General features: G+C 44.3%; 2 protein-coding genes across 6 annotated transcripts; one reads left to right on the top strand and one right to left on the bottom strand.

The window, feature by feature from the left end:
• Positions 1-20943: 20943 nt before the first annotated feature.
• On the bottom strand, positions 20944-106418 carry LOC140734530 (sodium- and chloride-dependent neutral and basic amino acid transporter B(0+)-like). 2 transcript variants are annotated; one of them, XM_073058615.1, is made up of 14 exons: positions 106183-106418; positions 105793-105946; positions 104670-104801; positions 96352-96519; positions 86485-86623; positions 85127-85259; positions 80897-81037; positions 73184-73412; positions 50220-50345; positions 46828-46946; positions 30174-30273; positions 23561-23670; positions 23290-23460; positions 20944-21072 (listed from the first exon to the last, which is right to left on the bottom strand). In XM_073058615.1, the coding sequence occupies exons 1-14, from the start codon at positions 106252-106254 to the stop codon at positions 20986-20988; spliced, it is 1881 nt and encodes a 626-aa protein (XP_072914716.1). In that variant the 5' UTR covers positions 106255-106418; the 3' UTR covers positions 20944-20985. The 2 variants fall into 2 exon arrangements, with proteins under 2 accessions (XP_072914716.1, XP_072914717.1); XM_073058616.1 differs by lacking the exon at positions 23290-23460 and having other exon boundaries at positions 20946-21072.
• A 19332-nt stretch (positions 106419-125750) lies between these two features.
• On the top strand, positions 125751-266898 carry LOC140734529 (sodium- and chloride-dependent neutral and basic amino acid transporter B(0+)-like). 4 transcript variants are annotated; one of them, XM_073058610.1, is made up of 14 exons: positions 125751-125849; positions 144598-144742; positions 149119-149250; positions 201350-201517; positions 202202-202340; positions 202908-203040; positions 203920-204060; positions 214573-214801; positions 229622-229747; positions 229942-230060; positions 232835-232934; positions 251182-251291; positions 251384-251554; positions 264750-266898. In XM_073058610.1, exons 2-14 carry the CDS (start codon positions 144607-144609, stop codon positions 264882-264884), a joined length of 1839 nt encoding a protein of 612 aa, XP_072914711.1. In that variant the 5' UTR covers positions 125751-125849; positions 144598-144606; the 3' UTR covers positions 264885-266898. The 4 variants fall into 4 exon arrangements, with proteins under 4 accessions (XP_072914711.1, XP_072914712.1, XP_072914713.1 ...); XM_073058611.1 differs by lacking the exon at positions 144598-144742; XM_073058612.1 differs by lacking the exon at positions 251384-251554.
• Positions 266899-506612: the final 239714 nt, after the last annotated feature.

Raw genomic sequence — 506612 nt, 5'->3', positions numbered from 1 at the left:
AGATAATATACTTCATCAATACTAACTCTAAAAGCGCGGGTATAATAATAATCAATAAGAAATAGCTCTATCGTTGTCTAGGGGATAATGTATTGTCCGATGGAAATATAAAAGTCACTGTAGTTCATTCAAGCTGCAGCTCTTTGGGTTTAAGAGAGACAGTTTTAAACTTGCCCAGGTCTTTTAGGATGCTAGTCCTTTGAGTCGGGGGAGTTGATTTCCCCGTTGCTAGCTAAAAGCCGCTTTCCATGGTTCCAGCCACCAGTCCCAAGCAATGGAACTGAACGCATGTGGCCTCCTTCAAATGGCTTCCCGCTATTACGGGATCGCTAGCGTTTCTTCTGGTGCGTCTGAGGGGCTGTTCCTACAGACCCTCTTTTATCCTGACTCGCAGGGTTGTAGATGTCAATCAGGTTGGGGTGATGCAATCTCTTTCTCACCCAGCCCACTTTGCCTGAGGGCATCCACGTAGCATAGTATTTCAAACCACAAATGTGTCTCCAAGAGACAATGGCCATGTCCCATAGTTTTATATCGCCGGGGAACGAGGCATTCTGCACATCTCTCTCTCATTTCCTGGGTCCCCTGACCCAACCCAATAGTGATCATGCGATTCTCACAAAGGAGGGGGCTGCAGGCATAACACCCCCTTTCTTCAACGTGTTTTTACCATCGGTTAAAACGAAGTAGTACAGAGTCTTACAGGATTGTGGAAGCTAACACAATACAAAAGCTTTTCCTTTTCACTACAGAGTAATACAGTTATACATCCAATTCAGCATCCAAACAGTTAACGATTACAGTGTCACTTCCTTTAATAGCTTAACATCTTGTACCTTACTAAAGTCTTATAGCATCAGACTTCAATTTAATAACCACCTTTTTTTTTTAATTTCCTCCCCTCAGCGACAAAACTAAGGAATTGTGATCTTAGCTTACGTGCATCTACAAAAGTTTATGTAAATACTAATCTTTCGGTCGTTTTCAAACAACAGGCAGGCTTCCAGGGGTTTGTCTTTATTATTTACATGCTTTGTCGAAATCCCGTACAACCGGCTTTGCTATTTAAAAATGGTGTCCCCATTAACCGTTGCCTCTTTTCTGGTGAGTTCCCATGTGGGGAACTTGGGTAATTTGGCGAGGTAAACTCCTGCCCGCCTCTTTCATAGGGGTTATTTTATCAACATCGTGTCCCAAACTTAGACCATTTCCACCCAATTATTTAATTTTACACAGGTGGCTAGCCCTCTCGTCAGGACCCTTCAGGCTATTGGTTTTTAATTCAAACTCTTTGTTCAAGCGGCATTTCCAATTCTGCCTCTTCACACCACATTCTGGAATAACAATAGCGTGGGGGGCCCCGTCATCTCCCGGCTTAATCTGTAAGCGATCTGCAGGGTTTAAAATTTCTTCATTCGATTTGGGAACTACAGATTTCCCGTTTCCTTCATTAATAATATTTATCTCCCCATTTTTGAGCTCCGCATTAACTTTCAACACACCTTCGAGCACAAACACCTGGGAACTCTCACTTCCCACTATTACCAAGGTTAACCCTTTCTTCACTGAACCCAGTCTATCTGACCCACAAGGACGGCCGTCTCGTTCAACTGAATCAAATACCTCAGACTTTTTCTGAGCTCCGTTACTAGGTTCAGTACCACAAGCATCCACATCTTGCACACACTCAAATGGGACATTGGTCTCTTCCAGGCTTTCAATACCTGTACCCTTTTCAAATTCTAAGCTCCCCTGATCCTCCCAGTTACTCTCTGGGCAACTCCCTTCCGGAGTAAACTCAACCCCGCAGGCTGAAACAACCTCATCCGCCAACCCAGCAGACTCCTTCAAGGTAATGGCATCCTTTTCATCTAGGACTGCCCTCATTTCATTATCGGGAACACCTTTAGAATTTTCAACTTCTTCAAACAGTTCTGCCAAACCAGACAGATCATCCCTGTCCAACTCTGGACCTCTTAACCGCTCTAACGGTTCCTCATCTTTATTTTCTGCCTCTAGAACCTTTCTCCTCGCTAAGGAAAGATCTACCTCCTCTCCCTTACCCTCTTTCACTTTACTACTCTTCATTTTACCACCCTCTAAACCCTCATGGTACAGGGTCGGTAAAAACGTCTCAGCCAAATCGATACTGGCCTGATTTAAACTGCTCTCTGTCTCAGCTGCCTTTCTCGACATGCTGCGAGTGACCGCGCATGCGGGATAGCTCTTGGAATCTAGGGGCGGAGCCTCAACACTCACAGGCTGTTTTGTCAGCGTCATGGCTGCCCAAACCTTACCACCTGCTAAATCGTTACCAAGAAGGACGTCCGCGTCAGTTCTCGGGAATTCTGATCACACCCCTATTTCAACTGGTCCAGACACCAGCTCACAATCCATAATGACCTTATGTAAGGGCACCATTTCTGTCCCTTTACTTATTCCCTTCACAGCTACCATTCTCGTCTTGCGACCAAACTCTAGTACCTTACTGCTGATCAACGACAGCTCAGCCCCCGTGTCCCTCCAGATCCGTATGGGAACTGGTGCATCTCCCTCCCTCACAGACACGGTTCCATGTGACAGACAAGTCTCTGACCCCTCTCGTACTCTGTCTACCCGGGGCTGTCTTGTCAATTTACTGATTACCACGGCACATCCGATAGGGACTGCTGCTTTCCCTTTTCCTGTCTCTTTCCTCGGAGCAAAGCACCGAGATGCAATATGCCCACTCTTTCCACAATTAAAACAGGTCAAGCCCGGAAATCTCTGGCCGTCTGGCCTTTCCCCCTCAACCTTACCACTAGCTTCCAGCGGGACCTCTGCCTCAGCCGGTGGACTTTCTCGATCGTTCCCACGGTCTCTCTGGGAACTTTTATTCGAGGAAAACTTTGTCTTGTGGGTTAGGGCATATTCATCTGCGAACCTAGCAAATTCTGAGATGGACTCATTCGGCTTCTCATTCAAATACATCCGGATATCCTCCGAAACACAACCTTTAAGTTCCTCAATCAGAATTAACTCCCTGAGACGCCAATAATCCTTGTCCACTATTTCTACGGTGCACCAACGGTCCAAGAGCACACCCTTCTCATAGGCAAACTCGGTATACGTCTGATTCCCCCCTTTCTTTAAATTTCTAAATTTCTGTCTATACGCCTCAGGTACTAGCTCATAACTCCAGAGAATGGCCGCCTTTACTTGGTCATAATTCTCCTCCTCTTCCTCCTCCATGGACAACGCCGTATATGTCCGCTGTGCCTTCCCTTTTAACACACTTTGTAACAACGCCACCCACTGTTCTCTGGGCCACTTCTGATTCACTGCCACCTTTTCAAAAAGCAAGAAATAACTATCAACATCCGTCTCCTCGAACGGAGGTACTAATCTCAACTCCCGACTAACATTAAACTGCTCCTCTCGGTCTGACCCCTGAACTCGTTGCTCTTGCCTTAACTTCTCCATTTCCAAGTCATGTTTCCTCTGTTTCTCTGCCTCCCTCTCCTTCTTGGCCTTTTCCTTCTCTTTCTCAGCTCTTTCCCTCTCTTTCTTTCTCTCTCTCTCTCTCTCGGCTCTTTCTTTCTCCTTCTCAGCTGCTTCCAGCTGTTTTAACTGAATTTCATGCTTTCTTTGTTTCTCAGCTCTTTCCTGCTGCTTTAACTTAATTGCATGTTCCAACCTTAATTTCTCCAACTCTAACTGAGCCGTCCCACTAGCTGGTACCTTTTCAGGGATATTTTCCAATACCTCAGCTGTAAACACATTCTTCCCAATATAATACTGAGTTATTGCCCTTCGCACCTCCCGCTTTTTCATTGACAACCTCACCTCTGCAAGGTTTAACCCCTTCGCCAAATTTATCAAGTCTGATTTGGTGGCCGCCTCCAGCGCCTCCAGAGTCGGGTTTTCTATAAATTCACCCACGTCCATCTTTGCTGGTTTCCCGTCTGGCTACCCACGTAACCAGATCCAAGTTTGGACTTACAAGCCTGATTCACTGGCTCCCCAATTTGGTATCAAATCTTGAGACGAGAACCCCAATTGTTACGAACCCCGTAACTGGGTCACTTACCAGCAAAGATAGAGAGGTCCGTTGAAGTCTGATGGTACTATTTTTTTAAAGTATTTATTGATAAAAAGACACAAAATAATATCAATGCAAACATACAGATAATATACTTCTTCAATACTAAATCTAAAAGCGCGGGTATAATAATAATCAATAAGAAATAGCTCTATCGTTGTCTAGGGGATAATGTATTGTCCGATGGAAATATAAAAGTCTCTGTCATTCAAGCTGCAGCTCTTTGGGTTTAAGAGAGATGGTTTTAAACTTGCCCAGGTCTTTTAGGATGCCAGTCCTTTGAGTCGGGGGAGTTGATTTCCCCGTTGCTAGCTAAAAGCCATTTTCCGTGGTTCCAGCCACCAGTCCCAAGCAACGGAACTGAACGCACGTGGCCTCCTTCAAATGGCTCCCACTATTATGGGATCGCTAGTGTTTCTTCTGGTGCGTCTGAGGGGCTGTTCCTACAGACCCTCTTTTATCCTGACTCGCAGGGTCGAAGATGTCAATCAGGTCGGGGTGATGCAATCTCTTTCTCACCCAGCCCACTTTGCCTGAGGGCATCCACGTAGCATAGTATTTCAAACCACAAATGTGTCTCCAAGAGACAATGGCCATGTCCCGTAGTTTTATATCGCCGGGGAACGAGGCATTCTGCACGTCTCTCTCTCATTTCCTGGGTCCCCTGACCCAACCCAATAGTGATCTTGCGATTCTCACAAAGGAGGGGGCTGCAGGCATAACATATTTATCTAATAGAAATATTGTGCACTTCTGAATCCCATCATTTTCAATACCAATCACAATGCATACTTCAGGTGTTAATAACCAATTAAATCAATATGTTAAACACCAAACAACTCAAGAATTAGTAACATAATCCTTCATTGGCATCTTTATCCTGCGTTGGTGTGCCTGGTGACCTTGTTTCCCAAGCTTGAAGAGTTGGCTGCTTGCACTTTGTTTCTGTCAGCTTATCATCTTGACTGTGCTTTACTGTACTTCAACACACAGAAGAGGCTGTACAATTTATCTACTCCCAGTTTTGACAGCATAACATTTAAACTCAATGCTTTGCTGCAACCAACAATTTCCCCATTTTTGTCCTGTGAAGGCCAACACAAATCTTAATTTCTGAATTTAAATCTGAATTTCAATAGCACAGAGCAGCTGAAATTCCCTACTGACACCATTTAGAGAGGGTGACTGTTAGATTATAATGAAGACAACAGTTCTTCACACCATCACTTCACAGGGCAATCTCAGGCAAAAAGTTAGAATGAATTACAGCTAGCAGTAATAGAGCCCCCATTGTCTACTGCACAACACAGTTATCCCAACCTCCCAGATGGATGTACCAATCTTCCTGATGGGATAAAAAAAAAGCAGAAATCATAGGTGTAAAGAAACTTAGGAATCCTTGTGTACAATTCCCTAAAGTTAAGTTGCAGGTTGAGTCAGAAGTAAAGAAGGCAAATGCAATATTAGCATTAATGTTGAGAAGACTAGAAGATAATAGCAGAGATGTAATGCTAGGAACTAATGATCCTGGGAATGAAAGGGTTAAGGTATAAGGAGCTTTTGATTATTCTTGGCCAGTATCGCTGGAGCTTAGAAGAATGAGGAGGTATCCCATTGAAATATACTGAATATTGAAAGGCCTACATAGAGTGCATGTGGGGAGGCTGTTTCCAGTAGAAAAGGAGTCTAGGACCAGAGGTCACAGCCTTAGAATAGAGGGGTGTCCCTTTAGAATAGAGATGAGGAGGAGTTTCTTTAGCCAGGGGGTGATGAACCTGTGGAATTCATTGCCACAGGCAGCTGTGAAGGCCAAGTCATTTGATATATTTAAGGAGAAGGTTGATAGGTTCTTAATTAGTAAGGGCATCAAAGGTTACTGGGAGAAGGCAGGAAAATGGAGTTGAGGGAGACTGTACATTACCCATCTACTCCAGCGGACTCAGGAGGAAAGCAATCAGCATAACCAGAGACACCACACACCCCGGCCACTCCCTGTTTGACCCACTGCCGTCCAGCAAAAGTTTCAGGACACTAAAAACCAGAACAAATAGACTGAGGAACAGCTTCTACCCCAGAGCTGTGGCCTCCATCATACCACTCCCACAGAACAACGAGTGAAACTATGAGCACACACAAGGACTCAAATACTTGCACTAATGACACTTTGTGCATTACTGTGACATTCTGGTGCTGCTGTAACTTATTTTCTGCTACTTATCTATTTAATACCGTTTTTCTATTACTGTCTTGTTTTTATCTACCACTTTGTTCAATTGCCTGAGAGAAAGCCAAACAGAGTTTCATTGTACCGATGTATAATGACAATAAAGATCATTCAATTCAATTCATGATAGCCATAACCATAGCATTACAACAGTGCGTCTATGAATGCACACCATGTCAAACTTTGAAGTGAATGGGCTACAGCAGCAGAAAACCACAGACAACCAGTGGCCACTTTCTTAAGTACAGAGTGGATGTAATAAACTGACACTGAATGTATTTGGATAGCAGTCCTTGAAATGGGCTTTCACACACAGGTTCAAGGCAATTTCTCTATCAGCAGGATCTCCCCATTAGAACTTGAAGAGATCTTGAAGGCTGTAAAAAGTCTGGGATTTAAGAAGGTTTTGAGAAAGTAAAAGGAAACCAGTACACAGTGATGTTTTGTGAACCTTGTGTGAGTACATACTGGGAGAAGCTCATGGATGGACATGCTTGAGACTAGATACAGTTGGAGAATGTTTCCCTCTTACAGACCTGTTAGCTGTGTTTCTAAGTTACAAACCAAAGTCATAAGGTCACAAGAAATAAGAAGGTATATGCTGGTACCACTAGGGGATAAAAAAGAACTTTGGTAAAGTTTATGTTACATTTTTGAAGAGATCCTGAAAGGTGTACAAAGGGGTCATTACTTTGTCCAAGTGGAATTTTCTGTTACGCTGGGCTGCAACTAGTGGTAAGAGTTGGGGAGAGAGAGAAAGAGAGGGGGTAGAGGCTGGAAAAGCTTTCAAGTATATTGCCTCTTTTGCTTGCAGATACCTTTTGCTGTTGGATCAGAAAAGAACCAGGAATGAATTTGAAAGTATTTTAGCTATGCCCACTCTTTTATCCCTAACGTGTCCACTGCCACATCCCCATGTTTTTTGATGTAAAACAAAGAACTGTAAAAACCATACATTAAGAAGGGCATTATCGAACTTGTAAAATATGCTTCAAAACAGAAATGACATCAGTCACAAATAGGTCACATGAGCCAAATGCAAACAGTATAAAGCAGGTTGACAAGGCAATCCACACAAAACACTGGAAGAACTCAGTAGGTCAGCAGCATCTATGGAAATGAATATAATCGACATTTCAAGCTGAGACACTTCTTCAGCAATGTTGCAAAACACTCACAATTCCTCTTAACCCTTCACATCCCACACAAGTAACAGTACACTTTTCTCTTAGCCTGAATTGCAATCTATTTACAATAACGCTTATTAAGACAGGTGTACCCATCGCTAGAGTTAATCTGGAATACTTCTGAAATACACTACGCATGCATTCATTAACATCAATGTTTGTGAGACACTGTGTATCTTATGTCAATTTACAGTGCACTGGAAACATTTTGTTAAAATTTCTATTAGATTAGTTCAGGGTACATTTAAATCAACAGCTCACTCATCCTCAGCTCCTGGTACCAGTTTATTTTTTTGAACACAGAGGTAGACCAATTGCCCTTTGCCTACCCTCTCTGTGTCTTTTCCTTCTCTAAATTTATTTCACTTTCAATGCTCTTTTACAGGACTCATCTAAATGTTTCTGCACTTCACCCTTCCAGTGAACAAGTGCAGACCATCCACAGTTGTCTCACATTTCCTTTTTCTATCCACACTCTGCAATCATTCCATTCCATCCACTTCTCAACATGCCAGCATAGTCCCCTTAGGGTCCAGGACAGGCAATTCTTAAACCAGCATTCACACTTTGTAATCTGTTTTCCTACTCACACACACAGAAAAAAGGGAAAAAAATGCCTTTGTCCTCTCCAATTCTTTTTGCTATATTCTACATTTCTTGTTTTTCTTTGTGGGACTAAGCCACAGGTGAACTCATAGGACTTGGACCCAGCTTGAGTTGTCTTATGTGCACTTCTGAGAGCAATACTTGGCCCAAGAAATCTTTTTGTCACTGCCTCAGCTTCTCTATATCCATAAACACCTCATTTGTTCATACCTGCCTACACACCTCTTTTTTTTTAACTAGGGTCTCAATGTCACTTGAAAACCAAGGTTCACTAAACCTGTTATATTTATCTTTTATTCTGATCTGCACATACAAGGCTTATACTCTCAAAATTTCATTTTTGAAGGACTCCCACTTACTAAGCACACCTTTGCCAGAAACCAACCTGTCCCAATCCACACTTGCCAGATCGTTTCTGATATCATCAGAATTGGCCTTCCTCCAATTTAGAATATCAAGCCATGGACCAGACCTATCTTTTTCAATATTTACTTTGAAACTAATGGCACAAGCTTTAGTCACCAGCCCTGACTCATTCTCGAATACCAGATCACACACTCTCTCACTAGGTCTTCTACGTACTCATTACAGAAACTTTCCTGAACACATTTGGCAAACTCTATCCTATCTAGTGCTTTTACAGCATGGGAGTCCCAGTCAATATGTGGAAAGTTAAACTCACCCACTATAACAACCGGAACAACTGAGCTGTCCTCCACCTTCAAAGAAAGAGACCTCCCTTCCTCTACCATCAATGCTACCCTCACCTGTGCCTCTTCCATTTCACACACATCTGGCCTCACGCCCATCCACCTGCTGCAACACCAGGCCCCTGTAACCTCCGCATCCAGCACATAATTATCCATAAATTCTGCCATTCTCAACAGAATCCCATCACCATGCACATCTTTCACTCCCCCTCACCACTTTCCACTTTCTGTAGGGATCATTCCCTAAGACTCCCTTCTCCACTCATCTTTCCTCATTGATCTCCCTCTTGGTACTAATCTACGCTCAGGTTGGAGGAGCAACACCTTGTATTCCATCTGGGTAGCCTCCAATCTGATAGCATTAACATTGATTTCTCAAACTTTTGGTCATTGTCCCTGTTCCTCCTCTCCTTCAACATACCCCATTCCTGGTGCCCTCTCTCACCTTATCTCCTTACCCACCCATCACTTCCCTCTGATGCTCCTCACCCTTCCCTTTCTTCCCTGGTCTTCTGTCCTATCCTACAAGATTCTCCCTTCTCCAGCCATTTATCTCATTCACCAGTCAACTCACCAGCTCTTTACTTCACTCCCTCCCCCCTCCATGTTTCACCTATCACCTGCCACCTTGTACTTTTTCCTCCCCTCTCCCACCTCCTTATTCTGACTACTTCCCTTCCTTTCCAGTCCTGATGAAGGGTTTCAGCCCCAACTTTGACTGTTTACTCTTTCCCATAGCCGTTGTAGCCTGCTGAGTTCCTCCTTCATTTTGTGTGTGTTGCTTTGGATTTCCAGCATCTGCAGATTTTTCATGTTTACTATAACAACCTTATGTTTCTCACAACAGTTTGCTATCTCTCTACAAATCTGTTCCTCTAAATCCCTTGGATTCCTAAGTAAACTGTAATACAGTGTGGTCATATCTTTCTTTATTTCTCAATTCCACCCATAATGCCTCACTAGACATGTTCTCCAGTCTGTCCTGACCGAGCACTGCTGTGACATTTTCCCTGACTAGTAATACCACCCCTCCTCCTTTAATCACTTCTGCTCTGTGATGCACCATCAATAACTCACGCTGAGACTTAGGAAGCGAGTTATCGGCTTTTATTGACTGGAAGAATAAACAGCACTACATCCTGGGGAAAATGAGGGAGAGCAGCAGCCCACAGTCGCCTTTATACAGGGGTCTGTGGGAGGAGCCACAGGGGCAGTCAGCAGGGTCTGTGGGAGGAGCCACAGGAGCAGTCAGACAGGTATATCTAGTTCACCACATTCACCCCCCCTTTGTTTAAAAAAAGTCCCCAAGTATATTTACAGGTTAAGTCTATCAGGTGGTTGAATCATTCACTGCGATCTACGTAGCTCCGGCTACAATTGCACAGGTGCCGGAGGTGGTGATGGCACAGATGCCGGAGGTGGTGTTTGCACCGGAGACGGAGAGTGGGTTGGTTCTGTCCCAACTGGAGGTGTCAGGGATCCCTCGCGTGTGAGCGAGGTCCCTGGAATAGATGCGTACGAGATGCCCGGTACATGAGCGTCGTGAGGAGTCTGGGTGTGGCACGGTGTGTGCGGTGTCACCTCGGGTACAGGGTTCATAGTTACCGTGGAATGTTCGGGGTAGTGGTCTGCTGCTCCGGCGGGCACCAGGTCACGGACAGAGATCGTGTCCTCCCGTCCATCAGGCAAGACCACGTAGGCATACTGGGGATTAGCATGCAGGAGGTGAACCCTCTCGACCAGCGGGGAGTACTTATTACTCCTCGCATGTTTACGTAGCAGCACTGGCCCCGGGGACGTCAGCCAAACTGGCAGGGTGGTCCCAGTGACAGACTTCCTGGGAAAAGAGAATAGGCGTTCGTGAAGGGTGGCATTAGTGGACGTACACAACAGGGAGCAGATAGAGTGGAGTGCCTCAGGGAGGACCTCCTGCCATCGGGAGACCGGCAACCCTTTTGACTTAAGGGCTAAAAGTGTGGCCTTCCACACTGTGGCATTCTCCCTCTCCACCTGGCCATTCCCCCGGGGATTATAACTCGTGGTTCGACTAGTAGCAATGCCCCTAGCTAGCAGGAACCGGCGCAACTTGTCACTCATAAAGGAGGACCCTCTATCACTGTGAACATAGCAGGGATATCCGAACAGAGTGAAGAGCTGGCGCAGGGCTTTTATGACCGACGTGGTAGTAGTGTCGGGGCAGGAAACGGCAAAGGGGAATCGCGAGTACTCGTCAATAATACTGAGAAAATAGACATTGCGGTCGGTGGAGGGAAGGGGGCCCTTAAAGTCAACACTCAGTCGCTCAAAAGTGCGGGTGGCCTTGACAAGCTGCGCAGTGTCAGGACGGTAGAAGTGCGGTTTGCACTCAGTGCAGATCTGGCAGTCCCTGGTCATCGTCCTGATGTCCTCCAGGGAGTACGGCAGGTTCCGGGCTTTAATGAAATGGTAAAATCGGGTGACCCCCGGATGGCAAAGATGGGCATGAAGGGCATACAGCTGGTCGAGCTGGGCACTAGCTAACGTTCCCCGGGATAGGGCATCAGAGGGTTCATTGAGTCTGCCAGGCCGGTACAGGATATCATAATTGTAGGTGGAGAGTTCTATTCTCCATCGCAAAATTTTATCATTTTTGATCTTGCCCCGCTGTTGGTTGCTGAACATGAACGCAACCGAGCGCTGGTCAGTCAGCAAGGTGAACCTTTTGCCGGCGAGATAGTGCCTCCAGTGCCTAATAGCTTCCACTATGGCCTGGGCTTCTTTCTCCACCGCGGAGTGCCGAAGTTCAGAGCCTTGAAGGGTACGAGAAAAAAACGCCACTGGTCTGCCTTCCTGATTGAGGGTAGCAGCCAGCACGACGTCAGAGGCGTCACTCTCTACTTGGAAGGGAATGGTCTCGTCCACCGCATGCATCGTTGCTTTGGTAATGTCCCCTTTAATGCAGCTGAAGGCCGTGCGGGCCTCGGCAGAGAGGGGAAAAGTGGTAGACCTGACCAGGGGGCGGGCCTTGTCTGCGTAATGGGGGACCCATTGGGCGTAATGGGAAAAAAAACCCAGGCACCGCCAGAGGGCCTTGAGAGTGGTGGGAAGAGGGAGTTCTAACAGGGGGCGCATACGGTCGGGGTCAGGGCCAATGACCCCGTTCTCCACGACATACCCAAGGATAGCGAGTCGTGTGGTTCTGAACACACACTTGTCCTTGTTATAAGTGAGGTTCAAAGCTTCGGCCACTTGGAAAAATCGCGACCACAGATGGTGATGTTATCTAGATAGGGAAATGTGGCCTTCAGTTTGTACTGGTCCACCATCCGGTCCATCTCCCTCTGGAAGACTGAGACCCCATTTGTGACACCAAATGGGACGCGCAGGAAGTGATAGAGCCTGCCACCCGCCTCGAAGGCGGTGTAGGGGCGGTCCTCTGGGCGGATGGGGAGCTGGTGACAAGCGGATTTCAGATCTATTGTCGAATACACCTTGTACTGAGCTATCTGGTTGACCATATCCGCGATGCGGGGTAGGGGGTACGCATCAAGCTGCGTGAATCTATTGATGGTCTGGCTATAGTCCACAACCATCCTATTTTTCTGCCCAGTCCGAACAACGACCACCTGGGACTGCCATGGGCTTGTGCTCGGCTCAATGATCCCCTCCCCGAGCAGCCGCTGCACCTCTGACTGAATAAAGGCCCTGTCCCCTGCGCTGTACCTCCTGCTTTTAGTCGCCACCGGTTTACAGTCGGGGGTCAGGTTGGTGAACAGCGATGGGGGAGGGATCTTGAGGGTGGAGAGGCTGCAAGTAGTGTCAGTAGCACAGCTATCGGCATGGTGCTGGGCGGGATGTGTGGTTCGGTGTGTATGTGCGTGTGGTAACGGAGTATATGGCGAAGTCCCACAAAACTGAGGATTCCTGACAGTGAGTGGTGGGAGGGGCCCGTCATATGCCATAGTCACACTTTCGAGGTGGCTCTGGAAGTCCAGCCCCAACAGCACAGGTGCGCACAGTCGAGGCATGACCAGGAACGCAAAGTTCCGATACTCTGTGCCCTGCACCACCAATGTCGCTACACAACCCACCCGGATGTCTGTGGAATGCGACCCAGAAGCCAAGGTGATTTTCTGACGTGCCGGCCGTGTCACGAGTCCACAGCGTTTCACTGTGGCCGGGTCAATAAAACTCTCAGTGCTGCCCGTGTCAAACAGGCAGCTAGTCCTGTGCCCCTGCACCAGGTTGTCCATCATCGACCTTGCGAGCTGGTGCGGAGCGCTTTGATCGAGGGTCATGGTAGCCAGCGTTGAACGGGGCGAGTCGGGGGCGGGGCCTGGTGACGCCGGCAAAGATGGCCGCTCACATCCAGGCATGCAAGATGGCGGCTCCCAGGTCACACACGGGTAGGTAGGGGCGGGGCATGGCGACGCCGGCAAAGATGGTTGTCCACATCCGGGCATGCAAAATGGCGGCCCCCAGGTCTCAGATGCAGCGCTGCTCGACCCCGGGCGCGGTTTAGATTTACAGACCTTGGCGAAATGGCCCTTCTTCCCGCAGCTGGAACAAGTCGCTTCGCGAGCCAGGCAGCTGTTTCTGGAATGTTTCCGAAGCCCACAAAAGTAACAGAGTTTTATACCTGGCGAATTCGAGGAGTTCGTGATACCGCGACTGGCAGCAGCGTTGGCGAATTCGCTCGGAACCGGGGAATCGTGTGGCTGGACCACCTCGGCGTACAGCTGCGCAGCCTCCAACGTATCGGCCGTCTCTATCGCTGAGCGTAAGGGAAGATCAGCTTTTTCCAGCAGCCGCTGGCGCAAATACACTGACCGGACTCCAGTCACAAAAGCGTCTCGGACCAAAAGTTCCGTATGCTGTTCCACTGTGAGCGTTTGGCAGTCACAAGTCCGCACGAGTGCCTGTAAAGCTCGGAGAAATTCAGCAGTCGACTCCGTAGGCCGCTGTTTTCGTGTTGCCAAGCGATGCCGGGCATAAACTGCATTTACCGGCCGCAGGTACTGTCTTTTGAGAGCGGCAAGCGCCCCCTCATAGGTCGAGAGGTCCCTGATGAATGAATAAACTTTTGGGGCGACCCTCGAGAGGAGAAGTCTGAGCCTAACAGCTGAGTCGGTGGCATGAACCTCCTCCAAGTATGATTGGAAGCATACAAGCCAGTGTTCAAAGGCAAGAGCTGCTTCAGGGTCTTGGGGGTCTAAATCTAAGCGTTCTGGGCGTAAAACGGTTTCCATGTTTTAACTTCCAGTCAATAAAATTGATGCACCATCAATAACTCACGCTGAGACTTAGGAAGCGAGTTATCGGCTTTTATTGACTGGAAGAATAAACAGCACTACATCCTGGGGAAAAATGAGGGAGAGCAGCAGCCCACAGTCGCCTTTATACAGGGGTCTGTGGGAGGAGCCACAGGAGCAGTCAGCAGGGTCTGTGGGAGGAGCCACAGGAGCAGTCAGACAGGTATATCTAGTTCACCACACTCTGTCACGTCTAAAACAATGAAACCCCAGAATATTGAACTGCCAATCTTGCCCCTTGTGCAACTAAGTCTCATTAATGACTACAGCATCATAATTCTATATGTTGATCCATGCCCTGAGCTCTACTTGCCTTTCCTGTGGTACTTATTGCATTGAAATGTATGCAGCTCAGGACAGTAGCCACACCATGCTCAACCTTTCTTTTCCTGACTTTGTCTGAGGTCTTAACAACAGTTCCCTCCACAACCTCTCCACTAACAGTTCTGGCACTCTAGTTCCCATCCCCCTGCAATTCTAGTTTAAACCTCATCTTCCCTGAAGGAGAGCCTAATGATCCAAAAATATAACACCCTCTTTCCCATGGCATGGGTAGCAATCCTGAGATCACAGCTCTGGAGGTTCTGCCCTTTAAATGAGCACTTAATTCCCTGAACTCACTTTGCAGAACCTCATCAATCTTCCTACCCTTGTCACTGGTACCAACACAGACCATGGCCTCTGGCTATGCACCATCCCATTTATGATTGCTGATAACTCGATCTGAGATGTCTCAGACTCTGGCACCCAGAAGGCAAAATACCATCCAGGAATCTCATTCTCATCCACAGAACTGTGGAATCTCCTTTCTGTTCCCCGAACTAATGAATCCCTTATTACCACAGCTCACCTCTTCTCCCCCTCTTCCTGTCTGAGTCACAGAGTCAGACTCAGTGCCAGAGACCTGACCACTGTGATTTTCCTCTGCAAAGTCATCCTCCCAGAGTATCCCTGTCATTCAGAGGAATGGCCACAGTGGTACTTAGCACTGGCTGTTTAATCCCTTTCCCCTTCCTGGATATCACCCAATTTCCTGTGTCCTGCACCTTGGGTGTATCTACCTCTCTATATGTCCCGTCTATCACCCCTCAGTCTCCCAAATGATCCAGAGTTCATCCAGCTCCAGCTCCAACTCCTAAAGCTAGAGTGTTAGAAACTGCAGCTGGATGCACTTCTTGCAGGTCAAGTCAACAGGGACACTGGAGGTCTCCCTGCCTTCTCACATCCTGCAAGAGGAGCATACAACTCTCCTACCTGGCATCTTTACTGTTGTAACCAAGCAAATATAAAGAAGGGAAAACAATAAGTAAGCTCCAGCTTAAAAATACTTCTCCATGACTGTGAAAGTTGGAATTTTTTTTGGGAGGAGGCTTGGGTCATCCAGTTCTGTGGTCTATCTAAGCAATGATAAACTAGAATCATTGTGATGAATGTAGAGCAATGGATGTGGTGTATATAGATTTTAGTAGGATTTTGATAACGTTCCCATGGTAAGTTCATTTAGAAAATCAGGAAGCATGGGATCCAGTGAAACTTGGCTATGTGGATTCAGAATTGGTTTGCCCACAGAAGGCAGAGGGTGGCAGTAGATGGCTTGGATGAGGAAGTGCAAGGGTGGTTGGTAAGTTTGCAGATGACGTGAATGTTGATGGAGTTGTGGATAGTGTAGAAGATTGCTGTAGATTATAAATGGATTTTTACAGAATGCAGAGATGGGCTGAGAAGAGGCAGATGGAGTTCGTCGGCAAAGTGTGAAGTGATTCATTTTGGAAGGTCAAATTTGAAGGCAGAATTCAGGGATAAAGGCAGGATCCTTAGCAGTGTGGAGGAACTGAGGGATATTGGGATCCACACCTATAGATCCCTCAAAGCTGCTGTACAAGTTGATATGGATGTTAAGAATATGTATGATGCATTAGCCTTCACTAGTTGATGTATTGAGTTCAAGAGCTGTGAGGTTATGTTACAGCTCTATAAAACTCCGGTTCGACCACACTTGAAATATTGTGTTTGGTTCTGATTGGAAGGATGTAGAAGCTTTATAGAAGGTGCAGAGGAGATGCCTGGACCAGAGAGCATGTCCTATGGGGAAAGATTAAGCGAGCTAGGTTTTCTGCTTTGGAGCGAAGGATGATGAGAGGCAACTTGATAGAGATGTAAAATATGATAAGAGACATAGATTAAATAGATACCCAGAGACTTATTCCCATAGGCAGAAATGGCTAATACTAGGGCGACAACTCCCCGCTGAACATCAGCGGCTCCTCAGTAGAGATCGTTAAGAGCACCAAATTTCTTGGTGTTAACCTGGCAGAGAATCTCACCTGGTCCCTCAACACCAGCTCCATAGCAAAGAAAGCCCAGCAGCGTCTCTACTTTCTGCGAAGGCTGAGTAAAGTCCATCTCCCACCCCATCCTCACCACATTCTACAGGAGTTCTATTGAGAGCATCTTGAGCAGCTGCATCACTGCCTGGTTCAGAAATTGCACCACCTCAGATTGCAAGACCCTACAGTGGATAGTGACGTCAGCTGAGAACATCATCGGGGTCTCTCCCGCCATTACAGACATTTACACACTACACACTGCATCTACAAAGCAAACAGCATTATGAGGTACCCCACGCACCCCTCATACAAACTCTTCTCCCTCCTGCCATCTGGGAAAAGGCACCGAAGCATTCGGGCTCTCAAGACCAGACTATGTAACAGTTTCTTCCCCCAAGCCATCAGACTCCTCAGTACCCAGAGCCTGGACTGTCACCAACTTACTGCCCTCTATTGTGCCTATTGTCTTGTTTATTATTTATTGTAATGCCTGCACTGTTTTGTGCATTTTATGCAGTCCTAGGTAGGTCTAGTGTAGTTTTTTTTCTGTGATGCTTTAACGTAGTTCAGTGTAGTTTTTGTTCTGTTTCATATAGCGCCATGGTCCTGAAAAAGTTGTCTCATTTTTACTGTGCACTGTACCAGCAGTTATGGTCGAAATGACAATAAAAAGTGACTTGACTTGACTTGATATTTTTAAGGTGATTGGTGGGAAGTATAGTGGGAATGTCAGAGAGAAGTTTCTTTACATAAAATGGTGGGTCCATGGAATGCCCTGCCAGGGGTGGTGATAAGAGGCAGATACATTAGGGGCTTTCAAGAAATTCTTAGATAGACACATGGATGATAGAAACATGAAGGGCTTTGTACAAGGGAAGGGTTAGATTGATCTGAGGTTAAAAGGTCAGCACAACATCGTGGGCCACAGGACCTGTACTGTGCTATTGTACAGAGAGGTTACACATGGGTAACCATTCCTTTAGAATGCACAAACTTAATTATAATAATTTTAGAATTATTACCCAATCCACACTCAAATGGGAATTAATTTGAATGGATCAGAGTTAGATCTACATTTTCAAAGGCTAAAGTGTGTGTGGGTGGGTGTGAAACAACACAGAAATAGGCCTTTCAGTCCAGATTGTCCATGATATCCAAGAATCCCATGTATAAGCTAGACTGCCCCACACCTCTCTAAACCTTTCCTATTGATGTACCCATCCAAGTATATTTTCAATGCAGGTATTCAATGCACCTCTACCTTCTCTGACAGAGCATTCTATTATGTAAAAAAAAATTGCTTCTCAGGTTCTTAATAAAGCTTTCCCTTCTCAGCTTAAGCCCATGCTCTCTAATTCATGATTCCCCAACTAAGGGAAATTTTTTTGTGCATTCACTCATGATTTTATACATCTTTATACGATTGCCCTACATTCCACACCACAAGGAGTAAATTCCTAGCCTGCCTAGTCTCTCCTTTTAACCCAATCACTTTGAGTCCTGGCAACATTCTCATAAGTCTTTTCTGCAGCCATTCCAGCTTAATGGCATTTTTCCTATGAGATACCATGATGAAAGTCAAACAACACTCCAGCCTCACCAACATCATGTACAACTGCAACTTAACATCGCAACTTCTACAGTATACTCAATGCCCTAACTGATGAAGGCCAGCATGCCTAATTGACTTCTTCACCACTCTGTCTACTTGTGATGCCACTTGCAGGGGATGACATACAACACTATTAACTGTGCCTTATATATTAATTGATACAGATGACAAATAAAATCATCGCATTGGAAGCTAACACCAGAATGGATCCACTGCAATGTCATGAGATTGGTAATAAGGGTAATTGAAGCTGTGTTATCTTTGGATTTCACTGTTCTAATTCCTAAGCTGCATTTTCCTGACAGATATTACTAAGAGTGATCACCGTTACCTCATCCTTGCTGAGTTGTGTAGAAGAAAGTTCACCAGACCTCAAAGACAACATCCCCGATAGCCATAGACCAGCCAAATTCATGGGAAACCATTGAAAATAAGGCCAAAATCCTACTAAGGTGGACAGGATCTGCAAAAGATATAATTATGTGTCTGTGTACACGTGTCTGTTAATTTTTTTATGAGGGGAGTATGATGTTGCAAATATGTTTGTTTTTGCTAAGGGAAAGATTTTAGTTTTGAGAGGCCAGTGAGCAAATTAAAATTTGGACTATGACATTTCCAGTGAAGTATGAGGAGATAGATGCCAAAGATTGGATTTCACTGTACTTAAAATTTGATTAAGGCTGGGCTTTATCTTGTGATCGTATCCCAGTCAATAGCTGGTAGAAATGGCAGGCTTCATGACCACACTCTATACAGCAGCAAAAGTCAAACAATAGTCACAAACAAAAGGGGCAAGTACTCTGAACTTTCTAATGATATACAAGTTCAGTGCTTCCATTCTGATCTCAATGTTTTGATTTCATACAAATTGGTATTGGGTTGACATAAGTCCATTTGCTGTAGTCCACATAGGAACCAATGAAATGAGCAAAACAGGGAAAAGGTTTCTGTAGAGAAATTTGGCAAAGCTAGGGAATAAGATAGAATGCAGATTCATATTCTTATTGTCAAAATATTTGTACAGTCATCTTTCATTGGTCCATTATGATTTGGAGTTACTTTATTTTGTGCTGTTCTGTGACTGTTCCCTTGGTAATCACCTCAAGTCTGTCTTTCAGGTAGCAGGGTGACCAAAAATGTACAAAGTATTACAAGTGTAGTCTCACTAACAACTTGCATAGCTGCAAGTTAACATTCCAACTTCTATATTCATTGCCCTGGCTGATGAAGGCCAGCATGCTAAATGGCCTTTTTCAAAACCCTGATGCTACTTTCAACCAGCTATCTAGTCCCTCTGTTCCATTACACTCCCCAGTGCCCTGAAATTCATAGTATAATCCTACACTGGTTTGAGTTTTCAGAACAATACCTCACATTTGTCTGTATTGAAATCCATTTACCACTCCTCAGCCCATTTCCCTAACTGATTAAGATATCCTTGTAATTTACAATAACTTTCTTCACTATCAACATAAATTCCCAATTTCCTTTCATCCACAAACTCACTGATCAAGATTTGTGCCTTTGCAGCCAAATCATTCATGTAAATAATGAACAAGAGGAGTTCCAACACACCACCAGTCACCAGTCTCCACTGGAGGAAACAACCTTCAGCCACCAGCCTCTACTTCCTACCTCCAAGTCAATTTTGAATCCATCTAACTAGCTCCCTATAAATTCCTTGAGACCTACCCTTCTACACCAGCCAAAGGCCTTGTTGAAATCCTAATAGGTTCATCAAGCAGGACTCTGAACACACAAAGCCAAACTGACTCTTCCTTTTCAGATCCTGAATGCAGATTGAGTGCACATGACTTTCAATGTAATAACTTTGATGCACCTAAATGAGCCCAGTCTAATTTCTAAATCAAGATGCAGATGAAAATAATCAACCAAAAATTCCAGCAAGGAGGAGCTTCAGTGCCTGGAGGACTCTGGTATCCCCTGGTGATCAGACTGAAGCATGACAGCTTGAAAGAGCACAGTAAAAGTTAGAAGGATGTTGCTAGGGCTTGAGGAATTGGGTTATAGGGAAAGGATGAACAGATTAGGACTTTATTCCCGGGAGTGTAAAAGAATGAGGGGAGAATTGATAAAGATATACAAAGTACTGAGGGATATACATAGGGTAAACGCAAGCATTCTTTTTCCACTGAGATGGGTGAAATTAGTACTACAGGTCATAGTTTAAGGTTGAAAGGTTTATGAGCAACTGAAGGGCAACATATTCACTCAGTATAGGGAGAGTTTGGAATTAGCTGCCATAGGATGGTGGATGCAGGTTTGATCTCAACTTTTAAGAGAAATTCAGGTAAATACATGGATAGGAAAGGTATGGAGGGCTGTGGTTCATGTGCAGGCTTATGGAACTAGGCCAGATGGGCTGAAGGGCCTGTTTCTTTTGTTGTAATGATCTATGGGGAAGTGGAAGCTGTTCCAGTAATAATCAATGAACACAACAGTACTAAGGAATGAGACTGGTCCTGAAGAACAGAAAGTAGAATTGGTCTCAGATGACTTGAAGGGACTCATCACATGTAACGCTATCAATGTCAGTGTTATGATAAGCTGGTGGCTATTGGTGACAAATATCAATGTGGATCTGTGCTTTTTCAACTTTACCATACTCTGAGTCTAATTCAAGAAAACACAGCAATTAATGGAATCCATTCATTAACCCCAAGAGTTATATGGGGTAAAAATCTTGGTCATGATGAATTTAATTCTGTAATTACCCCTGTACCCAGATGACTATGCGTGTTCCAGTGAGCTGCAAGCTGTTCCAAATAACTTTGGAATAACTCAAATTAGTGGAAATTAATTACTGAAAGGATTGAAATTACAGTGAGATATCAGAGTAGCTATAGATCTTTCTGGCCATGATCTACACATCTTTTCTGAACAGCAGGCATGTCAGTAGAGGTACTTAGGTGGGAGCTTTGGAAGATCAGCTCTGGTTCTGTATCATTTCCCCTCTGTGCTGTTTCAAGTACGGACCCCAGTCAGGAGCTGATCTGCAAGCAGCAGAGATTTTCTGTGGAAAGAAATATTTAAAAATTTCTGTCACATTTTTAAACAAGTTACATTTTCAACAAGATAAAGTTCCTGATCAAATGTTGCCTTTATTTGTTCTGACACAGATTGTGTTATATTGAATTTACAAATGGATAACTGATGATTATCACAGAGCTACCCACTCTAAATTTGAATTTATAGAAACTAAAAGAATAAGAAACTAACAGAAGTCATTTTACTAACCAATGAAAAGAAGCTTTTAACAGTAACCTCATTCATGCCTTTATTACCTCTTCACTTAAATATTACAATGTTTTATTTGGTGATTCACTTCATCTTACTCCCTGTAAACTTGAGACATTCTTTTTGGAGGGTAATGGGGGCTCTGTCTAGCTGCCAGCTTCATCTCATAACTTGACAGCTCTCACAGTTTTGTGAAACCTGGACAACCTTGGTCTCCACCCTTAATCAGACACTACAGGTGTTTCTTCACATTTTACTCTTGCCAGAATGTAAAACAGACTTCCCTCTCGCTGTTTCAAATATTTTGAACGCTTTGGTGATAATTCACCAAAATTCTCTGGAAGGTGGTGCATGTCATGCCCTTGTTCATGAAAGAATGTACGCAAAATACAGGTAACTATACACCAGTTAGCTCAACATCTGAAGCTGGGAAAATGCTTGAAGTTATCATTAAAGAAGAAATAGTGAGGCATCTGGAAAGAAATGGATTCAAAGGTACAGCAAAGGTGGGTCCTGTTTGACAAACTTACTAAAGTTCTTTGAGGATAAAGGATGAGCGCAGTGGATAAAGGGGAACAGATGGACATTATTTACTTGGATTTCCATAAAACATTGGATAAGGTGCCACATAAAAGACTTATTCATAAGATAAAGATGCACAGAGTTGGGGAGAATGTGTTAGCATGGATAGAGAATTGGTTAACCAATAGAAAGTCAGGACACATGGGTGCTTCTCTGGTTGGCAATCAGTGGTGAGCCGTGTGCCGCAGGGGTCGGTGCTGGATCCTCAACTGTTTATGATATACATTAACAATCTAGAAGAGGGGACTGACTGAGTGTAGTGTATCTAAGCTTGCTGATGACACTATTTTGAGTAGAAAAGCAAATTGTCCAGAGAATAGGGAGAGTTTGCAGAGAGATATAGATAGATTAAGTGAGTGGGCAAGGGTCTGGCAGATGGAGTACAATGTTGGTAAATGCAAGGCCATCCACTTTGGATAGAAAAGTGGAAGATCAGATTATATTTAAAAAGTAGAAGATTACAGCATACTGTTATACCAAAGGACTTGGGAGTGCTTGTACATGAATCGCAGAAGGTTGGTTTGCAGATGCATGAGGCTATCAAGAAGGCAAATAGAATGCTGGCTTTCATTGCTAAAGGAACTGAATTTAGGAGCAGGGAGGTTGTGCTGCAACTGTACAGGGTACTGGTGAGGCTGCAGCTGGAGTACTGCATGCAGTTCTGGTCTCCTTAATTCAGGAATGATATACTGGTTTTGGAGGTGGTGCAGAGGAGGTTCACTAGGTTGATTCCAGATATGAGGAGGTTTGACTGCAAGGAGAGATTGAGTTACCTGGGACTGTACTCACTGGAGTTTGGAAGATTGAGAGGAGATCTTATAGAAATATATAAAATTATGAATGGGATAGATAAGATAGAAGCTGGAAAGTTATTTCCACTGGTGGGTGAGACTAGGGGAGATAGACTCAAGATTCGTGGGAGTAAATTTAGGATGGAGATGAGGAGGAACTGCTTTTCCCACAGGAATCTATGGAATTCTCTACCCAATGAAACAGTGGAGACTACCTCAGTAACTATATTTAAGGTTGGATAGATTTTTGCCTAGTAGGGGAATTAAGGGTTATGGGGAAAAGGCAGGTCGGTGGAGATGAGTCCATGGCCAGATCAGCCATGATCTTATTGAATGGAGGAGCAGGCTCGACAGGCCAAATGGCCGACTCCTGCTCCTATTTTGCATGTCACGGTCTGAAATATTATGTTTCTCTCTATATATGCTGACCTATATTTACAGCATATTCTCTTCTTTATTACAGATTTCCAGCATCTACAGTTTAAAAAAAAATTCTATGCTTAGCAATATTTCTTCTGTATGTTTTTCTATTTTAATAATATTCCACCATCAATGGTACAGTGGGGGCAATGGGGCAAATTCATTAAAATTCTGTTATTTGTATTTAACTTCTTCATTACCTGGCAAAAACTGGAGCCTTCAGCTTGAATAACTCTAATAATTGCAATTATGGGGATCCACATAATACAGAAAATTAGTATGCACCAACCAAGGGCTGTTGCCCATTGTGGGTACTCAATAGATCCATATGTAGGTCTGGAAAATGTTGCTAACGACCAGAGTAAGATGGCCTGTGACAAAAGATGGACATAATAAAAGAGGTTTAATGACACTTGATCTGTAGATGGGTTGTTTTTAGTTTAAACCAATAAAAGTTCAATATTTCCTTACAGCCAGCAAACTTGGAGAAATGAAAAGCCAACACAGTCTCCACCACAGCCAGAAGAGCCAAGTCTTCCTCCCAATCATTGTCTCAATGTCATTAATAAACCTGTTTATCCCTGTGAGCAAAAGAACAGCAGAGATGGTTGATTAATTTACTCCTCTGGTCTTTGATGCAGCCGTTAGTACAGATATCCTGCATTAAGAATAGAAAAGGGGTCAAGTAACAATGTCTCACAAGGTTTGTGTAGGTTAGCTAGCAATCCTGCTATTAACCTGATTACCAGAAATGTTACGTAGAATCCACAAAATCCTAAAGGAGCTCTTCCTGAGGAAAGCCGAAGTTTCAGATGCAAACTGAGCTGAACTGCGTTCCAGGTATCAGAATATGGAAGGGTGCACAATTAATGTAATATCTAAAGTTGGAGAATAAGTTTAAATTAACATACAACCAAAACTGATCCCAAGTGTCTTGCACTTTTCCCTCACTGTTAATTCTTCCCAACGTGTTCATATGATGAAATCTTAACCATTTCCGCAGTCCATTCCCTCACAGTGGGACATCTGGATTTTTTCCAGTTTTGCAATATAATTCTTGCAGCTGTGATGAGACCCACCTTTAAAATAGTAAATTTGTCATTGTTTACATTAGATATCATTGTCCTATCACCCAGGAGACAGAGCCGTGGACATAATTTTTTTTTCTGTTTCTTAGTTTTATGTTTTCCTGTCATGGGATGGCTGTATAAATATGCTGTACTGTATCTGCTATATGATATGCTGTGCTGCTTTGTAAAATAAGAATAAATAATAATAACAATTTGAATTACAAAAAAAAAGTTGGAGAATGGAAAATTATTCTAGGCAGTCAGACAAAGCTCCAAAGATGAGCTTACCTTGTAACTTCACCTTCATCACGTTGGCCAGAAACAACTAGTCTACAAATCAGTGAACTTGAATGAATCAAGGACGGTGGTAGTAGACAAACCAATTGACTTTGTTTTTGCCATGTGCTTAAAGGAGGCTACCATTTTGTGAAGCTGCTCTGAGACTTACATCTTGTGAACTGTTTGACAACTGATTCTTGCTCTGGGATAATCTAATCAGAGCAATTGAATGTGGACACAAGGAATTTCTGTTATCTTGGTCCAGTATCTGAGTGGCCTAGTCTGATTGGTTTGAACCAGAGCCAAAGAGAACAAACAGCTATATCTTACCAGCTGTCACTTGCAGTACAAGGGCAATAAATGGATGTTGGCGTGGACCAGAGTCAATGAGAAGGTGTTACAGGTCAGTCAGATGACCTATAGCCAATAACACTCAAATGTAACATTTGAATTGGTAAGGAGTGAATATAAAACCAAATGTTTCAATTGCAAAAGTAAAAAAACTCTCTCTAAAGACCGAACATCGCGGATGTTGAGTACCGCACAGACACTTGGAGATTGGAGCGGGACCGTGAGAAACACATGGCCAGCATAGACTCCTTTTTACTGGTATTAACTTTTCTAATCTTTGACTATTCAGGATAGTCAGGGAAACCTAATGGATGTGCACACAAGTACTTAGTGTGCTTCACGTGCTTGTTAGTTTAGACAATAAAGGTGGTTGTCCATTCTCTGAGTTCGGGGAAGGCTCCTGGTCCTGACAGACTTTCTGGAGAGTTCTATAAGGCTTCTGCTCCTTTGGTTATTCCTCACTTATTTTCTGTCCTTTCTGACTCTTTTATATTAGGCAGGTTACCACAATCTTTTTATGATGCCTCTATTTCACATATTCTCAAAAAGAATAAAGATCCAACTGATTGCTCTTCCTACAAACCTATTTCTTTACTTAATGTTGACACTAAAAGTTTATCTAAACTTTTGGCTCATATGATGGAAAATATTCTGCCTTCTATTATCGCTGATGACCAGACTGGATTTTCTAAAAATCATTATTCTCATTTTAACAGTCAATGTTTACTGAATGTTATTAATTCTCCCTCTAAAGAAACTTTGGAATGCATGATCTCTTTAGATGCTGAGAAAGCCTTTGATTGGGTTGAATGGATCTACTTATTTAAAATATTAGAAACATTTAACTTTGGGTCCAACTTCATTCAATGGATTAAATTACTTTATTTATCTCCCACTGCACAGGTTCTTACTAAATCTCATGGTTCTAAACCATTTAATCTCCAACGTGGTACCAGACAAGGATGTCCTATGAGTCCTTTGCTTTTTGATTTGGCTTTAGAGCCCTTAGCCATCGCATTTCGTGAATCTGTTGACATCTCGGGTATTTTAAGGAGGGGTATAACTAATAAGTTGTCACTTTATGCTGAGGACCTTTTGTTCTACATCTCTAATCTCTCTACCCTCAGTATTTTCTTTACTTTCTGAATTTAGTCAGTTCTCAGATATAAACTTAATCTTCATAAGAGTGAACCTTTTCCTTTGAATAATTTGGTATCAGTCAACTCTGACCTTCCATTTAAAATTGTAAGAAATCAAATTACTTATTTGGTTATAACAATTACTAGGAGTTATAAATTTCTTTTTAAAGAATAGTTTATCACTCTTTTGGAATATGTTAAGAAGGTACTATCAAATTGGTCTGCCCCTTCTTTATTGCTGATTGGATGTATCAATTTTATTAAAATGAATATTTTCCCTAAATTTTTATATTTATTTCAAGCTTGAAATATTCCTAAATCCTTTTTTGACTTTTTAGACTCAATTATATCTTCTTCTTTATGGAAGAATAAAACCCTCTATTTAAGTAAAGTTCATCATCAGAAAACTAAAAAAAAAATGGGGGATTAGCCCTACCCAATTTTATGTCTTCAGGATGCACCAGGATTTGATGGTATCCCTGGGCGAGGTCTACTTTGGAAAAGATTCTTGCCCCGTGCAGGTTTGCTGCAAAGTCCTGTATGTGCGGCACGGGGTAGCGGTCTGGAGTGGTAGCCTCGTTCAGTCTGCGGTAGTCGCCGCATGGTCTCCAACCCCCGGCTGCTTTGGGCACCATGTGCAGAGGGGAGGCCCATAGGCTGTTGGACCTCCGTACGATCCCCAATTCCCCCATCCTCTTGAACTCCTCCTTCGCAGGTGGAGCTTTTCTGGGGGGAGCCTTCGTGCGTGGGCATGGAGAGTGGTCCCTGGGTCGGGACGTGGTGCTGTACCCCGTGTCTGGGCATGGCTGCCGTGAACTGTGGTGCCAGAATCGATGGAAAGTCCACCAGGATTCTGGTGAATACGTTGTCCGACAGCGTGATGGAGTCCAGGTGTGGGGCCGGCAACTTGGCTTCACCCAGGGAGAACGTCTGGAAAGTCTCGGCATGTACCAGTCTTTTCCCTTGCAAGTCGACCAGCAGGCTGTGAGCTCGCAAGAAGTCCGCCCCCAGGAGTGGTTGGGCCATGGCGGCCAGTGTGAAGTCCCACGTGAACCGGCTGGCGCCGAACTGCAGCTGTACTGTGCCGGTGCCGTAGGTCCGTATCGTGCTGCCGTTTGCGGCCCACAGGGTGGGTCCTGGCTTCCTGTTGCGGGTGTCGTACCCCTTTGGGGGTAAGACACTGATCTCCGCTCCGGTGTCGACCAAGAAGTGGCCTTGCAGGGCGGGCGACAACGGCGGGCTTTTGTGCCCCACCGCTGGTGGTAGAAACACCACTGTTCACTGGCCTCCTCACTCCTGCCTCTGTGTTGTGTGCGCCCCCCTGCCGGGCCTGGTCTGGTCCGCTGTTGGGCACGTGGCCTGGTAATCTGACCGACGGACGCCACGCTCTCCCTCTTGGCTTTCCACAGCATGTCTGCCCGGGCCGCCACCTTCCGGGGGTCGCTGAAGTCTGCGTCTGCCAGCAGCAGATGTATGTCCTCAGGCAGTCGCTCTAGGAATGCTTGCTCGAACATGAGGTAGGGCTTGAGTCCGTCAGCCAGGGACAGCATCTTGTTCATCAATGCTGACAGCAGTCTGCCTCCCAAACCGTCCAGGTGAAGCAGGCGCGCACCCCGCTCACGCCATGAGAGGCCAAAGGTCCCAATGAGCAGCACTTTGAATGCTTCATATTTGCCTTCTTCCGGGGGCGACTGTATGAAATCTGCAACCTGGGCGGCCGTCTCCTGGTCAAAGGCACTCACCACGTGATAGTAATGCGTGGAATCAGAGGATATCTGCCGAATCTGGAACTGGGCTTCTGCTTGGCTAAACCACACGCGTGGTCGCAGCGTCCAGAAAGTCGGCAGTTTTAGCGAAACTGCGTGAACAGATGAAGAGTCGGTCATCTTTGGTCCAAAACCCGTTTGGACCGTCGGGGTCACCAATGTAGCGATGTGCTACACACAGCGCTGAAATAACGACACGCAGTCGGAAAGTCGTTTGGAGACTAGTTTATTCAAACTTCGCTGCGCTGGCATTTAATCCTTAGTGCCCGCCCTCTCCAGGCGGAAATGACGTCAGAGGTGCATTACCAAAGTCTCCCCCCACGCGCTGGCTATTTGTGAGCCGGTTCGCCTGCGCAGAAAGTGGGTCGCCACAGTTCTTCAATTCCTCTGTTCTTAAGTAATTTAACTGATAATTATGTAGTTAAACATTCTTTGAGGTTTTGGTTACAATTTAGAAAATTCTTTGGGATATTTGGCTTTTCACTCTCTAGTCCCATTTTTTCTAATTATTTTCTTTGACTGATGTAGTTTTTGAAGAGTGGAATAGATTAGGTATTAAATGTTTTCAGGATCTGTTTGTTGCAGATAGTCTTTCCTCATTTGATCAACTATCTATTAAATATACTTTGTAAAGCTCACTTTTTTAGGTATTTACAAATTAGAGACTTCTTGCATGCTCAACTTCATACATTTCCTAAATGTTCAGATAAGAATTTAATTGATAAAATTTTTACTCTGAAAACCTTTTCATAATGGATCTACTTCTAATATTTATAGTATGTTGTTGGCCATCAGAAACATTCCGTTAGATAAAATTAAATATCTCTGGGAATAAGACCGACAGATTTCAATTGATGAGGATGCTTGGAATTAAATTTTTAAACTTGTTCACATCTCTTCATTACATGCGTGCCACTCTCTTTTACAATTTAAAGTGCTTCATAGAGCCAATATGACTCAGTATAAGCTCTCTCATTTTTACTCAGATTTTTCTCCATACTGTAATAGGTGTAATGTCGAAGAGGCCTCTCTAATTCATATGCTTTGGTCCTGCCCGCGGCTTGATAAATTTTGGAAAAAAGTATTTCAATCTTTCTTGGAGCTTTTTAAAGTAAACTTTAAACCCAACCCTCTGACTGCCTTGTTTGGTACTGTTGGATGAAATGATTTTACTCTTAAGCTGAATTATTTGCATATTTTGCATTTTTTTTCTCTTTTAGCCAGAAGAGTTTTGTTGCTTAAGTGGAAAGATGCTGCTCCACCTCCTCATGCCCATTGGTTGATTGATGTTATGTCATATTTAAATCAGGAGAAGATTAGGTGTTCTATTTCTATTACCTAGGCAAGATTTGTTCACATTATGGGGACCTTTTTGGAACTACTTTCACAATCTTCAACTTGTTCAGCAATGGTGATGGCTACTATATGTTTGAATTTATAACTATATGTCCAATACTTTTTTTTTTCTTTTAACCAAACAGCTGTTTTTTTTTGTCTTTTGCTTTTTTCTGTTATGGGGTTTTGATTTTGCTTTAGATTAGAATAAAATATACCTTTTGAATACTATGGTTAACTTACTATATGGGGCATTTCAACCTTTTTTCTGTTTCTGTAATATCATAATGTATTTTTATTCGTCTATGCAAGTAATTAATAAAAATACTGAAAAAGAAAAGAAAGGTAATTGTCAGTAATCACAGATTGTCTCTGTGCCTCTTTTCATTATTACTAAGGAGTAGATCCTTGTAACAGTCATAACTGGGAGAACCGACAGGTGGCAGTGAAGGATCATGAGGATGTATCCATTGAATCTTCACCACCATTAAAAGGATCATAGGCTAATGTCACTTTTGTTCAAAAGTATTAAAAGATTTGCTTTATTTGTCACATGTACATTGAAACATACTGTGAAATGTTCCAACTGTGTCAACTCATATCAGCAAGGATAGTGCTGGGCAGCATGCAAGTGTTGCATGCCCACAACTGACTAACCCTAACCATATACAGTAATCTTTAGCATGCAGGAGAATACTGAAGCACCTGGAGGAAACCTATGTGATCATGGGGAAAAACAAACTCTTTACAGACAGCAGAGGAAATGGAAAGCCAGTCAGTGATTGCTGCCTCTGTAATAGTATTACAGTAATTGCTACGCTACCTTGCCACCCTAAAGTGTTGGCCTTTTGTTCATCAAAAAATAGCAGGAGCTGCTGCAAAATTTTTTTAGCAGTCAACGGGAGCAGTTCAGCTAGAATAGTTCAGTCTTCAGAAAGACTGAAAGATGCAAAAGGCAGAATAGCTGTGAAATCAAGTAGAAGAACTTTTGATAATTAAGAACTTTCTTTATTGACCCCGTTCAGTTAAAAATAACTTACTATGTCATGTAACAAAAAATCTGTTTCATTCCTTCTAAGAATCCACATGGTAACAGTGATTTAACACTCTGATTTAGTTTTAGTGCTTTTCATATTATACTTACCATAAATCCAGCTGAGTGCAATGAGTTCCATCAGGGCGACTGTAACAAGAATCCATCCAGTACAGAAATAGTCAATTAAATTTAACCAGTACATTCCAGCCTTTCGTTAAATGGAGAGAGAAATTTTATATCAGAAAATCATCACACCCAGCATTCAGATAAGGCATTAATCAAAAATGAAACTGACTAATTTCTACAGCATTTCTTCACCTTGCAAAGCGTTTGTCATTACCTTCTGATGCTTCTAGCCACCATTCTTCTTTTTGGCAAATTATCAAAAATAAGAATGAAAGGATGTTTGCTACAGCATGAGGGTGGCTTACAGTATAAAGGCAGAGTATTAAAGGAATGCAGAATTCAGTTTTACAGGTACAGAGAAAGTGTAGTACAGGGAATAGTGAGGTAAGCTGAAAGGTCCAGAGTTCAACTTTAACTGTTGAAGAGTCTTATAACAGCAGGATAGAAGCTATTCTTGGGTCTGGTGGTGGCTGTGATTGACTTCATCTTAAAAAAATGAAAACAGGCAGCCAGTGGAATTGTTGCGGAAGGTGGTTACAGTTTTATAAGTTTTTATATAGTTATGGAAACATAAAAGTTGGTCCTCAGGTTAAGGTCCTAAGGTGCAATTTTAATATTGCAGTAGGGGAACTGGTGAAAGTAGATTGGGAGCACATGTTAGAAGGTAAAACATTATCTCATAAGCATAAGCCATTTAAAGGGAAGTTATCAGGAGTTCAGGGACAGCTTCTTCCAGACAGAGGAAAAGGAAACGATGGTAACTTTAAGGAACATTGAATTACAAATGTTATGAAGGTAACAAGGGAAACATTAGACAAGTAGAGGCAATTACAATCAACAAATCCCTCCAGGAACACAGAGTCTATAGAGGAGTATTTAAAAAGCAAAATCGGAGGAAAAAAGAAATCAAGAAATATGATTGAAAAGTAAATGTAAGACGAATCCTAAGCCAGTTCATAAGAATATCAGGGACCAGGAGGGTAGCTATGGAAAGAAGGGATCCACTTAAGGAACAAAAGAGTAATCTACAGTATGTGTGCAGCCAGGGGCTTTGAACAAGTTTACTAAATGAATTCTCCTCAGGTGCACTTTCCAAGGAGAAAGAAATGAAAGAAGGTGAACTCATAGAGGGAAATGTTGAATTTCTAGACCACGCACGTAAAGATTAAAGATTAGATTTATTTATCACATATACATCGAAACATAAAAGTAAAATGTTGTTTGTATCAAATCAAATCAGCAAGAATTGTGCCAGGGACTGCCTTGATGTGTTGTCAAACTGCCAATGCCAACGTAACATACCCGCAATTTACTATCCCTAACCATACATCTTTGAAATATTGGAGGAAACCCACACAGTTGCATGGAGAATGTGCAGACAGATAGCAGTGAGAATTGAACCCCAACTGGTGATCCCTAGCACCGTAATGCAATTGCGCTAACTGCTACTCTACAACAAGTATTATAACAGCGGCAATAATTATGCCATAAATATTATGACAGACAGCGGTGGGAACCAAACTCTGATTGGTGATTGCTAGTACTGTAAAGCAATTGCACTAACTGCTATGCAACCATAAGTATTATGAAGGTGGAGGTTTCAAGTGTCTTAATAGACATCGGGTCAGGCAGGATCTATGAAAAGAAATGGATTGCTGATGTTTTAGTTTGAGATTCTTCACCAGGACTAGAAAGAAAGAGAAAAGATAGAAACATAGAAAACCTCCAGCACAATACAGGCCCTTCATCCCACAAAGCTGTGCCAAACAGGTCCTTACCTTAGAAATTACCTAGGGTTACCCATAGTCCTCTATTTTCCTGAGCTCCATGTACCTGTCCAAGACTCTCTTAAAAGACCCTATTGTATCTGCCTCCACCATCATCACCGGCAGCCCATTCCACACACTCACCACTCTCTGTGTAAAAAAACTTACCCCTGACATCTCCTCTGTACCTACTTCCAAGCACCTTAAAACTGTGCCCTCTCATGCTAGCCATTCCAGCCCTGGGTAAAAGCCTTTGACTATCCACACGATCAATGCCTGTCATCATCTTATACACCTCTATCAGGTCACTCCATCCTCCGTCGCTCCAAAAAAAAAGGCCGAGTTCACTCAACATATTCTCATAAGGCATGCTCCCCGATTCCGGCAACATCCTTGTAAACCTCCTCTGCACCCTTTCTATAGTTTCCACATTCTTCCTGTAATGAGGCAACCAAAACTGAGCACAGTACTCCAAGTGGGGTCTGACCATGGTCCTATATAGCTGCAACATTACCTCTTGGCTCTTAAATTCAATCCCACGATTGAAGAAGGCCAATGCGTCGTATGCCTTCCTAACTACGAAGTCAACCTGCGCAGCTGCTTTGAGTGCCCTATGGGCTCGGACCCCAAGATCCCTCTGATCCTCCACACTGCCAAGAGTCTTACCATTAATACTATATTCTGCCATTATATTTGACCTACCAAAATGAACCACTTCACACTTATCTGGGGTGAACTCCATTTGCCACTTCTCAGCCCAGTTTTGCATCCTATCAATGTCCCACTGTAACCTCCGACAGCTCTCCACACTATCCACAACACCCCCAACATTTGTGTCATCAGCAAATTTACTAATCCATCCCTCCACTTCCTCATCCAGGTCATTTATAAAAATCACAAAGAGCAGGGGTCCTTGGATCCCATGCCTCCTTACTTTCTCAATCAGCCTTGCATGGAGTACCTTGGCAAAATCCTTGCTGAAATCCACATAAACTACATCTACTGCTCTACCTTCATCAATGTGTTTAATCACATCCTCAAAAATTTCAGTCAAGCTCGTAAGGCACGACTTGCCTTACTGACTATTCCTAATCATATTATGCCTCTCCAAATGTTCATAAATCCTGCTTCTTGGGATCTTTTCCATCAACTTACCAACCACTGAAGTAAGACTCACTGGACTATACTTTCCTGGGATATCTCTACTTCCTTTCTTGAATAAGGGAACAACATTTGCAACCCTTCAATCCTCCAGAAGCTCCCCCATCCCCATTGATGATGCAAAGATCATTGCCAGAGGCTTAGCAATCTCCTCCCTCACTTCCCACAGTAGCCTGGGATACATCTCGAATGGTCCCAGAGACTTATCCAACTTGATGCTTTCTGAAAGCTCCAGTACATCCTCTTTCTTAATGTCTATATGCTCAAGCATTCATGTTGCTGGACTTGTTTCATATTGTATGGCTGTAGCCAATCTCTGACTGCCTGCATCTCAGGGTCCATTTTGAGATTGCTATTAGAGATGATACAACCCAAAAATGACACTGTGGTCACATAAAATTCAGATTTCTCCAGCTTAACATAAAGTCCATGATCTAGAAGCCTCTCTATGGTGTGAGTGTCATGCTCCTACTTGGACTTCGAGAAAATGAGGATGTAATCCAAGTAGACAAAGGTGTAATTATGGAGAGAATCCTGGAGCGCATCATTTCTGAAGGTCTGAAAAGGTGCTGGTGCATTAGCAAGGAGGAAGGGCATGACCACGTACTCATATTGCCCTGTCAGTGTGTTGACTGCAGTCCTCCACTAGTCACCCTCCTTTCTGCAATCCAAATTTTACACACTCCACAAGTCTAGCTTAGAGTATACTCTTGCCTCTTGGAGAACCTTGAAGGCAGTGTGAATGATTGGAAGGGGGCATTGATTCTTGGCCAACATGAGATTCAGCCCTCTATAGGCTATAGGCTTCCGTCCTTAGTCTGTACAAACAAGAAGCCTGCACCAGCTGGTGAGGTGGAAGGCTGAATGAATCCCATGGCAAGACCCTCAATTATGTACTCCTCCATTGCACTTCTCTCAGGGCCTGAGACCCCGTGGATGACAAGTACCAGGCAGTAGATGTTTTGCACAGTCATAGGGTCAGTGCAGTGGAAGAACTGAGGCCTTACCCTTGCTGAAGACCTCTTCAAAATCCTAGCAGGTAGATGGAAGGGATTTTGACCAGCTTAGGTGTTGCAACTATCCCTGAACATCTCTCCAAAGACTTCTCCTGAGGTTCCTTAGGTAGCGAGGTTAATTTGTCAGACCTCAGAGTTTCTTCCATAGGTTCACTAGAGACTCCTGACAACAGAGTCCAGATCGGAGTTCATATCTAACTCATCCGTATTCTCAGATGAGGTGTTATGAATAGCTTTGTCCTCCTCGGACTAAGCTCCAAGGGTCTACATTTTGAAGTCTTTCACTTAGGTGGGACCTGGCAACTGATTCCCATAGTTGCTGGGGCTCCAGAATTCTTGGATACCTCCTTGGGAGGCTATTTGGCTTGCTCCTGAACTAGAGACCCTCTCTCTCCAGTTCCAGCGCACCCACAACTAGATGGTCAGGACCTTCACGGTCCTGTTGACTGGAGCCAGATTATCTGCCCTCGGAGGCAGGACTGGATCTCCCAAAGAGTTCTGTTTATCCTAAGCAAAAGTCAAGACTTCCGGCAAGATGGCGATCGCTTAGCTGCTCCGAACTTTTGTTCCGTTACTGTCGCTACCTTTGCACTAAATGTCTCCATTTTATAAAGCTTAGTTAGGAATTATTTCGGTATCTCTCACTTGCCTGTGAATATATCTAACGTACAATGTCTAGCAAGAGTTCTAAATCCGGGAGAAAAGAAACTACGACCTCGTCGGACGTGACGATGGAGGCGCTTGAAAATCTCCGAGACGAAATCTTAAAGGAAATTAAAACCGCTTTCAAACAGTTAGAAGAGAAACTGGATCAGATCAACAATAAAGTGGACAAACATGCTGAACACTTATCTCGCATCGATTCGACTTCTGAAGCTTTAGAAAGTCGGGTTCGATATTTGGAGACTCTCTGTTCCAGCTTAGAGGAAAAATCTAATAAACTTCTTTCCAAAATGGTGGATCTTGAAAATCACAGCAGATGCTGCAACATCAGAATTCTGGGATTACCAGAGGCAACTGAGAAGGGGTCAACCGTGAAGTTTTTCGCCGAGTTTCTCTGTGAGATATTCGGGAAGGATCTGCTTCCAAACCCGCCCGAGCTGGAACGGGCACACAGAGTCCATGTCTCTCCCGGAATTCTGGGATCCCGTCCACGACCAGTAATCCTGTGTTTCCATCAATACCAGGTAAAACACAGTCTGATTGTGGAGGCACGTCGCAGAGGCTCTTTTTCTTTCCAGGATACAACCATTCGCTTTGTGGAAGATTTTGCACCCCAGACCTTAAAGATGCGCGCTGAGTATAAAGGCGTAATGAAAGTGCTTTTTGATCGTGGTTTCAAACCTTCCTTTCGTAATCTTGCTGACCTAAGAATCAAGTTTAATACCGGGGAATTCAAGTGGTTCAAATCAGCGAGGGAAGCTGAAGCGTTTGTGGCAAGTCTTCCGGCTATCCAGTCATCTTCGGAATCTGATCGGACCTCCTAAAATGGTGGATAAGTACTCGTAGTAAAATTACTTTCTCTGGACTCGGAATTCACTTGAATCACTCAGACATTATTCACTGAAACTCTAAAGGCTATTGACAATCTCTCCCGGGATTTGGTGTGTGTGTAATCTATTTTTACCTCTGTATAACTTTACCTACAGAGTTCTACAACTAAATCTAACTTGTTTTGGAGGTTTGAAGTCTTTAGTGAAGGCCTCCCTGTTTGTCGGTTCACAGTTCAACTGCTGATCTATTTTTCCTCTGTTTTAAATACTTATTTATTTTATCTTTTTCTTTTCTTCATCCCCTTTTTTTCCATTCTCTGAATGTTTTTTTCTCCCTTCTCGGTAAACGGTTGATAAATACTCGTCTTGAATTTATAATTTTCCCCTTCCTCTTTTTTTTCTTTTTCCTTCTTACCTTTTTTTTCCCTTTCTCTTACTTTATTCTTCTACAATATTTCGCGGGTAGGTTAGTTTTGATTTTCTTCCGATTCGCTCTGTATTAAGTTGTATATCCCGGCAGAAGGTGTTCTAATCTGTAGTTATGTTTTCTAGTGCATAAACTAGTTACTGTTTGTTATAGCATTTATACGGAACTGCTGTCAATGACACAGATCTGGAAGTTGTATTTGGGTTAATTTCTCTGGTAGAGCTAGCTACTTGTTTTGGTAGCCGTCTAGTTTTGGGTTGTGTGAGTGGGGTGAGTTTTCCAGTTCCAACATTTCTTTATTGTTTAGGACATGTTTATATTTTGACCTTACAAATCTATGTTTACATCTCTGCTCCCAGACTGCTATTGTACCACTTGATTTTTTATATGCCTGCTGCCTTTTATGCATTAGTAATTGATAATGGCTAGTGCACTTAAATTTGTGAGCTGGAATGTAAAGGGACTGAACCACCCTGTTAAAAGGAGGAAGGTATTCTCACATATTAAACAACTCAAAGCTGACATTGCTTTCCTCCAAGAAACTCATATCCGTTGTTTCGATAACTCCCGGCTTCTGTCCAAGTGGGCGGGTCAGCATTTTCATTCATCCTTTGCCGCTAAAGCTAGGGGAGTCTCCATTCTTATTAACTCAAATATTCCTTTTGAACTCCATAATAAAATATCGGACACAAATGGCCATTTTATTATTGTTTCTGGTAAACTATATAACACTAAAGTTGCACTAGCAAACCTGTATGCCCCCAACTTTAATGATGTTAACTTTTTTGAACAGTTTTTTTCCTCACTACCAGACTTAAACTCATACTCTCTTATATTGGGTGGTGACTTTAACTGTTGGTTGGATCCTAAACTGGACCGATGGTCCTCTGTTCCCAGATCACCTACCAAATCTGCCTTAGCTATTCAGTCGTTTCTCTCTAATTTTGGTATCTCTGATATATGGCATTTCCTCCATCCTACGGAGAGAGATTATTCCTTTTTCTCACATGTTCACCATACCTTCACTAGAATTGACTATTTCCTACTCGATAACCAACTTATCCCATTTGCCCACACTTGTGACTATCAGAGTATACTGATTTCTGACCATGCCCCAATTACCCTCTCTCTGAACTTTCCCGGTCTCCCTCAGAGGAACAAACACTGGCGGTTTGATTCAACTTTATAATCGGATGATGATTTCGTAAAATTTATTAAAGACCAGATAACCTTCTATTTTAGATAGATAGATAGATAGATAGATAGATACTTTATTCATCCCCATGGGGAAATTCAACATTTTTCCAATGTCCCATACACTTGTTGTAGCAAAAACTCATTACATACAATACTTAACTCAGTAATAATATGATATGCATCTAAATCACTAACTCAAAAAAAGCATTAATAATAGCTTTTAAAAAGTTCTTAAGTCCTGGCAGTTGAATTGTAAAGCCTAATGGCATTGGGGAGTATTGACCTCTTCATCCTGTCTGAGGAGCATTGCATCGACAGTAACACTAATACATCACCTGAAGTGCCATCCCAGATTGTCTGGGATGCCATGAAAGCATATTTGAGGGGTCAAATAATCTCTTACACAGCAAATCTCAATAGAAGATCCCGTGCAGATCGAGAGACCTCATTAACCAGATTAAAGATGTGGATCAATTATATGCCCAAACTAAGAACCCTGAATTATACAAGAAGCGCGTTGAACTCCAAACTAAATTTAACCTTCTGTCCACTCAACCTGTCGAACGCCAACTTCTCGAAAGCAAGAGCCGCTTTTATATTCATGGGGATAAGTCTGGTAAATTCTTAGCCAATCAGCTGAGGCATTCTAAAGCCAAACAACATATTACAAAGATCCGGAAGGAGAACGGAGACTTTACATCGGATCATTTAGAAATTAATGACGCATTCAAAAACTTTTATTCTCGGCTTTATTCCTCTGAATCCCTGAATGACAATATCTCTGTGGATCAATTTTTACAGAATCTGAATATCCCCTCACTTTCATCTGATTACAAAGCCAAACTTAATGCGCCTATATCACTAGAAGAAATATCTTTTGCAATTTCTGCACTGTCCTCAGGGAAATCTCCTGGACCTGATGGGTTCCGTGTGGAATTTTATAAATCATTCTCCTCACTTCTTTCTCCTCAGTTACTTTCAGTACTATCTGATTCGTTTAACTACGGCAAATTGCCACCCTCTTTCAATGTGGCATCTATTATTCTTCTTTTAAAAAAGGGCAAAGACCCAACAGAGTGTTCCTCATACAGGCCGATCTCTCTGCTCAATGTTGATGTAAAGATCTTAGCTAAAGTGTTGGCTCATAGATTAGAAACCGTTATTCCCTCCATTATCTCTGATGACCAAACAGGCTTTATTAAAAACCGTCTCCCTTTTTTTAACATTCGGCGTCTATTTAATATTTTATACTCTGTTCCAACTGGGACTCCAGAATGTGTTATCTCCCTTGATGCGGAGAAAGCATTTGATCGTATAGAGTGGAACTACCTTTTTGCAGTCTTAGAAAAATTTGACCTCGGCCAAAGTTTCATCTCTTGGATCCAATTGCTGTACCTGTGTCCTACTGCTTCTGTTCTAACTAACTTTCAGAAATCCCAAGTATTCAATCTTCAACATGGCACCCGTCAGGGATGCCCCTTAAGTCCCTTTCTCTTTGATTTGGCTATAGAACCTCTGGCGATAGCATTTCGAAAATGTCCTGAATTGACCGGGATTTGGAGAGGGGGTGTTGAGCATAAAGTTTCTCTCTATGCTGATGACTCACTATTTCTCTCATATCCGTCTACATCCTTACCTCTATGTAAGGAAAACCTTAATGTTTTCACTTCTTGACCAGTTTAGGCAGATCTCTGGCTATAAACTCAACTTACATAAGAGTGAACTTTTCCCAATTAATAAAGAAGCGCAAGAACTAATGTTTCGAGATCTCCCTTTTAAAGTAGTCCATAATCAATTTACTTATCTTGGAATTACAGTCACAAAGAAGTTTAAAGATCTCTTTCGTGAAAACTTTGTCAACCTTTCATATGCCACAAAACAGAGTCTGGTACAATGGTCACCTCTATCTATGTCCTTGGTAGGTCGTATCAATGTTGTCAAAATGTATGTTCTCCCCAAATTCTTATACTTATTTCAATCTATCCCAATTTTTATTCCTAAATCTTTTTTTGATTCCTTAGACTCTATTATTTTGTCATATCTGTGGCAGAATAAGCGCTCTAGAATTAATAAAATCCACCTCCAAAAATCTAAAAAAGAGGGTGGCATGGCTTTACCTAACTTTTGCTTATATTACTGGGCAGCTAATATATGTTGTGCTGCCTTCTGGTCTTTCTTCCACGGTCAACCCGAGTGCCCTAACTGGGTGGCAATGGAGTTGAGCTCCACTAAAGAATTATCTATATCTGCACTTCTTGGCTCTGCACTCCCTAGCAGTCTGCCCAGATCAATAGCTAATCCTCTGGTTAGACATACTTTGCGTATATGGGCTCAGTTCAGGAAATGCTATGGTTTCCAGGGGTTTTCCATTTCTAGCCCTGTCGCACATAATCACCTTTTTTTACCTACCACGTTCGATTCAGCATTCCATGTTTGGTACAGGAAGGGCATTAGACATTTTGAAGATCTCTTCATTGATAACCGCTTCGCTTCTTTTCAACAGCTCTCTGTTAAGTTCAACCTGCCTAACGCTCACTTTTTCAGATATCTCCAAATCCGACACTTTACTGCTCCTTTAATTCCTAACTTTCCTGAAATGCCTGCGAAAAATGCTATGGACCTATTTCTCTCCATTAATCCACTAGGTAAAGGGTTAATTTCAATTATCCAAGATAAACTAGCAGCCTTATGACGGGCCCCTGTGGATAAAATTAAAATGGCCTGGGAGCAGGATTTAAATATCTCCTTATCCGAGGAGAGCTGGGACTCAGTTTTCAAATCGGTTAACTCAACCTCTCTTTGTGCTCGCCATTGTCTCTTACAGTTTAAGATTGTTCATAGAGCCCATATGTCTAAATCTAAACTATCTCGATTCTACCCTGGCATTAGTCCGCTCTGTGATAAATGCAAGAGGGGCGTGGCCTCTCTCATCCATATATACTGGTTCTGTCCTAGCTTGGGGAAATTCTGGAAAGATGTCTTCATTACACTATCGGGTATTCTGAATCAGCACCTAGAACCTAACCCCTAAATTGCTCTGTTCGGTTTTTGGGGCGAGACAGATTTATGTCTGGGTCCGACCAAATGCCGAATACTATCCTTTGCCTCTCTCCTGGCGAGACGCTTGATCCTCCTTAGATGGAGAGATGTTGCCCCGCCCACTCATGCGCAATGGCTTAACGACATTATGGCCTGCTTGGACCTCGAAAAAATTCATTATTCAGTTCTCAATTCGGATTTAAAGTTCCATAAGATCTGGGGGCCTTTTATCGAGTACTTTCATAACCTTCCTCTTGACTAGGGTTTTTTTTTTCTTTTCAGTCCCTTGCTTTCAGCTCCCTTTTTTTTTCTGGTAGTAGGCATTATTATCCTCTGTTGCTAAGTGTATTTACAGTCTGGGAGTTTGACTGTCCGGACTTATACTCTCTATATTGTGTGGTGGTTGGTCTGGAATTGTTTTTTTTTCTTGTGTTGTGGGGTTTGGGGAGGACACTAAGCTCACTTGTCTTTAATTTAGGTGCTTTTTTGTTAAGTTCTCTTCCTGTGTAGCATATTGTTATTGTATGCTTAACCTTGCTCTGTATTAATGCTCCTCATTGGGATTTGGGGTTTTTAATTTTGTAAAATGTTTTGAAAAACTAATAGAAAAAAATAAAAAATTAAAAAAAAGTCTACTCCTTGTTAATTGTTGGTCTTGAGAGAGTCCAGGGGTCAGAACACCAAACTAAAGATATTCTCTCTTGCAAAGATTTGACCATGCAATGATTCTCACTTCCTCCCAGTTCACAGAAAGGTTATACTTGGACAGCCAAAGGTGCTTGACAATTGGAGTATGTGAGCAGAATCAATTATATGGAAACAAATGCCCTCTGCATACTCCCCTATCCTCATTCACAGAACCGATGTCTGCTGCAGGATCTACACGGACCCAAGAAGTCTACCATCCAGGGCAGTTGCGGTCAAATGCTGGCTCAATTTTTGCAGAAGTACGTTGAGCTAATGAATTGTCCCCAAGTTCAGGAAATAATCAGGTTGCCCTAGAGTCCACAAAGGCAATCACCTTTTACCTTTTTTTTTTACCCCAGGTGATTGTCTTCAGCGTGAAATCAAAATTTGTAGGTTGTGAGTACCAACTGCTACCATCACAGACACAGAATGATCTTTGTAGTTGTCCTGATGGCTGCAGCTTCGGACATTCAGGTGCACCAGACTTGCCTCACTACAGTTGTAGCAGCAACCTCAACCTTTCATCAGCAGAGTCTAATGCAGCTGATTTGCTTTGGTTCGACAGGGTCTTGTGCAGAAGGGTTGGTCATTGTTCGAGGTTGGGAAGTGAAACTGTAATGCATTGAAGCCAGGCTTGGGCTAGCCTTCTTTGACTTCTTGACGTAGTCCCACTTGCATTCTGTCAGATGGTTATTCAGGCGCATAGACTGGTCAATCAGAGCCTCTAAGTCCTCCACCGGCTCTCTGAAGGCAAGGGCATCCATTACTTTATTGATTGCAGGAGGAGGAAACCGAAGGTTCATGAGACAGTTTTCATAGGGAATCAGAAGTGGAGAGTCAGTAACTTCAAATTCATTGAAGTTATCTTTTCAGAGGATCTGTCCTGGGTCCAGCACATAAGTGCTATTGCAAAAATGGTACAGTAGAGACTCTACTTTCTTAGAAGTTTGCACAGATTTGGCACAGCATCTAAAAGCCTGACAAGCTTCTATAGATGCCATTGAAGAGCATACAGACCGGTTGCATCATGCCAGGTAAGGTAATGTTTTGTATTTAATATTTCAGCAGTATTTGAGTAATATTGTAAATAAAGTGATTGATTAAGCACTTGTTTGTTTAAATAATTCGTTAGGGTTATACATAAAATGACATAAATTGTGTATGTCATGACACTACCTTGTGATATTCACATCCCTTGCTTAAAGTAACAAAAAATGAAGCAACCCCTGTTTTCTTGGGTGCCTATCTTTTCTTGCAAGTGGTTTATGTGGTAACTTCTACTTTACAAAAAGACCACTTGACAACTTGATGGCCAAAAGAGCATCTTTATCTGGGACGGCAAATGATATTTACAATACAGAGGCTTCCAGGTACCTCGTGCGGCATGGGTGGAGGAATTATATACAATGCATACTGGGAGTAAAAAGAGCGGAAGTAAAGACCCCGCCAACCCCGGTAGTATTAACTTACTTTTAATAATACTCACATTACAACAGTTTAATGTTTCTGAGTTTACAAAGCATAACAGTGGTGACAAGGTATTTTTCAAACAACCCCAAGATGACTACTTACCTGTTGAAGTGCAGCAAAATAGTTGAGTAATTTTTTTTTTGCATAATGAAAGGTGGTTGAGTTAAAAATGGCAGAAACTGGAAGAATTGATGGTTTAAAAACCATGAGTACTGGGTAATAATAATAAAAAAGAGGGAGGTGATGAGTAGAATGGGAAATGGAAAAGGATAGATGTGGTAAAAATTACCTGAAGTTGGAGAAATTGATGTTCACACCATCAGATTGGAGGCTACCTTGACACAATATTAGGTATTGCTCCTCTAGCTTGAGTGTGGCCTCATCAATAGGTGAAGCCATGGACTGATATGTCAGAATGGAAATGGGAAGTAAATTGAAATGTGTGGCCACTGGGAAATCCCACCTTTTCTGGTGGATAAAGTGAAGGTACTCTTTAAAGTGATTCCCCAATTTATATCAGGTCTCACCGATATACTGCACTGGAAGCAAGGGTAGAGTAGATGACCCCAACAGATTCACAAGTGAGGTGTTGCCTCAACTGAAAGGACAGTTTGAGGCCCTGAATGGTGGTGAGAGAGGAGATGTAGGATCAGGTGTTGCATGTATCTAACAACTGAGCCAGTTTGATGGATAAACAGAGATGAACTTGAGAACTAAGTGAATCAGAGTAAGAGATTTAAAATGATTACAGTATAAAACTGATCCACAGAATGACAATGCAGATGAAGTTCATCTCTTTGACCTGACTCCATCACGTGGAGTCAGACATCACTCTGCTCATTAAACAAATTGAAATATAACACATCTAGGTTCTTCTATGAAACCATATAACCATATAACCATATAACAATCACAGCACGGAAACAGGCCATCTCGGCCCTCCTAGTCCGTGCCGAACTCTTAATCTCACCTAGTCCCACCTACCCGCACTCAGCCCATAACCCTCCACTCCTTTCCTGTCCATATACCTATCCAATTTTACCTTAAATGACACAACTGAACTGGCCTCTACTACTTCTACAGGAAGCTCATTCCACACAGCTATCACTCTCTGAGTAAAGAAATACCCCCTTGTGTTTTCCTTAAACTTTTGCCCCCTAACTCTCAAATCATGTCCTCTCGTTTGAATCTCCCCTACTCTCAATGGAAACAGCCTATTCACGTCAACTCTATCTATCCCTCTCAACATTTTAAATACCTCGATCAAAACCCCCTCAACCTTCTACGCTCCAATGAATAGAGACCTAACTTGTTCAACCTTTCTCTGTAACTTAAGTGCTGAAACCCAGGTAACATCGTCTACCGTCTAGTAAATCGTCTCTGCACTCTCCCTAATTTATTGATATCTTTCCTATAATTCGGTGACCAGAACTGTACACAATATTCCAAATTTGGCCTTACCAATGCCTTGTACAATTTTAACATTACATCCCAACTTCTGTACTCAATGCTCTGATTTATAAAGGCCAGCGTTCCAAAAGCCTTCTTCACCACCCTATCTACATGAGACTCCACCTTCAGGGAACTATGCACTGTTATTCCTAGATCTCTCTGTTCCACTGCATTCCTCAATGCCCTACCATTTACCCTGTATGTTCTATTTGGATTATTCCTGCCAAAATGTAGAACCTCACACTTCTCAGCATTAAACTCCATCTGCCAACGTTCAGCCCATTCTTCTAATCGGCATAAATCTCCCTGCAAGCTTTGAAAACCCACCTCATTATCCACAACACCTCCTACCTTAGTATCATCAGCATACTTACTAATCCAATTTACCACCCCATCATCCAGATCATTTATGTGTATTACAAACAACATTGGGCCCAAAACAGATCCCTGAGGCACCCCGCTAGTCACCGGCCTCCATCCCGATAAACAATTATCCACCACTACTCTCTGGCATCTCCCATCTAGCCACTGTTGAATCCACTTTATTACTCCAGCATTAATACCTAACGACTGAACCTTCTTAACTAACCTTCCATGTGGAACTTTGTCAAAGGCCTTGCTGAAGTCCATATAGACTACATCCACTGCCTTACCCTCGTCAACATTCCTCGTAACTTCTTCAAAAAATTCAATAAGGTTTGTCAAACATGACCTTCCACGCACAAATCCATGCTGGCTACTCCTAATCAGATCCTGTCTATCCAGATAATTATAAATACTATCTCTAAGAATACTTTCCATTAATTTACCCACCACTGATGTCAAACTGACAGGTCTATAATTGCTAGGCTTACTTCTAGAACCCTTTTTAAACAATGGAACCACATGAGCAATACGCCAATCCTCCGACACAATCCCCGTTTCTAATGACATCTGAAAGATCTCCATCAGAGCTCCTGCTATCTCTACACAAACTTCCCTCAAGGTCCTGGGGAATATCCTGTCAGGACCCGGAGATTTATCCACTTTTAAATTTCTTAAAAAGCGCCAATACTTCCACCTCTTTAATTGTCATAGGTTCCATAACTTCCTTACTTGTTTTCCACACCTTACACAATTCAATATCCTTCTCCTTAGTGAATACCGAAGAGAAGAAATCGTTCAAAATCTCTCCCATCTCCCTCGGCTCCACACATAGCTGACCACCCTGATTCTCTAAGGGACCAATTTTATCCCTCACTATCCTCTTGCTTTTAATATAACTATAGAAACCTTTCGGATTTACTTCCACCTTATTTGCCAAACCAAACTTGTATCTTCTTTTAGCTTTTCTAATCTCTTTCTTAAGATTCCTTTTACATTCTTTATATTCCTTGAGCAATTCCTTTACTCCATGCTGCCTATATCTATTGTAGACATCCCTCTTTTTCCGAACCAAGTTTCTAATATCCCTTGAAAACCATGGTGCTTTCAAACCTTTAACCTTTCCTTTCAACCTAACAGGAACATAAAGATTCTGTACCCTCATAATTTCACCCTTAAATGACCTCCATTTCTCTATTACATCCTTCCCATAAAACAACTTGACCCAATCCACTCTCTCTAAATCCCTTCGCATCTCCTCAAAGTTAGCCTTTCTCCAATCAAAAATCTCAACTCTAGGTCCAGTCCTGTCCTTCTCCATAATTATATTGAAGCTAATGCTATTGTGATCACTGGACCCAAAGTGCTCCCCAACACATACATCTGTCAGCTGACCTATCGCATTCCCTAACAGAAGATCCAACACTGCCCCATCTCTAGTCGGTACTTCTATGTATTGTTGCAAAAAACTACCCTGCACACATTTCACAAACTCTAAACCATCCAGCCCTTTTACAGAATGAGCTTCCTAATCTATGTGCGGAAAATTAAAATCTCCCACAATCACCACCTTGTGTTTACTACAAATATCTGCTATCTCCTTACACATTTGCTCTTCCAACTCACGCTCCCCATTAGGTGGCCTATAATACACTCCTATCAGTGTTACTACACCTTTCCCATTCCTCAATTCCACCCAAATAGTCTCCCTAGAGGAGCTCTCTAATCTACCCTTCCAAAGCACCACCATAAGATTTTCTCGGACAAGCAATGCAACACTTCCTCCTCTGGCCCCTCCTACTCTATCACACCTGAAGCAACTAAATCCAGAAATATTTAGTTGCCAATCACACCCTTCCTGCAACCATGTTTCACTAATAGCTACAACATCATAATTCCAGGTATCAATCCACGCTTTAAGCTCATCCACCTTTCTTACAATGCTCCTAGCATTAAAATAGATACATTTAAGATACTCTCCACCTCCAACTCTCTTTTCATCCCTAACAATGCATTCAAATTTATTATCCTTTTCTTTCTTCTCCCCTACATCTTCGGGCTGAGCGCATCCCTTCTCCATCACCTGCCTTTCCTCCCTCACACACTGTCTACTTACTTGCTCTACTGGTGAACTAACCTCCACTCCCATAGTTTCCTCAAATTGATTCCCACCTCCCCATCTTACTAGTTTAAAGTCTGCCCTGTAGCCCTAGCAAACCTCCCCGCTAGGATATTGGTCCCCCCAGGATTCAAGTGTAACCCGTCCTTCTTGAACAGGTCACGCCTGCCCCAGAAGAGGTCCTAATGATCCAGAAACTTGAATCCCTGCCCCCTGCTCCAATCCCTCAGCCACGCATTCATCCTCCACCTAATTCCATTCCTACTCTCACTGTCGCGTGGCACAGGCAGTAATCCCGAGATTACTACCTTTGCGGTCCTTCTTCTTAACTGCCTTCCTAACTCCCTATACTCTCGTTTCAGGACCTCTTCCCCTTTCCTACCTACGGCACAAGTGATGACCAGCAATACATGGAAATATAACGATATTATAATAAAACATCATACCTCTGTTACAAATATAAGGCCGAGGAAATAAAACAGCAGGCAAATTCCATTTGTCACATAATGATGCTTCGATTGCAAAAACTTTGGGAACTGCTCAAGTAAGGTCGTTACAACCGTTTCTGGTGAAATAATTTTCTTTAATGGATTATTGATAACTAGTGTCTCACAGTATTCCAGTCATAGTTTTTAAAATGCATAACAATAGATGAATTCCCACGGAATAGCCAAATGTATCCAGTGATATTTGTATCATCAATAGCCATAGTTGAGGTACGAGAAAGCTGGATGATGGCTGATATTGTGCCTTTATTTGAAGAAGGTTCTAAGGTTAAGCCTGGGAACGATAGTCCGGTGAGCCTTGTGTCAATGGTGGATAAGTTATTGGAGGAGATTGTGAGGGCCAGGATCTACATGCTCTTAGAAAGGTAAGGACTGATTAGAGATATCATGGCTTTGTGTGTGGGAAATTGTATCTCATGGATATGATGGTGTTTTATTTGAAGATATAACCAAGAAGATAGATGAGGTTAGCATTGGGTAGGCAAAGTCTTCTGACAAGTTACTGTAAAGTAGGCTGGTCCATAAGTGTAGATCACATGAAATGGAGGAAAACTAGCCAGATGGATACAAAATTGGCTTGACAATAGGAGACAAAGATTGGTGTGCTGCAGGGATTATTGTTGGGTCCATTGTTGTTTGTTATTTTTATTAATGTTTTCAATGAGAATACAGATGGCATGGTTGATATGTGTATAGATACAGTAGCTCTAAAATCTGTGGAATAGTACACAGTGAAGAAGGTTATCTAAGATTACAACATAATCTTTATCAACTAGCCTAGTGAGCTAATGAATGAAAAATGGAGTTTAATTCTGACTAAAATGTGAGGTTTTGCATTTTGGTAAGGCAAACCAAGGCAAGATTGCATATTAAATGATGAGGCAGTCTAGGGTGTTGCAGGGCAGGAAAACCTAGCCATAAGACCATAAGACATAGGAGCAGGACCAAGCCATTCAGCCCATCGAGCCTGCTCCACCATTCCATCATGGCTGATCCCGGATCCCACTCAACCCATACACCTGCCTTCTCGCCATATCCTTCAATGCCCTGACCGATCAGGAAATGATCAACTTCTGCCTTAAATATATGCACAGATTTGGACTCCACTGCAGTCTGTGGCAGAGCATTCCACAGATTTACTACCTTCTGGCTAAAAAAGATCCTCCTTATTTCTGTTCTAAAGGGTTGCCCCTCAATTTTGAGACAACTCTTTAGAACAGAGCTAAAAGATAACATCCCTCTAGTTCTGGATACCCCCACCATAGGAAACATCCTCTCCACATCCACACTATCTAATCGGCTGAAAGTTCATTGAAGTGATGACATAGGCATTCAGGTGTCTGAAGAAGGCATTTGGCACGCTTGCCTTCACCGGTCAGGGCACAAGTTGGAACATCATGTGGTAACTGTACACATCATTAGTAAGGACCACACTTCGAGTATTGTGTGCAATTCTAGACTCCCAGCTATATGAAGAATACAATTAATATGGAAAAGGTGCAGAAAATATGTATATGTTATCATGCCTAGACTGTTTGATTTATGGAAGCTGGACAGACTAGTACTTGTTTCCTTGAAGCACAGGTGACTGAGGGGTAACCCTACAGAGGTTTATGAATAGCCATAATCGTTGCTCCTGGATGAGGGAGCCAAATCTAGAAGCCATAGATTTTAACTAAGTTGGGAAAGATATCGAGGGGATCTGAAAGGAAAATTGCTCGAAGTATCATATATATGTGGAATGAGCTGACTGATGAAGTGATAGAGAAGGTACATTTATGACATTAACATTGGGACAGATGATGAATAGAAAAGGTTTGAAGGATATGGACCACACAGAGACAAATAGGACTAGTTTAGCAACTTAGTAGTATGGGAAAAGGGGTTGTTTTCCTTTATCCATCTGTCCTCACAGTGGATGTGTTCCAGTTACTTTAACATGGTAAACTTCAGGAAGAAACCATGGACTGCAAAATTAATATCCTCAGAAACACAGCACACCAATCATTAGCGGAGAAATAGGACTTGATTCAGTTCAGGAAAAATACCAATTATCACCTGAACAGAGAGATTCATCAATAATGGAATAACTAAAAAAAAAAATTGTTAACAAGAGATTCTATAGATGCTGCAAATTTTGAGCAAAACACACAAAATGCTGAAGCAACTCAGTAGATGAGGCAGAATCTATGGAAAAGAATAAAGGGGGGATGTTTCGGGCCAATGCCTTTCATCGGGACTGGAAAGGAAGTGGAGAGAAGACAGAATAAGAAAGAGTACAAGCTAGAGGGTGATGGGTCAAGCTAGGTGAGTTGGGATGAAGTAAGAAGCTCGGATGTGATAGGTAGAAAAGATAAAGGGCAGGAGAAGAAGGAATTTGCGAGGAGGTTGGGGAGGAGGAGGGGCACCAGAGGGAAGTGATAGCAAGTGAGAAGAGAAGAGGTAAGTGGGGAGCCAAAGTGGGAATGAAAGAAGAGGGAAGGAGAAGGAGGAGGGGGAAATATTACCAGAGCTATAGTTCCAATGTTCCAGAACCAATGTTTGCGCCATCAGGTTGGAAGCTACCCAGATGAAACACACAGTGTTGCTCTTGAGAGTGACCTCATCATGACAGCAGAGGAGGTCATGGATTAACATGTTGGAATGGATATGGGGATTGGAATTAATGTGGTTGGCCACTGGAAAATCCTGCTTGTTGCACTCAGAGCAAAGGCACTCGACAAAGTCTATGTTACGACTCATCAATTTAGACAAGGCCACATTGAGAGCACCACATACAACAGACTTGCAGGTGGAGTGTTGCCTGAATGGAGGTGAGGGAGGAGGTGAATGGGCAGGTGTAGCATTTCTTCCACTTGCTGAAGTAAGTACCAGGAGGGAGACCAGTAGAGATGGATGAATATATGGCGAGAGTAAATCCTGTTGAAATTTTTGAAGTTATATTCATCTGAAACAAAAAGCTTGTTGTCCAAGAAAAATTACAATCTGAAGCATTATGTCCTGAACCTGCCACACTGATCTACCTTTTCTGGATGCATCAGCTTCTATTTGTCACATGATGCTGACCCAACCCAGTTCAGTGAGGTCTATGTAGCAGCAGGACTACGTGCGATTTTGAGCAATGACTACAAAACTGAGGAATTGTTAAAACTGAGACTGAGCCAAGACTGAGAAGTGTCCAAAGCTCTATAGACAACTAGGATTTTCCCAGATGGGACATCTGATCATTATAACCACCAGCAATAATTTCTCCACTCAACTGAAAGTTATTTGATAACTTATATAGTTAAATATCAAAAGTATTTAGTTAAGGGTGGTAACATCACTCTTACCTAAACCTGCAAATTGAGTGTCCAGTCCCAGAGTGAGCAACATCAAGAAAAACAAGATGGACCACAGAGGTGCCCAAGGAATGTGTGTTAAAGCCTCTGGATAGGCAATGAAAGCCAAACCAAAACCTAAACAGTGGAAACAATTGCAGTGAATGGTCCTTTAAAGTATGCAGTATATATTGTAAACACAAGCAAGAGTACGTCATCTTGGAGGGATGTACAGCATTATTTGAAGCAGCAGATTTTTAGTTTCATTAAGGTGGTATATGTTTTCAAGTAAACTATGATTCCACCTAATTCATAACCTGGTATATTTAATTCCAGGGCATGACTCTAATGTCACACTCACCAATTTTTTCCCTGCATTCTTTTAATTTTGTTCTTTATTCTCTTTGTTAATATGTAGAAAACTACTTTAGGGCAGAAACCCCAAAGTCTTTTCTGAGACAGAGTCTTGTTTAAAAACTGTTTAAAAGTTTTTAAAAGACTTGTTTAAAAGTCTTGTTTAAAAACTGAGACAGTTTATCACTTTACACCTTTTTTATTTTCCCATTAGCTGTGGTGCTTAAATGTATTTCTGCCTATTGGGCATCCACTGAGCATTTAATTTATAACCACTATTAAAGATCAGTGTTTAGGAGAGTTTCCTTCATCAGTACATGGAAGTGCCCATGAGAGGGTCATTAGGGAATGAGACAGGGCAGGTGACAGAAGAACACTTTACATTTTGTGATCATAGTGCTATTAGTTTCAAAGTAAATATGAAAATAGATAGATCTGGTCTGTGGGTTAAGATTTTAAATTGGAGAAAGTCCAATACAGTGTTCTTGGTACACTTCCAAAGTGAAATTTGAAAATGCAAAAATTGTATGAGCCCGTCAACGTAAAAATTAAAAATAACAGGTTTAGGTAACCTTGGTTTTCAAAAGATATTGAGGTGCTTGTAAGAAAAAAAAAGGAGATGTACAGCAAGTGTAAGCAAGTAGGGACAACTGAGGTGTTTATGGAGTATAAGAAATGCAAGATAGCACATAAGAAGGAAATCAGTAGGGCTAAAAGAAGGCATGAGGTTGCTTTAGCAGACACGATGAAGCAGAAACCAAAGGGATTCTACAGATATGTTAAAGCAAAAGAATTACAAGGTACAAAATTGGTCCTCTGGCAGATCAGAATGGTAATCCACATGTGGAGCCAAAAGAGGTAGAGGAGATCTTAATTTTTTTTTGCATCTGTAAAAGGAGATGGGAGATGGGGATGGGCAGGAGATGGGCAGAGTCTGTAGGAATGATGCAAAGCAGCATCAATTTTGTGGAGTCCATACTGATTACAGAAGAGGAGATGTTTGCTGTCATGAGGTAGATTAGGGTTGATTAGTGCCTAGGGCCTGACGAGGTCTTCCCTCAGACCCTGTGGGAGGCACGTGCAAAAATTGCAGGGGACCAAGCAGAGATATTTAAATAATACTAAGTGACAGGTGAGGTAGCAGAGGACAGCTAATGTTGTTGCGCTGTTTACAAAAGCCTCTCAAAAAACTAGGAAATTATAGACCAGTGAGCCTGATATCAGTAGTGGAAAAGTGATTGGAAGATATTCCAAGGGACTGGATACATAAGTATATGAATAGTCTGAAACAGATTAGGGATAGTCACCGTGGATTTGTGCATCGTATTGTGGCAAATTGCAGTGTGTCCAGGTCCTTGCTGAGGCGGGAGTTGTTTCTAGCCATGACCAACCTCTCAAAGCATTTCATCACTATAGATGCGAGTCGTTAAGGCAGCTCACACTACTCTTCTTAGTCGCTGGTAGTAATTGATATTAGTTGTTCACAGACACAACAAATTGGCAATGAGTACGAACCTGAATGTCAGAAATTATCACAAACTACACCAGCAATTACGGTACGATTACAGGATCAAACAGGAAGAGTTAAGCAGTACAGAGAAGATCGTCACAGACACTAACAAAAGAATCTGTGAGTAACAGTGAAAGATGGATTGAATTTAAAGTGAAATTAACATGGCAATAGCTTCAGTCGGGAAAGGTGATGAATTTGATAGATCTAATGAAGGCTGGGAGTCACATATCGAGCGGGTTGAACTGTATTGTAATGTGAACAACATAATGTCCTGTGGTTCTATAAACTTGGACAGGTACATGGATGAGAGGGGTTTGGAGGGATATGGCCCAGGTGCAGGTCAGTGGGACTAGGCAGAAAAATGGTTCAACATAGCCAAGAAGGGCCAAAAGGCCTGTTTCTGTGCTGTAATGTTCTATGGTTCTAGAGGAGCAAAAGAGAGCTCCTAAGCTTCTTAGCTTAATGGGCCCAAGAATGTACAGTTTCTTACGCAACTTAGTAACCCTGCAAAGCCAGCAAGCAAGACTTTTGACGAAATTGCTACCATTTTACAAAATCACTTGAACCTTAAACTGCTGGTAATAGCTGAGAGATTTAGGTTTTACAAAGGCAACCAGACAGTTGAAAGCATTCCCAAATACATAGCAGAACTGCACAAACTTTTCCTGTACTGTGACTTTGGAGATGGACTTTCTGATGCATTAAGGGACAGGTTTGTATGTGGCATGTATAGTCAAAGCACTCAAAAGAGGCTACTGTAGCGATGTGCTACACACAGCGCTGAAATAAAGACACGCAGTCGGTAAGTCGTTTGGAGACTAGTTTATTCAAACTTCGCGGCACTGGCATTTAATCCCTAGCGCCCGCCCTCTCCGGGCGGAAATGACGTCAGAGGTGCATTACCTAAGTCTCTCCCCGCGCGCTGGCTATTTGTGAGCCAGTTCGCCTGCGCAGAAAGTGGGTCGCCACACTACTGTCCTAAAGTAACCTAACCTTAGAAAGGGCATTGGCCATTGTAATACCATTAGAGACTTCAGCAAAGGGTGCAGCAGAACTACAGAAAAGCTAGAGTGAACTACACAAAATGTCCCTGAATGGTGCAAAAAACCCAAAAACATTAGCTATGTGGCAAATCCTCCCATGATGCAGATGACTGTTGATTCAAAGAAAGTGTCTGCAGAAATTGTCACAGACATGGTCATATGGAAAGAGTGTGCAAAGCAGACCAAAGGCACAACCGAGTGATAAGTCTCAAACACAAAACTATGCAAGTGCATAAAGTTACCAAATGTAAAACCGAATCAGACAACATCAAGTCTGACAAAGGTGAACTGTCATGCCTAGAAATGTACCAGTACTACTGCAGCAGATCACTATATAATATGTATCAAAACAGATGTGTCTGGTGTAAAACTGAAAATGAAGCTATCTACAGGGTCAGCTTTGTCTATAATTCCAGAGGCTGACTACAACAGACTGTTTTCTAAGATACCATTAGAGAGGACCTCAGTGATGCTAAAGACCAACACAGGCGAAAAAGTGTCTGTCAAAGGCAAACTGAAAGTGAAGGTGACATATGGAAGCCAAGCACAGCAGTTAGAGCTTTATGTATTGAAAAGTGGAGGGTCAGCACTTTTTGGACTGGATGGTTGAGAAAAGTCCAATTAGAGTAGCAATCAAGCAAAGCTCTCAGTGTGGCATCAACAGGCAACTGCAGCACTAACCAAAGCACATCCAATGCCTTATACACTGTGCCCTAAAGTTGATGCTGAACTGCAGAACTAGGAGGCATCTGGAATTCTCTCTAAGGTTGAGTGTAGCGATTGAGCCATGCCCATTGTCACAGTAATCAAGAAGGTTGGAGCCGTTCGCATAAGTGGGGATTTGAAGGTGAGCATCAACCTGGTGCTGTGTACTATCCTGTATCCCCTGCCACAAACAGAAGACATTTTTGCATCTTTGGATCCTTGTGAGGAGAGGTTTTCAAAGATACATTTGTCACAAGCCTATCTGCAAAGGAGGTTGAGAAGTCAAGCAGGAAGTTCCTCACAATCAACACTCACAAGGGTCTGTTCCAATATAATCATCTCATCTTTGGTGTTGTATCAGCTCCAGCAACTTTGCAAAGAGCAATAGACCAAGATATCCCAGGTACATAATATTACCTTGCTGACATTATTGTGACTGGTAAAAATGAAGAAGAACACCTCCAGAATCTTGCTAAGTTGCTTACCAAACTGAGTAAGTATGGTCTGTGCAGAAAGAGAGAGAAATATGAGTTTTTCAAGAATGAAATCTCACAATCTGGACAAGTCATTGACAAGCATGGCTTACGTAAGTCACATGAGAAGGTTGAAGCAGTGCTACAGGAATCCAAACCAGAAAATGTGTCACAACTCAGGTCATACTTGGGCCTTGTAAACTACTACCACTGGTTCCTCTCAAACATTGCTACAGCGCTGCACCCATTGAACGCATCATTACAGAGAAGAGCAAGAAAGATGTGAAAAAGCATTCAAGGAAACAAAGAGACTAATAACATCTGATAAACTGCTCACCTATTATGACCCATCCCTGCCCATCAGACTGGTGTGCCATGCATCTTCTTATGGTGTTGAGTTGCTTTGAACATGTTATGAAAGATGAATCTGAATGCCCGATTGTGTTTGCTTCAAGAATACAACTACAGGTTTCCCCGCTATCCGAAGGTAGAGCGTTCCTATGAAACTGTTTGTAAGCCGAAATGTCATAAAGCGAAGAAGCAATTACCATTAATTTATATGGGAAAAATTTTTGAGCGTTCCCAGACCCAAAAAATAACCTACCAAATCATACCAAATAACACATAAAACCTAAAATAACACAAACATATAGTAAAAGCAGGAATGATATGATAAATATATAGATAGATAGATAGATAGATACTTTATTCATCCCCATGGGGAAATTCAACATTTTTTCCAATGTCCCATACACTTGTTGTAGCAAAACTAATTACATACAATACTTAACTCAGTAAAAATATGATATGCATCTAAATCACTCTCTCAAAAAGCATTAATAATAGCTTTTAAAAAGTTCTTAAGTAGTTTACTTAAATACATTAAATACAATCAACCCCGGCACTTTAACATATCTTACTCCTGGCGGTTGAATTGTAAAGCCTAATAGCATTGGGGAGTATTGACCTCTTCATCCTGTCTGAGGAGCATTGCATCGATAGCAACCTGTCGCTGAAACTGCTTCTCTGTCTCTGGATGGTGCTATGTAGAGGATGTTCAGGGTTATCCATAATTGACCGTAGCCTACTCAGCGCACTTCGCTCAGCTACCGATGTTATACTCTCCAGTACTTTGCCCACGACACAGCCCGCCTTCCTTACCAGCTTATTAAGACGTGAGGCGTCCCTCTTCTTAATGCTGCCTCCCCAACACGCCACCACAAAGAAGAGAGCGCTCTCCACAACTGACCTATAGAACATCTTCAGCATCTCACTACAGACATTGAATGACGCCAACCTTCTAAGGAAGTACAGTCGACTCTGTGCCTTCCTGCACAAGGCATCTGTGTTGGCAGTCCAGTCTAGCTTCTCGTCTAACTGTACTCCCAGATACTTGTAGGTCTTAACCTGCTCCACACATTCTCCATTAATGATCACTGGCTCCATATGAGGCCTAGATCTCCTAAAGTCCACCACCATCTCCTTGGTCTTGGTGATATTGAGATGCAGGTAGTTTGAGTTGCACCATATCACAAAGTCCTGTATCAGTTTCCTATACTCTTCCTCCTGTCCATTCCTGACACACCCCACTGTGGCCGTGTCGTCAGCAAACTTCTGCACATGGCAGGACTCCGAGTTATATTGGAAGTCTGATGTGTACAGGGTGAACAGGACCGGAGAGAGCACGGTCCCCTGCGGCGCTCCTGTGCTGCTGACCACCGTGTCAGACCTACAGTCTCCCAACCGCACATACTGAGGTCTATCTGTCAAGTAGTCCACTATCCAATCCACCATGTGAGAGTCTACTCCCATCTCTGTTAGTTTGTGCCTTAAGATCTTGGGCTGGATGGTGTTAAAGGCACTAGAGAAGTCCAGGAATGTAATCCTCACAGCACCACTGACCCCATCCAGGTGAGAGAGGGATTTGTGCAGCAAATACGTGATAGCATCCTCCACTCCCACCTTCTCCTTATACGCAAACTGAAGAGGATCCTGGGCGTGCCTGGTTTGTGGCCTCAGATTCTGTATTATCAGCCGCTCCATGGTCTTCATCACGTGCGACGTCAAGGCAACAGGTCTGAAGTCATTCAACTCCTTTGGTTGTGGTGTCTTCGGTACCGGGACAATACAGGATGTTTTCCACTGTCTGGGAAATAGGCTATATATAGCCTATATAAAGTAAAAATATTGTATGTACAATATAGTTTCACTTATCAAAATCGGGAAGACAGAGAGCCAAAATTGATTTGGAGAAAAAAAATCAGCATGTACACGCATGCGTACACAACTGCCCGCAAAAGGCTTCATGGTCATGGTACTCTTTCTCCGGGTAAACACACATATAAAGTGGGCTCCTTTTTTTCGTAAAAGTGGAAATCCTCTTTGGTTAGCAAAAACATGTACTAATGTAGGTCTTTCATAACAGCAAGCTGTCATAAAGCGAACATTCCAAAAACAGGGGCCACCTGTTCGCACAAATTGACTGAGAGAACCCTTAGTCTACTATGGGGAGTAAAGAAGTTCCACCACTACCTCCAAGGACAAACATTTACGCTAGTGACCCATCACCAGCTCTCCGTGTCCATTTGAAATCCCTGAAAGCGAATTCCATTGATGACTGCTACCCAACGTTGGAATGGTTACAACGTGGGGCACTATTCCTAGGAGCCCTCTTTTATGACATAAGAGTTCAAGTGTACGCAGCAACACTGATGGCTTGTCACGTCTTCCACTATTGGTAACTGAAAAATACAAGTCTTCATACAATGACCCAGCAGAAATGTTCCACATAGCATCGGTGGACCATTTGTCAAAAGTCTATGAAAGCACAACGCAAAGATGGCCAGCTCATGTAATCCTTTGTTTGCAGCGTTCTCAATGAGATGAGACCAACTGCTAGTGTTTCAAAGAATGTGATGTGTGGTTCTCGTGTTGTTCCCTCTAAACTGCATACCAGAGTATTGGAAAATCTGCATGAAGAACTCCTGCATATAGTCAAGATAAAGCATCTCGTCCGGAGCTGTGTGTGGTGGCCAGAAATGGAAAAACAGATTGAACACTTGGCCAGAAGCTCGTCAAAATGCCAAAAAGTTCAAAATGTACCCCAGAACACCCTTATACTTGTGGGAGTGGCCATTTTCACAATGGCAAAGAGTACACATGGACTTTGCTGGGCTTTTCATGAAATCCATATTTCTGTTTGCTGTGGATGCTCGTTCGAAGTGGCCGGAAGTTACACAAATGCAGTCAATCTCCTCAGCAAAGACTGTCTCCACTCCGAGAACTAACTTTGCCAGAAAGAGCTTACCAGAACAAATTGTGAGAGACAATGCACCACAATACATGTCAGAAGAATTCCGACTGTTCATGAAGAAAAATGGCATCAGTCATTTCAAGTCAGCTCCTCACCATCCAGCAATGAATGAATTAGCTGAAAGGTTTATCTAAACCTTCAAGAAGTCCATTAAAGCAATGGACAAGGAGGACATTTCTTTACAGCACAAGGTGGACAACTTCCTTTTTGTGTATCAGAACTTTGCTCAAGCAATGACAAATCAAATACCTGCAAAGCTGTTCTTGAGCAGGATTCTGAGATATTGCATAGAGTTCCTGAAACTAGACCTCCAGAGAGAAGTACAGAATAAACAGTTCAGCCAGTTTCCAAGTGAAGCAGCAAGGGACTTCGAGATTGGACAGGAAATCCTAGTGCCCGATTACCAAGGAGACACTTGATTCCCAGTAGGATAGCTACAAGAACTGGACCACAGCTGTACAAAGTGGATGCTGGAGATCAGATATGGAGACATCATGTGGACCAGATACCGGATGCTCAACTGAAGAACACACCCAAGTCAATTACATCCAACAAGACAGAGACATTACAGTCACCAGATTTACATCTCTGTGATAATGTCACTGACAGCAATGTAACACAGAAACAGAGAACGTGGGGGGGGGGAACTGGGGGGCTTTGGGGTTCTAATATTTAACTGTCATTTATTCTTTGGGAGTACTCCTCTGTTATCGTGGATGGTTGCAAAGAAAAGGTATTTCAGAATGTATATCAAATACATTTCTCTGACATTAAATGTACCTTTGAAACCTTAGACAAGACACCTACCAGACCTGATGCCACTCTAAAGATCCCGAGGTGCTGTCCTGAAAGAAATAGACAATCCTTAGAACTGTGAAGTTAGTTATGGATTGCTATTGTGAAAGCATTTTATTTGGAATGTGAAAGGGAAATTGAATGTTTTGTATGTATACAGTTTATGTTGCATTAAGCTAAAGAGGGAGGAAATGTAATGTATGGATCTATTTCTTTTAGGGCAATGACCAGCCTCCTTAGCACTACTTATTGATCTGATGTCAGCATATATGCTGTTGTTTAAGTATGTGCACTGCTCTCTCTCTCTCTCTCTCTCTCTCTCTCTCTCTCTCTCTCTCTCTCTCTCTCTCTCTCTCTCTCTCTTTTTTTCTCACTGCAATGTGAATACACCAGTTAAAGCAATCTCCTGTGTATATGCTTTTATCTAATACATACGGTATGTAGTTGTATGTAGTTGCAGACACAACAATGAGGCAGTAAATTGGATTAGGGATTGATGTTGTGGGAGAAGCCAGAGAGTGGTAGTAGATGCTTGTCTCTCTGATTGGACATCTGTGACAAGTGGAGTGCCGCAGGGATCTGGTCTGGGTCCATTGTTTGTCATCTATTATCAACAATCTGGATGATAATGTGGTTAACTGGATCACCAAATTTGCAGATGACATGGAGATTGGAGGTGTAGTGTACAGCAAGGACAGCTATCATGGCTTGCAGTGAGATCTAGACTAGCTGGAAAAATAGGCTGAAAAATAGCAGATAGAATTTCATACAGACAAGTGTGAGATGTTGCACTTTGGTAGGACCAGCCAGGCTAAGTTTTACACAATGACTGGGAGGGCACTGAGCAATGTGGTAGAACAAAGGGATATGGGCATACAAGTGCATAATTCATTGAAAATCATGTCACAGGTAGATAGGGTCATAAAAAAAGCTTTTGGCACTTTGGCCTTCATAAATCAAAGTACTGAATACAGGAGATGAGATGTTATGTTGAAGTTGTATAAGACATTGGTGAGGCGTAATCAGGAATATTGTATGCAGTTCTGGTCACCTACCTACAAGAAAGATGTAAATAAGCTTGAAAGAGTAGAGAAAATTTATAAGGATGCTGCCAAGACTTGAGGACTTGAGTTATAAGGATTAGGTTAGGAACGCAGAAGACTGTGGGAAGACTTGATAAAAGTATACATAATTATGTGGGGTATAGATATGGTAAATGCAAACAGGTTTTTTCCTCTGAGGTTGGGTGAGACTCCCAACTAGAGGTCAAGGGTTAAGGGTGAAAAGTGAGAAGTTTAAGGGGAACATGAGGGGAAACTACTTCACTCAGAGGGTCCGGAGAGTGCTTAATGCCAACGCAACTGGTGCATGCAAGCTTGATTTCAATGTTTAAGAGAAGCTTGGATAGGTACGAGGGTGGTAGGGGTAAGGAGGGCTATGGTCATTGGGAGTAGGGAGCTTAAATGGTTCAGCTTGATGGGCCACAGTTCCTGTTTCTGTGTTTTAATTGTTATGACTATGATTCTTTACTCATGTCCCTATATATATCCTCTCTCACCACCAACCAGGAACCTAAACTGTCCTTCAGGTGAGGTAGAGTGCCTATGCCATGTTCTCTTCCATATCAAGAAAACAAGTGTATATTACTCAACCTTTTTGTGGAGCAAATAGCCATTTTAATTTTTGTTCCATTCTCACACTGACCTGTTTGTCCTTTTTCCTTCTCCACTATCATGGTCAGACAAAACGCAAACTAGAACAAAATTCCATATTTTGCTTGGGCAGTCTACAACCCAATGGTATGAACAATGATTCAGAATTCAAGATTGTTTGATGTCATTTCCTGCACACAATTGTAAACAAGAAGAAAATAATTGTTTCTCCTGATCCAGTGCACGCAAAAAAGAAACACAAAAGATAAAGAATAAAATAATAATAAAAAAATCATATTAAATATTAATACATAAGATAGCCTATATAAATTGATTGATTGGATGGCCGTAAATGATACTAGCCTGTACATAGGTGACTGACAGGAAATAATAAAGTAGTGGTGGAGTTGGATGGAGGTGTTGATCAGCTTTACTGCTTGCAGAAAGTAACTGCTTTTGAATTAGGTGGTCCTGGTGTGGATTATTTCTCTGATGGGAGTGGGATATACAGTCCTTGGGTAGGGTGGGTGGGATCTGTTATGATGTTATTGGCTCTTTTTCAGCACCTTTCTGTATATATGTCCTTGATGGGGGGTGGGGGGTAGGCTGGCGCCAGTGATGCATTCAGCAGTTTTGACTACCTGTTGTAGAGCCTTCCTGTGCACTGCAGTGCACTTTCCATACCAAGCAGTGATGCAGTTTGTCAGGATGCTCTCTATCGCACGTCTGTAGAATGACATGAGTATGGATGAGCACAAATCCAGCTTTCTTCAGCCTCCTCAGAAAGTAAAGACATTGAAGAGCTTTTCTGACTCTGTAGAATGTGTTCTGTGACCAAGAGAAGTTGTGTGTGATGCATTTGAAACTACTTGCAGATCCGACTGTTGTGGCACCGATGTAAAGAGGGTGTGAGTGGCGCGAATTCTCCTAAAGTCGATGGCCATCTCCTTTGTCTTGTTGGCATTATTTGCGTGACACCAGGCCCTGAGTGCTCCACTATCTCTCTGTAGGCCACCTCATCATTGTTAGTGATGAGCCCTACCACTGTCACATCATCGACGAACTTGACGATGCTCAGATGTTTGGCCGTGCAGTCATGTGTGAGCAGAGTGTACAGCACTGGACTCAGCACACAGCCCTGGGGGATGGGAGGGAGGAGCAGTTGTGTATCCTGACTATGCATTTTGAGTTTTACAGTTCCAGGTAGTCCACATCCCCTGTGTTCCTTTCCCACTCCCATTGGTCCACCAAGATTCTCTCTCAGCCTTTGTTCACCTTTTCAATTGTCCACCCATCTGCTCTGCACTGCCATTTCTGCTCTCCCATCTAGTTCTATTTGCCCATCACCCATACACCAATCCACCTACAGTATGTTTCTTCTCTTTGGGCTCCTTCATACCCTTCATCCCTACCTTCCCTATTCCATTCCCTCACCTGGCTTCACCTGCACATCATCCACCAGCCAATCTAATTCCACCTGTCACCTACCAGCCCTCATCTCACCCTTTCCTCCCATGTTTTTGTGCTAGCCATTTTTCTCTGCACTCTCAGTGCTGAACCAGGTTCTCTTTCCTAAACATTGACCATCCCTTTCCTGCACAGATGTTGTTTGACTCACTGAATACCTCCAGCAGTTTGTTTTGCCAGTAGGTTTCTGACTGGTCAATCAACTTTATGCCAATGTTAGACAGCTCTCAGATGCCAGATTAAATTTGCTGCTGATACCACATTGATTGGCCTTATCTCAAATAATAATGAGGCAGCCTATAGAGAAAAAGTCATACCCTGACACAGGGGTGTCAAGAAAACAAGCTCGCCCTCAATGTTGCAAAAACAAAGGAACTGGTTGTGGACTACAGAAGGAATGAAGACAGGCTAGCCCCTTTTGACATCAATGGATCTGGGGTTGAGAAGGTGAACAGGTTTAAGTTCCTCAGCGTCCACATCACCGAGGATTTCCTGTGGTCTGTACATACCGGCTGTGTGGTACAACAGTGCCTCTTTCACCCCAGACAGTTGAAGTTTGGCACTGGTCTTCAAATCCTAAGGACCTTCTCCAGGGGCACAACTGAGAGCATCCTGACTGACTACATCACTGCCTGTTATGGGAACTGTACCTCCCTCAATTGCAGGACTCTGCAGAGAGTGGTGTGGACAGCCCAGTGCATCTGTGGATGTGAACTTCCCATTATTCAGGACATTTACAAAACCAGGTGTATAAAAAGAGGCCAAAGGATCACTGGGGACCCACTCATCACAAACTGTTCCAGCTGCCACCATCTGGGAAACAGTACTGCAGCATTAAAAGCCAGGACCAACAGGTTTCGGGACAGCTTCTTCCACCAGGCCATCAGACTGATTAATTCACACTGATACAACTGTATTTCTATGCTATATTGACTGTCCTGTTGTACATAATATTTATTACAAATTACTATAAATTGCACATTGCACATTTAGATGAAGATGTAATGTAAAGATTTTTGCTCCTCATGTATGTGAAGTATATAAAAAACAAGATCAATTAAATTCAGTTCAAAAATTCCTTTCCCTATCCAGCACTGAGATCTCTGATTTCTCACCAGAAAACTTTAATCTCTTGCATGTTGTGAGACTCATATTTCTCAGTTTAATTATGGTTGAAGAATGCCTGCCAAACCTTTTGCAGGCACGGTACTTTTCTCTATTGCCTCTGAAGGGGACTCAATGTGATGCCAGCTCTGTCTCATTTTGTTGAATAATGAGACCGCCACATACCTACCAGTACTTCTTTCCAGTGACTTTGTTATGCAACAACATTAGGGGGCTCTTCCAGGATGCCTTTCCAACTCACTGTATGACCAGTGGTCTCAGTAGTCTAAGTGGGTGAGTCATTTTTAAATTAGCATTCATAATTGGTTCTGTTTTGGTTGTTGGCTATGGGATCACTTGGCATCATGAGCACGCCGGAGAGCTAAACTGGTAGATAACTGGTTCTGTGTGTTTTTATGTAAGAGACTAAACTTCCTGTGTTAATTTGGTGAGACGGGGCCACCAGTTGCAAAAGTAGTTATTGAAGGTTTGGGACGCCAGTGTAGCATGTGCCTTTGCGAGAGTGTGTGCCTCGGTGTAACAGATGCAAAGGAATACAGCAGGCATTATGAGTTTAGATGCACATAAGTGGCAGATGGCAGAGTATATGTTCTGTAGTTTTAACCTAAAACATAGAAGATAGAAATCTACAGCACATTAAGCCCCTTTGGCCCACAATGTTGTGCTGACCATTAATTTTCTCTAGAAACTGCCTAGAATTTCCCTGGTGCATAACCGATTTTTCTGCTCCATGTACCTATCTAAGAAACTTTTAAAAGACCCAATTGTATCCACTTCCTCCACCACCACTGGCAGTGTATTCCACACACTCACCACTCTTTTTCATGAAAAACTTACCCCGACATCTCCTCTGTACCTACTTCCAAGCACCTTAAAACTATGCCCCCTCGTGCTAGCCATTTCAGCCCTGGGAAGAAGCCTCTGGCTATCCACATGATCAATGCCTCCCATAATCTCTATCAGGTCACCTTTCATCCTTTGTCGTTCCAAGGAGAAAAGGCCAAGTTCACTCAACCTATTCTCATAAGGTATGCCCTCCAATCCAGGCAAAATCCTTGTAAATCTCCTCTGCACTCTCTCTATAATATCCACATCTTTCCTGTAATGAGGTGACCAGAACTGAACACAAGTGTGTACTATTACCTAGTAGCTGTCATTTATATTTTGCATAGTGTGGGAATTATTTCAGGGAGAGGTTTTACCCAGATATACAGTATCTGTATTGAGGTCAAACAACGTCAGGTTGAGAGCCCTGATGGCCCAAGGGATCCTCTGATCCTGATTACAACCTTGGGGAGAAGCAGAGCATTTTGTCAGAACCATCCTCATTAAGGTCATCTGAGAGTATGCAGAACTCTAGCACAAGCTCAAGGAAAAGACTGAAATTCACCAGATGCGCCTCAATGATACACTTGTGTTGGTAAAAGCAAAGTACCCAAGGAATATGTGGGATAGTGTGGTCCAGTGAGTGTGGGATGGTACATGGGCAACTACTGGGAATGCCAACAATGAAGAGAGATATTGCTTTTTTAAAGCGGAAGTGAGACGGTGAGTGGGGGGAAGTAAGAGTAACTGGGTAGGCAATAACGTAAGGTGATTCAGAGAGCTAAAGAGCCAGCTATAGACTATGCAGAACATAAATATCAAGCATTTAAGGAATATTCGGGGTTGGATAATTCAGAGGGCATGCATCTTTCTGTAGATTTTTGGGTGTGCACAAACATTGAAGGTACTATCCTGGGAGTAGACACACTGAGTAAGGCAAATGTGATCATAGACTCGGGAAAAGAATAGCTAACATGGACCAATCAGACGGTGATCATGTGTGACCTGCAACACAGCTAGCAAGACCCACAGAGGGACAGCAGCCCCAAGCAGGGAGGAGAGGCAGGGCGATGTCAGGTCCCAAGGGGAGGGGCTGAACACTGTCAGGAGCTGTTAGAAGTAGTGCAGTTGCCTGAGATGATTACAGTAAAGGCTCCCCAGAAAGGGGAACGTAAGGAGCAAAAAGGGAACGAGTGGGCAGACATCAGTGCAAAGAGGGCAGCGAAAGAACAAGAAGGAACAGAAATTGTAAATGGACAGAAAGAAACAACAACTGCCAGTTTAGTAAGGTTACATGGAGATGTGAAGAACCACAGTAACCAGGATAACACATTGTGGGATTGAACAAAACAACAGCAGCATTGCTGATCAAAGAGAACTGGAGGGAAAAGAGAGAGTCCCTCCCACAGCCCGGTGACCAAGTCATGGTGAGGGTGTTGCCTGTAAAGACAGGGTTTGTTCCCAGATGGATTGGACCACAGATGGTACTTTTTACGAGTGACACTTGTATCTGGGTGCAGACTGGGCGAGGCAGTCAATGGAAACACTGGACTCAGGTTAAACTGTATGAATCTCCTTATTGCCCCCACTGACAGAGTAGGGAATCAAGTGTACCCAGTAACCGTGTAATTACAGGGAATCTAAGAGATGAACACCAACCAGCCACAGTCGACCTGACCACAGCTGATGAAAGCAGACTCACATCAAATGTAAAGGCCAAGGATACTGAGAGAGTGTGACAGAAAGCCAAGAATAGTTTGTTAAAGTGTAATGGTAACAGTACTCTGTAATGAAGGCTGGTTGCTGAAGGCAGATAATTAGTTGTACAGCATGGAATAGAAAAGATGTTTGGGGAAAATAGATGGGAAGAGATTTAAATTACAGCAGTTTCCACAACTTCAGTGGCACAGGAGACTGAGAAAGCGAAGAAATTGCACACAACATCTGAAGGCAGTCTCTTCTAGCCTGAATGGGGAGTGAGGCCCTTTCAGCAGTCAAACCAAACCGAACCAATCAAACAAGTGATAGACTGGACAGTTCAGAACGGGGTGCCACCAGGGAGAGGTCCTTGCAGGCATTCAAATATAGACCACCTCAACCCCATCGATGAGAGGGCCTGTGACCCTGATACGTTTACCTTGCTGGTGCTCCTCAAAAGAGAAAGTTTTAACTACCAGAGATGAAGGGGTGAAGATAATGAATGGCCAACAGGGATATGAACGAAGCTACATTTTTAAAGACTGTTGATCTCTGGAACAATCTCTCTGCTTAGCGTTTTGCAGGTAGCGATTATGGTGATAGGGTAGATGTAGATGCATAAAGTAACTGGGGGAGGGGGATTTCTGGGGCAGGGTACTTCTGCTGCCCTATTTGAGTAGATTCTCCTGAAGGTTGGCCTTTCCTGTTACAAATTTACTTTTCTCCAAGAGGAGGGACTGTAGAGTGTTTTTTAGGGGTTAACACATATAGTAAATAACTTCAGTAACTAACTTCAGCCACCAATATTCAGATCTGAATATCAACTGTGGATTAAATCAATAATATAATTCTGAACATTGAGTCCCTAAGAACCACGAACCACAATTAATTGGAAGACCAGACAATGCTGAATTAAATTCATTATTTGGGTGTCTGTAGTGTGGTGTGAAGAGAGAGGTGTGAAGGTTATGTGTATTCTAGTGTCATTTGGGTGTCTGTACTGTGGGTGTGAAGAGGGAGGTGAGAAGGTGGAGTGTAGTTCAAAGGAAGCATTGTAATTGTCCTTTGTTCTTTAGCATATAAAACATCATGGCGTGTTGGTTTCAGGGTTTTCCTCCAAAAGGGTCTCAGTGTGATGCCTGCTCTGTCTCATTTTGTCAAATAAAGAGACTGCTTCATATCTAAGAGTACTTCTCTCCAGTGATTTCATTCATGCGGCAATATTAGTAAGAGTGTTAGAGACAGTTTTCTAATGATCTAGAGAGGAGTCTTCTTCAAGGGATAGGTATGAGGAGATGTTTGAGAGTTGCCTCCTGGCCTCAGCAAGGTAGAGATAATTCCACCACACTACCACAGCGCCCCTTTGTCTGTGGGTTTGATGGTAAGGATTGGTGTGGAGGGAGAGGAGGGCTGTGCATTCAAGGAGGAGAGAGGAGTACTAAAGTAAGAAAGGTTGAAACCTCTGGCAATTTGAGATGAAACAATCCAGAACAGGCAGAGAACCAGACCATCTATCCTTCTATTGGGTAATCCTCATATTGAGCACTGCAATTTGGTGCAGCAGGTAGTGCTGCTACCTAAAAGCCCCAGGGAGCTGTGTTGACCTCAGCTGCTGTTTTTGTGCAAAGACTCAGGGGTTTTCTGCAGGTGCTTTGATACATTTGCATCCTACAGACATGTTGGTGGATTATTTGGTTTCCCTCAATATAAATGCATGACAATAAAAATCAAAAGAAAGTTGATGAATGAGAAAACATTTGTAGTGTTATAGAGGGGAAAAAAGGAGAGGAGGAATGGGATTAATAGGATTGCATCTCAATTGCAAAGCAATCATTGTAACCAATGGGGCAAACAGCCTCCATAGCACCACTGTGAGAATTAACTATCAAAACAAGATTACAGATACTATACAGAACATCTTAGCAAATATTTCATTTTGTTTGCAAACTTCCAACAAGAAAAATATATGGTCATCAATTTGCAATCTGAGAACACGTGTCAGTAATATCTATTCTTAGCTACTGAGGTCTATCTATAATCTACTCAGAAATACAAAATAACACAGACATTACCTAATGTAAAATCCTAGAATTTACTCGGCACCACTTCAAAAAATCCAAAATGTTTGGTGAGGGGATGATTTGAAATGTCTGACACTGTTTTTCTTCATGAACAACTAGAATTCTTCTTTGATCTGTTGTCTCTCACAATTTGTTCTGGAAAGCCATTTCTGGCAAAGATAGTCCTCAGAGCACAGACAGTTTTTGCTGAGGTGGTTGACTTCATTGGTATAAATTCCAGCCACTTCGAAGAGCATCCATAGTAATAAGAAACATAGAGTTCATGAATGGCCCAGCGAAGTCAATATGTGCTTTTTGCTGTGGTGCAGGCAGCCACTTCACGGGTGTAACATCGCTTCTGGGGGTGCATTTTGAATTTGTTGGCACCTCAAACAGCTTTTGGTCAAGTGTTCAATCTGTTTATCTTTCTCCGGCCACCACACACAGCTCTGGGCAAGACTCTTCATCTTGACTGTAACCAGGCTTTCTTCAAGCAGATTTTCTAATACTCTGGAGATTAGAGGGAGCCATAACATGAGATCCACACATCATTGTTCTTTGACATACTGACAGTTACTCTCATCTTGCTGTGAACTCTGGAAGCAAAGGATTACCATGAGATGGCCATTCTTGCATCATAATTTTGTAGACTTTTGACAATGTGAGTTCATTCCTTGTTTTCCTTTGTACTTTGGAATTTGTTGCCAGCAGCTGGTCCACCAGTACGGTGTGGAACACTCTCTGCTGGGTCACAGTATGAAGACTTCTCTTCTTCAGTTTCCAATAGTGGAAGACGTGACAAGCCACCAGCATTGCTGTGTTGTTTAGACAATAGACAATAGGTGCAGAAGTAGACCATTCGGCCCTTCGAGCCTGCACCGCCATTCTGAGATCATGGCTGATCATCTACTATCAAGGTTTGATACCCTTGAACTCTATGTCATAACAGTGGGCTACTAGGAATAGAGCCCAGTGTTGGGACTGAGCAGCAGTCATCACTGGAATTCCCTTCCTGGGACTGCAAATGGACACAAGGGGCTGGTTATCTGTCACTACCGCAAACCTTTGTCCCTAGAGGTAGTAGTGGAACTTCTTTATACCCCATACTAGACTAAAGGCCTCTCAGTTGATCCCTGTGTAGTTATAGTCTCTTTGTTTCCTTGAATGTTTTTTTACATCTTTCTGACCCACTTTGCTCTTCTCTGTAACAGTGCGTTCTATGAATGCAGCACTCTAGCAACGTTTGGGAGAAACAGTTTAGAAAGACTCAAGTATGACCTGAGTTGTGACACATTTTCCGGTTTGGGTGCCTGTAGCACTGTTTCAACCTTCCCTTGTGATTAAAGTAAGTCATGCTTGTCAATGACTTGTGCAAATAATCTCAAATAATAACAAGGCGGCCTACAGAGAAGAATTCATCACCCTGACACTGTGGTGTCAAGAAAACAACCTCTCCCTCAATATCACAAAAACAAAGGAGCTGGTTGTGGATTACAGGATGAATGGAGACAGGCTAACCCCTATTGACATCAATGGATCTGAGGTTGAGAGGGTGAACAGCTTTAATTTCCTCAGCATAAACATCACCAAGGATCTCACGTGTTCTGTACATACCGGCTGTGTGGTGAAAACGGCACAGCAGCGCCTCTTTCACCTCAGATAGTTGAAGATGTTTGGTAGGGGCCCCCAGATCCTAAAAACTTTCTACAGGGGCAGAACTGAGATCATCCTGACTGGCATGGGAACTGCAAAGCTCAATTGCAGGACTCTGCAGAGGGTGATGCAGACAGCCCAGTTCATCTGTAGTTGAGAACTTCCCACTATTCAGGACATTTACAAAGACAGGTGTGTAAAAAGATCACTGGAGACCTGAGTCACCCCCATCACAAACTGTTCCAGCTGCTACCATCTGGGAAACTGTACCACAGCATAAAAGCCAGCACCAACAGGCTCTGGGTATTTTCTTCAACCAGGCCATCAGACGGATTAATTCATGCTGATACAATTGTATTTCTATGTTATATTGACTGTTGTACGTATTATTTATTACAAATTATTATAATTTGCACATTAGGAGAAGGAGCTTAGGGGAGTCAATGGTGCCTAACGGTGACTCCTTTGCTTGCATCTTCAAAAACAGCTCTATTTCTATCTTTAATATATCTATTTTTTTCCTTTCAAGGTTCTTTTGAAAACCCTGACCAGGAGTTACATGCTGACTTTGGTTCTTTGCAGGAATGGGACTCACTCTGGGGGTTTCACGACTGGCTGTTAATTGACATGCCAAGGGCACGGCCTAAGAGCTTCACTTGCCAATGACCTCCAAGATTTCATGGCTCTGTAGATGGGCAGATTGAAGGTCAGTGTCATGACAGGAGATCGATGTGTCATCGGGGGAGTTGGACAATCTAGGGCCGTGTGCCCAGAGACCCGAGATCTTTGGGCACAGAGTTCAGAAAAAAGCGATGCAACTGACTTTTATCATCGTAAGCCAGTGAATTGTTTGTTATACTCCTCTCTCGCTGTGAAATGGAGACACCCCTTTCTCCCTTATTAGAGAGAGAGATTGCTTGTGGTATGTCGAAGACTGGGTGAACAAGTATTCTTCGGGCTACTGCAAGTCTGTGTCTTTGCTGTTGCTTTGCTGCACGCTTGGGTGCTCGGTGGTGGGCACTGATGTTTTTTTTTGCCGGTAGGGGGATGGGGGATCGTTGCTTGCTGCTGCTTATGCATGGGAGGGAGGGAGGAGAACTGGGGGGGACTTTGGGTTTCTAACATTCACTGTCATTCATTCTGTGGGAGCACTCCTCTGTTTTTGTGGATGGTTGCAAAGAAAAAGTATTTCAGGATGTATATTGTATACATTTCTCTGATGTTAAATGTACCTTTGAAACCTTTGAAACATTGCACATTTAGATTTTTATATTTCATGTATATGAAGGATAATAATATGAAGGTAATAAAGTCAATTCAATTCAATTCAACATAATATGAGATTTCATTCTTGAAAATCTCATGTTTGTCTCTCTTTGTGGCTGGTAAGCACTTTACCAAGTTTCTGCAAGTGCTCTTCATCATTTTTGCCAGTCACGATGATATCATCAAGGTAACATTGTGTTCCAGGGATATCTTGGAACATTTGGTTCATTGTTCCTTGCCAAATTGCTGGAGGTGATGTGGCACCAAAGGTGAGACAATTATACTGAACAGTCCCTTGTGAGTGTTGATTGTGAGGAACTTCCTGCTTGACTCATCAATCTCCATTTGCAGATAGCCTTGTGCCTGTCTGCCAAAGATGCAAAAAAAATCTTCTACATCATGGCAGGGATGCTGCAGAGTACACAGCAGAGGGTTGATGCACACTTTGAAGTCCCCACATATGTGAAAATTCCAAGCTTCCCTTTCTTGATCACTGGGACAACGGGCATGGGCCAATCACAACCTTGGAGAGAATTCCAGATGCGTACAAGCTCTGCAGTTTAGCATCCATTTTAGGACATAGTGCATAAGGCACTAGATGCCTTTTATGGAATCTTGGTGTTGCTGCTTCATCCAGTTCAATTCTGGCCTTCATGCCTTTGAGTTTAACAACCCTCTTCTCATTTGCATTAAGCAGCTGTGACAGTCTCTGGTTAGTGCTACCATTTGGGCTGCTTTTGCCTGTTGATGTCACACTAAGAACTTTGAATGTGTGCCAGTCTAGTTGGATTTTTCTCAACCATTCATGTCCAAAAACTGCTGGCCCTCCACTTTTTAATTCATAAGACTCTAACTGCTGTGTGTGGCCTCCATACGTCACATTTACTTTCATTTTACCTCTGGGAGATACCTTTTCCCCTGAGTGGGTCTTTAGCATCACCAAGGTTTTTTTCTAATGGTAGCTTAAAAAAGTCTGTTGTAGTTAACTTTTGAAATTATAGACAAAGTTGACTCTGTATTTAGCTCCATTTATTGTGATCAATATGATTTTGTGATCTGCTTCAGTAATACTGTGCAGTTCTAGGCATGACTGCTCAACTTTGCCAGACTCTGCTGCCTGATTCTGTTTCACATTTAGTCACTTTCTGCATTTGTTTAGTTTTATCTTTGAAACTTCTCATTCTGTCTGGTTTTTCTTTGGTTGTGCTTTTTGTCTGACTTTCCCACTTTCTTTGTGGCCTTGTCTGCAACACTGTCTGGAAACCTTTTGTTTGAAGCAACAGTCATTTGCATCATGGGAGGATTTACCCCATCAATGACATTTTTGGCTTTTGCACCATTTGGGGATATTTTGTGTGTTTCGCATTCTAACCTATTTTCTGTAGTTTTGTTGCATCCTTTGATGCAGCTTCTAACAATATTGCAATGGTCAATAATTGTTCTAAGATTAGGTCTCCTGCTTTCAGTAGCCTCTGTTGTATGCCCCATACAAGGCGGTCCCTTAATGCATCAGAAAATCCATCTCTAAAGTCACAGTACTGGGTAAGTTTGTACAGTTCTGTAATGTATTCCAAAATGCTTTCCTCCTTTGACTAGTTTCTTTTGTATAATCTGAATCTCTCAGCTACTACTAGGAGTTTAGTAACAATTTCATTGGATGTCCTGCAATTTGGCTTTGCAGCAGATACTAAGTTGCATAAAGGCCTGTGCGTGGAGTCTTTCTTTGCATAACAATACAGTTCAACCTCTCGATATGCGATTCCCAGTCCTCATTAGCAGTGTCAACTTTACTGATTAAGGCGATTGTCATGTTATTTTCACTTTAACTTTGCTAGTTGTGTGTCTTTCACTGTGTACTATGCAGTTACTCAGACATTCCTTTGTTAGAATCCGTGACTGCCTTCTCCTTACTGTTTAACTCTTTCCCTTCACTGTCTCTTCCTCCGAATTCTGTCATCCATAACTGTCGGTGTCATTGTTGATATTTGCTGAATTTCAGATTCGTAATTGTCGCCAATTTGTTGTGTGCATACAACTACATATCAAATAAATAAAGCATGCACACAGGAGACAAAGTCAACTGGTGTATTTACATTGAAGAGAGAGAGAGATCAATGTGCATGCGTAGATAACATCAGTGTGCGCGGGTAAGTTATTAGTCCATATGCAGTGCTAAGGGGAGTCATTGCTATAAAACAAATAGATCCTTACATTACAGTACTCATGTTATTATATCAACACACTTTTCATACAAGTTTTAAAGATGTCACTATTTAATAAACTTTTCGATGAACCTGGTTAGTTTCAAAACAGAATGACAAATGTGAATTCAAAGGCAGCAAAGAAAATGGGCTCCTGGTGAGTTTAATGAAAGTGTAAAAAGGGAGATCCAGTGAGTTTAATGGGAAGATGGCAAAGGGGACTCCAGTGAGCTGGACAGGAGCATGAGTAATGTACCCCAATATGTTTAAATACAGGGCAAGAAATAGAACCATGATAAGTTGAAAGGGAGAGTAAGAAACACAGCCCTAGAGAGTTCATAAAGAGGGCAGAAAATGGGCCCCAGTGAATTTAAAGTGAATGCAGGAAACCAGTAATTTTTAAAGGGAATACGGAAAATGTGTCTAATGAATTCAGAGGACCACAGGAAGTGAAACATAAACGAGTTTGTAAGGAGAGCTGAAATTAGCATAGGTGCATGATGTTTTAAAGCAGCCTTTTATTTTCATTTCTTGCTTCTTTTCTCTCTGTGTAAATTTCCCTCTGTTTATATCAGCAAAAGATTTCGCTTGACTTTATCTCATACTGTTTCCTTGACAACCATTAAATCTCAGTGAATTGGAGAGACACTAAAGGCTCTACTGTTTCCTAAACTTCCTAATGCCTTCGTTTCTGCAGCATCAACTCATGCCTCGAGAGTAGTACAATGCAAAATAAAATCAGCTGATATTTCAAGAAGAAGACTAATAAAGTGAGACAGGTGTGAAATCTACTCCAATAACATCCAGCGCATCAGAGTTGAGACCATGCATACCTGATTGAGCAACCTCTGAAACAGACTTGTCTTGCACGTGAGCCATGTGTCCAAGAATGGAAAAGATGACAAATCCAGCAAACACACTTGTGGCAGAATTCACAACACAAACAATGATGGTGTCTCTGTAGCAATTATTGTGGAATTTGTTATAGGATGACAATGTTATTAAGCCACCACTGCCCACTGAGAGAGAAAAGAAAATCTGAGTTGCAGCATCTTTCCAGACCTGGTGAATAGAAAATGAAATCAGTCAAATTTTACTTGAATTCATTCAACATTAACCTTTAAGAACGTGAAAGGATTAATTCCACCATTCTGTGGTATGTATGGCTGCCCTGGAGCTGTGCATGGTTCACTTTGGAGTATCTGTGAAGCTGAGAATGTTGGAATAACACATTTAGTGAGTTGATCACACCACAATCTAAAGGCCCAGGGAAAGATACGGAATGGGTGACGAGCGGGGTCACATAGAAACATAGAAAATAGGTGCAGGAGCAGGCCATTCGGCCCTTCGAGCCTGCACCGCCATTCAGTATGATCATGGCTGATCATCCAACTCAGAACCCGGTACCTGCTTTCTCTCCATACCCCCTGATCCCTTTAGCCACAAGGGCCATATCTAACTTCCTCTTAAATATAGCCAATGAACCAGCCTCAACTGTTTCCTGTGGCAGAGAATTCCACAGATTCACCACTCTCTGTGTGAAGAAGTTTCTCCTCATCTCGGTCCTAAAACACTTCCCCTTTATCCCTAAACTGTGACCCCTCATTCTGGGCTTCCCCAACATCGGAAACAATCTTCCTGCATCTAGCCTGTCCAATCCCTTTAGAATTTTATACGTTTCAATAAGATCCCCCCTCAATCTTCTAAATTCCAGTGAGTATAAGCCTAGTCGATCCAGTCTTTCTTCATATGAAAGTCCTGCCATCCCAGGAATCAATCTAGTGAACCTTTTCTGTACTCCCTCTGTGACAAGAATGTCTTTCCTCAGATTAGGGGACCAAAACTGCACACAATATTCTAGGTGCGGTCTCACCAAGGCCTTGTACAACTGCAGTAGAACCTCCCTGCTCCTGTACTCAAATCCTTTTGCTATGAATGCCAACATACCATATGCCTTTTTCACTGCCTGCTGTACCTGTATGCCCACCTTCAATGACTGGTGTACATTGACACCCAGGTCTCGTTGCATCTCTCCTTTTCCTAATTGGCCACCGTTCAGATAATAATCTGTTTTCCTGTTCTTGCAACCAAAGTGGATAACCTCACATTTATCCACATTAAATTGCATCTGTCATGAATTTGCCCACTCACCTAACCCATCCAAGTCACCCTGCATCCTCTTAGCATCCTCCTCACAGCTAACACCACCGCCCAGCTTTGTGTCATCCGCAAACTTGGAGATGCTGCATTTAATTCCCTCGTCTAAATCATTAATATATATTGTAAACAACTGGGGTCCCAGCACTGAGCCTTGCGGTACCCCACTAGTCACTGCCTGCCATTCTGAAAAGGTCCCGTTTACTCCCACTCTTTGCTTCCTGTCTGCCAACCAATTCTCTATCCACATCAATACCATACCCCCAATACTGTGTGCTTTAAGTTTGCACACTAATCTCCTGTGTGGGACCTTGTCAAAAGCCTATTGAAAATCTAAATATACCACATCCACTGGGTCTCCCCTATCCACTCTACTAGTCACATCTTCAAAAAATTCTATAAGATTCGTCAGACATGATTTTCCTTTCACAAATCCATGCTGACTTTGTCCGATGATTTCACCTCTTTACAAATGTGCTGTTATCACATCTTTGATAACCGACTCTAGCATTTTCTCCACCACCTATGTCGGACTAACTGGTCTATAATTCCCCGGTTTCTCTCTCCCTCCTTTTTTAAAAAGTGGGGTTACATTAGCCACCCTCCAATCCTCAGGAACTAATCCAGAATCTAAGGAGTTTTGAAAAATTATCACTAATGTATCCACTATTTCTTGGGCTACTTCCTTAAGCACTCTGGGATGCAGACCATCTGGCCCTGGGGATTTATCTGCCTTTAATCCCTTCAATTTACATAACACCACTTCCCTACTAACATGTATTTCCCTCAGTTCCTCCATCTCACTAGACCCTCGGACCCTTACTATTTCCAGAAGATTATTTATGTCCTCCTTACTGAAGACAGAACCAAAGTAGTTATTCAATTGGTCTGCCATGTCTTTGTTCCCTATGATCAATTCACCTGTTTCTGACTGTAAAGGACCTACATTTGTCTTGACCAATCTTTTTTCTTTTCACATATCTATAAAAGCTTTTACAGTCAGTTTTCATGTTCCCTGCCAGCTTTCTCTCATAATCTTTTTTCCCTTTCCTAATTAAGCCCTTTGTCCTCCTCTGCTGTTCTCTGAATTTCTCCCAGTCCTCAGGTGTGCTGCTTTTTTTTGCTAATTTATATGTTTCTTCTTTGGACTTGATACTATCCCTAATTTCCCTTGTCAGCCATGGGTGCACTACCTTCCCTGGTTTATTCTTTTGCCAAACTGGGATGAACAATTGTTGTAGTTCATCCATGCGATCTTTAAATGCTTGCCATTGCATATCCACCATCAACCCTTTAAGTATCATTTGCCAGTCTATCTTAGCTAATTCACATCTCATACCTTCAAAGTTACCCTTCTTTAAGTTCAGAACCTTTGTTTCTGAATTAACTATGTCACTCTCCATCTTAATTAAGAATTCCACCATATTATGGTCACTCTTACCCAAGGGGCCTCGCACGACAAGATTGCTAACTAACCCTTCCTCATTGCTCAATACCCAATCTAGAATGGCCTGCTCTCTAGTTGGTTCCTCGACATGTTGGTTCAGAAAACCATCCCGCATACATTCCAAGAAATCTTCTTCCTCATCACCCTTACCAATTTGGTTCACCAAATCTATATGTAGATTGAAGTCACCCATTATAACTACTGTTCCTTTATTGCACGCATTTCTAATTTCCTGTTTAGTGCCATCCCCAACCTCACTACTACTGTTAGGTGGCCTGTACACAACTCCCACCAGTGTTTTCTGCCCCTTAAAGTTATACAGCTCTACCCATATCGATTCCACATCCTCCAGGCTGATGTCCTTCCTTTCTATTGCGTTAATCTCCTCTCTAACCAACTCTCTACCCCACCTCCTTTTCTTTCCTGTCTATCCCTCCTGAATATTGAATATCCCTGGATGTTGAGCTCCCATCCTTGGTCACCCTGGAGCCATGTCTCTGTGATCCCAACTATATCATATTCATTAATAACTATCTGCACATTCGATTCATCCACCTTGTTACGAATGCTCCTCGCATTGACACACAAAGCCTTCAGGCTTGTTTTTACAACACTCTTAGCCCTTATACAATTATGTTGAAAAGTGGCTCTTTTTGCTTTTTGCCCTGGATTTGCCTGCCTGCCACTTTTACTTTTCACCTTACTACTTTTTGTCATGAGTATCATCCGGAAGTGCATCAAGGACGTTGTCCCCCAGAAATCAGTCAGGGTCTATCCAAACCAGAAACCCTGGATCAACAGTTCTGTGCGAGCAGCACTTACCACGTGACAGAGAGCTTATGCTGCCGGTGACCAAAAGGAACTTAAGAAATGAAGCTACGATCTGCGCAAAGCCATCAAGGCAGCAAAACTGTACACAGAGAAGATCCACACTCAACTCTCCACCAACAACACATGCAGCTTACAGCAAGGTCTGCAGACCATCGCAGACTTCAAAGCTAAACGCAGTGGAGTTTCCAACATTGCTGCCTCTTTCCCAAATGAACTAAATCTTTTTTATGCTCGATTCGATGATGCCAATACTGATGAGCCCCTGAGGAGAGCTGCTGATGCGACCTGCAGCTTGGTCATCTCTGAGACTGAAGTAGGTAGGTGTTTCCAACGAGTGGACAGTCATAAGGCTGCGGGACCGGTCGACATCCCAGGGCAGGTACTCAAAGTGTGCGTGGCACAACTGGCAGGTGTGTTTACTGACATTTTAAATCTCTCCCTCTCTCAGTGTAGAGTGCCCTCCTGCTTCAAAACATCCACCATTGTTTCTATACATAAAAAGAACTAAGGTAACATGTCTGAACGACTGGCGTCCTGTCGCACTCACCTCAATAATAAGCAAATGCTGTGAGGGGCTGGTCAAGGATTACATCTGCAGTATGCTACCACCCACACTGGACCCCCTACAATTCTCCTACCAACACAACCGATTGATAGATAGCGCAATAACCACAGCTCTTCGTAACGTCCTTACACACCTGGAGAAGAGGGATGCTTATGTGAGAATGCTTTTCTTGGACTACAGTTCAGCATTCAACACCATAATTCCCTCCAGTCTCGACAGGAAGCTCAGAAACCTCAGCTTTGACCCTGCTTTGTGTAACTGGATCCTGAACTTCCTGTCAGATCGCCGGCAGTTGGTAAGAGTGGGCTCCCTCACCTCTGCCCTCTGACCCTCAACACAGGTGTCCCTCAGGGCTGTGTACTAAGCCCCCTCCTTCACTCTCTGTATACCCATGACTGTGTTGCCACCCACAGCTGCAATCTGCTAATTAAATTTACTGATGATACTACACTGATTCACCTAACCTCAAATAATAATGAAGCAGCAGACAGAGAGGAAGTGGTGTCACAGTGGTATCGAGAAAACAACCTCCCCCTCAATATACAAAAACAAACCAGCTGGTTGTGGACTACAGCAGGAATGGAGATAGGTTAACCCTTATTGACATCAATAGATCTGGAGTTGGGAGGGTGAACAGCTTTAAGTTCCTCAGCATACACATCACCGAGGATCTCACGTGGTCTGTGTGGTGAAAAAGGCACAACAGCATCTCTTTCACCTCAGACAGTTGAAGAAGTTTGGTATGGGCCCCCAAATCCTAAGAACTTTCTACAGGGGCACAATTGAGAGCATCCTGACTGGCTGCATCACTGCCAGGTATGGGGACTGTACTTCCCTCAATCGCAGGACCCTACAGAGAGTGGTGCGGACAGCCCAGTGGATGTGAACTTCCCACTATTCAGGACACTTACAAAGACAGGTGTGTAAAAAGGGCCCGAAGGATCGTTGGAGGCTCAAGTCACCCCAACCTCACACTGTTCCAGCTGCTACCATCCAGGAAACGGTGCCACAGCAAAAAAGCCAGAACCAACAGGCTCCAGGGCAGCTTCTTCCACCAGGCCATCAGACTGATTAATGCATGCTGATACAATTGCATTTCTATGTTATATTGACCGTCCTGTTGTACATCCTATTTATTTATTATAAATTACAATAAATTGCACATTGCGCATTTAGGCGGAAATATAACGTAAACATTTTTAATCCTCATGTATATGAAGGATGTAAGAAATAAAGTCAATTCAACTCAATTCAATACAAGTGCATCAGTAGCAGGAAGGTAGTGCAGGAGACCCCTACATCCAAAACAGATTACTGTTTTGGTTACTGTTGAGAGAATTATCTCTTTAGGCAAGGGTAGCAGTAGTCAGGATCATGGCACCATGAGTGGCTCTGCTGCACAAGAAGGCAGAGAGAAGAATGTCAGCAATATCACAGTAGATGATTCCCTGGTAAGGGAAACAGAAGCTTTTGTAGCTGCAAACAAAGCCCAGATGCAAAGGAGATGGGTGTCTCAGAGGGGCTGCAGGGCAGTCTGGAAGGGGAGAATGAACGGACATTGTCATGGTGTATATGCATGTGCATGGATTTCAAAAGGTAGGTTTGCAGGTATATTGGGTTAACAGGAAGGCAAATGGACTATTGACCTTTATTGTTAGAGATGTTGAATTTACGAGCAGGAAGGTTTTGCTGCAACTGTGTAAGGTACTGGTGAGTCTGCAGCTGGAGTACTGATTGTAGTTCTGGTTTCATGACTTGTGGAAAGACACTGGCTTTGGAGGCAATGCAGAGATTGAATAAACTGGGACTATTCTCACTAGAATTCAGAAGAATAATAGGAGATCTTATAGAAACATATAATTGTGTGAATGGGAAAGCTAAGATAGAGACACTGAAGTTGTTTTCACTGGTAGGTGAGACTAAAATAAGGGACATAGCCTCAAGACTCAAAGGAATTCATTTAGGATGAGATGAGCAGAAACTGCTCATCCCAGCAGTATCTGCACTCCACTGGGCCTCCACTTTTTCCACTGAAAGCTCAAAGCTTTACACTGCTAAATTAACACTGATCTTAATCAATAAATTGTCACAACATAACTTGAAACATCTGCTATAAAACCATTGTAATGAGTTAAAGTTTTAAGCTTTTTCCCACAACCAACTCCATTAGCATTGTGAAATCGGAATTATGAATGAAAATACTTCTTGTTCCTTTTTCTTAATTAAAATTTACTTCCTGTCTCTTTCACTTACTGAATCTACTCTTTCAATTCCTCTATTTACCTTTCTGTGAATATATGAAATTGAATACAAAACTTTGTGTTCCTTTCTCTGTCCTTGAGTTAGTAATGACAACCCTTCTGTTTGATTGCTGAGGATTTAGCCATTACTTTATTGCCCTTTTCATACAGATCACTGATTCTATTCGGAAGAAACTGTGATATTTCCATTTCCAACTGATGGAGACTCGTAGAACAAAATATCACCAACACTAAACAAGCAGAATTAATAGGAGACACTGTTCAATGCCTTGCCTCTGAATATTAGATCAATCTTTAGACCATGGATTGATGGGAAGTTACACCTAAAACCTCAGTTACTGAATTGGTTCCAAGATTTTAAAAAAAGTTTCAAGGAATAAATATATTCTGTGGCTTCTAATCTCATGTAGCCTTATTCATCATCTTATCTTCCCATTACAATCTCCCCTTTCCTTCCTGCATACAAGCATGGAAAGATAACATAGTGATGCAGCTATAAAGAAGGCAAGACAGCAGCCATATATGAGTTTGAAGAGATTTTGTTTGTCACCTAAAACACTCTAAAACCTATATCTATGTACCTTTCTGGCAGGCTGCATCATTGTCTGGTATGCCGGGGAGGGTCGGGGTGGGGGGGGGGGGGATGGCACCACACAGGTCCAAAGAAAGCTACAGAAAGTTGTAAAGTTAGTCAGCTCCATCTTCCCTGGTATCCAAGCCATCTTCAGGAGTGGTGCCTCAGAAAGACGCCGTCCATTATTAAAGAGCCCCACCACCCAGGTCATGCCCTCTTCTAATTGCTACCATCAGGAAAGAGCTACAGAAGCCTGAAGGCACACACACAGTGATTCAGGAACAACTTCTTTCCCTCTGCCATCCGATTTCTAAATGGACATTGAATCCATCAAACCGACCTCACTTTTTAAAATAAATATTATTTCTGTTTTAATTCAATATAAATATACATATATTTGATTGATTTATTTAAGTTTTTTCTTTGGTATTATCATATATTATGTTGTACTGCAGCAGCTAAGATAACAAATTTTATAACACATGTCAATGATAATAAAGCTGATTCTGAAACTAGCTTGATAAAATTTGCAACCTGGTATAATTTTACAGAAGTAAATGACAATGACAGTTATTAATTTTTACTTGAACAAGATTGCCACATCTTGACTTTTAACTGAATTAACCATGTATACAAAAATAAGTTACAAGGAAACAGTTAACAGTTTCAGGAAAGCATTTAGCATTCTACAGAATATCCTGGTTTCCTTACCTCGGCATTAAGCAATTTGGTGAAGTCTGACTGGCTTCCAATATAGAAGTCAATCCCTTTTTGAGCTCCTTCAAGGGTCACGCCTCGGATAAGAAGAACGATGAGAACCACATAAGGGAAGGATGCAGTGAAGTAAACCGCCTGGCATTCAGAGGGAATTCAGAGGGATTGTTAGATTCTCCTGTGTTTCTAGTACAGCTTTTACATATAATAATTACATAGAAAACAGTAGGATGACTGTAAAAGTGGTTAATGAAGCAGAAGCGATTGCACTGCTGGTCAGTGTCTGTGAAGAAACTAGCAATCTTTCAGGTTAATAGCATAAGACCATACGACTAGGAGCAGAATTAGGCCATTCGGCCCATTGATTCTGCTCCACTATTTGATCTTATCTGATCTATGTCTCTCTCAACCCCATTCTCCTACCTTCTCCCTGTCACTTTGCATGCCCTGCCATCAAAAATCCATCACCCTCCGCCTTAAATACACCCCAATGACTTGGCCCCCACAGCCGCCTGTGGCAACAAATTTCAGAGGTCACCACCCTCTGGCTAAAGAAATTCCTCCTCATCTCTGTTCTAAATTCATGTGTGTCTATGCTGAGGTTGTGCGGTCTGGTCCTAGACTCCCCTACAATACGAAACATCTTCTCCACATCCACCCTATCTAGGTCATTCAACTTTTGATAGATTTCAATGAAGTCCCCCTCATTGTTCCAAATTCCAGTGAGTACAGTCCCAGAGTCATCACGTGCCCCTCATAGGATACGCCTTTCATTCCCAGAATCATTTCAATCAAACTCCTATCAACCAGCTCCAATGTCAACATATCCTTTCTTTGATAAGGAGCCAAAAACTGCTCACAATACTCCAAGTGACGTATAAAGCCACAGCATTACATCCATGTTTTTATATTCAAGTCCTCTTGAAATGAATGCTAACATTGCATTTGCCTTCCTCAGCACCAACTCAACTTGCAAATTAACCTCTAGGGAATCCTACACAAGAACTCCCTAGTCCCTCTGCACCTCAGATTTTTGAATTTTCACCTGATAGTCTGTGCTTTTGTTCCTTCTACCAAAGTGCATGACCATACACTTCCTAACACAGTATTCCATCTACCACATCTTTGCCCATTCTCTTAATGTCTTAGTCCTTCTACAGACTCCTTGTTTACTCAACAGTACCTGCCCCTCAATGTATCTTTGTATTGTCTGCATATTTGATCACAAAGACCATCAATTCTATTATCCAAATTGTTGACATATAACATAAAAAGAAGCAGTCCCAACACAGACCCCTGTGGAACACTACTAGTCTTCAGCAGCCAATCAGAAGAACCTCCCTTTATTCCTACTCTTTGCTTGCTGCCAATCAACCAATGCTCTATTCATGTTGGCATTTTTCCTGTAATACCACGTGTGTTCATCTTGCTAAGCAGCCTCATGTGTGGCACCTTGTCAAAGGCCTTCTGAAAATCCAAATATACAACATCCAATAATTCTCCTTTCCCTATCCTGCTTGTTATTTCCTCACAGAATTCCAACAGACTTGTCAGGCAAGATATTATCTTAATGAACCCTTGCTGACTTTGGCCTTTTTTATCATGTGCCTCCAAGTTCCCCAAAACCTCATCCTTAGCAGTTGACTCCAACATCTTCCCAACCATGAGGTCAGGTGAGCTAGCCTATAATTTACTTTCTTCTGCCTCCCTCCCTTCTTAAAGAGTGGACTGACATTTGCAATTTTCAAGCCCTTCAGAATATGCCAGCATCTACTGATTCTTGAAAGATCATTACTATTGCCTCCATAATCTCTTCAGTTACCTCTCTCAGAAACCTGGTGTATATTCCATCTACCTTCAGACCTTTCAGTTTGCCAAGCACCTTTTCCCTAGTAATAGCAACTGCACTCACTTCTGCCACTTCTGCCACTCTCAAACTTGTGACATACTGCTCGTGTCTTTCACAGTGAAAACTGATGCAAAATACTTATTCCATTTTCCCACCATTTCCTTATCCCCCATTACTAACTCTCCAACATTATTTTCCAGTCATGTGGTATCTATTCTTGCCTCCCTTTTACTCTTTATACTGTATATCTGATAAAACTTCTGGTGTCCTCTTTGATTACTATTGGCTCAATTACCTTAATGTTTTATCTTTTTCCTCCTTCTTAAGTTTCCTTCTATGGTTTATAAAAGCTTCCCAATACACTAACTTCCCACTAACTTTTGCTCTATTGCATTCGCCTCTTTTGCTTTTACGTTGTCTTTGACTTCCCTTGTCAGCCATGGTTGAGTATCCTTGGATGTTAAGCTCCCAACCATAATCTTCTTTCAGCCGTGACTCAGAGTTGCCTACATCATACCTGACAATCTGTAACTATGCTACAACATCATCTACCTTATTCTGCACACTCCGTGCATTCAAATATAACACATTGAGTCCTGTATTCATCACCCTTTTCAAGTGTGTTCCCCTTTTACATTGCAACTTATCCCACTGACTGCAACTTTGCTCTACCATCAGACACGTCTTGCAAGCAGTCTCACTGCACATTGCCTCTGTTTGTAAACCAACTGCTCCATCCTCAGCCATAATACACCAGTACCCATCCCCTGCTGAATTAGCTTAAACCATCCCCAATAACTCTAACAAATCTGCCAGCAAGGATATTGGTCCCCCTCGGGTTCAGGTGTAACACGTTCCTTTTGTTGGGGTCATACCTTCCCCAGAAGAGATTCCAATGATCTAGAAATCTGAAATCCTGACCCCTGCACCAGTTTCTCAGCCATGTATTCATCCGCCAAACTATCCTATTCTTACCCTCACTGGCATGTGGCAAAGGCAGTGATCCAGAGATTACTACCATTGAGGTCCTGCTTTTCAGCTTTCTACCTAGCACCTTAAGTTCTCTCTTCAGGACCTCCTCTCTTTTCCTACCTTTGTCATTGGTGCTAATGTTTACAAAAACTTCTGGCTGCTCTCCCTCCACTTTGGAATGTATAGACCTGATCTGAGAAGTTCCTGATGCAACATACCATCCAGGTATCTCCATCACATCTACAGAATCTCACGTCTAAACCTCTAGCTATGAAATCCACTATCACATCCGCAGTCCACTTCTCCCCCCTTTCCTTCTGAGTTACAGCACCAGACTCAGTGCCAGAGACCCTGTTGCTGCAGCTTCCCCCACACCCCTCTCCCCCGGTAGGTCATCTTTCCCCTGTAGTATCCATAACAGTATACTTATTATTGAGGGGATCAACCACAGGGGAACTCTGCACTGGCTGCTCATTACTTGACCCTCTCTTGATGGTCACCCAAGTATCTGCCTCCTGAAACTTAGTGGTAGATCCTATTTATCACCTCCTGGTTTCCTGCGAGATGAAGGTCATCAAGCTCCTTAACATGTTATCTGTGGAACTGAAGCTCGGTGCAGCTGAGGCAGATGTTGTTATCTGGCAGTCTGGAGGCCTTTCATCAATCGGAGACACTTCCTGCAGGCCTACTGACCACTCAAGTATTTCCATTTGCTTTTTTTTGTTTGTTTTTTTTATTACAGATCTCTGGCACTTGTACTAATTTATCTTTTCTTAACAATTGGAACATCAGAACAAAAGAAGTACGAGTCAGGAGAGGATATGTCACTCCTTGTGACTTCTCGACCATTTAATAATATTGTGATTTACCTTTCACATCAAGATGTCACTTTCCTATACCGACTCTACAACCTTTAATTCTTAAATTTGCATGACCCCGAACTCTTTGGTCGTCTATGTATAAATAGCATTATAATATCCCAATATTTATGCTTCAGTAAGTGGAAAATAGATTACAGAATGCCAGGTATTTTGAATTTCTAGGTTTCATTATCATTCTCATTGTCAGAGAAAAATAGATTCTGGCAGATGAAACCATTGTTTAGATCCACACAAATTTGTCAACCTTGCAAATGCATTTAAAATCCTGTACGAGTGACTGAGTGAGAACATTTTCCAAAGGTCTGGTGAGTTGCTGCTGGGGAAAAATCTTTGGAGCCCATCTAGGACAGCAGTGATCATGAATTAAGTAAGTTTACTTAGTATTACTAAGTAATTCAAAATTATAATTCACATAATTGAATGAAACAATGTTACTTTACAACTTTCTGAATTTTAGTGGAATATTTACAGAAATATGTATTTTATCATCACAGTTTGAACACAATGTGTAACAAATAGTTTTACCTTTCCTGAAGACTTGATGCCTTTACACAAAGCAGCTCCAATAATCACCCAGCCCAGAAGCAGACAAAAGGCTAAATACCAAACTATCTTCCCCGTCTCTTCTATTGAACGTGAACGGCGTAAAACTACTTTACTAAAAACAAAATTCATAATAAGCAATTTCAGCTTGAAATGTGTCCATTCCATACATTCACTGTTTCATATAATACAGTGGAGAATTTATATGGATTTGAACAATTTTCAATTTAATGGTGCACTCTGAATTGTTACCAGAATTAAAATTATCAATTATAATTGTTTATTTCCTGTTCTTAGATTTTGTTTTATATAAAATAATTAAACAGTTATGGTTGACGAGATTCTCCTCTAAGTTAATTAGTTCCTACAAATACTATAGCTAAAACTATTTCAGTTAATCACTCTATCTCATAAATTAATTTCATGAATTCTCATTCAATTCTAGATCTATGAACTACACACAATCCAACAATAAATTAACTAATGGAACAAAATCAACATCTGTAAAAGATCACTTTAGCTATTTAATTTCTGTGAAATTCTACCTTGAATAGCAAGTAAATTAATAAAAATCATGAGCAGGTTTCACTGCATAAATATTACAGTGGTAAACCCAGAAATTTTACAGAGTGTGATTACAAATGCAGGGTCTCTGGTTTCATGTTAATTCAGACATACACTCAGTGGTCAATGTATTAGGTTTTTCTGAAGCTAATAAAGTAGCCACTGAGTGTATGTTCATGGTCTTGTTGCTGTAGCCCATCCATTACAAGGTTCAATGTGCTATGCAGAGATGATCTTCTACACACTTATGTTGTAACACGTGTCACCTTCCTGTCAGCTGGAACCAGACTGACCATTCTCCTCTGACCTCTCTCATTAACAAGGCATTTTTGTCCACAGAACTGACCTCACTAGATGTTTCTGTTTTGCTTTACACACCATCCTCTGTAAACTCTAGAGACTGTTATGCATGGAAATTCCAGGAGTACAGTCATTTCTGAGCTACTCAAACCACCTTGTCTGGCACCAACAATCATTTAAATGTCAGTATCACCTGATCACATTTCTTTCCCATTCTGATATTTAGTCTGAACCATGACATAACTTCCTGACCACGTTTGTGCATCGATGATTGGCTGCCACATGATTGGCTGATTAGATATTTGCATTAATGAGCAGGTGTACAGGTGTACCTAATAAAGTGGCCATGGGTGTACATTGACATAAATCATATGGCTGTCTATAGCAAATGACTTTTCTCTCATTAAAACTAACTAACCATCTACTGATACAGCAATGTAGACTGCAGATGTAAATACCAGTATCGTGCTACTTACTCCCAGTATTGTTCACTAGGCCCCTGGTGAGGAACATAGATTTCTGATCCATTTGAACAAGTCTTGTTGCTTGCCTGCAGCCATGTTGTATTAATAATTTCAAAACGTCCATTGCCTAGAGTGTGATTGCACACTGAACCTGTAAAATGTGGAATATGGTTCAGAGTGTACCAGGAACAATTTGTAATTTCTCACTCATACAATCATTCTGACTGAATTGGTCCAAGGGTAAGACCACAGGCTGACCAGGATCCAAAGATACAGTGACAAAATAGGATACATCAATGGCTACAGGACCAGTCCACATGTCAGTTGTAATACTGAAGGTGTGCACTCCAGACTAATTGAGACTCTGGCCAAGCTATTGCAGAACAATTACAACACTTGTGTCAACTCAGCAATGTAAAAGATTATATCCGCATCGGATTTTTCATGCAAGCAGGAGAAATTCAATCTAACTAATTATAAACCAATCAATTCTCTCTCAATCATCAGCAAAGTAATGGAAGTTGCCATTGACATTGACAATTACTCACTGATAATCAAACTCATTGATTCCCAGGCATCTTGCTGTGCTCCAAACCTCATCACAACCTTGGCCTAAAGAGCTGAATTCAGAGGCGAGATAAGAATGGCTGTCTTTAATATCAAGGAAACATTTTCCTGAGTATGCTGACCTGATAAAGTTGGTGTTAATGGGCTTTAAATGAAAACACTCCAGTCATTGGAATCATACTTCACACTAAGGATGGTGGATGAGTTGGAGCTCAATCTTTCTAGCCAAGAACATCACTACAGGAATGAAAAGGGACTGTGGTGTGCCCAACCATCTTTAGATGCCTTATCAAAGAACTTCCTTCAATCTTAATATCAGGAGTAGAAACGTTTGATGATGATTCCACAATATTTAATTCCATTCACAGCTCCTCAGTAAATGAAGCAGCCTACACCTGTATGTAAAAACGTCTGCACAACACTCAGACATAAACCAGCTTTTAGCAAGTAATATCTATGCCACACAATTGCCAGACAATGGTGATCTCTAACAAAGGTATATCTAACCACCCACCATTAACATTCAATAGCTTTTTTGTCTCTAAGTCTCCTGGCTGGCCAGAAAGTCCCCTATTGACCAGAAACTCAACTGACCTGCCACATAAATATTAGGGCTACCATAGTGGTTAGTGCCTTGGTATCTTGTGATGAGTGACTGACCTCTTGACATCCCAAGTCAGGAGGGTATTGAAATACCAGCTACTTTCCTGGATGAGAGCAGCACCAAAATTCTCAAGAAACTCATCACCTTCCAGGACAAATCCACTGCTTGATTAGAACTCCATTAACCACTATTCTGTCCATCATAGACATTCAGTTGTACCATCTGCAAAATGCAGTGCAATTGCTCATTCAGATGACTCTGACTACATCTGTCAAACCTGTGATGTCTACCATCAAGTAGGAGCACTGCAGCAGTCCTTGAAATTATTACCAGTTATAGGTTATCTGCATAAGTTTTTTGAAATTTTGATGTACAGAGGGATCTTGGGTCCATAGCCCTCTGAAAGTGGAAATGTAAGTAGATAAGGTAATTTAAAAAGCATATGGCATGCTTGCATTTGTTGGTCAGATCACAGAGTACAAACATTTGAGAAAATATGACGCAGCTTTAGGTAGGTCATATTTCACGTTCTGTGTGCTGCTCTGGTGTGTGCAGAAGAGGTACACCAGGATGTTACCTAGATTCCAAACTATTAGCTGTAATGAGAGATCAGACAAACTTGGAACATTGGAGACTAGAGGGAGACCAGAAGAGTATCAAATTATCAGAAACATAGAAAGGACAGAATGTCAAAGTCTTGCTCCTAAGGTGGAAATGTCAAGTACTGGATGGTAAATGTTTAAGTTGAGAGGGGAAAGTTCAAAAGAGATTTATGAGGCCAGTTTTTAATTTTTTGTTTTTATGCAGATTGGTAGGTGCCTGGAATGTGCTGCCAGGGGAGCTGGTAGCAGATATCAAAGCAATGTTTAAGATGCATTTAGACAGGTGCATGGATAAGCAGGAATAGAGGAATACAGACTACATGCAGGCAGAAGGGATTAGATAGATTGTCAGTTCAAACATGGTGGGTTGAATGGCCTATTTCTATGCTATACTGCCTTTTCCGTCTGTCTGGGCTGGTGTTCAAGTTCTCCAAACACTGGGTTGTTTCCTCACACTACAACCCGAGCCCTGCTGCATCAATACATTCTGGGCCTGGCCCCCGCCACCCAGCCTGTGGCCACTGCCAGGTTCCGGCCCATACTCGATCTTTGCAAATCAGCTCAGTGCTTAGATCGATCCAGCCTTGCTCTTGGTTTAATTGGATGGGTTCCAAAATCCCTCCACTCTGATTCCTCTTTGATTTGCTCACTCCAACTCCATCTTTGACTCTAAATTTGTCTCAGACATGCCTCGACCTCACTTTGACCACTTCTCCTCGAACATGCCATGCTCTGACTTTGCATCGCACCTGCACACTTTGAACCTTGAGTCAGCCTCATCTTCGCTCGCCTCTTCATTGTTTGCAGTATAGTTTACCACAATTCACCACAGTAGAAGTGTTATTAATAAAATATTTAATCATATTTCTTGCTTTATGAACCATTAGAAAGCTGTCACCCAACTTCAGTAGTGCCATCTTAAACTGATCTTAAACAGAACATGCTTATAAGTTTGCTAGGATTGTGATGACATTCCAAATCTCCTTAAACTCTGAATGGAATATAGCCTTTGGTGTGTCTCTTTCATAAATGCATCAATATGTTGGGCTCAGGAGAGATATTCAGAGATGCTGGTATCCAGAAACTTGAAGCTGCTCACCTTTCCACTGCTGAATCCTCAATGCGAACTGGTGTATGTTCTCCCAACTTCCCCTTTGTCAATTCCACAGTCAGTTCTTTTGTCTTACTGACGTCCCGTGCAAGATTACTGCTGTGTTACTATTCAGCCAGTCAATCTATCTCACTTCTCTCTGCCTCCTTGTCACCATCTGAGGTTTTGCTGACAACAGTTGTTGTATTTGTAAATTTAATAGATTGTGTTTGAGCTGTGGCTAGCCACACATTCGTGAGTGTAGACAGAGTAAACAGCATATAGGGAGATGCACCTGTGTTGACTGTTAGCGTAAAGGAAATTGCTATTTCCAGTCTACAATGACTGTGTTCTCCCCATGAGAAAGTCAAGGGTCCAGTTGCAGAGAATGGTACAAGTCAGCTTTTGAAGCTTGTTGATTAGTACTAAGGAGATGGTGGTGTTGAACACTAACTGTAATACATCAGCCTGACGCAGATATTATTGTTGTTGAGATGGTCCAAGGCTGAGTAGAGTCATTGAGGTTGCACCCATTGTAGATCTATTGTGGTGGTACGCAAACTGCAGCCGGTCCAGGTCATTGTTTAGGCACAAATTAATTCTAACCATGAAGAACCTCTCAATGCACTTCATTACAGAAGATGTGAGTGCTACTGGGTGATAGTCACTGAGGTGTGAGGGTAAAAATCTAGACATTTTTACACTATATTCGAAGACTAGGAATATGTATATTCCGAAGTGTATCAACATTCAAATTTAGTATATTTGCACCTCATCCCTGGATATTTAATTAAAGAAAACGATACTAACTTTAATACACAGTATCAAAATAACTACAGAGAATTGTAAAGTTAGTCAGCTCCATCATGTGCACCAATCTCCACAGTATCCAGGACATCTTTAAGGAGCAATGCCTCAAAAAGGTGGCATCCATCATTAAGGATCCCCAATACCAAGTGCCCCCCGCTTTACGAACGTTCACTTTACGCCATTTCGTTTTTACAAAAGAACTACATTAGTAACCTGTTTTCACATTACAAAGAGGATTTCCGCTTTGGGGAAAATTTTCATCATATAAATTAATGGCTCTTCACTTTATGCCATTTCGGTTTAAGAAAGGTTTCATAGGAATGCTCTATCTTTGTAAAGGGGGGGGGGAACAAATGTACCCAGGACATGCTCTGTCTCATTGCTACTGTCAGGAAGGAGGTACAGAAGCCTGAAAGCACACAGCTTCTTCCCCTTTGCCATCAGATTTCTGAATGGGCACTGAACCTATGAACACTACATCAGTACTTTTTTATTTCTATTTTTGCACGACTTATTTAACTATTTAAGATATATATACTTACTGTAACTTATGTTTTTTTTCTCTATTATAATGTATTGCATTTAATTGCTGCTGCAAAGACAACATATTTCATGACATATGCTGGTGACGTTAAAACTGATACTGATTACTCATAGAACATAGAAGCTGTATGGCACTGAAACACACAAACTAACAAAGAAATTAAAATCAGACTATTAGACTTTAATACATAGATGGGGATCCAAATAAATACTGCGCTCCAAGAGCATGAAGCTGGAGAAATAATTACAGGGACAAACAAATACCAGAAATTAAACATATTTTGTTTTAACTACATTACGCTACAAATATCTATTGCTATTGAATGAAGCTGGGGAAGAGTTAATGCATCTGCATTATTCCGTGTCTCAATTTTACTAGAGAATTGATGCTAAGCTAATTTATGGAGCTGAGGTTGCGAGGTCCACTGCTATAGATATCTTGCATCCTAGGATCCCAAAAGTGGTCAATGAGACAGCAAATTCATTAGTTATAATCCTCCAAAAATTCTTAGCTTCAGGAGAGGATTGTTACGGCTAACATGACGCCACTGTTCAAAAGGAAAGGTAGACAAAACACGGATAACTGTAAGTTGATGAGCCCAATGTTGATTATTTGAAAAGTATGAGTATGTAGCGATGTACTACACACAGCGCTGAAATAACGACACGCAGTCGGTAAGTCGTTTTGAGACTAGTTTATTCAAACTTCGCGGTGCTGGCATTTAATCCCTAGCAAACGTCCTCTCCGGGCGTAAATGACGTCAGAGGTGCATTACCAAAGTCTTCCCCCGCGCGCTGGCTATTTGTGAGCCGGTTCGCCTGCGCAGAAAGTGGGTCACCACATAACCCCCCCAGAACCGGCGATACACCCCCCAATGTCCACAGTCTGGATCAGCCTCTGTTTGGCAGGTCTGCCTCTGCGCCGCGGTGCCTGAACCTCGACCGGCTGCGCCAAGTCCACATGGGCTGGTTTGAGTCGGTCCACTGTGAAAACCTCCTCTCTCCCCCCAATGTCCAGAACGTACGTGGATCCGTTGTTGTTGATCACCTTGAATGGCCCCTCATACGGCTGCTGTAGCGGTGCCTGGTGTCCGCCCCTTCGTACAAACGCAAACTTACAGTCCTGCAGGTCTTTGGGTACATGGGTCGGGGTCCGTCCGTGCTGTGAAGTCGGTACGGGGCCAGTTTGCCGAGCCTCTCGCGTAGTCTGTCCAGGACTGCTGCGGGTTCTTCCTCTTGCCCCCTTGAGGCTGGTATGAACTCTCCCGGGACGGCCAGGGGCGCGCCGTACACCAACTCGGCCAACGAGGCGTGCAGATCCTCTTTGGGTGCTGTACGAATACCAAGCAGGACCCAGGGAAGCTCGTCCACCATGAGAGCTGACTTCAAGTGACGGTGGAAGCGTTCCACCAGTCCATTCGACTGTGGGTGGTAGGCAGTAGTGTGGTGTAGCTGCGATCCCAACAGGCTGGCCACAGCCGACCACAGGCTGGAGGTGAACTGGGCACCTCTGTCGGAGGTAATGTGGGCTGGTACCCCGAAGCGTGCTACGCAGGTTGCAATCAGTGCTCGGGCGCAGGAATCGGCAGATGTGTCGGTGAGTGGGACCGCCTCCGGCCACCTCGTGAACCGGTCTACCATAGTTAGGAGGTACCGCGCTCCTCGGGACACTGGTAGGGGGCCCACGATATCCACATGAATGTGGTCGAACCTCCGGTGGGTGGGTTCGAACTGCTGCTGCAGGGCTTTAGTGTGCCACTGCACCTTGGCTGTTTGGCACTGCGCGCACGTTCTGGCCCATTCACTGACCTGCTTGCAAAGTCCGTGCCACGCGAACTTGCTGGAGACCAGCCGGATGGTTGTCCTGATAGATGGTGCGCCAAACCGTGTATGCAGTCGAAAATTCGCCGCCTCCAGGCTGCCGGGACGATAGGGCGAGGTTGGCCGGTAGCCACGTCGCACAGGAGGGTCCTCTCACCTGGGCCTACGAGAAAGTCCTGCAGCTGCAAACCCGAGACTGCGGTCCTGCATCTGGGCATCTCGTCGTCTGCCTGCTGTGCCTCCGCCAGTGCTGCATAGTCCACCCCCAGGGACAGGGCCTGGACAGCTGGTCTGGAGAGTGCGTCTGCCACGACGTTGCCCTTTCCCGAGACATGCTGGATGTCCGTCGTGTACTCAGAGATGTAGGACAGATGTCGCTGCTGGTGAGCCGACCAGGGATCAGACACCTTCGTGAACGCGAAGGTCAACGGTTTGTGGTCCGTGAACGCGGTGAATGGCCTGCCTTCTAAGAAGTACCTGAAATGCCGGATTGCCAGATACAGTGCCAACAGCTCCCAGTCGAAAGCACTGTACTTGAGTTCGGGTGGTCGTAGGTGCTTGCTGAAGAATGCCAGGGGTTGCCAGCGCCCCTCGCCCCACCGACTGCTGTGTCGGATGTGTCCACTGTGAGAGTGTTCAGAACGTCCGTTCTAGGGTGCACCAGCATCGCGGCATCTGCCAAGGCTTCCTTGGCTTTAACGAAAGCGGCCGCGGCCTCCTCGTCCCAAGTAATGTCCTTGCCTTTACCCGACATCAGGGTGTACAAAGGACACATGATACGGGCTGCTGAGGGGAGGAAACGGTGGTAGAAGTTCACCATACCAACGAACTCCTGCAGGCCTTTGACCGTGTTGGGCTGGGCAAAGTGGCGGATCGCTTCTACCTTGGTGGGCAGAGGTGTTGCCCTGCCTTTGGTAATCCTGTGGCCCAGGAAGTCGATGGTATCGAGACCAAACTGGCATTTGGCCGGGTTGATCGTGAGGCCGAAATCAGTCAGGCGGGAGTAGAGCTGGCAGAGGTGGGACAGATGCTCCTGACGACAACTGCTGACTATAACGATGTCGTCCAGATAGATGAACGCAAAGTCCAGGTCGCGTCCCACCGCATCCATTAGCCGCTGGAACGTCTGTGCAGCATTCTTCAGGCCGAACGGCATTCGGAGGAACTCGAACAGGCCGAACGGGGTGATGAGTGCTGTTTTGGGGATGTCTTCAGGGTGCCCGGGATTTGATGGTATCCCCGGACGAGCTCTACTTTGGAAAAGATTCTTGCTCTGTGCAGGTTTGCTGCAAAGTCCTGTATGTGCAGCACGGGGTAGTGGTCTGAAGTGGTAGCCTCATTCAGTCTGCGGTAGTCGCCGCATGGTCTCCAACCCCCAGCTGCTTTGGGCACCATGTGCAGGGGGGAGGCCCATGGGCTGTCGGACCGCCGTATAATCCCCAATTCATCCATCTTCTTGAACTCCTCCTTCGCCAGGTGGAGCTTGTCCGGGGGGAGCCTTCGTGCGCGGGCATGGAGGTGTGGTCCCTGGGTCGGGACGTGGTGCTGTACCCCGTGTCTGGGCATGGCTGCCGTGAACTGCGGTGCCAGAATCGATGGAAAGTCCACCAGGATTCCGGTGAATACGTTGTCCGACAGCGTGATGGAGTCCAGGTGTGGGGCCGGCAACTTGGCTTCACCCAGGGAGAACGTCTGGAAAGTCTCGGCATGTACCAGTCTTTTCCCTTGTAAGTCGACCAGCAGGCAGTGAGCTCGCAAGAAGTCCACCCCCAGGAGTGGTTGGGCCACGGCAGCCAGTGTGAAGTCCCACGTGAACCGGCTGGCACCGAACTGCAGCTGCACTGTGCGGGTGCCGTAGGTCTGTATCGTGCTGTCGTTTGCGGCCCACAGGGTGGGTCCTGGCTTCCTGTTGCGGGTGTCGTACCCTGTCGAGGGAAAGACGCTGATCTCCGCTCCGTTGTCGACCAAGAAGCGGCGTCCCGACTGTTTGTCCCAGACGTACAAGAGGCTGTCCTAGTGGCCAGCCGCCATAGTCATTAGTGGTAGCTGGCCCTGGCCCTGGCCCTCGCAGGGCGGGCGACAACGGCGGGCTTTTGTGCCCCACCGCTGGTGATAGAAACACCACTGTTCACTGGCCTCCTCACTCCTGCCTCTGTATTGTGTGCGCCCCCCTGCCGGGCCCGGTCTGGTCTGCTGTTGTGCACGTAGCCTGGTAATCTGACCGACGGATGCCACGCTCTCCCTCTTGGCTTTCCACAGCACGTCTGCCCGGGCCGCCACCTTCCGGGGGTTGCTGAAATCTGCGTTGGCCAGCAGCAGATGTATGTCCTCGGGCAGTCGCTCTAGGAACGCTTGCTCGAACATGAGGCAGGGCTTGTGTCCGTCAGCCAGGGCCAGCATCTCGTTCATCAATGCTGACGGCAGTCTGTCTCCCAAACCGTCCAGGTGAAGCAGGCAGGCACCTCGCTCACACCGTGAGAGGCCAAAGGTCCCAATGAGCAGCACCTTGAATGCTTCATATTTGCCTTCTTCCGGGGGCGACTGTATGAAATCCGCAACCTGGGCGGCCGTCTCCTGGTCAAGGGCGCTCACCACGTGGTAGTAACGCGTGGAATCAGAAGATATCTGCCGAATCTGGAACTGGGCTTCTGCTTGGCTAAACCACATGCGTCCAGAAAGTCGGCAGTGTTAGCGAAACTGCGTGAACAGATGAAGAGTCGGTCATCTTTGGTCTAAATCCCGTTTGGACCGTCGGGGTCACCAATGTAGCGATGTACTACACACAGCGCTGAAATAACGACACACAGTCAGTAAGTCATTTCGAGACTAGTTTATTCAAACTTCGCGGCGCTGGCATTTAATCCCTAGCGTCCGCCCTCTCCGGGCAGAAATGACGTCAGAGGTGCATTACCAAAGTCTCTCCCCGCGCGCTGGCTATTTGAGAGCCGGTTCGCCTGCGCAGAAAGTGGGTCGCCACAAGTATCTATTTTTAGGGAACAAATTGGCACCATATTTTTAAAATTGATATCTAATCTAGCAAAGTCAGCTCAATATCATAAAGGATAAGGTGTTTCTGAAATTTATTTGAGGTCTTAATTGGAATAAAGATTTAAGATTCAAGTTTCAAAATTCAAAATTGTTTAATGCCTTTTCCAGTACACAAGTATTAAGGACAACAAAATAATTGTTAATTTGGATCTGATCCAGCACAAAAAAATGCAATAAAATAAAGAGCAAAATAATAAAAGAAACACAATAAATATAAATATAAATTAGTTTATATACATTGATTGATTGTATGTACATATAGTGATGCTACATCCAGGTAAATAAGTTGATTGACTGGTAATGATAAAGTGAGGGCTGTGGTGGATGTTAATGACAGTGGTATTGATCTGTCTTACTGCTCGGGGAACTGATTTTGAGTCTGGTGGTCCTAGCATGGATACTGCATAGCCCTGATGGGAGTGGGACAAGGTGGTTGGGAGCCTTCATGATATTGCAGACCTTTTTTCTGGCATCTTTAATTAAATGAGAACCAGCATATGAACATATTTGCAATTTCAGAAGACTTTTGACAACGTGTCAAGATGTTGGAAATAACATGTACTGTATACACAGATAGAAAGCTGGCTAAGAGGTAAGAAACAACAAATAGGAATAAGGTAATTTCTCCACAGATACTGCACAATTTGCTGAATTCTTCCAAAATTTTCTCTTTAAATTTAAGTTTCAGATACAACATAAAGACCCAGTCTCCATTACTATCATTAATTCAGACTGATGGAAGTGAAAGTACCAAGGTGGTGTCTAGCCTTTTCCAATGGATGTTAACATAGTACCTCTGGGTGTCCTGCTGCAGGTTTCATCTGCTCCCCACCAGCTGAAGCAGTCTGCCCACGGCAGAGGGGATTGGAAGGAGGCAAACAGGTAATACAGGCTGTAGCCGATGATGCAGCAATAAGAAATGTCAATAAATGAAATTACAAGAACCATTGTGATCCCAATACCTAAAAATAAATGAGGGAAAATGAGTTTAGAATAGAATCTAAATAAAATACTGCACAACCCCACACAAAGGTTGTTGAGTAGGTTGCAATGAAATAATCTTTATTTTCCTGGTAGAGACCTACTCAACAATTGTGATTGGCATTCAACCTCTCTTTCATCAACTACAAAACCCACTGAGTTACTTGACCAGGCTATTCTGATTGCATCCCATGTCCTTGACTTCTACCACCAGGATCAATGTGATGAACAAGAATGTGGAAACACCATCACTATCAGATTTCCCCCAAGTTGCACACCCTCCAACCATGGATATCTGTTATCATTGCTTCAACAGTACCAGGTCTAAATCCTGAAATTCATTATCCAACAAGACGTAGGATTACTTTCACTGAAAGGCTTGCAATCATTCAATTGGTGTCTCTCCACCAAGAGCAATCAGGTATAGGGAAGTATGGACTGAATGCTGATTACCACTAAGCACCTGTTGAAAGAGGACCTTAAAAGCAAATTACTGGAAGAAATACTCATGACAGTTGTACCACGTTTTGTGTTCTTTGAAACATGTAAACTGCCCAGCCAGGCATCGTAATGTAGCAGTATCCCCATAAATAGCAAAGAATTCAGAACATAGAGCTCTATTCTGACTTGTAGTGCTGTGAATGTGGAGGTTTGTACCTCTTCCAGATATTCCGGTTACTAACCACTTCCCAAAAATGAATGGAAGATAGATTAAACATCAAATGCAGCATATACAGCCTGTAAAACCTTCAATCAAAATCTATGTCCATACTCTTAGTGGGACATCCCCAGGAGACCTTATTGAAAGTTTCGGTTCTGGTCAAGGATACTGCAGTGACTAGGATGGTGGGATATGGGGAAGAGAGTGTTAAAGTCCAGCATTTTGGATCAAGAGCTGACATTTTAATGTTGGGAATGTACAGATGGAGACTGGCACTGGAACGGGGACAATTAAGACTGGAGATTGGATGGTGTGCAGCATGACTAATTGTCTTGGACATTTTTATTGTGATTGCATGACCCTGTTGGACACTGGTAACATCAAATATTATAAGTCCAGTCCACTGGTTCATTGACAGAGAATGATGCTGGTGATGCACCATCAATAACTCACGCTGAGACTTAGGAAGTGAGATATCGGCTTTTATTGACTGAAGAACAACACTACATCCTGGGAAAATGAGGGAGAGCAGCAGGCCACAGTCGCCTTTATACAGGGGTCTGTGGGAGGAGCCACAGGGGCAGTCAGCAGGGTCTGTGGGAGGAGCCACAGGAGCAGTCAGACAGGTACATCTAGTTCACCACATTCACCCCCCCTTTGTTTAAAAAAAAATTCCCAAGCATATTTACAGGTTAATCTATCAGGTGGTCGAATCGTTCGCTGCGATCTACGTAGCTCCGGCTGCAATTGCACAGGAGCCGGAGGTGATGACGGCACAGGTGCCGGAGGTGGTGTTTGCTCCGGAGGCGGAGAGTGGGTTGATTCTGTCCCAACAGGAGGTGTCAGGGATCCCTCGCGTGTGAGCGAGGTCCCTGGAACAGACGCGTACGGAGTCTGTGTGGGGCACGGTGCGTGCGGAGTCACCTCGGGTACAGGGTGCATAGTTACCGTGGAGTGCTCGGGGTAGTGGTCTGCTGCTCCGGCGGGCGCCAGGTCGCGGACAGAGACCGTGTCCTCCCGCCCATCAGGCAAGACCACGTAGGCATACTGGGGATTAGCATGCAGGAGGTGAACCTTCTCGACCAGTGGTGAGTACTTATTACTCCTCGCATGTTTACATAGCAGCACTGGCCCCGGGGACGTCAGCCAAACTGGCAGGGTGGTCCCAGTGACAGACTTCCTGGGAAAAGAGAATAAGCGTTCGTGAGGGGTGGCATTAGTGGACATACACAACAGGGAGCGGATAGAGTGGAGTGCCTCAGGGAGGACCTCCTGCCATCGGGAGACCGGCAACCCTTGTGACTTAAGGGCTAAAAGTATGGCCTTCCACACTGTGGCATTCTCCCTCTCCACCTGGCCATTCCCCCGGGGATTATAACTCGTGGTGCGACTAGTAGCACTGCCCCTAGCTAGCAGGAACCGGCGCAACTCGTCACTCATAAAGGAGGACCCTCTATCACTGTGGATGTAGCAGGGATATCTGAACAGAGTGAAGAGCTGGCGCAGGACTTTTATGACCGACGTGGTAGTAGTGTCGGGGCAGGGAACGGCAAAGGGGAATTGCGAGTACTCGTCAATAATACTGAGAAAGTAGACATTGCGGTCGGTGGAGGGAAGGGGGCCCTTAAAGTCAATACTCAGTCGCTCAAAAGGGCGGGTGGCCTTGACAAGCTGCGCAGTGTCAGGACGGTAGAAGTGCGGTTTGCACTCAGCGCAGATCTGGCAGTCCCTGGTCATCGTCCTGATGTCCTCCAGGGAGTACGGCAGGTTCCGGGCTTTAATGAAATGATAAAACCGGGTGACTCCCGGGTGGCAAAGTTGGGCATGAAGGGCATACAGCTGGTCGAGCTGGGCACTAGCACACGGTCCCCGGGATAGGGCATCAGAGGGTTCATTGAGCCTGCCAGGCCGGTACAGGATATCATAATTGTAGGTGGAGAGTTCTATTCTCCATCGCAAAATTTTATCATTTTGGATTTTGCCCCGCTGTTGGTTGCTGAACATGAACGCAACCGAGCGCTGGTCGGTCAGCAAGGTGAACCTTCTGCCGGCGAGATAGTGCCTCCAGTGCCGAATAGCTTCCACTATGGCTTGGGCTTCTTTCTCCACCGTGGAGTGCCGAAGTTCAGAGCCTTGAAGGGTACGAGAAAAAAACGCCACTGGCCTGCCTTCCTGATTGAGGGTAGCAGCCAGCGCGACGTCAGAGGCGTCACTCTCTACTTGGAAGGGAATGGTCTCGTCTACCGCATGCATCGTTGCTTTGGCAATGTCCCCTTTAATGCAGCTGAAGGCCGCGCGGGCCTCGGCAGAGAGGGGAAAGGTGGTAGACTTGACCAGGGGGCGGGCCTCGTCTGCGTAATGGGGAACCCATTGGGCGTAATAGGAAAAAAAACCCAGGCACCGCCAGAGGGCCTTGAGAGTAGTGGGAAGAGGGAGTTCTAACAGGGGGCGCATACGGTCGGGGTCAGGGCCAATGACCCCGTTCTCCACGACATACCCAAGGATAGCGAGTCGTGTGGTTCTGAACACACACTTGTCCTTGTTATAAGTGAGGTTCAAAGCATCGGCCACTTGGAAAAAGCGTTGGAGGTTGGCGTCATGATCCGACCAGTCACGACCACAGATGGTGATGTTATCTAGATAGGGAAATGTGGCCGTCAGTTTGTACTGGTCCACCATCCGGTCCATCTCCCTCTGGAAGACTGAGACCCCATTTGTGACACCAAATGGGACGCGCAGAAAGTGATAGAGCCTGCCACCCGCCTCGAAGGCGGTGTAGGGGCGGTCCTCTGGGCGGATGGGGAGCTGGTGATAAGCGGATTTCAGATCAATTGTCGAGTACACCTTGTACTGAGCTATCTGGTTGACCATATCCGCGATGCAGGGTAGGAGGTACGCGTCAAGCTGCATGAATCTATTGATGGTCTGGCTGTAGTCCACAACCATCCTATTTTTCTGCCCAGTCCGAACAACGACCACCTGGGACCGCCATGGGCTTGTGCTTGGCTCAATGATCCCCTCCCTGAGCAGCCGCTGCACCTCTGAATGAATAAAGGCCCTGTCCCCTGCACTGTACCTCCTACTTTTAGTTGCCACAGGTTTACAGTCGGGGGTCAGGTTGGTGAACAGCGATGGGGGAGGGATCTTGAGGGTGGAGAGGTTGCAAATAGTGTCAGCAGCACAGCTATCGGCATGGTGCTGGGCGGGATGTGGGGTTCGGGGTGTATGTGTGTGTGGTAACGGGGTATATGACGAAGTCCCACAAAACTGAGGATTCCTGACAGTGATTGGTGGGAGGGGCCCGTCATATGCCATAGTCACACTTTCGAGGTGGCTCTGGAAGTCCAGCCCCAATAGCACAGGGGCACACAGTTGAGGCATGACCAGTAGCGCAAAGTCCCGATATTCTGTGCCCTGCACCACCAATGTCGCTACACAACCCCCCCCCCCCCCCGGATGTCTGTGGAATGCGACCCAGAAGCCAAGGTGATCTTCTGACGTACCGGCCGTGTCACGAGTCCACAGCGTTTCACTGTGGCCGGGTCAATAAAACTCTCAGTGCTGCCCGTGTCAAACAGGCAGCTAGTCCTGTGTCCCTCCACCAGGATGTCCATCATCGACCTTGCGAGCTGGTGTGGGGCGCTTTGGTCGAGGGTCACGGAAGCCAGCGTTGAACGGGGCGTGTCGGGGGCGGGGCCTGGTGACGCCGGCAAAGATGGCCGCTCACATCCGGGCATGCAAGATGGCGAGTCGGGGGCGGGGCCTGGTGACGCCGGCAAAGATGTCCGGTCATGCAAAATGGCGGCCCCCAGGTCTCAGACGCAGCGCTGCTCGACCCCGGGCGCGGTTTAGACTTACATACTTTGGCGAAATGGCCCTTCTTCCCACAGCTGGAACAAGTCGCTTCGCGAGCCGGGCAGCTGTTTCTGGGATGTTTCGGAAGCCCACAAAAGTAACAGAGTTTTATACCTGGCGAATTCGTGGGGTTTGAGATACCGCGACTGGCAGCGGCATTGGCGAATTCGCTCGGAACCGGGGAATCGCGCGGCTGGACCTCTTCGGCGTACAGCTGCGCAGCCTCTAAAGTATCGGCCGTCTCTATCGCGGAGCGTAAGGTAAGATCAGCTTTTTCCAGCAGCCGCTGGCGTATACACACTGACCGGACCCCAGTCACAAAAGCGTCTCGGACCAAGAGTTCCGTATGCTGTTCCACTGTGAGCGCTTGGCAGTCACAAGTCCGCGCGAGTGCCTGTAGTTCTCGGAGAAATTCAGCAGTCGACTCCGTAGGCCGCTGTTTTCGTGTTGCCAAGCGGTGCCGTGCATAAACTGGATTTACTGGCCACAGGTACTGTCTTTTGAGGGCGGCAAGCGCCTCCTCGTAGGTGGATATGTCCCTGATGAACGAATAAACTTTTGGGGCGACCCTCGAGAGGAGAAGTTTGAGCCGAACAGCCGAGTCGGTGGCACGAACCTCCTCTAAGTACGATTGGAAGCATACCAGCCAGTGTTCAAAGGCAAGGGCTGCTCCAGGGTCTTGGGGGTCCAAGTCTAGGCGTTCTGGGCGTAAAGCGGTTTCCATGTTGTAACTTTCAGTCAATAAAATTGATGCACCATCAATAACTCACGCTGAGACTTAGGAAGTGAGATATCGGCTTTTATTGACTGAAGAACAACACTACATCCTGGGGAAATGAGGGAGAGCAGCAGGCCACAGTCGCCTTTATACAGGGGTCTGTGGGAGGAGCCACAGGGGCAGTCAGCAGGGTCTGTGGGAGGAGCCACAGGAGCAGTCAGACAGGTATATCTAGTTCACCACAGCTGGGGAGCTGTGTTGCCTTGGTTGTGAAAAGGACTAGGCCTTCACCGCAAAGTTGCCCGTTGAAATCGCCCAGAGGAGGGGACACCAAGGGGAGAAGAAAGAATAAGAGCCTCTGGGTTTGTGCTAGAATTTGTACTGGGTTCAAATTGGCCCTCACATCAGTGCTGCCCTCCAGTGTTCACTCAATGGAAAATTGATAATCATGGCACTCAGGGACTTCTGCTATATTATGTGTTTGTCTTTCTGAAACTGTAACTATAGACTATTTGTACTCTATGCTATGTACAGTGTGCTGTGTGTTGGTTATGTGCTTTGCACCTTGGTCCCAAGAAACACTATTTATTTTGGCTATATACTTGTAGAGTTGAATGATACTTAATCTTGAATTTAAATTTGATGTGGTTGCAGATGGTGGGACTTGAACCAGCAGATTCAATGACAATTGTGTGATTAAAGTCCAGGATTTGGGCAAACCTGGAGCCCAGAACTGGCCTGGAGGCTAGATTTTTTATTTTTGGGTAGAGGAAATATGAAGGATTTAGACAATTGATTAACTTATCCATCATGCATTCTAGTTCAGCAGTGGTAACTATAAGCTATTAACTCAGGAGTGGTTGTGACAATATGTCACTGTTCCTTACAATTGCCCAGGAGGATTGCTTGGAAATGATACACAAAAACGCAAAATGTACAAATGTGACTTGGGTCTAGAAGCTTTCAAGAAAGTGTTTTACTAAATGAGTTTCTATCAAAGAATTTTTGGTGCATTTCCTCATTAGTATAAATAATTTGTAGATGATCAATGGAGATATTATGAACTGAATACTCACCAAGTATGTTAGTGAGAAATGGCATTGGAAGGCGTGTTTGTTAATCCTGACTATTTGTTTGACATATGTAGAGTTCATGCTACCAGCTCCTGCTGGATTGACTCTAGGCTTATTGGAATTCACATATCTTTGAAAGTAAGGCTGAAGATTTCCGAACATTTGTAGATACAAGAATCTCTCATTTTAGATCCTCCACCAAGAACAGAAGTGTACAATGTACTGTGACTGTTAATCAAAATGGCTTCTTTGGTTTGCTAGAGTAGGAATGCTTTTATGTCTGATAAGTGTTTTCTCTCGCAGTTGTTTAGCTTTGGACTTGTTGATATGGGGATTATTCATTTTTTAACCAATGGGGAATGTTATTTTGTCATGAGCCTGGGAGCTTGGGGATTTCGCAGTCTTTTCAGGGGAGGCGGGAAGGAGACGCCGAGGAAGATGGACATGCACTGCACTGCTTGGTCGACCCCCGGGGGTGGTCCCAGGTGTGAGGATGTGGAGGTCGGAGGAAAGTGACGAGGGGTCGAATGGTTCGATGGTTGAGCTCCAACGATGTGAACTAAACTGACTGAAATGTTATAAGTTAGCACCTTTTACTTTCTTTTCTTTTCCTTCATATATACTGTATTGCATAGTACTCTTTTAGTTTCAGTAAAATCTTTAAAGTGTATTCCATAACGGTATCTGGTGTGAGTTTGATATGGTGTGTGTGCGAGCGGCATAAACTTGATTCTCACAGCACCTGCGTGTACGGGAGGTGGGGTTGGAGAGTGGCTGGATCTCCTTTTCCCCTAGACATATACCAGCCTGTTGGGTAAGTGTTACACAAGTGATGTTTGTAAAGAGCTGTGTTCACGCTACTACACTGCACAATTCAATATATATACCCAGATTAATTGAAGTTATGGAACTCCTGGCAAGAACTACACAAACTACGACAGATGAGTAGGCCAACATAAATCAACGTGGACAAACTTAGCTGGTGGAATACACAAATTCTAGTAAAAATACTTCATAATTTTCCTAAGGTCAATTGTTTCAGGAATTGCTTGGCACTTTGGTTCTCTATTCCACTCACTCGCTGTGCTTTCAGACTGTGGTCTCCTGCAGTGTTACAATGAGGTCCAAAGCAAACTTCATCTTTCACTCACAGCCTACTGGACTTGGATTAAATTCTACAATTTCAGTCACATGTCTGTATCAGTTGTCATCCATCATATTGCCCAGCTTGCTTGTTGTTTCTAACTCGTTTGACCCCTTTTCCCCCCCTCGAGGAATGGAAGACATGTCCGGTCTGACCTACTGGACACATTTCGCTATTTCACAATTCCTCCATTACTTTTTATCTAAGCTCTTTCTTACCTTCTAACTGTTCCCATTCACTCTGTGACAAGATGTCCTTGTTCACAGTTTATCTCATGGTGACCAAAGTTTTAACCTATCGCTTTCCCTGCAGCTTACAGCTCCTTCCTGTTTCTAAAAAGGATCTCTTTGACCTAAGAAGTTAGCTGTGTTTCTCTTCCCATAGATGCGGCTAAAGCGGTTGAATATTTCTAGATTTTTCTGTTTTTAATTTAGATTTCTCACATCTGCAATGTTTTTTATTTATATTAATTCGTACAAAATGGCTTGCCTTACATTCCCCTTTTGTAAAAATCTAACAGATCTTCGACTGTGAACAGTGAACCAACAAGGTTGTTTCAGCTCTGCGAACTAAACTTTAAAAAACAGTACATTGGCAAGATTTAAACACTATTACTCACTCAAATTGTAACTAAACTGTAGAGTTAAATAAGCATATTTAAATAAGTATAAGCAAATAACCTTGAAGCAGTGGCACGACTTTCCATATCGAAACAGGTCCAAGGCTGGCAAATTGCCCAAAGGATGTGTCCAGAAAAAACATCGGCATTCCAATAAGTGCCAGCATGAGCAGGTAGGGAATAAGAAAGACCCCTAGAAAATATAGGAAAGATCAAGTACCACCAATATGAAGGTCAATTTGAACTTCTTCATTTCTGGAAGGTGGACATTATGAGCAAATCTCTGAAGTGTGCTGTATGTCTATAACCATTTACATTTGATGATCATTATCTCAAATATTTATTTATCATTCCTGTGTTTCCTCTCAGTCATGTAAGATTTAGTGTTCCCTACAGAACATGTGAAAAATTCATTTTTCAGCTTCATTTCTGTATCTGTAGCTGTGAATAAAATGAATAGAGTCATCTCCATTTTGCAAAGTTCATACACCAAATTAAAATCTTAGTTCCCAAATCTGACACAGCACAGATAAACCAGAGAAAACGCAGCTCACTCCTGGATACCAAAGAGGTTCCATAGGTCAATTGCGTCTCTAAGTCAAAAAATACTTTTTAAAAATATGGTAACCATACTTTCACAATATTGTAAAAACACATAAAACTTGTAAGAAAGTAAATTACTATAATTGTGGAAGGAGAGAGAGGGAGGGGGAGAAGGGGAAGGAATTGAGTTCTGACATTCAAGGAAATAACATATCTACATACTTTGGACTTCTGAATTTAGCAATATTATGGGAGCTCACTCATATGTAGAGGTGTTGATAATTCAAGTAGTTGTAACCAGTTGATGGTCTGTATCCCACAATGAATATGCTTGATGTGTTGAGTTTATTCATTATGACAATGTTCATTAATCATCAGTTGTTCACAATGGAAGATCCACTCATTTCTAATGATAAATTGTCATGTATTTTGGATCATCCCCAAAAATTATACATATTATAATTTACACCTTAAAGAATGTCTTAATCTTTCCTGATAGAAGAAATGCTCAAAACTGTTAGTCACCCAGTGCAATGAAGGTTCTGTGATACAATAAATTTAGTATTACTATATTTATAAAACAATGGCTCTTCACCCATGTTTCTATTTTTCCCTCCTACATATCTTATTCTCTAGAGTACCTCCTCCATTCCTGTACGCCAGGTAAGGGAATCTCCAGACATTGCCAAGTCCCACTGCACAGCCGATCACAGAGAGTAGGTATTCGGTCTTCGAAGACCAGTTGCCTCGCTCCACATTTTCGTCACTCTCATTTACATGTCCATCTGTGGCAACCTGGGGGAAGAAAGAAAACTGAATGAAAATAATCTTTGTTAGGTCAAAATTCAAACATGAAGTTCACTACAGAAGCATTAAGCTATTTTCCAACGAGCAGCAAAGAGCAGTTTGGAAACATTCTGAGCTCCTTCAAGTGATCTTGAAGATTACTAATCACAGATCCTCAAATTATCAGAAGATTTCAGGACTGTCCACAAGTATTTTTTGCCATTTTTTGATAAAAAAAGACTTACTGAATCCTCTGAAAATTGAATACGATGATCAAGCTGTGAGAACCTATAAGCAACTGCTTTTTCAGTTTTCATCTTTAACTAATGATGAATAATTCTTCTATTCACTTCAAGATTAATTCTCAAAGGATTCTTGCATTCAAACAGTTATGGATGACATGCTGCTGTAATTTTTTGTTTTGAGCTAACGCAATCCACTCTAGTGAATCACTTCCACAGTCAGAAGTCAGGATCAGATTTAAGTCCCAGCACTCTGCTGATGATTTACCACAAACCAAGGTCTTTTGAGTTCTTTTGTTAATGATTAATCAGATACAAATGTAGCTTTTCTCCATTGAATTGATTGTAGTAGTTACATCTAGCTTTCATTTACAGGTTTGACAATGGCATTGGTAAAGGAACCACCAGCAAGAGCGTCAGCTCCAACCAAAATATCACGCAAGACAGAGCACAGCTTTCTTGGTTCACAAATATGAAAATATTTCTGGAAAATCATTTCCTGGTTTAAATAACTCTGCCCATCTCAAAATAAAATACATGACAAAAAAGGTGGCACCAGTGAACAATGATTTCACAGGCAACTACTTCCAGATAGAAAATCTTTTAAATTACTTAATTTTTTTCTGCATGTTGTGCTTGTTATTTTTGTAATGTTTGTGTTATGGAAACTGTTGGTGCCTGTGACGTTCCGTTTGGAGCTCGATCAAAGGATCCAGCACGATGCCATGCCTGAAGGTCAGAACAAAAACCCAAAAAAGGCCAAGAACACAAGCTGGCTCACAGAGAAAAAAACAAGAGGAACACCGGGTATGAATAACTTCATCTCCAGGCCGCAAGGAATATTGTAACATCAAGTTGAAGGCTTTCGGACCTGATTAATGATCACTCCCAACAGTGCCAGATGGTCAGAGATCTCTCCCAATGGGGCCAGGGGGTCGGAGATCTTTCCCAACAGGGACAGAGGATCAGAGATCAATCCCAATGGAGCCAGAGGGTCAGAGATCTCTCCCAACGGTGCCAGAGGGTCGGAGGTCTCTCCCAATTGGTCAGAGGGTCAGAGATCTCTCCCAATGGGGCCAAAGGGTCAGAGATCACTCCCAACAGGGTCAGAGGATCAGAGATCTCTACCAATGGGGCCAGAGGGTCGGTGATCAATCCCGACAGTGCCAGAGGGTCAGTGATCTCACCCAATGGGGCCAGAGGGTCAGTGATCACTCCCAACGGGTCCAGAGAGCCAGTGATCACTCCCAACTGAGCCAAAAGGTATGTGATCACTCCCAACTGGGCCGGAAGATCAGCTAGAGATTCAGTGATCACTCCCAACAGAGATGGAGGGTCAGTGATCTCTCCCAATAGGGCCAGAGGGTTAGTGATTTCTGCCAACAGGACCAGAGGCCATGATCACTCCTAATGGGACCAGAGGTTAGCAATCTCTCCCAATGGGGCCAGAAGGCCAGTGATCACTTTGAATGGAACCAGAGGAGCAATGATCTGTCCCAACAGGGCTAGAGGTTCAGTGATCACTCCTAACAGAGACAGAGGGTTGAGATCACTCCCAACAGAGATGGAAGGTCAGTGTTGAAGTGGATGTTGAATGTCCAAAATGAGAGAAAGAATTGGAAGGGAGCAGCTTAGTAAACACAAAGTTGACCTGCATGGCTCATTGCCCTAGGAGACACAAGACAGACTGCAGATGCTAGAAATCTGAAGCCACACACACAAAATGCTGAATGAGCACATGAGGTCAGACAGAACATACAATCCCCCTGTACCTAATAAAATGGCCACTGACTCTATGTTCACCGTCTTCTACTGCTGTAGCCCATTCACTTCAAGGTTCAACATGTTGTGCATTCAGAAATGCTCTTCTGCACCCCACTGTAGTAATGTGTGGTTATTTGAGTTACTATTGCCTTCCTGTCAGCATGAACCAGTCTGGCCATTCTCTCCTATTTCTTCTTATTAACAAAGCAGTTTCACCCATAGAACTGCCACTCACTGGATGTATTTTTTTTTTCTCAACATTCTCTCTCTCTCTCTCTCTCCATCTTGTTTTAAGGCGGTTGGCACCCAGCTTAATGGTGCATTACCGCCTCCTTCTGTTCCGGAATATGCGATGGACTCACATTCTAAATCCCTTCACCCAATCACACACATACAAATACCCTAACCTACACTTTATCCTCCCCATCCTAGTACCCTATTTCTGTTTATCCATCATATCCTATAAAAAACCCCTGTACCCCTTAAGAAAGCTAAAAATACCCTGTCCTGTGTTCTCTCACCCATGCCCAGTAATTTCTTCCTTCACAATAATCCATTTCTCCCCAGCTGCCTACCTCTGATCCCAAATCCCTATCCCGCTCCTTTTCCACTCTCTTTCCCTCAGCCCCTCCTCTCACCTTGTCTGCCATTACCAGACCCAGGCAACCCCCTCCCAGCAATTCCCACTCCTTCCCCACTCTCTTTCCCTCAAGGAGCAGGATAGGGATTTGGGATCAGAGGTAGGCAGCTGGGGAGAAATGGATTATTGTGAAGGGAGAAATAAAGGGAATAAGGAGATAGTGAGGGGATGGATGAATGAAAACCGAGACAAAGGGAATAAAAGAATAAGAAATGACAATGGAGAGAGTTCTGAAAGTGAGGAAGATGAACAAGTTCAGAGAGGAGGTGTTGTCATAATTAGGTTTAATGAGAAGGCGCAAGGACACATGAAGAAAATTAACCCGTTTGTACTAACAACAACTCTGGCAAATAAGATAGGGGAAATAGTATTTGCAAAAGTCCTTAATGATGGCAATCTATTGGTAAGATGTGCGAATGAGGAACAACTTGAGAAAGCACTCAAGCTAAAAGAGATAGAAAAATGCAAGGTGGAATATACAGGGAGGGTGGGAGCATGAAATGGTGGTTGTAAAGGAGTGATCACGGGTGTACCAATGAGTATAAACATGGAGGAGTTGAAGAGGAATATCAAAGGGGGGAAAGTAATTAATGTTCTAAGACTGAAAACAACAAAGGAGGGAATGAAAAAGGAAAGTGAAACAGTATTGATTGAATTTGAAGAAGAAAGAGTGCCAAGGAAAGTGTTCCTGGGTTTCATGAGTTACCCAGTAAGGGTATATGTGCCAAAGCCATTGAGGTGCTATAATTGTCAAAGGTTTGGACACATAGCTAAAAACTGTAAAAGGCAGAGGAGATGTGCTAGATGTGGGGATGATCATGAATATGGAAAGTGCGGAACAGGAGTGCAACCAAAATGCTGTAATTGTGGAGGAGCTCATAATGTGGTGTATAGTGGGTGTGAGGTTATGAGACGGGAGAATAAAATTCAAGAAATAAGAGTGAAAAGAAAGATCACTTATGCAGAAGCTGTAAGAATGTCAAGAGAACAGAATAATGCTCCTAATGACCGGAGAGCAATAGGGATGCAAGAGATGCAGCGAAGAGTAAATGACAGGATTTATGTGGAAAAAAAAGCTCTAGTAACATTAATTGCAGGAGTCATTAATAGTACGGCTGAGGTAAAGTCAAAAAGTGACAAAGTTCAGCTGGTGGTCAAAGCAGCAGTAAACCATTTAGGGTTAGTAGGACTGACATGGGAAGAAGTGAGGGATAACCTCACTAATCAGTCAAGCCAGGAAGTGTCATAGGTTGGTTAATACTCATTATGGTGATTCTTTTGCAATGGAATGCAAGGAGTTTACTGGCCAATGGCCAGGAATTTAAGGACTTTATTAAGAAAATGGTTGTAAAACCGGATGTAGTGTGTATTCAGGAAACTTGGTTGAAACCAGCTTTAGACTTTGTGGTACATGGGTATACAATGATAAGGAAAGATAGAAATCCAGGGGGAGGAGGAGGTTGTGCTATGTTAATCAAGCAAGGTATACTGTATAGAGTACTGGAAAAAGGAGACGATCAGGAATACATAGTGGTGGAAATATGGGAGAGAGGGGAGGGAGTGGTTATAATTAACTACTACAATCCATGTAAAAGGTTGGATTTGGACAGCCTACTAAGGATACAAGGACAAAACAGACATAAAGTAGTGTGGTGTGCAGATTTTAATGCTCACAGGACAATATGGGGGGATCCGATTACAGATTCAAATGGAACTGTAATTGAAGATTTGATGGAAGAAAGGGATTTGGTATGTATGAATGATGGTAGAGGAACAAGGATAAACATAACAACAGGAACTGAGTCAGTATTAGATATTATGTTAGTGTCTAATGTCTTGGCTGGCATCAGTAACTGGGGAGTTTGGACTGCTTCAACAGTAGGCAGCGATCACTACCCTGTTTTATGTTCAGTGGGTGAAAGAGTTGAAATAAGACCAGGTGGGGGAGTCCCAAAGTGGGTGTTTGGAAAAGCAGATTAGGGTAAGTTCCAGAAGTTAAGTGAAGAAGCATTGACAAAGATTGACATTTCTGGAGATATAGATGAATTAAACAGTCAGGTGACTTCAGCAATTATTATGGCAGCAGAAGGATCTATACCCAGGAGTATAAACAGGATGAATAGAAAACTAGTGCCATGGTGGACAGAGGAATGTTGTCAGGCTGTAAAAAACAGAAATAGAGCATTCAGGCTAGTTAAAAGAACCCGTAATATGCAGCATTTGATTCAATATAAGAAGGCACAGGCAGTGGTGAGAAGAACTATACGTCAAGCTAAAAGGGCAAGTTGGAGGAGTTTTTACAACAAAATAGGAAGAACAACACCTGTGGGAGAGGTATGGGGAATGATTAAGAGGATGGGGGGAGATAGAAGGGATTGGGAGTATCCAGTAATGATATCTGAGGAGGAAACAGCAGTCTCCAGCAGGGATAAGGCTGAGATCATGGCCAAGTCATTTGTAAAGATACATAGTTCAGAAAATTTGTCTGAAGAAGGGAGAAGGAGAAGGGAAAGAACAATGAGTCAATACCCAGGTGTGTTAAACAGGAGGAAAGAAACAGATGATATAATTGATGATCCATTTACTTTGGCAGAAATGGTGAGAGCAATAAAGAGATCGAGACCAACCTCCCCAGGGAAAGATCTAATATGCTATGTTATGCTAAAAAATCTAGAAGAAGGAGCGCTCTTGAAGTTACTGAATTTTTACAACAGAGTGTGGGAGGAGGGAAGATTACCAAGTGCATGGAAAGAAGCAGTAGTATTTCCAATCAGGAAACCTGGCAAGGATCCGTCAAAACCCACTAGCTACAGGCTAATAGCACTAACATCAAATATATGTAAGGTAATGGAAAGGATGATAACTGAAAGGTTATCGTATGATCTTGAGAAGAGAGGAATGCTGGCAAGTTATCAGAGTGGTTTTAGGAAGGGAGGGAATTCCATGGACTCAGTGATAAGGTTAGAGACTGAAATAAGAAAGGCCCAGGCAAATACAGAATCAGTAGTTGCAGTGTTTTTTGATATTGAAAAAGCCTATGATATGATGTGGAAGGAAGGATTATTAATTAAACTGCACAAGATGGGGGTTGGGGGGAGAGTTTTTAATTGGATTAAAGATCTTTTGTTTGGTAGAAAAATTCAAGTTCGGATTGGATCAGAATTATCAAAACGGTACATAGGGGTAAATGGCACACCTCAGGGTAGTGTGATTACCCCGTTACTTTTCTCATTATGATCAATGATGTCTGCACAAAGGTACCAGTGGATATAGGTAGGTCACTGTTTGCGGATGATGGGGCCTTGTGGAAAAGAGGCAGGAACACGGAGCATATAATCAGGAAACTACAAGGAGCAATTGATGAAGTGGTAGAGTGGGGTTATGATTGGGGATGTAGATTTTCAGTGGAAAAAAACTCAAACTGTATTTTTCACTAGGAACAGAATTGAAGTAGGGAAGAAGTTAAGGATGTATGGGATTGAATTAGAAAGGGTTGGATCATTTAAATTTCTGGGAGTTATATTTGATTCATGATTAACATGGGCAGACCATATCTGGAAAGTTGAGGAGAAATGTAAAAAAGTAATAAACGTGATGAGATGTTTGACTGGTAGGGAATGGGGAGCAAGTTGTTCAGCATTAAAGAGAATGTATGTGGCTTTAGTAAGATCTGTGTTGGACTATGGAAGTGTAGCATATGGATCAGCAGCTAGGTCTCTTATAAGGAAACTGGATGTGATTCAGGCTCAGGTTTTGAGAGTGTGCAGTGGGGCTTTTAAAACATCACCATTATCAGCCCTACAGGTAGAAATGGGAATAATGCCTTTGGAATTAAGAAGGATGCAATTGATGGCAAAGTACTGGGCTAATTTGCAGGGACACAATGATTCTCACCCTGCTAAAGGAGTGTTGCAGGAGTCCTGGGAAAATGGGAGGTTTCAGAGGGAAAACTTTAGTCAGGTAGGGAATGATATTGCTAGATCATGTGGAGAGTTTGATCTAAGGATAAGTCCTTCAGTAATTTATCTGGTTGTAGCTCCATGGAAGCTGGTATGGCCTGACGTAGACTGGCATTTGTTAGAGGTAAAAAGGAAAGGAAAGTATAAAACTGATTTGGTAAGTGCATTTAACTGTCATGTGATGGAAAAGTATAGTCATTATACTCAGGTCTATTTAGATGGTGCTAAGGAACCTGAGACAGGAGTGACAGGGTTTGGGGTGGCTATACCAGCAAAAGCAATTGCAATCAGCAGAAGAACATCTGATAAGTTAGCGGTGTATACAGTGGAGATGATGGCAATGTTGGTTGCGTTGCGTTGGGTGGAGAAAACTAAACTAGTCAAAGCGTTGATATGCTCAGATTCATCTTCAGTACTAGCAAGTTTAAGGTCTTCTCATTCAAACAGCCGGCAACATGTACTTCATGAAGTCCTTCAGTCAGTCACAAGAGTTGCAAATCAGGGAGGTCAGGTTAAATTTCTATGGGTTCCAGCTCATGTAGGGGTGAAGGGCAATGAAAGGGTGGATGAGTTGGCAAAGAGGGCAATAAAGAAAGAAAATATAGAAATGCACATTAGTATCAGTAAAGCAGAGGTGAAGTGTGTAATCTGGGAAAAAATTAATCAAATGTGGCAAAAAAGCTAGGACAGGGAGGGGAAAGGGAGGCATTTATATCAAATACAAAAAAGTGTTGCAGGTACTAGGGTAGGAAGTAGATACAGAAGAGAGGAAATTGTGTGGACTAGGTTAAGGCTGGGGCACTGTGCCCTAAACCAAACATTGAAATTGATAGGGAAACACCAGACAGGACTGTGTGAGGAATGTCAGGAAGAGGAGTCAGTAGAACATGTATTTCTGAATTGCAGGAAGTATGGGATACAGAGAGAGATGATGAGAATTAATCTAAGTGAATTGGCGGTGCAGGAATTCACATTAAAAGGGTTGTTGGGCATGGGTGAGAGAACACAGGTCAGGATATTTTTAGCTTTCTTAAGGGATACAGGGTTTTTTTTTTATAGGATATGATGGATAAACAGAAATAGGGTACTAGGATGGGGAGGATAAGGTGTAGGTTAGGGTACGTGTATGTGTGCGATTGGGTGAAGGGATTTAGAACGTGAGTCCATCGCATACTCTGGAGCAGAATGTGGCGGTAATGCACCATTAATCTGGGTGCCAACCGCCGTAGAACAAGACGGAGCGAGAGAGAGAGAGTCACAAACCTGAATTGTGTCTATATGATTCTACATTAGAAAAAGTCAAGGTGTTCAAGTTTTAGGTTTCTGATTTGATGAAAGACTTACTTGGAGGGTTCATATAGATAAAACAATTGGAAAGTGTGAAAAGTTTTAAATGTTATGAGAAGTATTGCTGGATGTGACTGGGCAGCAGGGTGGGAAACTATGTACTTAATATATCTAGCTATGATTAGATCAGTAATTGATTATGGTTGTATTGCTTATGGTTCCGCTGCTACAGCAGTGCTTGAAAAATTAGACACTGTGCAGTCCAAAGCACTTAGACTCTGTTGTGGAGCTTTCAGAACAACATCAGTCCCTGCATTATGTGTGGAAATGGGAGAAGTGACTCTACATTTAAGACGAGTTAAGTTGGGCCTGTAGTATTGGGCAAAACCAAATGGTTTCAATCACAGCTGTCCATCAAAATGTCTTTTGCAGGAGATGTCGGAGCACCAAAGTAAAATTAAAAATTATCCATTTTTAGATTTGGTTAATAACTGGGCTGTGAAATTGAAACTGATTGAGGAAGACATAGCTGACCAAATCTGCTTGCCATCCATTCCTTTTTGGCTTTTGCCAGAACCAGAAGTAGACCTATTCCTCCTGTTTCAGTTTCAAGGAAGCAGAGTAATCTCAACAGCGTCGATCATAAATGAATATTTAAACAATAAATGGGGATCTTATCTGAAGATTTTTACTGATGGCTCAGTGGATCCAGAGAGCAGTAAGGCAGGATTTAGGATGTACGTGTCTCATCTTGGAGTTGAGATTGGTCACCGTGTTTCAGGTGGTGTTTCTGTCTTTGCAACAGAATTATTAGCAATCCTCTGGGCCTTATGGTGGATAGAAGACTCTCGACCATGCAGGGTTATCATCTGTTCGGATTCTGCTGCTGCCTTAGAGGCTATAAAAGGGAATAAATCGAAAGCTCGTCCTGACATAATTATTGGGATTCTCTTAGTTTTGTTTAGAGTAGGGAAGATGGGTTGTGAAGTCAGATTTATATGAATGCTGGGGCATGCTGGGGTGGAGGGAAATGAAATTGTGGATGGCATTGCAAAGTCTTCCTTACAGAGCAAGCAAGTAGGAATTAGAATACCCCCAGGCAGAGCAGAATTGAGAAGGAGGATTTTTAAAAAAAGGTATAGAGAAGAAGCGGCAGGAGGTTTGGAAAAATGAATTAAAGGGAAGGCATTTCTTTTCTAGTTACCCTCTAGTTAAAAAGGTCTCAGACTGTTACTCTTTAAATCATAGAGATATGGTAAAATGAGCAAGACTTAGGTTGGAGCATTGTGGGCTAAACTATTACTTAAAGATAATAGGAGGACATCCTACTGGATTATGTGATTGTGGTGGTCCAGAGACGGTTTAGCATGTTTTGCTGAGGTATAATCAATATAAAATTGATAGAAGCATATTGTTCAAGAGGCTGTCTGACTTAAATGTATTTTGTTTTTCTATTAAATCTTTCTTTGGTCACAAAGAGAACCACCATCTGATTGAAGAGTTTATTATTCTGTTTCTAATTCGACTAGTTTATATTCGAGAATTTGAGTTTCTTGAAATTCTATAATTAATTATACATCCTGTGGATGGCAGTAATATGCCTGGATGCGTCTAAACTGCTGGAAAAAGAAGAAGAAGAAGAAGAAAAAAGTCACAAACCTATGAAAAATATATTTTGCCTCATCTTTCTTCAATAGACACTCTACTTTTAAGCAATAACCTCTAGTTCTGGATTGTCCCAGAAATGGAAACCTCCAGTCATGGCCATAACAACCCTTTCAATATTTCTTTGTTTCTTTCTGGACACCAGACCCTCCTTCTCCTCCCATCCACCACCATTGTCCTCCATCTAGCAAAACCTGTCCTCACTCTTAATAATTTTCCCTTCAGCTCCTCCCACTTCCTTCAAATCAAAGGTATAGCCATGGGCACTTGCATGCGTCCCAGAGAGGCCTGCCTGTTTGTCAGCTACGTGGTACAGTCCATGTTCCAAACCTACACTGGTAAAACTCCCCAACTTTTCCTACACTACATTGACAACTGCATTGGTGCTGCTTCCTGCACCTATGTAGACCTCATCGACTTCATCAACTTTGCCTCCAACTTCCACCCTGCCCTCAAATTTACCTGATCTATTTCCAACACCACCCTCCCCTTTTTTGATCTTTCTATCTCTTGAGACAGTATATCTACTGATGTCTATTATAAACCCACAAACACTCACAGCTACCTGGACTATACCTCTTCCCACCCAGTAACTTGTCTCAATCTCCTTCTTTCAATTCCTCTGTCTCCACTGCATCTGCTCTCAGAATGAGGCTTATCATTTGAAGAATTAAGGAGATGTCCTCAGGCTTCTTCAAAGAAAGGGTTTTTCCTTTCTCCACCTCAGCTGCACCTCTTCCATTTTGTGCATGTGTGCCCTCACCCCTTCCTCCCACCATCTCCAGCTTCTTCCCACCACCAAGTACATCCTTCCCTCCTCCCCACTTTCTGCTTTCCACAGGGAGCACTCCTTACACAACTCCCTTGTCCATTCATTCTTGCCCACTGATCTCCCTCTTGGCACTTATCCTTGCGAGTGAAACAAGTGCTACACCTGCCCCTACATCTCCTTCCTCACTACCATTCAAGGCCCAAACAATCCTTCCAGGTGAGGCAACACTTCACCTGTGAATACAAAATACTCTGCAGATGCTGGTGTCAAAGCAACATGCACAACGCGCTGGAGGAACTCAGCAGGTCGGGCAGCATCTGCGGAAATGAACAATAACAAAGGGTCTCGGCCCAAAACGTTGACTGTTCATTTTCACGGATGCTGCCCGACCTGCTGAGTTCCTCCAGGATGTTGTGCATGTTACTTCACCTGTGAGTCTGTGGGGATCATCTACTGTGTCCGGTGCTCCTGGTGTGGCCTTCTTATATCAATGAGACCCTACGTAGATTGGGAGACTGCTTCACCGAGTACCTATACTCCATCCACTAGAAAAAGCAGGATCTCCCACTGGCCATCCATTTTAATTCCACTTCCCATTCCCATTCTGACATGTCAGTCCATGGCCTCCTCTACTGTCGTGATGAGGCCACACTCAGGTTGGAGGAGTGTCACCTTATATTCCGTAGGGGTTGCCTCCAATCTAATGGCATAAATATCCATTTCTCAAACTTATGGTAATGCACCCACCCTTCCCCCCACTTCCCATTCCCCATTCACACTTCCTTCTCACCTAATCTCCTTACCAGTCTATCACCTCCCTCCCTCTGGTGCTCCTCCCCCTTTTCTTTTTACCATGCCCTTCTGTCCTCTCCTATTAGATCCCCCTTCTCCAGTCCTGTATCTCTTTCACTAATCAACTTTCCATCTTTTTACTTCACCCCTCCCCCACGGTCTCACCTATCACCTTGTGGGTCTTCCTCCCCTCCCCCCACTTTCTTACTCTGACTCCTCATCTTTTCTTCCAGTGCTGATGAAGGGTCTCAGCCCGAAACATCAACTATACTCTTTTCCACTGATACTGCCCCAGCGTTTTGTATGAATTGCTTGGATTTCCAGCATTTACTCAGTTATGTTTGTTTCGCCTACTGACACAACCGATCAACAGATGACACAATAGCCACTTCTCTACACACCATCCTTACATATCTGGAGAAGGATGCTTATGTGAGAACAGACAGACAGACATACTTTATTGATCCCAAGGGAAACTGGGTTTCGTTACAGCAGCACCAACCAAGAATAGTGAAGAAATATAGCAATATAAAACCATAAATAATTAAATAATAATAAGTTAATCGTGCCAAGTGGAAATAAGTCCGGGACCAGCCTATTGGCTCAGGGTGTCTGACACTCCGAGGGATGAGTTGTAAAGTTTGATGGCCACAGGCAGGAATGACTTCCTATGACGCTCAGTGTTACATCTCGGTGGAATGAGTCTCTGGCTGAATGTACTCCTGTGTCTAACCAATACGTTATGGAGTGGATGGGAGTCATTGTCCAAGATGGCATGCAACTTGGACAGCATCCTCTTTTCAGACACCACAGTCAGAGAGTCCAGTTCCACCCCCACAACATCACTGGCCTTATGAATGAGTTTGTTGATTCTGTTGGTGTCTGCTACCCTCACCCTGCTGCCCCAGCACACAACAACAAACATGATAGCACTGGCCACCACAGCCTTGTAGAACATCCTCAGCATCATCCAGCAGATGTTAAAGGACCTCAGTCTCCTCAGGAAATAGAGTCGGCTCGGAACCTTCTTGTAGACAGCCTCAGTGTACTTTGACCACTGATGCTGCTTTTGGACTACAGTTCAGCATTCAACACCATAATTCCCTCCAGGCTCGACAAGCAGCTCAGAGATCTCGGCCTTCACCCTGCCTTGTGCAGCTGGATCCTGGACTTACTGTCAGATCGCTGGTGGTGGTAAGAGTGGGCTCCCTCACCTCTGCCCCTCTGACACTCAACACAGGTGCCCCTCAGAGCTGTGTACTAAGCCCCCCCTTTACTCTCTGTATATCCATGACTTTGTTGCCACCCACAGCTCCAATCTGCTAATTAAATTTACTGACGATACTACACTGATTTGCCTAATCTCAAATAATAGTGAGGCAGCCTCTAGAGAAGTCATCACCCTGACACAGTGGTGTCAAGAAAACAACCCCTTCCTCAATGTCGCAAAAACAAAGGAGCTGGTTGTGGACTACAGGAGAAATGGAGACAGGCTAACCCCTATTGACATCAATGTATCTGGGGTTGAGAGGGTGAACAGCTTTAAATTCCTCAGCATAAACATCACCGAGGATCTCACGTGGTCTGTACATACTGGCTGTGCGGTGAAAAAGACACAACAGCGCCTCTTTCAACACAGACAGTTGAAGAGGTTCCCATTATTCAGGATATTTACAAAGACAGGTGTGTGAAAAGGGCCCGAATGATCAATGGGGACCTGAGTCACCCCAACCACAAACTGTTCCAGCTGCTACCATACAGGAAACTGTACTGCAGCATAAAAGCCAGGACCAACAGGCCCTGGGACAGCTTCTTCCACCAGGCCATTTCACTGGTTAATTCATGCTGATACAACTGTATTTCTATATTATATTGTGTTACGTACCCGTGACACGTGACAGTGGTACCCTTGTCACGTGACTGGGGTTGAAGTTATACTGGACTTGAGGTAATGGTCTTGTGATGGTGGAGTGACGTCATTTTCCCGCCAGTAGAGGTCATGTGACAGGTTTTTTTTACAGGGTATAAAAGGAAGACCCACCTTGTCAGGTGGGGCAGTTCGTGGTGGGATTTGCCAAGCTGATTTCATGTCCCTGCGTGATTTAATGTGATGACGCAGTTTAGTTGTAAAATGAAGTTTTATATAATGCCTAAAGTTTAAAAGGTAATCGCCAGCAGTTTCTTTGCTGTGGAGAGTGAAGATAAAAGTTTGGAAGATAAAGATCAAGGAGAATCGATTTTCGACGGTGGATTGGTCTCGACCTTATTTGATCCTCATTCGGAAGGATTTCGTTGACTGTTCTCATGTTAATCTCCGCTGAGATAGCGGGAGATTGAGGGCAGAGTGTGGAAGAAGCGGTTAGTGCCATTAAACCATTACGTTTTATAAAATTATTCGTGGGAAAGTTCGACGCCGGGGAATCGAAGGACAACGACGTGGAAGAGAATTTAAATTGCTTTAAAAAGTCTCTCCTTTTAAAAGGACTGTGAGCTTTTGAACTTTCGGCATACCGCTTTAAAGAACTGTTTACTTTCGGCATACCGCTTTAAGAACTGTTTGAATTGCAGCGCTATTAAGAACTGTGAATGTGTCGCACAGCAGCTGAGTTCCGGTTAGGTTTGGGTTTGTTTACTTTTGAGGGGGTTTGTTTTCAGTGTTTAATAAACGTGTTATTTGTTATAAAAACCCTTGCCTAACTCATCTATATTTATTGTTGCCTGAATACGTACCCTAATTATGGGGGCTACGTCCGGAATTGGATCGTTTGAGTTTAAAATGCTTTCTGAATTTTGAATAGGTGTTTTGGTAACGGGGAATACTCGATTCTTTTGTTTGATTGGCTTGTGAGTGGTATTCGGCAACGATGAATATTGATGAGTTTCTGGCTTCGCCAGACGCGGATTTTTTAGCGAAGGCGAAAAAAACTGAAGTATCTGAGATTGCTAATAGATTGCAACTTAAAGGTATTTTGGCGACTACGTCGAAGGCTGTAATACAGAGGAAAATCGCATCACATTTTGTGGCTTCGGGTGATTTTGATGAATCGATTTTAGAATCGTTTCCAATAAGTAATCTGGAGATGCAGTTGCAAATCGAACAAATGATGTTAGAGAGGTGTAAATTGGAATCTGACCAGAAAAAGAGAGATTTTGAATATGCAATGGCGAAATCAAAGTCTGGGAATCAGTCTTCTGATTCTAAAAAACCGTTTGTTGCTAGCCAAGAAATTAAATTGGTTCCTCCATTTAGTGAGACAGAAGTGGAAAGATATTTTCAACATTTTGAAACTATTGCTCGGATGTCAGACTGGCCGAAAGATAAATGGTCAGTGTTGTTACAGAGTATGATTAAAGGCAAAGCACAACAAGTTTACACAGCTTTAACTGCTGCGCAAGCATTAGATTATGATATTGTGAAAACGAATATTCTCAAAGCATATGAATTGGTCCCAGAAGCATATAGGGAAAGATTCAGGAGTTTGAAAAAGTCTGTGGAAAAGACTTATGTGGAATTTGCCTATGATAAAGCTATGTGTTTTGAGAGATGGGTTTCTTCTAAAAATGTAAATGGGGACTATGATACATTGAAAGAGCTGATTTTAATGGAGGAATTTAAAAGAAGCATTCCTGTTGAAGTAAGGACCTACTTAAATGAGAGGGATACTGATAAATTGCAGGACTGTGCTAGATTAGCTGATGAGTATGTTTTAATCCATAAGAATAAATTTCCTCAGGGTAGAATTTTTAAGAGGAAAAATAATATGGAGACTCAAGGTAAATCAGAAATTAAAGCAGAGGTTAATGAGAGAGGTAAGGAGGAAGGAAAACCTGTGAAGGAAAGACAGTTTGGTCTTATTTGTAACTATTGTAAGAAGCCTGGCCATGTAATAGCTAACTGTTTCAAATTGAAAAAGAAAGAGAAGGAAGCAGTTCCAGATGCATGTGTGCAACATACTGAAGCACCTGTAAAGTTACAGGGTTTGGTAAACACAAATGAGGATTTGTTAGAGTCTGACCAAGTTAGAAAGGGATATGATCATTTTATAACTGAAGGGTTTGTATCCTTGAAAGAAGGATCTACTCTGGTGCAAATAAAAATCCTTAGGGATACTGGAGCTTCTCAATCACTGATGTTAGATAGTGTGTTGAAGTTTAATGAAGAGAGTGATACTGGTGAGGTAAATTACATAAGAGGTGTTGGAAGTGATTTTATGCCTGTACATTTACATAAAGTAAATTTAAAGTCAGGGTTAGTTACAGGATTTGTTAAAGTAGGATTACAGCATAGCTTACCTGTGAAGGGTATTTCTTTATTGTTAGGTAATGACTTGGCAGGTGGACAAGTTTTTCCTGAAGGGCATTTGACAATGGAGTCAGAGGAACCAGAGATGAATTCTAATACAGATTCTTCCTGTGTTGGGACTAGAGCTATGGCTAAAAAAATTGATGTGCAGAATGAGGTTGTTACTTATGACTGTTCATCAGGATTCGAGTTTTGAGGATGTGTCAGAGACTTTCTTACCTTCGTTGTTTGAACAAGATTCTGGGAGTAAGTCTGACTATGAAGATTTATCTCTGTCTCGGAAGGAGATGATAGCAGAGCAGAATAGAGATCCTGAGATTATAAAATTAAGGGAACAAGCTTTACTAGGTAGTGAAATTGAGAAGGTGTCAGTAGGATATTATTTGGAAAAAGGAGTGTTGATGAGGAAGTGGAGGTCGCCTACAATTCCTGCAAGTGAGGAATGGAATGTTGTTTATCAGGTAGTTGTTCCTAAAGTTTATCGAAATGAGATTTTGACTTTAGCTCATAGTGTGCCTTTAGGTGGACATCAAGGGGTAAGGAAAACTGTGGACAAGATTTTAAAACATTTTTACTGGCCTGGTCTAAGAAAAGATGTGGCGATGTTTTGTAAAACGTGCCATACTTGTCAAATTGTGGGTAAACCAAATCAGGTTACACCAGTAGCTCCATTACAACCTATTCCAGCATTTGGTGAACCGTTTTCTAAAGTTATTGTAGATTGTGTTGGTCCATTACCAAAGACAAAAACTGGTTATCAGTATTTGTTGACTATCATGTGTACTTCATCTAGGTTTCCAGAGGCAGTACCACTTAGGAATATAAAAGCTAAAACTGTGACTAAGGCTCTTATAAAATTCTTTACTTATTTTGGATTGCCTAAGGAAATACAAACTGATCAAGGCAGTAATTTTATGTCTGGATTGTTTCAACAGATAGTTTATAAATTGGGAGCTAAGCAAATCACTTCGTCTGCATACCATCCAGAATTGCAAGGTGCCTTGGAGAGGTTTCATTCTACCCTCAAGAATATGATTAGGACATATTGTGTGGAAAATGAAAGTGACTGGGATGAGAGTATAAACTTACTTTTATTTGCAGTAAGGGAATCGGTACAGGAATCTTTAGGTTTTAGTCCATTTGAACTTGTGTTTGGGCATAGAGTTAGAGGACCTTTAGCTTTATTGAAAGAACAGTGGATTAGTAAGGAAGTGCATACTAATTTGTTGGATTATGTTTTGAAATTTAAGGACAGGTTACATAAAGCTTGTAGTTTAGCCAAGGAAAATTTAAAGTTGGCTCAGGGGAAAATGAAAACTTGGTATGATAAAGAAGCTAGGATGAGGATGTTTAAGCCTGGAGATAAGGTGTTGGTTCTTTTCCCAGTGCAGACAAATCCTTTACAAGCTAGATTTCATGGTCCTTATGAAATTGTGTCTAGAATCAATGATGTGGATTACATAATGAAAACTCCAGATCGTAGAAGGTCAACACAACTTTGCCATATAAATATGATTAAACCATATTTTGGGAAGCAATCTGATACTGTGACTGTTGTGGTTAGTGAGAATGAGTTTGATTTAACTGGGAACATGATAGATGATTCATCTGACTTTCATTCTAAATCTAACATTATTTCTGTTAGGTTACCTAATTCGACCATTCTGGAAAATATGGATGAGAAATTAGCACATTTACAGCTAGAGCAGAAACAACAGATGAAGGAATTGATTTTTAAATATAAGGATTTGTTTCCAGATGTTCCGAGAAGGACTACTATAGCTTCACATGATATAGATGTTGGAGATGCCAAACCTATTAAACAACATCCATATAGTATGAACATGGAAAAATGTGAACTTGCTGAGAAAGAAATTGAATACATGTTAGAGAATGATATTATTAGACATTCTAACTCGAATTGGAGTTCGCCATGTGTAATGGTGCCAAAACCTGATGGTAGTATTAGGTTTTGTACGGACTATAGGAAAGTGAATGCTGTAACAAAAACAGATGCATATCCAATTCCTAGAGTAGATGATTGTGTAGATAAGGTTGGAAAAGCAAAGTTCCTTACAAAGATTGATTTATTGAAAGGGTATTGGTGTGTTCCATTAACGGACAGAGGTAGAGAGATTTCTGCATTTGTAACTCCATCTGGGCTATATGAGTATAATGTTCTTCTATTTGGGATGAAGAATGCCCCAGGTACTTTCCAGAGGATGATTAACTCTGTGATTCAGGGATTGAAAGATACTGATGCTTATATTGATGATTTAGTGACAGGAAATGATACTTGGGAAGCACACATAATTGCGGTGGAGAAATTGTTTGAAAGGCTTTCAAAAGCTAACTTGACTATTAATTTAGCTAAGAGTGAATTCGGACATGCCACTGTGACTTACCTTGGTTATGTTGTAGGTCAAGGTAAGGTAGCTCCTGTTCAGGCAAAAGTTCAGGCAATTTTAGAGATTCCCACTCCAACGGGGAAAAAAACTCTCAGAAGGTTTTTGGGAATGATAGGATATTATCGAAAATTTTGTAAGAATTTTGCTAATGTTGCCCTTCCATTAACTAACCTTCTGCAGAAGAATGTGAAGTTTGTGTGGACAGTGCCTTGTCAGGAAGCATTTGAAAAATTGAAAACAATGATATGTCAACAACCTGTGCTTAAGGCACCTGACTTTGAAAAACCTTTTTCATTAGCTGTAGATGCTAGTGATGAAGCTGCGGGAGCAGTATTGATGCAAAGGAATGAGGGTGATGAGGTTGATCATCCAGTAGCTTACTTTTCTAAGAAATTTAATAAGCATCAAAGAAACTATTCAACAATAGAGAAAGAATTGTTATCTCTTGTTTTAGCTTTGGAATATTTTGAGGTATATGTTGGTACAACTCAAAAACCACTTATTGTTTACACTGATCATAATCCGTTAGTTTTTCTGAGTAAGATGAAAAACTCAGAAGATTATTAAATTGGAGTTTGATGTTACAAGAGTACAATATTGTGATAACTCATATTAAAGGTAAAGATAATGTGGTTGCTGATTGTCTATCTCGATGTTGAATGTACAATGTAATTTTTTTTTGGAGTGGTTTTTTTTATTGTAACACTCCTACTGTATTGTATATTGTGTATGTTATATAATTTATACATTTGTTTTTCTTGTAAGTAATTGTTAAAATTTTTGTTCTTGTAAGATCAAAAATGTTTTTTTTGGAGGGAGGTGTTACGTACCCGTGACACGTGACAGTGGTACCCTTGTCACGTGACTGGGGTTGAAGCTATACTGGACTTGAGGTAATGGTCTTGTGATGGTGGAGTGACGTCATTTTCCTGCCAGTAGAGGTCATGTGACAGGTTTTTTTACAGGTTATAAAAGGAAGATCCACCCTGTGGGGTGGGGCAGTTCGTGGCTGGATTTGCCAAGCTAACTTCATGTCACTGCGTGATTTAATGTGATGACGCAGTTTAGTTGAAAAATGAAGTTTTGTATAATGCCTAAAGTTTAAAAGGTCGTTGCCAGCAGTTTCTTTGCTGGTGGAGAGTGAAGATAAGAATTTGGAAGATAAAGATCGAGGAGAATCGATTTTCGACGGCGGATTGGTTTCGACCTTATTTGATCCTCATTCGGAAGGATTTTGTTGACTGTTCTCGTGTTAATCTCCGCTGGGATAGCGGGAGATTGAGGACAGAGTGTGGAAGAAGAGGTTAGTGCCATTAAACCATTACGTTTCATAAAAATTCGACGTGGGAAGAGTTTGACGCCGGGAATCGAAGGACAACGACGTGGAAGAGAATTTGAATCACCTTAAAAAGTCTCTCCTTTTAAATGGACTGAGCTTTTGAACTTTCGGCATACCGCTTTAAAAAAACTGTTTTTTTTCAATACCGCTTTAAGAACTGTTTGAATTGCAACGCTATTAAGAACTGTGAATCTGCCACACAGCAGCTGTTTTCCGGTTACGCTAGTGTTTGTTTACTTTAGAGGGGTTTGTTTTCAGTGTTTAATAAACGTGTTATTTGTTATAAAAACCCTTGCCTAACTCATATATATTTATTGTTGCCTGAATACGTAACAGGGCTTACTATGTATAAGTATATGGCTGTAATCTGACTAAGGGGCCCACTTGTCGGATGTTGGCAGTACTTGTGTGCCTTCACTTTGACAACTGTGTCTCAAACCCCTGCCGGAGGGTGCACACTAAACTGTAGTAACTATAAGAAGCTGGTCTCCCGAGTTTTATTCAAATTTGACTTTAACATTTGGCATCACAAACAGGATCCCAATAGAGGGAGTGCCAAGCAGACGGGCTGAGTAAGTGGCTGGATCACGCTGGGGACTACGGAGACCAACTGGGCGCCCAATAGATATTTTACCTTTTGTCGCTGTCCATTAGTTCCACTGGAGGCACCGTCCCTCACCCAAGGCTGATCGTGTAACCTTGACAGGATCGGGAAAGAATCTGCTGGGAGACTCATATAAGGTAGGCAAATTTTATTAATTGAACAGGAGGTGGAACTGGGTAAATTTTACTAATTGAGCATGAGGCATTCCTGCTGGGTCAATTCATCAATTGGGCAGGAGGTGCCAAGGGGGGTAAATTTATTAATTGGGCAGTAGATGCCAAGCGGGGTAATTTTATCTGATTTATTAATTGAGCAGGAGGCTTTGTACCAGGTAAATTATGTAGAGAACATGGGTCAATTGCAGTCAATTGATATGAGTGGGCCAGGATCAGCCCTACACAATATGCGTGAGAGATTTCCAGACAAGGAAAAAGATTTGCAAATGCTGAGTGCAGCACTAAATAAGAAACAGGGGAACAAAATGGGGCCACTGGGAGGGGATCCTGGAATATTACCTCATGAGAACAAGCAGTAAATTTGATATGGAGAAAGAACTGTGGAAAGAAGTGGAAATTGTTGAAAGGGGAATGGAAGGCAAAGGTAGATGTAAAGTGGAGCAGTACATTATAAGCAAGTTGGAGGAATAATGTGTGTGACAAAGGGATAGAGGTATGTACAGCAGAAGGAACACCAAAAAATTGGGAGATGCTAAAGGCAGAGTGTGAATGGATGGATGGGCGCCGAAAACGACAGCAGAAACAACAACGTAAGCAAACCAAGGCTGACCTAGATAGGAGAGGAGGGCACAAACATCAGTCTAGAGTTCAAACTAATAGGGAAACAAGGGATCCCGAACCCACGTCTGGCATACAGACCCTGTTTGAGGACAGTGACCACAATGAGGATTGGGCACCCACCTTACCAGGGGCCAAGTGCACCCAGTGCTCCTGAACCCCAATCCTCCCAGTATTCAGATATGGTGGCCGCTCAGGTAAAACAGCGGTGGCAGAGAAGGGGAGGTCCCCATACCTTGAGATCCATAAAGGGAATACTGAGGATTGTTCCAAGACGGGGAGGGAAGAATCCAATAAACCCCAGAGTTAACGGATCCACAAAGACAATGCTGCCCAGTCCACGAGCAGCAGAGGAGGGGCAGCCCTCAGGGATTCCTGTGTATGCATGCTGGAAGCCTCAAGAAATGATAATGATCATGAATCAGGCCCCCAATAGAAGAGAAAAACCAGCACAGTTTGCTCAGTATGTCCGCAATACATACAAATGTATAACATCACCCCTCAAGATTTATTCGGTCTCTGCTGCATGATTCTCTCAGCTGATGAGGGGCGGAAATGGAAGGCAGAATTAAAATGCAAAACCTATCAGGCGGGAATCCATAATGAGAATGAACAGACAGACCAGATTATTCAAGCTTTGGAAAGGGCTCTCCAGCAACCTGCAAACATCACAAAACTACTTGAATGCAAACCTAAGCCTGGGGAATCAGTACCAGACTACTGGGAATGAACTGTGGCCTGCTATAGCACTTTCGCAGGAGACCAAGCCTTTAATAATGGGAATCCGTCCCCCCCAGTTTAAAGCCCTACTGTTCCAATGCTTACCAACTAAGTTAGCCAACATGATTGAAACAAATAACATGGATTGGCCTGACAATGACCAAAATTGAATGCAATAAGCTTTGACATATTATTGGGACCCGGCTTTTGAATCCCGATCAACCCTGAAGGGAACTTATATTAAAGGTTAATACATTCAGCGGGGAGAAGGACGCGAGCGGGTTATATCTGAGGATCAGAACTGCAATCATTTTCCCGATTGGCCATACCCTGATAACCCGGACTCTTTTTGGACAGGACCCAATAGAATGCTAGCCCAACGACTTCCTTCCAATTGTCAGGATCCTAGGAATGGTAGGCCTGGTCCACCACGCCGACCATTATCACAGACAGGCAATGGGTATGGGGGGGCCAACCCCGGACCAAGTGAGGTGTACTTCAGTTGTGGACGTCCTGGGCATTGGAGGGCGAGGTTCTCATGGGAACAAAAACCTACCAAGGGACAGGTGGTGACAACAACTGCATTCTCTGCCCACAACCCGTTTAGAAATTGACAAGCAAGTATGCTCCCTACCGTGAGTACCACCCCTCAGGAAGAGCCCAATGTAATGTTGCAAGTTGCTGGAATTCCAATTCCGTTTATGATTGATACAGGGGCAACTTGATACGGGGGCAACCACAGCCACTCTCGATCAGGAAATAGTATCGGAACAGGGATTCCTGCTATCGGACGCTGGAATCACTCTGACTGGGTTCGAAGGCACGGATCATACATATTCATGTACCCAGCCACTGCAGGTGGAGTTCTTGGGGAACCAGTGTGAGGTTTCATTTACAGTTACCACCAGTCTAGGGTGTAATCTAGCTGGGAGAGACTTGCTCTGTCCATTGGAAGTCGAGATTCTATGTAGAGACAAGGGTGTCAGCCTGGGACTAGTGAACAGCCGACAGCTTCCACAGTTTCTGAACCCCCAGTGGTGGGCACTTAATCTGGACTCCACTTCATTTGAATCCCCTCTGCCAGTGGTCGACCCCCATATGACCCTGTGCTATGATCCTACAGGGTGCGCCACTGAGGAAAGTCAATATTATGCACCCTTCAAGGGGCAGAAGTTCCCAGTCATGGTCACGGTGACTAACCAGGAGTCTCTTAAAAGACCCCATCGTACCCAACTCCACTACTGTTGCTGGCAGCCCGTTCCACACACTCACCACTCTGCGTATAAACTTACCCCTGACATCTCCTCTGTACCTACTTCCAAGCACCTTAAAACTGTGCCCTCTCATGTTATCTATTTCAGCACTGGGAAAAAGCCTCCGACTATCCACACAATCAATGGCTCTCATCATCTTATACTTCTCTGTCAGGTTATCTCTCATCCTCCACCGCTCCAAGGAGAAAAGGCCAGGTTCACTCAACCTATTCTCATAAGGCATGCTCCCTAATCCAGGCAACATCCTTGTAAATCTCCTCTGCACCCTTTCTATAGTTTCCACATCCTTCCTGTAGTGAGGTGATCAGAACTGAGCCAGTACTCCAAGTGGGGGCCGACCAAAGTCCTATATAGCTACAGCATTACTTCTCGGCTCTTAAATGCAATCCCATGGTCGATGGAGGCCAATGCACCGTATGCCTTCTTAACCACAGAGTCAACCTGCACACCAGCTTTGAGCGTCCTATGGACATGGACCCCAAGATCCCTCTGATCTTCCACACTGCCGTGAGTCTTACCATAAATGCTGTATTCAGCCATCATATTTGACCTACCAAAATGAACCACCTCACTCTTATCTGGGTTGAATTCCATCTGCAACTTCTCAGCCCAGTTTTGCAGCCTACGGATCTCCCACTGCAACCTCTGAGAGCGCTGCACACTATCCACAACACCCCCAACCTTTGCGTCATCGGCAAATTTACTAACCCATCCCTCCACTTCCTCATCCAGGTTATTTATAAAAATCATGAAGAGAAGGGTTCCCAGAACAGATCTCTGAGGCACACCACTGGTCACCAACCTCCATGCAGAATATGACCTGTCTACAACCACTCTTTCCCTTTTGTGGGCAAGCCAATTCTGGATCCACAAAGCAAAGTCCCCTTGGATCCCATGCCTCCTTACTTTCTCAATAAGCCTTGCATGGGGTACCTTGCTGAAATCCATATACACTACATCTACTGCTCTACCTTCATCAATGTGTTTAGTCACATCCTCAAAAAATTCACTCAGGTTCGTAAGGCACGACCTGCCTTTGACAAAGCCATGCTGACTATTCCTAATCATATTATACCTCTCCAAATGTTCATAAATCCTGCCTCTCATGATTTTCATCAGCTTACAAATCACTGAAGTAAGACTCTCATCTAGTCCTTTTACAGTATGGGAATTGCAGTCAATCTGTGGAAAGTTAAAATCACCTACTATAACAATGTTATGTTTCTTGCTATAGTCTCTGATTTCTCTAGAAATTTGTTCCTCTAAATGCCTTAGATTGTTGGGTGGTCTTCAAATTAGCCCCATTAATGTGGTCATACCTTTGTTATTCCTCAGATCCACTGATAAGGACTCACTAGACGAGTTCTGCAGTCTGTTCTGACTGAGCACTGCTGTGACATTTTCCCTGACTAGTAACACCACCACCGCTTCTATAATCCATCCTGCTCTATTGCTTCTAAAACAACGGAAACCTGGAATATCGAGCTTTGAATCCTGCCCCTCCTGCAAACAAATCTTTCTAATGGATACAATGTCATAAGTCCATGTGTTAATCTATATCCTGGGTTCATCTGCCTTTTCTACAATACGTTTTGCATTGAAATATATGTAGCTCAGAACGTTAGTCACAGCATGCTCAACGTTTTGATTCCTGATTTTGTCTGAGCTCTAAACTACATCTGTCTCCACAACTCTACGTTATCTGTTTTGGCAGTCTGATTCCCATCCCCCTGGAGGTCTAGTTTAACTCCCACCCCATGGTGGCATGGTTAACAATCATAACCCTGGAGGTGCTGTCCTTTAGCTGAGCACCTGACTCTCAGAATTCACTCTGCAGAACATCGTCACTCTTCCTACCCATGTCATTGGTACGTACATGGACCATGAGCTCTGGCTGCTCACCATCCCACTTAAGAACGCTAAGGACTTCCGAATCAGAATCAGATATAATATCACTGGCATTTGTTGTTAAACTTGTTAACTCTACAACAGCAATACAATGAAATACATGATGAATGAATATAGAGAAAGAAAGTATACATTAAGATTATATATGTCTATTCAATATTTAAGTTCAAATAAGAAGTGCAAAAATAATAAATAAAAAAAGTAATGAGGTAATGTTCATGGGTTCAATGTCCATTTAGAAATTGGATAGCAGAGATGAAGAAGGGAAGAAGCTCTTCCCGAATCGCTGAGTTTGTGCCCTTCAGGCGTCTATACCCCCTTCCTGATGGTAACAATAAGAAGAGGGCATGCCCTGCATGGTGGGGGATCCTTAATGATGGACGCTGCCTTTCTAAGGCACTGCTCGTTAGAGATGTTTTGGATACTAAAAAGGCTGGTATCCATGATGCAGCTGACTAATTTTTACAACATACTTCGTTCTTGTGCATTCCAGACAGTGATGCAGCTTGTCAAAATGCTCTTCATGGTACATTTGTAGAAGATTTTGAGTGTTTTAGTTGACAAACCAAATCTCCTTAAACTCTGAGTGCAATTTAGCCGCAGCCATGCCTTCTTTATAGCTGCATCGATATGTTGGGACCAGGTTAGATATTCAGAGATATTGACACTCAGGAACTTGAAATTGCATACTCTCTCCACTTCTGATCCCTCTATGAGGAATGGTTTGTGTTTCCTCATTTTACTCTTCCTGAAGTCCATAATCAGCTCATTTGGTTTTGCTAATGTTGAGTGCAAGTGACACCACTTAACTAACAGGTATATCTCACTCCTCCATCTGAAATACTGCCAACATGGTTGTACATCAGCAACTTTATATATGTTATAGATCTCTTCAGACTCTGATTGCAGGTAGAATGCATTTCGATTTCAATGCAATACCTCTGATGCACCTAAATGGGTCCAGTCTAATTTCTGAGTATGAGTGCATAATGGTAATCATGTATCAATAAATAAATGGCCAAAAGCTAAAAGTAAAGCTATCATATCTAAACATGGAACTTTTGTAGCAGTTAAAATGTTGGTACAGATATGGACGCAAACACAAGGAAATCTGCAGATGCTGGAAATTCAAGCAATACACACAAAATGCTAGTGGAACGCAGCAGGCCAGGCAGCATCTATAGGAAGAAGTACAGTGGACATTTCGGGCCGAGACCCTTCGTCAGGACTAACTGAAAGAAAAAATAGTAAGAGATTTGAAAGTGGGAGGGGGAGGGTGAGATCCGAAATGATAGGAGAAGACAGTAAGGGGAGGGATGAAGCTAAGAGCTGGAAAGTTGATTGGAAAGTTGATTTAAATGTATCTGCCAGGGCTCCTTCAATTTCAACACTAGTCTCCTTCAAGGTCCGAGCGAATACCCTGTCAGGTCCTGGGGATTTATCTACTGTGATTTGCCTCATGACAGCAAGCATCTCCTCCTCTTCAATCTCTATAGGTTCCATAACCTCACTACCTGTTTACCTTATTTCCATAGACTCCTTGCCAGTTTCTTTAGTAAATACAGATGTAAAAAACCCATTTAAGATCTCCCCAATTTATTTTGGTTCCATACGTAGCCGACCACTCTGATCTTCAAGAGGACCAATTATATCCCTTACTATCGTTTTGCTCTTAATATACCTGTAGAAGCTCTTTGAATTATCCTTCACCTTGACTGCCAAAGCAACCTCAGGTCTTCTTTTAGCCCTCCTGATTTCTTTCTTAAGTATTTTCTTGCACTTTTTATATTCCTCAACCACCTTATTTGCTCCTTGTTGCCTATACATGTCATACATCTCTCTCTTCTTCTTTATCAGGTTTCCAATATCCCTAGAGAACCAAGGTTCCTTATTCTTATTCATTTTGCCTTTAACCCTGACAGGAACATACAAACTCTGCACTCTCAAAATTTCTCCTTTGAAGGCCTCCCACTTACCAGTCCCATCCTTGCCAAAGAACAACCTATCCCAATCCACGCTTTTTAGATCCTTTCTCATTTCTTCAAATTTGGCCTTTTTCCAGTTTCGAACCTCAACCTGAGGACCAGATCTATCTTTATCTGTGATCAAGTTGAAAGTAATGGTGCTATGATGACTGGACCCAAAGTGTTCCCCTACACACACTTCCGTCACCTGTCCTAACTCGTTTCCTAATAGGAGATCTAACATTGCATCCTCTCTAGTCGGTACCTCTATATATTGATTCAGAAAACTTCCCTGAACACATTTTACAAACTCTAACCGGTCTAGACCTTTAACAGTATGGGAGTCCCAATCAATACGTGGAAAATTAAAATTAAATTTCAGCTGGTGACAACCCTATTTTCCCCTGTGGGGTAACCCTCATGTGGAATAGGGCTAACCGTAAGACCTTCAACCAAGTGAGTTCAGTCTCTGCTGTTAGTTTGACCAATTTACTCTTCAGAATGCCATTGGCTGTTTCCACTCTGCCAGCAGCCCCTGGGTGGTGTACACAGTGGAATTACTGCTTGAAAGCTAGTTCATTACATACCCCTTCGTTTGCTTTCACCACAAAGTGTGGGCCATTGTCAGAGCTCAGCTTGTCTGACAGGCTGTACCTGGGAATTATTTCCCATAATAATACTTCCACAACAGTCATAGCAGTATTATTGGTAGTTGGAATAGCTTCAATACATCTACTAAACGCATCTATAATAACTAAGCAGTAACTATAACAATGTGCTCTAGGCAATTTAATAAAATCAACCTGTAGACACAAGAAAGGTCCACCTGGCAAGGGAGTCGTACTCATGTGTATAATTATGTATATAATCGACCAATCATGGTAAAAACTGTGTAGGAACACAAAACTGTCCCATTGGGGTGATCCAAAAACCTAGGTTGGGGTCTTTCTGGCACCCCATTTGGGACCACAGTTTGCAGTCCTCTTCTGAGGCATCCCCCTGAAAGGTACATACCTCCTGGACGTCTGGCATACCCGTTCTGCTTAAGTCACTGAGGTTTGCTTGACGGGAACCTGAAGGGACTACAACTACCAAGGATTGTACCTTACTCTTCGCTGTCTCATCCACTAAAGCATTGCCTTCAGAGACCCGGTTGGACATGCGGGTGTGGGCTGCCCATTTAATGATAGCCAAAACTCGAGGTAGCTGTAAAGCGATGAGTAGGTTGTTTACAAAGGTGGCATTACTAATGGGGTGACCAGAGGAAGTCAGGAATCCCCGATATTCCCAGAGAGCCCCGTGGTCATGTGCAACTCCAAATGCATAACAGGAGTCTGTGTAATTGTTCATACTTTTGTCTGTTACCAGGATACAGGCACGAGTCAGAGCAAACAGCTCAGCCTTCTGGGCTGAGACAGCTGCTTCAAAAGAGGCTTGCTCAACTACTTCACCGTCCGTCACTATAGCATAGCCAGAACATCGTTTCCATGCTGGATCCACAAAAGAACTTCCATCCTCATAAAACATTACCCCGGGCTTGAGGGGGTATTGAGGAATGGATGAGAGAGTCTGTCCTTCTTTCACGGTGACCCAAACAGGGGGGCAATTTCATGGCCTGAAATTACCCAGAGACGGTACAACATTCTGGATTCGGTCAATATTAAAAAAGTGTCTTACCAGGTATCCCGTCTTCACCTCGGACTCGTGAAGATGGGATATCTGGTAAGACACTCGTCCGATACTTTCAGTATCAGAGTTGGCCCACAGCCAAGTCTTGCCAGTCTCCCTCGGTGCTGAAGGCTTGTTTCATCAGGGTGTAGGCAAGGAACCCTAGGCTCTTTGGCTTGAACCCAGGGCAAACCCTAACAGTGATATGGGGAACCACGAGTCCTGTCTGTTGCAAAGGAAATCTGGAACGTCGACCAGTAATGAAAAATAGAGGGCTATCGGTAACCCTAGGTAATTTCTACAGTAAGTACATATTCGGCACAGCATTGTGCTGTAGGTTTTCTATGATTTCTATGAGATAGAGTTCTGGAAATGTGTTCAGGAAAGTTTCCTTAATTACTGTGCAGAAGACCCAGTGAGAGAATATGTAATACTTGATCTGGTACTAGGGAATGAGGTAGAGCAAGTGACAGAACTTTGTGCAGGACAACACTTTGATTCTAGTGATGATAATGTTATTAGTTTCAAAGCAAATACACCAAAAGAAAGGTCAATTCCAGGGGTTGATATTCTAAACTGGAGAAGGACTAGTTTTGATGGTACGTATCAGAAATGACCTGGCAAACTTTGATTGGAACAGGCTGTCTTCTGGCAAAGGTGAACTTAGTAAGAGAAAGGCCTTCAAAAGAGAAATTTTGAGAGTACAAATCTTGTATGTGCCTGTTACAATAAAGGGTAAAGGTAACAGGTTTAGGGAACCTTGGTTTTCAAGAAACTTTGAGGCATTGGTCAAGAATAAAAAGGAGGTGCACAACAGCATTAGGCAGGTAGGAACAAATGGAGTGCTTATCGAATATCAGAAATGCAAGAGAACACAAGAAGGAAAGCAGGAAGGCATGAGGTTCCCTAGCAGACAAGATGAGGAGAATCCTAAGTGATTCTACAGATATGCCAAGAGCAAAAGGACACAGGGTATATAGAAGTGAGGCAAATTGGCATCAACTTCATGGACCCTATTCAGATTACAGAGGAGGAAGTGTTTGCTGTCATGAGGGAATTTAGGATGGATAAGTCCCTGGGGCCTGATAATATGTTCCCTCAGACCTGTGAGTGCAAGTGCAGAAATTGCCAGGGCCTTAGAAGAGATATCTGAATAATCCTTAGTAGCAGGCAACAGGAACACAGCCAATGTTGTGGTACATGTTGTACTGATATTAAGAAAGTCTCTAAAAATAAACAAGTAAATTATAGGTTGGTGAACCTATCATCAGTAGTAGGAAAGTTATTGGAGGGTATTATTAGGGACTGGGTAGACATGAACAGATTAAGAATATTGATGCATACTTAAGTATAGATCATTGGAAGAATGAAATTTCCAGCTGTATTTCACTTGAAAAAATTACTTATAATTTAAGAGATAAATATGAAACTTTTTTGAAAATTTGGCACCCTTATTTACAAAAGACAGGATTAACTATATAGGTGCTCTGAAGATAAAATAATTGGTTATTTGGGGAAAGAAATAAATATATATACTAAAGTTATTATGAACTCAGTGGAGCATGTGGGGATCTTTTGATATCCAGGCATTCTTTCTTTCTTTCTTTCTTTCTTTCTTTCTTTCTTTTTCTATAGGAATGTTAGGGGGAGGGGCTAAGGGGAGGGAGGAAGGGTATTCTTTTTTTTCTTCTTTCTGTAACTATCTGAAAACTCAATAAAAAAAGTTTTTAAAAAAGAATATTGTGCATAGCTTTGTGCATGGTTGGTCATACTTAATCAAAATTATAGAGTTTTTTCAAAATTATAGATGTTGTTTATGTGGACTTTAGAAAGGTATTTCACAAGGTCCTGCATGGCAGGTTTTTGGTCAGAAAGGTCCCTTGACATTTAAAATGAGATTATAAATTGAATCAGGCTCAATAAACTGATTAGAAAGGCTGGCTCTGTTATAGGAGTCAAACTGGACACACTGGAGGCTGTGGTAGAACAAAGGTCCCAACAGAAAATCTTGACAATTCTTGGCAATGTTTCTCACCCTCTGCATGCCACTTTGGCTGAGCAGAGGAGCAGTTTTAATAATGGACTAAGGCAACTGCATGATTCCAAAGAGTGCTTTATGAGGTCATTTTTATTCTTGAGCATTAGGCTCTGTAATGAGTTAACCCTTAGTCGGGAAGTGATGACCCCCTCCTGTTAGACTGTTTGAGGTAACTTATTTTTATTCTTTCTTACTTCTCTTCTAATATTTGTATATTTGTATATCTGTGCATTTGCAATGTAACTGTGAAACTGTAATTTCCTTTGGGATCAGTACAGTGCCAAAAAAGTATTCACCCCCTTGAAAATGTTCATGTGTTATTGTTTTACAACATTGTATCACAGTGGATTTAATGATACATTTTTGACATTGATTGGCAGAAAAAAACCCTCTCGTGTAAAAGTGGAAACAGATCTCTACCAACTAATCTAAGTATCTAAATGAATTACAAATATAAAACATGAAATAATTGATGGCATAAGTAGTAAAAACGCCAGGTAGCACCATTAAGCCCTCTGGAGATGTTGTGGGCTTATCAACAAAATGTTTAAGAAGGAGGGTGCCCACCTAATGACCCCGATAAGGTACCTACCCTCCTTGTCACCACTCCAACCCCACTGCCAACATCAAGAGTGCCGACGTATCATAGGGATTAAAACATCAAGTCCTATTAGCTCTACTACTACTACTACTTCACACACACACCCCTTTTAATATGACAACCAAATCATCACTGGTGTAGCCAACTGGTTTTAGAAATCACATAGTTAAATGAAAATCACTAGTGTACAGTCAAGGTGTTTCAATTGATTGTAGTAAAAATACACCTGTATTTGGAAGGTCCAACTGTGGATGGATGAGTATCCTGGCAAAAACTACACCATGAAGACAAACGAACACTCCACGAAAATATTATTGAAAAGCACAAGTCAGGAGATGAATACGAAAAAAAAATTGCATGTCACTGAATATCTCGTAATGTTAGTTATCAAGAAATGGAAAGAATATGGCACAGACTGTGCAAGAAGGGGACTAGTAAGGGAGACCACCAAGAGACCTATGAAAACTCTGGAGGTTCAGTAGCTGATCTTGGAGTGACTGTGCCTTGCAACTGTTGCCCAGGTGCTTCGCCAGTCATAGCTTGAAAAAAAAAAGCCACAGTTGAAAAAAAAACTCGCTTGAAATCTCGGCCAAAAGCCATGTAGGAGCCTCTGAAGTCAGCTGGAAGAAGGTTCTATAGTCTGATTCAACCAAAACTGAGCATTTTTGCCCATCAGACTAAAGCTACACAGTATATAATCAAAAACACACCACCCCTACTGTAAAGCATTGTGGTGGCTACATCATGCTGTGGGGATGCTTCACTGCAGCAGACCCTGGAAGGCTCATAAAGGTAGAGGGAAAAATGAATGCAGCAAAATAGAGGGAAATCCTGGAGGAAAGCCCGATGCAGTCTGCAAGAGAACTGCGACTTGTGAGAAGATTTGTTTTCCAACAAGACAATGACCCCAAGCATAAAGTCAAAGCTACACAGGAATGGCTTAAAAACAGCAAGGTTAATATCCAGGAGTGGCCAAGTCAGAGCCCAGACCTCAATCCAATTGAGAATTTGTGGTTGGACTTGAAAAGGGCTGTTCACTTATGATCCCCATGCAATATGACAGAGTTTGAGCAGTTTTGTAAGGAAGATTGGGGAAAAGTGCAGTGTCCAGATGTGCAAAGCTGATAGAGACCTATCCACACAGACTCAAAGCTGCAATAGCTGCCAAAGGTGCATCTACTAAATACTGACTTGAAGGGGGGTGAATACTTATGCAATCAATTACTTTGTGGTTTACATTTGTAATTAATTTAGGTAACTTTGTAGAGATCTGTTTTCCCTTTGACACAAATGTCTTTTTCTGTTGATCAGTGTCAAAAAAAGCAAAATTAAATCCACTGTGATTCAAAGTTGTAAAACAATAGAGTATGAAAACTTCCAAGAGGGGCAAATACTTTTTATAGGCACTGTTTCTATCTATCTAGATGTTGGCTTTGTGGGAGAATCCCGAGATTAGTAGTAGATGGTTTCCTCTCTGACTGGAGGCTTGTGGCTATGAGAGTACCAAAGGGATCAGTGCTGGGTCCATTGTTGTTTGCCACCTGTATCAATGATCTGGATGATAATGTGGTTAACTAGTTTATCAGATTTGCATATGATACCACATTAGGAATGTAGCAGATAGTGAGGAAGACATGGCTTGCAGCAGGATTTGGGCCAGCTGAATAGGTTGAAAGATTTGTTTCTGTGCAGTACTTTTCTGTGACAATATCCAAGTTTCTTACTTCAGCCCCCTTTCCCCACCCACCCAGCTTCCCCTATCACCTACCAGCTTGTACTCTCTCCCCTACCCCCACCTTCTTAATCTGGCTTCTTCCCCTTTCTGATCAAGTCCCGACAAAGAGTCTCTGCCTAAAACGTCAACTGTTTTCTCATTTCTATAGACAAGATGAAAAATTGATGGAGACAGTGTACAAAGTGCAGTCACCCAAACTGAACACGGCCCTTGAAAACCTAACTCTCCTTTGTACAGCCTTTCTGTTCAAATCTGGGGACCAAGGTCATCAGGGATAACAAGATAAAGATGCAAATTAAGAATTCTAGGGCAACACTTACTATTGGGATAGTTATTTTATGAAGTCTCAAGTATTATTGGCCTTTAATGCATAGATTTAATTTGTTATTAACCACTTAAATATATATTGTGATTGGTACTTAAATGTGCAAATGTTTATATTCAGAATACACATAGTTTCTATTTTGTGTAGAACACTTACAGCATTTGTATAGAACCAGTCAATTTCAGAATAAAAATAGCTTTTCTTTGTTCAAACTTCTGAACAGTTTGGTGACAGGGACCACACTCTTTTCTTTCTACACAAATAAATAAGGTCTGACTGAGGCACAAGTGCAAGTTGTTGAAGTCCAATTGATTGATAATAACAGTTATTTGAAGGCTCTATAGAGATAGCCATCCCTTGACTTTGTTCTATGGAAGAATGGAATTGTGTCCCATCACTGATCAGTCCTAAATACTCGGCAGGTCATATAAGCAAATGACTAAGTTTGCTGTTGGAATGCAAATTTCCTTCTGCGTGGAGAGGTCAAGGTATATCATTCCATTAGTCACGGATATAGGGAAGCCATGGTGGTGAAAGCAAAGAGTTCCTTGGGCCCAGTATTGGTCTCGTGAATGCACATAGAAGAAGCTGGCCTGAGCTGGGTTCAAGTCCTGTGAGTTCACTTCTGGGATTTTGTTAAGACCTCAGACAAAGTCAGGAAAAGAAAGGTTGAGCATGGTGTGGCTACTGTCCTGAGCTGCATACATTTCAATGCAATAAGTACCACAGGAAAGGCAAGTAGAGCTCAGGGCATGGATCAACATATAGAATTATGATGCTGTAGTCATTAGTGAGACTTAGTTGCACAAGGGGCAAGATTGGCAGTTCAGTATTCTGGGGTTTCATTGTTTTAAACGTGACAAAGCAGAAGTAATTAAAAGATAAGTGGTGGTGTTACTAGTAAGGGAAAATATCACAGCAGTGCTCAGTCAGAGAACGCATCTAGTGAGGCATTATGGATGGACATGAGAAATAAAGAACGGTATGACCACATTAATGACACTATTTTACAGTTCACCCAGCAACCCAAGGGATTTAGAGCAACAGATTTGTAGAGAGATAGCAGATTGGTGTGAGAAACATAAACAAAAAACATGAAAAATCTGCAGATGCTGGAAATCCAAAGCAACACACACAAAATGAAGGAGGAACTCAGCAGCCTATACAGCGTCTATGGAAAAGAGTAAACAGTCAAAGTTGGGGCTGAAACCCTTCATCAGGACTGGAAAGGAAGGGAAGCAGTCAGAATAAGGAGGTGGGAGAGGGGAGGAAAAAGTACAAGGTGGCAGGTGATAAGTGAAACATGGAGGGGGGAGGGAGTGAAGTAAAGAGCTGGTGAATTGACTGGTGAATGAGATAAATGGCTGGAGAAGGGAGTATCTTGTAGGAGAGGACAGAAGACCAGGAAAGAAAGGGAAGGAAGAGGAGCATCAGAGGGAAGTGATAGGTGGGTAAGGAGATAAGGTGAGAGATGTAAACAGGAATACAGAATGGTGAAGGAGAGGAGGGACCAGAAGTTTGAGAAATTGATCTTAATGCCATCAGGTGAGAGGCTACCCAGACAGAATATAAGGTGTTGCTCCTCTAACCTGAGTGTGGATAAGTACCAGGAGGAAGTTTAGTGGAAAGGGTGAGTGGACATGAGAGTTGTGTAGGGAACCATTGTTATGGAAAGCAGAAAGTGGGGGCAAGTGGTAGATGTGCTTGGTGGTGGGATCTTATTGGAGATAGCAGAAATTATGGATAATTATGTGCGGGACATGGAGGCTTGTGGGGTGGTAGGTGAAGGAGGACAGGAGGAACCCTATCCCTGGTGTGGCAGCAGGCAGATGGGGTGAGGACTGATGTGTACGAAATGGAAGAAATGAAGGTGAGTGCAACATTGATGGTAGAGGAAGAGAAGCCCCTTTCTTTGAATGTGGAGGACACCTCAGTTGTTCTGGTCATTATAGTAGGTGTTTTTAACTTGCCACATATTGACTGGGACTCCCATCCTGTAAAAGGACTAGATAGGATAGAGTTTGTCAAATCTTTTCAGGGAAATTTCCGTAATGAGTACATAGAAGATCCAGTGAGAGAGTGTGTTATACTTGATCTGGTATACAAGAATGAAGCAGGATAGATGACTAAAGCTTGTGTAGAGGAACAGTTTGCATCTAGTGATCATAATGCCATTAGTTTCAAAATAAATATGCAAAAGATAGGTCTGGTCCATGGCTTGATATTCTAAGTTGGAGGAAGGCCAATTCTGATGATATCAGAAACGATCTGGCAAGTGTGGATTGGACAGGTTGGTTTCTGGCAAAGGAGTGCTTGATAAGTGGGAGTCCTTCAAAAATGAAATTTTGAGAATATAAGTATGTGCAGATCAGAATAAAAGATAAATTTAACAGGTTTAGTGAACCTTGGTTTTCAAGTGATATTGAGGCACTAGTTAAGAATAAAGGGAGGAGCAATGCAAGTATAGACAAATGAGGTGTTTATGTATATAAAGAAGCTGGGATGCTGACAAAAAGTTTTCTTGGGCCAAGTATGGCTCTCACGGGTGCACATAAAAGAAGACAGCTCAAGCTGGATCCCAGTCCAAGCTGGGTCCAAGTCCTACGAGTTCACCTGTGGTTCGCATCCCACAAAGAAAAAAGAAGGAAAGAAAACAAGAATAGAAGGATATAGGATGAAGAGTTGGAGAGGACAAGAGCATTTTTTTCCTTTTTCTGTTAGAGTGTGAGTGGGAAAACAGATTACAAAGTGTGAATGCTGGTTTAAGAATTGCCTGTCCTGGACCCTAAGGGGACTATGCTGGCATGTTGAGAAGTGGGTGGAATGGAATGATTGCAGAGTGTGGATAGAAAAAGGAAATGTGAGACAACTGTGGATGGTCTGCACTTGTTCACTGGAAGGGTGAAGTGCAGAAACATTTAGATGAGTCCTGTAAAAGAGCATTGAAAGTGAAATAAATTTAGAAAAGGAAAAGGTACAGAGAGGGCAGGAAAAGGATAATTGGCTCTATCTCTGTTTAAAAAAATAAACTAGTACCAGAAGCAAAGGATGAGTGAGGTGTTGATCTAAATGTACCCTGAACTAATCTAATTGAAACTTGAAGAAAATGTTTCATTTGCACTGTAAATTGGCATAAGATACACAGTGTCTCAGAGACGATGATGTGAAGGAATACATAGAATGCATGCATGATTTCAGAAATAATCCAGATTAACCCAGGAGAGAAAGGGGAAGTGGAGGTGGGAGAGGGGGAGGGAGGTGAGGAGGAGAGGGTGAGGATGAGAAGTTGTCGGACATCTGTGGTTCCCTCGGCAGTATATTGTGTGGAGCAGCTTAGTGTTTATTTGCTAAGTATTATTTTGTCATCCCTACAACTTTAATCATTTTCCTTATTTCTGTATTTTATTCTTTATATCTGCAACCTAGGTTAAGAGACTGTTACTTGTGTGGGATGAGAAAGGTTAAGTAGAATTGTGAGTGTTTTGCAACATTATCAAAACTAGTTAAAACATCAAAAAGTTAAACCTACCAAGTGAATTGAGGACAACATATTGTATATATTGTTTAAAAAATATCATGACAGCAGATCATTTCAGCTTGTAGTTCTGCTTTACATTTAACTCAAATGGTAGAGACCAAGTGTTCGCTAATCACTCTGTTCACAATTTTACTGTATACCTAACTTTAACAGTACCTGCTTTATACTGTATGCATTTGGCTCATGTGACCCACTTGTGAATGGAGGCTGGGTAGCCTCCAACCTGATGGCATGAACATTGACTTCTCTAACTTCCATTAATGCCCTTCCTCCCCTTTTTATCCCATCCCTGACATATTTAGTTGTTTGCCTGTTCTCCATCTCCCTCTGGTGCTTCTCCCCCCCCCCCCCTTTCTCCCGAGGCCTCCTGTCCCATGATCCTTTCCCTTCTCCAGCTCGGTATCACTTTTGCCAATCACCTTTCCGGCTCTTAGCTTCATCCCACCCCCTCCGGTCTTCTCCTATCAGTTTGCATTTCCCCCTCCCCCCCACTACTTTCAAATCTCTTACTATCTTTCCTTTCAGTTATTCCTGACGAAGGGTCTCGGCCTGAAACGTCGACAGTGCTTCTCCTTATAGATGCTGCCTGGCCTGCTGTGTTCTACCAGCATTTTGTGTGTGTTGTGTGAATATGCTTTGAACAGCATGGTTTGCCATTTAGATAATGCCCCTTTCTATTATTGGTTTTACAGTTCTTTGACTTACATTAAAAAACATGGGGATGTGGTGTGATGTAAGGAAAGTATTTTCAAATATATTCTTTGCTCTTTTCCAAATCAGCTACAAGTAGTAGCTGCAAACAAGAAGCACTGTACCGGTATTAAACGTTTTAAGCAATTACTTTAAAAGCAAGATACAGAGAATAAAATATAGAAATAAAGAAAATGATTAAGTAAGTTGTAAAAGAGCCAACATTATATTTATCAAATAAACACGAAGCCATTCCACATTATATACTGCCAGAGGGAACCACAAATGCCCGACAGATAGTCCTGCCCCACTTCCCCCAACCTCCCCTCTCTGTCTCTCTCTCTCTCCCCAACTCTTAGCACTAGCTGCTACCCAGCCTAAGAGAAGACTCCCCTCGCAAAAAGCAATTACCCCTTTGTACACCTTTGTACACTCTTCAAAAATGTAAAATAAATGTTACCAAAGTTCCTTTCTAATCCCTAGTGGTACCAGCTAATAATTTCCTAACTCTTGTGACCTTTGGCCTAGGCTCATAACTTAGAACCAGGTCTGTAAGAGGGAAACATTCTCCATCTGAATTTAGTCTCAAGCATATCCATCCATGACCTTCTCACCAGTACTCACACTAAGTTCACAAAACATTTCTGTGTACTGGTTTCCTTATACTTTCTCAAAACTTTCTCATATCCCAGACTCTCTCCCCCTACTTCTCACTCTGTTTCTCTCTCTCCCTCCCTCTCTCTTTATTACACCCCTCTCTCGTGCTCTCTCCCCCTCCCTCCTTCTCATTTATCTTCTCTCACCTTTTTTTTCTCTCTCTCTCTCTCTGCCTGCTCTCTCCCCACTCTCTCTCTGCCCTTGTCTAACCCTAACTCTCAGTACTAGTTATGTCCCAGCCTATAAGACCCTGTACAATGAAGTTGCCCCCTTTTTATACTCAAGATCTCTTCAAAACTCTAACATAAATGTTACCAATGTTCTTTTCAATCCCCTGGTAGCACCAGCCTGTACCTTCATATCTCAAGCAACCTTTGGCCAACGCGATTTTATAATGACATATGAAAAGTGCGCATGTGTTCACTGGTTGAGATGAACAAAAGTACTCAGTAGAAACTACTAGTCTGTGAGCTGATGCCAGAAATTCTTGGGTGCCTTGGGTACCATTGATATCTGAGATAACTGAATTGAATTTCCCTCAAATAGAAGAAGGTGCTGTCTTCTGACAGTGAGAGAATCATTGTCTGGTGTGGGAGCAGAATCTCCCTGACCAGAGCAGGACACTGAAAGGCATTTGGACGTAAGTGATCTGCTCTACAATCTCAGATAAGTGGATAAATTGTTCACCATTCTACAAATATGAATAGATGCAAATCAGCCTTTCACAGATTTTCAGAGAATTGCCATTGAACAATGCCTTCACAAGGTACAGTAAGCATTTTATACCTGTATAACATCAAAATATAATCAAGCTGAATCCTCAGAGGGGCAAAATTTCTGTGGAATTCCAAATTCATGGTAGCAACCACGTGCTGCTAAACACTCAGTGTTCCTGCACGGGCTGAAAATTGTCCATTCTGAATGAGTTCCAGTTGTCATCATCTAATCAGAATTTTGCTCTCCTGCCCAACAGACTGCTATCATGGGTGACAGTGACGAAAACGTGGAGCGTGGCAACTGGTCCTCGAAGGCTGACTACCTGCTCTCAATGATTGGCTGTGCTGTGGGTTTGGGCAATGTTTGGAGATTCCCTTACCTGGCTTATAGAAATGGAGGAGGTACTGTAGAGAATCCATAGTACTTGGGAGTGTGGACAAAAATAAATGGAATTTTTTACAGGTGTAAGAAATGTTCAATTCAGTGGAAAATTGCTCATAAAGTAAACAATATTGTACAGATTTGCTGATAGAAGTATAATTAATCCAGAATTTTGATTTGTAAGTTAATTGAAAATATTTGCAGTAGAATGTGGAAGAACAGCCATTGGATTGCTGATGTCTAACAAAGAGGTTACCAACTCAGTCAAAAGAGGGAACTCTGCTCACCTCTGATAATGTTGTGCTCTTCATCAAAAATGCTGCTCATTTTATTTTAAATTGAATGGTTCAAAATAATGTCACTTCTAATAAGTAGGTGAATGGGGTTGTTACCAGGATAAATCTGAAAAAGTGTTATTGTTGAAAATGCATGAATTGAATTATCTGGATGTATTTATATTACTAGATCTCAAATTTTTGGTATTGGCCTCTCACTTCTACCTCTGGGTCAAGGTTTGTAGGTTTTGGTCAAATTTTATTTTCCTCAGCTGCTCTTCACATTGCCTTGTCATCAGATTGATGGAAGTCAAGAACAAAAATATGATTGTCCTGGAGAGGGTGAAAAGGATCCTGGCAAGATTCATCGCATGATCAATCGGCCACATGCACACTCGCTTCATTGTTGTAACTGATCTGATACTCACCATGTCTTTCCAATCAATTTGATGTGGTACAGGATTTCTGACTTACTGTGTGAAGGGATGGCAGAGGCTTAAATCTTCACACACTCAAAAGTTGATGTCTGCAGGTTAAGAAACCTAGTGCAAGAAGGTGGGATTTGGCTGGGAGGCTCTTCTTTGACCAACACAGACACAATGAGCTGAATGATCTCCTTATATGTTGTAAACATTCTATTCTGCTACATCAAAGCACTCAACTCAATATATAAGCATGGGAGATCTATGAAGAATCATCTTATGATGCCCCTTGTTAGTCAATTTGTCCCTGAGTGTAACACCCACGTATTGTAATGTAGAAGTCAGTCTTGAGCCCCAGGGTGGAGTACTAACCAGAGGGAGAAGATACACTCTATCCTTCACATACCAACTTCCCTTATTCATAGAGAGACTAAGGATCCTGACCATACCTGAATGGTTTATTGGCTTTCATCAAAAAGACAAATACTTTGATTATTTTACTTTGTTTTAAATTAATTCTTTCTTGCATTTCAAGACATAAGACCATAAGACAGAGGAGCAGAATTAGGCCACTCAGCCGATCTGTTCCATTATTCCATCATGGGTGATCCCGGATCCCACTCAACCCCATATGCCTGCCTTCTCACCATATCCTTTGATACCCTGACCTTGAAATTACCCACCTTCAATATTCTGCCTTAAACCTAAGCCAATTATCTAAATATTTGTTCTTTTTTAATTAGGTAAATCCATCTTTTAATTGCCTCTGACCACCAGAGATATTTCAGAAAAATTGAAAAGACTTTTGACATAGCAAGCTATTTATTGAAGGTTCATCAGCGTTTTACAGGAGTAGAAGCTAAGGAACTACCACCAAACATTTAGAACTGTTCCCAACTCTGACTTGTGGAACAGCCACCAAAGCCAAGCTCTGAGGTTGATCAGAACAGAACCTAGGAACTCCAATCAATACATCCAGCAATGTATAAAGCATGAATGGTGAACATGAGTGGTGGCTTGGATTGGATGCAGGCCAATCAATCTAAATCCAATTAAAGGGTGAATTTCTCATGGTGGAAATTGCTCAGCCAACTTCATTCACTTTTTGAAAATTCAGAACTGAAAAGTAAATTTACTATTAAAGTACATTTATGTCACCATACGCAACCCTGGGATTCATTTTCCTGTGGGCTTTTTCCCAGGGCTGAATTGGCTAACAAGAGAGGGCACAGATTTGAGGTGCTTGGAAGTAGGTACAGAGGAGATATCAGGGGTAAGTTTATTAACACAGAGGGTGGTGAGTGTGTGGAATGGGCTGCCGGCGATGGTGGTGGAGGCGGATACGATAGAGTCTCTTAAGAGACTCCTGGACAGGTACATGGTGCTCAGAGAAATGGAGGGCTATGGGTAACCCGAGGTGATTTCTAAAGTAAGGACATGTTCGGCACAGCTTTGTGGCCCAAAGGGCCTGTATTGTGCTGTAGGTTTTCTATGTTTCTTACTCATTAAATCCATAATTGAATAATAAATATAATAGCCTCTGGCAATGATCTTTGCATCAACCATGAGGATGGGAAAGGTTCCGAAGGATTGGAAGGTTGTTCTCTTATTCAAGAAAGGGAGTACAGATAATCCAGGAAATTATTGACCAGTGAGTCTCCCTTCAGTGGTTGATGGAAAAGATCCTGAGAAGCATGGTTTATGAACATTTGGAGAGGCATTATATGATTAGGAATAGTCAGCATGGCTTTGTCGAAGGCAGGTCATGCCTTACGAGCCTGATTGAATTTTTTGAGAATGTGATGAAACACATCAATGAAAGTAGAGCAGTAGATGTAGTGTAAATGGATTTCAGCAAGGCATTTGATAAAGTACCTCATGCAAGGCTTATTGAGAAAGTAAGGTGGCATGGGATCCAAGGGGACATAGCTTTGTGGATCCAGAACTGGCTTGCCCACAGAAGGCAAAGAGTGGTTGTAGACGGGTCATATTCTGCATGGAGGCCGGTGACCAGTGGTGTGCCTCAGGGATCTGTTCTGGGCCCCTACTCTTCGCGATTTTTATAAATGACCTGGATGAGGAAGTGCAGGGATGGATTAGTAAATTTGCTGATGACACGAAGGTTAGGGGTGTTGTGGATAGTGTGGAGGGTTGTTAGAGGTTACAGTAGGACATTGATAGAATGCAAGACAGGGCTGAGAAGTGGTAGATGGAGTTCAACCCAGATAAGTGTGAGTTGGTTCATTTTGGTAGGTCAAATATGATGGCAGAATATAGCACTAATGGTAAGACTCCTCAATACCCAGAGTCTGGACTGACACCAACTTACTGCCCTCTACTGTGCCTATTGTCTTTTTTATTGTTTATTGTAATGCCCGCACTGTTTTGTGTACTTTATGCAGTCCTGGGTAGGTCTGTAGTCTAGTGTAGTTTGTTGTGTTGTTTTACGTAGTTCAGTATAGTTTTTGTATTGTTTCATGTAACACCATGGTCCTGAAAAACATTGTCTTGTTTTTACTGTGTACTGTACCAGCAGTTATGGTCGAAATGACAATAAAAAGTGACTTGGCTTGACTTGACTCCTGGCAGTGTGGAGGATCAGCGGGATCTTGGGGTCTGAGTCCACAGGACTCTCAAAGCTGCTGCGCAGGTTGACTCTGTGGTTAAAAAGGTATAATATGGTGCATTGAATTTCCATCAATTGTGAGATTGAGTTTAAGAGCCAAAAGGTAATGTTGCAGCTATATAGGACCCTGGTTAGACCCCACTTGTAGTACTGTGCTCAGTTCTAGTTGCCTCACTACAGGAAGGATGTGGAAACTATAGAAAGGGTGCAGAGGAGCTTTACAAGGATGTTGCCTGGATTGAGGAGCATGCCTTATGAGAATAGGTTGAGTAGTCGGGCTTTTCTCCTTGGAGCAAAGGAGGATGAGAGGTTACCTGATAGAGGTGTATGAGATGATGAGAGGCATTGATTGTGTGGATAGTCAGAGGCTTTTTCCCAGGGCTGAAATGGCTAGCACAAGAGGGCACCGTTTTAAGGTGCTTGGAGGTAGGTACAGAGGAGATGTCAGGGGTAAGTTTTTTATGCAGAGAGCGGTGAGTGCATGGAATGGGCTGCTGGTGGCTGTGGTGGAGGCAGAAACGATAGGGTGTTTTAAGAGACTCCTGGATGGCTACATGGAGCTTAGAAAAATAGAGGGCTATGGGTAAGCCTAGGCAGTTCTAAGGTAAGGACATGTTCAGCACAGCTTTGTGGGCCGAAGGGCCTGTATTGTGTGGTAGGTTTTCTATGTTTCTATGAAGACCCTGAGATGAAGGGTCCTTGAAAGTGAGTCTGTGGGTTATAGGAACACTTCAGTGATGCGGTAAATGACGTTGAGTGAAGTATCCTCTGAACCAAAGCTGAGACATGGACACATCCCATTTGTTAATCACAGGAACAATGACAGTAAATGAAAGAGGAGAGAGTTTATTTTTTGCTTTCAGGATAGATATAATAAAAATATTTCTAGTTTAATGGAAGACTATAAAGATGAATATTGGATCAAATATAGTGATAGATAAACAGATGAATGATAGACAAGAATATTTTATTGAAGATTTCAGATATAATTTGAATCCAATCCGAATGGACAAGTAATGAAATTACTTTAGCCTTTGATTTTACTACTGTGATGTTTTTACTTTATTTTCCAGGTGCCTTTCTTATTCCTTACACACTCATGATGGTACTTGTTGGGATGCCAATGTTCTTCTTGGAATCTTCGTTTGGGCAGTTTGCCAGCCTTGGACCTGTTGCGATATGGAAAGCTGTGCCAATTCTCCAAGGTTAACCTATTTTTTATCATTACAAACTTAGCAACAATTTAATAAGCATTAGTATTCAAACTGTGTTATCATTTAGTTACTTTATAGTTGGTAAGTGAGGCTTGAATCAGTATACTGGCTTGAATCAGTATACAACCTGATCGGTTGTTGACCTTTACATAGACAAGTGAAAATAGTACAAATACAGGAGCAATAAGAGAAACATTTCCTTTCTGTGTTCTGAATTTGGACTTGATACTCTCAAGCTGATATGCAATTGTTTAGATAGATACGTTGTCCCTATGTTTCAAAGATTTACTTTGTTCTTTAGAACAATTACTTTATTAATAAAAGATATGTAATCAGGAGTCAATATATGTGCCATTTTCAGTATAAGACATGATTTTTCATTTACATTACATCAGCATATTATCACAATTCAAAAGGTTTCACAAGACTTCCAGCTACTTTTCCCCTTACAGTGTCTGCAGTGGCTTCACTGAGCTTTACCATGTCCATCAGCATGAGATACTGAAGCTTGAAATGCTCTAGTCCACAACATTCATTTTCAGACAGCTATTTGCGGAAGTACAGAAAGTTTTGGGAAGACCAGTTATTTCAGTCAAGTTGATGGTCTTCTGCGAACTGTTGATATTTATCTCAGTTTGTGCTCCCTACTCAGTTTGTGGTAGAGCAAAGTTTTGAATTACACAACTATTTAGAATGAACCTAGCCAAACACCACTACATCCTTTCCCAGACCTTCTTGACAAACATCTGAAGATCATGTTGCAGTTGTGCAAAACATTGGCTACAATGCTCTTGGAGTATTGTGTACAGTTCGGGTTGTCACATTTCTGGAAGGATACAGTAGCAACAGAGAAAATGCTGAAGAAATTAATGAGGGTATTGCCTCGAATGGAGGACTGTAGTTATAAGGAGCAATCAAAATCAGCTTTATTACCACAGACTTACAATTAGTGGCCATATTATTAAGAAACTCCTGTACCTAATAAAGTGGCCATGAGTGTATATTTGTGGTCTTTTGCTGTTATAGCCCATGCACTTCAAGGTTCAAAATGTTGTGCATAAAAATGCTCTTCTGCAGACTACTGATAGACAATAGACAATAGGTGCAGAAGTAGACCATTCAGTCCTTCGAGCCTGCACCGCCATTTTGAGATCATGGCTGATCAATTACTATCAATACCTGGTTCCTGCCTTGTCCCCATATCCCTTGATTCCCCTATCCATAAGATACCTATCTAGTTCCTTCTTGAAAGCATCCAGAGAACTCGCCTCCACTACCTTCCGAGGCAGTGCATTCCAGACCCCCACAACTCTCTGGGAGAAGAAGTTTTTCCTTAACTCTGTCCTAAATGACCTACCCCTTATTCTCAAACCATGCCTTTGGTACTGGACTCACCCAGCATCTGGAACATATTTCCTGCCTCTATCTTGTCCAATCCCTTAATAATCTTATATGTTTCAATCAAATCCCCTCTCAATCTCCTTAATTCCAGCGTGTACAAGCCCAGTCTCTCTAACCTCTCTGCGTAAGACAGTCCAGACATCTCAGGAATTAACCTCGTGAATCTACGCTGCACTTCCTCTACAGCCAGGATGTCCTTCCTTAACCCTGGAGACCAAAACTGTACACAATACTCCAGGTGTGGTCTCACCAGGGCCCTGTACAAATGCAAGAGGATTTCCTTGCTCTTGTACTCAATTCCCTTTGTAATAAAGGCCAACATTCCATTAGCCTTCTTCACTGCCTGCTGCACTTGCTCATTCACCTTCAGTGACTGATGAACAAGGACTCCGAGATCTCTTTGTATTTCTCCCTTACCCAACTCTACACCGTTCAGATAATAATCTGCCTTCCTGTTCTTACTCCCAAACCTCACACTTATTCACATTAAACGCCATCTGCCAAGTATCTGCCCACTCACCCAGCCTATCCAAGTCACCCTGAATTCTCCTAACATCCTCATCACATGTCACACTGCCACCCAGCTTAGTATCATCAGCAAATTTGCTGATGTTATTTTCTATGCCTTCATCCAAATCGTTAATGTAAATGGAAAACAGCTGTGGTCCCAATACCGAGCCCTGTGGCACCCCACTAGTCACCACCTGCCATTCCGAGAAATACCCATTCACCGCTACCCTTTGCTTTCTATCTGCCAACCAGTTTTCTATCCATGTCAATGCCTTCCCCCTGATGCCCTGAGCTTTGATTTTACCCACCAATCTTCTATGTGGACCTTATCAAATGCCTTCTGAAAATCGAGGTACACTACATCCACTGGATCTCCCCCGTCTAACTTCCTGGTTACATCCTCGAAAAACTCCAACAGATTAGTCAAGCATGATTTACCCTTGGTAAATCCATGCTGGCTTGGCCCAATCCTATCACTGCTATCTAGATATGCCACTATTTCATCCTTAATAATGGACTCTAGCATCTTTCCCACCACCGATGTCAGGCTGACAGGTTGATAGTTCTCTGTTTTCTCCCTCCCTCCTTTCTTAAAAAGTGGGATAACATTAGCCATTCTCCAATCCTCAGGAACTGATCCTGAATCTAAGGAACATTGGAAAATGATTACCAATGCATCCGCAATTTCCAGGGCCACCTCCTTTAGTGCCCTAGGGTGCAGACCATCTGGACCTGGGGATTTGGCAGCCTTCAGTCCCATCAGTCTTCTCATCACCGTTTCCTTCCGAATGTCAATCTGTTTCATTTCCTCTGTTACCCTATGTCCTTGGCCCATCCATACATCTGGGAGATTGCTTGTGTCTTCCTTAGTGAAAACAGATCTAAAGTACTCATTAAATTCTTCTGCCATTTCTCTGTTTCCCATAACAATTTCACCCAATTCATTCTTCAAGGGCCCAACATTGTTCTTAACTATCTTCTTTCTCTTCACATACCTAAAATAGCTAAAAAAGCTTTTGCTATCTTCCTTTATATTCCTGGCTAGCTTGCATTTGTACCTCATTTTTTTCTCCCCGTATTGCCTTTTTAGTTAAGTTCTGTTGTTCCTTAAAAACTTCCCAATTATCTGTCCTCCCACTCACCTTAGCTCTGTCATATTTCCTTTTTTTTAATGCTATGCAATCTCTGACTTCCTTTGTCAACCACTGTGGCCCCTTTCCCCCCTTTGAATCCTTCCTTCTCTGGGATGTAATACTTACTGAGTTGCTGTTGACCTCCTGTCCATTTCAACCAGTCTGGCCATTCTCCTCTGGTCTTTCTCATTAACAAGGAGTGTTCACCCACAGAACTGCTGCTCACTGGTTGTTTTTTTTGGCCATTCTCCGTAAACATTGCAGGCTGTTGTACACAAAAATCCTAGATCAGCAGTTTCTCAGATGCTCAAACCACCCCAACTTGCACCAACAATCATTCCATAATCAAAGTCTTTTAGTTTCCATTTCTTCCCCATTCTGATATTTGGTTTGAAGAACAACTGAAACTCTTGACCATGTCTGCATGCTTTTATGCATTGAGTTGCTGCCACATGACTGGCTGATTAGATATTTGCATTAATAAGCAGGTGTACAAGTGTACCAAATAAAGTGGCCACTGAGTATAATTCAGGATGCAGAAAACAGCTGAATTGGAGATTGTATCCTCAAGATTTGTGAGCCTGAATATTTCTGATATTTTCATGTGTAGCTAGATGATCAAATTTTGTTAACATGCCTGGGACACGTTCTTTTAAATGTAACTATGTTGATTGTGCACAGAAAGAATAGCAGAGCATTTAAACATGACTTAATGACATAGAAAATGTGTGGATTGTAACTCGTGTCTGTCCATCTTCATTGTTGAACTCATTAACATAGTTGGTGCAAGAGTGTCATGCAGATCACGTATCTTACTCTTATTTTTTTGGACTTGCAGGAGGTACGTGAGAAAATTTGTGATGATCTTTTTGACAAATTCAGTTTCATTTCTGAGAACAGCAATTAAACTGAATATTGCTGATGATATTTGACATTTGGAATTACATTTTCTATGCAGCTATCTTTGAATTTCTTCCCGTCAGTTGCACGTCTTTGCTGCTAGCACAGATTTCAGACCAATCTTCTTCCAATGCTAATCGAGAATCTTACTATCATTTACTTACTAGAAAACAGGGTGACTGTTGATTATGGAAACTAGTCACTTAACTCAACAAAATTAAAATTCTTCCAGAGTCTTGCAGCATCTGTCTGCATTGTGGTCACCTCCCCACATTCAGCAACAATCTTCATGGAATGTTGTACTCCAAAGACACAGAGAGCAGTGAGAGCAATTGTTCATGTTACTGTTGTTAACAAAGTATTAATCAACCTGCGTAATCTAAATATGGTAAACCCTCTTGAGGTCATAGAGTCATACAGTACTGTAACAGGCCCTTTGGCCCAACTAGTCCACATCAGCCAAGAATCCCATCTACGCTAGTCTTATTTACATACATTTGGTGAATATCCCTCCAAATATTTCACATCCATGCACCTTTCAGTTGTTGTTAATGTACCTGCCTCAACCACTTCTTCTGGCAACTCTTTCATTCCATATATTGGTGAGTCTCCAGGTGAAAATGTTGCCTCTTGGGTTCCTATTTAATTTGTCCCCTATCGTCTTAAATCTATGACCTCCAGTTCTACATTCCCCAACCCTGGTAGAATGCCTGTATGAATTTGCCCTATCTGTGCCTCTCATACGTCATACACCTCTATACGATCACCCCTCATTTACACATGCTCCAAAGACAAAAGTTCCAACCTACTCAACCTCACTACATAACTCAGTTCCTCGAGTACTGGCAACATCCTCGTGAATCTCAACTGTACTCTTCCAGTTAAATGGCAGGGTGATTGAAACAAACTGTAAATTTGAAAACCTAAGGGAGGTGCGACAAAATAAAAATAGTCCGGTCTTGGTGATTCACCATTGCACAATCTACAAACTTCGACTCATGAACTTTATCCCCCAGTCTAAGGTCCTGCACCTGTTTGTCCAACTAAACTTCAGATGTTTGCATGTGTTCAATTGTGTATGTTCTCTCCCTCTGTAATCCAGCTTGCTTCTGATTATACATTACTTTTTAACCAGATATTAGACTAAAAGTTCATTATCTTTTGTGTTTTGCTGGTAATTTTGTGCTAGGGTTGGTGAAATTTTGGTGTGGCGAATTAAGTTTCAATGTCCTGTATAAACCCTTCTCATTGTTCTGATAAACTGATAATTCTGTTTTCTTCATATGGCGCATCTCATGTATCTATTTAGTCTGGATTTGTATCTTTGCATGCACCAAGCTTTTGTTTTAGTTTATCTATAAATTCTGCAATGCTTTTGTTAGGTTGATCATATCCTCTATGGACCTTATATTTCCTTAGCATTTCTCTTAACTGTCTTGCTCAGTTATCTATTTTAAACTCCATTAGGTGGGCTATTTCTGCTCTATAAGGTTTCAATTTTGCCTCTTAATCTCTTCTGCCATTTTGGTGTTCTCATTTCATTACTCAGTTTTGGGTTATTATTAGTGAGTGCCTCTATTCTAGAGCCATTGCACTCCACTGCTATAAATGCTGCATAGTAGTACATTTTCAGTTGTTTCAAGTTTTCCTAAATATTGTGGTAATATAATATTATTGAGATTATTAACATTCTTTTTCCAAATTCTGATGTTTTGCTTTTACACGTAGGCTCTTTTCATTGTGTTATCGCTCATGTATTCTGACAGTGGGATTTTAAATGTTAGAATAATTTTGTCTGTAATTTCTGCTTCATTGTCAACATTCTCTGGAGGGTCTACGTCTGTGTTGTTTTGTTTACCGTCAGGCTGTGGAGCGGTTGTTGAAGTAATTCTATTTTCATCAGCGCTTTGAGGCTTCTCATCTTCATTATTTTCTTGCAGAGCATTGTTATGGTCTTTAGGTTGGTTTATTTCTAGCTCTTGTGCAACTTCATGTTTTATTTGGTTTATCATGCCTATAGGGATTATGTTAGTTTTTATTATCACTCTACTTTGACATGGTATTGATTGTGTAAGTACTTCCATGAAGGGATATTGTGCTAGAAACTGCTCATAAAGTTTGTCCCTGTATGCTGTCATGGCTGTCTCAAGTTCCATTACTCAATAATATACACGCATTATAAATAGGTTGACTTCTAATGACCATCCTATGCTTGGCTTGATTAGTCTCAGTTGTAAGTGGACTGCTTCCCCGAAAAGCATCTGTAGGCCAAGGAGTTCAAGCTGGAGCTGGATGTTCTTAGGTTGATGACTTTATAGATGAGACTTCTAAAAATGTAGTCATCCCTGGAGTACAGGCTTCGGACAGTAGATGGGTAACCTCCAGGAGAGGTAAGGGATTAAGAAGTCAGTGCAGGGCTCCTCTCTGCAACAAGTTACAGCAAGTATAGCTTTTTGGATATTGCTGGTGGGGGGAAGGGGGTTGACCCATCAGGACACAGCAGCAACATCCAGGCTAGTGGCACTGTGGCTCAACAAGAAGCATTAATTCAGGCAATGTGGTAGTGATAGGGGAATCGATAGTTAGGGGGACAGGAAAGAGATCCTCTGGCTGCAAAAGGTACACCAGGATGGTGTGTTACCTCCTAGGTGCTTGGGTCAAGGAAGTATCGGAGTGGCTGCAGGATATTCTCAAGGGGGAGGGTGAACAACCAAGGGTTGTGGTGCATATTGGCACCAATGACATAGGCAGAAAAGGGAAAACATCCTACTTAGTGAGCATATAGAGTTAGGAAAGAGGATGAAGAGAAAGACCTCCAAGGCAGTAATCTCCAGATTACTCCCTGTGCCACAGGCTAGTACAGGTGTGAATGGGGTGATCACATGGATGACTGAGTGGCTGAGGAGATGGTGCAGGGGCAGGGTTTTACATTCTTAGATCATCGGAACCTTTTCTGGGGTAGGGCTGACCAGTACAAGAGAGACAAGTTGCACCTCAACTGGAGAAAAACCAGTATCTTGGCCAGGAGGTTTGCTAATACTATTTGGGAAGGATTAAGTTAGTTTTGCAAGGGGAAACCAGAGCACCAGTTCAGTGAGTGAAGGATCAGACAGAAAGGTAGATGTCAGGGAAAGTATTGAAAGGCAAAACCAAAATAACAGGTTTGATAGGTCGGACTGTTTGAAGTGGGGTGAATTTTATTGCTAGGTGTATTATGATGAACTTAAGAGTATGGATCAGTATATGCAACTATGATGTTGTGGTCATTACAGAAACTTAACATTAGAGAAAGGCAAGGTGATTAATGTACCAGGGTTTTTGAAGTTTTAGAGAAGTGCTAATCAGGAACAATATCAGAGGAGACATAATGGAGGATTCAGATATTGAGTCCGTTTGAGTAGAACTCAGCAATAGGAATCACACTGATAGGACTGTACTACAGACCCTTCCAATAGCCACCAGGATATTGAGGAACAGATATGTAAACTGATTTTAAAAATGTGTAAAATTAGATTTGTGGTCATGAAGGATTTCAACTTCCCTAATATAAACTGGGACCTTCCTAGTGTAAGAGGTTTAGATGGGATAGAATTTGTTAAATGTATCCAGGAGGGTTTATTAAATCAATATATGGATGGTCCAATAAGAGACGGGGCTGTACTGGGCTTGGTGTTGGGTAATGATTCCGGCCAGGAAACTGAACTGTAGACTGGTGAGTCACACATCAGTTGTAGGGAAATTACAGCAGAAAATTCTTAGGGATAGAATCTATAAGCCTAATGAGGGAGAAACAGCATGGTTTTGTGCATGGCAGGTCATGTCTTACCAGCTTTGAGTTGTTTGAGATGGTGATAAGAGATTGACTAAGGTAGGGCAGTGGATGTTGTTTACATGGATTTTAGTAAGGTGCTTGAAAAAGTCCCTCATGGGATGCTGATCTAGAAGAATAGGATGCATTGAGTCCATGGCAAATTGGATGTTTGGATTCAGAATTGGCTTGTGCATTGAAGACAGATGGGACATTCAAGCTGGAGGTCTGTATTTAGTAGTGTTCTATAAGGATCTGTGCTGAGACCTCTGCTCTTTATAATGTATATAAATGACCAAGATGAAAAGTTAGTAAGTGTGCAGATGACGCCAAGATTGGTGGAGGTGTGGGCAGTCTAAAAGACTGGCAAAGAATACAGCACGTATTAACTAGTTGAAGAATTTTCTCCCATTTCTCTGTAAATAAAGATATTTGAAGTTCTCTTTCCCACTCATTCTTAATTTTATCAGATGTACCTAGATGTATTTTCATAATCAGATCATAAATAATTGCTATTAAACTCTTCTGATAGGGGTTTAAACCTAATTTTTTTTCTGTAACTTCAATTTGATGCGATATCATAAAGGTAGGTAAAGTAGCATTCAGAAAGTTTCTAACTTGTAAATATCTGAAAAAGTGTGATCTAGGTAAATTATATTTATTAGACAGCTGTTCAAAAGACATAAAACAATCATTCATAAATAAATCATGAAAACATGTTATTCCCTTTGTTTTCAATGAAAGAAAAGCTTGATTAATTCTAGAAGGTTGAAAGAAAAAATTAGATATAATAGAACTTGACAGGCTAAATTTATTCAATCCAAAAAGTTTATGAAATTGAAACCATATTCATATTGTATGTTTGATTATTGGGTTTATCATTTGTTTATTCAATTTAGTAAGTGCAAAAGGAAGTGCAGCTCCTGAAACAGAAGCCAGTGAAAACCCCTGTACAGAGTCCCACCCGAGGTTCATCCATTGTGGACATTGAGTTTTATCCAACTCTTGTGTCCAAAATGTTAAATATCAAATATTAATTGCACAATAATAAAATCTAAGATTTGGCAAAGCCAAACCACCTTCCTTTTTTAATTTCTATAAATGTTTTTTACTTAACCTGGGATTTCTATTCTGTTATATATATGAAGAAAGTTTAGAATCAATAATATATCAAAAAAAGATTTAGGGATAAAAATTGATGCTGCCTGAAATAGTTACAAAATTTAGGTAAAATAATCATCTTAATAGCATTAATTCTACCAATCAAAGATAAGGACAATGGGGACTATTTTGTAAACAGTTGTTTAACATGATCAATTAAAGGTAAAAGATTAACTTTAAATAGATCCTTATGCTTCTTAGTAATTTTAACACCCAAATAACTAAAATAATCAGTAACCAATCTAAATGGTAATTTTCTATAAATTGGAATTTGCATATTTAATGGGAAAAGCACACTCTTATCAAGATTCAATTTATAACCAGAAAAACTACTAAACTGAGCAAGTAGTGTTATTACTGCAGGAATGGATTTCTCTGGGTTAGAAATATATAATAACGGGTCATCTGCGTATAGTGATATTTTATGCATCCAATTCCAATGAATAATGCCAAATATATTGGGTGAATCACGAGTAGCAATTGCCAAGGGCTGGAGGGCAATGTGAAATAGTAAAGGGCATAAAGGACAGCCCTGTCTAGTACCTCGAAAAAGCCTAAAAAATCTGATTATTGTTAAATACAGCAAAGGTGTATGATATATCAATTGAATCCAAGATATAAATTTTGAGCTAAAACTAAGTTTCTCAAGCATATTAAATAAATATTCCCATTTAAGTCTGTCAAACGCCTCTGTAGTGTTCTCACTCAGGTGTAAGAGAACACTGAACTAAACACCGAGGTAAACCGTAGTCAATGAAAACAGGATCGCAGTAAGATTAACAGTTTACTCTTCACTCTTCCACATTAACATATGGTGAAAACTGTTGATAAAACAATACAAAATTTGTACAGTATTTGTTTCCTTCTTGATATCACATTTACATCGTGAATACTTGCAAAAGTAAACTACAACAACTACATTACATTAAAATGCAGCATACAGTCGGAATCTACCTACGCCATTGACTGCTTTAAATACTCTTCAACACAAACTATCCGCAACTCTTTAACTAATGAAAACATAAACCTTATCAACCGTCATTACTTTTAACAGAATCAGCGTTAACATTTTAATTCAACACATCGATTATCTCATGAACTTACGGCGTTGCTTCACTATGTTTCTAATGCATAGAAAGACAACTTTTCTTGCGCTGATCTTGCACATGTGAGCCCCCTCCTTCCCGTTTCTCCAAACCGGTATTTTCCCACAAGACGTGGCAAAACCAGATGTGACATCATCGCATGCCGCGATACATCACAGACAATGAATTTACTTTAAGCAATCCTAAATTTAACTAAACAATGCTAACAAATGAATTACTAAAGCGAAAATATTATAAACTAAACAAATGCCATAAAGGCAACACAGCCTCCTCAGCATCAAGCAAAATAATACATTCTGGAGTATTAGATGAAGTAGCATACACAATGTTCATTAACCTCCTAAAATTAAAATGTGAATAACGATTTTTGATAAAACCTCTCTGATCCTCGGAGATAATTTGAGGCAGTACCTTCTCTAATCTAATTGCTAGCTTTTTGGAAAAGATTTTGGAATCCACATTCAACAACGATTTTGGTCTGTATGATACACATTCAGTGGGATCTTTATCTTTTTTAGGAATTACAGAAATAGATGCTTCATAAAAGGATTATGGTAATTTACCTACAAATAAAGCCTCTTTAAAAATTCTACTTAACCAAGGAGAAAGTAAATCAGAAAAAGATCTTAAAAATTCAGCTGTATACCCATCCGGGCCAGATGCTTTACCAGGGTTCATAAAAAAAAAATTGCTTTATTTCCTCTTCTGTAATGGGTGCATCTACTGCTAAATGTTCATCAGCTGGTAATTTCAGAATCTTCAGTTTCCTTAAAAATTCATGCATCATGGTAGGATTATCAGGAAATTTTGATTGATATAAATTGGTATAAAATTCTTGAAAAGATTTTTTAATTTCATCATGATCTACCGTCAAAATACTATCCCCTCTACGAACTTTATTAATCTGACATTTCGCCAAAGCAGCTTTCAATTGTTTAGCCAATAATTTACCCGATTTAACACCATGTATATAAAATTGACTGTTGGTTTTAAGTAATTGATTTTCAAGCAGGGATGTTAATAACAAACTACGTTGCATCTGAAGTTCAACTCTTCCTTTATAAAGCACCAAATTGGGAGCAATAGAATATTTTTTATCAATTGTTACGAACCCTGTAACTGGGTGTCTTACCAGCAAAGATAGGAGTGTCCGTTGGAGTCTGGTGATACTATTTTCAACAGTATTTATTAATAAAAATACACAAAAATAATATCAATGCAAATATACAGATAATATACATCATCAATACTAAACCTAAAAGTGCAGGTATAATAATAATCAATAAGAAATAAGCTCTATCATTGTCTAGGGGATAATGAATTTACTGATGGAAATATAAAGTTCAGTTCAGTTCATGCAGGCTGCAGTAGTTGTTGGTCGCTGTGTTGCAATTGTTGGAGAGAGAGAGAGAGAAAGAGAACAGTAACAGCTATTGACTTGCTGACTTTCCTTTACGATCTTGATCCGTCGATGCTTTGTTGTTGTGGCCATTCACGTATGACCCCTCCGTCCTTTAGCTAGACCGTTCCATGGTGGACTCGTCACCCAGGCAAGGGTGGACACACACACAAGCCCCCACCGGTCTTGTAGCATCTCTCCTGGTGCGTCTGAGGGGTGTTGCCCCAGACCCTACTTTTATCCCCACTCACGGGGTCTCAGGTGTCAATCAGGTTGGGATGATGCAACCCATCAAACCCAGCCCACTCTGGTTGCCCCCTGAGGGGTTTCAATGAATAGAACAGTACCTAGTACACAAGCCTTCTCCAAAAGACAATAGCAGTAATCAGTGGTTCCGTTCCGCTTTTGTTAGGAGGAGACATTCCACTTTGTGTATCTCTGCATTGTCTCTCTCTCTCATTAACTGACATGAGCAGTTTATCAATAACAACTGTCTTGGCAGATTTCCTTTTGTCCCTTTCATTTCCTTGGTAGCAGCCTTGAAATAGTAGTGATTTGCGATTTCTCAAAAAAGGGGGGGAGCGACTTTGCACCCTTCTGCCCATCAGAGTTGCTCCTCATTCGTAACACAATTTCTTTAATCTTATCAACCAATGTACGTATTTCACTAGTAATTCATTTTCTCAATCCAGCAGAATATGAAATAATTTGCCCGCGGATATATACTTTAAAGGTATCCCATAATATCCCACTGGAAATTTCTTCTATTGAGTTAGATGAAAAGAAAAAAAACAATCTGTTCTTTAATGAAATTAACAACATTTACATTCTGAAGCAAAATAGAGTTGAACCATCTGTTACGTACCCCGTAACTGGGTGCCTGACCAGCAGAGAAAGAAGAATCGATTGGAGTCTTGTGGAACCAAACTAAAGGTGTTTATTAGTAAACTACACAATACAATATCAAAAATGCAAATATACATATAAAACAAGTTAGCAGTAATAAACCTAAAAGTGTAAGAATAATAATAATCAATAATAAACAAGCTCTATCGATATCTAGGGGTAAATGAATTATCATAGGAAAGTATAGAGTTCAGTTCATAAATGCTGAGGTAGTTATAGTTGTTGTATTGAAATCACTGGAGAGAGAGAGAGAGAGAGAGAGAGAGAGAGAGAGAGAGAGAGAGAGAGAGAGAGAGATGGTACAGCTACAGCAGGCAAACCTTCCGTTGCTTTCTTAATCCATTGTATCGTTGTGGTCATTCAGTTATGACCCCTCTGTTCTTCAGCTAGACCATTCTTCTGTGGTGGACTCGTCACTCTGGCATGAGTGGACACACACACAAGTCCCCACCGGCCCTGCTGTAACACTGTGAGCTTTACTGACCGATCTCCTGATTCGGTCTCCAAAGCCCCCACCTTTCTGTGGGTTTTCAACACTCAGTCAGTGTTCACTGGTGTGTCTGAAGGGTGTCTCTCCAGACCTGTCTTTTATCCCCACTCACGGGGTCTCAGCTATCCATCAACTCTGAATGACCGTGTCCATCAAATCAGGCCACTCCTGCTATCTCCTGAGGAATGTTAACGAGCAAAGTAAAGTCCTTGTAGTGGAAGGTAAATAATCCAGGAAGAGTCAAAATACAGTAAATCAACAGTCTCTCTACCCCTCTTATCTGTAGTAGATGTTCTTGCCTGTGTTTCATCTCTCTCTCTCATGAGCAGCATAGCAACAGCAATAGTTCATAGTTCTCAGGGGGGGGGGGAATGGTTAACTCTGCACCCCATTGACCATCAGTCTGTTCATCACTCATAACACATCATTATCTAATACTAAAAATTGCATCACTAAATTTAATTGATAATTTCAAAGGCACATGATCGGAAATGGCAATTGCATCATACTCACAGGTGGTGACAGACAAAACTAATCGAGAATCAATATTGAAGTAATCAATTCTAGAGTAATTATGGTATACATGAGAAAAGAAAGAAAACTCTTTATCATTAGGATGTAAAATCCTCCAAATTTCTAAAATTCCCACGTCAACTAAAAAGGAATTAATAAAAGTAGCAGATTTGTTTGGAAGTACCTGATTGGGTGCAGACCATCATAAGATTCAAACAACAATTAAAGCCTATCCCATTATTAACATATATTCATATAAATTAGGAAGAGATACAAATAAATGCTTAAAGAATTCAGGATAGTCAGTATTTGGTGCATAAACATTAACCAAAACTACTTTTTGGTTATAACGTAAACCAGTAATTAATAGAAATCTACCATATGGATCTGAGATTGTATCATAATGAACAAATGAGATCAAATGGTCTATGAAAATGGAAACACCTTTCATTTTGGTCGATAAATTTGAGTGAAACTGTTGATCTTTCCAAAACCTAAAAAAACACTGATTATCCTCTTTCCTCACATGAGTCTCCTGTGCAAAAATAATCTGAGTGTTCAATTTATGAAAAACTTTAAAAATCTTCTTCCATTTAATTGGATGATTCAAAGCATTCATTATCCATGAAACAAAGTTAATAATATTATCCATTTTCCTTAAATAAGCCATATGTTATGTAAAGGGTTAACCAAATTGCATAGGAAACTCATGAATCAGGAAGTGGAAAAAAAGTTTAAAGAGGAATCGGAAGTTACAACAATACAGACATTTTTGTAGTTTCAAGTCAGCCCAAATGAAAAATATTAAACTAAATGTCGACCTCCCTCCCCAAAGCCACGAAATCTAGCCAACAGGCAGACAGAAAACTATCTAAAAGCCACCCAACCCCCATCTCTCTTGACGACAAGTCTCCAGGTTTTTAAAAAAATAAAAAAAAACACCCCATAGTCAAAACATTGCAAAGGGAATGCGAAACACAAGTGAAGAAAAACAATCCTTCACAGACCATTTTAAAAGACAAGGTCTTAAAAAATGAAACAGAGTACAATCTCAATAATATTTCAAGAAAAAAACAAATAATCACCAAGTCAGGATCTTAATAATTTTCTAAAACGAACAATTAAAAATAAAACAAGTAAAACAATAAAAGTAAAGGAAGGGAACTTTAACATAGAACAAACATAAGCCAAAACAAAGTACCAAAAGCATCAGCCCAAGGGCAAAGCTCTACAAACTTAAAATGTCTGAATCTATAAGCTGGTTATTAACTAATAAACAAGGTGTATACAAACATAAAGGAACAGTAAATTAAATAAACATCCGAGCTCAAATGCTATTCTTCAAGAAATTGCTCTGCATTGTCCACGGATTTAAACCGTTTAAACAATTTATTTAGTAAAACAACTCTTAAGTGGGCAGGGTATAACAGAGCTGGTCAAAAGCTCCTTTGATGTAATTCCGACATCACCAATTTAAAACGCAATCTTTCTTGCATTACGTCAGGACAATAATCTTCAACCAGACAAAACTTAAGATTTTGATGTACAATGATTCCTTTCCAACAAGCAATTCGAATTAAGTGCTCCTTAGTACTCACATAGTGAAATCGAAGAATCACAGGATGGGGTTTTCACTCTTTCGACAGTTTTGGTCTTAATACCCAATGCGCGCGGTCTAGTACTGGAGGGGAGGCAAAGACCTCCGAACCAAAGACCTCCATTAAGAATTGAGAAAAAAATTTAGTAAGGTCCCTGCTCTCAGTGTCTTCACTGAGTCCTATTATTTGCAAATTCTGTCTGCGACTACAACTCTCCAAATCAATAATCTTGGCTTTATACTGCTCCAATGTACGTGTAGTCGAATTTAATTTCTTTTCCAAAGTTTGGAATCTCTCTGTTTCCGAGCTTCAGTAAGCTCTGAAATTTGCCGTTGCTGTTTTTCGTTCTCTTTTTCAAGTGCTAGCAATTTCCTTTATTCTCCTTCAATATTAATTCCAATGCAGCAAATCTCTTGTCAAGTTGTTCTTCCAATAATTTTGAGATAGCTTGCAAAGTGAGTTGAGGGTGTATAGGCTGATCTTCTTTCTTCCCGTTTCCATTACCAGTTTCCTTGCCTTCGGCTAATGCCTTTCTTGCTCTGGAAGTCATTTCCGTCAATTAGAATTCAGAATTCAAACATATAAAGGTGTTAAAGACTCTTTGATATATATAATAAAAGGGTGATAAGGAAATTGAAAAATGACCAGAGCAGAGCCAAAATATGACCTACTCCATTTAGAGCCAAGAGAGTCTCTACTTTCTTTTATTGTTTCTTAATTGTACATATGATTTTTTATGTTCTATTGCTGAGCAGCAGTGAACCATCTGATTGACCTATCAGAGTTCTCTTTGGGAACTAGTTGACTCGATCAGCATTTCTGATGTGGCTATTGTTCACGATTGCACTTAATAGAAAAAAAATGACCTGTGGTATTTCATGGGCTACTTTTTTTGGGCTTCCCGCTTAGGCCCGCATTTTCAGCAGTACACCACTAGCAGTTTGCTTGCTGTCATGCACAGTGCTAGCTCCTGGCATGCCCTGACACTCTATTCTACAGACATCTCTCAATTTCTAAAGTGGAAAGGTATTGCTTTTCATACCTACAGCCAGTGTTTTTAGTTTCAGCCACCCCTAACATGGAGAATAGATGATGAGCAGAGCACCACCCCTTCTGGGTACAGATGTGCCTGGATTCATTTCCACATCCACCCCCATATCACAAACTGTAGATTGGACAGGCTGTCTGCAGCAAGCCACATGGGTGCCTACAGTTTCTGTTGTAATTGCTTCTGTTATTTAACTATTTAAGCCATCCCCTTGAGCATCAGTATCAAGGCGTATCAATGAAATGTCAAATTATTTGACGTTGCACAACTGTAAGTTTACTCTGCAAATAGATGACAGCAATTATTTGACTAGTTGCACAACTGTAAGTTTACTCTGCAAATAGATGACAGCACATTACATGATAATGAAGACTTTCTAATGATACATATCAAGTTTTGTGTTGTATATTTGTAACTAATTGAGATCACTTTGTAGAGACCTGTTTTCACTTTGTCATAAAGACACTTTTTCTGCAGATCAGTGTAAAAAAGCCAGATTAAATCCACTGATTCAAAGTAGTAAAACATGAGAACTTTCAAACGGGTGAATACTTTTTATGGGCACGGAATATGTAGTATTGGATTATTTTGCTCAATAAGTAAATGGACTATTGTACTTCTTTGTCACAAACAAGAGAAAATCTGTAGAGGCTGGAAATCCAAGCAACACGATTCTGACCTGCTGAGTTCCTCCAGCATTTTGCGTGTGCTGTTAATGTTTTTGTGTGTTATTTATTTAATCAGGTTCTCTTTATCTAGTTTTAGGACCAATGTAAAGATCTGATCACATTTTGTGCCATGTTTATGCAGAAAGGGAAAAATTTCTACAGGGTTCACAAACTTTCTAGCACCACTGTATGTAACAAACTTAACTTAGTAAACAAATAAATACAATGAAAAAACTGCGATCTCACATCATGAGAAGAAGCTATTACTGCTCTTCTTGGAAAAATCAAACCATTCAGCAGCAATGCTGGACAGCATGACTTTATGCAGTTGTCTTCATTAGCTACTCTGAAAATAGAATTGCAAGATGATAATCTTGTAAAACTATATGATGATGACTAGAATTACAAGATGAGAGTTTGAACTGTGGCCATTAATCAGCAAGAGAAGAAGAGGCAACTTCAGACAAGTCTGTGATGAAGATGAGAAAAGCAGCACTTTGCGGCAGTTTTCAGAGTTTGGAGTGGCCCAGTGCTAAGAATGGAGAGACTTTGGCTCATCAGGCTTGGTGAGATCAGGCTTGGGCTTCATTCCTCATCTGTTAGGTCGAAGTTAGAGTAGTAAAGATAACTCCAGAAGCAGTGTTATGTTCTTTGTCTAAGATATGAGAATTCTGGGAGACAAACAGCCTGCCAGAAAACCACATCTATACCAGGTGCATCAAACTGCGGCTCGCCAGGGATGTCTTAAGGAACTGGAGCTGCAGCTTGATGACCTTCAGTTCAAACAGGAGACTGAGGAAGTGATAGATAGAAGCTACAGGATGGTAGGTTGCAGGAGGCAGGTAACTGGGTGACTCAAGAGAAGAAAGGGAAATGAGCAGCCGGCACAGAGTACCCCTGCGGCTGATCCCCTCAATAATAAGTGCAGTATACCACTTTGGATACTTTTGAGGGGGATGACCTACCAGAAGGAGATGCAGCGATCAGTTCTCTGGTGCTGTGGCTCAGAAGAGAAGAGAGGTGAAGAGGACTGGAGTAGAGATAGGAGATTCCATAGTTAGATGACTAGAGACAATCAACAGATACCCGGATGGTATGACTCCCAGGTGCTAGGGTCAGGGATGTCTTGTGATCGGGTCCACAGCATTCTAAAGGGGACTGTGAGCAGACAGACATTTTGGTACATGTTGGCACCAATATCAGTCCTGAAGAGGGAATTTTGAGAGCTAGGCAGAAAGCTGGAAAGCAGGATCTCTAAGGTAGCAATCCCTGGATTGCACCCTGTGCCACATGACGGAGAGAGTAAGAATAGGATAATATGTCAGATGATTGCGTGCTGAGGAAAAGGTGCAGGAGGCAAGATTCCAGATTTCTGGATTATTGGGATCTCTTCTGGGGAAGATATGACCTGTACAAAAGGAATGGGTCACACCTGAACCTGAATGGGACCAATATCCTTGCCAGCAGGCTTGCTAGAACTGCTGGGAAGAGTTTAAACTAATTTGGCATAGGGATGGGAAACTGAGTGATAGGGCTGAGGTTGGGGCAATTGGTATACGAGCGGAGGCAATGTGTAGTGAGATTGTCAGGAAGGACAGGCAGATGACAGAGCAAAATTGCAGTTAGTGGAATGAGTTGCAGAGTAATGGGACAAAATAGTGCAGGGTGACAAATACAGGAATGAAGGTGTTATATTTCAATGCATGCAGTATACAGGATAAGGTAGATGATCTCGTTGGGCAGTTAGAGATTGACAGGTATGACGTTGTGGACATCACAGAGTTGTGGCTAAAAGAAAATTCTACTTTAGAGCTTAACATCCAAGGATACACATTATATCAAAAGGACAGGCAGGTAAGCAGGCGTGGTTGCATAGTTCTGTTGGTAAAAATGAAATCAAATCCTTAGAAAGAAGTGACATAGGATTAGAAGATGTAGAACCATTGTGGATACAGTTAAGGAATTACAGAGTAAAAAGGCACTAATGGGAGTTTTATATAGGCTTCCAAGCAGTAGAAAGGATGTGGGTTACAAATTACAATGGGAGATGGAAAAGAACATGTCAAAAGGCAAATACACTATTGTCATGGGGGATTTCAATATGCAGGTAGATTGGGAAGATCAGTTTCATGCTGATTTTGAATTACAAGAGAGCGAATTTGCAGAATGCCTATGAGATGACTTTTCAGAGCAGCCTGTCGTTGAGCCCACGAGGAGAAAGGATATTGTGGACTGGGTAACACAAGTGAATCTGCAGATGCTGGAAATAAATAAAAACACAAAATGCTGGCAGAACTCAGAAAGCATCTATGGGAGGAGCCATTTATACATTGGGGAGACCCGCCGCAGACTGGGAGACCGTTTCGCTGAACACCGGCGCTCAGTCCTCCAGCAGTGGCGGGATCTCCCTGTGGCCACACACTTCAATTCCACAGACCACTCCCACTCCGACATGTCTGTCCATGGCCTCCTCTACCGTCAAGATGAGGCCACACGCAGGTCGATGGAGCAATACCTTATCTCCCGCCTAGGTAGCCTCCTACCTGCCGGCATGAACATTCAACTCACAGACCTCCGTTGATACCCCTGCCCCCCCCCCTTACCCCCATCCCTATCTATAATTTTAGTCCGGTTCTCTTTCTCTCTCTTTTCTCCCCTCACTATAATCTCCCTCCAGCCCTACCTTTCTTTCTCTTTTATTTCCCATAATTCTCCACCTTCCCCCTAGCCCATTTCCCTCCAGCCTATCACTTCCCAGCTCTCTACTTTATCCCTCCCCCCACTTCTTATCCCCCCTCGACCATCCCATGTTACTTCACTCCTGATGAAGGGTTTCGACCCGATACGTCGTCACTACCTCCTCCCATAGGTGCTGTCTGGCCTGCTAAGTTCTGCCAGCATTTCATGTTTTTATTTGTGGACTGGGTGTTGTCTAATCAACCAGATTTGATTAGGGAGCTGAAGGTAAAGGAACCCTGAGAAGACAGTGATCATAATAGGATAGAATTCACCCTGAAGTTTGAGAGGGAGAAGCTAAAGTCAGATGTATCAGTATTCCAGTGGAGTAAAGGGAATTACAGAGGCATGAGAGAAGTGTTGGCCATAGCTGATTGGAAGAGAAACTACAAATACAAATACTTTATTGTCACCAAACAATTGATACTAGAGCGTACAATCATCACAGTGATATTTGTTTCTGCGCTTCGTGCTCCCTGAAGTACAAATCAAAGTAAGTATAATAAAAATTTAAATTATAAATCATAATTAGAAAATTGAAAAGGGAAAGTACGGTAGTGCAAGTCAGGTCCAGATATTTGGAAGGTATGGCCCAGATCCGGGTCAGGATCAGCAATGGCCAGTATTTTCAGGAAGCAATTTGGAAGGTACATGATAGATACATCCCAAAGAAGTTTTCTAAATGCAGGATGATGCAACGGTGGGTGAGAAGGGAAGTCAAAGCCAACATAAATGCCAAAGAGAGGGCATATAGTGGAACAAAATTTAGTGGAAAGTTAAAGGATTGAATTGAATTGATATTATAACTTACATCCTTCATATACATGAGAAGTAAAAATCTTTATGTTACGTCACCATCTAAATGTCCAATGTGCAATTTATAATAAATAGTACATGTAACAGGACAATCAATATAACATAGAAAGACAATTGTATCAGCATGAATTAATCAGTCTGATAGCCTGGTGGAAGAAGCTGTCCAGGAGTCTATTGCTCCTGGCTTTTATGCTACAGCACCGTTTCCCAGATGGTAGCAATGATCCTTCCAGCCCTTTTTACACACCAATCTTTGTAAATGTCCTGAATAGTGGGAATTTCACTTCGACAGATGCACTGGGCTGTCTGCACCACTCTCTACAGAGTCCTGCAATTGAAACCCACACCAGGTGTAATGGCTTCTCTGTAATGTTCACTGCTGAGGTAATGGTTTCCCTGTAGCAGCAATGTTTGGGTTATGGACAGAGATAACAGGACTATCATATGCTTGCTCGCCAGTCAGAGATTGTTGTTTTGCCTTGTGTATCTGGAAGGATGTTGTATTTCGCAGTCTTTTGTCGAGGAGAGATGAAGAGGGAAGACGAGTGTGGAGAGAGCTGGTAGACCACCAGATGAAGTGGACTGGGATCTGAGGGCCCGAAGGTCGGCAACACTCAGAGGAGACCGATGGTGGAAGAATGACAACTGAGTGAGCTCCAATGTGTATTTTTGACTTTTCCTTGAAATGGGCCCTTTTTTATTTTCATTACTAACCCTATGTTCAGATTAAGATTCATAAAGTTCTATCATTTAATTGTATATGGTGTACTGCCTGGTATTTTGCGTTGTGGGTTTGTAACTGGGGGTACATTACACAGCATTCACACAAACGTGATTACCCAGTTTGGCGGGGCTGAAGACTGATTCCCCTAGATGAACGTGAGCTGGGCCAGCCTGAGAGTTAAGGTTGTGTGGGCTACGTCCTGGATTGATTCCGCTGGATGCTTTGTGATTGCCCTGTTTAAATTTGTGCTGATATGGATGCTGCTGGGGTCAAGCAGTTGTGTGCCTCTGTGGGACTGCCGGTAATTAATGCGTGTGTGTTGAGTGGAGTGGATATCCGTACCCCGGATGGATTGTTAATTCGATTTTTGAGTATGGTTAAAGCTGCTGGCAAAGTTGAAATCGTAGCGCAGAAGTCTGATAAAATGGCGGGATCTGACCTTGTTTTAGTTCAGACTTGCGCTGACATAACAATGGTGGGACTGCCAGCGTCTATCAGTGCCCCAGGTGAGGCAGGGCCATGGCCTATCCATACTGTCAGGGAGGAGAACGCGAGAGGACTCCGTCAGCAGGGTACAGTCCTCAGTAGTAGCCCCTTATAGTGAAGTGACCGGGGCCAGCCCAACCCGGGAAATGGTAAAAGAGATGGTGGCAGAGCTGAAAACTGAAATGTCCCGGGTGTTAACAGCAGGTGTGGACCCTCCCTATGATATGACTGCCCCCTCCGAGGGGCCAGACTATGCAGAGGGTTGCGGGTGACCGGGGTTCCGCAAGAAGAGGGGCGCCCAGTAGTGTGTGCTGTAACTGTGGGGAAGAGGGACACTTCCAGCAGGAAGCTTCTCGGAGAGTGAGCCCCCGGTTATCTAAGCAGGGAGAGGGGTCTGGAAACTTGGAGGAGAGCCAGTGAGGGAATGGCCTGGTGTCTCTGGGGGAACACGTTTCCAGCAATGTACCAAGGAACTCCTGAAAGCAAAAGACTCTATTCCTGAAGGCTTGGTGGGACCACGCTGCAGTGTGTCACTATGGATAGAGGGAATATATGCTAAAGCCATACTCAACACCAGGTCGCAGGTCACATTACTGTACCGTTTGTTTTACAACCGGTATCTGAAGCATTTACCATTGACACCAGTCAGTGCACTGGAGATTTGGGGTATCACTGCTGGTGATTATCCATCCGACAGTTATTTCTCAGTGAAACTGGATTTCTCAGAGGCTGATGTGGGAGGGTCCAAGGTTATTGATATATTAGTGCTGGTTTGTCTGGACCCTGTTCAGATGGGTGGCATTTCAATTCTGGTGGGGACCAACACCCCTCTTGTGAGGAGGCTCATGGGGGCCTGCAAGAAGGCAGGTGAGAGCTTTTTGGGGACACTGTTCGTGCACCCAGTGTTTCGAGCTGTTTTTGAGGAAGTGCATGGCAGCAGTGGACTGGATACCGAATTTAAACGAAGGACTGTGTGATTCAACCAGTCGAAGCCAATGGTAGTACGGCCCGGGTAAGTAGCGAGAGTGATGGGGACCCCCAAATTTCCTGGAGTGCCTGAGGGTGAAGCCCTCTTAGTGGACAGTCCGGATGACCACAAGGGGGAGTTGAGGTTTCCTGTTAGAGTACTGGTGAGGCCCGAATTGCAGAAGCCCTCAGTTGTACAGTCAAGCAGGATGGTGGTGATTGTCAGGAACACTACTAAGAGGGAGGTCACCTTCAAGCGGGGGATGCCCCTGGCGCATCTGTTCCCGGTGACGGTGATGTCTACTGCCCCTGTGAGACATGCCGGGGAGAAACTATTGGAAAAGGGGGGAAAGTTGACCGCTGAGTCATTCAACTTCGGGGACTCCCGGTGCCGCGGGGTTGGAAGAGGAGGCTGGTAGAGAAGATGTTGAAGCTGGAAGCTGTCTTTTCAGTTGGCGAGTTTGATGTGGGTTGTTCCAAGAGCACTCGTCACACAATCTGGGTGACCGAGAACACCCCGTTCAGAGAGAGATTGCAGCAACTGGCCCCTTCAGACATGGAAGACATGCAACAGCTTTGTGTAAGTTGAAGGAAGCTGGGATCATCACTGAGTCCCGAAGCCCCTATGCGTCCCCGATAGTAGTGGCCCGGAAGAAGAACGGGAAGGTACGCATGTGTGTGGACTATAGGTCTCTGAACAGGCGCACCGTCCCTGACCAGTATACGGTCCTGAGGGTCGAAGACGCACTGGCCTGTCTGAGTGGTGTGAAGTGGTTCAGTGTTCTGGATTTGAGGAGTGGATATTACCAGATCCCGATGAGTGAGGCCGACAAAGAGAAGATGGCATTTATATGTTCCCTGGGATTCTCCCAGTTTGAAAGGATGCCCAGGGCATATCGAGAGCCCCTGCAACCTTCCAGTGGGTCATGGAGAAGACGGTGGGGGATATGAACTTGCTTGAGATGTTGGTGCTTTGGATGACCTTATAGTATTTGGATCCTCCTTGGAAAAACATGAATCGAGGCTACTGAAAGTGCTCGGCCGCCTGAAAGCTGAAGGGTTAAAACTTTCTCAGGATAAGTGCCACTTCCGCAAAACATCTGTTAGCTAGGTCGGACATATAATCTCATGGAATAGAGTTGCTACAGACTCAGCTAAGATAGAAGTGGTGACCACTTGGCCAAGGCCCCAGACTGTGGGTGCTCTACACTCGTTCCTTGGGTTCTGTGGTTATTATCGGAGATTTGTGAAGGGCTATGCCAAAGTGAGTCACCCTTTGAATCAGCTTCTGTGTAGTTACCCTCCCTTGGGGAAGAAAGGGAGGGAGAGAAAAGGACAAGAGTTGGAGAATATCTAAACCTGTTGGAGCCCTTTGGACAGAGGTGGGATGTAAAATGTTAGGAGGCTATTCAGTCACTGAAGGAGTTGCTGACCCAGGCGCAGGTGCTGGCTTTTGTGGATCCCTGATTGCCGAATGTACTGTACACAGATGCCAGCCGAGAGGGTTTAGCGGGCGTCCTGTATCAGGATCAGGTCATCGGGTTGAGGACTGTGGTGTTTGTCAGCCAGAGTTTGTCGTCCTTCGAGAGAAACTATCCCATGCACAAGCTGAAATTCCTGGCGTTGAAATGGGCGGTGGTGGATAAGCTGAGTGACTATCTCTATGGGGCCAACTTTGAGGTGAGGACGGACAACAACCCCCTAACTTAAATCCTGAACTCGACAAAACTGGATGCCACAAGCCATCAGTGGTTGGCAGCGTTGTCCACCAATGATTTCAACCTGAAGTACCGGCCAGGGAGCCGGAACGTTGATGCGGATGCTTTGTCCCGACAGGCACATGAGGGACTGGACAGGGACGAGGAGTGGGAGAGCGTTTCTGCCCCTGGGGTGAAGGCCATGTGTCAGTTTGCCATCACCATGAAGGCAGAAGAATGGGAGAGGCTGGATCAAGCAATGGATCAACTGGGGGCTTCTGATGACACCATACCCCAAGTTCACTGTAACCTGACTGCTCCGAAGACCAATCATCTGCTGGAACTGAGTTCTGGGGAAGTGGCAGCTGCTCAGCCAGATGATCCGGCCATTGGCACTATTTGGTCCGCGGTTGAAAAGGGAGATGTGGCTCAGGCAGAGAAGACGAAACCTGCGTCGGTGCCGCCATTACTGAGAGAATAACCTCAATTGAAGTTGAAGAACCAGATCCTATACCAGGTAACGTCACCCCCGGACAGACCTCGGCATTGCCAGCTGGTTCTGCCCGAGAAGTATCGGAGGATTGCGTTGAAGTCACTTCATACTGATTCTGGACATTTGAGGGTGGAAAAGACCTATGGATTGCTCAGAGACCGGTTCTACTGGCCCCGAATGACGTCGCAGGTTGAAGAATACTGCAAGTCGTGCATTCGCTGCATACAATGGAAGACATTGCCTACGTGGGCAGCTCCTTTGTCTCACCTGCGGAGTGCAGGGCCCCTGGACCTGGTGTGTATGGATTTCCTGTCTATAGAACCCGATTCCAGCAACACCGTGAATATCTCAGTCATCACGGACCACTACACCAGATATGCACAGGCTTTTCCTACCAAGGACCAGAGGGTGACTATGGAGGCAAAAGTGTTATGGGAGAAGTGTTTCGTTCATTATGGCCATCCCAGGCAGATACATAGTGACCAGGGACAGGACTTCGAGAGCAGACTCATCTATGAGTTACTGGGCATGCTTGGAGTTGAGAAGTTGAGGACCACGCCCTATTTCCCGCAAGGTGATCCCCAGTCTGAGAGGTTTAATCTGACCTTGCTAGAAATGCTCGGGATCCTGGAGATCAGCAAGAAGAGCAGGTAGAGTCAACATATTGGGCATCTGGCTCATTGTTACAACTGTATTCGAAATGAAACTACTGGGTACTCGCCATATTATCTGATGTCTGGGCGCGAGGCGAGGTTGTCCATTGACCTTTGTTTTAGGACTGACGAGGGTGACTTACCCCTGAAGACTTATTTAAAGTATGTGTCTGATATAAGGGGAGAGCTGAAAAAGGCTTATGAATTGGCTGGGGTCGCAGCCGCCAAGCAGAATCGTGGAAATAAGAGGAGGTATGATCAGACGGTGAGGTTCTCCCAACTCCTGCCAGGAGACCGAGTCCTCATGAGGAATTTGGGGCTACCTGGAAAGCACAAGTTGTCTGACCACTGGGTGGCCACGCCCTATGTGATGGAGAGTCAGATGCCAAACCTACCAGTTTTCTGGGTGAGACCAGAGGATGGGAAGGGGCCTGTCAAGATTCTCCATTAGAACCACCTGTTGCCCTGGGACAAGAGGTGCAGGTAGACCCAGAGCCCGACCTGGAGCCTACACCTAGTAAGAGGACTCTGCAAAAACGCGGACCAACTGCAGGGCCCACAGCAAGAGAGGCTTGGCCAGGCCCCACCCATGAGAGGGATTCTGATTCGAAGGATGATCATCTGGATGTGTGGTGCAAGTTGCCTTTCGCTAACTCCCCATTGACTGAGGAAGAGACTCCTGGCCCTACACCCACTGAATCAGGTGAAGTGGGGGGGCTTACTGTGGGCAGCCTGGGTAACAGCAAGACTCTGAAGGAGAGGAAGCAGGGCCTGGACACAGGACAGGGGGCTCTGAGTTGCAGGGGGGCATGAGTGATAGATCGAGGGAGGATTCGCCAAGTAGACCCGAAGTATCCCCAGTAGCGTCTGAGCCTGAAGAGTTAGGTGAGGAGGTATGGAGGTCTCAGTGAATTAGGAAGCTACTGGATTGGTTGGCCTATGTAGCACCTGGGGAACAGGGTGTGATCTCTACTGTCTTAGGGAGCCTTTTACAGCTGGATTGGGCTTTGTGTTTTGCAAGAAGGGTTGGTGAATTATCTCATCATGAGGACAAGACTAAATTTGATGGGGGAGAATGTAATGGCTTCTTTGTAATGTTTCACTGCTAAGGCTAATGTAATGACTTCTCTGTAATGTTCTCTGCTGAGGTAATGGTTTCTCTGTAGCAGCAATGTTTGGGTTATGGCTGGAGATGACAGACAGTCATTTCCCTGTTAGCCAGTCGGAGACAGTTGTTTTGTCTTGTGTATCTGGAAGAATGTTGTATTTCACAATCTTTTGTCGAGAAGAGATGAAGAGGGAAGACATTTGTGGAGAGAGCTGGTAGACCACCGGACGGAGAGAACTGGAATCTGAGAGTCTGAAGGTCGGTGACATTCGGAGGAGACTGATGGTGTAAGATTGACTACGTGAGCTCCATGACTTTGACTTGACTTGGGCCCTTTTTTTATTTTCATTACTAACCCTATATTCAGATTAAGATTCATAAATTTCTATCATTTAATTGCATATGGTGTACTGTCTGGTATTTTGCATTGTGGGTTTGTAACTGGGGGTACATTACACAGCATCCACACAAACGTGATTACCCAGTTTGGCAGGGCTGAAGGCTGATTCCCCTAGATGAACGCGAGCTGGGCCAGCCTGAGGGTTACACAGGCAGTGATACAGCCATTCAGGAGGCTCTCAATTGTGCCCCTGTAAAAAGTTTTTGGGAGTTGGGGGCCCATACCAAATTTCTTCAACCATCTGAGGTGAATGAGGCACTGTTGTGCTTTTTTTACCACTCAGCCGATATGTACAGACCACATGAGATCCTCGGTGATGTGTATGGTGAGGAACTTAAAGCTCTTCACCCTCTCAACCCCAGATTCATTAAAGTCAATAGCGTTTAGCCTGTCTCCAATCCTCCTGAAGTCCACAACCAGCTCCACTGTTTATGCGTCATTGAGGGTGAGGTTGTTTTGTTTACACCATTGAGTCAGGGTGATGACTTCTTCTCTGTAGGCTGCCTCATTATTATTTGAGATTAAGCCAATCACAATCATGTAGTAGTATTATTAGCAGATTGGAGTTGTGGGTGGTGACACAGTCATGGGTATACAGAGAGTAAAGGAGGGGGCTTAGTATACAGCCTAGAGGGACACCTGTGTTGAGGGTCAAGAGGGGCAGAAGTGAGGGAGAGATTAAAAATTTCTGTAAACACACCTGCCGGTTGGGCCGTGCACACTGAGTACCCACCCTGGGATGACATCTGGTCCCACAACCTTTTGACTGTCCACTCATTGGAAAAACCTGCATACTTTAGCCTCAGAGATGACCAAGGTGCCAGTCTCTTCAGCGGCTCTCCTCAGGGGCTCAGTGTTGGCGACGTCAAACCGAGAGTAAAAAAGGTTTAGCTCATCTGGCAAAGAGGCAGGGATGTTGGAAACATCACTCACTGCATGTGGCTTTGAAGTCTATGTGCAGACCTTGCCATAAGCTGCGTGTGTTGTTGGTGGAGAGTTGTGTCTGGATCTTGTCCCTATATTGTTGTTTTGCTGCCTTGATGACTTTGCACAGATCGTAGCAGCATTTAAGTTCCTGATGGTCACTGGCAACGTAAGCTCTGTGCCCCATGATAAGTGCTGCTCACACAGAACTGTTGATCCAGGGTTTCAGGTTTGGATAGACCCTGTTTGATTTCTGGGGGATAATGTCCTCGATGCACTTCCAGATGATACTTGTGACCCCATCCATGAACTCAGAGACATCCTCATCATGAAAGACATTCCAGTTGATATCATCAAAGCCGTCCTGCAGTATGAAGGCTGACTGGTTGTATAACAGTGGATGGTTTTAACTACGGCTACCTCTTGTTTGAGAAGATTTTAAAAGCAAACAGGAAGCAAGTAAAAAAAAGGCAAAGAGGGAAATGATGGAATATAAAGATAAGTTAGCCAATAATATTAAAGGGGATAGCAAAATGTCTTCAGATATATAAGGAGTAAAAGAGAAGCGAGCATAGCTATTGGACTGCAAAATGATGCTGGAGAAGTAGTAATGTGGGACAAAGAAATGATGGATGGAATGAATATGTATTTTGTATCAGTCTTCACTGTGGAAGACAACAACAGTATGCTGAAAATTTGACAGTGTCAGGGGGCAAAAGTGAGGGAAATTGCCATTACTAGGCAGAAGCTGCTTGGGAAACTGAAAGGTCTGGTGATAGCTAAGTCAACTGGACCAAAGGGTGTACACTCCATGGTTCTAAAAAATTTGGCTGAAGAGATTGTGGAGGCATTACTAATGATCTTTCAAGAATCATAGATTCTGGCATGGTTCCAAAGGACTGGAAAATTACAAATGTTACCTCACCCGTCAAGGAGAGAGAGAGAGGCCAAAGAAAGGAAATCATAGGCCTGTTAGTCTGACTTCAGTGATTGGGAAGATGTTAGAGTCGATTGTTAAGGATGTGATTTCAGGGTACTTTGAGGCATATGATAAAATAAGCCAAAATCATTATGTTTCCTTAAGGGAAAATCTTCCCAGCAAACCTGTTGAAATTCTTAAAAGAAATAACAAGCTGGACAGACAAAGGAGAATCAGTTGATGTTGTGTACTTGGAGTTTCAGAAGGCCTTTGACAAGGCATCACACATGAAGCTGCTTAATAAATTAAGAGCCCATGTTATTTCATGAAAGATGCTAGCATGGATAGAGCATTGGCTGAATGGCTGGAGGCAAAAGTGGGAAAAAAGAGAGCCTTTTGTGTTTGGCCTCGAGTGATAGATCTTACTTTAGCATCTCCTTCTCAAATGTAAGGGTGAATTCGATATTATGATCACTTGCCCTTAAGGGATCTTTTACGTTGAGCTCTCTATAATCAATTCTGATTCTTTGCACTACACCCAATCCAGAATAGCTGAGAGGGAAGACTGTTATGTGTGATGAGAAAACCAGATGGAGATGGGGTTCAGAGTTGACCCCCCTGTGAACTATGCTGCTAACGAGAGAGAGAGAGATGAAGAGGGGGAGAGGCACCATCCTGCTGCAGATGGGAGAGAGAGAGACAAGGATTAAAATGGATGATTTAGTATTATGGCTTCTTCGCTAATTGTTGACTAACGCCAAGGACATTTGGCCTGTTTGTGGAGATCCCTGCTGACACAGCAGAGTGATGCCAGGAGCCTGCTGAACAGGAGGGAGTGGCCAGTTTGATGGACATGGACATGGTCAGTTGATTGATGGCTGGTATCCCTGGCAGGGGAGATAAAAGATGAGTCTGCTGAGACACAGGCAGACACGTCACTGGACACTGAAAGAGTGTTGTGCACCCACAGGAAGGTGGGGGCTTGGAGGACTGAATCGGGGGATCGGTCACAAAGCTCACAGTGTGACGGCAGGACCGGTGGGGGCTTGTGTGTGTGTCCACTCACACCAGAGTGACGAGTCCACCACGGAAGAATGGTCTAGCCGAGAATGGAGGGGTCATAACTGAATGACCACATCAGTACAACAGAACAAGAAGACAACGGAAGGTTTGCCTGCTGTAGCTGCTCACATTTCGCTCTCTCTCTCTCTCTCTCTCTCTCTCTCTCTCTCTCTCTCTCTCTCTCTCTCTCTCTCTCTCTCTCTCTCTCTCTCTCTCTCTCTCTCTCTCTCTCTCTCTCTCTCTCTCTCTCTCTCTCTCTCTCTCTCTCTCTCCAACGACACAAAACCAACTACCTCAATTTAAACTGAACTGAACTGAACTCTGCATTATCTTATAACTATCTACCCCTAGACTATGACAGAGCTTGGTTTTGATTCTTATTCCTACAGCTGTATTTATCATTGCTAACCTGTTTTATATGTATATTTGCATTTTTGATACTGTATTACTTAGTTTACTAATAAACCCTTTTAGTTACGGTACCACTGGACTCGAACGTATCATTCCATTTCTGCTGGTTTAGTAACCCAGTCACGGGGTACGTCACAAATTTGGGGATCGTCCAGGATTTGATTAAAAATTGGCGGCCGGTGAATTGATTGGAGTAAATTCCCTTATCTGATCTGGTTGTGTGGAAAACCCAAAAGGAAAACAGCAGAAATGGAGATTGACAAGTTTCTAAGGGTACCAACCTTTTAGGCATTAGGGGATGCCAGAAAGTTGGAATTGTTGAATATTCTGGAATGGTTGGAACTTGTGAGGGTGAAACCGGCAATGAGGAAGTTGGAGATACAGAGTGCCATAGTTGAAAACTATGTATCTGAGGGGGTGTTTTTCGAAGAGGAGCAGATGTTTCCCGAGAGTAAACACAGTAAGGTCGAGCTTCAGCTTCAGATGGAGAGATTAAGGATGGAGAAGGAGGAGAGATAAAGGGAATATGAGTTCCGAATGAGGAAGCTGAAGGCAGAGGAAAGGAAAAGACAGAGACAATTTGAGAAACAGATGTGGCAGCTGAAAGGTCCAGTGTTGGGCAGTGATGATTTATGTAGCTTGAAAAAGCTGCTTGCAGTTGAAGAATTTAAGAAATGTGTTCCCGATCATGAAAAGGTGTTCCGAGATGAAAAGGATGCCGCTACCTTGAGGGAGTCTGCTGGGTTAGCAGACGGGGTTGTTTTAACCCGCAAGGTTGAGTTTACTCCAGATAGGAGTTCCTCAGAGAGTAACTGGGAGGATCGGGGGAACTTGGAATTTGAAACTGGGACTGGTATTGAAAGCCTAGAAGAGGCAGATGTCCCGTTTGCCTGTGTTCAGGTTGTTGATGTACCTGTGGATTCACAGGGTACTGAACCTTGTGTGGAGACTCAGTTAAGGTCTGAGGTATCTGATTTGGTTAAAAAGGAATGCAGTCCTTTTGGGTCAGATGGACTTGGTTCAGTGAGTAAGGGGTTAACCCTGGCACCAGTGGAAAGTGAGGATTCTCAGTTGTTAGAAGGTGTTCTAAGAGTTAGTGATGAGATGAAAGCTGGTGATGGGAATTTGATGGACAATAGTGAGGAAGGGGCTGTGTCTGGATTTTTAAATAAAGAACTGGAGAAGTTTGGACTGGTTTCACAACCTTTGACCCTGCTTGCAGGACAGTGGTCTGTGGGAGAATGTGTCAGCTTGTTAAACTCTATTTTAGAAGTTGAAAGCAAACAAGGTCATAGAGTTGTTGTTCAAGATTACAAGGTAGAGCAAAAAGATTGTTTTTGGTAAACATTAAATTGGCACCTATCCAGGGTAAAGTTGATTTAACAGTTCAGCTCACAAGCAAGCTTGTGGCTGCTGAGGACCCGCCCATAGACTCTAAGGGTTATCCCGCCTGCGCAGTAACTCACAGCATGTCAAGAGAGGCGGTTGAGACAGGCATGAATTTAACTGAGTCCAGTGTTGATTTAGCTGAGATGTTTTTACCAGCCTTGTATCAGGAGGGGTTAGAGGATGAGAAGAAAGAGGATAGTGGAGCTAAGGAAAGTAAGGGAGAGGAGGTGGATTTACCATTAGTGAGGAAGGAACTTATCAAGGAGCAGAGACGTGATGAGGAACTTATGGCATTGAAGGAGACAGCTCTCTCGGAGGAGGGAATTAAGAAGGAACCAGCGGGATTCTATATTAAGGAGGGAGTATTAATGAGAAAGTGGAGACTGGCTACAGTGCCGGCAGATGAGGACTGGGCGGTGGTGCATCAGGTGGTAGTTCCAAATGTTTATCGGAACAAAATATTGATCCTGGCCCACAAGATACCCCTAGGTGGATACTTTGGAGTGAGGAAAATGGTACATAGGGTTAAGAGGGACATGATTGAGGAGTCCCTGGTGTTTAGCCCATTTGAGATTGCTTTCGGTCATAGGCCCAAGGGACCTCTGGCCTTAATTAAAGAGCAATGGTCGAACCCGACAGTGCATGGCAATGTGATTGACTATGTTCTGAAATTCCGTGAAAGGCTCAACAAGATTTGTGACCTTGCAAAGAAAAATCTCCAAGACTCCCAAGTCAAAAAGAAGCAGTGGTATGATAGACGAGCATAAGAGCAGTTATTTCAAGTGGGCGATAAGGTTTTAGTTCTGTTCCCATTAGTGACCAATCCCCTACAGGTGAGATTCCAAGGCCCGTACAAGATAACTAAGAAACTAGACTCTCTGAACTATGTTATCGAAACCCCTGATAGGAGGAAGCTGAGCCAGTTAGTGCACGTTAATATGCTGAAAGGTTATCATGATTCAAAAGCTGCACCAGTCGGTGCTGTCACGAAAACAAATGAGGCTGTAAGGTTTGATGATGAGGGGCCCGAGCATCTTGAAAAGATAAACATAGTGCCCACCAGACTAGAGAACTCTGTTATTTTGGCCAATTTTGCTGATAAGCTCAGTCATGTGAAGTCTGAACAGAGGGAGCAGCTGACAAGACTAATTAACCGGCATGCAGATTTATGTCCAGATGCTCCGAGGAGACACAAGGAAACAGTACATGATGTTATTGTTACTTCAGCCCAGCCTACTAAACAGCAGCCCTATCAGATGAATCTAGAAAAGAGCAAGCTAGTGGAAAAAGAAATTGACTGGCTGCCGGTATTATCAAGGAATCTTCCTCAGAGTGGGCATCTCCATGCGTGGTTATCCCGAAGCCTGATGGTAGTGTAAGGCTTTGTACAGATTACAGGAAGGTGAATGCCATCACAAAGACTGATGCTTACCCTATCCCCAGGGTGGATGATTGCATTGATAAAGTGGGAAAGGCCAGATGCATCACCAAGATTGATTTGCTAAAAGGATACTGGTGTGTTCCTTTGACCAACAGGGCTCGAGAAATTTCAGCATTTGTCACTCCATCAGGGTTATATGAGTACAACGTCTTGCCTTTTGGAATGGAAAATGCACCAGGGACATTTCAAAGGATGATTGCCTTGGTGATCAAAGGGTTAAAGAACACAGAGGCTTACGTTGACAATTTAGTGGTTTGGAGTGATACGTGGGATGAGCACATTGTGGCTATGGAGGAACTGTTTAAACAGCTGTTTAAAGCCAATCTCACCGTGAAGCTTGCCAAAAGTGAGTTCAGCCATGCCACGGTCACATACCTGGGGTATGTGGTAGGACAGGGGCAGCTGGCTCCTGTGCAGGCTAAGGTGCAGGTTATTTTGGAAGTTCCCGTCCCGACTGTTAAGAGGGCTCTGAGAAGGTTTCTGGGAATGGTGGGGTACTATCGGAAGTTTTGTAAAAAATTGTGGATATTGCCCTCCCTCTTACACAGCTCTTGCAAAAGAATGAAAAGTTTGTGTGAAGCAGTCCTTGCCAGGAAGCCTTTGAGAGGCTGAAAACTATACTATGTTACCACCCTGTGTTAAAAGCACCTGACTTTTCGAAACCCTTCTCCCTGGCAACTGATGCAAACGACGAGGCTGCAGGGGCAGTCTTATTGCAGAAAGCAGGGGGACGAAATTGAACACCCAGTGGCTTATTTCTCTGGGAAGTTCAAAGTGCACCAGAGAAATTATTCCACTGTAGAAAAAGAATTACTGTCACTTAATTGGCATTACAGCATTTTAAAGTTTACATTTGCCCAGCACAAAAGCCATTGATAATTTATACTGATCACAACCCATTGGTATTTTTGACTAACATGAAGGCGTAGCGATGTGCTACACACAGCGCTGAAATAACGACACGCAGTCGGTAAGTTGTTTTGAGACTAGTTTATTCAAACTTAGCGGTGCTGGCATTTAATCCCTAGCGCCCGCCCTCTCCAGGAGGAAATGACGTCAGAGGTGCATTACCAAACTCTCCCCCTGCATGCTGGTTATTTGTGAGCCGGTTCGCCTGCACAGGAAGTGGGTCGCCACATAACCCACCCCCTCCCAGAACCGGCGATACACCCCCCCCCCCCCCCCCATGTCCACAGTCTGGATCAGCCTCTGTTTGGGAGGTCTGCCTCTGTGCCGCGGTGCCTGAACCTCGACCGGCTGCGCCAAGTCTACATGGGCTGGTTTGAGTCGGTCCACCGTGAAAACCTCCTCTTCCCCCCAATGTCCAGAACGTACGTGGACCCGTTGTTGTTGATCACTTTGAATGGCCCCTCGTACGGCCGCTGTAGCAGTGCCCAGTGTCCGCCCATTCGTACAAACACAAACTTACAGTTCTGCAGGTCTTTGGGTACATGGGTCGGGGTCCATCCGTGTTGTGAAGTTGGTACAGGGGCCAGGTTGACGATCCTTTTGCGTAGCCTGTCCAGGACTGCTACAGGTTCTTCCTCTTGCCCCCTTGGGGCTGGTATGAACTCTCCTGGGACGGCCAGGGGTGCGCCGTACACCAACTTGGCCAACGAGGCGTGCAGAGCCTCTTTGGGCGCTGTACGAATTCCAAGCAGAACCCAGGGAAGCTTGTCCACCCAGTTAAGTCCCCTCAGGCGGGCCATGAGAGCCGACTTCAAGTGACGGTGGAAGTGTTCCACTAGTCCGCTCGACTGTGGGTGGTAGGCAGTAGTGTGGTGTAGCTGCGTTCCCAACAGGCTGGCCACAGCCGACCACAGGCTGGAGGCCTTTGTCGGAGGTAATGTGGGCCGGTACCCCGAAGCATGCTACCCAGGTTGCGATTAGTGCTCTGGCGCAGGAATTGGCAGATGTGTCGGTGAGCGGGACCACCTCTGGCCACCTCGTGAACCGGTCTGCCATAGTTAGGGGGTACCGCGCTCCTAGGGACATTGGTAGGGAGCCCACAATATCCACATGAATATGGTCGAACCTCCGGTGGGTGGGTTCGAACTGCTGCGGCGGGGCTTTAGTGTGCCGCTGCACCTTGACTGTTTGGCACTGCGCGCACGTCCTGGCCCATTCACTGACCTGCTTGCGAAGTCCATGCCACGCGAACTTGCTGGAGACCAACCGGACGGTTGTCCTCATAGATGGGTGCACCAAACCGTGTATGGAGTCGAAAACTTGCCACCTCCAGGCTGCCGGGACGATGGGGCGAGGTTGGCCGGTAGCCACATCGCACAGGAGGGTCCTCTCACCTGGGCCTACGAGAAAGTCCTGCAGCTGCAAACCTGAGATTGCATTCCTGTAGCTGGGCATCTCGTCGTCTGCCTGCTGCGCCTCTTCCAGTGCTGCATAGTCCACCCCCAGGGACAGGGCCTGGACAGCTGGTCTGGAGAGTGCATCCGCTACGACGTTGTCCTTTCCCGAGACATGCTGGATGTCCATCATGTACTCAGAGATGTAGGACAGATGTCACTGCTGGTGAGCCAACCAGGGATTGGACACCTTCATGAACTGCTGTGTCGGATGCGTCCACCGTGAGGGCGGTTGGAACGTCCGTTCTGGGGTGCACCAGCATCGCGGCATCTGCCAAGGCTTCCTTGGCTTTAACGAAAGTGGCCGCGGCCTCCTCGTCCCAAGTAATGTCCTTGCCTTTACCTGACATCAGGGTGTACAAAGGGCGCATGATATGGGCTGCTGAGAGGAGGAAACGGTGGTAGAAGTTCACCATACCAACGAACTCCTGCAGGCCTTTGACCGTGTTGGGCTGGGCAAAGTGGCGGATCGCATCTACCTTGGCGGGCAGAGGTGTTGCTCCGTCTTTGGTAATCCTGTGGCCCAGGAAGTCGATGGTATCGAGACCGAACTGGCATTTGGCCGGGTTGATCGTGAGGCCAAAATCACTCAGGCGGGAGTAGAGCTGGCAGGGGTGGGACAGATGCTCCTGGCGACTATTGCTGGCTATAAGGATGTCGTCCAAATTGATGAACGCAAAGTCCAGGTCGCGTCCCACCGCGTCCATTAACTGCTGGAACGTCTGTGCGGCATTCTTCAGGCCGAACGGCATTCGGAGGAACTCGAACAGGCTGAACGGTGTGATGAGTGCTGTTTTGGGGATGTCTTCAGGGTGCACCAGGATTTGATGGTATCCCCGGACGAGGTCTACTTTGGAAAAGATTCATGCCCCGTGCAGGTTTGCTGCAAAGTCCTGTATGTGCGGCACAGGGTAGCGGTCTGGAGTGGTAACCTCGTTCAGTCTGCGGTAGTCGCCGCATGGTCTCCAACCCCCCGGCTGCTTTGGTCACCACGTGCAGGGGGGAGGCCCATGGGCTGTCGGACCTCCATATGATCCCCAATTCCTCCATCCTCTTGAACTCCTCCTTCGCCAGGCGGAGCTTTTCTGGGGGGGAGCCTTCGTGCGTGGGCGTGGAGGGGTGGTCCCTGGGTCGGAATGTGGTGCTGTACCCCGTGTCTGGGCATGGCTGCCGTGAACTGCGGTGCCAGAATCGATGGAAAGTCCGCCAGGATTCTGGTGAATTCGTTGTCCGACAGCGTGATGGAGTCCAGGTGTGGGGCTGGCAACTTGGCTTCACCCAGGGAGAACGTCTGGAAAGTCTCGGCATGTACCAGTCTTTTCCCTTGCAAGTCGACCAGCAGGCTGTGAGCTCGCAAGAAGTCCGCCCCCAGGAGTGGTTGGGCCACCGTGGCCAATGTGAAGTCCCACGTGAACCGGCTGGCGCCGAACTGCAGCTGCACTGTGTGGGTGCCGTAGGTCTGTATCGTGCTGCCGTTTGCGGCCCTCAGGGTGGGTCCTGGCTTCCTGTTGCAGGTGTCGTACCCTGTCGAGGGAAAGACGCTGATCTCCGCTCCGTTGTCGACCAAGAAGTGGCTTCTTGACTGTTTGTCCCAAACGTACAAGAGGCTGTCCTGGTGGCCAGCTACCATAGCCATTAGCAGCAGCTGGCCCTGGCCCTGGCCCTCGCAGGGCAGGCGACAACGGCAGGTTTTTGTTCCCCACCGCTGGTGGTAGAAACACCACTGTTCACTGGCCTCCTCACTCCTGCCTCTGTGTTGTGTGCTCCTCCCTGCCGGGCCCGGTTTGGTCTGCTGCTGGGCGTGTGGCCTGATAATCTGACCGACGGACGCCACGCTCTCCCTCTTGGCTTTCCACAGCACGTCTGCCCAGGCCGCCACCTTCCGGGGGTCGCTGAAATCTGCGCTGGCCAGCAGCAGATGTATGTCCTCGGGCAGTTGCTCTAGGAACGCCTGCTCGAACATGAGGCAGGGCTTGTGTCCGTCAGCCAGGGCCAGCGTCTCGTTCATCAATGCTGACAGCAGTCTGTCTCCCAAACCGTCCAGGTGAAGCAGGTGGGCACCTCGCTCACACCGTGAGAGGCCACAGGTCCCAATGAGCAGCACCTTGAATGCTTCATATTTGCCTTCTTCCGGGGGCGACTGTATGAAATCCGCAACCTGGGCGGCCGTCTCCTGGTCAAGGGCGCTCACCACGTGACAGTAACACGTGGAATCAGAGGATATCTGCCGAATCTGGAACTGGGCTTCTGCTTGGCTAAACCACACGCGTGGTCACAGCGTCCAGAAAGTAGGTAGTTTTAGTGAAACTGCGTGAACAGATGAAGAGTCGGTCATCTTTGGTCCAAATCCCGTTTGGACCGTCGGGGTCACCAATGTAGCGATGTGCTACACACAGCGCTGAAATAACGACACACAGTCGGTAAGTCGTTTCGAGACTAGTTTATTCAAACTTCACAGCTCTGGCATTTAATCCCTAGCGCCCGCCCTCTCCGGGCAGAAATGATGTCAGAGGTGCATTACCAAAGTCTCCACCCGCGCGCTGGCTATTTGTGAGCCGGTTTGCCTGCGCAGAAGGTGGGTCGCCATGAAGGATAAGAATAAACGGTTACTAAGTTGGAGTCTGGTGTTAAAAGAATTTGATGTTAAAATACTACATGTAAAGATAGATAGATAGATAGATACTTTATTCATCCCCATGGGGAAATTCAACATTTTTTCCAATGTCCCATACACTTGTTGTAGCAAAAACTCATTACATACAATACTTAACTCAGTAATAATATGATATGCATCTAAATCACTAACTCAAAAAGCATTAATAATAGCTTTAAAAAAAGTTCTTAAGTCCTGGCAGTTGAATTGTAAAGCCTAATGGCATTGGGGAGTATTGACCTCTTCATCCTGTCTGAGGAGCATTGCATCGACAGTAACCTGTCGCTGAAACTGCTTCTCTGTCTCTGGATGGTGCTATGTAGAGGATGTTCAGGGTTTTCCATAATTGACCGTAGCCTACTCAGCGCCCTTCGCTCAGCTACCGATGTTAAACTCTCCAGTACTTTGCCCACGACAGAGCCCGCCTTCCTTATCAGCTTATTAAGACGTGAGGCGTCCTTCTTCTTAATGCTTCCTCCCCAACACGCCACCACAAAGAAGAGGGCGCTCTCAACAACTGACCTATAGAACATCTTCAGCATCTCACTGCAGACATTGAATGACGCCAACCTTCTAAGGAAGTACAGTCGACTCTGTGCCTTCCTGCACAAGGCATCTGTGTTGGCAGTCCAGTCTAGCTTCTCGTCCAACTGTACTCCCAGATACTTGTATGTCTTAACCTGCTCCACACATTCTCCATTAATGATCACTGGCTCCATATGAGGCCTAGATCTCCTAAAGTCCACCACCATCTCCTTGGTCTTGGTGACATTGAGACGCAGGTAGTTTGAGTTGCACCATATCACAAGGGGCCTGGCAATGTAATTGCTGATTGTTTATCTAGGTGTTAGAATTGAAATTATATCTGTGTTACTCTGTTGGCTAATGACTACTTCTGTATTATATTAGACTCTGTAATGTGCCTTACTATTGAATTCCCCCCCCCCAGTAAAAATTCTTTTAAGGGTGGGGGTGTTATGTGTGATGAGAAAACCAAATGGAGATGGGGTTCAGAGTTGACCCCCCTGTGAACTATGCTGCTAACGAGAGAGAGAGATGAAGAGGGGGAGAGGCACCATCCTGCTGCAGATGGGAGAAAGAGAGAGACAAGGATTAAAATGGATGATTTAGTATTATGGCTTCTTCGCTAATTGTTGACTAATGCCAAGGACATTTGGCCTGTTTGTGGGGATCCCTGCTGGCACAGCAGAGTGATGCCAGGTGCCTGCTGAACAGGAGGGAGTGGCCAGTTTGATGGACATGGACATGGTCAGTTGATTGATGGTTGGTACCCCTGGCAGGGGAGATAAAAGACAAGTCTGCTGAGACACAGGCAGACACATCACTGGACACTGAAAGAGTGTTGTGCACCCACAGGAAGGTGGGGGCTTGGAGGACTGAATCGGGTGATCGGTCACAAAGCTCACAGTGTGACGGCAGGACCGGTGGGGGCTTGTGTGTGTGTCTACTCATGCCAGAGTGACGAGTCCACCACGGAAGAATGGTCTAGCCGAGAATGGAGGGGTCATAACTGAATGACCACATCAGTACAACAGAACAAGAAGACAACGGAAGGTTTGCCTGCTGTAGCTGCTCACATTTCGCTCACTCTCTCTCCAATGACACAAAACCAACTACCTCAATTTAAACTGAACTGAACTGAACTCTGCATTATCTTACGACTATCTACCCCTAGACTATGATAGAGCTTGGTTTTGATTCTTATTCCTACACTTCTGTATTTATCATTGCTAACCTGTTTTATACGTATATTTGCATTTTTGATACTGTATTACTTACCGTAGATTCCGGACTACAGAGCGCACCTGATTAAAAGCCGCTGGCTCTAATTTTAGAAATAAAATCAATTTTTTAATTGTAAAGGCCGCACCGGATTTTAGGCCGCACCGCTACTTTTAAATATACATACGTATCGGTAACACAAATTACGTTGCATATACTTTTTTACTGAACAGCACGAACAATATTCCAATATCTCCTAGCGACTGGTAAAAATATATATACTGCGAGCCTTTAACTTAAAAGCAGCGTTTTCGCTCGGGTCTGACGCGCTTGCGTAACGCGATCGGGTCTAATCGGGTCTGACGCGCTTGCGTATCGCGATCGGGTCTAATCGGGTCTGACGCGCTTGCGTAACGCGATCGGGTCTAATCGGGTCTGACGCGCTCGGGTCTTGCTTTTCTTCGAGTATTTTCCATGTTGATGAGGGTGAGTACAAATGACTGATTTACAATAATTTAATTGTGGAAGTGCGCTTGATTTATCGTACAATTTCATTGGACCTCTGTGAACTACTCATCAATTTTATTGGTCTACTGTTACGAGGCAAAATGTTTACGAGGCGGCATGAAAAAAAACCATGTATTAGCCGCTCCGGATTAAAGGCCGCAGAGTTCAAAGCTGTTCAAAATGTGGGAAAAAAGTAGCGGCTTATAATCCGGAATCTACGGTAGTTTACTAATAAACCTTTTTAGTTACGGTACCACTGGACTCCAACGTATCATTCCATTTCTGCTGGTTTAGTAACCCAGTCACAGGGTACGTGACAAGATGGATTATGAAAAGAAACTAGCACAATATAAAAGAATGGATTGTAACAGCTTTGATACAATAGCTATCACTAAAGAGGTAGCGCTGAGTGAACTTGTGGAACTTGTATACAAGTCCCCTGGTCCTGATGGAACAGGGTACTTACTGAAAGAAATGGCAAAGGTTATAGTTGAGGCTTTGGTGATAATTTAGCAAAATTCTCTGGACTGTGGTTAGGTCCTGGTGGATTGGAAGAAGGCTGATGTCACGCTACTGTTCAAAAAAGGATGTAGGCAAAAGGCAAGTAACTATAAACAACACATTTCAAAATGCTGGTGGAACACAGCAGGCAAGGCAGCATCTATAGGAAGAAGCACTGTCGTCCTGATGAAGGGTCTCGGCCTGAAACGTCGACAGTGCTTCTCCCTATAGATGCTGCCTGGCCTGCTGTGTTCCACCAGCATTTCGTGTGTGTTGTTTGAATTTCCAGCACCTGCAGATTTCCTCGTGTTGGCAAGTAACTATAGGTCAGTTAGGCTTATATCTGTAGTTGGAAAAATGCTTGAACCTATCATTAAAGGGGATATAGTGAGACATCTGGAAAGAAATGGACCCATCAGGCAGACACAGCATGGATTCAGCAAAGGCAGGTCCTGTTCAACAAACTTACTGGATTTCTTTGAGAATATAACAAGTACAGTGCATAGAGGGGAACAGATGGATATTATTTACTTGGATTTACACAAGTTGTTTGATAAGGTGAAACACAAAAGACTTATCCACAAAAAAGAATGCATAAAGTTGGGGGTGATTTATAAGCATGGATAAAGAATTGATTAATCAATAGAAAGCAGAGAGTTGGGATACATGGGTATTTCTCTGGCTGGCAGTCAATGGTGAGCGGTGTGCCGTAGGGGTCGGTGCTGAGTCTGCAACTGTCCATGATATACATCAATGATCTGGAAGAGAGGACTTAGTGTAGTGTATCTAAGTTTGCTGATGACACTAAATTGAGTGAAAAAGCAAATTGTGTTGAGGATACGGAGAATCTGCAAAGATATAGATAGGTTAAGTAATTGGGCAAGCATCTGGCAGATGGAATATAATGTTGGTAAATGTGAGGTCATCCACTTTGGAAGGAAAACTGGAAGATCAAATTATCATTTAAATGGTAAAAGATTGCAGCATGCTGCAGCGTAGTAGGACTTGGGAGTTCTGCATGAACTGCAAAAAAAATTGGTTTACAGGTGCACAAGCTATCAAGAAAGCAAACTGGATGTTGGCCTTTATTGCTAGAGGTTATGCTGCAACTGTACAGGGTACTGATGAGGCCACATCTGGAGTATTGCATGCAGTTCTAGTCTCCTTACTTGAAGGATATACTGGCTTTGGAGGCGACAGAGAGAAAGTTTCACCAGGTTGATTCCAGAGATGAGGGGGTTTGACTATGAGGAGAGATTAGGTCACCTGGGACTGTACTCACTGGAAATCAGAAGAATTAGAGGAGTCTTATATAAGCATATAAAATTATGAAAGTGATAGATAAGATACAGGCAAGAAAGTTGTTTCCATTAGTAGGTGAGACTAGAACTAGGGAACATCACCTCAAGTTTCAGATCAATAAATTTAGGACAGAGATGAGGAGGAACTGCTTTTCCCAAAGAGTGATGAATCTGTGGAATTCTCTGCCCAATGAAGCAGTGGAGGCTATCTCAGTAAATATATTTAAGGCAAGTAAGGATAGATTTTTGCATTGCAGAGCAATTAAGTGTTATGGGGAAAAGGCAGGTAGGTGGAGATGAGTCGATAGTTAGATCAGCCATAATCTTATTGAATGGTGGAGCAGGCTCCATGGGCCAGAAGCCTACTCCTGCTCCTATTTCTTATGTTTCTATGTAAAAACCATCTTATAGGTATTCTAGAAATACCCCCTTTAGGAATCCAGCACCAACCTGATTTTCCTTATTTACCTACAAATTGAAATCCCACATGGGTATTGTAACATTGCCCCTTTGGCATGCATTTTCAATCTCTGTAATTTTCAAATCCGTAATTCGTAATCCACATTTATTCTACTGTTTGAGGGTCTGTACACAACTCCCATCAGGGTCTCTTTACCCACGCAGTTCCTTAGCTCTATCCACACTGATTCAACTCCTTCCGACCCTATGTCACTTCCTTCGAAAGATTTGATTTCTTTTTTTTAAACCAACAGAGCAACGCCGCCTCTCTGCCTTCCCTGTCCGTACTTTCCATACAATGTGTATTCTTGGACATTAAGCTCCCAGCTATAATCTTTCAGCCATGGTTCAGTGAAGCTTACAACATCATATGTACATGCCAAATTCATCTACCTTACTCCATATACTCTACGTATTCAAATGTAACGTGCTGTAAGGTTTTTGTGCAGGTCAAACCTCTCCCAGAAGAGACACCCGCATGGTCTGTTGCCTCCAAGGTGCCAGGGTACGGGATGTCTCAGGTCAGGTGCAGGGTATTCTGAAGGGAGAAGGTGAACTGCCAGAAGTCTCGGTACACGTTGGTACCAATGACATAAGTAGAATAAGGGAGGAGGTCCTAAAGAGAGAATTCAGGGAGTTGGGTAGGACACTGAAAAGCAGGACCTCCAGGGTAGTAATCTCAGGATTGCTGCCTGAGCCACGTGCTAATGAACGTCAGAATAGCACAATCAGGCATATTAATGTGTGGCTGAGAGACTGGTGTAGGGGGCAGGGCTTCGGGTTCCTGGATCATTGGGGCCTCTTCTGGGAGAGGTTTGACCTGCACAAAAAGGACGAGTAACACCTAAGCCCAAAGAGGTCCAATAGCCTGGTAGTCAGGTTTAATAGAGCTGTTAGGGAGGGTTTGAAGTAATTTGGCAGGGGGATGGGAACTGGAGTGACAAGGTTGAGGAAGGGGAAAACAGAAATAAATCAAAGATAGCATGCAACAGAGATGATAGACAAGACAGGTAGGAGCTGAGGCATAACCACAGCCAGTGGCATGAGTTACAGGGCAATAGAGACAGTATGATCAAGTTCACTTTGAAATTTAAGAGGAAGAAACTGATTTCCAATGTGTTGGTACTTAAGTGGAATAAGAGAAATTACATTGGCATGAGAAGAGAACTGGCCAAGGTTGATTGGATAGAGACACCGGCAGGAAGGAGAGCAGGTAATATTAAGAAGTTAGCATCTCGTAGGCCACTTGTGACCCTGGCTATTTTTTGTAAGGGTCATAGCAGCTAAGAGCTTGAGAAAAAAACTATAGAATCCCAAATGCTTTCTTGTAAGATAAGCTGAGCGGGTGACATCATCCTTGGTATGCGATCTGCGCTTAACTGTGGCTTTGCTTCGAGCAACTTGGATCATTGCCTGATTAATTGCTGTGAGAAACTTATTTTGCCTTGTATTCCTTATGGCACCTGCAAGATGAGCATAAAAAAGAGTGGCTATTTTCAAGGGCAGGAGGCTTTGAAATCTGTATCCAGACATGGAAGCAATTAAAACTGTTATACGAACAATTTATGACTGATAAAGTTAACAATACTTGTCTATACAGAAGCTAAGAGGGTGAACCCACATGTATCTGTGTACATGACTGCATTATATAAATAGAACTGTATTTGCTTCAGGAGGCAGAGACCCTCGAAGCAGCCTCCGAGAGAGAGTGCTTAAGGAGGGTTCTCTCGAGTAACTTGCTAACAAACAGTTAAAGTTACTTTCACCGTAGTACGCGGTGCCTTTGTATCGGGTAGATCGAAATAAGTTTACAACAGTCTGGCGATCCAGCCAGGAGCTCAAGACAAGGTATATCCGTAAAGACGGTGTCAGTGGTCGACCCTGTGGCAACAGCCTGAGGTGGATGGGCCCTCAAGGTAAGATTTACCTCAATCACTCTCATTAGTTGATCACTTTGATGACCCTTTCGTTTGACGAGCTCCTGAAGAACCACAGTTAAACTACCCGAGTACTACGGTAACTAAGAGGGTGAGGTTCGAGTACTCAAGATCAAGGAATAAGGTGAGGTTCGAGTCCTCACGATCAAGTTATAAGGTGAGGTTCGAGTCCTCAAGATCAAGGAATAAGGTGAGGTTCGAGTCCTCAAGATCAAGGTATAAGGTGAGGTTCGAGTCCTCAAGATCAAGGTATAAGGTGAGGTTCGAGTCCTCAAGATCAAGGAATAAGGTGAGGTTTGAGTCCTCAAACTTAAGGTTTCTGGGGTTAGAGTCCTCAAAACTTTGAAGTATAGTGGATAATATTTGAAAGTGTCTGTCTCAGACCCCCAGCCTTAGACCGGTTGTTAAGAGGGGAAATCCCCCACGCGAAGGTCAGGACCTTGAAGTGGGTGCAGAGAGACATGGCACTAAGTTACAAAAGGGTGAATAATTTGAATTCTGAAATGGGTCAGACCCTTGATAAATCGGGACCTAATACGCCTTTATTTAAGCTTTGTAAAGACAACCCGGGGGATGAAAATGATTTTTGCAGACTGTCGGCGTCATTAAATATAAAACTAGGAAATGGGATATAGCCACTAGGTGTCCGCTGGGATTTGGATAAATGTATCACAGCAGAGGAAGCGCTGTGGAAACGGGGGTCTGCAGAAAGGTGGAAATTATTAATGTCGACATGAAGCCGAGGAATTAAACACCGAGTCTAGACAAAGCAGTTGGGAGCACAATGCACGTAGAAGGGTGATTAGTGTATATGACAAGCAGGGTAATCCTAAATGTTGGGAGGTTTTGAAGTATCAATGTGAGGATTACGATGTTGACCAGAGTAGGAGAGAGAGAAAGGGAGAAAGACATGAAAGGAAAGAGAAGCGGGGAAATAAAAATGGTGATCACAAAGGTAAAGCGGAGGTACCTCCCGACATGTCTGGTTTGCCCGTTGTTTCAAAATGATGATACAGATGAAACTGAGAAGGATTGGATGATCCGCCACACTGCTCCCATATACCCCCCAATCCCGCGTACCTCTCAAAAGGGTTCAACAACCCCACCCCAGGAACAGTACTGTGACCCTGTTGCAACACGGACTAGGAGTCAATCGAAACAAAAAAGGCCCCCCTGTAAACATAATACCAAGAGTTTAAGCAAGCCACAGAACTTCTTGGTGGGTGACGGACCCTTGGTTGACCCCAATACAGACACAGAGTATGACCCCGACACTGATGATGCGGAGACAATTTCCCAACAGAACAGTTCCCAACACCAATGCAGGACAAGGGCAGGATGCTAGACCTACCACTCAGGTGTATACTCCTTGGAAACCTCAGGAGATGTGTCTAATTATGAACCGGGTGCCTAACCGCAAGAGTAATCCCGAAGGTTTTATAGAATACATAATTGGAACTATTCAGATATATCAGGCCACTCCCCCAAGATCTTTTTAGCCTTCGCTGTATGGCCCTTACCCAAGATGAGCAGACTAGGTGGAGAGAGCACATGCGGCACTCCTACTGGCAGGACTTTGAGGCTGCAGTCCCAGAGTCAGCTGACCAGATTGACAAAATCAAGCAGGCTCTTAGGAACACCCTATAGCAGCCGGTAGATGTCACCAAAGTATTAGAGTGCAGGCCGAAGGAGAAGGAGGACGGCCCTGATTCCTGGGACCGCTTCTGTTCTACTTACACTACATATGCAGGAGATGTTGCCTATAATGCTGGAAGCTTCTCGCCCCAGTTTAATGCTCTCCTTTTGCAATGTATCCCTGAAAGTGTTGCTACAGCCATTAGAACAAACAATATGGATTGGCCTGATAACACTCGTCCCCAGATGAAAGGGCACTCATTTCTTATTGGAATACCGTTAAGGAATCCAAGCCTACCAAAGTAAAACACGAGATGGTCCAGAGGCCTTCCCAGCCCCGACGTCCCTGTCCTGATAATGTAGAGTATCAGAAGGAACCTCAGTTTTGTGTCCCTGGATGGGTTGATCAATACGGAGGTGGGTACCTTACACATCCCAACGGTCCCAGAGCCCCAACATATGGACCCCCGTATGCACCACCACCCAATTTCCTCAGCCGCCCTATGCCTAAGGGAAACCCTAACTATGGACTTCCGCCGTCTGGTCCCCAGCAACCACCCTTAGCACGCGTTAGGGTTACAGGATGCTACCTCTGTGGCGCCTCTGATCATTGGCAAAGGGAATGTCCTGATTGCCAACAACAGTCCAGGCCCCCGGGTTGGCGGCAACCATTCACCACCCATAATCCGTTTTCTGCCTGACTAGTTGATCTGCCGGATATTGGCTTGATGTTCTCTGTCCTCACTGATAACCCTGAAGAAGAGCTCATATTTAACCTACTAGTAGAAAGCAGCAGTATCCCCTTTATGCTCGATACTAGAGCAACTACGTCAACACTTGAATCTTCCTGTGTCAATCAACATGGTTTCAGGATGTCAGACACCTCAGTGACTCTGAGTGGTTTAATGGGACAAGAAAAATCCTACCCACTGACGAAACCCCTACGAGTCCAATTTGGGGAACAACAGAGTGCAATTCAGTTTGCCTAAACCCCGGACCTCAGAGTTAACCTAGCAGGGAGAGACCTGCTGTACTCCCTCCGACTTAAAATAAAATGTCTTGATGCTGGAATTACTATTAGTGGTCCCAACTCCAGAAGGACTTTTTGGGTCTACCATCCTCCTCAGTGGTGGGCTGTAGACCTTCGGCCTGGAGATTTCGACCCACCCCTGCAGGTGCCCAACCCACATGTAACACTGGCATATGACCCCTCAGGGGTCTCACAGGAATTAGAAACCTAGTATGCCCCCTTAGTGAGCAGCATGGTCAGCATTTCTGTCCTGGGAGATGTAAAGGGTAAGAAGGGAGCAGCATTATTAGTTCAGGTGCCTACCGAGATATGGAGCCAGCTGGGTCTTGTGTCCCCCCACATCACCTTGTCAGTGACTGCCAAAGCAGTTAGGGTTTCTAGCCTGCCGACTGCAGGAACAGGCAGACCTGAGCCTCCTCAGAACTCCCCAGATGTTACCAGCTGGAATTTTGACTTATTACCTTACCCGTTTTTCAGTAACAGGCTGTGTCCATCGTCACTAGTCTCACCGCCTCGCCTCGGATGAGCCAGCCCCTGACTTCTGGGCCGCATCAAAGGTTGAGGTAGGACTAACTTGTGACCCCAGTGCAAATTCGGGTGAAACAGAGAGCACAGCTGCCCTCCATTCCACAATTCCCCCTTCGGAAGGACGCTGTCGACAGTGTCACTTCCCTGGTGGACTCCTTTTGCAAACAGGGCATCTTGGTCCCTTGCCAATCACCTTGTAAGACCCTATTCTACCCGTTCCCAAACCTGGACAGACAGAGTGGTGCCTGGTACAAGATTTAAGGAAGATAAGTGAAATAGTTGAACCTTTACATCCTGTCGTCCCCAACTCCGCCACTATTCTTAGTAATGTCCCTGTGGACTCACGTATTTTCACTATCACTGATTTTGCAATTCCCCTGCCCCCGTATCCCAGTACTTGTTTGCCTTTATTTTCCAAGGCCAGAAATACACTTGGACACGCCTTCCACAAGGATTTGTCCATTCCCCGACCATTTTCTCTCAAATCCTACATAACCAACTTAAGAACTTGCAGCTCCCAGGGAGGTCATCCATTATCCAATACATAGATGACCTGTTGCCAGCCAGCCAATGAACAAGACACTAACAGGCTTCTTAATGCCCTTCACTCCTGGGGATATAATACCCCCTCATAAGGTAAAACGTGCTCAACGTCAGGTGAAATTTCTGGGCACCCTATTGAGTGCATATGAGAGAAAGCTCACCCCTGAATGAGTAACACCCATCATTGCTACCCCACCACCAACCACACCGAAGAGTATGAGGGCCTTCTTGGGCCTAGTGAACTTTTGCAGACAGTGGTTACCCAACACGGGAGCAGGGAAGTCTACCATAAAATGCTCCCGGGCTAAGGAGGGGTTTGTTTTCCCTCTTAATGGGACTTTTACCACTGCCACATCCACTCTGCCAGCCTTGTTTGCGGTGGGAACAATTGGGCCGGTCACGGTCCCCTGCCCTCAGAAGGCTCATGTCTGATGAAGACTCGTGGCCCGATCAGTAAGTAAGGAGTTCTGTGCAGACTGGAAGGATCTGATCATGCTGGGCTCCTCTTTAGGCTATGGGTTTCTGAGTACACTCTCTCTAGGGGGTTCGGCAGGGACCATAGCCTCAAAAAACGGAACTACCTTATTTGTGGGCTGAATGTGCTGGGAAACAGTAGTATGGAAGGACTGGAGCCCATAAATAAAGAGCTGGCAGATTTGCGACTGTACGCCCAACAGACCCGGTATGTTGTAGACTACCAGTTGGTTCAGTAAGGAGGAGTATGTGCCTTAGTAGGGGACAAGTGTATCACCCACATCACAGACGAATTATATAACACATGCTATTCAGTCTATCAAGAAGCAATTAGATAATTTCAGCCAAGGTCCCAAACCAGGGGATGGGTGGTTAGGTTGACTACTAAGAGGTTCCTGGGGTTCCTATTTGCTACATGGGCTTATTACTGTCATGATCACTCTTATTGCTATGTGTGTGTTATTAGTTTGTATTAACATGTGTTGCAAGTTGTGTCTGCAAGAGTTAAGAAATTCATTCTCGGCCCCAATCTGAATGTATTGTCATGGAATAATAAAAGGAGGGAATGTAATTTTAAGAAGTTAGCATCTCATAGGCCGCTTATGACCCTGGCTATTTTTTGTAAGGGTCATAGCAGCTAAGAGTTTGAGAAAAAGACTATAGAATCCGAAATGTTTTTTCATAAGATAAGCTGAGCTTGAGAAAAAGAGTATAAACGCACAAATGCTTTCTCATAAGATAAGCTGAGTGGGTGACATCATCCTTGGGGTGTGATCTGCGCTTAACTTCAGTTTTTCTTCGAGTAACTTGTATCATTGCCTGATTAATTGCTGTGAGAAACCTATTTTGCCTTGTATTCCTTATGGTACCTGCAAGATGAGCATAAAAAAGAGTGGCTATTTTCAAGGGCAGGAGGCTTTGGATGTGTTTGTCTATATCCAGACATGGAAGCAATTAAAACTATTATACGAACAATTTATGACTGATAATGTTAACAATACTCATCTGTACAGACACTAAGGGGGTGAACCCACATGTATCTGTGTATGTGACTGCATTATATAAAAAGAACTGTATTTGCTTCAGGAGGCAGAGACCCTCGAAGCAGCCTCTGAGAGAGAGTGCTTAAGGAGGGTTCTCTTGAGTAACTTGCTGATAAACAGTTAAAGTTACTTTCACCATAGTACGTAGTGTCTTTGCATCGGGTAGATCGAAAGAAGTTTACAACAAGCAGAACAGCAATGGCTGGAGATTCTGTGAAAAATGAAGGAAGTACAAAAATGATATGCCAATAAGATGAAATTTTCGAATAGAAGAAGGACACCACTGTGGCTGACAAGTGAAGTCAGAGCCAAAGTAAAAGCAAAAGAGAGTACATAAAAAGAAGCCAAAGCTAGTGGAAAGATAGAGGATTGGGAAGCTTTTAAAAATTTTGCAGAAGGAAACTAAGGAAGTCATTAGGAAGAAAAAGATGAATTATGAAGGGAAACTGGTGACTAATATCAAAGATGATACTATAAGCCTTTTTAAGTATATAAAGTGTAAATGAGAGTTGAGGCTAGATATAGGACCAATAGAAAATGGCACTGGAGATATTGTACTGAGAAGGTGCTCAGGAAGCTTAATGGTCTGAGGGTGGATAAATTTTCTGAATCTGATGGAATGCACCCTTGGGCTCTAAAGAAAGTAGCTGGAGAGATTGCGGAGGCATTAACAATAATCTTTCAAGAATCAATAGATTCTGGCATTGCACCAGATGACTGGAAATTTGCAAATGTTGCTCTGCTATTTAAGAAGGATGGGAGGCAGTGGAAAGGAATCTATAGACCTGTTAGCCTGTCATCAGTGGTTGGGAAGATGTTGGAATCGATTGTTAAGAATGAGATTACAGAGTACCTGGAGGCACATGACAAGATAGGCCAAAGCCAGCATGGATTCCCGAAAGGAAAATCCTGCCTGACTAACCTACTGCAATTTTTTGAGGAAATTACAAGCAGGGTAGACAAAGGAGATGTAGTAGACATAGTGTACATGGATTTTCAGAAGACCTTTCACAAGGTGCCGCACAAGAGGCTGCTTAGCAAGACAAGGTCACATGGAATTACAGAGGAGTTACTAGCATGAGTGGAGCATTGGCTGATCGGTAGAAAACAGAGAGTGGGAATAAAGAGATCCTATTCTGGATGGCTGCTGGTTCCCAATGGAGTTCAACAGGGCTTCGTGTTGAGACCACTGCTTTTTACGATGCATGTCAATGATTTAGACTATGGGATTAATGGATTTGTGGCTAAATTTGACAATGATACAAAGATAGGTGGAAGAGTGGATAGTGTTGAGGAAACAGAGAGCCTGCAGAGAGACTTGGATAGTTTAGGGGAATGGGCAAAGAAGCAGTAAATTAAATTCGATTTTGGAGAGTGTATGGTCATGCACTTTGGTGGGCAGACTATTATTTCTATGGGGAGAGAATTCAAAATGCAGAGATACAAAGGGACTTGTGAGTCCTTGTGCAGGACACCCTAAAGGTTAACCTCCAGGTTGAGTTGGTGGTAAAGAAGGCGAATGCAATGTTGGCATTCATTTCCACAGGTATAGAATATAAGAGCAGGGGTGTGATGTTGAGGCTCTATAAGGTACTTGTGAGACCACATTGTGTGCAGTTTGGGCTCTTTTTCTTTTAGAAAGGATATACTGACATTGGAGAGGGTTCAGAGAAGATTCATGAGAACGATTCCAGAGATGAAAGGGTTACCATATGAGGAATATCTGGCAGCTCTTGGGCTGTATTCCCTGGACTTCAGGAGAATGGGGAGGGATCTCATAGAAACATTCTGAATGTTAAAAGGCCTGAACTGATTAGATATGGCAAAGTTATTTCCCCTGGTAGGGGAATCCAGGGCAAGAGGACACCACTTCAAGATTGAAGGATATCCATTTAGAAGAGAGATGTGGAGAAACTACTTTAGTCACAGGATGATAATTCTGGAATTTCATGCCACGAGTGGCTGTGGAGGCCAAATCATTGGGTGCATTTAAGGCAGAGATAGATAGGCTATTGATTAGCCAGGGGTATGGGGAGAAGGCAGGGAAGTGGGGATGACTGGAAGAACTGGATCAGCCCATGATTGATTGGCAGAACAGACTCGATGGGTGCATTTGAAGTGAATGCTCAGCAGCAAGATGTGAAAGACATCAACCAGAGAATTACATTTCAAAGCAGCACCATAGGGTGAAATCAGATATCACCAATTATCCACTATGCTTTACTTTTGGAGAGCATAAAATGTACAAAGATAACTCTCTCAGTTATGGCATGAGGTGTTACTCTTGCTATTTCACTCGTCTCCTTACATAGCTGTATTGTCTCAGTCCACAATGATCTACATCAGTAACATTTCCAACAGGTGTCATTTTGACAGTTTGATTTCCAGAGTGTGACCTTTAAAAAACAACCAGCAATTGGTTTCACTGATCAGCTGAGTGCCTGGAACGGGATTGTTAGTGTTGCAATAACTCTTAATCTAAGTGTTTATTTGTTTTTCATTTTAAGGTCTGGGAATCACTATGGTCCTTCTCATTTCTGTTAACACCATTTCCTATTGCTGCATCATTGCCTACAGCCTGTACTACCTGTTTGCCTCCCTCCAATCCTCCTTGCCATGGGAAGACTGCTTTAGCTGGTGGGGCGCTGATGAAACCTGCAGCAGAAATCCCAGAGGTACTGAGCTAACTTCTATTGTAAACTGTGTTCAGAGGTTATTCATTTTCATTTGGGACCTTCCATGGCTTCATAGATAGATTACCATATGAGGTATTTTAATGTGATGAGAGTTCTGCCTTGAACACCCATTCAGGAAGTAAATTCCTCTCAGACCACCCTCTGGTTACAAAACTACCATTACAAGTCATGGTGGGCTCTGCTGTGAACAGACTATGTAGACTATATCTCTGTTCCGATTCATTGGCAGCTTCACTCCTGGACTGATTCAGACAGAATATAACTGTATCCTGATTCTAAGACTAAAATGATTTAAGACATGTTCACAAAGAAATGGAAATGTTAACAACACACACAAAATGCTGGGGGAGCTCAGCAAGCCAGGCAGCAAATATGGAAATAAATAAACAGTCGATGTTTTGGGCTGTGACCCTTCTTCAGGACTGAAAAAGAAAGGTGCTAGAATAAAAAGGTGGAGGGAGGGAAAGGAAGCTAACTAAAAGGTGATAGGTGAAGCCAGGTGGGTGGGAAAGGTAAAGGGATGAAGAAGAAGGAATGTGATAGAAGAGGAGAATGGAGCAGAGGAGAAAGGAGGAGGAGGAAGGGGCCCAGTGGGAAGTGATAGACAGGTGAGAAGAGGTAAAAGGCCAGAGTTTAGTCCTAAACTATATTCCATTTTTATAGATCCTCTTTGCAATCTCACTATGGATGATGGATATTTCAAAATTGTTAATGCAACATGGTTGCTTGCAAACAATAAGACTTGCTCAAATGGATCAGAAAGCCATGTTCCTCCCCAGGGCCCAAGCCAGCAGTACTGGAAGTAAGTAAATTACCACATACAGCTACAGTGTATCTGTATCATTTACTGTTGTTATAGTTGCTTCTGCCTAGTGTGGCTTAATGGTTGAATTTTTGTTTTAGATGAGGGAGAACTGTTTTATTTTGAAACATATCATTTATCTCATCCACATGTTCCAAATTAACTTCAGACTAGAGAGTCTTTCATTACTCAGCAGTGTCCCAGTTTCCAGCACTACAGGTTTACTTTATCAATAATTTCCCTTGAATCCTTCATTGATATTGTTATTCACCTGTTCTTCATGGAAGAGATTTGGCTAAAGGAACATAAAATGTATTGCATTATCTCAGAATGAAATAATTCATTTTACTGCATTATTTATTTCAACACAGTGTTGTGTCAAGTCTATAGGTTGAACTCTATACTAGAGAATCATGAAGGATAATATCAAGGGAGCAATTTAGTCATTAACTCAGTATATATTGTATCTGTATATTTCATCAAGTTTCTTTTTAATATGTACCTGGCACCAGTAACTATGTCTAATATACTGTAATTTCATAGGCTCTGTTTTCTGTTAATATGTAGCAAAGAAGTTTTACGCCGATCAACTTCAATTGATGAGACGGGGGAGATAGTCTGGCACTTAGCCCTCTGTCTGTTTCTGGCTTGGTTAATTATTGGTGCTTCATTATCTAAAGGAATCAAATCTTCAGGGAAGGTAAGAATAATTCATAATAAAGTCTGCAATGATGCAGAGTTTTTTTTAATAATTGGGTTAGATTTTATAAATAATTTTAAAAAAGTCTTAGTTCATCCTGAGATGTGTGAATTTAGGTGGACTACAAGATATATAAATCATGAGCACTTCTTGTTTAAAGTGATATTTAAAGGTCTTTCTTCTCACTGAAAGAACAGCAGCAATCCTCAATCCCCTGAAATACGTCCCTTGTCCCAAGGATTTCAATCCAGGACTTTCGGTGCATTTCCAATTGTCCTGGAAGCCTGCCCAAGGTGACAAAATGGTTGGGCAGACTGGGGTATTAGGATATTGGGAAGGACAAATGAACAACTAAACTACATATAGAAAGTTGAATCTGTTTAGCACAATGACCGGATCTCTGAGTATACTGGACTGGCTGTGCTGGACAGGAACAACACATTTCAGTGTTTGCTCTCTGTTACAACTCAAACAAACTTTGTAGTTTCGTAAATAAAAAATTAATGTCAGGTGCTTTTCACTTCGCGCTGAGTTCAGGGGTCAAGTTGATTGGCCAAGATGGGAAGAGCAAGAGGTAGTGATGGGTAGGTGGGCATTGGACCCTGGTGATTATGGGATCAGGAAGGAGAAGGTGAGGATGGTTAAAGACTGAGCAACAAAGAGGGGTAGTTGGTTGCTGTGGTGGAAGTCATTAGACATTGCTGTGGTCAAGGGTTTGAGAGTTTACAGGGAGATGTGAAGAGCTACAGTGTTTGGAGTTAGAAAGATATTTGAGGTGGTGAGGAACACAGTCCTACTTTCTCAGTAAGTTCATGCCAAGTACAATTGTAAATGTATCAGTAATTCAGAAAAACCTAACAATCTTCTCTCTATGACCAGGTGGTTTATTTTACTGCATTAATCCCTTATATGATTCTAACCGTACTTCTGATTCGAGGACTGACCCTGGAAGGAGCCTATAAAGGGATTGAATTCTATCTTGGAAGCCAGTCAGACTTCTCAAAGTTGGCTAATGCTGAGGTAAACTAACCAGGATAATCTACTAAATTTCAGATGTGTTTAGAATTTTTTTCATTTTTAACTTCAGCATTTTTCATTTCCTTGGGATATTTAACATCTTTGTGCATTTTGTGTTTTAATGAGAAAACTAATATCAATCATCACACTCAAATTTGTGTAAAACTTATCATGCCTTTTGATGATTTTGCTAATTTAATTCATGGTCTTACCATCTCAGTTTATCAGTCGAGGGGGCGGAGGGGCAGGGTTCTGAATGGAGAGACTGAATAAGGTAGGAAGCTGGAGGACAGGGTGCAATGATATTGCCATCATGAAGATTCCTGCTTTCTGAAGCAAATTTAACAAAAGCTTTCTTAGGTGACCAGTCTCTTCAATCCTTGGGTTATGTATTGGCTCAGTGTTTGTCATGACAACGAGCAGTGCCCACTTTCACCTCCCGTTATATGGGCAATGTTAGTGGGCCCTTTCAATATTGGTGGTATTCTGTCTGAGTCACTGAGTTGGAGATGGAAACAAGGAATTCTCTATGTATAACAGTGAAGCAACAGGGTAGGTCCTCAGACAACTAGACTGAAGGATCGTCAATATATCAGCTATAGAACCGAGAAGGAGGTGAGATGTCATTGGGTAAATTCAATGTAATCTCTGTTACAGGAGCAGAAATAAAGATACACGAGGAAGAGTGTTCACAGAAATGTTAAAGCAAATTTAAAAAGTTATAAAGACTTAACAAAGCAGGAAAATAGAAGTTTCTTTCTCTTTTAATACAGTTAATTTTCAGTCCCAGAGAGAGTGATTGGCAGTAATTAATACGTGTCAGTTAATTAAAAGAACAGTGATGTTCTTTTAAGAATGACACAAAAATACTTTGTGGCAATTTCAGTTCAAATCTGCAGTATAGGAGCAGGAACTACTGTCATTCTATCTGGAATATTGAAGCCATTTTCAGATGACTGCAGCACCAGTGGTGAGGGCCAAGAAAGCATGATCAAAGGAGGTGAAGGAATGTCTACAGGACTGCTTTGAGTTGGTAGACTGAACAGTATTTAGGGATTCATCTTCAGATCTGAATGAATATGCCACTGTTGTCACTAACACCTGGATCACTGAGGATGAACCAGGAGATTCAAGATTCAAGAGCAGTGTCCACAAATATACAAGTTCAGGTATGACCTATGGAAGGCTATTTTAAGAGCAAAAATGTCAGGAAACGTAGTGGAGGTTTGAGCCAAAAGCAAAGCAGCAGAGACAAATCAACAATAAATGATAAATGTAATAGAGTTATGGAGAAGTATAGCACAGAAACAGGCCCTTCAAACCATCTAATCCATGCTGAACCTCTACCAACCATGTACCTATCAAAACCGCGCTTAAACATTGAAATCGGGCTCACGTGCACCACTTACATTGGCAGCTCATTCCACACTCTCATGACCCTCTGAATGAAGACGTTTCCCCTCATTAAAATTTTCACCTCCCACTCTTTTTTCAATCTTTTTATTGATTTTTTTAAAAAAGTGTGTATACAAACAAGAGTATAATATCTCTGGTATATATGTCAATAGCAGTACCTACAGAAGGTATGTATTGGTGGAACGCAGCAGGCCAAGCAGCATCTATATGCAGAAGGTAAAATAAACAATGTCAGAATCATACACAGTGTTAAGCTACAATGTATAAATTTGATATAGAATGTATAATTCTCCTCTTATCAATTTATGAAGAAAGGAAGGACTATTAGAAATGTTTATATAGAAGAGGAAAAAAACACTATTGTAAACAGAAGAAAAAGGACTGGGCATTCCATCCTGAGAGAGAAACCAAGGGAACAGAGACTCTCTGATCAAACCCAAGGATCTGAAAAAATATCTGGAAGAGAATCAGTACAAAAATCAGATCATATGAAAATATTGAATAAAAGGTCGCCAGATTTCTTCAGATTTGAAGGATGTATCAAATGTCGGACTTCTTATTTTCTCTAAACTTAAACAGGACTTGATAAAGGAAAGCCAATAAAAGGTGGTAGGAGGGATAAGGTCCTTCCATTTAAGTAAAATGGCTTTCTAGCCGATAAGTTTGAAAAGGCTATCATCTGCTGAGCGGAAGCAGGAATATATCTTGCTTCCGATGGAATAATCCCAAAAACAGCTGTAAATAAGTTTGGTTGTAAATCCAGATCCAGCACTTTAGATAAGGTTTTAAAAACATCTTTCCAGAAATTCTCCAACTTTATGCAAGACCAAAACATGTGAGTTAAAGTGGCCACCTGAGTATGACATCTATCACAAATAGGATTAATATTGGGAAAACTACAGGCTAGTTTATCCTTTGACGTATGTCCCCGATGCAACCTCTCACCCTTTACCCAGACTCTAGTTGTAGATCCAACCAACCTCAAAGGAAAAAGCCTACTTGCATTTATCTCATCTATACCCTTCATACTTTTGTATACCTCTATCAAATCTTCTCTCAGTATGGCCAAAAAATGTAGTCCTAACCTGTTCAATCTTTCCTCATCAGGTCCTCCAGACCTGGCAACATCCTTGTAAATGTTCTCTGTACTCTTTCAACTTTGTTTACATCTTTCCCATAGGTAGGTGTCCAAAACGGCATATAATATTCCAAATAAGGCCTCACCAATGTCTTATACAATTTCAACATAACATCCCATCTCCTGTACTCAATACTATGTTTATGATGGCCGAAGTGCCAAAAGCTTCTTTTATGACCCTATCTACCTGTAACATGAATTTCAATGAATTATGGACCTATATGCCCATATCCATTTATTCGACCACATTCCTCAGTGCCCTCCCATTCATTGTGTAAAACCTACCTGGCTGGTCCTACCGAAGTGCAGCACCTCACACTTGTCTGCATTAAGGTCCATCTGTAATTTTTTCAGCCTTTTCTCAAGCTAGTCTAGATCCCACTCCAAGCTGTGATAACCTTCCTCGCTGACCACCACAACACCAATCTTGCTGTCATCCACAAAATTGCTGATCCAGTTAACCACATTATCATCCAGATCATTGATATACAGTGCTGAAAACAAGTATTCACCCTCCTTGGAAATTTTCATGTTTTATTGTTTTACAACGTTGAATCATAATGGATTTAATTTGGTTTTTCCTGACACTGATGAGCAGAAAAAGACTTTCATGTCAAAGTGAAAAAGATATCTACAAAGTGATCTAAATTAATTACAAATACAAAACCCAAAATAATTGATTGCATTAAGTATTCACCCCCTTCAAGTCAGTATTTAGTAGATGCACCTGTGGCAGCAATTACAGCCCTGAGTCTGTGAGGATAGGTCTCTATCAGCTTTGCACATCTGGACACTGCACTTTTCCCCATTCTCTTTACAAAACTGCTCAAGCTCTGTCAGGTTGCATGGCGATCGTGAGTGAACAGCCTTTTTCAAGGTCAGCCACAAATTCTCAATTGGATTGTGTTCTGGCTACTGATAGACCACAACAGTACATTAACTTTGTTATTTTTAAGCCACTCCTGTGTAGCTTTTGCTTTATGCTTGGGGTCATTGTCTAGCTAGAAAACAAAACTTCTCCGAAGTAACTGCTCTCTTGCAGACTCCAGGATGTCTCTATATCTTGGTGCATTCAATTTTACCCTCTACCTTCACAGGCCTTCCAGGGCCTGCTGCAGTGAAGCATCCCCACAACATGATGCAGTCATGCAGTCACCACCATTCTTCACGGTAGGGATGAATAGCTCAATTTTGGTTTCATCAGACCATAGTACCTTCTTCTAGCTGACTTCAGAGTCTCCCACATGCCTTCTGGCAAACTCTAGATGAGATACCATTTGATTTTTTTTCCAACAGTAGCTCTCTCTTTGCCACTCTCCCATAAAGTTGCGACTGGTCAAGCACCCAGGCAACAGTTGTATGCGCAGTCCCTCCCATCTCAACCAATGAAGAGTTGTCATAGTGTCTTTCTTCACTTGTCCCCTTCTTGCACAGCCATCAGTTTTTGAGGACTGCCTGCTCTAGGTAGAGTTACAGCTGTGTCATATTCTTTCCATTTCTTGATGATTGACTTAACTGTACTCCAAGGGATATTCAGTGACTTGGAAATGTTCTTGTATTCAACTCCTGACTTCTGCTTTTCAATAACCTTTTTTCAAAGTTGATTGGAGAGTTCTTGTCTTCATGGTGCATTTTTTGCCAGGATATTGATGCAACAGCAATTGGACCTTCCAGATACAGGTGTATCTTTACTACAATCAGTTGAAACACCTTGACTGCACACAGGTCTCCAAAAACAGATCTCTATTTAGAACATAGAACATGGAATTACAGCACATTACAGGCCCTTCAGCCCACAATGTTGTGCTGACCCTCAAACCCTGCCTCACATATAACCCCCGCACCTTAAATTCCTCCATATACTTGTCTAGTAGTCTCTTAAATTTCACTAGTGTGTCTGCCTCCACCACTGACTCAGGCAGTGCATTCCACGCACCAACCACTCTCTGAGTGAAAAACCTTCCTCTAATATCCCCCTTGAACTTCCCTCCCCTTAATCCAAGCATCCTGGTAAATCTCCTCTGTACCCTTTCCAATGCTTCCACATCCTTCCTATAGTGAGGCGACCAGAACTGGACACAGTACTCCAAGTGTGGCCTAACTAGAGTTTTATAGAGCTGCATCATTACATCGCGTCTCTTAAACTCTGTCCCTCGACTTATGAAAGCTAACACCCCATAAGCTTTCTTAACTACCCTATCTACCTGTGAGGCAACTTTCAGGGATCTGTGGACATGTACCCCCAGATCACTCTGCTCCTCCACACTACCAAGTATCCTGCCATTTACTTTGTACTCTGCCTTGGTGTTTGTCCTTCCAAAGTGTACTACCTCACACTTCTCCAGGTTAAACTCCATCTGCCACTGCTCAGCCCACTTCTGCATCCTATCAATGTCTCTCTGCAATCTTTGGCAATCCTCTACACTATCTACAACACCACCAACCTTTGTGTCATCTGCAAACTTGCCAACCCACCCTTCTACCCCCACATCCAGGTCATTAATAAAAATCACGAAAAGTAGAGGTCCCAGAACAGATCCTTGTGGGAAACCACTAGTCACAACCCTCTAATCTGAATGTACTCCCTCCACCACAACCCTCTGCCTTCTGCAGGCAAGCCAATTCTGAATCCACCTGGCCAAACTTCCCTGGATCCCATGCCTTCTGACTTTCTGAATAAGCCTACCATGTGGAACCTTGTCAAATGCCTTACTAAAATCCATGTAGATCACATCCACTGCACTACCCTCATCTATATGCCTGGTCACCTCCTCAAAGAACTCTATCAGGCTTGTTAGGCACGATCTGTCCTTCACAAAGCCATGCTGACTGTCCCTGATCAGACCATGATTCTGTAAGTGCCCATAGATCCTATCTCTAACAATCTTTTCCAACAGCTTTCCCACCACAGACGTAAGGCTCACTGGTCTATAATTACCCGGACTATCCCTACTACCTATTTTGAACAAGGGGACAATATTCGCCTCTCTCCAATCCTCCGGTACCATTCCTGTGGACAATGAGGACATAAAGATCCTAGCCAGAGACTCAGCAATCTCTTCAACTCGCCTTGTGGAGCAGCCTGGGGAATATTTCGTCAGGCCCCGGGGACTTATCCGTCCTAATGTATTTTAACAACTCCAACACCTCCTCTCCCTTAATATCAACATGCTCCAGAACATCAATCTCACTCATATTGTCCTCACCATCATCAAGTTCCCTCTCATTGGTGAATACCAAAGAGAAGTATTCATTGAGGACCTCGCTCACTTCCACAGCCTCCAGGCACATCTTCCCACTTTTATCTCTAATCGGTCCTACCTTTACTCCTGTCATCCTTTTGTTCTTCACATAATTGAAGAATGCCTTGGGGTTTTCCTTTACCCTACTCGCCAAGGCCTTCTCATGACCCTTTCTTGCTCTTCTCGGCCCCTTCTTAAGCTCCTTTCTTGCTACCCTATATTCCTCAATAGACCCATCTGATCCTTGCTTCCTAAACCTCGTGTATGCTGCCTTCTTCCACCTGACTAGATTTTCCACTTCACTTGTCACCCATGGTTCCTTCACCCTACCATTCTTTATCTTCCTTACCGAGACAAATTTATCCTTAACATCCTGCAAGATATCCCTAAACATCGACCACATGTCCATAGTACATTTCCCTGCAAAAACATCATCCCAATTCACACCCACAAGTTCTAGCCTTATAGCCTCATAATTTGCCCTTCTCCAATTAAAAATTTACCTGTCCTCTCTGATTCTATTCTTTTCCATGATAATGCTGAAGGTAAGGGAGTGGTGATCACTGTCCCCCAGATGCTCACCCACAGACAGATCTGTGACCTGACCCAGTTCGTTACCTAATACTAGATCTAGTATGGCATTCCCCCTAGTCGGCCTGTCAACATACTGTGACAGGAATCCATCCTGGACACACTTAACAAACTCTGCCCCATCTAAACCCTTGGAACTAATCAAGTGCCAATCAATATTAGGGAAGTTAAAGTCACCCATGATAACAACCCTGTTATTTTTGCACCTTTCCAAAATCTGCCTCCCAATCTGCTCCTCGGTATCTCTGCTGCTACCAGATATTAATTAATATGTAACTTCTAAAACCTATTTGCTGCACCAGTGATGACTTTGTGTGTCATATTAAAGGAGGTGAATATTTATGCAATCAATTATTTTGTGTTTTTAATTGTAGAGATCTGTTTTCACTTTGACACGAGAGAAGTCTACTTCTGTTGGTCAGTGTCAAAAAAGCCAAATTAAATCCACTGTGATTTAGTGTTGTAAAACAATAAAACTTCCAAAGGGAGTGAATACTTTTATAGGCACTGTGGATGACAAACAGCAATGGACCCAGCCCGAATTCCTATGGCACTCCACTAATCACAGGCCTCCTGTCAGAAGCAACAATCTTCTACCAACACTCTCTGGCTTTTCTCACAAAGCCAATGTCTAATCCAATTTACTACCTCATCTTGAAAGCCGAGTGACAAAACTTTCTTGACCAACCTCCCATGCTGGACCTGTCAAATGCCTTGGTAAAGTCCATGTAAAGAACATCCGGTGTCTTGTCTTCATCCACTTTCCTGGTAACTTTCTAGAAAATGTCTAGGATTGGTATGTCAATTGGTTAGATATGACCTACCACACATGAAGCCATGCTGACTATCCTTAATCAGTCTCTATCTATCTAAATACTCATATCTGATGTCTTAGAATACATTCCAAAAACTTTCCCACTACTCATGTCAGGCTCACTAGCCTTTAATTTCCTGGTTTACTTTTAGAGCCTTTCTTAAACAGCGGAACAACATTGACGATCCTTCAAACCTCCAGTACCTCACCTGTCGCTGAGGATGATTTAAATATCTCTGCTAGGGCCCCGGCAATCGCTGCAGATGCCTCCCACAGGGTCTCAGAAAACACTTCTCATGTCCTGGGGATTTATCCCCCCTAATTTACCCCAAGGCAGCAAACACTTCCTCCTCTGTAATCTGTAAAGGGTCCATGAAGCTCTTGCCTATTTGCTTCACTTCTATAGACTCTGCGTCCATCTTCTGAGTAAATGCAGATGCAAAACATTCATTTAAAATCTCTCCCATCTGTTTTTGCTCCACACATGGATTGCCATTCTGATCTTCCAGAGGACCAGTTTTTTTCCCCTTAGCATCCTTTGCTCTTAATGGCTTCGGACTCTCCTTCACCTCATTTGCCAGGGCAGTCTCGGGTCTTCTTTTATCCCTCCTGATTTCTTCAATTGTTCTCTTGTAGTTTTATACTCCATAAGTACTTACCTGCCTCTACCTGCTATGCACCTCCTTTTTCTCTTATCCAGATCCTCAAAATCTCTTGAAAACCAAGGTTCCCTATACCTGTGATCTTCACTTTTTATTCTGACATGTACATACAAGCTTCGTACTGAAAACCTCCCACTTACCAAGTCCACCTTTGCCAGAAAACACCCTGTCCCAATCCACACATGCCATATCCTTTCTGATACCATCAAATTTGGCCTTCCTCCAATTTCAAATCTCAATCCACGGACCAGACCCATCCTTTTCCATAATTACATGGATACTAATGGCATTATGACCACTAGATGCAAAGTATTCCCCTACTCAAAGTTCTGTCACCTGCCCTTTCTCATTGCCTAATAGCAAATAAAGTATCGCACACACTCTCACTGGGACTTCTGCGTACAGATTCAGGAAACTTTCCTGACAAACTCTATCCTATCTAGTCCTTTTACAGTATGGGAATTGCAGTCAATGTGAGGAAAGTTAAAATTACCTACTATAATAACCTTCTGTTTCTTGCAACAGTCTGTGATCTTTCTGCAAATGTGTTCCTCTATTGCCCAATTAATGTGGTCATACCTTTCTTATTACTCAGTTTCACTCATAATGCCTCACCAGACAAATTCTCTGGTCTGTCCTGACTGAGCACTGCTGTGACATTTTTCCAGACTAGTAACACTACCCTTCCTCCTTAATACCCTCTCGCTCCATTGCATTTTAAACAATGGAACCCCGGGTTATTGAGGTGCCAGTCCTGCCCACTCTTGCACCCAAGTCTCACTAATGGCTACAATATAATAATTCTGTGTGTTGATCCAATTAGCAGAAGTGTTCAAGGACATCTTGAAAATCTCAGTGCTGCAGTCCGAGGTTCCCACCTGCTTATAAAGGGCAACAATCATTCAAGTGCCCAAGAATGTCAGGGTGAGCTGTCTCAATGATAATCGCACAGTTGCATTTACATCGACTATTATGAAGTGCTTTGAGAGGTTGGTCTTGGCCATAATCAACTCCTGCCTAAGCAAGGACCCAGACCCACTGCAGTTTGCATGTTGCCATAATAGGTCAACAGCAGATGCAATCAAACTGGCTCTCCATTCAGCTTTGGATCACCTGGGTAGTAATAATACCTACATCAGGTAGGTATTGAGATTACAATTCAACATTCTACACCATCATACACTCAGTACTAATCAATAAGTTTCAAAACCTGAACCTCTGTACCTCCTTCTACAACTGGATTCTTGACTTCAAAATCAGGACACCATAGTCAGTTCAGGTAAGATGTAACATCTTCTCCTTGATGGCAATCAACACTGGTGCACCTCCTGGATGTATACTTAGCCCACTGCTCTAGTCTCTCCACACCCATGACTGGGTGGTTATGCACAGCTCAAATGCCATCTAGAAATTTGCAAATGACACAACTATTGTTCGCAGAATTTCCGATGATGACAAAGAGGCACACGGGAGAGAAATAGATCAGTTGGTTAAGTGGGATTGAAAGAACAACCATGTACTCAATGTCAGTAAGACAAAGGAATTGATTGTTGATCTCAGGAAAGGGAAATCAAGGGAGCACACACCCATCCTTATCAAGGGATCAGAAGTGGGAAGGCTGAGCAGTTTCCAGTTCCTGGCTGTTAGCATCTCTGAAGATCTACCCTGGGTCCAACATATTGATACAATTACAAAGAAGGCATGACAGTGGCTATATTCCATTAGGAGCTTGCGGAGACTTTCTATGTCATCAAAAGTGCTTGAAAATTTCTCCAGATGCAATGCAGAGAGCATTCTAACTGGTTGAGTTACCATCTGGTATGGAGAGACCACTGAACAGGATCATAAAAGTGACACATAGCTGTAAATCAGCCAGCTCCATCATGGGTACTAGTCCCCTCCTACATCCAAGACATAATTCAAAACATGGCATTTATCATTAAGGACCTCCATCACTCAGAGCATGCCCTCTTCTCATTGCTACTATCAAGAAGGAGATACAGGACCCTGAGGTCACACAGTCAATATTTGAGGAACAATACATTCCATAACATTTGACAGTGCTATTAAACCTGATTTAGTTCTTGAAACTTATAACAGAATGGATAGCAACTTTTGGATGTCTTCCTTAACCTAAAGGTGCTGTGACCTTTCATGGTGAACTAATATTTTTGGATATTTGATTTTATGCAAAAATTAATAATAGATTGTATCAACAAATCTGTGATTTTAAACCCTCTTGATTTTTATTCCATTAAAAAAAACATAATTAGCCAAAAATGTAGCCATTTCTTTTTACTCCACAATCAATGTTAAAATAACGATATTATTAATTAAAACATAACATTTTAATTTGACAGTGCAAAAGTTTCTTTTTCCTATCTTTTAGGAAATAAATAGTTCTCACTGACTTTGTATCCTACAAAATTGCGCGTCTGTGAAGAAAAAAAATTCCTTGACAGGAATTAGTGGAGTGGAGTACAGAATTATGACTGTTGATACGAGATACCAGTGAAGTTTTATTCCTAGTTGTCTGTTAAGTAGTGAAACCAACCCTTTCCACGTGGCTCAGGGTGAACATCACTTTATCTGCTGTGAATGAGTTCAAGTGAAATTTCCCAATGCTAATTGATTCTATCTTATTTTCACTAGGTCTGGAAAGATGCAGCAACTCAGATTTTCTTTTCCTTCTCTGTGGGCTGGGGAAGTTTAATAACCCTTTCGTCCTACAACAAGTTCCACAACAACTGTTACAGAGACACCATCATTATCTGTGTTGTTAATTGCGGTACAAGTGTGTTTGCTGGGTTTGCCATCTTCTCCATCCTTGGACACATGGCTCACGTGCAAGATAAACATGTTTCAGAAGTTGCTCAGTCAGGTACCTGTGATCTCTAGTCCAATATATGCTGATGTTTATGGAATAGGGTCTGTTGAATTTCTTTCTGCACATTCACTTCATCTATTTTTGGAAGTGCAATCTGTTCATCAAGTAATGAGATAATAATGACAAGTATGTGCCTTTAAATGAAAAATAATTAACAATTTAGAAAAAGACAAGAATGTCAGTGAAGATTGAAGAAAGGAGGGAAGCCACAGAAAGGAAATTATAGATCAGTTAGCCTGACCTCAGAGGTTGGAAATAGGCTGGAGTCAATTGTTAAGGATGATATGGAGTACATGGTGACACAGGACAAAGTCAGCATGGTTCCCTTAAATGAAAATCTTGCCTGACGAACCTGTTGAAATTCTTTGTGGAGATTACAAGTAGGATGGATAAAGGGGATTCAGTGGATGTTGTATATTTGGATTTTTAGAAGCCCTTTGACAGGGTGCCACACACGAGGCTGCTTACCAAGTCAAGAGCCCATGGTATGACAGGAAAGGTACTGACTTGGTTAAAGCATTGGCTGACTGGAAGGAGCCAGAGAGTGGGAATAAAAGGATCTTTGTCTGGTTCGCTGCCAGTGACTAGTAGTGTTCTGTAGGGGTCGGTGTTGGGACCACTTATTTTTATGCCATACATCAATGATTTAGACAATAGGTGCAGGAGTAGGCCATTCAGCCCTTCGAGCCAGCACCGCCATTCAATGTGATGATGGCTGATCATCCACAATCAGTACCCCGTTCCTGCCTTCTCCCCATATCCCTTGACTCTGCTATCTTTAAGAGCTCTATCTAACTCTTTCTTGAAAGCATCCAGAGAATTGGCCTCCACTGCCTTCTGAGGCAGAGCATTCCACAGATCCACAACTCTCTGAGTGAAAAAGTTTTTCCTCAACTCCGTTCTAAATAGCCTACCCCTTATTCTAAAACTGTGGCCTTTGGTTCTGGACTCCCCCAACATCGGGAACATGTTTCCTGATTTAGATGATAGAATATACAGTGGCATGCAAAAGTTTGGGCACCCCTTGTCAAAATTTCTGTTACTGTGAATAACTGAGTAAAAGATGACCTGATTTCCAAAAGGCATATAGTTAAAGATGAGCAAAACACACAAAATGCTGGTGGAATGCAGCAGGCCAGGCAGCATCTATAGGGGCTGAGACCCTTCGTCAGGACTAACTGAAAGGAAAGATAGTACGAGATTTGAAAATAAGAGGGGGAGGGGGAAATTCGAAATGATAGGAGAAGACCGGAGGGGGTGGGGTGGAGCTGAGAGCCGGAAAGGTGATTGGAAAAAGGGATACAGATCTAGAGAAAGGAAAGGATCATGGGACGGGAGGCCTAGGGAGAAAGAAAGGGGGAGGGGAGCACCAGAGGGAGATGGAGAACAGGCAGAGTGATGGGCAGAGAGAGAAAGAAAAAAAAGGAGGGGGGAATAAAACAAAAAAAAACTAAATATGTCAGGGATGGGGTAAGAAGGGGAGGAGGGGCATTACGGAAGTTAGAGAAGTCAATGTTCATGCCATCAGGTTGGAGGCTACCCAGCCGGTATACAAGGTGTTGATCCTCCAACCTAAGTGTGGCTTCATCTTGACAGTAGAGGAGTCCATGGATAGACATATCAGAATGGGAATGGGACGTGGAATTAAAATGTGTGGCCATTGGGAGATCCTGCTTTCTCTGGTGGACAGAGTGTAGGTGTTCAGCGAAACGGTCTCCCAGTCTGCGTCGGGTCTCACCAATATATAAAAGGCCACACCGGGAGCACCGGATGCAGTATACCACACCAGCCGACTCACAGGTGAAGTGTCGATTCACCTGGAAGGACTGTCTGGGGCCCTGAATGGTGGTGAGGGAGGAAGTGTAAGGGCAGGTGTAGCACTTGTTCCGCTTGCAAGGGTGAATACCAGGAGGGAGATCGATGGGAAGGGATGGGGGGGACGAGTGGACAAGGGAGTCGCATAGGGAGCAATCCCTGTGGAAAGCAGAAAGAGGGGGGGAGGGAAAGATGTGCTTGGTAGTGGGATCCCATTGAAGGTGGTGGAAGTTACAGAGAATTATACGTTGGATCCGGAGGCTGGTGGGGTGGTAGGTGAGGACAAGGGGAACCCTATCCCGAGTGGGGTGGTGGGCGGATGGTGTTGAGGGCAGATGTGTGGGAAATGGGAGAGTTGCATTTGAGAGCAGAGTTGATGGTGGAAGAAGGGAAGCCCCTTTGTTTAAAAAAGGAAGACATCTCCTTCGTCCTGGAATGAAAAGCCTCATCCTGAGAGCAGATGCGGCGGAGGCGGAGGAATTGTGAGAAGGGGATAGGATTTTTGCAAGAGACAGGGTGGGAAGAGGAATAGTCCAGGTAGCTGTGAGAATCTGTAGGCTTATAGGAGATATCAGTAGATAGGCCTTCTCCAAAGATGGAGACAGAAAGATCAAGAAAGGGGAGGGAGGTGTCAGAAATGGACCAGGTAAATTTGAGGGCAGGGTGGAAGTTGGAGGCAAAGTGAATGAAGTCAACGAGCTCAGCATGCGTGCAGGAGGCAGCGCCAATGCAATCGTCACTGTAGCGAAGGAAAAGAGGGGGATGGATACTGGTATAGACTTGGAACATGGACTGGTCCACAAAGCCAACAAAAAGGCAGGCATAACTGGGACCCATGTGGGTGCCCATGGCTATACCTTTGGTTTGGAGGAAGTGGGAGTAGCCAAAGGAAAAATTATTGAGAGTAAGAACTAATTCCGCTAGACGGAGGGGAGTGGTGGTAGAGGGGAATTGGTTAGGTCTGGAATCCAAAAAGAAGCGAAGAGCTTTGAGACCATCCCGGTGGGGGATGGAGGTATATAGGGACTGGACGTCCATGGTGAAAATAAGGCGGTGGGGGCCAGGGAACTTAAAATCATTGAAAAAATTCAAAGCGTGAGAAGTGTCATGAACATAGGTGGGAAGGGATTGAACAAGGGGGGATAAAACAGTGTCAAGGTATGCAGAAATAAGTCTGGTGGTGCAGGAGCAAGCTAAAACAATAGGTCTACCTGGACAGGCAGGTTTGTGGATCTTGGGTAGGAGGTAGAAACGGCAAGTGCGGGGTGTGGGAACTATGAGTTTGGTGGCAGTGGATGGGAGATCCCCAGAGCTGATAAGGTTAGTGATGGTATAGGAGACAGTGGCCTGGTGCTCCTTAGTGGGGTCATGATCAAGGGGTAAATAAGAGGAGGTATCAGAGAGTTGTCGCTGTGCCTCGGCCAGGTAGAGGTCAGTACGCCAGACAACAACAGCTCCCCCCTTATCAGCGGATTTTATAGTGAGGTTGGGATTGGTGCGGAGGGAGCGGAGAGCAGAGCATTCAGAAGGAGAGATGTTGGAATTGGAATACGATGTGGTGAAGTCGAGACGGTTGATGTCCCGTCGGCAATTAGCAATAAAGAGATCCAGAGCAGGCAGAAGACCAGAGTGGGGTGTCCATGAAGAGGAGGAGGGTTGAAGACGGGAGAAGGGGTCATTGGTGGGGGTAGGAGAGTCCTTGCAAAAGAAGTAAGCTCGGAGACGGAGCCGGCAGAAGAAGAGTTCAGCGTCATGGCATACGCGGAACTCACTGAGGTGTGGGCGAAGGGGGACAAAGGTGAGGCCCTTACTGAGGACAGAGTGCTCTGCCTCAGTGAGTTGAAGGTCGGAGGGAATGGTAAAGACCCGGCATGGATGAGAGATGGGGTCAGAGGGGTAGGGTGGCTGGTGGTGTCGGTGGAGAGGGGAGGGTTGGGTTGAGAGGAAGATGGAACATCTGAGGGCCCAGGAGCTGACGATGGGATCTGAGGGAGAGCGGATTGCAGAGTGGTGGTGGGGGAAGGGGAGACGGGAGTCACATTCGCAGCATGTGAAGATGACATGCTTCTTTAATATTTTAAGCTAGATTACTTTTTTTTCCATCTTTTACAGTTTCAAACTAACAAAAAAAAAAGGGTCCAAAGCAAAAGTTTGAGCAGCCTGCATGGTCAGTACTTAGTAACATCCCCTTTGACAAGTATCACAGCTTGTAAAAGCTTCCTGTAGCCAGCTAAGAGTCTTTCAATTCTTGTTTGGGGGATATTTGTCCATTCTTTCTTGCAAAAGGCTTCTCGTTCTGTGAGATTCTTGGGCCATCATGCATGCACTGCTCTTTTGAGCGACTGTGAGGGACATGGCAAAACCTTCAGCTTGCGCCTCTTGAGGTAGTCCATTGTGGAGTTTGCGGTGTGTTCAGGATTATTATCCTGTTGTAGGAGCCATCCTCTTTTCATCTTCAACTTTTTTACAGATGATGTGATGTCTGCTTCCAGAATTTGCTCGTATTTAATTGAATTCATTCTTCCCTCAACCAGTGAAATGTTCTCCGTGCCACTGGCTTCACAAGCCCAAAGCATGATTGATCCACCCCCATGCTTAACAGTTGGAGAGGTGTTCTTTTCATGAAAGTCTGCATCCTTTTTCCTCCAAACATACCTTTGCTCATTGCGGCCAAAAAGTTCTATTTTAACTTCATCAATCCACAGGACTTGTTTCCAAAATGCATCAGGCTTGATTAGATGTTCCTTTGCAAACATCTGACACTGAATTTTGTGGTGAGGACACAGTAAAAGTTTTCTTCTGATGACTCTTCCATAAAGGTCATATTTGTGTAGGTGTCGCTACACAGTAAAACGGTGCACTACCACTCCAGAGTCTGCTAGATCTTCCTGAAGGTCTTTTGCAGTCAAATGGGGGTTTTGATTTGCCTTTCTAGCAATCCTACGAGCAGTTCTCTCAGAAAGTTTTCTTGGTCTTCCAGACCTCAACTTGACCTCCGCTGTTCCTGTTAACTGCCATTTCTTAATTACATTACAAACTGAGGAAACAGCTACCTGAAAGCACTTTGCTATTTTCTTATAGCCTTCTCCTGCTTCGTGGGTATCATTTATTTTAATTTTCAGAGTGCTAGGCAGCTGCTTAGAGGAGCCCATGGCTGCTGATTGTTGGGATACAGTTTGGGGAGTCAAGGTATTTATAAAGATTTGAAATTTGCATCAGCTGGCCTTTCCTAATGATGACAAGCCATAGCCCTAACAAGTTAATTAAGGTCTGAGACCTTGGTAAAAGTTCTCTGAGTGCTTAAGTCTCTTCGGGTGCCCAAACTTTTGCATGATGCTCCTTCCCTTTTTTTTCCACTCTAAAATTGTACAAAAAAAAAATGCACTAATCTTGCTTAAAATGTTGAAAAGAATGTTTCATCTTTAACTTTATGACTTTCGGAGATCAGTTCATCTTCTACTCAATTAACTATTCATAGTAACAGAAATTTTGACCAGGGGTGCCCGAACTTTTGCATGGCACTATATGGCTTTGTTACCAAGTTTGCAGATGATATGAAGATTGGTGGAGTTGCGGGTAGTGTTGAGGAAACAAAAAGGCTGCAGAAGAGGAGAATGGGCAAGTAAGCGGTAAATGAAATACAATCTTGGAAAATGCCTGGTCATGCATGTTGGTAGAAGAAATAAATGTGCAGTCTATTTTCTAAACAGAGAGAAAATCCAAAAATCTCATATGCAAAGGGACATGGGACTCCTTGTGCAGACACACTAAAGATTAACTTGCAGGTTGAGTCAGTGGTGAGGAAGGCAAATGCAGTGTTAGCATTCATTTCAACAGGTTTAGAATACAAGAGCAGGGATGTGATGCTGAGGCTTTATAAGACACTGGTGAGGCCTCACTTTGAGTATTGTGAACAGTTTTGGGCCCTTCATCTTAGAAAAAATGTGCTGCCATTGGAGAGGGTTTTGATAAGGTTCACAAGGATGATTCCAGAAATGAAACAGTTATCAGATGAGGAATGTTTGATGGCTCTGGGCCTGTACTCGCTGGAATTTAGAAGGATGAGGGGGATCTCACTGAAACCTTTTGAATGTTTAAAGGCCTAGACAAAGTAGATGTGGAAAAGATGTTTTCCATGCTGGTGGGGGGATTCTAGGACAAGAGGGCACTGTTGTGTCTCTGCACAACCTCATATCAATTAAATAAAAGCACGTACGTGGGAGATGGCTTCACATTGCAGTGAGAGCAACAGATAGTCAACAGATCAATACGTTGAGCTAGGCGGGCAGGGGCTCATTACTCTAAAAGAAATAGATCCATACATCACAGGCACAGCCTCAGGATAGAGGAGTATCCATTTAAACCTGAGGTGGAGAGAGATTTCTTTAGCCAGAGGCTGGTGAGTTTGTGGAACTTATTACCAAAGGCAACTGTGGGAGACAGGTTGCTGGGTGTATTCAAGGGTGAGAATGATAGGTTCTTGATTGGCCACAACATTCCAGTTTACAAGGAGAAGGTCAGGCAGTGGGGCTGAAGATGGGGAAAAAACAAGATCAGCCATGATTGAATGGTGCAGACTCGATGGACCAAATGGACTAATTCTGCTCCTATGTCTTATGATCTAAGCATGAATTAGACAGGATAGAGTTAAATAAAGTACTGAATTAGAACATAAGCAATAAGCACAGGAATATGCTATTTGACTTCTTGAGCTTCTTTCACTATTCAACAAGATCCTGAGTAATCTTTCACACTCTTCACAATGTTCTGATCTTTTCATTACATCTGCAGACCCTATAATATCTAGAAATGTGTTAATCTGGATTTTAGATGCTATCATTAACAGAGCTAGCACAGCTCCCCCGGGGTAAAGAGTTCCAAGAGTTCACACTCTCCTTATGAAGTGAAGTAATAGCTCCTTACTTCAGTCCTAAATGGTAGACTTTTTATTTTAAGTTTAGATTCAGTGGCCACTTTATTAGATACCTTCTGTACCTAATAAAGTGGCCACTGAGTGTATGTCACAATTCTTCCCCGTTTTGATGTTTGGTCTGAACAACAACTGAAACTTTTAACCATGTCTGCATGCTTTTAATCATTGAGTTCCTGCCACATGATTGACTGACTAGATATTTGCATTAATGAGCAGGTGGACCTAATAAAGTGGCCATTAAGTATAGGATTCCTGATTTTGAACTTCTTAGTCAGTGGAACATATCCCATTGTGTCCTGCAAGTATTCTGTCTAGTTCTGTGATGTCACTTCTCATTCTTCTAGATTCAGTAAAAGAGAGGTAGAAACTATTCAGTCTGTGCTCATATGGTAGATTGGTCATCATATGAACCCGTCTGATGAATGTTTCAGCACTCCCACAGCTTGGTATGGTAGCTGTTCTGCCCAAGAACAAGAAATTATGGAAAGTTAGAACCATAGAACCATAGAACACTACAGCACAGTACAGGCCCTTCAGCCCTCCATGTTGTGCTGACCCATATAATCCTTAAAAAAAAGTACCAAACCCACACTACCACATAACCCTCCATTTTTCTTTCATCCATGTGCCTGTCCAAGAGGCTCTTAAATACCCCTAATGTTTAAGTCTTCACCACCATCCCTGGCAAGTCATTCCAGGTACTCACAACCCTCTGTGTAAAAAAACTTACCCCTGATGTCTCCCCTAAACTTCCCTCCCTTAATTTTTTACATATGCCCTCTGGTGTTTGCTATTGGTCCCCTGGGAAACAGGTACTGACTATCCACCCTATCTATGCCTCTCATAATCTTGTAGACCTCTATCAAATCCCCTCTCATTCTTCTACACTCCAAAGAGAAAAGTCCCAGCTCTGCTAACCTTGCTTCATATGACTTGTTCTCCAATCCAGGCAACATCCTGGTAAATCTCCTCTGCACCCTCTCCATAGCTTCCACATCCTTCCTATAATGAGATGACCAGAATTGAACACAATACTCTAAGTGCGGTCTCACCAGAGATTTGTAGAGTTACAACATGACCTCTCTACTCTTGAACTCAATCCCCCTGTTAATGAAGCCTAGCATCCCATAAGCCTTCTTAACTACCCTATCAACCTGTGCAGCAACCTTGAGGGATGTATGGATTTGAACCCCAAGGTCCTTTTGTTCATCCACACTCTTAAGTAACTGACCATTTATCCTGTACTCAGTCTTCTGGTTTGTCCTTCCAAAATGCATCACCTCATTCTTGTCCAGATTGAACTCCATCTGCCATTTTTCTGCCCAACTCTGCAGCCTGTCTATATCCTCTTGTAACCTTCAACCACCTATATCTCCATCCACAACTCCTCCAATCTTCGTGTCATCCACATCCTTCCACCTCTACATCCAGGTCATTTATAAAAATCACAAATAGCAGGAGTCCCAGGACAGATCCCTATGGCACTCCACTAGTTACCAACCTCCAGGCAGAATACTTTCCTTCCACAATTACCCTCTGCTTTTTCCTTTAAGCCAATTGTTTATCCAAACAGCCAAGGTTCCACTTATCCCATGCCTCATGACTTTCTGGATGAGTCTCTCATGAGGGACCTTGTCAAATGCTTTGCTAAAGTCTATGTAGACCACATCCACTGCCCTACCCTCATCAATTTCAAGTTGTGGACACCACCGGGTCCATCACAAAAACCAGTCTCCCCTCCATGGTCTCGGTCTATACTTCTCACTTCCTCGGACAAGCAGCCAGTATAAATAAAGATCTCCCCTACCTTGGACATTCTTTCTTTACCCTTCCTTTACCAAGCAGTATTTGCAAAAACTCACACCAGGCTCAAGGACACCTTCTATCCCACCGTTACACGATTCATTAATGTATGTCTTGTACATTAGTGATGAAATCTTGATTCTATCATCTACCTTAAGAATGGCTCTTGCACCTTATTGTCCACCTGCACTGCATTTCCTCTGTAACTATTAACATAGCATTACATCCTGCATTCGGTAATTTTCGTTCCCTTGTATTTCCTTGTACCAGAATGTACGTCTGTGTGGCTGGTATACAAAACTACGTCTTTCAGCACATCTTAGTACATGTGCCTATGATATACCAATTGCAATAGCAGGGGGAAACGTACTCAATTGTTTCCAAGGGTAGAGTGGTCCAAAACTACAGACCATAGGTTTTATCACAAAGAAATTGATGTTTTTGGAAAAAGCAGCTAAAAGAGGTGATAAGGGACAGGTAAGTTTACAATGATTAAAAAATAATTAAGACACATATATGGATAGGAAATGTTCAGGGAGAAAGAGGCCAGATGCAGGCAAATTGGATACCCATATATAGGCCTATTGGATGGCATGGACAAATTGCTCTGAAGCAGCTTTGCCAACCTGGGATGTATGGACTCTTTGCTGAATGGTATTGGTCCATGGCATTAAAAAGTTTGGGATCCCCTGCTCTAAAGGGTTTTTTTCCATGTGGTGTGGACACCACAAATTTATAAATAGTGCAAATTCCTGTCCCATGAAGATCTGAACATTTTATATTGCAGGACAAAGTTTAATAACTAATCTCTTCAATCTGCAGAAACTCTAGCCATCATTCATCATCAATGGCAGCACAATATAGTCCAACCACCATTTAAAGCGTACTTCAGTGCTTGAATTTGACTTCCTAACAAAATTGCTGCTCTGCATCCTGGTGCTTAATTTTTAAGTCACTAAATGACAATCCACTAGATTATAATTATGGACATAATGGATGCTAATTTCAGAGAGATGAACGTTTACAAGCATTTGTTTTACCTCTTAATAAATTTCAATCAACTATTGTTGAAATGATTGAGGTTAGAGTATTTGCATATCCATACTAATAGATTCAGATTCTACCTGCAAAATTGTATGGATGAAATTGTTGATCAAAGTACTTTTATTTTACCATCTTAAACAAGTATTAATATGAACGGCCAACATGTTTAGGAAGCAGTGGAAATATGCAGTAATTAGCCTGTCAACTTATGCCATTCCATACTTTTCATAAGATAGTAGCTTCTTAGTCTTCTGTCTCCTTTGAAATCTGATTTTATTTCCACCGCTCATGCCCAATGACCATATTTGCTGAAGCCAAGACTGGCAATTTGTATAAAAAAAAACACAAAATGCTACAGCACCACATCAGGCCCTTCTGACAATGATAGCCATGCTGCTAATCCAAACTAATCCTCCCTTCATATGATCTAAGTTACTTTGTTCCCTCGCCTGGTCGTGCGCTTGACTGTCTAAATTCCTCTGAAACATTGCTATCATTTCTGCTTCCACACTACCCTTGGCAGAGCATCCTAGGTACCTTGCTCTCTCTGTGTAAAAGAGTTTCCATCACAAATGTCCTTTAAATTTTTCCCCCTCTCAGCTCAAATCTATGCCCTCTAGTATTTGATATGGGAAAAAGGTTCCACCCACCCGATCTTTTCCTCTCACAATCTTATACACTTATCAGGTCGCTCCTCAGCCTCCAACACTCTAGAGAAAGCATCTGCTTTTGTCCAACTTCTCCATTTCGCTCATACTCTTTAATCTAGGCAACATTTTCAGCATTCTCTCCAAAGATTCCACATCGTTCCTGTAAAGTGATAACCAGAAGTGTACCAAATGTGACCTAACCAAGTTTTACAGAGCAGCAATATGACTTGCTGACCTTTGTACTCAACAGCTTAATCAATGAAGGCAATTATGCAATTTAACTTCTTAAACACCTTAACTATTTGCATTGCCACTTTCAGAGAGCTGTGGACTTGCACCCCAAAATCCCTCTGTGCATCAGTACTCCTACAGATCCTGCCATCTACTGTGTATTTTTCTTTAACCTCACACTTGTCTGGAGTAAATTCCATCTGGTGTTTCATGGTTCACGTGTCCTGCTCAATCCTTTAACAACTTTCCTCACTATCCACAACTCTGCAATTTTTTTCAATATTCATATTGCACTAATCAGCCCGCAATATTATTGCCCATTTCATATACATGAGGTCCTAACACTGATTTTTGCACAACTCTGCTGGTTACACACCTCCAGTCAGAATAACAATGCTCTGTCTTATATGGCTATGGCTAAGTTGATTTTGAATCCAATCTACCAAGTCTCCATGTATCACATATGCCTTAATATTCTGGATCAGATTCCCAAGAGGCACTTTCCCCACAAAATTTAGTATTATCCTTATCCATTTCAATTGTAAAACTTGCATACAAATCATAAAACTTTCAAAAAAAACTTACAAAAGCATATGAGATGACATTTTAGATCAGCTTGTAGTTGATCCCACTCTTGAAAGGCAATTCAGATTTGGCACTGTATAAAGAACTGGATTTAATTAGGGAGCATAAGGTAAAGAAACCCATAGTATATATCATAGAATTCACCCTGCAGTTTGAGAGGGAAAACTAAATCCAGGTGTATTGGTATTACAGTTCAGAAATGTTAACTCCAGAGGCATGAGAGAGGCACCTGCCAACGTTAATTGGAAAGGGATATTAGAACGGACACTTCTTACAGAAGAAGCATTCTAAATGAGGCAATAGTGGCTGACAAGGCAAGTTAAAGACAACATAAAAGCAAAAGATAAGACATACAATACATCAAAAAACAGTGGGAGGCTCCAGGATCGGGAAGCTTTTAAAAACAAACCAAAGGCACTTAATAGGGTAACCATGAAATATGAAGGTAACTTGGCCAGTAATATAACAAAGGATACCAAGAGTTTTTCTTTCCAGGTACATAGAGGGAAAGAGAGGCAGGAATGGATATCGGAACACTGGAAAATGGTGCTGGAGAGATAGTAATGGGGACAAAGAAATAGCAGATGAATTCAATAAGTATTTTGTGTCAGGCTGCACTGTGGAAGACACCAGAAGCAAAGAAGAAATTCAAGAGAATCAGAGGACAGAAAATAATGTAGTTGCTATCACTGAGGAGAACTTGCTTGAGAAGCAGAAAGGTCTGAAGTAGATTCGTCACTTGGACTAGATGGACTACACCCCAGTGTTCTGAAGGAGATAGCTGAAGAGATGGTGATGGTATTAATAGCCATCTTTCAAGAAACACTAGTTTCTGCAATGGTTCCAGAGGACTATAATAAAACAAAACTCGCTCCACTCATTAAAGAAGAAGGGAGGTAAAAGTCAAAAATTAAAGGCCAGTTAGCCCGACTTCAGTGGTTGGCAAGATGTTAGAGTCCATATTAATGATGAGGTTTCAGGGTACTTGAGAGCACATGATAAAACAGATGGAACTCAGCATAAGGGAAAACCCTGTCTCTCAAATCTTTTGGAATTGTTTGAGGAAATAGCAGACAGGATAGACAAAGCAGTGGATGTTGTTTTCTTTGACTTTCAGAAGGCTTTTGACCAGGTGCCACACTTGAGTGTAAAGCAAGTTAAAAGCTGGTTTAGCAATACTCTGAATACTCTTTAAACATCCCCCCAGCTCAAAACTATCCTCTCTAATAATTGACATTCCCACCCTAGGAAAAAGGCTTTACCTACCTTATCTATGCCTTTCAAAATCTTATGCACTTGTATTGGTCCATTCCTCAGCCTCCAACACTCCATAGAAAACATCCAAATCTGGCTGACTAGCAAGAGGCAAAGAGTGGGAGTAAATGGGAACTTTTCTATTTGGCTGCTGGTGTCAAAACAATTTCCCACAGGGAGTCTGTGTTGTGTCTGCTACTTTTCACATTAAATGTTAGTGATCTGGATGACAGAATTGATGGCTCTGTGTCCAAGTTTGCGGATGATGCAAAGATACAGGGGCAAATAATAGTGAGGAAGCAGAGTCTGCAGAAGGATTAGGACAGATGAGGAGAATGGGCAAAGAAGTGGCAATGGAATATAGTGTAGGGAAGTGTACTGTCATGCACTTTGGTAGAAGGTATAATGGCTAGAGACCATTTTCTACATGGGGAGCAAATTGAGAAATCAGAGGTGCAAATGGATATGGGAGTCTTAATGCAGCATTCCTTAAAGGTAGAGTGGGTAGTATGGAAGACAAATGTAATGTTAGCATTTATTTCAAGAGGACTTGAATATACAAGCAAGGATGTATTGCTGAGGCTTTATAAGGCACTGGTCAATCTGCATTTGGATTACTGAGAGCAGTTCTTGGCTCCTTATCAGCAAAAGGATGTGGCATTGGAGAGTTTCTATAGGAGGTTCATGAGAATGAGCCCAGGCACGAAATGATTAATGCATGAGGAACATTTGATGGATCTGGGCCTGTACTTGCTGGAATTTCAATCAATAAGGTCAGATCTCATCGAAACATATCAAACATATCGTTCACGGGCACTAGTCCATTGTGTGGGGCCTGTCAGCAATGGCAACTGAGCTTGGCGAACTAAATAAAAGTACAGAAGGAATAAGCGGAGCGGCCATTGTCAGGAGTAGGCCAGTGGCCAGAGTAGAAGTGACAGGCTTTTGCTCATTCAGGCTTCGGCAAAAGCCGGCTTTAGCAAGGTAAGTAGACTTCGCTTTTGGCTTTTCTTTACATTTTTTTAGGAATAGAGAGCATGTCAGTACGGTTAATATTTTGCTATGGGTGTTGGATCTGGAAATCCTTGAAATCTTCCACTCTCCCAGATGGCCATATCTGCTCCTGGTGCACTGAGATGCAGTTTCTGAGACTGAGTGTTAGGGATCTGGAGCTGCGGCTCGAGGACCTACAGCTTACTAGGGACAGAGAACAGGATCACAAAATCACAAGACAAAGGAGCAGAAGTAGGCCATTCAGCCCATTGAGTGCTCCGCCACTCCACCATGAGCTAAACTATTCTCCCATCTAGTTCCAATTTCCAGCTTGTTCCCCATATTCCTTGATACCCTGACTAATTAGATACCCTGTCAATCTCCTCCTTAAAAACCCTCAATGATTGGGCCTCCACAGCTGTATGTGGCAACGAATTCCATAAATCCACGACCTTCTGGCTAAAAAAAATTCTCCTCATCTCTTTTTTAAATGGGTACCCTCTAATTCTAAGACTGTCGCCTCTTGTCCTGGACTCACCCATCAAGGGAAACAGCCTTTCCACATCTACTCTGTCCAACCCTTTCAACATTCAAAATGTTTCTATTAAATCCCCTCTCATTCTTCTATACTCTAATGTGTACAGTCCAAGAGCCAACAAATGTTCCTCATATGTTAGCCCCTGCATTCCAGGAATCGTAGATCTTCTCTGAACTCTCTCCAACATCAGTACATCGCTTCTAAGGTGGGGGGAGTGGGGTTTGATGTTTGATATTTGTTTTTGATCAGGTTGGTTCCACGGTTCTTCATTGTTTCATGACTGTGGGGAAGATGAACTTCAGGGTTGTATACCGCATACATAATTAGATAAAAATGTGCTCTGAATCTTGAGTCCTTACTTTTACTGTAAGTTCCAATTAACACATTACATTAGTCTTGACATATTAAATAAATACAATATATAGAAAACTGACCTTACACACAGCAACACAAGCAGTAATAGACAAGATGTCTGCTACAAACAACACCAAATGTTCAATTCTATTCCAAATAATGAAATTAAGAGTCATATAAAGATACTCCGAAGAAACAGGCCCCTTGGCCCACTGAATCGACAACAACTATATAAAACACCCATTGCACTAATCCGGTTTTTCATGTTATTCAGGCGCCCATCAATTCTCCCAGATTCTATGGCTCACCTGCACTCTAGGCAACAATTTACCTAACAACCTCTGTATCTTTGGAAAATGGAAAGAAACTTGAGCACGGTGACAAAGAGAATGTTCAAGCTCCACACAGAAAGTACCAAAGTCTGGTTTCTGGTGCTGTGGGGCTGTGCTTCTACCAGCTGGGCCACTGTGCCACTCTTAAAAATTAGGTGCTTCACATGATAGAACTTTTACTATCTGTTTTACACCAATGATAAATTTCTACCTTCATCAGTTAATGGTATATCTCTATTAGGCACTACTAACTTAACAATTTCAATTTTATCCATCATTTAGGTATTGACTTGGCTTTCATTGCCTACCCAGTGGCTCTTGGACAGCTGCCGTGGGCACCTCTATGGTCCGCATTGTTTTTCCTCATGCTGGTCACCTTGGGACTTGACACTCAATTTGCAAGTTTAGGTAACAGGATTATTGTTTTACTCAACTCTGACTATACCAACATGCTTCTTTCCATTGTTATAAAGGAAACTCTATTTAAAGACTTACTTTGATTATGTAGGATGAAAACTAAATATGCGTCTGTTCTCCGCTTGTTGTCTCACTGCAATAAAGGATACTTCCATGTGATCTTATTTATTTTTGTATTTCATCAGAAACAATTATAACGACATTGATGGACCACTTCCCCAAGTTTCTGCAATCAAAGCGGCTTTATGCGATATCTGCTGTTTGTTTATTAGTTTATCTCGTTGGACTTGTATGCGTGACCCAGGTGTGCTCTTGTTCGATGAAAAGTATGAATCTGTCTACAGTTCTGTTTATAACTCCATCAATTTATAAATTCCACCACAATATGGTGTTGGTACTGCAGTGAGATTGGAATTAGAGAGCTAATCACTTGAACAAAAGAGACAAGGGCTTGAGTTCAAATCCCACTATCACAGGCAGAATTTTTAAACTAGTTAATAATCTGTAATTAACAAAACACAAGCATAAAACCATCAGATTGTCATTTAAAACCTGTCAATCTTGTTAATATCCTAGAAGAAAGGAATTCTGCCATTCTTATCTAATCTATCCTACACCTGACTCGAAACACACAACATGGTCGTTAAAAGGCCCTCAGTTCAGGAGCAATGAGGATGGGTGTTGGGGAACACTGAGTGCAAAGCACAGTTCAAATCCTTCAGCTTACCATGTTGTACCAATAAATCTTACCCTTCCCTCCACATTTCTTTCATCGAGATGCCATCTAAGGAGTTTCTTACATGATACTAATTAGTAACATCTACTATCACACCAACAGCGCATTCCAGGCACTTCCCACTTTGTGTAAAAAAAACTATCTCTGACATCCCCAGAAAGTACCCTCCACTAACTTTACAGAAATGTCCTCTGGTATCTTCCAATGCCACCTTGGTGAAAAGGGCCTGGTTGTCCATTCTCTTGATACCTCTTACCACCTTACGCATCTCTATCAAGTCAACTCTCATCCTCTTTCACTCCAAAGGGGAAAGGGCCTCATTCCACCTTTCCTCATAAGACATGTTCTCTCATCCAGGCAGGGTCCTGGTAAATTCCTGCACGCTCTCTAATGCTCTCTCACCCTTTTAATAATGAAGCAACCAGACCTGAACACAATTCTTCAATTATGGTCTAACCAGGGTTTTTGTAGAGCTGCAAAAATACCTCCTGACCAATAAAAGCCAATACTTCATAGGCCTTTCTTATTAGGAGTTTGAAGCGATTTGGCTTGTCAACAAATACACTCAGAAACTTCTATAGCTGTACCGTGGAGAGCATTCTGACAGGCTGCATCACTGTCTGGTATGGAGGGGCTACTGCACAGGTCCAAAAGAAGCTGCAGAAGGTTGTAAATCTAGTCAGCTCTATCTTGGGTACTGTCCTACAAAGTACCCAGGACATCTTTAGGGAGCGGTGTCTCAGAAAGGCAGCGTCCATTATTAAGGACCTCCAGCACCCAGGGCATGCCCTTTTCTCACTGTTACCATCAGGTAGGAGGTACAGAAGCCTAAAGGTACACACTCAGCGATTCAGGAACAGCTTCTTCCCTTCTGCCATCCATTTCCTGAATGGACTTTGATGCTTTGGACACTATCTCACTTCTTTAATATATAGTATTTCTGTTTTTGCACATTTTAATAATCTATTCAATATGTGTAATTTACTTGTTTATTTATTATGTCTTATTTTATTTATTACTTTTTTTCTGTCTCTCCTAGATTATGTATTGCATTGAACTGCTGCTGCACATCACATGCTGGTGATAATAAATCTGATTCTGATATATAACTCTCACTTCAGCTAGTGACTTAATATAGCCCCTGGCCAGGCCAAATTTAAGAAATCTCGTTTGGGTGGGTACTGCGCGATGTGATTCGTTACAAATCGGTACCGCAAAATGACAAACAGTACACAATATGACATTAAACGATTAAGCTTTATAATTCTTACTTTGACTATATGGTTAGTAAAGAAACAAAAAAGAGGGTTCAATCTTATTAAACAGTCTGTTGCGCAACGTTGGAGCTCACTGATGAGCTGATCATCCTCCGACTGTCACTGCCCTTCGGACCCTCAATCCAAGTACATTTATTTATTTAAATAGTTGAGTAAGTAGTGCAACAAAACAGAAATAAAGTAGTAGTGAGGTAGTGTTCATGGAGTATTCTGTTCAGCTCTGTTTGCCTCATCCTCAGGAATGACGTGGAAGCTCTGGAGAGAGTGCAGCAGAGACTTATCAAAACACTGCCTGGATCACAGAACACATCTTCTGAGGAAAGGTTGAACAAAACCTCTTTGAAGTAAAGGAGCATCAAAGGCAACTTGATAGAGGTGTATAAGATTATAAGGTGCACAGAAAGAGTGGACAGCCAGTGGTTACCCCGCCCCCCCCAAAGTAGCAAAGGACAACATGAAAGAATATACTTTGAAAATGATCTGAGCAAAGTATAGTGGGATGTCAGTTCTGGACATGGTAGCAGGGGCAGATACAGTAAGGACGTTTAAGAATCTCTTAGGTAGGCATATGAAGGAAAGAGAAATGGAAGGTTAAGTGTTATGAAAAATGTTAATCATGTGCCAAAAAGCCTGTACTGTTCCATGTCTGTGTTCTAGGATGTACATATGAATGTCAATTAACCTGAAGCAGAGATACTTGGTGTTAACAAAATCTCCAGAGGAGTGTTATGGTGTCTTGGCTTCTCCTTCAAGCAATATACCAAGCTATTAAAGGGATGCAGGGAAAAGTTTCACGGATAATCTCAGAACAAGAGAATGAACACAAATCAAGCAAACATTAGGACTGTGTGAACATTTAAAAATTAATCCTATAGATGCTGGAAATAAGCATCAAAAAATATAAAACTCAAGACTTTGAGTGTTTCTAACATGTCCGATTGAACTGGAAGGCATCTGGTGGCATAAATGTGTTTTCCCTTTTTAATGTTCCATCAGCCTCTTAATTTGAACATTGAGTGTTTTGTATTTATCACCTGACATTTTCTAATTTCCATTTAATTTTAGGCTGGCATTTACTGGATAAATTTAATAGATTATTTCTGTACCGGAGGGATCCTTATATTATCAGCTCTAGTGGAACTCATTGGAATCAGCTGGATCTACGGTAAATACAAAGAGAAATAAAATACTGGACAACAAATTTTATTGCTTCCTCAGAAATTCTTTGTGGCAATAATAGACTGCTTGAAGCTGAACAAAAATATAATTTCAGACTACATGTATCACACGTTAATTTGGAGAAACAGAAATTGACTAATTGAATATTATGCATTTAATTGGATAACGGTGCTGATGCTTTGCAGTAGTTCAAGCAACCTAAAATGTTTTGTTCATGATTTTTCTTTGTACTCAGTGTCTAGAGCTTCTCATTAAGTCTCCAACAATAATCAACTAGCATTGATGGATTCCACTGGCCCTAAATTAGTTCCTGAATGACTGCAGTCTGCTGGTGAAACATTTCACTATGCTCATTGCTGACAGTGCCAAGATTTTCAGGGAAGAAGTCTGAATGGGAATGCAGAAAATGAATCTTTAATGAAAAGTTTTACTTCATGGTTTTGTATGCTTGAACCATGTTGTCAACCAGCTGCATGTTGTTTCGTGCTCTGTAGTTGCCAAGAAAATTTCCAACAACATTCTTGAAAGCCTTCCATGCAATTTTCTCCAGCCCCATGATAAGTTCTTCAAATTGCCTGTCATTGATGATCTTGTAGCAGTGTGCTACACACAGCGCTGGAATAATGACACGCAGTCGGTGAGTTGCAGTTGCGTAAAAGATTTAGTCAAACTTCGCGGCCTCGCTTTTAAGTCTTCCCGTTTCCACCCTCCCCGGGCGGGAATGCTGTATATGCATATTCACAGTCCCTTCCCTCGCGCGTGGGCTTTTCCCATTGCTGGTGAGGAAGGCCTGGCGTCCTTTTTGGGGCCGGCCTCTCTGTCGGTGTGCATCATTTTGTGAGCCGGTTCGAGTGTGCTGGGAAGTGGGTCACCACATAACCCCTCCCCAGAACCGGCGATACACCCCCCAATGTCCACAGTCTGAGTCGGCTTCTGTTTGGGAGGTCAGCCTCTGCGCCGCGGTGCCTGAGCTCCGACCGGCTGCGCCAAGTCCACATGGGCTGGTTTGAGTCAGTCCACTGTGAAAACCTCCACTTTCCCCCCAATGTCCAGCATGAATGTGGATCCGTTGTTCCTGATCACCTTAAACGGCCCCTCGTTGGGCCACTGTAGCGGTGCCCGATGTCCGCCCCGTCGTACAAAAACAAACTTACAGTGCTGCAGGTCTTTGGGTACGCAGGTTGGGTTCTGCCCATGCTGTGAAGTGGGTATGGGAGCCAGGTTACCAAGCCTCTCACGTAGTCTGTCCAGGACCGCTGCGGGTTCTTCCTCTTGCCCCCTTGGGGCTGGTATGAACTCTCCTCGGACGACCAGGGGTGCGCCGTACACCAACTCGGCCAACGAGGTGTGCAGATCCTCTTTGGGTGCCGTGCGGATTCCGAGCAGGACCCAGGGAAGTTTGTCCACCCAGTTAGGCCCTTTGAGGCGGGCCATGAGAGCCGACTTCAGGTGACGGTGGAAACGCTCCACTAGTCCGTTCGATTGTGGGTGGTAGGCAGTTGTGTGGTGCAGCTGTGTTCCCAAAAGGCTGGCCATAGCTGACCACAGGCTGGAGGTGAACTGGGCGCCTCTGTCAGAGGTAATGTGGGCCGGTACACCAAAGCGAGATACCCAGGTTGCAATCAGTGCTCCGGCGCAGGATTCGGAGGTGGTGTCGGTGAGCGGGACTGCCTCTGGCCATCTTGTGATCCAGTCTACAGTAGAAAGGAGGTGCCGCGCTCCTCGCGACACTGGCAGGGGCCCCATGATATCCACATGAATGTGGTCGAAACACCGGCGGGTGGGGTGGAACTGCTGCGGCAGGGCTTTGGTGTGCCGCTGTACCTTGGCTGTTTGGCAGTGCATGCACGTTTTGGCCCATTCACTGACCTGCTTGCGGAGTCTTTGCCAAACAAACCTGTTGGCTATCATCCAGATGGTTGACCTGATGGAGGGGTGTGCTAAGTTGTGAATGGAGTTGAAAACGCGCCGCCGCCAGGCTGCCGGGACGATGGGACGGGGTTGGCCAGTAGCTACATCACACAGTAGGGTCCTCTCACCTGGGCCTACAGGGAAGTCTTGGAGCTGCAAACCAGAGACTGCAGTTCTGTAACTAGGAATCTCATCATCTGCCTGCTGAGCCTCTGCCAGCGCTGCATTGACCACCCCCTGGGACAGGGCCTGGATGGTAGGTCTGGATAATGCGTCCGCCGCGATGTTATCCTTTCCCGAGACATGCCGGATGTCTGTCGTGTATTCGGAGATGTAGGACAGATGTCGCTGCTGGTGGGACGACCAGGGATCAGATACCTTCGTGAACACAAAGGTAAGTGGTTTGTGGTTCGGTGTGGTTGTGAATGCGGTGAAGGGCCTACCTTTTAAGTAGTACCTGAAATGCCGGATTGCCAGGTATAGCGCCAACAGCTCCCAGTCGAAAGCACTGTATTTGAGCTCGGGTGGTCGTAGGTGTTTGCTGAAGAACGCCAGGGGTTGCCAGCGACCCTCGATGAGTTGTTCCAGCACTCCACCGACTGATGTGTCGGATGCGTCCACTGTGAGGGTGGTAGGGACGTCTGTTCTGGAGTGCACTAGCATCACAGCGTTTGCCAAGGCTTCTTTGGTTTTAACCAAAGCGGCTGCAGCCTCTTGGTTAAGATAAGCAGCTTTGCCAACCTGGGATGCATGGACTCTTTGCTGAATGGTATTGGTCCATGGCATTAAAAAGTTTGGGATCCCCTGCTCTAAAGGGCCTTTTTCCATGTGGCACGTACACCACAAATTTATAAATAGTGCAAATTCCTGTCCCATGAAGATCTGAACATTTTATATTGCAGGACAAAGTTTAATAACTAATCTCTTCAATCTGCAGAAACTCTAGCCATCATTCATCATCAATGGCAGCACAATATAGTCCAACCACCATTTAAAGCGTACCTCAGTGCTTGAATTTGACTTCCTAACAAAATTGCTGCTCTGCATCCTGGTGCTTAATTTTTAAGTCACTAAATGACAATCCACTAGATTATAATTATGGACATAATGGATGCTAATTTCAGAGAGATGAATGTTTACAAGCATTTGTTTTACCTCTTAATAAATTTTAATCAACTATTGTTGAAATGATTGAGGTTAGAGTATTTGCATATCCATACTAATAGATTCAGATTCTACCTGCAAAATTGTATGGATGAAATTGTTGATCAAAGTACTTTTATTTTACCATCTTAAACAAGTATTAATATGAACAGCCAACATGTTTAGGAAGCAGTGGAAATATGCAGTAATTAGCCTGTCAACTTATGCCATTCCATACTTTTCATAAGATAGTAGCTTCTTAGTCTTCTGTCTCCTTTGAAATCTGATTTTATTTCCACCGCTCATGCCCAATGACCATATTTGCTGAAGCCAAGACTGGCAATTTGTATTAAAAAAAACACAAAATGCTACAGCACCACATCAGGCCCTTCTGACAATGATAGCCATGCTGCTAATCCAAACTAATCCTCCCTTCATATGATCTAAGTTACTTTGTTCCCTCGCCTGGTCGTGCGCTTGACTGTCTAAATTCCTCTGAAACATTGCTATCATTTCTGCTTCCACACTACCCTTGGCAGAGCATCCTAGGTACCTTGCTCTCTCTGTGTAAAAGAGTTTCCATCACAAATGTCCTTTAAACCTTTCCCCCTCTCAGCTCAAATCTATGCCCTCTAGTATTTGATATGGGAAAAAGGTTCCACCCACCCGATCTTTTCCTCTCACAATCTTATACACTTATCAGGTTGCTCCTCAGCCTCCAACACTCTAGAGAAAGCATCTGCTTTTGTCCAACTTCTCCATTTCGCTCATACTCTTTAATCTAGGCAACATTTTCAGCATTCTCTCCAAAGATTCCACATTGTTCCTGTAAAGTGATAACCAGAAGTGTACCAAATGTGACCTAACCAAGTTTTACAGAGCAGCAATATGACTTGCTGACCTTTGTACTCAACAGCTTAATCAATGAAGGCAATTATGCAATTTAACTTCTTAAACACCTTAACTATTTGCATTGCCACTTTCAGAGAGCTGTGGACTTGCACCCCAAAATCCGTCTGTGCATCAGTACTCCTACAGATCCTGCCATCTACTGTGTATTTTTCTTTAACCTCACACTTGTCTGGAGTAAATTCCATCTGGTGTTTCATGGTTCACGTGTCCTGCTCAATCCTTTAACAACTTTCTTCACTATCCACAACTCTGCAATTTTTTTCAATATTCATATTGCACTAATCAGCCCGCAATATTATTGCCCATTTCATATACATGAGGTCCTAACACTGATTTTTGCACAACTCTGCTGGTTACACACCTCCAGTCAGAATAACAATGCTCTGTCTTATATGGCTATGGCTAAGTTGATTTTGAATCCAATCTACCAAGTCTCCATGTATCACATATGCCTTAATATTCTGGATCAGATTCCCAAGAGGCACTTTCCCCACAAAATCTAGTATTATCCTTATCCATTTCAATTGTAAAACTTGCATACAAATCATAAAACTTTCAAAAAAAAACTTACAAAAGCATATGAGATGACATTTTAGATCAGCTTGTAGTTGATCCCACTCTTGAAAGGCAATTCAGATTTGGCACTGTATAAAGAACTGGATTTAATTAGGGAGCATAAGGTAAAGAAACCCATAGTATATATCATAGAATTCACCCTGCAGTTTGAGAGGGAAAACTAAATCCAGGTGTATTGGTATTACAGTTCAGAAATGTTAACTCCAGAGGCATGAGAGAGGCACCTGCCAACGTTAATTGGAAAGGGATATTAGAACGGACACTTTGGAGGTTGCAGGATCAGTTCTTACAGAAGAAGCATTCTAAATGAGGCAATAGTGGCTGACAAGGCAAGTTAAAGACAACATAAAAGCAAAAGATAAGACATACAATACATCAAAAAACAGTGGGAGGCTCCAGGATCGGGAAGCTTCTAAAAACAAACCAAAGGCACTTAATAGGGTAACCATGAAATATGAAGGTAACTTGGCCAGTAATATAACAAAGGATACCAAGAGTTTTTCTTTCCAGGTACATAGAGGGAAAGAGAGGCAGGAATGGATATCGGAACACTGGAAAATGGTGCTGGAGAGATAGTAATGGGGACAAAGAAATAGCAGATGATTTCAATAAGTATTTTGTGTCAGGCTGCACTGTGGAAGACACCAGAAGCAAAGAAGAAATTCAAGAGAATCAGAGGACAGAAAATAATGTAGTTGCTATCACTGAGGAGAACTTGCTTGAGAAGCAGAAAGGTCTGAAGTAGATTTGTCACTTGGACTAGATGGACTACACCCCAGTGTTCTGAAGGAGATAGCTGAAGAGATGGTGATGGCATTAATAGCCATCTTTCAAGAAACACTAGTTTCTGCAATGGTTCCAGAGGACTATAATAAAACAAAACTCGCTCCACTCATTAAGGAAGAAGGGAGGTAAAAGTCAAAAATTAAAGGCCAGTTAGCCCGACTTCAGTGGTTGGCAAGATGTTAGAGTCCATATTAATGATGAGGTTTCAGGGTACTTGAGAGCACATGATAAAACAGATGGAACTCAGCATAAGGGAAAACCCTGTCTCTCAAATCTTTTGGAATTGTTTGAGGAAATAGCAGACAGGATAGACAAAGCAGTGGATGTTGTTTTCTTTGACTTTCAGAAGGCTTTTGACCAGGTGCCACACTTGAGTGTAAAGCAAGTTAAAAGCTGGTTTAGCAATACTCTGAATACTCTTTAAACATCCCCCCAGCTCAAAACTATCCTCTCTAATAATTGACATTCCCACCCTGGGAAAAAGGCTTTACTTATAGTTTTGTCACTACAGGTAATGTCCTTGCCCTTACCCGATATCAGGGTGAACAGTGGGCGCATGATTCGGGGTGCTGAGGGAAGGAAACGGTGGTAGAAATACATCATACCCACAAATTCCTGCAGGCCTTTGAGTGTGTTGGGTCAGGGTGTTACGAATTCAGCAACAATAAATAAGTAAGTGTGGCAGGGTTTTTTTTAAACAAATAAAACATTAAACACTGAAAAACAAACCCCCAAAAAGTAAACAAACGACTAACGCAACCGGAAATCAGCTGCTGTGCGGCAGCTTAAACCGTTCTTAAAGCGATAAAGCTTAAACAGTTCTTAAAGGGATAAAGCGAAAACAGTTCTTAAAGCAATGTTGCAAAAGCAGTTCTTCAAGGTAGTACTGCAAAAGTTCAAAATGCTTACAGTCCATTAAAGGAGAGACTTTTTAAGACGATTTAAATTATCTTTCACGTCGTGTTATTGCGGTTCCCAGTCGAACTGTACTTTTCCCGGAGAATTTACGAAGATGAAAATGAAACGGCTTAAAGGCACTGACCTTTCCTTGACAAAACTGTACCCAACCCTTTCTGCTATTATTGCAGAAACACAGGCACAGCCAACGAATTCCTTCCAAATGAGGATCAAACAAGGTCGAACCTGTTTCACCGTCGAAATCGACTTTCCTTGATCTTTTAGCTCCCGAACTCCGATCTTCACTCTCCACTGATTTTTAACCGGCAGTATTATAAAGAAACTGCCGGCAATGACCTTTTAAACTTTAGGCATTAAATAAAACTCCACCTTTCAACCAAACTGCATCATAATATTGGACCACGCAGTGGCATGGAGCCAAAATGGCAAATCCAGCCACGAACTGCCCCTCCTCACAGGGAGGGGTCCTCCTTTTATACCCTGTTAAAAAAACTGTCACATGACCTCTACTGGCAGGAAAATGACATCACTCCACCATCATAAGACCATTACCTTAGGTCCAGTATAGCTTCAACACCACTGTCGTGTGAGAAGTACAAGATACCCACGGGTACGTAATGGGGGAAGTGGCAGACCGTTTCTACCTTGGCAGGCAGAGGGGTTGCCCCATCTTCAGTAATCCTGTGGCCCAGGAATCGATGGTGTCGAGCCCGAACTGGCATTTGGTTGGGTTGATTGTTAGGCCGTATTCACTCAGTCGGGCGTAGAGTTGACGGAGGTGGGACAGATGTTCCTGACGACTACTGCTGGCTATGAGGATGTCATCCAAATAGATGAATGCAAAGTCCAGGTCACGTCCCATCGCGTCCATGAGCCGCTGGAACATCTGTGTGACATTCTTTAGGCTGAACAGCATTTGGAGGAATTTGAAAAGGCCGAACGGAGTGATGAGTGCTGTTTTAGGGATGTCATCAGGATTTGATGGTATCCCCGGACGAGGTCTACCTTGGAAAAGAACCTTGCCCCATGCAGGTTTGCTGCAAAGTCCTGTATGTGCGGCACAGGGCAGTGGTCTGGAGTGGTAGCCTCGTTCAGTCTGCGGTAGTCGCCGCATGGTCTCCAACCCCCGGCTGCTTTGGGCACCATGTGCAGGGGGGAGGCCCATGGGCTGTCGGACCGCCGTATGATCCCCAATTCCTCTATCCTTTTGAACTCCTCCTTCGCCAGTCAGAGCTTCTCCGGGGGAAGCCTTCGAACACGGGCGTGGAGGGGTGGTCCCTGGGTCGGAATGTGGTGCTGTACTTCATGTCTGGGAATGGCTGCCGTGAACTGCGGTGCCAGAACTGATGGGAAGTCCACCAGGACTCTTGTGAATTCATTGTCGGACAGCATGATGGAGTCCAGGTAACTGGGCTGGCAATTTGGCTTCACCCAGGGAGAACATTTGAAAGGTCTCAGTGTGGACCTGTCTCTTCCCTTGCAGGTCAACCAGCAGGCTGTGAGCTCGCAAAAAATCTGCCCCCAGGAGTGGTTGGGCCACAGCGGCCAGTGTGAAGTCCCACGTGAACCGGCTGGAGCTGAACTGTAGCCGCACCGTACGGGTGCCGTAGGTCTTTACTGTGCTGCCGTTCGCGGCCCTCAGGGTGGGACCCGGTTCCCTGTTGCGGGTTTCGTAACTCGGAGGTAAGATGCTGATCTCAGCTCCAGTGTCGACCAAAAAACGACGTCCCGACTGTTTGTCCCAGACATACAGGAGGCTATCCTGATGGCCAGCCGCCATAGCCATCAGCGGCAGCTGTCCCTGGCGTTTCCCAGGAAGTTGCAGGGCGGGCTACAGCGGTGGGCTTCTGTGCCCCACCACTGGTGGTAGAAGCACTGGTGTTCGTTGGCCTCCACACTCCTGCCTCTGGGGTTAGTGGGCTCAGCTGCCGGTCCTGGGCTGGTCTGCTGTTGGGCGCGTGGCTTGGTGATCTGTACGATGGACGTCCCACTCTCCTTCCTGACTTTCCACAGCACATCTGCCTGGGCCACCACCTTCCGGGGGTCGCTGAAATCTGTGTCGGACAGCAGCAGGCATATGTCCTCGGTCAGCTGCTCTAGGAACGCCTGCTCAAACATAAAGCAGGGCTTGTGTCCTCCGGCCAGGAACAGCATCTCATTCATTAATGCCAATGGCGGCCTGTCTCCCAAACCATCTAGGTGCAGTAAGCTCGCTCTCACCGTGAGAGTCCAAAAGTCCTTATGAGCAGGGCTTTGAATGCTGTGTATTTGCCGTCTTCCGGGGGTGACTGTATAAATTAAATGCAAAAGAGTACAGCTGTCCCAGAGCCAGATGGCCACAGGGGACCCTGCACTGTGTGTCTCCTCCCTTTACCACTCCTGGAGCTGAAAACCACCTGCCTAGACAGGTGTTCGGTGTGACCAACTCACTGTCTTCCTACCCATGGTGCTCTCAGTATCTTACCTGATCTTTGATTCGTCGAACTGCAGCTCCAGATCCTTTACGTGGTCAGTCAGGTGCTGTAACTGGGCACACCTACCTCAGGTGTAATCACCAGGAACACTAAACTTTACCCTGATCTCCCACATTCTGTGGAAGGGGTATACTTCTGCCCCGGATGCCATCCAGATACACAAATTCTAAAGATTAAAAACAAAAAGACCTTATACATTGAATCCTATGCCTCTGCTCTGGGTTCTCATTGAAGTCTCATAATTCAAAGCCTCAGCACTTGACCCTTAAACCCCTAAATACAGCATTTTGGACTCAAACACGTCCACTCTGTAAAACAACCATTTCAAAAGGTCATCCCACCTGGCTGTCACATAAAGATAGTAAAATATTATTAAAGATGCTTTAGCAGGCAACTTACAATATAGGTAATTAGACAAACTCAAAATGGCTTTTTGATGTTGGAGCTGAAGAGGGAAATGGAAGCTGAAACAAGAAGTCAGTGCAGAGTCATGCAGTGCTTGTCACGGTGGACGCTCGCAGGACTGAACCCAGGTGCGAAGGAATGACAGGCTCACAACTCGACCCAGGAGAGGAGAAATGGCAGAATCCCCATTAAGAGACGGAAACAAGAGGTTAGGAATACTAACAGAGCTGTGGAGGAAAGACTGAGCAACACTGCAAGACAAATCATTCTCTCCAACACCTCTAAGGTACTAAATGAGAGTCCTCTTTAAATAATCACAGAATGTGGGAAATATGTGCCACTCTCAATTAACTTGACAAGATTGGTGGACCGAACCCAAGTGCTGAACACAGGCACGGAGGGCGAGTCGGGAGGCATTGCCGTCGTAGTGAGGGTTCCAAGGGAGTCTTTGCCTGGAGTCTTGGTTCTAGTAGATAGTTGAGGAACAAGGTTAGACTTAGAGCTGATCGTCCCAAGTCCCATGGAATGAGGTTACTCGTATACGAGTCGACCAACGAACTGGCACCTTCTAGTTGTGGTCACAGGATTCTTATACTGTCTTGGTTGATGGAATGCAAGTATTTGTAGTTGTTGGAACCGGGGAATGATTGGGAACTAAACAAGGTAGTTAAGGCCCAATTCCTGAGGAAGATAGCCAGGAGGGACCATGACAGTACCCCCCCCCCCCCCAATGGGAGCCTCCTGGCGATCCTCCAGGCCTGTCTGGGTGGTCCTAATGAAAGTCCTGGATGAGGGAAGGGTCTAGGATGAAGGAGTGGGGGACCCAGGAACGCTCTTCAGGACCATACCCTTCCCAATCCAACAGACCCCTGCCCCGACAGCGCACATCTAGCAGTCGTCAGACGGTGTACGCTGGATGGTTGTCAATGAGACGGGCAGGGAGAGGAGTCTCAGCTGGGGGACACAAGGGGCTGATGGAGACTGGCTTTAACTGAGACACATGAAAAGTTGGTAGAATGCGCATGAACTTTGGCAGCTTTAGGCGGACCGCTGTGGGATTGATAACCCTTTCAACCTTGAATGGTCCCAGGAAGCGAGGGGCCAGTTTCCTCTGTTCATTTTTGAGCGGGATGTCCCTGGAGGAAAGCCACGCCATCTGCCCCGGTTAGTACTCCGGCGCCGGAGTCCGGTGTCGGTCAGCTATCTTCTTATTCCGATTTGTTGATCTGAGTAGGGCCATGTGTGTTTCCTCCAAACATTACGGCACCGATCAATATGCTCCCAAACTGACGGTACTGCAATCTCCTCTTCCTGAGCGGGGAACAGAGGGGGTTGGTACCCAAGGGAGCACTCGAACGGAGACCTCCCAATGGCAGAGCTCACCAGAGAGTTGTGGGCGTACTCAACCTCGCTCCAGGTCGACGGGTTATTTGCCGTTACACAGCGTAACGTCAGCTCCAGGTCTTGGTTGACCCGTTCAGCTGCGGGTGGAACCCGGATGACAGGCTGACCGATGCACCCAAGGCTTGACAGAAGGCCTTCCATACCTGCGAGACGAACTGGGGACCTCGATCAGAGACAATATCCGCGGGGATTCCATGGAGGCGGAAGATGTGGTGGACGAGAAGATCTGCGGTTTCTTGAGAGGAAGGGAGTTTAGGGAGGACTACAAGGTGCACCACCTTGGAGAATCGGTCTACCACGGTGAGGACAGTGGTGTTTCCGCGGGGGGGGGGGGGGGGGGGTAGACCGGTGGCGAAGTCTAGGGCAATGTGTGACCAGGGACGACCAGGGACAGGTAGGGGACGAAGTAGACCCGGCGGTGGTCAATGAGAGGTTTTTCCCCGGGCACAGATGGAACAAGTCGAGGCACAAGAGCGGGTGTTCCCCTCCATGGGCGGCCACCAGAAGCATCTCCTCAGGAGAGCCGGGGTCCGATCACTCCCGGGGTGGCAGGCGAACCGAGATGTGTGTCCCCATTGGAGAACCTGAGGCCTGACAGAGATGATCGCCGGGTCCATTTCCAGGGTCGAGGTCATCCCGGTGGGCTTCCTTTACTTTAGCCTCGATCTCCCAAGTGAGGGTGGTCACCATTCAGGATGGTGGGAGGATCATCTCGGGACTGGAGGTGTCATCCTTGGAGTCCTACTAGCGGGATAGCGCGTCCGGTTTCCCGTTCTTGGATCCTGGACGGTACAGGAGGGTAAATTGGAATCGTTCAAGAAACAATGCCCAACAGGCCTGGCAGGAGTTCAATCATTTGGCGGTCTGGATATACCCCAGGTTCTTATGATCTGTCCGTACCATGAACGGGTGTTCTACCCCCTCCATTCTTCCAGTGCCAGTATGACCGCCAGTAGTTCCCGATTTCCCACGTCGTAATTCCGCTCGGCGGGGGACAGTTGGCGAGAGTAGAAGGTGCAGGGGTGAAGCTTTTCATCCGAACTTGCCCGTTGAGATAGGACCGCTCCCACCCCAGAGTCAGAGGCATCCACCTCCATGATGAATTGACGGGATGGGTCCGGATGGACCAGGATGGGAGCGGTGGTGAAACGCCTCTTCAGGTCGGTGAATGCTGAGTCCGCTTCGGAGTCCCAGCAAAACAGGGTGGTAGGCGAGGTAAGCCGGGTAAGGGGGGCTGCCACTCGACTGTAGTCCCTGATGAATCTGTGGTAGGAGTTTGCAAACCCCAGGAATCGTTGAAGTTGTTTGCATGTCGTGGGTCTAGGCCATTCCTCCACTGCCCGGATCTTCTCAGGGTCTGCTTTTACCTGATATCGCCTAGGAAACTGACCGAAGGGACGTGGAACTTGCATTTATCCACCTTTGCAAATAACTGGTTTTCCCAGTCTCTGGAGGACTTGACAGATATGGTGTACGTGTTCTTCGGAGCTGCGAGAAAATCAGGATATCGTCAAGGTAAACAAATATGAACTGATTGATAGAGTCCCTCAGTATGTCATTGATCAGGTTTTGGAAAACGGCGGGAGCATTGGTGAGGCCAAACGGCATGACCAAATATTCAAAGTGGTCCAGAGTTGTATAGAAGGCCGTATTCCATTTGTCCCCCTCCCTTATCCTGACTAAATGGTAGGTGCTGCAAAGGTCCAGCTTTGAGAAGATGGTGGCTCCATGCAGTGGTTCAAATGCTGAACTAATGAGGGGTAGCAGGTACTTGTTCTTAACTGTTGTATTATTTAGGCCTCGGGAGTCGATACAAGGGCGAAGCGCCCCGTCCTTCTTTACTATAAAGAAGAAACCGGCACCTACCGGGGAAGATGAAGGCCTGATAATGCCCGCTGTGAGGAACTCGCTAATGTATTTCTCCATGGCCTCTCTCTCTGGTCGGGATAGGTTAAAAAGCCGACTGGTGGGTAGCGGGGCCCTGGGGAGAAGGTTGATGGCACAATAATTTGGGCGGTGCGGAGGCAGGGAAAGGGCCCGCTGTTTACTGAACACCTGCTCCAAGTCATGGTACTCTGTGGGGACGTGGACAAGTCGAGGGGTTCCAAAACAGGCAGGGTCGCAGGAGCTTCTCTGGGAGATAGGGCCGACCGCAGACAGTTAGTATGGCAAGATATCCATTTGGCTATCCTCCCGGTAGACCAGTCAATACGGGAATTGTGTTGGGTCAGCCATGGGTACCCTAGAACTACCAAGGCTTGAGGTGAATGAATGAGACTGAATCGTACCTCCTCCCGATGGCTGCCAGATAGAATCAAGGTCAGGGGCGGCATACAGTGGGTCACCCGAGCCAGCAGTTTTCCGTCCAGGGCCCAGGCCTCCAGGGGGGTGGTAGCAGCTCGCGAGGTATTCCGGCCTGGGTGGCTATCTTTTCATCCAGCTGATTGCCCTCAGCACTGGAATCCACCAAAGCTGATAGGGACAGGGACTGTTATTGGTAATTCACGGTTGCCGGGATCTGCATCCGAGTCTGGGGTGCTGAAGGGAGTATCATTCAGCTCACCAGAGCTCCCTTTCTCAATGGTGCCCTCCTCTTTTGGCCGCTGAGGGCAGGTATCCCAGAAATGTCCTGGCTGGCCGCAATAGTAGCAATCCCCGGCTCTCCACCTCTGAGTTCGTTCGGCCGGGGAGAGCCGGTTCCGTCCCAGTTGCATCGATTCCTCCCCCAGGGGGGTGGGGATGGTGGTAGCAGGAGCCACACAGGGAGCAGCTGGGGAAGGGGGCCTGGCTGAGGCTGGTAAGGTGGACTGGGGACTTCCTCGAGGAGCGGGGTGACTGGCCTTCTCTCTGACACTCCTGAAGTCGATAATCTAATCAAATGGCTAGCGAGATCAGAGTCCAGACAGTCCGTGTCGTCCCTCGTGGCCAACTCATCCTTTATCTGGCCGAGAGGCCCTGTCGGAACACCTCCCGTAGGGCTTCGTCATTCCACCCAGAGTCTGCGGCTAAGGTCTGGAACTCAGTGGAATACCTGGCCACACTTCACGAAGCCTGACAAAGAGTAAGCAGCCGTTTCGCAGCGTCCTTACCGCGAATGGACTGTTCGAAGACTTTCCTCATTTCCGCGACAAAGGAGGAGTAGGAGGAACAAACCTCCGGTCGGTTTTCCCATATCACAGTTACCCAGGCCGAGGCATCCCCTCATAACAGCCCCATGATGTACACAATCTTCGATTTATCAGAAGTGTAGCTGCATGTCTGCAGCTCAAAGACTAGGGAGCATTGTAACAGGAAGGCTCGACACCAACCTGGGTCCCCAGCGTAGGGTTCAGGCTCAGGTACATACAGCTCTCGAGGGGATGGTGTTGCTGATTCTGAGGGCAAAGCCATCCCGAGCGGTGCGGTTTGGGTAGCCAGGGTTCTTGGAGGGGACAGAGAAAAGGAGGCGGAGACCCGGTCCGCTTGTTCACTGACCTTCTGCACATTTGTGGTTAGCGTCCGAAGGTTTTCCACAGTCTCCCGAAGTTGTTGGTCATGGGCGCCCAATAGGTAGCCCTGGCTGGCCAGGGCCTGTTGTACGGGATCCATGTCTGCTGGGTTCATCATGGCCAGTTCATTCTGGTGGAACGAACCCAAGTGCAGAACACAGGTGCGGAGGCTGAGTCGGGAGGCGTTGCCATCATAGCAAAGGTTCCAAGGGAAGCTTGGAGTCCTGGTTCTAGTAGATAATTCAAGAACAAGGTTAGGCTCAGAACTGATAGCCTTCAGTCCCATGGAATGAGGTTACTCGTACATGAGTTGACCAATGAACTGGCACCTTCTAGTTGTGGTCACAGGATTCTTATACTGTCTTGGTTGATGGAATGCAAGTGTTTGTAGTTGTTGGAACTGGGGAATGATTGGGAACTAAACGAGATGGTTAAGGCCCAATTCCTGAGGAAGAAAGCCAGGTGTCAGAAGGGACCATCACCTAAACTAAAAGCACAAGGGCTTAACGGCTCTATTTGAGGTAACCAATAGAGAACCCTAGAAGCTCAATGCTCACAACAGTGCTGGTTGGAGGAAACAGATCAGCTTCTACACAATTGCATTCCAAGACTCAACAGCCACTTTAGATGACTAAGTTAACACTGTCATTGACTTTACCAGTAAGTGTGTATCAAAGTGGATAATCTAGAATTCCCAAACTGGAAAACATGGATAAGTCAGGAGATTCACTCCCTGCTGAAGTCTAAGACTGCAGCATTGAAATCAGGTGAACCTTACCGCTACCTTACCTTAATAGAGATACAACTGCCATAAAACTATCAGGGATGACAAAAGACAACACCAGTCCAAAATCAATTTCCATACCAGCTATCAATTATGGGAGGATTTGCATGCCAAGGAGTTTCGAAACACAGTCAGGCAGCATTATGATAATGGTGCATCTCTTCCCAATGAGCCATTGAAGTCAGATGAAGTATTCTTTCTCAGAGTTCACGGGTCTTTGGAATTCTCTTCCTCAATGTGCAGTGGAAGCAGAGTTTTTCAATACTCTCAAGGAAGCAGAAGATTAATACTTATGAGGAGTATTAATGTGCGTAGACAGGAATTTGGAATTGAGGTCACAATCAGAGGAGTCATCATACTAAATGGAGCTGCAGGCTTGAGTGATTGAGCAGCTCATTCCTGCTCCTATCCTTTACTCTGTTTGGCATGTAGCACCAGCATAACTTCAGTAACTTCCCCACTGGTCATGTGAAATCACCTTCTGGTCTCCCTTGAATACTTGTACTCACATGAATGTACTCACATTTGGTCAACACTTACTCTGCAGAATCATCTACATTATCTCTACGGTGTCCTTTAACAAGAAACAGGGTTGGTCCTCTTACATATAAGCCCTGCACTTCCAACTGCTCAGTGCCTTTCACTAACTCATCTTCCAGGGTCTCTCATTCTAGTATGTCTAATCATTCAAGGGCTCTTGTTATCTCACTTTAACATTCTGGGCTCTCTCAAACCCACTCTGATAGTTTTTAACTTTCTGCTGTACAACCTTTAACTTGTGTTATGAAGAATGAAAATGGTTGTACTTCAGAATTTTCTACAGATATTTCCTCTGTAGATATATAGGTTGCAATTACAAAATCATGCCTTAAATTCTTACATTTCCTTTCTTGGATTTAAGCTGTTTTCATGACCACAAGGAAACAATATGATTCGTTGATATGAAACGATATGAGTCAGCTGCACCTTTCCTCATTCCCTGTCACGCCCACTGTTGAACTTGAACGCACGCAAAGCCATTACCCACACGAGGACATCAGTCACCTAAATGCAGTGACACACTTGCACCAGGGATCACTGGTTGGTCTCAGGTAACCGGCCACCTCGTGTGGCTGGCGGGAAGTGCCGTTGCTACTGGCCTGGAGCGCGGACAGATAGGAGCCGCCTCTAAACCTGTTTAGCACACCGAATGCTCATGGGGAACCCGATGCTAAAATATTTGCAGACGACCTAATTCGGGCTCAGGGGTTCGTAAGTAGCAGAGCAGCTACCTCACTGTGATCTACTGGAAGTCATCGGTTGAGACAAACTTGTGTTGGACGATAGATCCTTCCTACCTACTTACAAGGGGGGCAGGTGCACGCCCCATCGCACTTCTCACTCAGTCGGTCGCGCTCTCTGGACTGCGACCGCCGTGGACCCAGCACGGGGACTTCCAGCCCTTACCTTGTCCTCTCACCCCACCCACAACCAGCCACATCTGGCCAAGGCGTCTGGCGGCGGGCAGGCGGGCGGGAAGCTGGGGTTTGGGCCTGAAGGCTGTCTAATGAGGCAATGAAGCCCTCAAAACTGCTTTGGTACCTTTTTTAAATTTTTATTTATTTATTAAATTTTTAACAGAATTACATAAAATGAATAGAATATTAGAATAGTGAAAAATTAATATTGGCCCTCCCCCCTCCCCTTAACCCTCCCCCCCTTGGATCCCTATCTGAAAAAAAAGAAAAGAAAAAAAAAGAAAAAAGAAAGAAAGAAAAAAGATAGAAAGATTGCCTGGATATCGAAGGATCCCCACATGCTCCATGGAGTTCAAAATAACTTTAGTTTTTATTTTCCCCAAATAACATAATTTTATCTTCAAAGGACCTATATATTTAATCCTATCTTTTGTAGATAGGGGTGCCAAATTTTCAAAAATATATCATATTCATTTCTTAAATTATAAGTAATTTTTTCAAGTGGAATGCAGCTATATATTTCATTATTCCAACGATCCATAGTTAAATATGAATCTGATTTCCAAGTAACTGCAATAGCTTTTTTGGCTACTGCCAATGCAATTTTTATAAATTTTTTCTGATATTTATTCAATTTAGGTTTTGGTATTATCCCTTCAATATCACCTAATAAAAATAATATTGGGCTATGTGGGAGTTGTATTCCAATAATTTGTTCCAGTAAAAGTCTTAAATTTATCCAAAAAGGTTGAATTTTAGAATAAGACCAAGTAGAATGTAAAAAGGTACCAATTTCTTGATTACATCGAAAACATTGGTCAGATAAATTTGAATTTAATCTATTTATTTTCTGTGGTGTTATATATAATTGATGTAAAAAATTATATTATACTAATCTGTTGGACATTTATTGTATTTATCATACTATCAAGACATAGTCTTGACCAATTTTTTTCATCAATTTTAATATTCAAATCAGTTTCTCATTTTTGTCTTGATTTATGAATTTCTGGTTTAATTGTTTTTGAATCAAATTATACATACAAGATGTAAATTTTTAATTTTTCCTTTTTGAATTAAGATTTCTATTTCATTAGGTTGGCATTATCTCGTAAATAGACCTTTAATTGAAAATAACAGAAAAGAGTGTCATTTGATATTTTATATTTATTTTTTAATTGATCAAACGACATCAATATACCTCCTTCAAAACAGTCACATATATATCTGATCCCTTTTTGAAACCAGTTATGTAAAAGTTGATTATCCATTGCGAAAGGAATAAGCCTATTTTGAATTAAGGTTCTATTTGCTAATAAGGATTTCTTTATTTCATCATCCGTATTTACCTTATTCCATAAATCAATCAAATGTCTTAATATAAGAGATTCTTTCTTTTCCCGTATCCATTTGGATTCCCATTTATATATAAAATCTTCTGGTATATTTTCTCCTATCTTATCTAGTTCTATTCTAATCCATGCCGGTTTTTCTTCATCAAAAAAAGATGCAATAAATCTAAGTTGATTTGCTTTGTAATAATTCTTAAAATTTGTAAGTTGTAACCCTCCTAAATCAAATTTACATGTCAATTTTTCCAACGATAACTGCTTCGGTACCTTGAGTCCAAGCACCCTGCACTTAAAGACAAACCCATTGAGTTTTCTCAGCGGAAAAAAAACGTGAGCAAGCAGGACAGAAGCAAGTGCTGTCAGCCACATAAACTAAATTGTGGAATAGACTGGACATAAGGAACCTCCTTCGAGTACCACTGTATTCTGGTTGGGTTTAACACCCTCCACCCCCCACCCCCCGTTGGCCGGTCCGCAAGAATATTGTCAATAATAAACCGGTCCGCGGTGCATAAAAGTTTGGTGACCCCTGTCCTATTGTAACAACAAACTCTGGAACAAACAGCTTTTAATAAAGTCAAAATAAACCAACTGATTGTGTTTCTGTTCCCTTGTTATTATAGGTGCAGAGCAGTTCATCAAGGATATTGAGATGATGATTGGAAGGAAGAATTATATCTTCTGGCTGTGGTGGAAAGTGTGTTGGCTCTTCATTTCACCAAGCTTGCTGGCAGTAAGGAGTTGTAAATATTGATTGAAAATGAACTTAAGATATACAGTTCTTGTCAAGTTAATGATATGATGGTTTTCAATTACTTTACCCAGGGCATCTTAATCTGGTCTCTGACAACCTTAGCTCCACTGAAACATGGAACTGTTGAATACCCTGCCTGGGCATCAGTTCTTGTGTGGTGTATGGTCACCCTTTCTGTGATGTGGATCCCCATTGTTGCCATTAAGGAAGTTGTCCAAGCTAAGGCCTCATCCTTATGGCAGGTAAGCAATCACATTGAGATAGTTAGAGATACTGGAGAGGCATATAACCATATAACCATATAACAATTACAGCACGGAAACAGGCCATCTCAGCCCTTCTATTCCATGCTGATGCTTACACTCACCTAGTCCCACTGGCCCACACTCAGCCCATAACTCTCCATTCCTTTCCTATCCATATATCTATCCAATTTTACTTTAAATGACAATACCGAACCTGCCTCTCCCACTTCTACTGGAAGCTCATTCCACACAGCTACCGCTCTCTGAGTAAAGAAATTTCCCCTCGTGTTACCCTTAAACTTTTGCCCCCTAACTCTCAAATCATGTCCTCTTGTTTGAATCTCCCCTACTCTCAATGGAAAAAGCCTATCCATGTCAACTCGATCTATTTCCCTCATTATTTTAAATACCTCTATCAAGTCCCCCCTCAACCTTCTACGCTCCAAAGTATAAAGACCTAAATTGTTCAACCTTTCCCTGTAACTTAGGTACTGAAACCCAGGTAACATTCTAGTAAATCTTCTCTGTACTCTCTCTATTTTGTTGATATCTTTCCTATTATTCGGTGACCAGAATTGTACACAATACTCCAAATTTGGCCTTACTAATGCCTTGTACAATTTTAACATTACATCCCAACTCCTATACTCAATGCTCTGATTTATAAAGGCCAGCATACCAAAATCTTTCTTCACCACCCTATCCACATGAGATTCCACCTTCAGGGAACTATGCACCATTATTCCTAGATCACTCTGTTCTACTGCATTCTTCAATTCCCTACCATTTACCATGTATGTCCTATTTGGATTATTCCTACCAAAATGTAGCACCTTACACTTATCAGCATTAAACTCCATCTGCCATCTTTCAGCCCACTCTTCTAACTTGCCTAAATCTCTCTGCAAGTTTTGAAAACCTACTTCATTATCCACAACGCCTCCTACCTTAGTATCATCTGCATACTTACTAATCCAATTTACCACCCCATCATCCAGATCATTAATGCATATGACAAACAACGTTGGACCCGGTACAGATGCCTGAGGCACACCACTAGTCATCAGCCTCCAACCTGACAAACAGTTATCCACCACTACTCTCTGGCATCTCCCATCCAACACTGTTGAATCCATTTTACTACTTCAATATTAACACCTAATGATTGAACCTTCCTAACTAACCTTCCATGCGGAACCTTGTCAAAGGCCTTACTGAAGTCCATATAGACAACATCCACTGCTTTACCCTCGTCAACTTTCCTCGTAACCTCTTCAAAAAATTAAGTAAGATTCGTCAAACATGACCTTCCACGCACAAATTCGTGCTGACTATTCCTAATCAGACCCTGTCTATCCAGATAATTATATATACCATCTCTAAGAATACTTTCCATTAATTTACCCACCACTGATGTCAAACTGACAGGCCTACAATTGCTAGGTTTACTCTTAGAACCCTTTTTAAATGATAGAACCACATGAGCAATACGCCAATCCCCGTTTCTAATGACATTTGAAATACTTCTGTCAGAGCCCCTGCTATTTCTACACCAACTTCCCTCAAGGTCCTAGGGAATATCCTGTCAGGACCTGGAGATTTATCCACTTTTATATTCCTTATAAGTGCCAGTACTTCCTCCTCTTTATAATTTGTGAATTTCTCCAAATTTCTTCCAGTATAATTTGAAAGCCAAAGATATATGCTGAAAATCTGATACACTGTATAAAAAAGATCTTTCAAAATATTTAAGAAAACATCTGTTGAAAGAAAAATAGAGTTAATATTTCAGGTTCTGATAAAGATTAAACTTTTAGTGATTGAGCAGTTAGGGAACAGGACCTTGCGGAAGAGTCTTAAATTGGAGTAGGGCAAATCACAAGGGCATTAGGCAGAAACTAAGGAGAGTTAATTGGGAATAGCTTTTTTCTGGTCAGTTCACATCAGACATGTGGAGGTTGTTTAAAAATCAATGGCACAGAGTACAGGAGAGGAAAGTTCATGTGAGAAGGAAGAACAGGGATGGAAAGATAAGAGAACGGATATCGAGAGAAGTGATTAATTCAGTCAAGAAGGGAAAAGTATGTAAAACTTCAGAAGTTATGATCAAACAAAGCACGAGGATTACAAAGAAGCCAGAAAAGAACTTAAGAGGAGAATTAGGAAAGCCAAGAGGGGCTATGAAAAGTCACTGGCAAGTAGGATCAAGGTGAATTCCAAGGCATTCCATACATTCATCAAGAGAAAGAGGATAACTAGGGACAGGGTAGGATCACTCAAGGATGGTGGGGAGGATTGGCTTGGATGCAGAAAATGTGAATGAGATACTTAATGAATATTTGACTTCAGTATTTACACAGGAAAAGGACATGGAGGACCAGGAGGTCAGTGCTGAGTACTTAAATACGTTAGGGCGATTAGAGGTCAAGGAGGAGAAAGTGTCGGGTCTCTAAATGAGTATTAAGGTGGATAAGCCCCCAGAGCCAGATAGGATTTATGCTGGTTTATTGAAGGAGGCAAGAGACGAGATTGCTGGGCCCTTGACCAGCATCTTCGTGTCTTCTCTAGACACAGGTGATATCCCAGAGGACTGGAAAGTGGTTAATGTTGTACCCTATTTAAGAAGGCAACAAGGTAAGTTCCTGGAAACTATAGACCGATGATTTTCACATCAGTTGTCGGGAAATTGCTGGAAAGAAGTTCTTAGAGATAGGAAACTTGAGCATTTGGAAACCCATAGTCTAAACAGAGAGCCAGCATGGCTTTGTGCGGGGCAGGTCATCTCTTACCAATTTGATTGAGCTTTTTGACAAGGTTATGAGAGAGACTGATGAAGGTAGAGCAGTGGATTGTTGTCTAGCTGGATTTTAGTAAGATGTCTGACAAATTCCCTCATGGGAGGCTAATCCAGAAAATTAGGATACATGGGGTCCACAGCGAATTGACTGTTTGGATTCAGTATAGTAGCTAAAGGGATTTATTTGAGCTGGAGGTCTGTAATTGGTGGTGTTCTGCAGTGATCTGTGCTGGCATCTTTTCTGTTTGTGATGTTTATAAATGATGAAAATGTAGATGGGTGGGTTAGTAAGTTTGCAGATGAGATCAATATTGGTGGAATAGTGGACAGTGTAGAAGACTGGCAAAGAATGCAGCACCATATAGATCAGTTGTAGATATGGGCAGAGAAATGGCAGATGAGTTTTCACCCAGATAAAGGTGTGGCATTGCACCTTGGTAGATCAAATGCAAGGAGAGAGTACACAGTTAAGTTCAAGTCCTTCAATAGTGTATCTGAGCAGAGAGATCTTGGAGACCAAGTTCATAGCTGCTTCAAAGTGGCTACACAGTCAATAGGGAGGTTAAGAAGACTTATGGAATGTTTATTTTTATTAGTCATGGCATTGCATTCAAAAGCTAAGAGGTTAGTGTATGTTGCAACTTTATAGAACTCTTTAGTCCACCTCTGGAATATTGCATACAGTTCTGGTCATCCCACTATAGGAAGGTTGTTGAAGATTTTGAGAGAGTGCAGAAGAGGCTTACCAGGATACTGCCTAGTTTAGAATGCATGTGCTATCACGAAACTCGGGACAAACTTGGGTTCTTTTCTTTGGAGCTGCAGAGGCTGAGGGAAGATCTGACAGAGACTTATAAGACCATAAGACATAGGAGCAGAATTAAGCCACCTGGACCATCAAGTATGCTCCACCATTCAATCATGGCTGATCCTTTTTTCCTATCTCCTCCTCAACCCCAGTTTTCTTTCTTCTCCCCTTAACCTTTGATGCTATGTCCAATCAAGACCCTATCAATCTCTGCCTTAAATATACCCAACAACCTGGTCTCCACAGCTGAATGTGGCAACACATTCCACAAATTGACCATCCTTTGGTGAAAGAAATTTCTACGCATCTCTGTTATGAAAGGGCGCCCCTCTATCCTGAGGCTGTGTCCTCTTGTCATAGATTATCCCACTGTGGGATACACCCTTTCCACATCTACTTTGTCTAGGCCTTTCAACATTCGAAAGGTTTCGATGAGATTCCCCACCCACATCCTTCTGAATTCCAGTGAGTACAGACCCAGAGCAACCAAACATTCCTCGTATGATAACCCTTTCTTTCCTGGAATTATCCTGGTGAACCTCTTCTGGACACTCTCCAATGCCAGCACATCTTTTCTAAGATGAAGGGCCCAAAACTGTTCACAATATTCAAGGTGAGGCCTCATGAGTGCCTTATAAAGCCTCAGCATCACATCCTTGCTCTTGTATTCTAGACCTCTTGAAATGAATGCTAACTTTGCATTTGCCTTTCCCACCACTGACTCAACCTACAAATTAACCATCAGGATGCTCTGCACAAGGACTCCCAAGTCCTTCTGCATCTCAGATTCCTGGATTTTTCCCAGTTTAGAAAATAGTCTGCACTTTTATTTCTACTACCAAAATGCATGACCATACATTTTCCAACATTGTATCTCATTTGCCGCTCTCTCGCCCATTCTCCTAATCTTTCCCAGTCCTTCTGCATCCTACTTGTTTCCTCAACACTACTTGCCTTTCCATCAATCTTCATATCATCTGCAAATTTAGCAATAAAACCATCTATTTCATCAAATAAATAATGTATAGACAGCATAAAAAGAAGTGGTCCCAACACCGACCCCTACAGAGCACCACTAGTCGCTGGCAACCAACCTGATAAGGATCCTTTTATTCTCACTCGCTGCCTCCTTCCAATCAGCCAATGCTCTAACCATGTTAGTAACTTTCCTGTAATCCCATGGGCTCTTAACTTGGTAAGCAGCCTCAAGTGCGATACCTTGTCAAAGGCCTTCTGAAAGTTCAATATACAACATCCACTACATCCCCTTGATCTCTCCTCAAAGAATTCCAACAGCTTCGTCAGGCAGGATTTTCCCTTAAGGAAACCATGCTGACTTTGTCGTATTTTGTCCTGTGTCACCAAGTGCTCCATCACCTCATCCTTAACAATTGACTCTAACATCTTCCCAACCACTGAGGTCAGGCTAACTGGTCTATAATTTCCTTTCTGTTACCTTCCTCCTTTCTTAAAGAGTGGAGTAACATTTGCAAGGTTCCAGTCCTCTGGCACCTTGCCAGAGTCCAATGATTTTTGAAAGATTATTTCTAATGCTACCCTAAGGTGCAGTTCATCTGGTCCAGGTGACTTATGCACCTTTAGGTCTTCTAGCTTTTTGAGCACCTTCTCTCTTGTAACTGTAACTGCACCCACTTCTCTTCCTTCACACACTACAACATCATGCATACTGCTAGTGTCTTCTACAATGAAGACTGACGTAAAATACACATTTAGCTCATCAGCCATCTCCTTGTCCCCTGTTATTATTTCTCCTGCCTCATTTTTTAGTGGTCCTACATCCACTCTTATTTCTCTTGTATTTTGAACATACTTGAAAAAACTTTTACTATTCACTTTGATATTATTTGCTAGCTTGCTTTCATATTTAATCTTTTCCCCGTCTAATTAGTTTTTTTAGTTGCTCTCTAAATGTTTTTTAAAACTTCCCAATTCTATGTCTTTCCACTAATTTTTGCTTTGTTGTATGCCCTTTCTTGTGTTTTTACAATAGCTCTAAGATTCCCTTGTCAGCCACGGTTGTACTATTTTACAATTTGAGTATTTCTTCATTTTTGGAATACACATGTCCTGCACCTTCCTCATTTTTCACAGAACCACACACCATTGCTGCTCTGCTGACATCCCTACCAGCAGCCCCTTCCAATTTACTTTAGCCAACTCCTCTCTCATACCTCATACCACTGTAATTTTCCACTGAAATACTGCAACATCAGACTTTATTTTGCTCCCTATCAAATTTCAAGTTGAACACAATCATATTGTGATCACTGGTTACTAAGGTTTCTTTTACCTTAAGCTCCCTAATCATCTCCAATTCATTACATAATGCCAAATCCAGTGTAGCTGATCCCCAAGTAGGCTCAACAACAAACTGCTCTAAAGTGATATCTCTTAAGCATTCAACACTTCCTGAGATCCATCACCATCTCCCAATCGACCTACATGTTAAAATCTCCCATGACTACCATAACATTACCCTTTTGACCCGCCTTTTCTATTTCCTGTTGTAACTGGTATATGGAGGAATTTAAGGTGGGGGATTATATGGGAGGCAGGGTTTGAGGGTCAGCACAACATTGTGGGCAGAAGGGCCTGTAATGTGCTGTGCTATTCTATGTTCTATGTAACCTGTGGTCAACCTCCCAGCTACAGTTGGGAGGCCTGTATATAATTGCCATCAACATCACTTTACCCTTGCAGTTTCTTAACTCAACCCACAAGAATTCAACATCTTCCAATCCCATGTCACATCTTTCTACTGATTTGATGTCATTCTTTACCAGCAGAGCCACACCACCCCCTCTGCCTACCTTCCTATCCCTCCGATATAACGTGTAACCTTGGACATTCGACTCCCAACTACAACCATCCTTCAGCCACGAATCAATGATAGCCACAACATCATACCTGGCAATCTGTAAAATTGCAACAAGATCATCCACTTTATTTCTTCTACTACGTGCATTTAGAATCAACATCTTGAGTACCATATTTGCTATTCTTCCTGACTCCATCCCTAATGATTTAATACTCAGCCTTTTGGCTGCAACTAAGTCCCATTACCTGCCTGCCCTTCCTGACAATCTGACTGTTCACCATCTTTGCTTTTTTACCATCCGTCCTTTCCCAAGTCCCTTCACTCTAATTCTGACCCCGCCTGCCAAGTTAGTTTAAGCTGTCCCCAAAAGCTCTAACAAACCTGCCCTCAAGGATGTTGGTCCCCCTTGGGTTCAAGTGGAAGCCGTCACTTTTGAACAGGTCATACCACCCCCAGAAGAGATCCCAATAATCCAAGAACCTGAAGCCCTGCCCCCTGCATCAGCTTCTCAGCCAGGCATTTATCTGCCAAATCATCCTGTTTCTACCCTCACTGGTGTGTGACCCAGGCAGCAATCCAGAAATTGCTACCCAGGAGATCCCGCTTCTCAACTTTCTACCTAGCTCTCTAAATTCTCTTTTCAGCATCTCATTGCTTTTCCTTCCTTTGTCACTGGTACCAATATGTACCAAGATTGCTCCCCCTCCAAAACGTTGCAGACGTGATCTGAGACATCGCTGACCCTGGCACCTGGGAGGCAACATATCATCAGGGTGTCCCATTCACATCTACAGAAACTTTTACAATATATTGCCCTGTAGTCTAGTCTACAAGGCCCGTAAGGAACGCTTCACAACCACGCTATTCAGCGTCAATACCATACTCGCGAAAATCGAAAGCATCCACAAGTAAAACATGTCAAGTTACAGATATTCTAGATTTACAAACAGGTATAAACAAATTTACATGGATGTTAGTAAATATTCCTCACTATGCGTGGGAAAAGCAGCTCCCAACACTCGACGCTCGTTCTAGAACCTTCTACAGCTTCTTTCCACTCAGCACGTGCATAATGACATCATAGTTTTCTCTTAAAGGCACAGGCAGCTTTCTCTTTACATTACCATGGTGAAGACTTAAGTGCGCTCTGACAATATAAAAATAATATTCAGCAGTCACCTGGTTACATGTAGGTAGGAGGGATTAGTTTTGGGGGTTTCCATGACTTACATTTTAACTGGTTCGGCACATGTTGTAGGCCGAAGGGCCTGTTCCTGTGCTGTACTGTTCCATGGTCAATGTAAAGAATAAAGCAACCCCATTTAAATTTACATGCAAAGGACCTCAGTGTTCAATGGCTAAGGTTTGTGGCAACTGAGGGAAATAGCTGCCAATGTTTCATGAGGCACGGATGAGGCAAATACCATTCATAATAATCCCCAGGGTAGAGGAGACGAAAACTAGGAGAAATCAGAGTCAGGGTTGGGGGGGGGGGGAGATTTAAAAGGGACCGGAGGGACAATTTCATGCTGTGGTTGGTGAGTATATGGAACAAGCTGCCAGAGGAAGTGGGTGAGGCAGGTGCAATAGTACCATGTAAGAACCACTTGGATTAGGACTAGGTGAGAGGGGCATGGAAGGATATGGGCAGAACACAGGAATTTGGGATGAGCTGGAAGGACAAGGTGCTTGGTATGGACTAGCTGGGCTGAAGGACCTGTATCTGTGCTGTTTGGCTTTATGACTCTGTGACTCTAATTTCTTGTGTAGTGGATGGATAAAGACACGTGAGCATTGTACATCAGCAGAAACATATTTGATATGTGTACCAGTGGATTATTCTAAAGTATTGATACCTACTTTCAAAAAATTACAATGCCAGTCAGTGAAGCTGAAAAACTTCCTCTGAACAATTTGTCAGTGAGTGCACCATTATTTCTTTCCACAACTATCCATGTCTACGACGAGGAAGGATGGAAAAGTTGATATCGATATTTAATGCTAACTCGTGCATACGGGATGCATCATCCTCCAACTATGCAGCCCTTTGGCAAAGGCAGAAAAGATTAAGTGAGCTGTGGAAAACTCTGGAAATTCCACAAAGGTTCCTGAGGACAGTCAAGTAGATCCTTAAGGAATGGAAGTTTTCTTAATAATCCTCTCATTGTCAGCTCACTCATAAGTAACCTTGTACAATTCGGAATAGCCTCTAGAGCAGGGGATCCTGACCATTTTTATGTCATAGATCCCTACAATTAACCAAGGGTCTGGGGACCCCAGGTTGGGAATTCCTGCTCTGGAGCATCACCACTACAATGTTAGTTATTAGGAATTGGCTTTCAGGTGCACAATGTGATTAGCAGGGCTAATGGTTTGTTGACCTTAGCTTCAAGAGCTACGGAGTATGAAAGAATGGGATTTCTGATGCAACTTCACTGGGTTTTGGTGAAATTACCTTGAATATGGCAGACAAACTGGATATTTGAATGGTTGAGAATGATTGGCAGAGGCTAAACAGCAAAATTCCAAGATTAGGACAACTAAAGAGTGGTCACAGAAATCATAGGAGTGGCTACGGGGTTGCAGCGAGTCAGTGGACTGGGCCATGTTTAAGGACTTGTCTATGGATCTAAAGGAATACACCATGGTTGTCACGGACTTTAATAAAACAGTTGTAGACAAGTTTGTACCCACAAAATCATTCAGAGACTTCCCCAACCGGAAACCCTGGATGAACCATCAGATCCGCAGTCTGCTGAGGACCAAATCAGAGGCCAAGTCTGGTGGCGAGGAACGTTACAAAAGGTCCAGGTATGATCTCCAGAAAACCATCTCATGGATGAAGTTTCAATTCTGGACTAAACTTGAAACAACAAAGGATGCTCGACAGTTGTGGCAGGGTTTGAATACTATCACCTCTTAAATTAAGCAACATGGCCAACAACATGACTTCACTCCAGATAAGGTGTTGCTCCTTCAACCTGAGTGTGGCCTCATCTCAACAATAAAGGAGGCCATGGACTGACATATCAGAATGGAAATGCGAAGTAGAATTCAGATGGATGGCCACCGGAATGAGACCACTCCAGGTTAGAGGGGGAACACCCGGGTAACCTCCAACCTGATGCCATGAACATTGTTTTCTCAAACTTCTGGTAATTGTCCTTTTCCCCCTCTTCACCATTCCCAATTCCTGCTTCTTTTTCTTACCTTACCTTCTTTTCTGCCTGTCACCTACCTCTGGTGTGCCTCATCCTTCCCTTTCTTCCATCGTTTTCTTCCCTCTCTGATCAGATTCCCCTTTCTCCAGTCCTTTATCTCTTTCACAATCAACTTCCCAGCTTTTTACTTCACCCCTCTCCCTCGCTCGATTTCACCTATCACCTAACACCTTCCTCCCCTCCTGCCACCACCTTACTCTGTCCTCATCTTTTTTCTCCAGTCCTGATGAAGGGTCTTGGCCCAAAACGTTTACTGTGCTCTTTTCCATAGGTGTTAGCCAGGCCGCTGAGTTCCTCTAGTATTTTGTGTTTTTGCTTGGACTTCCAGCATTTTCAGATTTTCTCATTTTTTTATCATTTAGATATTCATCAGCAACACTAAATTACTTTTGTTTTCCTGGATACTACAGCAGCTGCAAATAAATTAAGAAACCTCGGGGAAATCTCGTGCCAATGCATTCACTGAGCGGAGTCTAACAGAAAGTGTAAGGAGTGTGATGAGGTCGATTGACAGGCCAAGATTTCATCTTTAGCTGAGATGTCAGAATGTGAATCATTTGCATCAGGATGGCCAATCCCTGATTTTCTGCTGTGGTCATGTTATTTAGGTGGCTAAAGGTGACCCACGGGATTTTTAGGGTGTCAACTTGGTGATGATAATTCCACAGAATGTCAAGAGTAGATATTTAAGCCCTGCCTTACTTTGATGGAGTAAAACTGAAGAGCCATAGAAATAAGCTTTCGAGGAAAACAGAAAATATTGGAACTACTCATCATGTCAGGCCACATCTGTGGCTAAATAGACAGAGTTCACTTTTAATCAAACAGAGTTAATGCTTCAGGTCAAAGACCCTTTGTCAAATGCACCAACTAGGCTTAGTGGTTGAAAAAATACTGCATTGTAGTAAATAAAACCTTTTTCACTAATTTTATATTCAAGCCTATATTTGACTCAGTCCATACCATGTAGTTGACTGTTAAACTCCCTTGAAGTCAGCTATCCAACCACGTAACAGTACCGTCGCTGCTGTAGTCAAACAAAGGAGTAAAACTGTTCATATCTGAAAGACTGCACATGCCAGAAATCTAAAATAAAAACTGAAAATGCTGGAAACACTCAGCAGGCGAGGCTGTATTCCTGAAAGTGAAACAGCTAACATTTCACACTGCAGCCTCTTCATCACAACTCGCTTACTATCAGTACTTTATATCTGTATTTAGAAAGGAAGAGAATACAAACATAAGATCAGTAAAATCAGGAATACTAGAGTGAGAATTGATTATCTGCTGAGAAGGCTAATTCGACTTAGTTGCTTGATCAGAAATGGTTTGCATCACTGTTGCTTAGCAAAAGTCCAATCAATTTTTTCTTTGCTTCTGAGAAGCCAACTACAAATTGTAAATTATGATGTAGCTGGCAGCCCAGTCTCATGGTGGGTGTTGGATTGTGGAGTATGGTTTGCCTGCCAACAAAAGGATACTCATGTTCAAAAACCTGTCTAATGACATTCCCTCTACCGCAGACAGGTCATTTTAACACTTAGTGGTGAATTAAGTTCCGGGAACTGCAGAGAGAAAAATACATCACACACAATTGGAGAATTTAGGTTAGTTAAAGAGAGCCAGTCTAGAAATATAAAAGGTAAATTGTGTTTGACGAACCTGGTGAGATGTTTTGTACTTACAAAAGTTGATGAGAAAATGGAGTGGATGTTGCCCAGATGGATTATGAGGAAGTATTTAACGAAGTACTGGTGAACAGAATTAAGGCTTTTGGAATACAGTCAGCTTCAGCCAGCGAGATTGAGCTGATTTTCAGATGATGACTTTCATTGGGAACTGTTGACCAGCTACAACACACAAACCAGTAAGTTCTGCATGTATTAGCACTCAGTGAGCATAAGGCAGAATGTACAGGAGTTCAGATCCAGGTGTGTCAGATACCTTGCAGCGTTTGATCTGGGAATCACCATCATGTCCTGTGCTGAGATCCTGCATGGCCACATCCATTTGAATGGAATTCTTGATCTTCATTAAATAGGAATTTCCAACTTTTTGTTTCCTTTTTCTTAGATCCACATATTTATATTGTAAGCTCCTTAATTTGATGTTTAGCTAATTTTACTTTTGATAAGTAGTTAAGTAAGTTTAAAGCCTCTGTTTCAGAGAAAAGAGTTGACAGCTGTTAAGCCAGTGTTAGTGACAAAGCCTCTGGACATAATACCCGGATACTTAGTCATCACTTGTAGCCAACTCTGTTTGAACAGAAATAAGGCCTCAAGGTTTTGGGACGCACTTGGCTGCAGAATGTAAGTTCAACTGTGAGAACTGAGCATTTGAGTGTCAAATTGAAGTGGCCCATTGGTGCTGTAACAGAAATGCAAGCAGCTTTTCAGGTGAGTGGATAGTAGGCAATAGATTTGTCAACACAATGGTACAACAAGGGAGAAGATGGGTCTGAAAGATCACATACGTAGATCCTGAATTCTGGTAGGACATTTTTAGAGATATAAAATATGGGATTTTGTCCCTCAGAAATGGAGGTTTTGTGATCCATCAAGGAAGTTCTGCTGAACGTGTATAAAGCTTTGGTTAGATCACAATTAGAGTATTATGTTCCATTCTGGAAATCACATTTTAACAAAAAGGGAAGCTCCTTAGGTTGTTTACCAAAATATTTCACAAAAGGCGGGATTTCAGCTACAAGGTTAAGTTCTTCTTGGAGCAAAGGGGAGGAGAACATTCCTCAGAGAGCTATAAGCACCTCTAAATTGTCCATATAGGATAGTTCTGGTTTAGGTTTTCCTGTGAGATTATTATATTGAAGTGACGATACCTGCTGTGAATATTTTTCAACTGGTTATTTTTATATGGTACATGATTATTTATGCATCTCATTACTGATCCTACACCTGACCAAGTGTAGATTAAATAGTTTATAATTGCTAATTGGTTTAGTATTTTCTGATGGCATGAAAATCTTTGTCTTGTATTCCATCCATACAAATCATTCTAACACATGTACATACTGTAGAGGTAGTACGAGGGACAAGCAGGAACAGTCCATTCAAAGGTGCTTTAACAGTGGCTTAGATGCTGTCCTTGAGCCTGATTTCTGACCTTTATTTCTTCTGCCAGATGGAAGGTGAGAAGGAGAAAATGCCCAAGGTGGGAGGAAAATTGATTATGCAGGCTGCTTTTCTGAGGCAGTGAGACGTATAGACAGAATCCATGGCTTTCCTGATTCACGCATTTCCTGCCAGTTGCTCACATGTACACAGGCAATGCCAGTACCATGTACACAACTCTGGCATTTCTTGTCGTCCTTACATGCCCGTCTGTGATGTATTGGGGTAGGATGCATCACAGACTGCTATGGTGCATCACACATTAAAATGAACAGATTATATAATTTTAGACATCAGATAAGAAAACAGCAGATTGTATTCTGAGCTAATTCAGTTTGAAGATTAATGGTGGAAAATATCAAATAAAGTATATAAAACACATCAGTTTTCTTTTCACAGAAACTCTGCTCTGCTTGTGCACCAGCTCCTGACTGGGGTCCTTTTCTTGAGAAACACAGAGGGGGAAGATACCGAAGGGCTTATCCTGCAGAAGCACCTAGCCATACTGAATGTCTCACTGAAACTGGGGTGTGAACTGTTCCAAGAAGATCTGTACCTGTTCTGATGGCCTCACTGTAACTTCAATAGCCAAATCTCACTGGAACATATGTGGGCATCAATTGGGATTGGAGTGTGTTTGTTATTTGGGGGGTTGGGGGTTACTGTGTTTTAGAGCTTCTGCACCATGATCTTGTATGATCTCTGAGATTAATGAATGGGATCCCAACCGTTACATATGAATAAGGCAAACATTAAAGAGACCTAGTTCACAACAATTTATTGTCACCTGCTGACATAGAAAGCTAAGTTATCACAATCTCCTGAAAAGAGAGAGAAAGGAATATTGATGAGATATTTGTGAGATTTATCATGAGACCATAATACATAAAGGCAGAATTAGGCCATTACCCATCATGGCTGATTTATTATCCTTCTCATCCCCATTCTCCTGCCTTCTCCCTGTCATCTTTGAAACTATTATTAATCAACAATCTATTAACCTCTTCTTTAAGTATACCCAAAGATTTGCCTCCACAGCCATCTGTGGCAATGAATTCCACAGATTTCCCACCCTCTGACAAAGGAAATTTCTCTTCATTCTGTTCTAGAGGAACACCTTTCTATTTTGAGGCTGTGCCTTCTGTTCCTGAACTCTGTCCTATTGGAAACATCCTCTCCATGTTCACTCTATCTAGGCCTTTCAGTATTTGATAGCTTTCAGTGAGATCCCTCCCTCATTCTTCTAAACTCCAGTGACTACAGCCATAGAGCCATCAAACATTAACTCTTTTATTCCTAGATTCATTTTCATGACCTCCTCTGGACCCTTTCCAATATCAGCATATCCCTTCTTAGATTAGGGGCACAAAATTGCTCAAAATACTCCGTGTGTTCTGATCAATGCCTTATAAAGCCTCAGCATTACATCCTTGCTTTTCTATTCTAGTTCTCTCAAAAGGAATATTAACATCGCATTCTCTTTCCTTACCTCTGACTCAACCTCTAAGTTAATCTTTAGGAAATCCTGCACCAGGACTCCCAAGGTGCTTTGCACATCTGATTTTTGAATTTGTTCCTAGTTTAGAAAATGGTTACACTTGTATTCCTTCACCAAAATGTATGACCATGCACTTCGCTCTGCGTTATTCCTTCTGCCACTTATTTGCACATTCTCCTAATCTATCCACGTCCTTCTGTAGACTCCCTGCATCTTTGACACTGCCTGCCCTTCCACTTATCTTTATATTGTTTGCAAACTTAGCCACAGAGCTATAATTTAATCATTCAGATCATTGACATATAACATGGAAAGAAGATATCCCAAAGCCCACCCCCGTGGAACACCACAAGTCACCGGCAGCCAACCACAAAATGCATTGTTTATTCCTAGTCTTTGTCTCCTGCTAGTCAGCCAATCTTCTGTCCATTCTAGAATCTGTCCTGCAGTAAGTACATGGGCTCTTATCTTATTTAGAGCCTCACGTGCGGCACCTTGTCAAAGGCTAAGCAAACAGTATCCACTGACTCTCCTTTGTCTACCTTGCCTGTTGTTTCCTCAAAGAATTCCAACAGGTAAGATTTTCCCTTAAAGAAGCCATTCCTACTTTAGTATGTGCCTCCAAGAACCCTGAAGCCTCATCCTGAAGAATAGATTCCAACATCTTGCCAACCACTGAGGCACTCCTTCTTAAGGAGTGGAGTGACACTTTCTACAATCATCTGTGTGAAACACTGTTTGATATTCACCTGTCAAATAAAACAGTGTGTATATGCTGTACCTAACACATAGTAAGACCCACAATTGGCAACCAGGTGGGAACAGCAGGAAGACCCTCACACAGAGTCAGTAAAAGTAACATTGATTTGCTGTAGACTGGTTGGGAATTTAGTGCTTTTGCTTTTCTTTCAAAACATTTGTGTTTTAATGTCACCCGGTTGGGCCATAACACAACAAAGAGGAGAAGGAGGCAAAGGAAATATAGAGGGTGGATGCGTAGAGTCATGTTTCAAAGTGAGTATTGTGTTTAACTATCAGAATCAGGTTTATTATCACTGACATATGTCAGGAAAGCTGTTTGTGGCTGCAATACAGTGCAAGACATTAAAAAATTTCTGTAAGTTACACTAAGAAATAAAATAAATAAATAGTGTGAAAAGGAATAATAGTGTTCATGGATTCCTAGACCACTCATAAATGTGATAGTGGATGGCAGCAAGCTGTTCCTAAAAAAATTGAATGTACAACTTCAGCTCCTGGACCTCCTCCCTGATTTAAGCAATAAGAAGAGGGCATGCCCTGGATGGTGATGGTCCTTAATCACGGATACTACCTTCTTACGGGACCACATTTGAAGAAGTCCTTGAGGGTGGGTAGGCTTGCATCTGTGACAAATCTGACTGACTCTGCAACCCTCTTCAGCCTCTTTCAATCCTGTGCATTGGAGCCTACATTCTAGTTGGCGATGCAACCAATCAGAACCATCTTCATATCTGTATCAATTTGCTGAAGTCAATGGTGACATATCAAATCTTCTCAAACTATTAATGAAGTATAACCGTTGATGTGCCTTCTTCATGACTGCATCAATATGTTGGTCCCAGGATAGATTCTCTGAGATGTTGACACCCAGGAACCTGAAGCTGCTCACCCTTTCTACTTCCGACCTTTCAGTGAGGACTGGTGTGTGTTCTCTTAACTTCCCTTTCCTGAAGTCCATGAACAATTCCTTAGTCTTAATGATATCACTCAACCAGTCAATCTGTTTCACTCTTGTGCCTCCATGTTACCACCTGTGATTCTTCAACAACAGTGGTATTATTGGTGAGTTTATAGATGGTGTTTGAGCTGTGCCTTGGCACACAGTCCTGCGTATGGACAGAGTAGAACAGTGGGTTAAGCAAATATCCTTGAGGTGCATCTATGTTGATTATCAGAGAGCATATTTGATGCAAAGCAGAATGAGATGCTGCTCCCAAACACAAATCTATAGTGTAATCTGGAAGGCAAATTGTGTAACAAGATTAAAGGTAAGGTTAATATAGCCAGATGCACAAGTGAACAAGTATGTTTCAAAGGAGAAATGGAGAGTTGAGTCCTTGAGAAGTATTTTGGCTGGACCTTGCACTATAGCGAGAATACTGGTAAACAACACCCATGATAATATCTGGTCATCAGGAGTTACAAAACAATAGGGTGCACTTTGTTCTGCCCTTATAGAGGAACATTAGAAATCTGTGCATTAATGGACAATTCGGCATTGAGCGTCCATTTCACTATTCATCAAGGCGATACCTCAACAACATTTTTCTATACGATCTGCATATCATTTGATTCCAATCATGTTCAAAGATCCAGCAACCCATGTTTGAATGTGTTAAACAACTAAAGCTGCACAGTCAAGTTTTCTGGATTCATCACCATTTGCATGAAGACATTGCAACGTCCTCGCTCGGGTGTAACGAAACCCAAGTTAAACGTCAAGGTAAACCGTAGTCAATGAAAACAAGGTCGCAGTAAGATTAACCATTTACTGTTCACTCTTCACATTAACGTATGGTGAAAACTGTTGATAAAACAATACAAGATTGGTACAGTGTTTGTTTCCTTCTAGATATCACATTTACATCGTGAATACTTGCAAAGGTAAAACTACAACAACTATATTACATTAAAGTGCAGCATACAGTCAGAATCTACCTACTCCATTGACTGCTTTAAATACACTTCAACACAAACTATCCCGACTCTTTAACTAACGAAAACATAAACCTTATCGACCGTCGTTACTTTTAACAGAATCAGCGTTAACATTTAAATTCAACATATCGATTATCTCATGACTTTCAGCGTTGCTTTCACTGTGTTTCTGGTGCATAGAAAGAAAACTGCTTGCGCTGAACTGGCACATGTGTGGCCCCCACCCTTGCGTTTATCCCAAACCGGTATTTTCCCACAAGACGCGGCGAAATCGGATGTGATGTCATTGCATGCCGCGATATATTAGACAACGAATTTACTTAAACAATCCTAACTTTAACTAAAAAAATGCTAACAAATGAATTACTAAGCAAAAATATTATAAACTAAATAACTGCCATAAGGGCAGCACACTCCTCGCTTGACCTTCGTAAGGTCACCATGAACATAATACAAAACTTCAGTCTCTAAATCAGTCATTAGGTAGAAGTAGAATGACTTCTGTAACTGGCCTTTGGTAAGTTTTCACATCGCCTTGGTCGGTAGTTTTCAACTCGACTTTCCTGACATGTCCATCCCGACTAGGGAATGTGGCAGTGATTCTGGCCATTGGCCAGCAGTTGCGGGCGATTTGCTTGTCCCTGAGCAGGACTAAATCTCCAACTTGAAGATTCCTGCGGGGTTCTGTCCACTTTTGTCTGTGTTGCAACAAAGGTAGCTATTCCTGTCTCCAACGAGACCAGAATCGATTTGCCAGGGCCTGGACCTGTCTCCATTGCTTTGTGTACAAATCCTTATCAGAGAAGTCCCCTGGTGGAGGGGCAGCTCCTGCCTTCTGCGTAAGGAGCATTGATGGTGAGAGTATGAAGGGGTTTTCCGGGTCGGAAGACACGGGTAGGAGTGGTCGTGCATTTATAATGGCTGTGACCTCTGCCATTAGTGTGCACGGTACCTCGTGGGTCAATCGGGTGCGTTGCTGCATCTCAGGTTTCCTTTTCAGGGTTTTTTGCAAGGACGTGAACCGCTTGACTGCCTGCTCTTTGTTGTTTGGCAAGCACTGGTGTGGTTCTCTGAAAGGTAGTGGGGCGACCCCATTATTTGCTTTGTCTCTGAAGACCTTGGTGTCCTCTGTTTTTAAGAAGATGGTGTCTTGAGCCGATGGAGCAAGTTTATTATCATGCTCCGTTTGAGCGAAGACTGACTGACCCAACGTCTCGTCAGTTACTTTGCGCTTGTTAAAGCCTCGTTGTGCTTCCTGGACACACATGGAACTTGTGCGGAGTTGAAGAATCGAATGGCGGCTACTCTCTAGCACATTGGTCTTGTGTGTGTTAACCGTCGATTTGTGTATGTTGCCAAGGCACACCTCTCCTATCACCACCCAGCCTAGATCCAGGCATTGCGCAAAGGGGGCGTCGTGTGGTCCATTGACCTGCTGCCTAACCTTGTGCACCCGGAGAACATCTCTTCCTAATAGCAGGAGTATTTCTGCTCTTGGATCCAGCTCTGGGATGTGTTTGGCGATGTGGTGGAGATGTGGCTGGTGTAGCACCACACTTGGCGTCGGGATCTCAGTGAGGTTATTCAAGATTTCATTGCACTCTAAGAGTGGAGGAAGACAGATGACGACTTTACCATCCAGGGACTCGATCTGGAAGCCTTCTGCCTTCCTTCCATAAGTTTCCATGTTGCCTGAGCAAGTTCTAAGGTAGTATGGGAACTGCTCACTCTCAATGTTGAACAAGTTAAAGAACTCTGGACTGACTAGCGAGCGATTGCTCAGATCATCCAGAATTACATAGGCTTTGATGGCCTTGTCTTTGACTCCCTTAGGGTACACCTTAGTGAGACAGATCTTTGAACAAGAACGGCTTGACTGAGCTTGACCGCAAACTTCTGTACAGCTCGAGCTGACAACAGTTGTCCTGGAGTGAGCTTCTCCCTCCCCGCCGTCCTGTTGTGGGGGTGAAGGAACGTTGTCGGTTCGCGGTAACAGGCCGGGATGCATGGCCCCATCGTGGTTAGTGCTATTACATTCCGGGCACTTCACGACGATCGTACACTCTCTAGCAACGTGAGAGGTCGAGGAACAGCATTTAAAACATATTCTTTTCTCCTTGAGAAGGGCCATCCTCTCTACAAGGGGTTTTTCCCTAAACGTTCTGCATTTCTTGAGGGGGTGGGGTTTGTTATGCAATGGACAATTCTTGCTAGGGTCGTTGTTAGTTGTAAAGGCTTCGGTCTTAAGCACTGAGACTGGTTTATTAATGTTGAAATTATTCGAAGAGGATTTATCTGGCTTGGTGTAAGTTGTACTGCTTCCTGGACCTATGAGGCTAGGATCATTTCACTTCTTCGCCTCCTTGCACACAAACCTAGTGAAATACTCAAAGGGAGGTAATCGACCTCTGCGATCTTCCTTGTACACTGAGGCAATGGACACCCACCTGTCCTGCAGCCCAAATGGAAGTTTATCCACGATTTGTCTAATCCCGGTTGGAGTGTCTAGGTATACTAGACCAGCTGAGTAGCCATCTTCTTTGGTGCCTTGTATCTCCATGAGTAAATCTCCGAGTTCTCTTAGCTTAGTGTGGTCCTTGGCTGACACCTTAGGAAGATTTCCCAAACGTTGGCATAGCGCCGCTTCAATAATTTCGGGGGCCCCATAGCCCTCCTGAAGTCTCTCCCATGCTTTGTTCAATGCTAGTTCGGGTTTGTTGATGTACACTGAACGTATGCGTCTCACCTGTTCGCATGATTCTTTTCCCAGCCATTTCGCCATAAGATCCAACTCCTGGGTTGCTCTGAGCTGGACTCCATCGATAGCGTTGGTGAATGTGGAGTGCCATGCACGGTAATTTTCAGGTTTATCGTCGAACTGGTATAGTCCTGAAGTGACGAGATCCCGTTGTGCTAAATACCGTGCTACGGGTTCGACTGCAAGTGGCATGCGGGCTGAGGAAACATGTCTGCGGGTATACGACTGAGGGCGTACATCTGTTATGGAATTTGCTGTTCTGGACTCGGTCTTTGCCTCTCTTCTCCCCAAATCTGGTAAGTTTGGTGTCGAGAAGTACTTGTCGTGAGCCCTTTCACTCTTGGGTTCGTCGCGGAGTTGCACGCGTAAATTGATTTCCTCGGATGGATGTGATGCGGTCGGGCCTCTCTGAGACTCCTCGTGAAATGGGACGTTATCGAATGAGTGTGGAGCGGAAGAACGAATCTTCCAGTTTATTTGAGATTGGACATAGTCGCTTGTGCGTTCCAACCTGATCTTTTCTGAAGGAGATTTTCCATCAACCAGATCATGCATTTGTTCAGCATCTTCTATTAACTCTGCTTCCACCCTGGCAGCTTCTGCTTCTCGTTCTAGCTTCAGCACTTCTAACTCTGACGCTATCCTTGCCCTTTCCAACTGGTTTTCGGCTTCTCTGGCAGCCTCTTCCTTCTGGTTTTCGGCTTCTCTGGCAGCCTCTTCCTTCTGGTTTTCGGCTTCTCTGGCAGCCGCTTCCATTTTTATTTCTACTTCTTGTTTGGCAAAGTGCGCTCGCACCTTGGCGGCTTCTGCTTTAGCTCTTGCTTGGGTGGCCTTACTTGATGCCCTACTGCCCCTGTCGCTGGATGGCAATGACTTGATGCTGGACTGAGTTGTCATTGCTGCACTTGAAACACCTGATAATGCCGCTTTTTCACTGTAACGTCCTCGCTCGGGTGTAACAAAACCCGAGTTAAACGTCGAGGTAAACCGTAGTCAATGAAAGCAAGGTCGCAGTAAGATTAACCATTTACTGTTCACTCTTCACATTAATGTATGGTGAAAACTGTTGATAAAACAATACAAGATTGGTACAGTGTTTGTTTCCTTCTAGATATCACATTTACATTGTGAATACTTGCAAAGGTAAAACTACAACAACTATATTACATTAAAGTGCAGCATTCAGTCAGAATCTACCTACTCCATTGACTGCTTTAAATACACTTCAACACAAACTATCCCGACTCTTTAACTAACGAAAACATAAACCTTATCGACCGTCGTTACTTTTAACAGAATCAGCGTTAACATTTTAATTCAACATATCGATTATCTCATGACTTACAGCGTTGCTTTCACTGTGTTTCTGGTGCGTAGAGAGAAAACTGCTTGCGCTGAACTGGCACATGTGTGGCCCCCACCCTTGCGTTTATCCCAAACCGGTATTTTCCCACAAGACGCGGCGAAACCGGATGTGATGTCATCGCATGCCGCGATATATTAGACAACGAATTTACTTAAACAATCCTAACTTTAACTAAAAAAATGCTAACAAATGAATTACTAAGCGAAAATATTATAAACTAAATAACTGCCATAAAGGCAGCACAGACATTTCTCCCAAAGCTAGCACTAACTATTCTGAGACTTTGATTGATGGTTGTATAACTGTTCAACTAGTGGAACATCCTTCCTGCATACGGCCTATCAAGTCCTTTAGGAATTTTATATCTCTCTGCGAGGTCTCCTGTAATTCTTCCAGACTTTGCTGATTTCAGATTTAGTCTATTCAATGTAATTATGTCTCCATCCACCACCTCCCCTGGCAGCTTATTCCAGACAACCACCACCCTCTGTGTGAAAACCTTGCCCTTCAGATCTGCTTTAGATTTCTCCTGTCAGCATACACCTATGCCCTTTAGCTCTGGACTAAAGACCGACTTCCTATCTTCTCTATACCCTCATAAACTTCAAACAGTCTCCAAAACTAGTGAAAATAAACTTGGCCTATCCAATCTCTGCTTATAAGTACAGTCATCATTCTAGACAATGTCCTGTTGGTTTATTCTGTACTCTCTGTTGTTATCACACACTTCCTGTGGTCTGACAACCAGAATTGTACACAATACTCAAGTGCAGCTGGACGAATGTTTCGATTAGCTGCAAAATGATGTTACAACTTTTATAAGTCAATGCCTTGACAAATGAAGACAAGCATACCAAATGCCACCTTCATCTCCTTCTGCTGTGTGTATCCATTTTTAGGGAGCTATGGACTTGCACACTAATGTCTACCTGTACATCAATGCTCTTAAGATCCTAGCCATTTATTCTATATGTCCAATCAGAAATTGAATTCTCAAAGTTCAATTCCTGGCATATGTCTGGAGTAACTTCCAACTTCCACTCTCCAACTTTCCAACTTTGAAATTGATCTCTGCCTCACTGTATCCTCAGATAAACTCATTTGCTAACTGTAACTTCATTATTTTTCATGCTATCTGCAGACGTACTGATCAGACCACCTGCATTCACATCCAAGTCATTCATATACATAGATATAGAGTCACAGAGCACTACAGCACAGAAAGAGGCCAATCAGCCCATCTAGTCCATGTCAAAATATTACTCTGCTGAGTCTTATCAACCCACACCTGGACTGTAAATCTCCCATCCAGGTACTTATGCAAATTTCTCTTAAATATTGAAATCAAACTCACAACTGCCACTTATACTAACAGATCACTCCACACTCTTTGTGAAGAAGTACCCATTCAGGTTCCCCTTAAAAATTTCACCTTTCACGCATATCTACTGACCTCTAGTTCGAGACTAGGAAAAAGCCTGGTTGCATTTACCCTATTTCAAAGTTCAAAGTAAATGCATTATCGAAGTATGTATATGTCACGATACACTACCCTAAGATTAATTTTCTTGCAGGCATTCACAGTAGAATAAATAAATACAATAAAATCAATGAAAATTTTCTCCCAAACAAAACAGCCAATTTGCAAAAGAAGACAATCTATGAAAATACAAAATAATAACAATAACCATAAATAATTCTGAGAATGTGAAATATAGAATGCTTGAAAGTGAATTCATAAGTAATGGAATTAGTTCCGAGTTCAGGTGAGTGAAGTTATCCACACTGGTTCAGGAGCCTGATACTTGAAAGATAATAACTGTTCCTGAGCCTTGTGGTGTAGGACCTAAGGTATTGTACCTACTTCCCAAAGGCAGTAGTGAGAAGAGAGCATGGCCTGGATGCTGGGGTCCTTGATGATGAATGCTGCTTTCTTGTCACACCCCTCCTTGTAGATGTGCTCAAAGGCTTTGCCAGTGATATACTTGGCTGTGTCCACCACTTTACATAGGCTTTTCCATCCTTGGGTATTGAATATCCCATACCAGACTGTGACTCACTCTGGATACTCTCCACTGTGCGTCTTTAGAAGATTGTCAAATATCCATATCCTTCATAAATTATGTATACCTGTATCAAAATCTCCCCTCATTTTCTTACACTACAGGGAATAAAATCTATTCAACCTTTTCCTTTTACTCAGGTCCTCAGGCCCTGGAAAATATCCTTGTAAAATTTCTCTTTCAATCCTATTGATATCTTTTCTGTAGGCATGTGTACAGAATTGCACACAATACTCCAAATTAGGCCTTACCAATGACTTATACAACTTCAGCATAACATCCCAAGTCCTGTACTCAATATATTGATTTATGAAGGCCAAAATAGCAAAAGCTTACATTATGATCCAATCTAAATCTGATGCAACTTTCAAGAAATTATGGATCTGTATTCTCAGATCACCCTGTTCTAATGCACCTCTCAGTGCCCTACCATGTACTGTGTAAATCTTACCCTAGTTTATCCCCGGAAAGTGCAATACCTCACACTTGCAGTATCCTATCCCGAGTAGGCAGAAGGAAATGAATGAGACAGTCAATTCCCTTTCAAACCTGCAGGTTCTTTCTCCGGCCTCATCCCTCATAATAGTCCTGTCTGGCCAGTTTGGAAACCTGATGTTTCATGACGCATGACCATTGATTATTGCCAGTTGAATCGGTTTGCCCCTCCGCTGGCCACAGCTGTTCCAGATGTTGTGACCCTGATTGAGGACATTTCTAGTGGGAAAGACAGTTATTATGCTGTATTGATTTGGCTAATGCTTTCTTCTCCAACCCTGTTGCTGAGCAGTCCCAAGATTAGTTTGTGTTTGCATGGACAGGCCTTCAGTCCACCTTTCCTCAGCTTCCACAGGGATATATATGTCCATAGTCCTACTATTCCCATAGTATGGTGGCACAGGATTTGCGTGAATGTGTCCTCTCCCCCTGTATTAAAGTAGCTCACTATATAGATGATGTGCTATTGTGGGAATCCTCTGAAGGAGGAGGCACTGAAGCCCTTAATACTTTGATTGATCACATGCAAGGAGATGGGAAATTTACCCCAATAAAGTGCAGGGCCTGGCTACAATTGTTCATTTTCTGGGAAGGCTCTGATGGGTCGAGTCAATATGCAGAGCTTGCAGCCGTTTATACTGTCATTATACATGAAAACAAAGCTAATATTTACACAGATTCTTGGGCTGTTGCTAATGGTTTTGTTGTCTGGTTGCCCCAATGGAACCAGCAGTCTTATACTGTTATGGGACGTCCATTGTTGAAAAAATGATTTGCCAATGACAAAGTTCAACATTACCAACAAACTCACATATGTCGACACAGTGACATTTAGTGCAAAGCCTCAAATATCATTATTGCCACTGGTTCAGTGAGTCCATGAGTCTTATGGTGATTTGGGAGTACAGGGTACTGTGGTGTGGTCTAGGCAGAGGGGATTATTCCTTTCCACTGATATGGCTTGTATAGTATTAGGGAATTGTGGGCTACATTTAGAAATTAAGGACCGACAGCTTTTTAAAAAAAAACCTTAGGACCAATTGATCATAATATGAACAAATTCCCAATGAAATTTGAGAAAGAGAAGCTAAAGTCAGATGCATCAGTACTACAGTGGAGTAAAGTGAATTACAGTGGCATGAAAGAGGAGTTGGCTGGAATTGATTGGAAAAGAACACTGGCAGGGATAACGGCAGAGCTGCAATGGCTGGAATTTCTGGAAGCAATTCAGAAGGCACAGGATATGTACATCTCAAAGAGGAAGAAGTAATCTAAAGGCAAGATGACCATGGCTAACAAGAGGAGTCAAAGACAACATAAAAACCAAAGAGAGAGCATATAATTGAGCAAAAATTAGTGGAAAGTTAGGGAATTAGGAAGCTTTTAAATACCAACAGAAGGCAACTAAAAAGTCATTAAGGATGTACAGATGGAATACAAAAGTAAGCTAGCCAATAATATTAAAGAGGATACCAAAAGTTTCTTCAGATACATAAATGTAAAAGAGAGAGGCAAGAGTGGATATCGGACTGCTGGAAAATGATGCTGAAGAGGTAGTAATGGGGAACAAGGAAATGGCAGACAAATTGAATAAGTATTTTGCATCAGTCTTCGCTGTGGTAGACAACCAGCAGTATGGTAAAAGATCAAGGTGTCAGGGGGCATGAAGTGTGGGAAATTAACATTACTAGAGTAGGTTCTTGGAAAACTGAAAGGTCAGAAGGTAGATAAGTCACCAGGACCAGATGGTGTACACCCCAGGGTTCTGAAAGAGGTGGCTGAAGAGACTGTGGAGGCATTAGTAATGATCTTTCAACAATCATTAGATTCTGGAATGGTTCTGGAAGACTGAAAATTGCAAATGTCACTCCACACTCCAAGAAGGGAGAGAGGATGAAGAAAGGAATTTATAGGCCAGTTATTCTGATCTCAGTGGTTGGGAGGATACTGGAGTGATTTGTTAAGGATGAGGTTTCAGTGTACTTCAAGGCACATGATAAAATAGGCCATAGTCAGCATGGTTTTCTCAAGGGAAAATCTTGCCTGACAGATCAGTTGGAATTTCTGATGAAATAACAAGCAGGATACATAAAGGAGAATTGGTCAATGCTCTGCACTTGGATTTTCCCAAGACCTTTGACAAGGTGCCACACATGAACAAAGAACAGTCGATGTTTCGGGCTGAAACCCTTCGGCAGGACTGGAGAAAAAAAAGCTGAGGAGTAGACTTGACAGGTGGGGGGAGAGAAACACCAGGCAATAGGTGAAACTTGGAGGGTGGGGGGAATGCAGCAAAGAGTTAGGAAGTTGATTACTGAAAGAAACAGAAGGCTATGGAAGAAAGAAAAAGAGAGGGATGAGGGAAGGAGCACCAGAGGGAGGCAATGGCGGGTAAGGAGATCAATGCCTTATGCAATTTCAACATAACATACCAACTTCTGCATTCAGTACTGCATTTAATATAGCCAATGGGTCAAAAGCTGTCTTTATGACCTTATCAATCTGTGACACTCGGTTCAATGTATTATGTATTTCTCTGTTCTATCACACTCCTCAGTGCCCTGGTTTACTGCTCACTGAGTAATTCCTCCCTTGATTCATTCTTCCAAAGTGCAACACCTCATACTTGTCTGCATTAAATTCCATCTGCCACCTTTCATCTCATTTCTCCACCTGGTCCAGTTCCCTCCGTAAGCTTTTATAGTCTTCCTCACTGTCCAGTACACCCCCAATCTTCGTGTCATCCACAGTTCTGCTGATCCAGTTAACCACATTATCATTCTGATCATTGATATGGCAGACAAACAGCACTGTTTCGGTCAGTGAAAGTGGAATGTGGGGTGCAATGTATTTTGCGAGATGGTGCTTTGGCCACTGAGAAAGAGTGGGTTCGGGAAGGCAGTGTTTTATCTGAGGAATGATGAACCAGAAAGGTACTGTCATGAACTTCCAGGCCGTGAGAGGTCGAGACGTCTCAAACGATGCTTTGGCTCCTACACTGAACGAGAATCCTGACAATAGAGATGTTGTTCGCTTCGTTAGTTAGTCCTGCAGAGTTGGTGCATCGGGCCCTCAGTAGGATCGTGATGGAAAGAGGTTGCGTAGCACCATGTATTCACAACTCGCCAGGAATCAGGTTCGCTCCAAAAACCGGAGACAAACGCGGTGGAGAACATCTTTTTACAGATGGAGCTAGTGACAGCTCCCATACAACGCATTATCCTCGGTCATGTAAAGCCTTTCATCCCTAACGAGGACCTGCTTCCCGCACTAACACGCTTGGGGCAAGTACGGTCAGAAATAACTGCCATCAGGCACAAATTTAAGAGACGTGCCCTCCGTACCGTAATCTCTTTCCAGCGACAGGTATTCATGAAGCTGGAAAAGGTGGACGAAGTTGAGGGCCGGTTTACTGTCTGGCACGAGGGGGTAGATTATCAGGTGTATTGGAGCTCTGAGCACCCACGGTGCCATGCATGCGGGGAGGTGGGGCACTTTCGGAGGGACTGTCCTAGCACCCGAAAACCCAGGTAGTCCACTTCGCGAACTAGTGCCCCAGCTACCTCTGCCCCTGATCCCATTCCTGCTCCTACACCTGTGCCGGCCCCTGCTCCTGCCCCTGACCCTGTCTCTAACCCTGTCCCTATTCCTACATCTGTTTCAGTCTCTGCTCCTACCCCTGTGGTTCAGGCGAGTGTTCCTAAGGCTACGTGCAGGGAGGTTCAGGCGAGGGACGGGGTGGAGCCTGTGTGGGGAAGGAAAGTGAGGAAGAAATCGAAACACATGAAGAAGTCGGCCCCCGAGACCGCAGAGCTCACACCCATTTGCCCTAAAGTGGAGCGGGAGGCTCGGGGAAGTGCACAGTTGGACGGGGTGATGGAAGCGGAGAGTAACGCTCCATTGGTGAATCCCGCACCTGTGTGCTCCTCCGGCTTGAAGAGGAGAAGGAATGCTCCCCCAAGAGGGCAGAGAATGTAGATGCGGGGGAATCCCAGAAAGGGGTGGGAATCCGGGTGGAAGTTGTGTCTAACCCTGAATCCCCAGATGTAGCCACCAGTCCTGTGGTAGGTGGTGTGGTTGTGCAGGAAGCTAGTGCTAGGCCTGTTTGCACAACTAAAACAGACCTAGAGCCCTCCACCCAGGACTTAGCAGTAAGTGCCTCCCTGGAGGCCAGTGTATTAAATAGGACAAGCGGAGAGGAGACCAAGCTCTCTCACTGTCAGCATCAGGCTGCCGGTGAATCTCTTGGACCAGAGCTGCTGGGGTCCCCTTCATGCCTGTCTCCTGGGGAGGGTGATATAACCTGCATGCCGACCCCATCAACTAATGGCCTGCAGGGAGTCCCTGGGGATTTTCCCTCCATCGTCACAACTGTGGATAAGACTGATGTGACAGTGGAGCGGGAAGGTATAAGGGAGGTACCCGCTGCACAGTGTGGGTTACAAGTGCAGCCACCTTATACAACACACGAGGAGGAAGATGGGGGATCTGTCTGCAGTGAGGGGTTAGAGGGAGACTCTTTTGATAGCGAGACAATGGACATCCTCACCCCTCCTGAAAAATCCCCATTGATACCTTTGGAGGAGATCAGAGAGTTTATTCACTCCTCCGTGGGTGCAAAGCACCGGCCTAAACTAGCCTCGCTTCGCTGGCCTAGCATGCCGAGGCTGGTGAAGTCCCTGCGAGTCATCCTCGGATGGAAGGGGAAGGGGAAGGGGAAGAGGAATGCTGTGTCAGGGAATGACAGACGGCAGCTGAAATCCTTCCTGGATGACCTGGTGAGGGACATCAGGGTGAAAAGCAGCCTCGCTCCTTCGGGAGATGGTGGGTCACAGGGTAGCGATGGTAGCAGTCGGGCCCGGAAAGCGAAGAATATTCTTGGTTTTCTTCGGGATAGTGCGGCGGAGGGCGCCACCGCTCTCAGTGGGAAGGGGACTGGTGCTGAGGCCTAGTGTGCTCCCGACATGAAACTTACCATAGCCAGTTTTAATGTAAATGGTAGCAGGGGCTCTCTCCGCAGATATAACAATCTCTCAGTCCTCAGGGATGGGAGATACGCGGTGAGTTTCCTGCAGGAAACCCATACCACCCCGGGGGATGAATCCACTTGGCTCCTGGAGTGGCAGGGTGGGGTCTACATGAGTTACCTTAGCTCCAACTCTAGTGGGGTGGCGATCCTGTTGGCCCCAACCTTTCGGCCAAAAAACGCAGGAGTCCAAGATGTTGTGCCCGGCCGTCTGCTCCACCTGGCTGTGCGCCTGGATGGAGTACCGCTGCATTTTGTCAACGTGTATGCTTCGCGCGGGGTGCTGCAGACGCGCCTATTCTGTCAGCTGTCCACCTTGCTGAGTTCCATCGATCCTGGGGACTGCGTCATCCTCGGGGGAGACTTCAACTGTACTCTCGAGGTGGAGGACCGCTCGGGCCTCCAATGCGACCCAGCATTGGCGAAAAAGTTAAAGGAGCTAGTCGGCTCCTTTGACTTGGTGGACAGCTGGCAGAATCTTCACCCTGACTCTAGCACCATCTCCAGAAGATCCAGAGAAGGGGGTTCCTGGATAGACTGCCTGTATATCTCTCGGGCTTATGTCTCCCGCGTGTCGGCGTCCTCCATGCGGCCGGTGTCGTGCTCGGACCATCACCTTGTGTGGATGGAATTTACTCCTCTGCATCCTCGGGTGGGATCTGGGTATTGGCACTTTAACAACCGGCTGCTGGAGGACAGCCGATTCCGGGATACATTCCGAGCGTTCTGGGCCACCTGGAGAGAGAGTCGGAGAGAGTTCTGCTCTCTACGGCTGTGGTGGGATGTGGGTAAAGCCCACATCCGGTTTTTATGTTGGGAGTACACTAGGGGGTCGACAAAGAGGCTGGGCTCTGAGATTGAGCAGCTTGAAAGAGCGTTGCTTGACCTGGAGTCCCGTCTTGGTCCAACCGGTGGAGACCAACAGCTGTGGCAGGAATACCAGGAGAAGAAGGACGCACTAAGGAATCTGCAGCTTCAGCAGTCCCGAGGTGCATATGTGAGGTCGCGGATCCAAATGCTGCAAGATTTGGACCGCGGCTCACCCTTCTTCTACTCATTGGAGAAGTGGAGGGGAGTTCAAAAGCAGCTGGTGGAGCTACTGGCTGCTGATGGCTCCTCCATCACGGATCCCGATGAAATTATCAAAGAAGTCCGTACTTTCTATCGGTCCTTATTCTCACCAGATCCGTCAAATGCGGGGGCGTGCAGAGAGGTCTGGGAAGATTTGCCAAAGGTCAGCCCAGAAGACGCAGCGCGTCTGGACGCTCCCCTGACTCGGGAGGAGCTGTCTACTGCCCTTCAGCAACTCCGGAGGGGTAAGTCCCCTGGCTTAGATGGTCTGAGTGTAGAGTTTTATCAGGCTTTTTGGGATGTCCTGGGGGTTGATTAGCCTTGTTCTAGGGGAGAGCCTAGCCACTGGGGAAATGCCCCTCTCATGGTGGTGAGCTGTTGTGGTCCTACTGCCCAAAAAGGGAGACCTCCGCCTGCTAAAGAACTGGCGCCCGGTCTCCCTCTTGTGCACGGACTACAAGATCTTCGCCCGGGCAATGGCCAACCGTCTTGGTTCAGTACTGAGACAGGTGATTCATCCCGACCAATCTTACACGGCCCCGGGCCGCTCCATCCAGGACAATGTCCACCTAGTACGGGACCTGATCCACCTGCAGCAGGAGACTGGGTCCCAGGCAGCGTTTCTTTCTCTTGACCAGGAGAAGGCGTTTGACTGGGTAGACCACAGTTTCCTGGTGGGCACTCTGCAGGCCTTTGGGCTCGGACTACATTTTGTGGCCCGAGTTCGGCTCCTATACTCTGCCGCGGATTGCCTTGTTAAGGTCAATGGATCACTGGCAGCGCCCATTCCCTTCAGGAGAGGAGTACGCCAGGGGTGCCCCATGTCCGGTCAATTGTACGCGATCTGTGTCAAGCCATTCCTGAGCCTCCTACGGCGAAGGCTGACAGGTCTGGTTCTACGTGGATCGACTTACGACTTACGACTTACTTTTCATGATGACAGATCTCAATGGCCTGAGGAGGATGCGCGAGTGCCAAGAAGTTTTCTCGGCGGCATCCTCCGCTAGGATCAACTGGGCAAAATGTTCCAGACTCTTAGTGGGTCAGTGGCAGGTGGACTCCCTGCCGGAGGAGATGAGAGCTTTTGAGTGGAGCACTAGACGTCTCCTCTATCTGGGAGTCTACCTGAGTCCTTCTGGGGAGACCTGGCTGCCGAACTGGCAGGACCTGGAGACGAAAGTCCTGGCCCGGCTGGGGCGCTGGTCAGGCCTTCTCAGGGTACTTTCCTATCGAGGCAGGGTGGTGGTCATAAACCAGCTGGTGGCCTCCATGTTGTGGTATCGGATGGTCACCTTGGCCCCTCCTGCCCCGTTTTTTTGCAAGAATGCAGAGGAAGTTAGTGGACTTCTTCTGGGGCAACAGGAAACACTGGGTCTCTGCAGTGGTCTTGAGTCTCCCAGTGGGAGAGGGCGGACAGTCGCTGGTGTGCGTTCGAACACGACTGGTGGCTCTCCGCCTCAGGACTCTGCAGAGATTCCTGGATGCCGAGCACCCTCCCAGGTGGCGCGTGTTGGCGACTTTCTTCCTCCAGAGGGGCTGCTGTCTTCACGAAGACTTGCGGCTACCACCAGCGGGCGTCAGCCGTACTGCTTGGCGGAGTCTGCCCGGCTTCTATCAGGACCTACTGAGAGTCTGGAACATGGTCGCCTCAGGCCGGGAATCCCCTCCTCTGGCGGAGGGCGGGGTCCTGGCCGACCCTTGCCCTACCTCAGTGGGTGTCGGTGCGGCTCAGGTGTGCAGACCGACTCAGGCCGAGCTGCTTGTCAGGCCCAGGCCCCGCAATCTTCTCCGGGAGCCGTGTCCACACAACTTGAGCCATCTCTCATCGATACCCACAGTCCCATTCAGGGATGCAAGTAGGAGGTATTTGTATGGGCTGCTGCTCCACACCCTCCACTTCCTTACCCTTGTCCACCATCTCAACACGCCATGGCGGTCGGTCTTTCCACCCGGAGGTGAGGCGGGTCCTCACTGGAAGTCCCTTTACGAGGCGGTTCTTCCCAGGCACCTGGGGGATCTCGGATGGAGGGTGCTGCATAGAGCGGTGCCCTGCTATAAGTTCTTTAGTTTGTACATGGATCTACCACCCGCATGCCACTTCTGCAGGCTGGAGGAGACCGTGTACCACATGTACATGGAGTGTGCGAGGCTGCAGCCCCATTTTGCATATTTGCGTCGGCTGCTTCTCGCCTTCTGGTTGTATTTTAGCCGCACCCTATTTATATATGGTCATCCAGTAAGGAAGGGGACATGGAGGGATGAGGATGTCCTAGTCAACTTCCTACAGGGGCTAGCGAAATCAGCCATCCGAGGGCTTTGGAAACAGATGGCGGGAGGATCTCCCCGGGCAGACTGCCTGGCAATGTTTAGGGGGTATGTTAGTGCCCGGGTAAATATTGAAAAACAACACGCGCAGTCCACGGGAAATGTAGAGGAGGTTCGAAACAGTTGGGCTCCGCGTGGTGTAAATGCCATCGTGGATAGACAAGGCAACATTCTGGTGTAATGTCTATTGTCTATTTGTAATTGTGTTTGCCACTGTTTTGTACATATTGTATAGCAACAATATTTGTAATAAAGGATTTTGGAATTAAAAAAATGGATGGAATGTGAACATCAGACTGAACACACAACACTGGATGGAATGCAAACGTCAGACTGAAGACACAACACAGTTGGAATGCAAACGTCAGACTGAACACACAACCTTGGATGGAACGTAAACATCTGACTGAACACACAACCCTGGATGGAATGCAAACGTCAGACTGAAGACACAACACTGTTGGAATGCAAACGTCAGACTGAACACACAACCTTGGATGGAACGTAAACATCAGACTGAACACACAACCCTGGAAGGAAAGTGAACATTAGATTGAACACACAACCCTGGATGGAACATGATTAGCAGACTGAACACACACCACTGGAAGGAAATTGAACATTAGATTGAACACACAAACCTGGATGGAACGTGATCGGCAGACTGAACACAGAACCCAGGATGGAACGTGAACATCAGACTGAACACACAACCCTGGATGGAATGTAAACATCAGACTGAACACACAACCCTGGATGGAACGTAAACGTCAAACTGAAACACAACCATGGATGGAACTTAAACATCATACTGCAAACACAACACTGGATGGAATGCGAACATCATCGGAACACACAACCCAGGATGGTACGTAAACGTCAGACTGAACACACAACCCAGGAGGGAACATGAACTTCAGAGTGAACACACAACACAGGAAGGAATGTGAACATTAGATTGAACACACAACCCTGGATGGAACGTGATCGGCAGACTGAGCACACAATCCTGGATGGAACGTAAACTTCAAACTGAAGACACAACACTGGATGAAATGTTAAAATTATACTGAACACACAACACTGGATGGAATGTAAACATCAGACTGAAGACACAACCCTGGATGAAATGTGAACATCAAACAGAACACAAGACCCTGGATGGAACATTAACGTTGGACTGAACACACAAACCTGGATGGAACATGAACATCAGACTGAACACATAACCCTGTTGGAACGCAAATGTCAGACTGAACACACAACCCTGGATGGAAAGTAAACATCAGACTGAACACACAACCCAGGAAGGAACGTAAACGTCAAAGTGAAAGACAACCATGGCTGGAACATGAACATCAGATTGCACACACAACCCAGGAGGGATCATGAACATCAGACTGAACACACTAACCTGGAAGGAAAGTAACCATCAGATTGAAAACACAACCCTGGATGGGACGTAATCGTCAGACTGAAGACACAACCCAGGACGGAACGTGAACATCAGGCTGAACACACAACCCTGGATGGAACGTAAACGTCAGACTGAACACACAACCCTGTTGGAACGCAAACGTCAGACTGAACACACAACCCTGGATGGAACGTGAACATGAGACTGAACACACAACCCAGGAGGGAACGTGAACATCAGGCTGAACACACAACTCTCAAAGGAACGTGAACATTAGATTGAAAACACAACCCTGGATGGAACGTGAACATCAGACTGAAGACATAACACTGGACGGAAAGTAAACGTCACACTGAACACACAACCCTGGATGGAAAGTATACATCAAAATGAAGACACAACCCAGGAGGGAACGTGAACATCAGGCTGAACACACAACCCTGGATGGAACGTAAACTTCAGACTGAACTCACAACCCTGGATGGGACGTAAACATGAGACTGAACACACAACCCAGGAGGGAACGTGAACATCAGGCTGAACACACAACTCTCGAAGAAACGTGAACATTAGATTGAACACACAACCCTGGATGGAACGTAAAAGTCAGACTGAACACACAACCCTGGATGGAATGTGAATATCAGACTGAACACACAACCCAGGAGGGAACGTAAACATCAGACTGAACACACAACCCAGGAGGGAACGTGAACATCAGACTGAACAAATTACCCTGGAAGGAACGTGAACATCAGATTGAACACACAACCACGGATGGAACGTGAACATCAGACTGAACACACAACCCAGGAGGGAACGTGAACATCAGACTGAACACACACCACTGGAAGGAACGTGAACATTAGATTGAACACACAGCCCTGGATGGAACGTGATCGGCAGACTGAACACACAACCCTGGATGGAACGTGATAGGCAGACTGAACACAGAACCCAGGATGGAACGTGAACATCAGACTGAACACACAGCCCTAGAGGGTACGTAAAAGTCAGACTGAACACACAACCCTGGATGGCACGTAAACGTCAAACTGAAACACAACCATGGATGGAACGTAAACATGAGACTGAACACACAACCCAGGAGGGAACGTGAACATCAGACTGAACAAATTACCCTGGAAGGAACGTGAACATCAGATTGAACACACAACCACGGATGGAACGTGAACATCAGACTGAACACACAACCCAGGAGGGAACGTGAACATCAGACTGAACACACACCACTGGAAGGAACGTGAACATTAGATTGAACACACAGCCCTGGATGGAACGTGATCGGCAGACTGAACACACAACCCTGGATGGAACGTGATAGGCAGACTGAACACAGAACCCAGGATGGAACGTGAACATCAGACTGAACACACAGCCCTAGAGGGTACGTAAAAGTCAGACTGAACACACAACCCTGGATGGCACGTAAACGTCAAACTGAAACACAACCATGGATGGAACTTAAACATCATACTGCAAACACAACACTGGATGGAATGCGAAAATCGTCGGAACACACAACCCAGGATGGTACGTAAACGTCAGACTGAACACACAAACCTGGATGGAACGTAAACATCAGACTGAACACACAACCCAGGAGGGAACGTGAACTTCAGAGTGAACACACAACACAGGAAGGAACGTGAACATTAGATTGAACACACAACCCTGGATGGAACATGATCGCCAGACTGAGCACACAATCCTGGATGGAACGTAAACTTCAAACTGAAGACACAACACTGGATGAAATGTTAAAATTATAAAAAAACACACAACACTTTATGGAATGTAAACATCAGACTGAAGACACAACCCTGGATGAAATGTGAACATCAAACAGAACACAAGACCCTGGATTGAACGTTAACGTTGGACTGAACACACAAACCTGGATGGAACATGAACATCAGACTGAACACAACCCTGTTGGAACGCAAACGTCAGACTGAACACACAACCCTGGATGGAAAGTAAACATCAGACTGAACACACAACCCAGGAGGGAACGTAAACGTCAAAGTGAAACACAACCATGGCTGGAACATGAACATCAGATTGCACACACAACCCAGGAGGGAACGTGAACATCAGACTGAACACACTACCCTGGAAGGAAAGTAACCATCAGATTGAACACACAACCCTGGATGGGACGTAAACATCAGACTGAACACACAACCCTGGATGGAACGTAAACATGAGACTGAACACACAACCCAGGAGGGAATGTGAACATCAGACTGAACACACTTCCCTGGAAGGAAAGTAACCATCAGATTGAACACACAACCCTGGATGGGACGTAAACATCAGACTGAACACATAACCCTGGATGGAACGTAAACATGAGACTGAACACAGAACCCAGGATGGAATGTGAACATCAGACTGAACACACAACCCTGGATGGAATGTAAACATTAGACTGAACACACAACCCTGGATGGAACGTAAACGTCAAACTGAAACACAACCATGGATGGAACTTAAACATCACACTGCAAACACAACACTGGATGGAATGCGAACATCGTCGGAACACACAACCCTGGATGGTACGTAAACGTCAGACTGAACACACAAACCTGGATGGAACGTAAACATCAGACTGAACACACAACCCAGGATGGAACGTGAACTTCAGAGTGAACACACAACACAGGAAGGAACGTGAACATTAGATTGAACACACAACCCTGGATGGAACATGATCGGCAGACTGAGCACACAATCCTGGATGGAACGTAAACTTCAAACTGAAGACACAACACTGGATGAAATGTTAAAATTATAAAAAAACACACAACACTTTATGGAATGTAAACATCAGACTGAAGACACAACCCTGGATGAAATGTGAACATCAAACAGAACACAAGACCCTGGATGGAACGTTAACGTTGGACTGAACACACAAACCTGGATGGAACATGAACATCAGACTGAACACAACCCTGTTGGAACGCAAACGTCAGACTGAACACGCAACCCTGGATGGAAAGTAAACATCAGACTGAACACACAACCCTGGATGCAACGTAAACATCAGACTGAATACACAACCCAGGAGGGAACGTGAACATCAGACTGAACACACACCACTGGAAGGAACGTGAACATTAGATTGAACACACAACCCTGGATGGAACGTGATCGGCAGACTGTACACAGAACCCAGGATGGAACGTGAACATCAGACTGAACACACAACCCTGGATGGAATGTAAACATCAGACTGAACACACAACCCTGGATGGAATGTAAACGTCAAACTGAAACACAACCATGGATGGAACTTAAACATCATACTGCAAACACAACACTGGATGGAATGCGAACATCAGACTGAACACACAACCCTGGATGCAACGTAAACATCAGACTGAACACACACCACTGGAAGGAACGTGAACATTAGATCGAACACACAACCCTGGAAGGAAAGTAACCAACAGCTTGAACACACAACCCTGGATGGGACGTAATCGTCAGACTGAGCACACAACACTGGATGGAAAGTAAACGTCACACTGAACACACAACCCTGGATGGAAAGTATACATCAGAATGAAGACACAACCCAGGAAGGAACGTGAACATCAGACGGAACACACAACCCAGGATGGTACGTTAACGTCAGACTGAACACACAACCCAGGAGGGAATGTGAACTTCAGAGTGAACACACAACACAGGAAGGAACGTGAACATTAGATTGAAAACACAACCCTCGATGGAACGTGATCACCGGACTGAACGCACAACTCTGGATGAAACATGAGCATCAGACTGAACACACAAACCTGGATGGAATGTGAATATCAGACTGAACACATAACCCTGGATGGAACGTAAAAGTCAGACTGATCACACAACCCTGGATGGAATGTGAATATCAGACTGAACACACAATCCTGGATGCAACGTGAACATCAGACTGAACACACACCACTGGAAGGAAAGTGAACATTAGATTTAACACACAACCCTGGATGGAACGTGATCGGCAGACTCAACGCAGAACCCAAGATGGAATGTGTACATCAGACTGAACACACAGCCCTGGAGGGTACGTAAAAGTCAGACTGAACACACAACCCTGGATGGAACGTAAACGTCAAACTGAAACACAATCATGGATGGAACGTAAACATCATACTGCAAACACAACACTGGATGGAATGCGAACATCAGATGGAACACACAACCCAGGATGCTACGTAAACGTCAGACTGAACACACAACCCTGGATGGAATGTGAATATCAGACTGAACACACAACCCTGGATGCAACATAAAACACCAGACTGAATACACAACCCAGGAGGAAACGTGAACATCAGACTGAACACACACCACTGGAAGGAACGTGAACATTAGATTGAACACACAACCCTGGATGGAACGTGCTCGGCAGACTAAACACAGAACCCAGGATGGAACGTGAACATCAGACTGAACACACAACCCTGGATGGAATGTAAACATCAGACTGAAACACAACCATGGATGGAACTTAAACATCATACTGCAAACACAACACTGGATGGAATGCGAACATCATCAGAACACACAACCCTGAATGGTACGTAAACATCAAACTAAACACACAACCCTGGATGGAACATAAACATCAGACTGAACACACAACCGAGGAGGGAACGTGAACTTCAGAGTGAACACACAACATAGGAAGGAACGTGAACATTAGATTGAACACACAATCCTGGATGGAACGTGATCGGCAGACTGAGCACACAATCCTGGATGGAACGTAAACTTCAAACTGAAGACACAACACTGGATGAAATGTTAAAATTATACTGAACACACAACACCGGATGGAATGTAAACATCAGACTGAAGACACAACCCTGGATGAAATGTGAACATCAAACAGAACACAAGACCCTGGATGGAACGTTAACGTTGGACTGAACACACAAACCTGGATGGAACATGAACATCAGACTGAACACAACCCTGTTGGAACGCAAACGTCAGACTGAACACACAACCCTGGATGGAAAGTAAACATCAGACTGAACACACAACCCAGGAGGGAACGTAAACGTCAAAGTGAAACACAACCATGGCTGGAACATGAACATCAGATTGCACACACAACCCAGGAGGGAACGTGAACATCAGACTGAACACACTACCCTGGAAGGAAAGTAACCATCAGATTGAACACACAACCCTGGATGGGACGTAAACATCAGACTGAACACACAACCCAGGAGGGAATGTGAACATCAGACTGAACACACTTCCCTGGAAGGAAAGTAACCATCAGATTGAACACACAACCCTGGATGGGACGTAAACATCAGACTGAACACACAACCCTGGATGGAACGTAAACATGAGACTGAACACAGAACCCAGGATGGAATGTGAACATCAGACTGAACACACAACCCTGGATGGAATGTAAACATTAGACTGAACACACAACCCTGGATGGAACGTAAACGTCAAACTGAAACACAACCATGGATGGAACTTAAACATCATACTGCAAACACAACACTGGATGGAATGCGAACATCGTCGGAACACACAACCCTGGATGGTACGTAAACGTCAGACTGAACACACAAACCTGGATGGAACGTAAACATCAGACTGAACACACAACCCAGGATGGAACGTGAACATTAGATTGAACACACAACCCTGGATGGAACATGATCGCCAGACTGAGCACACAATCCTGGATGGAACGTAAACTTCAAACTGAAGACACAACACTGGATGAAATGTTAAAATTATAAAAAAACACACAACACTTTATGGAATGTAAACATCAGACTGAAGACACAACCCTGGATGAAATGTGAACATCAAACAGAACACAAGACCCTGGATGGAACGTTAACGTTGGACTGAACACACAAACCTGGATGGAACATGAACATCAGACTGAACACAACCCTGTTGGAACGCAAACGTCAGACTGAACACGCAACCCTGGATGGAAAGTAAACATCAGACTGAACACACAACCCTGGATGCAACGTAAACATCAGACTGAATACACAACCCAGGAGGGAACGTGAACATCAGACTGAACACACACCACTGGAAGGAACGTGAACATTAGATTGAACACATAACCCTGGATGGAACGTGATCGGCAGACTGTACACAGAACCCAGGATGGAACGTGAACATCAGACTGAACACACAACCCTGGATGGAATGTAAACATCAGACTGAACACACAACCCTGGATGGAATGTAAACGTCAAACTGAAACACAACCATGGATGGAACTTAAACATCATACTGCAAACACAACACTGGATGGAATGCGAACATCAGACTGAACACACAACCCTGGATGCAACGTAAACATCAGACTGAACACACACCACTGGAAGGAACGTGAACATTAGATCGAACACACAACCCTGGAAGGAAAGTAACCAACAGCTTGAACACACAACCCTGGATGGGACGTAATCGTCAGACTGAGCACACAACACTGGATGGAAAGTAAACGTCACACTGAACACACAACCCTGGATGGAAAGTATACATCAGAATGAAGACACAACCCAGGAAGGAACGTGAACATCAGACGGAACACACAACCCAGGATGGTACGTTAACGTCAGACTGAACACACAACCCAGGAGGGAATGTGAGCTTCAGAGTGAACACACAACACAGGAAGGAACGTGAACATTAGATTGAAAACACAACCCTCGATGGAACGTGATCACCGGACTGAACGCACAACTCTGGATGAAACATGAGCATCAGACTGAACACACAAACCTGGATGGAATGTGAATATCAGACTGAACACATAACCCTGGATGGAACGTAAAAGTCAGACTGATCACACAACCCTGGATGGAATGTGAATATCAGACTGAACACACAATCCTGGATGCAACGTGAACATCAGACTGAACACACACCACTGGAAGGAAAGTGAACATTAGATTTAACACACAACCCTGGATGGAACGTGATCGGCAGACTCAACGCAGAACCCAAGATGGAATGTGTACATCAGACTGAACACACAGCCCTGGAGGGTACGTAAAAGTCAGACTGAACACACAACCCTGGATGGAACGTAAACGTCAAACTGAAACACAATCATGGATGGAACGTAAACATCATACTGCAAACACAACACTGGACGGAATGCGAACATCAGATGGAACACACAACCCAGGATGCTACGTAAACGTCAGACTGAACACACAACCCTGGATGGAATGTGAATATCAGACTGAACACACAACCCTGGATGCAACATAAAACATCAGACTGAATACACAACCCAGGAGGAAACGTGAACATCAGACTGAACACACACCACTGGAAGGAACGTGAACATCAGACTGAACACACTACCCTGGAAGGAAAGTAACAATCAGATTGAACACACAACCCTGGATGGAATGTAAACATCAGACTGAACACACAACCCTGGATGGAACGTAAACGTCAAACTGAAACACAACCATGGATGGAACTTAAACATCATACTGCAAACACAACACTGGATGGAATGCGAACATCATCAGAACACACAACCCTGAATGGTACGTAAACATCAAACTAAACACACAACCCTGGATGGAACATAAACATCAGACTGAACACACAACCGAGGAGGGAACGTGAACTTCAGAGTGAACACACAACACAGGAAGGAACGTGAACATTAGATTGAACACACAATCCTGGATGGAACGTGATCGGCAGACTGAGCACACAATCCTGGATGGAACGTAAACTTCAAACTGAAGACACAACACTGGATGAAATGTTAAAATTATACTGAACACACAACACCGGATGGAATGTAAACATCAGACTGAAGACACAACCCTGGATGAAATGTGAACATCAAACAGAACACAAGACCCTGGATGGAACGTTAACGTTGGACTGAACACACAAACCTGGATGGAACATGAACATCAGACTGAACACACAACCCTGTTGGAACGCAAACGTCAGACTGAACACACAACCCTGGATGGAAAGTAAACATCAGACTGAACACACAACACAGGAGGGAAGGTAAACGTCAAAGTGAAACACAACCATGTCTGGAACATGAACATCAGATTGCACACACAACCTAGGAGGGAACGTGAACATCAGACTGAACACACTACCCTGGAAGGAAAGTAACCATCAGATTGAACACACAACCCTGGAAGGGACGTAAACATCAGACTGAACACACAACCCTGGATGCAACGTAAACATCAGACTGAACACACAACCCAGGAGGGAACGTGAACTTCAGAGGGAACACACAACACAGGACGGAATGTGAACATTAGATTGAACACACAACCCTGGATGGAACGTGATCGGCAGACTGAACACAGAACCCAGGATGGAACGTGAACATCAGTACTGAACACACAACCCTGGATGGAATGTAAACATCAGACTGAACACACAACCCTGGATGGAACGTAAACGTCAAACTGAAACACAACATTGGATGGAACTTAAACATCATACTGCAAACACAACACTGGATGGAATGCGAACATCATCGGAACACACAACCCAGGAAGGTACGTAAACGTCAGACTGAACACACAAACCTGGATTGAACTTAAACATCAGACTGAACACACAACCCAGGAGGGAACGTGAACTTCAGAGTGAACACACAACACAGGAAGGAACGTGAACATTAGATTGAACACACAACCCTGGATGGAACGTGATCGGCAGACTGAGCACACAATCCTGGATGGAACGTAAACTTCAAACTGAAGACACAACACTGGATGAAATGTTAAAATTATAAAAAAACACACAACATTTAATGGAATGTAAACATCAGACTGATGACACAACCCTGGATGAAATGTGAACATCAAACAGAGCACAAGACCCTGGATGGAACGTTAACGTTGGACTGAACACACAAACCTGGATGGAACATGAACATCAGACTGAACACACAACCCTGGATGGAAAGTAAACATCAGACTGAACACACAACCCAGGAGGGAACGTAAACGTCAAAGTGAAACACAACCATGGCTGGAACATGAACATCAGATTGCACACACAACCCAGGAGGGAACGTGAACATCAGGCTGAACATACAACTCTCGAAGGAACGTGAACATTAGATTGAAAACACAACCCTTGATGAAATGAGAACTTCAGACTTAAGACACAGCTGTGTTGGAATGCCAACGTCAGTCTGAAAACACAACCCTCGATGGAACGTGATAATCGGACTGAACGCACAACACTGGATGGAACGTAAAAGTCAGACTGAACACACAACCCTGGATGAAATGTGAACATCAGACTGAACACACTACCCTGGAAGGAAAGTAACCAACAGATTGAACACACAACCCTGGATGGGACGTAATCGTCAGACTGAGCACACAACACTGGATGGAAAGTAAACGTCACACTGAACACACAACCCTGGATGGAAAGTATACATCAGAATGAAGACACAACCCAGGAGGGAACGTGAACATCAGGCTGAACACACAACCCTGGATGGAACGTAAACGTCAGACTGAACTCACAACCCTGGATGGAACGTAAACATGAGACTGAACACACAACCCAGGAGGGAACGTGAACATCAGGCTGAACACACAACTCTCGAAGGAACGTGAAAATTACATTGAATACACATCCCTGGATGGAATGTGAACATCAGACTGAAGACATAACACTGGATGGAACGATAAACGTCAGCCTGAAGACATAACACTGGACGGAATGATAAAAGTCAGACTAAAGACACAACCCTTGATGGAACGAGAACATCAGACTGAAGACACAGCTGTGTTGGAATGCCAACGTCAGTCTGAAAACACAAACCTCGATGGAACGTGATCATCGGACTGAACGCACAACTCTGGATGGAACATGAGCATCAGACTGAACACACAACACTGGATGGAATGTGAATATCAGACTGAACACACAACCCTGGATGGAACGTAAAAGTCAGACTGAACACACTACCCTGGAAGGAAAGTAACCATCAGATTAAACACACAACCCTGGATGGAAAGTAAACGTCACACTGAACACACAACCCTGGATGGAAAGTAAACATCAGACTGAAGACACAACCCAGGAGAGAACGTGAAAATTAGATTGAACACACAACCCTGGATGGAGAGTGAACATTAGACTGAAGACATAACACTGGATGGAACGATAAACGTCAGCCTGAAGACATAACACTGGACGGAATGATAAAAGTCAGATTAAAGACACAACCCCTGATGGAATGAGAACATCAGACTGAAGACACAGCTGTGTTGGAACGCCAATGTCAGTCTGAAAACACAACCCTCAATGGAACGTGATCATCGGACTGAACGCACAACTCTGGATGGAACATGAGCATCAGACTGAACACACAACCCTGGATGGAACGTAAAAGTCAGACTGAACACACAAACCAGGAGGGAACGTGAACATCAGACTGAACACACACCACTGGAAGGAACGTGAACATTAGATTGAACACACAACCCTGGATGGAACGTGATCGGCAGACTGAACACAGAACCCAGGATGGAACGTGAACATCAGACTGAACACACAACCCTGGATGGAATGTAAACATCAGACTGAACACACAACCCTGGATGGAATGTAAATGTCAAACTGAAACACAACCATGGATGGAACTTAAACATCATACTGCAAACACAACACTGGATGGAATGCAAACATCATCGTAACACACAACCCAGGATGGTACGTAAACGTCAGACTGAACACACAACCCTGGAAGAAATGTGAACATCAGACTGAACACACTACCCTGGAAGGAAAGTAACCAACAGCTTGAACACACAACCCTGGATGGGACGTAATCGTCAGATTGAGCACACAACACTGGATGGAAAGTAAACGTCACACTGAACACACAACCCTGGATGGAAAGTATACATCAGAATGAAGACACAACCCAGGAAGGAACGTGAACATCATCGGAACACACAACCCTGGATGGAACGTAAAAGTCAGACTGAACTCACAACCCTGGATGGAACGTAAACATGAGACTGAACACACAACCCAGGAGGGAACGTGAACATCAGGCTGAACACACACCACTGGAAGGAACGTGAACATTAGATTGAACACACAACCCTGGATGGAACGTGATCGGCAGACTGAACACAGAACCCAGGATGGAACGTGAACATCAGACTGAACACACAACCGTGGATGGAACGTAAACGTCAAACTGAAACACAACCATGGATGGAACGTAAACATCATACTGCAAACACAACACTGGATGGAATGCGAACATCAGACGGAACACACAACCCAGGATGGTACGTTAACGTCAGACTGAACACACAACCCAGGAGGGAATGTGAACTTCAGAGTGAACACACAACACAGGAAGGAACGTGAACATTAGATTCAAAACACAACCCTGGATGGAACGTGATCGGCAGACTCAACGCAGAACCCAAGATGGAATGTGTACATCAGACTGAACACACATGCCTGGAGGGTACGTAAAAGTCAGGCTGAACACACAACCATGGATGGAACGTAAACGTCAAACTGAAACACAATCATGGATGGAACGTAAACATCATACTGCAAACACAACACTGGATGGAATGCGAACATCAGATGGAACACACAACCCAGGATGGTACGTAAACGTCAGACTGAACACACAACCCCGGATGGAATGTGAATATCAGACTGATCACACAGCCCTGGATGCAACATAAAACATCAGACTTAATACACAACCCAGGAGGGAACGTGAACATCAGACTGAACACACACCACTGGAAGGAACGTTAACATTAGATTGAACACACAACCCTGGATGGAACGTGATCGGCAGACTAAACACAGAACCCAGGATGGAACGTGAACATCAGACTGAACACACAAACCTGGATGGAACATGAACATCAGACTGAACACACAACCCAGGAGGGAACGTGAACATCAGACAGAACACACTACCCTGGAAGGAAAGTAACCATCAGATTGAACACACAACCCTGGATGGGACGTAAACATCAGACTGAACACACAACCCTGGATGGAACGTAAACATCAGACTGAACAAACAACCCAGGAGGGAACGTGAACTTCAGAGTGAACACACAACACAGGACGGAACGTGAACATTAGATTGAACACACAACCCTGGATGGAACGTGATCGGCAGACTGAACACAGAAACCAGGATGGAACGTGAACATCAGACTGAACACACAACCCTGGATGGAATGTAAACATCAGACTGAACACACAACCCTGGATGGAACGTAAACGTCAAACTGAAACACAACCATGGATGGAACTTAAACATCATAATGCAAACACAACACTGGATGGAATGCGAACATCATCGGAACACACAACCCAGGATGGTACGTAAACGTCAGACTGAACACACAAACCTGGATGGAACGTAAACATCAGACAGAACACACAACCCAGGAGGGAACGTGAACTTCAGAGTGAACACACAACACAGGAAGGAACGTGAACATTAGATTGAACACACAACCCTGGATGGAACGTGATCGGCAGACTTAGCACACAATCCTGAATGGAAAGTAAACTTCAAACTGAAGACACAACACTGGATGAAATGTTAAAATTATACTGAACACACAACACTGGATGGAATGTATACATCAGACAGAAGACACAACCCTGGATGAAATGTGAACATCAAACAGAACACAAGAAACTGGATGGAACGTTAACGTTGGACTGAACACACAAACCTGGATGGAACATGAACATCAGACTGAACACACAACCCAGGAGGGAACGTGAACATCAGACAGAACACACTACCCTGGAAGGAAAGTAACCATCAGATTGAACACACAACCCTGGATGGGACGTAAACATCAGACTGAACACACAACCCTGGATGGAACGTAAACATCAGACTGAACACACAACCCAGGAGGGAACGTGAACTTCAGAGTGAACACACAACACAGGACGGAACGTGAACATTAGATTGAACACACAACCCTGGATGGAACGTGATCGGCAGACTGAACACAGAAACCAGGATGGAACGTGAACATCAGACTGAACACACAACCCTGGATGGAATGTAAACATCAGACTGAACACACAACCCTGGATGGAACGTAAACGTCAAACTGAAACACAACCATGGATGGAACTTAAACATCATAATGCAAACACAACACTGGATGGAATGCGAACATCATCGGAACACACAACCCAGGATGGTACGTAAACGTCAGACTGAACACACAAACCTGGATGGAACGGAAACATCAGACTGAACACACAACCCAGGAGGGAACGTGAACTTCAGAGTGAACACACAACACAGGACGGAACATGAACATTAGATTGAACACACAACCCTGGATGGAACGTGATCGGCAGACTGAACACAGAACCCAGGATGGAACGTGAACATCAGACTGAACACACAACCCTGGATGGAATGTAAACATCAGACTGAACACACAACCCTGGATGGAACGTAAACGTCAAACTGAAACACAACCATGGATGGAACTTAAACATCATAATGCAAACACAACACTGGATGGAATGCGAACATCATCGGAACACACAACCCATGATGGTACGTAAACGTCAGACTGAACACACAAACCTGGATGGAACGTAAACATCAGACTGAACACACAACCCAGGAGGGAACGTGAACTTCAGAGTGAACACACAACACAGGAAGGAACGTGAACATCAGATTGAACACACAACCCTGGATGGGACGTAATCGTCAGACTGAGCACACAACACAGGATGGAAAGTAAACGTCACACTGAACACACAACCCTGGATGGAAAGTATACATCAGAATGAAGACACAACCCAGGAGGGAACGTGAACATCAGGCTGAACACACAACCCTGGATGGAACGTAAACGTCAGACTGAATTCACAACCCTGGATGGAACGTAAACATGAGACTGAACACACAACCCAGGAGGGAACGTGAACATCAGGCTGAACACACAACTCTCGAAGGAACGTGAAAATTAGATTGAATACACATCCCTGGATGGAATGTGAACATCAGACTGAAGACATAACACTGGATGGAACGATAAACGTCAGCCTGAAGACATAACACTGGACGGAATGATAAAAGTCAGACTAAAGACACAACACTTGATGGAACGAGAACATCAGACTGAAGACACAGCTGTGTTGGAATGCCAACGTCAGTCTGAAAACACAACCCTCGATGGAACGTAAACATCAGACTGAACACACAACCCAGGAGGGAACGTGAACTTCAGAGTGAACACACAACACAGGAAGGAACGTGAACATCAGATTGAACACACAACCCTGGATGGGACGTAATCGTCAGACTGAGCACACAACACAGGATGGAAAGTAAACGTCACACTGAACACACAACCCTGGATGGAAAGTATACATCAGAATGAAGACACAACCCAGGAGGGAACGTGAACATCAGGCTGAACACACAACCCAGGAGGGAACGTGAACATCAGGCTGAACACACAACTCTCGAAGGAACGTGAAAATTAGATTGAATACACATCCCTGGATGGAATGTGAACATCAGACTGAAGACATAACACTGGATGGAACGATAAACGTCAGCCTGAAGACATAACACTGGACGGAATGATAAAAGTCAGACTAAAGACACAACCCTTGATGGAACGAGAACATCAGACTGAAGACACAGCTGTGTTGGAATGCCAACGTCAGTCTGAAAACACAACCCTCGATGGAACGTGATCATCGGACTGAACGCACAACTCTGGATGGAACATGAGCATCAGACTGAACACACAACACTGGATGGAATGTGAATATCAGACTGAACACACAACCCTGGATGGAACGTAAAAGTCAGACTGAACACACTACCCTGGAAGGAAAGTAACCATCAGATTAAACACCCACCCCTGGATGGGACGTAATCCTCAGACTGAGCACACAACACTGGATGGAAAGTAAACGTCACACTGAACACACAACCCTGGATGGAAAGTAAACATCAGACTGAAGACACAACCCAGGAGGGAACGTGAAAATTAGATTGAACACACAACCCTGGATGGAGAGTGAACATTAGACTGAAGACATAACACTGGATGGAACGATAAACGTCAGCCTGAAGACATAACACTGGACGGAATGATAAAAGTCAGATTAAAGACACAACCCTTGATGGAATGAGAACATCAGACTGAAGACACAGCTGTGTTGGAACGCCAATGTCAGTCTGAAAACACAACCCTCAATGGAACGTGATCATCGGACTGAACGCACAACTCTGGATGGAACATGAGCATCAGACTGAACACACAACCCTGGATGGAACGTAAAAGTCAGACTGAACACACAAACCAGGAGGGAACGTGAACATCAGACTGAACACACACCACTGGAAGGAACGTGAACATTAGATTGAACACACAACCCTGGATGGAACGTGATCGGCAGACTGAACACAGAACCCAGGATGGAACGTGAACATCAGACTGAACACACAACCCTGGATGGAATGTAAACATCAGACTGAACACACAACCCTGGATGGAATGTAAATGTCAAACTGAAACACAACCATGGATGGAACTTAAACATCATACTGCAAACACAACACTGGATGGAATGCAAACATCATCGTAACACACAACCCAGGATGGTACGTAAACGTCAGACTGAACACACAACCCTGGAAGAAATGTGAACATCAGACTGAACACACTACCCTGGAAGGAAAGTAACCAACAGCTTGAACACACAACCCTGGATGGGACGTAATCGTCAGATTGAGAACACAACACTGGATAGAAAGTAAACGTCAGAATGAAGACACAACCCAGGAAGGAACGTGAACATCATCGGAACACACAACCCTGGATGGAACGTAAACGTCAGACTGAACTCACAACCCTGGATGGAACGTAAACATGAGACTGAACACACAACCCAGGAGGGAACGTGAACATCAGGCTGAACACACACCACTGGAAGGAACGTGAACATTAGATTGAACACACAACCCTGGATGGAACGTGATCGGCAGACTGAACACAGAACCCAGGATGGAACGTGAACATCAGACTGAACACACAACCGTGGATGGAACGTAAACGTCAAACTGAAACACAACCATGGATGGAACGTAAACATCATACTGCAAACACAACACTGGATGGAATGCGAACATCAAACGGAACACACAACCCAGGATGGTACGTTAACGTCAGACTGAACACACAACCCAGGAGGGAATGTGAACTTCAGAGTGAACACACAACACAGGAAGGAACGTGAACATTAGATTCAAAACACAACCCTGGATGGAACGTGATCGGCAGACTCAACGCAGAACCCAAGATGGAATGTGTACATCAGACTGAACACACAGCCCTGGAGGGTACGTAAAAGTCAGGCTGAACACACAACCATGGATGGAACGTAAACGTCAAACTGAAACACAATCATGGATGGAACGTAAACATCATACTGCAAACACAACACTGGATGGAATGCGAACATCAGATGGAACACACAACCCAGGATGGTACCTAAACGTCAGACTGAACACACAACCCTGGATGGAATGTGAATATCAGACTGATCACACAGCCCTGGATGCAACATAAAACATCAGACTGAATACACAACCCAGGAGGGAACGTGAACATCAGACTGAACACACACCACTGGAAGGAACGTGAACATTAGATTGAACACACAACCCTGGATGGAACGTGATCGGCAGACTAAACACAGAACCCAGGATGGAACGTGAACATCAGTCTGAACACACAACCCTGGATGGAATGTAAACATCAGACTGAACGCACAACCCTGGATGGAATGTAAACGTCAAACTGAAACACAACCATGGATGGAACTTAAACATCATACTGCAAACACAACACTGGATGGAATGCGAACATCATCGGAACTCACAACCCTGGATGGTACGTAAACGTCAGACTGAACACACAACCCTGGATGGAACGTAAACATCAGACTGAACACACAACCCAGGAGGGAACGTGAACTTCAGAGTGAACACACAACACAGGAAGGAACGTGAACATTAGATTGAACACACAACCCTGGATGGAACGTGATCGGCAGACTTAGCACACAATCCTGGATGGAAAGTAAACTTCAAACTGAAGACACAACACTGGATGAAATGTTAAAATTATACTGAACACACAACACTGGATGGAATGTAAACATCAGACAGAAGACACAACCCTGGATGAAATGTGAACATCAAACAGAACACAAGACCCTGGATGGAACGTTAACGTTGGACTGAACACACAAACCTGGATGGAACATGAACATCAGACTGAACACACAACCCTGTTGGAACGCAAACGTCAGACTGAACACACAACCTTGGATGGAAAGTAAACATCAGACTGAACACACAACCCAGGAGGGAATGTAAATGTCAAAGTGAAACACAACCATGTCTGGAACATGAACATCAGATTGCACACACAACCCAGGAGGGAACGTGAACATCAGACAGAACACACTACCCTGGAAGGAACGTAAACATCAGACTGAACAAACAACCCAGGAGGGAACGTGAACTTCAGAGTGAACACACAACACAGGACGGGACGTGAACATTAGATTGAACACACAACCCTGGATGGAACGTGATCGGCAGACTGAACACAGAACCCAGGATGGAACGTGAACATCAGACTGAACACACAACCCTGGATGGAATGTAAACATCAGACTGAACACACAACCCTGGATGGAACGTAAACGTCAAACTGAAACACAACCATGGATGGAACTTAAACATCATAATGCAAACACAACACTGGATGGAATGCGAACATCATCGGAACACACAACCCAGGATGGTACGTAAACGTCAGACTGAACACACAAACCTGGATGGAACGTAAACATCAGACTGAACACACAACCCAGGAGGGAAAGTATACATCAGAATGAAGACACAACCCAGGAAGGAACGTGAACATCATCGGAACACACAACCCTGGATGGAACGTAAACGTCAGACTGAACTCACAACCCAGGAGGGAACGTGAACATCAGGCTGAACACGCACCACTGGAAGGAACGTGAACATTAGATTGAACACACAACCCTGGATGGAACGTGATCGGCAGACTGAACACAGAACCCAGGATGGAACGTGAACATCAGACTGAACACACAACCGTGGATGGAACGTAAACGTCAAACTGAAACACAACCATGGAAGGAACGTAAACATCATACTGCAAACACAACACTGGATGGAATGCGAACATCAGACTGAACACACAACCCAGGATGGTACGTTAACGTCAGACTGAACACACAACCCAGGAGGGAATGTGAACTTCAGAGTGAACACACTACCCTGGAAGGAAAGTAACCAACAGCTTGAACACACAACCCTGGATGGGACATAATCGTCAGATTGAGAACACAAAACTGGATAGAAAGTAAACGTCAGAATGAAGACACAACCCAGGAAGGAACGTGAACATCATCGGAACACACAACCCTGGATGGAACGTAAACGTCAGACTGAACTCACAACCCTGGATGGAACGTAAACATGAGACTGAACACACAACCCAGGAGGGAACGTGAACATCAGGCTGAACACACACCACTGGAAGGAACGTGAACATTAGATTGAACACACAACCCTGGATGGAACGTGATCGGCAGACTGAACACAGAACCCAGGATGGAACGTGAACATCAGACTGAACACACAACCGTGGATGGAACGTAAACGTCAAACTGAAACACAACCATGGATGGAACGTAAACATCATACTGCAAACACAACACTGGATGGAATGCGAACATCAGACGGAACACACAACCCAGGATGGTACGTTAACGTCAGACTGAACACACAACCCAGGAGGGAATGTGAACTTCAGAGTGAACACACAACACAGGAAGGAACGTGAACATTAGATTCAAAACACAACCCTGGATGGAACGTGATCGGCAGACTCAACGCAGAACCCAAGATGGAATGTGTACATCAGACTGAACACACAGCCCTGGAGGGTACGTAAAAGTCAGGCTGAACACACAACCATGGATGGAACGTAAACGTCAAACTGAAACACAATCATGGATGGAACGTAAACATCATACTGCAAACACAACACTGGATGGAATGCGAACATCAGATGGAACACACAACCCAGGATGGTACCTAAACGTCAGACTGAACACACAACCCTGGATGGAATGTGAATATCAGACTGATCACACAGCCCTGGATGCAACATAAAACATCAGACTGAATACACAACCCAGGAGGGAACGTGAACATCAGACTGAACACACACCACTGGAAGGAACGTGAACATTAGATTGAACACACAACCCTGGATGGAACGTGATCGGCAGACTAAACACAGAACCCAGGATGGAACGTGAACATCAGTCTGAACACACAACCCTGGATGGAATGTAAACATCAGACTGAACGCACAACCCTGGATGGAATGTAAACGTCAAACTGAAACACAACCATGGATGGAACTTAAACATCATACTGCAAACACAACACTGGATGGAATGCGAACATCATCGGAACTCACAACCCTGGATGGTACGTAAACGTCAGACTGAACACACAACCCTGGATGGAACGTAAACATCAGACTGAACACACAACCCAGGAGGGAACGTGAACTTCAGAGTGAACACACAACACAGGAAGGAACGTGAACATTAGATTGAACACACAACCCTGGATGGAACGTGATCGGCAGACTTAGCACACAATCCTGGATGGAAATTAAACTTCAAACTGAAGACACAACACTGGATGAAATGTTAAAATTATACTGAACACACAACACTGGATGGAATGTAAACATCAGACAGAAGACACAACCCTGGATGAAATGTGAACATCAAACAGAACACAAGACCCTGGATGGAACGTTAACGTTGGACTGAACACACAAACCTGGATGGAACATGAACATCAGACTGAACACACAACCCTGTTGGAACGCAAACGTCAGACTGAACACACAACCTTGGATGGAAAGTAAACATCAGACTGAACACACAACCCAGGAGGGAATGTAAACGTCAAAGTGAAACACAACCATGTCTGGAACATGAACATCAGATTGCACACACAACCCAGGAGGGAACGTGAACATCAGACAGAACACACTACCCTGGAAGGAACGTAAACATCAGACTGAACAAACAACCCAGGAGGGAACGTGAACTTCAGAGTGAACACACAACACAGGACGGGACGTGAACATTAGATTGAACACACAACCCTGGATGGAACGTGATCGGCAGACTGAACACAGAACCCAGGATGGAACGTGAACATCAGACTGAACACACAACCCTGGATGGAATGTAAACATCAGACTGAACACACAACCCTGGATGGAACGTAAACGTCAAACTGAAACACAACCATGGATGGAACTTAAACATCATAATGCAAACACAACACTGGATGGAATGCGAACATCATCGGAACACACAACCCAGGATGGTACGTAAACGTCAGACTGAACACACAACCCTGGATGGAATGTGAATATCAGACTGATCACACAGCCCTGGATGCAACATAAAACATCAGACTGAATACACAACCCAGGAGGGAACGTGAACATCAGACTGAACACACACCACTGGAAGGAACGTGAACATTAGATTGAACACACAACCCTGGATGGAACGTGATCGGCAGACTAAACAGAGAACCCAGGATGGAACGTGAACATCAGTCTGAACACACAACCCTGGATGGAACGTAAACGTCAGACTGAACACACAAACCTGGATGGAACGTAAACATCAGACTGAACACACAACCCAGGAGGGAACGTGAACTTCAGAGTGAACACACAACACAGGAAGGAACGTGAACATTAGATTGAACACCCAACCCTGGATGGAACGTGATCGGCAGACTGAGCACACAATCCTGGATGGAACGTAAACATCAGACTGAACACACAACCCAGGAGGGAACGTAAACGTCAAAGTGAAACACAACCATGGCTCGAACATGAACATCAGATTGCACACATAACCCAGGAGGGAACGTGAACATCAGGCTGAACACACAACTCTCGAAGGAACGTGAACATTAGATTGAAAACACAACCCTTGATGAAATGAGAACATCAGACTTAAGACACAGCTGTGTTGGAATGCCAACGTCAGTCTGAAAACACAACCCTCGATGGAACGTGATAATCGGACAGAACGCACAACACTGGATGGAACGTAAAAGTCAGACTGAAAACACAACCCTGGATGGAACGTAAAAGTCAGACTGAACACACTACCCTGGAAGGAAAGAAACCATCAGATTAAACACACAACCCTGGATGGGACGTAATCGTCAGACTGAGCACACAACACTGGATGGAAAGTAAACATCACACTGAACACACAACCCTGGGTGGAAAGTAAACATCAGACTGAAGACACAACCCAGGAGGGAACGTGAAAATTAGATTGAACACACAACCCTGGATGGAGAGTGAACATCAGACTGAAGACATAACACTGGATGGAACGATAAACGTCAGCCTGAAGACATAACACAGGACGGAATGATAAAAGTCAGACTAAAGACACAACCCTTGATGGAATGAGAACATCAGACTGAAGACACAGCTGTGTTGGAACGCCAACGTCAGTCTGAAAACACAACCCTCGATGGAACGTGATCATCGGACTGAACGCACAACTCTGGATGGAACATGAGCATCAGACTGAACACACAACCCTGGATGGAACGTAAAAGTCAGACTGAACACACTACCCTGGAAGGAAAGTAACCATCAGATTAAACACACAACCCTGGATGGGACGTAATCCTCAGACTGAGCACACAACACTGGATGGAAAGTAAACGTCACACTGAACACACAACCCTGGATGGAAAGTAAACATCAGACTGAAGACACAACCCAGGAGGGAACGTGAAAATTAGATTGAACACACAACCCTGGATGGAGAGTGAACATTAGACTGAAGACATAACACTGGATGAAACGATAAACGTCAGCCTGAAGACATAACACTGGACGGAATGATAAAAGTCAGATTAAAGACACAACCCTTGATGGAATGAGAACATCAGACTGAAGACACAGCTGTGTTGGAACGCCAATGTCAGTCTGAAAACACAACCCTCAATGGAACGTGATCATCGGACTGAACGCACAACTCTGGATGGAACATGAGCATCAGACTGAACACACAACCCTGGATGGAACGTAAAAGTCAGACTGAACACACAAACCAGGAGGGAACGTGAACATCAGACTGAATACACACCACTGGAAGGAACGTGAACATTAGATTGAACACACAACCCTGGATGGAACGTGATCGGCAGACTGAACACAGAACCCAGGATGGAACGTGAACATCAGACTGAACACACAACCCTGGATGGAATGTAAACATCAGACTGAACACACAACCCTGGATGGAATGTAAACGTCAAACTGAAACACAACCATGGATGGAACTTAAACATCATACTGCAAACACAACACTGGATGGAATGCAAACATCATTGTAACACACAACCCAGGATGGTAAGTAAACGTCAGACTGAACACACAACCCTGGAAGAAATGTGAACATCAGACTGAACACACTACCCTGGAAGGAAAGTAACCAACAGCTTGAACACACAACCCAGGAGGGAACGTGAACATCAGGCTGAACACACAACTCTCGAAGGAACGTGAACATTAGATTGAAAACACAACCCTTGATGAAATGAGAACATCAGACTTAAGACACAGCTGTGTTGGAATGCCAACGTCAGTCTGAAAACACAACCCTCGATGGAACGTGATAATCGGACAGAACGCACAACACTGGATGGAACGTAAAAGTCAGACTGAAAACACAACCCTGGATGGAACGTAAAAGTCAGACTGAACACACTACCCTGGAAGGAAAGAAACCATCAGATTAAACACACAACCCTGGATGGGACGTAATCGTCAGACTGAGCACACAACACTGGATGGAAAGTAAACATCACACTGAACACACAACCCTGGGTGGAAAGTAAACATCAGACTGAAGACACAACCCAGGAGGGAACGTGAAAATTAGATTGAACACACAACCCTGGATGGAGAGTGAACATCAGACTGAAGACATAACACTGGATGGAACGATAAACGTCAGCCTGAAGACATAACACAGGATGGAATGATAAAAGTCAGACTAAAGACACAACCCTTGATGGAATGAGAACATCAGACTGAAGACACAGCTGTGTTGGAACGCCAACGTCAGTCTGAAAACACAACCCTCGATGGAACGTGATCATCGGACTGAACGCACAACTCTGGATGGAACATGAGCATCAGACTGAACACACAACCCTGGATGGAACGTAAAAGTCAGACTGAACACACTACCCTGGAAGGAAAGTAACCATCAGATTAAACACACAACCCTGGATGGGACGTAATCCTCAGACTGAGCACACAACACTGGATGGAAAGTAAACGTCACACTGAACACACAACCCTGGATGGAAAGTAAACATCAGACTGAAGACACAACCCAGGAGGGAACGTGAAAATTAGATTGAACACACAACCCTGGATGGAGAGTGAACATTAGACTGAAGACATAACACTGGATGAAACGATAAACGTCAGCCTGAAGACATAACACTGGACGGAATGATAAAAGTCAGATTAAAGACACAACCCTTGATGGAATGAGAACATCAGACTGAAGACACAGCTGTGTTGGAACGCCAATGTCAGTCTGAAAACACAACCCTCAATGGAACGTGATCATCGGACTGAACGCACAACTCTGGATGGAACATGAGCATCAGACTGAACACACAACCCTGGATGGAACGTAAAAGTCAGACTGAACACACAAACCAGGAGGGAACGTGAACATCAGACTGAATACACACCACTGGAAGGAACGTGAACATTAGATTGAACACACAACCCTGGATGGAACGTGATCGGCAGACTGAACACAGAACCCAGGATGGAACGTGAACATCAGACTGAACACACAACCCTGGATGGAATGTAAACATCAGACTGAACACACAACCCTGGATGGAATGTAAACGTCAAACTGAAACACAACCATGGATGGAACTTAAACATCATACTGCAAACACAACACTGGATGGAATGCAAACATCATTGTAACACACAACCCAGGATGGTAAGTAAACGTCAGACTGAACACACAACCCTGGAAGAAATGTGAACATCAGACTGAACACACTACCCTGGAAGGAAAGTAACCAACAGCTTGAACACACAACCCTGGATGGGGCGTAATCGTCAGATTGAGCACACAACACTGGATGGAAAGTAAACGTCACACTGAACACACAACCCTGGATGGAAAGTATACATCAGAATGAAGACACAACCCAGGAAGGAACGTGAACATCATCGGAACACACAACCCTGGATGGAACGTAAACGTCAGACTGAACTCACAACCCAGGAGGGAACGTGAACATCAGGCTGAACACGCACCACTGGAAGGAACGTGAACATTAGATTGAACACACAACCCTGGATGGAACGTGATCGGCAGACTGAACACAGAACCCAGGATGGAACGTGAACATCAGACTGAACACACAACCGTGGATGGAACGTAAACGTCAAACTGAAACACAACCATGGAAGGAACGTAAACATCATACTGCAAACACAACACTGGATGGAATGCGAACATCAGACGGAACACAAGACCCTGGATGGAACGTTAACGTTGGACTGAACACACAAACCTGGATGGAACATGAACATCAGACTGAACACACAACCCTGTTGGAACGCAAACGTCAGACTGAACACACAACCCAGGAGGGAACGTAAACGTCAAAGTGAAACACAACCATGTCTGGAAATTGAACATCAGATTGCACACACAACCCAGGAGGGAACGTGAACATCAGACAGAACACACTACCCTGGAAGGAAAGTAACCATCAGATTGAACACACAACCCTGGATGGGACGTAAACATCAGACTGAACACACAACCCTGGATGGAACGTAAACATCAGACTGAACACACAACCCAGGAGGGAACGTGAACTTCAGAGTGAACACACAACACAGGACGGGACGTGAGCATTAGATTGAACACACAACCCTGGATGGAACGTGATCGGCAGACTGAACACAGAACCCAGGATGGAACGTGAACATCAGACTGAACACACAACCCTGGATGGAATGTAAACATCAGACTGAACACACAACCCTGGATGGAACGTAAACGTCAAACTGAAACACAACCATGGATGGAACTTAAACATCATAATGCAAACACAACACTGGATGGAATGCGAACATCATCGGAACACACAACCCAGGATGGTACGTAAACGTCAGACTGAACACACAAACCTGGATGGAACGTAAACATCAGACTGAACACACAACCCAGGAGGGAACGTGAACTTCAGAGTGAACACACAACACAGGAAGGAACGTGAACATTAGATTGAACACCCAACCATGGATGGAACGTGATCGGCAGACTGAGCACACAATCCTGGATGGAACGTAAACATCAGACTGAACACACAACCCAGGAGGGAACGTAAACGTCAAAGTGAAACACAACCATGGCTCGAACATGAACATCAGATTGCACACATAACCCAGGAGGGAACGTGAATATCAGGCTGAACACACAACTCTCGAAGGAACGTGATAATCGGACAGAACGCACAACACTGGATGGAACGTAAAAGTCAGACTGAAAACACAACCCTGGATGGAACGTAAAAGTCAGACTGAACACACTACCCTGGAAGGAAAGAAACCATCAGATTAAACACACAACCCTGGATGGGACGTAATCGTCAGACTGAGCACACAACACTGGATGGAAAGTAAACATCACACTGAACACACAACCCTGGGTGGAAAGTAAACATCAGACTGAAGACACAACCCAGGAGGGAACGTGAAAATTAGATTGAACACACAACCCTGGATGGAGAGTGAACATCAGACTGAAGACATAACACTGGATGGAACGATAAACGTCAGCCTGAAGACATAACACAGGACGGAATGATAAAAGTCAGACTAAAGACACAACCCTTGATGGAATGAGAACATCAGACTGAAGACACAGCTGTGTTGGAACGCCAACGTCAGTCTGAAAACACAACCCTCGATGGAACGTGATCATCGGACTGAACGCACAACTCTGGATGGAACATGAGCATCAGACTGAACACACAACCCTGGATGGAACGTAAAAGTCAGACTGAACACACTACCCTGGAAGGAAAGTAACCATCAGATTAAACACACAACCCTGGATGGGACGTAATCCTCAGACTGAGCACACAACACTGGATGGAAAGTAAACGTCACACTGAACACACAACCCTGGATGGAAAGTAAACATCAGACTGAAGACACAACCCAGGAGGGAACGTGAAAATTAGATTGAACACACAACCCTGGATGGAGAGTGAACATTAGACTGAAGACATAACACTGGATGAAACGATAAACGTCAGCCTGAAGACATAACACTGGACGGAATGATAAAAGTCAGATTAAAGACACAACCCTTGATGGAATGAGAACATCAGACTGAAGACACAGCTGTGTTGGAACGCCAATGTCAGTCTGAAAACACAACCCTCAATGGAACGTGATCATCGGACTGAACGCACAACTCTGGATGGAACATGAGCATCAGACTGAACACACAACCCTCGATGGAACGTAAAAGTCAGACTGAACACACAAACCAGGAGGGAACGTGAACATCAGACTGAATACACACCACTGGAAGGAACGTGAACATTAGATTGAACACACAACCCTGGATGGAATGTAAACATCAGACTGAACACACAACCCTGGATGGAATGTAAACGTCAAACTGAAACACAACCATGGATGGAACTTAAACATCATACTGCAAACACAACACTGGATGGAATGCAAACATCATCGTAACACACAACCCAGGATGGTACGTAAACGTCAGACTGAACACACAACCCTGGAAGAAATGTGAACATCAGACTGAACACACTACCCTGGAAGGAAAGTAACCAACAGCTTGAACACACAACCCTGGATGGGACGTAATCGTCAGATTGAGCACACAACACTGGATGGAAAGTAAACGTCACACTGAACACACAACCCTGGATGGAAAGTATACATCAGAATGAAGACACAACCCAGGAAGGAACGTGAACATCATCGGAACACACAACCCTGGATGGAACGTAAACGTCAGACTGAACTCACAACCCAGGAGGGAACGTGAACATCAGGCTGAACACGCACCACTGGAAGGAACGTGAACATTAGATTGAACACACAACCCTGGATGGAACGTGATCGGCAGACTGAACACAGAACCCAGGATGGAACGTGAACATCAGACTGAACACACAACCGTGGATGGAACGTAAACGTCAAACTGAAACACAACCATGGAAGGAACGTAAACATCATACTGCAAACACAACACTGGATGGAATGCGAACATCAGACAGAACACACAACCCAGGATGGTACGTTAACGTCAGACTGAACACACAACCCAGGAGGGAATGTGAACTTCAGAGTGAACACACAACACAGGAAGGAACGTGAACATTAGATTCAAAACACAACCCTGGATGGAACGTGATCGGCAGACTCAACGCAGAACCCAAGATGGAATGTGTACATCAGACTGAACACACAGCCCTGGATGGAACGCAAACGTCAGACTGAACACACAACCCTGGATGGAACGTGAACATCAGACTGAACACACACCACTGGAAGGAACGTGAACATTAGATTGAACACACAACCCTGGATGGAACGTGATCGGCAGACTGAACACAGAACCCAGGATGGAACGTGAACATCAGACTGAACACACAACCCTGGATGGAATGTAAACATCAGACTGAACACACAACCCTCGATGGAACGTAAACATCAAACTGAAACACAAACATGGATGGAACTTAAACATCATACTGCAAACACAACACTGGATGGAATGAGAACATCAAACAGAACACAAGACCCTGGATGGAACGTTAACGTTGGACTGAACACACAAACCTGGATGGAACATGAACATCAGACTGAACACACAACCCTGTTGGAACGCAAATGTCAGACTGAACACACAACCCTGGATGGAAAGTAAACATCAGACTGAACACACAACCCAGGAGGGAACGTAAACGTGAAAGTGAAACACAACCATGGCTGGAACATGAACATCAGATTGCACACACAACCCAGGAGGGAACGTGAACATCAGACTGAACACACTACCCTGGAAGGAAAGTAACCATCAGATTGAAAACACAACCCTGGATGGGACGTAATCGTCAGACTGAGCACACAACACTGGATGGAAAGTAAACGTCACACTGAACACACAACCCTGGATGGAAATTAAACATCAGACTGAAGACACAACCCAGGAGGGAACGTAAAAATTAGATTGAACACACAACCCTGGATGGAGAGTAAACATCAGACTGAAGACATATCACTGGATGGAACGATAAACGTCAGCCTGAAGACATAACACTGGATGGAATGATAAAAGTCAGACTAAAGACACAACCCTTGATGGAATGAGAACATCAGACTGAAGACACAGCTATGTTGGAACGCCAACGTCAGTCTGAAAACACAACCCTCGATGGAACGTGATCATCGGACTGAACGCAGAACTCTGGATGGAACATGAGCATGAGACTGAACACACAACCCTGGATAGAACGTAAAAGTCAGACTGAACACACAACCCTGGATGGAATGTGAATATCAGACTGAACACACAACCCTGGATGCAACGTAAACATCAGACTGAACACACAAACCAGGAGGGAACGTGAACATCAGACTGAACACACACCACTGGAAGGAACGTGAACATTAGATTGAACACACAACCCTGGATGGAACGTGATCAGCATACTGAACACAGAACCCAGGATGGAACGTGAACATCAGATTGCACACACAACCCAGGAGGGAACGTGAACATCAGACTGAACACACTACCCTGGAAGGAATGTAAACATCAGACTGAACACACAACCCTGGATGGAACGTAAACGTCAAACTGAAACACAACCATGGATGGAACTTAAACATCATACTGCAAACACAACACTGGATGGAATGCGAACATCATCGGAACACACAACCCAGGATGGTACGTAAACGTCAGACTGAACACACAACCCTGGATGGAACGTAAACATCAGACTGAACACACATCCCAGGAGGGAACGTGAACTTCAGAGTGAACACACAACACAGGAAGGAACGTGAACATTAGATTGAACACACAACCCTGGATGGAACATGATCGGCAGACTGAACACACAAACCTGGATGGAACATGAACATCAGACTGAACACACAACCCTGTTGGAACGCAAACGTCAGACTGAACACACAACCCTGGATGGAAAGTAAATATCAGACTGAACACACAACCCAAGAGGGAACGTAACCGTCAAAGTGAAACACAACCATGGCTGGAACATGAACATCAGATTGCACACACAACCCAGGAGGGAACGTGAACATCAGGCTGAACACACAACTCTCGAAGGAACGTGAACATTAGATTGAAAACACAACCCTTGATGAAATGAGAACATCAGACTTAAGACACAGCTGTGTTGGAATGCCAACGTCCGTCTGAAAACACAACCCTCGATGGAAGGTGATAATCGGACTGAACGCACCACACTGGATGGAACGTAAAAGTCAGACTGAACACACAACCCTGGATGAAATGTGAACATCAGACTGAACACACTACCCTGGAAGGAAAGTAACCAATAGATTGAACACACAACCCTGGATGGGACGTAATCGTCAGACTGAGCACACAACACTGGATGGAAAGTAAACGTCACACTGAACACACTACCCTGGATGGAAAGTATACATCAGAATGAAGACTCAACCCAGGGGGGAACGTGAACATCAGGCTGAGCACACAACCCTGGATGGAACGTAAACGTCAGACTGAACACACAACCCTGTTGGAACGCAAACGTCAGACTGAACACACAACCCTGGATGGAACGTGAACATCAGACTGAACACACACCACTGGAAGGAACGTGAACATTAGACTGAACACACAACCCTGGATGGAACGTGATCGGCAGACTGAACACAGAACCCAGGATGGAACGTGAACATCAGACTGAACACACAACCCTGGTTGGAATGTAAACATCAGACTGAACACACAACCCTGGATGGAACGTAAACGTCAAACTGAAACACAAACATGGATGGAACTTAAACATCATACTGCAAACACAACACTGGATGGAATGAGAACATCATAGGAAGACACAACCCAGGATGGTACGTAAACGTCAGACTGAACACACAACCCTGGATGGAATGTAAACATCAGACTGAACACACAACACAGGAGGGAACGTGAACATTAGATTGAACACACAACACTGGATGGAATGTAAACATCAGACTGAATACACAACCCTGGATGAAATGTGAACATCAAACAGAACACAAGACCCTGGATGGAACGTTAACGTTGGACTGAACACACAACCCTGGATGGAACGTAAACATCAGACTGAACACACAACCCAGGAGGGAACGTGAACTTCAGAGTGAACACACAACACAGGAAGGAACGTGAACATTAGATTGAACACCCAACCCTGGATGGAACGTGATCGGCAGACTGAGCACACAATCCTGGATGGAACGTAAACATCAGACTGAACACACAACCCAGGAGGGAACGTAAACGTCAAAGTGAAACACAACCATGGCTCGAACATGAACATCAGATTGCACACATAACCCAGGAGGGAACGTGAATATCAGGCTGAACACACAACTCTCGAAGGAACGTGAACATTAGATTGAAAACACAACCCTTGATGAAATGAGAACATCAGACTTAAGACACAGCTGTGTTGGAATGCCAACGTCAGTCTGAAAACACAACCCTCGATGGAACGTGATAATCGGACAGAACGCACAACACTGGATGGAACGTAAAAGTCAGACTGAAAACACAACCATGGATGGAACGTAAAAGTCAGACTGAACACACTACCCTGGAAGGAATGTAAACGTCAAACTGAAACACAACCATGGATGGAACTTAAACATCATACTGCAAACACAACACTGGATGGAATGCAAACATCATTGTAACACACAACCCAGGATGGTAAGTAAACGTCAGACTGAACACACAACCCTGGAAGAAATGTGAACATCAGACTGAACACACTACCCTGGAAGGAAAGTAACCAACAGCTTGAACACACAACCCAGGAGGGAACGTGAACATCAGGCTGAACACACAACTCTCGAAGGAACGTGAACATTAGATTGAAAACACAACCCTTGATGAAATGAGAACATCAGACTTAAGACACAGCTGTGTTGGAATGCCAACGTCAGTCTGAAAACACAACCCTCGATGGAACGTGATAATCGGACAGAACGCACAACACTGGATGGAACGTAAAAGTCAGACTGAAAACACAACCCTGGATGGAACGTAAAAGTCAGACTGAACACACTACCCTGGAAGGAAAGAAACCATCAGATTAAACACACAACCCTGGATGGGACGTAATCGTCAGACTGAGCACACAACACTGGATGGAAAGTAAACATCACACTGAACACACAACCCTGGGTGGAAAGTAAACATCAGACTGAAGACACAACCAAGGAGGGAACGTGAAAATTAGATTGAACACACAACCCTGGATGGAGAGTGAACATCAGACTGAAGACATAACACTGGATGGAACGATAAACGTCAGCCTGAAGACATAACACAGGATGGAATGATAAAAGTCAGACTAAAGACACAACCCTTGATGGAATGAGAACATCAGACTGAAGACACAGCTGTGTTGGAACGCCAACGTCAGTCTGAAAACACAACCCTCGATGGAACGTGATCATCGGACTGAACGCACAACTCTGGATGGAACATGAGCATCAGACTGAACACACAACCCTGGATGGAACGTAAAAGTCAGACTGAACACACTACCCTGGAAGGAAAGTAACCATCAGATTAAACACACAACCCTGGATGGGACGTAATCCTCAGACTGAGCACACAACACTGGATGGAAAGTAAACGTCACACTGAACACACAACCCTGGATGGAAAGTAAACATCAGACTGAAGACACAACCCAGGAGGGAACGTGAAAATTAGATTGAACACACAACCCTGGATGGAGAGTGAACATTAGACTGAAGACATAACACTGGATGAAACGATAAACGTCAGCCAGAAGACATAACACTGGACGGAATGATAAAAGTCAGATTAAAGACACAACCCTTGATGGAATGAGAACATCAGACTGAAGACACAGCTGTGTTGGAACGCCAATGTCAGTCTGAAAACACAACCCTCAATGGAACGTGATCATCGGACTGAACGCACAACTCTGGATGGAACATGAGCATCAGACTGAACACACAACCCTGGATGGAACGTAAAAGTCAGACTGAACACACAAACCAGGAGGGAACGTGAACATCAGACTGAATACACACCACTGGAAGGAACGTGAACATTAGATTGAACACACAACCCTGGATGGAACGTGATCGGCAGACTGAACACAGAACCCAGGATGGAACGTGAACATCAGACTGAACACACAACCCTGGATGGAATGTAAACATCAGACTGAACACACAACCCTGGATGGAATGTAAACGTCAAACTGAAACACAACCATGGATGGAACTTAAACATCATACTGCAAACACAACACTGGATGGAATGCAAACATCATTGTAACACACAACCCAGGATGGTAAGTAAACGTCAGACTGAACACACAACCCTGGAAGAAATGTGAACATCAGACTGAACACACTACCCTGGAAGGAAAGTAACCAACAGCTTGAACACACAACCCTGGATGGGGCATAATCGTCAGATTGAGCACACAACACTGGATGGAAAGTAAACGTCACACTGAACACACAACCCTGGATGGAAAGTATACATCAGAATGAAGACACAACCCAGGAAGGAACGTGAACATCATCGGAACACACAACCCTGGATGGAACGTAAACGTCAGACTGAACTCACAACCCAGGAGGGAACGTGAACATCAGGCTGAACACGCACCACTGGAAGGAACGTGAACATTAGATTGAACACACAACCCTGGATGGAACGTGATCGGCAGACTGAACACAGAACCCAGGATGGAACGTGAACATCAGACTGAACACACAACCGTGGATGGAACGTAAACGTCAAACTGAAACACAACCATGGAAGGAACGTAAACATCATACTGCAAACACAACACTGGATGGAATGCGAACATCAGACGGAACACAAGACCCTGGATGGAACGTTAACGTTGGACTGAACACACAAACCTGGATGGAACATGAACATCAGACTGAACACACAACCCTGTTGGAACGCAAACGTCAGACTGAACACACAACCTTGGATGGAAAGTAAACATCAGACTGAACACACAACCCAGGAGGGAACGTAAACGTCAAAGTGAAACACAACCATGTCTGGAAATTGAACATCAGATTGCACACACAACCCAGGAGGGAACGTGAACATCAGACAGAACACACTACCCTGGAAGGAAAGTAACCATCAGATTGAACACACAACCCTGGATGGGACGTAAACATCAGACTGAACACACAACCCTGGATGGAACGTAAACATCAGACTGAACACACAACCCAGGAGGGAACGTGAACTTCAGAGTGAACACACAACACAGGACGGGACGTGAGCATTAGATTGAACACACAACCCTGGATGGAACGTGATCGGCAGACTGAACACAGAACCCAGGATGGAACGTGAACATCAGACTGAACACACAACCCTGGATGGAATGTAAACATCAGACTGAACACACAACCCTGGATGGAACGTAAACGTCAAACTGAAACACAACCATGGATGGAACTTAAACATCATAATGCAAACACAACACTGGATGGAATGCGAACATCATCGGAACACACAACCCAGGATGATACGTAAACGTCAGACTGAACACACAAACCTGGATGGAACGTAAACATCAGACTGAACACACAACCCAGGAGGGAACGTGAACTTCAGAGTGAACACACAACACAGGAAGGAACGTGAACATTAGATTGAACACCCAACCATGGATGGAACGTGATCGGCAGACTGAGCACACAATCCTGGATGGAACGTAAACATCAGACTGAACACACAACCCAGGAGGGAACGTAAACGTCAAAGTGAAACACAACCATGGCTCGAACATGAACATCAGATTGCACACATAACCCAGGAGGGAACGTGAATATCAGGCTGAACACACAACTCTCGAAGGAACGTGAACATTAGATTGAAAACACAACCCTTGATGAAATGAGAACATCAGACTTAAGACACAGCTGTGTTGGAATGCCAACGTCAGTCTGAAAACACAACCCTCAATGGAACGTGATAATCGGACAGAACGCACAACACTGGATGGAACGTAAAAGTCAGACTGAAAACACAACCCTGGATGGAACGTAAAAGTCAGACTGAACACACTACCCTGGAAGGAAAGAAACCATCAGATTAAACACACAACCCTGGATGGGACGTAATCGTCAGACTGAGCACACAACACTGGATGGAAAGTAAACATCACACTGAACACACAACCCTGGGTGGAAAGTAAACATCAGACTGAAGACACAACCCAGGAGGGAACGTGAAAATTAGATTGAACACACAACCCTGGATGGAGAGTGAACATCAGACTGAAGACATAACACTGGATGGAACGATAAACGTCAGCCTGAAGACATAACACAGGACGGAATGATAAAAGTCAGACTAAAGACACAACCCTTGATGGAATGAGAACATCAGACTGAAGACACAGCTGTGTTGGAACGCCAACGTCAGTCTGAAAACACAACCCTCGATGGAACGTGATCATCGGACTGAACGCACAACTCTGGATGGAACATGAGCATCAGACTGAACACACAACCCTGGATGGAACGTAAAAGTCAGACTGAACACACTACCCTGGAAGGAAAGTAACCATCAGATTAAACACACAACCCTGGATGGGACGTAATCCTCAGACTGAGCACACAACACTGGATGGAAAGTAAACGTCACACTGAACACACAACCCTGGATGGAAAGTAAACATCAGACTGAAGACACAACCCAGGAGGGAACGTGAAAATTAGATTGAACACACAACCCTGGATGGAGAGTGAACATTAGACTGAAGACATAACACTGGATGAAACGATAAACGTCAGCCTGAAGACATAACACTGGACGGAATGATAAAAGTCAGATTAAAGACACAACCCTTGATGGAATGAGAACATCAGACTGAAGACACAGCTGTGTTGGAACGCCAATGTCAGTCTGAAAACACAACCCTCAATGGAACGTGATCATCGGACTGAACGCACAACTCTGGATGGAACATGAGCATCAGACTGAACACACAACCCTCGATGGAACGTAAAAGTCAGACTGAACACACAAACCAGGAGGGAACGTGAACATCAGACTGAATACACACCACTGGAAGGAACGTGAACATTAGATTGAACACACAACCCTGGATGGAATGTAAACATCAGACTGAACACACAACCCTGGATGGAATGTAAACGTCAAACTGAAACACAACCATGGATGGAACTTAAACATCATACTGCAAACACAACACTGGATGGAATGCAAACATCATCGTAACACACAACCCAGGATGGTACGTAAACGTCAGACTGAACACACAACCCTGGAAGAAATGTGAACATCAGACTGAACACACTACCCTGGAAGGAAAGTAACCAACAGCTTGAACACACAACCCTGGATGGGACGTAATCGTCAGATTGAGCACACAACACTGGATGGAAAGTAAACGTCACACTGAACACACAACCCTGGATGGAAAGTATACATCAGAATGAAGACACAACCCAGGAAGGAACGTGAACATCATCGGAACACACAACCCTGGATGGAACGTAAACGTCAGACTGAACTCACAACCCAGGAGGGAACGTGAACATCAGGCTGAACACGCACCACTGGAAGGAACGTGAACATTAGATTGAACACACAACCCTGGATGGAACGTGATCGGCAGACTGAACACAGAACCCAGGATGGAACGTGAACATCAGACTGAACACACAACCGTGGATGGAACGTAAACGTCAAACTGAAACACAACCATGGAAGGAACGTAAACATCATACTGCAAACACAACACTGGATGGAATGCGAACATCAGACAGAACACACAACCCAGGATGGTACGTTAACGTCAGACTGAACACACAACCCAGGAGGGAATGTGAACTTCAGAGTGAACACACAACACAGGAAGGAACGTGAACATTAGATTCAAAACACAACCCTGGATGGAACGTGATCGGCAGACTCAACGCAGAACCCAAGATGGAATGTGTACATCAGACTGAACACACAGCCCTGGATGGAACGCAAACGTCAGACTGAACACACAACCCTGGATGGAACGTGAACATCAGACTGAACACACACCACTGGAAGGAACGTGAACATTAGATTGAACACACAACCCTGGATGGAACGTGATCGGCAGACTGAACACAGAACCCAGGATGGAACGTGAACATCAGACTGAACACACAACCCTGGATGGAATGTCAACATCAGACTGAACACACAACCCTCGATGGAACGTAAACATCAAACTGAAACACAAACATGGATGGAACTTAAACATCATACTGCAAACACAACACTGGATGGAATGAGAACATCAAACAGAACACAAGACCCTGGATGGAACGTTAACGTTGGACTGAACACACAAACCTGGATGGAACATGAACATCAGACTGAACACACAACCCTGTTGGAACGCAAATGTCAGACTGAACACACAACCCTGGATGGAAAGTAAACATCAGACTGAACACACAACCCAGGAGGGAACGTAAACGTGAAAGTGAAACACAACCATGGCTGGAACATGAACATCAGATTGCACACACAACCCAGGAGGGAACGTGAACATCAGACTGAACACACTACCCTGGAAGGAAAGTAACCATCAGATTGAAAACACAACCCTGGATGGGACGTAATCGTCAGACTGAGCACACAACACTGGATGGAAAGTAAACGTCACACTGAACACACAACCCTGGATGGAAATTAAACATCAGACTGAAGACACAACCCAGGAGGGAACGTAAAAATTAGATTGAACACACAACCCTGGATGGAGAGTAAACATCAGACTGAAGACATATCACTGGATGGAACGATAAACGTCAGCCTGAAGACATAACACTGGATGGAATGATAAAAGTCAGACTAAAGACACAACCCTTGATGGAATGAGAACATCAGACTGAAGACACAGCTATGTTGGAACGCCAACGTCAGTCTGAAAACACAACCCTCGATGGAACGTGATCATCGGACTGAACGCAGAACTCTGGATGGAACATGAGCATGAGACTGAACACACAACCCTGGATGGAACGTAAAAGTCAGACTGAACACACAACCCTGGATGGAATGTGAATATCAGACTGAACACACAACCCTGGATGCAACGTAAACATCAGACTGAACACACAAACCAGGAGGGAACGTGAACATCAGACTGAACACACACCACTGGAAGGAACGTGAACATTAGATTGAACACACAACCCTGGATGGAACGTGATCAGCATACTGAACACAGAACCCAGGATGGAACGTGAACGTCAGATTGCACACACAACCCAGGAGGGAACGTGAACATCAGACTGAACACACTACCCTGGAAGGAATGTAAACATCAGACTGAACACACAACCCTGGATGGAACGTAAACGTCAAACTGAAACACAACCATGGATGGAACTTAAACATCATACTGCAAACACAACACTGGATGGAATGCGAACATCATCGGAACACACAACCCAGGATGGTACGTAAACGTCAGACTGAACACACAACCCTGGATGGAACGTAAACATCAGACTGAACACACATCCCAGGAGGGAACGTGAACTTCAGAGTGAACACACAACACAGGAAGGAACGTGAACATTAGATTGAACACACAACCCTGGATGGAACGTGATCGGCAGACTGAGCACACAATCCTGGATGGAACGTAAACATCAGACTGAACACACAACCCAGGAGGGAACGTAAACGTCAAAGTGAAACACAACCATGGCTCGAACATGAACATCAGATTGCACACATAACCCAGGAGGGAACGTGAATATCAGGCTGAACACACAACTCTCGAAGGAACGTGAACATTAGATTGAAAACACAACCCTTGATGAAATGAGAACATCAGACTTAAGACACAGCTGTGTTGGAATGCCAACGTCAGTCTGAAAACACAACCCTCAATGGAACGTGATAATCGGACAGAACGCACAACACTGGATGGAACGTAAAAGTCAGACTGAAAACACAACCCTGGATGGAACGTAAAAGTCAGACTGAACACACTACCCTGGAAGGAAAGAAACCATCAGATTAAACACACAACCCTGGATGGGACGTAATCGTCAGACTGAGCACACAACACTGGATGGAAAGTAAACATCACACTGAACACACAACCCTGGGTGGAAAGTAAACATCAGACTGAAGACACAACCCAGGAGGGAACGTGAAAATTAGATTGAACACACAACCCTGGATGGAGAGTGAACATCAGACTGAAGACATAACACTGGATGGAACGATAAACGTCAGCCTGAAGACATAACACAGGACGGAATGATAAAAGTCAGACTAAAGACACAACCCTTGATGGAATGAGAACATCAGACTGAAGACACAGCTGTGTTGGAACGCCAACGTCAGTCTGAAAACACAACCCTCGATGGAACGTGATCATCGGACTGAACGCACAACTCTGGATGGAACATGAGCATCAGACTGAACACACAACCCTGGATGGAACGTAAAAGTCAGACTGAACACACTACCCTGGAAGGAAAGTAACCATCAGATTAAACACACAACCCTGGATGGGACGTAATCCTCAGACTGAGCACACAACACTGGATGGAAAGTAAACGTCACACTGAACACACAACCCTGGATGGAAAGTAAACATCAGACTGAAGACACAACCCAGGAGGGAACGTGAAAATTAGATTGAACACACAACACTGGATGGAGAGTGAACATTAGACTGAAGACATAACACTGGATGAAACGATAAACGTCAGCCTGAAGACATAACACTGGACGGAATGATAAAAGTCAGATTAAAGACACAACCCTTGATGGAATGAGAACATCAGACTGAAGACACAGCTGTGTTGGAACGCCAATGTCAGTCTGAAAACACAACCCTCAATGGAACGTGATCATCGGACTGAACGCACAACTCTGGATGGAACATGAGCATCAGACTGAACACACAACCCTCGATGGAACGTAAAAGTCAGACTGAACACACAAACCAGGAGGGAACGTGAACATCAGACTGAATACACACCACTGGAAGGAACGTGAACATTAGATTGAACACACAACCCTGGATGGAATGTAAACATCAGACTGAACACACAACCCTGGATGGAATGTAAACGTCAAACTGAAACACAACCATGGATGGAACTTAAACATCATACTGCAAACACAACACTGGATGGAATGCAAACATCATCGTAACACACAACCCAGGATGGTACGTAAACGTCAGACTGAACACACAACCCTGGAAGAAATGTGAACATCAGACTGAACACACTACCCTGGAAGGAAAGTAACCAACAGCTTGAACACACAACCCTGGATGGGACGTAATCGTCAGATTGAGCACACAACACTGGATGGAAAGTAAACGTCACACTGAACACACAACCCTGGATGGAAAGTATACATCAGAATGAAGACACAACCCAGGAAGGAACGTGAACATCATCGGAACACACAACCCTGGATGGAACGTAAACGTCAGACTGAACTCACAACCCAGGAGGGAACGTGAACATCAGGCTGAACACGCACCACTGGAAGGAACGTGAACATTAGATTGAACACACAACCCTGGATGGAACGTGATCGGCAGACTGAACACAGAACCCAGGATGGAACGTGAACATCAGACTGAACACACAACCGTGGATGGAACGTAAACGTCAAACTGAAACACAACCATGGAAGGAACGTAAACATCATACTGCAAACACAACACTGGATGGAATGCGAACATCAGACAGAACACACAACCCAGGATGGTACGTTAACGTCAGACTGAACACACAACCCAGGAGGGAATGTGAACTTCAGAGTGAACACACAACACAGGAAGGAACGTGAACATTAGATTCAAAACACAACCCTGGATGGAACGTGATCGGCAGACTCAACGCAGAACCCAAGATGGAATGTGTACATCAGACTGAACACACAGCCCTGGATGGAACGCAAACGTCAGACTGAACACACAACCCTGGATGGAACGTGAACATCAGACTGAACACACACCACTGGAAGGAACGTGAACATTAGATTGAACACACAACCCTGGATGGAACGTGATCGGCAGACTGAACACAGAACCCAGGATGGAACGTGAACATCAGACTGAACACACAACCCTGGATGGAATGTCAACATCAGACTGAACACACAACCCTCGATGGAACGTAAACATCAAACTGAAACACAAACATGGATGGAACTTAAACATCATACTGCAAACACAACACTGGATGGAATGAGAACATCAAACAGAACACAAGACCCTGGATGGAACGTTAACGTTGGACTGAACACACAAACCTGGATGGAACATGAACATCAGACTGAACACACAACCCTGTTGGAACGCAAATGTCAGACTGAACACACAACCCTGGATGGAAAGTAAACATCAGACTGAACACACAACCCAGGAGGGAACGTAAACGTGAAAGTGAAACACAACCATGGCTGGAACATGAACATCAGATTGCACACACAACCCAGGAGGGAACGTGAACATCAGACTGAACACACTACCCTGGAAGGAAAGTAACCATCAGATTGAAAACACAACCCTGGATGGGACGTAATCGTCAGACTGAGCACACAACACTGGATGGAAAGTAAACGTCACACTGAACACACAACCCTGGATGGAAATTAAACATCAGACTGAAGACACAACCCAGGAGGGAACGTAAAAATTAGATTGAACACACAACCCTGGATGGAGAGTAAACATCAGACTGAAGACATATCACTGGATGGAACGATAAACGTCAGCCTGAAGACATAACACTGGATGGAATGATAAAAGTCAGACTAAAGACACAACCCTTGATGGAATGAGAACATCAGACTGAAGACACAGCTATGTTGGAACGCCAACGTCAGTCTGAAAACACAACCCTCGATGGAACGTGATCATCGGACTGAACGCAGAACTCTGGATGGAACATGAGCATGAGACTGAACACACAACCCTGGATGGAACGTAAAAGTCAGACTGAACACACAACCCTGGATGGAATGTGAATATCAGACTGAACACACAACCCTGGATGCAACGTAAACATCAGACTGAACACACAAACCAGGAGGGAACGTGAACATCAGACTGAACACACACCACTGGAAGGAACGTGAACATTAGATTGAACACACAACCCTGGATGGAACGTGATCAGCATACTGAACACAGAACCCAGGATGGAACGTGAACATCAGATTGCACACACAACCCAGGAGGGAACGTGAACATCAGACTGAACACACTACCCTGGAAGGAATGTAAACATCAGACTGAACACACAACCCTGGATGGAACGTAAACGTCAAACTGAAACACAACCATGGATGGAACTTAAACATCATACTGCAAACACAACACTGGATGGAATGCGAACATCATCGGAACACACAACCCAGGATGGTACGTAAACGTCAGACTGAACACACAACCCTGGATGGAACGTAAACATCAGACTGAACACACATCCCAGGAGGGAACGTGAACTTCAGAGTGAACACACAACACAGGAAGGAACGTGAACATTAGATTGAACACACAACCCTGGATGGAACATGATCGGCAGACTGAACACACAAACCTGGATGGAACATGAACATCAGACTGAACACACAACCCTGTTGGAACGCAAACGTCAGACTGAACACACAACCCTGGATGGAAAGTAAATATCAGACTGAACACACAACCCAAGAGGGAACGTAACCGTCAAAGTGAAACACAACCATGGCTGGAACATGAACATCAGATTGCACACACAACCCAGGAGGGAACGTGAACATCAGGCTGAACACACAACTCTCGAAGGAACGTGAACATTAGATTGAAAACACAACCCTTGATGAAATGAGAACATCAGACTTAAGACACAGCTGTGTTGGAATGCCAACGTCCGTCTGAAAACACAACCCTCGATGGAAGGTGATAATTGGACTGAACGCACCACACTGGATGGAACGTAAAAGTCAGACTGAACACACAACCCTGGATGAAATGTGAACATCAGACTGAACACACTACCCTGGAAGGAAAGTAACCAATAGATTGAACACACAACCCTGGATGGGACGTAATCGTCAGACTGAGCACACAACACTGGATGGAAAGTAAACGTCACACTGAACACACTACCCTGGATGGAAAGTATACATCAGAATGAAGACTCAACCCAGGGGGGAACGTGAACATCAGGCTGAGCACACAACCCTGGATGGAACGTAAACGTCAGACTGAACACACAACCCTGTTGGAACGCAAACGTCAGACTGAACACACAACCCTGGATGGAACGTGAACATCAGACTGAACACACACCACTGGAAGGAACGTGAACATTAGACTGAACACACAACCCTGGATGGAACGTGATCGGCAGACTGAACACAGAACCCAGGATGGAACGTGAACATCAGACTGAACACACAACCCTGGTTGGAATGTAAACATCAGACTGAACACACAACCCTGGATGGAACGTAAACGTCAAACTGAAACACAAACATGGATGGAACTTAAACATCATACTGCAAACACAACACTGGATGGAATGAGAACATCATAGGAAGACACAACCCAGGATGGTACGTAAACGTCAGACTGAACACACAACCCTGGATGGAATGTAAACATCAGACTGAACACACAACACAGGAGGGAACGTGAACATTAGATTGAACACACAACACTGGATGGAATGTAAACATCAGACTGAATACACAACCCTGGATGAAATGTGAACATCAAACAGAACACAAGACCCTGGATGGAACGTTAACGTTGGACTGAACACACAACCCTGGATGGAACGTAAACATCAGACTGAACACACAACCCAGGAGGGAACGTGAACTTCAGAGTGAACACACAACACAGGAAGGAACGTGAACATTAGATTGAACACCCAACCCTGGATGGAACGTGATCGGCAGACTGAGCACACAATCCTGGATGGAACGTAAACATCAGACTGAACACACAACCCAGGAGGGAACGTAAACGTCAAAGTGAAACACAACCATGGCTCGAACATGAACATCAGATTGCACACATAACCCAGGAGGGAACGTGAATATCAGGCTGAACACACAACTCTCGAAGGAACGTGAACATTAGATTGAAAACACAACCCTTGATGAAATGAGAACATCAGACTTAAGACACAGCTGTGTTGGAATGCCAACGTCAGTCTGAAAACACAACCCTCGATGGAACGTGATAATCGGACAGAACGCACAACACTGGATGGAACGTAAAAGTCAGACTGAAAACACAACCATGGATGGAACGTAAAAGTCAGACTGAACACACTACCCTGGAAGGAAAGAAACCATCAGATTAAACACACAACCCTGGATGGGACGTAATCGTCAGACTGAGCACACAACACTGGATGGAAAGTAAACATCACACTGAACACACAACCCTGGGTGGAAAGTAAACATCAGACTGAAGACACAACCCTGGAGGGAACGTGAAAATTAGATTGAACACACAACCCTGGATGGAGAGTGAACATCAGACTGAAGACATAACACTGGATGGAACGATAAACGTCAGCCTGAAGACATAACACAGGACGGAATGATAAAAGTCAGACTAAAGACACAACCCTTGATGGAATGAGAACATCAGACTGAAGACACAGCTGTGTTGGAACGCCAACGTCCATCTGAAAACACAACCCTCGATGGAACGTGATCATCGGACTGAACGCACAACTCTGGATGGAACATGAGCATCAGACTGAACACACAACCCTGGATGGAACGTAAAAGTCAGACTGAACACACTACCCTGGAAGGAAAGTAACCATCAGATTAAACACACAACCCTGGATGGGACGTAATCCTCAGACTGAGCACACAACACTGGATGGAAAGTAAACGTCACACTGAACACACAACCCTGGATGGAAAGTAAACATCAGACTGAAGACACAACCCAGGAGGGAACGTGAAAATTAGATTGAACACACAACCCTGGATGGAGAGTGAACATTAGACTGAAGACATAACACTGGATGAAACGATAAACGTCAGCCTGAAGACATAACACTGGACGGAATGATAAAAGTCAGATTAAAGACACAACCCTTGATGGAATGAGAACATCAGACTGAAGACACAGCTGTGTTGGAACGCCAATGTCAGTCTGAAAACACAACCCTCAATGGAACGTGATCATCGGACTGAACGCACAACTCTGGATGGAACATGAGCATCAGACTGAACACACAACCCTGGATGGAACGTAAAAGTCAGACTGAACACACAAACCAGGAGGGAACGTGAACATCAGACTGAATACACACCACTGGAAGGAACGTGAACATTAGATTGAACACACAACCCTGGATGGAACGTGATCGGCAGACTGAACACAGAACCCAGGATGGAACGTGAACATCAGACTGAACACACAACCCTGGATGGAATGTAAACATCAGACTGAACACACAACCCTGGATGGAATGTAAACGTCAAACTGAAACACAACCATGGATGGAACTTAAACATCATACTGCAAACACAACACTGGATGGAATGCAAACATCATCGTAACACACAACCCAGGATGGTACGTAAACGTCAGACTGAACACACAACCCTGGAAGAAATGTGAACATCAGACTGAACACACTACCCTGGAAGGAAAGTAACCAACAGCTTGAACACACAACCCTGGATGGGACGTAATCGTCAGATTGAGCACACAACACTGGATGGAAAGTAAACGTCACACTGAACACACAACCCTGGATGGAAAGTATACATCAGAATGAAGACACAACCCAGGAAGGAATGTGAACATCATCGGAACACACAACCCTGGATGGAACGTAAACGTCAGACTGAACACACAACCCAGGAGGGAACGTGAACATCAGGCTGAACACGCACCACTGGAAGGAACGTGAACATTAGATGGAACACACAACCCTGGATGGAACGTGATCGGCAGACTGAACACAGAACCCAGGATGGAACGTGAACATCAGACTGAACACACAACCGTGGATGGAACGTAAACGTCAAACTGAAACACAACCATGGAAGGAACGTAAACATCATACTGCAAACACAACACTGGATGGAATGCGAACATCAGACGGAACACACAACCCAGGATGGTACGTTAACGTCAGACTGAACACACAACCCAGGAGGGAATGTGAACTTCAGAGTGAACACACAACACAGGAAGGAACGTGAACATTAGATTCAAAACACAACCCTGGATGGAACGTGATCGGCAGACTCAACGCAGAACCCAAGATGGAATGTGTACATCAGACTGAACACACAGCCCTGGATGGAACGCAAACGTCAGACTGAACACACAACCCTGGATGGAACGTGAACATCAGACTGAACACACACCACTGGAAGGAACGTGAACATTAGATTGAACACACAACCCTGGATGGAACGTGATCGGCAGACTGAACACAGAACCCAGGATGGAACGTGAACATCAGACTGAACACACAACCCTGGATGGAATGTAAACATCAGACTGAACACACAACCCTGGATGGAACGTAAACGTCAAACTGAAACACAAACATGGATGGAACTTAAACATCATACTGCAAACACAACACTGGATGGAATGAGAACATCAAACAGAACACAAGACCCTGGATGGAACGTTAACGTTGGACTGAACACACAAACCTGGATGGAACATGAACATCAGACTGAACACACAACCCTGTTGGAACGCAAATGTCAGACTGAACACACAACCCTGGATGGAAAGTAAACATCAGACTGAACACACAACCCAGGAGGGAACGTAAACGTGAAAGTGAAACACAACCATGGCTGGAACATGAACATCAGATTGCACACACAACCCAGGAGGGAACGTGAACATCAGACTGAACACACTACCCTGGAAGGAAAGTAACCATCAGATTGAAAACACAACCCTGGATGGGACGTAATCGTCAGACTGAGCACACAACACTGGATGGAAAGTAAACGTCACACTGAACACACAACCCTGGATGGAAATTAAACATCAGACTGAAGACACAACCCAGGAGGGAACGTAAAAATTAGATTGAACACACAACCCTGGATGGAGAGTAAACATCAGACTGAAGACATATCACTGGATGGAACGATAAACGTCAGCCTGAAGACATAACACTGGATGGAATGATAAAAGTCAGACTAAAGACACAACCCTTGATGGAATGAGAACATCAGACTGAAGACACAGCTATGTTGGAACGCCAACGTCAGTCTGAAAACACAACCCTCGATGGAACGTGATCATCGGACTGAACGCAGAACTCTGGATGGAACATGAGCATGAGACTGAACACACAACCCTGGATGGAACGTAAAAGTCAGACTGAACACACAACCCTGGATGGAATGTGAATATCAGACTGAACACACAACACTGGATGCAACGTAAACATCAGACTGAACACACAAACCAGGAGGGAACGTGAACATCAGACTGAACACACACCACTGGAAGGAACGTGAACATTAGATTGAACACACAACCCTGGATGGAACGTGATCAGCAGACTGAACACAGAACCCAGGATGGAACGTGAACATCAGATTGCACACACAACCCAGGAGGGAACGTGAACATCAGACTGAACACACTACCCTGGAAGGAAAGTAACAATCAGATTGAACACACAACCCTGGATGGAATGTAAACATCAGACTGAACACACAACCCTGGATGGAACGTAAACGTCAAACTGAAACACAACCATGGATGGAACTTAAACATCATACTGCAAACACAACACTGGATGGAATGCGAACATCATCGGAACACACAACCCAGGATGGTACGTAAACGTCAGACTGAACACACAACCCTGGATGGAACGTAAACATCAGACTGAACACACATCCCAGGAGGGAACGTGAACTTCAGAGTGAACACACAACACAGGAAGGAACGTGAACATTAGATTGAACACACAACCCTGGATGGAACATGATCGGCAGACTGAACACACAAACCTGGATGGAACATGAACATCAGACTGAACACACAACCCTGTTGGAACGCAAACATCAGACTGAACACACAACCCTGGATGGAAAGTAAATATCAGACTGAACACACAACCCAAGAGGGAACGTAAACGTCAAAGTGAAACACAACCATGGCTGGAACATGAACATCAGATTGCACACACAACCCAGGAGGGAACGTGAACATCAGGCTGAACACACAACTCTCGAAGGAACGTGAACATTAGATTGAAAACACAACCCTTGATGAAATGAGAACATCAGACTTAAGACACAGCTGTGTTGGAATGCCAACGTCCGTCTGAAAACACAACCCTCGATGGAAGGTGATAATCGGACTGAACGCACCACACTGGATGGAACGTAAAAGTCAGACTGAACACACTACCCTGGATGAAATGTGAACATCAGACTGAACACACTACCCTGGAAGGAAAGTAACCAATAGATTGAACACACAACCCTGGATGGGACGTAATCGTCAGACTGAGCACACAACACTGGATGGAAAGTAAACGTCACACTGAACACACTACCCTGGATGGAAAGTATACATCAGAATGAAGACTCAACCCAGGGGGGAACGTGAACATCAGGCTGAGCACACAACCCTGTTGGAACGCAAACGTCAGACTGAACACACAACCCTGGATGGAACGTGAACATCAGACTGAACACACACCACTGGAAGGAACGTGAACATTAGACTGAACACACAACCCTGGATGGAACGTAAACGTCAAACTGAAACACAAACATGGATGGAACTTAAACATCATACTGCAAACACAACACTGGATGGAATGAGAACATCATAGGAAGACACAACCCAGGATGGTACGTAAACGTCAGACTGAACACACAACCCTGGATGGAATGTAAACATCAGACTGAACACACAACACAGGAGGGAACGTGAACATTAGATTGAACACACAACACTGGATGGAATGTAAACATCAGACTGAATACACAATCCTGGATGAAATGTGAACATCAAACAGAACACAAGACCCTGGATGGAACGTTAACGTTGGACTGAACACACAACCCTGGATGGAACGTAAACATCAGACTGAACACACAACCCAGGAGGGAACGTGAACTTCAGAGTGAACACACAACACAGGAAGGAACGTGAACATTAGATTGAACACCCAACCCTGGATGGAACGTGATCGGCAGACTGAGCACACAATCCTGGATGGAACGTAAACATCAGACTGAACACACAACCCAGGAGGGAACGTAAACGTCAAAGTGAAACACAACCATGGCTCGAACATGAACATCAGATTGCACACATAACCCAGGAGGGAACGTGAATATCAGGCTGAACACACAACTCTCGAAGGAACGTGAACATTAGATTGAAAACACAACCCTTGATGAAATGAGAACATCAGACTTAAGACACAGCTGTGTTGGAATGCCAACGTCAGTCTGAAAACACAACCCTCGATGGAACGTGATAATCGGACAGAACGCACAACACTGGATGGAACGTAAAAGTCAGACTGAAAACACAACCATGGATGGAACGTAAAAGTCAGACTGAACACACTACCCTGGAAGGAAAGAAACCATCAGATTAAACACACAACCCTGGATGGGACGTAATCGTCAGACTGAGCACACAACACTGGATGGAAAGTAAACATCACACTGAACACACAACCCTGGGTGGAAAGTAAACATCAGACTGAAGACACAACCCTGGAGGGAACGTGAAAATTAGATTGAACACACAACCCTGGATGGAGAGTGAACATCAGACTGAAGACATAACACTGGATGGAACGATAAACGTCAGCCTGAAGACATAACACAGGACGGAATGATAAAAGTCAGACTAAAGACACAACCCTTGATGGAATGAGAACATCAGACTGAAGACACAGCTGTGTTGGAACGCCAACGTCCGTCTGAAAACACAACCCTCGATGGAACGTGATCATCGGACTGAACGCACAACTCTGGATGGAACATGAGCATCAGACTGAACACACAACCCTGGATGGAACGTAAAAGTCAGACTGAACACACTACCCTGGAAGGAAAGTAACCATCAGATTAAACACACAACCCTGGATGGGACGTAATCCTCAGACTGAGCACACAACACTGGATGGAAAGTAAACGTCACACTGAACACACAACCCTGGATGGAAAGTAAACATCAGACTGAAGACACAACCCAGGAGGGAACGTGAAAATTAGATTGAACACACAACCCTGGATGGAGAGTGAACATTAGACTGAAGACATAACACTGGATGAAACGATAAACGTCAGCCTGAAGACATAACACTGGACGGAATGATAAAAGTCAGATTAAAGACACAACCCTTGATGGAATGAGAACATCAGACTGAAGACACAGCTGTGTTGGAACGCCAATGTCAGTCTGAAAACACAACCCTCAATGGAACGTGATCATCGGACTGAACGCACAACTCTGGATGGAACATGAGCATCAGACTGAACACACAACCCTGGATGGAACGTAAAAGTCAGACTGAACACACAAACCAGGAGGGAACGTGAACATCAGACTGAATACACACCACTGGAAGGAACGTGAACATTAGATTGAACACACAACCCTGGATGGAACGTGATCGGCAGACTGAACACAGAACCCAGGATGGAACGTGAACATCAGACTGAACACACAACCCTGGATGGAATGTAAACATCAGACTGAACACACAACCCTGGATGGAATGTAAACGTCAAACTGAAACACAACCATGGATGGAACTTAAACATCATACTGCAAACACAACACTGGATGGAATGCAAACATCATCGTAACACACAACCCAGGATGGTACGTAAACGTCAGACTGAACACACAACCCTGGAAGAAATGTGAACATCAGACTGAACACACTACCCTGGAAGGAAAGTAACCAACAGCTTGAACACACAACCCTGGATGGGACGTAATCGTCAGATTGAGCACACAACACTGGATGGAAAGTAAACGTCACACTGAACACACAACCCTGGATGGAAAGTATACATCAGAATGAAGACACAACCCAGGAAGGAATGTGAACATCATCGGAACACACAACCCTGGATGGAACGTAAACGTCAGACTGAACACACAACCCAGGAGGGAACGTGAACATCAGGCTGAACACGCACCACTGGAAGGAACGTGAACATTAGATGGAACACACAACCCTGGATGGAACGTGATCGGCAGACTGAACACAGAACCCAGGATGGAACGTGAACATCAGACTGAACACACAACCGTGGATGGAACGTAAACGTCAAACTGAAACACAACCATGGAAGGAACGTAAACATCATACTGCAAACACAACACTGGATGGAATGCGAACATCAGACGGAACACACAACCCAGGATGGTACGTTAACGTCAGACTGAACACACAACCCAGGAGGGAATGTGAACTTCAGAGTGAACACACAACACAGGAAGGAACGTGAACATTAGATTCAAAACACAACCCTGGATGGAACGTGATCGGCAGACTCAACGCAGAACCCAAGATGGAATGTGTACATCAGACTGAACACACAGCCCTGGATGGAACGCAAACGTCAGACTGAACACACAACCCTGGATGGAACGTGAACATCAGACTGAACACACACCACTGGAAGGAACGTGAACATTAGATTGAACACACAACCCTGGATGGAACGTGATCGGCAGACTGAACACAGAACCCAGGATGGAACGTGAACATCAGACTGAACACACAACCCTGGATGGAATGTAAACATCAGACTGAACACACAACCCTGGATGGAACGTAAACGTCAAACTGAAACACAAACATGGATGGAACTTAAACATCATACTGCAAACACAACACTGGATGGAATGAGAACATCAAACAGAACACAAGACCCTGGATGGAACGTTAACGTTGGACTGAACACACAAACCTGGATGGAACATGAACATCAGACTGAACACACAACCCTGTTGGAACGCAAATGTCAGACTGAACACACAACCCTGGATGGAAAGTAAACATCAGACTGAACACACAACCCAGGAGGGAACGTAAACGTGAAAGTGAAACACAACCATGGCTGGAACATGAACATCAGATTGCACACACAACCCAGGAGGGAACGTGAACATCAGACTGAACACACTACCCTGGAAGGAAAGTAACCATCAGATTGAAAACACAACCCTGGATGGGACGTAATCGTCAGACTGAGCACACAACACTGGATGGAAAGTAAACGTCACACTGAACACACAACCCTGGATGGAAATTAAACATCAGACTGAAGACACAACCCAGGAGGGAACGTAAAAATTAGATTGAACACACAACCCTGGATGGAGAGTAAACATCAGACTGAAGACATATCACTGGATGGAACGATAAACGTCAGCCTGAAGACATAACACTGGATGGAATGATAAAAGTCAGACTAAAGACACAACCCTTGATGGAATGAGAACATCAGACTGAAGACACAGCTATGTTGGAACGCCAACGTCAGTCTGAAAACACAACCCTCGATGGAACGTGATCATCGGACTGAACGCAGAACTCTGGATGGAACATGAGCATGAGACTGAACACACAACCCTGGATGGAACGTAAAAGTCAGACTGAACACACAACCCTGGATGGAATGTGAATATCAGACTGAACACACAACACTGGATGCAACGTAAACATCAGACTGAACACACAAACCAGGAGGGAACGTGAACATCAGACTGAACACACACCACTGGAAGGAACGTGAACATTAGATTGAACACACAACCCTGGATGGAACGTGATCAGCAGACTGAACACAGAACCCAGGATGGAACGTGAACATCAGATTGCACACACAACCCAGGAGGGAACGTGAACATCAGACTGAACACACTACCCTGGAAGGAAAGTAACAATCAGATTGAACACACAACCCTGGATGGAATGTAAACATCAGACTGAACACACAACCCTGGATGGAACGTAAACGTCAAACTGAAACACAACCATGGATGGAACTTAAACATCATACTGCAAACACAACACTGGATGGAATGCGAACATCATCGGAACACACAACCCAGGATGGTACGTAAACGTCAGACTGAACACACAACCCTGGATGGAACGTAAACATCAGACTGAACACACATCCCAGGAGGGAACGTGAACTTCAGAGTGAACACACAACACAGGAAGGAACGTGAACATTAGATTGAACACACAACCCTGGATGGAACATGATCGGCAGACTGAACACACAAACCTGGATGGAACATGAACATCAGACTGAACACACAACCCTGTTGGAACGCAAACATCAGACTGAACACACAACCCTGGATGGAAAGTAAATATCAGACTGAACACACAACCCAAGAGGGAACGTAAACGTCAAAGTGAAACACAACCATGGCTGGAACATGAACATCAGATTGCACACACAACCCAGGAGGGAACGTGAACATCAGGCTGAACACACAACTCTCGAAGGAACGTGAACATTAGATTGAAAACACAACCCTTGATGAAATGAGAACATCAGACTTAAGACACAGCTGTGTTGGAATGCCAACGTCCGTCTGAAAACACAACCCTCGATGGAAGGTGATAATCGGACTGAACGCACCACACTGGATGGAACGTAAAAGTCAGACTGAACACACAACCCTGGATGAAATGTGAACATCAGACTGAACACACTACCCTGGAAGGAAAGTAACCAATAGATTGAACACACAACCCTGGATGGGACGTAATCGTCAGACTGAGCACACAACACTGGATGGAAAGTAAACGTCACACTGAACACACTACCCTGGATGGAAAGTATACATCAGAATGAAGACTCAACCCAGGGGGGAACGTGAACATCAGGCTGAGCACACAACCCTGTTGGAACGCAAACGTCAGACTGAACACACAACCCTGGATGGAACGTGAACATCAGACTGAACACACACCACTGGAAGGAACGTGAACATTAGACTGAACACACAACCCTGGATGGAACGTGATCGGCAGACTGAACACAGAACCCAGGATGGAACGTGAACATCAGACTGAACACACAACCCTGGATGGAACGTAAACGTCAAACTGAAACACAAACATGGATGGAACTTAAACATCATACTGCAAACACAACACTGGATGGAATGAGAACATCATAGGAAGACACAACCCAGGATGGTACGTAAACGTCAGACTGAACACACAACCCTGGATGGAATGTAAACATCAGACTGAACACACAACACAGGAGGGAACGTGAACATTAGATTGAACACACAACACTGGATGGAATGTAAACATCAGACTGAATACACAACCCTGGATGAAATGTGAACATCAAACAGAACACAAGACCCTGGATGGAACGTTAACGTTGGACTGAACACACAAACCTGGATGGAACATGAACATCAGACTGAACACACAACCCTGTTGGAATGCAAACGTCAGACTGAACACACAACCCTGGATGGAAAGTAAACATCAGACTGAACACACAACCCAGGAGGGAACGTAAACGTGAAAGTGAAACACAACCATGGCTGGAACATGAACATCAGATTGCACACACAACCCAGGAGGGAATGTGAACATCAGACTGAACACACTACCCTGGAAGGAAAGTAACCATCAGATTGAAAACACAACCCTGGATGGGACGTAATCGTCAGACTGAGCACACAACACTGGATGGAAAGTAAACGTCACACTGAACACACAACCCTGGATGGAACGTAAACATCAGACTGAAGACACAACCCAGGAGGGAACGTGAAAATTAGATTGAACACACAACCCTGGATGGAGAGTAAACATCAGACTGAAGACATATCACTGGATGGAACGATAAACGTCAGCCTGAAGACATAACACTGGATGGAATGATAAAAGTCAGACTAAAGACACAACCCTTGATGGAATGAGAACATCAGACTGAAGACACAGCTGTGTTGGAACGCCAACGTCAGTCTGAAAACACAACCCTCGATGGAACGTGATCATCGGACTGAACGCACAAATCTGGATGGAACATGAGCATCAGACTGAACACACAACCCTGGATGGAACGTAAAAGTCAGACTGAACACACAACCCTGGATGGAATGTGAATATCAGACTGAACACACAACCCTGGATGCAACGTAAACATCAGACTGAACACACAAACCAGGAGGGAACGTGAACATCAGACTGAACACACACCACTGGAAGGATCGTGAACATTAGATTGAACACACAACCCTGGATGGAACGTGATCGGCAGACTGAACACAGGAGCCAGGATGGAACGTGAACATCAGACTGAACACACAACCCTGGATGGAATGTAAACATCAGACTGAACACACAACTCTGGATGGAAAGTAAACATCCTACTGCAAACACAACACTGGATGGAATGCAAACATCATCGGAACACACAACCCAGGATGATACGTAAACGTCAGACTGAACACACAACCCTGGATGGAACGTAAACATCAGACTAAACACACAACCCAGGAGGGAACGTGAACGTCAGAGTGAACACACAACCCTGGATGGAATGTGAATATCAGACTGAACACACAACCCTGGATGCAACGTAAACATCAGACTGAACACAGAACCCAGGACGGAACGTGAACATCAGACTGAACACACACCACTGGAAGGAACGTGAACATTAGATTGAACACACAACCCTGGATGGAACGTGATCGGCAGACTGAACACAGAACCCAGGATGGAACGTGAACATCAGACTGAAAACACAACCCTGGATGGAACATGATCATCGGACTGAACGCACAACTCTGGATGAAACATGAGCATTAGACTGAACACACAACCCTGGTTGGAATGTGAATATCAGACTGAACACACAACCCTGGATGGAACATTATAGTCAGACTGAACACACAACCCTGGATGGAATGTGAATATCAGACTGAACACACAACCCTGGATGCAACGTAAACATCAGACTGAACACACAACCCAGGAGGAAACGTGAACATCATACTGAACAGACACCACTGGAAGGAAAGTGAACATTAGATTGAACACGCAACCCTGGATGGAACGTGATCGGCAGACTCAACGCAGAACCCAAGATGGAATGTGAACATCAGACTGAACACACAGCCCTGGAGGTTACGTAAAAGTCAGACTGAACACACAACCCTGGATGGAACGTAAACGTCATACAGCAAACACAACACTGTATGGAATGCGAACATCATCAGAACACACAACCCAGGATGGTACGTAAACGTCAGACTGAACACACAACCCTGGATGGAATGTGAATATCAGACTGAACACACAACCCTGGATGCAACGTAAACATCAGACTGAATACACAACCCAGGAGGGAACGTGAACATCAGACTGAACACACACCACTGGAAGGAACGTGAACATTAGATTGAACACACAACCCTGGATGGAACGTGATCGGCAGACTGAACACAGAACCAAGGATGGAACGTGAACATCAGACTGAACACACAACCCTGGATGGAATGTAAACATCAGACTGAACACACAACCCTGGATGGAACGTAAACGTCAAACTGAAACACAACCATGGCTGGAACTTAAAGATCATACTGCAAACACAACACTGGATGGAATGCGAACATCATCGGAACACACAACCCAGGATGGTACGTAAATGTCAAACTGAACACAGAACCAAGGATGGAACGTGAACATCAGACTGAACCCACAACCCTGGATGGAAAGTAAACATCAGACTGAACACACAACCCAGGAGGGAACGTAAACGTCAAAGTGAAACACAACCATAGTTGGAACATGAACATCAGATTGCACACACAACCCAGGAGGGAACATGAACTTCAGACTGAACACACTACCCTGGAAGGAAAGTAACAATCAGATTGAACACACAACCCTGGATGGAATGTAAACATCAGACTGAACACACAACCCTGGATGCAACGTAAACATCAGACTGAACACACAACCCAGGAGGAAACGTGAACATCATACTGAACAGACACCACTGGAAGGAAAGTGAACATTAGATTGAACACGCAACCCTGGATGGAACGTGATCGGCAGACTCAACGCAGAACCCAAGATGGAATGTGAACATCAGACTGAACACACAGCCCTGGAGGTTACGTAAAAGTCAGACTGAACACACAACCCTGGATGGAACGTAAACGTCATACAGCAAACACAACACTGTATGGAATGCGAACATCATCAGAACACACAACCCAGGATGGTACGTAAACGTCAGACTGAACACACAACCCTGGATGGAATGTGAATATCAGACTGAACACACAACCCTGGATGCAACGTAAACATCAGACTGAATACACAACCCAGGAGGGAACGTGAACATCAGACTGAACACACACCACTGGAAGGAACGTGAACATTAGATTGAACATACAACCCTGGATGGAACGTGATCGGCAGACTGAACACAGAACCAAGGATGGAACGTGAACATCAGACTGAACACACAACCCTGGATGGATTGTAAACATCAGACTGAACACACAACCCTGGATGGAACGTAAACGTCAAACTGAAACACAACCATGGCTGGAACTTAAAGATCATACTGCAAACACAACACTGGATGGAATGCGAACATCATCGGAACACACAACCCAGGATGGTACGTAAATGTCAAACTGAACACAGAACCAAGGATGGAACGTGAACATCAGACTGAACCCACAACCCTGGATGGAAAGTAAACATCAGACTGAACACACAACCCAGGAGGGAACGTAAACGTCAAAGTGAAACACAACCATAGTTGGAACATGAACATCAGATTGCACACACAACCCAGGAGGGAACATGAACTTCAGACTGAACACACTACCCTGGAAGGAAAGTAACAATCAGATTGAACACACAACCCTGGATGGAATGTAAACATCAGACTGAACACACAACCCTGGATGGAACGTAAACGTCAGACTGAACACACAACCCTGGTTGGAACGTAAACATCAGACTGAACACACAACCCAGGAGGGAATGTGAACTTCAGAGTGAACACACAACACAGGAAGGAACGTGAACATTAGATTGAAAACACAACCCTCAATGGAACATGATCATCGGAATGAACGCACAACTCTGGATGAAACATGAGCATCAGACTGAACACACAACCCTGGTTGGAATGTGAATATCAGACTGAACACACAACCCTGGATGGAACATTATAGTCAGACTGAACACACAACCCTGGATGGAATGTGAATATCAGACTGAACACACAAACCTGGATGGAACTTAAACATCAGACTGAACACACAACCCAGGAGGGAACGTGAACTTCAGAGTGAACACACAACACAGGAAGGAACGTGAACATTAGATAGAACACACAACCCTGGATGGAACGTGATCGGCAGACTGAGCACACAATCCAGGATGGAACGTAAACTTCAAACTGAAGACACAACAATAGATGAAATGTTAAAATTATACTAAACAGACACCACTGGATGGAATGTAAACATCAGACTGAATACACAACCCTGGATGAAATGTGAACATCAAACAGAACGCAAGACCCTGGATGGAACGTTAATGTTGGACTGAACACACAAACCTGGATGGAACATGAACATCAGACTGAACACACAACCCTGTTGGAATGCAAACGTCAGACTGAACACACAACCCTGGATGGAAAGTAAACATCAGACTGAACACACAACCCAGGAGGGAACGTAAACGTGAAAGTGAAACACAACCATGGCTGGAACATGAACATCAGATTGCACACACAAACCAGGAGGGAAGGTGAACATCAGACTGAACACACTACCCTGGAAGGAAAGTAACCATCAGATTGAAAACACAACCCTGGATGGGACGTAATCGTCAGACTGAGCACACAACACTGGATGGAATGTAAACGTCACACTGAACACACAACCCTGGATGGAAAGTAAACATCAGACTGAATAGACAACCCAGGAGGGAACGTGAAAATTAGATTGAACACACAAGCCTGGATGGAGAGTAAACATCAGACTGAAGACATATCACTGGATGGAACGATAAACGTCAGCCTGAAGACATAACACTGGATGGAATGATAAAAGTCAGACTAAAGACACAACACTTGATGGAATGAGAACATCAGACTGAAGACACAGCTGTGTTGGAACACCAACGTCAGTCTGAAAACACAACCCTCGATGGAACATGATCATCGGACTGAACGCACAACTCTGGATAGAACATGAGCATCAGACTGAACACACAACCCTGGATGGAACGTAAAAGTCAGACTGAACACACAACCCTGGATGGAATGTGAATATCAGACTGAACACACAACCGTGGATGCAACGTAAACATCAGACTGAACACACAAACCAGGAGGGAACGTGAACATCAGACTGAACACACACCACTGGAAGGAACGTGAACATTAGATTGAACACACAACCCTGGATGGAACGTGATCGGCAGACTGAACACAGAAGCCAGGATGGAACGTGAACATCAGACTGAACACACAACTCTGGATGGAAAGTAAACATCCTACTGCAAACACAACACTGGATGGAATGCAAACATCATCGGAACACACAACCCAGGATGGTACGTAAACGTCAGACTGAACACACAACCCTGGATGGAACGTAAACATCAGACTAAACACACAACCCAGGAGGGAACGTGAACGTCAGAGTGAACACACAACCCTGGATGGAATGTGAATATCAGACTGAACACACAAACCTGGATGCAACGTAAACATCAGACTGAACACAGAACCCAGGAGTGAACGTGAACATCAGACTGAACACACACCACTGGAAGGAACGTGAACATTAGATTGAACACACAACCCTGGATGGAACGTGATCGGCAGACTGAACACAGAACCCAGGATGGAACGTGAACATCAGACTGAAAACACAACCCTGGATGGAATGTAAACATCAGACTGAACACACAACCCTGGATGGAACGTAAACGTCAAACTGAAACACAACCATGGATGGAACTTAAACATCATACTGCAAACACAACACTGGATGAAAATCGAACATCATCGGAACACACAACCCAGGATGGTACGTAAACGTCAGACTGAACACACAACCCTGGTTGGAACGTAAACATCAGACTGATCCCACAACCCAGGAGGGAATGTGAACTTCAGAGTGAACACACAACACAGGAAGGAACGTGAACATTAGATTGAAAACACAACCCTCGATGGAACATGATCATCAGACTGAACTCACAACTCTGGATGAAACATGAGCATCAGACTGAACACACAACCCTGGTTGGAATGTGAATATCAGACTGAACACACAACCCTGGATGGAACATTATAGTCAGACTGAACACACAACCCTGGATGGAATGTGAATATCAGACTGAACACACAACCCTGGATGCAACGTAAACATCAGACTGAACACACAACCGAGGAGGAAACGTGAACATCAGACTGAACAGACACCACTGGAAGGAAAGTGAACATTAGATTGAACACGCAACCCTGGATGGAACGTGATCGGCAGACTCAACGCAGAACCCAAGATGGAATGTGAACATCAGACTGAACACACAGCCCTGGAGGTTACGTAAAAGTCAGACTGAACACACAACCCTGGATGGAACGTAAACGTCATACTGCAAACACAACACTGGATGGAATGCGAACATCATCGGAACACACAACCCAGGATGGTACGTAAACGTCAGACTGAACACACAACCCTGGATGGAATGTGAATATCAGACTGAAAACACAACCCTGGATGCAACATAAACATCAGACTGAATACACAACCCAGGAGGGAACGTGAACATCAGACTGAACACACACCACTGGAAGGAACGTGAACATTAGATTGAACACACAACCCTGGATGGAACGTGATCGGCAGACTGAACACAGAACCAAGGATGGAACGTGAACATCAGACTGAACACACAACCCTGGATGGAATGTAAACATCAGACTGAACACACAACCCTGGATGGAACGTAAACGTCAAACTGAAACACAACCATGGCTGGAACTTAAAGATCATACTGCAAACACAACACTGGATGGAATGCGAACATCATCGGAACACACAACCCAGGATGGTACGTAAATGTCAAACTGAACACAGAACCAAGGATGGAACGTGAACATCAGACTGAACCCACAACCCTGGATGGAAAGTAAACATCAGACTGAACACACAACCCAGGAGGGAACGTAAACGTCAAAGTGAAACTAACCATGGTTGGAACATGAACATCAGATTGCACACACAACCCAGGAGGGAACATGAACATCAGACTGAACACACTACCCTGGAAGGAAAGTAACAATCAGATTGAACACACAACCCTGGATGGAATGTAAACATCAGACTGAACACACAACCCTGGATGGAACGTAAACGTCAGACTGAACACACAACCCTGGTTGGAACGTAAACATCAGACTGAACACACAACCCAGGGGGGAATGTGAACTTCAGAGTGAACACACAACACAGGAAGGAACGTAAACATTAGATTGAAAACACAACCCTCGATGGAACATGATCATCGGACTGAACGCACAACTCTGGATGAAACATGAGCATCAGACTGAACACACAACCCTGGTTGGAATGTGAATATCAGACTGAACACACAACCCTGGATGGAACATTATAGTCAGACTGAACACACAACCCTGGATGGAATGCGAATATCAGACTGAACACACAACCCTGGATGCAAAGTAAACATCAGACTGAACACACAACCCAGGAGGAAACGTGAACATTAGATTGAACACACAACCCTGGATGGAACGTGATCGGCAGACTGAACACAGAACCAAGGATGGAACGTGAACATCAGACTGAACACACAACCCTGGATGGAATGTAAACATCAGACTGAACACACAACCCTGGATGGAAAGTAAACGTCAAACTGAAACACAACCATGGCTGGAACTTAAAGATCATACTGCAAACAAAACACTGGATGGAATGCGAACTTCATCGGAACACACAACCCAGGATGGTACGTAAATGTCAAACTGAACACAGAACCAAGGATGGAACGTGAACATCAGACTGAACCCACAACCCTGGATGGAAAGTAAACATCAGACTGAACACACAACCCAGGAGGGAACGTAAACGTCAAAGTGAAACACAACCATGGTTGGAACATGAATATCAGATTGCACACACAACCCAGGAGGGAACATGAACATCAGACTGAACACACTACCCTGGAAGGAAAGTAACAATCAGATTGAACACACAACCCTGGATGGAATGTAAACATCAGACTGAACACACAACCCTGGATGGAACGTAAACGTCAAACTGAAACACAACCATGGATGGAACTTAAACATCATACTGCAAACACAACACTGGATGGAATGCGAACATCATCGGAACACACAACCCAGGATGGTACGTAAACGTCAGACTGAACACACAACCCTGGATGGAACGTAAACATCAGACTGAACACACATCCCAGGAGGGAACGTGAACTTCAGAGTGAACACACAACACAGGAAGGAACGTGAACATTAGATTGAACACACAACCCTGGATGGAACATGATCGGCAGACTGAACACACAAACCTGGATGGAACATGAACATCAGACTGAACACACAACCTTGTTGGAACGCAAACGTCAGACTGAACACACAACCCTGGATGGAACGTAAATATCAGACTGAACACACAACCCAGGAGGGAACGTAAACGTCAAAGTGAAACACAACCATGGCTGGAACATGAACATCAGATTGCACACACAACACAGGAGGGAACGTGAACATCAGGCTGAACACACAACTCTCGAAGGAACGTGAACATTAGATTGAAAACACAACCCTTGATGAAATGAGAACATCAGACTTAAGACACAGCTGTGTTGGAATGCCAACGTCAGTCTGAAAACACAACCCTCGATGGAACGTGATAATCGGAATGAACGCACAACACTGGATGGAACGTAAAAGTCAGACTGAACACACAACCCTGGATGAAATGTGAACATCAGACTGAACACACTACCCTGGAAAGAAAGTAACCAACAGATTGAACACACAACCCTGGATGGGACGTAATCGTCAGACTGAACACACAACACTGGATGGAAAGTAAGCGTCACACTGAACACACAACCCTGGATGGAAAGTATACATCAGAATGAAGACTCAACCCAGGGGGGAACGTGAACATCAGGCTGAGCACACAACCCTGGATGGAACGTAAACGTCAGACTGAACACACAACCCTGTTGGAACGCAAACGTCAGACTGAACACACAACCCTGGATGGAACGTGAACATCAGACTGAACACACACAACTGGAAGGAACGTGAACATTAGATTGAACACACAACCCTGGATGGAACGTGATCGGCAGACTGAACACAGAACCCAGGATGGAACGTGAACATCAGACTGAACACACAACCCTGGATGGAATGTAAACATCAGACTGAACACACAACCCTGGTTGGAACTTAATCGTCAAACTGAAACACAAACATGGATGGAACTTAAACATCATACTGCAAACACAACACTGGATGGAATGAGAACATCATAGGAAGACACAACCCAGGATGGTACGTAAACGTCAGACTGAACACACAACCCTGGATGGAACGTAAACATCAGACTGAACACACAACACAGGAGGGAACGTGAACTTCAGAGTGAACACACAACACAGGAAGGAACGTGAAAATTAGATTGAACACACAACACTGGATGGAATGTAAACATCAGACTGAATACACAACCCTGGATGAAATGTGAACATCAAACAGAACACAAGACGCTGGATGGAACGTTAACGTTGGACTGAACACACAAACCTGGATGGAACATGAACATCAGACTGAACACACAACCCTGTTGGAACGCAAACGTCAGACTGAACACACAACCCTGGATGGAAAGTAAACATCAGACTGAACACACAACCCAGGAGGGAACGTAAACGTGAAAGTGAAACACAACCATGGCTGGAACATGAACATCAGATTGCACACACAACCCAGGACGGAACGTGAACATCAGACTGAACACACTACCCTGGAAGGAAAGTAACCAACAGATTGAAAACACAACCCTGGATGGGACGTAATCATCAGACTGAACACACATAACTGGAAGGAGCGTGAACATTAGATTGAACACACAACCCTGGATGGAACGTGATCGGCAGACTGAACACAGAACCCAGGATGGAACGTGAACATCAGACTGAAAACACAAACCTGGATGGAATGTAAACATCAGACTGAACACACAACCCTGGATGGAACGTAAACGTCAAACTGAAACACAACCATGGATGGAAGTTAAACATCATACTGCAAACACAACACTGGATGGAATGCGAACATCATCGGAACACACAACCCAGGATGGTACGTAAACGTCAGACTGAACACACAACCCTGGTTGGAACATGAACATCAGTCTGAACACACAACCCAGGAGGGAATGTGAACTTCAGAGTGAACACACAACACAGGAAGGAACGTGAACATTAGATTGAAAACACAACCCTCGATGGAACATGATCATCGGACTGAACGCACAACTCTGGGTGAAACATGAGCATCAGACTGAACACACAACCCTGGTTGGAATGTGAATATCAGACTGAACACACAACCCTGGATGGAACATTATAGTCAGACTGAACACACAACACTGGATGGAATGTGAATATCAGACTGAACACACAACCCTGGATGCAACGTAAACGTCAAACTGAAACACAAACATGGATGGAACTTAAACATCATACTGCAAACACAACACTGGATGGAATGAGAACATCATAGGAAGACACAACCCAGGATGGTACGTAAACGTCAGACTGAACACACAACCCTGGATGGAACGTAAACGTCAGACTGAACACACAACCCTGGATGCAACGTAAACATCAGACTGAACACACAACCCAGGAGGAAACGTGAACATCAGACTGAACAGACACCACTGGAAGGAAAGTGAACATTAGATTGAACACGCAACCCTGGATGGAACGTGATCGGCAGACTCAACGCAGAACCCAAGATGGAATGTGAACATCAGACTGAACACACATCCCTGGAGGTTACGTAAAAGTCAGACTGAACACACAACCCTGGATGGAACGTAAACGTCATACTGCAAACACAACACTGGATGGAATGCGAACATCATCGGAACACACATCCCAGGATGGTACGTAAACGTCAGACTGAACACACAACCCTGGATGGAATGTGAATATCAGACTGAACACACAACCCTGGAAGGAACGTGAACATTAGATTGAACACACAACCCTGGTTGGAACGTGATCGGCAGACTGAACACAGAACCAAGGATGGAACGTGAACATCAGACTGAACACACAACCCTGGATGGAATGTAAACATCAGACTGAACACACAACCCTGGATGGAACGTAAACGTCAAACTGAAACACAACCATGGCTGGAACTTAAAGATCATACTGCAAACACAACACTGGATGGAATGCGAACATCATCGGAACACACAACCCAGGATGGTACGTAAATGTCAAACTGAACACACAACCCTGGATGGAACGTAAACATCAGACTGAACACACAACCCAGGAGGAAACGTGAACTTCAGAGTGAACACACAACACAGGAAGGAATGTGAACATTAGATTGAACACACAACCCTGGATGGAATGTGATCGGCAGACTGAGCACACAATCCTGGATGGAACGTAAACTTCAAACTGAAGACACAACACTGGATGAAATGTTAAAATTATACTCAACACACAACACTGGATGGAATGTAAACATCAGACTGAATACACAATCCTGGATGAAATGTGAACATCAAACAGAACACAAGACCATTGATGGAACGTTAACGTTGGACTGAACACACAAACCTGGATGGAACATGAACATCAGACTGAACACACAACCCTGTTGGAACGCAAACGTCAGACTGAACCCACAACCCTGGATGGAAAGTAAACATCAGACTGAACAAACAACCCAGGAGGGAACGTAAACGTCAAGGTGAAACACAACCATGGCTGGAACATAAACATCAGATTGCACAACAACCCAGGAGGGAACATGAACATCAGACTGAACACACTACCCTGGAAGGAAAGTAACCATCAGATTGAACACACAACCCTGGATGGTACGTAAACGTCAGACTGAACACACAACCCTGGATGGAATATGAATATCAGACTGAACACACAACCCTGGATGCAACATAAACATCAGACTGAATACACAACCCAGGAGGGAACGTGAAAATCAGACTGAACACACACCACTGGAAGGAACGTGAACATTAGATTAAACACACAACCCTGGATGGAACGTGATCGGCAGACTGAACACAGAACCAAGGATGGAACGTGAACATCAGACTGAACACACAACCCTGGATGGAACGTGAACATCAGACTGAACACACAACCCTGGATGGAATGTAAACATCAGACTGAACACACAACCCTGGATGGAACGTAAACGTCAAACTGAAACACAACCATGGCTGGAACTTAAAGATCATACTGCAAACACAACACTGGATGGAATGCGAACATCATCGGAACACACAACCCAGGATGGTACGTAAATGTCAAACTGAACACACAACCCTGGATGGAACGTAAACGTCAGACTGAACACACAACCCAGGAGGGAACGTGAACTTCAGAGTGAACACACAACACAGGAAGGAACGTGAACATTAGATAGAACACACAACCCTGGATGGAACGTGATCGGCAGACTGAGCACACAATCCAGGATGGAAAGTATACATCAGAATAAAGACACAACCCAGGGGGGAACGTGAACATCAGGCTGAACACACAACCCTGGATGGAACATAAACGTCAGACTGAACTCACAACCCTGGATGGAAAGTAAACATCACACTGAAGACACAACCCGAGAGGGAACGTGAACATCAGGATGAGCACACAACCCTGGAGGGAACGTAAACGTCAGACTGAACACACAACCCTGTTGGAACGCAAACGTCAGACTGAACACACAACACTGGATGGAACGTGAACATCAGAATGAACACACACCACTGGAAGGAACGTGAACATTAGATTGAACACACAACCCTGGATGGAACGTGATCGGCAGACTGAACACACAACCCTGGATGGAACGTAAACGTCAAACTGAAACACAAACATGGATGGAACGTAAACATCATACTGCAAACACAACACTGGATGGAATGCGAACATCATCGGAAGACACAACCCAGGATGGTACATAAACGTCAGACTGAACACACAACCCTGGATGGAACGTAAACATCAGACTGAACAAACAACCCAGGAGGGAACGTGAACTTCAGAGTGAACACACAACACAGGAAGGAACGTGAACATTAGATTGAACACACAACCCTGGATGGAACGTGATCGGCAGACTGAACACAGAACCAAGGATGGAACGTGAACATCAGACTGAACACACAACCCTGGATGGAATGTAAACATCAGACTGAACACACAACCCTGGATGGAACGTAAACGTCAAACTGAAACACAACCATGGCTGGAACTTAAAGATCATACTGCAAACACAACACTGGATGGAATGCGAACATCATCGGAACACACAACCCAGGATGGTACGTAAATGTCAAACTGAACACAGAACCAAGGATGGAACGTGAACATCAGACTGAACCCACAACCCTGGATGGAAAGTAAACATCAGACTGAACACACAACCCAGGAGGGAACGTAAACGTCAAAGTGAAACACAACCATGGTTGGAACATGAACATCAGATTGCACACACAACCCAGGAGGGAACATGAACATCAGACTGAACACACTACCCTGGAAGGAAAGTAACAATCAGATTGAACACACAACCCTGGATGGAATGTAAACATCAGACTGAACACACAACCCTGGATGGAACGTAAACGTCAGACTGAACACACAACCCTGGTTGGAACGTAAACATCAGACTGAACACACAACCCAGGAGGGAATGTGAACTTCAGAGTGAACACACAACACAGGAAGGAACGTAAACATTAGATTGAAAACACAACCCTCGATGGAACATGATCATCGGACTGAACGCACAACTCTAGATGAAACATGAGCATCAGACTGAACACACAACCCTGGTTGGAATGTGAATATCAGACTGAACACACAACCCTGGATGGAACATTATAGTCAGACTGAACACACAACCCTGGATGGAATGCGAATATCAGACTGAACACACAACCCTGGATGCAAAGTAAACATCAGACTGAACACACAACCCAGGAGGAAACGTGAACATTAGATTGAACACACAACCCTGGATGGAACGTGATCGGCAGACTGAACACAGAACCAAGGATGGAACGTGAACATCAGACTGAACACACAACCCTGGATGGAATGTAAACATCAGATTGCACACACAACCCAGGAGGGAACATGAACTTCAGACTGAACACACTACCCTGGAAGGAAAGTAACAATCAGATTGAACACACAACCCTGGATGGAATGTAAACATCAGACTGAACACACAACCCTGGATGCAACGTAAACATCAGACTGAACACACAACCCAGGAGGAAACGTGAACATCATACTGAACAGACACCACTGGAAGGAAAGTGAACATTAGATTGAACACGCAACCCTGGATGGAACGTGATCGGCAGACTCAACGCAGAACCCAAGATGGAATGTGAACATCAGACTGAACACACAGCCCTGGAGGTTACGTAAAAGTCAGACTGAACACACAACCCTGGATGGAACGTAAACGTCATACAGCAAACACAACACTGTATGGAATGCGAACATCATCGGAACACACAACCCAGGATGGTACGTAAACGTCAGACTGAACACACAACCCTGGATGGAATGTGAATATCAGACTGAACACACAACCCTGGATGCAACGTAAACATCAGACTGAATACACAACCCAGGAGGGAACGTGAACATCAGACTGAACACACACCACTGGAAGGAACGTGAACATTAGATTGAACACACAACCCTGGATGGAACGTGATCGGCAGACTGAACACAGAACCAAGGATGGAACGTGAACATCAGACTGAACACACAACCCTGGATGGAATGTAAACATCAGACTGAACACACAACCCTGGATGGAACGTAAACGTCAAACTGAAACACAACCATGGCTGGAACTTAAAGATCATACTGCAAACACAACACTGGATGGAATGCGAACAGCATCGGAACACACAACCCAGGATGGTACGTAAATGTCAAACTGAACACAGAACCAAGGATGGAACGTGAACATCAGACTGAACCCACAACCCTGGATGGAAAGTAAACATCAGACTGAACACACAACCCAGGAGGGAACGTAAACGTCAAAGTGAAACACAACCATAGTTGGAACATGAACATCAGATTGCACACACAACCCAGGAGGGAACATTAACTTCACACTGAACACACTACCCTGGAAGGAAAGTAACAATCAGATTGAACACACAACCCTGGATGGAATGTAAACATCAGACTGAACACACAACCCTGGATGGAACGTAAACGTCAGACTGAACACACAACCCTGGTTGGAACGTAAACATCAGACTGAACACACAACCCAGGAGGGAATATGAACTTCAGAGTGAACACACAACACAGGAAGGAACGTGAACATTAGATTGAAAACACAACCCTCAATGGAACATGATCATCGGACTGAACGCACAACTCTGGATGAAACATGAGCATCAGACTGAACACACAACCCTGGTTGGAATGTGAATATCAGACTGAACACACAACCCTGGATGGAACATTATAGTCAGACTGAACACACAACCCTGGATGGAATGTGAATATCAGACTGAACACACAAACCTGGATGGAACTTAAACATCAGACTGAACACACAACCCAGGAGGGAACGTGAACTTCAGAGTGAACACACAACACAGGAAGGAACGTGAACATTAGATAGAACACACAACCCTGGATGGAACGTGATCGGCAGACTGAGCACACAATCCAGGATGGAACGTAAACTTCAAACTGAAGACACAACAATAGATGAAATGTTAAAATTATACTAAACAGACACCACTGGATGGAATGTAAACATCAGACTGAATACACAACCCTGGATGAAATGTGAACATCAAACAGAACGCAAGACCCTGGATGGAACGTTAATGTTGGACTGAACACACAAACCTGGATGGAACATGAACATCAGACTGAACACACAACCCTGTTGGAATGCAAACGTCAGACTGAACACACAACCCTGGATGGAAAGTAAACATCAGACTGAACACACAACCCAGGAGGGAACGTAAACGTGAAAGTGAAACACAACCATGGCTGGAACATGAACATCAGATTGCACACACAAACCAGGAGGGAAGGTGAACATCAGACTGAACACACTACCCTGGAAGGAAAGTAACCATCAGATTGAAAACACAAACCTGGATGGGACGTAATCGTCAGACTGAGCACACAACACTGGATGGAATGTAAACGTCACACTGAACACACAACCCTGGATGGAAAGTAAACATCAGACTGAATACACAACCCAGGAGGGAACGTGAAAATTAGATTGAACACACAAGCCTGGATGGAGAGTAAACATCAGACTGAAGACATATCACTGGATGGAACGATAAACGTCAGCCTGAAGACATAACACTGGATGGAATGATAAAAGTCAGACTAAAGACACAACCCTTGATGGAATGAGAACATCAGACTGAAGACACAGCTGTGTTGGAACACCAACGTCAGTCTGAAAACACAACCCTCGATGGAACATGATCATCGGACTGAACGCACAACTCTGGATGGAACATGAGCTTCAGACTGAACACACAACCCTGGATGGAACGTAAAAGTCAGACTGAACACACAACCCTGGATGGAATGTGAATATCAGACTGAACACACAACCCTGGATGCAACGTAAACATCAGACTGAACACACAAACCAGGAGGGAACGTGAACATCAGACTGAACACACACCACTGGAAGGAACGTGAACATTAGATTGAACACACAACCCTGGATGGAACGTGATCGGCAGACTGAACACAGAAGCCAGGATGGAACGTGAACATCAGACTGAACACACAACCCTGGATGGAATGTAAACATCAGACTGAACACACAACTCTGCATGGAAAGTAAACATCCTACTGCAAACACAACACTGGATGGAATGCAAACATCATCGGAACACACAACCCAGGATGGTACGTAAACGTCAGACTGAACACACAACCCTGGATGGAACGTAAACATCAGACTAAACACACAACCCAGGAGGGAACGTGAACGTCAGAGTGAACACACAACCCTGGATGGAATGTGAATATCAGACTGAACACACAAACCTGGATGCAACGTAAACATCAGACTGAACACAGACCCAGGAGGGAACGTGAACATCAGACTGAACACACACCACTGGAAGGAACGTGAACATTAGATTGAACACACAACCCTGGATGGAACGTGATCGGCAGACTGAACACAGAACCCAGGATGGAACGTGAACATCAGACTGAACACACAACCCTGGATGGAATGTAAACATCAGACTGAACACACAACTCTGCATGGAAAGTAAACATCCTACTGCAAACACAACACTGGATGGAATGCAAACATCATCGGAACACACAACCCAGGATGGTACGTAAACGTCAGACTGAACACACAACCCTGGATGGAAAGTAAACATCCCACTGAACACACAACCCAGGAGGGAACGTGAACATCAGGCTGAACACACAACTCTCGAAGGAACGTGAACATTAGATTGAAAACACAACCCTTGATGAAATGAGAACATCAGACTTAAGACACAGCTGTGTTGGAATGCCAACGTCAGTCTGAAAAAACAACCCTCGATGGAACGTGATAATCGGACTGAACGCACAACACTGGATGGAACCTAAAAGTCAGACTGAACACACAACCCTGGATGAAATGTGAACATCAGACTGAACACACTACCCTGGAAGGAAAGTAACCAACAGATTGAACACACAACCCTGGATGGGACGTAATCGTCAGACTGAGCACACAACACTGGATGGAAAGTAAGCGTCACACTGAACACACAACCCTGGATGGAAAGTATACATCAGAATAAAGACACAACCCAGGGGGGAACGTGAAGATCAGGCTGAACACACAACCCTGGATGGAACATAAACGTCAGACTGAACTCACAACCCTGGATGGAAAGTAAACATCACACTGAAGACACAACCCGAGAGGGAACGTGAACATCAGGATGAGCACACAACCCTGGATGGAACGTAAACGTCAGACTGAACACACAACCCTGTTGGAACGCAAACGTCAGACCGAACACACAACCCTGGACGGAATGTGAATATCAGACTGAACACACAACCCTGGATGCAACATAAAAATCAGACTGAACACACAAAACAGGAGGGAACGTGCACATCAGACTGAGCACACACCACTGGAAGGAACGTGAACATTAGATTGAACACACAACCCTCGATGGAATGTGATCGGCAGACTGAACACAGAACCCAGGATGGAACGTGAACATCAGACTGAACACACAACCCTGGATGGAACGTAAACATCATACTGCAAACACAACACTGGATGGAATGCAAACATCATCGGAACACACAACCCAGGATGGTACGTAAACGTCAGACTGAACACACAACCCTGGATGGAACGTAAACATCAGACTGAACACACAACCCAGGAGGGAACGTGAATGGCAGACTGAGCACTCAATCCTGGATGGAACGTAAACTTCAAACTGAAGACATAACACTGGATGAAATGTTAAAATTATACTGAACACACAACACTGGATGGAATGTAAACATCAGACTGAAGACACAACCCTGGATGAAATGTGAACATCAAACAGAACACAAAACCCTGGATGGAACGTTAACGTTGGACTGAACACACAAACCTGGATGGAACATGAACATCAGACTGAACACACAACACTGTTGGAACGCAAACGTCAGACTGAACACACAACCCTGGATGGAAAGTAAACATCAGACTGAACACACAACCCAGGAGGGAACGTAAACGTCAAAGTGAAACACAACCATGGCTGGAACATGAACATCAGAATGCACACACAACCCAGGAGGGAACGTGAACATCAGACTGAACACACTACCCTGGAAGGAAAGTAACCATCAGATTGAACACACAACCCTGGATGGGATGTAATCGTCAGACTGAAGACACAACCCAGGAGGGAACGTGAAAATTAGATTGAACACACAACCCAGGATGGAGAGTGAACATCAGACTGAAGAAATAACACTGGATGGAACGATAAACGTCAGCCTGAAGACATAACACTGGACGGAATGATAAAAGTCAGACTAAAGACACAACCCTTGATGGAATGAGAACATCAGACTGAAGACACAGCTGTGTTGGAACGCCAACGTCAGTCTGAAAACACAACCATCGATGGAACGTGATCATCGGACTGAACGCACAACTCTGGATGGAACATGAGCATCAAACAGAACACAAAACCCTGGATGGAACGTTAACGTTGGACTGAACACACAAACCTGGATGAAACATGAACATCAGACTGAACACACAACCCTGTTGGAACGCAAACGTCAGACTGAACACACAAACCTGGATGGAAAGTAAACATCAGACTGAACACACAACCCAGGAGGAAACGTAAACGTCAATGTGAAACACAACCATGACTGGAACATGAACATCAGATTGCACACACAACACAGGAGGGAACATGAACATCAGACTGAACACACTACCCTGGAAGGAAAGTAACCAACAGATTGAACACACAACCCTGGATGGGACGTAATCGTCAGACTGAGCACACAACACTGGATGGAAAGTAAACGTCACACTGAACACACAACCCTGGATGGAAAGTAAACATCACACTGAAGACACAACCCAAGAGGGAACGTGAACATCAGGCTGAACACACAACCCTTGATGGAACGTAAACGTCAGACTGAACACACAACCCAGGAGGGAACGTGAACTTCAGAGTGAACACACAACACAGGAAGGAACGTGAACATTAGATTGAACACACAACCCTGGATGGAACGTGATCGGCAGACTGAGCACACAATCCTGGATGGAACGTAAACTTCAAACTGAAGACACAACACTGGATGAAGTGTTAAAATTATACTGAACACACAACACTGGATGGAATGTAAACATCAAACTGAATACACAACACTGGATGAAATGTGAACATCAAACAGAACACAAGACCCTGGAGGGAACGTTAACGTTGGACTGAACACACAAACCTGGATGGAACATAAACATCAGACTGAACACACAACCCTGTTGGAACGCAAACGTCAGACTGAACACACAACCCTGGATGGAAATTAAACATCAGACTGAACACACAACCCAGGAGGGAACGTAAACGTCAAAGTGAAACACAACCATGGCTGGAACATGAACATCAGAATGCACACACAACCCAGGAGGGAATGTGAACATCAGACTGAACACACTACCCTGGAAGGAAAGTAACCATCAGATTGAACACACAACCCTGGATGGGATGTAATCGTCAGACTGAAGACACAACCCAGGAGGGAACGTGAAAATTAGATTGAACACACAACCCTGGATGGAATGTAAACATCAGACTGAACACACAACCCTGCATGGAACGTAAACATCAAACTGAAACACAACCAGGGATGGAACTTAAACATCATACTGCAAACACAACACTGGATGGGATGCGAACATCATCGGAACACACAACCCTGGATGGAACGTAAACATCAGACTGAACACACAACCCAGGAGGGAACGTGAACTTCAGAGTGAACACACAACACAGGAAGGAACGTGAACATTAGATTGAACACACAACCCTGGATGGAACGTGATCGGCAGACTGAGCACACAATCCTGGATGGAACGTAAACTTCAAACTGAAGACACAACCCAGGAGGGAACGTAAACGTCAAAGTGAAACACAACCATGGCTGGAACATGAACATCAGATTGCACACACAACCCAGGAGGGAACGTGAACATCAGACTGAACACCCTACCCTGGATGGAGAGTGAACTTCAGACTGAAGAAATAACACTGGATGGAACGATAAACGTCAGCCTGAAGACATAACACTGGACGGAATGATAAAAGTCAGACTAAAGACACAACCCTTGATGGAATGAGAACATCAGACTGAAGACACAGCTGTGTTGGAAAGCCAACGTCAGTCTGAAAACACAACCCTCGATGGAACGTGATCATCGGACTGAACGCACAACTCTGGATGGAACATGAGCATCAGACTGAACACACAACCCTGGATGGAACGTAAAAGTCAGATAGAACACACAACCCTGGACGGAATGTGAATATCAGACTGAACACACAACCCTGGATGCAACGTAAAAATCAGACTGAACACACAAACCAGGAGGGAACGTGAACATCAGACTGAGCACACACCACTGGAAGGAACGTGAACATTAGATTGAACACACAACCCTCGATGGAATGTGATCGGCAGACTGAACACAGAACCCAGGATGGAACGTGAACATCAGACTGAACACACAACCCTGGATGGAACGTAAACATCATACTGCAAACACAACACTGGATGGAATGCAAACATCATCGGAACACACAACCCAGGATGGTACGTAAACGTCAGACTGAACACACAACCCTGGATGGAACGTAAACATCAGACTGAACACACAACCCTGGATGGAATGTAAACATCAGACTGACCACACAACACTGGATGGAACGTAAACGTCAAACTGAAACACAACCATGGATGGAACTTAAACATCATACTGCAAACACAACACTGGATGGAATGCGAACATCATCGGAACACACAACCCAGGATGGTACGTTAACGTCAGACTGAACACACAACCCTGGATGGAACGTAAACATCAGACTGAACACACAACCCAGGAGGGAACGTGAACTTCAGAGTGAACACACAACACAGGAAGGAACGTGAACATTAGATTGAACACACAACCCTGGATGGAACGTGATCGGCAGACTGAGCACACAATCCTGGATGGAACGTAAACTTCAAACTGAAGACACAACACTGGATGAAGTGTTAAAATTATACTGAACACACAACACTGGATGGAATGTAAACATCAGACTGAATACACAACACTGGATGAAATGTGAACATCAAACAGAACACAAGACACTGGAGGGAATGTTAACGTTGGACTGAACACACAAACCTGGATGGAACATGAACATCAGACTGAACACACAACCCTGTTGGAACGCAAACGTCAGACTGAACACACAACCCTGGATGGAAAGTAAACATCAGACTGAACACACAACCCAGGAGGGAACGTAAACGTCAAAGTGAAACACAACCATGGCTGGAACATGAACATCAGAATGCACACACAACCCAGGAGGGAACGTGAACATCAGACTGAACACACTACCCTGGAAGGAAAGTAACCATCAGATTGAACACACAACCCTGGATGGGATGTAATCGTCAGACTGAAGACACAACCCAGGAGGGAACGTGAAAATTAGATTGAACACACAACCCAGGATGGAGAGTGAACATCAGACTGAAGAAATAACACTGGATGGAACGATAAACGTCAGCCTGAAGACATAACACTGGACGGAATGATAAAAGTCAGACTAAAGACACAACCCTTGATGGAATGAGAACATCAGACTGAAGACACAGCTGTGTTGGAACGCCAACGTCAGTCTGAAAACACAACCCTCGATGGAACGTGATCATCGGACTGAACGCACAACTCTGGATGGAACATGAGCATCAGACTGAACACACAACCCTGGATGGAACGTAAAAGTCAAACTGAACACACAACCCTGGACGGAATGTGAATATCAGACTGAACACACAACCCTGGATGCAACATAAAAATCAGACTGAACACACAAAACAGGAGGGAACGTGCACATCAGACTGAGCACACACCACTGGAAGGAACGTGAACATTAGATTGAACACACAACCCTCGATGGAATGTGATCGGCAGACTGAACACAGAACCCAGGATGGAACGTGAACATCAGACTGAACACACAACCCTGGATGGAACGTAAACATCATACTGCAAACACAACACTGGATGGAATGCAAACATCATCGGAACACACAACCCAGGATGGTACGTAAACGTCAGACTGAACACACAACCCTGGATGGAACGTAAACATCAGACTGAACACACAACCCAGGAGGGAACGTGAACGGCAGACTGAGCACACAATCCTGGATGGAACGTAAATTTCAAACTGAAGACACAACACTGGATGGAATGTAAACATCAGACTGAAGACACAACCCTGGATGAAATGTGAACATCAAACAGAACACAAAACCCTGGATGGAACGTTAACGTTGGACTGAACACACAAACCTGGATGAAACATGAACATCAGACTGAACACACAACCCTGTTGGAACGCAAACGTCAGACTGAACACACAAACCTGGATGGAAAGTAAACATCAGACTGAACACACAACCCAGGAGGGAACGTAAACGTCAAAGTGAAACACAACCATGACTGGAACATGAACATCAGATTGCACACACAACACAGGAGGGAACATGAACATCAGACTGAACACACTACCCTGGAAGGAAAGTAACCAACAGATTGAACACACAACCCTGGATGGGACGTAATCGTCAGACTGAGCACACAACACTGGATGGAAAGTAAACGTCACACTGAACACACAACCCTGGATGGAAAGTAAACATCACACTGAAGACACAACCCAAGAGGGAACGTGAACATCAGGCTGAACACACAACCCTTGATGGAACGTAAACGTCAGACTGAACACACAACCCAGGAGGGAACGTGAACTTCAGAGTGAACACACAACACAGGAAGGAACGTGAACATTAGATTGAACACACAACCCTGGATGGAACGTGATCGGCAGACTGAGCACACAATCCTGGATGGAACGTAAACTTCAAACTGAAGACACAACACTGGATGAAGTGTTAAAATTATACTGAACACACAACACTGGATGGAATGTAAACATCAAACTGAATACACAACACTGGATGAAATGTGAACATCAAACAGAACACAAGACCCTGGAGGGAACGTTAACGTTGGACTGAACACACAAACCTGGATGGAACATAAACATCAGACTGAACACACAACCCTGTTGGAACGCAAACGTCAGACTGAACACACAACCCTGGATGGAAATTAAACATCAGACTGAACACACAACCCAGGAGGGAACGTAAACGTCAAAGTGAAACACAACCATGGCTGGAACATGAACATCAGAATGCACACACAACCCAGGAGGGAACGTGAACATCAGACTGAACACACTACCCTGGAAGGAAAGTAACCATCAGATTGAACACACAACTCTGGATGGGATGTAATCGTCAGACTGAAGACACAACCCAGGAGGGAATGTGAAAATTAGATTGAACACACAACCCTGGATGGAATGTAAACATCAGACTGAACACACAACCCTGCATGGAACGTAAACATCAAACTGAAACACAACCAGGGATGGAACTTAAACATCATACTGCAAACACAACACTGGATGGGATGCGAACATCATCGGAACACACAACCCTGGATGGAACGTAAACATCAGACTGAACACGCAACCCAGGAGGGAACGTGAACTTCAGAGTGAACACACAACACAGGAAGGAACGTGAACATTAGATTGAACACACAACCCTGGATGGAACGTGATCGGCAGACTGAGCACACAATCCTGGATGGAACGTAAACTTCAAACTGAAGACACAACCCAGGAGGGAACGTAAACGTCAAAGTGAAACACAACCATGGCTGGAACATGAACATCAGATTGCACACACAACCCAGGAGGGAACATGAACATCAGACTGAACACACTACCCTGGATGGAGAGTGAACTTCAGACTGAAGAAATAACACTGGATGGAACGATAAACGTCAGCCTGAAGACATAACACTGGACGGAATGATAAAAGTCAGACTAAAGACACAACCCTTGATGGAATGAGAACATCAGACTGAAGACACAGCTGTGTTGGAACGCCAACGTCAGTCTGAAAACACAACCCTCGATGGAACGTGATCATCGGACTGAACGCACAACTCTGGATGGAACATGAGCATCAGACTGAACACACAACCCTGGACGGAATGTGAATATCAGACTGAACACACAAACCAGGAGGGAACGTGAACATCAGACTGAGCACACACCACTGGAAGGAACGTGAACATTAGATTGAACACACAACCCTCGATGGAATGTGATCGGCAGACTGAACACAGAACCCAGGATGGAACGTGAACATCAGACTGAACACACAACCCTGGATGGAACGTAAACATCATACTGCAAACACAACACTGGATGGAATGCAAACATCATCGGAACACACAACCCAGGATGGTACGTAAACGTCAGACTGAACACACAACCCTGGATGGAACGTAAACATCAGACTGAACACACAACCCAGGAGGGAACGTAAACATCAGACTGAACACACAACCCTGGATGGAATGTAAACATCAGACTGAACACACAACCCAGGAGGGAACATGAACGGCAGACTGAGCACACAATCCTGGATGGAACGTAAACTTCAAACTGAAGACATAACACTGGATGAAATGTTAAATTTATACTGAACACACAACACTGGTTGGAATGTAAACATCAGACTGAAGACACAACCCTGGATGAAATGTGAACATCAAACAGAACACAAAACCCTGGATGGAACGTTAACGTTGGACTGAACACACAAACCTGGATGAAACATGAACATCAGACTGAACACACAACCCTGCTGGAACGCAAACGTCAGACTGAACACACAAACCTGGATGGAAAGTAAACATCAGACTGAACACACAACCCAGGAGGGAACGTAAACGTCAAAGTGAAACACAACCATGACTGGAACATGAACATCAGATTGCACACACAACACAGGAGGGAACATGAACATCAGACTGAACACACAACCCAGGAGGGAACGTAAACGTCAAAGTGAAACACAACCATGACTGGAACATGAACATCAGATTGCACACACAACACAGGAGGGAACATGAACATCAGACTGAACACACAACACTGGATGGAAAGTAAACGTCACACTGAACACACAACCCTGGATGGAAAGTAAACATCACACTGAAGACACAACCCAAGAGGGAACGTGAACATCAGGCTGAACACAAAACCCTTGATGGAACGTAAACGTCAGACTGAACACACAACCCAGTAGGGAACTTGAACTTCAGAGTGAACACACAACACAGGAAGGAACGTGAACATTAGATTGAACACACAACCCTGGATGGAACGTGATCGGCAGACTGAGCACACAATCCTGGATGGAACGTAAACTTCAAACTGAAGACACAACCCAGGAGGGAACGTAAACGTCAAAGTGAAACACAACCATGGCTGGAACATGAACATCAGATTGCACACACAACCCAGGAGGGAACGTGAACATCAGACTGAACACCCTACCCTGGATGGAGAGTGAACTTCAGACTGAAGAAATAACACTGGATGGAACGATAAACGTCAGCCTGAAGACATAACACTGGACGGAATGATAAAAGTCAGACTAAAGACACAACCCTTGATGGAATGAGAACATCAGACTGAAGACACAGCTGTGTTGGAACGCCAACGTCAGTCTGAAAACACAACCCTCGATGGAACGTGATCATCGGACTGAACGCACAACTCTGGATGGAACATGAGCATCAGACTGAACACACAACCCTGGATGGAACGTAAAAGTCAGATAGAACACACAACCCTGGACGGAATGTGAATATCAGACTGAACACACAACCCTGGATGCAACGTAAAAATCAGACTGAACACACAAACCAGGAGGGAACGTGAACATCAGACTGAGCACACACCACTGGAAGGAACGTGAACATTAGATTGAACACACAACCCTCGATGGAATGTGATCGGCAGACTGAACACAGAACCCAGGATGGAACGTGAACATCAGACTGAACACACAACCCTGGATGGAACGTAAACATCAGACTGAACACACAACCCTGGATGGAATGTAAACATCAGACTGACCACACAACACTGGATGGAACGTAAACGTCAAACTGAAACACAACCATGGATGGAACTTAAACATCATACTGCAAACACAACACTGGATGGAATGCGAACATCATTGGAACACACAACCCAGGATGGTACGTTAACGTCAGACTGAACACACAACCCTGGATGGAACGTAAACATCAGACTGAACACACAACCCAGGAGGGAACGTGAACTTCAGAGTGAACACACAACACAGGAAGGAACGTGAACATTAGATTGAACACACAACCCTGGATGGAACGTGATCGGCAGACTGAGCACACAATCCTGGATGGAACGTAAACTTCAAACTGAAGACACAACACTGGATGAAGTGTTAAAATTATACTGAACACACAACACTGGATGGAATGTAAACATCAGACTGAATACACAACACTGGATGAAATGTGAACATCAAACAGAACACAAGACACTGGAGGGAATGTTAAAATTGGACTGAACACACAAACCTGGATGGAACATGAACATCAGACTGAACACACAACCCTGTTGGAACGCAAACGTCAGACTGAACACACAACCCTGGATGGAAAGTAAACATCAGACTGAACATACAACCCAGGACGGAACGTAAACGTCAAAGTGAAACACAACCATGGCTGGAACATGAACATCAGAATGCACACACAACCCAGGAGGGAACGTGAACATCAGACTGAACACACTACCCTGGAAGGAAAGTAACCATCAGATTGAACACACAACCCTGGATGGGATGTAATCGTCAGACTGAAGACACAACCCAGGAGGGAACGTGAAAATTAGATTGAACACACAACCCAGGATGGAGAGTGAACATCAGACTGAAGAAATAACACTGGATGGAACGATAAACGTCAGCCTGAAGACATAACACTGGACGGAATGATAAAAGTCAGACTAAAGACACAACCCTTGATGGAATGAGAACATCAGACTGAAGACACAGCTGTGTTGGAACGCCAACGTCAGTCTGAAAACACAACCCTCGATGGAACGTGATCATCGGACTGAACGCACAACTCTGGATGGAACATGAGCATCAGACTGAACACACAACCCTGGATGGAACGTAAAAGTCAATCTGAACACACAACCCTGGACGGAATGTGAATATCAGACTGAACACACAACCCTGGATGCAACGTAAAAATCAGACTGAACACACAAAACAGGAGGAAACGTGCACATCAGACTGAGCACACACCACTGGAAGGAACGTGAACATTAGATTGAACACACAACCCTCGATGGAATGTGATCGGCAGACTGAACACAGAACCCAGGATGGAACGTGAACATCAGACTGAACACACAACCCTGGATGGAACGTAAACATCATACTGCAAACACAACACTGGATGGAATGCAAACATCATCGGAACACACAACCCAGGATGGTACGTAAACGTCAGACTGAACACACAACCCTGGATGGAACGTAAACATCAGACTGAACACACAACCCAGGAGGGAACGTGAACGGCAGACTGAGCACTCAATCCTGGATGGAAAGTAAACATCAGACTGAACACACAACCCAGGAGGGAACGTAAACGTCAAAGTGAAACACAACCATGACTGGAACATGAACATCAGATTGCACACACAACACAGGAGGGAACATGAACATCAGACTGAACACACTACCCTGGAAGGAAAGTAACCAACAGATTGAACACACAACCCTGGATGGGACGTAATCGTCAGACTGAGCACACAACACTGGATGGAAAGTAAACGTCACACTGAACACACAACCCTGGATGGAAAGTAAACATCACACTGAAGACACAACCCAAGAGGGAACGTGAACATCAGGCTGAACACACAACCCTTGATGGAACGTAAACGTCAGACTGAACACACAACCCAGGAGGGAACGTGAACTTCAGAGTGAACACACAACACAGGAAGGAACGTGAACATTAGATTGAACACACAACCCTGGATGGAACGTGATCGGCAGACTGAGCACACAATCCTGGATGGAACGTAAACTTCAAACTGAAGACACAACACTGGATGAAGTGTTAAAATTATACTGAACACACAACACTGGATGGAATGTAAACATCAAACTGAATACACAACACTGGATGAAATGTGAACATCAAACAGAACACAAGACCCTGGAGGGAACGTTAACGTTGGACTGAACACACAAACCTGGATGGAACATAAACATCAGACTGAACACACAACCCTGTTGGAACGCAAACGTCAGACTGAACACACAACCCTGGATGGAAATTAAACATCAGACTGAACACACAACCCAGGAGGGAACGTAAACGTCAAAGTGAAACACAACCATGGCTGGAACATGAACATCAGAATGCACACACAACCATGGAGGGAACGTGAACATCAGACTGAACACACTACCCTGGAAGGAAAGTAACGATCAGATTGAACACACAACCCTGGATGGGATGTAATCGTCAGACTGAACACACAACCCAGGAGGGAACGTGAACTTCAGAGTGAACACACAACACAGGAAGGAACGTGAACATTAGATTGAACACACAACCCTGGATGGAACGTGATCGGCAGACTGAGCACACAATCCTGGATGGAACGTAAACTTCAAACTGAAGACACAACACTGGATGGAATGTAAACATCAAACTGAATACACAACACTGGATGAAATGTGAACATCAAACAGAACACAAGACCCTGGAGGGAACGTTAACGTTGGACTGAACACACAAACCTGGATGGAACATAAACATCAGACTGAACACACAACCCTGTTGGAACGCAAACGTCAGACTGAACACACAACCCTGGATGGAAATTAAAAATCAGACTGAACACACAACCCAGGAGGGAACGTAAACGTCAAAGTGAAACACAACCATGGCTGGAACATGAACATCAGAATGCACACACAACCCAGGAGGGAACGTGAACATCAGACTGAACACACTACCCTGGAAGGAAAGTAACCATCAGATTGAACACACAACCCTGGATGGGATGTAATCGTCAGACTGAAGACACAACCCAAGAGGGAACGTGAAAATTAGATTGAACACACAACCCTGGATGGAATGTAAACATCAGACTGAACACACAACCCTGCATGGAACGTAAACATCAAACTGAAACACAACCAGGGATGGAACTTAAACATCATACTGCAAACACAACACTGGATGGGATGCGAACATCATCGGAACACACAACCCTGGATGGAACGTAAACATCAGACTGAACACGCAACCCAGGAGGGAACGTGAACTTCAGAGTGAACACACAACACAGGAAGGAACGTGAACATTAGATTGAACACACAACCCTGGATGGAACGTGATCGGCAGACTGAGCACACAATCCTGGATGGAACGTAAACTTCAAACTGAAGACACAACCCAGGAGGGAACGTAAACGTCAAAGTGAAACACAACCATGGCTGGAACATGAACATCAGATTGCACACACAACCCAGGAGGGAACATGAACATCAGACTGAACACACTACCCTGGATGGAGAGTGAACTTCAGACTGAACACACAACCCAGGAGGGAACGTGAACGGCAGACTGAGCACTCAATCCTGGATGGAACGATAAACGTCAGCCTGAAGACATAACACTGGACGGAATGATAAAAGTCAGACTAAAGACACAACCCTTGATGGAATGAGAACATCAGACTGAAGACACAGCTGTGTTGGAACGCCAACGTCAGTCTGAAAACACAACCCTCGATGGAACGTGATCATCGGACTGAACGCACAACTCTGGATGGAACATGAGCATCAGACTGAACACACAACCCTGGACGGAATGTGAATATCAGACTGAACACACAAACCAGGAGGGAACGTGAACATCAGACTGAGCACACACCACTGGAAGGAACGTGAACATTAGATTGAACACACAACCCTCGATGGAATGTGATCGGCAGACTGAACACAGAACCCAGGATGGAACGTGAACATCAGACTGAACACACAACCCTGGATGGAACGTAAACATCATACTGCAAACACAACACTGGATGGAATGCAAACATCATCGGAACACACAACCCAGGATGGTACGTAAACGTCAGACTGAACACACAACCCTGGATGGAACGTAAACATCAGACTGAACACACAACCCAGGAGGGAACGTGAACGGCAGACTGAGCACTCAATCCTGGATGGAACGTAAACTTCAAACTGAAGACATAACACTGGATGAAATGTTAAATTTATACTGAACACACAACACTGGTTGGAATGTAAACATCAGACTGAAGACACAACCCTGGATGAAATGTGAACATCAAACAGAACACAAAACCCTGGATGGAACGTTAACGTTGGACTGAACACACAAACCTGGATGAAACATGAACATCAGACTGAACACACAACCCTGCTGGAACGCAAACGTCAGACTGAACACACAACCCTGGATGGAACGTAAACATCAGACTGAACACACAACCCAGGAGGGAACGTGAACTTCAGAGTGAACACACAACACAGGAAGGAACGTGAACATTAGATTGAACACACAACCCTGGATGGAACGTGATCGGCAGACTGAGCACACAATCCTGGATGGAACGTAAACTTCAAACTGAAGACACAACACTGGATGAAGTGTTAAAATTATACTGAACACACAACACTGGATGGAATGTAAACATCAGACTGAATACACAACACTGGATGAAATGTGAACATCAAACAGAACACAAGACACTGGAGAGAATGTTAACGTTGGACTGAACACACAAACCTGGATGGAACATGAACATCAGACTGAACACACAACCCTGTTGGAACGCAAACGTCAGACTGAACACACAACCCTGGATGGAAAGTAAACATCAGACTGAACACACAACCCAGGAGGGAACGTAAACGTCAAAGTGAAACACAACCATGGCTGGAACATGAACATCAGAATGCACACACAACCCAGGAGGGAACGTGAACATCAGACTGAACACACAACCCTGGAAGGAAAGTAACCATCAGATTGAACACACAACCCTGGATGGGATGTAATCGTCAGACTGAAGACACAACCCAGGAGGGAACGTGAAAATTAGATTGAACACACAACCCAGGATGGAGAGTGAACATCAGACTGAAGAAATAACACTGGATGGAACGATAAACGTCAGCCTGAAGACATAACACTGGACGGAACGATAAAAGTCAGACTAAAGACACAACCCTTGATGGAATGAGAACATCAGACTGAAGACACAGCTGTGTTGGAACGCCAACGTCAGTCTGAAAACACAACCCTCGATGGAACGTGATCATCGGACTGAACGCACAACTCTGGATGGAACATGAGCATCAGACTGAACACACAACCCTGGATGGAACGTAAAAGTCAAACTGAACACACAACCCTGGACGGAATGTGAATATCAGACTGAACACACAACCCTGGATGCAACGTAAAAATCAGACTGAACACACAAAACAGGAGGGAACGTGCACATCAGACTGAGCACACACCACTGGAAGGAACGTGAACATTAGATTGAACACACAACCCTCGATGGAATGTGATCGGCAGACTGAACACAGAACCCAGGATGGAACGTGAACATCAGACTGAACACACAACCCTGGATGGAACGTAAACATCATACTGCAAACACAACACTGGATGGAATGCAAACATCATCGGAACACACAACCCAGGATGGTACGTAAACGTCAGACTGAACACACAACCCTGGATGGAACGTAAACATCAGACTGAACACACAACCCAGGAGGGAACGTGAACGGCAGACTGAGCACACAATCCTGGATGGAACGTAAATTTCAAACTGAAGACATAACACTGGATGAAATGTTAAAATTATACTGAACACACAACACTGGATGGAATGTAAACATCAGACTGAAGACACAACCCTGGATGAAATGTGAACATCAAACAGAACACAAAACCCTGGATGGAACGTTAACGTTGGACTGAACACACAAACCTGGATGAAACATGAACATCAGACTGAACACACAACCCTGTTGGAACGCAAACGTCAGACTGAACACACAAACCTGGATGGAAAGTAAACATCAGACTGAACACACAACCCAGGAGGGAACGTAAACGTCAAAGTGAAACACAACCATGACTGGAACATGAACATCAGATTGCACACACAACACAGGAGGGAACATGAACATCAGACTGAACACAGTACCCTGGAAGGAAAGTAACCAACAGATTGAACACACAACCCTGGATGGGACGTAATCGTCAGACTGAGCACACAACACTGGATGGAAAGTAAACGTCACACTGAACACACAACCCTGGATGGAAAGTAAACATCACACTGAAGACACAACCCAAGAGGGAACGTGAACATCAGGCTGAACACACAACCCTTGATGGAACGTAAACGTCAGACTGAACACAGAACCCAGGAGGGAACGTGAACTTCAGAGTGAACACACAACACAGGAAGGAACGTGAACATTAGATTGAACACACAACCCTGGATGGAACGTGATCGGCAGACTGAGCACACAATCCTGGATGGAACGTAAACTTCAAACTGAAGACACAACACTGGATGAAGTGTTAAAATTATACTGAACACACAACACTGGATGGAATGTAAACATCAAACTGAATACACAACACTGGATGAAATGTGAACATCAAACAGAACACAAGACCCTGGAGGGAACGTTAACGTTGGACTGAACACACAAACCTGGATGCAACATAAACATCAGACTGAACACACAACCCTGTTGGAACTCAAACGTCAGACTGAACACACAACCCTGGATGGAAATTAAACATCAGACTGAACACACAACCCAGGAGGGAACGTAAACGTCAAAGTGAAACACAACCATGGCTGGAACATGAACATCAGAATGCACACACAACCCAGGAGGGAACGTGAACATCAGACTGAACACACTACCCTGGAAGGAAAGTAACCATCAGATTGAACACACAACCCTGGATGGGATGTAATCGTCAGACTGAAGACACAACCCAGGAGGGAACGTGAAAATTAGATTGAACACACAACCCTGGATGGAATGTAAACATCAGACTGAACACACAACCCTGCATGGAACGTAAACAACAAACTGAAACAAAACCAGGGATGGAACTTAAACATCATACTGCAAACACAACACTGGATGGGATGCGAACATCATCGGATCACACAACCCTGGATGGAACGTAAACATCAGACTGAACACACAACCCAGGAGGGAACGTGAACTTCAGAGTGAACACACAACACAGGAAGGAACGTGAACATTAGATTGAACACACAACCCTGGATGGAACGTGATCGGCAGACTGAGCACACAATCCTGGATGGAACGTAAACTTCAAACTGAAGACACAACCCAGGAGGGAACGTAAACGTCAAAGTGAAACACAACCATGGCTGGAACATGAACATCAGATTGCACACAGAACCCAGGAGGGAACGTGAACATCAGACTGAACACACTACCCTGGATGGAGAGTGAACTTCAGACTGAAGAAATAACACTGGATGGAACGATAAACGTCAGCCTGAAGACATAACACTGGACGGAATGATAAAAGTCAGACTAAAGACACAACCCTTGATGGAATGAGAACATCAGACTGAAGACACAGCTGTGTTGGAACGCCAACGTCAGTCTGAAAACACAACCCTCGATGGAACGTGATCATCGGACTGAACGCACAACTCTGGATGGAACATGAGCATCAGACTGAACACACAACCCTGGATGGAACGTAAAAGTCAGACTGAACACACAACCCTGGACGGAATGTGAATATCAGACTGAACACACAACCCTGGATGCAACGTAAAAATCAGACTGAACACACAAACCAGGAGGGAACGTGAACATCAGACTGAGCACACACCACTGGAAGGAACGTGAACATTAGATTGAACACACAACCCTCGATGGAATGTGATCGGCAGACTGAACACAGAACCCAGGATGGAACGTGAACATCAGACTGAACACACAACCCTGGATGGAACGTAAACATCATACTGTAAACACAACACTGGATGGAATGCAAACATCATCGGAACACACAACCCAGGATGGTACGTAAACGTCAGACTGAACACACAACCCTGGATGGAACGTAAACATCAGACTGAACACACAACCCAGGAGGGAACGTGAACGGCAGACTGAGCACTCAATCCTGGATGGAACGTAAACTTCAAACTGAAGACATAACACTGGATGAAATGTTAAAATTATACTGAACACACAACACTGGATGGAATGTAAACATCAGACTGAAGACACAACCCTGGATGAAATGTGAACATCAAACAGAACACAAAACCCTGGATGGAACGTAAACGTCAAAGTGAAACACAACCATGACTGGAACATGAACATCAGATTGAACACACAACCCTGTTGGAATGCAAACGTCAGACTGAACACACAACCCTGGATGGAAAGTAAACATCAGACTGAACACACAACCCAGGAGGGAACGTAAACGTCAAAGTGAAACACAACCATGACTGGAACATGAACATCAGATTGCACACACAACCCAGGAGGGAACATGAACATCAGACTGAACACACTACCCTGGAAGGAAAGTAACCAACAGATTGAACACACAACCCTGGATGGGACGTAATCGTCAGACTGAGCACACAACACTGGATGGAAAGTAAACGTCACACTGAACACACAACCCTGGATGGAAAGTAAACATCACACTGAAGACACAACCCAAGAGGGAACGTGAACATCAGGCTGAACACACAACCCTGGATGGAACGTAAACGTCAGACTGAACACACAACCCTGTTGGAACGCAAACGTCAGACTGAACACACAACCCTGGATGGAACATGAACATCAGACTGAACACACACCACTGGAAGGAACGTGAACATTAGATTGAACACACAACCCTGGATGGAACGTGATCGGCAGACTGAACACAGAACCCAGGATGGGACGTGAACATCAGACTGAACACACAACCCTGGATGGAATGTAAACATCAGACTGAACACACAACCCTGCATGAAACGTAAACATCAAACTGAAACACAACCATGGATGGAACTTAAACATCATACTGCAAACACAACACTGGATGGGATGCGAACATCATCGGAACACACAAACCTGGATGGAACGTAAACATCAGACTGAACACACAACCCAGGAGGGAACGTGAACTTCTGAGTGAACACACAACACAGGAAGGAACGTGAACATTAGATTGAACACACAACCCTGGATGGAACGTGATCGGCAGACTGAGCACACAATCCTGGATGGAACGTAAACTTCAAACTGAAGACACAACACTGGATGAAATGTTAAAATTATACTGAACACACAGCACTGGATGGAATGTAAACATCAGACTGAATACACAACCCTGGATGAAATGTGAACATCAAACAGAACAGAAGACCCTGGATGGAACGTTAACGTTGGACTGAACACACAAACCTGGATGGAACATGAACATCAGACTGAACACACAACCCTGTTGGAATGCAAAACGTCACACTGAACACACAACCCTGGATGGAAAGTAAACATCAGACTGAACACACAACCCAGGAGAGAACGTAAACTTCAAAGTGAAACACAACCATGGCTGGAACATGAACATCAGATTGCACACACAACCCAGGAGGGAACGTGAACATCAGACTGAACACACTACCCTGGAAGGAAAGTAACCATCAGATTGAACACACAACCCTGGATGGGACGTAATCGTCAGACTGAGCACACAACACTGGATGGAAAGTAAACATCAGACTGAAGACACAACCCAGGAGGGAACGTGAATATTAGATTGAACACACAACCCTGGATGGAGAGTGAACATCAGACTGAAGACATAACACTGGATGGAACGATAAACATCAGCCTGAAGAAATAACACTGGACGGAATGATAAAAGTCAGACTAAAGACACAACCCTTGATGGAATGAGAACATCAGACGGAAGACAAAGCTTTGTTGGAACGCTAACGTCAGTCTGACGACACAACCCTCGATGGAACGTGATCATCGGACTGAACGCACAACTCTGGATGGAACATGAGCATCAGACTGAACACACAACCCAGGATGGAACGTAAAAGTCAGACTGAACACACAACACTGGATGGAATGTGAATATCAGACTGAACACACAACCCTGGATGCAACGTAAAAATCAGAGTGAACACACAAACCAGGAGGGAACGTGAACATCAGACTGAGCACACACCACTGGAAGGAACGTGAACATTAGATTGAACACACAACCCTGGATGGAATGTGATCGGCAGACTGAACACAGAACCCAGGATGGAACGTGAACATCAGACTGAACACACAACCCTGGATGGAACGTAAACATCATACTGCAAACACAACACTGGATGGAATGCAAACATCATCGGAACACACAACCCAGGATGGTACGTAAACGTCAGACTGAACACACAACCCTGGATGGAACGTAAACATCAAACTGAACACACAACCAAGGAGGGAACGTGAAGGGCAGACTGAGCACACAATCCTGGATGGAACGTAAACTTCAAACTGAAGACACAACACAGGATGAAATGTTAAAATTATACTGAACACACAACCCTGGATGGAAAGTATACATCACACTGAAGACACAACCCAAGAGGGAACGTGAACATCAGGCTGAACACACAACCCTGGATGGAACGTAAACGTCAGAATGAACACACAACCCTGTTGGAATGCAAACGTCAGACTGAACACACAACCCTGGATGCAACATGAACATCAGACTGAACACACACCACTGGAAGGAACGTGAACATTAGATTGAACACACAACCCTGGATGGAACGTGATCGGCAGACTGAACACAGAACCCAGGATTGGACGTGAACATCAGACTGAACACACAACCCTGGATGGAATGTAAACATCAGACTGAACACACAACCCTGCATGGAACGTAAACATCAAACTGAAACACAACCATGGATGGAACTTAAACATCATACTGCAAACACAACACTGGATGGGATGCGAAAATCATCGGAACACACAACCCAGGATGGTACGTAAACGTCAGACTGAACACACAACCCTGGATGGAACGTAAACATCAGACTGAACACACAACCCAGGAGGGAACGTGAACTTCAGAGTGAACACACAACACAGGAAGGAACGTGAACATTAGATTGAACACACAACCCTGGATGGAACGTGATCGGCAGACTGAGCACACAATCCTGGATGGAACGTAAACTTCAAACTGAAGACACAACACTGGATGAAATGTTAAAATTATACTGAACACACAGCACTGGATGGAATGTAAACATCAAACAGAGCACAAGACCCTGGATGGAACGTTAACATTGGACTGAATACACAAACCTGGATGGAACATGAACATCAGACTGAACACACAACCCTGTTGGAATGCAAACCTCAGACTGAACACACAACCCTGGATGGAAAGTAATCATCAGACTGAACACACAACCCAGGAGGGAACGTAAACGTCAAAGTGAAACACAACCATGGCTGGAACATGAACATCAGATTGCACACACAACCCAGGAGGGAACGTGAACATCAGACTGAACACACTACCCTGGAAGGAAAGTAACCATCAGATTGAACACACAACCCTGGATGGGACGTAATCGTCAGACTGAGCACACAACACTGGATGGAAAGTAAACATCAGACTGAAGACACAACCCAGGAGGGAACGTGAATATTAGATTGAACACACAACCCTGGATGGAGAGTGAACATCAGACTGAAGACATAACACTGGATGGAATGATAAACATCAGCCTGAAGACATAACACTGGACGGAATGATAAAAGTCAGACTAAAGACACAACCCTTGATGGAATGAGAACATCAGACGGAAGACAAAGCTGTGTTGGAACGCCAACGTCAGTCTGAAGACACAACCCTCGATGGAACGTGATCATCGGACTGAACGCACAACTCTGGATGGAACATGAGCATCAGACTGAACACACAACCCTGGATGGAACGTAAAAGTCAGACTGAACACACAACCCTGGATGGAATGTGAATATCAGACTGAACACACAACCCTGGATGCAACGTAAAAATCAGAGTGAACACACAAACCAGGAGGGAACGTGAACATCAGACTGAGCACACACCACTGGAAGGAACGTGAACATTAGATTGAACACACAACCCTGGATGGAATGTGATCGGCAGACTGAACACAGAACCCAGGATGGAACATGAACATCAGACTGAACACACAACCCTGGATGGAACGTAAACATCATACTGCAAACACAACACTGGATGGAATGCAAACATCATCGGAGCACACAACCCAGGATGGTACGTAAACGTCAGACTGAACACACAACCCTGGATGGAACGTAAACATCAGACTGAACACACAACCCAGGAGGGAACGTGAACGGCAGACTGAGCACACAATCCTGGATGGAACGTAAACTTCAAACTGAAGACACAACACAGGATGAAATGCTAAAATTATACTGAACACACAACCCTGGATGGAAAGTATACATCACACTGAAGACACAACCCAAGAGGGAACGTGAACATCAGGCTGAACACACAACCCTGGATGGAACGTAAACGTCAGACTGAACACACAACCCTGTTGGAATGCAAACGTCAGACTGAACACACAACCCTGGATGCAACATGAACATCAGACTGAACACACACCACTGGAAGGAACGTGAACATTAGATTGAACACACAACCCTGGATGGAACGTGATCGGCAGACTGAACACAGAACCCAGGATGGGACGTGAACATCAGACTGAACACACAACCCTGGATAGAATGTAAACATTAGACTGAACACACAACCCTGCATGGAACGTAAACATCAAACTGAAACACAACCATGGATGGAATTTAAACATAATACTGCAAACACAACACTGGATGGGATGCGAACATCATCGGAACACACAACCCAGGATGGTACGTAAACGTCAGACTGAACACACAACCCTGGATGGAACGTAAACATCAGACTGAACACACAACCCAGGAGGGAACGTGAACTTCAGAGTGAACACACAACACAGGAAGGAACGTGAACATTAGATTGAACACACAACCCTGGATGGCACGTGATCGGCAGACTGAGCACACAATCCTGGATGGAACGTAAACTTCAAACTGAAGACACAACACTGGATGAAATGTTAAAATTATACTGAACACACAGCACTTAATGGAATGTAAACATCAAACAGAGCACAAGACCCTGGATGGAACGTTAACGTTGGACTGAACACACAAACCTGGATGGAACATGAACATCAGACTGAACACACAACCCTGTTGGAATGCAAACGTCAGACTGGACACACAACCCTGGATGGAAAGTAAACATCAGACTGAACACACAACCCAGGAGGGAACATAAACGTCAAAGTGAAACACAACCATGGCTGGAACATGAACATCAGATTGCACACACAACCCAGGAGGGAACGTGAACATCAGACTGAACACACTACCCTGGAAGGAAAGTAACCATCAGATTGAACACACAACCCTGGATGGGACGTAATCGTCAGACTGAGCACACAACACTGGATGGAAAGTAAACGTCACACTGAACACACAACCCTGGATGGAAAGTAAACATCACACTGAAGACACAACCCAAGAGGGAACGTGAACAACAGGCTGAGCACACAACCCTGGATGGAACGTAAACGTCAGACTGAACACACAACCCTGTTGGAAAGCAAACGTCAGACTGAACACACAACCCTGGATGGAACGTGAACATCAGACTGAACACACACCACTGGAAGGAACGTGAACATTAGATTGAACACACAACCCTGGATGGAACGTGATCGGCAGACTGAACACAGAACCCAGGATGGAACGTGAACATCAGACTGAACACACAACCCTGGATGGAATGTAAACATCAGACTGAACACACAACCCTGGATGGAACGTAAACGTCAAACTGAAACACAACCATGGATGGAACTTAAACATCATACTGCAAACACAACACTGGATGGAATGCGAACATCATCGGAACACACAACCCAGGATGGTACGTAAACGTCAGACTGAACACACAACCCTGGATGGAACATAAACATCAGACTGAACACACAACCCAGGAGGGAACGTGAACTTCAGAGTGAACACACAACACAGGAAGGAACGTGAACATTAGATTGAACACACAACCCTGGATGGAACGTGATCGGCAGACTGAGCACACAATCCTGGATGGAACGTAAACTTCAAACTGAAGACACAACACTGGATGAAATGTTAAAATTATACTGAACACACAGCACTGGATGGAATGTAAACATCAGACTGAATACACAACCCTGGATGAAATGTGAACATCAAACAGAGCACAAGACCCTGGATGGAACGTTAAAGTTGGACTGAACACACAAACCTGGATGGAACATGAACATCAGACTGAACACACAACCCTGTTGGAATGCAAACGTCAGACTGAACACACAACCCTGGATGGAAAGTAAACATCAGACTGAACACACAACCCAGGAGGGAACGTAAACGTCAAAGTGAAACACAACCATGGCTGGAACATGAACATCAGATTGCACACACAACCCAGGAGGGAACATGAACATCAGACTGAACACACTACCCTGGAAGGAAAGTAACCATCAGATTGAACACACAACCCTCGATGGGACGTAATCGTCAGACTGAGCACACAACACTGGATGGAAAGTAAACGTCACACTGAACACACAACCCTGGATGGAAAGTAAACATCACACTGAAGACACAACCCAAGAGGGAACGTGAACAACAGGCTGAGCACACAACCCTGGATGGAACGTAAACGTCAGACTGAACACACAACCCTGTTGGAAAGCAAACGGCAGACTGAACACAGAACCCAGGATGGAACGTGAACATCAGACTGAACACACAACCCTGGATGGAATGTAAACATCAGACTGAATACACAACCCTGGATGAAATGTGAACATCAAACAGAACACACAACCCAGGAGGGAACATGAACATCAGACTGAACACACTACCCTGGAAGGAAAGTAACCATCAGATTGAACACACAACCCTCGATGGGACGTAATCGTCAGACTGAGCACACAACACTGGATGGAAAGTAAACGTCACACTGAACACACAACCCTGGATGGAAAGTAAACATCAGACTGAAGACACAACCCAGGAGGGAACGTGAAAATTAGATTGAACACACAACCCTGGATGGAGAGTGAACATCAGACTGAAGACATAACACTGGATGGAACGATAAACGTCAGCCTGAAGACATAACACTGGAAGGAACGTAAACATCAGACTGAACACACAACACAGGAAGGAACGTGAACATTAGATTGAACACACAACCCTGGATGGAACATGATCGGCAGACTGAGCACACAATCCTGGATGGAACGTAAACTTCAAACTGAAGACACAACACTGGATGAAATGTTAAAATTATAAAAAAACACACAACACTTTATGGAATGTAAACATCAGACTGAAGACACAACCCTGGATGAAATGTGAACATCAAACAGAACACAAGACCCTGGATGGAACGTTAACGTTGGACTGAACACACAAACCTGGATGGAACATGAACATCAGACTGAACACACAACCCTGTTGGAACGCAAACGGCAGACTGAACACACAACCCTGGATGGAAAGTAAACATCAGACTGAACACACAACCCAGGAGGGAACGTAAACGTCAAAGTGAAACACAACCATGGCTGGAAAATGAACATCAAATTGCACACACAACCCAGGAGGGAACGAGAACATCAGACTGAACACACTACCCTGGAAGGAAAGTAACCATCAGATTGAACACACAACCCTGGATGAGATGTAATCGTCAGACTGAAGACACAACCCAGGAGGGACCGTGAAAATTAGATTGAACACACAACCCTGGATGGAGAGTGAACATCAGACTGAAGACATAACACTGGATGGAACGATAAACGTCAGCCTGAAGACATAACACTGGACGGAATGATAAAAGTCAGACTAAATACACAACCCTTGATGGAATGAGAACATCAGACTGAAGACACAGCTGTGTTGGAACGCCAACGTCAGTCTGAAAACACAACCCTCGATGGAACGTGATCATCGGACTGAACGCACAACTCTGGATGGAACATGAGCATCAGACTGAACACACAACACTGGATGGAACGTAAAAGTCAGACTGAACACACAACCCTGGATGGAATGTGAATATCAGACTGAACACACAACCCTGGATGCAACGTAAACATCAGACTGAACACACAAACCAGGAGGGAACGTGAACATCAGACTGAACACACACCACTGGAAGGAATGTGAACATTAGATTGAACACACAACCCTGGATGGAACGTGAACATCAGACTGAACACACAACCCTGGATGGAATGTAAACATCAGACTGAACACACAACCCTGGATGGAAAGTAAACATCATACTGCAAACACAGCACTGGATGGAATGCAAACATCATCGGAACACACAACCCAGGATGGTACGTAAATGTCAGACTGAACACACAACCCTGGATGGAACGTAAACATCAGACTGAACACACAACCCAGGAGGGAATGTAAACATCAGACTGAAGACACAACCCCGCATGGAACGTAAACATCAAACTGAAACACAACCATGGATGGAACTTAAACATCATACTGCAAACACAACACTGGATGGGATGCGAACATCATCGGAACACACAACCCAGGATGGTACGTAAACGTCAGACTGAACACACAACCCTGGATGGAACGTAAACATCAGACTGAACACACAACCCAGGAGGGAACGTGAACTTCAGAGTGAACACACAACACAGGAAGGAACGTGAACATTAGATTGAACACACAACCCTGGATGGAACGTGATCGGCAGACTGAGCACACAATCCTGGATGGAACGTAAACTTCAAACTGAAGACACAACACTGGATGAAATGTTAAAATTATACTGAACACACAGCACTGGATGGAATGTAAACATCAGACTGAATACACAACCCTGGATGAAATGTGAACATCAAAAACAGAACACAAGACCCTGGATGGAACGTTAACGTTGGACTGAACACACAAACCTGGATGGAACATGAACATCAGACTGAACACACAGCCCTGTTGGAATGCAAACGTCAGACTGAACACACAACCCTGGATGGAAAGTAAACATCAGACTGAACACACAACCCAGGAGGGAACGTAAACGTCAAAGTGAAACACAACCATGGCTGGAACATGAACATCAGATTGCACACACAACCCAGGAGGGAACGTGAACATCAGACTGAACACACTACCCTGGAAGGAAAGTAACCATCAGATTGAACACACAACCCAGGATGGGACGTAATCGTCAGACTGAGCACACAACTCTGGATGGAAAGTAAATGTCACACTGAACACACAACCCTGGATGGAAAGTAAACATCAGACTGAAGACACAACCCAGGAGGGAACGTGAAAATTAGATTGAACACACAACCCTGGATGGAGAGTGAACATCAGACTGAAGACATAACACTGGATGGAACGATAAACGTCAGCCTGAAGACATAACACTGGAAGGAACGTAAACATCAGACTGAACACACAACACAGGAAGGAACGTGAACATTAGATTGAACACACAACCCTGGATGGAACATGATCGGCAGACTGAGCACACAATCCTGGATGGAACGTAAACTTCAAACTGAAGACACAACACTGGATGAAATGTTAAAATTATAAAAAAACACACAACACTTTATGGAATGTAAACATCAGACTGAAGACACAACCCTGGATGAAATGTGAACATCAAACAGAACACAAGACCCTGGATGGAATGTTAACGTTGGACTGAACACACAAACCTGGATGGAACATGAACATCAGACTGAACACACAACCCTGTTGGAACGCAAACGGCAGACTGAACACACAACCCTGGATGGAAAGTAAACATCAGACTGAACACACAACCCAGGAGGGAACGTAAACGTCAAAGTGAAACACAACCATGGCTGGAAAATGAACATCAAATTGCACACACAACCCAGGAGGGAACGAGAACATCAGACTGAACACACTACCCTGGAAGGAAAGTAACCATCAGATTGAACACACAACCCTGGATGAGATGTAATCGTCAGACTGAAGACACAACCCAGGAGGGACCGTGAAAATTAGATTGAACACACAACCCTGGATGGAGAGTGAACATCAGACTGAAGACATAACACTGGATGGAACGATAAACGTCAGCCTGAAGACATAACACTGGACGGAATGATAAAAGTCAGACTAAAGACACAACCCTTGATGGAATGAGAACATCAGACTGAAGACACAGCTGTGTTGGAACGCCAACGTCAGTCTGAAAACACAACCCTCGATGGAACGTGATCATCGGACTGAACGCACAACTCTGGATGGAACATGAGCATCAGACTGAACACACAACTCTGGATGGAACGTAAAAGTCAGACTGAACACACAACCCTGGATGGAATGTGAATATCAGACTGAACACACAACCCTGGATGCAACGTAAACATCAGACTGAACACACAAACCAGGAGGGAACGTGAACATCAGACTGAACACACACCACTGGAAGGAACGTGAACATTAGATTGAACACACAACCCTGGATGGAACGTGAACATCAGACTGAACACACAACCCTGGATGGAATGTAAACATCAGACTGAACACACAACCCTGGATGGAAAGTAAACATCATACTGCAAACACAGCACTGGATGGAATGCAAACATCATCGGAACACACAACCCAGGATGGTACGTAAATGTCAGACTGAACACACAACCCTGGATGGAACGTAAACATCAGACTGAACACACAACCCAGGAGGGAATGTAAACATCAGACTGAAGACACAACCCCGCATGGAACGTAAACATCAAACTGAAACACAACCATGGATGGAACTTAAACATCATACTGCAAACACAACACTGGATGGGATGCGAACATCATCGGAACACACAACCCAGGATGGTACGTAAACGTCAGACTGAACACACAACCCTGGATGGAACGTAAACATCAGACTGAACACACAACCCAGGAGGGAACGTGAACTTCAGAGTGAACACACAACACAGGAAGGAACGTGAACATTAGATTGAACACACAACCCTGGATGGAACGTGATCGGCAGACTGAGCACACAATCCTGGATGGAACGTAAACTTCAAACTGAAGACACAACACTGGATGAAATGTTAAAATTATAAAAAAACACACAACACTTTATGGAATGTAAACATCAGACTGAAGACACAACCCTGGATGAAATGTGAACATCAAACAGAACACAAGACCCTGGATGGAACGTTAACGTTGGACTGAACACACAAACCTGGATGGAACATGAACATCAGACTGAACACACAACCCTGTTGGAACGCAAACGGCAGACTGAACACACAACCCTGGATGGAAAGTAAACATCAGACTGAACACACAACCCAGGAGGGAACGTAAACGTCAAAGTGAAACGCAACCATGGCTGGAAAATGAACATCAAATTGCACACACAACCCAGGAGGGAACGAGAACATCAGACTGAACACACTACCCTGGAAGGAAAGTAACCATCAGATTGAACACACAACCCTGGATGAGATGTAATCGTCAGACTGAACACACAACCCTGGATGGAACATGATCGGCAGACTGAGCACACAATCCTGGATGGAACGTAAACTTCAAACTGAAGACACAACACTGGATGAAATGTTAAAATTATAAAAAAACACACAACACTTTATGGAATGTAAACATCAGACTGAAGACACAACCCTGGATGAAATGTGAACATCAAACAGAACACAAGACCCTGGATGGAACGTTAACGTTGGACTGAACACACAAACCTGGATGGAACATGAACATCAGACTGAACACACAACCCTGTTGGAACGCAAACGGCAGACTGAACACACAACCCTGGATGGAAAGTAAACATCAGACTGAACACACAACCCAGGAGGGAACGTAAACGTCAAAGTGAAACACAACCATGGCTGGAAAATGAACATCAAATTGCACACACAACCCAGGAGGGAACGAGAACATCAGACTGAACACACTACCCTGGAAGGAAAGTAACCATCAGATTGAACACACAACCCTGGATGAGATGTAATCGTCAGACTGAAGACACAACCCAGGAGGGACCGTGAAAATTAGATTGAACACACAACCCTGGATGGAGAGTGAACATCAGACTGAAGACATAACACTGGATGGAACGATAAACGTCAGCCTGAAGACATAACACTGGACGGAATGATAAAAGTCAGACTAAAGACACAACCCTTGATGGAATGAGAACATCAGACTGAAGACACAGCTGTGTTGGAACGCCAACGTCAGTCTGAAAACACAACCCTCGATGGAACGTGATCATCGGACTGAACGCACAACTCTTTATGGAACATGAGCATCAGACTGAACACACAACACTGGATGGAACGTAAAAGTCAGACTGAACACACAACCCTGGATGGAATGTGAATATCAGACTGAACACACAACCCTGGATGCAACGTAAACATCAGACTGAACACACAAACCAGGAGGGAACGTGAACATCAGACTAAACACACACCACTGGAAGGAACGTGAACATTAGATTGAACACACAACCCTGGATGGAACGTGAACATCAGACTGAACACACAACCCTGGATGGAATGTAAACATCAGACTGAACACACAACCCTGGATGGAAAGTAAACATCATACTGCAAACACAGCACTGGATGGAATGCAAACATCATCGGAACACACAACCCAGGATGGTACGTAAATGTCAGACTGAACACACAACCCTGGATGGAACGTAAACATCAGACTGAACACACAACCCAGGAGGGAACGTGAACGTCAGAGTGAACACACAACACAGGATGGAACGTGATCGGCAGACTGAGCACACAATCCTGGATGGAACGTAAACATCAGACTGAAGACACAACCCTGGATGAAATGTGAACATCAAACAGAACACAAGACCCTGGATGGAACGTTAACGTTGGACTGAACACACAAACCTGGATGGAACATGAACATCAGACTGAACACACAACCCTGTTGGAACGAAAACGTCAGACTGAAAACACAACCCTGGATAGAAAGTAAACATCAGACTGAACACACAACCCAGGAGGGAATGTAAACGTCAAAGTGAAACACAACCATGACTGGAACATGAACATCAGATTGCACACACAACCCAGGAGGGAACATGAACATCAGACTGAACACACTACCCTGGAAGGAAAGTAACCAACAGATTGAACACACAACCCTGGATGGGACGTAATCGTCAGACTGAGCACACAACACTGGATGGAAAGTAAACGTCACACTGAACACACAACCCTGGATGGAAAGTATACATCACACTGAAGACACAACCCAAGAGGGAACGTGAACATCAGGCTGAACACACAACCCTGGATGGAACGTGATCGGCAGACTGAACACAGAACCCAGGTTGGGACCTGAACATCAGACTGAACACATAACCCTGGATGGAATGTAAACATCAGACTGAACACACAACCCTGCATGGAACGTAAACATCAAACTGAAACACAACCATGGATGGAACTTAAACATCATACTGCAAAAACACAACACTGGATGGGATGCGAACATCATCGGAACACACAACCCAGGATGGTACGTAAACGTCAGACTGAACACACAACCCTGGATGGAACGTAAACATCAGACTGAACACACAACCCAGGAGGGAACGTGAACTTCAGAGTGAACACACAACCCAGGAAGGAACGTGAACATTAGATTGAACACACAACTCTGGATGGAACGTGATCGGCAGACTGAGCACTCAATCCTGGATGGAACGTAAACTTCAAACTGAAGACACAACACTGGATGAAATGTTAAAATTATACTGAACACACAGCACTGGATGGAATGTAAACATCAGACTGAATACACAACCCTGGATGAAATGTGAACATCAAACAGAACACAAGACCCTGGATGGAACGTTAACGTTGGACTGAACACACAAACCTGGATGGAACATGAACATCAGACTGAACACACAGCCCTGTTGGAATGCAAACGTCAGACTGAACACACAACCCTGGATGGAAAGTAAACATCAGACTGAACACACAACCCAGGAGGGAACGTAAACGTCAAAGTGAAACACAACCATGGCTGGAACATGAACATCAGATTGCACACACAACCCAGGAGGGAACGTGAACATCAGACTGAACACACTACCCTGGAAGGAAAGTAACCATCAGATTGAACACACAACCCAGGATGGGACGTAATCGTCAGACTGAGCACACAACACTGGATGGAAAGTAAACGTCACACTGAACACACAACCCTGGATGGAAAGTAAACATCAGACTGAAGACACAACCCAGGAGGGAACATGAATATTAGATTGAACACACAACCCTGGATGGAGAGTGAACATCAGACTGAAGACATAACACAGGATGGAACGATAAACGTCAGCCTGAAGACATAACACTGGACGGAATGATAAAAGTCAGACTAAAGACACTACCCTTGATGGAATGAGAACATCAGACGGAAGACAAAGCTGTGTTGGAACGCCAACGTCAGTCTGAAGACACAACCCTCGATGGAACGTGATCATCGGACTGAACGCACCACTCTGGATGGAACATGAGCATCAGACTGAACACACAACCCTGGATGGAACGTAAAAGTCAGACTGAACACACAACCCTGGATGGAATGTGAATATCAGACTGAAAACACAACCCTGGATGCAACGTAAACATTAGACTGAACACACAAACCAGGAGGGAACGTGAACATCAGACTGAACACACACCACTGGAAGGAACGTGAACATTAGATTGAACACACAACCCTGGATGGAACGTGATCGGCAGACTGAACACAGAACCCAGGATGGAACGTGAACATCAGACTGAACACACAACCTGGATGGAATGTAAACATCAGACTGAACACACAACCCTGGATGGAAAGAAAACATCATACTGCAAACACAACACTGGATGGAATGCAAACATCATCGGAACACACAACCCAGGATGATACGTAAACGACAGACTGAACACACAACCCTGGATGGAACGTAAACATCAGACTGAACACACAACCCAGGAGGGAACGTGAACATCAGAGTGAACACACAACACAGGATGGAACGTGATCGGCAGACTGAGCACACAATCCTGGATGGAACGTAAACTTCAAACTGAAGACACAACACTGGATGAATTGTTAAAATTATACTGAACACACAACACTGAATGGAATGTAAACATCAGACTGAAAACACAACCCTGGATGAAATGTGAACATCAAACAGAACACAAGACCCTGGATGGAACGTTAACGTTGGACTGAACACACAAACCTGGATGGAACATGAACATCAGACTGAACACACAACCCTGTTGGAACGAAAACGTCAGACTGAACACACAACCCTGGATGGAAAGTAAACATCAGACTGAACACACAACCCAGGAGGGAACGTAAACGTCAAAGTGAAACACAACCATGACTGGAACATGAACATCAGATTGCACACACAACCCAGGAGGGAACATGAACATCAGACTGAACACACTACCCTGGAAGGAAAGTAACCAACAGATTGAACACACAACCCTGGATGGGACGTAATCGTCAGACTGAGCACACAACACTGGATGGAAAGTAAACGTCACACTGAACACACAACCCTGGATGGAAAGTATACATCACACTGAAGACACAACCCAAGAAGGAACGTGAACATCAGGCTGAACACACAACCCTGGGTGGAACGTGATCGGCAGACTGAACACAGAACCCAGGATGGGACGTGAACATCAGACTGAACACACAACCCTGGATGGAATGTAAACATCAGACTGAACACACAACCCTGCATGGAACGTAAACATCAAACTGAAACACAACCATGGATGGAACTTAAACATCATACTGCAAAAACACAACACTGGATTGGATGCGAACATCATCGGAACACACAACCCAGGATGGTACGTAAACGTCAGACTGAACACACAACCCTGGATGGAACGTAAACATCAGACTGAACACACAACCCAGGAGGGAACGTGAACTTCAGAGTGAACACACAACACAGGAAGGAACGTGAACATTAGATTGAACACACAACCCTGGATGGAACGTGATCGGCAGACTGAGCACACAATCTTGGATGGAACGTAAACTTCAAACTGAAGACACAACACTGTATGAAATGTTAAAATTATACTGAACACACAGCACTGGATGGAATGTAAACATCAGACTGAATACACAACCCTGGATGAAATGTGAACATCAAACAGAACACAAGACCCTGGATGGAACGTTAACGTTGGACTGAACACACAAACTTGGATGGAACATGAACATCAGACTGAACACACAGCCCTGCTGGAATGCAAACGTCAGACTGAACACACAACCCTGGATGGAAAGTAAACATCAGACTGAACACACAACCCAGGAGGGAACGTAAACGTCAAAGTGAAACACAACCATGGCTGGAAAATGAACATCAAATTGCACACACAACCCAGGAGGGAACGAGAACATCAGACTGAACACACTACCCTGGAAGGAAAGTAACCATCAGATTGAACACACAACCCTGGATGAGATGTAATCGTCAGACTGAACACACAACACTGGATGGAACATGATCGGCAGACTGAGCACACAATCCTGGATGGAACGTAAACTTCAAACTGAAGACACAACACTGGATGAAATGTTAAAATTATAAAAAAACACACAACACTTTATGGAATGTAAACATCAGACTGAAGACACAACCCTGGATGAAATGTGAACATCAAACAGAACACAAGACCCTGGATGGAACGTTAACGTTGGACTGAACACACAAACCTGGATGGAACATGAACATCAGACTGAACACACAACCCTGTTGGAACGCAAACGGCAGACTGAACACACAACCCTGGATGGAAAGTAAACATCAGACTGAACACACAACCCAGGAGGGAACGTAAACGTCAAAGTGAAACACAACCATGGCTGGAAAATGAACATCAAATTGCACACACAACCCAGGAGGGAACGAGAACATCAGACTGAACACACTACCCTGGAAGGAAAGTAACCATCAGATTGAACACACAACCCTGGATGAGATGTAATCGTCAGACTGAAGACACAACCCAGGAGGGACCGTGAAAATTAGATTGAACACACAACCCTGGATGGAGAGTGAACATCAGACTGAAGACATAACACTGGATGGAACGATAAACGTCAGCCTGAAGACATAACACTGGACGGAATGATAAAAGTCAGACTAAAGACACAACCCTTGATGGAATGAGAACATCAGACTGAAGACACAGCTGTGTTGGAACGCCAACGTCAGTCTGAAAACACAACCCTCGATGGAACGTGATCATCGGACTGAACGCACAACTCTTTATGGAACATGAGCATCAGACTGAACACACAACACTGGATGGAACGTAAATGTCAGACTGAACACACAACCCTGGATGGAATGTGAATATCAGACTGAACACACAACCCTGGATGCAACGTAAACATCAGACTGAACACACAAACCAGGAGGGAACGTGAACATCAGACTGAACACACACCACTGGAAGGAACGTGAACATTAAATTGAACACACAACCCTGGATGGAACGTGAACATCAGACTGAACACACAACCCTGGATGGAATGTAAACATCAGACTGAACACACAACCCTGGATGGAAAGTAAACATCATACTGCAAACACAGCACTGGATGGAATGCAAACATCATCGGAACACACAACCCAGGATGGTACGTAAATGTCAGACTGAACACACAACCCTGGATGGAACGTAAACATCAGACTGAACACACAACCCAGGAGGGAACGTGAACGTCAGAGTGAACACACAACACAGGATGGAACGTGATCGGCAGACTGAGCACACAATCCTGGATGGAACGTAAACATCAGACTGAAGACACAACCCTGGATGAAATGTGAACATCAAACAGAACACAAGACCCTGGATGGAACGTTAACGTTGGACTGAACACACAAACCTGGATGGAACATGAACATCAGACTGAACACACAACCCTGTTGGAACGAAAACGTCAGACTGAAAACACAACCCTGGATAGAAAGTAAACATCAGACTGAACACACAACCCAGGAGGGAATGTAAACGTCAAAGTGAAACACAACCATGACTGGAACATGAACATCAGATTGCACACACAACCCAGGAGGGAACATGAACATCAGACTGAACACACTACCCTGGAAGGAAAGTAACCAACAGATTGAACACACAACCCTGGATGGGACGTAATCGTCAGACTGAGCACACAACACTGGATGGAAAGTAAACGTCACACTGAACACACAACCCTGGATGGAAAGTATACATCACACTGAAGACACAACCCAAGAGGGAACGTGAACATCAGGCTGAACACACAACCCTGGATGGAACGTGATCGGCAGACTGAACACAGAACCCAGGATGGGACCTGAACATCAGACTGAACACATAACCCTGGATGGAATGTAAACATCAGACTGAACACACAACCCTGCATGGAACGTAAACATCAAACTGAAACACAACCATGGATGGAACTTAAACATCATACTGCAAAAACACAACACTGGATGGGATGCGAACATCATCGGAACACACAACCCAGGATGGTACGTAAACGTCAGACTGAACACACAACCCTGGATGGAACGTAAACATCAGACTGAACACACAACCCAGGAGGGAACGTGAACTTCAGAGTGAACACACAACCCAGGAAGGAACGTGAACATTAGATTGAACACACAACTCTGGATGGAACGTGATCGGCAGACTGAGCACTCAATCCTGGATGGAACGTAAACTTCAAACTGAAGACACAACACTGGATGAAATGTTAAAATTATACTGAACACACAGCACTGGATGGAATGTAAACATCAGACTGAATACACAACCCTGGATGAAATGTGAACATCAAACAGAACACAAGACCCTGGATGGAACGTTAACGTTGGACTGAACACACAAACCTGGATGGAACATGAACATCAGACTGAACACACAGCCCTGTTGGAATGCAAACGTCAGACTGAACACACAACCCTGGATGGAAAGTAAACATCAGACTGAACACACAACCCAGGAGGGAACGTAAACGTCAAAGTGAAACACAACCATGGCTGGAACATGAACATCAGATTGCACACACAACCCAGGAGGGAACGTGAACATCAGACTGAACACACTACCCTGGAAGGAAAGTAACCATCAGATTGAACACACAACCCAGGATGGGACGTAATCGTCAGACTGAGCACACAACACTGGATGGAAAGTAAACGTCACACTGAACACACAACCCTGGATGGAAAGTAAACATCAGACTGAAGACACAACCCAGGAGGGAACATGAATATTAGATTGAACACACAACCCTGGATGGAGAGTGAACATCAGACTGAAGACATAACACAGGATGGAACGATAAACGTCAGCCTGAAGACATAACACTGGACGGAATGATAAAAGTCAGACTAAAGACACTACCCTTGATGGAATGAGAACATCAGACGGAAGACAAAGCTGTGTTGGAACGCCAACGTCAGTCTGAAGACACAACCCTCGATGGAACGTGATCATCGGACTGAACGCACCACTCTGGATGGAACATGAGCATCAGACTGAACACACAACCCTGGATGGAACGTAAAAGTCAGACTGAACACACAACCCTGGATGGAATGTGAATATCAGACTGAAAACACAACCCTGGATGCAACGTAAACATTAGACTGAACACACAAACCAGGAGGGAACGTGAACATCAGACTGAACACACACCACTGGAAGGAACGTGAACATTAGATTGAACACACAACCCTGGATGGAACGTGATCGGCAGACTGAACACAGAACCCAGGATGGAACGTGAACATCAGACTGAACACACAACCTGGATGGAATGTAAACATCAGACTGAACACACAACCCTGGATGGAAAGAAAACATCATACTGCAAACACAACACTGGATGGAATGCAAACATCATCGGAACACACAACCCAGGATGATACGTAAACGACAGACTGAACACACAACCCTGGATGGAACGTAAACATCAGACTGAACACACAACCCAGGAGGGAACGTGAACATCAGAGTGAACACACAACACATGATGGAACGTGATCGGCAGACTGAGCACACAATCCTGGATGGAACGTAAACTTCAAACTGAAGACACAACACTGGATGAATTGTTAAAATTATACTGAACACACAACACTGAATGGAATGTAAACATCAGACTGAAAACACAACCCTGGATGAAATGTGAACATCAAACAGAACACAAGACCCTGGATGGAACGTTAACGTTGGACTGAACACACAAACCTGGATGGAACATGAACATCAGACTGAACACACAACCCTGTTGGAACGAAAACGTCAGACTGAACACACAACCCTGGATGGAAAGTAAACATCAGACTGAACACACAACCCAGGAGGGAACGTAAACGTCAAAGTGAAACACAACCATGACTGGAACATGAACATCAGATTGCACACACAACCCAGGAGGGAACATGAACATCAGACTGAACACACTACCCTGGAAGGAAAGTAACCAACAGATTGAACACACAACCCTGGATGGGACGTAATCGTCAGACTGAGCACACAACACTGGATGGAAAGTAAACGTCACACTGAACACACAACCCTGGATGGAAAGTATACATCACACTGAAGACACAACCCAAGAAGGAACGTGAACATCAGGCTGAACACACAACCCTGGGTGGAACGTGATCGGCAGACTGAACACAGAACCCAGGATGGGACGTGAACATCAGACTGAACACACAACCCTGGATGGAATGTAAACATCAGACTGAACACACAACCCTGCATGGAACGTAAACATCAAACTGAAACACAACCATGGATGGAACTTAAACATCATACTGCAAAAACACAACACTGGATTGGATGCGAACATCATCGGAACACACAACCCAGGATGGTACGTAAACGTCAGACTGAACACACAACCCTGGATGGAACGTAAACATCAGACTGAACACACAACCCAGGAGGGAACGTGAACTTCAGAGTGAACACACAACACAGGAAGGAACGTGAACATTAGATTGAACACACAACCCTGGATGGAACGTGATCGGCAGACTGAGCACACAATCCTGGATGGAACGTAAACTTCAAACTGAAGACACAACACTGGATGAAATGTTAAAATTATACTGAACACACAGCACTGGATGGAATGTAAACATCAGACTGAATACACAACCCTGGATGAAATGTGAACATCAAACAGAACACAAGACCCTGGATGGAACGTTAACGTTGGACTGAACACACAAACTTGGATGGAACATGAACATCAGACTGAACACACAGCCCTGCTGGAATGCAAACGTCAGACTGAACACACAACCCTGGATGGAAAGTAAACATCAGACTGAACACACAACCCAGGAGGGAACGTAAACGTCAAAGTGAAACACAACCATGGCTGGAACATGAACATCAGATTGCACACACAACCCAGGAGGGAACGTGAACATCAGACTGAACACACTACCCTGGAAGGAAAGTAACCATCAGATTGAACACACAACCCAGGATGGGACGTAATCGTCAGACTGAGCACACAACACTGGATGGAAAGTAAATGTCACACTGAACACACAACCCTGGATGGAAAGTAAACATCAGACTGAAGACACAACCCAGGAGGGAACGTGAAAATTAGATTGAACACACAACCCTGGATGGAGAGTGAACATCAGACTGAAGACATAACACTGGATGGAACGATAAACGTCAGCCTGAAGACATAACACTGGAAGGAACGTAAACATCAGACTGAACACACAACACAGGAAGGAACGTGAACATTAGATTGAACACACAACCCTGGATGGAACATGATCGGCAGACTGAGCACACAATCCTGGATGGAACGTAAACTTCAAACTGAAGACACAACACTGGATGAAATGTTAAAATTATAAAAAAACACACAACACTTTATGGAATGTAAACATCAGACTGAAGACACAACCCTGGATGAAATGTGAACATCAAACAGAACACAAGACCCTGGATGGAACGTTAACGTTGGACTGAACACACAAACCTGGATGGAACATGAACATCAGACTGAACACACAGCCCTGTTGGAATGCAAACGTCAGACTGAACACACAACCCTGGATGGAAAGTAAACATCAGATTGAACACACAACCCAGGATGGGACGTAATCGTCAGACTGAGCACACAACACTGGATGGAAAGTAAATGTCACACTGAACACACAACCCTGGATGGAAAGTAAACATCAGACTGAAGACACAACCCAGGAGGGAACGTGAAAATTAGATTGAACACACAACCCTGGATGGAGAGTGAACATCAGACTGAAGACATAACACTGGATGGAACGATAAACGTCAGCCTGAAGACATAACACTGGAAGGAACGTAAACATCAGACTGAACACACAACCCTGGATGGAAAGAAAACATCATACTGCAAACACAACACTGGATGGAATGCAAACATCATCGGAACACACAACCCAGGATGATACGTAAACGACAGACTGAACACACAACCCTGGATGGAACGTAAACATCAGACTGAACACACAACCCAGGAGGGAACGTGAACATCAGAGTGAACACACAACACAGGATGGAACGTGATCGGCAGACTGAGCACACAATCCTGGATGGAACGTAAACTTCAAACTGAAGACACAACACTGGATGAATTGTTAAAATTATACTGAACACACAACACTGAATGGAATGTAAACATCAGACTGAAAACACAACCCTGGATGAAATGTGAACATCAAACAGAACACAAGACCCTGGATGGAACGTTAACGTTGGACTGAACACACAAACCTGGATGGAACATGAACATCAGACTGAACACACAACCCTGTTGGAACGAAAACGTCAGACTGAACACACAACCCTGGATGGAAAGTAAACATCAGACTGAACACACAACCCAGGAGGGAACGTAAACGTCAAAGTGAAACACAACCATGACTGGAACATGAACATCAGATTGCACACACAACCCAGGAGGGAACATGAACATCAGACTGAACACACTACCCTGGAAGGAAAGTAACCAACAGATTGAACACACAACCCTGGATGGGACGTAATCGTCAGACTGAGCACACAACACTGGATGGAAAGTAAACGTCACACTGAACACACAACCCTGGATGGAAAGTATACATCACACTGAAGACACAACCCAAGAAGGAACGTGAACATCAGGCTGAACACACAACCCTGGGTGGAACGTGATCGGCAGACTGAACACAGAACCCAGGATGGGACGTGAACATCAGACTGAACACACAACCCTGGATGGAATGTAAACATCAGACTGAACACACAACCCTGCATGGAACGTAAACATCAAACTGAAACACAACCATGGATGGAACTTAAACATCATACTGCAAAAACACAACACTGGATTGGATGCGAACATCATCGGAACACACAACCCAGGATGGTACGTAAACGTCAGACTGAACACACAACCCTGGATGGAACGTAAACATCAGACTGAACACACAACCCAGGAGGGAACGTGAACTTCAGAGTGAACACACAACACAGGAAGGAACGTGAACATTAGATTGAACACACAACCCTGGATGGAACGTGATCGGCAGACTGAGCACACAATCCTGGATGGAACGTAAACTTCAAACTGAAGACACAACACTGGATGAAATGTTAAAATTATACTGAACACACAGCACTGGATGGAATGTAAACATCAGACTGAATACACAACCCTGGATGAAATGTGAACATCAAACAGAACACAAGACCCTGGATGGAACGTTAACGTTGGACTGAACACACAAACTTGGATGGAACATGAACATCAGACTGAACACACAGCCCTGCTGGAATGCAAACGTCAGACTGAACACACAACCCTGGATGGAAAGTAAACATCAGACTGAACACACAACCCAGGAGGGAACGTAAACGTCAAAGTGAAACACAACCATGGCTGGAACATGAACATCAGATTGCACACACAACCCAGGAGGGAACGTGAACATCAGACTGAACACACTACCCTGGAAGGAAAGTAACCATCAGATTGAACACACAACCCAGGATGGGACGTAATCGTCAGACTGAGCACACAACACTGGATGGAAAGTAAATGTCACACTGAACACACAACCCTGGATGGAAAGTAAACATCAGACTGAAGACACAACCCAGGAGGGAACGTGAAAATTAGATTGAACACACAACCCTGGATGGAGAGTGAACATCAGACTGAAGACATAACACTGGATGGAACGATAAACGTCAGCCTGAAGACATAACACTGGAAGGAACGTAAACATCAGACTGAACACACAACACAGGAAGGAACGTGAACATTAGATTGAACACACAACCCTGGATGGAACATGATCGGCAGACTGAGCACACAATCCTGGATGGAACGTAAACATCAAACTGAAGACACAACACTGGATGAAATGTTAAAATTATAAAAAAACACACAACACTTTATGGAATGTAAACATCAGACTGAAGACACAACCCTGGATGAAATGTGAACATCAAACAGAACACAAGACCCTGGATGGAACGTTAACGTTGGACTGAACACACAAACCTGGATGGAACATGAACATCAGACTGAACACACAGCCCTGTTGGAATGCAAACGTCAGACTGAACACACAACCCTGGATGGAAAGTAAACATCAGATTGAACACACAACCCAGGATGGGACGTAATCGTCAGACTGAGCACACAACACTGGATGGAAAGTAAATGTCACACTGAACACACAACCCTGGATGGAAAGTAAACATCAGACTGAAGACACAACCCAGGAGGGAACGTGAAAATTAGATTGAACACACAACCCTGGATGGAGAGTGAACATCAGACTGAAGACATAACACTGGATGGAACGATAAACGTCAGCCTGAAGACATAACACTGGAAGGAACGTAAACATCAGACTGAACACACAACACAGGAAGGAACGTGAACATTAGATTGAACACACAACCCTGGATGGAACATGATCGGCAGACTGAGCACACAATCCTGGATGGAACGTAAACTTCAAACTGAAGACACAACACTGGATGAAATGTTAAAATTATAAAAAAACACACAACACTTTATGGAATGTAAACATCAGACTGAAGACACAACCCTGGATGAAATGTGAACATCAATCAGAACACAAGACCCTGGATGGAACGTTAACGTTGGACTGAACACACAAACCTGGATGGAACATGAACATCAGACTGAACACACAACCCTGTTGGAACGCAAACGGCAGACTGAACACACAACCCTGGATGGATAGTAAACATCAGACTGAACACACAACCCAGGAGGGAACGTAAAAGTCAAAGTGAAACACAACCATGGCTGGAAAATGAACATCAAATTGCACACACAACCCAGGAGGGAACGAGAACATCAGACTGAACACACTACCCTGGAAGGAAAGTAACCATCAGATTGAACACACAACCCTGGATGAGATGTAATCGTCAGACTGAAGACACAACCCAGGAGGGACCGTGAAAATTAGATTGAACACACAACCCTGGATGGAGAGTGAACATCAGACTGAAGACATAACACTGGATGGAACGATAAACGTCAGCCTGAAGACATAACACTGGACGGAATGATAAAAGTCAGACTAAAGACACAACCCTTGATGGAATGAGAACATCAGACTGAAGACACAGCTGTGTTGGAACGCCAACGTCAGTCTGAAAACACAACCCTCGATGGAACGTGATCATCGGACTGAACGCACAACTCTGGATGGAACATGAGCATCAGACTGAACACACAACACTGGATGGAACGTAAAAGTCAGACTGAACACACAACCCTGGATGGAATGTGAATATCAGACTGAACACACAACCCTGGATGCAACGTAAACATCAGACTGAACACACAAACCAGGAGGGAACGTGAACATCAGACTGAACACACACCACTGGAAGGAACGTGAACATTAGATTGAACACACAACCCTGGATGGAACGTCAACATCAGACTGAACACACAACCCTGGATGGAATGTAAACATCAGACTGAACACACAACCCTGGATGGAAAGTAAACATCATACTGCAAACACAGCACTGGATGGAATGCAAACATCATCGGAACACACAACCCAGGATGGTACGTAAATGTCAGACTGAACACACAACCCTGGATGGAACGTAAACATCAGACTGAACACACAACCCAGGAGGGAACGTGAACGTCAGAGTGAACACACAACACAGGATGGAACGTGATCGGCAGACTGAGCACACAATCCTGGATGGAACGTAAACATCAGACTGAAGACACAACCCTGGATGAAATGTGAACATCAAACAGAACACAAGACCCTGGATGGAACGTTAACGTTGGACTGAACACACAAACCTGGATGGAACATGAACATCAGACTGAAAACACAACCCTGTTGGAACGAAAACGTCAGACTGAACACACAACCCTGGATAGAAAGTAAACATCAGACTGAACACACAACCCAGGAGGGAACGTAAACGTCAAAGTGAAACACAACCATGACTGGAACATGAACATCAGATTGCACACACAACCCAGGAGGGAACATGAACATCAGACTGAACACACTACCCTGGAAGGAAAGTAACCAACAGATTGAACACACAACCCTGGATGGGACGTAATCGTCAGACTGAGCACACAACACTGGATGGAAAGTAAACGTCACACTGAACACACAACCCTGGATGGAAAGTATACATCACACTGAAGACACAACCCAAGAGGGAACGTGAACATCAGGCTGAACACACAACCCTGGATGGAACGTGATCGGCAGACTGAACACAGAACCCAGGATGGGACCTGAACATCAGACTGAACACATAACCCTGGATGGAATGTAAACATCAGACTGAACACACAACCCTGCATGGAACGTAAACATCAAACTGAAACACAACCATGGATGGAACTTAAACATCATACTGCAAAAACACAACACTGGATGGGATGCGAACATCATCGGAACACACAACCCAGGATGGTACGTAAACGTCAGACTGAACACACAACCCTGGATGGAACGTAAACATCAGACTGAACACACAACCCAGGAGGGAACGTGAACTTCAGAGTGAACACACAACACAGGAAGGAACGTGAACATTAGATTGAACACACAACTCTGGATGGAACGTGATCGGCAGACTGAGCACTCAATCCTGGATGGAACGTAAACTTCAAACTGAAGACACAACACTGGATGAAATGTTAAAATTATACTGAACACACAGCACTGGATGGAATGTAAACATCAGACTGAATACACAACCCTGGATGAAATGTGAACATCAAACAGAACACAAGACCCTGGATGGAACGTTAACGTTGGACTGAACACACAAACCTGGATGGAACATGAACATCAGACTGAACACACAGCCCTGTTGGAATGCAAACGTCAGACTGAACACACAACCCTGGATGGAAAGTAAACATCAGACTGAACACACAACCCAGGAGGGAACGTAAACGTCAAAGTGAAACACAACCATGGCTGGAACATGAACATCAGATTGCACACACAACCCAGGAGGGAACGTGAACATCAGACTGAACACACTACCCTGGAAGGAAAGTAACCATCAGATTGAACACACAACCCAGGATGGGACGTAATCGTCAGACTGAGCACACAACACTGGATGGAAAGTAAACGTCACACTGAACACACTACCCTGGATGGAAAGTAAACATCAGACTGAAGACACAACCCAGGAGGGAACATGAATATTAGATTGAACACACAACCCTGGATGGAGAGTGAACATCAGACTGAAGACATAACACAGGATGGAACGATAAACGTCAGCCTGAAGACATAACACTGGACGGAATGATAAAAGTCAGACTAAAGACACAACCCTTGATGGAATGAGAACATCAGACGGAAGACAAAGCTGTGTTGGAACGCCAACGTCAGTCTGAAGACACAACCCTCGATGGAACGTGATCATCGGACTGAACGCACCACTCTGGATGGAACATGAGCATCAGACTGAACACACAACCCTGGATGGAACGTAAAAGTCAGACTGAACACACAACCCTAGATGGAATGTGAATATCAGACTGAAAACACAACCCTGGATGCAACGTAAACATTAGACTGAACACACAAACCAGGAGGGAACGTGAACATCAGACTGAACACACACCACTGGAAGGAACGTGAACATTAGATTGAACACACAACCCTGGATGGAACGTGATCGGCAGACTGAACACAGAACCCAGGATGGAACGTGAACATCAGACTGAACACACAACCTGGATGGAATGTAAACATCAGACTGAACACACAACCCTGGATGGAAAGAAAACATCATACTGCAAACACAACACTGGATGGAATGCAAACATCATCGGAACACACAACCCAGGATGATACGTAAACGTCAGACTGAACACACAACCCTGGATGGAACGTAAACATCAGACTGAACACACAACCCAGGAGGGAACGTGAACATCAGAGTGAACACACAACACAGGATGGAACGTGATCGGCAGACTGAGCACACAATCCTGGATGGAACGTAAACTTCAAACTGAAGACACAACACTGGATGAAATGTTAAAATTATACTGAACACACAACACTGAATGGAATGTAAACATCAGACTGAAAACACAACCCTGGATGAAATGTGAACATCAAACAGAACACAAGACCCTGGATGGAACGTTAACGTTGGACTGAACACACAAACCTGGATGGAACATGAACATCAGACTGAACACATAACCCTGTTGGAACGAAAACGTCAGACTGAACACACAACCCTGGATGGAAAGTAAACATCAGACTGAACACACAACCCAGGAGGGAACGTAAACGTCAAAGTGAAACACAACCATGGCTGGAACATGAACATCAGATTGCACACACAACCCAGGAGGGAACGTGATCATCAGACTGAACACACAACCCTGGATGGAACGTAAAAGTCAGACTGAACACACAACCCTGGATGGAATGTGAATATCAGACTGAAAACACAACCCTGGATGCAACGTAAACATCAGACAGAACACACAAACCAGGAGGGAACGTGAACATCAGACTGAACACACACCACTGAAATGAACGTGAACATTAGATTGAACACACAACCCTGGATGGAACGTGATCGGCAGACTGAACACAAAACCCAGGATGGAACGTGAACATCAGACTGAACACACAACCTGGATGGAATGTAAACATCAGACTGAACACACAACCCTGGATGGAAAGAAAACATCATACTGCAAACACAACACTGGATGGAATGCAAACATCATCGGAACACACAACCCAGGATGATACGTAAACGTCAGACTGAACACACAACCCTGGATGGAACGTAAACATCAGACTGAACACACAACCCAGGAGGGAACGTAAACGTCAAAGTGAAACACAACCATGACTGGAACATGAACATCAGATTGCACACACAACCCAGGAGGGAACATGAACATCAGACTGAACACACTACCCTGGAAGGAAAGTAACCAACAGATTGAACACACAACCCTGGATGGGACGTAATCGTCAGACTGAGCACACAACACTGGATGGAAAGTAAACGTCACACTGAACACAGAACCCTGGATGGAAAGTATACACCACACTGAAGACACAACCCAAGAAGGAACGTGAACATCAGGCTGAACACACAACCCTGGGTGGAACGTGATCGGCAGACTGAACACAGAACCCAGGATGGGACGTGAACATCAGACTGAACACACAACCCTGGATGGAATGTAAACATCAGACTGAACACACAACCCTGCATGGAACGTAAACATCAAACTGAAACACAACCATGGATGGAACTTAAACATCATACTGCAAAAACACAACACTGGATTGGATGCGAACATCATCGGAACACACAACCCAGGATGGTACGTAAACGTCAGACTGAACACACAACCCTGGAGGGAACGTGAACTTCAGAGTGAACACACAACACAGGAAGGAACGTGAACTTTAGATTGAACACACAACCCTGGATGGAACGTGATCGGCAGACTGAGCACACAATCCTGGATGGAACGTAAACTTCAAACTGAAGACACAACACTGGATGAAATGTTAAAATTATACTGAACACACAGCACTGGATGGAATGTAAACATCAGACTGAATACACAACCCTGGATGAAATGTGAACATCAAACAGAACACAAGACCCTGGATGGAACGTTAACGTTGGACTGAACACACAAACCTGGATGGAACATGAACATCAGACTGAACACACAACCCTTTTGGAATGCAAACGTCAGACTGAACACACAACCCTGGATGGAAAGTAAACATCAGACTGAACACACAACCCAGGAGGGAACGTAAACGTCAAAGTGAAACACAACCATGGCTGGAACATGAACATCAGATTGCACACACAACCCAGGAGGGAACGTGAACATCAGACTGAACACACTACCCTGGAAGGAAAGTAACCATCAGATTGAACACACAACCCAGGATGGGACGTAATCGTCAGACAGAGCACACAACACTGGATGGAAAGTAAACATCACACTGAACACACAACCCTGGATGGAAAGTAAACATCAGACTGAAGACACAACCCAGGAGGGAATGTGAAAATTAAATTGAACACACAACCCTGGATGAAGAGTGAACATCAGACTGAAGACATAACACTGGATGGAACGATAAACGTCAGCCTGAAGACATAACACTGGACGGAATAATAAAAGTCAGACTAAAGACACAACCCTTGATGGAATGAGAACATCAGACGGAAGACAAAGCTGTGTTGGAACGCCAACGTCAGTCTGAAGACACAGCCCTCGATGGAACGTGATCATCGGACTGAACGCACTACTCTGGATGGAACATGAGCATCAGACTGAACACACAACCCTGGATGGAACGTAAAAGTCAGACTGAACACACAAACCAGGAGGGAACGTGAACATCAGACTGAACACACACCACTGAAATGAACGTGAACATTAGATTGAACACACAACCCTGGATGGAACGTGATCGGCAGACTGAACACAAAACCCAGGATGGAACGTGAACATCAGACTGAACACACAACCTGGATGGAATGTAAACATCAGACTGAACACACAACCCTGGATGGAAAGAAAACATCATACTGCAAACACAACACTGGATGGAATGCAAACATCATCGGAACACACAACCCAGGATGATACATAAACGTCAGACTGAACACACAACCCTGGATGGAACGTAAACATCAGACTGAACACACAACCCAGGAGGGAACGTGAACATCAGAGTGAACACACAACACAGGATGGAACGTGATCGGCAGACTGAGCACACAATCCTGGATGGAACGTAAACTTCAAACTGAAGACACAACACTGGATGAAATGTTAAAATTATACTGAAGACACAACACTGGATGGAATGTAAACATCAGACTGAAAACACAACCCTGGATGGGTCGTAATCGTCCGACTGAGCACACAACACTGGATGGAAAGTAAACGTCACACTGAACACACAACCCTGGATGGAAAGTAAACATCACACTGAAGACACAACCCAAGTGGGAACGTGAACATCAGGCTGAACACACAACCCTGGATGGAACGTAAACGTCAGACTGAACACACAAACCTGTTGGAACACAAACGTCAGACTGAACACACAACCCTGGATGGAACGTGAACATAAGACTGAACACACACCACTGGAAGGAACGTGAACATTAGATTGAACACACAACCCTGGATGGAACGTGATCGGCAGACTGAACACAGAACCCAGGATGGAACGTGAGCATCAAACTGAACACACAACCCTAGATGGAATGTAAACATCAGACTGAACACACAACCCTGGATGGAACGTAAACTTCAAACTGAAACACAACCATGGATGGAACTTAAACATCATTCTGCAAACACAACACTGGATGGAATGCGAACATCATCGGAACACACAACCCAGGATGGTACGTAAACGTCAGACTGAAGACACAACCCTGGATGGAACGTAAACATCAGACTGAACAGACAACCCAGGAGGGAACGTGAACTTCAGAGTGAACACACAACACAGGAAGGAACGTGAACATTAGATTGAACACACAACCCTGGATGGAACGTGATCGGCAGACTGAGCACACAATCCTGGATGGAACGTAAACTTCAAACTGAAGACACAACACTGGATGAAATGTTAAAATTATACTGAACACACAACACTGGATGGAATGTCAATATCAGACTGAACACACAACACAGGAAGGAACGTGAACATTAGATTGAACACACAACCCTGGATGGAACATGTTCGGCAGACTGAGCACACAAACCTGGATGGAACGTAAACTTCAAACTGAAGACACAACACTGGATGAAATGTTAAAATTATAAAAAAACACACAACACTTTATGGAATGTAAACATCAGACTGAAGACACAACCCTGGATGAAATGTGAACATCAAACAGAACACAAGACCCTGGATGGAACGTTAACGTTGGACTGAACACACAAACCTGGATGGAACATGAACATCAGACTGAACACACAACCCTGTTGGAACGCAAACGTCAGACTGAACACACAACCCTGGATGGAAAGTAAATATCAGACTAAACACACAACCCAGGAGGGAACGTAAACGTCAAAGTGAAACACAACCATGGCTGGAAAATTAACATCAGATTGCACGCACAACCCAGGAGGGAACATGAACATCAGACTGAACACACAACCCTGGAAGGAAAGTAACCATCAGATTGAACACACAACCCTGGATGAGATGTAATCGTCAGACTGAAGACACAACCCATGAGGGACCGTGAAAATTAGATTGAACACACAACACTGGATGGAGAGTGAACATCAGACTGAAGACATAACACTGGATGGAACGATAAACGTCAGCCTGAAGACATAACACTGGACGGAATGATAAAAGTCAGACTAAAGACACAACCCTTGATGGAATGAGAACATCAGACTGAAGACACAGCTGTGTTGGAACGCCAATGTCAGTCTGAAAACACAACCCTCGATGGAACGTGATCATCGGACTGAACGCACAACTCTGGATGGAACATGAGCATCAGACTGAACACACAACCCTGGATGGAATGTGAATATCAGACTGAACACACAACCCTGGATGCAACGTAAACATCAGACTGAACACACAAACCAGGAGGGAACATGAACATCAGACTGAACACACACCACTGGAAGGAACGTGAACATTAGATTGAACACACAACCCTGAATGGAACGTGATCGGCAGACTGAACACAGAACCCAGGATGGAACGTGAACATCAGACTGAACACACAACCCTGGATGGAATGTAAACATCAGACTGAACACACAACCCTGGATGGAAAGTAAACATCATACTGCAAACACAACACTGGATGGAATGCAAACATCATCGGAACACACAACCCAGGATGGTTCGTAAACGTCAGACTGAACACACAACCCTGGATGAAATGTAAACATCAGACTAAACACACAACCCAGGAGGGAACGTGAACGTCAGAGTGAACACACAACACAGGATGGAACGTGATCGGCAGACTGAGCACACAATCCTGGATGGAACGTAAACGTCAGACTGAAGACACAACACTGGCTGAAATGTGAACATCAAACAGAACACAAGACCCTGGATGGAACGTTAACGTTGGACTGAACACACAAACCTGGATGGAACATGCACATCAGACTGAACACATAACCCTGTTGGAACGAAAACGTCAGACTGAACACACAACCCTGGATGGAAAGTAAACATCAGACTGAACACACAACCCAGGAGGGAACGTAAACGTCAAAGTGAAACACAACCATGACTGGAACATGAACATCAGATTGCACACACAACCCAGAAGGGAACATGAACATCAGACTGAACACACTACCCTGGAAGGAAAGTAACCAACAGATTGAACACACAACCCTGGATGGGACGTAATCGTCAGGCTGAGCACACAACACTGGATGGAAAGTAAACGTCACACTGAACACACAACCCTGGATGGAAAGTAAACATCACACTGAAGACACAACCCAAGAGGGAACGTTAACATCAGGCTGAACACACAACCCTGGATGGAACGTAAACGTCAGACTGAACACACAACCCTGTTGGAACGCAAACGTCAGACTGAACACACAACCCTGGATGGAACATGAACATCAGACTGAACACACACCACTGGAAGGAACGTGAACATTAGATTGAACACACAACCCTGGATGGATAGTGATAAGCAGACTGAACACAGAACCCAGGATGGGACGTGAACATCAGACTGAACACACAGCCCTGGATGGAATGTAAACATCAGACTGAACACACAACCCTGCATGGAACGTAAACGTCAAACTGAAACACAACCATGGATGGAACTTAAACATCATACTGCAAACACAACACTGGATGGGATGCGAACATCATCGGAACACACAACCCAGGATGGTACGTAAACGTCAGACTGAATACACAACCCTGGATGGAACGTAAACATCAGACTGAACACACAACCCAGGAGGGAACGTGAACTTCAGAGTGAACACACAACACAGGAAGGAACATGAACATTAGACTGAACACACAACCCTGGATGGAACGTGATCGGCAGACTGAGCACACAATCCTGGATGGAACGTAAACTTCAAACTGAAGACTCAACACTGGATGAAATGTTAAAATTATACTGAATACACAACACTGGATGGAATGTAAACATCAGACTGAATACACAACCCTGGATGAAATGTGAACATCAAACAGAACACAAGACCCTGGATGGAACGTTAACGTTGGACTGAACACACAAACCTGGATGGAACATGAACATCAGACTGAACACACAACCCTGTTGGAATGCAAACGTCAGACTGAACACACAACCCTGGATGGAAAGTAAACATCAGACTGAACACACAACCCAGGAGGGAACGTAAACGTCAAAGTGAAACACAACCGTGGCTGGAATATGAACATCAGATTGCACACACAACGCAGGAGGGAACATGAACATCAGAATGAACACACGACCCTAGAAGGAAAGTAACCATCAGATTGAACACACAACCCTGGATGGGATGTAATCGTCAGACTGTGCACACAACACTGGATGGAAAGTAAACGTCACACTGAACACACAACCCTGGATAGAAAGTAAACATCAGACTGAAGACACAACACAGGAGGGAACATGAAAATTAGATTGTACACACAACCCTGGATGGAGAGTGAACATCAGACTGAAGACATAACACTGGATGGAACGATAAACGTCAGCCTGAAGACATAACACCGGACGGAATGATAAAAGTCATACTAAAGACACAACCCTTGATGGAATGAGAACATCAGACTGAAGACACAGCTGTGTTGGAACGCCAACGTCAGTCTGAAAACACAACCCTCGATGGAACGTGATCATCGGACTGAACGCACAACTCTGGATGGAACATGAGCATCAGACTGAACACACAACCCTGGATGGAATGTGAATATCAGACTGAACACACAACCCTGGATGCAACGTAAACATCAGACTGAACACACAAACCAGGAGGGAACGTGAACATCAGACTGAACACACACCACTGGAAGGAACGTGAAAATTAGATTGAACACACAACCCTGGATGGAAAGAAAACATCATACTGCAAACACAACACTGGATGGAATGCAAACATCATCGGAACACACAACCCAGGATGGTACGTAAACGTCAGACTGAACACACAACCCTGGATGGAAAGTAAACATCAGACTGAACACACAACCCAGGAGGGAATGTGAACGTCAGAGTGAACACACAACACAGGATGGAACGTGATCGGCAGACTGAGCACACAATCCTGGATGGAACGTAAACTTCAAACTGAGGACACAACACTGGATGAAATGTTAAAATTATACTGAACACACAACACTGGATGGAATGTAAACATCAGACTGAAGACACAACCCTGGATGAAATGTGAACATCAAACAGAACACAAGACCCTGGATGGAACGTTAACGTTGGACTGAACACACAAACCTGGATGGAACATGAACATCAGACTGAACACACAACCCTGTAGGAACGCAAACGTCAGACTGAACACACAACCCTAGATGGAAAGTAAACATCAGACTGAACACACAACCCAGGAGGGAACGTAAACGTCAAAGTGAAACACAACCATGGCTGGAACATGAACATCAGATTGCACACACAACCCAGGAGGGAACATGAACATCAGACTGAACACACTACCCTGGAAGGAAAGTAACCATCAGATTGAACACACAACCCTGGATGGGACGTAATCGTCAGACTGAGCACACAACACTGGATGGAAAGTAAAGGTCACACTGAACACACAACCCTGGATGGAAAGTAAACATCACACTGAAGACACAACCCAAGAGGGAACGTGAACATCAGGCTGAGCACACAACCCTGGATGGAACGTAAACATGAGACTGAACACACAACCCAGGAGGGAACGTGAACATCAGGCTGAACACACAGCTCTCGAAGGAACGTGAACATTAGATTGAACACACAACCCTGGATGGAATGTGAACATCAGACTGAAGACATAACACTGGATGGAACGATAAACGTCAGCCTGAAGACATAACACTGGACGGAATGATAAAAGTCAGACTAAAGACACAACCCTTGATGGAACGAGAACATCAGACTGAAGACACAGCTGTGTTGGAACGCCAACGTCAGTCTGAAAACGCAACCCTCGATGGAACGTGTTCATCGGACTGAACGCACAACTCTGGATGGAACATGAGCATCAGACTGAACACACAACACTGGATGGAATGTGAATATCAGACTGAACACACAACCCTGGAAGCAACGTAAAAATCAGACTGAACACACAACCCAAGAGGGAACGTGAACATCAGACTGAACACACACCACTGGAAGGAACGTGAACATTAGATTGAACACACAACCCTGGATGGAACGTGATCGGCAGACGGAACTCAGAACCCAGGACGGAAAGTGAACATCAGACTGAACACACAGCCCTGGAGGGTACGTAAATGTCAGACTGAACACACAACCCTGGATGGAACGTAAACGTCAAATTGAAACACAACCATGGATGGAACGTAAACATCATACTGCAAACACAACACTGGATGGAATGCGAACATCAGACGGAACACACAACCCAGGATGGTAGGTAAACGTCACACTGAACACACAACCCTGGATGGAATGTGAATATCAGACTGAACACACAACACTGGATGCAACGTAAACATCAGACTGAACACATAACCCAGGCGGGAGCGTGAACATCAGACTGAACACACACCACTGGAAGGAACGTGAACATTAGATTGAACACACAACACTGGATGGAACGTGATCGGCAGACTGAACACAGAACCCAGGATGGAACGTGTACATCAGACTGAACACACAACCCTGGATGGAATGTAAACATCAGACTGAACACACAACCCTGGATGGAACGTAAACGTCAAACTGAAACACAACCATGGATGGAACTTAAACATCATACTGCAAACACAACACTGGATGGAATGCGAACATCATCGGAACACACAACTCAGGATGGTACGTAAACTTCAGACTTAACACACAACCCTGGATGGAACGTAAACATCAGACTGAACACACAACCCAGGAGGGAACATGAACATCAGAGTGAAGACACAACACAGGAAGGAACGTGAACATTAGATTGAACACACAACCCTGGATGGAACGTGAACATCAGACTGAACACACACCACTGGAAGGAACGTGAACATTAGATTGAACACACAACCCTGGATGGAATGTGATCGGCAGACTGAACACAGAACTCAGGATGGGACGTGAACATCAGACTGAACACACAACCCTGGATGGAATGTAAACATCAGACTGAACACTCAACCCTGCATGGAGCGTAAACGTCAAACTGAAACACAACCATGGATGGAACTTAAACATCATACTGCAAACACAACACTGGATGGGATGCGAACATCATCGGAACACACAACCCAGGATGGTACATAAACATCAGACTGAACACACAACCCAGGAGGGAACGTGAACTTCAGAGTGAACACACAACACAGGAAGGAACGTGAACATTAGATTGAACACACAACCCTGGATGGAACGTGATCGGCAGACTGAGCACACAATCCTGGATGGAACGTAAACTTCATACTGAAGACACAACACTGGATGAAATGTTAAAATTATACTGAACACACAACACTGGATGGAATGTAAACATCAGACTGAATACACAACCCTGGATGAAATGTGAACATCAAACAGAACACAAGACCCTGGATGGAACGTTAACGTTGGAATGAACACACAAACCTGGATGGAACATGAACATCAGACTGAATACACAACCCTGTTGGAATGCAAACGTCAGACTGAACACACAACCCTGGATGGAAAGTAAACATCAGACTGAACACACAACCCAGGAGGGAACGTAAACGTCAAAGTGAAACACAACCATGGCTGGAACATGAACATCAGATTGCACACACAACCCAGGAGGGAACGTGAACATCAGACTGAACACACTACCCTGGAAGGAAAGTAACCATCAGATTGAACACACAACCCTGGATGGGACGTAATTGTCAGACTGAGCACACAACACTGGATGGAAAGTAAACGTCACACTGAACACACAACCCTGGATGGAAAGTAAACATCAGACTGAAGACACAACCCAGGAGGGAACGTGAAAATTAGATTGAACACACAACCCTGGATGGAGAGTGAACATCAGACTGAAGACATAACACTGGATGGAACGATAAACGTCAGCCTGAAGACATAACACTGGACGGAATGATAAAAGTCAGACTAAAGGCACAACCCTTGATGGAAAGAGAACATCAGACGGAAGACAAAGCTGTGTTGGAACGCCAACGTCAGTCTGAAAACACAACCCTCGATGGAACGTGATCATCGGACTGAACGCACAACTCTGGATGGAACATGAGCATCAGACTGAACACACAACCCTGGATGGAACGTAAAAGTCAGACTGAACACACAACCCTGGATGGAATGTGAATATCAGACTGAACACACAACCCTGGATGCAACGTAAACATCAGACTGAACACACAAACCAGGAGGGAACGTGAACATCAGACTGAACACACACCACTGGAAGGAATGTGAACATTAGATTGAACACACAACCCTGGATGGAACGTGATCGGCAGACTGAACACAGAACCCAGGATGGAACGTGAACATCAGACTGAACACACAACCTGGATGGAATGTAAACATCAGACTGAACACACAACCCTGGATGGAAAGAAAACATCATACTGCAAACACAACACTGGATGGAATGCAAACATCATCGGAACACACAACCCAGGATGGTACGTAAACGTCAGACTGAACACACAACCCTGGATGGAACGTAAACATCAGACTGAACACACAACCCAGGAGGGAACGTGAACGTCAGAGTGAACACACAACACAGGATGGAACGTGATCGGCAGACTGAGCACACAATCCTGGATGGAACGTAAACTTCAAACTGAAGACACAACACTGGATGAAATATTAAAATTATAAAAAAACACACAACACTTTATGGAATGTAAACATCAGACTGAAGACACAACCCTGGATGAAATGTGAACATCAAACAGAACACAAAACCCTGGATGGAACGTTAACGTTGGACTGAACACACAAACCTGGATGGAACATGAACATCAGACTGAACACACAACCCTGTTGGAACGCAAACGTCAGACTGAACACACTACCCTGGAAGGAAAGTAACCATCAGATTGAACACACAACCCTGGATGGGACGTAATCGTCAGACTGAGCACACAACACTGGATGGAAAGTAAACGTCACACTGAACACACAACCCTGGATGGAAAGTAAACATCAGACTGAAGACACAACCCAGGAGGGAACGTGAAAATTAGATTGAACACACAACCCTGGATGGAGAGTGAACATCAGACTGAAGACATAACACTGGATGGAACGATAAACGTCAGCCTGAAGACATAACACTGGACGGAATGATAAAAGTCAGACTAAAGACACAACCCTTGATGGAAAGAGAACATCAGACGGAAGACAAAGCTGTGTGGGAACGCCAACGTCAGTCTGAAAACACAACACTCGATGGAACGTGATCATCGGACTGAACGCACAACTCTGGATGGAACATGTGCATCAGACTGAACACACAACCCTGGATGGAATGTGAATATCAGACTGAACACACAACCCTGGATGCAACGTAAACATCAGACTGAACACACAAACCAGGAGGGAACGTGAAAATCAGACTGAACACACAACCCAGGAGGGAACGTAAACGTCAAAGTGAAACACAACCATGGCTGGAACATGAACATCAGATTGCACACACAACCCAGGAGGGAACATGAACATCAGGCTGAACACACAACTCTCGAAGGAACGTGAACATTAGATTGAGAATACAACCCTTGATGAAATGAGAACATCAGACTTAAGACACAGCTGTGTTGGAATGCCAAAGTCAGTCTGAAAACACAACCCTCGATGGAACGTGATAATCGGACTGAACGCACAACACTGGATGGAACGTAAAAGTCAGACTGAACACACAACCCTGGATGAAATGTGAACATCAGACTGAACCCACTAACATGGAAGGAAAGTAACCAACCGATTGAACACACAACCCTGGATGGGACGTAATCGTCAGACTGAGCACACAACACTGGATGGAAAGTATACATCAGAATGAAGACATAACCCAGGAGGGAACGTGAACATCAGGCTGAACACACAACCCTGGATGGAACGTAAACGTCAGACTGAACTCACAACCCTGGATGGAACGTAAACATGAGACTGAACACACAACCCAGGAGGGAACGTGAACATCAGGCTGAACACACAGCTCTCGAAGGAACGTGAACATTAGATTGAACACACAACCCTGGATGGAATGTGAACATCAGACTGAAGACATAACACTGGATGGAACGATAAACGTCAGCCTGAAGACATAACACTGGACGGAATGATAAAAGTCAGACTAAACCCTTGATGGAAAGAGAACATCAGACGGAAGACAAAGCTGTGTGGGAACGCCAACGTCAGTCTGAAAACACAACACTCGATGGAACATGATCATCGGACTGAACGCACAACTCTGGATGGAACATGAGCATCAGACTGAACACACAACCCTGGATGGAATGTGAATATCAGACTGAACACACAACCCTGGATGCAACGTAAACATCAGACTGAACACACAAACCAGGAGGGAACGTGAACATCAGACTGAACACACAACCCAGGAGGGAACGTAAACGTCAAAGTGAAACACAACCATGGCTGGAACATGAACATCAGATTGCACACACAACCCAGGAGGGAACATGAACATCAGGCTGAACACACAACTCTCGAAGGAACGTGAACATTAGATTGAGAATACAACCCTTGATGAAATGAGAACATCAGACTTAAGACACAGCTGTGTTGGAATGCCAACGTCAGTCTGAAAACACAACCCTCGATGGAACGTGATAATCGGACTGAACGCACAACACTGGATGGAACGTAAAAGTCAGACTGAACACACAACCCTGGATGAAATGTGAACATCAGACTGAACCCACTAACATGGAAGGAAAGTAACCAACCGATTGAACACACAATCCTGGATGGGACGTAATCGTCAGACTGAGCACACAACACTGGATGGAAAGTATACATCAGAATGAAGACATAACCCAGGAGGGAACGTGAACATCAGGCTGAACACACAACCCTGGATGGAACGTAAACGTCAGACTGAACTCACAACCCTGGATGGAACGTAAACATGAGACTGAACACACAACCCAGGAGGGAACGTGAACATCAGGCTGAACACACAGCTCTCGAAGGAACGTGAACATTAGATTGAACACACAACCCTGGATGGAATGTGAACATCAGACTGAAGACATAACACTGGATGGAACGATAAACGTCAGCCTGAAGACATAACACTGGACGGAATGATAAAAGTCAGACTAAAGACACAACCCTTGATGGAACGAGAACATCAGACTGAAGACACAGCTGTGTTGGAACGCCAACGTCAGTCTGAAAACACAACCCTCGATGGAACGTGTTCATCGGACTGAACGCACAACTCTGGATGGAACATGAGCATCAGACTGAACACACAACACTGGATGGAATGTGAATATCAGACTGAACACACAACCCTGGATGGAACGTAAAAGTCAGACTGAACACACAACCCTGGATGGAATGTGAATATCAGACTGAACACACAACCCTGGAAGCAACGTAAACATCAGACTGAACACACAACCCAGGAGGGAACGTGAACATCAGACTGAACACACACCACTGGAAGGAACGTGAACATTAGATTGAACACACAACCCTGGATGGAACGTGATCGGCAGACGGAACTCAGAAGCCAGGACGGAAAGTGAACATCAGACTGAACACACAGCCCTGGAGGGTACGTAAATGTCAGACTGAACACACAACCCTGGATGGAACGTAAACGTCAAATTGAAACACAACCATGGATGGAACGTAAACATCATACTGCAAACACAACACTGGATGGAATGCGAACATCAGACGGAACACACAACCCAGGATGGTAGGTAAACGTCAGACTGAACACACAACCCTGGATGGAATGTGAATATCAGACTGAACACACAACACTGGATGCAACGTAAACATCAGACTGAACACATAACCCAGGCGGGAGCGTGAACATCAGACTGAACACACACCACTGGAAGGAACGTGAACATTAGATTGAACACACAACACTGGATGGAACGTGATCGGCAGACTGAACACAGAACCCAGGATGGAACGTGAACATCAGACTGAACACACAACCCTGGATGGATTGTAAACATCAGACTGAACACACAACCCTGGATGGAACTTAAACGTCAAACTGAAACACAACCATGGATGGAACTTAAACATCATACTGCAAACACAACACTGGATGGAATGCGAACATCATCGGAACACACAACCCTGGATGGAACGTAAACATCAGACTGAACACACAACTCAGGAGGGAACGTGAACTTCAGAGTGAACACACAACACAGGAAGGAACGTGAACATTAGATTGAACACACAACCCTGGATGGAACATGATCGGCAGACTGAGCACACAATCCTGGATGGAACGAAAACTTCAAACTGAAGACACAACACTGGATGAAATATTAAAATTATAAAAAAACACACAACACTTTATGGAATGAAAACATCAGACTGAAGACACAACCCTGGATGAAATGTGAACATCAAACAGAACACAAGACCCTGGATGGAACGTTAACGTTGGACTGAACACACAAACCTGGATGGAACATGAACATCAGACTGAACACACAACCCTGTTGGAACGCAAACGTCAGACTGAACACACAACCCTGGATGGAAAGTAAACATCAGACTGAACACACAACCCAGGAGGGAACGTAAACGTCAAATTGAAACACAACCATGGCTGGAACATGAACATCAGATTGCACACACAACCCAGGAGGGAACATGAACATCAGGCTGAACACACAACTCTCGAAGGAACGTGAACATTAGATTGAAAACACAACCCTTGATGAAATGAGAACATCAGACTTAAGACACAGCTGTGTTGGAATGCCAACGTCAGTCTGAAAACACAACCCTCGATGGAACGTGATTATCGGACTGAACACACAACACTGGATGGAACGTAAAAGTCAGACTGAACACACAACCCTGGATGAAATGTGAACATCAGACTGAACCCACTAACATGGAAGGAAAGTAACCAACCGATTGAATACACAACCCTGGATGGGACGTTATCGTCAGACTGAGCACACAACACTGGATGGAAAGTATACATCAGAATGAAGACACAACCCAGGAGGGAACGTGAACATCAGGCTGAACACACAACCCTGGATGGAACAATAAACGTCAGCCTGAAGACATAACACTGGACGGAATGATAAAAGTCAGACTAAAGACACAACCCTTGATGGAAAGAGAACATCAGACGGAAGACAAAGCTGTGTTGGAACGCCAACGTCAGTCTGAAAACACAACCCTCGATGGAACGTGATCATCGGACTGAACGCACAACTCTGGATGGAACATGAGCATCAGACTGAACACACAACCCTGGATGGAACGTAAAAGTCAGACTGAACACACAACCCTGGATGGAATGTGAATATCAGACTGAACACACAACCCTGGATGCAACGTAAACATCAGACTGAACACACAAACCAGGAGGGAACGTGAACATCAGACTGAACACACAACCCAGGAGGGAACGTAAACGTCAAAGTGAAACACAACCATGGCTGGAACATGAACATCAGATTGCACACACAACCCAGGAGGGAACATGAACATCAGGCTGAACACACAACTCTCGAAGGAACGTGAACATTAGATTGAGAATACAACCCTTGATGAAATGAGAACATCAGACTTAAGAAACAGCTGTGTTGGAATGCCAACGTCAGTCTGAAAACACAACCCTCGATGGAACGTGATAATCGGACTGAACGCACAACACTGGATGGAACGTAAAAGTCAGACTGAACACACAACCCTGGATGAAATGTGAACATCAGACTGAACCCACTAACATGGAAGGAAAGTAACCAACCGATTGAACACACAACCCTGGATGGGACGTAATCGTCAGACTGAGCACACAACACTGGATGGAAAGTATACATCAGAATGAAGACATAACCCAGGAGGGAACGTGAACATCAGGCTGAACACACAACCCTGGATGGAACGTAAACATCAGACTGAACTCACAACCCTGGATGGAACGTAAACATGAGACTGAACACACAACCCAGGAGGGAACGTGAACATCAGGCTGAACACACAGCTCTCGAAGGAACGTGAACATTAGATTGAACACACAACCCTGGATGGAATGTGAACATCAGACTGAAGACATAACACTGGATGGAACGATAAACGTCAGCCTGAAGACATAACACTGGACGGAATGATAAAAGTCAGACTAAAGACACAACCCTTGATGGAACGAGAACATCAGACTTAAGACACAGCTGTGTTGGAACGCCAACGTCAGTCTGAAAACACAACCCTCGATGGAACGTGTTCATCGGACTGAACGCACAACTCTGGATGGAACATGAGCATCAGACTGAACACACAACACTGGATGGAATGTGAATATCAGACTGAACACACAACCCTGGATGGAACGTAAAAGTCAGACTGAACACACAACCCTGGATGGAATGTGAATATCAGACTGAACACACAACCCTGGAAGCAACGTAAACATCAGACTGAACACACAACCCAGGAGGGAACGTGAACATCAGACTGAACACACACCACTGGAAGGAACGTGAACATTAGATTGAACACACAACCCTGGATGGAACGTGATCGGCAGACGGAACTCAGAAGCCAGGACGGAAAGTGAACATCAGACTGAACACACAGCCCTGGAGGGTACGTAAATGTCAGACTGAACACACAACCCTGGATGGAACGTAAACGTCAAATTGAAACACAACCATGGATGGAACGTAAATATCATACTGCAAACACAACACTGGATGGAACGTAAATGTCAAACTGAAACACAACCATGGATGGAACTTAAACATCATACTGCAAACACAACACTGGATGGAATGCGAACATCATCGGAACACACAACCCTGGATGGAACGTAAACATCAGACTGAACACACAACTCAGGAGGGAACGTGAACTTCAGAGTGAACACACAACACAGGAAGGAACGTGAACATTAGATTGAACACACAACCCTGGATGGAAAGTAAACATCAGACTGAACACACAACCCAGGAGGGAACGTGAACATTAGACTGAACACACACCACTGGAAGGAACGTGAACATTAGATTGAACACACAACACTGGATGGAACGTGATCGGCAGACTGAACACAGAACCCAGGATGGAACGTGAACATCAGACTGAACACACAACCCTGGATGGAATGTAAACATCAGACTGAACACACAACCCTGGATGGAACGTAAATGTCAAACTGAAACACAACCATGGATGGAACTTAAACATCATACTGCAAACACAACACTGGATGGAATGCGAACATCATCGGAACACACAACCCTGGATGGAACGTAAACATCAGACTGAACACACAACTCAGGAGGGAACGTGAACTTCAGAGTGAACACACAACACAGGAAGGAACGTGAACATTAGATTGAACACACAACCCTGGATGGAAAGTAAACATCAGACTGAACACACAACCCAGGAGGGAACGTAAACGTCAAAGTGAAACACAACCATGGCTGGAACATGAACATCAGATTGCACACACAACCCAGGAGGGAACATGAACATCAGGCTGATCACACAACTCTCGAAGGAACGTGAACATTAGATTGAAAACACAACCCTTGATGAAATCAGAACATCAGACTTAAGACACAGCTGTGTTGGAATGCCAACGTCAGTCTGAAAACACAACCCTCGATGGAACGTGATAATCGGACTGAACGCACAACACTGGATGGAACGTAAAAGTCAGACTGAACACACAACCCTGGATGTAATGTGAACATCAGTCTGAACCCACTAACGTGGAAGGAAAGTAACCAACCGATTGAACACACAACCCTGGATGGGACGTAATCATCAGACTGAGCACACAACACTGGATGGAAAGTAAACGACACACTGAACACACAACCCTGGATGGAAAGTATACATCAGAATGAAGACACAACCCAGGAGGGAACGTGAACATCAGGCTGAACACACAACCCTGGATGGAACGTAAACGTCAGACTGAACTCACAACCCTGGATGGAACGTAAACATGAGACTGAACACACAACCCAGGAGGGAACGTGAACATAAGGCTGAACACACAACTCTCGAAGGAACGTGAACATTAGATTGAACACACAACCCTGGATGGAATGTGAACATCAGACTGAAGACATAACACCGGATGGAACGATAAACGTCAGCCTGAAGACATAACACTGGACGGAATGATAAAAGTCAGACTAAAGACACAACCCTTGATGGAACGAGAACATCAGACTGAAGACACAGCTGTGTTGGAACGCCAACGTCAGTCTGAAAACACAACCCTCGATGGAACGTGTTCATCGGACTGAACGCACAACTCTGGATGGAACATGAGCATCAGACTGAACACACAACACTGGATGGAATGTGAATATCAGACTGAACACACAACCCTGGATGGAACGTAAAAGTCAGACTGAACACACAACCCTGGATGGAATGTGAATATCAGACTGAACACACAACCCTGGAAGCAACGTAAACATCAGACTGAACACACAACCCAGGAGGGAACGTGAACATCATACTGAACACACACCACTGGAAGGAACGTGAACATTAGATTGAACACACAACCCTGGATGGAACGTGATCGGCAGACTGAACTCAGAACCCAGGACGGAAAGTGAACATCAGACTGAACACACAGCCCTGGAGGGTACGTAAAAGTCAGACTGAACACACAACCCTGTATGGAACGTAAACGTCAGACTGAACACACAACCCTGGATGGAATGTGAATATCAGACTGAACACACAACACTGGATGCAACGTAAACATCAGACTGAACACATAACCCAGGAGGGAACGTGAACATCAGACTGAACACACACCACTGGAAGGAACGTGAACATTAGATTGAACACACAACCCTGGATGGAACGTGATCGGCAGACTGAACACAGAACCCAGGATGGAACGTGAACATCAGACTGAACACACAACCCTGGATGGAATGTAAACATCAGACTGATCACACAACCCTGGATGGAACGTAAACGTCAAACTGAAACACAACCATGGATGGAACTTAAACATCATACTGCAAACACAACACTGGATGGAATGCGAAAATCATCGGAACACACAACCCAGGATGGTACGTAAACGTCAGACTGAACACACAACCCTGGTTGGAACGTAAACATCAGACTGAACACACAACACAGGAGGGAATGTGAACTTCAGAGTGAACACACAACACAGGAAGGAACGTGAACATTAGATTGAAAACACAACCCTCGATGGACCGTGATCATCGGACTGAACGTACAACTCTGGATGGAAAATGAGCATCAGACTGAAATCACAACACTGGATGGAATGTGAATATCAGACTGAACACACAACCCTGGATGCAACGTAAACATCAGACTGAACACACAACCCAGGAGGGAACGTGAACATCAGACTGAACACACACCTCTGGAAGGAACGTGAACATTAGATTGAACACATAACCCTGGATGGAACGTGATCGGCAGACTGAACACAGAACCCAGGACGGAACGTGAACATCAGACTGAACACACAGCCCTGGAGGGTACGTAAAAGTCAGATTGAACACACAACCGTGGTTGGAACGTAAACGTCAAACAGAAACACAACCCAGGATGGTACGTAAACGTCAGACTGAACACACAACCCTGGATGGAACGTAAACATCAGACTGAACACACAACCCAGGAGGGAACGTAAACGTCAGAGTGAACACACACCACTGGAAGGAACGTGAACATTAGATTCAACACACAACCCTGGATGGAACGTGATCGGCAGACTGAACACAGAACCCAGGATGGAACGTGAACATCAGACTGAACACACAACCCTGGATGGAATGTAAACATCAGACTGAACACACAACCCTGGATGGATGGAACGTAAACGTCAAACTGAAACACAATCATGGATGGAACTTAAACATCATACTGCAAACACAACACTGGATGGAATGCGAACATCATCGGAACACACAACCCAGGATGGTACGTAAACGTCAGACTGAACACACAACCCTGGATGGAACGTAAAAGTCAGACTGAACACACAACCCTAGATGGAATGTGAATATCAGACTGAACACACAAACCTGGATGCAACGTAAACATCAGACTGAACACATAACCCAGGAGGGAACGTGAACTTCAGAGTGAAAACACAACACAGGAAGGAACGTGAACATTAGATTGAACACACAGCTCTGGATGGAACATGATCGGCAGACTGAGCACACAATCCTGGATGGAACGAAAACTTCAAACTGAAGACACAGCTGTGTTGGAACGCCAACGTCAGTCTGAAAACACAACCCTCGATGGAACGTGTTCATCGGACTGAACGCACAACTCTGGATGGAACATGAGCATCAGACTGAACACACAACACTGGATGGAATGTGAATATCAGACTGAACACACAACCCTGGATGGAATGTGAATATCAGACAGAACACACAACCCTGGAAGCAACGTAAACATCAGACTGAACACACAACCCAGGAGGGAACGTGAACATCAGACTGAACACACACCACTGGAAGGAACGTGAACATTAGATTGAACACACAACCCTGGATGGAACGTGATCGGCAGACTGAACTCAGAACCCAGGACGGAAAGTGAAAATCAGACTGAACACACAGCCCTGGAGGGTACGTAAAAGTCAGACTAAACACACAACGCTGGATGGAACGTAAACGTCAAACTGAAACACAACCATGGATGGAACGTAAACATCATACTGCAAACACAACACTGGATGGAATGCGAACATCAGACGGAACACACAACCCAGGATGGTACGTAAACGTCAGACTGAACACACAACCCTGGATGGAATGTGAATATCAGACTGAACACACAACACTGGATGCAACGTAAACATCAGACTGAACACACAATCCAGGAGGGAATGTGAACTTCAGAGTGAACACACAACTCAGGAAGGAACGTGAACATTATATGGAAAACACAACCCTCGATGGAACATGATCATCGGACTGAACGCACAACTCTGGATGGAACATGAGCATCAGACTGAAATCACAACACTGGATGGAATGTGAATATCAGACTGAACACACAACCCTGGATGGAACGTAAAAGTCAGACTGAACACACAACCCTGGATGGAATGTGAATATCAGACTGAACACACAAACCTGGATGCAACGTAAACATCAGACTGAACACACAACCCAGGAGGGAACGTGAACATCAGACTGAACACACACCACTGGAAGGAACGTGAACATTAGATTGAACACACAACCCTGGATGGAACGTGATCGGCAGACTGAACACAGAACCCAGGACGGAACGTGAACATCAGACTGAACACACAGCCCTGGAGGGTACGTAAAAGTCAGATTGAACACACAACCGTGGATGGAACGTAAACGTCAAACAGAAACACAATCCAGGATGGTACGTAAACGTCAGACTGAACACACAACCCTGGATGGAACGTAAACATCAGACTGAACACACAACCCAGGAGGGAACGTGAACGTCAGAGTGAACACACACCACTGGAAGGAACGTGAACATTAGATTGAACACACAACCCTGGATGGAACGTGATCGGCAGACTGAACACAGAACCCAGGATGGAACGTGAACATCAGACTGAACACACAACCCTGGATGGAATGTAAACATCAGACTGAACACACAACCCTGGATGGAAAGTAAACGTCAAACTGAAACACAACCATGGATGGAACGTAAAAGTCAGACTGAACACACAACCCTGGATGGAATGTCAATATCAGACTGAACACACAAACCTGGATGCAACGTAAACATCAGACTGAACACATAACCCAGGAGGGAACGTGAACATCAGACTGAACTCACACCACTGGAAGGAAAGTGAACATTAGATTGAACACACAAACCTGGATGGAACGTGATCGGCAGACTGAACACACAACCCTGGATGGAACGTAAAAGTCAGACTGAACACACAACCCTGGATGGAATGTGAATATCAGACTGAACACACAACCCTGGAAGCAACGTAAACATCAGACTGAAGACACAACCCAGGAGGGAACCTGAACATCATACTGAACACACACCACTGGAAGGAACGTGAACATTAGATTGAACACACAACCCTGGATGGAACGTGATCGGCAGACTGAACTCAGAACCCAGGACGGAAAGTGAACATCAGACTGAACACACAGCCCTGGAGGGTACGTAAAAGTCAGACTGAACACACAACCCTGGATGGAACGTAAACGTCAAATTGAAACACAACCATGGATGGAACGTAAACATCATACTGCAAACACAACACTGGATGGAATGCGAACATCAGACGGAACACACAACCCAGGATGGTAGGTAAACGTCAGACTGAACACACAACCCTGGATGGAATGTGAATATCAGACTGAACACACAACACTGGATGCAACGTAAACATCAGACTGAACACATAACCCAGGCGGGAGCGTGAACATCAGACTGAACACACACCACTGGAAGGAACGTGAACATTAGATTGAACACACAACACTGGATGGAACGTGATCGGCAGACTGAACACAGAACCCAGGATGGAACGTGAACATCAGACTGAACACACAACCCTGGATGGAATGTAAACATCAGACTGAACACACAACCCTGGATGGAACGTAAATGTCAAACTGAAACACAACCATGGATGGAACTTAAACATCATACTGCAAACACAACACTGGATGGAATGCGAACATCATCGGAACACACAACCCTGGATGGAACGTAAACATCAGACTGAACACACAACTCAGGAGGGAACGTGAACTTCAGAGTGAACACACAACACAGGAAGGAACGTGAACATTAGATTGAACACACAACCCTGGATGGAAAGTAAACATCAGACTGAACACACAACCCAGGAGGGAACGTAAACGTCAAAGTGAAACACAACCATGGCTGGAACATGAACATCAGATTGCACACACAACCCAGGAGGGAACATGAACATCAGGCTGATCACACAACTCTCGAAGGAACGTGAACATTAGATTGAAAACACAACCCTTGATGAAATCAGAACATCAGACTTAAGACACAGCTGTGTTGGAATGCCAACGTCAGTCTGAAAACACAACCCTCGATGGAACGTGATAATCGGACTGAACGCACAACACTGGATGGAACGTAAAAGTCAGACTGAACACACAACCCTGGATGTAATGTGAACATCAGTCTGAACCCACTAACGTGGAAGGAAAGTAACCAACCGATTGAACACACAACCCTGGATGGGACGTAATCATCAGACTGAGCACACAACACTGGATGGAAAGTAAACGACACACTGAACACACAACCCTGGATGGAAAGTATACATCAGAATGAAGACACAACCCAGGAGGGAACGTGAACATCAGGCTGAACACACAACCCTGGATGGAACGTAAACGTCAGACTGAACTCACAACCCTGGATGGAACGTAAACATGAGACTGAACACACAACCCAGGAGGGAACGTGAACATAAGGCTGAACACACAACTCTCGAAGGAACGTGAACATTAGATTGAACACACAACCCTGGATGGAATGTGAACATCAGACTGAAGACATAACACCGGATGGAACGATAAACGTCAGCCTGAAGACATAACACTGACGGAATGATAAAAGTCAGACTAAAGACACAACCCTTGATGGAACGAGAACATCAGACTGAAGACACAGCTGTGTTGGAACGCCAACGTCAGTCTGAAAACACAACCCTCGATGGAACGTGTTCATCGGACTGAACGCACAACTCTGGATGGAACATGAGCATCAGACTGAACACACAACACTGGATGGAATGTGAATATCAGACTGAACACACAACCCTGGATGGAACGTAAAAGTCAGACTGAACACACAACCCTGGATGGAATGTGAATATCAGACTGAACACACAACCCTGGAAGCAACGTAAACATCAGACTGAACACACAACCCAGGAGGGAACGTGAACATCATACTGAACACACACCACTGGAAGGAACGTGAACATTAGATTGAACACACAACCCTGGATGGAACGTGATCGGCAGACTGAACTCAGAACCCAGGACGGAAAGTGAACATCAGACTGAACACACAGCCCTGGAGGGTACGTAAAAGTCAGACTGAACACACAACCCTGTATGGAACGTAAACGTCAGACTGAACACACAACCCTGGATGGAATGTGAATATCAGACTGAACACACAACACTGGATGCAACGTAAACATCAGACTGAACACATAACCCAGGAGGGAACGTGAACATCAGACTGAACACACACCACTGGAAGGAACGTGAACATTAGATTGAACACACAACCCTGGATGGAACGTGATCGGCAGACTGAACACAGAACCCAGGATGGAACGTGAACATCAGACTGAACACACAACCCTGGATGGAATGTAAACATCAGACTGATCACACAACCCTGGATGGAACGTAAACGTCAAACTGAAACACAACCATGGATGGAACTTAAACATCATACTGCAAACACAACACTGGATGGAATGCGAAAATCATCGGAACACACAACCCAGGATGGTACGTAAACGTCAGACTGAACACACAACCCTGGTTGGAACGTAAACATCAGACTGAACACACAACACAGGAGGGAATGTGAACTTCAGAGTGAACACACAACACAGGAAGGAACGTGAACATTAGATTGAAAACACAACCCTCGATGGACCGTGATCATCGGACTGAACGTACAACTCTGGATGGAAAATGAGCATCAGACTGAAATCACAACACTGGATGGAATGTGAATATCAGACTGAACACACAACCCTGGATGCAACGTAAACATCAGACTGAACACACAACCCAGGAGGGAACGTGAACATCAGACTGAACACACACCTCTGGAAGGAACGTGAACATTAGATTGAACACATAACCCTGGATGGAACGTGATCGGCAGACTGAACACAGAACCCAGGACGGAACGTGAACATCAGACTGAACACACAGCCCTGGAGGGTACGTAAAAGTCAGATTGAACACACAACCGTGGTTGGAACGTAAACGTCAAACAGAAACACAACCCAGGATGGTACGTAAACGTCAGACTGAACACACAACCCTGGATGGAACGTAAACATCAGACTGAACACACAACCCAGGAGGGAACGTAAACGTCAGAGTGAACACACACCACTGGAAGGAACGTGAACATTAGATTCAACACACAACCCTGGATGGAACGTGATCGGCAGACTGAACACAGAACCCAGGATGGAACGTGAACATCAGACTGAACACACAACCCTGGATGGAATGTAAACATCAGACTGAACACACAACCCTGGATGGATGGAACGTAAACGTCAAACTGAAACACAATCATGGATGGAACTTAAACATCATACTGCAAACACAACACTGGATGGAATGCGAACATCATCGGAACACACAACCCAGGATGGTACGTAAACGTCAGACTGAACACACAACCCTGGATGGAACGTAAAAGTCAGACTGAACACACAACCCTAGATGGAATGTGAATATCAGACTGAACACACAAACCTGGATGCAACGTAAACATCAGACTGAACACATAACCCAGGAGGGAACGTGAACTTCAGAGTGAAAACACAACACAGGAAGGAACGTGAACATTAGATTGAACACACAGCTCTGGATGGAACATGATCGGCAGACTGAGCACACAATCCTGGATGGAACGAAAACTTCAAACTGAAGACACAGCTGTGTTGGAACGCCAACGTCAGTCTGAAAACACAACCCTCGATGGAACGTGTTCATCGGACTGAACGCACAACTCTGGATGGAACATGAGCATCAGACTGAACACACAACACTGGATGGAATGTGAATATCAGACTGAACACACAACCCTGGATGGAATGTGAATATCAGACAGAACACACAACCCTGGAAGCAACGTAAACATCAGACTGAACACACAACCCAGGAGGGAACGTGAACATCAGACTGAACACACACCACTGGAAGGAACGTGAACATTAGATTGAACACACAACCCTGGATGGAACGTGATCGGCAGACTGAACTCAGAACCCAGGACGGAAAGTGAAAATCAGACTGAACACACAGCCCTGGAGGGTACGTAAAAGTCAGACTAAACACACAACGCTGGATGGAACGTAAACGTCAAACTGAAACACAACCATGGATGGAACGTAAACATCATACTGCAAACACAACACTGGATGGAATGCGAACATCAGACGGAACACACAACCCAGGATGGTACGTAAACGTCAGACTGAACACACAACCCTGGATGGAATGTGAATATCAGACTGAACACACAACACTGGATGCAACGTAAACATCAGACTGAACACACAATCCAGGAGGGAATGTGAACTTCAGAGTGAACACACAACTCAGGAAGGAACGTGAACATTATATGGAAAACACAACCCTCGATGGAACATGATCATCGGACTGAACGCACAACTCTGGATGGAACATGAGCATCAGACTGAAATCACAACACTGGATGGAATGTGAATATCAGACTGAACACACAACCCTGGATGGAACGTAAAAGTCAGACTGAACACACAACCCTGGATGGAATGTGAATATCAGACTGAACACACAAACCTGGATGCAACGTAAACATCAGACTGAACACACAACCCAGGAGGGAACGTGAACATCAGACTGAACACACACCACTGGAAGGAACGTGAACATTAGATTGAACACACAACCCTGGATGGAACGTGATCGGCAGACTGAACACAGAACCCAGGACGGAACGTGAACATCAGACTGAACACACAGCCCTGGAGGGTACGTAAAAGTCAGATTGAACACACAACCGTGGATGGAACGTAAACGTCAAACAGAAACACAATCCAGGATGGTACGTAAACGTCAGACTGAACACACAACCCTGGATGGAACGTAAACATCAGACTGAACACACAACCCAGGAGGGAACGTGAACGTCAGAGTGAACACACACCACTGGAAGGAACGTGAACATTAGATTGAACACACAACCCTGGATGGAACGTGATCGGCAGACTGAACACAGAACCCAGGATGGAACGTGAACATCAGACTGAACACACAACCCTGGATGGAATGTAAACATCAGACTGAACACACAACCCTGGATGGAAAGTAAACGTCAAACTGAAACACAACCATGGATGGAACGTAAAAGTCAGACTGAACACACAACCCTGGATGGAATGTCAATATCAGACTGAACACACAAACCTGGATGCAACGTAAACATCAGACTGAACACATAACCCAGGAGGGAACGTGAACATCAGACTGAACTCACACCACTGGAAGGAAAGTGAACATTAGATTGAACACACAAACCTGGATGGAACGTGATCGGCAGACTGAACACACAACCCTGGATGGAACGTAAAAGTCAGACTGAACACACAACCCTGGATGGAATGTGAATATCAGACTGAACACACAACCCTGGAAGCAACGTAAACATCAGACTGAAGACACAACCCAGGAGGGAACCTGAACATCATACTGAACACACACCACTGGAAGGAACGTGAACATTAGATTGAACACACAACCCTGGATGGAACGTGATCGGCAGACTGAACTCAGAACCCAGGACGGAAAGTGAACATCAGACTGAACACACAGCCCTGGAGGGTACGTAAAAGTCAGACTGAACACACAACCCTGTATGGAACGTAAACGTCAGACTGAACACACAACCCTGGATGGAATGTGAATATCAGACTGAACACAGAACCCAGGATGGAACGTGAACATCAGACTGAACACACAACCCTGGATGGAATGTAAACATCAGACTGAACACACAACCCTGCATGGAACGTAAACGTCAAACTGAAACACAACCATGGATGGAACTTAAACATCATACTGCAAACACAACACTGGATGGAATGCGAACATCATCGGAACACACAACCCAGGATGGTACGTAAACGTCAGACTGAACACACAACCCTGGATGGAACGTAAAAGTCAGACTGAACACACAACCCTGGATGGAATGTGAATATCAGACTGAACACACAACCCTGGATGCAACGTAAACATCAGACTGAACACACAACCCAGGAGGGAACGTGAACATCAGACTGAACACACACCACTGGAAGGAACGTGAACATTAGATTGAACACACAACCCTGGATGGAACGTGATCGGCAGACTGAACACAGAACCCAGGACGGAACGTGAACATCAGACTGAACACACAGCACTGGAGGGTACGTAAAAGTCAGATTGAACACACAACCGTGGTTGGAACGTAAACGTCAAACTGAAACACAACCCAGGATGGTACGTAAACGTCAGACTGAACACACAACCCTGGATGGAACGTAAACATCAGACTGAACACACAACCCAGGAGGGAACGTGAACGTCAGAGTGAACACACACCACTGGAAGGAACGTGAACATTAGATTGAACACACAACCCTGGATGGAACGTGATCGGCAGACTGAACACAGAACCCAGGATGGAACGTGAACATCAGACTGAACACACAACCCTGGATGGAATGTAAACATCAGACTGAACACACAACCCTGGATGGAACGTAAACGTCAAACTGAAACACAACCATGGATGGAACTTAAACATCATACTGCAAACACAACACTGGATGGAATGCGAACATCATCGGAACACACAACCCAGGATGGTACGTAAACGTCAGACTGAACACACAACCCTGGATGGAACGTAAAAGTCAGACTGAACACACAACCCTAGATGGAATGTGAATATCAGACTGAACACACAAACCTGGATGCAACGTAAACATCAGACTGAACACATAACCCAGGAGGGAACGTGAACTTCAGAGTGAAAACACAACACAGGAAGGAACGTGAACATTAGATTGAACACAGAGCCCTGGATGGAACATGATCGGCAGACTGAGCACACAATCCTGGATGGAACGAAAACTTCAAACTGAAGACACAACACTGGATGAAATATTAAAATTATAAAAAAACACACAACACTTTATGGAATGTAAACATCAGACTGAAGACACAACCCTGGATGAAATGTGAACATCAAACAGAACACAAGACCCTGGATGGAACGTTAACGTTGGACTGAACACACAAACCTGGATGGAACATGAACATCAGACTGAACACACAACCCTGTTGGAACGCAAACGTCAGACTGAACACACAACCCTGGATGGAAAGTAAACATCAGACTGAACACACAACCCAGGAGGGAACGTAAACGTCAAAGTGAAACACAACCATGGCTGGAACGTGAACATTAGATTGAAAACACAACCCTTGATGAAATGAGAACATCAGACTTAAGACACAGCTGTGTTGGAATGCCAACGTCAGTCTGAAAACACAACCCTCGATGGAACGTGATAATCGGACTGAACGCACAACACTGGATGGAACGTAAAAGTCAGACTGAACACACAACCCTGGATGAAATGTGAACATCAGACTGAACCCACTAACGTGGAAGGAAAGTAACCAACCGATTGAACACACAACCCTGGATGGGACGTAATCGTCAGAATGAGCACACAACACTGGATGGAAAGTAAACGACACACTGAACACACAACCCTGGATGGAAAGTATACATCAGAATGAAGACACAACCCAGGAGGGAACGTGAACATCAGGCTGAACACACAACCCTGGATGGAACGTAAACGTCAGACTGAACTCACAACCCTGGATGGAACGTAAACATGAGACTGAACACACAACCCAGGAGGGAACGTGAACATCAGGCTGAACACACAACTCTCGAAGGAACGTGAACATTAGATTGAACACACAACCCTGGACGGAATGATAAAAGTCAGACTAAAGACACAACCCTTGATGGAATGAGAACATCAGACTGAAGACACAGCTGTGTTGGAACGCCAACGTCAGTCTGAAAACACAACCCTCGATGGAACGTGTTCATCGGACTGAACGCACAACTCTGGATGGAACATGAGCATCAGCCTGAACACACAACACTGGATGGAATGTGAATATCAGACTGAACACACAACCCTGGATGGAATGTGAATATCAGACTGAACACACAACCCTGGAAGCAACGTAAACATCAGACTGAACACACAACCCAGGAGGGAACGTGAACATCAGACTGAACACACACCACTGGAAGGAACGTGAACATTAGATTGAACACACAACCCTGGATGGAACGTGATCGGCAGACTGAACTCAGAACCCAGGACGGAAAGTGAAAATCAGACTGAACACACAGCCCTGGAGGGTACGTAAAAGTCAGACTAAACACACAACGCTGGATGGAACGTAAACGTCAAACTGAAACACAACCATGGATGGAACGTAAACATCATACTGCAAACACAACACTGGATGGAATGCGAACATCAGACGGAACACACAACCCAGGATGGTACGTAAACGTCAGACTGAACACACAACCCTGGATGGAATGTGAATATCAGACTGAACACACAACACTGGATGCAACGTAAACATCAGACTGAACACATAACCCAGGAGGGAACGTGAACATCAGACTGAACACACACCACTGGAAGGAACGTGAACATTAGATTGAACACACAACACTGGATGGAACGTGATCGGCAGACTGAACACAGAACCCAGGATGGAACGTGAACATCAGACTGAACACACAACCCTGGATGGAATGTAAACATCAGACTGATCACACAACCCTGGATGGAACGTAAACGTCAAAATGAAACACAACCATGGATGGAACTTAAACATCATACTGCAAACACAACACTGGATGGAATGCGAACATCATCGGAACACACAACCCAGGATGGTACGTAAACGTCAGACTGAACACACAACCCTGGTTGGAACGTAAACATCAGACTGAACACACAACCCAGGAGGGAATGTGAACTTCAGAGTGAACACACAACTCAGGAAGGAACGTGAACATTAGATGGAAAACACAACCCTCGATGGAACATGATCATCGGACTGAACGCACAACTCTGGATGGAACATGAGCATCAGACTGAAATCACAACACTGGATGGAATGTGAATATCAGACTGAACACACAACCCTGGATGGAACGTAAAAGTCAGACTGAACACACAACCCTGGATGGAATGTGAATATCAGACTGAACACACAAACCTGGATGCAACGTAAACATCAGACTGAACACACAACCCAGGAGGGAACGTGAACATCAGACTGAACACACACCACTGGAAGGAACGTGAACATTAGATTGAACACACAACCCTGGATGGAACGTGATCGGCAGACTGAACACAGAACCCAGGACGGAACGTGAACATCAGACTGAACACACAGCCCTGGAGGGTACGTAAAAGTCAGATTGAACACACAACCGTGGATGGAACGTAAACGTCAAACAGAAACACAATCCAGGATGGTACGTAAACGTCAGACTGAACACACAACCCTGGATGGAACGTAAACATCAGACTGAACACACAACCCAGGAGGGAACGTGAACATCAGAGTGAACACACACCACTGGAAGGAACGTGAACATTAGATTGAACACACAACCCTGGATGGAACGTGATCGGCAGACTGAACACAGAACCCAGGATGGAACGTGAACATCAGACTGAACACACAACCCTGGATGGAATGTAAACATCAGACTGAACACACAACCCTGGATGGAACGTAAACGTCAAACTGAAACACAACCATGGATGGAACGTAAAAGTCAGACTGAACACACAACCCTGGATGGAATGTCAATATCAGACTGAACACACAAACCTGGATGCAACGTAAACATCAGACTGAACACATAACCCAGGAGGGAACGTGAACATCAGACTGAACTCACACCACTGGAAGGAAAGTGAACATTAGATTGAACACACAAACCTGGATGGAACGTGATCGGCAGACTGAACACACAACCCAGCATGGAACGTGAACATCAGACTGAACACAGGACCCTGGATGGAACGTGATCGGCAGACTCAACGCAGAACCCAAGATGGAATGTGAACATCAGACTGAACACACAACCCTGGAGGATACGTAAAAGTCAGACTGAACACACAACCGTGGATGGAACGTAAACGTCAAACTGAAACACAACCATGGTTGGAACGTAAACATCATACTGCAAACACAACACTGGATGGAATGCGAACATCAGACGGAACACACAACCCAGGATGGTACGTAAACGTCAGACTGAACACACAACCCTGGATGGAATGTGAATATCAGACTGAACACACAACACTGGATGCAACGTAAACATCAGACTGAACACATAACCCAGGCGGGAGCGTGAACATCAGACTGAACACACACCACTGGAAGGAACGTGAACATTAGATTGAACACACAACACTGGATGGAACGTGATCGGCAGACTGAACACAGAACCCAGGATGGAACGTGAACATCAGACTGAACACACAACCCTGGATGGAATGTAAACATCAGACTGAACACACAATCCTGGATGGAACGTAAACGTCAAACTGAAACACAACCATGGATGGAACTTAAACATCATACTGCAAACACAACACTGGATGGAATGCGAACATCATCGGAACACACAACCCAGGATGGTACGTAAACGTCAGACTGAACACACAACCCTGGATGGAACGTAAACATCACACTGAACACACAACTCAGGAGGGAACGTGAACTTCAGAGTGAACACACAACACAGGAAGGAACGTGAACATTAGATTGAACACACAACCCTGGATGGAACATGATCGGCAGACTGAGCACACAATCCTGGATGGAACGAAAACTTCAAACTGAAGACACAACACTGGATGAAATATTAAAATTATAAAAGAACACACAACACTTTATGGAATGTAAACATCAGACTGAAGACACAACCCTGGATGAAATGTGTACATCAAACAGAACACAAGACCCTGGATGGAACGTTAACGTTGGACTGAACACACAAACCTGGATGGAACGTGAACATCAGGCTGAACACACAACTCTCGAAGGAACGTGAACATTAGATTGAACACACAACCCTGGATGGAACGTGATCGGCAGACTGAACTCAGAACCCAGGACGGAAAGTGAACATCAGACTGAACACACAGCCCTGGAGGGTACGTAAAAGTCAGACTGAACACACAACCCTGGATGGAACGTAAACGTCAAACTGAAACACAACCATGGATGGAACGTAAACATCATACTGCAAACACAACACTGGATGGAATGCGAACATCAGACGGAACACACAACCCAGGATGGTACGTAAACGTCAGACTGAACACACAACCCTGGATGGAATGTGAATATCAGACTGAACACACAATACTGGATGCAACGTAAACATCAGACTGAACACATAACCCAGGAGGGAACGTGAACATCAGACTGAACACACACCACTGGAAGGAACGTGAACATTAGATTGAACACACAACCCTGGATGGAACGTGATCGGCAGACTGAACACAGAACCCAGGATGGAACGTGAACATCAGACTGAACACAAAACCCTGGATGGAATGTAAACATCAGACTGAACACACAACCCTGCATGGAACGTAAACGTCAAACTGAAACACAACCATGGATGGAACTTAAACATCATACTGCAAACACAACACTGGATGGAATGCGAACATCATCGGAACACACAACCCAGGATGGTACGTAAACGTCAGACTGAACACACAACCCTGGTTGGAACGTAAACATCAGACTGAACACACAACCAAGGAGGGAATGTGAACTTCAGAGTGAACACACAACACAGGAAGGAACGTGAACATTAGATTGAAAACACAACCCTGGATGGAACGTGATCATCGGACTGAACGCACAACTCTGGATGGAACATGATCGGCAGACTGAACACAGAACCCAGGACGGAACATGAACATCAGACTGAACACACAGCCCTGGAGGGTACGTAAAAGTCAGATTGAACACACAACCGTGGATGGAACGTAAACGTCAAACTGAAACACAACCCAGGATGGTACGTAAACGTCAGACTGAACACACAACCCTGGATGGAACGTAAACATCAGACTGAACACACAACCCAGGAGAGAACGTGAAAGTCAGAGTGAACACACACCACTGGAAGGAACGTGAACATTAGATTGAACACACAACCCTGGATGGAACGTGATCGGCAGACTGAACACAGAACCCAGGATGGAACGTGAACATCAGACTGAACACACAACCCTGGATGGAATGTAAACATCAGACTGAACACACAACCCTGGATGGAACGTAAACGTCAAACTGAAACACAACCATGGATGGAACTTAAACATCATACTGCAAACACAACACTGGATGGAATGCGAACATCATCGGAACACACAACCCAGGATGGTACGTAAAATTCAGACTGAACACACAACCCTGGATGGAATGTGAATATCAGACTGAACACACAAACCTGGCTGCAACGTAAACATCAGACTGAACACATAACCCAGGAGGGAACGTGAACATCAGACTGAACACACACCACTGGAAGGAAAGTGAACATTAGATTGAACACACAACCCTGGATGGAACGTGATCGGCAGACTGAACACACAACCCAGGATGGAACGTGAACATCAGACTGAACACAGTACCCTGGATGGAACGTGATCGGCAGACTCAACGCAGAACCCAAGATGGAATGTGAACATCAGACTGAACACACAAACCTGGAGGGTACGTAAAAGTCAGACTGAACACACAACCGTGGATGGAACGTAAACGTCAAACTGAAACACAACCATGGTTGGAACGTAAACATCATACTGCAAACACAACACTGGATGGAATGCGAACATCATACGGAACACACAACCCAGGATGGTACGTAAACGTCAGACTGAACACACAACCCTGGATGCAACGTAAACATCAGACTGAACACATAACCCAGGCGGGAGCATGAACATCAGACTGAACACACACCACTGGATGCAACGTAAACATCAGACTGAACACATAACCCAGGCGGGAGCATGAACATCAGACTGAACACACACCACTGGAAGGAACGTGAAAATTAGATTGAACACACAACACTGGATGGAACGTGATCAGCAGACTGAACACAGAACCCAGGATGGAACGTGAACATCAGACTGAACACACAACCCTGGATGGAATGTAAACATCAGACTGAAGACACAACCCTGGATGAAATGTGTACATCAAACAGAACACAAGACCCTGGATGGAACATTAACGTTGGACTGAACACACAAACCTGGATGGAACGTGAACATCAGGCTGAACACACAACTCTCGAAGGAACGTGAACATTAGATTGAACACACAACCATGGATGGAACGTGATCGGCAGACTGAACTCAGAACCCAGGACGGAAAGTGAACATCAGACTGAACACACAGCCCTGGAGGGTACGTAAAAGTCAGACTGAACACACAACCCTGGATGGAACGTAAACGTCAAACTGAAACACAACCATGGATGGAACGTAAACATCATACTGCAAACACAACACTGGATGGAATGCGAACATCAGACGGAACACACAACCCAGGATGGTACGTAAACGTCAGACTGAACACACAACCCTGGATGGAATGTGAATATCAGACTGAACACACAACACTGGATGCAACGTAAACATCAGACTGAACACATAACCCAGGAGGGAACGTGAACATCAGAGTGAACACACACCACTGGAAGGAACGTGAACATTAGATTGAACACACAACCCTGGATGGAACGTGATCGGCAGACTGAACACAGAACCCAGGATGGAACGTGAACATCAGACTGAACACACAACCCTGGATGGAATGTAAACATCAGACTGAACACACAACCCTGGATGGAACGTAAACGTCAAACTGAAACACAACCATGGATGGAACGTAAAAGTCAGACTGAACACACAACCCTGGATGGAATGTCAATATCAGACTGAACACACAAACCTGGATGCAACGTAAACATCAGACTGAACACATAACCCAGGAGGGAACGTGAACATCAGACTGAACTCACACCACTGGAAGGAAAGTGAACATTAGATTGAACACACAAACCTGGATGGAACGTGATCGGCAGACTGAACACACAACCCAGCATGGAACGTGAACATCAGACTGAACACAGGACCCTGGATGGAACGTGATCGGCAGACTCAACGCAGAACCCAAGATGGAATGTGAACATCAGACTGAACACACAACCCTGGAGGATACGTAAAAGTCAGACTGAACACACAACCGTGGATGGAACGTAAACGTCAAACTGAAACACAACCATGGTTGGAACGTAAACATCATACTGCAAACACAACACTGGATGGAATGCGAACATCAGACGGAACACACAACCCAGGATGGTACGTAAACGTCAGACTGAACACACAACCCTGGATGGAATGTGAATATCAGACTGAACACACAACACTGGATGCAACGTAAACATCAGACTGAACACATAACCCAGGCGGGAGCGTGAACATCAGACTGAACACACACCACTGGAAGGAACGTGAACATTAGATTGAACACACAACACTGGATGGAACGTGATCGGCAGACTGAACACAGAACCCAGGATGGAACGTGAACATCAGACTGAACACACAACCCTGGATGGAATGTAAACATCAGACTGAACACACAATCCTGGATGGAACGTAAACGTCAAACTGAAACACAACCATGGATGGAACTTAAACATCATACTGCAAACACAACACTGGATGGAATGCGAACATCATCGGAACACACAACCCAGGATGGTACGTAAACGTCAGACTGAACACACAACCCTGGATGGAACGTAAACATCACACTGAACACACAACTCAGGAGGGAACGTGAACTTCAGAGTGAACACACAACACAGGAAGGAACGTGAACATTAGATTGAACACACAACCCTGGATGGAACATGATCGGCAGACTGAGCACACAATCCTGGATGGAACGAAAACTTCAAACTGAAGACACAACACTGGATGAAATATTAAAATTATAAAAGAACACACAACACTTTATGGAATGTAAACATCAGACTGAAGACACAACCCTGGATGAAATGTGTACATCAAACAGAACACAAGACCCTGGATGGAACGTTAACGTTGGACTGAACACACAAACCTGGATGGAACGTGAACATCAGGCTGAACACACAACTCTCGAAGGAACGTGAACATTAGATTGAACACACAACCCTGGATGGAACGTGATCGGCAGACTGAACTCAGAACCCAGGACGGAAAGTGAACATCAGACTGAACACACAGCCCTGGAGGGTACGTAAAAGTCAGACTGAACACACAACCCTGGATGGAACGTAAACGTCAAACTGAAACACAACCATGGATGGAACGTAAACATCATACTGCAAACACAACACTGGATGGAATGCGAACATCAGACGGAACACACAACCCAGGATGGTACGTAAACGTCAGACTGAACACACAACCCTGGATGGAATGTGAATATCAGACTGAACACACAACACTGGATGCAACGTAAACATCAGACTGAACACATAACCCAGGAGGGAACGTGAACATCAGACTGAACACACACCACTGGAAGGAACGTGAACATTAGATTGAACACACAACCCTGGATGGAACGTGATCGGCAGACTGAACACAGAACCCAGGATGGAACGTGAACATCAGACTGAACACAAAACCCTGGATGGAATGTAAACATCAGACTGAACACACAACCCTGCATGGAACGTAAACGTCAAACTGAAACACAACCATGGATGGAACTTAAACATCATACTGCAAACACAACACTGGATGGAATGCGAACATCATCGGAACACACAACCCAGGATGGTACGTAAACGTCAGACTGAACACACAACCCTGGTTGGAACGTAAACATCAGACTGAACACACAACCAAGGAGGGAATGTGAACTTCAGAGTGAACACACAACACAGGAAGGAACGTGAACATTAGATTGAAAACACAACCCTGGATGGAACGTGATCATCGGACTGAACGCACAACTCTGGATGGAACATGATCGGCAGACTGAACACAGAACCCAGGACGGAACATGAACATCAGACTGAACACACAGCCCTGGAGGGTACGTAAAAGTCAGATTGAACACACAACCGTGGATGGAACGTAAACGTCAAACTGAAACACAACCCAGGATGGTACGTAAACGTCAGACTGAACACACAAACCTGGCTGCAACGTAAACATCAGACTGAACACATAACCCAGGAGGGAACGTGAACATCAGACTGAACACACACCACTGGAAGGAAAGTGAACATTAGATTGAACACACAACCCTGGATGGAACGTGATCGGCAGACTGAACACACAACCCAGGATGGAACGTGAACATCAGACTGAACACAGTACCCTGGATGGAACGTGATCGGCAGACTCAACGCAGAACCCAAGATGGAATGTGAACATCAGACTGAACACACAAACCTGGAGGGTACGTAAAAGTCAGACTGAACACACAACCGTGGATGGAACGTAAACGTCAAACTGAAACACAACCATGGTTGGAACGTAAACATCATACTGCAAACACAACACTGGATGGAATGCGAACATCATACGGAACACACAACCCAGGATGGTACGTAAACGTCAGACTGAACACACAACCCTGGATGCAACGTAAACATCAGACTGAACACATAACCCAGGCGGGAGCATGAACATCAGACTGAACACACACCACTGGATGCAACGTAAACATCAGACTGAACACATAACCCAGGCGGGAGCATGAACATCAGACTGAACACACACCACTGGAAGGAACGTGAAAATTAGATTGAACACACAACACTGGATGGAACGTGATCAGCAGACTGAACACAGAACCCAGGATGGAACGTGAACATCAGACTGAACACACAACCCTGGATGGAATGTAAACATCAGACTGAAGACACAACCCTGGATGAAATGTGTACATCAAACAGAACACAAGACCCTGGATGGAACATTAACGTTGGACTGAACACACAAACCTGGATGGAACGTGAACATCAGGCTGAACACACAACTCTCGAAGGAACGTGAACATTAGATTGAACACACAACCATGGATGGAACGTGATCGGCAGACTGAACTCAGAACCCAGGACGGAAAGTGAACATCAGACTGAACACACAGCCCTGGAGGGTACGTAAAAGTCAGACTGAACACACAACCCTGGATGGAACGTAAACGTCAAACTGAAACACAACCATGGATGGAACGTAAACATCATACTGCAAACACAACACTGGATGGAATGCGAACATCAGACGGAACACACAACCCAGGATGGTACGTAAACGTCAGACTGAACACACAACCCTGGATGGAATGTGAATATCAGACTGAACACACAACACTGGATGCAACGTAAACATCAGACTGAACACATAACCCAGGAGGGAACGTGAACATCAGAGTGAACACACACCACTGGAAGGAACGTGAACATTAGATTGAACACACAACCCTGGATGGAACGTGATCGGCAGACTGAACACAGAACCCAGGATGGAACGTGAACATCAGACTGAACACACAACCCTGGATGGAATGTAAACATCAGACTGAACACACAACCCTGGATGGAACGTAAACGTCAAACTGAAACACAACCATGGATGGAACGTAAAAGTCAGACTGAACACACAACCCTGGATGGAATGTCAATATCAGACTGAACACACAAACCTGGATGCAACGTAAACATCAGACTGAACACATAACCCAGGAGGGAACGTGAACATCAGACTGAACTCACACCACTGGAAGGAAAGTGAACATTAGATTGAACACACAAACCTGGATGGAACGTGATCGGCAGACTGAACACACAACCCAGCATGGAACGTGAACATCAGACTGAACACAGGACCCTGGATGGAACGTGATCGGCAGACTCAACGCAGAACCCAAGATGGAATGTGAACATCAGACTGAACACACAACCCTGGAGGATACGTAAAAGTCAGACTGAACACACAACCGTGGATGGAACGTAAACGTCAAACTGAAACACAACCATGGTTGGAACGTAAACATCATACTGCAAACACAACACTGGATGGAATGCGAACATCAGACGGAACACACAACCCAGGATGGTACGTAAACGTCAGACTGAACACACAACCCTGGATGGAATGTGAATATCAGACTGAACACACAACACTGGATGCAACGTAAACATCAGACTGAACACATAACCCAGGCGGGAGCGTGAACATCAGACTGAACACACACCACTGGAAGGAACGTGAACATTAGATTGAACACACAACACTGGATGGAACGTGATCGGCAGACTGAACACAGAACCCAGGATGGAACGTGAACATCAGACTGAACACACAACCCTGGATGGAATGTAAACATCAGACTGAACACACAATCCTGGATGGAACGTAAACGTCAAACTGAAACACAACCATGGATGGAACTTAAACATCATACTGCAAACACAACACTGGATGGAATGCGAACATCATCGGAACACACAACCCAGGATGGTACGTAAACGTCAGACTGAACACACAACCCTGGATGGAACGTAAACATCACACTGAACACACAACTCAGGAGGGAACGTGAACTTCAGAGTGAACACACAACACAGGAAGGAACGTGAACATTAGATTGAACACACAACCCTGGATGGAACATGATCGGCAGACTGAGCACACAATCCTGGATGGAACGAAAACTTCAAACTGAAGACACAACACTGGATGAAATATTAAAATTATAAAAGAACACACAACACTTTATGGAATGTAAACATCAGACTGAAGACACAACCCTGGATGAAATGTGTACATCAAACAGAACACAAGACCCTGGATGGAACGTTAACGTTGGACTGAACACACAAACCTGGATGGAACGTGAACATCAGGCTGAACACACAACTCTCGAAGGAACGTGAACATTAGATTGAACACACAACCCTGGATGGAACGTGATCGGCAGACTGAACTCAGAACCCAGGACGGTAAGTGAACATCAGACTGAACACACAGCCCTGGAGGGTACGTAAAAGTCAGACTGAACACACAACCCTGGATGGAACGTAAACGTCAAACTGAAACACAACCATGGATGGAACGTAAACATCATACTGCAAACACAACACTGGATGGAATGCGAACATCAGACGGAACACACAACCCAGGATGGTACGTAAACGTCAGACTGAACACACAACCCTGGATGGAATGTGAATATCAGACTGAACACACAACACTGGATGCAACGTAAACATCAGACTGAACACATAACCCAGGAGGGAACGTGAACATCAGACTGAACACACACCACTGGAAGGAACGTGAACATTAGATTGAACACACAACCCTGGATGGAACGTGATCGGCAGACTGAACACAGAACCCAGGATGGAACGTGAACATCAGACTGAACACAAAACCCTGGATGGAATGTAAACATCAGACTGAACACACAACCCTGCATGGAACGTAAACGTCAAACTGAAACACAACCATGGATGGAACTTAAACATCATACTGCAAACACAACACTGGATGGAATGCGAACATCATCGGAACACACAACCCAGGATGGTACGTAAACGTCAGACTGAACACACAACCCTGGAGGGTACGTAAAAGTCAGATTGAACACACAACCGTGGATGGAACGTAAACGTCAAACTGAAACACAACCCAGGATGGTACGTAAACGTCAGACTGAACACACAAACCTGGCTGCAACGTAAACATCAGACTGAACACATAACCCAGGAGGGAACGTGAACATCAGACTGAACACACACCACTGGAAGGAAAGTGAACATTAGATTGAACACACAACCCTGGATGGAACATGATCGGCAGACTGAACACAGAACCCAGGACGGAACATGAACATCAGACTGAACACACAGCCCTGGAGGGTACGTAAAAGTCAGATTGAACACACAACCGTGGATGGAACGTAAACGTCAAACTGAAACACAACCCAGGATGGTACGTAAACGTCAGACTGAACACACAAACCTGGCTGCAACGTAAACATCAGACTGAACACATAACCCAGGAGGGAACGTGAACATCAGACTGAACACACACCACTGGAAGGAAAGTGAACATTAGATTGAACACACAACCCTGGATGGAACGTGATCCGCAGACTGAACACACAACCCAGGATGGAACGTGAACATCAGACTGAACACAGTACCCTGGATGGAACGTGATCGGCAGACTCAACGCAGAACCCAAGATGGAATGTGAACATCAGACTGAACACACAAACCTGGAGGGTACGTAAAAGTCAGACTGAACACACAACCGTGGATGGAACGTAAACGTCAAACTGAAACACAACCATGGTTGGAACGTAAACATCATACTGCAAACACAACACTGGATGGAATGCGAACATCATACGGAACACACAACCCAGGATGGTACGTAAACGTCAGACTGAACACACAACCCTGGATGCAACGTAAACATCAGACTGAACACATAACCCAGGCGGGAGCATGAACATCAGACTGAACACACACCACTGGATGCAACGTAAACATCAGACTGAACACATAACCCAGGCGGGAGCATGAACATCAGACTGAACACACACCACTGGAAGGAACGTGAAAATTAGATTGAACACACAACACTGGATGGAACGTGATCAGCAGACTGAACACAGAACCCAGGATGGAACGTGAACATCAGACTGAACACACAACCCTGGATGGAATGTAAACATCAGACTGAAGACACAACCCTGGATGAAATGTGTACATCAAACAGAACACAAGACCCTGGATGGAACATTAACGTTGGACTGAACACACAAACCTGGATGGAACGTGAACATCAGGCTGAACACACAACTCTCGAAGGAACGTGAACATTAGATTGAACACACAACCATGGATGGAACGTGATCGGCAGACTGAACTCAGAACCCAGGACGGAAAGTGAACATCAGACTGAACACACAGCCCTGGAGGGTACGTAAAAGTCAGACTGAACACACAACCCTGGATGGAACGTAAACGTCAAACTGAAACACAACCATGGATGGAACGTAAACATCATACTGCAAACACAACACTGGATGGAATGCGAACATCAGACGGAACACACAACCCAGGATGGTACGTAAACGTCAGACTGAACACACAACCCTGGATGGAATGTGAATATCAGACTGAACACACAACACTGGATGCAACGTAAACATCAGACTGAACACATAACCCAGGAGGGAACGTGAACATCAGAGTGAACACACACCACTGGAAGGAACGTGAACATTAGATTGAACACACAACCCTGGATGGAACGTGATCGGCAGACTGAACACAGAACCCAGGATGGAACGTGAACATCAGACTGAACACACAACCCTGGATGGAATGTAAACATCAGACTGAACACACAACCCTGGATGGAACGTAAACGTCAAACTGAAACACAACCATGGATGGAACGTAAAAGTCAGACTGAACACACAACCCTGGATGGAATGTCAATATCAGACTGAACACACAAACCTGGATGCAACGTAAACATCAGACTGAACACATAACCCAGGAGGGAACGTGAACATCAGACTGAACTCACACCACTGGAAGGAAAGTGAACATTAGATTGAACACACAAACCTGGATGGAACGTGATCGGCAGACTGAACACACAACCCAGCATGGAACGTGAACATCAGACTGAACACAGGACCCTGGATGGAACGTGATCGGCAGACTCAACGCAGAACCCAAGATGGAATGTGAACATCAGACTGAACACACAACCCTGGAGGATACGTAAAAGTCAGACTGAACACACAACCGTGGATGGAACGTAAACGTCAAACTGAAACACAACCATGGTTGGAACGTAAACATCATACTGCAAACACAACACTGGATGGAATGCGAACATCAGACGGAACACACAACCCAGGATGGTACGTAAACGTCAGACTGAACACACAACCCTGGATGGAATGTGAATATCAGACTGAACACACAACACTGGATGCAACGTAAACATCAGACTGAACACATAACCCAGGCGGGAGCGTGAACATCAGACTGAACACACACCACTGGAAGGAACGTGAACATTAGATTGAACACACAACACTGGATGGAACGTGATCGGCAGACTGAACACAGAACCCAGGATGGAACGTGAACATCAGACTGAACACACAACCCTGGATGGAATGTAAACATCAGACTGAACACACAATCCTGGATGGAACGTAAACGTCAAACTGAAACACAACCATGGATGGAACTTAAACATCATACTGCAAACACAACACTGGATGGAATGCGAACATCATCGGAACACACAACCCAGGATGGTACGTAAACGTCAGACTGAACACACAACCCTGGATGGAACGTAAACATCACACTGAACACACAACTCAGGAGGGAACGTGAACTTCAGAGTGAACACACAACACAGGAAGGAACGTGAACATTAGATTGAACACACAACCCTGGATGGAACATGATCGGCAGACTGAGCACACAATCCTGGATGGAACGAAAACTTCAAACTGAAGACACAACACTGGATGAAATATTAAAATTATAAAAGAACACACAACACTTTATGGAATGTAAACATCAGACTGAAGACACAACCCTGGATGAAATGTGTACATCAAACAGAACACAAGACCCTGGATGGAACGTTAACGTTGGACTGAACACACAAACCTGGATGGAACGTGAACATCAGGCTGAACACACAACTCTCGAAGGAACGTGAACATTAGATTGAACACACAACCCTGGATGGAACGTGATCGGCAGACTGAACTCAGAACCCAGGACGGAAAGTGAACATCAGACTGAACACACAGCCCTGGAGGGTACGTAAAAGTCAGACTGAACACACAACCCTGGATGGAACGTAAACGTCAAACTGAAACACAACCATGGATGGAACGTAAACATCATACTGCAAACACAACACTGGATGGAATGCGAACATCAGACGGAACACACAACCCAGGATGGTACGTAAACGTCAGACTGAACACACAACCCTGGATGGAATGTGAATATCAGACTGAACACACAACACTGGATGCAACGTAAACATCAGACTGAACACATAACCCAGGAGGGAACGTGAACATCAGACTGAACACACACCACTGGAAGGAACGTGAACATTAGATTGAACACACAACCCTGGATGGAACGTGATCGGCAGACTGAACACAGAACCCAGGATGGAACGTGAACATCAGACTGAACACAAAACCCTGGATGGAATGTAAACATCAGACTGAACACACAACCCTGCATGGAACGTAAACGTCAAACTGAAACACAACCATGGATGGAACTTAAACATCATACTGCAAACACAACACTGGATGGAATGCGAACATCATCGGAACACACAACCCAGGATGGTACGTAAACGTCAGACTGAACACACAACCCTGGTTGGAACGTAAACATCAGACTGAACACACAACCAAGGAGGGAATGTGAACTTCAGAGTGAACACACAACACAGGAAGGAACGTGAACATTAGATTGAAAACACAACCCTGGATGGAACGTGATCATCGGACTGAACGCACAACTCTGGATGGAACATGATCGGCAGACTGAACACAGAACCCAGGACGGAACATGAACATCAGACTGAACACACAGCCCTGGAGGGTACGTAAAAGTCAGATTGAACACACAACCGTGGATGGAACGTAAACGTCAAACTGAAACACAACCCAGGATGGTACGTAAACGTCAGACTGAACACACAAACCTGGCTGCAACGTAAACATCAGACTGAACACATAACCCAGGAGGGAACGTGAACATCAGACTGAACACACACCACTGGAAGGAAAGTGAACATTAGATTGAACACACAACCCTGGATGGAACGTGATCGGCAGACTGAACACACAACCCAGGATGGAACGTGAACATCAGACTGAACACAGTACCCTGGATGGAACGTGATCGGCAGACTCAACGCAGAACCCAAGATGGAATGTGAACATCAGACTGAACACACAAACCTGGAGGGTACGTAAAAGTCAGACTGAACACACAACCGTGGATGGAACGTAAACGTCAAACTGAAACACAACCATGGTTGGAACGTAAACATCATACTGCAAACACAACACTGGATGGAATGCGAACATCATACGGAACACACAACCCAGGATGGTACGTAAACGTCAGACTGAACACACAACCCTGGATGCAACGTAAACATCAGACTGAACACATAACCCAGGCGGGAGCATGAACATCAGACTGAACACACACCACTGGATGCAACGTAAACATCAGACTGAACACATAACCCAGGCGGGAGCATGAACATCAGACTGAACACACACCACTGGAAGGAACGTGAAAATTAGATTGAACACACAACACTGGATGGAACGTGATCAGCAGACTGAACACAGAACCCAGGATGGAACGTGAACATCAGACTGAACACACAACCCTGGATGGAATGTAAACATCAGACTGAAGACACAACCCTGGATGAAATGTGTACATCAAACAGAACACAAGACCCTGGATGGAACATTAACGTTGGACTGAACACACAAACCTGGATGGAACGTGAACATCAGGCTGAACACACAACTCTCGAAGGAACGTGAACATTAGATTGAACACACAACCATGGATGGAACGTGATCGGCAGACTGAACTCAGAACCCAGGACGGAAAGTGAACATCAGACTGAACACACAGCCCTGGAGGGTACGTAAAAGTCAGACTGAACACACAACCCTGGATGGAACGTAAACGTCAAACTGAAACACAACCATGGATGGAACGTAAACATCATACTGCAAACACAACACTGGATGGAATGCGAACATCAGACGGAACACACAACCCAGGATGGTACGTAAACGTCAGACTGAACACACAACCCTGGATGGAATGTGAATATCAGACTGAACACACAACACTGGATGCAACGTAAACATCAGACTGAACACATAACCCAGGAGGGAACGTGAACATCAGAGTGAACACACACCACTGGAAGGAACGTGAACATTAGATTGAACACACAACCCTGGATGGAACGTGATCGGCAGACTGAACACAGAACCCAGGATGGAACGTGAACATCAGACTGAACACACAACCCTGGATGGAATGTAAACATCAGACTGAACACACAACCCTGGATGGAACGTAAACGTCAAACTGAAACACAACCATGGATGGAACGTAAAAGTCAGACTGAACACACAACCCTGGATGGAATGTCAATATCAGACTGAACACACAAACCTGGATGCAACGTAAACATCAGACTGAACACATAACCCAGGAGGGAACGTGAACATCAGACTGAACTCACACCACTGGAAGGAAAGTGAACATTAGATTGAACACACAAACCTGGATGGAACGTGATCGGCAGACTGAACACACAACCCAGCATGGAACGTGAACATCAGACTGAACACAGGACCCTGGATGGAACGTGATCGGCAGACTCAACGCAGAACCCAAGATGGAATGTGAACATCAGACTGAACACACAACCCTGGAGGATACGTAAAAGTCAGACTGAACACACAACCGTGGATGGAACGTAAACGTCAAACTGAAACACAACCATGGTTGGAACGTAAACATCATACTGCAAACACAACACTGGATGGAATGCGAACATCAGACGGAACACACAACCCAGGATGGTACGTAAACGTCAGACTGAACACACAACCCTGGATGGAATGTGAATATCAGACTGAACACACAACACTGGATGCAACGTAAACATCAGACTGAACACATAACCCAGGCGGGAGCGTGAACATCAGACTGAACACACACCACTGGAAGGAACGTGAACATTAGATTGAACACACAACACTGGATGGAACGTGATCGGCAGACTGAACACAGAACCCAGGATGGAACGTGAACATCAGACTGAACACACAACCCTGGATGGAATGTAAACATCAGACTGAACACACAATCCTGGATGGAACGTAAACGTCAAACTGAAACACAACCATGGATGGAACTTAAACATCATACTGCAAACACAACACTGGATGGAATGCGAACATCATCGGAACACACAACCCAGGATGGTACGTAAACGTCAGACTGAACACACAACCCTGGATGGAACGTAAACATCACACTGAACACACAACTCAGGAGGGAACGTGAACTTCAGAGTGAACACACAACACAGGAAGGAACGTGAACATTAGATTGAACACACAACCCTGGATGGAACATGATCGGCAGACTGAGCACACAATCCTGGATGGAACGAAAACTTCAAACTGAAGACACAACACTGGATGAAATATTAAAATTATAAAAGAACACACAACACTTTATGGAATGTAAACATCAGACTGAAGACACAACCCTGGATGAAATGTGTACATCAAACAGAACACAAGACCCTGGATGGAACGTTAACGTTGGACTGAACACACAAACCTGGATGGAACGTGAACATCAGGCTGAACACACAACTCTCGAAGGAACGTGAACATTAGATTGAACACACAACCCTGGATGGAACGTGATCGGCAGACTGAACTCAGAACCCAGGACGGTAAGTGAACATCAGACTGAACACACAGCCCTGGAGGGTACGTAAAAGTCAGACTGAACACACAACCCTGGATGGAACGTAAACGTCAAACTGAAACACAACCATGGATGGAACGTAAACATCATACTGCAAACACAACACTGGATGGAATGCGAACATCAGACGGAACACACAACCCAGGATGGTACGTAAACGTCAGACTGAACACACAACCCTGGATGGAATGTGAATATCAGACTGAACACACAACACTGGATGCAACGTAAACATCAGACTGAACACATAACCCAGGAGGGAACGTGAACATCAGACTGAACACACACCACTGGAAGGAACGTGAACATTAGATTGAACACACAACCCTGGATGGAACGTGATCGGCAGACTGAACACAGAACCCAGGATGGAACGTGAACATCAGACTGAACACAAAACCCTGGATGGAATGTAAACATCAGACTGAACACACAACCCTGCATGGAACGTAAACGTCAAACTGAAACACAACCATGGATGGAACTTAAACATCATACTGCAAACACAACACTGGATGGAATGCGAACATCATCGGAACACACAACCCAGGATGGTACGTAAACGTCAGACTGAACACACAACCCTGGTTGGAACGTAAACATCAGACTGAACACACAACCAAGGAGGGAATGTGAACTTCAGAGTGAACACACAACACAGGAAGGAACGTGAACATTAGATTGAAAACACAACCCTGGATGGAACGTGATCATCGGACTGAACGCACAACTCTGGATGGAACATGATCGGCAGACTGAACACAGAACCCAGGACGGAACATGAACATCAGACTGAACACACAGCCCTGGAGGGTACGTAAAAGTCAGATTGAACACACAACCGTGGATGGAACGTAAACGTCAAACTGAAACACAACCCAGGATGGTACGTAAACGTCAGACTGAACACACAACCCTGGATGGAACGTAAACATCAGACTGAACACACAACCCAGGAGAGAACGTGAAAGTCAGAGTGAACACACACCACTGGAAGGAACGTGAACATTAGATTGAACACACAACCCAGGATGGAACGTGATCGGCAGACTGAACACAGAACCCAGGATGGAACGTGAACATCAGACTGAACACACAACCCTGGATGGAATGTAAACATCAGACTGAACACACAACCCTGGATGGAACGTAAACGTCAAACTGAAACACAACCATGGATGGAACTTAAACATCATACTGCAAACACAACACTGGATGGAATGCGAACATCATCGGAACACACAACCCAGGATGGTACGTAAAATTCAGACTGAACACACAACCCTGGATGGAATGTGAATATCAGACTGAACACACAAACCTGGCTGCAACGTAAACATCAGACTGAACACATAACCCAGGAGGGAACGTGAACATCAGACTGAACACACACCACTGGAAGGAAAGTGAACATTAGATTGAACACACAACCCTGGATGGAACGTGATCCGCAGACTGAACACACAACCCAGGATGGAACGTGAACATCAGACTGAACACAGTACCCTGGATGGAACGTGATCGGCAGACTCAACGCAGAACCCAAGATGGAATGTGAACATCAGACTGAACACACAAACCTGGAGGGTACGTAAAAGTCAGACTGAACACACAACCGTGGATGGAACGTAAACGTCAAACTGAAACACAACCATGGTTGGAACGTAAACATCATACTGCAAACACAACACTGGATGGAATGCGAACATCATACGGAACACACAACCCAGGATGGTACGTAAACGTCAGACTGAACACACAACCCTGGATGCAACGTAAACATCAGACTGAACACATAACCCAGGCGGGAGCATGAACATCAGACTGAACACACACCACTGGATGCAACGTAAACATCAGACTGAACACATAACCCAGGCGGGAGCATGAACATCAGACTGAACACACACCACTGGAAGGAACGTGAAAATTAGATTGAACACACAACACTGGATGGAACGTGATCAGCAGACTGAACACAGAACCCAGGATGGAACGTGAACATCAGACTGAACACACAACCCTGGATGGAATGTAAACATCAGACTGAAGACACAACCCTGGATGAAATGTGTACATCAAACAGAACACAAGACCCTGGATGGAACATTAACGTTGGACTGAACACACAAACCTGGATGGAACGTGAACATCAGGCTGAACACACAACTCTCGAAGGAACGTGAACATTAGATTGAACACACAACCATGGATGGAACGTGATCGGCAGACTGAACTCAGAACCCAGGACGGAAAGTGAACATCAGACTGAACACACAGCCCTGGAGGGTACGTAAAAGTCAGACTGAACACACAACCCTGGATGGAACGTAAACGTCAAACTGAAACACAACCATGGATGGAACGTAAACATCATACTGCAAACACAACACTGGATGGAATGCGAACATCAGACGGAACACACAACCCAGGATGGTACGTAAACGTCAGACTGAACACACAACCCTGGATGGAATGTGAATATCAGACTGAACACACAACACTGGATGCAACGTAAACATCAGACTGAACACATAACCCAGGAGGGAACGTGAACATCAGACTGAACACACACCACTGGAAGGAACGTGAACATTAGATTGAACACACAACCCAGGATGGTACGTAAACGTCAGACTGAACACACAACCCTGGTTGGAACGTAAACATCAGACTGAACACACAACCAAGGAGGGAATGTGAACTTCAGAGTGAAAACACAACACAGGAAGGAACGTGAACATTAGATTGAACACACAGCCCTGGATGGAACATGATCGGCAGACTGAGCACACAATCCTGGATGGAACGAAAACTTCAAACTGAAGACACAACACTGGATGAAATATTAAAATTATAAAAAAACACACAACACTTTATGGAATGTAAACATCAGACTGAAGACACAACCCTGGATGAAATGTGAACATCAAACAGAACACAAGACCCTGGATGGAACGTTAACGTTGGACTGAACACACAAACCTGGATGGAACATGAACATCAGACTGAACACACAACCCTGTTGGAACGCAAACGTCAGACTGAACACACAACCCTGGATGGAAAGTAAACATCAGACTGAACACACAACCCAGGAGGGAACGTAAACGTCAGCCTGAAGACATAACACTGGACGGAATGATAAAAGTCAGACTAAAGACACAACCCTTGATGGAACGAAAACATCAGACTGAAGACACAGCTGTGTTGGAACGCCAACGTCAGTCTGAAAACACAACCCTCGATGGAACGTGTTCATCGGACTGAACGCACAACTCTGGATGGAACATGAGCATCAGACTGAACACACAACACTGGATGGAATGTGAATATCAGACTGAACACACAACCCTGGATGGAACGTAAAAGTCAGACTGAACACACAACCCTGGATGAAATGTGAATATCAGACTGAACACACAACCCTGGAAGCAACGTAAACATCAGACTGAACACACAACCCAGGAGGGAACGTGAATATCATACTGAACACACACCACTGGAAGGAACGTGAACATTAGATTGAACACACAACCCTGGATGGAACGTGATCGGCAGACTGAACTCAGAACCCAGGACGGAAAGTGAACATCAGACTGAACACACAGCCCTGGAGGGTACGTAAAAGTCAGACTGAACACACAACCCTGTATGGAACGTAAACGTCAGACTGACCACACAACCCTGGATGGAATGTGAATATCAGACTGAACACACAACACTGGATGCAACGTAAACATCAGACTGAACACATAACCCAGGAGGGAACGTGAACATCAGACTGAACACACACCACTGGAAGGAACGTGAACATTAGATTGAACACACAACCCTGGATGGAACGTGATCGGCAGACTGAACACAGAACCCAGGATGGAACGTGAACATCAGACTGAACACACAACCCTGGATGGAATGTAAACTTCAGACTGAACACACAACCCTGCATGGAACGTAAACGTCAAACTGAAACACAACCATGGATGGAACTTAAACATCATACTGCAAACACAACACTGGATGGAATGCGAACATCATCGGAACACACAACCCAGGATGGTACGTAAACGCCAGACTGAACACACAACCCTGGATGGAACGTAAAAGTCAGACTGAACACACAACCCTGGATGGAATGTGAATATCAGACTGAACACACAACCCTGGATGCAACGTAAACATCAGACTGAACACACAACCCAGGAGGGAACGTGAACATCAGACTGAACACACACCACTGGAAGGAACGTGAACATTAGATTGAACACACAACCCTGGATGGAACGTGATCGGCAGACTGAACACAGAACCCAGGACGGAACGTGAACATCAGACTGAACACACAGCCCTGGAGGGTACGTAAAAGTCAGATTGAACACACAACCGTGGTTGGAACGTAAACGTCAAACTGAAACACAACCCAGGATGGTACGTAAACGTCAGACTGAACACACAACCCTGGATGGAACGTAAACATCAGACTGAACACACAACCCTGCATGGAACGTAAACGTCAAACTGAAACACAACCATGGATTGAACTTAAACATCATACTGCAAACACAACACTGGATGGAATGCGAACATTATCGGAACACACAACCCAGGATGGTATGTAAACGTCAGACTGAACACACAACCCTGGATGGAACGTAAAAGTCAGACTGAACACACAACCCTAGATGGAATGTGAATATCAGACTGAACACACAAACCTGGATGCAACGTAAACATCAGACTGAACACATAACCCAGGAGGGAACGTGAACTTCAGAGTGAAAACACAACACAGGAAGGAACGTGAACATTAGATTGAACACACAGCCCTGGATGGAACATGATCGGCAGACTGAGCACACAATCCTGGATGGAACGAAAACTTCAAACTGAAGACACAACACTGGATGAAATATTAAAATTATAAAAAAACACACAACACTTTATGGAATGTAAACATCAGACTGAAGACACAACCCTGGATGAAATGTGAACATCAAACAGAACACAAGACCCTGGATGGAACGTTAACGTTGGACTGAACACACAAACCTGGATGGAACATGAACATCAGACTGAACACACAACCCTGTTGGAACGCAAACGTCAGACTGAACACACAACCCTGGATGGAAAGTAAACATCAGACCGAACACACAACCCAGGAGGGAACGTAAACGTCAAAGTGAAACACAACCATGGCTGGAACGTGAACATTAGATTGAAAACACAACCCTTGATGAAATGAGAACATCAGACTTAAGACACAGCTGTGTTGGAATGCCAACGTCAGTCTGAAAACACAACCCTCGATGGAACGTGATAATCGGACTGAACGCACAACACTGGATGGAACGTAAAAGTCAGACTGAACACACAACCCTGGATGAAATGTGAACATCAGACTGAACCCACTAACGTGGAAGGAAAGTAACCAACCGATTGAACACACAACCCTGGATGGGACGTAATCGTCAGAATGAGCACACAACACTGGATGGAAAGTAAACGACACACTGAACACACAACCCTGGATGGAAAGTATACATCAGAATGAAGACACAACCCAGGAGGGAACGTGAACATCAGGCTGAACACACAACCCTGGATGGAACGTAAACGTCAGACTGAACTCACAACCCTGGATGGAACGTAAACATGAGACTGAACACACAACCCAGGAGGGAACGTGAACATCAGGCTGAACACACAACTCTCGAAGGAACGTGAACATTAGATTGAACACACAACCCTGGACGGAATGATAAAAGTCAGACTAAAGACACAACCCTTGATGGAACGAGAACATCAGACTGAAGACACAGCTGTGTTGGAACGCCAACGTCAGTCTGAAAACACAACCCTCGATGGAACGTGTTCATCGGACTGAACGCACAACTCTGGATGGAACATGAGCATCAGACTGAACACACAACACTGGATGGAATGTGAATATCAGACTGAACACACAACCCTGGATGGAATGTGAATATCTGACTGAACACACAACCCTGGAAGCAACGAAAACATCAGACTGAACACACAACCCAGGAGGGAACGTGAACATCAGACTGAACACACACCACTGGAAGGAACGTGAACATTAGATTGAACACACAACCCTGGATGGAACGTGATCGGCAGACTGAACTCAGAACCCAGGACGGAAAGTGAAAATCAGACTGAACACACAGCCCTGGAGGGTACGTAAAAGTCAGACTAAACACACAACGCTGGATGGAACGTAAACGTCAAACTGAAACACAACCATGGATGGAACGTAAACATCATACTGCAAACACAACACTGGATGGAATGCGAACATCAGACGGAACACACAACCCAGGATGGTACGTAAACGTCAGACTGAACACACAACCCTGGATGGAATGTGAATATCAGACTGAACACACAACACTGGATGCAACGTAAACATCAGACTGAACACATAACCCAGGAGGGAACGTGAACATCAGACTGAACACACACCACTGGAAGGAACGTGAACATTAGATTGAACACACAACACTGGATGGAACGTGATCGGCAGACTGAACACAGAACCCAGGATGGAACGTGAACATCAGACTGAACACACAACCCTGGATGGAATGTAAACATCAGACTGATCACACAACCCTGGATGGAACGTAAACGTCAAAATGAAACACAACCATGGATGGAACTTAAACATCATACTACAAACACAACACTGGATGGAATGCGAACATCATCGGAACACACAACCCAGGATGGTACGTAAACGTCAGACTGAACACACAACCCTGGTTGGAACGTAAACATCAGACTGAACACACAACCCAGGAGGGAATGTGAACTTCAGAGTGAACACACAACTCAGGAAGGAACGTGAACATTAGATGGAAAACACAACCCTCGATGGAACATGATCATCGGACTAAACGCACAACTCTGGATGGAACATGAGCATCAGACTGAAATCACAACACTGGATGGAATGTGAATATCAGACTGAACACACAACCCTGGATGGAACGTAAAAGTCAGACTGAACACACAACCCAGGAGGGAACGTGAACATCAGACTGAACACACACCACTGGAAGGAACGTGAACATTAGATTGAACACACAACCCTGGATGGAACGTGATCGGCAGACTGAACACAGAACCCAGGACGGAATGTGAACATCAGACTGAACACACAGCCCTGGAGGGTACGTAAAAGTCAGATTGAACACACAACCGTGGATGGAACGTAAACGTCAAACTGAAACACAACCCTGGATGGAATGTGAATATCAGACTGAACACACAAACCTGGATGCAACGTAAACATCAGACTGAACACACAACCCAGGAGGGAACGTGAACATCAGACTGAACACACACCACTGGAAGGAACGTGAACATTAGATTGAACACACAACCCTGGATGGAACGTGATCGGCAGACTGAACACAGAACCCAGGACGGAACGTGAACATCAGACTGAACACACAGCCCTGGAGGGTACGTAAAAGTCAGATTGAACACACAACCGTGGATGGAAAGTAAACGTCAAACTGAAACACAACCCAGGATGGTACGTAAACGTCAGACTGAACACACAACCCTGGATGGAACGTAAACATCAGACTGAACACACAACCCAGGAGGGAACGTGAACGTCAGAGTGAACACACACCACTGGAAGGAACGTGAACATTAGATTGAACACACAACCCTGGATGGAACGTGATCGGCAGACTGAACACAGAACCCAGGATGGAACGTGAACATCAGACTGAACACACAACCCTGGATGGAATGTAAACATCAGACTGAACACACAACCCTGGATGGAACGTAAACGTCAAACTGAAACACAACCATGGATGGAACTTAAACATCATACTGCAAACACAACACTGGATGGAATGCGAACATCAGACGGAACACACAACCCAGGATGGTACGTAAACGTCAGACTGAACACACAACCCTGGATGGAATGTGAATATCAGACTGAACACACAACACTGGATGCAACGTAAACATCAGACTGAACACATAACCCAGGCGGGAGCGTGAACATCAGACTGAATACACACCACTGGAAGGAACGTGAACATTAGATTGAACACACAACACTGGATGGAACGTGATCGGCAGACTGAACACAGAACCCAGGATGGAACGTGAACATCAGACTGAACACACAACCCTGGATGGAATGTAAACATCAGACTGAACACACAACCCTGGATGGAACGTAAACGTCAAACTGAAACACAACCATGGATGGAACTTAAACATCATACTGCAAACACAACACTGGATGGAATGCGAACATCATCGGAACACACAACCCAGGATGGTACGTAAACGTCAGACTGAACACACAACCCTGGATGGAACGTAAACATCACACAGAACACACAACTCAGGAGGGAACGTGAACTTCAGAGTGAACACACAACACAGGAAGGAACGTGAACATTAGATTGAACACACAACCCTGGATGGAACATGATCGGCAGACTGAGCACACAATCCTGGATGGAACGAAAACTTCAAACTGAAGACACAACACTGGATGAAATATTAAAATTATAAAAGAACACACAACACTTTATGGAATGTAAACATCAGACTGAAGACACAACCCTGGATGAAATGTGAACATCAAACAGAACACAAGACCCTGGATGGAACGTTAACGTTGGACTGAACACACAAACCTGGATGGAACGTGAACATCAGGCTGAACACACAACTCTCGAAGGAACGTGAACATTAGATTGAACACACAACCCTGGATGGAACGTGATCGGCAGACTGAACTCAGAACCCAGGACGGAAAGTGAACATCAGACTGAACACACAGCCCTGGAGGGTACGTAAAAGTCAGACTGAACACACAACCCTGGATGGAACGTAAACGTCAAACTGAAACACAACCATGGATGGAACGTAAACATCATACTGCAAACACAACACTGGATGGAATGCGAACATCAGACGGAACACACAACCCAGGATGGTACGTAAACGTCAGACTGAACACACAACCCTGGATGGAATGTGAATATCAGACTGAACACACAACACTGGATGCAACGTAAACATCAGACTGAACACATAACCCAGGAGGGAACGTGAACATCAGACTAAACACACACCACTGGAAGGAACGTGAACATTAGATTGAACACACAACCCTGGATGGAACATGATCGGCAGACTGAACACAGAACCCAGGATGGAACGTGAACATCAGACTGAACACACAACCCTGGATGGAATGTAAACATCAGACTGAACACACAACCCTGCATGGAACGTAAACGTCAAACTGAAACACAACCATGGATGGAACTTAAACATCATACTGCAAACACAACACTGGATGGAATGCGAACATCATCGGAACACACAACCCAGGATGGTACGTAAACGTCAGACTGAACACACAACCCTGGTTGGAACGTAAACATCAGACTGAACACACAACCAAGGAGGGAATGTGAACTTCAGAGTGAACACACAACACAGGAAGGAACGTGAACATTAGATTGAAAACACAACCCTGGATGGAACGTGATCATCGGACTGAACGCACAACTCTGGATGGAACATGATCGGCAGACTGAACACAGAACCCAGGACGGAACATGAACATCAGACTGAACACACAGCCCTGGAGGGTACGTAAAAGTCAGATTGAACACACAACCGTGGATGGAACGTAAACGTCAAACTGAAACACAACCCAGGATGGTACGTAAACGTCAGACTGAACACACAACCCTGGATGGAACGTAAACATCAGACTGAACACACAACCCAGGAGGGAACGTGAACGTCAGAGTGAACACACACCACTGGAAGGAACGTGAACATTAGATTGAACACACAACCCTGGATGGAACGTGATCGGCAGACTGAACACAGAACCCAGGATGGAACGTGAAAATCAGACTGAACACACAACCCTGGATGGAATGTAAACATCAGACTGAACACACAACCCTGGATGGAACGTAAACGTCAAACTGAAACACAACCATGGATGGAACTTAAACATCATACTGCAAACACAACACTGGATGGAATGCGAACATCATCGGAACACACAACCCAGGATGGTACGTAAAATTCAGACTGAACACACAACCCTGGATGGAATGTGAATATCAGACTGAACACACAAACCTGGATGCAACGTAAACATCAGACTGAACACATAACCCAGGAGGGAACGTGAACATCAGACTGAACACACACCACTGGAAGGAAAGTGAACATTAGATTGAACACACAACCCTGGATGGAACGTGATCGGCAGACTGAACACACAACCCAGGATGGAACGTGAACATCAGACTGAACACACAACACTGGATGCAACGTAAACATCAGACTGAACACATAACCCAGGCGGGAGCGTGAACATCAGACTGAACACACACCACTGGAAGGAACGTGAACATTAGATTGAACACACAACACTGGATGGAACGTGATCGGCAGACTGAACACAGAACCCAGGATGGAACGTGAACATCAGACTGAACACACAACCCTGGATGGAATGTAAACATCAGACTGAACACACAACCCTGGATGGAACGTAAACGTCAAACTGAAACACAACCATGGATGGAACTTAAACATCATACTGCAAACACAACACTGGATGGAATGCGAACATCATCGGAACACACAACCCAGGATGGTACGTAAACGTCAGACTGAACACACAACCCTGGATGGAACGTAAACATCACACAGAACACACAACTCAGGAGGGAACGTGAACTTCAGAGTGAACACACAACACAGGAAGGAACGTGAACATTAGATTGAACACACAACCCTGGATGGAACATGATCGGCAGACTGAGCACACAATCCTGGATGGAACGAAAACTTCAAACTGAAGACACAACACTGGATGAAATATTAAAATTATAAAAGAACACACAACACTTTATGGAATGTAAACATCAGACTGAAGACACAACCCTGGATGAAATGTGAACATCAAACAGAACACAAGACCCTGGATGGAACGTTAACGTTGGACTGAACACACAAACCTGGATGGAACGTGAACATCAGGCTGAACACACAACTCTCGAAGGAACGTGAACATTAGATTGAACACACAACCCTGGATGGAACGTGATCGGCAGACTGAACTCAGAACCCAGGACGGAAAGTGAACATCAGACTGAACACACAGCCCTGGAGGGTACGTAAAAGTCAGACTGAACACACAACCCTGGATGGAACGTAAACGTCAAACTGAAACACAACCATGGATGGAACGTAAACATCATACTGCAAACACAACACTGGATGGAATGCGAACATCAGACGGAACACACAACCCAGGATGGTACGTAAACGTCAGACTGAACACACAACCCTGGATGGAATGTGAATATCAGACTGAACACACAACACTGGATGCAACGTAAACATCAGACTGAACACATAACCCAGGAGGGAACGTGAACATCAGACTGAACACACACCACTGGAAGGAACGTGAACATTAGATTGAACACACAACCCTGGATGGAACATGATCGGCAGACTGAACACAGAACCCAGGATGGAACGTGAACATCAGACTGAACACACAACCCTGGATGGAATGTAAACATCAGACTGAACACACAACCCTGCATGGAACGTAAACGTCAAACTGAAACACAACCATGGATGGAACTTAAACATCATACTGCAAACACAACACTGGATGGAATGCGAACATCATCGGAACACACAACCCAGGATGGTACGTAAACGTCAGACTGAACACACAACCCTGGTTGGAACGTAAACATCAGACTGAACACACAACCAAGGAGGGAATGTGAACTTCAGAGTGAACACACAACACAGGAAGGAACGTGAACATTAGATTGAAAACACAACCCTGGATGGAACGTGATCATCGGACTGAACGCACAACTCTGGATGGAACATGATCGGCAGACTGAACACAGAACCCAGGACGGAACATGAACATCAGACTGAACACACAGCCCTGGAGGGTACGTAAAAGTCAGATTGAACACACAACCGTGGATGGAACGTAAACGTCAAACTGAAACACAACCCAGGATGGTACGTAAACGTCAGACTGAACACACAACCCTGGATGGAACGTAAACATCAGACTGAACACACAACCCAGGAGGGAACGTGAACGTCAGAGTGAACACACACCACTGGAAGGAACGTGAACATTAGATTGAACACACAACCCTGGATGGAACGTGATCGGCAGACTGAACACAGAACCCAGGATGGAACGTGAACATCAGACTGAACACACAACCCTGGATGGAATGTAAACATCAGACTGAACACACAACCCTGGATGGAACGTAAACGTCAAACTGAAACACAACCATGGATGGAACTTAAACATCATACTGCAAACACAACACTGGATGGAATGCGAACATCATCGGAACACACAACCCAGGATGGTACGTAAAATTCAGACTGAACACACAACCCTGGATGGAATGTGAATATCAGACTGAACACACAAACCTGGATGCAACGTAAACATCAGACTGAACACATAACCCAGGAGGGAACGTGAACATCAGACTGAACACACACCACTGGAAGGAAAGTGAACATTAGATTGAACACACAACCCTGGATGGAACGTGATCGGCAGACTGAACACACAACCCAGGATGGAACGTGAACATCAGACTGAACACAGTACCCTGGATGGAACGTGATCGGCAGACTCAACGCAGAACCCAAGATGGAAGGTGAACATCAGACTGAACACACAAACCTGGAGGGTACGTAAAAGTCAGACTGAACACACAACCGTGGATGGAACGTAAACGTCAAACTGAAACACAACCATGGTTGGAACGTAAACATCATACTGCAAACACAACACTGGATGGAATGCGAACATCATACGGAACACACAACCCAGGATGGTACGTAAACGTCAGACTGAACACACAACCCTGGATGCAACGTAAACATCAGACTGAACACATAACCCAGGCGGGAGCATGAACATCAGACTGAACACACACCACTGGATGCAACGTAAACATCAGACTGAACACATAACCCAGGCGGGAGCATGAACATCAGACTGAACACACACCACTGGAAGGAACGTGAAAATTAGATTGAACACACAACACTGGATGGAACGTGATCGGCAGACTGAACACAGAACCCAGGATGGAACGTGAACATCAGACTGAACACACAACCCTGGATGGAATGTAAACATCAGACTGAAGACACAACCCTGGATGAAATGTGTACATCAAACAGAACACAAGACCCTGGATGGAACATTAACGTTGGACTGAACACACAAACCTGGATGGAACGTGAACATCAGGCTGAACACACAACTCTCGAAGGAACGTGAACATTAGATTGAACACACAACCATGGATGGAACGTGATCGGCAGACTGAACTCAGAACCCAGGACGGAAAGTGAACATCAGACTGAACACACAGCCCTGGATGGAACGTAAACGTCAAACTGAAACACAACCATGGATGGAACGTAAACATCATACTGCAAACACAACACTGGATGGAATGCGAACATCAGACGGAACACACAACCCAGGATGGTACGTAAACGTCAGACTGAACACACAACCCTGGATGGAATGTGAATATCAGACTGAACACACAACACTGGATGCAACGTAAACATCAGACTGAACACATAACCCAGGAGGGAACGTGAACATCAGACTGAACACACACCACTGGAAGGAACGTGAACATTAGATTGAACACACAACCCAGTATGGTACGTAAACGTCAGACTGAACACACAACCCTGGTTGGAACGTAAACATCAGACTGAACACACAACCAAGGAGGGAATGTGAACTTCAGAGTGAACACACAACACAGGAAGGAACGTGAACATTAGATTGAAAACACAACCCTGGATGGAACGTGATCATCGGACTGAACGCACAACTCTGGATGGAACATGATCGGCAGACTGAACACAGAACCCAGGACGGAACATGAACATCAGACTGAACACACAGCCCTGGAGGGTACGTAAAAGTCAGATTGAACACACAACCGTGGATGGAACGTAAACGTCAAACTGAAACACAACCCAGGATGGTACGTAAACGTCAGACTGAACACACAACCCTGGATGGAACGTAAACATCAGACTGAACACACAACCCAGGAGGGAACGTGAACGTCAGAGTGAACACACACCACTGGAAGGAACGTGAACATTAGATTGAACACACAACCCTGGATGGAACGTGATCGGCAGACTGAACACAGAACCCAGGATGGAACGTGAACATCAGACTGAACACACAACCCTGGATGGAATGTAAACATCAGACTGAACACACAACCCTGGATGGAACGTAAACGTCAAACTGAAACACAACCATGGATGGAACTTAAACATCATACTGCAAACACAACACTGGATGGAATGCGAACATCATCGGAACACACAACCCAGGATGGTACGTAAAATTCAGACAGAACACACAACCCTGGATGGAATGTGAATATCAGACTGAACACACAAACCTGGATGCAACGTAAACATCAGACTGAACACATAACCCAGGAGGGAACGTGAACATCAGACTGAACACACACCACTGGAAGGAAAGTGAACATTAGATTGAACACACAACCCTGGATGGAACGTGATCGGCAGACTGAACACACAACCCAGGATGGAACGTGAACATCAGACTGAACACAGTACCCTGGATGGAACGTGATCGGCAGACTCAACGCAGAACCCAAGATGGAATGTGAACATCAGACTGAACACACAAACCTGGAGGGTACGTAAAAGTCAGACTGAACACACAACCGTGGATGGAACGTAAACGTCAAACTGAAACACAACCATGGTTGGAACGTAAACATCATACTGCAAACACAACACTGGATGGAATGCGAACATCATACGGAACACACAACCCAGGATGGTACGTAAACATCACACAGAACACACAACTCAGGAGGGAACGTGAACTTCAGAGAGAACACACAACACAGGAAGGAACGTGAACATTAGATTGAACACACAACCCTGGATGGAACATGATCGGCAGACTGAGCACACAATCCTGGATGGAACGAAAACTTCAAACTGAAGACACAACACTGGATGAAATATTAAAATTATAAAAGAACACACAACACTTTATGGAATGTAAACATCAGACTGAAGACACAACCCTGGATGAAATGTGAACATCAAACAGAACACAAGACCCTGGATGGAACGTTAACGTTGGACTGAACACACAAACCTGGATGGAACGTGAACATCAGGCTGAACACACAACTCTCGAAGGAACGTGAACATTAGATTGAACACACAACCCTGGATGGAACGTGATCGGCAGACTGAACTCAGAACCCAGGACGGAAAGTGAACATCAGACTGAACACACAGCCCTGGAGGGTACGTAAAAGTCAGACTGAACACACAACCCTGGATGGAACGTAAACGTCAAACTGAAACACAACCATGGATGGAACGTAAACATCATACTGCAAACACAACACTGGATGGAATGCGAACATCAGACGGAACACACAACCCAGGATGGTACGTAAACGTCAGACTGAACACACAACCCTGGATGGAATGTGAATATAAGACTGAACACACAACACTGGATGCAACGTAAACATCAGACTGAACACATAACACAGGAGGGAACGTGAACATCAGACTGAACACACACCACTGGAAGGAACGTGAACATTAGATTGAACACACAACCCTGGATGGAACATGATCGGCAGACTGAACACAGAACCCAGGATGGAACGTGAACATCAGACTGAACACACAACCCTGGATGGAATGTAAACATCAGACTGAACACACAACCCTGCATGGAACGTAAACGTCAAACTGAAACACAACCATGGATGGAACTTAAACATCATACTGCAAACACAACACTGGATGGAGTGCGAACATCATCGGAACACACAACCCAGGATGGTACGTAAACGTCAGACTGAACACACAACCCTGGTTGGAACGTAAACATCAGACTGAACACACAACCAAGGAGGGAATGTGAACTTCAGAGTGAACACACAACACAGGAAGGAACGTGAACATTAGATTGAAAACACAACCCTGGATGGAACGTGATCATCGGACTGAACGCACAACTCTGGATGGAACATGATCGGCAGACTGAACACAGAACCCAGGACGGAACATGAACATCAGACTGAACACACAGCCCTGGAGGGTACGTAAAAGTCAGATTGAACACACAACCGTGGATGGAACGTAAACGTCAAACTGAAACACAACCCAGGATGGTACGTAAACGTCAGACTGAACACACAACCCTGGATGGAACGTAAACATCAGACTGAACACACAACCCAGGAGGGAACGTGAATGTCAGAGTGAACACACACCACTGGAAGGAACGTGAACATTAGATTGAACACACAACCCTGGATGGAACGTGATCGGCAGACTGAACACAGAACCCAGGATGGAACGTGAACATCAGACTGAACACACAACCCTGGATGGAATGTAAACATCAGACTGAACACACAACCCTGGATGGAACGTAAACGTCAAACTGAAACACAACCATGGATGGAACTTAAACATCATACTGCAAACACAACACTGGATGGAATGCGAACATCATCGGAACACACAACCCAGGATGGTACGTAAAATTCAGACTGAACACACAACCCTGGATGGAATGTGAATATCAGACTGAACACACAAACCTGGATGCAACGTAAACATCAGACTGAACACATAACCCAGGAGGGAACGTGAACATCAGACTGAACACACACCACTGGAAGGAAAGTGAACATTAGATTGAACACACAACCCTGGATGGAACGTGATCGGCAGACTGAACACACAACCCAGGATGGAACGTGAACATCAGACTGAACACAGTACCCTGGATGGAACGTGATCGGCAGACTCAACGCAGAACCCAAGATGGAAGGTGAACATCAGACTGAACACACAAACCTGGAGGGTACGTAAAAGTCAGACTGAACACACAACCGTGGATGGAACGTAAACGTCAAACTGAAACACAACCATGGTTGGAACGTAAACATCATACTGCAAACACAACACTGGATGGAATGCGAACATCATACGGAACACACAACCCAGGATGGTACGTAAACGTCAGACTGAACACACAACCCTGGATGCAACGTAAACATCAGACTGAACACATAACCAAGGCGGGAGCATGAACATCAGACTGAACACACACCACTGGATGCAACTTAAACATCAGACTGAACACATAACCCAGGCGGGAGCATGAACATCAGACTGAACACACACCACTGGAAGGAACGTGAAAATTAGATTGAACACACAACACTGGATGGAACGTGATCGGCAGACTGAACACAGAACCCAGGATGGAACGTGAACATCAGACTGAACACACAACCCTGGATGGAATGTAAACATCAGACTGAAGACACAACCCTGGATGAAATGTGTACATCAAACAGAACACAAGACCCTGGATGGAACATTAACGTTGGACTGAACACACAAACCTGGATGGAACGTGAACATCAAGCTGAACACACAACTCTCGAAGGAACGTGAACATTAGATTGAACACACAACCATGGATGGAACGTGATCGGCAGACTGAACTCAGAACCCAGGACGGAAAGTGAACATCAGACTGAACACACAGCCCTGGATGGAACGTAAACGTCAAACTGAAACACAACCATGGATGGAACGTAAACATCATACTGCAAACACAACACTGGATGGAATGCGAACATCAGACGGAACACACAACCCAGGATGGTACGTAAACGTCAGACTGAACACACAACCCTGGATGGAATGTGAATATCAGACTGAACACACAACACTGGATGCAACGTAAACATCAGACTGAACACATAACCCAGGAGGGAACGTGAACATCAGACTGAACACACACCACTGGAAGGAACGTGAACATTAGATTGAACACACAACCCAGTATGGTACGTAAACGTCAGACTGAACACACAACCCTGGTTGGAACGTAAACATCAGACTGAACACACAACCAAGGAGGGAATGTGAACTTCAGAGTGAACACACAACACAGGAAGGAACGTGAACATTAGATTGAAAACACAACCCTGGATGGAACGTGATCATCGGACTGAACGCACAACTCTGGATGGAACATGATCGGCAGACTGAACACAGAACCCAGGACGGAACATGAACATCAGACTGAACACACAGCCCTGGAGGGTACGTAAAAGTCAGATTGAACACACAACCGTGGATGGAACGTAAACGTCAAACTGAAACACAACCCAGGATGGTACGTAAACGTCAGACTGAACACACAACCCTGGATGGAACGTAAACATCAGACTGAACACACAACCCAGGAGGGAACGTGAACGTCAGAGTGAACACACACCACTGGAAGGAACGTGAACATTAGATTGAACACACAACCCTGGATGGAACGTGATCGGCAGACTGAACACAGAACCCAGGATGGAACGTGAACATCAGACTGAACACACAACCCTGGATGGAATGTAAACATCAGACTGAACACACAACCCTGGATGGAACGTAAACGTCAAACTGAAACACAACCATGGATGGAACTTAAACATCATACTGCAAACACAACACTGGATGGAATGCGAACATCATCGGAACACACAACCCAGGATGGTACGTAAAATTCAGACTGAACACACAACCCTGGATGGAATGTGAATATCAGACTGAACACACAAACCTGGATGCAACGTAAACATCAGACTGAACACATAACCCAGGAGGGAACGTGAACATCAGACTGAACACACACCACTGGAAGGAAAGTGAACATTAGATTGAACACACAACCCTGGATGGAACGTGATCGGCAGACTGAACACACAACCCAGGATGGAACGTGAACATCAGACTGAACACAGTACCCTGGATGGAACGTGATCGGCAGACTCAACGCAGAACCCAAGATGGAATGTGAACATCAGACTGAACACACAAACCTGGAGGGTACGTAAAAGTCAGACTGAACACACAACCGTGGATGGAACGTAAACGTCAAACTGAAACACAACCATGGTTGGAACGTAAACATCATACTGCAAACACAACACTGGATGGAATGCGAACATCATACGGAACACACAACCCAGGATGGTACGTAAACATCACACAGAACACACAACTCAGGAGGGAACGTGAACTTCAGAGTGAACACACAACACAGGAAGGAACGTGAACATTAGATTGAACACACAACCCTGGATGGAACATGATCGGCAGACTGAGCACACAATCCTGGATGGAACGAAAACTTCAAACTGAAGACACAACACTGGATGAAATATTAAAATTATAAAAGAACACACAACACTTTATGGAATGTAAACATCAGACTGAAGACACAACCCTGGATGAAATGTGAACATCAAACAGAACACAAGACCCTGGATGGAACGTTAACGTTGGACTGAACACACAAACCTGGATGGAACGTGAACATCAGGCTGAACACACAACTCTCGAAGGAACGTGAACATTAGATTCAACACACAACCCTGGATGGAACGTGATCGGCAGACTGAACTCAGAACCCAGGACGGAAAGTGAACATCAGACTGAACACACAGCCCTGGAGGGTACGTAAAAGTCAGACTGAACACACAACCCTGGATGGAACGTAAACGTCAAACTGAAACACAACCATGGATGGAACGTAAACATCATACTGCAAACACAACACTGGATGGAATGCGAACATCAGACGGAACACACAACCCAGGATGGTACGTAAACGTCAGACTGAACACACAACCCTGGATGGAATGTGAATATCAGACTGAACACACAACACTGGATGCAACGTAAACATCAGACTGAACACATAACCCAGGAGGGAACGTGAACATCAGACTGAACACACACCACTGGAAGGAACGTGAACATTAGATTGAACACACAACCCTGGATGGAACATGATCGGCAGACTGAACACAGAACCCAGGATGGAACGTGAACATCAGACTGAACACACAACCCTGGATGGAATGTAAACATCAGACTGAACACACAACCCTGCATGGAACGTAAACGTCAAACTGAAACACAACCATGGATGGAACTTAAACATCATACTGCAAACACAACACTGGATGGAATGCGAACATCATCGGAACACACAACCCAGGATGGTACGTAAACGTCAGACTGAACACACAACCCTGGTTGGAACGTAAACATCAGACTGAACACACAACCAAGGAGGGAATGTGAACTTCAGAGTGAACACACAACACAGGAAGGAACGTGAACATTAGATTGAAAACACAACCCTGGATGGAACGTGATCATCGGACTGAACGCACAACTCTGGATGGAACATGATCGGCAGACTGAACACAGAACCCAGGACGGAACATGAACATCAGACTGAACACACAGCCCTGGAGGGTACGTAAAAGTCAGATTGAACACACAACCGTGGATGGAACGTAAACGTCAAACTGAAACACAACCCAGGATGGTACGTAAACGTCAGACTGAACACACAACCCTGGATGGAACGTAAACATCAGACTGAACACACAACCCAGGAGGGAACGTGAACGTCAGAGTGAACACACACCACTGGAAGGAACGTGAACATTAGATTGAACACACAACCCTGGATGGAACGTGATCGGCAGACTGAACACAGAACCCAGGATGGAACGTGAACATCAGACTGAACACACAACCCTGGATGGAATGTAAACATCAGACTGAACACACAACCCTGGATGGAACGTAAACGTCAAACTGAAACACAACCATGGATGGAACTTAAACATCATACTGCAAACACAACACTGGATGGAATGCGAACATCATCGGAACACACAACCCAGGATGGTACGTAAAATTCAGACTGAACACACAACCCTGGATGGAATGTGAATATCAGACTGAACACACAAACCTGGATGCAACGTAAACATCAGACTGAACACATAACCCAGGAGGGAACGTGAACATCAGACTGAACACACACCACTGGAAGGAAAGTGAACATTAGATTGAACACACAACCCTGGATGGAACGTGATCGGCAGACTGAACACACAACCCAGGATGGAACGTGAACATCAGACTGAACACAGTACCCTGGATGGAACGTGATCGGCAGACTCAACGCAGAACCCAAGATGGAATGTGAACATCAGACTGAACACACAAACCTGGAGGGTACGTAAAAGTCAGACTGAACACACAACCGTGGATGGAACGTAAACGTCAAACTGAAACACAACCATGGTTGGAACGTAAACATCATACTGCAAACACAACACTGGATGGAATGCGAACATCATACGGAACACACAACCCAGGATGGTACGTAAACATCACACAGAACACACAACTCAGGAGGGAACGTGAACTTCAGAGAGAACACACAACACAGGAAGGAACGTGAACATTAGATTGAACACACAACCCTGGATGGAACATGATCGGCAGACTGAGCACACAATCCTGGATGGAACGAAAACTTCAAACTGAAGACACAACACTGGATGAAATATTAAAATTATAAAAGAACACACAACACTTTATGGAATGTAAACATCAGACTGAAGACACAACCCTGGATGAAATGTGAACATCAAACAGAACACAAGACCCTGGATGGAACGTTAACGTTGGACTGAACACACAAACCTGGATGGAACGTGAACATCAGGCTGAACACACAACTCTCGAAGGAACGTGAACATTAGATTGAACACACAACCCTGGATGGAACGTGATCGGCAGACTGAACTCAGAACCCAGGACGGAAAGTGAACATCAGACTGAACACACAGCCCTGGAGGGTACGTAAAAGTCAGACTGAACACACAACCCTGGATGGAACGTAAACGTCAAACTGAAACACAACCATGGATGGAACGTAAACATCATACTGCAAACACAACACTGGATGGAATGCGAACATCAGACGGAACACACAACCCAGGATGGTACGTAAACGTCAGACTGAACACACAACCCTGGATGGAATGTGAATATAAGACTGAACACACAACACTGGATGCAACGTAAACATCAGACTGAACACATAACACAGGAGGGAACGTGAACATCAGACTGAACACACACCACTGGAAGGAACGTGAACATTAGATTGAACACACAACCCTGGATGGAACATGATCGGCAGACTGAACACAGAACCCAGGATGGAACGTGAACATCAGACTGAACACACAACCCTGGATGGAATGTAAACATCAGACTGAACACACAACCCTGCATGGAACGTAAACGTCAAACTGAAACACAACCATGGATGGAACTTAAACATCATACTGCAAACACAACACTGGATGGAGTGCGAACATCATCGGAACACACAACCCAGGATGGTACGTAAACGTCAGACTGAACACACAACCCTGGTTGGAACGTAAACATCAGACTGAACACACAACCAAGGAGGGAATGTGAACTTCAGAGTGAACACACAACACAGGAAGGAACGTGAACATTAGATTGAAAACACAACCCTGGATGGAACGTGATCATCGGACTGAACGCACAACTCTGGATGGAACATGATCGGCAGACTGAACACAGAACCCAGGACGGAACATGAACATCAGACTGAACACACAGCCCTGGAGGGTACGTAAAAGTCAGATTGAACACACAACCGTGGATGGAACGTAAACGTCAAACTGAAACACAACCCAGGATGGTACGTAAACGTCAGACTGAACACACAACCCTGGATGGAACGTAAACATCAGACTGAACACACAACCCAGGAGGGAACGTGAACGTCAGAGTGAACACACACCACTGGAAGGAACGTGAACATTAGATTGAACACACAACCCTGGATGGAACGTGATCGGCAGACTGAACACAGAACCCAGGATGGAACGTGAACATCAGACTGAACACACAACCCTGGATGGAATGTAAACATCAGACTGAACACACAACCCTGGATGGAACGTAAACGTCAAACTGAAACACAACCATGGATGGAACTTAAACATCATACTGCAAACACAACACTGGATGGAATGCGAACATCATCGGAACACACAACCCAGGATGGTACGTAAAATTCAGACTGAACACACAACCCTGGATGGAATGTGAATATCAGACTGAACACACAAACCTGGATGCAACGTAAACATCAGACTGAACACATAACCCAGGAGGGAACGTGAACATCAGACTGAACACACACCACTGGAAGGAAAGTGAACATTAGATTGAACACACAACCCTGGATGGAACGTGATCGGCAGACTGAACACACAACCCAGGATGGAACGTGAACATCAGACTGAACACAGTACCCTGGATGGAACGTGATCGGCAGACTCAACGCAGAACCCAAGATGGAAGGTGAACATCAGACTGAACACACAAACCTGGAGGGTACGTAAAAGTCAGACTGAACACACAACCGTGGATGGAACGTAAACGTCAAACTGAAACACAACCATGGTTGGAACGTAAACATCATACTGCAAACACAACACTGGATGGAATGCGAACATCATACGGAACACACAACCCAGGATGGTACGTAAACGTCAGACTGAACACACAACCCTGGATGCAACGTAAACATCAGACTGAACACATAACCAAGGCGGGAGCATGAACATCAGACTGAACACACACCACTGGATGCAACTTAAACATCAGACTGAACACATAACCCAGGCGGGAGCATGAACATCAGACTGAACACACACCACTGGAAGGAACGTGAAAATTAGATTGAACACACAACACTGGATGGAACGTGATCGGCAGACTGAACACAGAACCCAGGATGGAACGTGAACATCAGACTGAACACACAACCCTGGATGGAATGTAAACATCAGACTGAAGACACAACCCTGGATGAAATGTGTACATCAAACAGAACACAAGACCCTGGATGGAACATTAACGTTGGACTGAACACACAAACCTGGATGGAACGTGAACATCAAGCTGAACACACAACTCTCGAAGGAACGTGAACATTAGATTGAACACACAACCATGGATGGAACGTGATCGGCAGACTGAACTCAGAACCCAGGACGGAAAGTGAACATCAGACTGAACACACAGCCCTGGATGGAACGTAAACGTCAAACTGAAACACAACCATGGATGGAACGTAAACATCATACTGCAAACACAACACTGGATGGAATGCGAACATCAGACGGAACACACAACCCAGGATGGTACGTAAACGTCAGACTGAACACACAACCCTGGATGGAATGTGAATATCAGACTGAACACACAACACTGGATGCAACGTAAACATCAGACTGAACACATAACCCAGGAGGGAACGTGAACATCAGACTGAACACACACCACTGGAAGGAACGTGAACATTAGATTGAACACACAACCCAGTATGGTACGTAAACGTCAGACTGAACACACAACCCTGGTTGGAACGTAAACATCAGACTGAACACACAACCAAGGAGGGAATGTGAACTTCAGAGTGAACACACAACACAGGAAGGAACGTGAACATTAGATTGAAAACACAACCCTGGATGGAACGTGATCATCGGACTGAACGCACATCTCTGGATGGAACATGATCGGCAGACTGAACACAGAACCCAGGACGGAACATGAACATCAGACTGAACACACAGCCCTGGAGGGTACGTAAAAGTCAGATTGAACACACAACCGTGGATGGAACGTAAACGTCAAACTGAAACACAACCCAGGATGGTACGTAAACGTCAGACTGAACACACAACCCTGGATGGAACGTAAACATCAGACTGAACACACAACCCAGGAGGGAACGTGAACGTCAGAGTGAACACACACCACTGGAAGGAACGTGAACATTAGATTGAACACACAACCCTGGATGGAACGTGATCGGCAGACTGAACACAGAACCCAGGATGGAACGTGAACATCAGACTGAACACACAACCCTGGATGGAAAGTAAACATCAGACTGAACACACAACCCTGGATGGAACGTAAACGTCAAACTGAAACACAACCATGGATGGAACTTAAACATCATACTGCAAACACAACACTGGATGGAATGCGAACATCATCGGAACACACAACCCAGGATGGTACGTAAAATTCAGACTGAACACACAACCCTGGATGGAATGTGAATATCAGACTGAACACACAAACCTGGATGCAACGTAAACATCAGACTGAACACATAACCCAGGAGGGAACGTGAACATCAGACTGAACACACACCACTGGAAGGAAAGTGAACATTAGATTGAACACACAACCCTGGATGGAACGTGATCGGCAGACTGAACACACAACCCAGGATGGAACGTGAACATCAGACTGAACACAGTACCCTGGATGGAACGTGATCGGCAGACTCAACGCAGAACCCAAGATGGAATGTGAACATCAGACTGAACACACAAACCTGGAGGGTACGTAAAAGTCAGACTGAACACACAACCGTGGATGGAACGTAAACGTCAAACTGAAACACAACCATGGTTGGAACGTAAACATCATACTGCAAACACAACACTGGATGGAATGCGAACATCATACGGAACACACAACCCAGGATGGTACGTAAACATCACACAGAACACACAACTCAGGAGGGAACGTGAACTTCAGAGTGAACACACAACACAGGAAGGAACGTGAACATTAGATTGAACACACAACCCTGGATGGAACATGATCGGCAGACTGAGCACACAATCCTGGATGGAACGAAAACTTCAAACTGAAGACACAACACTGGATGAAATATTAAAATTATAAAAGAACACACAACACTTTATGGAATGTAAACATCAGACTGAAGACACAACCCTGGATGAAATGTGAACATCAAACAGAACACAAGACCCTGGATGGAACGTTAACGTTGGACTGAACACACAAACCTGGATGGAACGTGAACATCAGGCTGAACACACAACTCTCGAAGGAACGTGAACATTAGATTCAACACACAACCCTGGATGGAACGTGATCGGCAGACTGAACTCAGAACCCAGGACGGAAAGTGAACATCAGACTGAACACACAGCCCTGGAGGGTACGTAAAAGTCAGACTGAACACACAACCCTGGATGGAACGTAAACGTCAAACTGAAACACAACCATGGATGGAACGTAAACATCATACTGCAAACACAACACTGGATGGAATGCGAACATCAGACGGAACACACAACCCAGGATGGTACGTAAACGTCAGACTGAACACACAACCCTGGATGGAATGTGAATATCAGACTGAACACACAACACTGGATGCAACGTAAACATCAGACTGAACACATAACCCAGGAGGGAACGTGAACATCAGACTGAACACACACCACTGGAAGGAACGTGAACATTAGATTGAACACACAACCCTGGATGGAACATGATCGGCAGACTGAACACAGAACCCAGGATGGAACGTGAACATCAGACTGAACACACAACCCTGGATGGAATGTAAACATCAGACTGAACACACAACCCTGCATGGAACGTAAACGTCAAACTGAAACACAACCATGGATGGAACTTAAACATCATACTGCAAACACAACACTGGATGGAATGCGAACATCATCGGAACACACAACCCAGGATGGTACGTAAACGTCAGACTGAACACACAACCCTGGTTGGAACGTAAACATCAGACTGAACACACAACCAAGGAGGGAATGTGAACTTCAGAGTGAACACACAACACAGGAAGGAACGTGAACATTAGATTGAAAACACAACCCTGGATGGAACGTGATCATCGGACTGAACGCACAACTCTGGATGGAACATGATCGGCAGACTGAACACAGAACCCAGGACGGAACATGAACATCAGACTGAACACACAGCCCTGGAGGGTACGTAAAAGTCAGATTGAACACACAACCGTGGATGGAACGTAAACGTCAAACTGAAACACAACCCAGGATGGTACGTAAACGTCAGACTGAACACACAACCCTGGATGGAACGTAAACATCAGACTGAACACACAACCCAGGAGGGAACGTGAACGTCAGAGTGAACACACACCACTGGAAGGAACGTGAACATTAGATTGAACACACAACCCTGGATGGAACGTGATCGGCAGACTGAACACAGAACCCAGGATGGAACGTGAACATCAGACTGAACACACAACCCTGGATGGAATGTAAACATCAGACTGAACACACAACCCTGGATGGAACGTAAACGTCAAACTGAAACACAACCATGGATGGAACTTAAACATCATACTGCAAACACAACACTGGATGGAATGCGAACATCATCGGAACACACAACCCAGGATGGTACGTAAAATTCAGACTGAACACACAACCCTGGATGGAATGTGAATATCAGACTGAACACACAAACCTGGCTGCAACGTAAACATCAGACTGAACACATAACCCAGGATGGAACGTGAACATCAGACTGAACACACAACCCTGGATGGAATGTAAACATCAGACTGAACACACAACCCTGGATGGAACGTAAACGTCAAACTGAAACACAACCATGGATGGAACTTAAACATCATACTGCAAACACAACACTGGATGGAATGCGAACATCATCGGAACACACAACCCAGGATGGTACGTAAAATTCAGACTGAACACACAACCCTGGATGGAATGTGAATATCAGACTGAACACACAAACCTGGATGCAACGTAAACATCAGACTGAACACATAACCCAGGAGGGAACGTGAACATCAGACTGAACACACACCACTGGAAGGAAAGTGAACATTAGATTGAACACACAACCCTGGATGGAACGTGATCGGCAGACTGAACACACAACCCAGGATGGAACGTGAACATCAGACTGAACACAGTACCCTGGATGGAACGTGATCGGCAGACTCAACGCAGAACCCAAGTTGGAATGTGAACATCAGACTGAACACACAAACCTGGAGGGTACGTAAAAGTCAGACTGAACACACAACCGTGGATGGAACGTAAACGTCAAACTGAAACACAACCATGGTTGGAACGTAAACATCATACTGCAAACACAACACTGGATGGAATGCGAACATCATACGGAACACACAACCCAGGATGGTACGTAAACATCACACAGAACACACAACTCAGGAGGGAACGTGAACTTCAGAGTGAACACACAACACAGGAAGGAACGTGAACATTAGATTGAACACACAACCCTGGATGGAACATGATCGGCAGACTGAGCACACAATCCTGGATGGAACGAAAACTTCAAACTGAAGACACAACACTGGATGAAATATTAAAATTATAAAAGAACACACAACACTTTATGGAATGTAAACATCAGACTGAAGACACAACCCTGGATGAAATGTGAACATCAAACAGAACACAAGACCCTGGATGGAACGTTAACGTTGGACTGAACACACAAACCTGGATGGAACGTGAACATCAGGCTGAACACACAACTCTCGAAGGAACGTGAACATTAGATTCAACACACAACCCTGGATGGAACGTGATCGGCAGACTGAACTCAGAACCCAGGACGGAAAGTGAACATCAGACTGAACACACAGCCCTGGAGGGTACGTAAAAGTCAGACTGAACACACAACCCTGGATGGAACGTAAACGTCAAACTGAAACACAACCATGGATGGAACGTAAACATCATACTGCAAACACAACACTGGATGGAATGCGAACATCAGACGGAACACACAACCCAGGATGGTACGTAAACGTCAGACTGAACACACAACCCTGGATGGAATGTGAATATCAGACTGAACACACAACACTGGATGCAACGTAAACATCAGACTGAACACATAACCCAGGAGGGAACGTGAACATCAGACTGAACACACACCACTGGAAGGAACGTGAACATTAGATTGAACACACAACCCTGGATGGAACATGATCGGCAGACTGAACACAGAACCCAGGATGGAACGTGAACATCAGACTGAACACACAACCCTGGATGGAATGTAAACATCAGACTGAACACACAACCCTGCATGGAACGTAAACGTCAAACTGAAACACAACCATGGATGGAACTTAAACATCATACTGCAAACACAACACTGGATGGAATGCGAACATCATCGGAACACACAACCCAGGATGGTACGTAAACGTCAGACTGAACACACAACCCTGGTTGGAACGTAAACATCAGACTGAACACACAACCAAGGAGGGAATGTGAACTTCAGAGTGAACACACAACACAGGAAGGAACGTGAACATTAGATTGAAAACACAACCCTGGATGGAACGTGATCATCGGACTGAACGCACAACTCTGGATGGAACATGATCGGCAGACTGAACACAGAACCCAGGACGGAACATGAACATCAGACTGAACACACAGCCCTGGAGGGTACGTAAAAGTCAGATTGAACACACAACCGTGGATGGAACGTAAACGTCAAACTGAAACACAACCCAGGATGGTACGTAAACGTCAGACTGAACACACAACCCTGGATGGAACGTAAACATCAGACTGAACACACAACCCAGGAGGGAACATGAACGTCAGAGTGAACACACACCACTGGAAGGAACGTGAACATTAGATTGAACACACAACCCTGGATGGAACGTGATCGGCAGACTGAACACAGAACCCAGGATGGAACGTGAACATCAGACTGAACACACAACCCTGGATGGAATGTAAACATCAGACTGAACACACAACCCTGGATGGAACGTAAACGTCAAACTGAAACACAACCATGGATGGAACTTAAACATCATACTGCAAACACAACACTGGATGGAATGCGAACATCATCGGAACACACAACCCAGGATGGTACGTAAAATTCAGACTGAACACACAACCCTGGATGGAATGTGAATATCAGACTGAACACACAAACCTGGCTGCAACGTAAACATCAGACTGAACACATAACCCAGGAGGGAACGTGAACATCAGACTGAACACACACCACTGGAAGGAAAGTGAACATTAAATGAACACACAACCCTGGATGGAACGTGATCGGCAGACTGAACACACAACCCAGGATGGAACGTGAACATCAGACTGAACACAGTACCCTGGATGGAACGTGATCGGCAGACTCAACGCAGAACCCAAGATGGAAGGTGAACATCAGACTGAACACACAAACCTGGAGGGTACGTAAAAGTCAGACTGAACACACAACTGTGGATGGAACGTAAACGTCAAACTGAAACACAACCATGGTTGGAACGTAAACATCATACTGCAAACACAACACTGGATGGAATGCGAACATCATACGGAACACACAACCCAGGATGGTACGTAAACGTCAGACTGAACACACAACCCTGGATGCAACGTAAACATCAGACTGAACACATAACCCAGGCGGGAGCATGAACATCAGACTGAACACACACCACTGGATGCAACGTAAACATCAGACTGAACACATAACCCAGGCGGAAGCATGAACATCAGACTGAACACACACCACTGGAAGGAACGTGAAAATTAGATTGAACACACAACACTGGATGGAACGTGATCGGCAGACTGAACACAGAACCCAGGATGGAACGTGAACATCAGACTGAACACACAACCCTGGATGGAATGTAAACATCAGACTGAAGACACAACCCTGGATGAAATGTGTACATCAAACAGAACACAAGACCCTGGATGGAACATTAACGTTGGACTGAACACACAAACCTGGATGGAACGTGAACATCAGGCTGAACACACAACTCTCGAAGGAACGTGAACATTAGATTGAACACACAACCATGGATGGAACGTGATCGGCAGACTGAACTCAGAACCCAGGACGGAAAGTGAACATCAGACTGAACACACAGCCCTGGATGGAACGTAAACGTCAAACTGAAACACAACCATGGATGGAACGTAAACATCATACTGCAAACACAACACTGGATGGAATGCGAACATCAGACGGAACACACAACCCAGGATGGTACGTAAACGTCAGACTGAACACACAACCCTGGATGGAATGTGAATATCAGACTGAACACACAACACTGGATGCAACGTAAACATCAGACTGAACACATAACCCAGGAGGGAACGTGAACATCACACTGAACACACACCACTGGAAGGAACGTGAACATTAGATTGAAAACACAACCCTGGATGGAACGTGATCATCGGACTGAACGCACAACTCTGGATGGAACATGATCGGCAGACTGAACACAGAACACAGGACGGAACATGAACATCAGACTGAACACACAGCCCTGGAGGGTACGTAAAAGTCAGATTGAACACACAACCGTGGATGGAACGTAAACGTCAAACTGAAACACAACCCAGGATGGTACGTAAACGTCAGACTGAACACACAACCCTGGATGGAACGTAAACATCAGACTGAACACACAACCCAGGAGGGAACGTGAACGTCAGAGTGAACACACACCACTGGAAGGAACGTGAACATTAGATTGAACACACAACCCTGGATGGAACGTGATCATCGGACTGAACGCACAACTCTGGATGGAACATGATCGGCAGACTGAACACAGAACCCAGGATGGAACGTGAACATCAGACTGAACACACAACCCTGGATGGAATGTAAACATCAGACTGAAGACACAACCCTGGATGAAATGTGTACATCAAACAGAACACAAGACCCTGGATGGAACATTAACGTTGGACTGAACACACAAACCTGGATGGAACGTGAACATCAAGCTGAACACACAACTCTCGAAGGAACGTGAACATTAGATTGAACACACAACCATGGATGGAACGTGATCGGCAGACTGAACTCAGAACCCAGGACGGAAAGTGAACATCAGACTGAACACACAGCCCTGGATGGAACGTAAACGTCAAACTGAAACACAACCATGGATGGAACGTAAACATCATACTGCAAACACAACACTGGATGGAATGCGAACATCAGACGGAACACACAACCCAGGATGGTACGTAAACGTCAGACTGAACACACAACCCTGGATGGAATGTGAATATCAGACTGAACACACAACACTGGATGCAACGTAAACATCAGACTGAACACATAACCCAGGAGGGAACGTGAACATCAGACTGAACACACACCACTGGAAGGAACGTGAACATTAGATTGAACACACAACCCAGTATGGTACGTAAACGTCAGACTGAACACACAACCCTGGTTGGAACGTAAACATCAGACTGAACACACAACCAAGGAGGGAATGTGAACTTCAGAGTGAACACACAACACAGGAAGGAACGTGAACATTAGATTGAAAACACAACCCTGGATGGAACGTGATCATCGGACTGAACGCACAACTCTGGATGGAACATGATCGGCAGACTGAACACAGAACCCAGGACGGAACATGAACATCAGACTGAACACACAGCCCTGGAGGGTACGTAAAAGTCAGATTGAACACACAACCGTGGATGGAACGTAAACGTCAAACTGAAACACAACCCAGGATGGTACGTAAACGTCAGACTGAACACACAACCCTGGATGGAACGTAAACATCAGACTGAACACACAACCCAGGAGGGAACGTGAACGTCAGAGTGAACACACACCACTGGAAGGAACGTGAACATTAGATTGAACACACAACCCTGGATGGAACGTGATCGGCAGACTGAACACAGAACCCAGGATGGAACGTGAACATCAGACTGAACACACAACCCTGGATGGAATGTAAACATCAGACTGAACACACAACCCTGGATGGAACGTAAACGTCAAACTGAAACACAACCATGGATGGAACTTAAACATCATACTGCAAACACAACACTGGATGGAATGCGAACATCATCGGAACACACAACCCAGGATGGTACGTAAAATTCAGACTGAACACACAACCCTGGATGGAATGTGAATATCAGACTGAACACACAAACCTGGATGCAACGTAAACATCAGACTGAACACATAACCCAGGAGGGAACGTGAACATCAGACTGAACACACACCACTGGAAGGAAAGTGAACATTAGATTGAACACACAACCCTGGATGGAACGTGATCGGCAGACTGAACACACAACCCAGGATGGAACGTGAACATCAGACTGAACACAGTACCCTGGATGGAACGTGATCGGCAGACTCAACGCAGAACCCAAGATGGAATGTGAACATCAGACTGAACACACAAACCTGGAGGGTACGTAAAAGTCAGACTGAACACACAACCGTGGATGGAACGTAAACGTCAAACTGAAACACAACCATGGTTGGAACGTAAACATCATACTGCAAACACAACACTGGATGGAATGCGAACATCATACGGAACACACAACCCAGGATGGTACGTAAACATCACACAGAACACACAACTCAGGAGGGAACGTGAACTTCAGAGTGAACACACAACACAGGAAGGAACGTGAACATTAGATTGAACACACAACCCTGGATGGAACATGATCGGCAGACTGAGCACACAATCCTGGATGGAACGAAAACTTCAAACTGAAGACACAACACTGGATGAAATATTAAAATTATAAAAGAACACACAACACTTTATGGAATGTAAACATCAGACTGAAGACACAACCCTGGATGAAATGTGAACATCAAACAGAACACAAGACCCTGGATGGAACGTTAACGTTGGACTGAACACACAAACCTGGATGGAACGTGAACATCAGGCTGAACACACAACTCTCGAAGGAACGTGAACATTAGATTCAACACACAACCCTGGATGGAACGTGATCGGCAGACTGAACTCAGAACCCAGGACGGAAAGTGAACATCAGACTGAACACACAGCCCTGGAGGGTACGTAAAAGTCAGACTGAACACACAACCCTGGATGGAACGTAAACGTCAAACTGAAACACAACCATGGATGGAACGTAAACATCATACTGCAAACACAACACTGGATGGAATGCGAACATCAGACGGAACACACAACCCAGGATGGTACGTAAACGTCAGACTGAACACACAACCCTGGATGGAATGTGAATATCAGACTGAACACACAACACTGGATGCAACGTAAACATCAGACTGAACACATAACACAGGAGGGAACGTGAACATCAGACTGAACACACACCACTGGAAGGAACGTGAACATTAGATTGAACACACAACCCTGGATGGAACATGATCGGCATACTGAACACAGAACCCAGGATGGAACGTGAACATCAGACTGAACACACAACCCTGGATGGAATGTAAACATCAGACTGAACACACAACCCTGCATGGAACGTAAACGTCAAACTGAAACACAACCATGGATGGAACTTAAACATCATACTGCAAACACAACACTGGATGGAATGCGAACATCATCGGAACACACAACCCAGGATGGTACGTAAACGTCAGACTGAACACACAACCCTGGTTGGAACGTAAACATCAGACTGAACACACAACCAAGGAGGGAATGTGAACTTCAGAGTGAACACACAACACAGGAAGGAACGTGAACATTAGATTGAAAACACAACCCTGGATGGAACGTGATCATCGGACTGAACGCACAACTCTGGATGGAACATGATCGGCAGACTGAACACAGAACCCAGGACGGAACATGAACATCAGACTGAACACACAGCCCTGGAGGGTACGTAAAAGTCAGATTGAACACACAACCGTGGATGGAACGTAAACGTCAAACTGAAACACAACCCAGGATGGTACGTAAACGTCAGACTGAACACACAACCCTGGATGGAACGTAAACATCAGACTGAACACACAACCCAGGAGGGAACGTGAACGTCAGAGTGAACACACACCACTGGAAGGAACGTGAACATTAGATTGAACACACAACCCTGGATGGAACGTGATCGGCAGACTGAACACAGAACCCAGGATGGAACGTGAACATCAGACTGAACACACAACCCTGGATGGAATGTAAACATCAGACTGAACACACAACCCTGGATGGAACGTAAACGTCAAACTGAAACACAACCATGGATGGAACTTAAACATCATACTGCAAACACAACACTGGATGGAATGCGAACATCATCGGAACACACAACCCAGGATGGTACGTAAAATTCAGACTGAACACACAACCCTGGATGGAATGTGAATATCAGACTGAACACACAAACCTGGATGCAACGTAAACATCAGACTGAACACATAACCCAGGAGGGAACGTGAACATCAGACTGAACACACACCACTGGAAGGAAAGTGAACATTAGATTGAACACACAACCCTGGATGGAACGTGATCGGCAGACTAAACACACAACCCAGGATGGAACGTGAACATCAGACTGAACACAGTACCCTGGATGGAACGTGATCGGCAGACTCAACGCAGAACCCAAGATGGAATGTGAACATCAGACTGAACACACAAACCTGGAGGGTACGTAAAAGTCAGACTGAACACACAACCGTGGATGGAACGTAAACGTCAAACTGAAACACAACCATGGTTGGAACGTAAACATCATACTGCAAACACAACACTGGATGGAATGCGAACATCATACGGAACACACAACCCAGGATGGTACGTAAACATCACACAGAACACACAACTCAGGAGGGAACGTGAACTTCAGAGTGAACACACAACACAGGAAGGAACGTGAACATTAGATTGAACACACAACCCTGGATGGAACATGATCGGCAGACTGAGCACACAATCCTGGATGGAACGAAAACTTCAAACTGAAGACACAACACTGGATGAAATATTAAAATTATAAAAGAACACACAACACTTTATGGAATGTAAACATCAGACTGAAGACACAACCCTGGATGAAATGTGAACATCAAACAGAACACAAGACCCTGGATGGAACGTTAACGTTGGACTGAACACACAAACCTGGATGGAACGTGAACATCAGGCTGAACACACAACTCTCGAAGGAACGTGAACATTAGATTCAACACACAACCCTGGATGGAACGTGATCGGCAGACTGAACTCAGAACCCAGGACGGAAAGTGAACATCAGACTGAACACACAGCCCTGGAGGGTACGTAAAAGTCAGACTGAACACACAACCCTGGATGGAACGTAAACGTCAAACTGAAACACAACCATGGATGGAACGTAAACATCATACTGCAAACACAACACTGGATGGAATGCGAACATCAGACGGAACACACAACCCAGGATGGTACGTAAACGTCAGACTGAACACACAACCCTGGATGGAATGTGAATATCAGACTGAACACACAACACTGGATGCAACGTAAACATCAGACTGAACACATAACACAGGAGGGAACGTGAACATCAGACTGAACACACACCACTGGAAGGAACGTGAACATTAGATTGAACACACAACCCTGGATGGAACATGATCGGCATACTGAACACAGAACCCAGGATGGAACGTGAACATCAGACTGAACACACAACCCTGGATGGAATGTAAACATCAGACTGAACACACAACCCTGCATGGAACGTAAACGTCAAACTGAAACACAACCATGGATGGAACTTAAACATCATACTGCAAACACAACACTGGATGGAATGCGAACATCATCGGAACACACAACCCAGGATGGTACGTAAACGTCAGACTGAACACACAACCCTGGTTGGAACGTAAACATCAGACTGAACACACAACCAAGGAGGGAATGTGAACTTCAGAGTGAACACACAACACAGGAAGGAACGTGAACATTAGATTGAAAACACAACCCTGGATGGAACGTGATCATCGGACTGAACGCACAACTCTGGATGGAACATGATCGGCAGACTGAACACAGAACCCAGGACGGAACATGAACATCAGACTGAACACACAGCCCTGGAGGGTACGTAAAAGTCAGATTGAACACACAACCGTGGATGGAACGTAAACGTCAAACTGAAACACAACCCAGGATGGTACGTAAACGTCAGACTGAACACACAACCCTGGATGGAACGTAAACATCAGACTGAACACACAACCCAGGAGGGAACGTGAACGTCAGAGTGAACACACACCACTGGAAGGAACGTGAACATTAGATTGAACACACAACCCTGGATGGAACGTGATCGGCAGACTGAACACAGAACCCAGGATGGAACGTGAACATCAGACTGAACACACAACCCTGGATGGAATGTAAACATCAGACTGAACACACAACCCTGGATGGAACGTAAACGTCAAACTGAAACACAACCATGGATGGAACTTAAACATCATACTGCAAACACAACACTGGATGGAATGCGAACATCATCGGAACACACAACCCAGGATGGTACGTAAAATTCAGACTGAACACACAACCCTGGATGGAATGTGAATATCAGACTGAACACACAAACCTGGCTGCAACGTAAACATCAGACTGAACACATAACCCAGGAGGGAACGTGAACATCAGACTGAACACACACCACTGGAAGGAAAGTGAACATTAGATTGAACACACAACCCTGGATGGAACGTGATCGGCAGACTGAACACACAACCCAGGATGGAACGTGAACATCAGACTGAACACAGTACCCTGGATGGAACGTGATCGGCAGACTCAACGCAGAACCCAAGATGGAAGGTGAACATCAGACTGAACACACAAACCTGGAGGGTACGTAAAAGTCAGACTGAACACACAACTGTGGATGGAACGTAAACGTCAAACTGAAACACAACCATGGTTGGAACGTAAACATCATACTGCAAACACAACACTGGATGGAATGCGAACATCATACGGAACACACAACCCAGGATGGTACGTAAACGTCAGACTGAACACACAACCCTGGATGCAACGTAAACATCAGACTGAACACATAACCCAGGCGGGAGCATGAACATCAGACTGAACACACACCACTGGATGCAACGTAAACATCAGACTGAACACATAACCCAGGCGGGAGCATGAACATCAGACTGAACACACACCACTGGAAGGAACGTGAAAATTAGATTGAACACACAACACTGGATGGAACGTGATCGGCAGACTGAACACAGAACCCAGGATGGAACGTGAACATCAGACTGAACACACAACACTGGATGGAATGTAAACATCAGACTGAAGACACAACCCTGGATGAAATGTGTACATCAAACAGAACACAAGACCCTGGATGGAACATTAACGTTGGACTGAACACACAAACCTGGATGGAACGTGAACATCAGGCTGAACACACAACTCTCGAAGGAACGTGAACATTAGATTGAACACACAACCATGGATGGAACGTGATCGGCAGACTGAACTCAGAACCCAGGACGGAAAGTGAACATCAGACTGAACACACAGCCCTGGATGGAACGTAAACGTCAAACTGAAACACAACCATGGATGGAACGTAAACATCATACTGCAAACACAACACTGGATGGAATGCGAACATCAGACGGAACACACAACCCAGGATGGTACGTAAACGTCAGACTGAACACACAACCCTGGATGGAATGTGAATATCAGACTGAACACACAACACTGGATGCAACGTAAACATCAGACTGAACACATAACCCAGGAGGGAACGTGAACATCACACTGAACACACACCACTGGAAGGAACGTGAACATTAGATTGAAAACACAACCCTGGATGGAACGTGATCATCGGACTGAACGCACAACTCTGGATGGAACATGATCGGCAGACTGAACACAGAACCCAGGACGGAACATGAACATCAGACTGAACACACAGCCCTGGAGGGTACGTAAAAGTCAGATTGAACACACAACCGTGGATGGAACGTAAACGTCAAACTGAAACACAACCCAGGATGGTACGTAAACGTCAGACTGAACACACAACCCTGGATGGAACGTAAACATCAGACTGAACACACAACCCAGGAGGGAACGTGAACGTCAGAGTGAACACACACCACTGGAAGGAACGTGAACATTAGATTGAACACACAACCCTGGATGGAACGTGATCATCGGACTGAACGCACAACTCTGGATGGAACATGATCGGCAGACTGAACACAGAACCCAGGACGGAACATGAACATCAGACTGAACACACAGCCCTGGAGGGTACGTAAAAGTCAGATTGAACACACAACCGTGGATGGAACGTACACGTCAAACTGAAACACAACCCAGGATGGTACGTAAACGTCAGACTGAACACACAACCCTGGATGGAACGTAAACATCAGACTGAACACACAACCCAGGAGGGAACGTGAACGTCAGAGTGAACACACACCACTGGAAGGAACGTGAACATTAGATTGAACACACAACCCTGGATGGAACGTGATCGGCAGACTGAACACAGAACCCAGGATGGAACGTGAACATCAGACTGAACACACAACCCTGGATGGAATGTAAACATCAGACTGAACACACAACCCTGGATGGAACGTAAACGTCAAACTGAAACACAACCATGGATGGAACTTAAACATCATACTGCAAACACAACACTGGATGGAATGCGAACATCATCGGAACACACAACCCAGGATGGTACGTAAAATTCAGACTGAACACACAACCCTGGATGGAATGTGAATATCAGACTGAACACACAAACCTGGATGCAACGTAAACATCAGACTGAACACATAACCCAGGAGGGAACGTGAACATCAGACTGAACACACACCACTGGAAGGAAAGTGAACATTAGATTGAACACACAACCCTGGATGGAACGTGATCGGCAGACTGAACACACAACCCAGGATGGAACGTGAACATCAGACTGAACACAGTACCCTGGATGGAACGTGATCGGCAGACTCAACGCAGAACCCAAGATGGAATGTGAACATCAGACTGAACACACAAACCTGGAGGGTACGTAAAAGTCAGACTGAACACACAACCGTGGATGGAACGTAAACGTCAAACTGAAACACAACCATGGTTGGAACGTAAACATCATACTGCAAACACAACACTGGATGGAATGCGAACATCATACGGAACACACAACCCAGGATGGTACGTAAACATCACACAGAACACACAACTCAGGAGGGAACGTGAACTTCAGAGTGAACACACAACACAGGAAGGAACGTGAACATTAGATTGAACACACAACCCTGGATGGAACATGATCGGCAGACTGAGCACACAATCCTGGATGGAACGAAAACTTCAAACTGAAGACACAACACTGGATGAAATATTAAAATTATAAAAGAACACACAACACTTTATGGAATGTAAACATCAGACTGAAGACACAACCCTGGATGAAATGTGAACATCAAACAGAACACAAGACCCTGGATGGAACGTTAACGTTGGACTGAACACACAAACCTGGATGGAACGTGAACATCAGGCTGAACACACAACTCTCGAAGGAACGTGAACATTAGATTCAACACACAACCCTGGATGGAACGTGATCGGCAGACTGAACTCAGAACCCAGGACGGAAAGTGAACATCAGACTGAACACACAGCCCTGGAGGGTACGTAAAAGTCAGACTGAACACACAACCCTGGATGGAACGTAAACGTCAAACTGAAACACAACCATGGATGGAACGTAAACATCATACTGCAAACACAACACTGGATGGAATGCGAACATCAGACGGAACACACAACCCAGGATGGTACGTAAACGTCAGACTGAACACACAACCCTGGATGGAATGTGAATATCAGACTGAACACACAACACTGGATGCAACGTAAACATCAGACTGAACACATAACACAGGAGGGAACGTGAACATCAGACTGAACACACACCACTGGAAGGAACGTGAACATTAGATTGAACACACAACCCTGGATGGAACATGATCGGCATACTGAACACAGAACCCAGGATGGAACGTGAACATCAGACTGAACACACAACCCTGGATGGAATGTAAACATCAGACTGAACACACAACCCTGCATGGAACGTAAACGTCAAACTGAAACACAACCATGGATGGAACTTAAACATCATACTGCAAACACAACACTGGATGGAATGCGAACATCATCGGAACACACAACCCAGGATGGTACGTAAACGTCAGACTGAACACACAACCCTGGTTGGAACGTAAACATCAGACTGAACACACAACCAAGGAGGGAATGTGAACTTCAGAGTGAACACACAACACAGGAAGGAACGTGAACATTAGATTGAAAACACAACCCTGGATGGAACGTGATCATCGGACTGAACGCACAACTCTGGATGGAACATGATCGGCAGACTGAACACAGAACCCAGGACGGAACATGAACATCAGACTGAACACACAGCCCTGGAGGGTACGTAAAAGTCAGATTGAACACACAACCGTGGATGGAACGTAAACGTCAAACTGAAACACAACCCAGGATGGTACGTAAACGTCAGACTGAACACACAACCCTGGATGGAACGTAAACATCAGACTGAACACACAACCCAGGAGGGAACGTGAACGTCAGAGTGAACACACACCACTGGAAGGAACGTGAACATTAGATTGAACACACAACCCTGGATGGAACGTGATCGGCAGACTGAACACAGAACCCAGGATGGAACGTGAACATCAGACTGAACACACAACCCTGGATGGAATGTAAACATCAGACTGAACACACAACCCTGGATGGAACGTAAACGTCAAACTGAAACACAACCATGGATGGAACTTAAACATCATACTGCAAACACAACACTGGATGGAATGCGAACATCATCGGAACACACAACCCAGGATGGTACGTAAAATTCAGACTGAACACACAACCCTGGATGGAATGTGAATATCAGACTGAACACACAAACCTGGATGCAACGTAAACATCAGACTGAACACATAACCCAGGAGGGAACGTGAACATCAGACTGAACACACACCACTGGAAGGAAAGTGAACATTAGATTGAACACACAACCCTGGATGGAACGTGATCGGCAGACTGAACACACAACCCAGGATGGAACGTGAACATCAGACTGAACACAGTACCCTGGATGGAACGTGATCGGCAGACTCAACGCAGAACCCAAGATGGAATGTGAACATCAGACTGAACACACAAACCTGGAGGGTACGTAAAAGTCAGACTGAACACACAACCGTGGATGGAACGTAAACGTCAAACTGAAACACAACCATGGTTGGAACGTAAACATCATACTGCAAACACAACACTGGATGGAATGCGAACATCATACGGAACACACAACCCAGGATGGTACGTAAACATCACACAGAACACACAACTCAGGAGGGAACGTGAACTTCAGAGTGAACACACAACACAGGAAGGAACGTGAACATTAGATTGAACACACAACCCTGGATGGAACATGATCGGCAGACTGAGCACACAATCCTGGATGGAACGAAAACTTCAAACTGAAGACACAACACTGGATGAAATATTAAAATTATAAAAGAACACACAACACTTTATGGAATGTAAACATCAGACTGAAGACACAACCCTGGATGAAATGTGAACATCAAACAGAACACAAGACCCTGGATGGAACGTTAACGTTGGACTGAACACACAAACCTGGATGGAACGTGAACATCAGGCTGAACACACAACTCTCGAAGGAACGTGAACATTAGATTCAACACACAACCCTGGATGGAACGTGATCGGCAGACTGAACTCAGAACCCAGGACGGAAAGTGAACATCAGACTGAACACACAGCCCTGGAGGGTACGTAAAAGTCAGACTGAACACACAACCCTGGATGGAACGTAAACGTCAAACTGAAACACAACCATGGATGGAACGTAAACATCATACTGCAAACACAACACTGGATGGAATGCGAACATCAGACGGAACACACAACCCAGGATGGTACGTAAACGTCAGACTGAACACACAACCCTGGATGGAATGTGAATATCAGACTGAACACACAACACTGGATGCAACGTAAACATCAGACTGAACACATAACACAGGAGGGAACGTGAACATCAGACTGAACACACACCACTGGAAGGAACGTGAACATTAGATTGAACACACAACCCTGGATGGAACATGATCGGCATACTGAACACAGAACCCAGGATGGAACGTGAACATCAGACTGAACACACAACCCTGGATGGAATGTAAACATCAGACTGAACACACAACCCTGCATGGAACGTAAACGTCAAACTGAAACACAACCATGGATGGAACTTAAACATCATACTGCAAACACAACACTGGATGGAATGCGAACATCATCGGAACACACAACCCAGGATGGTACGTAAACGTCAGACTGAACACACAACCCTGGTTGGAACGTAAACATCAGACTGAACACACAACCAAGGAGGGAATGTGAACTTCAGAGTGAACACACAACACAGGAAGGAACGTGAACATTAGATTGAAAACACAACCCTGGATGGAACGTGATCATCGGACTGAACGCACAACTCTGGATGGAACATGATCGGCAGACTGAACACAGAACCCAGGACGGAACATGAACATCAGACTGAACACACAGCCCTGGAGGGTACGTAAAAGTCAGATTGAACACACAACCGTGGATGGAACGTAAACGTCAAACTGAAACACAACCCAGGATGGTACGTAAACGTCAGACTGAACACACAACCCTGGATGGAACGTAAACATCAGACTGAACACACAACCCAGGAGGGAACGTGAACGTCAGAGTGAACACACACCACTGGAAGGAACGTGAACATTAGATTGAACACACAACCCTGGATGGAACGTGATCGGCAGACTGAACACAGAACCCAGGATGGAACGTGAACATCAGACTGAACACACAACCCTGGATGGAATGTAAACATCAGACTGAACACACAACCCTGGATGGAACGTAAACGTCAAACTGAAACACAACCATGGATGGAACTTAAACATCATACTGCAAACACAACACTGGATGGAATGCGAACATCATCGGAACACACAACCCAGGATGGTACGTAAAATTCAGACTGAACACACAACCCTGGATGGAATGTGAATATCAGACTGAACACACAAACCTGGCTGCAACGTAAACATCAGACTGAACACATAACCCAGGAGGGAACGTGAACATCAGACTGAACACACACCACTGGAAGGAAAGTGAACATTAGATTGAACACACAACCCTGGATGGAACGTGATCGGCAGACTGAACACACAACCCAGGATGGAACGTGAACATCAGACTGAACACAGTACCCTGGATGGAACGTGATCGGCAGACTCAACGCAGAACCCAAGATGGAAGGTGAACATCAGACTGAACACACAAACCTGGAGGGTACGTAAAAGTCAGACTGAACACACAACTGTGGATGGAACGTAAACGTCAAACTGAAACACAACCATGGTTGGAACGTAAACATCATACTGCAAACACAACACTGGATGGAATGCGAACATCATACGGAACACACAACCCAGGATGGTACGTAAACGTCAGACTGAACACACAACCCTGGATGCAACGTAAACATCAGACTGAACACATAACCCAGGCGGGAGCATGAACATCAGACTGAACACACACCACTGGATGCAACGTAAACATCAGACTGAACACATAACCCAGGCGGGAGCATGAACATCAGACTGAACACACACCACTGGAAGGAACGTGAAAATTAGATTGAACACACAACACTGGATGGAACGTGATCGGCAGACTGAACACAGAACCCAGGATGGAACGTGAACATCAGACTGAACACACAACACTGGATGGAATGTAAACATCAGACTGAAGACACAACCCTGGATGAAATGTGTACATCAAACAGAACACAAGACCCTGGATGGAACATTAACGTTGGACTGAACACACAAACCTGGATGGAACGTGAACATCAGGCTGAACACACAACTCTCGAAGGAACGTGAACATTAGATTGAACACACAACCATGGATGGAACGTGATCGGCAGACTGAACTCAGAACCCAGGACGGAAAGTGAACATCAGACTGAACACACAGCCCTGGATGGAACGTAAACGTCAAACTGAAACACAACCATGGATGGAACGTAAACATCATACTGCAAACACAACACTGGATGGAATGCGAACATCAGACGGAACACACAACCCAGGATGGTACGTAAACGTCAGACTGAACACACAACCCTGGATGGAATGTGAATATCAGACTGAACACACAACACTGGATGCAACGTAAACATCAGACTGAACACATAACCCAGGAGGGAACGTGAACATCACACTGAACACACACCACTGGAAGGAACGTGAACATTAGATTGAAAACACAACCCTGGATGGAACGTGATCATCGGACTGAACGCACAACTCTGGATGGAACATGATCGGCAGACTGAACACAGAACCCAGGACGGAACATGAACATCAGACTGAACACACAGCCCTGGAGGGTACGTAAAAGTCAGATTGAACACACAACCGTGGATGGAACGTAAACGTCAAACTGAAACACAACCCAGGATGGTACGTAAACGTCAGACTGAACACACAACCCTGGATGGAACGTAAACATCAGACTGAACACACAACCCAGGAGGGAACGTGAACGTCAGAGTGAACACACACCACTGGAAGGAACGTGAACATTAGATTGAACACACAACCCTGGATGGAACGTGATCATCGGACTGAACGCACAACTCTGGATGGAACATGATCGGCAGACTGAACACAGAACCCAGGACGGAACATGAACATCAGACTGAACACACAGCCCTGGAGGGTACGTAAAAGTCAGATTGAACACACAACCGTGGATGGAACGTACACGTCAAACTGAAACACAACCCAGGATGGTACGTAAACGTCAGACTGAACACACAACCCTGGATGGAACGTAAACATCAGACTGAACACACAACCCAGGAGGGAACGTGAACGTCAGAGTGAACACACACCACTGGAAGGAACGTGAACATTAGATTGAACACACAACCCTGGATGGAACGTGATCGGCAGACTGAACACAGAACCCAGGATGGAACGTGAACATCAGACTGAACACACAACCCTGGATGGAATGTAAACATCAGACTGAACACACAACCCTGGATGGAACGTAAACGTCAAACTGAAACACAACCATGGATGGAACTTAAACATCATACTGCAAACACAACACTGGATGGAATGCGAACATCATCGGAACACACAACCCAGGATGGTACGTAAAATTCAGACTGAACACACAACCCTGGATGGAATGTGAATATCAGACTGAACACACAAACCTGGATGCAACGTAAACATCAGACTGAACACATAACCCAGGAGGGAACGTGAACATCAGACTGAACACAGTACCCTGGATGGAACGTGATCGGCAGACTCAACGCAGAACCCAAGATGGAATGTGAACATCAGACTGAACACACAAACCTGGAGGGTACGTAAAAGTCAGACTGAACACACAACCGTGGATGGAACGTAAACGTCAAACTGAAACACAACCATGGTTGGAACGTAAACATCATACTGCAAACACAACACTGGATGGAATGCGAACATCATACGGAACACACAACCCAGGATGGTACGTAAACGTCAGACTGAACACACAACCCTGGATGCAACGTAAACATCAGACTGAACACATAACCCAGGCGGGAGCATGAACATCAGACTGAACACACACCACTGGATGCAACGTAAACATCAGACTGAACACATAACCCAGGCGGGAGCATGAACATCAGACTGAACACACACCACTGGAAGGAACGTGAAAATTAGATTGAACACACAACACTGGATGGAACGTGATCGGCAGACTGAACACAGAACCCAGGATGGAACGTGTACATCAGACTGAACACACAACCCTGGATGGAATGTAAACATCAGACTGAACACACAACCCTGGATGGAACGTGATCTGCAGACTCAACGCAGAACCCAAGATGGAATGTGAACATCAGACTGAACACACAAACCTGGAGGGTACGTAAAAGTCAGACTGAACACACAACCGTGGATGGAACGTAAACGTCAAACTGAAACACAACCATGGTTGGAACGTAAACATCATACTGCAAACACAACACTGGATGGAATGCGAACATCATACGGAACACACAACCCAGGATGGTACGTAAACGTCAGACTGAACACACAACCCTGGATGCAACGTAAACATCAGACTGAACACATAACCCAGGCGGGAGCATGAACATCAGACTGAACACACACCACTGGATGCAACGTAAACATCAGACTGAACACATAACCCAGGCGGGAGCATGAACATCAGACTGAACACACACCACTGGAAGGAACGTGAAAATTAGATTGAACACACAACACTGGATGGAACGTGATCGGCAGACTGAACACAGAACCCAGGATGGAACGTGAACATCAGACTGAACACACAACCCTGGATGGAATGTAAACATCAGACTGAAGACACAACCCTGGATGAAGTGTGTACATCAAACAGAACACAAGACCCTGGATGGAACATTAACGTTGGACTGAACACACAAACCTGGATGGAACGTGAACATCAGGCTGAACACACAACTCTCGAAGGAACGTGAACATTAGATTGAACACACAACCATGGATGGAACGTGATCGGCAGACTGAACTCAGAACCCAGGACGGAAAGTGAACATCAGACTGAACACACAGCCCTGGAGGGTACGTAAAAGTCAGACTGAACACACAACCCTGGATGGAACGTAAACGTCAAACTGAAACAAAACCATGGATGGAACGTAAACATCATACTGTAAACACAACACTGGATGGAATGCGAACATCAGACGGAACACACAACCCAGGATGGTACGTAAACGTCAGACTGAACACACAACCCTGGATGGAATGTGAATATCAGACTGAACACACAACACTGGATGCAACGTAAACATCAGACTGAACACATAACCCAGGAGGGAACGTGAACATCAGACTGAACACACACCACTGGAAGGAACGTGAACATTAGATTGAACACACAACCCTGGATGGAACGTGATCGGCAGACTGAACACAGAACCCAGGATGGAACGTGAACATCAGACTGAACACACAACCCTGGATGGAATGTAAACATCAGACTGAACACACAACCCTGCATGGAACGTAAACGTCAAACTGAAACACAACCATGGATGGAACTTAAACATCATACTGCAAACACAACACTGGATGGAATGCGAACATCATCGGAACACACAACCCAGGATGGTACGTAAACGTCAGACTGAACACACAACCCTGGATGGAACGTAAACATCACACTGAACACACAACTCAGGAGGGAACGTGAACTTCAGAGTGAACACACAACACAGGAAGGAACGTGAACATTAGATTGAACACACAACCCTGGATGGAACATGATCGGCAGACTGAGCACACAATCCTGGATGGAACAAAAACTTCAAACTGAAGACACAACACTGGATGAAATATTAAAATTATAAAAAAACACACAACACTTTATGGAATGTAAACATCAGACTGAAGACACAACCCTGGATGAAATGTGAACATCAAACAGAACACAAGACCCTGGATGGAACGTTAACGTTGGACTGCACACACAAACCTGGATGGAACATGAACATCAGACTGAACACACAACCCTGTTGGAACGCAAACGTCAGACTGAACACACAACCCTGGATGGAAAGTAAACATCAGACTGAACACACAACCCAGGAGGGAACGTAAACGTCAAAGTGAAACACAACCATGGCTGGAACATGAACATCAGATTGCACACACAACCCAGGAGGGAACTTGAACATCAGGCTGAACACACAACTCTCGAAGGAACGTGAACATTAGATTGAAAACACAACCCTTGATGAAATGAGAACATCAGACTTAAGACACAGCTGTGTTGGAATGCCAACGTCAGTCTGAAAACACAACCCACGATGGAACGTGATAATCGGACTGAACGCACAACACTGGATGGAACGTAAAAGTCAGACTGAACACACAACCCTGGATGAAATGTGAACATCAGACTGAACCCACTAACGTGGAAGGAAAGTAACCAACCGATTGAACACACAACCCTGGATGGGACGTAATCGTCAGAATGAGCACACAACACTGGATGGAAAGTAAACGACACACTGAACACACAACCCTGGATGGAAAGTATACATCAGAATGAAGACACAACCCAGGAGGGAACGTGAACATCAGGCTGAACACACAACCCTGGATGGAACGTAAACGTCAGACTGAACTCACAACCCTGGATGGAACGTAAACATGAGACTGAACACACAACTCAGGAGCGAACGTGAACTTCAGAGTGAACACACAACCCTGGATGGAACATGATCAGCAGACTGAGCACACAATCCTGGATGGAACAAAAACTTCAAACTGAAGACACAACACTGGATGAAATATTAAGATTATAAAAAAACACACAACACTTTATGGAATGTAAACATCAGACTAAAGACACAACCCTGGATGAAATGTGAACATCAAACAGAACACAAGACCCTGGATGGAACGTTAACGTTGGACTGAACACACAAACCTGGATGGAACATGAACATCAGACTGAACACACAACCCTGTTGGAACGCAAACGTCAGACTGAACACACAACCCTGGATGGAAAGTAAACATCAGACTGAACACACAACCCAGGAGGGAACATGAACATCAGGCTGAACACACAACTCTCGAAGGAACGTGAACATTAGATTGAAAACACAACCCTTGATGAAATGAGAACATCAGACTTAAGACACAGCTGTGTTGGAATGCCAACGTCAGTCTGAAAACACAACCCTCGATGGAACGTGATAATCGGACTGAACGCACAACACTGGATGGAACGTAAAAGTCAGACTGAACACACAACCCTGGATGAAATGTGAACATCAGACTGAACACACTACCCTGGAAGGAAAGTAACCAACCGATTGAACACTCAACCCTGGATGGGACGTAATCGTCAGACTGAGCACACAACACTGGATGGAAAGTAAACGACACACTGAACACACAACCCTGGATGGAAAGTATACATCAGAATGAAGACACAACCCAGGAGGGAACGTGAACATCAGGCTGAACACACAACTCTCGAAGGAACGTGAACATTAGATTGAACACACAACCCTGGATGGAGAGTGAACATCAGACTGAAGACATAACACTGGATCGAACAATAAACGTCAGCTTGAAGACATAACACTGGACGGAATGATAAAAGTCAGAATAAAGACACAACCCTTGATGGAACGAGAACATCAGACTGAAGACACAGCTGTGTTGGAACGCCAACGTCAGTCTGAAAACACAATCCTCGATGGAACGTGATCATCGGACTGAACGCACAACTCTGGATGGAACATGAGCATCAGACAGAACACACAACACTGGATGGAATGTGAATATCAGACTGAACACACAACCCTGGATGGAACGTAAAAGTCAGACTGAACACACAACCCTGGATGGAATGTGAATATCAGGCTGAGCACACAACCCTGGATGCAACGTAACGAACAGACTGCCAACACAACACTGGATGGAATGCGAATATCAGACTGAACACACAACCCTGGATGGAATGTGAATATCAGACTGAACACACAACCCTGGATGCAACGTAAACATCAGACTGAACACATACCCCAGGAGGGAACGTGAACATCAGACTGAACACACACCACTGGAAGGAAAGTGAACATAAGATTGAACACACAACCCTGGATGGAACGTGATCGGCAGACTCAACGCAGAACCCAAGATGGTATGTGAACATCAGACTGAACACACAGCCCTGCAGGGTTCGTAAAAGTCAGACTGAACACACAACCCTGGATGGAAGGTGCTCATCGGACTGAACGCACAACTCTGGATGGAACGTCATCGGCAGACTGAACACAGAACCCAGGACGGAACATGAACATCAGACTGAACACACAGCCCTGGAGGGTACGTAAAAGTCAGATTGAACACACAACCGTGGATGGAACGTAAACGTCAAACTGAAACACAACCCAGGATGGTACGTAAACGTCAGACTGAACACACAACCCTGGATGGAACGTAAACATCAGACTGAACACACAACCCAGGAGGGAACATGAATGTCAGAGTGAACACACACCACTGGAAGGAACGTGAACATTAGATTGAACACACAACCCTGGATGGAACGTGATCGGCAGACTGAACACAGAACCCAGGATGGAACGTGAATATCACACTGAACACACAACACTGGATGGAATGTAAACATCAGACTGAACACACAACCCTGGATGGAACGTAAACGTCAAACTGAAACACAACCATGGATGGAACTTAAACATCATACTGCAAACACAACACTGGATGGAATGCGAACATCATCGGAACACACAACCCAGGATGGTACGTAAATGTCAGACTGAACACACAACCCTGGATGGAACGTAAACATCACACTGAACACACAACTCAGGAGGGAACGTGAACTTCAGAGTGAACACACAACACAGGAAGGAACGTGAACATTAGATTGAACACACAACCCTGGATGGAACATGATCGGCAGACTGAGCACACAATCCTGGATGGAACGAAAACTTCAAACTGAAGACACAACCCTGGATGAAATGTGTACATCAAACAGAACACAAGACCCTGGATGGAACGTTAACGTTGGACTGAACACACAAACCTGGATGCAACGTGAACATCAGGCTGAACACACAACTCTCGAAGGAACGTGAACATTAGATTGAACACACAACCATGGATGGAACGTGATCGGCAGACTGAACTCAGAACCCAGGACGGAAAGTGAACATCAGACTGAACACACAGCCCTGGAGGGTACGTAAAAGTCAGACTGAACACACAACCCTGGATGGAACGTAAACGTCAAACTGAAACACAACCATGGATGGAACGTAAACATCATACTGCAAACACAACACTGGATGGAATGCGAACATCAGACGGAACACACAACCCAGGATGGTACGTAAACGTCAGACTGAACACACAACCCTGGATGGAATGTGAATATCATACTGAACACTGAACACTGGATGCAACGTAAACATCAGACTGAACACATAACCCAGGAGGGAACGTGAACATCAGACTGAACACACACCACTGGAAGGAACGTGAACATTAGATTGAACACACAACCCTGGATGGAACGTGATCGGCAGACTGAACACAGAACCCAGGATGGAACGGGAACATCAGACTGAACACACAACCCTGGATGGAATGTAAACATCAGACTGAACACACAACCCTGCATGGAACGTAAACGTCAAACTGAAACACAACCATGGATGGAACTTAAACATCATACTGCAAACACAACACTGGATGGAATGCGAACATCATCGGAACACACAACCCAGGTTGGTACGTAAACGTCAGACTGAACACACAACCCTGGATGGAACGTAAACATCACACTGAACACACAACTCAGGAGGGAACGTGAACTTCAGAGTGAACACACAACACAGGAAGGAACGTGAACATTAGATTGAACACACAACCCTGGCTGGAACATGATCGGCAGACTGCGCACACAATCCTGGATGGAACAAAAACTTCAAACTGAAGACACAACACTGGATGAAATATTAAAATTATAAAAAAACACACAACACTTTATGGAATGTAAACATCAGACTGAAGACACAACCCTGGATGAAATGTGAACATCAAACGGAACACAAGACCCTGGATGGAACGTTAACGTTGGACTGAACACACAAACCTGGATGGAACGTAAACATCAGACTGAACACATACCCCAGGAGGGAACGTGAACATCAGACTGAACACACACCACTGGAAGGAAAGTGAACATAAGATTGAACACACAACCCTGGATGGAACGTGATCGGCAGACTCAACGCAGAACCCAAGATGGAATGTGAACATCAGACTGAGCACACAGCCCTGGAGGGTACGTAAAAGTCAGACTGAACACACAACCCTGGATGGAACGTGATCATCGGACTGAACGCACAACTCTGGATGGAACGTGATCGGCAGACTGAACACAGAACCCAGGACGGAACATGAACATCAGACTGAACACACAGCCCTGGAGGGTACGTAAAAGTCAGATTGAACACACAACCGTGGATGGAACGTAAACGTCAAACTGAAACACAACCCAGGATGGTACGTAAACGTCAGACTGAACACACAACCCTGGATGGAACGTAAACATCAGACTGAACACACAACCCAGGAGGGAACGTGAATGTCAGAGTGAACACACACCACTGGAAGGAACGTGAACATTAGATTGAACACACAACCCTGGATGGAACGTGATCGGCAGACTGAACACAGAACCCAGGATGGAACGTGAACATCACACTGAACACACAACACTGGATGGAATGTAAACATCAGACTGAACACACAACCCTGGATGGAACGTAAACGTCAAACTGAAACACAACCATGGATGGAACTTAAACATCATACTGCAAACACAACACTGGATGGAATGCGAACATCATCGGAACACACAACCCAGGATGGTACGTAAACGTCAGACTGAACACACAACCCTGGATGGAACGTAAACATCACACTGAACACACAACTCAGGAGGGAACGTGAACTTCAGAGTGAACACACAACACAGGAAGGAACGTGAACATTAGATTGAACACACAACCCTGGATGGAACATGATCGGCAGACTGAGCACACAATCCTGGATGGAACGAAAACTTCAAACTGAAGACACAACACTGGATGAAATATTAAAATTATAAAAGAACACACAACACTTTATGGAATGTAAACATCAGACTGAAGACACAACCCTGGATGAAATGTGTACATCAAACAGAACACAAGACCCTGGATGGAACGTTAACGTTGGACTGAACACACAAACCTGGATGGAACGTGAACATCAGGCTGAACACACAACTCTCGAAGGAACGTGAACATTAGATTGAACACACAACCATGGATGGAACGTGATCGGCAGACTGAACTCAGAACCCAGGACGGAAAGTGAACATCAGACTGAACACACAGCCCTGGAGGGTACGTAAAAGTCAGACTGAACACACAACCCTGGATGGAACGTAAACGTCAAACTGAAACAAAACCATGGATGGAACGTAAACATCATACTGCAAACACAACACTGGATGGAATGCGAACATCAGACGGAACACACAACCCAGGATGGTACGTAAACGTCAGACTGAACACACAACCCTGGATGGAATGTGAATATCATACTGAACACACAACACTGGATGCAACGTAAACATCAGACTGAACACATAACCCAGGAGGGAACGTGAACATCAGACTGAACACACACCACTGGAAGGAACGTGAACATTACATTGAACACACAACCCTGGATGGAACGTGATCGGCAGACAGAACACAGAACCCAGGATGGAACGTGAACATCAGACTGAACACACAACCCTGGATGGAATGTAAACATCAGACTGAACACACAACCCTGCATGGAACGTAAACGTCAAACTGAAACACAACCATGGATGGAACTTAAACATCATACT

The sequence above is a fragment of the Hemitrygon akajei genome, chromosome 10 (assembly GCF_048418815.1).
Source record: "Hemitrygon akajei chromosome 10, sHemAka1.3, whole genome shotgun sequence".
NCBI classification, from domain to species: Eukaryota; Metazoa; Chordata; class Chondrichthyes; order Myliobatiformes; family Dasyatidae; genus Hemitrygon; species Hemitrygon akajei.
This window is presented reverse-complemented; position numbering and strand designations above follow the sequence as displayed.

Bases quoted from the DNA above. Each gene is read 5' to 3' on its own strand.
- LOC140734530 (XM_073058615.1), bottom strand. From the start codon at position 106,254: ATGAAAACTGAAAAAGCAGTTGCTTATAGGTTCTCACAGCTTGATCAT. The intron at 46,947-50,219 runs GTAAGAGTGATG...TTATTTCACCAG, and splicing joins CACTCAATTTGCAGGTTTAG to AAACGGTTGTAACGACCTTA. The intron at 21,073-23,289 runs GTAATGAAGAAG...TTCTTTCCACAG, and splicing joins AAGGCTCCAGTTTTTGCCAG to AAAATCTCTGCTGCTTGCAG.
- LOC140734529 (XM_073058610.1), top strand. From the start codon at position 144,607: ATGGGTGACAGTGACGAAAACGTGGAGCGTGGCAACTGGTCCTCGAAG. The intron at 214,802-229,621 runs GTACCTGTGATC...TCCATCATTTAG, and splicing joins TTCAGAAGTTGCTCAGTCAG to GTATTGACTTGGCTTTCATT. The intron at 251,292-251,383 runs GTAAGGAGTTGT...TACTTTACCCAG, and splicing joins TTTCACCAAGCTTGCTGGCA to GGCATCTTAATCTGGTCTCT.